This window comes from Epinephelus lanceolatus, chromosome 16, assembly GCF_041903045.1.
Source record: "Epinephelus lanceolatus isolate andai-2023 chromosome 16, ASM4190304v1, whole genome shotgun sequence".
Taxonomy (NCBI): Eukaryota; Metazoa; Chordata; class Actinopteri; order Perciformes; family Serranidae; genus Epinephelus; species Epinephelus lanceolatus.
In genome coordinates this window covers 6,655,114-7,185,358 of record NC_135749.1, presented here as the reverse complement: position 1 = coordinate 7,185,358, position 530,245 = coordinate 6,655,114, and the positions used below count along the sequence as shown (strand labels likewise).

General features: G+C 41.0%; 4 protein-coding genes and 1 long non-coding RNA gene across 18 annotated transcripts; 2 read left to right on the top strand and 3 right to left on the bottom strand.

Annotated features, from left to right (window-relative positions):
- Positions 1-4,276: 4,276 nt before the first annotated feature.
- Positions 4,277-175,098, bottom strand: thrb (thyroid hormone receptor beta). 13 transcript variants are annotated; one of them, XM_078175715.1, is made up of 12 exons: positions 174,689-175,098; positions 138,434-138,476; positions 73,673-73,739; positions 46,576-46,645; positions 44,161-44,211; positions 22,977-23,077; positions 22,740-22,887; positions 21,072-21,277; positions 19,981-20,067; positions 19,440-19,586; positions 17,012-17,270; positions 4,277-13,863 (listed from the first exon to the last, which is right to left on the bottom strand). In XM_078175715.1, the coding sequence occupies exons 4-12, from the start codon at positions 46,580-46,582 to the stop codon at positions 13,622-13,624; spliced, it is 1,248 nt and encodes a 415-aa protein (XP_078031841.1). In that variant the 5' UTR covers positions 46,583-46,645; positions 73,673-73,739; positions 138,434-138,476; positions 174,689-175,098; the 3' UTR covers positions 4,277-13,621. The 13 variants fall into 13 exon arrangements, with proteins under 13 accessions (XP_078031841.1, XP_078031842.1, XP_078031840.1 ...); XM_078175716.1 differs by lacking the exon at positions 138,434-138,476 and adding an exon at positions 100,234-100,365; XM_078175714.1 differs by lacking the exon at positions 138,434-138,476.
- Positions 175,099-224,125: 49,027 nt separating this feature from the next.
- On the top strand, positions 224,126-494,037 carry LOC117263000 (retinoic acid receptor beta-like). Of its 2 annotated transcripts, XM_033636123.2 has the most exons (9): positions 224,126-224,310; positions 323,366-323,746; positions 402,794-402,942; positions 433,439-433,580; positions 455,435-455,595; positions 464,556-464,732; positions 474,943-475,147; positions 481,772-481,930; positions 484,211-494,037. In XM_033636123.2, the coding sequence occupies exons 2-9, from the start codon at positions 323,557-323,559 to the stop codon at positions 484,504-484,506; spliced, it is 1,479 nt and encodes a 492-aa protein (XP_033492014.1). In that variant the 5' UTR covers positions 224,126-224,310; positions 323,366-323,556; the 3' UTR covers positions 484,507-494,037. The 2 variants fall into 2 exon arrangements, with proteins under 2 accessions (XP_033492014.1, XP_033492015.1); XM_033636124.2 differs by lacking the exons at positions 224,126-224,310; positions 323,366-323,746 and adding an exon at positions 386,217-386,473.
- A 10,185-nt stretch (positions 494,038-504,222) lies between these two features.
- Positions 504,223-505,228, bottom strand: LOC144467309 (uncharacterized). Its single transcript, XR_013493577.1, has 5 exons — positions 505,135-505,228; positions 504,988-505,058; positions 504,836-504,906; positions 504,563-504,750; positions 504,223-504,481 (listed from the first exon to the last, which is right to left on the bottom strand). It is a non-coding gene; the product is annotated as an uncharacterized LOC144467309 (long non-coding RNA).
- Positions 505,229-514,982: 9,754 nt separating this feature from the next.
- On the top strand, positions 514,983-520,763 carry LOC117263054 (deoxyhypusine synthase-like). Its single transcript, XM_078175654.1, has 5 exons — positions 514,983-515,082; positions 515,776-515,972; positions 518,035-518,199; positions 519,958-520,079; positions 520,407-520,763. The coding sequence occupies exons 2-5, from the start codon at positions 515,781-515,783 to the stop codon at positions 520,567-520,569; spliced, it is 642 nt and encodes a 213-aa protein (XP_078031780.1). The 5' UTR covers positions 514,983-515,082; positions 515,776-515,780; the 3' UTR covers positions 520,570-520,763.
- A 4,253-nt stretch (positions 520,764-525,016) lies between these two features.
- LOC117263447 (uncharacterized) lies at positions 525,017-526,706 on the bottom strand. Its single transcript, XM_033636771.2, has 4 exons — positions 526,572-526,706; positions 526,433-526,491; positions 525,141-526,351; positions 525,017-525,070 (listed from the first exon to the last, which is right to left on the bottom strand). The coding sequence occupies exons 1-3, from the start codon at positions 526,592-526,594 to the stop codon at positions 525,144-525,146; spliced, it is 1,290 nt and encodes a 429-aa protein (XP_033492662.2). The 5' UTR covers positions 526,595-526,706; the 3' UTR covers positions 525,017-525,070; positions 525,141-525,143.
- Between the last annotated feature and the right edge of the window lie 3,539 nt (positions 526,707-530,245).

Here is a 530,245-nt window from a genome sequence, read left to right as displayed (position 1 = left end):
TAGTATATTATGTCATAAAAAGTCATTGTATAAGATGTAATAAAAAAGTAATAATAATGTATGTGAAAAGAAAATATCATTATTGTATTGTATGTCAAAAAGTCATTGTATATGTGATAAAAAAGTTATAATTTAGTTTTACAAAAAAGTCATAGTATTGTATGTCAAAGACAGTCATAGTATAGTATGTGAAAAAAATACCATCATATAGTATGTGATAAAAAACAAGTCATTGTGTTAAACGAAATAAAAAAAGTCATAATATAGCATGTGATAAAAAAATGTCATAGTATAGTATGTCAACAAAAGTCATAGTATAGTATGTAAAAAAGTCATAGTATAGTATGTGAGAAAAATGTCATAATATATTATGTGATAAAAAAAAGTCATAGTATAGTTTAATGAAAAATAAATAGTATAGTATGTTAAAAAAGTCATCGTATAGTATGTGAAAAAAGTCATAGTATAGTTTGTCAAAAAATTCATGGTATAGTCGATGATAAAAATGTTACAGTGTACTATGTCAAAAAAAGTTCTAGTATTGTATGTCAAAAAAGCCATGGTATAGTATGTAATAAAAAAACGTCATAGTATAGTGTGTGATGAAAAAAAGTCATAGTATGGTATGGAAAAAATAAGTCATAGTATAGTATGTCAAAAAAGTCATGGCATAGTGTGCAACAAAAAAAGTCATTGTGTAGTATGTCAAAAAAGTCATACTGTATTATCTTACAAAAAAGTCATGTATAGTATGTGATGAAAAAGTCAAAGTATGGTATGTCAAAAATAAGTCATACTATTTTATGTTACAAAAAAGTCATAGTATAGTATGTGATAAGAAAAGCACATGTTACTTTGTGATAAAAAAAAGTCATAGTATAGTTTTTTTTTTTTTAAAGTCATTGTATGGTATTTAATAAAATAAAGTTGTACTATAGTACAGTATGTGACAAAAAAGTCGCAGTATAGTATGTGATAAAAAATCAAAGTATAATATGTGATAAAAAAGTCATAGTATAGTATGTCAAAAAAGGCATGGTATAGTATGTAATAAGAAAAGCACATTGTAGTATGTGATAAAAAAAAGTCATAGTATAGTTTTTTTTTTTTAAAGCCATTGTATGGTATTTGATAAAATAAAGTCGTACTATAGTACAGTATGTGACAAAAGAGTCGCAGTATAGTCATAGGATAGTATGTCAAAAAAGTCATAGTTTAGTAAGTCATAAAAAAGTCCAAAAAATACTATACTATGACTTATTGAATACATACTATACTGTGGCTTTTTTGACATACTATGCTATGACTTGTTAATTACTTACTATATTATGACTTTTTATGACATAATATACTCTGATTTTTGTTATCACATACTATACTATGACTGTTTTGATGGCATGCTATGGTATCACATTTTTTGTCATATTTTTTATATGACATACTATACTGTCACGTGTTATGACATACTGTACGATGAATCCTTTTTATTTTTACATAATTTATATAATGAGTTTTACGAGTTTTTATTATTATTTTTTACATACCAACTCTTTCCCAAAACTTTACCAATCAACAGTGATATAGCTTACATCACACTCAAATCACATTTTAGTTTTCCCCTTATTAATACATGTTAAGGTAATGAAATAGAGAGACAGTGTTTGGCACTGATTGTACCTACCTGAGCAGTTCAGCAATGGCACACGCTGGCATAGGCAACGCTCCTGACAGAGGTCATGTGGCCAAGGGCTCTTCTTATCAACAGAACTTCATTTTAAAATGGTATAACTTTAAGATTTATAAGTTACCAAATATGGCAGGCAAAGTTTTAAGTTATTATCGGAAAAAAAGTTGAGTTGAAAATCTGGGTGATATTTTATAAATCACTTAAAATAATTTTGTAAGATTCATTTCAAAGCGGTCTGTGTGTGCTGTTATTAAATCAGTCTCTGTCTAAGTTTGGCTCCAAAGAGCTGTCAGGATTTTGCTGTGGGTATAAATGCAACAGCACCACCCAATGGCCATTTAGTAACATTTAAGATTTCAACTGTCCCAACTCCATATAACGTAACTACTGTAATTGTATGTATGTACAATATGAAAATACCACAGTATATACATTTTTTTTTTCAAATATTCTGTTTGTTCAACTGTGACATAAAAAGTTCTTAATGAGAAAGCAAAACATCTTTTTATTCCTTTAATACTTAACACTATTTCTTAATACAATTCTTATATTAATAAAGGTGTTGTTTTCAAACTCAATTCAAAAAGGATTTTGCAGTTTAATCATTCCTATTTCCACTGTCTGCTGTTTTCTCACCACTCTTAACCAAACTGGATTAGAAACTTATCCATATTACGAGCAATTTTCTTGTAATTACTCATACTCGTGAGCTATGCCCATTTAATGTGAATGTTTGTGTCCTGTACACCATGTGTACAAGATTTTGAGTCACCATAAAACAAATAACACAGAGGATTGTGTAGCCTTGGCTGTGGTATGCCCAGGTTATGGAAATATGTTTTAGTACAATGCTTAGAATTGTATAGATTTAAGAAATCTGTTTCACCATTTGAAATTTAGCAAGTTAAACTAGGACTGCTGCACAGTCAAAGCTACAGAGCTGTGATGGAGATAACATGAGATTTATAGATGATATGCAGAGAATGTGATAAATATAAATTTGTGAGGTGTCGAAGCTCAGCAGTGTTGACTGTGGTAGTGTCGCTATCCATCAGCAGATGGCAACAAGGCAGCTTCCTCCCTCTGCGTCCACTCACTGCCACTCCCTGCAGACTCAAACACCATCTGCAGCCTGCTCATGTGCACTCTGCAAACCAAATCAGAGGTGCTTTCACTTCTCTGTGAGAAAAACAGAGACAATAAAGGCTTCAAATTAAAATGTAAAATTCCGGGATTAGATCAGGATTGATATTGGACTACTGGACAAAGGATAAAAAAATGCACCTGTGCAAAATGTATGTATACACACACAATGAACCTCGTCTTCTCGTATACACACCTCCTGGATCTGCAGGTGATGTTTGTAATCACAATTTTGAAAGTTTGATAGAAGGAATGACAGAAGATGTAAATATTTAAAGCTCCCATATTAAAGGAACTTTTTCCCCCCACAAATGGCTAATTATGCATGGTCAAATGTTTGATGAGGTCTGGAAAATGGACTATTGCTATGAGGCAATGTTTTTACCCATCCCAGTCACCAGAATGTTGGGATTGTGCATTTCTGCAAACAATGGATGTTTCATACATATCATATCAGCATTTCCAAAGTGATGTAGCATACAGTATAAGCTGTGGAGGGAATGGATGGTTGGTCTGACACCTCGGCAACACACCTGCCAAGCTGCAGACTACTGTTCGAGACCGACACACAACAACAAAACTGGTAGACTTTTCAGTCACCAAAAGTGGCTGCCCTGTAGTGACCCGTCACTATTTTTTATTTTTTATTTCAATTGGGGATAGTGCCACACAAAGCGCTTGTTTATTGCTGGGACGTCACTGTGTTTTCTGCCAGAATAGTGCTACCAAAAGCAGATATTTTAAGCCTAAACATAACCAAGTCATTTTTCTGCCTTTTACGAGTGAGTCCTCTTTGTTTGTGTGTCATGAATGCACACATGAAGCACATGCATAAAGTGACAACACACACTGCTGCCAAAGGTCTCAAACTGCTGATTAGCCAACAAGCGTAGAAGGTAAGGAAGACAAACTTTGCAATTTCGTGAACATGAATGGAAAGAAAAGCAATCATGTTGGTACCTGTTTTGACCGTTATCTTTCTTTGAGTCTTCCCTGAAATACATTCATTCATTTGGGTGTAGACACAAAAAGTTACAGCCGTTGTTGTGTGAAGAATGAAGAACAGGCTTGAGAGAAAAGTTTAAAACCCCGTCACACCTTCACACACCCGACCAATCCGGTTGTGAAGGGGGTGTGTCCTCTGTATCAGCTCATCAAGGTCCAGTGTTGTGAAGAATTCTTTTAAAAATATATTTTGAAGGTAAATATTTTCATCCTGGCCTAAAAAGAAAGTGAAGCAGATGAATCACTTTGGAAGTACAGAAAAAATAAAATAAAATTATGGTAAAAAATAAATAAATAAATAGATAAATAAATAAATAAAAGCCCTAAAAACATCTACTGTGCAACAAAAAAAACAACAAAAAAGAGTCAATCACAAGCAATTAAAAGACAAAGGTAAGAACATTCACACAACTGCAACAAAAATAAAAGTACAAAAACAAATTCTCTCCAAACCATCTTTATTCTCAAAAGCCAATTCACATTAGCTGCAATCATCGTCAGTCATGAGCATCAAAATCATTTCCTCTTGAAGTTCTCCACGCTCACGTCAGAACACTGTCCACAGCTGGACAATGCATTATCGGACAATGTTTCCGGTAAACACCGAGTGCAAGGCAGCAAATTTGGATCAGAATTTTCTCATCTTTTGTTTTGCTGCCACAGATTCACTCCTACACCTACACACACTTTATCTCACTCCCTTTCTCACCGCGACGGTTTTCCAGTAAGTGTTGAACAGATGAGTTGAACAAGAAGACACTCAAACACACAAGGAGAGAAATCTGTGTTGACGGTGGATGATTTTTTTTTCTCTGATGCTGGTTACACTTTGATCAAGACGTTGACCTTGAAGAGTAACTAACCCCCAAACCACTTTTTTTTCTCAGCTGAAAACCAATGTATATGGGTATTTAGTAGTTTTGTTGATTCAGGTCACTGTACATATCGGGTTATAAATATGAACAGCGACTGCACTCTAATGGTTGAAACTTGGCTTTCGAAACAGAATTTTGCCACTGGCTGATCTGAAGAAAAGTGACATATATGGTGGCTGTTTTCGTCACCACCCCTCGATTCCTTTGCTGCACAGAGGAGTGACTGGGCAGGATACAGCGATGGAGGCGGGGCCCCGTTCAATTCTATGGAAGCTGCTCAGTGGTACCTGGGGCATAAAGAGTTCAACCTCCAGGGTATAAAATTTACCCAGCTCTTCCGCATCGTTGGGCCCACAGGGCAAGCACGCTACAGACTTTTGCTGGCTATCATCAGCTGAGCGGCTAACTTCTGGTTTAGCCTGCTAACATGAATGGCGACAAAATAATTTAAGTTTGAAATGTTATCAAAACGAAACAATTCCCGATAGTAAAACAATTTGGGTTTTTTTTGTGGTGGTTCTGATGCTCAAAAAACTGTATCCACTGATTTACAGATGTCTCTTTCACAATGTAAGTCTATGGAAAAAGTCTTTTTGGGCTCAGTGGCATCACATGACAGACCCTGAAACTGTAATTCCATGGTTTGACCACCTGGGGGCCTGGTTCTAGAGGTATTTCCAAGGTCAAGGTATTTCAGCCAAACTTCTGGGGTTAGTTACTCTTTAAATGTGTTCAGCTGTGTTGCTTTTTACTGACAGTGAAATCCAGCTACAGTAATCTTTTAAATAGTAGAAGTAATGCTGCACTAATTTGTTTTGTTTTTTTTACAATTCATAATGTCTTGCTCCTAGTATTTTTTCTTTTTTTTTTGCAGAGATGTGGAAATGGGTTTGAGAGCAAGATATTGTTTCTTTTCAGCTATGCAAAACAATATGTTCATATTATGCGAACAACATCCGTAAAAAAAATCTGCAGTCTGAAAATATACATCCTTTTTCCTTTGTACTGTAAAATAGCTTTTCTCTCTTGTTATTGGTTTGTAACTGAGTAACCTTAAAAGCAACAACTCGTGGGAGAGATAACAGCGCGCTGGCACCTTTTCAGGAACAGTAAACATCTGAACCAGCAGGCAGCATTGACTATGTTTACATGCACCGACAGCTCTGTGCATACGGTAATTCAAGTAATTATGGTTACGTGTGCGACGTGTAAAAATCCAACATATTCTTACGGCCATTAAACTCCAGTTTGTACACAACCTACAGAAAACACAAACATTTGTATCAGACAAGTTAGGGTTCCTAACGCTTTCTCTAATTTGTATTTTAATGTAATTTGGGGTTTACAGTGCACTAATTGTTAATTTTATGTGAAGAATGAGTCAATATAATGTGAAGGTGTTGCTTGCAGTAACGAGCCCACATTGATTCATCACAAGCTCTTCAGCATTTTAGCATCTTTCAGTTCACTTTTTCGGTTTGGGACCCACAATGTAACCGTTTGGGGTCGGTCTCAACGTTTCTATCAGCTTTAACCAGGCAGCTGTTTTCAGGTAAATAAACTGAACACTACCTCCCCTCCACTAGAGGGCAGCCAGACAGTTAGCGGCTACCTGGTGAACACACTAAAACACTTACAGTAGCAGCTTAAGAGCCAGATATTTTTCTCAGAACAGCGATTGAGGTTGAGCAAATACTAGACTACATTCATCAGGTCACCAGAAGCACAACTCCAAATTAAAGCTCGCTCCCCATGTTAGCCACATGAACTTTATAAGGCCATCGTTTGTCAATCGAGTGCAATTTTCAGCCTTTTCAATGAAGTACTGCCACCAGAGGGCTCTGAGGTTACTGCGAACAAGTTTGGCTAATGGTGAGGTAAGGTTTTGGTACATTGCTATAAAAAAAAACCCCAACGTGGTTGAGTTAACAGTCCATTCCTTTTAAACATCAAATGAAACTTATCAAATAAAAAACATGGCCTTTACAAGACTGAGCTGAAATGTCATGACAAAAACAAAAAACGAACACTGCCGTAATGTCTGGTTTATCGCCCAGTTTGGATTGGAAGTTGTATTTTTGCAATTTTTTATCTTTGAAATTTATTTATTTTTGTTTCCTTTTGCACAAGATGTGGTAAGCTCCTTTGTGTACATTTAGGGAATAGCCAGGTAATGAACTAACCTGCCATTCTGGCACAGAAAACTTTCTGAAATCATTCTGTCAGGCAGGATTTGTGACTCACCGGAAAGACCATTAACCTTGAAAGTTCATACTTTGATTTACAAGGAACCGGAGGCTGGCTGCACAGGCAGACTTAGATCTAACTAAAAGTCTTTAGACTGATGTCTTCAATTTCACAAAACCATCTAATCTTGACAATCTTTGAACATACACTCAGATTTAATTGAACCTTAATTTTTTGCTCACCTCCCATAAGAGAGGTCTTACTGTACGTTCACACCAACCGCGACCAGAGCTTCCAAAACGGCGGAAGTCATTCGTTTTCAATGAGAGCCCGGCGACAAGGGTGACCTGGTCATCACGTCTTGAGCGACCAGAGCGACTGGAGCGTCTCCAGAGGGGAGTTAAAACTCGTTTGACTTTATGGTAATGAGCTCTGACGCAGTTCGGCGACAACCAATCGGAATGCTGGCGTACTTCGATGAAGCGGGCCCCAGAGAACAAGCCATGTAACTTTGGTTCCTGCAGCACACTTGTTCCGACGATGGATATCGAGACGTTTACTACTTACGTTCGCGCCCACTCAGTCCTTTATAATGTGTCGCTGTTCGGTTACAAAGACCAGAATAAAAACAATGAGGCTTGGGATCGTGTCGCGGAGGTAGTTGGTTGGTCTGGTGAGTTTTAAAGTGTGTAATGTTAGTAATAGAGGAGAGAATTGCAGGCTAATGTTGCGATGTAGCATGAAAGTCTTCCTTGCTCGGTTTGAATGGGATGACGCTGCTTTCAAGCCAGTAGTTCGCTCTGCGGCTTCTTTAAATTGACAAACACGATTGTCAATCGCGACTAGAGCGACCAAAGCTGCCACAAATATTTTTGACAGTCCTGCTTCTTGGGCGTCCGCGACACTTTGCCTCTTTGGAACATACAGTTAGTCCCACCAATCGTCTTGTCCATCCTGGCCCTGAAGCATTAGTTCCTCACTGCAAGTTCACTGAAGGAAATTGATAAAAATATTCTGCAAACCTTGCAATAGATCAAGAAAAGCTAAAGAAAAGATCACTAAACAGATGTCAAAGAAACTGTGCTCAAGAAACCTTGTGGGTTGGGGAACGACGGAGGATACTGCAGTGTTCATGGGTTTAAAGAGCGATATCGATGTAATTGTTGCTCTGAAAGAGCCAGGACGCAGTGGCTAACTTTAGCCTTAAACAATATCTGTAATTTAGCTAATTGTTTTAGTTTTACAGTCGTAGTTTAATGTATAGCTGTGTCACTTTTAGCCAAAAAGCTCTGATAAACCCACTCTATGCTACCTGTCAAGCACCCAATGTCAAACAGGCAAAGTTAGAAACTAGCTGTTAAGAAGGACGAAAATCCAGCCGATAAAGAGTTTTCCTCAGGAGTTGGTGGACACCAAACTAGAGCTAAAAGGAGTAAAAATATCTGCCTTACATTCATCAGGTGGTCAGAAACACAACTTTAACTGAACGCAAACTTTCTGCTTACAATGTTTGCTAACACATTAGCCATCAACAACCTACTGTACATCAAGGTGTGTCAGCTTGCTGCGGAGTTATGCTCCTTAGTGGCAAAAACGTCAGTCAATGCAGCTTTTAAAACACTCCATTTTGTGCAAACGTCTTTACTCTCATTGTGGCCCTTTACCTGTGCAGGAACCAAGAAACATCTACAGGAACTCTGGAACCTTACTTGCATTACGGCCGAAGAAACGTAGCCCCAGTTTTGGTTCCGGGGCCACAGTTTGTCCCTGCTCCTGAGGTAGAATGTGTTGAAGGTCCTGCAGCTATCAGGGTGGAGTTTAACTATTGACGTCACTACCTTGGACCTGAGTCAGACTTGAGTCACAAATTTGATAACTTGCAACTTGACTTGGACTTTAACACCATTGACTCGTGACTTAACTTGAACTTGAGCCTTCTGACTTGAAAATATTTGATACCTTCAAGCCCAAAGATTTAAAAGTATGTTCCCCTTCATTTCCTGAAACAAAGAACATTAATGGTTTTCCTTCCGCCGATACGGAAGTCGCCAGATGATGCACGTTGTTGGAACAAATCCAACAGCAACCAATCAAGGTGCAGAAGAAAAACCATGAAGAATTAACACTACATCACCAAGTGCCAAAAAGTGATACCTAAGATAATTTCATTTGTGTACAAAAATGAAGCAATGGTCTATGTAAAAGTAATTGCAGTGTGGGTGGAAAATTACAGATGGAATTTCCAGAAATTTGTTTAACAAATAAATACAAATGATTTTCCCAAAATTTATATGATACTCTTTTGTTAAAATGGCATTAAATTTGGTGAGGAGCCCATTATGACTTGTTTAAGACTTGAAACTCAAAGTTTATGACTTGGGTTATGACTTGTGAGTCTTGACTTTGGAGTTGCAAAACAATGACTTGGTCCCACCTCGACAAGCACAAGCCTCCAAACTGCTGCAGCACTTTTCATTCAGACTTAAAAGTAAGCAACAGTCGTTGCTGGAATAGCACGGGAATATCTTTAAACCTTGTTGGCAGCCGAGTTCCCGACACTAGTCTAAATGTCTATAAAAAACGAGTCAAGAGAGAGCAAGTTAACACGTTTCAGTGGGCATCCACCATTCACGTAGCAGTACATTACAAAAGACAACCAGCTAACAATGTTGTCATCTCATTGTGTTAAGAAAGTCTCAAACAAAGTTGTCACTTTTTAATACTTTTTAATGCTTTTTAGGGCTAATTTACCAAATGTAAGTTCCAAGTCTAACCCTCACAGTTCTTCAGATGCAAAGGAAATGCAAAAACAAATGCACCAAAGGGACATTTAGGTCCTTTTTCAGTTCCTGAGTTTAGTTCCTGGGAGTATTTGGTTGAAAAGGGCCATCAGACAAGCCTCAGAGGAGAATTAAGTCTGACTTAAACCTACAGATTAGTCTAACAAATGTGCAACCAGCCCCGGTTAACTGACCAGATTTATTTTTCACCGCCTGTGGTAACTGACATTCACACATTATTTGAGTTCAATGAGTCTATCATGCAGAAACAGATGTAAGTCGTAACTAATGTGACACTGTTTTGATCTTTGCTGTGTTTTTTCTTCCAGAACTACTCTGTTAACTGGTTTAATAATGGCACCAGGCAGGCTCAGTCGCAGGGTATCAAAGGTACCTGCAAACATGAAGATGACCTCAACAGGACGATGGACGACAGGGGTGCATGTAAACATGGCCAATGTTACTTTTTTCAAATGGCTCTGGCTCAGCGCGGCCAACCGGGCCGCCTGAGCCCGGGTGCCCACTCCCCCATCCATCTCTCTCCCTCTGATTGTCTGTGCATTTATTTTTTTTAGTCTGTACAGTTTGCGAGGTGTGTGTGTGAGGTCCGGGTCATTCAAACACTGCAGCAAGTCTATTGCTTTGATAAAAGGCATCACTTCACAGAAAAGAGGAGAAAAAACACAAGCTGCTTTGAGGAGTAGTGTGAAGCTTGAGAAAGCGAGATATACAGAGCAAATGTTTGTCACATTGCAAACAACAATACCAGAGAGGCTTTCAGAACGACAACAAAAAAAGGACAAACCTGCTAAAATAAAAGAAAGGAAAGAGCGCTACGTTTTCACAATCTCACCAGCTTTCTCAGTGTACCGTGCTGATGATGAATCATACTGTTTTGGGCCAGCCAGTGTTCACCTGGCCTCCAAATCCCACTGGTTGGTCACAGTGGTGGGGTCGGACCCATATTTTATCTTGGCACATGCATATATGCAAATATGTGCATGTGTACAGTATGTGTATAGGTAGATGCATGTACTGTATCTGCATGTTTGTGTGTTAGTGTATATGCATGCCATCATAAGAAGGTGGTGGGCTGTTATACAAACAGATAATGCCTATTTCTGCATGTACATAATAATACAGTTCAACCAGCCATATCCCCAACCCACCATAGCACCATGACGTCACTCTTTCAACGTACCCTGTTTTCAGGGAGTTGTGTGAAAAAAAAAAAAAAAAAAAAAAGACGGTTAAAATCACTGTATGTGGGACTATTGAGGCAACACGGCCGAGATGTAACACATAAAACTCATACCGGCTGTACTGTAGAAGCTGCAAACGTGGACTAAAACACAAGTCAGAGGGACGACTCTGTGCGAGTGGCATGCACTAACTAGCATAACCAGTCAAGCCCAGCAGGGATTCGATAAGGAGGGCATCATTCACTTGATTTTGGCACAGCATGTGGCATTGTTACACAAAAAACAAGTACTCTATGATTGTCTTTTCCTGACATCAGTGTCATTATGTGCTTTAGTTAGTCCTGACCAGTCTCTGGTGATGGTGAGCAGGCTCATTTTAATGCTACAGCTGCTTTCCTTTCGATGTCGGAAGTCTGAATCACCAGCGGAGAGATTGGAGTTTCACCCTTTCTGTGTTTGTTGTTGTTGTTTGTAAAAATAACAACGAAAAAACATGGCCATAAGTGAGATTTCCTTCAAAAACATACAGATTTTTCTCCCTTTAAATGCAGCTGCAACAGCATGTTAGGGCCATGGATCAATACTTGAAGGACGGCTACTATTATTTTTTATTATTGATTAACCCACTGATTATTTTCTTGAGTAACTGTTTTATAAAATGTCAGAAAACCAACACGGTTTCCTAATGTGAAGATGATGTCATCAAATTGCTTATTTGTCTGACCAATCCGCCAAAGTTATTCAATTCACTATAACACAATACATATAAAAAATAACGAGAAGCTGGAACTACAGATTTTTTTCCTAAGAAAGCCACACCCATTATTATCTTCCTGTCAATGAACTTATTGACTAATCATTGCAGAGCTGTCAACCAATTAGAAGGTCAGTGGATCAGTCCCTGGCTCTTGCAGTGGACATGTCAAAGTGTCCTTGGGCGAGATACTGAACCCTAAATTGCTTCTGAATGTGTGTGTAAATTGTTGATGCAAAGTGCTTTGAGTGGTCACAAAGATTATAAAAGCACGATATAAATGCAGTCCATTTACCATTTATATAAAAAGCCCGAAATACGTCACATATGTGCATCACAGACATTTGTGATTTGCAAAAATAAACACTTCCTAGAATACGAGTTGTCGTATTCCATTAGCATCCTCTCCTTATCTCAGCGACGTATTATCCGTGAAACAGCCCTTAAGAGTATCTGTTTTGCTTCTTTTCCTTTGTAGAGACGGTGACACATCTTCGAGCAGACTGAACGCGGAGTTGTTTGGTGGACCACATTAAAACTCTTGCGTGGACCTGATCATTTCAAAACTGGAAGATATGCTATGGATAATAAGTTCCCTTTAAATCTAAGCGACTTACAATTCAAACGTGTCTTAGGGCTGCTGTGAAACTGTGCCTGCTTGGGGCAACGAAAAGGTTTGTCTTGGGTGCATCGGTACGACAGACAAACAAGAAAGGACGATAGATGAGATACATACACACCAATGTAACGGGGCGAGAGAGCCACAAGAAGATCAACAGGCTGAGATAAAGCACTGTTGATAGTCAAGGACTGAAACGTCTGCTGCTGTTTTTATTCACTCTTTATCATTTTTTGCACTTTGAGCACCCTTTTTTGTGTTACATTTGTGTGTGGGTATCTCCTCTACCGTCCAAAATAAATCTAAGAAATCTGACGTATTTTTCGAAATATCATCCCTTTTCTTTTGTGAATAAAAGGTTATTTGTTTTTCCATGGCCCTAATATGCTGTCATAGCGCAATAGCTAAAGTTGTCCACGATATTTAGCAATGTTTGCTAGCCCTAACAAATTCAAAACTCCATGTCTGGCTACTTATAACAAAGGCAGGTGTTGTGGTCACACTTATTTGAGGATTAAACAATATTGTTGTGTAGTGTTAGCAGTGTGTATGTGACGTCGAATAACATCTTAAAAGTTGACGCTGCAAAATCATGCCTTGGCCTCTTACTCAGAGTTTTGCCTTTAGTCGCTATTCTGTCGCAAGATTCAGATTTTTCCGACATCTCTGGAACGCCGCATTACGACCTCACGTTGTGATGTGTAGCTACCCAGAGCTGTACAAAGGCCCGTGAGCTGTCGTCCATTAGAATGAGTGTTGCTGTCAAAAGGTCAGGTCACAGTATGGTGGCGAGGCACTGAACAGTTCAGACACTCACCATAAGGATGACTGACTATAGTAATATACCAACAAATGGGTCCAATAAAGTCGAGCAGGTGGGGGGAAGGCTAACAGATCGCTAACAATGTCTTGTTATGTGTGTCAGGTGAGCAGCCATTTTGAGTTTTTCAACATAAAGGAAGGAAAATACAACATTTGCATGGTTTCTAATGAATGAACAAGTGTTGATAAAATCACCATTATGCCAACTGTACAATCATCAACACAAAAAAAAAACTATAGTAAAATCCGAGGTGAGAGGTTATATCCACAACATTAACAACAAAACCAAAAAAAAAAAAAGAGCAAAATGCTATTCACATGTACCCGCACTGTAAGGAATGGTTCCATCCAAAACTAGACCAGAGAGCTACTCCTAAACTATGGAATGAAGTGACACTCAGTAGTGCTATTAGAAAGTTCATTGTGACGGGCCTTCTGCTGGTTCCACCCCTGAGACCACCAGGGTGCCCAGGCGCTGACGTATGCACACACATACTTACACACACACACATACATGCACACACACACATCCACTAGAATCCATTGGTCAGTCCTCGAAGACCTCCAGGAAGAGAGGAGGGAATAACTCGGTGGGACACTCCACTTTCATGTGAAGGAATCGGCTGGCGTGGCAGGCGCCGATCATCCGCAGGTCCGTCACCTTCATTAGCAGCTTGGGCCAGAAATGCGCCACTTTGTGTTTGCGGTAGTTGATGTAATGTTCAAAGGCCAGCAGGAACTCCTCTTGGCAGCGTTCAATTCGCTCCACGCTACTCAGGCCCGGCCGATCTGATGACAAGAATACACCGGGCAATGTTGTTGTTAGAGTGCAGCAGGGATAAAAATAGCTTTGTTATAATAACCAAAGTAATTGCTCAGATCTCAGCGCAGCAGGTAAAAGTTGAACCCGGAGGTAAGTTGTGAAACTTGCATAATGTAGAGAGATGTATATCTGTTTTACAAACTACACACCTGTTAACTTCCTGTCAACAGTTTAGCCTTACTCAGACCCCCAGGAAGTGTGCGGGGATTTGAAGCCAATTTTCGCAGTGGCTAAACAGAGGTACTGCAATTTCTGGGGTCTGTCACATAATGCCACCGGGCCCAAAGAGACTTTTTCCCAAAGACTTAAATGGGAAAGAGACGTCTATTAATCAGTGGATACATTTTTTTGACCATCACGGTTCAATAACATTTGGAGTGCTAAATTGGAAGTCAGCCGCTGCTCGACGGCACTCGGAGGCCAAAAGTCTCTCGTGCTCCTGCTCTATGGGCTCAATAATAAGCAGTGCTAATCATCTGGGTAATCTCGTACCATGGACATCTAGCAATTTTGGCTTCATGTGCCACTTAGTAACTTTCACAGGAATGAACAGGGTCCTGCCACTAATGCTGTATCCAGGTTTCAACACATCCATAGTCTCATTCCCAGGGCATTCAAATTAGGCAGTTGCTAATGCACAGTTACGTGTATGAGGAGAGTGGTCAGCTCCACACACATCAATATTCACTTAAATTTTTGGCAGCTCTTCCTGGCATCGAGTGTAAAAAACACAAATATAGAAAGATGTCTATGGTAAAAAAAAGAGCCATCACGACCTAATGTAGCTAAGCTCTGAAAATCAGGCTAACGTTGGTGCTACACTGGGCGACAAGCTAACGATCTATGACATGTTAGTGGGCAGGAGCAGGACAGTAAAATTAGAGGTTTGCAGAGAATACCGGCAATGGTGTTGCTGATCAAAGGTAAAATATTTTAACTTTTTGGCATCCTCTGTGACGGAATACATGACCTGATGTTACTTTGCTCCCTCACACAAGGAGAAAACATGCGCAATCTGGAAAATTACTGGATATTACTAGAAAAATTACAAAAGACGAGAATTGCCGCCTTACATTTGTATGCCTCCGTGAGTCAGTCAAGTTGCAGTCAGAGGGTAAATGGTATTTTCTGTTTGTTTTTGTTGGCTATGTAATGTTTTTAATCATTTTGATAATTACCTCAGTGTCTTAAGCTAACTGTTAGCAACATTAGCTTGTCACACAGTGTAGCACCAACTTTAGCCTGATTTTTAGAGCTTAGCTAACACTAGGTTGTTACTGCGCTTTTTCACACTTGGTGTTTAGAAGAGCTGCCAAAAATGAAAGTGACTGATGAACACCATCTTGTGAAAGCGAGCAATAAATCTCCGTAGAGCTGACTGGCTTTTTCATCAACCCGATGATGCTTTTCTTTACTTTATAAGCCAGTTAGGCTAGCAGACTGGCTAATCTCCTTTTTTACAGACAGTTACGTTAGCTATGTTTCCATCCAGAAGTGATTTGAATCATTGGGAAATGTGCATTAAAAGAAATATGAATCCTGTGCATTTCCATTAAATGTACAGACTTTGGTGAAAACTACAAACTCGCGCGAGTTTTCCGCAGAACCGGAATCAAAACAAGTCTTGCATTTTTCTTCTTCTTCTACGTTTTCTGGCGGTTGGCAACCAGCTTGTAAATGCATTACCGCCTTCCCGACCCGGAGTGTAGATATCACCATGGAGAGAGGTGCGCTACGTCAGACTTAATTCGTACATAACTGTTTCCATCCCCCGTTTTGCGAATCAACATTTTTTCGAATCAACCAAAACCCGGCTAAAGCCAGCGTATTTTAGTTTGTGCAAATCAGGGGATTTAAATTCGAATTTTGGCGTTTCCATCATAATTTTCCAATGCGATACTTCTAGATGCGCATCTAAACAGGCTGATGGAAACATGGCTACTGAGATGATTAAAACAATGACTAAAAACACTATATACAAAATGCATGGTAAACACTATTGACAATATGTACAAAGCTAACTGTGAGAAGTAGATAAAAGGTTGAAAAAGCAATGTGCAGCTCATTAAATGAATACTTCACACTACATTGTGCAAGCAGTCAATCAGACTAACCGGGGGGGTTGCCTGATCTTCTGAAACACGGGTCTGTCAGGGTTAAAGGATATTACCTTGGATCTTATTTTCATGGGTTAGACAATTAGTCCCATTAGGAATAATAACAACACTGTACTAATCAGGTTAATTGGTTAGCTGCAAATACAGCAACATGGCTCATCGTGTTTCATCCAATGGTGCAAGAAATACAAGCAGTCAGGTTCACACAGGTTAAAAAAACAGACAGAAAAAAACTTATTTTGAAGAGAAAATGAAGCCGAATAAAAACTATCACCCAAACAGTGTGTTGTGAATTGTTTTAATAGCCAAAAAGATTATACTCAGTTTGCTATTATCCCAACAATTAGTGGAAAGTTAGGCTTTTCTGGTTAAAAAAGGCAAATTTCTTTAATTCTTTTCAACTTTTCATCTTTAAAGATAGTAATTATAACTCAGTATCAGCCTTTCAGCCCTGGAAACGATGTATTGATTGAACCCTAGTGTGTCAGAAGACAAGACAGATGGGCAGGTTCACCCCATGTCATGTCTACATGTGCAACACACAGCAGAACAGTATTGATCTTCAATGAGATGCAGAGCGTCACACAGAGAAATGGTGCCGGAGCCAAATCCAAGCTAGCTGGTCAAAGCTCCTCACAATGATTATAGTGATTAATTGACTCAGCTGTGGTTTGGTATGGATTTCATGTCAAAGAAATACTGTTCACACAATCCGTGCAGGAGGGAGTAAAGCATCACTGAGGAGATGACGTTGCTTTTGGGAGGACAAGTACAGGACAGGATTTAATTTGTTCTTTCCTCTTTGTGTGTACAGTACAATAATAAACCACTGCTTCACTGGTCTCTACTGGTGCAGTTTTTGCTCTACTAAAGGTATTGCTTTGGAAAATAGTTGGCAGTAATGTAAAGAAAACTTTAACGAGCTGAAATAAGACAGCACCCACTTAACGAGCTCATGTATGCGTGCATGATGAGAGTCCAGATGCTTGGTGCTTACCAGATGAAAGCAGGATGACAGCCTGTAGAAGAGCCACCTCAGAGTCATCCAAGTTAAAGGAGGACAGCGACACGCCAAGGTCAAAAATGGCATCCGAGACTACTCCCAAGCCTCCGTTCTTAAGCTGACCTCGCGTGACTGCCATCTCGCCATTGAGCGTGAGGGTCTCGCTCTCTGGGTCATAGCGAACGGCAGCTCGCAGTGACATGATCTCCATGCAACAGCCTTTCAACAGGATGATCTGGTCTTCACAAGGCAGCTGATTAAAGGGAGAAAGAGATCGGCATCGTTAGTAAAAGAATATGGCTGGTGTTGCAACAGCGTGCACTTATTTTGAAAATTAAAATAAATACTGTTCAAATTATCATTAAAATCAAATAATCATTAAAATCAGCATACATTTACATTTGTACTTTGTATCTAGCATAAAGCAGCAGCAACATTATTTTCATACATGCATTTGAAACCAAGCTAATAAATGATCTGCAGCAGACATTGCTAACTTTTTGAATTTATAATTGACTCTGTTGCTATAAAAATAAATCTGAACCTTTTGCCTTCGTCTCACGGAATTGTAAATACTGCAAAATTTTCTACATTGTTTCCAAGAAAGGAAAATTAAGTGTAAAATAGAGACAGTGCTTAATTAGTAGACGTCCACTTAATTAATGCCAATTAATGGCTAAGCTGAATATGGAAAAAAATGTGTACAAGCAAGTGTATATTTAAACATATATGAAGACTATAGTTTCCAATACTTCCAAAACTTTTAAGAAATAACGAACATGGAAAATAAAACTTGTTTTTAGTTTGACTGTGAGTGGATTTGACACCTTGTTTGCCGTTTGTGACGACAGCCGAATGTGTAGTCTTTGCTCTAAATGAAAGGATGTTAGACTTTAGTGAACTCTACTAGGCTACATATTATTTTACAGTTTTATTCTGTGTTGTATTTTGAAATTGTTTTTGCTTACTCAGTTTTACTGTTTGGCACTTTATAAGTCTGCTTCAAAGTTCTATCAGAATATTATAAAATAATTATTTGAGGCCAATTTTATTTATTTATTTTTTTTTAATTTTATATACTTTATTAATCCCCGAGGGGAAATTCTATTTTTTCACTCTGTTGTCAATTACACACAGGCCCGAACACACACATGCACAAACAGGACCTATACATGCACTAAGTGGAGAGATGTCAGAGTGGGCTGCCCATGACAGGCGCTCCGAGCGGTTGGGGGGTTCGGTGCCTTGCTCAAGGGCACCTCGGCAGTGCCCAGGAGGTGAACTGGCACCTCTCCAGCTACCAGTCCACGCTCCATATTTTGGTCCGGATGGGGACTTGAACAGGCGACCCTCCGGTTCCCAACCAAAGTCCCTATGGACTGAGCTACTGCCGCCCCAAAGTCAATATTGATATACTTGAGATTTTAGGAACCAATATGCATTTTTTTTTTTTACATAAACAATTTTATTTTTAAAATGTCATGTTACTTTTTTTAGTCTGTCCATCACAGAGTGGGTGAATGAGTGATGAAGTTAATAGGCACTGCCAGAGCTGTATTGCTCTGCATTTTCTGCAACCAGTGTAGCATGATAGCATGGTGGAATTTGCAAGCTAGCTAGCTAACTAACCAGCTGCTACATGAGAAAAATTTAACACCTTAATGCATCATCAACACACTAAAAGCACATTGTTATCGTCAAAAATAACTTTGGTCAGCTCATTTTCCGTCACCACTGTAACATTAGCACAAAAACATGGTGGAATTACCAGGCTAGCACGCTAATTAGCTGGCCTGGTTATAAAAGACAGTTTTGGACGGAGGCTGCCAAGTGGAGATAAGACGTTGAAATGGATTCTGACACCAAAAATAACTGCCTGTGACTAGATGTTGACCAATTATTTAGTTTAGCCAATTAACCGTCATCCACAGGACATTTTACAAACTACTGTTATAGGTGGAACTTGCCCTGTAGAGGGGCCGATGGCTGCACAACGTACGTACATCACTGACTGGAGCTGAAGAGCCTTTGGAGGGTTGTGTTAAGTCATCAGTGTGTATAGCTCCAGAGAAAACAGGTCTCTCCTGCTGTGTGACTGTGTAACAGCAAGGTAAAGTTAATGACTACTTGAATGCAGCCACTTCCTCTTTCAAATTAAAAGCCCTCCAGCGTTTCATTCGCTCCAGCCATACAATAGGTTTTGTCCTAGTCTTGTTGGCTGACATTCACACTATTTCCAATGTATATGTGATGAACTCCAGCCAAGAACATTTGTGGCTTTACTGTAAATCCACTGTAACGTGACTGCAGAATTAGAAACTCAGGTGTCAACAGCTTGACCTGCACTGCCGCCGCCGCCGCCAGAGGGAGTGTTGTGACCTCTTTATTCTCTGTCTACATTTCACTAAACTTTGTCACTCACCTCACAAAACATAGGCAGTTTTTTGGCAAAGTCCACCACTCGGGTTATGGCAGGGGTGATAATTTTTGTAAACTGACTGAAGGCTTCTATATCCACTTTGTTTCCTTCAGGCGTATTGACCATGGACGCTTGACCAATTTCCTCAGGCTGAAACACAAAAGAGAGAAGGTCGATGCCCAAAGTGTCCCAAAGCTTACATAAAAAATTAAAACAGCATGTAAATTTTATTGTACTATGAGAACAGTATTAAACTTAGCATTACATTATGAAACGAGTTCAAGGTTAAAATGAAGTGTGTAAAGCGTTCATGGTTGAATACGATAATGGAAGAACTAGAAAGCAGTGAAGTGGTTGACTCTTGAGCTGACAATAATTCGCCTGGCCAATACGATGTAAAGATGTGAATGGGGACACATCACTACAGACATGTAGCACTCATATGTCTACTGCACTTCATCAAATGTGTAACGCATGTAAATGTAAACTGCATCAAGCACATGTTGAAAAGGCAGTACATCACTTTAATATTTGTTGTCCTTACCTTAGTTTCCTTCACCCCCGCTGCACTCTGGTCAGAAGTATAGAATAAATTACATGTTATTTCATTAAGAAGCATAGCTTCCTCGACCTGTTGGATAATCAACAGGAATCGTGAAGTTTCAATGAAGAACCCGTGTCAAGCCAACTAAAAAGAAAACAAGTTAAAACTGAGGACAGATGAAAGAGTGTGCAGATAGAAAACAGGTGAGGACAGAAATCCAAGATGGGTTTCTATGGTGAGATCAGGCTCAGGACCACGGCTTCAAACAGGTCCGCAGAAGCACTGGACGACACGGAAATGTATTATTTTGTCATGAACAACGGACGACGACTGAAACAAAACCATTCATACGACTTTCGTCAATCTTTTACAAATTTTTATGAAACGTTCCCGAATTAATTTTTCTTGAGTTTAGCGCATAAGTGACTTCTGTTATGTCCATGACACATGGAAATTGACTTTCACGCAAAAAATTATTAATCAAATTTACTGAGTCCTTGAAAAATGTACACAAACGCCTTAATACACGCCTGCTATTACACCGGCCGGCTACAAACCCCGCATTTCAATTCAGTTTCATGTTTCCTTCTGATCATGCCATAGAAACCCCAAATAAAGTCAACAGCTGGGACGGACTTTCAATCTGCAGAGAGCGATTAGACTTTACAGAAAAGAAAATCAAAATTAGTCAAAAAAGGGGTGAGGTATAAAATCAAAAGCTACAAACAGAAAGAGAGAGAAATGAAACAGCACAAAAAAAGCAAGTTATTAGTATTAGCGATTAAAGATCATTGCACAAAAAACAGACAAGAATAAGATGTTCCATTATAAATTAGTGCTGCTGCGTTGAGGAACACACTTTTCACCATCGTCCAGCTAATTCTCCCCACTCTACAAGGAGATACAAAAAAACACATGGACATATTAACACAGGGAACAGAGGAACAGTGGCTGTGGTGGAAGTTGAGGAGACAGGGGCGTGATGTGGAAGGGGTGGGGTGGAAGGGGGATGTGAGGGGTGGGGGGGGCAGGGGTGGTTGGGTAATCAATACGATGAAGGCTGTGGTGAGGAGGGAGGGAGGATGTCTCACCAGGAATTTCCGCTTCTGCTTCCAGTGGTTGCCCTGTGCGTTTGTGGCCATATGGGCCTCAGTCACCATACGGATCAGGTCCCACTCCTCCTGGGTGGGCTCCTGTCGGTCCCACACTGTCTTTTGCAGTTCCTCCTTCCGACGGCGCTCCCGGTTCTCCTCGATTAGTTTCCGCTTGGCCAGCCTCTTGCTGTCGTCCAACACCACTGGGAGAAGAGGAGGGGGCAGAGGCAAAGGAAGAAGAAGGGAGACAATGAGAGGGGACGGGAGGAGGAGGAGGAGGAGGAGGAGGAGGAGGAGGGGAGAGTATGAACTGATGAATTGGTGACACACTTGAAAGTACTGCTTGAATTACAAACTTAAACCGGACAGACATTAACTAACAAACACAAGATTACATTCAATCAAGGTAGCACTTTATGTGGTACTCTTGAAGTGTAATAGCATAATATTCAGTGAACAACATCATGTACACAATAGTCACAAGTAGCTCTTTACTTCCGTCTCAGAGACTTTAAACTGTTTTTGCAGTTCCTCTAATGGCCACTTGGGGCTGGCTCTAAGAGTGAGTCAATCCCGATAGACCTTCATGTTAAAATACTCAACTTTACAGCTGAAATAAACATGTTTACAGACTGGAACAAAAAACAGTTTGGGTCTCTTTATCTAATTTCTCTTTTTCGTGACGACTGTACGCACGGTAAGTTTTTAAATAACTCATGTCCCAAACAGACGTGGCTGCTTTGAATGACATGGAGGTGCCGTCCATTGCCAAGTCGCTACCATAATAACATTGGTTAGTGAATGGCTCTGAGATTTACCGAGTATAGGAGTAGCTGTCGCTTGCAGTAGGGTGTTAGCTCATGAAAGGATAATGTTTCAGTTCAATTTTTTTTTTGGTAAATACATTTTGTTTCACTGGTTTTAAACCTGTTTTTTAGCATTAGCATTGTCACAATTAACCATAGCTGTAAATACACTGTGCTAACCAAGCTAGCAGCTATCATTAGGGATCTCTCCAATGTCTTGTCTCAATAGAAATCAGAAATCCAAGATGGCCACAGCCAAAATGCCAAACTCAGACCTTGCCTCACAACCCTCATATTCAGTACAGAAACTGCACAACCTTGATGCTATTAGAGCTGGAGATCTAGGGTAAGCAGTGTGCACTCACCCAACAGTCATTACACTTAACTATCATGCAATTCATTCAACAGAAAGAAAAGCTGCTGTATTCTGATTCATTTTATTTATGATTATATATTTTCTTTATGATGAGGCAATTATCAAGATGCCCATAAAGACTTCTTAAACCACTTCTGTAGCACAATGGTCCTCACCACTGGTCATGAATTTGAACAAGGGCTGCACTGACTATTGTCGTTATTGATTCATCTGCCAGTTATTCCCTTAATTGATCAGGTAATTTTTCTGTCAATAAAATGTCAGAAAATAGTGACAAATGCCCATCACTGTCCAAAGACATCCAGTTTACTACAGTAGACAGAGAAAAACATCAAACCTTCAAGTCTGACAAGCTGGAGCCAGCAAATATTTGAATGAATGAATTGTGTGCTGATCAACTAATAGATTAACCAGCTAATTTCAGCTCTGATTTACACATTAACAGAAACAAGACATGAGGCTGTCTGGGCCTGTAAAACTTACAGTCGGTTGCCATTCCCACCACAATGCACTTCTTGAAGCGACATTCCTGGCACTGGTTCCTGGTCACTTTGTCGATGACACATTTCCCCTCGTACTTACAAGCGTAGGTCGGGTTGAGGTTCTTCTGGATGGTTCGCCTGAAGAAGCCCTTGAGAGCAGAGAGGCATGTGCTCAGTATAGTCTTATTAAAATGTTAAAAGTTAGCTGCAAAAATAAAACAAGGCTTGCTTGTGTTACCTTGCACCCTTCACAGGTAATGCAGCGATAGTGATAGCCTGTGGCTTTGTCCCCGCACACTACACATAGCTCATCCTTGTCCAGGTAACTTGGAATGTACCCTGGAGAGAAGGACACATGGTTAATATCAGGTTTTATTGAGGGAAAAATGGATGGATTTGTATTTTAAAATATTTTCATGACTGCTGTGGTTTTATTCAACTGGATTTTGGTTGATGTTGACCTAAAATTAACTTTCATCTTAATGACATCACATTTTTATGTTTTATTCTGAATGTTTTTTGCTTCCCTGTGAAACGGAAATTTGCGCAAACCACTGGGTATCAAAGAGACGCTATCCATATGTTGAATACACAGTATATCAGCTGTCCCTTTGTGTCCATTTGTAACATGTAGGTGCGAACTGGTGACGTAATAACATGGCTTCAAAGAGTCACGCAAGGACAGCTAAAGGTAGGCTGACTCTCAAGTGTCCAGCAGTGCGACACCTAATATTTGATTAGCACCGACTTCTACTTCTAGTTAACTCGCTGAGTTAACACCTGGGCCAATTTTGGGATTTGGCTTAATGAGTTCAGTGCTCTGACCCCTGGCAGACTCCAGGACCGAAGGTTAACAAACTGATCAATACCTTTTTTGGGGTTTGTTAAGAAAGCAATAATACATCTTGCTTCGGCCTTCTGTTGCCTCACCATCAATCAATAAGGAACCCCCGCACGCCTCAAACGCTCTGAGCATCACAGACCTGCCACCGCGTGACGCCTTAAATCTTGGATTTATGCTTATCAGACTTAAATCCATTGATCAAGGACGTCATAACTAATTACCAAAAACATATACTTCACACACAACCACAAAACAACTATTCAAAACCTGAACGAGTCCCAGAAATACTCTCTGACCAAGAACATGTAAGCAATCACAATCCAGACGTCATACCTTTCTTGTGTGACCCCTGCATCCACTGCAGGTGTGAGAACTCAGGTTTGATCTCAGGGAAATATTCAGGCTGATGGTGGTAATGACTAAGAGGGATCTCCATGCTGCAAAACTCGCTCTTAAAAACAGGAGGCCCGCCGGCGTACGAGCAAGAATAGTGCTGACTGGGCGGCCAAGCCTGCTCCATGCAGGGTGGATGATGCAGCCGCTGGGGTTCACAGTGTCCGTACCCGGGTCCCTCACCTGGGTACATGCAGTGTTCCCCACCACCCTGCACCGTGTAGCCTCCCACCCCGGTGTGAGGCATCTCGTACATGTCTGGTATGCAGTAGTTCATCATGGAGAGCCACAGCAGAGCACCATAAAAAGTTCTGGGTCAAGTCGAGCTATCTGTTCTCTAGAAAGAGAATCTTAGCAGGTTCTAAAAAAAACAAAGCCAGGTCCAAGAAGGAGCATCAAGCCATGTGAGTGTGGCAGATAAAAGTTTCCTGGTCTGGAAAAAAACCTCAGAGGTTGACCCTACGTAGACGCACAAACGTGTCATCCACCAAGTCCACAGACCACAGACTGCACCTAGCAACTGCCCCACCCGCCACAACACGGCCAAATTGGGAAGCAGAGATTTATGACGACGTAGAGCTCTAATCTTACACTCCACAAATCCTCAATGTGCCACAGACAGTGGCGATGTCACAGATTAAGACCTCGCGTGTTGCACCTACATCTAAAAAAACAGTCCCAAAGAAAGCAAAGAAAAGTTCCAAGAAATCTTGAACCTATCTCTTTGAAAACCTTTTTGACGAGGGTACTCATATCATGGAAGAATTAGTCGTTCTCATCGTCCTGATACCTTTCCTAACCCCTTAACCTTTAACCTTTGTGTATTAACCCCTTTACTTATCCTGTGGGTATTTTAAACAGAATCTGTAAACAAGCTCGCTTAGGTCAGTGCCACATCATTATTCCTGCCAACTATTTACTGAACTTTATGACCCTAAGAAGATTTTAAGAGGGGTTTTGTATTTTATACACATAACCCGGACTTTTCACCATTAAGACCCTAACTTGTATTTAAGCCCTGTACTACAAGCTAACAGAAAGAATGCAAACACTGAGCACAGTATTTTAACGTAAAATTACTGAGAAAAATTAACACTTTTTAAAAATGAAATAATGAAAACCAAAACTTAATTTATATTACTGGGCATACTGGGAGAATGAACTATAATTTTAATTACCTGTATTGCTTGTAAGGTAGATGTAAAAACATGTATATACATTAAATATACATGCTAATGCTGTAATTAATTAATTCAATTAAATACTACTTTTATTTTAAAGATTTCAATAAAAGATGCTTGCAAAAAATACTAATGTTAATTCGTTTCTATTTTTAAAAATATATATTGAAGTAATGGACTGTTCCATTCATCACATTTTGTACTTTTGATGGTGAAATCTTTCAAAATAAAAGCTTTGTCAGCCTAAAATAAGAATGGTTGTAATTTTGTTTGAAAATCAATATTTTTTCCTTACACACGAGTGACACACTAAGCGCCACATTGCACGATCTGCTTCAGATAATGCACCTATTATCCTGGACATCGGCTATACCCAGCCATATTGATTAGGCTTCCTGCTCAATACAGATGGGATAAGCCTTATGGCGAGGATGTGTATCTGTTCAGACTCATAATGCCTTCTTCAATAACGTAACGTGACCTCATACGTCATCACGACAGGTTGCTTTATAAAGGGTTCTTAGAAATAAATTTACTTAAATAAACATACAAAGAGACAAAAATTCCACAGAATCAAAAACTGTTGGTTTATGGATAATACCACAGAAACCAGTTAGTACTGAACTGAAAACTTATGTATGTAGCCTGTTCATTGTAATTCTTATATTATATATTTATATGATTGCTTTCACTTTTTATTTGTACAAGTACTTTCTCCGACATTTTAAATGTATTTTTATTCTATGGACAAACTCTGTTTGAAGATCGCTGCTATACTATTGATGAAACTTCTGGTTTAAAGGTGGTCCATTATAGCTCCCTTTGATTTACCTTCCATTCCTTCATTTTTATAATACATTATAAAATAGAAAATAAATGCATTTAAAGTGCCTTTACTGATGTATAACACACAGGATCACCAAGAAAACATAAATTCATACTGGGGTCATTATGAGTGAAGCCTGTGAACCCATTTTGGGTCCCAACATTCCCATAAACCCAGTAATTAGACACTTATCAAGTTGAATTTTGTATTATCTGTTCTCTATTTCCAGTAGCATGATGAGGGCTCCAAACTGATTATAGAGATATAATTAGGTATTTTTTTCCAACAGAGCCATCCTCTGATCCTGTCTCCTTATCAAGAAACCCAAAAGTCTGAGCTATACAGTCAACAGACAAGTTTTATCAGTAAGTATTCAGCAAAGTATTTGTGGTCAGTTGCAAAGTGATCTTACTACCTACAGTTCATTTTGCATTTTACAAAAGCAACATACAATCAGAATCTGTCTTTGTTCCTCCGCTCATCTGTAAAGCTTCTGGGGCCGATTTGATCACGCAATCGCCTGCGATCTTCTTAAGACGACCAAGTACCAGAACACGGAACATCTTGCTGGGTGATGGATCACGGAGAGGGGCCACAAACATTAACATGAAACGTGAACACATGGTGATGTCTGAGTAAAGATGCGTGCAGTTTTGGCTTTAAAATCCCTGCTGCTTGTACTTGTATGAACTCTCTGAATTGCAGCCAGTCTGCACGCTCGCCATCACGTCCTCCAGAAAAGACACAATCAATACTGTTGCTGTGGAGGATTATGAAGAAACGGGGATAATTAGGGTTCTGGTGGACTTCTGACCACGAAAGTTGATGTAGTTTAGAGCTTTATTGTGTTTCTCAACTTTGCTTTGGTTTATACATACAGTGGTATTACCCACCTCAGTACTACTACATCACCATGAACACAGTGTTCACATAAAGGAACACCAAAACATCTCAGCCAGTAAAATGTCAACTTTTTCTCTCCCACAGTTTTTAACCACTGTTTCTCATTATACTGTTTTTCCTAAAAACAAAACAAAACAAAAAGTTTTAAACATGCCAGAGCAAGCTCATGGTTTTGTGCTGCAGGTAAGAGAATGTGAAAGCCACTAAACATTTGCACATGTCAACTAACGGTTTGTTTCCATGCCTGGTTCTTTCCAATGCACTGTTAATTTCTCCAAGTAAATAAATAAATAAATGAATAAATAAAATAAAATAGATTTAAATAACATTTGAAAAAAAAAATTAATTAACTAAAATAAACTAAAATAAAAGAAATAAAATAAAATAATTAAGTGAACTAATATAAACTAAAATAGACTTAAATAAAATAATTAAATGAACTAAAATAAATTAAAATAAAAGAAATAAATGAAATAAACTAAAGTAAAATGAAATAAAATAATTAAATGAATTAAAATAAAATTAAATTAAATTAAATAAATAAAATAATTAAATGAACTAAAATGAAATAAACTAAATAAAATAATTAAATGAACTAAAATGAAATAAACTAAAGTAAAATAAAATCAAATAATTAAATGAATTAAAATAAACTAAAATAAAATCAAATAAATAAAATAATTAAATTAAAATAAATAAAATAATTAAATGAACTAAAATAAACTAAACTTAAATAAAGTAAAATTAAATTAAATATATATTTTAGCCATCAAGCCATTTCAGAAATGTAGTAATTACAAAATATATTTTTTGGGGGGGGCACGTTACTTTTATCAGGGGATGGGATGCCAGACCAGACCCCTCAGTTACGGCCTTGGTAGTTACTCAGAGAAATGTGATTACATGGAGTAATTACTGTGTGTATCTCCCCCGGTTATTAACTGTATTTTCATTTGCATCAGAGTGTAAAATCTGCATCAGTTCAATGAGACCAACTGAAAACACATAACCTGTAGGGGCTCCAAACAACGACAACTTCTCAAAATAACATGCACACAATAAAATACACGTCAGTAATGTTTCTAGAGTTTTATGGTTTTCAGACCCGTGTAAATGAACGATTCACCTTGACCTCACTATATTATCTTCTGCTTTGTCCCTGTGACAGTACTGAGATGAATGAATGATGCCTATGACTGCCTAATTAGGTCATTTTCAGTGAGGGTGCTGATAATCCTGTAATACAGGTGGAAACCCTGAGACTAGACTAGCAAAGTCATTATGTGTCCAGATATGACACTTAAAGCGACTTAAACATGCCATCATGTCGAAGCGATAAGTCTGACTGTGGAGCGCTGGCTTTTTCAATCTCATTAGCTGCGGAGCATAAGATGATCTGAATGACAGTGTGTGTCTTCTGTGGAGTGTGTGTATGTGTATGTGTGTGTGCGTGTGACGGGCTGAGATGGGCCTGACAGCTCTGTTGGAACTTAATGGCTCTTAAAGTACCCATTTTCACAATTTAGACACGATGTTCCTGTGGTCTGAGACTGTCTAAAAATATTAATACACATGAACAACTCTGTTCCAAATCTAAAAGCTAGACTGCTTAAACTCTAATTTCTGATGTCATCGGATATGGGCACATTTTCTGTTTCCGTAGACAGAACACTACAATAGATCAAAGCTTATTTGGGTATAAAAAAAAAAAGAAAAATATGCATATACAATAACATATTTTGATTCTTAATTTGGGTGGCATTCTCCTTTAATGAAGCATTATAGAATAGATATCTTCGATAATGTCAAACCAAACAAACTGAAACACTCAATCACCTATTGAGAAGCTTTTATTATTTACTATATTATATTTAAACCCTCAGTTTCCAACTATTGTTCATATAGACAAATTAAGTTTTCACATTTTGTCATAAAGCTGGTTCATGTCTAGAAACCACGTGATGGCAGACGGGATAGGACATATCTTAACTCTTTATTTGTTTGCAAAGAATTTGCCATGCCAGGAGAGGCAACCACACACGACCATCCAAAATAATTAATAGCAAATTTAATAATAAGTGCAGCACCTGGACTGTCTCTCTATTTCATTACTTTTGAATAAATTAAAAACAGGAAAACTAGAATTAAATATGAGTGCCATAAAAACTAATCAGGTAGGACTTCATTAAAAAAGTCATTAAAAATATCAGTGTAATTTGTCATAAAAAAGTCATGGTGTGTTCACTTTTCCTGTGTGGCCTTTAATCATATGCTGGCTCCCTAAAATGGCACTTAGTCCTCAAAACTTTGACCTCTGAGCTAAGATTTTTGTTTTAAAATGATCTAATGCCTGGTACTGGTGAGTGTCATACGTGATAATCCATTGTTTCATGTACTGTAGTGTGCCATAGTAGATGACAACCAACTGGGACACCTGACAACGGCCCAACAGAAAGTCTAGCATGTTTGATTTTCCTTGTGTCGTTCACGACTTCTCCCGTCAGAGCCGTCACTTTGACCAATAGAAACACAGAGAGATCTGCTGCCGTGGAAACTGTATGACAACACCCCAGCCTTTTAGATAATTCCTGTGGGGATGTTACCGTGACAGAGTAAAAAGGAAAAAATGATAGCGTGAAACAGCAGAGGCACTTCATTGGGGCGACCTTGGGTGACGTGAAAGTTGTCTCCAAATAAAATGTATTATTATTATTATTATTGTTATTATTATTATTATTATTATTATCAACCTGGTGAGTACTGCCATTAGCATCAAGCTAGCAAACAATGTTAGCTCTTCAAAATGGAGGATATAAAGTAATAACATTTTTAAAAATAGTGGCTGGGCTTTTACTTACATTGACTACATTATAGACGGTCCGTTATTTAATAATCCCTCTGTGTTTTTATATTTTTACTTTTTTATCTGCTCCTGTTTGCCTTGATAAAGTTAATGCATCGTGCAATCATTTCAAACTCAATACTTCCTGTATCTGTTTCAAAATAAAAGCCCCTCATAACTTCGGCTGAGAGAATCCCTCCATTTTCTAAACAGGCTTTTATTGTGAAACATTTGCAGGAACTTGTTGTGGAGGATTCAGTGACTTATGTTTGCGTATGGTACTTCAAATGTAGCTCCTGCCATCTGGTGGCGCTCTTAACGTTACTACAACAACATTGTGGCTGGCACGTGAACAGACACAGTGACTGAAATAATAGTAATAATAATATGAATAGGACAAGAATAACCCGATGACATCACACACGTCGTGAAAGACAACCAGGGATAATTGGTGTGGACCATGCTGTAGTGTGTCATGTCTGTCGGCACGATTTTATGACTCCACAATTGCGTGATGTGACATAGTGACTGTCGGAACAGACACAAGTGTCATGTAGTGTGAACCAGGCGTAACAAAGTTAATTAAGCTGTTAAGTTTCTACAAAGTTCTCCTGGATTCGCCCAGACCCCCTGGAGGGTTGGGGTGCAGAAGGTGTTGCCTGATAACAGCTCCCCCCCCCCACCAATAAGTGATTACGGCCGTGCTTTTGAGAACACAATCTGTAGTCGTGAATCTCCAGATTTTATACGCTCGGCATTTAATAACTGGAGAAAATCAGAATTGATTTTACCAAAAACAAAGCAGTGAATTATAAAGATAAACCATCACTCAGTAAGAAGGGGATCATATAGTAACTATCTCACTTTAGAGTTGTACATAGTGTATGAATGACTGACTTTTGTTAATAATGCAATAAAAAAAAAATCAAGATGAACTAGACTTATTTTGATTTAAGATACTTATTAAGTATTTTGAAATGTCCTACTCCTGCTAATGAGCTCATCTCTGATCTTGAATGTTTCTAAATACCTTATTAATATAACATGTCTTTTTAAAGAGTTATGTGATGGTGTCTTGAATGGACGCATGAAGATGCATTTACAAATATTTACAATTATATGGCAGCCCTTCCTTCTATATGTGCAAAACCTTGACTTACAACTTCCAGCCCCCTTTTTTTAATTAATTTTTTTAATCTTTTTTTTTATTATTATTATTTAATATTAATATTTTTTTCTTCATTTTTGTTGTTTTTGTTTTGTTTTTGAATGTTTGATTGTTTATATTATCTGTTTACTGGAAGGTCATATAATATTTTGCCTGTAACTATCTCCATGTCTTAAGGTGCGAGTAGCAGACGATGTTATGTTATGGGTGAGGGAACTATTACGTTGTACTCAGTGAACTGTTTAACCATCACTTTGAACAGTTATCCCTCAATTGCCTTCTCCTATGTATATGAAGAAAACCTTCAATAAATAAACCATGAGGAAAAAACAACAACAAATATTTACAATTAACATCATATGCACACATGAATTACGAGAATATTTCCCACAGTAGTAATGCAGTTACTTGTAAAAGAAATCAGTGGATCCAGCAGTTGAATGTTTATACGTCAGCCCAGCTGCCAGAATCAAATATTGGTGTTGTAGTCTATGTTTCAACAAATCACCAACATGTCACATTCATACGTTTGCTTCATATCAGATAACATGTACTTGGGCTGAGTTTCTCCTCAGGAGGAGGAGGGAATGGTGGACGGCGGGTCAGCAGCCGACCACTGTACTAAACCCTAAACCCTTACCCTAAACGTAACACTTCAATTTATGCTTGATATGAAATGTACAGATTTAACATATACAACATACAAATGTAACATTATCCGTGGTTTGCAGAAACCTACAATGCCAAATGCCAGATATCGAATCACAGTTGTCACGACAGCTCAATTTTAGATTCCATGGTGAGGAGTGGGAAGTGCACGGTGAATAATATAGAGGGAAACTGAGCAAATTGAGCAACTTTTATTGAATTAAACTCATAAATATCATGCTCGTTTTATAAACACAGTCATAAATGACCAGCAGCACACTTTGTTTCACTGTTAATAAATATTGCTTCCCTGTCCTCCTCGATCCCTCGGAGCATTAACAGCTTGTCTCTGTTTTTTAAACCGATATCTGCCTCTCGGTGATCACTGAGACTTCCAGGAAAGACCTAAAGTCTGATATCGTTGTTTATTTGGATCTGTTCTAAGCTCTCAAACTTGATTAGTGCTTCATTAAAGACAGGTGCAATGGAAAGGTCAGGCATTTAAGCCTCGATACGTTAAACACAGGTAGACACTGCTGGAATAAAATTTACCACGACACATGTTCTGCTGCATGTGGCTCATAATTTACCAATTTAACGTTAGATTTTTTTCAATATATAAGAATGCCAAGATCAAGCTAATTTCCACTAAAATAAGAACAAACATGTCCAAAAATCACTGAATTCTGATTATTTTTTCTATTTTTCAGACGTTATTGAAGATGCCCCCCAAAGACAAACAAAAAAACAACCCTGTCACTAGAATTAATGTTTGTCTTATGCACTTAAGTGTTTCACTTTTTCTTATAAATCAGTTTCAGTAATGTCTTTATTATCACGAATACTTGAATTTGAAACACCAAATGAACAAATCCAACATTAACTAAATGTATTAACATAATGTCACAATGTTTACGAGGCAAAAATGGACGATCAATGTTTAATTTTCTATAATCTGTCTAACTGAACAGTTGAAAAGGCTTACAGTGGGATTACCGGCCCCATTCATGTAATAAGTGTGAGTGTGTGACAAGTGGATGTGGTCAACATGCAGCAGCTGCTCAGAGACAGGCCCAATGAGGCAAATCTGCTTGCAAAGAGGGCTTGATACCAGTTTAACTTTTTGATGAGGTGATGTCCTTACCATGGACTAATCTTGTTTGGAGTTTCGACTCTCGACAAACTGTTAAGCGTTCGTCAGACAGAGTTTAACGCCTGTCAATACTGTAGCAATCTGTTGTCTGAGTGGACAGTATTAACGCCTACGCCTGTCGGGTTTTAAGTTTTCAATGGTTTCTCTGTAAGTTAGAGTTCGTTTTTTTTTTTTTTTTGGTTATATATTTTAATTTTAAATAATATTTGAATAGATAATTTAATTGTATTCATTTATTTATTTTAGTTAATTATGTAAAAAAAAATCATTAATGCTATACACATTATACAGTATTTTTAATGTATTTATTTTAATGGTCTCTCTGTGAGTTAGATTTTTTAAATATATTTTAATTTTAAGTAATATATAAAATGTGTAGTTGAATTATATTTATTTATTTGAATTCATTATGTACAAATATAATATAATTTAGTATATTTTTATTTATGCTATATACACACAAAATATTTTTAATCTATTTATTTTAATTTATTTAAATAAGAGTATTGTATGTATGTCTTTCTAAATCTTTGCCGTTCTGCAAAAACTTAATTAACTTATTTATCAAAAAAAAAAAAAAAAAAAAACAGATGCAAAGACTCCAGTAAAATTGACTTGAATTTCATGCTCTGTTTCTTTCTTTTGAAATAATGCAAATAATAGCAATTTCTTTATAGCTAACATTAAATATGCTCATTTATTTAATTACATAATTGGAAGCTCGAGGGAAAATAAACCTTGTACGTGGAGCTTGATTTAAGAAACGATGGTTTAGACAAAACATTCAAGATTAACATAAGACTATTATATTCAATATTTAGACGCACCACAAATTAATCACTTTTAGAACATAAAAACAGGCACGTACATTTTAGTTATTTTAAAATTGTGCAACCTTCATTAAATTTTTAAACACTTTAAATATTTCTCTACTTACCCCAACTGTCTTTTATTCCTTTTTCTTTAACCTTGCTCTAATAACCACGTGTTGAATCGTACGTCTGCGAGAATATTTCACACTTCCTTTGTGAATTTATGCTGAGTAAGTATAAATGCTCCACTGAATTCTGGCTCGTCTCCAGCGTCTGATTCCAGGTATTCCTCACAACAAGGCCTTGTTATTTTAGATCACAATACACTTCTGCTTTACAGTCATTATTTCCTCGCCTTGCACACAGGGCGTCTCTGTGGCGGACGGCACCTCACCACAGTTGCCCTGCAGCAGGCTCTTGCACAGATATATTCCCTCCCTGATTGATTACTTTCGGCCTAAAGGGGTTCAAAGCCGGTCATGAACAATTTTTGGATGTGAGGAATCTCTTTTACCCCGGGCCCTCAACTGACATGATGCCCTGCGCCAGATGTCCCCAGCTACTCTGTGTTACCTGAGGAGGTTGGTGAACCTTTCCCCTTAAAGTTCAGGGTAAGCTCAGGGGAACAACAGAAGGCTTCCATCGCTGAAGGTTAAAGTTTGAGAGGATTATCCTGCACTTTGGAATGAAGGGCAGGAATCTATTTTAGATACTGCACTTTATTTTGACTTCATTTTATATGCTCTAAGTGCAGAGCCCTAAAAGGACGGGTTGCCCTTCACGTTGGTTGAACAGCACACATTCACTGAGCGCTTGCACAAGAATAAAATCTCACTTATCATGAATCATTTCATCACACCAGGATGTATTTGCCATTATCCTGATTCTGCAGGAGAAAGAAGGCAGTGCATTCTAAGGCACTTTAAAACCAAGCGCATCAGGGGCAATTCATCTGGTCAAGGTCACATATCGTAGGTTCAAGTGCAGCTCGTTAAAAAGAAAAAGAGCCCAAAGAACTACATCCATATTGGATTCCACACCTCACATCACATATATGCAAGGTCAATGTTCAGTGCCACAGCAGGAAGTCACGAGTCCTTTACATGTGGAAGTTTGTCGGAGTCTAAGACCTGCAAACTATACTCGTCTTTTTTATCAACCACGACTGCTGTCTTTTAGTCGCCCATCCCAAATCACAGACCTAGGCTTGACCTAGTTTGACTTAACCATGATAACTGCCATGATAACTGTACAGAAATTGTACAAAAACACACAGACCTTGGATGTAAGAAAAAAAAGGAAAAAAAAAGAAAAGCAAAATTAATCCATATTATATACATATATTTATATTGTTTAGGGGTTGTGTCAATTAAGAAAAATAAAATAAAATAAACCAAAATAAAATAAAATAAAATAAAATAAAATAAAATAAAATAAACCAAAATAAAATAAAATAAAAATGGCCTGCCCTGTAGTTTATTCACTGGTAGCTCAAAATCTATGACTATAGTTTTTCAATGAGACTGCCTCTTTTAAATTCTTTAATTTTTTTGTTTTGTTTTTGAGGCCCTTTGTGTGTGTTTTCACTGTAATCATCTGATATTGGTTCTACTTAAATTTAGGGCCAGGCATTATGGAGAAATTCAAATATCACAATATCAGAGTTTACAATTGGCACTTTGATCGTAAAGACAAATTAACAGAGCAGCTAGAACAAAATAGTAGGTTCAGAAAATTACATCAATTTACTGTAATGAAGCCTTTAAAAGCAGGAAAAGACATAACTTATGATATTACAAATATCATGATATCGATATATACAGAAATACTGATTTATTGCCCAGCTCTACTCACATTGTGCTCTTATGACTCTACCCCGTTGAGGTGCATTATACAGTGTATTTATTTTGGGTTATTTTAAAAACTGTAATCTCAAATTTTCTTTTCTGTAAGGTCCACCTTTCACTTTGGAATAAATCATTTTTTACATTAAACATTTCTCGCCTTTTTTTAATCTTCTATCTCATGTTTTATATATGTTTCTCTTTTAATTTGTTGTAATTCCCTGTTTATAGGTTTGATGTTTCTGCTGTATATGTATATTTATCATGTATTTTATAGTTTCATATTGTGTATAAAAAGAGATCGTACTTATTTTCACTTCACTGTGTAAAAATCATTTGAGTCAGTACCTGTGAGCTGTTGTCCTAACTGGCCAACAAAGCAAACCTGGAACATTCTGCTCACAGAGAATGTTTTAAAAATTTACAAAACATCCAGAGTTTTCTTTAGTGTGCAGAAATTTATTTTTTCTGTATTTCCCTCATGTTTATATGAAAATATAAGTTCTGCATTAAAAAAAGAGGACACAAAAATAAAGACTATTTTTGATCAGAAACGTTTGTAGTGGATAAATAAATTTTTTTTAACAACCACAAACACTTGTTTGAGTAACTGTGGCGTTGTCAGGAACAATTCATCCGAGCTGCTTTTGTTCCCCTCGCTGACCTCATTAAGAAGTCTGCAGACAAGCCACTGCTGAGACACAGATCTAATGAGCGAATCATCACAGCAGAGACTTCTGGAGGCAACATTATTGAACCAGATTTCCCCCAAGACACATAAAACTCACTTTAAACTAAACACCAAAACAACGCTGACAAAAGCACTTTGTTTGTGTTGCAGAACAGAGAGCGTCTTATTGAGTGACATTAGGTTATTTACATAAAACTGACCTGACTCAGACGACGTATGAATCTCTAAATTTAAACAACACCAAATAGAAATGTTGGAGGAAAAAAGCAACATAACACAGCTCAGCGTCTCCTTGAGCTGAACAGCTGAGAGACAGACTGTAGAGATGATGTCATCGAGAGACCAATGCCAGCTGCTCCACAAATACTGATCAGCAAGAAAACCAGTGATAAACTGGATTTATACAGTGCAGCCGTTCCCATGAGGATACAGTGTGCTTACAAGTTAGAGTTACAGTCTGAATTAACACAGCGGCGACTGCATTAGTAAGTGGGCAATCCATGAGCTTGTTTTATTTAAAGTAATGTAACTTTATATCAATGAAAATGTCATCAGTAATTGATCGATATCATGCAGAGACAAGCTCAGAAAAAGAGATAAAGGTGTTAAATCGGGCTTTCACACTGTCTCATTTATGTCTAAGGACCATTAAGATTTTTCTTTTTGACAGACATTTTCAAAATTGAGAAATACTGATATTTTCAGCAATAAACCGACTGAATAAAGAGGCACAAAAAACAGGATAAAATCACTTCACAATTATAGTTGTCCCGTCTTTTTCTTCAGTATTTGTGAGTATAAATAGTGAAAATATTTTTTACAACCTTGAAGTGTTCTGTGTACAGTTGTGTGTGTGTTTTTGGGTTCCTGGCAGCTTTATGCTTTGTTAAAAAAATACATATTTTCCCTCTTACCTGTAGTGCTATTTATCAATCTAGATCTAATCTCTTCTTGGTGTGAGTTGCTGAATGTTGGAGATATCAGCCGTAGAGACGTCTGCCTTCTCTCATATATAATGGAACTAGATGGCACTCTGCTTGTGGTGCTCAAAGCGCCAAAAAATACATTTGAAAAACTCAACAACAATGCCTCTTTCCAAAAAATCATGACCTGGTTGCTTTCCATAATAATCTACAAACTTTTTATGTAGGAACTATTTTCTTACCTAACTGTATCAATGAGTGCGTTTACATGCGTTTCAGAATGAAAATGGCCAATGCGATTGAAAATTCAATCCGATGTAAGGGGCTGGAATATTTCGTTTCTAATTCCGAATGAACGAATTTCTCGTGCTTGTATACACTCATTCCTCTTTAAGTTCATTCTGCGCATGCTCGTTTCCTTGCCCTTCTGGCGCGATGACGCATAAAGCACGTGCACGACTCCTTGCACTCACCAGTTTCCATTTGCCACAGCACGGTCTTCTATCTCCCTTCATCAACCTTCTACCTCCCTTCTCCTCCTCAACAGACGAAGCATTAGCAGAACAAGGTTGTTGTCGTACTGCTGCTTCAAGAAAATAAGCAAAACAAGCCCGAAAAAGGCACTAAGAACGGCGTCGTCAAGCATCTTGTTATCCGGAGCGAGGACTACAGTGTTTTCTTCGGTACACGTAAACACATAACACCCGCCCCGCCCCCTATCCAATCCGAAACCTTCCCTGCCCCAAACCTTGCGCGGACCTGAATAAAGGCGATTAAACTGATCTCCCATGTAAACCCTCATTCAGAATGAATATTTCCCGTGTAAACTACCTGGAAAGACTTTAATTCCAAATGATTTCATTCAGATTTATTTCATTCTGAATGAGAAGCCATCATGTAACCGCACCCACTGTGCAGAAGGAAGTGTGCATCTACTCACCTAGCACCACAGAGCCGGCTAATGTTACAGCTCACCTGAGGATGACGCCATAAATATTTACATCTCATGCCACCACCATCACAAGCCTCAGGTCAATGAGTACATACACGCATACACCACAAGCCTCGTATCATCTAGCTCCATTATATTTTGGAGAAAAACTGCATCCAGCCAGGCCGTCTTTTCCTTCAGGGCATCGCATCAGTGGAAGTCAGTACCACAAACATTTAGAGTCTCCATCATATCACTCATTTAAGTTAAATGCCAAGAAATGGCTTGTTGACACCCAAAGATGTGAACGCTGATACACATAATATTTAACTGTAACATGTGATAATGGTTTGTCTGTAACCATATTATATGTGATGTGCTTTTGCTATAATGCAACACGTTATGTATTAATTGTCCTTTTTACAGGTGGCAAAGGGACTACCGATGAAAAGTAGACTTTCAGCTAATTTGGGTGCATTTACATTTGTTAAAATGGTGATTAATGCACAATGTTCTTTTTCTTTCTTTCTTTTTTTTTTTTTAAGATTTTTGTTGGGGCATTTTCAGCCTTTAATGGATAGGACAGACAAGTGTGAAGGGGTGAGAGAGAGAGGGAGTGACATGCAGCAAAGGGCCACAGGCTGGAGTCAAACCTGGGCCGCTGCGGCAACAGCCTTGTACATGGGGCGCCTGCTCTACCACTAAGCCACCGACGCCCCAAATGTTCCTTTTCTTAAATAAATATATAAATAAATAAAGAGAAGAAACTCACACCAAAACAATCTAGATTGATAAATAGCACTGCAGGTAAGATGTATTCTCGATCTGGGGTGAACTGTCCCTTTAGAAAGAAAGATACCATGCCTGTCAGGTAAGGACTAAGACAACAGCTAATGCAAACATTAGCCAAAATGAGCCTGGACTCAAGAGATGAAAAGATTATTTTTCTATTTGAAGTGTTTTCACAGACCTGCCAAATGTCATAAAGTCTGTCAGCAGGTTTTATTCCAGCACTAAATAATACAGTGACTTCTCTAAGCAGACGTCATTTGTCCTCAAAGAACCCTCACAAGTGAAGAAGCACTACGAGTCATCCGCAGCTCTGTCTGATTCTCACTGAGAGCTCAACAAAGACATCTGTGACAGTGAAACTAAAGCCTGTTAGACAGCCGATTAATCTAACAACTTTTTAACATGCAGTCATTTTGCTTTTGCAATGATGCATTACTGGTTTATGTTGAGTCACACACAAGGCAGTATAGCTCACACCGTATGACTGACAGGTACTCTCGAGAGAGGTGCAGGGAAAAAAACACTGAGGTGATGAAGACCAGTGGCTCTGTGCTGTCGACACTGATTAACAAAGTCACATCCAAGTCAGTGTGTTTGCTTTACTTCTATATCGCAAGGACCAAAAGGAGAAGAAATGACGGACACAGTGTTATCAAGACAATGTGCACCAGACATGCCCTTATGAGGTTTTTCTTACAACCCTCTTAACTCAACAAATGTGAGCTGTAAAAATTGAATTGAGGCAATTCAAACTGTATTGAGACAATTTAAAAGTCATCCTTTTGTGTGGACAGTGTTCGCAGAGGACCAGAAGTGAGTGTGGCGTATTCTCAGCAGCCCAGGCCTCCATGAAAAGTGTCGTTGACTCTACCAGCAGTCATTGCAGAGTATAAAACACCTGCCAGGCACGATAGACACTTTGTCTGAGAGACTGTGTGTGCTGCAGTTATAGCCCTATCGCCAGAAGACAATGTTGGCATTGTACTTTCTGCAAACCACAAATGTGTAAGATTCATACGTATCATATTAACGTTTGTGAAGTGATGTAGTTCTGATAACATGTATAGAAGCTGACTTTATCATGGGGAGGTGGAGGGGATGAAAGATGGTGTAATACCTAGTTAACTGTGGACCATTGTTTGAGACCAGCAAACAACATAATTGGTTGTCTTAGAGTGAGACATTCTGCATTTCCAGCAGTGACTGAGCCACCAAAACTGGGTCTTTTTTTGCAAGACGTGCGGCATTTCAAGCAGCATTTGTGCCACCAAACCTGGTCATTTCTTAGCAGATATCACGGCATTTCCAGCAGTGACTGTGCAACCAAACTGGACATGTTTTGGGGAGACATCTGAGGCTACTGTGCCACCAAAAGTGGGTGTTTTTCTTGCAAGATATCTGGCATTTCCAGCAGTGACTATGCCATCATAAGTTGGTGTATTTTTAGCAAGATACTGTAGCATTTCCAGCAGCATTTGTGCTACCAAAACTGGTTGGTTGTTTGCGAGATATCACAGCATTTCCAGCAGCAACTGTGCCACCAAACTGGGTGTGTTTTGGGGAGACATCTGAGGCTATTGGGCCAAAACTGGATGTTTTTTGGTGAGATATTGTGGCATTTCTAGCAGCTACTGAGCCACCACATCCGGCTCTTTTTTTGCATGACGTGTGGCATTTCAGGCGGCATTTGTGTCACTAAAACTGGTAATTTCTTTGTGAGATATCAGCATTTCCAGCAGTGACTGTGCCATCATAACTTGGTGTATTTTTAGCAAGATAATGTAGCATTTCCAGTGGCCTTTGTGCTACCAAAACTGATTGTTTCTTTGCGAGATATCACAGCATTTCCAGCAGTGATTGTGCCACCAAAACTGGGTCTTTTTTTGTAAGACAGCAACATTTCCAGCAGCAACTGTGCCACCAAAGTGGGTGTGCTTTTAGGAGACATCTCAGGCTATTGGGCCACCAAAACTGGATGTATTTTTGTTGAGATATTGTGGCATTTCTAGCAGCTACCGTGCCACCAAAACCGGGTATTTTAAGCCATGACATGAGGCATTTCAAGCGGCATTTGTGCCACCAAAACTGGTCGTTTCTTTGTGAAATATCACAGCATTTCCAGCAGTGACTGTGCCATCATAACTTGGTGTATTTTTAGCAAGATAACGTAGCATTTCCAGCGGCATTTGTGCTACCAAAACCGGTTGTTTCTTTGTGAGATATCACAGCATTTCCAGCAGTGATTGTGCCATCATAACTGAGTCTTTTTTTGTGATACATCTGTGACATTTCTAGCAGCTACTGTGCCACCAAAACTGGGTGCATTTCTTGCAAGATATCGTGGCATTTCCAGCAGTGACTGTGCCACCAAAACTGGGTCTTTTTTTGCAAGACGTGCGGCATTTCAAGCGGCGTTTGTCCTGCCAAAACTGATTGTTTTTTTGCGAGATATCACAGCATTTCCAGCAGTGATTGTACCACCAAAACTGGGTCTTTTTTGTAAGACAGCGACCTTTCCAGCAGCAACTGTGCCACCGAACTGGGTGTGTTCTCAGGCTATTGGGCCAGCAAAACTGGATGTATTTTTGTTGCGATATTGTGGCATTTCTAGCAACTACAGTGCCACCAAAACCGGGTATTTTAAGCCATGACATGCAGCAATTCAAGCGGTATTTGTGCCACCAAACCGGTCGTTTCTCTGCGAAATATCAGCAATTCCAGCAGTGACTGTGCCATCATAACTTGGTGTATTTTTAGCAAGATATAGCATTTCCAGTGGCCTTTGTGCCACCAAAACTGGTTGTTTCTTTGCAAGATATCACAGCATTTCCAGCAGTGATTGTGCCACCATAGCTGGGTCTTTTTTTGCAAGACATGCGGCATTTCAAGTGGCATTTGTGCCACCAAAACTGAGTAATTTCTTTGCGAGATATCAGCATTTCCAGCAGTGACTGTGCCATCATAACTTGGTGTATTTTTAGCAAGATAACGTAGCATTTCCAGAGGCATGTGTGCTACCAAAACTGGTTGTTTCTATGCAAGATATTGTGGCATTTCCAGCTGCAACTGTGCCACCAAACTGGGTATTTTAAGCCATAACATGATGTTTTTCTCACCAATACCAAGTTGGTTTTTTTTGCCTAAATGTATAACCACTCATTAACCACAGTACTGTTGCAACATTAAGTTTCAACATATCATATATATATATATATTTGTACAATGCCAACATTTATACTGGGGACTGGATGATACATTTCATTTAAAATGCAGGATTAGTGTTGGAAATTGGTCTTGCTGTCCTGCCATCATATGAAAAGCTGTGCGGTGATAGCGCTGTGTAAGAGTGAGGAAAGCAGAGATAAAGGAGGAAGTAGAAAGTTTCCACTGCATGCTTACAGACTTGTTAGTGATTAGTTTACTGTGATAATTTTTCATCTAGATTATCTCAACAGTCATTTGGCTCTGAAGGATATAACTTGGTTATAACTTGGTACTATACACACAATTCATTAAAATGCATTCGTGGCAAACACTGTAAAATCACGTTCATCACTCCAAAATGCACATTTCTATGCATACCACGTTTGGTTTAATGTTTGCTGAATCTTTGGTTGTGTTCACTTAATGACTGAACCTCTTGTTGTTGCTCCCATTTTTCATGAGTTGAAATAAAAGATCTAATCCTTTGTCTACGCACACAAAAGGCTTATTTCTTTCAAATGTTCACAAATTTTAAACCTGTGTTAGTGAGCACTTCGCTCACATCATCCATTAACCACCCTCCTGACGGGTGGGGCACGTAAAGATGCTGATTAAGCAGCGTGATTACTACACAGGTGTGCCTTGGCATGGTCACAATAAAAGGCCACTTTAAAATGTGCAGTTATATCACACAATACAATGCTACAGATGGAATGTCCACCAGAACTGCTGCCTGTAAACTAAATGTTCATTTCACTACCATACGCCTTCTCCAGTGTTGTCTCTGTGAATTTGGCAGTACATCCAACCTGCAAGATCATCTGAGACGAGCTCAGATGAGCTTCCCCAGGACAGTTTATGATGGTGTGTGCAGTAACTTTCAGTTTTGCAAACCAATTGTTACATCAGCTGTTTGGGTGGCTGTTGACAATCAGACGGCCTGAGCTGGGGTGGTTACATGTGGTCTGCAGTTGTGAGGTCGGTTGGATGTACTGCCAAATTCACAGAAACAATACTGGAGGCAGCACAAAACTTGTGACATCTGTAGCGTTGTGTTCTGTGATAAAAATGCATATTTCAGAGTGGCCTTTTGTTGTTGTTTCATTGTCCATAGCCTCTTATCCTGTTGGGGGTCACGGGAGGGGCCTATCCCAGCTGACATTGGGCGAGAAGTGGGGTACACCGTGGACAGGTCACCAGACTATCACAGGGCTGACACATAGAGACAGACAACCATTCACACTCACATTCACACCTATGTACAATTTAGAGTCACCAATTAAGCTGCATGGCTTTGGACTGTGGGAGGAAGCTGGAGTGCCTGGAGAAAACCCACACTGACACAGGGAGAACATGCAAACTCTACACAGAAGGACTCCCCCACCCGGGGTTCGAAGCACCCATCCTGGGTTCGCACCAGGAACCCTGTTGCTGTGAGGTGACAATGCTAACCACTGCAGCACCGTCCCTTTTGTTGTTCAACTAATGAAAAATGGGAGCAAAAACACAATTGCTGTGTTCATATTTTTGTTCAGTATCCATAGAGTATGATGATCAGACACATATTACAGCTACACTTACTTGTTAGTGTGATCAAATGTGTCTCTGATCATGTCTCTTGTTTCCTTTTGCTTTCATGTCGGTGATGTAATTATGTTAGTTAGCACAATAAAGACATTCTTTGACCTTGTTCCTGAAGACCACACCATAATGGATATGCTGCAGTCCTTTGCACACAACTACAAGTTTAACAGGAATGTCGATGTTTTTGTGATCAGTTCCAATAGTGGAAAGAATGGCATACTTTGGTGTTAATTATGGGAAACCAGAAATAGCTGTTGAATTTTATTAAAGTTACTTTAGTTGTTTGTGTTGATGATTTCCACTTTATTCCTAATGTATGCATGCTCGCCTGTAGATACGTTTTTTCATGTTGAGCTGACCTGCTTTTTCCGCTGACTACAATACGCTGACTCAAGCTTGGTATTTAATTGAAAGTAATTCATCTAAAGTGTGCCAACTGAACTTTTTTTAATCCCTTGGTTTCTCTTAATCACTTACTTACCCAAGTTACCAGATAAAAACAGAATCAATCGAGTCATTCAAGGCCTTTCACAACATTTCAAGTAAAATCTGAAGGAGGTTAAATCTGAAGCAGCTCCTCAGTTTTTTAGTGGAAAGCTCTACAGTTTTCATGAGTGCTCCAAAGCTCACCCAAACTGACAGAGAGGAGGAAAAGCAGTGCTGAGAGGGAGGATAAATATTACCATTTTGAATGGCCTCATCTTTCCAGCGGGGGGAGCAATTTTCTGCTGGCTCTAAAATAGATGGGAGAGGCACTTTTACAAAAAAGCTACTTGCTCAGTGAAACAGGTGAGAGAGGCAGACTGGCGCTCCTCTGCTCCTCACATCAAATCAAAGGAATCAACAGTCTAATAAAACAGCAGGTTAAATGTGAATGAAGCATCAGAAACATTTGTCACAGTATGTTGTTGTAGTTGTTGTTGTTGGTCTGGTGTTACAGTGAGTGAGGGGATCAGGTTCATTTCCTCATGTGATACATGTAAGCTCGTGTCTGTACGCTACGCTGAGGTCGATAGCATATGTGGCGGGTCAGCCAGGTCAGTGGGACCGGCTAAATCCACACGCGATGGCTAGTTCGCCTTGTACACTATCTGAGCTGAGTAAGCAAACACACAGAGTGGCACAGACTGTTCAACGTGCAGGACATCCTGTCTGTAGACAGCAACACGTCCGTCTTTACATTACGAGCCGGGAGCTTTAACATGTCCTGAAACGGCTTTTAATCTACTGTCCTAATGTGCACTATATGAAATGTAATAAATGTTTTTTCCAAGTTCAAACTGAGACAATTAAACTCTCAAATCATTAAACATTTAAAGAGTAAAGCATTTTATTTCTATTCAGTAAAATGTAGTGTTTGACTGTAATGCTGAAACTAGACCAATACTGTCCTTTCAAAAGAATATGATTGATTTAAACTGATTATGTTGCTTTTCTGCTGCCTTTACAGTAAACAAGGTCCTATGATGATGAGGACAGCTCAGCACTAACCAGTGACATTAGAACACAAAAGGTATTTCTAAGGCCCTCCACACATGATCAGTTGCACAAGCAGTGTGTCACGTAAAGCTGGAAGTATGCTCTGCACAGAAAGTTGGCATTTTGTCAATGGCTTTCATGCTACACCATGGTTTCCTCTCATTGGCTGTGCCTAGACGGGACACTAACAAACAAGACCAGAGACGAAGTTAAGCTTGACAGTTCAATTTTGACCTTGGTAGCAGCAGTAGACGATGTCCAGTTACTCAATTTGTTGCAGAGCTTTGATCTTTATCAGCAGACTGAGTTTTCTCGGTTGTCGTAGAACTAAAACGGCCCTGTTAAAATCATCTATAGTGCATGGGCTCAAGTGCACAACGCAAGTGCATACAGGGCATGTCCAACTCCGCTTTTGCTAGCTGACTGGCGCATAATTTGGGCGCAAAGTAACGCACAACAGATAAATGGGTTGTTTTTGTCTATTAATAAATCATAGGTGTGTTGAACATGAATTCCAACACCCACTCAAATATTGTTGGACATGTAAGCAGCAAAACTCTGTAGTTCTGAACTTGACAGAGGAAACATAACTACACTTGTAGTGCCTGAAACAATCAACAAAGTTTTACTGCTCCTCGTGCTTAAATGCAGACAGCCTCTTCCTTGACAGGGAGCCCTCCAGCTCTGCTCTGCTCTTTGCTACGTTCACATTCTAGAAAACGCATCTTACCATATAAATAATGTGCCCTTTAAATAGCAGGAAAATATGGCGCCATTTTGACTTCAGACCAGGTTTTTGTTGGTCAATGGTGCAGTTTCTTCTGTCTCAAAATAGCAATATGCCAACATTGCGCCTGACCACACCTCATGTTAAGACCTATAGTATACACCCATGTGTGCACAGATGGGTGTAAGAACATTTGCACAACGTGGGCGCTGGCTGTGAAAATGACACTGGGCTGTGTCGATCTAAGACTAGCAGTGACAGTTGTGCGCTTCTTTGCACCAGGTGTATAGGGCAATAAATACTCAACTCTATAACTTGTGCATGTTGGCTAAAAATTTAACTCTAAACATTGCAAATAGCAGTTAAATTAACAATGCCAAAGTCCAAGAGTCAAAATTTAAACTGACTAACGTTGCACTACAAGGTTAAGCCTCTTCACTTTCGCCATAGACAAACAACGACTCACATCCACGCAACTGATTCTGCAGCTGATCATGTTTCGAGGGTCTTATCAAATTTTCAACTGAGTCTAACTATGTTTTTTTTTTTTAGATTGGATGCATTTAAGTTCGCAGACTTGAGTTTAAAGATAAGAAACACAAACTAATGAGCTGCTGGTTTGCACCCGAGATGTTTGTCTCTCAGTTTTAGTGTCTCATGATATGTCTATAAATGTCTATTTGCTGAGTCTTTCTAGGCTGACAAGAAAATAATTCAGGGCAAACACAGAGTACTTGTTTTTAGCATGAAAGGTCAATTTTAGATTTTAGTGAATACTGGTTTAAATATCAACTATCAGCAACTCTAAAGTAAACCTAAAGTCTTATCTAGAATTCACCTGGGGGCATGAGGCTGTGTGTGTGTGTCAGGATAATCAGGCCAGACATCTTACCTGACATACTGGTGGGGTTCTAAGGCCAAGTCGTCATCCTCAGAGCCTCCTCAGACATCTGGGCACCTAGCTGAACACAGAGCCAAGAAACCATCAATCACTCAGTGCATTACTTATGTAACAGCTGACAATAACAACACTTCAATCTAAAATCTTAAGATGAAGGTGTTTTGTGCTCACAGCTTGTCCGTCCCAGCTGTGTTATTTTAACAAACAACTACAACTGTGTGTGAAGAGAAGAAAGTGCACTGGATGTAATCAGCCTCTTCAGCTTGATAAAACTGGTCAAAGGAGGTGTTTGATGCCTCTGTTTGGGTCTCACAGGAGAGTCAAGGATGCAGCTATAGATGTGTTGCAAGTTTATCAAAGGGAATCTTACACACATGCACACACACACACACTGGCAATGGCACTGGTGATGGGTGACATCTAGTGGTCAGACTTGGAAAACCAGTTTACATCAGCTCACAGCAGTGTTTAGAAATGACCAATCTGAAGTGCTGGATGCAGACTTGTTCCTCGCAAGGCTTGATTGTTGTAATTTTCTCTGTAAAAGGCAAACAGTGTTACATTCACTGCAGCATGGGTTTATCTTTAATCATACAGCTGCATTGTGGCAAAGGTGAGTGAAGTTTCAGTCTGTCTAAGACGCTGTAGTTCATCAGAAATACACACACTCATCACTGTAGGTGCACATGTTGAGTGCATCACAAAGACTACCTGAACACTGAGTATGATTCCATGCACATCATATCCAGAATATGATATTCACTCATCCCCATGATGACATGATTCCAACATCATCCAGGTTTCTGATCGTATCATTCAGTCATTGGTGCTGACGTGTCTTCATGAGATGCCCCCTTGCTCATTTCTGTCCTGACTGAGACACCTCAACATTTTGGGTTGAACCCAGTTTGGTTTCTGGCTCCTCAGTGGGACCAGTGGAAGAAGAGAAGAGCAACAGTACAACTTGTGTGACAACCTCGAAACAGAGATGCCAATTTAGCAACTAAAGAGCGACAACTGTAGCTACATGTTGAATGACTAGAGAAAAGTAGAATCTGCAAGGTATTACATCATAATATCAAATCCTGATCTGACCCCTCTGTCAGATGGACCACTATTATTTATCATGTAAATACATATGAATTGTATTTTCATTGATATTAGTCAGAAAGTAAATTGTACATGATCCAATCTAAATTCAACCATAGACCTTTTCATGGGCACCCCCTTGACCTTGGGCCGGGGTCGTCTGACAGCGAGGCCTGCTTGTTGGGTGCACATTAGCTGCCAACTATTTGATCAAATCACCTGTTTAGATCATCATTTAACCCCTGGGTCTTAAAAAGGGGGTCCACGACCCTTAGAGGGTCCTTGAAGTTAGTTGTAATGTTACAGTGCAGTAACAGTGGCCTGGCTTCAAAAGGGAAACACAAAGAGAACATGAACAATCAGAGGATGACACAACAGAGCTTTGAAAGTCAAATCTTACGTTACTCGATGCAAACTAGGCGCAGCAGGCTGACAGGAATGAGAAGACCGATAGTAACAGAGTAACAACTCATGAAATGACTCTTTTGGCTCCCCCCGCCTTACATACATACACCAACAGAAACATGCAAATGAGGGAGTTCTTTTTTCCCACTCTGAGCACTGTATGTTGGTAGTGCGTCCAAACACATATGAGCTTTTAGCGTTTTCTGGTTGTTTGCTAGCAGACAGAATTGACAAGGAGACACCTTCAGCAATATATTGTTTTCCTCTGCGTTGTGGGCGGGACCTGATTGTGCTCTGTCTTGTCTCGTAGCACATTCATTTGACCATTTTGACTTTAACAATAAATAATGGGCTGCACCTGTGTCAATACACTAGCGTCAATATATATTAAGTGACTGTCAGCTGTCAGTTTATTAGGTACACCTAGCTAAACTAATCTAGTCTAATAAAGCAGTCACGCAATAAGTCCTGCCTTCATGCAGTTATATTTATTTTTGCTGTAATCATTTATTACTTTGTCCACCTCATCTACATCAATGAGGCCAAATAACAGAGACACCTAAGCTCCAGCTGAGGGTAGATGCTAGCTGTGTATGCTTTAAGCTCTTCTGCCAAGCTAGGTTAATTGCATCCTAAACATGCAAGTGATCTCTGCACTGTTTGTTTACACAGTGACACACAGTCACACAGCACGCAGATCCTCGTGGGCATTCAGACTCCAAGAGACAATTATTTTATCATTCCTCATTTCGTTTCATATGACGCTGCTCTGCGTTGCAGCAAAAGTTGTGCCTGCTTCAGCTCATGGACGATCCTACATTTTTTTTGGCTAAAGCCTCTCTGTGCTGTCAGTCTGAAAGCAGCCTTAGGAGAAAAATCTAAAAGTCTTTTTTGTTTTACCTGTGATCAAGGAGCAGATTGTGTCTTCAAAGGTTCTTGTGATCCCATCAATGTCTCAGAAATGGTTTGAGAGTGAAACCACTGTTTCACAGACTTAACTTACAGAACTGTACATCGCAGCAAAGAGAAAGAGCAGAGCGCAGTGGCATGGTGTAGTCTATGGAAATGTTGAATTTAAACATAGGTTTTGCCCTTGACAAACATCTTGTCACTCCAGACAGAAAGCAGCATACCTTTCAAGACACACCACGCTCGCAAATAATGATTAAAAAAAAAAGTCACACTCAGCGTCACATACTGAGTCCTGAGGAGTGTTCTGGACGCACAGAAATAAGATTGATACTAACGCTGTCATGCTGTATGACCAAAATGTTGGACTGTTCCTTTAAAATTAAAGCCCTTTTCCAAAATATTCTAGTCCAGTTACACAAGGCTAACACTCTGAATAACATCATAAGAGAAACTGAAAGTCTCTCTAGGCTAGCTCCAGGGCTTTTTCCTTGAATGCTGTAGCTGCTACAATAATCCAGATTGTCTGCATGTTTCATCATGTTCGATCTAGTTACAATGGGCACATGGCCCATTTCATAACCCCCCAAAAAAGAATGAAGTAAAAATAAAAATGAAACGTTTCTAACATTCAGGCTGCAATGCTTTGTCACTGCAATATTTTGATGTCTAATGTCCATTTAACAGCATCTTAACACAAGAATTCAAATCGTAGCTGCACAGAGAACCAAATAAAAATGCTTTGTACCCTCTGCCAGTCCCAAGACACAAACTGATCATCTCGGAAGATGTGACACAACCTCAGTATGTCCTCAGCCGACCACGCCAACACATCTATTTTGTAGCTCAGCCTACATGTGTTTTCAAAATCTCACTGTCAACAAGCTCGAAAAACAACAAAAAAAAGACAGCTTTCATAATTTCTTTGCACTGGAAGAACAGCTGGTTTGAAAAGCATTTTAAAGGAAACTCAGCATCGGTTTTCTGCTTTTCACCCTAGAGAGCGTTTAAAATCCAGACAACAGCTGGGGAAGGCCTGAGAGCTGGTTCATCCATACAACAGGCATACAACACAACTCAAATGAGGACACAGAGAGAGAGAGATGCCCAAAGATTGTCTGGCTGGGACATATATGAAGATAGATGGAGAGAAACAGACAGCAAAGCAGACAATAATGCTCACATGAAGACAGAAGAGATAAATGATTGTAGGTCACAGTCGGGCATGGAGATAACAAGACGCAGCAGATACTGAGCAAATAGAAGCTCCTCATGGGGACATTTTTATCAATAACCTCATATCTATATCATGGACAGTGGCTGTCTATTGACTGAGCAAGTGGACTGGAGGAAAGCAGTTAGCTCGAAGTTACACTGGATATTGATGGAAAATGAGCAAAACTCCAATTATCTTAAAAATAATGAACATCATCCTCCTCTGTTTCAATAGAGGTGCTACATGGGGGAGTCTGTTGGTTCCCAAAGTATTTTTAAGACTGCAAATTTGAATTTTTTATTTTATTGGTATCCTAAATGTTCCTGAACATCGATCATTTGAAGATACAACAGGTTTATGCTACCACCAGATTTAATCCTTTCAACTTAACGTCTGACGAAAGTGAAACTCTATTAGGAGCTATGCCTCGTCAAAATAAATCCAAACCTATATGACTGGACCATGTGGGACTTTAATTTGAAAGGACAGACACAGGAAGTGACGACGCAAACATGACGTATCATCTGAAACATGGAAGTAGCTACATGCCCATTAGCCCACAGCGTCATCAACAGGCGGCTCGCTCAGAGTGTGACGTGCACTTGTAGATAAAATATAGGCCTATATTAATGAAGGTTCATTAGTACGGTTTTGTATTTCTCTGTAATGTAACACAGTGTTAACAATGTTACTGATACTATTCTTTCTCACACCTTCAACTCAAACCACCAAAATATATCATTTTATAACTAAATCAATATCATAAACATGCGGGCGACTAGTTGACTAATGACCTTAAATGACGACTATTGGTAGACTAGGAAAATTTAGTTGGGAGCAGCCCTTCTCATGATTTATTTCCTTCAGCCGGGTTTGGCGCAACCCTTCCCCCAGACAAGAACTTATATTTGACAATTCTTTAAAACCCAATCCAATGTTTTAAAAACTCTCCCCTTTCACAATGGTAAATGGACTCTTCCAGTATTAGCGACCACTCAAAGCGTTTTACAGCACAAGCACCATTCATTCATTCACAAACATGGCTGATGCTACCACACAAGGCTGCATGTGCTCATCAGTTTAACATTCACACGCAATTTGGTGCCGTAGCATTGTTCCGACCTCTCATTAGTCCGATGTCCCGTTGTTCTGATATGTGATTATACTAGGCTATACTGTGTTTGTGTACCATAGAGGATCAGCAAACACAACAAAAGTAGGCTACTGGTCGAGATACAAGTGTCATAGAGAGAGAGAGTGAAACACCATAACCTCCTGTTATTAACTCTGGGGTCCGGATTGTGTGGGTAGCTCTCCGCAGTGCTGAACGGCTCCCGGCGGGCGTGTTTCTGCCTTGATGGTGCGCCGTGACCGGCTCTGGGTCAGCTGGGAAAGGCTTGAGGCGAAGCAGGCTCACGGCTTATGTGTTTGCCACTTTCTTTTTCATTTTAACCCACACCATGATCTTTTCCTGACCCTAACCAAGTGGTTTTTGTGGCTAAACCTAACCAGACCTTAACCACAGGGCATCATGATGATTTCGGAACAACGGGACTTCGGAACAATGGGTTTAATATGGTCGGAACAATAGGATGTCGGAATAATGGGCTGTCGGACCAATGGGCAGACCCCCGCAATTTGGGGTTCAGTATCTTGCCAAGACACTTCGACATGACTGCAAGGGTCAGGGATTGAACCAACACTGGTAGACAACCGCTCTACCTGTGTTTATGGCGAATAATCTAGGGTCAAGGTCCAGTTAGGGTTAGGCAACTTACATGCTTGGGTCATGTCAAAGACAATTAGTAAAATTGTCAATTAGGAAAAACGCAAACTTAAATTTCAAGTATGTGATGGGACGCAAACTCTTGTCCTCCACACTCTTACATCTTCACGCTTCATAACAATGGCAGCAGATGTTAATCGTTGAAATCAGAATGTATGTATGTTCGTCCAGTAGTGTAATTCCTAGATTTCTGGGCTGTACGTGAGTGGCTCTAATTAACTTGATCCCCTTCAGCCTCAGCTGCCGTTGCTATAGAGAAGCAGCCGGACAAAAGCAGGACTCAGAGCTGTAGCATATTCACAGTGCTACCAATAATGGTATTATATGAAACAAGAAGACCTAGGAAGTCTATTTGTAGCATGTTACGCTAGCTTGTCAGGAAAGGGGTTAAATAATGCTCCAAAGTTAGGCTTGGAATTGCATGTACTGGGTATGACTATGAGCTGAAACTCTTGTGGATTCAATGAGCCCAATTGTATTCATGTGTGACGATGTTAGCCCCCATTGTAGCCATTTCACTGTAGTGAGACCATTTTTCAAAATGGACATCACTGTACAAAAGGACCTATTGTGACCTCCAGGATAATCACAGCCCTACGAGACTTTACAGCGACAAACTAGAGACTGACCTCCATTCAACTGCCAAAAAACACAGTTCTTACAGAAATTTCCAAATGTCAAAAGTGTTTGATATCAGATCAAAGCATGGATATTTTTGAGTTGTTCCTCAATATCTTGTTTTAATATTTAATATAATGGGATTTTTCACCATTTAAGTGGTAAAAAATACTTTAATTTAGCACCAAATTTGTATGAGAAATGGTATCAACACAAAAATTGCCGCAACAACTTGTGACGCATAATTGAGCATGGGATTGGCCATCATATGCCACCATCATAATGTTCTAAGCCCCTATACACTATAAAATGTAACAGCTTGAAAAGACACCAAGATTTATAACATATTTATGGCTCTAAAAACTCTACACACAGTGCTGACCTGCATCTTGAAATAATTCTCAGGCTCCCAGCTTTCAGATGATGTATACCACTTTTATGTAGCATATTCTGTTGACCTGCTTTCACCCCTTAAAGACAGAAACGGCTCAGTTGGGAGGGTTTGAGTGGAAGAGGTTAAACTAGGTGAATACTGTTTTTAATGGAAAGTACTGCTTTGAGAGTATCACTTGGCTTCTCTCTTTATGTACCTTTGATGAAAGAACACTGATGATTCAACCAGGAGAGTTTCATGCCTGTCCAGGCCTTGGCAGCAGCCCAACTGCCAATCACCCAGCAGACACTATGAAGAAAATGAAAGTGACTTTTACTTCCTGAGCCCTGGAAATAGCTTCACATACTTCATTAGCATTTTGTTTAAGTCAGGTCGGTGCTTCTGCCTCTGTAGAAGGACATTACCAGGGCTAATGTAAATGTATATGTAGCCTGAAAACAAAACACCCACTCATCAGAGGAGACAGAGTTTGAGGTGACGCATCCATCCAACAGTCGCACCTACTATAGGTGCTCACAGGGAGGCATTTCAGGACAACCTGATTCCATCCGATGGGAGGTTCACAGATGGCAATTTATTTTGGAGGGGGGAAAAAAATCATACAGCTGAGTGCTTTTTGTGGCTCTCTAATTGCCATTTCTGCACATTAGTGTCCCAAATAAACAAAAGTGACAATAATGGACTTCCACCGCAGGCGTAAATTAGCTGCCCCAGTCCACCCTTTCCCTTTTCATCGAGCTATGGCCTTCTACACTTTCCTGCTTGCCCCATCTGATTTTTTTAATCCTTTAAAAACAACTTTGTGTGGCTTTAGCCGTACAGCTGAATATCTTCACGGTTTGAATGTGGGCTTTCTTTGCAGGGATTTTATTTTAAGATACAAAACAGTGGCTGATGCCAACCTGTACACAGCTGATCTGAAGTTGGAGAAACTAAGGTTGATACTAATTTGCATTGATAATTCAAAAGTTTCTTTATAATCCCAGGGGCAGGTGTAACACCAGGCATGGTGGCAAAAATATCCAACATTTTAAGCCATTATACTGAGGACAAAGGAAGCCTAAGCAAGGTTATCGTGTGGAAAAACTCTCATTTCTTCTCTTTTCAACTACATACAAACAGAATCTGTCAAATTTATAGAACCCTCCAGGGTTCCCTCCCTGGCTTTGAAACACAGGAGCACTGCTCCAGGCGTGGAGCTGCGGTGTGTCTCACATTCTCTCTGCTTGTACTGTATGTGCACATATTGATTTTTACCCTTGACTTTCCTGGAACAGCCAGGAGCGCGAATGGAGTCCTGAAAGAACCCACATATTTTCTTGATGAGAAAGTGCTGTGCTGTGACGCTGAGAAATTTAAGCTGCAGCCTGGTGTTTACTCTGTGGCTGTAAAACTTATGTGTCATGGTGCTTGCTCATATATATGTGCATGAGCTAACATGCTGCAGCCCTCAAGCTGGCCTTGTTTCAGCATCGCAACCAGATACTGCTGCTGTTCTTTATGCCCCAACCCAGCTTCAATCATGTAATATTACTGTGTACATTCTGTTTAACAGCTTTGTTCACAGTAGCTAAAAAAGTACCCGCCATACACAACACTGCTGTATGTGTGGGAGTATAACTGACAGTTACACCAACTAAAATACAATATATAACTCAAACAGGCTTAAAGGTCCAGTGTGTAAGATTTAGGGAGATTTAGTAACATCTAGCGGTGAGGATTACAGACTGCAACCAGCTGAAACTTCTGCCGATTAGAATTCCTTTAGTGTTGATTGTTGAGGTTTTTACCAGGAGCAGAATTATCTGCAGACGTCTTTTCCTCTCCAGGTGATTAAAACCTGTAAAAACACTGAATAAAGCAGTTTCACGTTACAAATCAGTGTTTCTCCGATGCTATTTGGTGTGTCGGAGACGGTCCATATAGCCTAGCATCTGCTGATGTGTGCTCACCTTTTTTCTCTGATGACTTAAGGTCAAGATGCTTATGTTTTATGGTGTATGCTTCATTTCTTCTGGACTATTATTGTAAGGCAGCAATATTTGTGCCGCTCCTGAGTCCAAGACAAATTTCCCTATGATAAAGTATGCCATATCGTATCGTATCGTATCATACCATATCATATCATATCAAATTGTATCGTATTGTATCATATCGTATCATACCATATCATATCATACCATATCATATCGTATCATATCGTATCATACCATATCATATCGTATCATATCATATCATATTGTATCATATCGTATCATATCATATCATATCATACAATATCATATCATATCGTATCATATCATATCATCAAATTGTATCGTATTGTATCATATCTCGTATCATATCGTATCATACCATAACATATCATACAATATCATATCATATCGTATCATATCATATCATATCAAATTGTATCGTATTGTATCATATCTCGTATCATATCGTATCATACCATAACATATCATACAATATCATATCATATCATATCATACCATACCATATCGTATCATATCGTATCATACCATATCATATTGTATCATATCATATCATACCAATTATCATACCATATCATACCGTATCATACCGTATCATATCATATCATATCATATCATATCATATCATATCATATCATACCGTATCATATCATACCATATCATATCGTATCATACCATATCATATCGTATCATATCATACCATATCATATCGTATCATATCGTATCATACAATATCATATCAAATTGTATCGTATCGTATCATATCGTATCATACCATATCATACCGTATCATATCGTATCATACCATATCATACCATATCATATCATACCATATCGTATCATATCATACCATATCGTATCATATCATACCATATCGTATCATACCATATCATATCGTATCGTATCGTATCGTATCATATCATATCGTATCATATCATACCGTATCATATCATATCATACCATATCATATCGTATCTTATCGTATCATACCATATCATACCATATCATATCATATCATACCATATCGTATCATACCATATCATACCATATCATACCATATCATATCATATCATATCATATCATATATCATATCATACCATATTGTATCATACCATATCATATCGTATCATATCATATCATATCATACCGTATCATATCGTATCATATCATACTGTATCATATCGTATCATACCGTATCATATCGTATCATACCGTATCATATCGTATCATACCATATCATATCGTATCATATCATATCGTATCATATCGTATCATATCGTATCATACCGTATCATATCGTATCATATCATACCGTATCATATCGTATCATACCATATCATATCGTATCATATCATATCATATCATATCATACCACATCATATCGTATCATATCATATCATATCGTATCATACCATATATCATACCATATCATATCGTATCATATCGTATCATACCATATCATACCGTATCATATCGTATCATACCATATATCATACCATATCATATTGTATCATATCATATCATATCATATCATATCATATCGTATCATATCGTATCATATCATATCATATCATATCATATCGTATCATATCGTATCATATCATACCGTATCATACCGTATCATATCGTATCATATCGTATCATATCATATCATATCATATCATATCATATCGTATCGTGTCGTATCATATCATATCATATCATATCATATCATATCATACCGTATCATATCATACCGTATCATATCGTATCATATCATACCGTATCATATCGTATCATACCATATCATATCGTATCATATCGTATCATACCATATCATATCATATCATACCATATATCATACCATATCATATCGTATCATATCGTATCATACCATATCATACCATATCATATCGTATCATATCATATCATATCGTATCATATTGTATCACGCCATATCATATCGTATCATACCATATCATATTATATCATATCGTATCATACCATATTATATCATACCATATCATATCATACCACATCATATCGTATCATATCATATCGTATCATATCGTATCATACCATATCATATCATATCGTATTGTATCGTATCGTATCGTATCGTATCATATCATATCGTATCATATCGTATCATACCATATCATATCGTATCATACCATATATCAAACCATATCATATCGTATCATATCGTATCATACCATATCATACCGTATCATATCGTATCATACCATATATCATACCATATCATATCATATCATATCATATCGTATCATATCGTATCATACCATATCATATCATACCATATCATATCGTATCATATCATACCATATCATATCGTATCATATCGTATCATACCATATCATATCGTATCGTATCATATCATATCATATTGTATCATATCCTATCATCCCATATTATATCATACCATATCATATCGTATCATATCATATCATATCATACCACATCATATCGTATCATATATCATATCGTATCATATCGTATCATACCATATCGTATCATACCATATCATACTGTATCATACCGTATCGTATCGTATCGTATCATATCATACCATATCATATCGCATCATATCATACCATATCATATCGTATCATATCATATCTCGTATCATATCATATCATATCGTATCATATCGTATCATACCATATCATATCATACAATATCATATCGTATCATATCATATCATATCATATCATATCATGCCGTATCATATCATATCGTATCATATCGTATCATACCGTATCATATCGTATCATATCATATCATACCATATCATATCGTATCATACCGTATATCATACCATATCATATCATATCGTATCATATCGTATCATATCGTATCATACCATATCGTATCATATCATATCACATCATATCGTATCATACCATATCATACTATATCATACCGTATCGTATCGTATCATATCATACCATATCATATCGCATCATATCATACCATATCATATCGTATCATATCATATCTCGTATCATATCATATCATATCGTATCATATCGTATCATACCATATCATATCATACAATATCATATCGTATCATATCATATCATATCATATCATATCATATCGTATCATATCGTATCATACCGTATCATACCATATCATATCATACAATATCATATCGTATCATATCATATCATATCATATCATATCATATCATATCATATCATATCGTATCATATCGTATCATACCGTATCATACCATATCATATCGTATCGTATCATATCATATCATATTGTATCATACCATATCATATCATACCATATCATATTGTATCATATCATACCATACCATATCGTATCATATCGTATCATACCATATCATATTGTATCATATCATATCATACCAAATATCATACAATATCATACCATATCATATCGTATCATATCATACCATATCATATCGTATCATATCGTATCATACCATATCATATCAAATTGTATCGTATCGTATCATATCGTATCATACCATATCATACCATATCATATCATACCATATCGTATCATACCATATCATATCGTATTGTATCACATCATATCATATCGTATCATATCGTATCATACCATATCATACCATATCATATCAAATTGTATCGTATCGTATCATATCGTATCATACCATATCATACCATATCATATCATACCATATCGTATCATACCATATCGTATCGTATCGTATCATATCATATCATATCGTATCATACCGTATCATACCATATCATACCATATATCATATCATACCATATCGTATCGTATCATATCATATCATATCGTATCATATCATATCATACCGTATCATATCGTATCATACCGTATCATACCATATCATACCATATCATATCATATCATATCATATCTCATATCATACCATATCGTATCATACCATATCATATCGTATCGTATCATATCATATCATATATCATACCGTATCATATCGTATCATATCATACCGTATCATATCGTATCATACCGTATCATATCGTATCATACCATATCATACCGTATCATATCGTATCATACCATATATCATACCATATCATATCGTATCATATCATATCGTATCATATCGTATCATACCATATCATATCATACCATATCATATCGTATCATATGATACCATATCATTTCGTATCATACCATATCATATCGTATCATATCATATCGTATCATATCGTATCATACCATATTATATCATACCATATCATATCGTATCATATCATATCATATCATACCACATCATATCATATCATATCATATCATATCGTATCATACCATATCATACCGTATCATATCGTATCATACCATATATCATACCATATCATATTGTATCATATCATATCATATCATATCATATCATATCATATCATACCGTATCATATCGTATCATATCATACCGTATCATATCGTATCATATCGTATCATACCATATCATATCGTATCATATCGTATCATACCATATCACATCGTATCATACCATATATCATACCATACCATATCATACCATATCATACCGTATCATACCATATATCATACCATATCATATCATACCATATCATATCATATCGTATCATATCGTATCATACCATATTATATCATACCATATCATATCATACCACATCATATCGTATCATATCATATCATATCATATCGTATCATACCATATCATATCATATCGTATTGTATCGTATCGTATCATATCATATCGTATCATATCGTATTATACCATATCGTATCATACCATATATCATACCATATCATATCGTATCATATCGTATCATACCATATCATACCGTATCATATCGTATCATACCATATATCATACCATATCATATCATATCATATCATATCGTATCATATCGTATCATATCGTATCATACCATATCATATCATACCATATCATATCGTATCATATCATACCATATCATATCGTATCATATCGTATCATACCATATCATATCGTATCATATCATATCATATCATATCGTATCATATCCTATCATCCCATATTATATCATACCATATCATATCGTATCATATCATATCATATCATACCACATCATATCGTATCATACCATATTATATCATACCACATCATATCGTATCATATCGTATCATACCATATCGTATTATACCATATCATACCATATCGTATTGTATCGTATCATATCGTATCATATCATATCATATCATATCGTATCGTATCGTATCGTATCGTATCATATCATACCATATATCATACCATATCATATCGTATCATATCATATCGTATCATATCGTATCATACCATATCATATCATATCGTATCATACCGTATCATATCATATCATATCATATCATATCATATCATACCGTATCATATCATATCATATCGTATCATATCGTATCATACCGTATCATATCGTATCATATCATATCATACCATATCATATCGTATCATATCGTATCATACCGTATATCATACCATATCATATCATATCATATCGTATCATATCGTATCATATCATACCATACCATACCGTATCATATCATATCATATCATATCATATCATATTGTATCATACCATATCATATCGTATCATATCATACCATATCATATCGTATCATATCGTATCATACCATATCATATCAAATTGTATCACATCGTATCATACCATACTGTATCGTATCGTATTGTATCGTATCACAACGCATCGCATCCCGGTGATTTGAATCAGTAAAAACACTGAATAAAGCAGTTTCACGTTAAAAAAAAAACTCAGTGTTTTTCCAACAAGCTTGTCGCAGATGACCCTGTCTTAAGCCAGTGTTTGGTTTGTTTGTTTTGAGCTACTGTAGAAACATGGTGGTGCAACATGGTGATCTCCGCAGACAAGAACCCGCTCCCTATGTAGATATAAACAGCTCGTTCTAAGGTAACACAAACAACAATTATTATTTTCATTTGTTTGCACACTAAAGAAAACATACTTCTTACATTATAGTCCATCTTTGCTGATAGATCCCCCTAAATCCTACACACTGGACCTTTAAAGCTAAAGTCTTTCTGCAGGTCTCTGTCCAGTTTCATCCTCTGTTGCACCAACAGTGTAACATCACCTCCTGTAGGCTACAGTGTCATTCCATTAATATGTCCATGACTGAATAGCACAAAACATTTGTTTTTAATCATCTAACCTCATCACAAACTCTGCTCTGATGTCACTGATGGCTTTACTGATATTTTTCAGCTAAGCGTTCTCTAACAGGAGAACTATTGTTATGTTTTTGTGAAGCTCTGTGGTGTGTAATCCTTCTTTTTACTCTTTAGTAACCTTTCACAGAACAGGCAGCCTTATGTGGCGTTTACAGGGTGTTGATTATGCAAATGATAAAATCCCGCAAACATGCAAATCCTCTTGAACAGGTGACTCAAATGAGCGATTTACAACGAGTTTGTCCAGCTCAGAGAGTCGTTGAACACTTAAATAAGTCTCACAAAAACAAATTAGGAGAGGTTTGGAAAAAGAATACTAAATGTTTTTGCGTCAGGCTCAATATCTCCTCACATACACCTGCGCACAAGATTCTCTGTCCTCTCAGAGGAACGTGTTCTGTTTCTTTGTACTGAACAATACAAAGAAAATCACAGGTGAGTAACATGTTATTAACATAATGAAAGTTAAATAACCCTCAAGGCGTTTATTTATTAAACAAGGAATTGCAATGTAAATAGGCTCTGCCTTGTACAGATTAGTAGCAAGGCTAATTGGCATTGTCATATCTCTTTATACATCCATGGTACCCACACAAAGGGCACAGGCACAGGCTGACTGACAGTGACTGGCGCTTATTTTGGGCTGGATAACAAAACTGGGCGTACACTGTGCCATGTTTATGACCCGATTTTTGAGCTGCATGACTCATTTTTGAGTCGGACCAAATTTCAGTTTTGTCGGGCTTCATTTACTGTGCAGAGTAGACGGGGGGAGTGAGGACCGAACTGGTCTCAACCGGCCGTTGGATGTTGAGAGGAAATTCTGATGTCAGAAATTTTGTCGGCTGTCGTCAGGTTCTCGCACAGCTGAAGAAGTGTCAAGATCAGAGCCTTCTTTCTCACTTCTCAATCATACAGTGTATACCCACTTGTGTTTATATGTGTGTGTGTGTGTGTGTGTGTGTGTGTGTGTGTGTGCGCAAGAGAGGGAGGGAAAGATGAAGACAGTGAGGGAATCGTAACTAGGACTGACCTAAAGGGGCGCCATAGTGGGGGGAAAAGTGGGACTGATTACCCAGGGCCCCAATGGGAGGGGGCCCTCAAAAGATCTGGAATAAAAACCTTGGTTTTGTTTGCAGCTTTTTTTATTTTAATTTTATTTTATTTTGTATTCACTGCTATAAAAAAATCAAAACTAAATGAATAAATCAGTTGAAACACTGAACTGCACATTTTGTAAGAGGAAAAGTAGAAGCTCTCTGAGGCCCCTCTCACCCCTGAAAATTGCAGAATGGTTCAGTCCACCCTTGTGCTGGGATTTGTCTCTAAGCATAGCTAAAACTGCTTAAAACTTTTCTGCTGGAGCACCAACGTACACTGTCACATCTCTCTCCGAGAAAAGGAAATCAGAGTTCCAAAAGAAAAAGAAAGAGACATGGATCAAGAGAGGAAGGACAGGGAGCACGTGGACTGCTTGTGCACAGGGTCCAGAATTTGGTGGTATGCCCCTGCTGACCTGCAGAAATGTACTTTAATGCCCTTTTTCTGTCTCTTTTACCTCTGCTAACAAACAAACTTCCACCTGCCTCGGAGCTTTGCAGCAAATCTAAATCAACAATTAGCCAGAATGGTCTGCAGGAGCCATGGGTCGTCTTATTCTTACACATATAATGTGAGCACCCAGGTCAGACTGCACAGTGTGAGCACATAAATCACAAATGATTTACCCGTACAGTGTGGGTTGGAATTAAACAACATTCCAGAAATGGGCTAAAATGGTTCAGTGTGTACCCAGCTTACAGCAATTCATTTACCAAGAACACCTTAAGTCAGAATTTGAAATGAAAAACAAGTTGTGTCTTGGGCTGAAATAACTTCACTTGTTTCAGGTGCAGCGCAGCAATGCTAGCATCTTACTGCACTAATGTCAAGAGATCCAACCTGATTCAGAAGTTCTGATGAAGGGCTGACTGACTGTTTATTGGAAACAGATTAAATAATCTAATTCATTGGGAGATTTTTCCACTGGTTGAAAACTGAAACTTACTAATGACTGAAGAAAAAGACTAAATGTATGGTTCAGATGTTTATTTTTTCATTCAAAGCACAGTTGACAGCTGTTTGGTTTTGCTTTGATCCAACTTGGATGACAATCAGAGTGAATGTACAGGAGCCAGCAGGGACAAAGTTTGAGAAAAGGCAAAATACCAAGTGAGTCATTTCAAATGGCATTGTCTCAAGAGGCCAGTGACTCAGTTTGGCATGAACTGCCCTTGACACTGATGATGCAAAACACTTCCATTTAGGAGACTCAGGGGGTCGCCAAAGCCGTCACGTCTCAGACTGTGCTGTCAGCAGCTCTCCAGTTAGAGCCGGCAGTCGCACTCAGATTTGAGCCCAAACGAGGGTCAAATAAAAACCTTTTCATATGTATTCAAAAAGCTGGAGCACATTCACCCTCCTTGTTCCTTACGCAGGTTTTACAGCTGACTCAACAGACTCTGTGCCTTGAGGTCACTTTCACTCATGTGCTTGCATTGTCTCGTGGGTGTGTTGTATGTGTCTGGCTGCACTCTAAAGCACAAGTGGGTTGAACACTTCCGTCTTTACACCGGCACACACAGTTTCTCTGCAACAACAGCTACCACATCCTGCATGACGAGAGGAGCAAGAACATTATGTACAGTGCACCGCTTTAGCAAACATAACAAACACGACAGTATGACAAAGAAATATAAACTAACCAGCACGCCCTCCTTTAAATTAGTACCTCCCCTACTCCTGACACCAGTTACATAGCATTATGCAGCTTCAGCTGATGTTACGTAGTGTGTGCCAAATATGACACATAAAAATATAAATATAGAACACTTAAGTAAGATTTGTACTGGTATGAAAAATGCCTATGGCACACATGTTTTTATTATCTTTGGCCTTCATTCAAAATTCAAACAGCTTTATGGAGCATTTTAGCATCTTTCAGCAAACTGTTTCAGTTTTTCTGGCCCTCAGCTCTCATCAATCCTGTTTCCAGCACCCAGTCCAGCAGACACATGAAATGAGCAGGTGAACATGGCGGAGCATTTAGCAGCTTAAGAGCCGGATATTTTCCTCAGGTGTCGTTAGAGACCAAAAACAGAGCTAAAAGGAGTGAATATTGGACTTGCTGACCCACGAGGGCTGAGAAAAGTGAAAAGCTGAGTATTTTTTGGAACATGACCCTTACTAGGGTTCAAAAGTCAAGATATCTTGGCCTTCGCTTTTACAATTTCGAGCAATCTCTCTCTTAGGCCTTCTACAGACTATGAGATTTCAACAATCTTATTAGTTTAGCGCAAGCTACACTTTATGGCATGGATCTAATAAACTTGTGTACGACATCAAGTTTGATGTGTGCAGGCTGTATAATGACAACGGCTGCTGGATCGCAAGCTACGATGTACGTCAATCGACATCAATACGCGAGAACAAAATGTCATTAGTGTGCCCCATCCATCTACGCCGCTGTAGTGTTGAGAGAGAAATTAAAACAAACATGAATCGAGCCCTCGCTATAGTGGCATTTATGTGTGTCGAGGAAGTTTGAAGAAGAGGAGGAGAATATGAATGCAGTGGTGGCGAAGGAAGAGGCCAACTTGGCATGCCAATTTTGCAACGAGAGCTCGAAGTGTATTTATTTAGCCTGGTTCCAGACCATAGACCCCGCCCACTCAACTGAGTAGGCTTGCATCTCTGGTCTGGCATACTGCAATGAATTTGCGATTTATCTCGTCCAAACGATGGAAGGACCAATGAACGCCGGGGGTAGGGGCTGGTCTAGCGAATAGCCAATCAGCGCCACGCTGATGTCAAGCTGTGCGCCGGTGGGTAACTGGTGAGGATAGCAACAATGCTATCGAGGTATTTCGCCACTACTCGCATTAATGGAGGACCAAATTAAGGAAGCTGCTAAACTGGATTTAACGGCGATGCAGCTGGGCGTGCACGACGACGGAGACATTTTAAACGGGCAATGCTCGCTTGTTTTCGGCAGCCCCGAGGCATGGATACTAATGACATCAGATTCTGGGTGAGTCGTTGATCTCTATTGATTGGTTAGGGAAAAATCAAATTCCCTCCCCCTTGTAAATCGCCTTCAATGGAGGCGATGTCAGACTGAAGGTTCTGGGAGCTTCAGTCTGACACTCAGGCTAGTATTTATTAGCATCTACTAGCATTGATCAGACCGTCATTTCTGTTGGTTGGTTAGAAAACGCAGGTTGTAACAGCAGTCACACATTGAGATGTTAACAGTTCTCAACAATGAGGTGGCTGAGCTGGCAGCTAGCAGCTAACAGTGCTAACCCTATGAACAGAGTTAACCAACAGCAGCAGTGCTGACAGAGCTAACAGTGTTACCAGGGAGGAACCAGAGGCTGGGCACTAAGCTTCTGCAACAACACCGCTCCAATATAAGCAGTAACCACCATAAGCGCAGTGCAAAGGTACAGCGTTGAAATTATCTGTGAGATACACACATGCACTAACATGCACACGCAGCCAATCCAGCTTCAGGTGGCATGACTTAACTCTCTGCTCAGGGCAGCATTACTCCACTATATATCTTTTCACTGCAGATAGTGCTGTGCTGCTATAATAATGTTCTGAATGTCGCATACAGAACCTTTAAACACCCCACCGTGATGGAAGGGCAATAATGCATTACTAATGCATCCCTTTAATGCCTCTGACGAGGCTGTATGTGCGCTGAAAACAGCGTTTAAGGATTTTATTAGAGCCTTGAAATACATTTGGCTGCTGTGTTTGTCCAGAAAAAGTTTTAAGAGAACTTTTATGTGATGTTGTCTCACTAATGAGTTGACCTTTTAATAGGTAATTCCACCCTCACCTACACTGTTGCATGTCATCCAGTGATGAAGTGTGATAGCCACTTTCCCATAACCTGACCTGACTCTAACCCCATCAAGAGGTTCTCCGAGTTAACATGAACTACTTTCAGTTTGGCTGTAGCACGTGTAGATGGAGTGAATGAGAGACAAGATGACAACATAAAAGCAACCTTGCTGTGATTGGTTGTCTTTATCTTATGCTGGTAAACCCTCAAAACCGTGTTTTGCAGCTGCTGCTAAGCTTGAGCATTTTCTGCTGTCAATCTCCAGTCTCCACCAGTGCTGTCCACAGTAACCACATTCTTAATAAGCATATCTCCGAGTGAAAGCAGAACCACAAGTAATCTGAGCTTAATATGGACACACGTGTGATGTCACAACAGACAGACAGTAGCTAATATGAAAAAAAACGTATTGTGAAATAACTCAAGTGTACACACAGACGCCTGCAGTGAGACAGGAAACAGGAAATAGCCCCATAATGGAGTACATGCTGTACTTTTCCTCATTGCCAGCCCTCAGATGATGCGATTATTGCTGACCAGCTCTTAAACCTACAGTTCAAACGGAAAAGCTGCCATTTACATTTTCTTTTTAGTATTTCTTCCACATAAAACTATCTGAGCACTGCAGATACTGTTGTACAAAAATACAGTAACACAATGAAGACTGAAATACAGATGAAGACCTTCAGCTTGCTCTTGACTAAACATTTTTTTCATGTCTGTTATTAGTTCGTTTTACACGCTTTCTTAAAATGTCAAGCCACCCTGTAAAACCTTTTGCCAACATGAACGACTACAACAGATCTTTAAGAGGGGAAACACAACAATACAACAAATCAACAAAATAGGCCCAAAGCTTGAGGCATGAAAGAAGTAGTCAACATTCTTCTACTCTGACATCAAGTTAATGAAAAACACATTTGTATCAACATCCTCCACTTTCGAACCAGAGGAGCATTTTTCTGACTGTGACGTGTTTTTTGGATATCACCAGAGAGCATCCTGTACACCAGCCACTGTCGCACTGAGAGAGAGAAGGCATGTGAAAGACCGGATCAAAGGTTTCACTCTCGTGTTCACACTCCCTCATCTTCAAACAGCTTTCAGTGAACCCATTTCTTGTAAATGCTCTTTTTTGTCAATGTGGAGTTTAGTTAAAAGGAGAACACAAAATGATGCAATGCATGTGCAGGCTTTCCCACACATCAAAAGTTAAATTCCAGAACATTCAAAACTTAACACCTGCACTACACAGTCAAAAGTAAGTGGACGCCACTATATCTATAGCTACCTGAGATGCCAAATGCCCAAAACAAGCTCTAAATATAACTATTTATGCTGAATTATCTTATAAAGTATGGTCCGATTGGTCAGCCCGTGGAGATCAGTCTTATCACATTAAGCCCTTTGGTCATTTATTGTTGGCTCTGAGTGTCTCCCTAGTGTTTTGGACATATGATATAATTCATTTCGGAAGATAAACTTTGGTCTCACAGGACAAATCTAATATCTGTTGCTGGCAAATTGGTTTGTGTAAAGGTAGAACAAAACGTCCATGTTTTGACTGGACATTTAATTTTGTCCTCTGTGGACTTCTGGCCCCTTATATGTACAGATTTCATCACACGTGAGTAAAAATAAAGCTATTTTTCAGAGCCTGACGCCTCATTGCACAACCTTCTTTAGCAAATACAGCTTGCTTAGGTGTCATCACGTGATCGTACGAAACTTGCTGAAGAAAGCTAAAAAGAAACATATCATAGATTTCTAAAACACAACTAGGGATTTAACGATTACCGATATTACGGTAAATCTCGGTTAATTTTTACACGGTAAGAATGACAGTTTATGTTTAAATTAATTACATTATCGCGGTGGATTATAAGGATATGTAATAACAGCCTCATTCAAGTCTTGCGATGCAGGCGCTGCGTGAATGCGTAGCATGTGTAAACACAAAGAATGAAAACATGGCGGAAGGTGGTGATAGTGGCACTCAGGACATTTTCCCCTCAACAAAACGCACAAAGTCTGAGGTCTGGGCGTACTTTGGGTTTCTGAAGAATGCCGAGGGACAGCTGGTGGAGGACAACTATCCTGTGTGCAGAACATGCAGAAAGAAAGTTTCTGCGAAGGGTAGCAACACTACAAATCTGCTGGCTCATCTCCGTGACCATCATCCACAGCTTTACAGCCAATGCAAGTTATGCCATTGCAAACGTCAGTTATTGTGTGAGGGACTTCGGTTTTACTAAGATTGTCATAATGTGTAACTCTCAACGTATACGGGACATTTGAGCCGTATGTGTCCTCCTAAACGGCAACTAGGTTTTCCGTTTTCGTTTAAGACACTTAGGAGCTAATACTAGCTGAGTAGCTAATAGCTGTATTAGCAGCTATGTTGCTAAGTGTTTCAAAACGAAACGGAGCTGAAAACACTGAGCGGAGCCGACAGAATATAAACCGACGTAACGTAACGTAACGCTAATTGAGATCAACTATGATTGAATCACTATGATTATGGTTATTGTATGGCGAGCTAGAATCGATACAGACGGCCAGTTATGCTTTCTCGACATAAGCTCAAGGAAACAACATAAATGCTGCCGTGTAACCTTTAACCGAGAACCTTAATGGGGGCTCTCGGTTTTATAAGGTTAATTAAATTCACTGCTCATAGTCTTGACCTAACACAAACACACACACACACGAGAACATGCACTCCTTTTCTCATACAGGTAATCCTCTGACTCACATGCACACTTCTAATGTGTGAATTATTCCATATAATGATGACCATTGCCCTTAGGGTTTTTTTTTGGTTTCTCCTGCACATTTGTGACATCTATTCTATATATTGTATGTTTTTTGTTCTACTCTTGCACGGGTTGTTTCAGAGAGCCTGATTCAATGGCTGACATTCCTGCAGAGATAATTGCTATTCCAGCATTAGCAACAGCTGCATACACTGCGAAACAACTCAAGGACGGACTTATCAAAAAGCCGGTCCAAAAGAGAGTCTGACAATATATAAAATAATCCTTTAGCTCTCTGCTAACCACAGTTATGACTTCAAGTTCTCGTTTATGTAGCTAACGTTAGCTGGAGCCTCGAATCACAGTGTGTCCTTCACCTCATTCCCCGCTTCTACAGACCACCTTGCCTGAAGGAGAACAGGCAGCAGCTCTGGAGATGGACCCCAGCAACCTGAATCCAGCCATCACAAGCCTCAGCTCTGGGGAATGGACACCCCTGGCTCCTTGCCTGATCAGCAAACTTTCTGTTGCTGCGGTTACAGAGGGACATCTGGCGCTAGGGGGTCAGCACTGGCCAAATTTGAGCCACCAACCAAACGTTTATGACTCCTGAGCCGATGCCTGCTCTCCTCACAGCCAAGCAATCCACAGCGGCAGGGAGCAAGGTGAAAGGACCACACATATGTCTGTGGTCGTCTGGTGGGAGGGGCTTACAGGACAGAAAGGAGAGCTGCAGGAGGAGGATGTATTTTCTTTTTTCTTTTTGCCTTTTCCAGATTTCTGCCTACCCCAACTTCAAACTAGTTGTTCCAACCTGTTTGGCTCATGTCCCCTTACAAAAAAAATCAGTGTGTAGTTGGGGCCCCTGATCACATTTTAGATAGCTAGTCTAGCAGTTAGTTTCCCCATTAAACTTTTAGTAGTTAAAACTAGCTCCACCTTGAAAAGCTACAACAGTAAAATGCTGCTTACACATTGTATCAGTATTAGATCAGTAGCAATCAAATAATGTCACATATAATAATACTATATCTGCAACGGGACATTTTACTGCAAACAGTACTTTTAATTTGGATACTAAGTACACTGTGCTGGCAATGCTTCCGTGCTTTTGCTGAAGTATGGTTTTGAATGCAGGTATTACTAATAGAGTGTTTTTACAGTGGTGTATTAACACTTTTACTTGTACTTCTTCCCCTACTGAATGCATCACATAACACAAGGCACACTTAAACAAACAGACGTACAATATTATGCTAAACAGAAGCAGTAGATGATGCATTCAGCTGTTCTGAAGCCTCCACAAAAGGGCACCGGGGCCTCATCTGAGTCTGAGTATCAGCCCCTAAAAGTCCTCCTTGGTAATCTCATCGTGTGCTGCCCACATCATGAATCAATACTGAGTGGCAGCGGTAAACAATAGTCATAGCTTTGACCAATATGCATCTTATTTGAGGTGGCATTCAGATAAGAGTTGATCTTGATCTGCCGACCATTATGCTTAGAGCTCTCTAATACTTAATTTACGAAGCTGCATCACACTATGCAACGTGATACAGGCTCATCATCATGGCAACTGGTATCACATAAAGGACAGCAGATGGTGTTTTCATTAAAGAATTCAAGCTGATAGAAGAATCAACCGATTGACTTTGTGTCGGAGTCTCTGATGCACTTATCATATTACATTAAGTTCTCTAGCTGCCGGGAAAAAACACACACAGGCCAGTGTCAAAAGGGATGGCTGACACACAGCAGCTATCTGACGTGTTTTGGAAATGCTACAGTGTTCCTGTAACACCGTGCACAGTCATGAGCATGATCCCTCACTGGAGACTGCGAGCTGAGCATGTCCAAATAATGCATCGGTAGTATTACAACCAATAATCCATGCAGCGCTGTAACGACCAGCAACGAGAACACAGCCATGACAAATGGCTGACAGCTGGAGCTAACAGTCACCTGCAGACCCGTGAACGAGGTCTGGCGTCTAAGTTATCTTCATTACATTTTAGCTCCAACACATTTTCCTATTTTATGTGTGCAGATGGAAGCCTTTTTGTTTTCAGTCTGACATCTCCTCTGAGCTCCACGGCCAGTCTGTTAGTCTTCATTTTTAATAAGCTGTCACATATATTTCCCCTTCTTACAATATACTGTGTACAATGCTGCTTTTGTAAAGATTTATGATGACCCGAGCCTTTGCAGTCAGTGTAGCAGCTGCCATTATTTAATGGTCAAAACAATTTCACTCATAATGTTCTGTTCCTTTTTAATTAGCTGACATTAAATCAGTCACAGTCAGGTTTTGATGTATCAGCTGTTTGAAAAGGCGACAGCTCGTGCTGAGTGCAGCAGGACTTCTAATACACAGCAGCGTGAGCCTATAGAGGAAGTGTTTGCATTTTGCGCTTTTTATAGCCGCCGCTCTGCTCCAATGCACCCATGTGACAGCCAAACTGTTAGCAAGGAGTTTGGAGAACAGAATGTCCATTGTGTTTAAGTCCAATAAAATATTGAATTATATCTGTGGTTAAAACTGATCTGATCTGGGGGCCTCTATGGGCTCTCAAATCATGATATCCTATTATTGTGTAACATCATGAAATGCCATGTACTTCTACAGCTTCCTCTCTACTTGTGATAAAACTGTTACAGGAGAATTTGGATTTGGATCATTTACATGCACATGTGTTTCCCATAAATGTGTCCATTGTGACTCCCTACTATAAACTGTATGAAATAATGGATGTAGCAACCATGACGTCACCCATTGGTGTGTGGACTTCCAGTTGAAGCCTCAAGTTTGGAATTTTGGCTGTCATTGTCTTGGATTTTTGAAACCAGAAGTGAACACATTTGGACAAGAGAGTGGCGCTAAACCTAGCGCTAGCTGCTAGCTCGGTTAGCATGGTGCATTTACAGCTAGCTATAGTTAACTGTGATAATGCTAATTTTTGCTAGCAAAAACAGGCTTACAGACATTAAAACAAAATGTAGGACATCCTATAGAGTCTTTTAGTACAAACATATGCTGAGCAAGAAATTAACTTTCATGAACTGAAAACACACTGAAATAGTGACAACTACGGCCACGCCTATACTACACCATGGTTACGTTACCTAAGTTGTTGCTGTGCTAGCGACTTATCCAAGAGTCCCCCAAAGTAACCCCATCTTTCATCATGCATTACTTTAAGCCTTAATAACATTTAAATGGGTGAGGTATATAAAAAGTCACCCTTTGAACAGTTGACATGAACATTGAAATTAGGTATAGGCATCAAAACCCTTTTTGTACCAGGCTGTAAACATGCTTATTCAACACATCGACACATATCGATGTTTGGTCATGGACCTTCCATGACTGGGTGTGTTGGTTGCTGATGTTCTGGTCATGCCAGTAACTTGTTGCCAACTTCTGCCTGTCACATGCATTGTCTTTTTTAAAAATACTCTTCCATTTTCCCAGGAAGTTTACCGTTAACATACAGTCTTTCAAAATAAGTGTGTCAGTACAACACCGCAAACTGATGCTTGTTTTACTCCAATGTCCAACGCACGTGGTTAGCTTTAGGAAAAAAGAACAGAGTTTGGCTTTAGAATCCTACGGGACACGAACGCTGCTCTCCCGGGTGAAAGACGGTGTTTGTTTGACCGATCCACCACCACTCCAACCCGCCCTACTTGGACATTTGCCGCCTTGACTTTCGTTCTTGTCTTGCCGTATTTCCCCCTGATGCCACCAAAATGTTAAACTATAATGGCGACCGGCTGCGTATCATGTCGATGTTAAAGGACGGCTTTTTTGTCAGTGTCTGACGCAGCAAGTCACTGCCTAAGCGCCAGATTTTGACGACTTCAGAGTAAGTATTTCTGCTGTATAGTTGGACATTTTAACAGAGGGTCTACATGGACTGACTCACTGTTGGAGCCAGCCTCAAGTGGCCATTCACTACAGTTTCTGGTGAAGGTTGCCTCTTGTTCCTCATGCAGTCAGCCATTATGTCTGTTAGGGCTAACTGCTAGTGGGCTACTTTCTGTATTTACTTTGGGCCACACTCAGAGGCAAGCATTTGAAATGTTTCATGTAAAAAAAAAATTTTTTTGTAAAGCTTGGCTCAATTTATTCTGGACCTTGGAAAAAGCTGCTGATATTTTCACCTCTAGGTCCATTTAGTAGCTACTCTAAAGTGTCTGATGACATGATCTTCATAAGCAGAGGGAATTGTCATATTTAAGATGTTGAATTTCCCCTTTATTTCTGAGCACCTAAAGGACTTGTCATCCATGTTAACGTTTTGGTTGAAAAAATTTCAAATTCCCTGACAACTGGGGAGAATTAACCTGCCGATGACAATCATGAGATATATCTGAGAGCTCCAGAACACAGCTGCTAAATGGATCTTGAGGTGAGACAACTTTTAGACCAACATGGAACAAACGTGCTCAAAAATAAATCTTATTTTACCACATCACCGAGCCCTGTGACACCCACTACGAAAACCACGCACAGTCTGCAGCTTTCAAACCCAAAGACAAGAAACAGAACAAACAGACAGATCACCAGTCTGGCACATGGAGATTTAGCCTGGACCAGCACCAAGATTTGAGCTTCATTACATCTACATCAAGACTTGCAACAGCTAGAGAAGCTGATTTTCAGTGCGTATGTGCATGTGTGTGTGTGTGTGTGTCTTGGCCACAGCAGGGAGGTCTAGCAGAGAGAAACACTGTGTATTGGCATTCTGCAGGCTGCAGGACTCTGACTGTGCGGAATTGAGCAACATAAAGGTCTTACCAGAGGAAGTGGTGAAGTCTGACTCCAGGCAGCACTGAGGAGCTGCTGAGCTCCCCCAGAGAAACACCTACAAAAACACACACACATATAGAGCCGAGTCAAGCTAATGAGCAACCGAGATCAAAATCACAGTCCAGCAACGAGTAGGTCCTCAGGAGGGCTAGAAATGATCGAAAAACATATTGCCATGGCATTATAAATTGACCTGAGCCTTTTTAAAGTTTAAAAGCTTCTCACTGACGAGGGCAAAGACATTAAGAGCACCTCCAACTCAGATATCAGCCTGTGTTTTCATTGCATTTTGAAATGGTAAGTCAGTGGAGGCAATATAAAGGAAGTCAATACGTCACAGTGAAGCACAGACACCAGTTTTAACGCCTTTTGTGCTGAGTTTGTGTGGCAGGATGTAGTCAGAACACTACATCCGGCTAATATGATATCAGATAAACTCCCATGGCAGCTTTTAAGTATTCTCTCGTGGTTGCCACATGTGGTCACAACCACAAATACAGCAACCCCCCCCCCCCCCAAACTCACACACACTGCAGTAAGGGCAGAGAAACCCAAGTATAACTTTCTTTTCCCTTTTGGACCAGCATCCCTCATATCTTTTCATGTGTGTCAGCCCCTGAAGCGCAGAACGGCATTTTGGGAGGAAAACGGCCATAAATAAAACAACAGTGACAAAACAACATGTGCAGGGAAGCAGAAATGCTCAGCGTGGACACTCGGTCTGGTGTTTTGCCAAAAATGATCAGAAGTTATGTTAAGTTTGTGGTGAAATTGCGAGGAAGAAGGAGAAAAAACAGGAGGTGTTTTGATTATGACGAGATTGAGACGGGAACGCATTTGTTTATGTCATTAATTCAGTGGAAGGACAGGGCTGGTCATCTCTCTCCGACAGACGGCAATCACTTGTAATCAGACTTAATGGGCACTCTAATGGGAATGCTTTTCCTCTCTCCGTCTGTAGCACTCTGTAACACACTTGTCCACACACAAACAAGTGTGCACATGCATGTGTGCGTGCGCATATGCAGCTTAAAGTAACGGCGCACTTTTGCCTGAAAGGAAATTATTGTTTTAATAATACTGTCTATCCATAACAGTACAACATAATCAAGTCCTATTTGTATGTAATGCTAATTTACATACTTCCTTGGTTTATACTCTTCGGGTCTCATTTGCATTCATTCATTTGCAGAGGCTGGTTACAGCTGAGTCTCAGCTGGTTAAAACTCAGCTCTGTCTCCTCTCACTCTCCATCAACACTCAATATTACAGACACAGTTTACATTGCTCATTAACCCATAATCTGCTTTATTACTCTTTCTGGCAGTCTTGCGCCATCAACAGTTACGATAATATTTATTCTATTTAATGACTACTAGTAAAGGGACAAGTTTATACTGTACAACAGCGCTGCACACTACAGCATTTAAAGCCTACACTAATTTGCAGTTCCTGTCTCTTGATACGCCTTTATATTGTCGCCACTAAAGTAACTCCTAAGACCTGGAAACACATGGCACACAGTAGAATCACTACAACGAAGCAGTGCTTCCTCAACTCTTTTATAACACCAGCACCCCTTCACAGTGCCCCATCCTCATGCCAGACTGCCTGTTACACTGTTATGACAACTGAACGCTGTGAGCTGTCACACTTGTTCTAAGTGATGTTGCTGTGTTTCCAGATTTCAGCAGTTAACCTGCAGTAAAAGAAGTCTTTTTTACATGTGCCCAGATATGGTGATGACAAATGAGCAGTCACCGGTGCCCCCAAAAATTATCAGCAAATACACAACTTAGCTAACAAACAATAGTAATAAATAATTCTCCTTATTTTTTTGTACTGTGCCTGGGACGGCTTTTGCCTATTCATTTAAGTTTTTTAAAGTTAAGCATACTCTTTATTTAATAATAATAATAATAATAATACACTGGATTTATATAGCACTTTTCAGGATACTCAAAGACGCTTTACAGAGAACAACAACAACAATCCAAAAAACCCCAACAAAATCCATGGGGAGGTAGCGAGGGAAACAGTCCAGAAAGGGCGAAGTACACTGAGTTTTGAGGTTGTAGGCATTTAGAATATCTTCACCTCCGATAGAAAACTGACGCCATTATCTCAAAGCCACCAGACTCCATTATCAAAAACAGTAATAATAGCCCTTTTTAAACAGGAATTGTGCAAATTTGCAGGAAAGCCCAATCAGTCTTTTTTCAGCATTGGCAGTATAAAAACAAAATCGGGGAGTGCAGCAAAATGCCGCCTACCTACTTTGGTTTATACAGAATGTGCCTTTTCGGGGCAATGGAGGGCGTGAGCAAGTAACAAAACGTGTAGCTCAGCGTGTGACGTAAACAGTGACGTGGGAGGGAAGCCACGGCTGGTCAGTCCTTCGGCGATTCTTTCGTAAGTCGGCCCGTTCTTCACCGTCCCCGTCATCTGACGGTTAATGGCCTCTTCGTTTGTGAGGACAAGGAGGGTGCGCAATTCCTTGTCTCCCCAGTTGCTCATCTTTACAGTGTCTGTCAGGTTTGTGTTTCCCTCTTGCTACTAGTTGCTCGCTAATTCCTGCTATCAGCTGTTTCCTGTTTATCCACCACCAGTGGGTCGCATGTGCGGCGTCATCAACAGCTCCTCCCACAAGTCATCAACAGCCCCTCCTGTTGCAGAAGGCCGCCTCGGTCTGTGTAAACTAAAAAGGTTCCGCCAATATGTCTACCCTACGAGGCAGAAAATTGGGCACCTCGGATCAACTCATCAATCCACCTCTGTGTGTCTGAACGCTCGCAGCTTGTCGGCAAAACGTCCCAACATTCGCCGAAAATCTGGCAGTGTAAAAGGGGCTAGTGATTCTCAGAACAAAGGAGTTGCTGGTCTAACACCACCTCCATCAGACAGCGTGTAAGTAAAATATTCAAAATATAGCATAAACTTAAACTGAAATTGATTTTTTGGGTGGTTAAAATGCATTTTTCTGTGGCCCCCATCCACAACAGCACATCGTTTAGCTCCCCTGCTGGTAGATTTAGTTTATCGAAGACGCTAGTAAGGCAACACAGATCATAAACTAAGCACAACAGAAACTTTGTTTAACTATAAATCTTTAAATGTTGGTGAAAAATGACGACAGAAATAAACAGGTTTGCTGATTTCACCCATCTCCGCAATTTAAAATCAGTTGCCCGTTGTCTACCTGGATGATTACTGTTGGCAGCATGATGTCAAGGCGATATTAGTCTATATTCTATTTTCCATTTTGTCATTCTGTTGATCTCCTCTGTACACACGACATCTATTGCACGTCTGTCCTGTCTGATCCCTCCTCAGTTTCTCCTCCTGAGGTGTCGACCATATTTTTTCCACGTTAAAGGTTTTTTTTTGGGCGAGTTTTTCCTTATCCGCTGTGAGGGTCCAAAGGACAGAGAGATGTATGTATACACCAAGATATGCTGCAATGTGCCAATTAACGCAGGCAGGAAGAAGACGCAAGCTCGTAAACAGTGATGTAAAAAACACCCTGAGTTTTAAATACTTGAACAACTTTTGTAAATGTTTCATGATGTTTGTGAGTTACACTGAATATAAAGATAACTTTTGTTTGTTTACAGGAAAACTCCACAGGGTCCCTTTAAGAAGCCGAGGCAGACATTTTCACATTACCACTCTGTTGACAGGAGGTTTGAAATGCACCATTTTGTGGTGTGAAAAACACTTAAGGCTGCGTATTTGTCGAACCTGTCACTATATTCTGAAAGAAGCACATAAGACAGAAAAAAATCATGTCTCTCCTCCTTGTCATGCTGCCTCTAATGGCATTTGCAAGAATGAGACTGCATCAAAATCAACCTATGAGAGCAGAGGAGTTTCTAACACAGCTGTCAATTATGTCAATCACAGCTTGTTAACTGTGGTCAGATTTAGGCAGCACTGATCAGATGTGAAACAACCAAGCCACCATGTTGGAAAGAGTTGAGCCAAAAGATTATCTGTCTCGTTTAGTGCTGTGGAAATGTAGTGACAGTGATTTTCTGTAAAAGTTACCAACTACAGCTTTGACAATTTAAGTTTTTAACCTTCTTAACAAGTCCATATGATGTTTTTTTTAATATATATATTTAAATATGCTGCGAGACATATCATGAACAAAATAAGCAGTTAATTAACGCTAAGCATTCCCTCTTGGAGCTGCAGTGTACCAATGACAATCTCAAAAACACAGATTCTGACAGCCATGGTTTTATATGTCACATATCTAATGAATCAATCCCATACAGCTACAGCAAAAGGAGGGGTATCAGAGGAGAAGCAAGGCAGGCTATGTATGCTGCCAGGAGAAGTCTGAAGAAGGCAAACTTCTCTCGTGTGCGACCTATCTGCATTTTGCCCCGTTTCCACTGAGCAGTCCGGTTCAGTTCAGTTCAGTGCGTTTTATTTCCGTTTCCGCAGTGAAAAGTTGTGGATGGTACCAATGGAACCGTTCTGTGTTGTCCCCATGTTTGGTCCCCCCTCTGTTGGGGTACCTAGCACACAGATCTGGTACTAAAAAGGTGGAGCTGTGAACACTGCAGTCTGATTGGTCAGTAGAGGACGGTCACTCTGCTCAGGGCTGAGTTGTGTCTGGTTTTGAGGCTCATGTAACCACTGTTCATACTGTGGAGAGTTTTATTAGTAAACTGTAACTATAAAATGAAAGGATGTGTTGCTGCCTCTCACAGCAGCTGGAGTCTGAGAAACAATAACTTCATTCACTGGGCCGGCTGCCGGTGACTTTTAAGGTGGAACGTTAACTTGTAATGTTACTCAATGCATGAGCTGATGACGTGAATCAGTCAGCACACCTTAAATTTCACTGTGACAACTCTGACCATCACTTTAGTTTTTATATGACACACACTTTTAGTAATGAGTGGATCTTCAAACTTTTATATACATTACTTTCTACCAAGTTAAATGAACTGCATATATTCTTATACTCTGGAAAAAAAAGCATTGTGGAGCGTCATTCCTGTGGGCTATGGCAACACTAAACTCCTGAGCTTGCCTGAGAAGGACTAAATGCACAAACCCAGTATTTATATTTAAATATCCCATGGAGAGAGACTCTCACTGCAGCCTGTTCTATTTTGTTCTGAAAATGTCTGCGTGCAGCCTCGTTCTGTGGACGATAAACCAGGTGCAGACTGATAAAGGAGGAAATACAGCGAGTGCTGGACGGAGCAGTGAGTGACAACAACCTCGCCCACATTTAAGGGTACTGTTTGCAGCACTAGGGTCTAGGTACCATGTCTGAAGGGTTACTATTGGTTCCAAAGGTACTATACTGAAAGTGTTTGGTGGAAACAGGGTTTAAGTTTCACTTTACGCTTCAGCTTGTCAGAGCTGGCGATTGGCAACAAGGTTTATCTAACATTATCAACACATTGTCAGCTATCTGATTACATAGTCAAGCTGATGGCTCATGTTATCTATTGCTGGAGGTTTGTGTGTTTGATGAGCTGCGTGACTGAGCACTGGAGCTGCAGGTGAGCAGCTGGGGGGCATTTCTATTTTCCTACATCCGTGTTTACTAAACGAGTCAAAGGTGTCGAGTTACATGCCAAGTTGTCCTTTTGAAGGCATGACAGGATTTTCTTTCATGAAGAAAACTTCTAAATGTGTAATTCGGATGAATAGAGATGAGTTTTTAGGGGCTTGATCAATGCCTGATGAAGAACAGTAACACAGAGGAAAGAATGCATTTCTAAATTTAGCTGTCTCAGAGTGAACCTGCGTACGTCACCAAAACTGCTAAAGGCCACAGAGCATTTTCCCCTACAAGACATGTCTTAATTATGAATATATAATTATTATTACACCATAAAACAATGAGTCTTCCACTTTAAAACAAATCTCCTGCACTCTGTTGTTAGTTATTGATCCATATGTAGCTGTCAGTTGACACTTCTCAGCCTTAAATATAATCTATTATCCTGTATTCAGCCAGGTGACAGCCTCTATGCACAAGCTCAATGCCTGCAGAATACCTTAAAATAAGAAATAATAGAAATGATTTGTTTTAAGTCACTTCCCGATCTTTTGCAACAGGTAGTTATCATTATCTTTGGCTTATAAATACATCTGGTGAGCACATAGAGAATATGACAAAGACAGAACTGCTAATACCTTTCTTGATTCCAACTTTACTAGTCACGTTTTCCCTTAAAAAAAAAAAAAAAACAGCAGCTGTTTCTAAAATATTTTCAGACTGTGATGCCATTATCCAGCCAGAAATGTCTCTGTGTGTGTGTGTATTTTGGTGAGGAGAGACACAAGGAGAGAGATGAGAAGAAAGTGCGTGTGAGAAAAAAAAAAAAAAAAATCACCCACTGATACACTCTGTTACTCAGTTTCCATGGTGATTTGAGTTATATTTGACAATGTGACGCACATTTTCAGCATCCACTTTTGCTGTTAGTCATCTTCATCTTTTCCAGGGCAGTGAGCTAAAAGTATGAATGGTTCAGACCGAAGAGAAGTAAGACAAAATGACATTGGGGCCTGCGCCTGGGCCTGGAGAAAGTCAAGAAAAGACATCCGGATGAGAACTGACAGGCTGGACTGTAACAGTTGTAAATGGTTAAGTTAAGGCTTTGAGGCAGAGCTCCTCCTTGGCATTTTCCTTTAAGGGTGTGTCAAGTGGTTTGCGGAAAGCTTAATGAAAACAAGGCTTTCTTTTGCCTGTGATCCAAACTCGCGAGTCCCCACTTGATGTTTCCAGTGTGATTAGTACTGCGTACTCCAGTTACCTCACCATTAACTCCGACGAATGAGCACTCAGTCTGGATATAAACTGAATGTGAGCTTGAGGTCTGGAAAGTACATCTAATACTTGAAGATGCAAGAATGTAGCCAGAAATGCAAGAGCTGATGTTACTGGCTTTAAAAGCTCACAGACGTCGTGTTATTATTCCAGTGTTGTTCACGCTGTGGTGTTTGTGTTGAATCCGCTCATATTAGCTACAGTAGCTCAGGGGATGATCACCCCCCCGTCACCTTTTCTGCAGCGAGAGGCGCCTCTATCCAGTTGTTTATGACAGCATTTTTGCACACTGCTGCTGTTGCTGTTGTGCTTCAGACACCTGGCGTGCCTTTGTGGGTTTTTGGAGAAACGGTCTAAAAGCGCCGCAGGTTACCAAATGTTCAAATGCCCAACGTCACTGCAGCTTTTTCTCTCCTGTCCAATCAGGTAAAAACACAGAAGAGACAGTTGTGTTTTACAAACATGCAAAGTGGAGGAAATCTTGAACAAAAGAGAATATCATGATGAAAACGAGTATCAGGCCTGGGTCGTGACTAAAACAATATAACATGATGTCATTATTTAGCTAAGTTATTGGCAGTAGCATTAATCAAGTAAATATCACAGGAGTCTGCCTTGTGCTACAATCTAGAACCCATCTAAATCAAATAGTGGTGGATCTTTTAAACCAATGTAATGTCCTTTTCCTTGGTGATTCTCAAAAAGCTTAAAAAGATCTTTGGTCCAGGACAGTGTTCAATTTATTGGGCCGATACCGATTTCCGATTTGCAGAGTGTTTGGATGGCCGATTCCGATTTCATTTTTTTCAAACCACTTTACAGCACACAAGATACTGCAATATTTTCTATCTTTCCTTTATTAGAGAATTTTAACCAAGATAAAAGCAGCTTTTCAATAATCATCTCAAACAAACAAAAACAGTGTCACAGGTTAAGAAACATTTTCCTTTTTGCTTAAATATAACTTCAGGTGCAGTATTTAAATAAATAAGTAAAAAAAAGGCAAACATAAATAAAAACATAGATAAATAAAGTAATAATTCTTGGTGTAGAGCATGTGTGGGTAATTTCTTGAATAGACAAAGTAAAAATATCTCCTGTGGGAAATTCACACAGGCCTACAGGACGCACCCGCCAGTAAGCGCACAGACACGCGTATCTTCGGCACGTGGAAACACGTCTCGTCAGTTTCAAGCGGCACAGTGCAGCAGTGAGAGCTCCGCAGCTCAGTTTAACACTGACAATTAACAACTTTCTCCTTCTCTCTTTTGATGTGTGTGCATCAATGATTAAGGTGAGAAGCCGCCCATGTTTCACATCCTCACATCGCCCAAGCCGTGAGTCACACATGTGCGCGTGTGTGCGTGTGTGCTGCTGATGTTACATGATGTCAATCATCGGCGCAGCAGAAATTTGACCAGCGTTTTAAATCGGCATATTTTAGACTGCCCGGCCGGTCACAGGTCATGGCCGATCATGTGAAAACCAGCCCGATTCTGAGCACTGCCGATAAATTGATGCAAGTCTAGTTTTGGCACAAAAACCACCCTGGTTATGGTTTTGGTGGTGTAATCACGTCTGGAAACGCAGCGATGCCCCTGTAAAAAATGACCCCGGTAGAAGAACAGCAATGGGTCACTAAAACCACACGTTAGGGGGCTAAAATGCTATTAGAAAAAACAACCGCAGATGGCTGAAAAATGGCCACCTTCAAAGGCTAAAAAGCTGCAGGAAAAACAGCGACAGGTCACTAAAAACAACCTGTTTTATTGTTTGCAGCTGTCTCGTCACTTTAGAAACATTATGCTACGAACAAATGTTATGTATTTGTGCTTTGCAGAAACATATAAACCCAACATTTTCTTTTGGAGCCTGGACTGTGAGGAGGAAACCATCACTGCACCTACTGTCAGGTTTAAAGGAGCTTTAAGCTGTGAGGAAACAGTGCAGCACTTGAGACATAATGACATACACAGTTGAAGGGTTGATACATGATCATGGTTTTGGAATCACAGTTCTGTATTTTTCACTACAGCACAGAGTACAAAGAAACCAAAATTGTACAATTACATCTCTAGTATTTTGAAATGTAAACACTCCACAGTGACTCATTATCAATCTTGTGGTTATTGCACTGTATGTTGGGGAGAGTCATGTGTCATGATTTATGAGCTAAATGCATCATTAACAGACCTCCTCTGGATACATCACTCATTACTGCTGCATGAACTGCAAAACATTCTTACTATTCTCTGCTCATTACTTCAGAACATGCATGTTCAGACAGTTTTTGGTAAACAACAAATAGTTATTGTGTTGATTCTCTGCATTAACTGAGGTGATCACTGTGCACACGCACACAACAGCAGGGAAGCAGAGTGCTGTGCTAAAGGCTCATTAACGCTCCATGTTAGATACGTATACAGACGCAGATGGAGCCTTTGGTCTGTACTCTGTGTTTATGTCGTCTGTATTTTTGCATGTTTATTGAAAGTTTATGGATATGGACGAAACTGAGACCTACCACCTGAACTGGTGGGGCAGTGCGATGTAGTGAGAGCGTGACCCAACCAAGGACACAACAAAGACATTTTAACGATGGCAGAACGGAACAAATCAGGAATATAGTGAGAAAAAATCTCCATCCACACGTCATAGTGTATTTGAAGGCAGTATAAATGAGCCTTAGAGGTGTTCATGTGGCCAGAATGTGATCTACTGTGATGCATTTGCATGTTTTGCGTCAATCCTATGACATATCAGCTTGTTCTCTTCCCCAGGTTGTAAAATACTGACGGCAAAGGCACCCTTTGGCATTTCTATGTGATGCACCGGGCTTGCAACCAACTCCAATGTAAACCACTTCACTGCAATATTTGAAGCTGCTGGACAGTGTCAGTTTGAAATGGTCCCAATAGTGACATAATATAAAGAAGCTGGGACATCCTACGATAGGGTTGCTGGGAGGGGCGGTGGATGGGTCCAACAAACCCGGGACTTTCACCCAAGAGGCCGATGTTCGCTTCCCATACGAATGTTGAGCCAAACTATGATGCTAACTTAACTATGTACTTTTGTTGCCTAACCACAAGCTTGTGTTGCATGGAGTAAACTGACACGCCATCCCAGAATGTCAACAACAAAAATGGGAGGCGTGTAATATGTAGATGTGAATGGCACTGACCCGGAGGTGTTTTGTGACAAGTTGGGATAGGAATTGGTTGAACAAACACAGACTTTTACTCAGGAGACACTCAGTATGTTTACATGCACGCAGTAGTCGAGCTAAGCTCATAGCTTGGCTAATCAGTCAAGTAATCGTCTTGTCTGAGTATACATGCAGAAGAGAAAATCGAATTTCTGACCAAGTACATCTGACTCCGCCTCGATAGGTGGCACTGTGTTCTTTTTTAACATAGTGCGTATTGAACTAGTTCCGGTTCTTGTTCAGGAACTTTTTTAAATAAATCTGCATTTTGCGTTTTCCTACCATGCATAAACTTCAAAATGTTTAGCTCCTTTAGCTGTCCGAGCATGAATGTTGTTTCCTCTTCCTTCCAGAAGTGCATGTTCTGCTTCTCGGCCGCCATGGTGTTTGTTTGTTTGTTTTTCCGAGAGTTACTGCACTGCTGCTACGTCATCTCCTTCTTCTTCCAGGTGAAAGCCCACGAAAGAAAAAGTGGTGCATGCACAGAGTCGAGTCCGACTCCAGTGGGACTAAATGGATACATGCAGCAATAGTTCGATTTTCAATTGAACTATCTAGGTGTGTTAGTCGAACAATGGATAGTCCAATTTCAGTTGGACTAAGCTGTTTACATGCATTTAAAGTCCGGTTTCGGTCAGACTAAGCCAATAATTTGAATTTGAGCCCGCTGAATTGCCATCGGACCAATCAGATCAATCTATCTGACAGTGGCCGGCTGTGGGCGGGCGTAACATGATGAGGACAGCGCTGTGTTGTAGGTGTCAAAAAGTAAACAGCCAAGATGGCAGCTGCCCAAGGGCCGTGTCCATTCAATTTAGCTTCAAAAGAAACGCTAAGCCAACTACACTTATCTTTTTCCTTGAGAGAGGAACAGAAGACTGCCCTAGAAGCTTTCGTTTTCAGGAAGGACGTTTTTGCAGGTTTGCTGACAGGATACGGCAAAAGCATAATATATCAGTTAGCCCCACTGTTCGGCAAACAAATGGGGCTTAGTGCAATGAATACGTCACCTTGTTTTTTGCTCTGATTGGCCATCGTGCTATCCAATTGCGTGCGGCGGCATTTGAGTTGCCTCAGTTAGTGCCACCCCTTGGGTGGGAAGGGTGTATCGGTGAGGGCCAGACTCAAAATCTTTCTAGATTTGAGTCTGGATTTCCAGGCTAACTGTGCGTCACATTGAGACGTGAAAGGGTACATCTCACAGAGACTCCAAATAGTGCCTTCAGTATTAGTATCACAGCGAGCGGTGGGATAGGATGAACATGTTAGAAGATGTTTCATGCCTTGATGATGTGTCGCCTTTAGCTCGTAATCTAATAACTGAGCTGTGACTGTATCTTCCATTCCTCCCTCGCAATGTTTAAAACTGATTAGCTGAGAAAAAAATGCAAAACCTCTCCATATACAGTAAAACCATGTATACTTGTCTGCATTCAATCACTAACCTCAAGGACCAAGGCTACACATGGCAGCTTTATAGTAGAACCTTTTCATGCTAAGCAGCAGTGTTCAGTTTATACCAACATTAAAGCAGTGGAATTCATTACAGCTTTCATAGCACAAAGGAGATTAGATCAGAAAACAGTGCGGCATATTGAAAAAAGTCAAAGTAAGAACATGAAGGTAGGAGTAATACTCAACTCCAAGGATGGCGCACACCTTTGAATTTGTGAGTCAGACAAAAATTCACCTCAAAGCACAAGAAAGCAGAAAGCCGTGACAATGCTGGAGGCTGAGAGTCCTTAAGTGAACCCAGTCTGAACATGATCCTCGCTGGAATGAACATCTCCTGTAAGAATTACGTTTGTGTACAGCTATTTAACTACATTGCGTCAGGAACAAGCTGTGCTATAGGATGCTGGGGAGGGGAAACATGTACAGAGGAGAGGCAGGCGTCTGATTAGAGAGAGGAAAAGAGAGTCTCTTTGGAGCATTTACAAAGACACAAGACAGAAGACTGTCAAGACCACCCCTCAAGGAAACCTTCGAGTGAGTGGACCTTTGTGAAGCAGGCACACAGGTAAAGATAACTGACCTAATTAGTCTGAGTCAAGCACCACTCTGAGCTGTCAGCACCTGAGGAAACGGCAGGAACCAAAATGAGTCAAGGCCGTAATCACTGCCAGTGCTAATTCCACAAAGTGCTGAGTAAACTGTCTGCATGCGACTGTCGGACGATCACACTGCATCAAGTGTGATTCGCACTCAAGCATCAAAGTTCATTCTTGACCTTAGGAGCTGCTTTACATCTTTCAACTACATTACAAGGTCACCATCAGCAGATGGAGTGTCCTGGAAAATCCATCTCTAAACTTCCCTTCAAAGATATGATTTACATGCTGCATCTGCTGATGAAGATTGCGTTATATGTTTGAAACAAACCCCAAGAGCAGTGCCAGGCTTTGCAGCCAATTTGACATAGTGGTCAAACCGTGGAATTACAATTTTTGGGTCTGTCATGTGATGCCAGTGGGCCCACATGACAGATGTGCCATAAACACTGTTAAAAGGGACATTTTTTTTAGCATCACAACCCCTCGTAAAACTCATTTTATTATCGAGATCTGATCCGATAACATTTTGAAAGTCTAGAAGAGCTGCACGGTCAAATAATCTTATCCCCATTTAAGTTAGGAGAGGGCTAAATCAGAAGGTATTCATTCGGCGCCTGCTGTATGAGCCATACATTCATAGAAATAAATGGGGCTCTGCCTCTAAAGCTGTGGCCAAAGCTTTAAATCAGACCTTGAGTTGGGACAGTTGTGTCAAAATTTGAACTTGTTTAAAGGATCTGTGTCAAAACTGTGTAAAACTGAGCTTACAAGCTCTTGCTGCAGCTTTCAACCATATGTCAAAATCTTCAGCTGTGGACTCCATATTGTAAATTTCATCCATTGATGAAAATCATGTGATACACTTGAAAGCTTCATATTTAGCAAGTGGGTGGACCTTGAGTTGTGATTGTTTCATCAAAACAATCTCAGCCCAAGGTCAACCTCGTCAAAATGTTAGCTCCTTTAGCTGTCCGAGCATGAATGTTGTTTCCTCTTCCTTCCAGAAGTGCATGTTCTGCTTCTCGGCCGCCATGGTGTTGTCAAATACTTTAAAACATACTTTGTGGGGCTGCTCTGGGATGAAGTCTTCATGGGAAAATACAATTAAAACTATATCGAAGAAGGTCATTACCAAGTGGCAACCTTCTGGGCTGAAAAATGAAGGCAAAACCTTAGTCTGGCTCACCAGACCTTTCTCAAGAAAAGAAAGGTCTGGCTGAGCCGACTCTCACTTTAAGATTGGAGAAAAAAACGCCCCGGCTGCTTGTATTTCTTTCAACCAATCACAATCGTTCTTGGCGGTGCCACAGCAACGGTGCGCTTGCAAAAATATTGCCGGTGGGAAACAGGTTTTGGTGTAACACGCCCACAAAAATATTGCCTACAGGACGCGAACCATAAGATCAAACACCGCAAAAGTTAGTAAAGGACATGTTGAAAACAGTTGAAAACTGCTACACAACCGGAGGTGGTAGGGCGGGACTTCAGCGGGTGCCTCGTTCCGCCCAATGAGAGGTTGATCTACGCAGCAAACTTCCGCCCACTCAGACTACCAAAACCTTAATGCCAAAAAACTGCAGTTCCTCTAATGGCCACTTGAGGCTGGCGCCAGTAGCAAGTCACTTCCCATAGACTCCCATTTTAAAATGTCCAACTTTACATACATTTCATTAAGGCTTAACGTTATGCATAATTAAGTGCAAGCTGCCTTCCCATAGTGTCCTTTGCTTCTCAGTCAGATCCACCCCTCTCGCTCCTCCACAGCTCTAGCCTGGAAATCCAGCCAGACCCAAATCTAGAAAGATTTAGGGTCTGGCTATGAGTAATGCAAATGGCCCAACTCGAGGGGCGGCACCAAGCATGCATTTGAAAATATCACTGCATGCAATTGGATAACACTACGACCAATCCGGTCGGCAAAACAGCAAAAACGTCCTTCTTGCAAAGGAAAGATTCGAGCGCCGTCTTCTGTTCCTCTTTTAGAGAAAAAGCCAAGTCTAACTCGTTCATTGTAGCGGCCAAAGCCATTTCAAACAACTGGTGTTCATCCGTAGCCATCTTGCAGTGTTTACTGACTGATTCCGGACTTCTTCGTCGCAGCGCTGTCGTCATCTGTTTAGCTCACCTCTGGCCCACCTATATCAGATACACCGATGTGATATGTGCAGCTCGGCTCCAACGGCATGGGTAATGAGCATCATTACTGATTGCCAGAGTGACTCGCTGAGTAAATTCAAATTGTGCTCTCGCGAAAACTCTGGATTTCCAGGGTACCACAGCTCTGCAATCTCGCCCAAATATGGTCAACTCGAGGCTTCAAAAGAAGAGTCCACAAAGTAGTGGGTAACGTCACGGTAGCTATAGTCAATAAAAAGCAGCATTTAGCCTTTGGATGATATCATGATAGGTTTGGACTGATGAATTGTGATGTGCGTTAGAAAAAATAAATTAAAAAAAAGGTCCATAATGGCTATCGAATATTACTTTTAAGAGAAAACAAAACAAAAAAAGCTATTGTATTATTCGCAGCAAGAATGTGTGCATTTATTTGTTCGTCTCGCTTTGATGTAAATGTGGTTTGTGATTTATTTTAACAACTTATCCATCCAAAAAAAGTATCTTGTCAATCTTATCTTAATCCACAATGAAAATAACCATTAGTTGCAACTCTAATTCAGTGCGCAATGAGAAAAGCATCCGAGAAGTTGAAACCAGGGAGTGTTTTGTAATTTTTCCAAAAAAAACAATTAATCAGTTATCAAAACCATCATTAATATTAGTACAATGATTAAACCTCTCTCTATTTACTAAATTACATGACTACTTGAATTAACTGAATCACTGTTTCACCAAAATGTGCAACATGATAAGGATGAATGTGAGAGAAGTTTACCACTGCAGAGAAATACAACCCAGGCACCCCAAAAAAAGGTTTGTATTGTACATTTTTGCAAACCACTGATATGATATTTATACATTAGTATGTAGTGGAAACATTAAAACCTTATGTTTCTTTGTGTTTCAACAAAGCTGTGGTTAACGTGTGGTTATGTCCAGGCAGTTACCACTTGGTTATGGTCAGGAAAAGATCATGTTTTGGCTTAAAACACCTGGTTTTTGTGGCACAATCACAGCTGGAGAAGCTGTCTCAGTACAAAACATCCGCTCTGTGACACTGAAGCCGGTGAAAAATGAGCGACGGGTTGCTAAAAACAACCCGTTCTGTTGTTTGCTGCTCTCGAACAGTGGTCTGCAGTGGTCTGCAGCTTGGCAGTCGTCTTGCCTCATGTCACGCCATCCACCATGCCCTCCTCCTCCCTGTGACAAAGTCACTACATCACTTTAAAACGCTGATATCAAAGGTATGACATGTACTAAAGGAGCATATTTGTGGTTTGCAGAAATGTACGATGCCAACATTTTCTTCCTCAGACTTGGCTGGAAAAAAATATGTGTGTGTGTGTATGACGCATGGGTTAATACTGCGAACACACAGGGTGGAAAATAATGTGCAGCACTGGGATGTTGCAGATAAAGGTTAGAAAATATTTAAATTTCATGCATCTCTTGCCCTACTAACATCACCACCTTACACAACACACACAGACACACACCTCCCTTTCTGCCTGACAGTCTCTGCTCTCGCCTCTATGAGCGAGTGTAGGTCACATCAGGACAATGCGCCGGCTCGCAGACTCTGTCTGCAGCAATACCGAGTTTTTTTCCCCCCGTTTTTTTTTCCAGCCTCATGGACACTATTTCAGAGCCCGAATGAAAAAAAGCGAAGAGGGGGGGTGAAAAAAAAAGCCCTTTTCAAATTGATGACAGCAGTGGGTGCTGAGGGAAACCATTGAAAGGAGTATATAAAGCAGCATCATAGCGTCTGCCTGTCCTCCCCCCTCCTCTCTCCCGACATCAAAAGTGTGCGCCCATCCTGAGCCGACAGAGCTCCAGATCGCTGCGGTGCATGCTGGGTAAAAGAGGACAACTCAGGACACATGCAGGGACTTTAAGGATACTGCAGTAAGCTGTTCACAATGAAAAAAAAGAGGGAAAAGATGCAGAGAGACAGAGGGAGGGAGGGGAGGGAAAGGAGACAAAAATACTGGCTGGATCAGCGGAGGATGGAGGAATTCAACTAACATTTCATTCTGACAAATATGAACGCAGCAGTTCTCTGTTTTAACTGTTTATAACATCAGATCTGTCTCAGTACACTGATGGGAAATCGCTGTTTTGCAGCAGCGCACGACGAAGTCAGAAGGAAATGAGATGAATTCATTATTTGCATCTTTTATATCAGTTTTTCATTTCTTATTAAGGCTACCACACGTCGTCTCGTGCGTTCTGAGAACAAGCCTCCTCTTTCAGTTAGTTGTTTGCCGTATTTGACCAAAGATGACGCAGTGAAGCTGAGATATGAACGTATGAAGTGCTCAATGAACTGATTGTGTGGCTGTGTGTGTCAAGACTGTTAAAATGATCAATTATTTATGCACGTCATCAAAACTAAAGACCTTTTTGAGATTTAAATAATCACAGAAATCTCACTGTAAAAGAATCAGGGCTGCAGTTAATAATTATCATGATCAGTGAATTATTTTGTAATTATTCATATAGGCTGACACAAGATATTCAGTTAACAATGATGTGAAACAGACAAAAACAGCAAATGTTGGACAGTTTTTGTCCGATAAATCATTTAAAGGATTAACAGATTATCCACATTGTTGTCAGTTAATCTAATTTTTACCGACTGGTTATTTTACAGCAACACTTTACATTAATTAACATTAGCTATGAATGTGTTAATTTGAATTATTTAGCATCTGTAGCATCTGGGCGGATGTTATCATCAGCCACTGTCTCTGACATGACAGAAGCAAGCAAAGCAATTACACAAAGATTAATGTTGATGAAGATAACAATAATACATTACATGTATATTTTACTAAATGAACAGGTAAAGCATCACAGAATTCTTGCAGTGTAATAAAAAAGGAAGAAACTATTGTACTATGTGCGTGTTAATGTGCTACTTAATACATTAAAACATCAAAATATAATACATCTTTTTTATATCCTAAATATAAGGGACACTCAACTTGTTTGGCCTCTAGGCTGCTTTTTTATGCACTGCTGCACCTGATTTACATTCAAAGTACAAAAAAAATTGCAATATGAATCAATACATTTTCATTGTGAATTAGTAAATGGTTGGCAGGCCACAGGCCAAATTTTGTATTAATAAACATGTGGGTATTATCTGCCATCTTGTCTCCCAAAAACTGTATTTACCTACTTATTTGTTAAATTAAATACGTGTTAGAAAGAGACATATTGATGCCTGGATTACATCGCTTTAATAAACAACAACAAGGAAACATTGTGTCTGCAAATATGCAAAATATTAAACATATCTGCAAAACATTCATTTCATTTGTTCTCCTACAGTATCCACTTTTTACTCTCGTGTTTCCACGTGGTTAAGATGAAAGTACAAGGTGACAAACTGTGACGTCACCCATTCACCCGGCCACCTCCCTACTGCAGCGAAAAAAAACCTTAACACCTCTCAGTGTTAAGGTTTTTATTTTAGTTTTGCCACTGAGCATAATCCAGACAGCAATTGTGTTTCTTCCAAAACATATTTTTCCGAAGCATTTAGTGTATAAATGGAATCAGTGGGAGACAGGTTGATTCTGTGCTCTATAGAGCCGTGGGGATTTATTTAGACACAGGCGGTGAGGAGGTGGGACAGCAGGAGTGATGACAGGACGGCGGCTATGTTGTTGGATATAAACTGAACATTATAAATAAAAGGGCTTCAAAAATATGCAAAACAGACGCAGTGAAAGCAACACATACATAACAAACAACCTAAAACCTAACTCTGCAGTCGATGAGTGTGCCTCCCTGCTTTTTTATTCACTGGTGTGTCATGTTCGATGTCATGAACATGGTGTAAAACAGGATAGTAGATAGCAGAAAGCAGCCTGGAAGCCAGTGAGAATGTTATAATGGTTTGTTCCTTTTATATCTGTTACTGATTTAGTCTCTTTCAAACTGGGTGCTGACATATTCGGAGCAATGTTTGCATGCTGCTTGGATGGAGACGGATGATATTTGTGGCAGTGCGTCATTGTGTTGCACTGGAAGAGAGGCAAAAATGATCATGACTACCCAGGTGTCATATTCCCATCAATGCTGACTGGAGAGAGAGCTACTACAGAGTCATTCGTCCCAGGAGTGAATGCCAGTTGTAACCTTTCCCACTGAATGCAAAAGCCACATGTTGGTGGGCGTTGGTGGTTTTCTGTCCAGTGGGAAAGTTCCCGTATGAATCTCACTGTGCCACTGACACAAGATTACGATGAAAAACATGCAAATATGGGGGTTAAAATATCTGACTGATTTTTGCAGCACTTTAAATGATAATAAATTCTAAAAGCAGACAGTAGTTTGAACACTGATATAAAAAAAGATTTAAAGAAATTGCAAACATTTTGGCACCTCTTTTGTCTCACATTTAGACTCTGTTTCACAACCTGTGTGTACGCATCTACCCTGGGTCACAGTTTTACCCTGGCAGCGTTGTTAACACTGACCTTGCATGTTGTGCCAACTCTCCCTCCCCCAGCCTGCCTGCTAGCGTTTCACTGTCCACAGCCCTGACGTAGAAGCCTCTGCTGGATGATAATATATGAATCCCTGACCCCTCCGCGACCTCTCTGTGTGCACAGCAGTATTTGAAATGTGTTAGTGTGTGAATTAGTTTCACCACGAGCGCTGAGAGCGTATGCCTGCAGCAGACAGGCAGCGCTACAGGGAATACATGTTCACATAGCCTGTGTCAGCACTGATCAGCTGCCACTGCTTCCTGCCAGATGTGACAGCGAGGCTACCAGCGTCCAGACTGAGGCCAGGCCAGGGGGAGTCCCCCTGCAGCCAGCCCACTGGGTGCGCCATACCTGTTCTGCACAGTCACACTGTTAGGGGTTTCTAAACATCATCATATCAGTGTCAAATTAACATTGAGACCTTGATATGATTAGGATAATCTACTGAGGCTGCTGTACAGCTCATCACTGAATATGAATGGTAGCAGCCCAGTCGCCAGAATATAGTACATTTTGGCATTGTGCATTTCTGCAAACCAAGGATATATTACATGTGTTGTTATAATGTAGTAGAGACACTGAGACTTGACATTGACACTGTGGTTAACATGTGTTTAGGTTTAGGCATAATAACCACTTGTCATAGTGGTGCAATTGCACTGGAAATGCAACCGTGCAACCGCTTTTCGTGGCATTATCTCACCTGGAAACAAAGCAATGGGTCGCAAAAAAATGCAGCTAAAAAATAACAATTTTTTTGTTTGTTGTTCTCGAACTGTGAGCTGCACCTTAGCAGGCGTCTCATATTTCATTCAAATACAACATTCAAACTGTCAGATATTCAGGGGTCGTTATGTGTTACAAGAAACCCACATGAGTAGAAGAGGAGGGTTTTCAGGTAACTCTCTACATGAGCATATTTTTAAGCCAGTAATCTGCTTTTAACTCTGCTACATTTGCCTTTTTTTCCTTCGATGCAGCTGCAATCTGCATTTTACAATAAAATGATGTTGTCCGAAGAAAGAGTGTGTTACAACACTTCTCGTGACAAACTTAACGCTGCAGAGATGAACATATTTCCACAAATTACATTTGAGTTAAATTATAAATGGTCATCAGGAGAGGACGAATCGAAGGAAAGAAGCCTCGATACTTCACTGCGAATCTCCACAAGTGCTCATATGACCTCTTGCAATGTAGCACTGTTTGATCACTCACACATTACACCAACGACGATAAGCACAATAACAGGTAACATATGTTTGTTAGTCTGTTTGTATATGCCACTTTTTGGAGATGAAACTCTGAAGAACTGTTGTATAAATGAACCTCAGCGTAAGTTCAATCAGGAAGACCTTTCTCGTGCTCACCCTTTCACATCTTCTCCATCCCACTCTCACTACTCCCTCTAATCAGCTGACTAATGGGTGTTCACTCCTCTAGTTATCCAATCACACTTTGCCACGATCTCTCAGCCAATCAGGATACCACTGCAAAATTTTAAATCTGCTCTCCCTTCTGCTGCTGTCGGCCATCATTTTAGGCAGAATCTTCGCACCCTCCTCCACCCCGGTCACCTCCAGCCATCGTATCCAGAGTCCAGGACAGGCTCTCAAAGACTCATTCCTCTACTCATCCAATCATCAATCATCTTCCTCTCATCTCATTTTCACCACCTCTACCACCACCAGCATCTAGACCCCGGGGCGGTTGCCTATTCCACTATGGATTCATCACTCTCCTTAAATCAAACCATCTCTACAGGGTATAAGCTTTTTTAAAAATTATTCCCCACTGGCTTGCAAACCCTAAATACTGAAATGGAGAGTAGCTTGTACTTAAAGTAATTTGTTGACCAATTTATGATCATTTTTACTTTTACTTGAGAAGGTTTCTCAAAGGGTAAGTTTTCTTTTACTTGAGTCATTTTTTATGGCAGCAATTGTACCTTTTAACTACTGATTTTTCAGTATTCTTCCCACCACTACACATGTTCTAAAAGGACAAACGGTTTACTCCATTTGTTACTGAAAAACAGTTTCCTCTTCCTTCACTGTGAGATATGCAATCCAACACAAAGTGCGGCAGCAAACCAGCAGCAGCAGTAGTGTAAGTGGCTAATCGCAGTCAAACAATGCACAGACACATCTCACAGAGCTCTCACAATCACTTAAAAACTAAGAGAGACTTGTGTGTTACGCACAAGAACATCTATTATAAGATTTTAACAGTCATTATAAGAGATACTGTGGCACAGATAGACAGACTGCACACCCAGACTGCCTGTATACAGGATTACTGTATTCCTGCATCACATACGAAGATGCCTTTCAACAGCTTATCCCAGACAAGACCATAAGTGAGGCATTATCTATTATTCAGAGCGGTATGTAAACACAATCCCTGAAAGCACAATGCGCATTATATGCTATCTGAGCAATAACACAATGTATTCTAGCAATAACATTAGCACCGTCCTGAAAGTGAAACTGGAAGTTATCTTGTAATTCAGCACCATTATGTGGCTGTGTGTCACTTCCAGGGAACAGAGTGTTTTGTGGTGTGTCTTTTTTCCAAGGGGAGGGATTTGCAGGCTGGACGCAACAACAAGACCGATTTCAAGAAGTGACCTTCGGATCCAAACTGCTGACCTCTTCTTGCACTCGCCAAACCTGCCCTCCTTCAGTCCCTGCCAGCCTCCTTTTCAGGGAATGTAAATACAGAACTGTGAGAGCTGATTTGATCCATTCACCCGAGCCATAATTATTATTTTACAAGTCGCTAACAAGGGCAATAAAACTGCACATAGACACATGGAAACTGCTGTGAACTCTGCACCATGCACGCTTCACCATGTGCCTCAAAGAGGAGCCTATTCATAGAACGCACCACACCATAAAGCTTGTCTTTGTTAGAAAGTCTTCCACGTCGTTTAAGAACAAATGTTTTGCTCATTAGTCTTTGTAGTCTGAGGTCCCACCACAGGAATAATATATAGCATAGGAAGTGAGCTTCACGCTTAGGATCTAAATTCAGACTGCAATAAACCAGTGAAATCTGGGACTGGGTTTTCCTCCCATTGGTTTTGCAGCACTGCCCAGTTCCCTACAGAAAACACTAGTTTTTCCCAGACAGCAGGCAGCAGGGCGAGGAGGGCTGGAAGGAAAGGAAAGGACAGAGGCATGATGGGTGCCAGGCTGGCAGTACCATTATTGGATGAACAAGATGTTTCTGGGCAGACGTGCAGGAAGCTGTTTGCTGCAGCATTCCAGGCAGTAAAATCAGAAGAGACGTGCAACGGAACAAAGAAAACGCGGAAAAAAGCAAGTCGAATTAAAATGAGAAACTCGTGGAGAGGATTTTGCTGACTAGTAAACAAGAGCTTTGAACTGTAACTTGATAAGCTATGTGTTGTTCTGACTCGATCCGACGACCCACACGTCTTCCTAATAAGGCTGCTCTGATAGTTACAGGGTTTGCAAAGAGTGTCAGATCCTGCCTTACTACAAATAGGTCAGTAATGGGCACCCTAGGATTTTCTCCACAACTGCTCTGATTGGTCGGTTTCCATGTCTCTAGGGCAGAAACCTGGATATCACACTGGCACAACCCTCGCTAGCTAGGAACTCTGCCAGGTTTTAGGAGAAACACACACACACACACACACTCAGCTAAAATCCACATTACACAACATTATACGCATGTGGATCACAGTATATATCTAAAATGCCCCACATACATCCAGACTGTGTGACCTGCAGCCATCCAGCGCTCACAGCATACATACAAGCCTGTAAACATAATGATGTCACACTGGGCTGAAACCAGAGGCTGGATTCCTTGGATTCTGCATCCATAAAGATTTTGAGTGTGGTCAGATTTTTCTGTGTACACTGTGCTCATCTCCGTCCAACAGCTGGGGCCACAAGGCTCTTGGAAGACTTATTTCTCTGAGCCTGAACAGCACACACAGTTTTTCCAACAACAACTGGACAGGACAACCGGACAACCCAACACACTGCTGTCCTGTGAAAGCTCATTAAAGGATCACTCCAGTTTATTGCAACTTGGGTTTTTATAGTTTGGCCGTCATTTCTATTTGCAATGGGACTGTGCCCGCCAAGGTAACAGCTGAGATATAAAAACATGGCGACGCTAACAACAGGAAGTGCAGTCAGATGATCACACAGGTTGTAAACAACTCTCAGGCCCTTATTTTAGAAAGTGGGTTTCATAAAAGTGAAGTGTGTAAACCATGAGATGAGGAAAACAACTGGGATTTCCGTCCCAGAAGGCGAGGTGGCCTAAACATGGTAACTGACCCTGTGAACCTCTGTCTCCTCCCCTGTGCAGAGCAAGACACGTTGTTTTACTTCCCCATTGATTTGGTCCGTATTAAAGCGTGTTCTAAAGTGCATTGATTAGCGGAGGTTTACTGTATGTCTGAATCAAAATCCTGATTGGATGTTTACCTCCAGATACAGTGGTTAAGATAGTCTGGCCAGGTAACATAACCATGGCAAGCTCCTGAGTTCACAGTATAGGCATAACTGTAGCTGTTGCTTTTTCAGTGTCTTCAGTTCATTAAAGTTAACATTAAAGGCCTAAACACACCGGCAGCAAACGCCATGTGTCAAAAAAATATGCCCTGATTATTTCCAATGTACAACCCCACAAGGGCGGCAGCTAGACGCGTGTTGGTGCTCCTTGGCTCGCCACCCGCACTTTATGCCACTGTCCTATTTCCAGCTTCACCGCCCCTGGAATTATAAGCATTTTACACCTACTCACTCTCTGCTTGCAAACTCCCGTAGCAGCTCTCTTCTCAGCTCCTGTGGCAGCTCGACTCCTCTCCTCACCATGGAGGCATAAAGTGAACTCTGACAGCTGTTGCTGTCTCATGTGTGACAAAGAATGGATGACGAGAGACTCGTTGTTGAGGTTGAGAATTATCCTGAACTGAACAACCCACAGACTCAGACAAAAAAATATTGCCTGGCGAGTCATAGCTCTGGAGATCAGCTCTTAAGGTGAGAAATAGATTTAATTAGGGGCTCTCCACACATGATTTTAAGCTAACGCAGAGGTAGAGGAAGAATTCTTTCAGTAAATGTTTTAATAACTCTGTGTGGTCATCTGTTGACGAGCTGCAGTGCGACGTGTCTGGTGTGTGCTAGGGGCGGCACTTGACGCATGTCACATGACGCACTACGGCAGTGTTTTAAGCTTAACTTTCCCTTTTTTCATCACCTAAAAAAGTCTTGTTCAGCGTTCTGTTGTACTAAAAGCACCTTAAAAGAATTGGATGTTCAGTTTTTCCAGTAAGTATATTTCATTTATATAAAATATTTTTATTAAAAATTAGCATTAGCATAATCACAGTAACCCATAGTTGTAAATGCACCATGCTAACCAAATTAGTAGCTAGCCTTAAGTAAGATTTGTGGTTGTGCGTAGACCCTATGCACGTCGCCTACACATGTCGCCTACGTCGTTGTGAGCATTTTTACTTGTGCGATGGTGTGTCTGTGTCACTCTGCAGTTACACCTCCAAAACAGTAGTTGGCGGCGGAGGTTTCTGGGAAGTGCTGTTAAGTTTAGTTGATTCAAAACACACATTGAACACACATTAAACATGGCTTAATAGAGACAATTTCAAACAAGTTCACAAATTGGCTTCACTATAACTCGCAGCACTAACAGACAAACACTTGTCTTTATCTGGACACATTTTCTCCAAAAATACAACATGCTAACGTTATTAGCACAAGCCTATGGTAACAGCAACATGTAACAAAGGTAACATTACAAAATTCGACTATTACAGCTCACAAGGTTCACTGACAAAACAACTGTCATACTAAACATGTTTTCCAAAGAAATACAACAGGCTAACGTTATTAGCGCAAGCCTATGGCATTTTACACTGAGGGAAATGGTGTCAATATACATTAACAGACAGGAGGTCTGCATCGACACGGAGCCTATGACGTAGCTACGGCATTGATTCAATGCAGAAGTATAAATGAACTTTTAGGGTTATTTCCATCCTCTTGTCCTAATATGGTCACTTATGGCCCCAAAAATCCAAGATGGCGAAGGCCAAAATGCCAAACTCAAGGCTTCAAAACAGAAGTCCACATCGTGGTTACGCTGTCCATTATTTTATATAGTGTATGGTTAAATATAGTTGGAGGCAACTTGGGGGTCTAAAATGTATTTTTCAATCAAATATGGCCGAGTTTGAACCTAGACATCTAAACGTCTCTTGACAACATGATCAATGCTTTCTTTAATAAGCAGATGATGTCCAAAATAGAAAGAGAAAAGTCTTGATAGATTTAAAAAAAATGCTGCAAACATCGTACTGGAGTCAAGTAAGTGGAGTACAAGCTTTTGCTCTCTCTGCATTCAGTGTCATATCATAATATCAAAGTGAAGTAGAGAGGCTGGATCTTAATCATACCAAAAATCACAGGGGTGTGACTGCCCGTCAGGAGCATGAGCTGCATTAAATGCGTCTTTGTACTGGATCGTGCTGAATGAACATTAGGTGGAGCAAAGAAGCCGAACTCTTTGCTTGGTTTACCATTCAATCCTCACTCCAACGCATAATTATGAAAATGAGCTTTGGATACTGTCCAAAAGCATGGGTTTGCAAATGCAAACAGGCAGACATGCGGTTTCTCTGCAGAGAAGTTGGCCTCATGCTTCATTTCAGAGTGAGCTATGTAATCCAGGCCTACTGTAGGATTTACTGAGCATTACTGCCTGCTGAGGGTCTGACCGCTCCTGCCTTCAACAATGTTTTCTTTAGGAGATTTCCAATCTTGCAGGAAAAATAAGAATTTGATTTTCTCCCGCGTAACAAAATATTATTATGGTTACTCAGCTGTTAAATAAACCACCTTTAGCAGACAGGACGTGAAAAAAAATCGTATTGAACACCTTGGAGAAAAAAAAAGAAGCGGCAGTGGGAACTAAAACCACCTCCATGCATCAGATGTTTTCAGCCGCCACAACCAATTGTCACAGAAGTACAAGGAATGAATGATAAAACATTTACCGTGGCAATTTACTGCACTGAAAGTAGACCAATACACTCACAGTGTGTGTGTGATAAGCCCGTGTTTATTGGCCGTCTCTGTCTCCGTCAGCCCGACCCTCGTTAACCTGGCGCTGTAGCAGCCGGAGCCACATGTTGAGGTCTCGCAAATGTGATTTGTGGCATTTGCATATATAGAAATCCTAATCTGGGCTTCCATCTGTTCCAGCTGTAGTGATTTTTATAAACTTTTATTTTGGCTTTTTTTGTTGCCTGTGATGGTTAGGATATAGTAGAGCTGACAGGAAATGAGAGAAGAGAGAGGGAGTGAGGGCAGACTCGAAACACAGGGATATCAGCAATGACATAGTCTTAAACCATTAGGCCACCAGGACATGCCGATAAAGCCATAGCGACATCTAAAGGATAAGGCTAGTGATATTCTATTTTTCATATATATAATTCCTCTGTGCCATTGAGCTCCATTTTGTCCAAAAACTACTAGCTTGATGAAAGGTGTTCACACATCCAACTGTCTCAGATGCAGGTGCGTTGGAAAATATACCTTGAGTCTTCGAACAGAAAATCCCGCACACTGCTCCCGCTCAGCTTCACAATTTATTAGTAACACCAAGTCCGTCTTGTTTTATGGGGCAGAAACATGGAGAACTGCAGAAGTCACCACCAACAAACTCCAAGCCTTTTTAAACAGATGCTTAGGATACATCCTGGGAATATACTGGCCAAATACAATAACAAATGAAGAGCTCTGGCAAACCACACAACAAGAACCACTTGAAGCACAAGTCAAACACACCTTGAGGAAATCTCTCTCCAACACGACCAGACAGTCCTTATCCTGGAACCCACAGGGGAAAAGAAAGCCGGGAAGACCAAAGAACACCTGGAGAAGGTCTGTCGAGGCGGAACTCAAGGAATCAAGAACATCCTGGAAGGAAGCAGAGAAGATCGGCCAACACTGAACCAGCTGGAGAAAGTTTGTGAATGACCTACGCTCCCCAAGGAGCAAAAGGGTTTAAGTCACCAACGTTTCAGTCCTCCTGGACCTTCATCAAGAGTGTTCAATACCTTTATTGAGCTTGAATAGAAACGGCAGCTGTGGCTCAGAGGTAAAGTCAAAGTATCCTTGAGCAAGATACTGAACCCAAATTGCTCACGATGATGCTCCCATCAGTGTGTGTGTGTGTGTGTTAAAAACTGAGACTAGAAAGGCGCTATACAGGTCCATTTACTATGTCACAGGTGTGACATATCTAGGGCTGTAGTCAACCAAAGAAAATCTCAGTCGACTAAAGTCGCACATAATCTTCAACTAATCGATTAGTCATGGGAAAAAAAAAATCTGCACATTATTTTTACTTCTTATGTTATATCTTTTACTTCTTATATAAACTTTATTTATATAGTTGGTTCAAAACACACATTAAACATGGCTTAATAGAGACAATTTCAAATACAAGTACACAAACTGGCTTCACTGTAAATTGCAGGACTGACAGACACATTTTCCCCACCAATACAACATGCTAATGTTATTAGCACAAGCCTATGGCATTTTACATTGTATAAATTAGCCTAGCGTCTAGCGATTTTTTCCTCCTCTCATATAAAACCAGGGACAACAGCAACATGTAACAAAGGTAACGGCACACAGTTTGGCTCCATTACAACTCACAAAGTTCACTGACAAAACAACTGTCTTATACTAAACACGTTTTCCAAACAAATACCACATGCTAACGTTATTAGCACAAGCCTATGGCGTTTCACATTGTATACATTAGCCTAGCGACGAGCGGAGATTTCCTCTGCTCATATGAAGCCAGGATAAATCACACACATGACTTAAAATGCTATTTTAGTGGAGGCTTTACTGTCTTCACAATTTATTGTTTCTTATCTGTGAAATACAAGTAAATAAAAGCTCCGTTTCCACTGAGGGAAATGGTTTCAGCTTACAGTAGAAACAGACAGGAGGTCTGCGTCACCACGACGCTTAGCGTGAGGGTGGGCGAGTTCAACTTTCTGTCAACAACGGGGGTGTTTTGAAAACACACCCATATTCACAGGTAACTTAGCCTGTCCCCCTCGCCACAGGAAATAATGGATTAATCCTGGAAAGCTGGTGATGTAGCACTTTTCTGCTTATGAAAGTAACACAGCGATTATTCAACCAATGAGAATTTGGTCAAACGAGAGCATAGCGACCAAATAATCGACTAGTCGGCCAGGAGACTACAGCCCTAGACAAAAGAACAAGGGAACAAGAAAAACATGGGAACAAACCCAGAAATCTCAAGGTCCTTAACCAATAACAGCTATTTATAAGATAATTTACAAAAAATGTTGATCTTATGAATGAACACACTGGCCTTGCAGCTTCAAATTTTCAACACTGTGTTCTCTCATGCCATGTACAGTATGATAAATTGGTCTTTTGAGATCCCTAAATCTATAATAGCATGACATGCAACGGTGTCTCATCATTTAATCCTTTGGGCGATAGTGACTGTGTGGAGAATCAGGGAGCCTTACAGGAACAAAGAAATGAACTGTTAAAAAAGAATTCCCCACAGAAAAAGAAGAAACACTCCATCATGTTTAGTACATCATAAATCCAATTGCCACAGACTGGGCTCTATTATTAAAAATAGTAAGAGAAGTGTGTGGGACTGTCTGTCCAAAAATGATCCAAAAACAAACCTCAATGAGTTCATGAAACAGAAAATTTCCTAGTGCTACTAATGGCATTTGCAAGAATCCACTGTGCCTGTATGAAGACAACCAATCAGAGCCAAGGCGAGCCTCTAACGCACTTCAGTCATCACTCATGCACATGCTGAGTCGACAACAACAGTATACACAGCGAAAACGTGTAAACAGAGGAAGGCCGATGATGAAAGGCTGACTTTTACTTTCACAGAAGCTTTCAGTTTCATTCCTGGTGTTTTTTTCTTTGCTGCTGTGTTTGTAAAGTTCCTCCTGAAGGTGGGCGCTAAAGATAATGAGCTTGAGTGAGAGCGTGTGTGCATGAGCGGTCACTGACCCTGATTGGTTGTTCATGTTTTAGGCTGTGGATTCTTGCAAATGCCATTAGAAGCACAAAGAGGGGCCATCTTGTACTACTCTCAGAATATAGTGACAGTTTCAGCAAATACGACACCTTAAATAAACCAGCGCCCAATATAATATGCACACATTCACTATCACTTTTAACAGTTTTAGATTTAATGCTATTATATTATATATTAATATGAAGTTGAATAATATAGGCCCATTCTCAACCACTCAGAATAAAAGCAGCTCTGCAGATTTTCAGATAAATATTTCACTTCATTTGCTAATATGCCTTTCTTTGAAATTAAAATTACATTTAAGCTGTACATGGACAAACAAACAAAGCATAACAAGGTTGCAGGAATTTTAACGAACTTTGGGATACCACTGTGATAAGTATTTTTGCACTGATGCTGGAAATTGTCCCCAACAAATTTATGATTTCCTCCAGTTTGAGTAAGTCTTCCTGAGAACTACAGTGCTGCACTTGTTTAAGAAAATTACAGACCCTGTGACAAACTATATATTTATGACCCATTTCCTCACAGAAATAATTTAAAAAAAGCTTTCATTTTTAATAACACTGCGACCACATGACCGTCAGGGCTGCTCATGAGGGACTACATTGGGAAAAGCTGTCTGGTGTCCATCCGTTACGGGGAGGGGGGCGTGAAGGCAATTTAAGCAATAACAACCACATTTTATTTTCAACTAAAGTTTTTACTGTTTTCTAAAATAAGTATTTATTGTTGCTTTGGTAAAATGTCTGTTTCATGTTTTGTATGCAACCATTGCAGAAAAAAAATAAAAAACAGAAAAATGCGGGCAGGGGGCCACATGACTTTAGAAATGCACTGATATAAGGAGAGCACACACATTTTTGGGGAGGGCCCATTCACTGAACCTTTCCAGTGGCTCAGCTATTCCTGTGCTTGTGACCTACTGTAAATCAAATAAAATCAACTTTATTTACATGGCACTTTTCATACGACATTAACACAAAGTGCCTCATAGAGGTTAAAAACAACAAAGAACCAAAACAGAAAACAAAAAAGAAAAGAGGAAACCCAACCCTCCCACCCCACAAAGAGATATATAAGTATACACATATGCATGCACACACACACACACACACACACACACACACACACACACACACACTAGCTATCACTAAAGAGACATGGCCGAGCACCTTGACCCGAGGCGAGGAAAAATCCTCCTCTGGGGGCCGTCCACACTGAGAGGGCCCACGGTCCACGGCCACAGGGAGCGCTGCCGTAGAGATCACCCCGACCCGGGCAGACAGGAGGCTCCACACTGAGGTGCAGTGCCCTTCAGCCACCCAGGTCAGAGCTGTCCACGGGACGGCACCCCCCTCGGAAGACCAGGAACAACTCTCAGTGTGGTAGGCCCCCATGAGGAAACACTGGAGCTAAAAACAGACTAAAACAGTAAGATAGGATAAAAGGTATAAAATGAACCAAATAAACAAAAAGCTATTTAGCTCATAAAATTAAGTTAATAGCTGGGTAAGAATGATCTAAAACAGAGACATAAAATGCATCAAAACTAAAACCTATAACTAAAATAACAAAAGATAAAGATTAAATGAGATAAGAACGTAAAAAGAGGAAGGGTAAGAGCATTTTTAAAAAAAAAGAAAACAGAAAACAAATAGATCAGTTAAAAGCCTGATAAAACTAATTTAAAATAGATAAATAAAGAGATCAGTTAAAAGCCTGATTAAAAAGATGAGTTTTGAGCCTCTTTTTAAAAACATCAACAGTCTCTGCAGCCCTGATGTTCTCCGGCAGGCTGTCCCACAATCAGGGGCCGTAATAACTAAATGCCGCCTCCCCGTGTGTTTTAGTCCTAACTTGTGGTATGGTTAAAAGGCCTGTGCCGGAGGACCTCAGGGTCCAAGAGGGTTGATGTGGTAAAAGCAGGTCAGATAAATAAGAAGGCCCAAGACCATTAAGACATTTAAAAACTAATAAAAGAACCTTAAAATCGATCCTGAAGACGGAGCCAATGCAGCGATTTTAAAACTGGTGTACTTAATGTATTGACAATAAGCCTTAAGCCTAAATACATCTGCACAATTGGTTAAATCACCACCAGAAAATCATTTGAATTCACGGCACTTTGATTACTTTGAGTGCTTTTTGCAGGCAGCTGCTACAGCAGCCTGTTGCTACGGAAACAAAAAGCACATCAAACAAATTGCTTTTGATCATCAACTCAAAATATGAGGTTTGCAAAGTGAAGTTTACACTTTTCCGACTGGCACATTACAAGAAGAGGGGGTGCTTGTTTATGTTGCTCAGGAAATGCAGATAAAGAAAAGATTGTTTGATTGGTTTTTTATCAGAAATGTATTCATTGCAAATGTAAAACTGAAAGCAGCAGGTTCAGCCCACAGCGGCCACACAAACCCTCAACACACAAATATATAATCTTCAGCCATTTCTCTGAGTAAATGCCAGAACTTGAAGCAAAGAGAAAATAGTCAGGGAGAAAGACGTGTGCAGAGTACATCTGCATCAACCTGGAAATTGGTAACAAAAAAAAAGAAACTTCTCACAGATCTTTATGAAAAAGTTTCACATGTACACAGTGTGGATTACAAGAAGAGGAAGACAAAACTAGGAAAGAAGAAAATAATTTAAAATTCTCTTTGTTCTCAGCAGGCGTTGGCGTTGCTTAGTTGCTATGTTTGTTTCTTGAGATGGATATGAAAAGCCTCAAACCAAAGCTGCATACCAGAGAAAAGGGATTTGATTAATTTCATCCAGTAAAAAACAGGTGCAGTGTTAAAGGTACCCTGTGGAGGTTCTCTTTGTACACAAACACTTTTTTACATTCCACAATTCGCAGGATACAGCCGCACTGTGTGTATCCTTCAGGCCTTATGAACATGTTGAATTATTTTCCTACCACAAAAAAACATTAGCAGAACCCTGTGTGAATATCTAAAAACCTGCATTGTTAAATTGGTTTTTGGCCCTTTCATTTTTCTTCTTTTACAGCTACCTTTAACGACGTATTGCTCATGGATCCATCATAACAACTGGATTCCTCAAAAAGGACAGCTATTGACTCACTGAGCACAGATGCCAAAAAAGTTTTCCTGGTTTGGATCTGTGTTTTTTCACAAAAATAAAACCTTCATGGTTCAAAAATGTAGAACATGAATAATGCCTGACTTAATTTCAGTTGGAGGCCTCCTGTCAGCAGCGTCAGACATGCTTTGAAATGGTGTAGTGAAGTACTTATTGGTCCTCAGGGGATTTTTTTTGTTGCAGTACTTCCAGTGGCCACTGAGGCAAACTGGCCCCAAGGCTGAGTTGACATTGGTGTACTGCAAAGACTACCAAATGCTAATGATTTTAACAATTTACTGCTGTTCCAGTTGATCAAATTGGAAAAAAGAAAGGCCAGTTTAAATCCCAGAAATAGTAGGAGGTAAAGGGGAGACGTAAAAAACACCTAGTAGGTAGAAAGTAGTAGCGAAAGTTAAAGGGATAGTGCACCCAAAAATGAAAATTCAGCCATTATCTACTCACCCATATGCCGAGGGAGGCTCAGGTGAAGTTTCAGAGTACTCACATCCCTTGCGGAGATCCAAGGGGAGAAGGGGTAGCAACACAACTCCACCTAATGCAGGCTGACGGTGCCCCAGATTCAAACGTCCAAGAACACATAACTGAAACCTCAAAATATCTCCATACCCCATGTCTCACGGTCTCACGGAAGCGCGCACACGTGAGCGTGGTGCACAGAGGCAGTCAGAGCTACAGGCTACAATGAGGCTAAAAACAGAGTTCAAATGACGTTTTTCCAAACAACTTTTTATGTTGGGGCTTCAGGACACTTGGATCACTACGGACGAGCAGTATGGAGATATTCTGTGGTTTCAATTATGTGTTTTTGGACGTTTGAATCTGGGGCGGCCTCCATTAGGTGGAGTTGTGTTGCTACCCACTCTCCCTTTGGATCTCCGCAAGTGATGTGAGGACTCTAAAACTTCACCTGAGCCTCCCTCGGCATATGGGTGAGTAGATAATGGCTGAATTTTCATTTTTGGGTGCACTATCCCTTTAACTGACGTCACCTCATAACGATTGCCTGGTAGCGGTACATCCACTTACAGAGTTGAAATATAAAGACAGTTACACTTGAGCACATTTACACAACTGGTCAAAAACAAGATGGTAGTCTTTTCAGTTGCAGGCTGAACCATACACAGTTCAGTTATCATAGACCCCTGTACATTTTCATTGGCTTGCTGTATAAAGTTAATAATCCTAGGAGGTGTGGACAATGAGATAGGCCTAATTTGCAACGACGATGTCCACATTGGGCAGATCAGTCAGGTTGTGGGAAAAAATCCCTTTTCCTTATTTTGTATGGACCACATCAAACATGAGTTCAACTTTACTGATGACACCTGCTTCCTGTTAGTTCACTTTTCTCTACTTCCAACTCACGCACTCTTTGGATTTTCATCATAAGCAGGCCCCCAGAATGTGCGGCAGGCTTTGAAGCCAATTTTCCTAGTGACCAAACAGTGGAATTACAACTTCTGGGTTCCTCATATGATGCCCTGCAACCCAAAGGGACATTTCCCAATGACTTACATGGTGCAAGAGATGTCTGTAAAATCACAACCCCTGTGAAATGACTTGCTTCACTATCAGGATGTAATCCATGGGGTCAAATAACTGGAAAGTCTAAGAACCACAAGATTAAAGTATTTCATCCCCATTCAAGTTGACAGTGCTAAACCGGAAGTTGGCCGGTTCGGCTGACGGAAGTCCCTAGTGCGCCTATTCTATGGGCTGCACAGTGCGGAAACACTGCTGATTATCCCAGAAGTATGCAGCAGTTGCACTATTTTGGCTTCAGTAGCAACTGCTTCATGCTGTATCCTGGTCATTAGAGTCACGTGACTGCAGATAACCTATTGACTTTACTAAATCCCTCCCCCGAGCAGCGTTTGGATCAGTATGGGCAACACAGGCCAAATTTGTCTGGACACGGTTCTCAACATGGAGGTGGCTCAGCCTGCAGCTAGCAGCTAACGGTGCTAACTTCATAAACTGAGCCAAGTAACAGCAACAGGGCTCACAGAGCTAACAGTGTTAACTGCAACACTTTCGTAACAACACCGTCCTGAAATCAGCATAACTGCCATATGAGTGCAGTACAAAGCGGGAGCGATTAGCTAGCCAGTGAGATAGACACATGCACTAACATGCATGCGTGGCCGTACTGGCTTACCACAACATTCCATAGAAAAGCTCGGATTACAACATTCACAAAGTAGCGTGCTTTCATTCTCTGCTCAGGACGCCATTACTCCACTGTCTTTACAGAGCACATCATGGTTTGCTGCTATATTGCTTTGAATGTTACATACAGAACCATTAAAATCATACTAAGAACTACTACTGTAAATGGTCTTTAAAATGCACTTCATGTAACCACCAAGTGCATGTTAAATACCACTTTCACAGGGTGCTCGTTTGATGGTGGCCAAGTTTGTAGGAATGAGAAGCTGTTTTTTCCTTGCCTCTCTCCTAAATCAAGGACTCATGGTTTCAGAAATTACCATGATATACTATTTGATGGTAAGTCTGCCTCTGTTATCACTGCAAATTGCATATGTGCAAAGTAAAAGCTTGACATTGGTAGAACATGAAACAAGCTCATTAAACATTGCTCTACAGCAGGACTAGCGGTCAAAAAACTCCACAGATTCCTTTCACAGCCAATCTGTCAAGAGTTAAATAAAAGCAGACACACACTGTGATTTGGCACCATTGCTGCATGACTATGGAAACACATTAGGACCACAGCAGGGGTATTTAGCGAGCTATACACACCTCCACTCCACAACAAATGTGTGCGTGCGCTTACATATGCGGGCAACTTGAAGCACAAAGCTGAGGTCACAGATTGATCCACATCTAGCAACAACATCTGCAACACTCCTGTGCATTCAACCTCAGGCAAGGTACAGAAACAGACTACGATCCACAGTCTGCCCCTATCTGTGTCAGTGTTACCCGCCTATCCATTCTTACCACTTTAAAGCCTTCAGCCATCATTCACTGAGGCCAAAAACAAACGCAACATGAAAGGAACCAGATGTGGTATCTGCTAACAGCTCAGTGCTTTAGATAAAAAACTACAAATGGCTTGTGCCCCTCTTTGTATCTCCAGTCCTTGACTAAATTTAGAGACAGACAGACACATGTCCTGTTGGCACTGTAAGCAGGGTTAAGCTGAAATGTGCACCATACCAATGCCTAAATGTCGAATAAAAAGCATCAGCCCCAGATGCGATGAAAGGGTGAGGAGAAGGTTACTGTGCAAAATCCCATAATCCAGTCAGGCAGCAACAGGCTTGGCCCTGCTGCAACCAACGGCAACAGTACAGTAACTGGATGACTCATGATGCATGCGCAACATATTTTTCCAACGGTTACAAACTGAATCCAGACGTTGACATATTTACAGAAAAAAAAACAAAGCTGTCCTCACCATCAACTTCACTTCTGGTTAATGTCCTGTCATATATGTACTACAATACATGGCAGCACAAAGGGATGTGTCACTAACGATAACTGTGAAAGCACAACAGTAACTGGAAATGGAGAATGAAAGAAAGGTTCAGAGGATGTGGGTTTTTGGCAGCACATAAATTACAAATAGTTTGGTCAGTACCACTTAAAAGGTTATACAACTCAACATGTAATAAAGAATAACTTTTCCAATGATTAATTGTTTGATTTCCAAAGATAAATCAATGAATTCATGAACCCAACACTCAAAAAGTTCCAAAACTTCGTCTCAATTTCCGTTTAATTGGTTCCAAAATAAACACTCCTTTTTTCAGTGATTTATCAATCCCCAGAGAAGAAACCATTCAATTTTAGGATACAAAGTATAACTGTACTGCAGCAGACTGCATCAGACTGTATACTAACTGACCACACACACTGTTAAATACTAGAGTTACCACCTCTTGGCTGTTTGCCTCCACCAGCTGGTCAAGTTGAAGTTGACATACACATCTCTCCAGACCCAGTCTTACTCTCAACTCGTCAAATACCAACACTTGTTTAATGGCACTTGGCGTCAGATACCGACGCACCAAGGCACCCTTTGGCAGCGGTATGAGATGCACCAGGTGGTGACTCTTTTTTACGCTCTGAGCAACTGTCTGTATAAAGTGCAAGACTGTCCACCTTGGCAGGCAGGAGGGGAGGTGGATGGTGGGAAACTGTTGTTGGATGGAGTTATTTTAATAATAACACAGTGTGCTAGTATGTGTAGCATACTATGTTAGTGAAATATGTCACTTGATGATACATTACATTAGTAACAAACATACTTATTTTAAGCCAAACCATGATGTTTTTTTCTCAACCTAACCACATACTTTCATTGCCTAAACCTAAGGAAGTAAACATAAATACTGAATTAGTTTATTCTGAAAAGGCACTGTATGCATTTAACAAGTGCAAAATGTACATTTCCATTTATTTTGAAAAAACACAATGCATGTAATGAGCCCAGATTGAAACGCCATCCCTGGAGTGGTACCACTCATGTAGAGCCATGTAGGGCCACTGACCAAGTGTCTATATTTGACAAGTTATGAGTGGAAAATATTGTGATAACATATGAAGTAAAGACTTAAAAGGAATTTAATTAAAGGTATTAAGGGTATTTTTGGTGAAACATGGATGTGTGTTTTCATCCGAGCAGCTCAGAAGATCTATACAACACTTTCAAGGTGGTGTCACCAATTCAGTATTTGACCAAATGTCTGAGTTATGATGTTGAGTATTGGCCAAAAAGGTGTTTTTGCAGAACATTATGATGTCACATTGAAGCTGACCTTTGACCTTTTTGATATAAAATGTCATCATTTTATCCTATTAGACATTTGTGTGAAAAATTTGCCATAATTAGTGTATGAATTCTTGGGTTTTGTGACTTTGACCACCAAGGTGTAATCAGTTCAGTCTTGAGTCCAAGTCTGTGCCAAATTTGAAGAAATTCACTCAAAGCGTTCCTGAAATATCACGTTCACAAGAACAGGATGGACGTAAGTGTCACAGTGGGGCTGTCACTTTGGCCGAAATTCAAGATCAAACTAATTTTTTTAAATGAAACACAATTTGTCTGAATTTGAATCCAGAGATTTAGTCCACAAACAGCCTTGGTTACTTTTGCATTTACGGCGTAGAACCCAAAATACTTCCACACGCTGCTCCTCAGTTGCTTTGGGGTCGTTATTGTCTGCTCAGAAAGGCTTCGCTCGCCAGTGTCTTCCATTTTCGTAGCAAACGACATCATTACTCGCTGAAGCTTCACTTACTAATATGTCAAAAGAGCATGCAACAGGTCAGTAGGCACGCTGATAGTGAAACTATGCAGCGCCCTCCACTGGATCACAAGGTAAACTACGTCAAATAGTCAGCTGGCCTATAGACTGTAAATTTTGAATTTAGATAGGTTCTTACAGTTTGACAATTTAGTACATCCGAACAGTCAAATTTTGAATAACAAGTGACAGCCCTAGGTCACAGTGACCTTGAGCGTTCTTGAGAATGGGACGAATGGACAGATGACCAACCAGCATACGTCTACCAACATAAACATTAGTCCAAACCTGTTAGAGGCTCTTATCAATACTTTTACCCTTTTTCTTGCAGTCACAGCTGCCACCTGTGGCCATTTTGCATCCCTCTGAGCAACCCACCAGTTTCTATTGATCAGGAATACAATAAGACCTAATTGGGCCTTACTGGTTATGTGGCTATAAAAGGCATAAGGACCAGTTTGCAATGCTGAGTCTGAGAAATAAAAATCACCTCCCATTTATGACCAGTTCACTGAGCAACCACATTCAAAATGGAAAAGAGAAAGAGAGGGTGGTGACGCTGCCAGAACAAACTCAGCCCCAAATTAAAACCATGCAACCAAAAAAAGAAAAGGACACATGTTGATATCAATGAGCTCTAACGTGTTATTTGAAAGCTTCCTCTCTCTCTGCCCACAGCCTAATTTAAAGGGAATGACAACAAACATTTCTTTCTCCCTCTCGCCTGTCTACAGGCCGACACAACATGTGCATACATGGTTTGATTGTGACGCCGTAGCCTCTGGGATCCCAACGTTCAGCAAATAGCTCCACAATATGTCTCCCTGCTTTATTCATCCAGGGAGATCTCCTCCTTTCCCCCCTTCTTTCAATGCTTGAAAGCAATCCAGTTTTCAAGCAGCACACATATTTTGGCAGGCGCCCCCCTCCCTCCCAAGTACTGTATCCACATCATGCTTTTGTTTTTGACACAACCCTTGGCACTTACAGAGAGACTGAGGGGGGTGGGGGGTGACAGAAGCTTTCGTTCAGTTATTTTGCTTAAATGTAAATCTGTAACTATTCCAGGAAACTTTGCTTCAACAGAGACGAAGGCAGACAAACAGTGCAGACACAGCTTACTGAGAAGAAGAGGGACAGGTCCCAAATCTGATTCTTCCTCTCACATGTGACACAGATCTTCTGTTTTCTAATTTGAGAGTGCAGCAAGGAAGCAAAATCCATCTGGTCCAGATACTGGAGAGACAGTGTGTGCTACAAAATAAGATCAAGATACATGCAGACTGCAAATGGTTTTTATTTGCTCTTATCCTTCTGTATGATGATTATCATGGTAATTAATAAATCTTAAAGGTTCTGTATGCGACATTCAGAGCATTATCATGGCAGCAAACAATTATTTGCCATGTACGGATAGAGTGAAGTAATGGCGTCCAGAGCTGAGAATGAAGTCAGCTATATTTGAGTGTTGTAATCTGAGCCTCTCTGTGGTTTGATGTGGTTTGTATCCCACTGACTAGCTAATCGGCACCGCTTTGCACTGTGCCCGTACAGTGATCACTGCCCCCTTCCTCCAGCTCAGCACTGTTGCTGTTGTTTAGCACTGTTTAATGAGTTAGCACAATTGACCTATGGCTAAGCCACGCCCCCTCCACTCACTCGGACAACTATCAACATTCAGTGACCGGCGCTATGGCAGGTGTCACAGTACACGGCATTTCACAGGAGGCAATTGATGATTTTTGGGGACATAACGATCAGATGTCATTGAGAAGTAACCAAAAGGGCCTAAACTACGCATTGGAGGGATATATTCATCATTTTATTGTTGAGAAGGTCGATGAAAAGCTTAAATTACAAGCCAAAATTTACAGGTCACAGTGTACACTTGTGAACCACATCTCGTTGCCGTCACCATCAAAGACAACAAGTTAAAGTGCCACTGAAGTTAAGGTTTTTGGCTCAGAATATGAGAAAAGGATAACGGCCTTTTTACCATCTTTACCAAGAGTGTCTCTCCGTTAGTTTGGTGCTACAGTATTTACACTGAATCATTCAGCATAACGTTTGCCAACCTTTGTTATCGCTGCCATTACAGATAAGTTAATGAAGCTAAGCTCCAGAAGTTAACGTTAGCTTAACTAGAGCCCTTTGGACAACAGCTAACAATGATGTACGATCACCAAAGTACAAAACTAGAACAAAATAGGCTAATGAACTCCCAGCAAACAAGGTGACATGATGAACAACGCAGCTAGGAGCTAATGTTAGGCTAACTTTAGCTAACGTTAGCTAGAGATGTTAAAGATAACTTTATATTTCTTTCCAGCAAAGTGACAATATGTTGCCTCAAACACAATGTTGACTTACCTTAGAACAGATGTAGACATCATTGTTAATCTTATTCACGTTGAGTTGATGTTGTGGTCTAACGTTACCACACAACTTTATCCAAAGGAGACACTTTTCTCGGTTGAGATGTGGTTTAAAGTGTAAAAAATACACCTGGTCGCCCAGCCTCTCAGGATACCTTGTGTCAGAGTTGCATGTACCCCATGCACACCGTGTGACCATTTTTAAACTTCAAATCTCTGAAAAAGCTCATAAAACCGAACAAAACTGATTTTCTGTAATGCATTTCAATGGACGTCCAGGCAGAGAATGTCCACAGTGTATGAGAATGGCTATACGCGCTGTGATTGGCTCATCGTGTTTGAGGGCGGGGCTTAGCCATAGGTCAATTAGCTGCTAGCTGCCAGCTCAGCCAGCTCCATGTTGAGATTCGTGTCCAGACAACTCTGAATTAGAACCACTTTAATTATAATAATAATAATTATAATAATCATACTGACACTGAGCAGTTTGGCTGAACCAGCATTCACAACATAATAACATACAGCACAGAACAGCCTTGATTCAATCACTCATACTGGAGTGTAACCCCCATTGGCTGAGGAGTCACACTGTTGCTTTTGTCTGATTGTTTTCAATGGGTTTTAAGTGCTCTGCTGATGCAATCTTTTATCCATCCTTGTGTACCGAGTGTGTTCCAAGAAACACTCTTGAAAACAATATAAACAGTGCTCAGTTCCAAACAGAGAAAGGCTCCACACCCTTACAGCCTTTTCTCTGCCGTCCAGGCAGAGGGAGAAAGACGAAGGCCTGTCTTTCATTAGCTCTAAGCAGAGGAAAGCTGATAGTGATTGTTGTTGCACTTCCTGTTTCATTATTCAGATTGTATCAATAAGCAGAATCAGACTTCGGGTAACACCAAAGCTTTTTCTTCGGCAGTTAGGTAATGATATCAACTTACGTCCTACTGCCCTGGATGTTGGAGAGGGCGGGTTGTTGGATATCAGCTGTAGTGGTGTCTGCTTTCTCTCAAATGTAATGGAACTAGATGGCACTCAGCTTGTGGTGCACAGGGCCCAAAAACAACAACTCAACAGCAATGCCTCTGTCCAGAAATCATGAGCCAGTCACTCAAGATAATCCACAGGCCTTGTTGGAAGCAGTTTCATGCAGGAACTATTTTCTTTCTATCATCTATCTCATTAATAAGCTCAGTGATGCTAGGTGAGATAGCAGTAGATGCACGCCTCCTTCTGCATGGTGACACAGCTGGCAGGTGTAAAAACAGTTCCAACATAAGAGCGCTCACATCAAGGTCTGAGGATTATCTTGAATCTTCTGGAAGGAGACATTGCTGCTGAGATTTTCAGATGTGTTTCTTGTGCCATCAAGTTGCATTAAATTTGAGACAAGGCAGACATTTCTTCTCAGCAACCCACACCAAAACAATCTGGATCACAATTTTTTCTGAGAACATTGTGTAATCACCTTGACTTGGGAATACTGCAGGTCATCAGGTCTGGTGTCAAACTACGTCTCCAAGCACATACCCATGATAATGAAATTATGATAATGAAATTACAGAACAGTGGAAATAAAACATCAGCACCAAGAGCTGCCTTCGAAGTATTGCCTAGTTCTTGACAGGTTTGCATGAATTTCCTTTGGGCTCTGGAACAAGTTCGGACCGGCCAAACAAAAGTAATATTAAACTTGAAAACAATCCGAACTTTTTCCCCTTCCCACATCCCCCTGGAAGTGACTGCAGATGGCTGAGCCTGACACAATCAGTCAGGCAAGACGTAACCGGTGCTGCAAATCTTCAAGCACAAACAGAACCACACATACTTTCACTGAGTGACCTCTGTGTGCAAAGTGCTACTTTAAGCCACAGAAAACCAGTTTGGGGAATCTGGGCCACATCACAACAAGGAACAACGCAAACTGTGACAAACAGGACGGACAGGGGTCTCTTTCATTTGATCAGTGAGGACATTCGGGGTCTAATACAGTACCACATGCTGTTTTGCCTTCCATGTCCCATGTACCCTGAGAGCTGTGTCTTGCTCTTTGAGCTCCCTGTGCTGACTGTATGGGTGTGTGTTTGTGTGTGTGTGTGTGTGTGTGTGTGTGTGTGTGTGTGTGTGTGTGTGTGTGTCAATCTGCAGCCAAACTAGGGCACTGAGTCCAGCTGAAGCCTCATGCACAGCTGTGGGTCTAGAAGAGGCCCTTTGTGTTGGGATACATTCATGCGCCCTGCAGGGACATGAAATTGTAAGTCAGTGCATAAGAAAGGGCCTGGTATAGTTAGGCGTAATGGATGCATTTTGGATGTCTAAAGCTAAGTACAAAGCTCTTCACTGCTGCTCTCTCTGACAAATATTCCCGCCGTCGTTAGCCTCTTGATTATCTCATTCTACATCCATTAGTGCCGGGTCGCATTTCTGCATCCAGTAATTCACCATTTTCCCCTGACTCCCTGCCAGGGGAATTGCTCACACTAACACCATCAACATCAACTCACTGGAGTCCATTAATTTCCGATAAAGCGCAGCTAGGCGACCTAGGAAAGTCAACCGATGTGGACGCTAAGCACGTTTGTTGGTGGAGGAAAGTTGACTGATCTTTTGGTGCTAATTGGCTGTCAGCAGCAACTCCCATTTGCATTCCCCTTGGCTGACCAGTGTTTCTGCTTTTATGCTAATTTGAATTTGCATTTAATAAGACTGAATTAAACACCAGAAACTCATCAATTCAAAGTGAGGTTTACTGAAAGATCATGAAAACTGTAAAACTTTTCCCACAGCTTTCAGCTGCATCTTGCAATCTTTTCTTAGCCGATGGAAAATGCTCAGATGTCCAGAAATAAAATGTTTTCATTTTACATTTTCTGTGTTACATTTGTACATTATTTTGTAGCGGATACATTGAAACTTTATGTTTTTCTATGACGCTGTGGTTAGGCACAAAAACCATTTAGTTATGGTTAGGAAAAAAACATGTTTGGCGAAAAATACCCACATTTGGTGGCACAAAAGATGTTGGTAAAGTGAAAAACACCCAGGTTCAACGGCTCAAACACTGCTGGGAAACACTGCAATGTGTCCATAAAACACCCAGGTTCATTTCAACACACCCAAATTCAGTGCTAGGAAATGCAGCGATGTGTCGAAAAGAAACACCCAAGTTTGGTGCTACGAACATCGCTGGGAGACGCCCTAGTGTGTTGCTTAAAACACCCAGATTGGTTAAAAGACAAGTAGGTTTGGTGCCTCAAATGCCACTGGAAGACACTGATGTGTCGTAAAGAAACACCCATGTTTGGTTCCACATATGCCGCTGGGAAACGCAGCAGTACGTTGCTAAAGAACAACCCACTCTGTTGTTTGTTGGTACCAAACAGTGGTCTCGCCCAAGTGAAACATCATCACGCCATCCAACATCACCTCCATCTCCCAATAACAAAGTCCGCTCATATGCTGCGTCACTTTCGAAACATCGATATGATAATGACAACTGGGCTGTGTCAAGGGAGACTGTAAGATGTGGTTGAAACTATTAAATGGACCTTTAGTTGTTGTTTTTTTTGTTAAACTACCTTTTAAAACGTCAAGATTGAATTTCCATGCTCAAGTAATAAGAAGTTGTCAAAAAATAAAGGACCACCTTTCACTTCTTACCGTCTTGCTTCTGTCAGTGCATATTGCTGCCACTTAGTTTATATATTTATAGACTTTAATGTAAATGTGCCAGACATAAAGCTATTTTAGTCGCCTGAACTCTGCCAGAAAACTTTTAAAAATCAAACTCAGTTGTTGCTGTGTTGCAAAATACTACTTCATGCAAGCATTGCTCAATCAAGTTTGCAGATAAAACTATCTCCTCTCAAAGGCATTCATGGTGTTGCACATAAAAAATGACGAGTAGATCTTAAGAAAGGTGTCAAACCTGGCCTATTTTCACATCTCCGGACGCCTGGCCAGTCACTGGACTGGGGGCTTAAGACACCGATCTACAGAACTGCAACTCCAAAACGGCGATACTGGACAGTTTGGAAAAAACATTAATTACGTTAAATGACAGCATTTTTTTTGGTAATCAAATAAAACATTATTAAAATTGTCATTTTCCATAATATCGAATATATGGAAACTACAGCACGGCAAATTTGGATGTAATTCTCTGTCACATTTATTATATTTTATCCATTTATTATTATATTTCCATCTATTTTATTTGCTTTAGTTTCTTATTGATCACTTCTAATTCTCGAGGTTAGTCTCAAACTGTTTTACTGTTTACATTCGTATCTTGCATCATCTCTTCAGCACTTTGCACTGACATGTAAAAAAGGTGCTGTAAAAATAAATTTAGATTGATTACTTTACTGTCACATCAGTCAAAAGCCATAATATATCAGGCTTACTGACATTCTTGCACAATTGAATAGACACATACCGTACCTAATGCGATTTTAATAAGTCATTGGGAGGCGCTGAATGGCTGTAATGAACCACTTGATTAATAATTCAGTCATTCAGAACTTGAATAAAACACGACAGAAGCAAACATCACTTGGACAAAAGTGAATTTGTGTAAGTTTCAGAAGTAATTTGGAGGTCGTGTTTATTTCCCTCTAATGCTATCAAGAGGCTGACTCATCAAAATGATGTAATGTTATGACAAAGCCCCACAGACACTTGACTTAGCACTCAGTGCTGAGGAGCAGCGTGAAACCACAGTGTGCAGCAGATGCTATCAGAGCCTGTAGCACTACCCATAAGCAGTGAGAATAGGGACACTTAGTGAACGCATGGTAAGATGGTCCGTACTGATTGTTCAGCCTGTCACAGCAGGTGGTCTGCTCCGTGCTCCAAAGCAGGATCACCGGTTATGAAAACACACACACAGCGAGGAGATTTTCTCTGCCACTGTAAAATTAGACAGAAACCTTGACCAGTGAGACCCTGACCTGAATCCAAAGCTTAAAAATCACCATGTGAAATCACTTTAAAGAGGACTCAGTGCTTTCTCATCCCTCCACCCACACACGCACGCCCCCCTTCTCAACACACACGTACTATACACACAAAGTCTGATGTTCCTGCTCATCCACCTACAAGTATGACTCAACAGGTTTTGAAAGACTAAATGACTTAAGGCCTGATCAAACAGGACGCACATTTGGCAACGAGAGCTGCTGTTCTGTAATTATTTTTTTGTTTTTCGTTGCACTGGCTCTGCTCCCTGTGCGCCTTACTTTTTTTTTTGTCTTTTTTTTTTTTTGTGTGAGAAATGCTCTGAGCACAAAGAGTACTTGGTATCCAGCGCTGAGTGGAACGGCTTTTCTTACAGTCCTCCACTGCAGCTTTTCCACTGCCGTCCAATTAGATGTACACAGACAGCCTCTTTCTGTTTAGATAATCAAGTTGGTAGCTGTGGCTCTAAGGTTTTGCCGTATTCCGGTCCAGTCTTTTGCTGCACAGAAAAAAACATCAAATCTAATGTGTAACAAAATACTTTAAGAGCTTGTGTTTGTGTATTTGAAATACTTAAAATACATTTTTTATTATGTCATTTTATTCTCAAATAAGATTTGTCTTCCCCTGGACTGTAAAAGGGGAATACTTTTTCATGCCTCCTTGCTGGTGAAAGCCTGAAGCACTATGTCTCCCGGTTGTCCATATGTACATCCATACATACGTCTGTTTGCGGAGGCATAAAACCACAGGGAAGTAATTCTAGCTGTATTTTGTACTATATCACAACTGTGCAGTAATGCTACTATTTTATATCTTTTGCACTTGATTGCTTGTAAAGATGGAGATCTTAAAAATTTACTTCCTCCACTGAAATTGTATTTAATCACTCCTGAAAAAGACATCTGCGAAATGTCCCGTCTTATCGTCTTCTGAGAACTAGTGCATCACTGTGGCCTAACTGGACAGTTCCTCCCATTATATCTTAGCTGGCTGTTCAATCAGTCAGTCAGTGGTCGCTTTGACTGACAGAAACCTCCAGCGTGCACTCCTGAATTTGCAGCCTCCCTCTGTGATGTGGGAAATTAGTAGAGCTCATCTCCCCAGTGTAGGCGGGTTAAGGTCAGACCTGTATGGAGGCTAAAATGTGACAATATTAGTTTGCATAGATTGTATTTTTAAATTACAAATTACTTGGATTTTATTTTGAAACATTTGATGAACAAGTATTAGTAATTTGTAATCTGTCTATTGTTAAGGCAGGAGGACGTGTTGCACAGTCCAAGTACCATAATTATCCATTCTCCATTCTAAATGTCGTGACCAAATAAAACATGTTAGTGAAAAAACAGATTTAAATATGTGAGAATGTTTATTTTAAATCTCTGTTGAAGATTCCCATTTGTAATCCAGTTTGCAGCCTGTGCCCCTTACCTGCAAAGCTCAGCACCAGAACCAAACATTTATTCTAGACCCGTGACTATAAGACCCAACTTGACTTGTGATCACATTTTAATTTCAGATATAGTATATGAAGGAGGAGTTTACATGTATTAATTAGCCTTTACAGTTACTAAACTCTACCCTGCAGTGCACACTGTGCAACCACCCAGCAGAGAAGAACAAGCTGCTTCCACTTTTGGAAGCGAGAGGTTGTTCCAAGCATTAAGCATCAAACAGCCAGTGCTGTAACTACTCTGGTGAGGACAGTCTCTTTTATACCGACCACTTTAAAAAGTCAACCAGTTTGGCGGTGTCTGTAAAACCATTCACTGTGGCAACGAAGCTGGAAACAAAGTAAGCCAAGATGTGATTTACAACCACAGAGCTAAAAATACTCCGGAGAAACCAGTTCCATTCACTGACACGGCAAAATTAAGAAGGTGCTTGTGTTTTTTGCTCTACCTTACACCGCCTGTACAGAAAGACTTTAATGTGTGTGAAACTATGTAAAGCTTAGACCAGAGGTTTTCAACCCACAGTCCAACACTATGGGAATATGTATTTTGGCAAATTGGCACCATTAAAAGAAAGCTGAATTAGCTATTAGCAGTTCCTGTTTGCAGTGAACCCATGAATGTACAGACACCTATGACTGGATTACTGAAACTGAAGCAAACTTGAAAATGTGATTATTCTCAAGTGAGTTCTGAAGTTACAAGAGCGTCGTTTTTTTCCTATAATTTGTAAGCAAATATTTTGACATTAACAATAATCACACCTCTGGCTTACACAAACTATTATCACCAGATAAAATGTATTCCCTGTAGCCTTTTTATGTCATTTATTAGATATTTATTACCTAAATGTTTTACTCCTTTACTTACTTGCTGACAATAATAATTGACATCACTGCTACACTGTGCCTGCAGCCCTTCATAATGTCTTATTAGCAACTCATTTGATTCCGGGAAGAATGTTTTTGTCATTTGAAAAACAATCTATATGCTATCATGACAATGAAAAATAATGATTTTTACTTTCACAATGTAATGTGACAAATAACACCCGGCTTTACTTTCCTCCGTGTATAAAACCAAATGATGTATTTTAGCACACACTAAAATAAAACCCCAGTGGGAGGAAGTCGTCCTCGCCTTATCCTTATTCACAGCTTCTTGTTAGACACAGTCTCAGTGGAGAGGGAATCACAGCAGAGAAGCAGATATAAAAACAAAATGGTGCAATAAGACCATGCGAGAGCGTCAGCTATTTCAGTGCATTATAATTTCAGAGAGCGCAGTGAGTCAGCAAAAGAGGAGAGAGCGAACGAGGGGAAAGACAGAGGATTTAAACAACGAAGACTATCAGGCAGACTGACAGATGGCTGGTGTAAAGGAGGGAGAAGGGAGAAAATGAATTAGGCAAACTAAAGAGCGGCACTAAACAATATCCAGAGTCCAGAGGGCCCTTTGAAACAGCGGGGTGATGAAACCTCCTGTGCTTGTTGGCAGTGGGACAGCGCTGGGGCCACGCAGCTCTGAGCGCCACAGCTAATGCCTTACATAACAGGCCACAGGGCTGAATGCTCCCATTCCAGCACCCCTTAAAGGTGAAAGCACGCCAACCACAGGACAGGGGGACTGACAGAGGAATACAGATGAAATGCTCAAAGCCATGCTATTAGAAAAAATGTTCATCATAACCCACAATTTGAAAATATTAGATGGAACTATGGAGTCAAAAACGTGTCTGAAATATTCAGGGCTTGTGACATTTTCAGAAATCACATCACCTTTGACAGGCTGTTCTGAAGCACTGTGCATACATTTTCCTACGTAAGTAATGCCCCAAAGTTCATACATATCCCACATGTACCCAGTCTCACTCCAAAGTCGTCGAAATTTGGCGCTGGGGCAGTGACCAGAAACCAACGAAAAAAGGTGCATGATAGGGATGTCCCGATCCAGCTTTTTCACTTCCGATCCCATACCGATATTACAGCCTTGAGTTTTGGCCGATACCGATACCAATCCGATCCAAGCGATCGACATATCCACATATTCACTTATTTTGTTGTCAGTCATGTTAGAAAAGGTTTGATCAAGCAATATTACTCTAACAAGAACAACTACTTAATCGGGTTAGTTAGAATGATCCACAACAGTTGGTATGAGAAACTGACCTGTTTATTGTTAACAGGGTTAAATAAACAAACTTTAAACTTGAACATTAACATTAAATAAAAAATACAGCTGGTTTGCTTTGGCTGCTTTGGCCCCTTAATAAATAGAAAATAAATCAACACAAGAAATCTTTAAAATGTCTAACATTGAAATTAAAATAGCAGCAAGACTCCACACACTTGTGCTTTGCCCCCCTAATAAATAGAAAATAGATTAACACCACAAGACACTGTTGGCATTTAACAAACAATGCAGCCTTTCCTTTCCAGTTATTTTAGTAGTGTCAGTGCCAGCCTGGTGCTGCTGTTTCCTGTGTGTCTGCATGCTGGCCTGGTGGATTGATAGTAAGTGCTGGAGCGGATCACTGGAATGGACTGCTTGAATCGTGGAGCGCTGGGCTGGCCAGAAAACCTGGATCAGAGTTCTTGGATCGGCATTTTTCCACGCAGTCCGATCCGATGCCGATGCACATTTTTTGCTAATATCCGCGGCCGATACCAATCCGAATTCGGATCGGGACATCCCTAGTGCATGATACACGGCCTGTTGCCGTTACAGTTGGCGGTGTCAGGGGGAAATGCGGCGGGACAAGGACGACAGTTAAGGCTGTGAAAGTCCGACTGGGGCAGGTGGGAGGGGTGGTGGACGGGTCCAACAACCACCGACTTTCACCTGAGAGAGCGGTGTTCGCATCCCGTAAGATTGTAAAGCCAAACCCTGTACTTTTTTCCCAAACCCCACCACGTGTCTGTTGCCTTACTTTGAAAGAGACTGTAAATAAACGTTAAATTTCCTGTGAAAACAGAAGTGTAATTTGAAAGAAGACAATGGGAAGAACTTGACACGTCGTCCTAGAACATCAACAACCCATGGTACCTTGCACGTTGTATCTAGACGTGTAAAGTCCATGACCAAACGTCAATATGTGACGAGGTTGGAGTGAAGGCTATTGTCATGTAACAATTTCACTGATAAGAGTAAAGTATAAAGGAGGAAGTGATCCCATAAGGTTGCAGGCTGGGTCGGTGGATGGGTCACAAAACACAGGACTTTCCCCAAAAGACCGTCATTTTAAGATTCTCCATCACGCCGTTTCTTTTCCTAAACTTAACCTCAGTAACTTTACGTTAAGTATACAAGGTCATTTGTGTTATTCATATGAACAGTTGAATGAGAATACGCTGCTTTTGAAGACAATGAAGAATTTGAATGGACACTTTATGGCGGAATCCGATTAGCCAACACTATCAAATCAGAAATGACTTTTCCCATCCTGATGATCTCGACATCATGCACACCTTTGTCTGATCCTAAATGGAACAAAACATGATAATGATTTGACTTTACAAGAAGTCCAGACCTGGTTAAAGCAAGATCAGTTTGATTTTTTACTTTTTTTTTTTTTACTTTTGAGACATACAGAAAATAGGGGTGGTGAAATCATAAGGTATGCATCTCGTCCACCGTGATGACCCTATAATAATTATTTTGATATCAAAAAGTGAAACAGGTTGCTCTGTCAACCAACCAACACTGTATTTTAGCCCTAAGCTTGATTTTACAACCTGCGTCATTTACTGTTGAGATTTTAAATGCTCTGAATGCTCTGATACTTTCTGCATGACATTAAGTGGCAGACAGACAAAATCAGCATCTTGTCTAACATCTGGCAGCCAAAGAAACCAAGACACTGGACTAACGTTCATCAGAAAAACAATAACAAAATTAAAATAAATGATGATCTGTGTCTGCTTTAAATCTAAAAAGTAGAGATGTCATGAGTCAGTCCGAAGAATCACTGATCAGGGCATATTTTAATTGGTTAAAATAAAGCTGATCTAAATTCAATCCATTCTCTACTGAACTCTACAGCTCTACAACTCTCAGCCTGCAAAAGGATTCGGTTGCACTGGTGATTGATTGTTCTGGCACCTGTTTTGGCAAAATTCCGAAAACAAATCTGTGATTTCTTCTCTCTCTTTTGGACTGACTGTTTCTGTATTCCCAACAAGGCCGACAGCTCATCACTTCATGTCAGTTTCAGGAATTAAATTAAAATAAATATTGGATCAGACTTGTATGTTTTGTATCAGAGGTAGAGGCAGATGGCTGCCCACCACAGACTGCTGTTTCTGCTCAAGGTTTCTGCCTCATAAAAGGAAGTTTTTCCTTGGTGCTGCCGCACTATGCGCCTGCTGTTGGCGGGAATCCATGTGAACTGTTTGGTCTCAGTAACCGAACAGAGTATGGTCTAGACATGGACTATATGAAGTGTCCTGACATAACTTTTGTTATGATTGGGTGCTATGTGAATAAAAATAAACATGACTGGACTTGTTTATCAGCAGATACCCAACTTAAAGGACTTTGATCGGGGTCCAAAAAAACTTGACAGAAAATCCCTTGTAAAAGGGCAGCAATAACAACTTCATAAAGCAATAAAGGAAAGGCCTTGGGACCCTGGATCTACTCAGCAAAGGTCATCACAAGCTGCCATTTTTGTTGCCAATGACTTCAGCAAACAGCTAACCAACTTCTCAGTGAAGACTGGGGTGTGTCTGTGATTGTAAAACATGATTTCTCTCTTACTGCGGATTTTGTTTACAGAGACACTGGCATTTCTGCCTCACAACTGTTACACACAGATACCAAACAGTGGATCTAGAAAGAAGCTCTTGGTATGTCATTGTAAGAGACTGACATTAAATGTAGAGTTTTTTGCTTTGCCTGCCGCTATAGCAACACTATAAATATCTAAACTGACTAAATGTTATCTATAGATCTGCAGTATGTTTGGCATGTTATCCATAGAAATAACGACACTACGTACACACTGTTAAATTCCATAATGGACCCAGAAATGCACGATCAGGCAGCAGCTTTTGTGGTTCTCAAAATTAATATCCAGCCGAGCAAAGCACCCTGTCCATTTTTGTCCATATCACCAAGCCCTACTAGGAAAAGCAAATTCAGCAGTCCCTGTCATGTTTAAAACTTTGAACAATGTTTCAGTCCAACTGCTAACAACAAGGAGCCCCATGCCAAGCTCTGCAGCATCTTCACTTAGCTATAAGCCATGATACATGCTTCAGACTAATCTTATTAAAGGATAAAGCTGGCATTATTCTATGTTTTTCTCACTGTCAACAAGTCCCATGAAAAGACCAAACCCAACAATCGGGTTCGCCTGTTTCTCTGTTGTGATTTTACTACCCTTCTGTCCGTGGCAGGTGGGCGCTGTGGTTTTTATCAAATGTTACTCGAACATAAGTACAAAGAGCTTTTTCAGCTGCAGATCAATCCACATTTGGTAGTAGGACGGGATTGAGACAAGATAGACTACAGTGTAATGACGGAGCATGTGACCCAGAGCTACAGCGTGGCTCACTGATGTGTTTTTAATAGTGGAGCTCTATGGCACAGAGGAAGAAGATATATCAGGCTTTGATACACACATTGTACTTGTTGTATTTGTTGACAATAAGTCAAATATAGACTATCATCTGAGGTATCATTTGACCCTCTCACGATCTCAAACTCAACCAAACCAATATTGGAACATCCTAATTTGAATGCATGTGATGGGGGAGGTCTCACAGTTTGTCTTCTACTCATAAAATATACACCACAGTATTTATCAGATTTCCAGTAGTGGTTAAACTTGTTCATCCATATAACTAATTACTGCAGTTCACTGCCAGCACTGCTACAGTTTGTCTGCATGCCTTCTAGCATTACACAGTTCTCCTGATTTTACAAGCTGCTGACAGCCATGACAGCTTCAGTTCTCTGTATGAGAATGTCAACATGACTACCAGTCAAATGGCTGAACCAAAATACAAAACAGATGTTTAGATATGGATCAACGACATCCCAGAAATTTGTGGTCTGGATGGGAAGCTACAAGGAAAAGGATTCTGATGCAGCCCATTAGCATAGCCCCCCCACCGGCTCCCCCCGTCAGTCTACGTGGTATCGATATTCTACGAGGATAATCATGTGCCTTCTTACCCCAACTCACCCCATCACTCAGAGTGCACCATGGAGCCTCACAGCCAGGGGCAGAAAAGTGAAGATGAAGGCTTTTACAGCTCCTCTCCCTCATTCTCCATGAATAATTCAACCCCATCCAAGCCTGAGAGCATTTTTCAACTTTCCCTGAAGCATGAAAACACAGCGCAGCTCCACACTGACTGCCAGGGGGTTCATAAGCTCCTCATACCTAACATAAATCCACTCCCGATTATAACAGGATCACATTAGGCCACACAACTAGAGGTTTTGCTGAAGGCACAGGCACAGGTAGTGTGTAAACCCGCACAGTGCCCTGTGTTATCCTTTTTGTAGCAATCCTGCACTGAATCAGGGAATCTAGATTTAAAGGGAGGATTTGAAATTGATGTGGAAAACCAAAGAAAAAGGAGGGTTTTAAAACATTTTTCTGAAGAAATACGCATTGATACAGATAAAAAAACAACCTTATATAATAATCCAACATGTAATGGGAACAAAGCTGTATTTCTTTGTGGGTTTTTTTGGGTGGAAAATACTACAAATCATGTAAAATCTGGAAACAGCCATTAAGTGTTTTGCTGTACAAAGAATCCTGCTACCTTTGTGCATGTGTGTGACTCTTTTTAATGAAATGTGATGCTTCTCTGTAAAAACGTTTTTCCACTGTTTTGAATTCAGAATCCTCAAAGGGATACATATGGTGGGACTGAGTCATTGTCATTGTTTCGCAAATCTCAAGTCTTGGCCGTTAAAATCCAGAGTCTAGACAAAAGACAAGGAAGCTATGGTCAAAGTTCAAGTCCTAAACTTTTGTTTGAGTCCTAAACAAGGGAATGAGGAAATACAAAATAGCACTGGACTCATTTTGCTGCTGCAACCTACTATTAAAGACAGACAATTATGTGTTTTCCATGTTGCCCTCCACGTTGACCACAGCATGTTCCTGTATGTCTATTGTCAGAGGGATCATCTGTCTGCTGGTCTGGACTGACCTGTTTCTGATATCGTACTTTGTGAAACACACACATAATAAATCCTTTGTACTGCTCCAACAAATGAAACCAAAGGTCAACAAATGAGCTGTAAAAAAAAAGATTTTGCCTGGATAAAGTACAATCTTAAACTGGCAAAACTGTGTTTACATAACAAACTATCTGATGGAAAACGCAATCAGAAAAAAATCTGACCTTCCCGCACTCTGTTTTACAGACAAATGCATCTGATTAGACAATGAAAATTTTTTATTCAGAGCACTCCTGCAAAAACTAACCTGTTTAACCTGAATGCACTTCAGTGTCAGAACGGAGGCACCCTTTACGAAAACCACACCAAAACACAGCAAGCAGCGGCAAAGTGCGGCTCTTTGCAACAAGTACATTTTGAAGAAATTCTCATAGGTCTAAATAGGTCAGCACCACTCCGTTCACTCACTGGCTGCAGGTATCCTCTGGCCGCAATGTGTTGCTCAAAGTTACACTACCCCCAACTTTAAGTTTGGTGGAACTTCATCACTGAATCAAACTGCTGCACCAGGCAGCATTATTTGACACTGAGCAACGACCATAGTATAACAAGCAAGAAAGTCTACATAAAGCAGGGGGTAGGGGTGTTGGATGGGTCAAACAGACACAGGACTTCCCCCTGGGAGACTGCTTTCAGTGTCCCACATTTTTGCTGGGTTACTTTAAGACCATAGCATAGTATGTCAGTTAGAAAAGTATTTATTTGAACTAAAGCCATTAAACTAACCACATGCCTTAACCTAAAAATTAAGGCCCAACTGATTTATCAGCTGGCCGATTTAATCAGACGATTATAGCCATTAGAAAATAATCGGCAATCGGCCAAAAGTTGGCTGATTGACGCTGATGTTAACACATATTTTCATCACTAATAAAATGCAGGGAATATGGTGTTTTACTTAGAAACGATGTCCTTGTGTTACTTTTTGCACTATAACCTACCTCTGTTAAAATGGCAATGATAAGAAGAACTCTGGTACTGTGAACATACATGTGAATGTCTTAATTTATATAGACTTCGCATGATTATTTTATTTCCCAGAGGTTTACTGCCTTTTTGCACATCATATTTTTGATTTATTATGTGTTCAAATTGTTCATATGCTGCTTGTTCCACACAATTTCTGATAATAAAAGTATTTGAAAACAATAAAATGTTCTTCCTTCAATTTATATCTTTGTAACAAGTGTTTGAACTATATTTAAGCCATTAAAGGCAGGTATTGTGGGGTTTTTTAAATTGAAAAACGTAAAAATTTAAATCGGCCGATATATCGGATTTTTTTTTTATTCCATAATATTGGAATTGGCATCGGCCCCCAAAAATCCATATCGGTCGGGCCCTACTAAAAATGAAGTAAACCTACACTGGAATTTTTTTTTTTTTAACCTGACTGTATGGATTTAACGAGTGGATATTGTACAATTTCTGTGGACACAGAAGTTTCTTTTGAAAAGACAAGTTGAAAAGACTATGCATGTAGCGAGATGAAATTGATATACTGGTCCTGAGGGTTCAAAAGTGACACAAGAGAGATACCTAGAGCAGCAGTTCCCAACTTGTTTTCAGCCACGGGCTCCAGATATTTTAATACATTCAGCATCATACTTTCATTTGGCCATGTCACCAAGCTAGTTTGCTGTCTGTCTCTGTCTAGTAGCTGTCTGTTAGTCACTCAATCAGCAGGAAACGGCACTTCAAAATAAAGTGTGTTTTTTTATAAATTTAACAAATTTGACAGTAGGGCTGTAGCTAATGATTATTTTCATTATCGACTAATCTGTCGATTATTTCTTCGATTAGTCGACTAATCATTTTCTCGAAAAATATGTTAAAAATGTTGGTCTGTCTCTCCCAAACACCAAAATTATGTCATCTTGTTTCGTACTCACGCCAAAGGGTTTTAGTTCACCGTCATGCGAGAGGGTGTAAAGCTGCCAATATCTGAGCGTAAGAAGCTGCAATAAGAGTATTTTGGGGTACTTTTATAGTACTATTCTATGAAAGATGACTCAAACCAATTAGTTGACTACTAAAGTAGTCACCGATTATTTTAATAGTCGATTAGTTATCGATTAGTTGACTAATCGTTGCAGCCCTATTTGACAGTCACTTGTGGTTCATTCAGAATGGACTTGCGACCCACCAACCGCCAGTTGGCAACCACTGACCGAGAGTGTACCAGTTTGATGTGTAGGGCCACTGACCAAGTGCAAGTATGTGCGAATGTGTTGCAAAAACACAGAGTGGAAAAAAGTGAGGTACTCAGCAACACAAAAACAGCAAGCAAAAAGTTTCGCTCTCATTTGAAGCAATTACTAAAGGCCGCCCCAGGCTGCTAAAAGGTGCCCTGTCTGATCAGGTCCTAATACAAGCACATTTTTACTAAAACACGAAAACTAATCTGGGTACAGTTCAAAAGATCCAAACAAGGCAAAGAGTTCATATTCAGTGAGGAATAAAAGGAGATGAAAACTTACCTGTAGTGGTGTCAGTGGTTGATTATCATGATCCAGTCACATAGAGGAGAAAGAAAGGGTATAATATTAGTTTACTGCCCTGTGGATCATTGCACAGTAAATTCAGTCAGTCACTTTGTGTCAGATACAGAGCCCAATTCTCTGTTAGTCACATGAACACTCACTCACTGAAATGTTGCTGGGGAAATCCTGCTCGGTGAAGGTATGGAGGAAGTATGTGTCAGCAGCATAAAGATGGCACACAAGATTATCTGCTGTCAGCATCTGAGCACAGGTCAAACTCAGAGCTCTGTCTGAACCACATGGGAAATAACAAGTCTGCAAGTGTACCAGTGACTTGCTCCTGTTCTTCAGTCATATACAGTATAAGACAATACTTTACTACCACCAATCCATGTGGGCTTTTCTGCACAGGTCAACATTTATCTCTGTATCCAGCAACATTTGACAAGAACATTGAAAATAACAGAAATACAGATTCACCAGGTCAGTCCATTATGCCATTATGCCACTGTGTGTCTGTCAGGGGTAAAATTAGGTCCATCAGGTACATATTCAAAGCAGACGAGACGGATGACGCAAATAGATTAAACTATAGATTAGACTTGCGATTGTCAAACAAAGGGGGATCCATTCAATTACAGTTACAGTAAATGTGCTGCTGCCAAGAGCAACAACAATGCTGGAGGAGTCACTTAAGCTCTGTTTGTCCTGCTGTCCAGTGATTAACTGCACGGATCGTTAGTGACTTTAATCACCAGGAAAATCCTTACTTGCACTCTTATTAGCCAGGGTTCTGCTGCAATTTCTAATAACTGCAAAGGTTATTCTTAACTCTGCCATATCCTTAAAGCAGACACTCCATCCAAAGTTGTGGCGCCTGAATCAGTCATGTGCAAGTGATTTGTAAACCACCCTCCATCTTTATTTTTGGCTAGAATTACTTGTTTTTTTTCTGTTTTCCTGGATATTAGTGGACATTACTATTGAAAACTCTGAATGCACTTTGGGTGCAAGCAGGTCCGTCTAATTGCTCAGCATTGAGAGTGTCCATTAGGTAAGAGATATCTCAAAAGAGAACAAGAGAGATGTCAAGGATCGCACCATTTGCTATTGGAAATCTGTTTGTTTTCTTTGAGAGTACAGAGCTGGAATCACGACATGGTTAGTCCCAGCCTGGACGGAGGGGGAAACAAAGCACCTACCACCTTAAAGACTAAGCTGTTTGTTTACCCGTACACAAATGACATGTAAGTAGGATTAGCATCTTGTGGTTGTGTGCCCCCATCAACCAGTCAACCGTCAAGTTAACATCCATATCTGTCCAGACTCATATGTTGCCCCGACAACTGACAATGCTTCATTAAAACCTCTTGCACTCCACCCCCATTTTGTAGCAAAAACGCCTGAAATGACATACCCAAATTAAAATGACTGTAGCTTCTGAACCGCTCTGACTACATGCATGCATGGGGTCTTGCCAGAAAGAAAACTCCCTGAAGTTTATTGTGAAGGTGTCAGACACACTCTAGGTGATACAGAGACAGAGTAATGGGCCTCTGAAGTCAGTAAAAAATTGAAGATTTCGCCTAAAAAAAAAAAAAAAAAAAAATGTTTTTCAGGATGAATAACTGTCTGTGGCTTCGTCTGAGCAGGTAAATGACACTGTGGGGCTGTAGGCACACTATCAATGAACACTCATTTCAAATTTGAAGAAGATTGCTCAAAGTATACCATTCTACAGTGTTTTTTTCCATGAAAAGATCCAGGCGGAGCTCCAGAAGACAAGTCGGACACTCGGCTTCAAAACAGTACTATCAGTGATCAAACAACACTCAGCCAGCTTCAGACATTGTACCTTGTTTAAATCAGGTGTGATTCTGATAGCTGGTGTTGTTTATGACACAGAAACACCATAAAATATCACCAAATAAAGCCATATGAAACGTGAAAGTTATGATCCCACTTTCTAGACGGTATATCTCAGCAAAAAACACAGAACTTTGGACTTTGTGTGTTTAGGCTGCTCTGGTGCGAAATACATAATAAATAAAAGAAAAACAATGTTATTTTCTAAAAGTCAAGAGCTTCCTGAATCCGGCAATACCAAACATCACATGGTTTGATGACGTAGTGTGCCTGGGAGATACCATTTAACAGAGGAGGAGGGGAGCGAGGATGTCGGCGTCCTGGCGTTAGAGAGCTTAAAAATAAACTCCTGAGATATCACCTTCACCAGAATGGAATGGACACACAGACAACCCAAGAACATAACACCTCCAGCTGTCTTTGGCACTGAGGCATAAACGTGCAGGAACTATTTTTTGGCAAACAACAGCAGCCCCTCTTTCATATCTCCAATCGTAACAATGAGGTTGTCAGGAAACCAGCACTGAAGCCGGAGACACTCAGACGACTGCACAGCTCTGTACTTCTTAATCAAATGAGACACAACACGTCAATCAGCGAGCTCGATGTTGATATTTTATTTTACTTTTCAAGAGAGCCAGGCTCGATATTTCCCCCTGCTTTCAGTTTTTATGCCAAGCTAAACTAAGTGGAGATTTCTGGTACAACTTCAACTACTTTCACGGTGCATTATTAAGATAGAAAACAGTCTGAGGAGGGCAAAACTCGGGCAACACTTATAGTATAAAGGATGACCTTTATTAAATGGGTTTTTAAAAAATGCTGTGATGGATCTATTTGCTTTTGTTATTCAAGTAAAAAAGAAAAAGACTGTGCCGTTTATTATAAGACGGGTTTTAAGATGTTCTTTGAACGAGGGTTCAAATCAAGTTTGTACTTCTCTTAAGTTTGGGTGCCCTTGTAGCAAATGTACTACCTCTGGATTTTAATTTGTCAGTGGTCGTGGCTGATCTTGCAGGGGTTAGAAACATCAGAGATGATTTTATCTGATGATTACATGTCACGGAAAGTTACATTTTGAGTTGTTGCAAAGTTGTTAAAGTCCACCCTGAGGGGGATATAAAAGTCACTACCAAATGTCATGACGATCCATCCAATAGATGGTGAGACATTTCACCTAAACCACAAATGTCAACCTCATCATGGCAGACGTCATGGCAAACTGTTGCAAGGTTTTTCAGTCTGGACCACAGTGGACCAGCTCACACACAGGCAACACTGACCTCCCTTGCTAATAGTGTGGCTACAAATGATGAGAAGCAGTTTGGAGATAACCTTGAGACACCCAGCAACTGCATGAGGCTGCTTGATGCAGTTCTTGCAGTGACGAACGCTACAAATAGTATGAAAACTGTGCTCTTTGCTGTAAAGCTGAATGTGCACATATGCAACAGCAGAGCATCTACAACACATATGATAATATGGGCTGTCAAACATACTGCTGACGCTCCCAAAACCACCTCAGACTCTAAAAATAGATCAAAATCAAATGGATTACTCACATTTATGTTCCCCCATTGACACAAACTACTATGAGCCATAATCTAATGTAAACGGTATGCCAGTGAAAAGTAACAGTGTTGTTGCTACCACAGCTAGAAGAGGATTAGGCTACTAGAAGATTAGAGATAGTGGAGACTATTTAATGCGTAACGAATTAAGCTTATCACTGCCCAGTCATCAGGGCACACTGGGCATACTTTCCACTGATACTACTGTGTTGTCACATTGTTGCCTCAGCCCGTACACAACTATTTGGCTGGCATTATGTTTTTCAAGGTTGCAGTCATGGAATACTGTATGAATATTATGGCCTACAGCAAATGTTCAGTGTGTCTGTGATTTGTTCCTTTACTTTCATCAGCTTTTGAACTTCTCTCCAAATCGTGCTTTGATTTTGCACCACGAGGCTCCCGTAGATAATGGGTTATGACTGAAGTGCTCAGGTCAAGGTTTTAGGAAGTGGACCAAATTACATGTTCTGGAAAGCAACAGTCGTATACAAGAGAAGAAGGACAAATAACAGGCTAAAAAACATAAAAGGTCAACTTGGTGTAAAGCGAGACTCGAGAGCTTTTACTTAAAAGTCTGTGTACTGGCACCCTGCCCGTCTTTGGAAAAACACTAAGTCTGGCTGCCACACTTTTATTTGTGTGTGTGCTTTTCTGGGAACTGCTGCACTGTTTGCTCTCCTCACTGAACTTTAAATTTGTATGCTGCACACTAACCTCTGTGATCAACAGCAGTGTTTTCCAGTCCACAGGGGTCCCTCTTAGAGAAATGTCAAAGAACTTTTTCTTTTCAGCCAGAATACAACACGTATTAGTTCCAGGCTGTTTTGCCGAAATGCCAATTAAAAACGGTCAACCTCGGAGGCTGAGTGAGTTTAGAGTGCAACGCTAAACTAAACAAGACTGAGGCCGCAGACACTCTAAATACTTTGAATCTTTATTAGACGTTTACTCATTTAAATTACTGCTGCATCACTGATTTGCAGTATGGAGCCCCAGTGCGCACAAAATTTCATGAATAACTATAACATTATCACAGGGCCGTAATCACCTGTTCAGCCATCACCTTCTGCAACCCAACGATCTTACGGGGGTCTCGGGAGAATTCCCCCAGCGGACATGTTTAAAAACTCAATGGGCTACCTAAACAGACAGGGTTCTAAAAGTTTTATTGACTAAGCGCCATTTTAGGGAGCCGGCAGATGATTGAAGGCCGCACGGGAAAAATGTACACAGACTTCTTTATATAATTCTATTGACATTTTCCAGACATCTTTATGACATATAATACTATTGAAATTTTTAATGACATATATAATATGACTTTTTATTGCCTCTACACTTAGCTGTGGTAACACTCATAGTGTGCGGCTTTAATATATTTGAAAGTAATGACATAGAGTATCCACAGCAGCCAAGCAATGGCTTCTCCTGGGGTACGGCAACACCACTTAGACAAACCACACCCAGAAGTGCAGCAAACCTTAAAACTAGACCCAGTAGTTGTAATAATAATAACAGCAATTTGTAAAATGTCAGCAGATCGGACAGTGGTGAGTGGTTGCCTATCGTAACATGGAAGTTTTACATATATATTATACATATATTAATTATCCCTCCCATATATTTAGAGGAGATGTTTGCCCCCCACTATATGATAATTAGTGCCAAGACATTATGAAATACATACTACGAATAAATTGTGTAAATGTTCCCAGAAATTGTGAAATAGTGAGAAATTGATTAGAAATTATTAAAATAATTAATTTATCATGAAAGTTCTTTAAAAATTTAACTGTAATAACTGGAGGCTGCTGTGAATAAACACAGAACACCTACACCTCTCCTTTTATTAAATTTAACAGCCAACTAGACGGATTATTACTCATCATCATCAAACTGAAAAGACAAGTGTTCAGGAAAAAACTAACTAGTCTATTCAGAGTTGGCTCGACAAGGTTTGATTTTAACATTTTTGAGAAAGACACAAAACTGTGTCAAGATAACAAGACAAAAAAGACTGTTGGTGAGCTTGGCAGGCAGAGGGCATGTGCTTGGTTGAAAGGGATGGACTGAATAGCTCTGCAATGCATTAAGAAAAAGAAAACCCTGCATCTGTTTCTTAGTGTTTTTTATATTTCTATTATTTTTTTTTACTAAATAGCAACATATAAAATAACAAACCCTCTCTTTAATATTTTTGGCCTTGTCGCTGTCTCGTGGGAATTTCTCTGTCCCTTTCAGAGTGCATTCTCTAGTGTTTATTGCTTTGATGCAGCCTTTGTTACCTGAATCAACTGTATGTTGCTGAGTGTTTATTTTCATCATCTCTTAATCTTTTGTGTGGATTACATTAATAAATTAACCCCCTGTTATTGGCTTTTTCCTTGCTCGGCTTTAGTTGCACTGTCTCCCATCCACCCGCGGCGAAACACCATGCACCAGAGAAAACCGCAAAATGCAAGAGACACTCACACTGAGCTAAAGCGAGTGCTCATAATCTTAAAGTGAACAACATAAATAAACACTCCATTTTACTGTCGTTTATGGTGTGTGGTGTTTTGCAGTGGGTGGGGCGCAGATTGGCGACGATGGCTGCACCCATTGAGTTGCTGTGCATGAAATCTTTGCCACTAAAAACGCCCTCATTACCAACCCCGTCTGTTCTGAAGTTGATGAATACGGCGTTTCAGGCAGTGACCTCTGACTTCAGACTTCAATGTAAAAAGCTGTCCTTTAACGTCAGCATGACACCATCAGTGTGTAACAGTGCCTGATGGCGTCAGAGGGAAAGAGTGATAAGTTAAGGTGGCGAAAAGTCCGAGTAGGGTGGGTGGGAAACGGGGATAGATGTGTCCAACAATCACCTACTACCCAGGAGGCCGGTGTTTGCTTCCTGTATGAATGTAAAGCCAAATCCTGTTATTTTTTATTTTTATTTTATTTTATTTTTTTAATATATATATTTTATTGATTTTAATTTTCAGAATGCAAAAGGAAACAGAAAAACAAAACAGGACAACAGAAAGAAAAACAAACAAACAAGCATGACAGCACCTGAATCACAAATCATAGCAAAATGGCAGCATCGACAATATACATCACAGGACAAGCACAGCACAAAAGGAAAATTTACTCCATTCCTGTGTTAGGTCACAAGTTTTCAAGGAAAAGGGGGTTGATGAGAAGATACATTCTTAAAATAAAATTACAAAAAAGAAGGGAATAACTATCAATTGGAATTCATTCTGAAAGTTAAAATTTCATATGGCAGATGCTCTAAAATTGGTTGCCAGATTTAAAAAAAAAAAATGTATTGTTCCCCCCTAGCAGGTAGCAGAAAGGCTTTCCATTGGTAAGATCTTATATATTCTCTGTACCACTGCGTTACTGTTGGGGGTTTGTCTTTAATCCATTGGAACAAAATACATCGTCTAGCTAGTAACAGGAGTTTTGTTATAAGAGTGTACTGAGAGGGGTTAAGATCGAGACCTTCTAGAGAGAATCCCAACAGAAACAATGCAGGTTCCCTTTTAATGTCCATGCCCAAGATTGTACAAAGCTCTTTTTTAATATTTTTCCAAAAACGTGCAATAAAAGGGCATTTCCATATTAAATGAAAATAAGTTCCCAACTCTTTCTTACATTTTTTACACATGGGAGATATATTGGAGTTGCATTTATTGATAAACTGGGGTGTACATTGTAGCCTGTGAAATATTCGGTATTGGCTCTCATTTAACCGATGAATAGAAGAATATTTTACTTGACAATGAAAATATCTTAGACCACTCTTCCTGGCTAGATTGGATTCCTAGGTCCTTCTTCCATGTACTAATAATTTTATCAATGTTATACTTGTCCAAGGACTGTAGCTTCTGATAAAAAATGGAAATAAACTTTTTTGTAATATTTGGAATGAGAAGAAGGTCATCAAGAGTGCTCCTAACGTACTTATCATCAGGAAACTTGCAGGCAGAGAATATAAAATGTCTGATCTGCAAATATGCAAAAAAGAATGTGAAGGATATTCCATATTTAATCTGAAGTTGCTGAAAAGACGTAATTGTTTCTGCTTCAAACAGGTCTCCGATTGTTTTAATACCTTTTGTAAACCACTCTTCAAAAACCCCTTTCCCTTGTCAGGTAAAAAGAAATTGTATTTACTGTTATTTTTTTCTAAACACAACCACATGCTTTTGTTGCTTGAACCTAACCACGTTGGCTAAATGTACACGTGCGATTGTTGCTGAAGGAAAGAAATACAGTACCAGTACCAATATCTTGGAAATCAGATTTGGACATCCCTCGTTATTATGATATTATGAAATGTTATTTCATTATTTTTTATAAGGATTTAAGTTTGAATATGTTCCTAAATTAAATAGCCATACATCCATTCATTTTATATGTTTTACATGATTCATTTATTTAAATTTCATACAGTCTAATTTATCTGTTTAGTATTGAACACCATATTCCAGACGGGTGTTTTGGTGAAGGACTCCTGTGTGTTGCATTTCTTTCAGTTACGTAGCAACAATATGTGCATTACTGTACTATTTTCCTCTGCCACATCTAGCTGATCCATCTGCTCTCAGTGCATCTGAGCATCGAGGGTACACCCAGAACACAAAAGCATTAATGGGCTTTGATACGATCAGCACATATCATGCTTTGTCATGGCCTTTTAAAAAGCACTTGCATCTGAGAGCTGAGCCAATCACACCGCATGCAAACAAACCCACTTCAAAGCTTTTGTAACACACTTCCAGCAAAGCAAGAAGTCTCTGCAGAAGTTCCAAATGTTTGAATTTTAAAACCAAAACAGATTGTGATTTAAGCTCTGATTTTCATTTTCGACACCAAAGCAGATTTCAATACAGGGTTTAGTTGACATAAATCTACAATACGCTTAGGACTAATTGCAGTAAAAAGGTTAAGGTACGACACAAAATCTGCTTTAGTCTCAATCCAACATTAAGAGCAGTTGGAGGGCTGTGGCAGAAGCACTAAAGCCTTTTGTTTACTTCTCAGCCATTAGCTCCAAATCAGGTTGAATCATATGATTACTTAGATGTCTGTTAATCTAATTAGACAAATGTGTCTTCTTGGAAAATCCCATTGCAAGGGCACAAAACTGGGATTTCTCTCTGGAGGCCTGTCAACATTGTGAGCCGTGCCCATGTCCCTCCCTCCCACAACAACACGTGCCATCATCTTCTTAAATCAATTTTCAAGGTTTCGAGTAATTGCAAGTACAACTTTGACTGGAAACTTTCTCTGCAGCCCTGCCGACACAATTTTATCCATTAACCTAATACCCAGTGTTTTTTTTAACAACATCTAAATATGAAGTCTGTAAAATAACCACTCACTCAGAAATCAGTGTTGTGCAGGATTCTTCTTTCTTTGATCTGCGAGTAATTTTAACATGAACAGACAACCACAGAAACACACACAAACACTCATGTGCAGAGACTGACATGCGGTATGGGGAACAAGAGAAGAAAAAAAGAAGTGACACAGGAAGAGAAAGCCGAACGACGGGGATGAGTCAAGTACACCTCATGGCAAAAAAAAAAAAAAGAGAGAGAGAGAGAGTACAAAGAGGATTGGCCAACCTGTGTTCTTCTGCGCAATCATACATACAGGTCCACAGAGAGTCTGCATAATGCCAAAGAAAAACAGAAACAAGACAGCAACTCAGACAGCGTGTAGCATCCAGGGCACAGTCTGACAGCTTCCTTTCTGTTTTACTTCCTTCTGTCTAAGTGTCTGACTCTGTGATATGCTGAGAGGAGATGAGAGGAGGGTGAAGAAGTGTGACTGAAAACAACATGGCTACATGGTGCTGATGAAATCTATTTTGTCACCGTTTCTCATGGTCATTAATTATAGCATTATGGTTTAGGACAGTTAACATGACAAAGGAATTTGTGCCCACACAGATAGAATACCTTGCACCTATCAGCCAAAACATTCAAACCACTGACAGGTTTTGTTCCGATGCATTGTTCTGCTGGGAAACCTTTGGTTCTGACATTCATGTGGATACCACCTGACATGTTCCACCCACTCAAACACTGTTACAGACCAAGTACCCCCCGTCATGGCAACAGTACTCCCCAATGGCCCCCAGCACTAAAAAGCAGCATGCCACACTACAAAAACTGTTTAGAAATGGCCTGTGGAGCGTGACAAAAAGCTCAAGGTGTCGACCTGGCTTCTAAATTTCCCAGGTCCCAATCTGCTCAAGGATTCTTGTGATGTGCCGGTACCCCAGATGTACTCCTAATTCAAGGTGGGGCCTCCTTGAATCGGACTTGGCTCTGACCTGTCGAGGCATGGACACAGGATCTCTGGGAGTGTCCTGCTGTGTCTGGCACCAGTGTGTTGGCGGCAGATCCATTTAGTCCAGTGGGTCGTGAGGTGGGTTAATGGCACGTGCCACAGATGCTCATTCAGATTGGGATCTGGGGAATTTGGAGGCCAGGTTGACACTTTGAGGTCTTTGTCACATTCCTTAGGACATTCCTGAGCGATGTTTGCAGTGTGGCATGGTGCATTATCCTGCTGGGGGGCCACTGCCATTGGGGAGTACTGTTGCCATGAGGGGTGGAACGTGTCAGGTGGTATCCACATGAATGCCAGAACCAAAGGTTTCCCAGCAGAACAATGCATGTTAACAATATGATCAATGTTGTTCACGTCACTTGTCAGTGGTTTTAATGTTCTGGCTGACCGGTGTATAACACCAATGGGTCACTGCAGGGTTTCACATAAAAATAAAAACAAAAACAGGGTCCACAAAGAGTTAAAAAAAAATACGTCCACATGTTTTCAGAGATTGGATAGGGAATCAGTGTTCCCGGGATTCATGAACCATGCCGAATTAGTTTAGACCTGGCACGACACTTCTACCGCAGCATGCCTGCAGCAGAGCATGACTATTATAATCAACTGAAGCAGTGACAATGACCATGTGAGCTGTGCTTGCCAGTGCGGGCACCGCGCTGCTCAACACTATTTTTATGTGCTGCTCTTTTTTTTTTTTGGTTCTCTACACACAGCTCCACAGACCTCCAACTTGTAAAAACTACAAAGAACTGTGAAAAAAACAAAGAAAAACGAGTGCAATCTGTTTGAAAATGATGAAAATAAAAACCAGCATTGTATCAGAGGCAATGCCAGGTTGATAAAATTCCCATAAATCAACACTGAAATTTCAGATCTGTTTCAACTTTGAAACAATTTTGAAACATCTAAAGTTGTGAAACAATACTAGCACAACATTACGAAATCAACCACGATTCATCTTTCAAAATCAAAACATAATTCAACAGTGATTCAGACATGGTGTATGACACTGATCAAACACTGATTAAACATTAGAATGCCAGCTGGGACACGCTTCCAAACCTGCATAACCGACTGCACTATCACTTCACAAAACTCAACATGCACACCCTACATGACATGTTGTGTCTGTGCCCCATTTCGGCTGTTAAAGCCAAATTATTTGGTCAGTTTTGCAGGTCTACATATTTCAATTACATAAAAAAAAAATCATCCAAATGAGTCTAGTAATACAAACAAACTACAAAAAAAACAACATTTATTTAATTAAATCAAATAAAACTATAAGGATAGACTATGAGAATAGTCTTTTTTGGTTTATATTAGAATCACTTGACTCAATAAGATGGAAATTTCATGTGTAATCTAAATATGTAAACCTGGTCTGCAGCTTGGCAGGCGCCTCGCCTCGGTGTCACACCACCCACTATCCCCTCCACCTCCTGCTGACATCGTCAGCTCACATACCACACACTTTAGACACACTGATATCATACATATGAAATGTATAATTGTGATATATATTCACATATATTGCAGAGATGCACAGTGCCAACATTAACTTAAGGCGACTAGGCTGCATGAGGAGCTACTTCCCTCGGGTCATCTGAATCCTGAACAAGAACACCGACAGGGTTCCTGACAGACTACAGACTACTCCTCTGATGTTGCTGACAATTACCTCCAAGCATCGTTCGGTTACATTGTAACCTTGGTTCTCTGAGTGAGTAGTTATGTCATAACTATGGGAATTATCATCATCTGGGGTAATCCACATGGAAAATTAATAATCTTTAAGACGCCACTTTACGTGGTCAACATTGATTGGAACGGGTACCGAGTGGCCTTCAGTCTGGGGAGATAATCTCCTCACTCAGAGAACCAAGGTTACAATGTAACCTAATGTTCTCTATCTCCCCACCCAGTAGTTATATCATAACTATGGGAACCCTTTAAGACACACCGCGAGGGGCCCCAGGAGACAGAGCTCATGCAGGTCCACAAGTGCCCCCCCTGGTATTTGAAGACGTCCCCGCCACCAGGTGCATTAACAACAGAAAATACCCAATAGTTGTGTATATACAAAAAAACACCAGTGAACTATAAACAAATGTACAACATCTTGCGCATTCAACGGTCAGTGACACCGCCACTGTACCGATGCCCAGGTGCCAGAACCAACCATATGCACGAGAGGCAGAGGTTGGGTGCAGGAAGACCGCTCAGGTGGCCAGCCTGCTGCCAGGCCACTGACAATAATATATGACATCACGCTGGCTGGGTAAGGCACCCCTCCATTACATGGGCACGCTGCCCCCCCAAACTAAATCAGGCTCGAGCGAGCTGCTGTGCCTAAACCGTGCTTAAACAGACAGCTGCAATACATGGATATGGCACCGCTCTCAACTGTTTCACTCCTTATTCTCAAAAAGAAGAAACCGCGTTTAGCTAACCTCGAGAGGGACCCGCAAAGGCCTATCTCTGGATACGATAGAGAACCACACCATATTTCACACGTATCTTTTGTTGGACATGTTTTCTTTGCTGTATACATTGTATTGATGATACTCCATCGAGAAAAGTACTTGAGGAGGCCATAAAGAATTTCACTGCACAACGTAGAGATGAGATGTTGATAGAGATGTTGAGTATGTGACAAATAAAAATTTTAAACTTATTGGCCAAGGCTTTATCACCAGCATTCCTTTTCTTAAAGCTTTCTTTTTTCAACACTCTCTGTGTGAAGGTAAGGCCATGCAGTGTTACAGAAATCTTTTTCCTCAATTTAATTACTATTCTGACATCGTCATGTCATATTAAAATATATAAAAAATGTGAAATGCCCAACAATAAATTGCTGTCACTGGGTTCATGCTAATCAAACTCTCCTTTGTATTCTGACCCCTACTTTCTCACAGGCCCTTCTGTGATTGTTGTTTTCAGCTCCGAAGCCTTTCAACATCTAGACTACGTACAGGAAGGACAACCGCAACGAAGGTCAGTGTAAGTGCAGTTGAAAATAACTATTGAGCATTGCTGGCATGGAGTTTTGAAATGGAGCTTGGTGGATATTTCTCTGTCCAGACAATTCTTTTAATATACAGTCACCCAGTTTTTGTGTCTGGAATGTCTTTTGAAAGATGAAGTTTGAGTGTATTAAAATAGGAATGACATCAATGAGCATCGCAAGAGCCCCCTCAAGCAGACTTGAGTCTGTATTCTTTCAGATTTCTTTTCCCGTTGCATCATGTTGATAATAAAGCATGACTGTTCAGGGCACCTGTAGATATCTTCAGTTGTAAAACAGAAGGCAAACCACCTCCTCTTTCATTTCTGTCTGGGGAGTATCCAGGACTGTTTCCATGTCCTGCAGCCAGGCCGCCCAAACTGCTGAATGCCTCAAGTGATAACTCATGCCAGAAGTAACAACTTGATTTTTTTTTTTTTTTTTATACACGGTATACTGTCAGCAGCTTGGCTCCTTACAAGGGCCAACTGGTGTGTGATGCAGTCTGTTTTCAACAATGGGGAAGTCTCCTTTTGCCTTAGTTCAGCTTCAGATTTAGGACTAAACTTTGTTCATTTAGCCTATTAACCTCACCATTAAATTCTATCCTACAGCAACTGTGGGTGTTTTATTGAGTTAAGCTCCGACCATTCAACCTCCACCTCCAACCAGAATTTGAATCACCAAAGTTCAGCTATAAACATTATATATGAAGCCCAGGGGAACAAGCTGTTGAGACATTAATAATCTCTATAAACACATATCTTAAAGGGACAGTGCACCCAAAAATGAAAATACAGCCATTATCTACTTACCCATATGCCAAGGGATGCTCAGGTGAAGTTTTAGAGTCCTCCCATCCTGCTTGTGCGAGACCGTGAGACATGGGCACTGCATTCATGTGTGTTCACATGCTTTCGCTGGTCTTGCATGCAAGCGTGCACACGTGAACGCGGTGCACAGAGAGGCAGTTAGAGCTACAGGCTACAATGAGGAAGAGTTCAAATTACGTTTTTCCACACAACTTTTTATGTCGGGGCTTCAGGACACTTGGATCACTACGGACGAGCAGTATGGAGATATTTTGTGGTTTCAATTGTGTTTTTGGACGTTTTAATCTGAGGCGCCATCAGCCTCCATTAGGTGGAGTTGTGGTGCTACCCCCTCTCCCCTTGGATCTCCGCAAGCAGGGCTCAACAATAAGGATTGCCCGATTGCCCGGGGCAAGTCAAACTCAAGGTCGGGCATGTAAACTAACAACTCACTTGCCCGATCGGACAAGTTGCTAAAAATAGTCAAAGTTAATAACTAATTGATAAAATAAATGTATTTTAAAACGTGCTCTTCTGCTCTGATGCAGCAGTCTCTCTGCCTGAAGTCACAGGCACAGCTGTGTAACAATGTCCTGCCCACAGCCCCCATTGATATTATTTTGCGCGACGGACGCTTCATATAATAACATAACAATATACTATTTATGGTGTTATGTCATCGTGTCATTTCTGTCTCTACATGGTCACACGTTAACAATTCTCCTCTGCTCTCTGCATCACGCATGGCGGAGTTCCGCCACACACACAGGTGAGCACACTAGAGCGGCTCAGGCCGCATTTTCCTGATCAAACCTGACCCCAAGCCCGGCGCAGTTTGTCAGCTGACAAAGTTATTGTTATGGACACTGTGTAAATAACCATCAACAGACTGCTGTTACACACAGACAAACACGCTGCTCGCACAGCAGCGCAGCACAGCACTCATGCTGAGCTTGTGTTGCGTTCAGGTGTTGTCACGTAAATAACAACTTCTAACACTTAAATAGGTCATAGCACAAAACAGCAGCATGTCAAGTGACTTTTTACTTTATTATATTCAATAAAATTGTATGTTCCTAAATCTTGAGACACCTCATATGTAAGCTAGACAGACATTTCACCTGCTCATACTGTGCACACATGTACTGTATGTACTTAGTCCTAAAGAGCCCTTCTGGTGCCAGTAGATACATAGAAACATCCCAGCAGGCTGTGCTTTGCAAGCATACAAAAAAGTTTTACACATGTGAAAATTATTTTTCATGCGTGTGCTTCACCTCCGCTGCTACAACTCCATTCTAGGGGAAACACTGCTGTGTGCGATTTGTGCAACAGGTGGATGTGGTAGTCTACTGGTAGAGTAGAGAGAGAGCTAAGTAGCGTTGAAGTAGAGTAGAGCAGGGCAGAGAGATGGAAGCAAAATATATTAAACCCGGTGTTAATACAGCAGAACTGGAGAGAGGGGTGAAAAATAAATAGAGGTGGGCATGGCTCAAGTAGGGCGCAAAATTATAGACGGCGAATGATTGACACATTTTTAACTTTAAGCCCTGACACTGTCATTTTTGTGTAGGAATTAAGCTACAATACATGACATATGTTGTTTTAATTAATACAGTGTGAATAAAGATTATATAACATAAAAATAACTGCAGTCTTTGTTAATTGATAGCCGCTTAAATTAAACAGTTTTTATAGGGCAAGTAAAAACTGACTTCGGGCAAGTAGATCTCTGACCAAGTTGCCCGACCGGGCAAGTGAAAAAAAACCTTAGCGTTGAACCCTGCCGCAAGTGATCCATGGGGAGACTAAAAAACTTCACCTGAGCCTCCCTTGGCATGAGGGTAAGTAGATAATGGCTGAATTTTCATTTTTGGGTGCACTATCCCTTTAATATGTATCCAAAATCTGTAGGCAACTGGACAAGATTTTGGTATTGCAAGCATTCTGGTTTCGGTTTGAAGTTCAAATAGTATTAACCGAACACGTTTAAGCGGCCGTTGATTGCCTGCAGGTAAACAGTCCATGTGGAGAGCTTAAGAGGCAGAACGCATTGGCCAAAATGCAATCTCAGAACCTATCGGCTATCGTATGACAACCATTCAGCTTTTTTATTAGCTTTTTCCTAATTCATGTGCATTCATATGCAAATATCTGTTTTCAGAGATGTTGTCTGCACCTGTCTAAAGTTGCTAATCGAATTGTAAACAATGAGCAGCGCACAGAAGAGGAAGTCTTGGCTATAATATCCATTGGCTACGCTGGATCTCCCAAAGTATCAGCCCTTGCCCCCAGGCTTTATCGTCATCAGAGGATGGCCGATATGTCCAAAATTGAGGCATCAATGACAAATATATTAGAGACTATTACCTATTTACACATCTAGCAGACACAGACAGACATTGACACCAGCTTAAACTTAATGTTCTTTGTGCAGCCTCACAACTGTCATTTGATTGGTATCATTTAACTTGTGCAACAGAGTCAGAAATGTTCCCTCTGTACAATATAGTAACAAAACAACACATCTTTAAAAATTCCATGAGAGCAAGTCTCACCATTTTCAGAGTTTCTTTTGCTCAAGCAAGTAATTGCATAGGCAAATACTGTCAAGTCAACGGTTCATTTGACATCTAACAAAGTGGTGTCCCATGAATAATGTTTCGTACACAATGTAAACTTAAGTACTTATTGTAAAGTCATGTAGTTTAGGTTTATGAAAAGACACACGGTGATGACGTACCTAAAAACAACTCAAAGTTCACTTGCTCTGACACGGTTCACAACAACTGTGTCCTGGGGGAAAGTCCTGTGTTAGTTTGACCCATCCACCACCCCAACCTGCCTCCCTACACGCACTCACTCTTCATCCCATCAGTTTATTGGTCACTTGATCACAGCCTTCCGATTACCTTGGTTATACACAAATTACTGGCTCATGATTACGTGGGTTACATATGAATTGTGGTGCTTTACTTTTTGTAGGCATACATAGGAACAGTGCATGAGTTACACATCAATGAAATCACTGATGTTTTATAACCTTTTGCCTTATATCTCACATTCCCAACACACTCACACAGAGTGATGATAATTTTTGGAAAACGGTCAGCAAGAATACAAGTATAGACACGGTTTAGTTATTTTCACCACATGCAAAACTACTGTTGGTTGAGCGCAAAGGTTTATTCTTGACCTTGGAACAAACCGCTTGAACCACATTCCAGCTGCATACTTGGCTCATCTTCACCTCCAGCAGGAGGACGCTGAGTTCACACAACGTTGTCCAACTACTGATGTGGTAAATTAAACAACTCAACATGTGCATAAAGATTTATGGACTGATTACAGAAAACTGACCCAAATGCCAAACACGACACCTGGGAAACATCAACACTCACTCACTCATCATGATAACACCTTTCTGGCCATGGAGCGAAGTGGCAGCAGTGTGCTGTTGGTATGGATCTCACTGGCATGGACTGGGAGTCTGGTCAGAACGGAAGATATGAATGCAGCCAGATGCAGAGAGATCCTCGGAGAAAGCCCACTGCAGAGCGCACACAGCCTCAGACAGGAAGAGCACGAGTGGCTAGGGCACTGAGCCAAGGTAAAGCTGGAGTGGCTTCAAGTTTGGGTGTCCTCAAATGACCCAGTCAAAGTTTGAACTTGAACTCCAACAAAACAAACTGTAGAGGGCTGACAAGCACAGCAAACCAATAATCCCCTTCAAGCCTGACAAAACTTTAGAGGATCTGCAAGGACGAATCTGCTCAGATCTAAGTCTACAACTCTTGTAGATGCAAAGTCAAGGAGACTTAAAGTGTGTAGCTTCTGAAAATATCAACTGTATCGTATTTCAGCCAACCTGTCTAAACCTGCTCTCTCATTTTAGCGTTTAGTGCATTCATTAAAGGCACAAAAATATTGCCTGATCAGTTTCACCTTCAGTGAACAACTGTGTGAAAAAACAAAGGGTTGTAAAAACCTATCGGAAGCTTAATCATTTTTGGCATTTAATTAAAGTTCTTATCATGGGAGAGAGGCCACAGCTCAAGGACACAGCAGCAGGACTCACAGTGACTGTTGCAGGGGTCCAGCCTGCACCCGTCTGGTTTAAGTAACATTTCTAAGTGGGGGCGTTCAGAAAACATTGGGGTTGCTGGAAGCAATAACTTTGAAAAGGGGGCATTGAGGTGTTCTTGGGGGACGTTTGTGTGTGTCTGCTTTTTAATTACAGTCAAATGCACATTTTCACAATTTTATCATTAGACTTGCTTTTACCACCGTCACCTGACGCTTATTTTCGATGAGACTTTTCCTGCTAATGGTGAGACTTCTGAGCAAGGCAAGGTAGGAAATTATGAGCAACAGAACGTCATAGACAACTTGGCCAAGGGACGGGCACACCGAGACATTATGGCTGCATACGCCTTGCTGTTTTTTTGCATAGCAAGCAGCCTCATCTAAAAGGTCAGTGGTCTGTTAGCTCTCCTTGCTCTTTAAGATCCACTTTCTGTTTTCCACCTCCGATGAGGAGCAGCACACAGCCGCTGCCCTAAACTTTGTCTCATCCTGAGAGAGTCCCAAGCAGTGCTCTGCCTATCAGATGGTCTGAAGGCCAGTGTTGGAATATAACTAAGTACATTTACTCATATTCTGTACTTAAGTACAATTTCAAGGTACTTGAATATATACAGTATATATACACATTTGAGCATTTTAATTTTACTCCACTACACTTCAGAGGGGAATATGGTACTTTTTACTCCACTTTAGTTTGATAATTTTGTTGCTAGTTATTTTATAAATTAAAATTTTTGCACACAAACAATATTAATATGTACAAATGCAGCTTATACAATTAGTCAGTAGATTTGAAAATTAATCGACAATCTTTTAAATCATTTTTCATGCAAAAGCATGTCAAGGTTTCAGCTTTCCAGTAAAGACTGGCTGCTTTTGATTGAAATAAATTAAATTAAATCAAATTTAACTTAATTAACTTAGCTTAAATTTTAACTTAAATTTCAATTTAATATAATTTAATTTAATCTAATCTTATTTTATTTCATTATCTTTATCTTTTTTTTTTTTTACTTTTAATGCAGAAATACTATTTCCTGATTGTTATATACTTTTACATAAGTATCATTTTGAATAACAAGATCTTTACTAACATAAAGCACAGCAACTGCACAGCAATGGATGATTAATACATGCACATGTAAACACTAAACTCTTTTTTGATGCTAATAATAATAATAATAATAATAATAATAATAATAATAATAATAATATGTCCTGCTGGTGTTGTAATGAATGGAAATATGTCACTGCTGCTTCTAGTGCTTTCAAAAATGATATGTTCTTTTAGACTGCATCAATTTTGCCTCAAGTTTTAGCATTGAACCACACATTTGATGAACATTACATTCTTGGGACAAAACAATTGTGTTAAAATAATTTCTTGTTGATGTGTTCAAAGACAAATTTAAACTGTAGGCCCTGTTTTTATCTGTCATGTCTTGTATTTAACTTAGCCTTGTGTAACATCTTGGCCAAAGAACTACAGATGAAAAATAGCCTTTTGGCTAATTCTGGCATTTTTACAATATGTGTAATCATTAATTTGCACTGTCCCTCCTTAAATAAACTAAATTAAAAAACGACTGAAGGGCAGGACTTTATTTCTCAAAATATTGGGACTTTATTCCTGACTTCTCAGAGAAAAACACAGATATGTGGGATATGTTCTGAATGTGAGAAAGTTTTGAACATCGGCACAAATCTGGCTGAAACACATTTAAGTCAAAGTCCAGTCCATTATAAACGAACTGAAATGTACCAATGTGTCACTGACGTAAACAGGTGCACATTTCCAATAAAATGCTTCTTGTTTGGCACCATTTTGCTGCTTTCTGATTAGCAAGACGGGCGAGATTCAATTAAAGTTTGGATGTTAAATTTGTAGCCGTTGCATTTGTTGAACACTCATAAATATAATTTCAATTCACATGGCTTTTTTGCTTCCAGGGAAACTCAAGATAATGCTATTCAAACTGTCCACTTTAATTAAATTTGTTGTTTGCTTTTTAAATTCTATAATACAGAATAATAATCAACATCAGTACTCAGGGAAGACAGTTAGCCTACTTGACCTGGATAATGGATGAGGGAGTGCTGGTCCTAAAAAGGTTGAGAACCACTGGGTTAAAGGAAAGGACAGGACAAAGCAAGATTCTACCATGAACAAAAGTCCTCATGGTTAACCGTGGCCTCAGGAACATGCTCCCAAAACTTCACATACTAAACACGGTTAGTTTTTCAATGTTAATGTTCAATGCTATTGTGCTTTCTATCAAAATAACACTTTACATAATGTTTTCTATTCAATGACTCTTCTGAATGACCTCTCGTCGTTACAGCAGGGCTGTTAATTGCTGCACTGTCACTCTTTTATGTGCAATCCAGCTGACTTTGACACGGCCACTCTGACATGAAGGTCAGGGAAAATTAAAGACAGAGTCTACCACTTGATTTAAACCAAATGAAAGATGTATTCACACAGCTTGTCGAAGCTCTGTCGCACAAAAGCACCATATGAATGAGTTTACTTTGACATTGGTATTGACATTGGTATCCCGCTTATTGCCAGGTTTTTGAAGAGTTCTGAGTGTGTATTTGTGCACGTAAATGTTGTATCCTGGTTTCAGAAATGCAGATGACCCCCTTACATTGCTTAGGAGAGAACCTATTATGCCGGCAGAAAGCAGCATATGGTGACAGGTTAACACCTTGCACTCCTCCTCGGCTCATATCAGTGTCAAAACGTGACGATAAACAAAGTGATGATGCTGACATTCAAGTCAAAGTCTGCCAGCAGTAATTTTATTGTTGCTCCTGTTGTCTGTTACTGGTGACAAGATGTTTAAGGCAAACTAGGGACAGCAGTAAACTGTGTTCAATCTCAACTGCTGGGATAACTTAGTCAGTAAATAAATTAATGAATAAGTGTATTGCAAAATCTGGTCAGCAAAGCACCAGAGACAAGTCGAAGTTGTTTCTGACAGCTGCAGAGTACAGTATGTGCAGCCAGCCAAACCTCACACCACCCGCCACAGTTTGCCTCGTCGTCAGGATCACATTTTCCACACTGGAGTAACAGGACGTGCCACTGAAATACTTTCTTGTTGACATACAGTACATAACCATTCAACGTTTGGCATCAGCTGCTCTATTAATGTTTTGCGTCATCTCTTCAACAATGGCTGTTTGAACAGGGATAAAAACTGTTTACTTCAGACTACAAATGTATTTTTAAGCCCCGAAAGAAAAATTAAATTCTTTAGACTTGAATTTAGTCAATGACCCCACAGTGTTGAATGAAGAATCCTGTTGGAACCATTGCCACCACCTGCTCTCCTGGTGGCTACTGTCGGCATATTGGCTCCCAAATAGTTGTATATTGATGGAAGTACGTTAGCATTTATCAGATTAGCAGAAACCCTCTTGACTTTTCATATATAAGGCAAATTTCACACTGAGCTGATAAAAGAAAAGTACAGTGGAAGGCAAAGTAGCTCTTCGTGAGGAAAAATCTCAGAGCTGCACTTTAAAATACAAAGACAGGAAACTACAAGAGGCCCAGTCAGTTCAGAGAAAAACAGGTGGCAACAAGACAAGTGCACTCAGTAGACTGCAGATCTCCATCAGGTGTGTCTGTGGGCATGCAGGTGGGAACCCGTGAGAGCAGGGCAGGCTGCATGTCTATTGTGTCTACATGACAGTGGAAGGAAGAGGAGACAATATGCAGGAAAAACGGGCTGAATCTCGACACTGGGCCCTGATCATGGCTACTAGACAATGTTTGTCATTTTTGCGAGACGCACTGCAGCGCATTTCCGAGGCTTCGCAGGGTTCCAGTTCTTCCCCGGCTGTGTGAAATATAGATACAAAATAATGAAGATGAATGTACAGTACAGGCCAAAAGTTTGGACACACCTTCTCATTCAATGCGTTTTCTTTATTTTCATGACTATTTACATTGTAGATTCTCACTGAAGGCATCAAAACTATGAATGAACACATGTGGAGTTATGTACTTAACAAAAAAAAGGTGAAATAACTGAAAACATGTTTTATATTCTAGTTTCTTCAAAATAGCCACCCTTTGCTCTGATTACTGCTTTGCACACTCTTGGCATTCTCTCCATGAGCTTCAAGAGGTAGTCACCTGAAATGGTTTTCCAACAGTCTTGAAGGAGTTCCCAGAGGTGTTTAGCACTTGTTGGCCCCTTTGCCTTCACTCTGATTGGGTTCAGGTCCGGTGACTGTGGAGGCCAGGTCATCTGCCGCAGCACTCCATCACTCTCCTTCTTGGTCAAATAGCCCTTACACAGCCTGGAGGTGTGTTTGGGGTCATTGTCCTGTTGAAAAATAAATGATCGTCCAACTAAACGCAAACCGGATGGGATGGCATGTCGCTGCAGGATGCTGTGGTAGCTGTGCTGGTTCAGTGTGCCTTCAATTTTGAATAAATCCCCAACAGTGTCACCAGCAAAACACCCCCACACCATCACACCTCCTCCTCCATGCTTCACAGTGGGAACCAGGCATGTGGAATCCATCCGTTCACCTTTTCTGCATCTCACAAAGACACGGCGGTTTGAACCAAAGATCTCAAATTTGGACTCATCAGACCAAAGCACAGATTTCCACTGGTCTAATGTCCATTCCTTGTGTTTCTTGGCCCAAACAAATCTCTTCTGCTTGTTGCCTCTCCTTAGCAGTGGTTTCCTAGCAGCTATTTGACCATGAAGGCCTGATTGGCGCAGTCTCCTCTTAACAGTTGTTCTAGAGATGGGTCTGCTGCTAGAACTCTGTGTGGCATTCATCTGGTCTCTGATCTGAGCTGCTGTTAACTTGCGATTTCTGAGGCTGGTGACTCGGATGAACTTATCCTCAGAAGCAGAGGTGACTCTTGGTCTTCCTTTCCTGGGTCGGTCCTCATGTGTGCCAGTTTCGTTGTAGCGCTTGATGGTTTTTGCGACTCCACTTGGGGACACATTTAAAGTTTTTGCAATTTTCCGGACTGACTGACCTTCATTTCTTAAAGTAATGATGGCCACTCGTTTTTCTTTAGTTAGCTGATTGGTTCTTGCCATAATATGAATTTTAACAGTTGTCCAATAGGGCTGTCGGCTGTGTATTAACCTGACTTCTGCACAACACAACTGATGGTCCCAACCCTATTGATAAAGCAAGAAATTCCACTAATTAACCCTGATAAGGCACACCTGTGAAGTGGAAACCATTTCAGGTGACTACCTCTTGAAGCTCATCGAGAGAATGCCAAGAGTGTGCAAAGCAGTAATCAGAGCAAAGGGTGGCTATTTTGAAGAAACTAGAATATAAAACATGTTTTCAGTTATTTCACCTTTTTTTGTGAAGTACATAACTCCACATGTGTTCATTCATAGTTTTGATGCCTTCAGTGAGAATCTACAATGTAAATAGTCATGAAAATAAAGAAAACGCATTGAATGAGAAGGTGTGTCCAAACTTTTGGCCTGTACTGTATTTTTTAACAAATAAAAAGCAGCCACATATCAGTGATCCATGTCATTCATTACTGGACTTTAAGCAGTATTAACTTTGTCTGTGGGCTACAGCATAACAAAGTTCGAAATTACAATAAACACAATTAAAACAGACAAGAAAGAAGCAATTAAACCACGTGGCCTCTTTTATTTTTGGAAGAAACACAAATATCAAGGAATAATTACCAAGGTCCTGTTTATACGATTTCAACCGAAAACGGCAAACTTTAGTTGCGTTTTGGCTGATTGTTTACACCACAGCGGCGTTTTGGGTGCCTGAAATGTTTTGAAAAGGGGTTCCAGAGTGCAATTTTTTTGGAAACAGTACCGTCTCCGTTGTCATGTGAACTTGCAATATGCAGTTCCTCTGAAAACAGACTTTTCACACATACGCATTAGGCTTCCAGTCACTAGCATGCACGAGAAGGTCGACCATCACAACAACAATGGCAGACTCCCGAGGTCTGCTTGTGCTGCTCACCCTGTTGAATTTATCAACGCTTCTCTAGCAAAGTGCAGATTTACTGTAGCGACTCCACCTCGTCGTCCATCCAGACAAACGTTCGTGCGGATGCCATTTTGTTTGTCTGTACATCACTGATTGATATCAAAATGTTGTCATCTGAACGCGGACCTTTTTTCAAAATGGAAATGAGAAACGATTCTGTTTTCAGCAGATCGTTTTAGTGTAAACATGGCCCAAATCTACACATATCATCAAGTCTTCAAAATGCAGGCAGAGTGCTGCGCTTCTGAAATGCTCCTGGTTTGTTATGGCGCCATGCTGAGGACAGAATTAAAACCAGGTCCCAGCAGGGCACTGGAGGAATTGTCCCTTTCCAGCCCCCTTACAGTCAAGAAGTTAGTGAAGATAACAAAAATGTGTGACCATTCTTATTGTGCCTGACTTTAGTGGATCATAACATACTGGTTATGGAATTAATCTGCAGATGCTCCAGTTCAAAATGAGACCAAACCTTTGTATTGATGTCAGTTTTTGACCCATGATGAAGGCCAACATGTGGCCTGCAACAGTAGGATTACTTTTAGCCTAGCCGACATGCTTTTTGCTTTGTGATTTTTTGACCACTTGTAGCTCTGACCAGTCACTTAAGAGGTTAAGAAGACTCAGCAGCCAATGACAGTTTAAAAAAAGACTAATGAATAATACTGGTTTCTCAAAAACTGTGAATCACTACAGCCCTGAGAGGCCCATGAGCATACAGTCATAAACGTGCACAAAGAATATTAGGCTGATGGGTCCAGTAGTATGAGAAATTAGCTGTGTTCAGCCAGACAGCACACACACACACACAAAACCACATGATCCCCTCCAGGTTTACACCTGACAGAGATAATAACAGCTGTAATTATCACTGGACTGTGGGTGATAAATTACCCACACACTGGAAAATTAAAATCACTGACCAGTGCAGGGGAAGTTAAAAATCACTCCATCCTCTTGAGAGAAATAAAAACAGTCTTGATGGAGTTTTTATTAAAATGATAAAGAAAAGAATGGAATTGGAAATTATATTATTAAATCAGATCAGATGTGTTGGCCATATTCCATATTACCTCTTTTACTCCTGAGTCTTAGCAGGTCAAACATTAGAAAGGTGGTTTTGGTTATTTAAGTTCAGTTTGCAATGCAATAGTCCCATCTGGCACTTACTGGGTGTTCATACTAATCTTTATATTGTACAAAAGTTTGTTACGGGTATATCTCCACTTGTAAAAATTTAAGTTGTGTTGGATGGAAATTTTTCAAATATAATATGGTACCACGGACATTTAAATACAGCTATTTGACACTAACGTATTGTTCCTCAAACTTCTATAGTAACTGCAGAGGATGTTGCAGAAGGAGAGGAAGAGTAACGGGTGGAGACCCACACACAGACTAATATACAAACTGATACAGTTCAGGGCTTTATTAACCAAACCAGAAGTGCATAAACGCTAACAGGATCAGTAACAGGTAGGCGTTGAAACAGGGAAGGCAGTCCAAATGGGCAGACAAATCCAATAGTTGGGTAGACAATCATAAGTCTATAAATCAGGCAAAAGGTCAGACAGATAAAAGTCAAGATTTGAGTAACAGAGGGCTTGAAAGCTAAAGCACATGGCAGGAAAACAACAAAGAGACTTGAACAAACTGACAAGGTAGTGTTGACACGATACTACAATTAATACGTAGATACGATACCTGCCTAAATATCTTGAAACTGAAACGATACCACGGTAAAAACCAAAATCAACAGTTTGAGCGTAATCACCATGAAGTGCCAGACTTAACGTTAATGTCATTTATATTTATTATTTTCACATAGAACTGTAGATTATGTGCTATTTAGTGTTTGCTTGTTTGTTTTTCATACATATAGATGTGTTTTTGACAATGAATTAGTACATTTATAACATTAATATTCGGATTATTGTAAATAATTAGATCAAAGTCGTAGTGTTAATAGAGTTTTACTTAAGTTTATGAGATTTCTTTAGTAGTTATGTCAGATATCATTAATTGAACAGTGTACCCTACTCGACTGAGTGAATGTTAAAGTAACAGGAAATATTGTTGACCAAAATTTAAATACTATGGGTGAGTTTAAATTGATCATTTAAAATGGACGCTGTTGATCTGCATACTTGTTAACGCCTCATTTTTAGTAGCTTGCATGTTATGGTCAAATTAGCTCTACCAGGGTGACTGTTGTACAACGCTGCTGCCTTTTGAGTCTCTTGTCCACCCAAAGCACCTTCAAACTACTTGTCACATTCACCCATTCACACACCCATACAAGGTGCCACCTGCGACTTGCTCATGGATACTTTGACATGCAGACTGGAGGAGCTGGGGATCTTCTCATTAGTGGACAACCTGCTCTACCTCTAAACCACAGCCCCGAAGGTGTTTGCCCTTTTGGTACGTTAGCTAAATGAGCTACGTTAGCCAAACAGTTAGCCTGTCATTGCCCTTAATCGCCTCGTCAAACTCATAGAGTGATAAAAGTTAACTTGTCACAAAATAAATCACATTTGTTTGACTTATATCTGAGGCCACGGGCACGTCTTACTTCATCTATCATGCAATTACTAACCTGTCACTCTTTGAACAGGTCGACATGTCTGCTGGAGAGATGGTTTGCAAAGCTGGATGTGTCAGCTCCCTCGGTCTGCGTAGGACAGGCTCTCCGGTGTGGGTTCGCCCTGACTGTTGGCCATGTACTATACTATACTATACTATACTATACCAATAAAATGGTGTACCATTTTCAACGGCTTGTTATTGTGATACCTTTCTACTATGTGTATGCCACTCAACACTGTGGCACAGACTGTGTGGAAGAGGTCCTTTTATAAACAGCTGGGCTGATGAGAGAAAGTGGAAACAGGTGAGAGGAGGCGGAGAGTATCAGGTAACTGCAGGGCTGATGAAGGAAATGGCAACAGGTGTGTGGGTGGGAGGGGATGTCAGGTGAGCAGGACTGGATAGAGAGTCTGAGGGCATCTGCTGGACGGTTAGAGGATGGCAGGTCTGGGGAGTGAGAGGAGAGTACGTGGCCTGGGGGATGTGAGCAGGGACACAGGCCTTTGGACAAAGACAAAGAGCCCGGCCGGGCAAAGCAACTAAGGCACTAGAAAAGTCCTCATGACAGAAGGTTAGCATGAACATCACACTGAAGCTGACACGACAAAAAAAATCATAATAGGAACCAAAGTCAACAGAAATGCTTAAAATAATCAGATGTAGAACATGTCATCAGTTCAATGTGAGTTCGCAGGATGAGGTTTCAGTGTGTCTGAAAGACGTGTTGTGTAACGTTGAGCTCAAAGTTGTCTTTAATGTCGCAATAAAACAGAGGTCTATATTTTAAAATCAAATACATCTGAGTCACACTGAAAGATGAATCCTCAGATCTAGACAGGCGGGGCACGTCTCTGTCTGAGTCTGTGTGTGCAGGGTATCTGCGGGTTTCAGTAAGTTAAATTTAAGACTTTTTAAGACCTTTTTAATGCCACCTTGAATGGAATTTAAGACCAAAAAAACTATAAATATAAGCGATGGTTGGGGGATCCCGCTGTACTATAACCAGTGCTTAATTTGTAAAATTAGAAGTGGGGGGACACTTTTTTAAGTGGCACCAGAGCCGCTTCACTGCGCAACTCCGAATGGAATGGTTGTGACATCTAGTGTTGTCACGGTACCAAAATTGGGACCCACGGTACGATAACAGTGAAAGTATCATGGTTCTGAGTAGTATCACGATACCACAGCAAAAATGAGGCAGATGTGCCTTTTGTCATTTATAAAAAGATAAATCACTTTTCTATAATACATCAATGATATTTCAATGGAATAAATTACTTATTGATTTATTCATACTTCAAAAACAGCATCAATCAGTGATTAACATAGGGGGGATCAAAATAAAATAAATAAATAAAATAAAAATCAACCAGCCACCCTCCTCCCCTGACAAGTAAAGAACAGTCCCTTCATAAGAACAGTCTCTAAAGTGCGGTGAGGTTTGTGGACCGTTACCTGCCACAAAGAGAGAAATGTGAACGGCTCGTTTCTCCTCTGACACATACTGTGTGCCGCCACGGCTCGGCTGTCCAGGTACTACTGGGCAGTCATGACGCCAACAAAGAGGAAATTAGGCTACTGGACCTGGGGTCGGATTTCTCTGTCGCCAGTAGGGCTGTACCCAAATATTCGGATATTCGAATATTCGTTTCTATGGGTAGGTATGAAAATTTGGTATTCGATATTTGTTTTTTTTTTATTTACTTACTTTTTTAATTTAATTATTTTTTTTTTTTTTTTTTACATATATTTTTTGGTGCTAAATGCAGTCTTTTTGTTGTTGGTAAATGTAGGTTATCAATAAAAATCAAAACTTTTAAATTGCATTGTTAAAAATGTGAAAATATAGTATAGCCTACCAACGGAGCTTGTGCACGGCACGTTTGAGCGCATCCGTCTGAGGCTGTGGATCAATGCCAAGTTTTACCACTTTATCTCTATTCCCTCTAACTTGTAGCTGTTTGAGTGCCAGGTGGCCAGCACGCGCCATTAAGCCCTTTTCACACACAGCGCACAAAGCGCAGACCTCCGCCAACAAACCCATTCATTGTGTGCGTGCTACCGCCAGCGCGCGCCGTTATTGGACGGCGCATGGACACTCACAGAAAAGTGCCGCGAGAATAAAAAAAAATCAAAGAAATAAAGTCAGATTAAATATTCCTTCTGCAACAATTTTAAGACCTTTGAGTAATGAATTTAAGACCAATTTAAGACATTTCTAATTAATTTAAGACATTTTCAGGCCTTACTTTTAGATACATGAATTTAAGACTTCTTAAGACTTTTCAAGGATCCGCGGATACCCTGGTGTGTGTCTGTGTGTGTGTGTCTGTCTGTGTGTGTGTGTGTGTGTGTGTGTGTTTATATGTGTGTGGTCCATCTCCTCCTAAATATATGAATAGCAAAATGTTTAGAATTGCAGAAAAGTTGTCATTGAGCAAAATGACTTCATATCATCACATTATATTTACAGTATGTCGATCTGTTTCTGGTAAGGCCTCGTGGTTGGGATTACTGTATATGCTGAGAAATAAAGTAAAGCATTCTCGTGTGGCAGCCAAATCAATTCAACGGATGCATTTATTTGTATTGATGCATCAAGCCAATACATTGGATCTGTCTTGGTGCCGGTACAGACCCTATTAAGTGGGCAGGGCGAGAGCGTAGCATCAAATTCTGGGCCCTTTGCATGAGCAGTCTCTGAGAGTAATCACCCTTCCTCTCTTGATCCATGTCTCTCTCACACACCTTCTGATCTATTTCTTTATTTTTACAATCTTTCCCTTTGCTTTCTTTCTTTCTTTTCTTTTTTGGAACCAGATTTCCCTGTCTTGGGGAAAAACACAACAGCATGAGAAGTCAGTTAGCTTTAGCTCTGTTTAGAGACAAATCCTCATGCAGGGGCGGACTAAACCATTTGTTGCCTTTAAGGGGTGAGAGGGACGTCAGAGAGCCCCCACTATTTTTGTTATACAAAGTTCAGTCGTTTAACTGATTTATTCAGCAGAAATAAAAAATGTCAGTGTTTTTTTTTAAATGGGCTTTTGATTAGGTGCTTGAAATAAGGTCTGTGGTTCACACAAGTCTAATGGCCAATCTCACCAGGATAGTCCGGGGGACGCCAAAATGGAATGCCAAAAAATTTCACACCTTCATTTGGTTCGGTTCACTTTCACACTGCACTATTTAAAGCAGACCAAACCGCCTGGACAACGTTATGCAGTTACAACAGCTGCTTGTTTGGGGGCGATATTGCCCGAAACGACCACTGACCAGGAAGAAAAAAGCCTGAGGAAGAAGAAAACCCGGCTCACAGATTGGCCGGGACCGAAAACGGAATCCACCGCCTTCAGCTGGCTTGGTCACCACAAAAACACCAAACACCAAAATACACTGCGCTCTACGTCACTTCCTCTCTTTGGTTCACTTCCTCTCTTTGGTCCATTAGCATTTCCCACTGTAAGCAAACCGCACCAGAGTTCACTTGCAAGTGAACTGAGACTCCCAGTTTTCAAGGGGACCAGGGTTTGCTTGTTTGGTCCGCACCAGAGTTCGAATGAGCGTTCACACCACTCCAAATGAACCGAACTATCTGAGGAAGCAGACCAGTGTTCGTTTAAAGTGGACCAAACAGCGCCAGCGTGAATGCGTCCTAGGAGATTTTCACGTTTTGTTCTACGTCATAAAATCTGTCAGTAAATATCCCACTGTAAATTTTAGGCTACTGTATGTCTTAAAAAAGTCGGTTATTAACAAGTGGCTGAGCGAGACGACAGAATGTCATCACATCTTGTCATTGTGGTGACGTTAGGTCATGCGACTGTAGTTTAGTTCGTTTTTAGCCTAACATTAGCATTTTATTTCTGGTGGTTGCATTTAGGCCTCAGTAATCATGAAAGTGCTGTTCATTTGTGAAGATTATCGTGGCAAATAAAACATGTAAGTATCATAAATATTTGTTTGCCACAGAGTTTATTGTCCGATTCAAAATCCAAAGGAGAAATCCCACTGGATTGTTAACGTGGTAACCAGTGCAATGCTAACGTCTGCGTCGGCCTACAGAAAAACATCATTCCTGGAGCACTCTGTATGTGTGAACAAGAAGTTATAGACTCATGTAACCTCACACACAAAGAACATATCACACTGAGCTACACACAGTAAGGGATACATATTTGAAGTCAAATGCTACCAGCTCTGCAGTTAATGATCTTATAATGAGCAACTTTTGTTCGAACTACGTCCGAACGCAGAGTCTGACAATAAATGAAAAAAAAAAAAAAACATACAGTATAGGCCAAAAGTTTGGACACACCTTCTCATTCAATGCGTTTTCTTTATTTTCATGACTATTTACATTGTAGATTCTCACTGAAGGCATCAAAACTATGAATGAACACATGTGGAGTTATGTACTTAACAAAAAAAGGTGAAATAACTGAAAACATGTTTTATATTCTAGTTTCTTCAAAATAGCCACCCTTTGCTCTGATTACTGCTTTGCACACTCTTGGCATTCTCTCCATGAGCTTCAAGAGGTAGTCACCTGAAATGGTTTTCCAACAGTCTTGAAGGAGTTCCCAGAGGTGTTTAGCACTTGTTGGCCCCTTTGCCTTCACTCTGATTGGGTTCAGGTCCGGTGACTGTGGAGGCCAGGTCATCTGCCGCAGCACTCCATCACTCTCCTTCTTGGTCAAATAGCCCTTACACAGCCTGGAGGTGTGATTGGGGTCATTGTCCTGTTGAAAAATAAATGATCGTCCAACTAAACGCAAACCGGATGGGATGGAATGTCGCTGCAGGATGCTGTGGTAGCCATGCTGGTTCAGTGTGCCTTCAATTTTGAATAAATCCCCAACAGTGTCACCAGCAAAACACCCCCACACCATCACACCTCCTCCTCCATGCTTCACAGTGGGAACCAGGCATGTGGAATCCATCCGTTCACCTTTTCTGCATCTCACAAAGACACGGCGGTTGGAACCAAAGATCTCAAATTTGGACTCATCAGACCAAAGCACAGATTTCCACTGGTCTAATGTCCATTCCTTGTGTTTCTTGGCCCAAACAAATCTCTTCTGCTTGTTGCCTCTCCTTAGCAGTGGTTTCCTAGCAGCTATTTGACCATGAAGGCCTGATTGGCGCAGTCTCCTCTTAACAGTTGTTCTAGAGATGGGTCTGCTGCTAGAACTCTGTGTGGCATTCATCTGGTCTCTGATCTGAGCTGCTGTTAACTTGCGATTTCTGAGGCTGGTGACTCGGATGAACTTATCCTCAGAAGCAGAGGTGACTCTTGGTCTTCCTTTCCTGGGTCGGTCCTCATGTGTGCCAGTTTCGTTGTAGCGCTTGATGGTTTTTGCGACTCCATTTGGGGACACATTTAAAGTTTTTGCAGTTTTCTGGACTGACTGACCTTCATTTCTTAAAGTAATGATGGCCACTTGTTTTTCTTTAGTTAGCTGATTGGTTCTTGCCATAATATGAATTTTAACAGTTGTCCAATAGGGCTGTCGGCTGTGTATTAACCTGACTTCTGCACAACACAACTGATGGTCCCAACCCCATTGATAAAGCAAGAAATTCCACTAATTAACCCTGATAAGGCACACCTGTGAAGTGGAAACCATTTCAGGTGACTACCTCTTGAAGCTCATCGAGAGAATGCCAAGAGTGTGCAAAGCAGTAATCAGAGCAAAGGGTGGCTATTTTGAAGAAACTAGAATATAAAACATGTTTTCAGTTATTTCACCTTTTTTTGTTAAGTACATAACTCCACATGTGTTCATTCATAGTTTTGATGCCTTCAGTGAGAATCTACAATGTAAATAGTCATGAAAATAAAGAAAACACATTGAATGAGAAGGTGTGTCCAAACTTTTGGCCTGTACTGTATGTCAGACTGAATATGTTGCTGATAGTTCAGCAATATATTCATGTTCATGTTTACCTCCTGCAAGTCCCATAATGCAACTCAGTGGTTTCGTTTCACATCTTTTAAACTCTCTTTGCCCAGCTTGTAAGTTTCCCATCAAAATATTTTCTCCAAGCCCAAGCTGAGACAACGCTGATGACATCATTTCAGTCACAGAAGACATTATATAACCGCCTTCAAAAACAGAGCGGTGCTTCTCAAGACTAGGTTTAGGAATGTAGAAGCCCTGCCTTGCTGTTTACCTGTTGGCCTACCTGCACACCTGCTTGTTTATCTGAGAGCTGCCTGATTAGTCCGCCAGTTGCCAGCTGTAATCCTGCCTTATTGACCGAGTGCACTGCCTTTTAAACTCAACCTGCTGCATCCCGGTGTGAGCTTTTGGATCCTGTTACCTGCACCCTGTTACAGGAGCCCTCCCAGCCGATGTGATTTCATCTCGCCAACAAAAGCTCGAGCTCACACGTGTAAAATGCATGAGAAGCTGATTACAGCCATTCAAAGCTTTTATCTGAGTGGCTGCAGGAGTAGATTTCCCAACTGACCTCCCTTTCCTTCAGACCCACTGCTGGGAGGACAGAAATTCACTGGTGACCATTACTGAATATTTCAACTGCAAGGGGGCTGTGGGGTGAACTGCAATTGCAATTATGCAATCTAAACTTCCTCTGTACCGTGATAGTCCATTTAACAACTAAATACTTCCACATGTGTTGGGGCGGAGGTTATGGTTTATTAATGGAATCAGGGGAACATGTACTCAAGAGCAGCGGACGTGACGTGAGATGTGCTGTAAAATCTGGACAAGCTTTCACACTGTGGAGCCAAAAACTGACAAAAGGAAACAAGAAGTTATGAAAGGAGTCGAAAATATAACTGAGCACATTAATAAAGCATACAAGTTAATTAAAGTTACAGAGGGTAACTTTTAGCAGCCGTACAGAAGGCTGATAATCTGCCTCCTCTCAGTGCTCCTAATGGCATTTACAAGAATCACAAAAACAACCAATCAGAGCCGCGAAGTCTCCAACACAGCTGTCAATCATGTGAGTCGCTGCTCGTGAACTGCGGCCAGCCTGTCAAACTGGGCGGGATCAATGCAGTAACAGATTTTTATTTGATCAGTGCGGCCTTGTTTGACAGTTTGACCACAGTTCACTGCAGTGATTGACGTGATTGACAGCTGCTCTCTCTGAAAATGGCCTGTGATTGGCCGAAGTCTCCCGTCCTGGCCTAGATTTTCCAAACCCTGGAAACAGAGCCAAGCAGAGGGACAGATGTCTAGTGTTCTTTCTCTCCGCTTGAATTACAGTATGCTCAAAGTTTATTATGAGATTTCTGCTCAATGATGCCAAAATTAAAACGTCTACTTCAGCTTTGAAAAAGTGGATATTTATATAAATTTATTTTATATATTTATTTATTTTATTTTATATATGTATCAGTTTCCCCAACTCTGACCTCCGAAATATTGATTCATTCCCACACTTTAAATCCTGGCTGAAAACTCAGCTGTTCAGGCTCTCCTACTCTCTTAAGCCTGAACAGATGTTTCGTTTATCTTTGTTTTGTTTGCTTTTTAAACTGATATTTGTTTGTTTGTTTGTTGTTAAATGTTAAATTATCTTGTACTTTGTATTTTTTTTGTATTTTATTTTTGCGACCTTGAGTGTCATGAAAGGTGCCCAGAAATAAAATGTATTATTATTATTATCATTATTAGTTTATTTTAAATATTTATTTACATTTATTTATATTTATATAGATTCATTTTATATATTTATTCATTTTATTTTATATATGTATCAGTTTATTAGTTTATTTTAAATATTTATATTTATATAAATGCATTTTATATACTTATTTATTTTCTTATATATATTATATATAAACATTTATTTATATTTATATAAATTTATTTTATATATTATTTTATTTTATACATGTTTAAGTCTATTATTTTATTTCATATATTTATTATATATATTTATTTATTTGTTTATCATCTCCAATTATTTTATTTTTAGCTGATTAGTTTTCCTTTTTTTTTGGCCGAAGGAACATTTTGATATTATTATCATCATCATCATTATTATTATTATTATTATTATTATTATTATTATTAGAACTCCTTGGCTGACCTCTCTTCTTCTATTTTATAGGAAAATGTATTCATATAAATTCATCTAATAACTGTATTTTAGCTAACTAGCTAAAGTTAACTTTCTTCCCAAAACTCCACCACCCAGTGAATAAAATTGTTTGCTGTATTAAAATCACTCTATGAACTCTTGTATCAGGAGTCAAAGAATTTCAGCTGGCACACATGTTAATTAGTTTACGCCAATTAGAAGTGCAAAGGCACCCCACACTGACTCTATGGATAATTAACATTTCCTTTCATTATTTAATGTGTAATTGCTTTGCAACACTATATTATTTATTGACATGTTCATTTACACGTTTGACTCATCTCATGACCTTTTCCTGCCCTCTTCAGTGCTCCACATCACACTGTGTAACTGCAATTTGGCATTTCATGGCTTTTTCACTGTAAGATAAAAGTTTAATTTGTATTACTGTATGTATTCCTGCATCTGAACAGGGGTGTAGGTTTTTGATCAGTGAAACAGGACAACATTTTGAACGTTTAATTTCCTGCATTCTGGTGAATTTTTTTGCACCTTTGTGCATCAATTTGTGGTGTAAATGTCTTTAAACTTGTCGTAAAGGTTCTCTGCTGCTGTCATGTTTTTATTGAGGAGACAAATGCACGTCCTAAATCCCCCAAAATTTACACCTATGCCTGACAGACCACATTAACGAACCATACAGCCGACGACAGCATTTCATCATATGGATTAGAATATATCCACATGTACATATAAATGCAGCGATATCGTACTTTCATGGGCTTTAGAACAGATCTGTGTTTGAGCTTCTCCAGAACCTCATTCTGTTTTAACACGATCAGATAAATTCATAGCAGAAAACTCTCACTTTGGAATGTAACAAGATTCTCCCATAAGAACAATAAGTGAGTATGACGACAGGCGCAACTGCCTGTACTTGCATGCAAACAACCACCTGCCAACTTACATAGCCGACGGCTTCATAAACTACAGCAGCGAGTGGAGCAGCAGTCCAGGAGCACTGGCTTTGGCTGTGCTTGTATCGTGAGCGAGAACTTTTATGGGTTCGCAGGTTAAATACTTCTGATTATAATGTTTCATTATATCCCACAATGTGAAGTGGCAAGCGCCTACAAAAAGCAGCACTATTGCAATTATAGGTGACATATATAGGTAATATTCTCGTGCAACAAGTCTCGCTCTGCTTCCATAATGTCCTTTACTCCTTCAGTGACGCATCGTATTGTAAGACGACATGTACATTTCCCAGCAGACTAGAAACTAGGGATGTAACGATTACCAATATTACGGTAAATCTCGGTTAATTTTTACACGGTAAGAATGACCGTTTATGTTTAAATTAATTGCATTATCGCGGTGGATTATCAGGATATGTAATAACAGCCTCATTCAAGTCTCGCGATGCAGGCGCTGCGTGAATGCGTAGCATGTGTAAACAAAAAGAATGAAAACATGGCGGAAGGTGGTGATAGCGGCACTCAGGACATTTTCCCCCCAACTAAACGCACAAAGTCTGAGGTCTGGGCGTACTTTGGGTTTCTGAAGACTGCCGAGGGACAGCTGGTGGAGGACAACTATCCTGTGTGCAGAACATGCAGAAAGAAAGTTGCTGCGAAGGGTAGCAACACTACAAATCTACTGGCTCATCTCCGTGACCATCATCCACAGCTTTACAGCCAATGCAAGTTATGCCATGCAAACGTCAGTTATTGTGGGAGGGACTTCGGTTTTACTAAGATTGTCATAATGTGTAACTCTCAACGTATACGGGACATTTGAGCCGTATGTGTCCTCCTAAACGGCAACTAGGTTTTCCGTTTTCGTTTAAGACTAAGGAGCTAATACTAGCTGAGTAGCTAATAGCCGTATTAGCAGCTATGTTGCTAAGTGTTTCAAAACGAAACGGAGCTGAAAACACTGAACGGAGCCGACAGAATATAAACCGACATAACGTAACGCTAATTGAGATCAACTATGATTGAATCACTATGATTATGGTTATTGTATGGCGAGCTAGAATCGATACAGACGGCCAGTTATGCTTTCTCGACATAAGCTCAAGGAAACAACATAAAACGCTGCCGTGTAACCTTTAACCGAGAACCTTAATGGGGGCTCTTGGTTTTATAAGGTTAATTAAATTCACTGCTCATAGTCTTGACCTAACACACACACACACACACACACACACACGCACACACGCACACACACACAAGAGCATGCATTCTGTGTAATGATGACCATTGCCCTTAGGGTTTTTTTGGTTTCTCCTGCACATTTGTGATGTCTATTCTATATATTGTATGTTTTTTTGTTCTACTCTTGCATTGTTTTATATATATTTTTCCTCTCATGCTAATAAATAATTAATATATAAATTGTTAACATATTTTGCTGACTGTTAAAATGCACCAGACAAATAAGCTTTGCTCCTGCAATGTGTTTACATATTTTATTAATTTAAAATAAAATTTTCTGTTGCTGTGCCAATCCCTTGCCCCTTTAATGTGAAAGTTTCATTTAAATATAAGATTTTGGCCGTTAACATTTTAGTATGATAAGGAAGTTACAATATTTAGTGAAGTTATTTCAATGTATCTATTTTTTGGACATTTTACAGCGCTTAAAAAAATATCGCGATATTATCGTTTACCGTGATAATTTGGTCACTATAATCGAGATATCAAATTTTCCATATCATTACATCCCTACTAGAAACACATCTGAAACACGGCTGTTCATGGATTATTTAAAACAAACGGGACACATAATGGTGTCATTTCACTGCACTGTCCTTTATCACTATATTAAAAAAAGCATGATGCATTATGGGTCTTACACATTAAAAGGAGTCCCTGATAGTGTTGGCTTCAGCGTGGATTAAGTGCACATTAGACGGACTGTGCTTCGGTTACTTGCAGCTCATCAAGATGACTGACAAGATTTGGAGCTAAGGGAGGATGGGATGAAATGAGGGGCCACATTTAATTGTTTTGTGCCAAGACGTTATTAAAATCTTTATGAACCACTGTGGATACTTGTGCTGATTATAATAACAGTGGGTGCATATTTCATAATGACATGTTTCTGAGATGTGACGGTTGGCGTGTACCGCACTGCCTATTTTGCAGTTGTCAAACTGAAGTTTTTGCAGGAAATGATCACATAATGACACGCGGCTCGCAGAGAAGCTCATTTCAATTTCATTTATTTCAGTGGATAAATGCAACTTTGAGCCTTACGGTGGGCGTGAGGGCTGAGACACAGTTGAAAAATATAATAACTTTTACTAAGACAAACCGTTGCTCCCCTGTCGAACTGCAAAAAGCACCGAGTGACCTGGAAATTATTCCTGTGTTCCTTTGTCTTTAGTTACACCTGTGCTGTTCTCCTTTGTGAGAAAGTCAGAGTTAAATAGTCTCACTCCAGTATTCTAAAATCAAATTAATTGTTCAACAAATGTCTGTGGAAATTAATGGGAAAATGAATTTCACCAACTATTATTTATTCTTAAAACATTTTCATTAATTGTTTCCCGGGAATTATTATCATCATTGAAAAATATGCCCATTGTTTTCTCTAATACTTTTTAATCACCTGGTCTATGAAACACCACAACAATATTCTACAGTATAATGTGATTGATCAGTTACTCTGAAATCAAAATAACTGCCATTTAATTTTCTAATTCACTAATTGTTGCAGCTCTACACAAAACAGCTGCACAGTACACGCTTGGCCTCATATAGGCCCACGTTAAGATTAATAAAGCTGTGAAAATAGACACAGTCTATTTGACTGATGAGTAGTTCTGTAAGAAAATATCAAAAGCAACTTTGGTGGTTTCCTATAATATTCCAGCATAAACAAAATACTGAACTCTATTGTAGAGATGAATGCAGCAGAACGACTTAAGACACAGTAGATTAAATACATACAAGGAGTGACAAGGCCTGGGACGCCTGTACGTCCTCACAGGTGTTTCTGATTGGACCCCTGCTCAGGTTAAATTGTTGCATCCGTGCATGAATTATAAATTGTACCAAATGAAAAAAACAAACAATATTTTTATTGAGTAGTTTGTGTTTAGTTTCAAATGACTGTCCCATGTATTAAAATAAAATACATTTTTGGCTCATTGCTAACAGGACGCAGCATTTATCTGCCGATATCCACCTTGCTGACCGTCGTCTGACTGTCATCAAATAATATGACGCTCACAGTGGCCGATGTTTCTGTGTTGTGTCAGGTCAATTTTACACACAGGGCTCGAGACTAACAATGTCCTGTCGCCCCTTGGACAACAGAAATGTGTTTGAGAGAATGGATGCCTTAGAGACAAAAGAACACAGTAAACCCACTACACTGTTTTTTCCGTGATAATGCAACATTGAGAACAACAAATCTGTGTTGACATCAGAAGGAGGAGAGCTAGTAAACGTTAGCTAGTAGCAGTTAGCAGTCGGTGGCTGGAACTAACAGCTAACAGATGTTAAACTGAGATACGTTATGATGCGTTCAAGCTCTATTCAGTAAAAAGTAGTGGTGGGGCACGATTTAAAAAATTATTTAATTAATTCGAGGCTTTGTAATTAATTAATCTCAATGAATCACATTTTTATTAAACAGCAATATTTGACACAATGAGCAGAGTTTTTCAATTCGAATAAATTTTGGTTGACGACTGAATCAATGAATAAACATATACGTGAACTTAAACAACAACAATGTTTATTTTTATCTATATTTATCTCTGCATTTTTCATCTGTCAACTACATTCACAGATTAGTGCAAACTCAAAGTGTAATATTATATTCAACATTTTAAGGCTCTGAACCTGTCTGTACCAGGACTGTCGTAGCTAATGTTAATATTGCATTGATGTGATACCGTCGGCCTGAAGTGCTGCAGTGGTAAGAAAACTCTTTGTTGCACAATTTGCACACAACCATGCTCTTATCCAAGCTGCCATCTGCCCAACAAGCCAAGCAATGAGGTTTTGTCTTCCATCACTGTTCACCACACTTTCTTGTGTCACATCACTCAATGCATCCTGTGCATCTTCTTCACGGCTGGCAAACGAAATTTAGGTGCATTACCACCACCTACCGGGCTGGAGTGTGTGCATCAGTGTTACTGTGTGCCAGAAATTAGGGAACTAAGAAAGGTGCGATTAAAATATTTTTTAAATGCATTATTTTTTCTGTAATTAATTAACTGAAATTAACACGTTAAACCCAGCCCTAGTGAAAGTGTAACTTATCTTAAAATTAGTTAACTATAATGTTGAGTTACTTCTGTAAAATGTAGTTTCTGGTGAGAAACTTGAATCAATACACTTGTTTGATAAATTAATATTTTGATGTTTTCACAGCAATATAAACTGAAGACTCAAAAAAACAGCATGCACATCCAAAAACAATAAATACTGTTTTCGGACTGAAGAACAAATACAGAAATACAACAAAAAAAACAGGTCAGCACACCAGAAACTGCTCCTTTTGGAAATTTCGATCGCATCATCACATGTGACGTTTCACGCACCAGCCCTCATCAGACATGAACGACATCAGGAGACACACCTCTATATGTACAACCAACACATGTAGCTATACAGAAACAGAGTACAAAACTACACCAAAGGAATACAATTCATTTACAAAAATATGCATTTACAAAAATATATTAACAAAAAGTACATTTACAAAAAGGCCAACAGTGCCTCGAGTATCAACTTAACAAAGACGTCACAATGACGTATAAATTCAAGGTGAAATTGTAGGAGAAAATATTTTTAAACTTCATATATTTTTTTTCTTTAATAAAGATGCCTCTAGTACTACAAAAATTGGTAATACTCAATGAGAAATACCACAGCAATGTAATAAACAAATCCAAAATGTCACATGTGGTGCTTTGATTAAAATTTCCTGTTTTTTGTGGTATTTTCACAGCTAAAAAAAACAGATATTAGAGAGGTAAATCTAATATATTATCTATAATAAAAAGGCTTCTGAAGCAGTTATTTTAAACATCATTCATGTGAAAGAATATATTAAAGGTTCTTTTTATAAATTTGTATGATTGAATTTGTGCTTATTCAAAAGACTGAATGGCTTTAAAACATTTCAGTTATTTTTTATAATGCAGATTTCTTTGTTTCCCTGGCACAAGGAGGGGAATAAATAACAACAACAACAACAACAACAAAACATCCGTGTTGGCTACTGGCCAAATTGATATTTAAACATCAGCATAAGACAATAATTTTACCAGTACGTCCCAATAAATCAAGTCTTGTTTCTATAAATGAAATAAATGCTCCTAAATCAATTTGAAGAATTAATCCGAATCAATTAAATGCAGTATGTTATTAATTAACAGAATAACAGGCCTGACATGGGCATAGACGTCACAAATGTAACCTGCACTACAACTCTGCTCACCCACTGTATGTGATCTGATGCCACTGCTCTCTGCTATTAGGAGTCAAGACTTGTTAAATCAAATGTACAACTGTCATTACAGGGGCGGGGCTTCCATCTAGCAGCTAACAGGTTCCAACAAATACACCAAAACAACATGTACATAAATGACATTATTTAATAAAACCTGCTGTATGCAAACTGCAGTGATGCATGCTGCACTGTTGCAAACACGAGGACGCTTTGAGTTGAAGATGTCGACGCAGGTTTGGAAATGTTATTATGCTTTGTTACAGTGAAGGCAGACGATATCAGAAGAACTTCAAAGCTCTGTCAATGACCCAAATCTATTTGGGTCGATTTTCAAAAAAGTTTCAAGGCCTTGATCAGAAAAAGAAGAAATAAGAAAACCCTTCTGCCTCCCTCTGCTTCATAAAATCACATTAGAATTAAAAGGTGACCTGAGCCCAACATGGCCACGATATAAAGGCCCAAGTATATTTAATTCATTAGAATATTTAATTAAAAAATTACTCTGCCATAATGATTTAAAACTACCTAATTTGCAGACAAATGGTTTTGATCTATTTCCAACAGGTCAGACTGAACAGGTGACGCTCTGCTCCCTGTTTGGGTCTGAACCCAGGGGACGCAGACAGAGACAATCCCTGGCACTGACTCAGATACAGTTACACAATTCCTGTTCAAATCATCTGTGACTAGAGTTGGCTTGATTTCAGTTCTTGCTGGTCCGGACCGGTGTGCGAGCTTGACCCACTTTGATTTTATGCAAGCAGGCATTTGTCATTATGACACTTTCTGGCAAATGAAAAAGGAGCCTACATCAGCAACCTGTGCCGACAGCGTCACTGCACTGAATCCAACTCGTACTGCATTAATAAAAGGCTTTATGACAATGTGATTAACATAATGTGTTTGTTTATAGATGGACTAACAGAGCCACTAATGTCTGACGGGCAATGAGCAATGTATTGCCAAAGCTGGCAACTTGAAGGAGAGGGGGAATCTGCATGATGCACGTTGTTTCTTTACTAAAAAGTTCATGTGTTTTTTGGGGTGACGAGATCAGCTGCCTTGGCGGCTGTGGCGCCTCCTCACGACTTGCTTCTGCTATGTATTTGGTGTTTATTGGTGTTTGGTGAACCAGCTTCGAGGTGCATTACCACATTACCACCACCTGTGGCCTGGTGAAGCTACTCTCTCATTGGCTCTCTCAGTTGAGTGCTGCTGAGTCAAGTGTGACACGTAGTGGTAAAATTCAGCGTCCCCGGTAGGGCTGTCACGGTAACCACAGTATTGCAATACCAAGCAACCGCCAGTGACCACCCTCCTCCTGACACCGCAGCTTCTGTTCAGTAGGAACTTTCAATTTCTCTGAGCTATTTCAGATTAGTAGGATTTGATAAGTATAAAAAACAAATCATTGTCTTATATATAAAACTGTTTATTTCAATGTCTTAACATTTTTTTCAACATCAACACAGTCACTGTCTAAAGTCTGAAACTGTTCAAAACTTAATTTCAATGCCTGAACACAGCTGTGCAAAACAAAACTGCAAATATTTCTATTTATATATATTCTCTGTGTGAATTTGGAAGTCTGTCACATTTTACGGGCCTTAAAAATTTTGTGATAATACAGTAATAAAGTCCAAATGTCCTCAAATTAATACTTTTTAATTAACAGCGTCTTAGCTTGTTACTGTTGTTTACACGGGTCAAATTTGTGTGCAGCATTAATATTATTAATTATAGATGTTATTACGCACAAATAAGTTTAAACCCTAAAAAATCTGATCAGGAACCTTGCCCACTTTTGTGTTGACATCAGCTGCAGACTAAGTTAAGCAGAATGAAGTATAAGGTACAGCAAATCCAAATATGATCATTTTTTAAATTAATTTCTGAGCGCTGTGTATTTACACATATTTATTTGAGCACCTACACTACGCCGAACGCTGCACATTTGCTGTTTTCTGCTCAACAAGAGTTAAAACATGACTTTACAACTTTAGGTAAAACTGCAGCAAATCATCACTATCCCTTTTTATTCAGTTGTCCAATCACAATGGAGGAGGGGCGGGTCTAATACCACAAACACCGCTGAGCAACAACAACAATGGAGGAGAAATTAATACTGAACCAACACAGACCGGTCGGACCGTCCTCTCTCCCTACGTGCTTCAGCCTTCCCTTCATCCAGAGCAGGTACTCCTGCATCAGAGCAATCACATGCAACTAAATGCTGCACCCTCATTGAGCTTCTGCATTTAACAGTTAACAAGTATTTAATTTGTTTTAATACTGTGTCATCCTGGTCTTTTAAAAAAGCAACAGTGTACCCTGATAACAGCCGAACAATAAAGCTTAATTGCAAGGCATTAAAATCAGAATAAATTAACTGATTTGCAAAAATAACAATATCATGCTGTTGAGCCATCTTTAATCACCACAGGGGAAATTGTTTCACACCGACGGCCTTATAAACAATATCAAACCAGATATCAGACCAGATAGGAAATATTCACACCCTATATTTGTGTCCCTCCTCGTGCACAAATCTTATCCTGCTCCTACAAATCCATACAGATGCCCTCTCGGTGGTCGACTCGCAGCCTGTGCAGCACCAGAATCTGTTTTGTGCTTTCCCAAATCTTTTGTCATCATTATACCTCCATACACAGGCTCCCAAAAAGAAGTGGGAAAAAAAGGCATCTGGACGACCTTAAATACCCTCGGCTGAGAACCGATGCTGCGTTCACTAGCTCCTTGGAAACTCTCTCTTTGCATGATGTAAATATGAGTTGTCGTGCATTTGAGTGCTGGTTTGGGAATAAAACAAGGCAGTGTCGACGAAGTATCGAAGTGTTTACTGCGTTTATGCTGCTGCTTTAATGTGTGGAGGGAAATTAACGATTTGCACGAATCGAAACGTGTTTAAATGCCACGTGTAGCATGGAGAAATATTCATATTCATATACTTTTAATATTTCTTTGACTTATTATTAAAGAAATCTATGAAATCCTAATGAAATCTGATGATGCTCGATGTCTGAAATGCTTTGTGTGCAGCTGTTGTGCATACATATGCAACATTTTAATATTTCTAGTCATTGCCTGCTTTTTTTTTGTTGCACCAAACAGAAAAAATGCATTTATATATATGTTGTAAATATTACTTGCAACATTAGCTGGTGTCATAGGTTCAATGCTATCCGCCCCTTGAGCCTCACATCTCGACACGCAGGATAAAAACTCCCACAGTCACCTTGCCGGATCGTTCATGCGCGACCACTCTATATTCTGACAGCCTTTGAAGGCATCATTTTATGCTCATAAGGTAACATGTCACCTATCACACTTCAAACTACAGCCAGGGAAAACATTACAGTTAATAATCATTTGCAAACAGGCCCAACTGACTTCACACTCACACAGAAAATCTCTCCTCACATTAATGCCTCATGTTTTGTCACATGAAGCATGAACACACAACTTCAGTTTGTGCAGTGTTGGTGACACACTGAGGTGTAATGTGCAGGAGTCCAACCTTTAAGGTCACTAATGCACTGTCTAAGTATTGCTTATTTTGCATGCCAGATGTTTATCGAGCGCCTCTGTTAAGTTGATGTTGCCAAAACGAAAGCAAAGATTACATCAGAAACGGTGAGCTGGAATATATTTCCGACATATAGTCCAGCTCACATGAAGTAAAAGTGAAGTAGAGCCTGTCAGAGGAGAATTATCATAAGCTGATAGGATGCCACAGGCTTTGAGGGACACGATAACTTGGGCCCATAAACCAACTCCCTCAAGTCTTCATAAAAGCTAGCCCGGATACGTGCTGTTGTCTTGCACTGGCAGAACCTCAACATAATATCTGCCAATTTAATCTGCTCTCGCTTTTTGGTAAAATCAGCTTCATAAAACAACAGCTTTTTAGTGTGTTTTTTAATCATTACAACCCAGTGTTAAATTCGGCGTGGATAAAACACACCAGAAATATAATAAAACCTCAACTTTTATGATCAGCTCTTCTTTTATGCCTGCTATCTCACCAAAACAAAATACACCATCGTGGGCGTAGAGGAGCGGTGTCAAGCAATAATAAAGTTTAAATATCATAGTGATAAAGTGCTGCTTGCTGGATAAATTATACCCCGAATTGTCATTTAGACTGAAGTTATTCTGGAAAGGTCTAAGACATGTTCACCCAGGTGTGAACCGACCGCCGATTGGCAAGGAAGCACTGAATTGCAGGAATTTTGAATGTAGTTCGGCACATGTTATTCCCTCCATTGGCAATAAATAACACATTGGTGGTGATGTTAACAGCGTGAACATGTATATGAACATTTGCCTCAGCACGCGCAACGCACGGCCATCTAGCTGTTATTACTGTCAAGCACCCAGTTTTTGGAGAGGCTGTCATTGGCTAGACTGCTGTCAAAAATACCCCAAAAATGAAAACATACCGCATATGCAAGACGAGATCCTTTCCCAATATTATTTGGAGTCCCAGTGCCTGTGCATTCCTCCTCAACTGGAACCAGTGATGATCTCCGTCGGCTAAACTGAACGGGACACAGCGCCAGGGTTTAACCTAAAATGACCCGCGCTGGTGCAAATCAGGCGAGAGCTGCGCGCGTGTCTGCGTGTGCACTGTGTGAGTGTGTGCGTGTGTGTGTGAAGTGAGAGTAGTATGGGCTAACAGTGTCTGCGGCTACGAGAATCTGTGTCTCTGCACGCAAAAAACTTCAACATGGAGCCGAAAACAAACGTTAAAAAGCGGCACAGTAACGAAACTGACAATTGTAGCGCCCCGGCTGCTCGCTACGGGGGATCAGGGAGCCGAATCACGGGCAGGAACCGAACAAAATAAGCCTCGCCCTTATTACTAACTCCCAAGTTTTTTTTTTTTTTTTGTTTTTTTTTTTTTACGATGGCGGTTGGGTGTTTTTACAGTAGGCCTGGTACATGCCGACAGAGCAGGAAACATAACGCTCAAACTTAGTGTGTGCGTGTGTGTGTGTGTGTGTGTTCAAGGAGAGCAGAGGAAAGATGTTGATCAAATTATTAATTATTATTTTCTATTATTGGCAACAAGTCTAAAAAAAAAAATCACTGTAGGCCTAGTGTTATTTAAATTAAATTAAAATAATATTAATTACAATTAAAATATTTAACAATTCATATTTTTATTCTCATTATATATTAATTTTGTTGTTACAGATTTTTTGAGATGGTCAGCGTGTATATGTATGGAAGCCAACAGCAGCCTTTACTGCAATAATTTTTTTAATGCTGTTATCTGAAAATCACAATTTAATTATTATTATTATTATTATTATTATTATTATTCGCTATTGGGTTTTGCTCTATTACCCAAGATGAAAAGATAATCACAAACAGGTTGTTTCCTCTGATTAGGCGACTCATATGAGATTATGAGGCAATGCCAGCAGCGTGAATGGCGTCTTGTCACCTGTAGTGACCGGAGTTGGGTATAACGCGTTACAAAGTAACAAGGCCTTGAGATGTGTTGGTTTGTTGGACTTTGCCTCATCTTTTCTTTTCTTTTTTCTTTTTTTTTTTTTGCTGTGTGTTTTTGACTCGTTAGATAAGCTTTTCCAAAGTAACGCGTTAGAGTACTTTGATTACTTTTTGCAGTAACGAGTAACCTAATGTGTTAGTTTGCTGTTTGAGTAATCAAATACTTAAGTACATTTTTAAACAAGACATCAGTTACTTCCGTTACTTTTAGAAGGCTGGTCCTTCAGCTCTGAAACAGCAACAGCTGTCGTTTGGTTCTAATAACGGAGATAACGTTAAACCTATCAGTCTGAAAGAAGCCACAGAGCTTGTGGCTCGCTACGTGGACGGAGAAATGCTGCCGTTGTCCACGGTGGAGTCTAAATAGGTGGAGTAGGACTCACTGACAGACATATTTCAGACTCAGGACTTGCATTATGCCTGGTACACGCTACACGCCGGTACTCACCAATTATCCCCGGTCATCTTTCACGGCGTGTGTGATGTCATCGGGTTATTCTTGTCCTATTTTTATTTCACTATTTGAGTCACTGTGTGTGTTCATGTGCCAGCCGACATGTTGTTGTAGTCACCTAAAAGCATCAGCAGATGGCAGGAGCTACATTTGAAGCGCCATATGTAAACTATCAAGCTACTGTATCTTCCACAGGAAGTTCTGACAAATATTTCAGAATAAAAGCCTATTTAGAAAATGGAGGGATTCTCTCAGTCGAGGTTATAAGGAGCTTTTAATTTGAAACAAATGTTGAGTTTGAAATGACGGTGCGATATGTTAACTTTACAAAGACAACGGAGCGGATAAAAGGTAAATATATAAACACACAGAGGGATTAATAAATAACAGACCGTCTATAATGTAGTTTGTTTCAAATGAAGCTGGGAGCCTCTGCAGTTGTGGTGAGTAAAAGCCCCGCCGCTGTTTGTTAACGTTATTACTTTATGTCTGACCGTGAGGATGTACCATTGTTTGCTAGCTTGATGCTAATGACAGTAACGTTAACTCAGCGGGTTGACAAAGTGCCTCTGCTGTTTCACACCATCATTTCCCCCTTTTACTCTGTGTGGTAACATCCCTAGAGGAAATATTAAAAATGCTGGGGTGTTGTTGTCATAGCTACAGTTGTCTACGGCAGCAGATCGTTCTGTGTTTCTACTGGTCAAAGTGATGGCTGTGATGGGAGAATTGGATCTCAGTGAAGGGCAAGTGGTCCATAACTTTAATTCTGGAGACAAAAAAATGTAGGCTTAGCGCCCTGTGGTCCATTGCCCAATAGGAAATGTAGAATACTCAAAAGTACTTTAAAAGTGCTTGAGTTACTTTTCTCAGGAAGTAACGTTGGAAGTACTTTTAAAGTAATTGAGTTATTTTACTCAGGGAGTAACGCAGTAAAGTAACTGGTTACTTTTTTAAAAAGTAACACAGTAAAGTACTTTGATTACTTTTAAAGTAACCCTTACCCAGCACTGGTAGTGACTGATATAAGTTCAATCAGGAGAGACAGGAGGATGGAATACAGATTAAATTTAATGCGAAATATAGGTGTACAGATTAACAGGGAGATTATGTGAGATCATGGGACATCTGTGGTGGTGGCTGATGACTTCATAGATGACCAATGAGGCGCAATGAGGCTGCATCCGAGGAGGGTGGTGATCAGGAGCTGGAGGGTGCAGCATGAAAGGCCTGTGGGCAGAAAAAGAACCATATTTAAAATGAGGAGCAGTGAGATGATAGGCTGACGGAGAAGGTGTGTCGCTGTGCTAATGGTTGATTGTAGATCAGCTGTAGAAAAGCTGATGACTCAATCGACAGCCCCGAACACTGACAGCCAGAGATGGAGAGTGAGCATGCGTGCGAGGAGTGAGTAGCGGGGTGAGGAAGAAAGTTACAGCCTAAGCTCGTTTCACAGCTATCTGGCAAGCAGCAGGTATCATCTCAGGTGTTATGGTAATTAAGTGGTAGCACAAAACGTCTGTGCATGTGCCAAATGCACTCTTGGTAGTTTCGTGGCCAGACCCCTTAGTGCACCTGTGGCACACTTGGGCTCAGGATGGGATCAGAAAGAAGGCATTAGCATTAGAGGCTGTGATGATCGCGTCTTATCACATCCACTGCTTTCACAGGGCTTTCCCGTCATGATGACACACTACCAGCGTGGGAATCTTCTGGAGAGTTTTCCACAGAGGGAACTTATTTTTGTCTGACTTATTTTCTTATTTTCAACATTAATTTTTAAACCGCATCATGTTGCTCATCACAGCCACACATCTCCCAGTATTATAATTAAAAATGTGGAGCTCTAGGCCACGTTTTAACCCTCCCAGTCCAGACAAAGATGATGCATGCAGCTGTAACCCCAGTCTCTAACCCCTGTCAATCCTTCACACAGGAACACACAGTCCCTGGGGAGCTGTGAGCAGAACAGGATGTTTTAAGTGATTCACAATTGAGCTGTGTGAACTATTTTCAATGCGTCAGTCTCCAACACCCCTGTTGATGTGCAGGAGAAACTGTGCAGAATAATTAGCTTGATCAAAAATGACACATTTGATTTGCACAAAAGCTCAGGGTGATTTGTGGTAACTTTACAACAGTCTGACGCCGGTTGCACAAAACGTAACCAGCGGATGTGCTGTGCGTAATCGTGGCTCGACACAGTGCACAACACCACTCCAGTTAAAGAGATGGAACAGATACCTGCTGCCTTCAGATAAGCTGTAGAGAGTCACCAGTGTGAAGGAAAGGCCCAAGCAATAAGGCGCACCAGAGGACACGAGTGTTGATCAGTAGTTGGTGCTCCTTAATCTGACATTTTCATCTTAAATCAATTGTTAAAGCTTTCAAGACTCCACCCTTGCATGCTGGCATGGCAGCCCTGATCTCCAATAAACATTATAAGCAGTCTAACAAGGGGAAATTACCTTTGTGATTATCTCGTTATCTCAAGATTATGAAATAATTAGCTCATGATCTCACAATAATGGCATTAAAAATATAATTGGAAGCACAGCCGTTCTTGGTTTCTGTATGTACATGCATGTGTGCTCAGTACATCATAATGGACAAGAAAATGTCATGTAGATCACCAAACTAGACCATCAGACTATGGCCAAGCTAGCATCTGTATGAAGGGTGGAAAAATAAAAAGGGCACCAGGAGCATGCTGTGGAGCACCAGCAGCCAAAAAGTTTTCTACCATAGTCTTTATGGCACTACATCATGTTTTCTACATTTTAAGGCCACATTTCATCACATTTTCTCCACTGGGAGGACACCCTAAATGGCCTTCATCACATTTTCTCCACTGGGAGGACACCCTAAATGGCCTTCATCACATTTTCTCCACTGGGAGGACACCCTAAATGGCCTTCATCCCAAATTTCTCCATTGGAAGGGCACCCTAAATGGCACTCCATCATGTTTTCTCTAGTGGAAGATTGCCTGAAATTGCACTTCATCACATTTTCTCCAGTGATAAGGCACCCTAAATGGCCTTCATCACATTTTCTCCACTGGAAAGGCACCCTAAATGGCACTCCATCATGTTTTCTCCACTGGAAGGGCACCCTAAATGGTAGTTCATGATGTTTTCTCCCCTAGAGGCCCACCCTACATGGCCTTCATCATATTTTCTCCGCTGGAAGGGCACAACAGAGGGCATTTTCACGTTTTCTTCACTGGAAGGGCACCCTACATGGCACTTCATCACATTTTCTCCACTGGGAGGACACCCTAAATGGCCTTCATCCCAAATTTCTCCACTGGGAGGACACCCTAAATGGCCTTCATCACAATTTCTCCATTGGAAGGGCACCCTAAATGGTAGTTCATGATGTTTTCTCCCCTAGAGGCCCACCCTACATGGCCTTCATCACATTTTCTCCGCTGGAAGGGCACAACAGAGGGCATTTTCACATGTTTTCTTCACTGGAAGGACACCCTACATGGCACTTCATCACATTTTCTTCATTAGAAGAGCACCCTTAAATGGTACTCCATCATGTTTTCTCTACTGGAAGATTGCCCGAAATTGCACTTCATCACATTTTCTCCGCTAGAAGGACACCCTACATGGCCTTTATCACATTTTCTCTGCTGGAGGGGCACAACAGAGGGCATTTTCACATGTTTTCTTCACTGGAAGGGCACCCTAGATGGCATTTTCTTTACCGGAAAGGCACCCTAAATTGTACATCTCTAAATGGCCCTCATCACATTTTCTTTATTGGAAGGGCATTCTAGAGGTCACTTTATCACATTTACTTGTTTCAGAATTGAGTTTGCCAGGGGGCTCCACAGTGGCCCCACCTGTATTGGCCACAATGGACTTCATATGGGATTTGACTATGCTACAAGTGGGGCCCAGTTGGCTTACTTACACAAGACTCAAAATGGGCTCCATCTGTAGGAGCCTAGGTGGGTGATACCTACGCTACATGTGAACTTATTCTTACATCTAATGATTTATTTATCATATGGGCTCAATTAGTTATCAATTAACTGTACTCACTTATCCTTGAGGGTCCCAGAGGAGCTGAAGCCTATCATAGGTGACACTCAGTTCCTAGACACGCAATCAATAACAGCGCTGACACTTTGAGATAGACAATCATTCGCACACACAGAATTGCAGTTAATCATTGAAATGTATTACAACATTCAAGTGACACATTTATAATCATTCAGCCACTATTGGCAGACTCTGAATGAATCACAGTTGCAACATACTAGATGGCTTTAATTTGGAAAAGACTCACGTCAGAAGGACATCACAGTTTATATTAAAGAAAAGGGAACAATTTGTAAACACACCAGTGTTTTCTTAAAGTCAGATTGACTGCCATTATCTTGGAAAACAGTGGGACAGACACAGCCTGGTTACTCTCCACACTCTTAGCAGGTTCTCAACACTTACAAGTGTTTTATAGCACAACTCACAACTTAGCTGTTCTCACTGACATTTTTTCCATTGTTTGACTATAAGTGAATATAAAACAGTATTTTTATTGCAGCTCATTCATGCTGAACGGAAATTCCTGAGCTGCAGCTCAGAGTTCATCAAATCACTAACGTAGGCCGCAAAGTCACCTGACAACATGAACATGGCAGATTGTTTTTGATTTTGTTTTTGCAGTGTTTGTACATTTAAGTACAAAATGTAATGCACCAGAATGCATAAATAACGTACATAATTGTGAGTAGTGAAGGCTGCAATCACGTGACCAATACTCTGACGCCAGGAGAAAAGAAAGTAGTATAAAAAGAGAAAGTCAGTGTACAGGGGCAGGTTGGGGGAATGGATGGGTCAAACAAACACAGGACTTTCCTCCAGGAGACGATGTGAGACCAGGTGAACTTGGACTAATTTTAAAGTATGTCATCACCATATTTTCCCATTCCTAAACTGCACATTTTAACCTGCCGCAACCTTAAGAGACTCAATCATGTTCCTTTTCCTAATATAAGATGGACTAACTATGCTAGTTAGCCAGTTAGCACTTTAACAAAACAATTCTGATTTCAAAAGAACAAAGGATATTCACGAGAGATGAGACGAGATCAGTGGCTCAAAAAAAAAAAAAAACCTACCTAATATATCAAGTTTGTTTTGATACCACGTCCTCTTGACTTTGGCTGTTTGTTTACTTTCCTCACTTCCATTTTCCTTCACTTGTGCTGAGTCGAACTGCCAATTGGAGTGAATTTATTTACTGACAGGCTCCACTGTCTCCAACGCAGATTCAGCGTGCTGAATTGAATGAAAAGAAGCTGACAAGAGCCAATGAGGGCCACTGGTGCAGGACACACTGCAAAAACAAAGGCGACAGAAGCTCACAGACAGACCAACACTGAGCAACAGCCGATCCTTGGCCTGGTGAGTCGGGGCCTGAAGATGTGTAAGGGTTTCTCACACCAGAAAGTGTTACAGGTCGGTGTTCACAGTGTTGTACCGATGTAGTGCTTTTATTTTGAAAGAGACTGTATTTACACGTTAAATTTCCCGTGAAAACAGAAGTTTATTTTGAAAGAAGACAATGCATGTAACAGGGAAAACTTGACATGGCGTCTTAGAACGTCAACAACCAACACCCAGGGTACCTTGCACATCGTTTGTGGACGATGAAGTCCTTGATCAAACGTTGATATATGACGAGGTCGGAGTGAGAACGTGTTGGTATTTGATGACCTGGGAATAAGACCAGGTTGATGCCCTCCTCCCCCAGAGTTGAAACAAAAACCTGCGACTTTGTCCACAAGTCTTTGACGTTATTCCTGACTCAACATTTTGCATGTTTGGTAAAAATATAATGCGCTTGCTTTAGGCATAACACTTGGCTCTCTGGGTCAAAACATGCCTGATGTTGCATGGTTGCCAATTCCAGATAAATCCATGCATATAAAAGTATAATGTGAGCCCTGTGTAGAGTATAATTGGGGTTAACAGCTCAGTCATAGTAGGTTATATGATAACAATACCAAATTTAAATAATAATGATAATAGTAATAATACATTTTATTTATAGATGTATATCAAAGTACTCAAAGACACTTTACATTAGTTAAAAATATTAAAAGTTGTTTTGAAAGGATGGGTTTGGATGAGAGAATTCCAGAGGGAGCGGCTAAAAGGAAATTAGGAAAGAAATATTTCTTTTACTTTCTGGGCAGTTTGGTTTCAGTAGTTCAGTGTGTGTCTGTACATCAGATGTTGCTTCTGCTCTTGCAAGTTTCCACCGAGTGTCTGGATTGGTGTCTACAAAATAACAATAAAGCAAGAAACAGTTAGTCATTTTAATTCACTGACGTAAATGTACCAGAGTTAGCCAGAATATTAGCGTCTACCCGGAAGAATAAAGTCTAGAATATTAGTTAGACACCAAAGTGACATAATAAAACAGATACAAACCTGAATAACTATTTGCTGTTTCACACCCAAACATTTTAATTAGATTAATGAGGTGATCAAGAGTAATTAAGTCTCTAATAAAGAGGGGTTTTCCACATGGAGCCAAATTTTTGCTTGCCCGCAAGACATCCTAAAAGGGCCCATTAAGTCTGCTCACACTGGCTGGACATGTGGGGTCCACGTAACTGAACTCGTAAAGCTCAGAATAGACTAACCAGCTCCAACTCAATCCCATTTAGCCCCCATTTAAACTGAATGGGGCCTGTATGGCCTCACCACATAGGACACATGATGATGAACTCATGTGGGAGCCACACATTTTGCCCAGCTTCAGCCCAAGCTCACATAGCCTGCTTTAATGCCTGGTTCACACTACTCGACATGTTTGTCTGTCACTATGGAGTCATAAAATCATGCTGTGATATGGCTGACAGACATGACACACTACATGGTGGTCCACACCAATCATCCCCTGTCGTTCCTTCACAGTCCGTTACTGCGTTACTTTTTAAAAAAGTAACCAGTTACTTTACTGCGTTACTCCCTGAGTAAAGTAACTCAGATACTTTAAAAGTACTTCCAACGTTACTTCCTAAGAAAAGTAACTCAACCACTTTTAAAGTACTTTTGAGTATTCTACATTTCCTATTGGGCAATGGACCACAGGGCGCTAAGCCTACATTTTTTTGTCTCCAGAATTAAAGTTATGGACCACTTGCCCTTCACTGAGATCCAATTCTCCCATCACAGCCGTCACTTTGACCAGTAGAAACACAGAACGATCTGCTGCCGTAGACAACTGTAGCTATGACAACAACACCCCAGCATTTTTAATATTTCCTCTAGGGATGTTACCACACAGAGTAAAAGGGGGAAATGATGGTGTGAAACAGCAGAGACACTTTGTCAACCCGCTGAGTTAACGTTACTGTCATTAGCATCAAGCTAGCAAACAATGGTACATCCTCACGGTCGGACATAAAGTAATAACGTTAACAAATAGCGGCGGGGCTTTTACTCACCACAACTGCAGAGGCTCCCAGCTTCATTTGAAACAAACTACATTATAGACAGTCCGTTATTTATTAATCCCTCTGTGTGTTTATATATTTACCTTTTATCCGCTCCGTTGTCTTTGTAAAGTTAACATATCGCACCGTCATTTCAAACTCAACATTTGTTTCAAATTAAAAGCTCCTTATAACCTCGACTGAGAGAATCCCTCCATTTTCTAAATAGGCTTTTATTCTGAAATATTTGTCAGAACTTCCTGTGGAAGATACAGTAGCTTGATAGTTTACATATGGCGCTTCAAATGTAGCTCCTGCCATCTGCTGACGCTTTTAGGTGACTACAACAACATGTCGGCTGGCACATGAACACACACAGTGACTCAAATAGTGAAATAAAAATAGGACAAGAATAACCCGATGACATCACACACGCCGTGAAAGACGACCAGGGATAATTGGTGAGTACCGGCGTGTAGCATGTACCAGGCATAATGCAAGTCCTGAGTCTGAAATATGTCTGTCAGCGAGTCCTACTCCACCTATTTAGACTCCACCGTAGACAACGGCAGCATTTCTCCGTCCATGTAGCGAGCCACAAGCTCTGTGGCTTCTTTCAGACTGATAGGTTTAACGTTATCTCCGTTATTAGAACCAAACGACAGCTGTTGCTGTTTCAGAGCTGAAGGACCAGCCTTCTAAAAGTAACGGAAGTAACTGATGTCTTGTTTAAAAATATACTTAAGTATTTGATTACTCAAACAGCAAACTAACACATTAGGTTACTCGTTACTGCAAAAAGTAATCAAAGTACTCTTAACGCGTTATACCCAACTCTGATTATTACTATTATTTCAGTCACTGTGTCTGTTCATGTGCCAGTTGAAATGTTGTTGGAGTAACGTACAAAGTGCCACCAGATGTCAGGAGCTACATTTGAAGCACCGTACGCAAACATGCAAGTCACTGAATCCTCCACAACAAGTTCCTGCAAATGTTTCACATTAAAAGCCTTTTAAGAAAATGAAGGGATTCTCTCAACTGAAGTTATAAGGGGCTTTTAATTTGAAACAGATACAGGAAGTGTTGAGTTTGAAATGACGGCGCGATGCATTAACTTTATCAAGGCAAACGGGAGTGGATTTAAAGTGAAAATATAGACCGAATAATAAATAACAGGCTGTTTCTAATTAAGCTGGTAGCCTCCACAGTTATGGTACGAATTTATATCCTCCATTATGAAGAAATAACATTCTTTGCTAGCTTGATGCTAATGGTACTCAGCGGGTTGCTAAAGTGCCTCTGCTGTCTCACACCATCATTTTTCCCTTTTACTCTGTCATGGTAACGTCCCTAGAGGAAATATTAAAAACGCTGGGGTGTTGTTGATGTTGATGTTGTGTCTACGGCAGCAGATCGCTCGTGCAGAGAAGTTGTGAACGGCGAAAAGAAAATCAAACATGCTAGACTTTCTGTTGGAACGTCGTGAGGCGTCCCAGATGTGGCGTCAGTTGTCGTCTACTTTGACATACTACACGAGATGAAACGATGGATTATCGCGATTATCAACCTCATTGTCGTTCACGATCCGAGCCAACACAGTACGATGCTGCGTTGGGCTATAATCAGGCTGATATGGTGTAGTGTGTACCAGGCATTAGCCATATGGGGCTCACATGGCCTTCTTAATAACTGCCTGCTCATTTTTGACCATGTTTGCTCTGGAATGATAGTTAACGTTATGTAGTACACTTAGAAATAGAAATATAATTTAAAAATCATAACATCATTTTACATTAATTTATCATGAATGTTTTTTTTTCTGAGTCTTCTGACAGAAACATCATCCTTGCAGCTTGATTAACCATTTTTAAATTTGCTTTTCCAGTTTCTAACTGCTCTGACATTTAGTTTGGCTCGCAGAATCTCAGATTCCAGGTAAATTATTAGTGGAAGGTTTCAAGGTCTTCTGGCAGCAATTTGTGAATGCCCTCTTATCTAGACAGTATGGCACAGATCACTTGGTGTCTGTCAAGTCTGTTCACTCACCTTATATCAGCTCAGCTTTTCTGTACTGTTTGTTTAACTTGGACCCTTCCCAAGTGTGTAAAGGGGTGACGTTTTGGCAGCTTTTGTGCAAGATTGGATGTTTGAGCCTCACATGACAAAGTCTACTGTATAGATTATCTCCCCCTCTGAAAAATATTGGCTTCAACAGAAAACTGTAAAATGCAAATGAAGGCAGAAGACTTCAAATTAAGAATAAAGTTCGGAACATTCCAGGAGTTATGATGAAGTGCACATTGTCTGTGTTTTTATTGCACTGACTGTTTCAACAGCAGGTAGTCAACAGGCAGCATGCTGCAAAAATGATTTGTCAGATTGGCAACTGTCTCCAGTTTTAATGAGGCCTCTATTCCACTGTTCAGGAAACTGAAACTTCTGTCAGTATATGATATGAATATTCATGACATATATGTGTTTATCAATCAGTCACTAAAAGTTTATTCATATAGCACTTTTCATAAAAAACAGAAAGCAACACAAAGTGCTTCACACAATAAAAAACATAATGTTTGCTCTCTTTCTGGTCCTCATCAGCACACGTGCAGCTGGGTTTTGTATTAACTGGAATTGAGCAATGTTTTTTTTTTTGTTTTTTTTTTTAAGAATACCAGAAAGTAGAGCTTTACAGTGATCAATTCTGCAGGTAATAAAAGCATGCATCAGAGTCTCTGTGTTGGCTTGGAGGAGAAACGGTTGCACTCTGGCAATGCTCTTAAGATGATAAAATCACATTTTGGATATACTTCTAATATGTGGTTCAAAACTAACTGTACGTTCACACCAACAGCGACCAGAGCTTCCAAAGCGGCGGATGTCATTCATTTTCAATGAGAGCCCGGCGACTTGGGCGACCTGGTCGTCAGCCACGCGTCTTGGGCGACCAAAGCGACCGCAGCAGTTCGGAGGGGAGTTAAAACTCGTTTAACTTTATGGTAATGAGCTCTGACGCAGTTCGGCGGGAACCAATTGGAATGCTGACGTGCTACGATGAAGTGGGTCCCAGAGAACAAGCCATGTAACTTTGGTTCCTACAGCACACTTGTTCCAACAGTGGATATCGAGAAGTTTATTACTTACGTTCGCGCCCACTCAGTCCTTTATAATGTGTCGCTGTTCGGTTACAGAGACCAAAATAAAAAGAATGAGGCTTGGGACCCCGTCACGGAGGTACTTGGTTGGTCTGGTGAGTTTTAAAGTGCGTAATGTTAGTAATAGAGGAGAGAAGAGAAGAGAGAAGAGGAGAGAATTGCAGGCTAATGTTGCAACATTGACCAAACATAACTCTCTGTAGGCCAACTATGAGCTTTTTGGCCTCTAGTTTCGCAGACCGGGCACTGCGGGGGCGCAGCGCACCTGCGCTTCACCAACTGGGTGTGGCCAGGCAGATTTTGCAAGTTTGGCACACCGTGCGCCTGGCGCAGCTACTCCTCTTTCCCACCTCCGTCAGTTCTACCTGCGCAAGTCGGAAAGAGGGAGGAGAGAAGGCGTGGAGTGGGTTTTACACACATCACACCAATCAGATGAGCCCCTCTCCTCGCCCTTAAATGCGCCGCGCGAAGGCGCAATGAGAGTTTACTCAATTTACCACGGCAGAAGAGGGAAGTCCAAGCTCGCAGTGTCTGAATATACGGAACTGCGAGCAGACCTCCACGGGCTGATGATGCAAAGGTAGCCTGGGAGGAGGTCACCACAATTGTAAATCAATGTTACGTTTCTCTCGTACGTGTGCACTCTCTCTTTCTCTCTCACAGTCTCACTCTGTTTCTTTTCTTTTGACTTTTCTAAGATGACAGATGCTGAATATTTACTCCCTATCTGATGCTGTGGCTGTTTGTGGTTGGCTGAGAGGGATGTGAGCTCATTAGTTTGCAGCTGTGTTAATCAAATCAGGTTGGGTTTCCATTACGCGTGCCAAACGGTGCCAATCCCCTTTGATCTGACATCAGATGTGACGGGACAGTCGATATAGAGATACATTTATGTGCTGATTGCAGATAGTTGCATTGAATAGTGGTTTTTGTGGGTATTTAATGTGCCTGACATTCTGGAAACCTGCCTGTGAGGTTTTGGTGACGTGTGCGCGCTGTCCGCTGGTCAGCCAAACCTCCACTATACCAGCTGTGCTCCCCCTGCGCTGACAGTAGACCTGGTTTCAGCTGGCGAGCTTTTAGAGCACCTTCAGCGAAGCCTTTTGGCACCAAACTTCACTGCGCCAAGCTGGATCTGTCGGCACCTCCCTCTGCTGCACCGCCACACCCATCTCAGTGCACCTCGGTCTGCCAAACTACCAAACTGAGTGCGCCTCGGGTTGCGCTGCTCGAAACTAGCTCTGCGCAGGGTTCGCCACCCTGCGCCACCCTGCGCTGCGCCGGGAAACTAGAGGCCTTAGACTGGACAACAGCAGGCAGCAACTACGCTGCTTTCAAGCCAGTAGTCTGCTTTGCGGCTCCTTTAAAATGACAAGCACGATCAAACATTGAATGAATCACGTGATGAGCGACCAAAGCTGCCACAAATATTTTTGACAGTCGTGCTTCTTGGGCGTCCGCGACAGACTTTGCCTCTTTGGAAGCTTCTGGTTTGAACGTACAGTTAGACTTGAATCAAAGATAACTTTTCACTTGTTGACAGGATTCTTGCAGTTTTAAGTTGAGTTTCTTTCTGTCTGAGCTCCAGGACCAATAACTAAGGCCTCGGATTATATATAAATATATTTTCTTACCTTCTTCTCTACCATCATCATTCAGCAATTTCTTGAAATCTTGAAAATTGCCAAATTCACTCATGTAATACTTAAACAGCTCCACATTCCTATTCATAAAACATGGCCAGTTCTCCCTTAGGTATTGTGGTGCACAGACATGTTGTCAAGAGCTCTTTAAAAGGAAATTATCATTACGTTTAATTTATGATGCTAAACTATTTCTTGACTTGTAGATATAAATATATCACCCCCGCCCTCCACCCGCATCCTCCATTTTGTTCTTTTTTCTCTGCACTATGTTCTATGCTCAGTGTGCTTCCTGCTGTCATATATCTTTTGTTGTATCTTTCTGTATTATGTTAGTTTAGTTCCTTTGTGTTCATTGTCTCATTCATTCATTCATTCATTATCCGTAACCGCTTATCCTGTTAGGGGGTGCGGGGGGGGGGGGGCTGGAGCCTATCCCAGCTGACAGTGGGCGAGAGGCGGGGTATCGCAGGGCTGACACATAGAGACAGACAACCATTCACGCTCACGTTCACACATACAGCCAATTTAGAGTCATTAATTAGGGGGAGGAAGCCAGAGAACCCGGAGAAAACCCACGCTGACATGGGGAGAACATGCAAAGTAACCCTTCAGCTGTCTCTACCCTAAGTTGACATGAGGTCTGTTTGTGTAAGCCTGTCACTTCTTGACCTCTCGTGACACCGCTCTTATTTTTCTTTTTTACTATTTTGATTCTATGCAGTTTTATGTGTGTGAAAATAAAAATAAATGTCCATGTTGTATTCAGATAAAGGTGTGTATGGGCATCTTCTTGTTTAAATTGCATTAGTAGCTTTTCCTCCCTGTCAGTGCGAAATCAGGAGTTTCAGAGAACCCCGGCTCTTTGATTTAGAGGAACTGACACCAGAGCTGACTTTAGTGTTAATGCCGAATTTATTAGCTGACACACTGTCTGCCATTTCTCCTAAACTGGAAACAGAATATCTCAACATAATGTCACATTGCCTATGACTTTGTTCATTAGACTGCAGGAAAAAGAACAACAAAGTGCAGACCTGCTCCTAATTCCATATAAATAGTTTCCATAGATTCAACCAACTGTCAAAATTCAAGGTAAACCACACAGATCTCACTGCAGCATGCCAAACCACAGCTGCATATAACCCTGTGTGCAGGCTCATTAAAAATGCCGGAACTGTTTTCACAAAGTGTGCTGGTGTCTGAAAAGAACATTGTGTTACTGGTGTAGTGATTACAGCACGTTCAAGGTCAATTTAGGTCATACTGGATGATCTTCAGCAGAGTTACACCTTTTACAGGTCTTGCAAACCCAATTCAAGCTGCATTAATAACTGTTGTTTTCATAGTAGTAACACTGGAGAAACTAAGTTTGTAATATGAAAGGGATGACACACAGAGAACAACCACACAACTTTGCAGCAATCTGATATTTTAGGTTCTTTTAGCTTTTTGAGGCTTTACCGCACTTCCTGTTTATTTCGGCTTCACAGCTGTTAAAAACCTCATTTCTGAAGCAGCAGGCAGGAAAAAAGTTCTGATAAACTCACTACGCTTCCTGCTGAGTGCCAAGTGACAGACAATGCTAGACACGAATAAAGTGGTAAAGAAATTGTTTCCAAGATGGCTGCACTAATTAGCTGTTCATAGACACATCATCTGTCTTTGGCTGCAGATTTGTGGTGCTGTGTGTTCACATCGTGCACCATCCAGACAGCAAACCGATTTCCTGGCGAAGCCAATTCTTCACGTGTTGAGCTGCTGTTGTTGTCATGCTTCACTGTGACTGGCTCAGCTGTTTCACAGCCATGAGAGCAGAGGTGTGACTGGCTGAGTGTTTTAATTAATCACCACACCCTCTGATCTATGTTCACCTGGCCTTTTTGCACTTTGCACTGTGATAATCACCAAGTCACCACTCTGTGTTTGTTGTTGCGCTTGCCTTGGGCAGATTATGAGACGATGAGCCCCTGGGCACAGATATGCAGAAGGCCCCAACTCCTCTCCAACATAAGAGCAGGACACAGACTTTTGGGGGGGTTACGTCCTTCTTTCAGTTGCTGTCTTGCATCTCTTGATAGTTGATACGTATCTTTTTGGTACTGAGTCTCGTTTAATGTCTCTTTAAGGTCATTTTGTGTCTCTTTGTGGTCATTTTGTCTCTTTGTGGTCATTTTATGTCTCTTTAAGGTCATTTTGTGTCATTTTGTGTCTCTTTGTGTCTCTTTGTAGTCATTTTATGTCTCTTTGTGGTCATTTTGTGTCTTTTTGAGGTTGTTTTGCATCTCCTTGAGGTCATTTTGTGTCTCTTTGTGGTCATTTTATGTCTCTTTAAGATCATTTTGTGGTCATTTTATGTCTCTTTAAGGTCATTTTGTGTCTCTTTGTGTCTCTTTGTAGTCATTTTATGTCTCTTTGTGGTCGTTTTGTGTCTTTTTGAGGTTGTTTTGCGTCTCTTTAAGGTCATTTTGTGTCTCTTTGAGGTCATTTTGTGTCTCCTTGAGGTTGTTTTGTGTCTCCTTGAGGTTGTTTTGTGTCTCTTTGTGGTCATTTTGTGTCTGTTTGTGGTCATTTTATGTCTTTTAAGGTCATTTTGTGTCTCCTTGTGGTTGTTTTGTGTCTCTTTGGTCATTTTGTGTCTTTTTGAGGTTGTTTTGTGTCTCTTTATGGTCATTTTGTGTCTCTTTATGGTTGTTTTGTGTCTCTTTAAGGTCATTTTGTGTCTCCTTGAGGTTGTTTTGCTTCTCTTTGTGGTTGTTTTGTGTCTCTTTAAGGTCATTTTGTGTCTCTTTGAGGTCATTTTGTGTCTCTTTGTGGTCATTTTAGGTCTCTTTGAGGTCATTTTGTGTCTCTTTGTGGTCATTTTGTGTCTTTTGAGGTTGTTTTGCATCTCTTTGTGGTTGTTTTGTGTCTCTTTAAGGTCATTTTGTGTCGCTGAGGTCATTTTGTGTCTCTTTGAGGTCATTTCATGTCTCTTTGTAGTTGTTTTGTGTCTCTTTAAGGTCATTTTGTGTCTCTTTAAGGTTGTTTTGCTTGTCTTTGTGGTTGTTTTGTGGCTCTTTAAGGTAATTTTGTGTCTCCTTGTGGTTGTTTTGTGTCTCTTTGTGGTCAATTTAGGTCTCTTTAAGGTATTTTTGTGTCTCTTTGTGGTTGTTTTGTGTCTCTTTAAGGTAATTTTGTGTCTCCTTGAGGTTGTTTCATTCATTAGTTAATATAGAAGTAGAACACTATCACTTGTCTTTTCTGGAAAGCACCACCAGCAAAGTGTAGAAAGGCTTTATTTAGCAGGCTATAAGTTGAATGAGAAAAGTGTCGTAACTGCCTTTATCAAAATATTATTGGGTTACTTTCTATTGTCTAACAATCAAAGACTCTCTTGATGTTTACATCCAGGCCAACATGAGCATTCATATAAACTACCTGCTCAGTACAGCTTATTCCCACTACAGAGTCCTTGAGGCATAGTGCAAACCATTTAGTCAATTCTTTAAGTGTGTTTAAACCAATCATTCGTGCTCAGGAAGAAGCTCAGAGCAGTGAGAACACCTGCACACCATGAATCACAGCCACTTTGGAGGTATAGCAACACAAACATCCGTCACTTTGGAAGGTCAGTAAGTTAGCTATAATTAGCTTGCATAACCTAGACAGCTTAGAGTGGCAATGCTTCTCAGTATTTTCGTTGTCTTTTTCATGCCTCTAAAGCCCCAAACTGACAAAGCACCAGATGTTCAGCCATCTCAAGTTTGGATGTGCAACTGAATTACCCCCGACGTCACCTTAGAACCTGGCTCAGTTTCAGAGCATCATCATGGGAAACTCCTCCAGATGCCTCTGATTACAGGTTTCGTCAGAGAACCAGACTGACATCAGTACAATGAAGGGGGAGGGAACTGATTTCTAGCTGTTGTCTTCCAGGGACGGGATGTGCAGATGGCTAATTTGTAAAGATTTCTTTTAGAAGTAAAACACTTTGGAAATGCTTAAAGTCTTAGTGCGGGGGTCTAAACTACACAAAGACATTGAAACCTTCGCAAAAGACCCAAGCATTAACATCCCTGCTCTAGACCACGACTTTAAGATCCTGGCACAAGCAAAGACTTTAGGATTCCTGCACCAGAACAAAAAATGAACATCTCTGCCCTTGACCAAGACTTTGAGACCCTGGCACTTTGAGACCCCTGCACCAGACCAGAACCTTAACATCCCTGTTCGAGATGAAGACCTTAAGACACATGCGCTACACTAAGACCTGACACTCTCCCACTCAACCAAATAATAAGTCTGACTTTGAGGCCCCTGTACCAGACTAAGGCTTTGAGACACCTGTTCAACACTAAGAGTTTTTGACTCTTGCACTAGACTAAGAGCTTTTTCACACAGAAAGTCCAAACCAAGGTCTGAACCACTGTCTGAACCAAGGTTCCCCGTTTAGTGGCATTGCATACATTTGATCTGGTTGGTTTTGGTTTCACACTGGATTTATGTGAGCATGCTAAAGAATTATATTTCAATCACGAGAGACACATTTTTATGGTAAAAATAATATTTATTAACATGTGAATGAATGAATAAGAATGTGGAAAGTCTTTGGCGATTAGACCTCGTAGAGATGGTTTGATTTAAGGAGGGTGATGAATCCATAGTCGAATAGGGAACCCCCCCGGGGTCTAGACGCTGGTGGTGGTAGAGGTGGTGAAGATGAGATGAGAGGAAGATGGAGAAGTGCCGATGATCTGGATGAGTACAATGAGTCTTTGAGAGCTTGTCCTGGACTCTGGATACGATGGCTGGAGGTGACCGGGGTGGAGGAGGGTGCTAAGATTCTGCCTAAAATGATGGCCGACAGCAGCAGAAGGGAGAGCAGATTTAAAAGTCTGCAGTAGTATCCTGATTGGCTGAGAGATCGTGGCAAAGTGTGATTGGATAACTAGAGGAGTGAACACCCATTAGTCAGCTGATAGAGGGAGTAGTGAGAGTGGGATGGAGAAGATGTGAAAGGGTGAGCACGAGAAAGGTCTTCCTGATTGAACTTACGCTGAGCTTCATATGGCACACCTACGTCCCGTTGTCATCACCTACGTGAGTTGCATCTCCTTATGACTGGTTTGTGGACAAGCTCTCCCATCCTCTCATATCCCCTGTATCTTATCCTCTCGGAAAATAATTGAAAAGTGTGAGTTTTTGTAAGTTTTTCAAATGGACTGTACATAAAGTTATCTCCTCTTCTCCCCATGCGATACTGCAGCTTATTTTGTTATCTTAAACCTATACTGTACCTTTACTACCACTTGACAACTTTACTGCTGATTTCTCCTCTGCTCTGATCACCAACACCTGCCTGCTCTGAGCACAGTCACTCTCTTTGTTCCTAAAACACACACATACATTACACACTGAAGCGCCACACTACTTGCATGACTTGACAATAGCCTGCTAAAATTTCTTGTACCTGATTCAAAAGTCCAAACCATCCAAAAAATGTTTTCACACCAGAAACAATCAAACCATGGTTTAGTTTGATCTGGAGCAGGACTGCCTCTTTTTGTCGGACCAAAGTTAAGCTGCTTGGTCCAAACCGTGGTCTGGGGGAGATTCACACCTGATTCAGCCCAAAAAGTCCACAAGCCCAAACCAAAGGAGGTAGCTGTGAAAAGCCCCAAGACTCAAGCCCTGTTTCCACCAATCACTTTCAGTATGGTACCTTAGGAACCAAAAGTAACCTGTCAGACATGGCACCTAGACCCTAGAGTTTCCGGTGAATTCAGTTGTTTTTTTCTCAGACTCCAGCTGCTGTGAGAGGCAGCAAAACATCCTTTCATTTTATAGTTACAGTTTAATAATAAAACTCTCCACAGTATGAACAGTGGTTACATGAGCCTCAAAACCAGACACAACTCAGCCCTGAGCAGAGTGACCGTCCTCTACTGACCAATCAGACTGCAGTGTTCACAGCTCCACCTTTTAGTACCAGATCTGTGTGCTAGGTACCTCAACAGAGGGGGGACCAAACATGGGGACGGTGTGGAATGGTCCCATTGGTACCATCCACAACTTTTCACAGTGGAGACAGAGAAAAAAGTGTACCGAACTGAACTGAACCGGACTGCTCAGTGGAAATGGGGCTTTTGAGACATGCACTAGACCAAGACTTTAAGACCCCAGTACCGGACCATGACTTTAACATCCTTACTCTAAACCAAGACTCTGTGACTCCTGCACTACACTAGGACTTCTATACCCTTGCCCTAGACTAAGACTTTAAAACACTGTGTTACACTAAGTATATTGTTAATAGTCAATGATCTTTGCATTCATTACAACACTAGTTCTTGCCTTAGAAGGCTGCCTGGATAGTAAGGCCTCTACACATTTGTATACATGTGTTTTTCATATGAACAGCTGGTGGTCAGGCACATCTGCACATCCATTCTGTAAGTGCAGTCTAGACAGCTAAAGCTGCTTAATTACATGTAATCCATCACCTTTATTCTGACAGCTGTTGTTCTTTAAGAAGAAAACATCCTCCAACTTGTAAAACCTGCTCTCCTAAACCAAAAGGAGGTCTGTATTAGAAGGACAGAGAAGCTGTATCTGTACTTTCTGTTTATATATACTTCATTTGTCTTTGTAATTGTTTTATTATCCTCTGTACTTTAAATTTTCTATTCTTTTCTATCATTTTTTGCCTGCTGCAGTGACCCAGTTTCTCCTCACGGATCATTAAAGTTTCATCTGATCCAATGTAATGTAATCTGATCTAATATTACTCCAACTTTGGCTTTGATGTTTGTATGGCCTGTATGGGCTGTTCAGTGGATCTTAGTGGGGTTCGAGCTGTGGGAGATTTTTAGCTTAACAGTGGGTCTACTTTTAGAGTGGTGCTGTTGTATCTTAATGAATCTCTTGAGTAAACTACAAGTTTTACGGAGAGCAGGCTCCTTCTTTCTTTCTCTCTTTCTTTCTTTTGACAAGATAAACATTACTGCAGAATAGTCCCAATGACTTTTCTATTAACAACAGCTCGGACCCTACCAGTAAGTCAGTCACTGGGCCTTTTGAATGCAAGCTGTCCTAAGAAGTGTACAGTTTTCTACTTTGACCTTTACATCTTATCACTACCTTCTATGTAACATTAGTTGTGCAGTTCTCAGCTGCTCTAACAGTCAAGGCAAACTTTAGAGAGAGCAAACCTCCCTGCCCTTCCATGCGCCTACATGGAAAGCCTAAGGCAGGAAGAGCAGCGGCAAAGACCCCCGGGAACAGAACAGAGCAGCATCGATAACAACAGAAATGATATTGATAAGTCAGACACAGCATGAAAAAAGAAGGCGCTGGGGTGGAGGAGGGTTGTAAAGCAGCTTGCAGAGGAAGCAGCAACAATAGGCAGGCCAGAGCAGATAGGGCTCCTTGAATGAGGTTCGCCAGTTGGTAGCATGGAAAGGAATCATGTGATCTATCAGCTGACTCCCTTCAATCAATCAGCTGCTCCATAAGTTGATTGGCTGTTTGAGATCAGCTGATGTAGCTGGGAAGTGAGCTGAGCTTGACATCGTGTCCTGCCTGAACGGTATGCTCAATTTAAGTGGGGACAACTCCCTTTTGTTTTCCAGGAAGCGTCCTCTCTTGTGATTTCTGTCTATGCTGTCTATTCTGTCTAATTCTTCCTCTGAAGTTCACCAATGTGGGACTTTTTTCATGTTAAATTTGGTATTTGAGACCATTCATAGATGAACTTGCCTCTGCCGGACTAAAGTAATTAATTCCTAGGAAAATAAGTTGTTGAATGAAAAATTCAATCAATCTTCTCCATATTCCCCAGACTCGTGCTTCAAGGAGAATTCTTCTCATTTTTGTGGTTTGTCCGAAGTGCCATCCAGCGATGTAAAAAAACAAACAGCTGACCTCATGAACCCGTCCTCTTTCTGATCTCCTCCACCTATAAATAAAGTATCAGTGTGTCGCTGAGTGCCCGCTCCCTCTGGCAACTGGGGCATTTTGTTCTGGGAGCTGTCAAGTAGAGTTACGATCAACATCAACACAGAGCCCTCCAGACCAGTTCACACACACACACACGCACACACACACACACACACACACAAACACGCACACACATCTCAAAACTAGTTGTTTCACAGGTCACCATGCAGGTGAACTGACATTAACCAGAGAGTGAAACCAGCTCAGGGGCCGTCCTCTGGTAGTTTAGTCCTTAAACCTGATTGTTGCAGCGATGTCTTGTGGAGTAATGCTCAAAGAAAATGCTGCATCATATGAGGTCATGCAGTAGACGTATCATGTGGGCCAACAAAGGTATAATTTGGGATGGTGAGAGGTGAGCCCTGAAACTTCTTGTAACTCATGATAATAAACTTTAAACTTTTTAGGTTATTTCTTGATGTTCGCCACCTGTTAACAACACGGTTTAACCATTCACACACAGTCTCACACTGATGGAACAGCCATCAGGAGAAATTTGGGGTTCAGTATCATGCCCAAGGATACTTCGACATGTGAGCTGGAGGAGTCAGGGATCGAATTGCTGATCTTCCTATTCGAGGACAACCCGCTCCACCTTTGAGCTGCCCCAGCTGATTAAAGTCATAGTAAATGGAGGCTCATGACAGTCAGTTAGTGTATCTTCCTGTCTTGGTTTGTAGGATGAATGGTGAAAGTAATAGTGGGTTTGTGGCTTTATGTGTTTTTTTCTGCTTTGGTTTGTGGTTTGGCTTTTCTATATTATACTTTCAAACCACTGCACACAATCAGCTATTTCAGCTGACAGAAAAGTTTGCTTCTAACCCTCCCTACTTACACTGGAGCCTACCAGCCGTCAGGGGGAAATGTGGCGGGACAAAGACGAAAGTTAAGGCAGCGAAAGTCCAAGTGGGGCAGGTGGATGGGTCCAACAAGCACAGACTTTCACGTCAAAGAGCAGTGTTGGTGTCCCGTAAGATTCTAAAGCCAAACCCTGTTCTTTTTTCCTAAACCTAATCACATGTGTTTGTTGTTGAAGGGAAAAAATATGTGGTTATGTTTCAATTCACAGTGTTGTACCGACGTAAATTTCCTGTGAAAATGGAGGTGTATGTTGAAAGAAGACAACGCATATAACAGGCAGAAGTTGACATGGCGTCCCAAAACATCAACAACCAACGCACCCAGGGTACCTTGTATGTCATATGTGGACATGAAAAGTCTGCGACCAAAACGTCAATATGTGACGAGGTCGGAGTGAGAATGTGTTGTCCAGCGTCCTTGCTCGGACCAAACCAACCTTTGAATTCAGCCTCCAATGTGGTCCCAAATACACACCTGTAACATCTTGTGATTGCATCTTGCACAGTTGTGACACCAGCACAGTGACAACATGTAAAACAACAACTTCCAGTTAGGCTCCTCCTGTTTCAGGTTTCAGCCAGACATGGGTAGGATGGGTAGATGTTTATTCCAGATTGACATCAGAGATAATGATGTAGAATTCAGACAGTGTTACTCACTGAATGATAGATATGTGTATTATGTCTGTGTGTAACTCTTCAACTCTCTCCAACTCTTCCGCACTCCCCTGGGGAGGGTTTTGGCTTTTTCTCTTTGCTTTGTCCTACATCCATGTCTATTACAGACCACAAACTGTAATTTCCAGATGGTGAAGATGCTGGAAAAATTAGTTAAATTACAGAGGAGCACAGTGAATATTTCATCATCCACCTCTTCCTGTCTTGTTAAACCTGTCCAAATGAGCTTTATCCTGAAGTTTAGTTGCTTGGGAATTTCATAAAAGGTGGTGGTCAATCCTCTCAGCAACTTTTACATCACTGGGCAGGTTTAAAGTAACAACAAGGGCGGAGACACAGCGTAAAATTAACTTTTTACCTCATCTGCCATTGGCTGGTGACCTCCAAAAATTTACCGGCCACACATATTTTTCACCAGCCAAATAAAAAAAATCGTGCCTAGTTTGACTAAAAATAATTACCTTATGTTTTTCGTATGAAAATCCAACTTTAGGAAAATCCAACAGTGTCCTCTGTGTTTCTTTGGCGTGCTTGCGGCAAAGGCTGCAGCTCATCGTGTTGGTGTGGGGGTCGTAGGTCAGCCATGACCGCGGCTGGCCAGCGTTGTCTAGTTTCCATTTTTCAATAAAATGTTGTGCGACATTTGTACTCCGTTTAACTGTCTGTTCTTCCTGTCCAGATCCAACATGTTCATCTTCTTTTTTCCTCTTCTGGCGGTGGCTTCACGGCAGAAAGGTGTCGCCACATCTTGCTCAGAAGTTACCATAGAATGCCCAGGGTTACGGTAGCTGACGTCATGCGTTCCCGGCACACATACAATAAGCCGCAAGGGTCAAAATGGTCTGACGCAGCTGGCAGAAATGGTCGAAGCACATAAAAAAACCTACATGCAATTCAAAATTTTCCATCGGCCACTGGCGGGTGTGTGTTTTTGTTTTACATGCCAAACTCATTTTTTTACCCGCCATTGGCGCTTGGCAGGTGTTAATTTTACGCCCTGGGCAGAGACATTTATTAAAGTCAGTACAAAAATCAAAGATGGCACCTGATTTTGGTTTTGGTTTATTACACGTTACAACTTTCTTAGAGTTGCTAAAAAAAAATTCTGCATCTGGCTTCATTATTATTTTGGGCACTTATGCCGACCAGCATTGGAGAGATGACGGGGAACGAGGACGAGAGATGCAACAAAGTTCCTGGATGGACTCAAAGTAGATAAACTGCAGTTTACGGTGACGTCTCAACCCCTAAATTTAAATCTTAACAAATTTTATGAATGCTCAAATAAAAGTCAGACAAGTCAAGGCTTTACATTGGAGATACATTTAAAACATTTCAGCATGACACCACCCAACTTTCAATCCAAATCCAGTGCAAATTTGAAATTAATTTCCAGAAAATCAGCAAAAGAAAACACAAATTATTGCACATTGCACATTACATAGTAGTTGGAGCTCATTCTCCAGTTGAGTGGCATAATACTATTGAAGAAGAAAAATGCAAAACACACACTGTGCGTTCCAATACCGTGGTTGAAATTCCACTCATTCCGAGGACAGATATGGATACAGATAATTTAGAAAGGTACAGATACAGACAATGGTGAACTCTGTGTGCCACATTTTGCCGTGATCATAATGTGATAGACATTATACATATACTATTACACATACTACCATACTATTTAGTATGCCAGAAAAGGATTTAGCATGTTTCAATACATACTCTGTCAAATGTAGTGTGCCAAATATACCAGGATGTTCAACTGCTCCTGTTTGCACTTTGTTGTATGCAAACTCTCTGGCTATTCTGACCCACAATCCTCTTTGCAGAAGCGCGTTTGTTGTCGATGTTCTGGGACACTGTCTCGAATTCATCCTGTAACATGCATTGTATGTGCAAAATACACTTCCGTTTTCACAGGAAATGTTCAGTTTGCATGCAGTCTCTTTCAAAATAAATGTACTATGTCGATACAACACCACAAATTGATGGGTTTTTTTTTCATTCAACAACAAATACACTCGCCCAGTCAACATTTGTATGTGGGCCCCATGTGGGTAGTAAATGAGCTTCGAAAAAGGGCCCTATATGGGATTGACCTTGGGTTCCATAAAGGCCCCATGCCAATTGCCCACATGGGTGGCTTTACCCAAGTGAGCCCCACATGGGTTATGCTAGGGCTACCTGGGCACGAAGTGGATATGGGCCCAAAATGGGCATCTTATATTGGGCCCACTTCAGTAAAACCACCCATATGGGGAATTGGCATGGGGCCTTTATGGAACCCTTGGACAATCCCATGTAGGGCCCGTGTTTCAGCTCATTTACTATCGACTTGGGCCCCATGTACAAATGTTGGCTGGGTGGTTAGGTTTAGCCGATGCACACAAGTGGTTGGGTTTAGGCAAAATAGATCAGATGAAATAACAATATTTGGCTTAACATTGATGTGGGAAGCAAACACCAGCCTCCTGCGTGAAAGTCAGTGATTTTGGGACCCATCTAGTGCCCCTTCCTCCTGCCCTATAAGGACTTCTTGCTCCCTTAACTTATATTGGTGTACAGCTGCTTTTCCCCAACAGTAATCAGTCTGATCTTCTATGTGGGTATGATACGTCGGGCGCTGTCAGTGTGTAACAGTGCCCAACGTATCATACCGACATAGAAGGACAGAAGTCCCTGCCCAAGCACCAGTATTCGACGACTTCAGCATGACAGTGGGTTGGCACAGTGGAAGATACATCACCTCAACTGATTCGCAAAAAGAGGACAGCTTGACAGCTCATTGACAGCTGTCAGATGTCGCAATGACAGATGACAGTGTATACAGGTGACTGATGACGAGTCGAACAGTAAAAATAGGAATACTGATTATAACGTTAGAATCTACACTGCATGCAGTTGTAACTAAAAGTTACACCACATACACAGCAAAGTCACAACAGCAGAGCTCCTCGGGTTGCCCTACGTCTCTGGCGAGCTCAGTTAACAGTGTTTTATCTCCAAAGTAACTGATACATGAGCAAGAGGGTCAAAGTTCAGGGTGTAATATAATGAGACAGTTTTATGTCCTGATTGCGTGCATACTGCATGCAACAGCATGTACAAACTGAAAATGCACATAAAGACAGGGGGATGGAAACGCTTTGTACTGACAACCAATATTTATTGCAAAAGTAAAATTAGAGGTGAACCCACCAGCAGACGTGTGCTTCATGATTGTTGTGTCTTGTTTTTAGTCCCATTCACGCACTCTCAGGCAGGTGGCCCAGTGGTGTTAGACCACACAATATATTTGTCATTTGAGATGGCCCCTGTGTCAGATTGGGACCTGACAGTGTGAATGAGCAGTGTTCGTTTAATATTGTGCAGAGGGTGATGTCAATGGTTATAGGTTCACTGATGTGAAATAAAAACTTTCTGTTTTACTACACTATCTCAACAGTTGTGGGAAGAAGAGCTCATACAGGGCAACATCATGAAGAACAACAAATAAACTTGGCAACAGAAAGTAATGTGGACACACTGGTCTTTTTCTCAGAACGTTGTGAGTCATCAAATGTCTCCAACATAAATAAAGTAAGTAAGTACGTTAAAAGTGCAATCCCCTTTGATGAAAGGGTAAAGTGGCCTACAGTGGAGGTGGCCTACTACTACTGATATTACTGATATTGGACTCATAATATAGGTCCCATATTCAGGGCCATATAGCAACCATTGGGGACATTAAGGGCCAGACCCAATACCCCCCCGAGGGGTAGTGGGTATGAAACTAGCCCTTTGGAGCGAGGGATTTCAGATGCTGACATGCCAGTGAGGGCTAGACGTCGCTATGGCTACCACCAAGCAAGAGACGGGGAAGAAAGTTCATACATAGCTAACGTTACCGTCATCAGATTGCTTGTTAGCTAGCTAGCTAGCTCGCACTATCTGGCGTCTGTCATCTGTCCTGTTCTGCAAAATTGTCGGATTACAATAACACGCCAGCTAGTATAACTATGCTGCCTCGTAATGTTAGCTGGTTAGCTAGCTGGTTAGCTAGCTAGCAGAAGTCCCCCGTCGTCTGTCGTTCGAACCATGATGAATAATGCAAACGCGATAGGTAGGATGAACTCAACTGGAGACTTCATTGTAGACGCCAGTTGGAAATGTAGATGGCTCGCAGCTTCCTGTTTACAATAGTTACGAATACTTGAACATAACCGACGCAGTGATGTAGTGAGTGGTGTCCCAATTCCTAGGGAAAGATTTCAACCCCTACCCCTCGTTGCTTCATTTCGAGGGTCCAGGGGTAGTGGGCAAGGGCTAGGGGTAGGGCCAAGGGTTAAGGGGTAGTGGACAAGGGGGGGTTTGGGATTGGGCCTAAATCCATTGTACCGTTACACATATCTTACATTTCCACCACTGTCTACATGAGGCAAACCAAGCAACTCTAGAGCCCAACACTCACTTCTGTTCCTGACGTCCCACATTTGTCCAGCTGGGATTTGAGCTCCCAGCAATTCTTCATAGGGGTGGCCAGATGGGGCCACTGACAATCTTGGGGCAGTGCATCAAAAACAAAAGCCATAACTGAATTTCAGGGATTTTGTTAGGCTGTTGTAGCATATAAGCTAGATAGAAAACTATGTCCAAATGGAGAGTTAAGAAACTGCATACTGATATTCATTTATTTAACCAGAAAAACCTCTTGGGATTAAAATGTCTTTTTCAAGAGTGTCCTGTCCAAGACAGGCAGCGACATAAGTTACAGACAGACACCATATCACAAAACACAGAATAAAGATGTACACACAGTATAAGATTACTACAAAGACAAAAACACATGTTTACAAAGACCAGTTAAGATCCACCCTGACATTGGCATGTAGATGACTGCATACAAAAATCCTGCAACAGAGCTTTGAAACATTCGAGAGGAACCAAAGAGTGCAACTTTAAGTCCTTCTGTAGACAATTCCACAGATAAGGAGATGCATATAAATGCTCGCCTACCAAACTCTGTAAAAAATATATACTCTCATATACATTGGTTTTATTTTTCAGTTAATGTTGCAAATCATCTGATGTGCAAAGACTCCAGTTACATTTTGAGTTTCACAACAATCCTGTTTTAATGTGTTATGTGTCTGTACATGTTAGAACATTTATTGTTCTTCAAATAGTTTGGTTGCCCTTTTCCTTAAAAAGACAAATACGGCTTTCATCTAAAGGAGAGCACTGATTGTAAGGAACAAAACATTTGCTGGGAACAAGCCTTCCAACGTTTAGGGAAGACTCATGGGGACCCATAGAACCTATTTTTGTTTAGATATCTTGAGGTGAGAGTTCAAGGGACCCTTTGAAAATGGCCATGCCAGTTGTTCCCTCGCCTAATTTAACTTACAACTGAAGCATTATTTAGCCTCTCTTCTTAAAAGCAATGCCGACATGGTTGGTACCAGTAGATGCCTAAGGTTATCTAGTTTCACAAGATAACACTATCTCCATAAGAGCTTAAAGTATGAGTGTGCCACAGCCTTTTGAACACAGTAATACTAGTTTTCCATTATTACCAGAAAAGGTATCAGGGTGACCATGGCCCGGTCTTAGGGACGCCACTGCAGGCTGGATCACTATCAGGCCGATATCATGTAATCTGATCCTGGCGTTATGATGTTGGCTTTAAAGCAACTGAATCTTGGCTGCGCCTGCACCTTGGTAACCGTCAAGAACAGGGAAAAATAACCAAGAGAGGCAGGTGACTATTTTATAGTTTAGCACTGATTCTCTTACAGACCTGGAACTCATCTCATGAACATACAGAACAAGACACAATGTCTCGTTATATAAGTGTTCAGTCCACTCTCATGTTGACTTGGGAAATTTGGAAATTTGGCCGGCATCCAAACTATGTTCTAGTCTGCTGATAAGTTCAAAGCACAGGCCTGAAACACGCCCCGAAACAAAAGACAGCACATTATTATCCAGCGTCTTTGATAGCAGTTGACTAACACCCAGTCAGTTGCCGGGTTCGTTTCAGGTCATCGATTCAGTGAAGAAAAGTGGAGGGTCTGTGCTGCTGAGATTTCTCTGGACTCCCACTGCTCTGCTCTCCAAGTGTGTAATCCCAACAGCTGGTTAGACAGTTTAAACACACACACACACACACACACACACACACACACACACACACAGAGTAACCTCAGTCTTTCACTGTGTCACCATGAAGCCCTCCCCAGCTGCCAAATCCAAATATTTCACTGCATCCTGGCAGTTCTCCCACAACACTGATAAATGTGGCTTTGATATGAGCCCTTTATTGCCATGTCTTTCCTCACACATGCACCAACGCTGCAAATTAATCACATATTTGCTGTAGATATGTGGCAGTTTAATGGTTTTATCTGATTGGTGGGGAAAGTTTTGGTGCCGGGCCAAATTATGTAACAGGAAATACATAGTCTGCTGCTGCCATCAACTGGCCACATGTGAGAACTGCACTTCTGTCATACTGATACTGGAAAATGGAATTATAGGAGCTGTTTCTTTGTACTTTTTTAAAAAATTATTTATAGAGGAAATATAAAGATCTTTGAACAAAATGATTTGTTGCTCAACGTCTCAAAATGTCTCAAATTAAATGCGTTGTTACTGTAAATACACATAACAAATCTAAAATATCTAACTTTCTATTTAAAACATACTATTTTGATTATAATGTGATGATTTTTGCTTTTCTGAACTTTTATTCCTTCCCAATTTTATTATAATGTTATCATTGTTTTTTTGTTTCCAAGATCATTCTGCAGCTTTCTCACCAACATTCACTGTTTTAATCCTTTGTAAGTCTTAGTAGAGCCTCCATTCGGGGCCTCTTGGATATGCTTTGTCATATTTTGTGCTTTTTTTGAATTGCTCCATGTAAAGTTGAGTTTTTTGTACATCTGTATATGTTCTGCTGTCATACATTAGTGTTTGAGGATGTTGCGATAAGTGCAATACTTGATCTCGTCTAATTAGTGGCAGCAGCTGACTGATTCATCACACCTGGTAGGAATCTGTCTGTGTCTCTATCTGTTCTGTGACGCACTCATGTCAGTAGCACTGATGATAGTAAAGGACCGAAACGTTTGCTGCTGTTTTTATTCACCCTTCTTTTTGTGCACGAATGTTCGAAATAAAGTGCTTTTTTTTTTTTTGCATTGATCTCAGCCTGTGACCCTTTCTCCTCTGACGTCCTTTCCTGGTTGTCCATTCTCCCAACGCACCCAAGATAAACTTTTTGTTGCTCTAAGTAGGTGCAGTTTCACAGCAGCCCTGAGACTTATACAGTGTGAACACACACCAATAAAATGAATAAAGACAGTATCAAAAAACATACATATAGATAAATAAGCAAAAGCAAAAAGTCTGATGGAGGCAACATCGATTTCAAACTGAGAATGCACAACATTTGCACGCTGTGATTACAGACTGATTTAGTTTTGTGTTTAATAAACTTGCACTAAAAAGTGGAAGAAAGGAATAAATAGAACAACTAGGGAAACTGACTTTAACCTTCTGAAACCTGGAGCGCCATTACTTTTCTTGTGCTGCTTTCAGATGCCTTTTGCAAGTATTTAAACCTTTGAACCCTGAGCAAAGTGCCACAAACTCTTTAAAAAATATGGGTAAAAAAGACACTGAGCAACTTAATAAAACATATCCTACAAATTGAAAGAAAAAAAATAAATTTAGAAATGTATGGGGGAAACCTAGGGAAAAATAAATAAAAAGGTTGAGAAAAACTAATTATTATTATTATCATATCTTTAAATTCTGTGATAGAATTATTATAATTTTAATTATTTTGATTTTAAGCACCCTTTCCTTGTTTTTGTTTTTGACTTTGTCTTGTTTTTAATTTTTTCTTTTTACAAATTTCTTGCTATAATTTTTCCCTGTTCGTTTTTCGTTGCTAAAAGAAATCATGCCAATTTGCTCAGGTTTCAAATGGTTAATCAGTAGATATATTAGTTCATAAAAGAATAGCAGCTGTATAATAGGTTGAATGTTATGGAGCAACGACAGCACACAATGCATCCAGTGACATTTACTGAAGGAAGCACGATAATGAGGTACTTCAGTTTTTCCATTTAAATCTACCTTCTAGGCCTAATTCTGCATTTTCAGACATTTTCAGACTTTTTTTCTTCATGTATTTGACAGCTACAGTTACCCTGAAAAAAAAAATCAGGTCCATTGCCAAAGTAAAAAAAAAAAAAATATCTGAGTTAAAATACTTTATTACAAGTTAAGTACTTAAAGGATAGGTTCAAGTCTTTGTTAAAACACTCACACGCCCACATGTACATTGGATTTGAATAACTCAGGGTGCTGAAGACTCATTGACTTCAGAGGAATAATGTATTTTCACTGTGGAGTTTGTCCCCCATCACTTATATCAGAATCACTGTAGGAACAGATCTCTTATGGACACAAGGAACAATTACAGCAACCACTGTCACTGTCAGTCACCTGACTGAAAAATGTGAAGCTGTCCTTTTAGTAGACAAACAGAAGAATGTTTTTAAAGTATTCCTGTGGAGAAAAAAAACCCCTATAGGTGATGGTGTCGATAATACTACATAACAAAACTAATAACCCCTGCACCTCCCCGTCCTGGTCTCACTCCGAAGTCGCTGAATATCACTGCTTGGGCAGTGTGTGTGTTGGCTAAATGTAACCATATGTGTTTGTTGTTAAAGGAAATAAAAGGTCAATTTGTGATGTTGTACAAACGTAATGTGTTTATTTTGAAAGAGACTGTACACAAACTACATTAACTGTGAAAACTGAAGTGTATTTTGAAAAGACACAATGCATATAGCAGGCTGGAGTTGACGCAGCATCCCACAATTCACTGGTGGCTGCAGCATGATTGGCTGTCTTGATGTGAGCACCGTCACGCCCTCTCGTCACACTGCCAGCTCGGTCCGCTTGGCAGGTATCTTCGTGTGCTTTGTGCAGCAAAGATTCAAAGACACAAGTAATGGGAGTGAATTGCTGGTCATGTAAAGTCACATATAGCGGGCATGCACCCTTAACGAAGCAGCACGCTCAATCACCACTGTGCACAGCTAGGCACAGGACTGTTTAGTTTTTGTCTGTGTACATGTATTGGATTTTATTTACGTTATTCAGAGCAATATTCTGTGCAGTTGGCTTCGCCTCATCACCAACTGGATTTATGCTTTGCACAGACACAGGGTTTTGCATGTACACTAGCCATCCTCTTTTCTAAACTGGCACAATTAACACAGACGCAGATCACAAACACATACCTTGAACATAGCTTTAAACATTGCTATACAGCAGAGAGGAAACTGAAACGCTCCTGCTTCACGTGTTCTATTGTTCTGACTCTGACCCACTGTGTCTGATCACACTCATGCACACAAAACAAACAGTGGCCAAAACATTAACAGACATTCTCTCAGGCTGCAGGTGTTCTGGGAACATGCTGTCTATTTAATGTAGCACAAGAGTGAATGCTGCCGACCTCTACTGTGCAGAACTCCAAAATCCTTCAGCCTTGTTGATATGGTCATTTTAGTTGTAGTTATTAATTGAATTAAGACAAACGCCCAAATTGATAGTTTAGTCAATATGTGTGTGTATCTGTCCCCCTACTTTCACCTTTGTGAATACCCCACCTATAAAGGAGTGTCTCCCACCTTACCTCTCCCCTTTTGCTGCTGTGCTCCGTGGGAGAGGTAAGTGACATTGCTCTTGTAGTAATATCTGTTTATAAGTTCATTTTATGCCAACATATTACTGTGTCACTTAATTTGTGTAGGGCTGGAGTTTATATGGTCGTGTTTGACAGGATTTAGTTTTCACCTCTCACTCTCAGGTGTGTTTTCTGTGTTTTATTGTGCTTAATTGAACGTAACATGGCCGCCCTTTTGCTGTTGTGCTCAGTGGGAGAGGAAGATATCCACGGTCTGAGCATCTTCATATCAATACAACGCAGACAACACTAGAGTCCAGCGGTTACACATGACTTGACTAAAGGTACTTAATTACTTTCCACAACTGGATTTTGTGGTGTTTTTTAAAAGTGTTTTAAATAGAAGAAGAGGCACTTTTTTAGTTGGGTAAATCTAATTTTTATGCTCTACTGTTGTTATTAATTACACACATATGCACACACAGGTCCAATATTCATGCATTAGTAGAGAGAACTGGCACCTCTGCTGCTATCAATCCAAACTACGACGAGGCCAAGCTGGGGCTCCCAAGCAAAGTCCCTACAGACTGAGCCACAGCCCCAATGCACCACCCAACCGTAACAAAACATCTGTTAAATGTAGCTCCACCTCGTCCTGTACATTTATTACTTCAGTATGTTCAACTTTTGATACGTTCAGTTTATTTTGCTGATGAGTAAAATTTCAAATGCAGGACTTTCATTGTCATGGAATTTTTTTTTTAACTTATTTATTTAAGTAAAGCACTGAGTACTTTTGCAGCACTCAGTCATGCTCAGGTGGAACATAAGAGTCCCTAAAAACTGTTCCCTCACTAGGGGGAGTACTTGTTTTTCATATCGCTGTCGCAATATTCCCGGACATATGATATCCTTGATGATAAGACAGCCATTTTCAGGCCACTGTATTGTATTGTGTCATTATCTGCTCCGTGTCATTGTTTCCTGCGCTGCCCTCAGTTTGACCCCTTCAATAGTTCCCCTGAGCTGTGCTGCAAACTTAGATTGATAGTCCTCTGAAGCCTGGTGAGCTTACAACACTGCCTGCTGACGGAGATAAGAAATCATACACCACAGGGCGAACACGGACCTCCATCCATCTGAAAAGAGAGGTGTTGTTCTCAGCAAAAACACTCTGAACAATATCATTTAACTACAGCATCAGCGCTCCTCTGGAAGGTCTGTGTGGAGCTCTGGAAAATCCCAAAAATTCTTAGGAGGGTACGAGATGGAAGCTGGTGTCTGGTGTTTGAAGCTGAGACTGAGTGATGAATGCTGGGTGTTTTGATGAACCTCCTCTGTCAATGTTTTCATGTTTTAGTGATGAATTCCTCTGTTTCTGCAACGATGCATTCAGGGACCGCTCTCTGAGCTATGGAGGGCGGAACCTTCTCTCCTGATTGCTCTCGCTCCTCCCCCCAGAGACTCCAGAGGATCAAATTACATTGGCCAGCGCTTGATGAAACTATGCCACAAAGTCATCCATCAAGCCCACAAATTTCACATAAGTTTCCTCCATCATATCTGATGTGATTAAGAAGGAGTCAGAGCTGCAGGGTGTTAACGGCAGGTGCAGGAATGACACATTTAGGAGCTTTGGATGAATTTTTACAGGTTGGAGCTACAGCTGTATATATCTGCACACTAACAACACAGAAATAAAATCAAACAAAAATATACCCAAAAATTAAACAAAAATACAAATAAACACAGAACTAAAACAAAAACCCAAATACACACACACATACACACACACAAACAAAGATACGCCTAAAAAAATCAATTAGAGAAAAAACCCCAAAGATAAACACAAAAGGAAACAAACAGACAAATAGACACAAAAATAAAACAAAAACAAAGATACAACAAAAATCAATTAAAAAAATAAAACACAAAAAAACAGCAAAGGAAAAAGACAAGTAAACACAAAAATAAAATAAAAACATAAAACAGACACACAAATAGATACAAAAGGAAACAAATAGATAAACAATAAAAATAAAAATAAAAAATAAATAAAATAATAATAAAAAATAAAGATACACCCTCAAAAAAATAAACAAAAACCCAAATACACATAAAATAAAACAAAAACAAAGATACACAAAAAAATCAATTAAAAAAACACAAACAAACAGAAAAGGAAACACAAAAATAAAATAAAAACATAGAACAAAAACAAAGATACACTCACGAAAATTCAATAAAAACACAAATAAACACATAAACTTAAAAAAAACACCAAAAAACAAAACAAAAACAAAGATACACCCAAAAACGTCAGTTAACCCCCCCCCCCCCCCCCCCCCACACACACACACACACACACACACACACAGATAAACACAAAGGAAACAGACAAATAAACATAGAAATAAAAAACAAAGATACACCGTTGAAAAAAAAACAAAACAAAGTAAACACAAAAATAAACAAAAACAAATATACACCCACGAAAATTAACCAAAAACTCAAATAAACACATAAACTAAAACAAATACATGAATAAACCCACAAAAATGAACAAACAATAATCAAATGCACATATAAACAAACACACATACAGACAAATGGACACAAACAAAAATAAATCCACACATAAACACATAATTGTCTGACCTCATCCTCTGCTGTTTTATCACTGCAGTTTATCTTTTATACATGTGTGCAGCTTCATTTCTTTGTGTATTTATTATTGGATTTTCTTATGTTTGTATTTTTCAGTATTTTTACATTATGAAAACATTTTTATTTCCATCTACTGTTTATCTGTTGATCTGGGCCGTCAGCTGCTGCTCATACAGCGATAAATTAAGGTGTACGGAGCTGATCTAACTTTAAAGTTGAGATGAAATTTTAAAACAATGCTATTTTGTGCACCCATTTAACAATATACCACAAAAAAAATCTATTATTACTCTGTTCTTATATCAAAATTCAATCATGATTTAAGGTTACTAAGATAAGGCGAGGTAAAACTTTCATGTCTCCAAAGAGCAATTTGAGATACAAACAGTAGTCGTAAGTGCAACAATGAGGACGTCCCTCCTGGGCCTTCCAGCAATGTTGAAATATGTCGTTACCATGAGCAAGTTTATTTACACAATGTGCATCAGCAGCCTTCTACATCGTATATGTCCAGATTAGCAACGTAATACGCTACACGTTCTGAAACAGTCCAACATGTGTGTCTCCTCTGGACCTGGAAGTAAATTAATATTGCAATCATGACTTTTTTTCTTATAATAAAAAACAAAACATAAATCCTGACTCCAGGACAAAGTCTTTTATTATTATTACAAACTGTTTTTACAAACTGCTTTCCTGGAGGATGTCTGAGGTGCTCCCTAATGGCTGCATCTGTGTCATCATCTGACTGAGATGACAATGAGCATACTTTTGCTCTGCATTGTGCATGGTTAGACACCAGAGGAGGATTAACGTATATCAGCTAGTATGATTAAATCTGTGCATTACTTTTTTGTGGAACCAGTTAAAGTCAGTGATACGCATTGATAAGCATTGTTACGACAAGTATCCACCACATGTGCACAGATCTTTTTTTTTTTTTTTAAAGATATTTTTTGGGCATTTTTAAGCCTTTAATTGATAGGACAGACAAGTGTGAAAGGGGGAAGAGAGAGAGGGAGTGACATGCAGCAAAGGGCGCCTGCTCTACCACCAAGCCACCGACGCCCCACATGTGCACAGATCTGAGAGTCTTTCAAAACGACTGCTAACTTCACTATTTGGAGCTAAATGTTGTGTCTGGGGCACGTCGTGTATTAATGATACTCGTTACCTGGAGAGGTTGGAAAAAGATATACGTTTCTTCCCTGTTCCAAAACCAAAATCAGACCCTGAAAAGTGTAGAGTTAGCTAGCTAGCTACTGAAGATATAGCCTACTGAATGTATACACATGCTGCTTTTGCTTTGTAATGACTATAACAGTGAAACAAAGAGCGACCCTGCTGTACAGGAACCAGTGAAGGGAAGCAGGGAAACTTTGCTGATATTCAACCAGCTGTGTGTCATCACAGTGTGCGCAGATGAACGTTGTTTGACTTCCAGCTCCCTGTGGTAGCAGAGGTCCAGACAGGAAGCCAAACATCATTCATCTGCACACACTGTGATGCCACACAGCTGGTTCAATATCAGCAAAGTTTCCCTTTATATTCATTGTCTTGTGTGGCGATCAGCAGTGATGTGGTGGTTCACTTTTACACTGTGATCTGTAGCCTATAGTTCGGCTTTAGCTTCTAACTATCTTTGTCTTTTTAACCTGTTGTTGCTGCTGAGTCAGTTTGACATCCTGGATATATCCTTCAAACACAGACTGTAGACCCCTCTGTCTGCTTCTCTCTGGAATCACTCTTTCATTTCTCCACAAATATGATAATATTTCTTCAGGGAGTGCAGTTAGTTACAGTGTGGGCTCCATGCTTACTTCATTAGAAAAGGGCAGGGCTGTGCAAAAGGTCAATTTGCATGTTGGAAAAGTTACACTGTGAAGGTGAAGTACAAATGTTGCATGTATGTCCAAAACTTATGGCAGATATTTGTCCTGTTGGAAATGCCAGCAGAATTTCTGTTGATCCCACCACTTTCTCTCGTCTTCAGCACAAGACGAGGTGAAATAAGAGGTTTTCCGGAAAATATTATAGTAATATCAGGTGTGTATGGTGTGTATGACAGGATAAAAGACAGCTTGGATAAAGACTTTTGCCGATTGGCACAGGTTTTACATTTTACGTTAACAAAGTTTTCTGACAAATTACGACTTTCTTGACTTCCAAAACCAGTTATCAATGCTATGCTATTGCTGCAGAAGTCCTTTGAAAACCAGAAGACATGTTTCCTGTCAGCTGCATGGCTCAGTGTGAACAGGACGTCCAGTGTATCAGCAGCACCTCTCCTCTACTGTATAGCCCCAATGTCCACTAAGCCAGGATGAGCCACAGTTTATCCTCTCACATCTGCTCAATAATTATTTCTTTCTCCGGCACAGGTCGGGCAACTCGTCTCCCTCTGTCAATCAATGGCAAGTAAGAGCCCTCCGAGCATCGGGACAAAGTGGGCATCGATCCGTGTGGAGTGTGTGTGAGGTAAACATGTTAATAACACGCAATTCCCTTTGTACTGTCTAGACGATGAAGAAGCATCCTGTCCTGAAGTATTATTCAGAGCAAAGACCGGGGGAAGATGATGGACTCCAGCTGCTTCATGTTCGTCTTCATGTGGACAGAACCACTCTGTGCTTTTTAACACCTCATTAAATACATGCTACAGGCCTGTACAATGAATACTGCACATGGGTCGAATAGTTCTGCTCATTGCAAATAGGTTGTGCTGTATTCAGTGTCATCTACTGTATCTGTGGTGTTATGGAACATGATCCATTATGGGACACTCATTTTGGGTAATAAGCTTGTGTTTCATCAAACCTACAATCAGAAGAGACGAGAAAAATAAAAAACAATTTTGGACAGGAATGTGCGGCACGAGCCGTACTCAAGTATCCAAATGTGCGCACACCTGGCACACAGTCTGTATCCATCCATCCATCCATCCATCCATCCATCCATCCATTTGCTGGGTCGCGGGGGCAGTAGGCCAAGCAAAGCACCCCAGACGTCCCTCTCCACAGCAACGCTTTCCAGCTCTTCCTGGGGCACCCCAAGGTGTTCCCAGGCCAGACGAGATATATAATCCCTCCAGTGTGTTCTGGGTCTGCCCGGGGCCTCCTACTGGAAGGACGTGCCCAGAACACCTCTAACAGAAGGCACCCAGGAGGCATCCTGATCAGATGCCCGAACCACCTCAACTGACCCCTTTCAACGTGAAGGAGCAGCAGCTCTACTCCAGGCTCCCTCCTGATGTCCGAACTCCTCACCCTATCTCTAAGACTGAGCCCAGACACCCCACGTAGGAAACTCATTTCGGCCACTTGTATCCGCGACCTCATTCTTTCAGTCACTACCCAGAGCTCATGACCATAGGTGAGGGTTGGGACGTAGATGGACTGGTAAATCGAAAGCTTTGCCTTTCGGCTCAGCTCCCTCCTCACCAAGACAGCCCAGCGCAGCACCCACTTGCAGAAGCCGCACCAGACTGCCGATCCATCTCATGCTCCAGTCTACCCTCACTCGTAGACACCCCAAGATACTTGAACTCCTTCTCTTGAGGCAGTAATTCAAAATTCCTTCTTTCACACACTGGTGGGGACGTGACCCCTGGTCCCCCACGGGATTATGTGCATGATATGGAGTTACGATGGTCAACAGTTGAAGGCTCCAGAAAAAGCTAGTAAGAGCCTTAAGTTCAGTTATTACACAGATGTGTTCCCAAAGTCTAGACTGTATCTCCAGATATTACACTGGTGGCTTATGCCTGCAGGGAAGTGTAGTTCAAATATATACACAACACACAACCACTGAAATTTGTTAAAGAAGCATGAATGACTACAGATGAAACAGAACGGGGGGCTCTTGAGGAAAAGCATCTTCTCGAGAGGCAGGTGAGGTGAGATCCCGCCAGCATCGCTGTGTGTGCAATAATCAAAAGCTCTTTGAGAGGAGTATGCTGTGCCATCGATGCCCATCACACTGAGATATGACAGACATTAGGCCTCGCTTGCTGACTTCACATTCTTTAAAAAAATGCAATCCTGTAAATATGTGCTGCGTGAAGAAAAAAACAGGAATGAGGGATTAACAGTGAGAAACGGATGAGCTGACAGTGACAGATAGATGTACAATAAGTGTGACGGGGAGGGGTCTGGAGGTCTCCATGCATGATCATTGATCAAAAGCGACGCTGTAGCAAATCTTCCCCAGCAAATAAACTTGGTGTAATTACGTTGGTGATTGGAGCAGTGCAGCACTGAGGTAGGGAGCATTTATCCTCTCAGCTCCTGGGAAACACACCAAAGTTGTCTTCTCCGCTTTGAAGCCGAGTCAATAGATGAACAAATGACAACATTTCCTGTCAAACGCTCCACATTACGAACAGCCTGATCTCCGTAAGCCAAGAGAACGACTACATGACAACATTTCTTCCCGTGAGAGCTGATTTGAGACTGAGATCACTGATGGTCTGTCAAAGTAGGGAACATTGAGAGCTTGAATCTTTATCTCATGTGGTCAGATAGGGCCTTTTCCAGGAGGTCTAGACTTGATACAGATGTAATTTGTTTTTTGGGAGATTGTGAAAAGAAAGGCAGGAATAAAACTTGTGAGAAACTATTCTCAAAGCAGCAGTACTGTCCAGCAAATACAGATGTTTCAGGCCGTTGGGGCAACTGACAGTCCTGGTGCACAAGGGTTGTTGGTAATTCAGCCTGGTCAGGAATAGCAACAGGGTTTGCTGTGAATTTCAAGGTAACATCAACATACCATTTGAGCTAACAGAGCCCCTTTCCTCCCAGAAAAAAACCCACTAATATGTAGCTTTTGTCTTTAAAAAGAGAGGTTACAATCAGCAATCATTCCCTGGACAAATAACCTTGTGGTAGTCTCAGGTATTTATTGACTCCAGCTCCAATTGGCTCCAATTGGCAGTGAAGTAAACATGACACCTTAGCGGACACACCAGATTTTTGCCCCCTTTTGCAGCACGATGCAATACGTGCAATTACATGGAGCCATGTATTCCTTTTGCATTCGGGTTGGAAGCCCTACCTGAATAGAAATGCTCCTTGTAAACACCTCAAACCAAATGAAAAGCTAATCGGGTGCACAGGGGTGGAATATTCCTTTTCAGAACCTGAATGGAAGAATTTTTCTGTCTTTATACACCTCCTACCCAATTTTAGCCATTCCGGTCTTTCTGCGCATGCTCGTTTCCTTGCCCTTCTGGCGCGATGACGTATACAGCACGCATAGCAACGGGCCGAGATAGAGCAGTCGGACTTGTTGCACTCACCGGTTTCCATTTGCCACAGCGCGGTCTTCTATCTTCCTTCTTCGACCTTCTACCTCCCTTCTCCTCCTCAACAGACGAAGCATTAGCAGAACAAGGTTGTTGTCGTACTGCTGCTTCAAGAAAATAAGCAAAACAAGCCCGAAAAAGGCACTAAGAACGGCATCATCAAGCATCTTGTTATCCAGAGCGAGGACTACAGTGTTTTCTTCTGGTACACGGAAACACTTAACATCCGCCCCGCCCCCTATCCAATCAGAAACCTTCCCTGCCCCAAACCTTGCGCAGACCCAAATAAAGGCGATTAAACTGATCTCCCGTGTAAACCCTCATTCGGAATGAATATTTCCCATGTAAACTACCTGGAAAGACTTTAATTCCGAATGATTTCATTCAGATTTATTTCATTCTGAATGAGAAGCCATCATGTAACCGCACCCAATGATGTGCCACCACAGATCCCATCCATCTCCATCAAAGCAGTGCTTGAATATCATTCTGAATTAGTCAGCAGCGAGTTTGAAGAGAGACTGAATAAGTAAGAGGTAACGAAAAACAGTAACCAGTAACATTTTCACCGGCCTCCGTGCTGCTTTCTACAGTTAACTAACCCGTTTTCCCGGTCCGTTTGTGAAGTCATACATGACACACCAGTAAAAAAAAACAGGAAAGCATACTCATCTACTGGCAACAGGAAAGAAGTCGTTTGGCTATTTTTCGTGGGTTTTCCACATTTAAAAAAACTGCAGTTACATGCTAATTATGGTGTGAAAGTGGTATTAGACGGCTGTCAGGACTAAGTGCAGGGCCACGGAGCAGCACTTTGGTCACTCAAGTGGTCCTGTAGTGCAGTGGTTTGCAACTGGTCCAGATTTCTCCTTATTCATCAGTTCAAGGTCCACACTGTTCGGCCATGTTGTTGAGCTAGTTTGCTGTCTCTGTTACGTAGCCACTTTACAGCAGGACACGACACTTCAAAATAAAAGCCCTGTGCCAGAAATTCACTGTTCTCCAAAATAAAGTGTGTTTTATACAAACTTGACACATTTATGAGTGTATGTATTTTTATTGGACCCACAACCCACTTTTGGATGGCAACCCACCAGCTGGGAACCACTTCTCTAGTGTGACATTGGGTCATAATTTCTGCCCTGAAAGATGGAGTCGACCGATAAGGGCTCAGACGTGTCTTGGAAAAAAGGGCACTTCAGTAATCATTGCCCCTTCACCTACAGTTGGAATTCTTCATTGAAAATCACGTTATATCATGAATGGATGAGTCTGAATTGAGTCAATTATATCTGAAAGTTTTTCTCTATTGTGACGTAGCACTGAAATGAGTTGGGGTGTGGGGGTTATGCTTCCATGATGCTGCTAAATCACAAAAACAAGCCAGTGTTTGCCTCAAAAATAACTCAAGCTTTGAAACCCCTCACAGGTTGTGCACAACACAGTTTTAAAACCAGACTTTTGTCCATGTCGGGATACTTTCCCAGTGATCTGATTGGTTAGTGGTCGGGGTGTTGACAGGTTGTGATCCCTGAAGTTACCTCGCTAACCCTAAATCCTGCTTCGTAGTCGAGGCCTGTGATATCCTATGTGGTTTGTTTCCATCAGCGCACAGCTGACAGGTACAGCTATTTGTTTACGTGACCTAACAGAAGGGAATATTTAACAGATTGTGTATGGACAGAGATACTTGCTGTTAGGACACAGTATTAGGCCCACATGTTCTCAAAGGAAAATATTTTACTGGATATTATGAGTGAAGATAATTAAATATGTCAGATTCCAATAGATTTTTCTGGTCAAAAGTGGGATAATAGAAACAGTGATGTTAAAGCTGCTTGCTGTGTATGTGTTTGAGACAGACAGAGAGGGGAGGAGAATGTGGAAGGTGGACTATTGCACAACATCTCTGCAAGTTATCAATAACTGACTCAGAATCCTGCTTTGACACTTAATTACCCACCTGCCCAAAAACCTTAATTTCCAAAATGTGTCCAATTATATTTGAACTGTGTTAAACTGAGACATCTGATTCTATTCATATAGCTCTCCTTCAGAAAAACACAAAAGCACAAAACACTGGAGCACTCAGAAACAAATCTGTCTTTGTTTTCACGCTGCACAATAAAAAAATCGTTCTGGAAAAAATCTGGAGTGGACTTTCTTTAAAACACAGTGAGCTTCGATCTGTTGATGTGGGTCAACTCATCTGCATTTTCCCGCTCTTGCGTCTGCTGCTGTGGGTCCCCGGCGCCGAGCGCTAACAGAGCGAGTGGGTGTGGGAGACTAATTGAGTGTCGAGGCTGTGTGAATAAAGCCACTCTGGTAATCGTCTGGCTCAGCAGCAAATGGGAGCGATAAGGAGCACTGAGTTGATATGGTGTCAAAAAGAGGAGTTTCCCACCCCTCCGCTGCCATCACTCTCTCCTTTCTCTGGCTGTCTGCAGAGGAGGGCTCCGATAATATCTTCAGGATGAGGAATGCACACTCAGCCCTTAGTGCTGATAACAACATCATCTTTTGCCACTGAATGGGCTTCAGAGGGGGGGTATGAAGTACATTAAGAAGTCAATGGCAAACACTACAATATCTGGGCTGCTCTGCACAGCTGGAGAAACACCATGAGGCCCACAAAAGGCCAGGGACCACAACCATATACTCTATATCAGTATATCTACTGTACATCAGTAGCAATCTGTAATACTGAATAAGCTAAATAAGATGGTTAGCACTCTTAGATGACTTGATCTTATTAGCATGCTGCCTCTGAGCATCCCAGCTAATTCCTGCAGTATATATACTATTGACAGAATGTTTAGTGATTAAGTGAGATGGGAAAGAGGCAGAGGGAAGCTCAAAAGGCTTCAGGCCATGACAGCTATAAGCAGGCTGCAGCATCTAAGTATAGGAATTTTTACTGTCAGTCACCCAATGATGTGAAGTTAGCAATATTTGTATGCAAACAATGCATCAGATTACTACATGTAATTTGAAAAGTGACAAATGCACATGTTCTAAAAGTTGAGGGGAACATGTTCCCTGTGTACCCTTTTAAATCAATGCCTATGAGTGAATATTGGACTTACATGTGTTGAACGGCCAGAAACTCGACTCTGAATGAATGCTACTGTTGCTAGGAGTCTACCGGACATCAATAGTCAATTGTTTGCAGGCAAAGTTGCCATTACACAGATTCCTCTGGTGTCCCCAGGTGGTAAAAACGTATGCAGCTTAAACGTAACAAGTAATAGTCGCCTAAAATTCCCACTTTTTGTAACACTATCCTGGCTGGAAAAGACAATCCAGTCTCACTCTGAAGTCACTGAAATCCGGCGCTCCAGACACTGACAATAAAAGCTGTCCTTTAACATCAATGTGATACGCAGCGTCAGAGGGAAATGTCGCAGGACAAGAATGAAAGTTAAGGCGGCTAACAACGACTTTCATCCGGGAGAGCAGTGTTCACGTCCTGTAAGATTATAAACTCAAACCTTGATCTTTTTTCCGAAACCTAACCACATGCATTACTTGAACAAAAAAAAAAAAAAAAAAAAAGACTATTTGCGTTGTTGTACCAGTGTAGTGTGTTTGTTTTGGAAGAGACTGTCTGGAAGCATTACACTTCCTGTGAAAACAGAAGTGTATTTTGAACAAAGACAATGCATGTAACAGGCAGAACTTGACACGGTGTCCCAGAATGTCGACAACCAACCCACAAGGGTACATTTCATGTTTTATCCTGATGTGGAAGGTTCGTAACCAAAGGTCAATATGCAATGAGGTTGAAGTGATAATAATCTATAGTGTTGTCCCATGAAAAGATATAATGAAATATTTGCAAAAATGGGAGGGGTGTACTCACTTATGTGAGATACTGTATGTTGTAAAAGTAGTGCTCTGTAAAAACAACCATTTGTCACAGAACTGTCCGGGCAGGAAACATATGTTTTGGTAAAAGACAACTGGTTTTTGTAGGACTGTCCTAGGTAGTGGTTAGAGCACTCATCTTCCATGCGGAAGGTCTAGGGTGCGAATCCTGCTGGGGTCGATGTCAGCAAAGGCATGCGGTCGCAAGAGGTTCCCCCCGCTGAATCAAACGGGATCAGATTCCTTAAGGAGGCTTCAGGATAAGAAGTAAAAAAAAAGCGTCACACAACGGATCACAAATCCATCCTCATCTGGTGCCTAAAAAGCAACTGGAAATGCTAAAAAATCAACCGATTTTGTTGTTTGTTGGTCCTAAACAGCAGTCTGCAGCTTGGCAGGTGTTTGCCTGGCCATCTACCATCTCCTCCACCTCCCGATGACAAAGTCAGCTCTTTAGAAACACTGATATCATACATATGGAATGCACAAATGTAAGTGTTCTCTACTGGCGACAGGGCTGCAAGATTCTAATCTAATCAGCGTAAATCTTAAATTTAGACTTGAGGGGAGAAAATTTAATAGATTCTTGCAGTCGTTCAGGCAGGAACAGAAGTCATTTTTTAGTGGCACGTTTCATACATCTTCCAGTCATGTACTATGTTTGTGATTTGAAGGTGCTTATTCAGTCAGCATACAACCCTGAGCTCTGCATCCTCACTGCTACATACTGTAGCTCTCTCCACCTGCACAGGCCCCTCCTGTATCAGCATGTAGTCATACATGTTTCTTTAACATGTGTTCATGTTCATTAAATGTTGGGTGTCTCAGACTCTGCAGGGAGGGCGGTTGTCAGCTCAGGGATAGTCTTTGTCTGCTTGCTCAGATTTAAATGGCAAGAATATATGAAGTCTGTCAATTTTTTTTTACTCTGCATGATGTAACAGGGAAGAGGACCTAAATGCAGACACCGGCAGAGCAGGTTGAATTAAAGCAACATTACCAGAAAGTATGGTGGATAAAGCGGTTTACATTAAGTAACAAGAAGATGAGCAGGTTACAACAAAAATGTTGCTTCTTTTATTGAGATATGAAACCAGGGTGGCAGCTAGTCAGAACAGTCTCTGTTAAATGTGCCAAAACATGACACACTGTCTGGATTGCTGATGTAATATGGACATATATTGTCTGTCCTATACATTTCCTTAATGCAGCAAAGAAGTGCAGTTTTTGGTAGGAATATGAAGCTCTATGCAGTCTCTGTGATGTCCCAGTAACTAGGTCAGTGTATACTAAATATGATGTTGAGGCAGTATAGAATAATGCCAGCCTGATCCTGTAAGCTTGTGCTTTGCAGTGGTGCCTTATACAAGATTCCGACGACTGCTTTGTGTGTTCCACCATCTTGTGGCGCCACCATTAATGCGGTGGCAGTGTCTGCTGCTGCCTGCTGACAGTGACAGGCTTTGTCATTTTTCTTTATTCGTTTTGATGCCAGGGCTCTCCTCCTCGTGTGTGAAAGTTACACCCTATCAGTATTTTGCAAGAGCACAGTCCAAGACGATTGTGACTGGTTTAAAGACTTGCAAACAAGCTAGAATATTTCCCCCCTATAGCAGAATGATAATGTGTGCCTCTAGATGTTTCCATAGCGCTGACACAGTGCTGTGGAGATTGGTCTGGCTACGAAAGACTGCAGCCGCTCTAACCTGTTAATATGGGGGCCGAAAGAAAAGCAAAAGGTTCCGCAATACACGACTCATATGCTGGTAACAACATTGCAAAGATGCTTCCTCTCTTTAACAGGTTAGTGGGCTATAAGTGCCTTCCATTATGCATTTCCAGGCCATCCTCATACTGAAATCATCAAATACCCTTTGTCAGTGATTTTGGCGTTAGATACCGAAGCACAGAGACAATCTTCATGATATAATACCCACTGGGCAATGGCTATTCTGACACTTCCAGCTACGACTGTGGTAGACAGACTGAAAGGGCCATAAATTCATGAGTGGAGGTGGAAAGGTCAAACAAACACCGAAGCCCGCTGTTCATTTCCCATGTGAAACCAAAACTTCATGGAGTTATTTTAACAACAACACTAGTATGTGTAGCATGCTACACTAGTGACGTATGACACATGACATATGTCATGCGATGTGACATTACATGCTATTGTTCAGCCTCTCTTTAAAAAGCCAAACCTTGACAACTCTTGACAACAATTTTAGTCCCATCTCCCAGCTCACATTCCTGTCCAAAGTACTGGAGAAAACTGTCCACTCACAGCTTGTGTCTCATCTCGACACAGCAAAGATTCTGCTCTTCTCAAAGTGTCAAATGACTTACTGCTGTTAGATGGTGGTAATTGTGCCATTTTAATACTATTAGACCTCAGTGTGGCCTTTGACACTGTTGATCATAGTATATTATTAAACCATCTTCAGGAGCTGGTTGGCATCCAGGGAACTGCCCTCAAGGGGTTTGCCTCCAATTTATCGGACAGGTCTTTTTCTGTTAAGATTGGGGGCCTCTCCTCCTCATCTGCCCGTATCACTTGTGGTGTACCTCAAGGTTCCATCCTAGGGCCCATTTTATTTGCACTGTACATGCTTCCATTAGGCTCCATTTTCCTCCAGCGCAAAGTCTCTTTTCACTGTTATACTGACGACACACAAATTTGAACTTTAGTATTTTATTTTATATTTTCATGTTTGTAATTGTTCCTACCAGTTTATTCTGTTTTATATTTGTGTACATTTTATGTTGCTATATATTTATGTGTCATTCTTTTATATTGTACAGCACTTTGGTCAACTGCGGTTGTTTTTAAATGTGCTATATAAATAAACTTGATTTGATTTGATTACATTAGTAAGAACCTTACTTATTTCAAGCAAAACCATGATGTTTTCTCCAAAACCTAACCAGGGACTTTGTTGCCTACACCTAAGGAAGTACAAGTAAAGTGTTTTACCTACGTTGCAAGTTTATTTTGAAAATGTATGTAACAAGCACAAGCACAAGACTTTGTCCGTGAAGATCTGGAACTGATGCATGAGGCAGACTGATGTGTCACATTTTGACGTTCAGGACATTGACAAAGAGGTGGTATTTGACGAGTTCAGTTAAAAATGGGTTGCCATGTTAACATCCCCACATGTATTTCAATGAATCGCAATGCATTGGTCACGTGTCTCAAAAAACAATGACATAGCTCTGATTCTGATCCCTGATGATGTCGCAGATTTTCCCCGCATCCTGCAAGCTTGGTACATAGACGGGAAAGGTAAAAGTAGAAAATTGTACACTTAGGACAGCTTGTATTAAAACATGCATGTATGATGAACACTAAACAGAGCAGCAGATCAGTAGTTTAAATAGGTGATCATGTCACTACATGATGTGTTGAGTGTCCATATTACTGTGTATGAACAGGCATGTTGGCACAAACTGTTGTATAAAAATGAAACTGAGAATACTCCTCGGGCTCACTACTTTTTGGTTAAAATCATGCTGAGAAATATTGTAGCCTACGTTATTAGGCTACAGTATAATTAGTGACAGTACTCTCACACAGTAGGAATAAAATGAAAGAAAGGGGAGTAAGTGACTAAACTGATTTTCTGGAGTGACATTTTCAGCTGAGAGCTCATTGCACCTCCACAAAATCAAACTCCTGTGGTTGTAAAAATTGCAACAAGCAACTTGAATCAGTGAATGAGACAATTTCAGATTCTCAGCTGACCATTTCTCTCTGAGCTGGAGGGCTTTAGTGCCTCACTGCCTGAGGGCACCCGGTGGGACTGATGGATGGAGTTATATTGACCCAGAAAAGGCCACATTCATTTATTCATATACTGTTACTGTAAAAAGCAGCTTTTAGTCAGTTTGGATGTCTATATTTGAGCCTTTTATGGAAAAGAAGGAAATCAGTGTTGAACTCCTTTATGAAAAATGACAATTTAAGATTTCTTAAATCATTAGAGAAGAAGGTAGTTGATAAGAAGTGCCTTAAGAAATCGCATACATTGTTGGAATCTGTTTTTCATTTCGACATTAATTAAACATGTTTAAATGAAACTTAACTATGTAAAATATCAACTTAAATAACTGACGTGCTTTTAATGTTCTCTAATCATCATTCATGCTGTGCAGTGTGGAAACCGTGATAATAGTTTATAAAAGTTGACATTTTATTAAAAGAAAGTGCTCCTTGTTGGATCAATGTTATGCCGAAATTGAAAGAACCCCTCAACGATCAAAAAGGCATCTTTAAATTTTTTCGCAAAGTCTGTGCTGTTTCCCAAGAGGTGATGCTCCCATTAACCCTCCATATTTCAAACGGGATTCAGCTCACAGCTCTCCACGCCAGACGGAGGGGATTCTGTGATGCTGCCCCGCTGAAGTCATTAGTGGAGACGATGTGATGAACTGTGTAGTGCGGGTAAGCGCCACCTAAATGCTCGTGTCATGTGGTTAACAGTGTCGGTTTTTAACGAGCGCTCCCATCACGCTGGGTTAGACCCCGTATTGCCATGTTGCGGTAGCGCGCCCGTTAGAAATAATAAAGCGCTCCGTCTGTGAGCAGCGGCTGCGCGCCGTCGGGTCTGGTACCCTGTGCCAAAAGGACTTCACCCCACCTCCCCAAGAGGAAATAACGGCGGCTCTTCTCTCCGCTCGGCTGCATTCAAGCAAAGGTTAAGCCGCGGAGGGCGAGGAGCGTCAACTAAGGATACAAGTTTGAGATCAAGATGTCAGGAGCAGGTGCGGGATGCGGGTAAGTTTCTCCACACTGTCATGTCTGGATGAGATGCATTCTGCGGCGGACGACTCTTGAAGCGACTACATATATTTTTCTCTCTATATGCGTGAAATTAACCACACATCAGAAAAAGTTAGGTGACGTGGGAACATGCTGCGGCTCGTCAGAGCTGTCATATCGGGTAAAGTGGGTCAGGGAATGGCGCGTGGCTGCGTGCATCCAGGCACCTGACGGGTTTGTTTTGGTGCGTCTGGAAGTGGCAGAGCATTGGAGCATGGACACACAAACATCCGGCCACCTTCAGTCCCAGCATGCTTGGCTCTTTAGTTTGCATGTGCTGGTGTTGCTTTTGGCATTCATGAATGAATGAATGAATGAAGGTTGGCGGAGACAGTTTGGACAGCGGTGGTGATGATAGTGATGATAGTGATGATGATGATGATGATGATGATGGTTGTGAATGGGATGGCACTTACCTGTTGCAACCTAAGTGACCAGTGTAAAATTAGGAAACAGTCCAGCAGAGCGCAGTGACGCCTTTTGGGACATTTGTTGTTCACATTTCATGTAAAATCACACAACTGCATTAATATTTTGAATATTTCTGTCTTAATTTGTTTTTCATGTTAGTTTTTAATTAAAAAGTATTTGATGTTCAAGACAGGAGAACTGGTTTCAGTGCAGGTACAGTGGAGAATGCATGTCCAGCAGCACACTGACTTAACGCACATGCATTCAGTCGGATTTGAACCAATAATTTAATTCACAGACGAAAAGGAAGGTTTTAAAAAAAAAAAAAAACAAGACATGATTATGTGAACTCCTGTTCTGCTTCCCTCCTCCTCCTCCTCCTCCTCCTCATGCAGCCAGTGGGGTATGAGGGCTTCATCGGAGGCTCAGAGTACCTGAGAGTCAGCGAGAGGCTCCTCTCCTCCTGCAGGCTTTGGCAGTGCCTCTCCTTTTGAAAGCTCATTTCCCATGCCTTTCATGCCTGCAGTTTAAACCCTTTGATGTTTTCTCGCGCTGAACCCTGTGCATTGAAACCGCTCTCGAGTATGTTAATGTTCTCTGATTGACTTATGAATCTTTTAATTAACCCACTTGTATGCGCACCGCAGCATTGTCCTCGATGAAATGCCATCAGGGGGAAACGGAGCCATGACAGAATGACATGCTGTCAATGGGGATTTCAAAGTCAATGGCAGTTTGTGTTTAAATGATCGCTGGGTTGATATTGTCTGCAACTTGTTTCTGTGAGAAATCCTCGCTCTGGATACAAAAAAAGTAGTGCCTTATACACTGGTGGATCTGGTGATTAAGACTTCAGCTACAGTATGCAATATTAATGACTTTGGGAGATATCAAAGGATGAACCTCAGAGATGCAATAGCCTCAAGTAAGCCTACATTAATAATGTGCTTAATTCCATCAGCAATTCCAGTGTTCCTTCAGCGCTTTCATGTTGAGCCTTGTGCCCAAATCAAAGCTTTTTAATTATTCCATACATTTTCATTTTTTATTGAGGATTTACATTACTTAGATGCCTGGTGCTCTTATTTTTCAAGGTTTTGTTTTTAAAGCTCAGTATCCACAAATTTTTGCACAGAAAAACACCCCCTTACATTTGTCATCATGGATTTTTCAAATGTGATTTTTAATAATAGATATCCCAAACTTGCACCACCGCACCCTGCATGTATGTGGAAGGTGTGTGTGAAATGGGATTAGTCATGTGATTACCACTAACAGTCAGTAGGTGGCAAAATGCTCTCAGGGATAAGAGGAGATCTATCACGGCGCTGTGTGACATTCTGAAGGGCAGCCCGCTGTAGTCAGAGCTGCTCAGCTGAGTTTCAGAGACATCGCTGTTGCTTCTCTGTCTCATCCCATTTCAGTCTTCAGAGGATGAAACTCAGGGCTCTTTAAAAAAAACACAACCTTATTACAGTGCTAGAATTTTCTTCACTGCTCTGTCAGAGAGCATAGGCTTCAAATGACTCAACCGCAGCTGAGGAATAAGTGTTGAATCCTAATTTGTGGGGTGTGCCGTGTCCCAGAATGCATGTCAGGGTTAGGGTGATACTCTTTTTTGAGGGCTGGTGCTTGTTTCCAGGCCGGATTTCCAGCCAGGGGGCAAAAAAGCCATTGATTAATTAGAAAAATGATTCCCAAAGTCCACCTACCACTCAGTAAGACTGAACATTTATGGCAACGTTGATGAGAAGTCAGAGAAACATGAAATTTAAATTCTTATTTCATTTTATCATATTGACTTTATTCAAAAATGATACGGATGTGATACGAGAGGATTCACAAGAGGAAAAAGGGACATCTAATCTAAAAAGGTGGCCACAAAGAACCACCCTGGCACAATAACGATGGGTGTAACTACATATGTACACATCCTGTCCCGTAGTGAAGCAACACATGACAGATGATACCAGAGAAGACAACACTCAATACACTGGGTGACATGACCGCAAAGCAAATAAACAAAAACAACTACATGAACAAACAAACAAAATACCCCAAAGACACTCCTCACCCCTAACCCAGTACCCTCTCTTTGCCATATTCGGCAGCAGTCTCTGTCATTAGTTTGGGCCTCTCTAACTCCGGCCTGTGTGGACGCAGAATAAACCTCGGCACGACAATAAAACCTGTTCCTGTCTTTCCAAATTCTGCTTCTGTAAGGTCTGGTAACACAAGAGATTTGTCCCCTGACAGACACAGCTGTGGGGATTCTGGTACAGCATGTCTGAGCCACCCTTTGAGATTTCTCACTACGACCTTCCACAAAGGTACCACCTTGGGACAGTCCCATAGAGCATGGAGCAATGTCCAACATTTATTGTTTTGCAGTAAGCCCATCTTAAACAGTTTCAGAGGTGTATAATAATATCTATGTGTGACTTTACAATGGATAAACTTACTTCTCGCATCCCTTGTAGCCCAATTCCAGCTCAAATCCTGCCGTAAATCTTCCCTAATCTCACAACTAAGATCCTTTTGCCATATTAGTCTCAGGCTGTCACACATTTTAGCTACAATATCTGACATTTTCCTATAAAAAAATTGGGGGCGAGTGTCGAGTATGAGGACAACTCAGAAACCCTTTAACCTTATTCTCTTCTTCCTTTATCCTTTTCAGTACAATGGAAGATCTTACACTGCTCCTCAGCTGTAAATAACCTCCAGAAATCCACTTTATTAGGTCTTTAACCTCCTCAAATTACATAAATGAGCAATCTCAGTACTGATCATTGACATCACATATGCCTTTTACAAATCATATATCTCAAGTGCCTTTTCCCTGTACATATTGAGGGCTTTGTTTGTACTGTGAAACGCCCAAAATTTTGTGCACCCTTGCCCATGCCCATTGGGAATGTTGTAGAACATCAGGCAGGAAAACTAGGCCCTCGAAACTATACATACAATACATAATATAAACATACACATGTAAGAATTTAGAACATTGTGTTTATGTATAGTGCATATAATCATGTATCATATGCACATTAAATAGGAAATACTGATATATAAGTATAAAATGTATAAACAGTATAATAGCAAGTGAAAAGTATAATATAATCTGAGCTGTCTGTGACGGGGTGACAGCTGCTGCCCCACTAAGTGTCTCCACTTGCTGCTTAACAAATACTGCAGAGTGCTGAACATGATTCTCCCCTCCACACATTTGGAGATGAAGGGGAGGAGCAGACGTGTCAGGGAGCCAAATATTATGTCTGAAAGAGATTGACTGCAATTGCCTCTAATGATGAATACATGTCGAGGGCTTTCAGTTACAGTGGTACAATGGAATGAGTTGGATTCCTGCTCCCCGCATACCAGGACGGACGCCCTGGCACTGTCTGTGCCTTGCTCTGGGGAATGGAACCCTAAACTCTGGCAGTGTTTGCACAGCCATGTTAGTCACGGACAGCTTGTCCAATTGTAGACTTGCAATCGAGTTTTTTTTCTTCTTGAGCAGAGAGCCAGGCATTGTTCAGTATGTAAGCTACAGAAGCTAATTTGCCTCCTTCTGTCACTGCAAAAAACTTTTTTCAACCTGAGATGAGTTTATTGCTATCAGTGCAAGGTCCATGGAAGAGATCAGTGACCTGTTCAGGTCATGATAATGAGTTTTCTAAGAAAATTAAGGTTTTCCTGGAACACAGACACTTAGTGGCTTGCTGTAAGTAATGGCATTCCTAACCATGAAGCATATCTAAATGATGCCGTAGGTATTATAAGCCATAGATATCTGTGGTGCCTTTGTTGCCATTATTTTATTCAAACAGACACATTTAGAAACTATGCAGGCTATTTGGACGCCATAAACAATGTAGTATGCTTCGTATTCTCTCTGACATTTTGGTGCTGTTTGTTGAAACAAGACTGAGAGTCTACGGCACTGTGTGATTGTGTTTAGCCACAGTGGGCTAAATGCTAACATCAGCATGCTAACATAATCACGTTACCAGTGTTAACATGCTGATGTAGAGCAGGCATAATGTTTACCATATTCATCATCTTGGTGTGTTAGTGTGCCCATTGTAAACCTTCCCAAAACGACAGCCATGTCCCATTTCAGGAGCTCTTTGAAGTGATGACAGAAATGGTCTTTCAGGGGGTCTGCCCATTGGTCCGACAGCCCACTGGTCCGACATCCCATTGTTCTGACCATATTAAACCCATTGTTCCAAAGTCCTGTTGTTCCGAAATCATCATGATGCCCTGTGGTTAAGGTCTGGTTAGGTTTAGGCACAAAAACCACTTGGTTAGGGTCAGGAAAAGATCATGGTGTGGGTTAAAATGAAAAAGAAAGTGGCAAACACATAGCCCGTGAGCCTGCTTCGCCTCAAGCCTTTCCCAGCTGACCTAGAGCCGGTCGTGGAGCACCATCAAGGCAGAAATACGTCCACTGGGAGCCGTTCAGCACCGCGGAGAGCTCCCCACACAACCCCGACCCCAGAGTTAATAACAGGAGGTTATGGTGTTTCACTCTCTCCTCTCTATGACACTTGTATCCCAACCAGTAGCCTACTTTTGTTGCATTACTGATCCTCTATGGTACACAAATACAGTATAGCCTAGTATAATCACATATCGGAACAACGGGACGTCGGACTAATGAGAGGTCGGAATAATGAGAGATTGGAACAATGCTAGGGCACCGTCTTTAATTGGGTATAAAAGACTTAATAACCTGGAAATCCAGATGCCCCGCCCCTAGCAAATTCTAATTTGCACTGCACAGGAATCTGGCCCCGACTAGCATCACCTATCGGACCAATCAGATCAGTCTGTCTGACAGAGGCGGGTTCTGGGTGGGTGTAACATGATGAGGACAGCGCTGCGCTGTAGAAGTCTGAAGTCAGACTTCCTAGAAGTCAGCTGCCGAAGGACTGCGTCCATTCAATTTAGCTTTGGAAGAAACACTAAGCCAACTATCTTTTTCCTTGAGAGAGGAACAGAAGACTGCCCTAGAAGCCTTCGCTTCCAGGAAGGACGTTTCTGCTGTTTTGCCAACGGGATACAGCAAAAGCATAATATATCAGTTAGTCCCACTGTTCAGCAAACAAAAGGGGCTTAGTGCCTGGTCTTTAATTGGGTATGAAAGAACTAATGGCTTCTGGACTGAATCTGTATGGTATGCAAAAGAAAATAGTTTTAAGTTCCAGCCTTGAACTCACAGTCAAATGACTTGGATTCAGTGGAATACTGAGGGCTACAAAGGATAGCCCTTAGTATTCCACATATCCTTAAAATTCTGGCATTAGAAGGCCACAATTGTGGAAAGCAGACAATTGCTATGTCACCATGAAGTGGCTTACCATGTAAGTCCCACCCTACAAACCAGCCTTCAGCACCACGAACACTAAGGCGTCAAATTTATCAACGCTAATCTTACAGCCTGCCCTGGACTCAAACCACCACAGCCCAATTTCAACTGTCACAATATACGATCACAAGTTGGCTCACAGCTCAGTGTGACAGGGTGATTTGCCTGTAACGGTCCGCTAGTTTCACGAGTAATCTAGTGTTGTCATAGTAGTGCACTGTACTGGTTGCACCATTGATATTTACGCCATTGAGGGAAGGCCACCATAGGTTTTCCTACATGCTTGGAAAGGGAGGGATGAGGGTAAGGGTATTCAGTTGGTTGAAATCTGCAACCTCACCACTTAATGCTGTTAAATCCTATATTCTGTTACTTTAATTGACGTTAGCGAGAAAGTTTACCAGTTACTCAACAATAGCAAGTAATGAGTTTTTAAGTTATTTAACGTTAGCAAGTGACAAGTTTTCAAGGTAATGTTTGCAAGCATCAAATTTTCAAGTGAATTAACGTTAGCAAGCAAAAGTTTTCAAGTTAACTAACGTTAGCAAGCAACAAGTTTTCAAGTTAATTAACGTTAGCAAGCAACAAGTTTTCAAGTTAATTAACATAAGCAAGTGACAAGTTTTGAAGGTAACGTTGGCAAGTGACAGTTTTCAAGTTAATTAACTTTGGCAAGCAACATGTTTTCAAGTTAATTAACATTAGCAAGCAACAAGTTTTCAAGTTAATTAACGTTAGCAAGCAACAAGTTTTCAAGTTAATTAACGTTAGCAAGAAACAAGTTTTCCAGGTAATTAACATAAGCAAGTGACAAGTTTTGAAGGTAATGTTGGCAAGCAACTGGTTTTCAAGATAATTAACGTTAGCAAGCAACAAGTTTTCAAGTTATTTAACATTAGCAAGCAACAAGTTTTCAAGTTAATTAACGTTAGCAAGCAACAAGTTTTCAAGTTAATGAACATAAGCAAGTGACAAGTTTTGAAGGTAATGTTGGCAAGTGACAGTTTTCAAGTTAATTAACGTTGGCAAGCAACATGTTTTCAAGTTAATTAACGTTAGCAAGCAACAAGTTTTCAAGTTAATTAACGTTAGCAAGCAACATGTTTTCAAGTTAATTAACATTAGCAAGCAACAAGTTTTCAAGTTAATTAACGTTAGCAAGCAACAAGTTTTCAAGTTAATTAACGTTAGCAAGCAACATGTTTTCAAGATAATTAAGATAAGGAAGTGACAGGTTTTCAAGTTACTAAGCATAAGCAAGTAACAAGTTTCAAGTTAATTAACACTAGCAAGCAAAACATTTTCAAGTTAATTAATGTTAGCAAATTGACAAGGTTTAAGTTTAGTCAGTGAAAGCAAGTAATAAGTGTTCACATTAATTAACCCTAGCAAGTATTTTTTTAAGTCACTCAACACCAGCAAGTAACAAATTTTCAAGCTAATTAGCATTAGAAATTTAACCTACTTGATGTAAGTGAGTAAAAAGTTTTCAAATTAATTGATATTTGTACGTTTTGAAGTTTAACATTTCATATCTGTTGCAGGGTCTCTTATTTTCAGGTTGTAGCTACTGCTACTTAGGTCTCCAGTGTTTCTGCCCTCAGCTTGGTGACCACAGATCTAAATTGAATCTTTCAGTTTTCCTGTCAAATCTCAAAAGCTAAATTTAATTAGATTTGGAAGAATTCTGATTAATTAAATACTACTGAACCTCAACCACATTCAAAGAAGACATCCTCTGAAGTGGACACAGCTTCTAAATAATTTGACACACAACTGACATCTCTGTTGTGGCTACAGCAGCACCTTAAGAAGTATATCTGAGACTGCAGAGCCTCAGTGTATAAAGTCTCCTTACCCTGGCAGGTATGTTGCATAGCTTTCCCAGTAAAGCTACATAGTGTGCTACCATGCACTGTAGATTAGTAAGGTAATGCAGAGATGAAACAATGTAAGCTATACAGTATAAGCCATCCATGCACAATCAATGCTCTATATGAAAATTTAGCTCTTAATAAGGATATCACAAATAGCAGCCGTTGCACTGTTCATCTCTGTATCACATTATCTACTACAAGTGATAGCATAATTAAACACGTATGGCGAGGGATAGCAGTAAATGAATAAGATGGACCATGTAATGTGGAGAGTCAGGGAGTGGAGGGGTGGGAAAAGAGAAGACAAGATTATAGAGAAGCCTTTGATGCTGAGTCTGGCTATGGGAATCCTAGTGTGCCTTCAGGGGAAAGCTTCTCTCACACAACATCAATAATGAATGAAAGATATCTTGTTCAGTGGAAGACTGAACTTAACTGGCATACTGATTTGTTACCATGAACCTTATGTAAAAATTGCATCAGCGTGTTTGCTATGCTTCATTAGCCAGATAAGGAGCTGTCGCTGATGACAATGGCGGGAGAATGGGTGGGGTGTCGAAACAATAACCCTGAAACAAGAACACTTTTTGCATCTTATCTTCCCAAATCCCATTTTTTTAATCATTTCCTAACTGATGAGGTGTTGATTTGTTTTCCATGGCAGAGAATACAACAGTGTCCATAAAATATTTAAGGTGTACTTCTATAGGAAGTCCTTGAATGAGCCAATGTGCTACAACTGAAATAAAAAGGTGTCAGAACTCCTGTGTACCTGTATAGCACATATGCAGCATTTTGGGCCATAAATGGTGCAGAAATATCAACCTGAGTGTAGAATATAGGAGTTTGTAATTCAAAATATTAATAGTATCTTAACTCTTGTGCATAGATTATTGGCCAGGCCACCAATTTGTGGGTAGATGTTATCAGCCCATTAGATAGTAGTTATCAGTTGTTATCACTACAATTATAATGCTTCAGACAAGGCAAACTGCACCTACCAATAAGTCAGAGGGTGCATATTCAACATTGTGAAACTGTTGCAATTTTATTTGGTTTCACTTTAATTTTTTTGGGTTTAGGCACTAAAACCACATGGTTAGACTTTGAAGATTGTTGTTAAGCTTATATGAAGTATGTTTACTTGCCAACTTAAAGGGATAGTGCACCCAAAAATGAAAATTCAGCTATTATCTACTCACCCATATGCCGATGGAGGCCCTGGTGAAGTTTTAGAGTCCTCACATCCCTTGCGGAGATCGGCGGTAGCAGCGGCTAGCACACCCAATGGCAGACGGCGCCCCAGACTAACGTCCAAGAACACAAAATTGAATCCACAAAGTAGACCTTGAGGGAATTTCCTAAAATTTGGCACAAGCGTCTACTTGGACTCAAGAATGAATGGATCAGAATTTGGTGGTTCAAGTTCAAGGTCACTGTGACCTCACAAAACATGTTTCTGGCCATAACTCAAGAAATAATACACCAATTATGACAAAATTTCACACAAATACATAAAATGAAGAATTGTTGACATTTTTTATCCAAAAGGTCAAAGGTCAACTTCACTGTGACATCATAATGATCCGCAAAAACACTTTTCCGGCCATTACTTAACATCATATCAGGCATTGAATTGGTGACACCTATCTTGGGTGCCCACCCTGAAACTTTGATGATTGTATACATTTTGTGCGCTGCCATGTTTTACAGTCATAGATGTAAACTGTAAGTGCAACTTGTTTTTTTTAATCAATCTATTTTGTATATTCATGTCTCTTTTACATATCCTCCGACTTATGTCTTTAGCAGGAAGCAATGGGCTTGGGGCTGTATGCCATAAGTTGGAAATTTTTCGATAGACAGACTGAGGTATTGTTAACCAAAATATAAAAATAAAAATAGAGAAACCCCAGCCTTATCCTTTGAATTTTAATACATATTATTTAGATATTCCTATAACTTCATCCAAGTAGCCAAGTAGTTTAAGTCCCTAAACATTGCCATGAAAACAATGATCGTGTTTAGTTGTCATTCATGGATTTTGTCAGAAAACAAATGAAATACATTGACAGTGAATTCTATTTTGTCTTTAAAACATATTTGCTGATGTAAATTAATAGTGTATAAAAACATAACTTTATGGAAAAACGATGATGGCAAAAAATCTAAGTTCTAGACAACATATTATACCTAATACAGGAATTTGTTTATGAACATTTAGTCACCTACATGCATGCAAAGTGACTGTACTGTGATTTGATCTTTTTTTTTTTTTAGTCAACAGATCCAAATTAAAGAGAAATAATCCACAAAGAATCATGGGCCAAGCTCAAAACCACATAGTCCTACATTGTTGTTTTCAGTGTCTACAGCATCCACCACAGCACTGAACTGTACAACCACCCACCCACACACACACAACACTGGCACACTGCATCTCTGTGCATCTTCATGCCACTTTGCTGTACAGTTTCAGCACAACACAGTTCGTCACAAGGGCTTATTGATTCTTTAAGCTATTTAACCTGCGGGAGGAACACAGAGTGATTTTAATGAATTAATCACATGCTGAATTCCCTTACAAAACTGTCCATGAAATGATTATGATACAGTCTGCCATATCTAAGAGAGGAGGCCGAGCCGACGATAATTCAGTGTGATGGTGATGTTCAGTGTGGAAGCGCTGACTCTTTCATGTGCTGCACTTCCCACCTTATAACTATTTTAACAGGGAGGAGAACTGTGATTTCTCTGCAGCAGAAGTTATTTGAAGGGCATGTTACTCTACTTTAAATACTGTTTTAATTTGCATTGCAAATGACTCTCATTCTCATCTGAATAATCCTCTTGGTTAATACTCTGGCATCATCATGCTCCGTAACGTGTCTGTCGCAGGCTTGCTGCTGTGGTAAACCACTCGTACTCCTTGTCACTGCCTGCTTGCTCAGTGTAGCCTGAGCTAAAAGGTCAAACAGCATTTACACATACACGGTGTTTGTTTTACACATTCTCACAGCTCTGAGCGAGTCGGCTCTCCCAGCTCAGGGCAGGTCACATGATGCTAAACACTGTTGATCTAAAAGGAGATTTTGAAAGTTGATATACAGATATGTTTTGACTGGAGTCGATAATCAATGTCATGTTAAATTCTGTGTTAGATATAATCAGGCAAACACATTAATATAAACTGAGGTGCGCTGGCACAGCATTGTCGCGCTGCGCCCAAGTGCAGACTTCCACCTCAAGCTCTTTGTCCAATTATCTTTTCAATAGGGCTCTTCCTTAACTCTGTGTTCAACAGTATGCCACTTAAAACTACACTCCACAGTGTGACCTTGTTAAATGTAAACGGAAAGAAGCACAAAGCTCGCTCAATTAAAATACAATAAAGAATTGCTGCCTTGAGGTTGCATGCCTCCACTAACCAGTGAAGTTACAGTTTACATTCATGTCTATCCCATAGATGTATAATGGTGTTAAATTAGATTATTTTTGTAATATAATTTAATAATTTGATGTTAACTGCGTACATAAATGGTTTACATATTTTACTCAGCAACTATTTAATATGGCGCACCTTATATGCAGGTAATGAAAGTTGTCCGACGGTCTTTTTCGGACATTAAAGTGGATCAAGTTACCCAGAGAAGCTGTCCCCGTGCTCCTACTTCACCCACAGCCCTCTGATCGTTAATTCAGTAACTAGTAGGCTTACTGGTAAGACAGGAGAGAGAAACCTGCCTTACACGCCAAGATGGCGCCTATTCAGTCTAGTTAAACTGCTCACCTGCAGAAACTGCAAAAACTTTCTAGCTTTTGTGTTTACTTTTGAGATATGCAGCCCACTCAATATGCGCAGTAGTGTTTCTCCCACTGGCTCCACCCACAAGTTCCTGCTCGACTCATAGACTTTACATTACGATGACGTCATTGCTTTTCTCAGCTTGAGGAAAGTTTTACAACTATAACACCTCCATGAAAATTCTTAATAGAAAGAGTCATAATTGACCTTGTTTGCAGTTTGAGGTGGTCTGTCAACAGTTTTACAGATGTCATTTTTTATAATGGTTGCCTATGGGAAAATGCTTTTTGGGCCGCAGGGGATTTTTTTGTTTATCTTCTTTTTATTTTCCTTTAGTTACAGAAAAAGATGTCCAACAATATTCGTTTGCTTCACGGGTGTACAAGTGTGCCCCACGCCTACCCCAGTCCACCACCCCATACATACCCACATAAAAAAAAGAACAATAAATAAATAAGTAAATAAAAACAAGGACAAAAAGAAATGAAACAATACAATAACAAAAACTCATCGAAAAGCCAAAAATGCAATTATAATACACAAACAGTGACCAATCAGATACATTCATAAATCATTTCTTTCAATTTCAGCGTACAACGGATGCCAAAGGTCATGGAACAAGTGACCCACATTATGCCTTTCAAGAGTTCTTTTTTCCAAAGGAAGAAATTGAGCTATGTGGTCCAAAAGCATACTAAATGTTGGTAAACGTTCACTTTTCCATAAAAGAAGAATACATTTCTTGGCAAAATAGGTTATGGTAATCAACAGTCTGCTTTTCTTTTGATCTAAATGACAGTTGATTATATCATTTAGGAGGTAAACACATGGAGACAACTCAAATTCTAATTTTAAAACTGATTTTGCAAATGAATCCTGTTCCAGAAACTATTTAGTTTTTCACACTGCCAGAAGATGTGTAAGAATGTTCCTTCTTTGATTTTGCATCTTGGGCAGTTTGGTGAATTTTCTTTAGATATTTTGTGCATTTTTAGCAGGGCAGTTTTTACTGCAATACCGTGAGTCACCACTGGGAAAAATTGGAAGCAAAGCTGAGCTGCTTTCCTGGGGGCCTGGTCTGTCCAGACTCACATGTAGCCATGACAGAATACTAAAAATATGGATGTTGCTGCAATGAAGCTACAAATTCTTAAATATGGACACTTCACAGCTTCAAGGTGGACACCTGAGACTAGTGTCACTAATTCACTATATGACCAAATGTTCTTTCATGCAGTTATGATGGTACAGTGAAGTTGATGTTTGACCTTTTGGATATATAATGTCATTACTTGGTCATTTTATCCCATCCACATCCATTTATGTGAAATTTTGTGTGTTTTATGCGGGCACAGTGACCTTTGATCTTTAGCTACCAAAAGCTAATTAGATCATCTCAGAGAGGTGGATGTTTGTGCCAAATTTGAAGACGTTTTCTCAAGGCTTTCCTAAGATACCATGTTCATGAAAATGGGATAGATGTGAAGTCACAGGACCTTGACCTTTGACAGTTGACGACCAAAATCTAATCAGGTCATCCTTGAGTCCAGGTGGATGTTTGTGCCAAATATGAGGACATTATCTCAAAGCCCTCCTAAGATAAGGTGTTCACAAGAATATTACAGATGGATAGAGGGATGCCTTCTGCCGCAGCTGTCACAGATGCAGAGAGAGGCATTAAAATGACAATAAACTAATCAAATAGCCAAACACTTGTTATACAATCAGTGACAAGATAATGAATCACAAAGCAGACAACACATAATTACAACGATAACTGACAGGTGACGTGAGCAACATTAATCATTTTACCTTGGGTCCAGGCATTCATGTGGTTGCCACTTGACATGCCCCACCCACCCAAACACTGCTGCAGACCAGGCACACTCCCTCATGGCAACATCACTCCCTGATGGCAGTGCCCCCACCCTCAGCAGAACAATGCACCATGCCACACTGCTCAGGAATGGCCCGAGGAACATGACAAAGAGCTCAAGGCATCAACCTGATCTCCAAATACCCCAGATCTCAATCAGGCATCTGTGGGACGTGCTGGTACCTGACCTATTGAGGCATGGACAAAAGACCTCTGGGCCTGTCCTTTGGTGTGAAGCACCAGGGTATCTGTGGCAGATCCTTTAAGTCCTGTGGGTTACAAGGTGGGGTCCTACTGATGCTTGTTCGGATTAGGATCCGGGGGACCTGACTGCAACCCAAACTTTGCCTCGTGTTCTGTCTGAGGACACCCAAAGAACCAGCAATACAGACAGAGCAGCAGACCGTAATAGAGAGTGTGGTACACACTATATAACTTACCGTATTTGGTGCATTGAGCAAATGCTCAGTGCTGCACAGTTAAAACAAGCTCTAGTAAAGTTGGTGTGTTTCTGTAAGGTGGTTTTGGCTCAGCAGCAAACTTTTCCCTGTTGCTGTGTCCACATGGAGAAGCACAGGTGGTGGTTCTCGTTCCTCAGCTGCAGAGTTGCTGTCAAACTTTCTTAAATGTGGATTTATATTTGACATAATGGTTGAGAGGTGCATTGCAGTAGTTCTAATGGTGACTGTAACAAGAGCGGAGACAAACCCCTGTTTTCTTCCTCAGTTCTGTCTCTTCTTCTCACTTCTTTGCCTCCTTTTTCACCCCGCTGTTCCCTCTTTTTTCTGGTTCCCTCGCCTTCATCCCTCACTTCTCAAATGAGTTTGTTTCTTTCTATTCTGGGCTTTTCTGAAGGTGATTAAAGCAAGCACATCAGAAACCGGTGTTCAAACACACTCCCCACTCAGCAGTGAGACTTAGCTGCCTTTTAATATGCAGAAAGTAGGTGGCTGTAATGAACTACACTTGAGTGAGTCTAGTTAACAACAGATGAACACGCTCGTGTTGCTTACACTCAGAGCTTAGCTTCGTTTTCCTGCTGAGAGCTGAGTCAAGTCATAATGATTAGTCTGAATCACAGTTTGATCCTCTGTTTAATTACAACCTGTAAAGCGATCTCACCACTGCAGCCTTCTGAATATCAACACCTGACAGGCCAAGGATCAGTTGGACCATGAATGACTCTTCACTTCATTCTAAAGATGCTCATATTCACGTGTACAGTCGTTCATTTTAGTGAGCTTAAGAAATCAACTTGCAGAAAGAGACCTGAAAATCGAACTATTTGCTGGTATTATGTTGTTGTCTGTGTGTTATAGTGGGGTTGCAAGTGAATATGATTTTAGTACACTCTCCTTGGTCTTATGTTCAAGGACATTCCAGTGCCTGAAAGCACGTACAGTAGGTGTCTGCAGAAAAGTCTGCATAGGATGTGTTTTGGAAAGTCAAATCCAGAGGACAAAAAAGGCGAAGATAGATGAGAAAGATGATGTGAATTTGGTCATTTCTTGATTTGCTGGTCAGCAAATCAAAGATCTTGGATGTTGAAGTTTTTTTCTTTTCTTCAAACAAGCTTTTCTTCGAATTTTGTTTAGAGTGTTCTTCCTGTGTCTATAATCTAAATAAATTGAATAAATGAAATTAAGACCCCCTCCAATGAATATCAACTTCTTTACCTTGTTAACATGTCTGTATGGTGTTTTTTAACCCTTTGATGCCCCTTCAAAAAAGTTAAGTAAATGTCCCTACGCACATAAATGTGCTCATAAAAACTAAAAAAAAAAAATTCTTTTTTAATGCTTTAAATCAGCATCAGTTCTGAACATACATATGAAATATTAGTGAAGTTTTATAATCTTTAACCCTTAAATTGGCATGTTTTTGTCATGATGCAACTCCGTTTCATGGTCTAAAAAACACAATAAATGATTTTTTTTCAATATACTTCATACAAAGTTGATTATTTATGGTTTGATGATTGCAGCCGCTATATGTGAAATATTAGCAGCGACATTTATTTATATGCATTTGCAGTGTCACATTTCATAAACTATGCACACTAAAGCACCTTCACACATAAATGTGCTCATAAAAACTCAAGCTATAAAAAATTATAACTTTTTTTTTTCTTTTTTAATATACTTCAGACAGCAAAATAAGCAGTCAAAGCCATGGCTGAGCATTTTTGCCTTAGGGGAGACCTTTGTTGCTCGGAAACCATAAATAAAATTGAGCATGTGACCAAATATTTAGAAGGAAGGCATCATTTTATGGAGTCTGTGAAGATAAAAACCACATGGGTTAAATGGTTAGAGATTAATGTCCAAAAAAGCATTTTTCACTCATGAAAGTGGATTTAGTCCGTCATAAGTTTCATGGGGATTGTGTTTAGACCAAAATAGATAATTTTTCATTTGTTTTATACATCAATTGTGGTATCTATTAACTACAAAATGAGGTAGTACAGCTAGCATGAAAGTGCACCATTTTAGCTGTGGGGGCTAATAAAGTCAATATGGTAGCTATGGGGTAAGTTGAGCAATGTGAACAGGGGTAAGTTGAGCCGTAAGTTTCTGAGAAGAGGCAAAGCTGGATATGGTAAACCAAGCTTTACTTTCAAGGAGAAAGATGAGGGATTCTTCCCAAGAAGTGATGTAATTGCAAAACTCCCCAAACCTCAGAGTCCCAGCAGTTTGTATTCCCTGCAACCTGGACAGGTGGGATACTGAGTAAAGGGGCAGGTGGGATATGGATGGAAGGAGGGAGGGGGGTGGATGGAACGAGAGTAAGATGGAGGGAGGAGTTTAGAGAGGATGAAGGAGGCCCTCCTGTCAGCAAGGACACCAAACTAGGATTCACGTTTACGGATTTAGTTCAGTGTTTTCTTTCCAAAAACACAGCTGTTAAGGTTCTCTTGCTAAGTGTACTTTAAGGCATTCTCAGGCCTATGTTAAAATGTTTTAAAGTTGTTATATGCAATAATAATTTAAAAAAAGATTTGTACCTGTTGAATTGTGTATTATAAATAAAAATACACATGGATTTGAAGAAGCGTCTTATTTAATTCAGTACAGACATGTATAACTGGAATATCTTAACCCAGGGAGGGAGGGAGAGAGGGGGAGGAGAGAAGGTGAGGTGGGGGGAAGGGGGGTAGGAGGGAGGGCGGGGGGAGGGAAGGAGGGAGATGGCTCAACTTACCCCACTCCTATGCTCAACTTACCCCAGACACGGGGTAAGTTGTGCCACGAGACCACTTTTTTTGGACATGCTATATTATCAAAACAGTTATGTTTACACTCATTCTGTTTGTTTGTAGGGATGCACAACATCCTGAAATATATGCACATATATTAGTTAGCAACAAAACTATAATATCCTTGATGTAGTGATCCTGAATATGAAAAGTGGCTCATCTTACCCCGATCTCCCCTAACCTCCTGAGAACCAAAATTTTGTTTGGAATGCATTTTTAATTTCTCCTCACTATTTGGAATCAGTAGGACCTGGTAAGTATAAAAAACTAAACACTGTCAATGATAATAAAGACAGTGTCCTCAAATGAGAAGACAATAAAGTCCCAATATAAATAAACAAGTTTCAACCATAAAATGTGACCAGGTTTTGGCCCTTGTCCTCTTTTGTGTTGGGATCCACTGCAGACTGACTTGGCAGAGATGGCAGCCATCTTGTTTTTACACAGATTAGTGTATTGCGCTCTTACTACCACTAGATGGCACAAAAAGTGTCCACAAACAAGGACAACAGGTCTGAGTTAAGTAGAATGAAATATAAGGTCAAGTAAGCCCAAAATGTGATGTCCACATATGAGGTCACAGGCTCTCAGGAGGATAAAACTGCAGTGTAACAATGACAGTCTCACCAACACTGATTTAAACAGGTTCATACTAGGTTTGGGCCAGTTTAAAAATGTTTTTCAACCAGTTTGATATTAAGCTGAAAACCAAACCAGGGCAGTATACCACATTTTACCAGGTTTTGAACTGACTAAGCAGCTGCTGCCGAGTGGAACCTAACGAGACTGTTTTCTAACAGCAAACAAGCATCCACAAATGGCTATCAGCTGGGCACTCAAGATGAGACTGGAGACTTATCCACTTAAAACATGGGTGACAAGCCTACTTGCTATCCTCTTGTGTTTGTAATGTTACTTCTTAAACAGAAAACACAGGGTTTATATGATATTTACTGGAAGTGACACACATTATAGACAACAGCAAGTAGCCTAGTGGACATGAGCACTGGACATTTAGCTGACTAGACACTTTCAGCTCCCTGGTGATCTCCCAGTCAGCTGCCACCTTTTTTAGGTTTTTGTAGTGAGTTCAGAAGGTATCATGTAGACAATCCTTCATTTAAACTTCATGGACCAGCTGTTCCTTGTCCATTGTGGAGCTTTCAAAGCAAACGACAGATTGCCACAAGTTCAGCTGAAAACTTTGCATTGCGTCAGTGCCGCTGCAGAAAAACACCCACTTTTTAAGGCTAAAACGTCACTGGACACAATGACTCGCGAAAAAACAATCACTTTGTTGGTCATGAACAGTGGTCTGCAGTGGTCTCGGCATCTAGTATAGGTGACATGGTATTCATCATTCTAATTTTTGCCAATTTGGGTTCACAGCAGGCTCCTCATCGCAGTCTTGGTCTGACTGAGGCTCACACACATCTGGCTGAATCTTTCCAATGTTTCCTCCAACGCTAGCACCAGCCATTCGAATGTGCACTGCTCTTTCGCTGGTTAGCGCGAGCAGTGGTGGTGGGCGGGGCACAAGGTCAGATCCAGAATTTCTCAATAAGAGAGAAAGAAGATCTGCTTCCAACTCATTTTCAGAGTTATTTAATGTGAGTAAACCATGTTAAATAATCTTTTTTTTTTAAAGCCGCTACAAGGAACTTTTAACTGGATATGCAAAAGTCTCTCATTTCTGCTGATGTCTGTGCGTGACCTACAACAGCAAATGAGACCATCGGTGTGAAGATAAGCTATTTCTATATAGTGTGTATCCATACCTTTAGGAAACTGTGTCCGGGTCCGCCCCAGGTCGCTTCCAGGACGAAACGATTTACGGCACTCAGACGGCACACGTCATCTTACCTAGCTGCTTACATTTATAGTGACTCTTATAAATAGTCGCTATTCCTCCTCCTCAACCCGACGTCTGCGGGGAGTTAAAATAGCAGCAATCATCGGGTGAAAGTTCTGTGAAAGCACTGGACTCACCAACAGTCAGCCACGTCTCAGTCACACAGAGAAAATCCAATCCTCGGGAAGTCAGGAAATCCTTCAGGATAAATGTTTTGTTCGCTAGCGATCTAGCATTTACCAGCCCAATCCTGACAGCAGCCGGCAGGTCCACGGCGTTAGCTGTCCGGGGAGCCACACACAGAGGCCGCAGGTTGCGCAGATTCACCCCTTGCCAGCGGGGACGAGGAGAGCAGGGGCCACGGGGCTGGAACACCTCATCCGGGCCGACGACAGGTTCCAGCCAGGCGTCGACAGGGTCCAGCGAATGCCGAGAAATAAAGAGGCGAGGCACCGCTCCATACTCAGTCCAAGCAGCCGTGGAAGTGCTCGCCAAACAGGCCTTCAACCTTACCAGCCGACCGCTGCGTTTACCCCGGCAGCGGTGGCGCTTACGTCGGAGAGGTGGAGCTGGGGCGCGGCAGAGGTGAGCTGGGATCCCCGATAGGAGTGGGGGCAAAGTTTTCCCGTCTTGTTGTTTCATTCATCCCCAAAACAAACACATGCACGAGCCAGGTAAGCGTCTTTATGACAATATGCGCTAGAGCTCATGGGAAATGTAGGCTTCATTCCGGCAAAACACTACTGCTTTTGTCCAAGGGTCGCCAAAATCAACTCAAAATGAAAGTTCCTTGTAGGGGCTTTAAGATACTTTTAATGTGTCTGGAGCGGAACTTTAAACTTTAAAAATAAATTCAGATGGAAAACATGATGATGAAACTCTGCACAGACAAAAATAAGTTTCCTCCGAGGACACTCCCCGCAGGATTCCCAAACTGACGCTGGGGATAAAAGTTTTCAGATGACTCATTGTTTATAAGAACAATAAAATGACTTCAGCAAAAAGTAATAAAGAAATATATATTTCACTGTGGCAGACAACAATACCTGCCTCAACTGAATTTAGATAGTTTGTTCTTTTTCTTTTTTTAGTGTTACTGAAATTAACAGAAAGAAGTGGATGCATGGAAATCAACATAATAGTGGGTCAGCAGTAATGCAATACAATTTCATGTAACCAGTTTGGTTCTGTGCTAAATGATTTTCAGACTGTAATAAAGCAAAATAATAGCCTGCTAATGATTTATAGTTTCTACACGTAAGTAGCTGATAACAGAAATTAAAAACGTCTTGTACAAACTCACTTGTAAGCACTTGGTTCCAGCAGCCTCCGTTCACAGTTACACACAAATATTATCATCAGCTAGGAGGTAACATCATCTTCATTATTTTGGTTTGTAATTTCCAGCTGGTGATATTTGCAGTTGCAGCTTGCGGCAGTGTGTCCTGTACGGCGTGCAGTGTGTTTCTGTGTTTACTGTTGGTGAGTGATGATTCACCTCTCACTGAACCTTCAGAGTCGATGGTTGCCAGAGTGGCTGTTGGCAAATTCGTTGCCACACCGTGCCAAGCGTTTGTACCCGTTCGCTGTGTCTGGCGAGGGGGGGCGGGGTGTCCCTGGCACCACGCCGCTCCCCTCCCCCCTGTTCCTCAAAGACGACAATGATAAGAGGGGAGATGGGGGGTGGGGTGTGAAAATCCTCTTCAGATTCACAGCTTGTGGAGCCAGAGCCATTCAATATGTTCCTGAAAATCCTAAATGAAGACAAGCAGAGGGTTCGCTGTATCAACACGCATCGCCCGGGTATTTAACTGTCACTGAGAGTTATTTATGACTCATGTGTACGACATTCCTGAGGTTATTTTGGGGAGGTTTGCAGAAATGGAGACTAGTTCAAAGCGAGGACATGACTCTGTACTCCACCCTGTCCTCCTTGAGTTTCTCCTTCCTGCTCACCTTCCCTCTCTCTTCCTGTCGGGACACAGCAGGCCGGGCCGTGGCCCTATCAGTTAGTCAGGCCTGTGCAGCTTCAGCGTCCTGTGTGACAGCTGATACAGAACAGACTGACTGCATGAGCACTAACTGAATGAATTCTCCTTGTTTCAATCACCCTGGTGCTTAAATAACTGTCAGCAGCAGTTGTAACCAGCTGGATACATGACAAGGTGTTGTCCTAACATCTGACTTGAAATTGCACTGTTAACATTGCGTCTACCACAAAGGCACAGGCTGATCGGCACATTAGCAAAGACACAGCTTCAGTTTCACAGCTCCATGTATGTCGACACAAGATGCGTTCAGGCACAGTTTTAAGTGTAGGTCACCTGCGTTTTGGCAGCACTCAGAGCCCAGTACATAATCACTGTACAGAAGAAAACAGACTTGAAGTGTAAAATAGGCTTTAGGTTACATTTATATGCATATGGTGCAGCCTGTTAAGACAGCTGTAAGTCATGTGTTCCATCAGATGAGTGTTAGGTGCATGACTGAAAAACAGAATTTAACATCTTGGAAAACTGACGTACCCTTTTTATTCATAGTTGAGATGAGAAGATTGATATCGATCTTAAGTTTGTCTCAAGAGTGGAGCTAGAGTCAGGAAGTGGTTAGCCTAGCTTAGCATCAATGCTGCATTCCATTCACCTTGGAAGTTAAAGGCTGGAGCTGGAAATTACGTCGCACCTGAGTTGATCGTGTTGCAGATGTTGACAACAACACCAGTTCTAGCCATGTTAGCTATCATTAGCAATACCAGATGATGACAACATATGCTGTATTTTGTGCTTACAATCACCATAGCAACATGTCCATGGATAGAAGTTGGACAGCAATGTGTGTACAACTGTTTTCCTGAGACACAAATAAGACCAAAGGGCTTTTAAACAGTAAATTATTACAGCTTTCACTACTGTTGTATCACAGAGCAGCCATATTGGATTTTGAGATCAGGGTTGGTGAGGTTCCTTTGACTTTGCAAGTTGGAAATCTAACTTAAGGGGGCATTCCAGTTCAAATTTCCAACGGGGAACTCAAACATTCTGACTCTCCAGTGCAAATGGACGACACTAAAAGACAGCTAGCTCTGTGTTTCAGTACACTAAAATAAAAACACCAGCAAACATCCCGAAAGCGCACTAATTAACATATTGTGTCTAACTTGTTTGAGGTCGCATTCACACCAGGATAGTCCGGGGGACTTGGTTCGATTGGGTAGGGAATGCCAAAAAATTTCACACCTTCATTTGTTTCGGTTCACTTTCACACTGCACTTTTTAAAGCGGACCAAACCACCTGGACAACAGCTGCTCGTTTTGGGGTGGTATTGCCCGAAACGACCACTGACCAGGAAGAAAGAAAAGCATGATCATCGATTGGCCAGGACCGAAAACAGAACTCCATCCCCTTCAGCCAGTTTCACCACAAAAACACCAAACACCAAAATGCACCGTGCTCTCCGTCACTTCCTCTCTTTGATTCGCTGGATAGTCCGTTTGCATTTCCCACTGTAAGTGAACCGCACCAGGGTTCACTTGCAAGTGAACCAAGACCCCCAGTTTTCAAGCAGACCAGAGTTCACTGGTTTGGTCCACACCAGAATTCGAATGAGCGTTCACACAACTCCAAACGAACCGAACTATCCGTGGAAGCGGACCAAATAGCGTCAGTGTGAATGAGTCCTTAATTATACAAAGGTTAAAGTGTGCTGGGACTATTTCTTGACAGTTTATTCACAGTGTCTTTGGGTAAAGTGCTGGCTGCCAGACATAGGCAATGAACAGGTTTTTATTTTGGTCTCTATACAGGCTGATGGTACCAAACATAGTCTGCCTGGTGTGTCACTGTGCCATGCTGTTTTTTACACTGAAATACTTTTACTGTCATTTCTATGTTTCTGCTCATGTAGGCTATGGGTTAAAAAATAAGACACATTGTTTTATAGGCTGTTCTAGAGAGAGCCAGGCTAGCTGTTACTGATATACATTATAGATATTTTCTATGAAATGTGGCTTCAACCTTTAGCGTCTCTCTACATTCAGTGCTACTTATCAAAACCCATGATGTGTATCCACGTTTAATGCATTTCCTTCCTCATCAAATATTTGCAGTTATAAAAAGACATGTTGTTTATTGTTAACTAAGTAGCAATGTTTAATGTTGTCTCCTGCTTCCAGTCTTTATGCTAAGCTAGGCCATTTACAGCCTGACTCCAGCTATTGTTGCCAGCTATCTTCAGTTGAAAGTAGGCTAGCATCAGTCTCTGTAAGTGAAGTTATGTGATGCTTTACTGTACATATATATATGTAGTCAATGCAGTAATGTGCGTATCAATAAAATATTAGAGTGTGAAAGAGAGAAGACAGTTTCACAGGAGGAAGTCAAACTGAGCTTAACTGACTCTAACTAGCCTCATTATCCAGCTGTTAATAATATTCAAGCTGCTCTCATCTCATCCATATGTGTCTGAATCCACCTGTAAATCCTCAGCCTTCAGTGACCAAATTCTTGTAAACCTGCGTACATGAGGAAAAAAAAGAAGTAGGAGGAGAAGGAGTTCTGCAGACAAACAACAGGGATTGCTGATTGGTTGTCAGGAACAAAGATACGTGCATTCACAGCTTACATTTCTGTCTGGATGATGATGAGCGGACCATTACAGAGCTACTGTTCTTCCCCCAATCACACAGACTGATTTCAGTCTCCTCATCTCACTGATGGAGAGAAAGCGAAGTGATGGGAATGATGTCACTGTGTACCAGTAAGGAAGGTTAAGGGATTGTTCAGCACTGAGTACAGTTTGTATTCTCCACTTTCTGCTCATTATAGGATTTTCTGAGTCTAATAATTACCATGCACTCACAATGTCTATTCCACATGAGTAACATTAGGCTTTTTTTTAATTGCCAAAATCAAATTGAGTTGGATATTCAGCGGAGAGGGAAGCGTGATCACTAACAGGGAGCTGGAATGTTAATTAGGTTTGGTCATTTCACTCACTGTAAATACACATTTCAGGCCTTGGGGAGGACATTCCTCACATTCCTGCTTAATTTTTAGAATAAACGGAAGTAGGAGAGTCTCCAGCTTTTGTCGTGTGTGAGCGTTTTGGGCTCTCAGTGTTCTTCCAGATTGTGTCAGATAAACAGTTCATGGTGTACACGTGATGTCTCAATGTGACAACACTTTTTGGTTACAGGATCTGAAACTGATGCGGTAAAAATATCACAATAAAGATTACTTGTTCAGTTACCCAGAAGCTTGACGCCTTTTGTGATTTTAATAATCTGAGGTCACTCTTTTATTTGAATAAACAAGTGCATTCATGAAATGCTTTGTGAAGCTTTAACTAAGTGCTGCCTTTTTAAAGTAAGTCCTATTTACATGCTGAGCTGTCGTCTGCACTCAGTTTCAGGTCTTATTCAGGTTAATCTGCCTACACGAACCCTTGAGTGAGTCTCTCTCTGTTTTCATGAATAAACCAGCTGACACAATATTCCCTCTGCCCCCGACCGAGCAGTTGTGTCTTCTAGCTAATACGGGGGAGTGAGTCATGACAGTGTATGAGTTTCCTGTGGGCTCGTGCTGAAAATCAAAAGTGAAAGCGAGCCAGTATTTCGGGACCTGTGTCACAAGACGAAATGTTTAAATATGACGCAGGTCAGAGGCGATATAAACTCTCTAATTTTACTCACTAGTATTGTTGTAATATACTTTCCAGCCACCTCTGGAGACACTGAGCACACTGCAGAAAGCAACACATTGTCACTCTGACCTCATCACATATCAGCATTTGGTCATGGACCTTCCACGTCCAGATACAATGTGCAAGGTACCCTGGGTGCGTTGGTTGTTGATGTTCTGGGACGCTGTGTCAAGTTCTGCCTGTTACATGCATTGTCTTCTTTCAAAATACACTTGTGTTTTTGCAGGAAATTCACCGTTTACATACAGTCTCTTTCAAAATGAACGCACTATGTCGGTAAAACGGACATAAAATGAATAAAAAATAACAGAGTTTGGCTTTATAATCTTACGGGACGGGAACATCACTGTCTTGGGTGAAAGTTGGTGTTTGTTGGACCCATCCATCACCCATCCCGCCCGCCTCAGTTGGACTTTTGCCGCCTTAACTTTCGTCCTTATCCCGACACATTTCCCCCTGACGCCACCAGGCGCCCTTAAACTATAACGGCAACCAGCAGCGTATCATGCTTACGTTAAAGGATGCCTCTTTTTGTTGGATTTTTAACGCCGCAAGTCACTGCCCAAATGCCGGATTTCGTCAACTTTGGAGTGAGACTGGGCTCCAGAAAGAGCAGAAGGACATCCTGCACCGTCTTTGATTTGACAAGGTTAATATGGACTTTAGTGGAAGTCCCCCCTTGTCTAGTGAAGAACTGGTTACCAGGTTTTGTTTTTTTTTTGTTTTGTTCGGTTTTGTTCGGTCTCATTCTCGGAACCCATCGGCTGTATTCGGCATCTGACTTCCGGCAGACGGCGATACAGCCTCTGGGGGCAGACCCCTCGATTTTTTGGCATTCCGCTTTGATTTGGGCGGAGGAGGCGAATTTTCCGACTTGCATTTATATATAAGTAAATATGCTGAACCATTGCGATGGATTCAGAGTTTGCAGTGACGGCAATTATGTTCCGCCTCGTTAGTTCACTGCACAGTCTGTTTAACCTGGCAACAACTGCAGCCGGCTCAAACGTGATTGGTCAATATCACGCAGACTACAAACAACCTACAACAGGAAACCAGGGCTCTTCCGCTCTTCTACCGGATGCAAGATCTCCGGGGTTTGCCTACAGACGCCACATTCACTGAATGTGGAGTCTGTATACAGAGACTAGTTCAGTCTTGCTTGCTGGTTAGTAACCTGCACTTTCTTCAGCAATTAACACACCTTTGTTCCAAGTAAGCAGCAACCACCGGGGGCAGAAAAATTAAGCCAGCGTGGAAGTGAATGAATGGCCACTTGAGGCTCCAAAGAGAAAGTCAATCCCCACAGATCCCCATGTAAAAATGTCGAACTTTACAGCAGAAATGTATTTATAATTAATGGGACACAAACATCACTCTCTCAGGTGAAAGTCGATGTTTGTTGGACCCATCCACCACCCCTTCCGCCTGCCCCAGTTGGACTTTCGCTCCCTTAGCTTTTGTCCTTGTCCCACTGCGTGTCCCCCTGACGCCACCGGACACCCTAAAACTACAAGGGCAATCAGCCGTGTAGCAAGCTGGCGTTAAAGGACGCCTTTTTTTGTTGGTTTTTGACGCCACAAGTCACTGCCCAAGCGCCAGATTTCGACGACTTCAGAGTGAGACCGGGCTCCACAATCATCTGCTGCTACCAGTAGCAGTAGCCTGAATATGAGATGTTAAGTGAACATTGGTAAATTGTAGCTTCAAGTGATCAGTCTATATATATATATATATATATATATATATATATATATATATATGTATGTTGTCATTTCATGGGTTGGTTCAGGGAGGGGGCTTAGGAACCTGCTCGCCCCTCTCCTCCCCTCCTGCTGATACAAAGTCTTTATTCATGTGAAGGCAGCCATCATGTCATGTGTGTCCCGCCTTAAATTATTCTCCAGTATAATGCCTCAATGCAAACGTTGCCTCACTCTCCCAACCACATTCAAAGCCTCTACACCTCTGAACACTTCAGTAGGCAACACGCTTCCATCTCTTCACATTTCATCCATCTCACCTCGGGGCTGATGGCATCCATCACCTCTTCAGAGGCCTCTGACCTGGTCTAGGCAGTCCAGTCACGTCTGCAGGCCCTCAGAGCTGTCTTAAACACTGCACAGATCATCTGGTCTCAGCTGCTTTGATCTCGCAGAGATGGCACCTGCTTCTCAGAGGCAAAATCCATACTAAAGCTTTTCGAACTTCACAATGCCGAACCAATCTAGCAAATGATGCCGGGATATGAGGAGCCTTTCAAATGGTGGTTTGATTTCCACCTCTTTAGTGAGATGGACTCCGCCGAGGCATCCGAAGAAAGAAAAAAAAGACACAGAGTACCACTGACTGGGCGGCCAACAGAATACAAATGGCCACTTTCATATTTGGCCCTGGAGAAATGTGTTACTCATGTGCACCAAAGGCACAATGACGTGCTGTGTGCTGTAGAAAGGAGCTTTTGACAACAGACACCAGCTTTCTACTTATTTTCCCCCAGCAGCGCTCAGTCTGTGTCCTGGGGAGGATAAGATACATGATTAATGATTGGGTGAAATGTTATTGATCCCTGTGAGGACCTGACATCGGTGCAACAGATTTTGTTATAATAGGACACGACAAAGGGAGAGCAGACAACAAATAGGAATAAACAAAGGCACATACTACATAATCATTTGTATCAGAGGAAAATGTGTTGGACACGGTGTTATGATGGTGTGGAAAATAACATAAAAATGTCTTGAGACAAAGAAATAACAACAATAAGAGTGATATGGATGAATGCAGAAAACATAAACGCTGCTGTGTTCACATTAAGCCATTTCCTGTATACAGTAGCAGGGATACGTCTGACTTAAACAGATGCTAGACAAGTTGTCTGCAACTCCAGAAGCAGCAAGAATGTGAACATAAATGTAAAAGGTACAACAATGTGGTCTGAAGTTTTTAGGTGTAGAGAGACATTTCTTATTGGGATCCTGTCATATTTCAATACATTACTTTGAAAAAAGGACCCCTGCTGTGTACTGTCACCGTGTCTCTTTCAAAAATGGCAGCATGCAGACTAAAATCAATTTTGGTGTCTTTTCCCACAGTGCCTAGCAGAGTTTTTGGGAAGCAGTGAGTCACAAATTGAAAAAAAATAGGATAAATTTTGGTTTGTGAGGTGACAGCAAAGACAAAGGCCTGTAAAAAAAATCAGATGAATCAATCACGAGGGGGTAACCAATGCTTTGTGTCATGTTGCATGTTAATATCCTGTCCTCGGTTTTATTTCTTATTTATGCCTAAGTTTAAGATGGTTTACACACTATTAACTCACTAACTTACCAACAAACTGTCTAAAGCACTGACAGTTCTCTCAATGGCTCTTAAACTTTTTACACAGCGTACCACCTTAGAAAATATTAGGCTCGCCAAGTACCACCATTACAACCGATGAAGCGTACAGGCCTACCCTATTCAGCTAAGAGAAGTCCACACAGGAGGCAGGTTTATTCCTAATCAGAAGATTATTTACTGTCGGCTGCTGTGAGCCACAGCCCTGCTGTACAAAGGGGCAGAACAAGAACTGGCACTTAACCTCTTCCTCACGACTCTCAGCTCCTCATCAGGTGCTGTGGAGATTTCACTGGCGCTGCCCAAGTAGCCACCAGCACTTTTGCTCAGTTGATTGACGTCCACTTCAATTTTAACAGGACTGCTGCAATATTCCTCTTCTGATCTGCACTTCTCTAGTTTGGATTGCAGTGTTTTTACATAGGCGACCATTTTACGTCCGCCTACTATTTTGCCATCACAGTTTAGCTTGTAACTAATTGTGGACGTATGCACGTTATGAACGCAACCACATAGCAGACTGATGTTGAAATAGAAATATTAGAGGAAAGGCTAAACTCATTTTAAATTTGGTATATATTTATATATTTAAATGAATTTATTTATTCATTTATTTTTTCATTCATAGATTCCTCTGTATACCACTAGAGGGAGCTCAAGTACCACCAGTGATACATGTACCATTAGAACCAGTGGATTAACTGAATGACTGACCGAAAAAATAACTGATTAATAAAGTAATTGACTGATGGACTGAACTATGGAAGGTCTAACTAACAAACTAGCTAGCTAGAGGAATGACTGACTGATTAATAGACTAAATTACTAGTGATTGTCACTGCTGGAATACTGGCGTTTCGGCAGTGATTTCTGGCGTCAGACACCGACTAAAAAAGCCGTGGGACAACAACATAAGTTAAGGAGGTAAAAGTCTGAGTAGGGCAGGTGTGAGGGGGAGTAGATGGGTCCAGCAACCATCGACTTTCACCCGGAAGGCTGGTCCCGTAAGCTTGTAAAGCCAAACCCAACTGTGTGTGTTCGCTAAACGTAACCGCGTGCCTTTGTTGTTGAGGGTAATAAACGCCAGTTTGCTGTGTTTTACCAAGTAGTGCGTTTAATTTGACAGAGACTACATAAATACACTACATTACCTGTATGTCGGTGAAGATTCTCAGTCATCCAGGTCATGGTAATCGTAAGTGCTAATACCGTAGGCAACTGGACTTGCTTGCATTTCTAGAAGACGTTTCGCCTCTCATCCAAGAAGCTTCTTCAGTTCTAAATGACTAGTACAAAGTTTGTTCCAGCTTGACTTGCGTACGTCAATCTGGAACGACCATCGTTAAACAGAGGGGGTGGCTTACGACACTACTTATCCCCCACCTACAATGCAGTCTTGGGATCCCTCCCCAGATGGATTCACACCCATTCACCCCTGGTCCCATCTGACCCTAACGACTCACATGGTGGCCAGATGGGTCAACAACTCACATTGTGACCTTAACGATTCTGAAACTAAGTTCTCACCCACACAGGGTTTATAGCCTGCAACTTCGTACCAGTCATTTAGAACTGAAGAAGCTTCTTGGATGAGAGGCGAAACGTCTTCAAGAAACGCAAGCAAGTCCAGTTGCCTACGATATAGCACTTATGATTACATTACCTGTAAAAATGGAAGTGTATTTTGATTATGCATGTAACAGGCTGAAGTTGACACGGTGTCCCAGAATGTCAACAACCCACACACGCAGGGTACCTTGCATGTCGCATGTCAATGTGCAAAGTCCATGACCAAACGTTGATATGTGACGAGGTCAGAGTGAGAATGTGTTGCGTAAAACTCAACAGAAGAAAAAGAAGATGGGGCAAGGTGGGACGCACATGTACAAAGTCGGAGACTTATCATTATTTTTTTTGGAACATGGCGGGCGAGTAGCAGTTTTTGTCCGGTGCCAATGTTCTTTAAATATATTTGATATTCAACACGTTTGTGAGACAAGTAATGTTAACCCATATATAGATGTCGCTGACCCAAATACGTCGTGAAAGCGCCTTTCGTCAGATGGACGTAACCCTGCAGCGTTACTGCTTTTATTCACCACAGAGTTGTACCGGTATTTTCCCTAATATGTTACTGGGTCTTGAGGTGGGATTGGCAGTAGAGATTTCCCTAAATATGGATCCCTGCTCGAAATTCAAACATGAGTCAATGCAGGAAATCTTCCTGAACATTTCATGTGTGAAAGGGGCTTAACTAGTGAATAACTGAAGGTCTGTTTGACCGCCTAATAAAATAAATTTGGAAGCAGTGATAATAATCTAATCAGAAATTCTTCTTCTTTTTAAGTAACTGTATTAAAAGGAGCTACAGACTTTCCACATGACAACATTGATAGTGATACTGTTTGTTTTTAATGCTGCAGTTCGTTGAGTGTAAAGCTATTCTACTGTATGATTACAGCAGTGTGTGTGTGGTGTTCTGTATACAGTAGTGTAGGCAAGTAAGCTCTTTTGACCTTGCTGCTGTTTCTTCGATTTTCACTACTCACACTGAGTCAGACAAATTTAATGTGGTGCATTGATCAAGTCAGGATTGAAATAAACCTCCCTCTCCCACCCCCATCACTCTATAGCTTTCTCTCGTACGCACACACACACGCACGCAAGCACAAACAAAACAAAAATGCTGATTAATTGCATGTTGCAGCAGATGATAGATGGTGACCTCTGTTTTGCCTTCGCTGTTGTCATTGTCCCACGGCATGAAGGATGGACACGAGAACACAAACCAATGATCTTTTTCCCATCCAGCCCTATGCCTCTGAGTCTGAATAATTCAATTTGTATCCACCAAAGCTGCATTTGTCATAGCTGGTGTTTGCTCCCGGGCTCTTTACCCAGGATGCTTTGCTCTATACACTTTGATTCACCGCATTCAGTGCAGGTTTCAAGAGATCAATCCACACACGGGGAAGCAAGGGTGATGGTATTTCACAGCACTTGCTCAAAAATATGTTACTTCATTTTGCTCAGTTAAAAGCACTCGGCCACATAAGTTTATATTTCTGGAAAATTAATACAAATTATTAAATTAATAATATGATAATATATATGTAATTTTATTGTTAACGTAAATCAAATCGGATCATGGTGGGTTTTATTGTAAGCTTCTATCCTACAGCGGCTGTACACTTAAAGGCTGCTGTTTTTCAAGATTAAAAAATAATTCTGGTTTATTACAAAAGGTTCATTCATCGTGGACCATGGAAACAGCACGCTGACAAAAAAATCCTCATTACAAGGAAGGTCCATTTTCTGAACCATCTCCATGACAACTGAACAAACTGTCTGATGATGAAGCAATGCCACTGTCAAGCCTGTACGCTTTGGACCATGTGCTTTATCAATATTGAGTCTTATTTAGGTAGTTTTGGTGATTATTTCACAAGGATTCCCGACTGGAAAAATGCACTTAGCACCTCCTCAAGTTGGAATAACAACTCGGAAAGTCTGCAAAAATGTTGGCACTTGGTGCAAGTGGTACTTGGTTGTACTTTTTTAAAAACCTGCACCAACCTGTCCTGTAGTGAGAGCCAGCCCGCCCAGCCTTACCCTTAATGGGATAGTGCACCCAAAAATGAAAATTCAGCCATTATCTACTCACCCATATGCCAAGCGAGGCTCAGGTGAAGTTTTAGAGTCCTCACATCCCTTGCGGAGATCCAAGGGGAGAGGGGGTAGCAACACAACTCCACCTAATGGAGGCTGACGGCGCCCCAGATTCAAACGTCCAAAAACACATAACTGAAACCACAAAATATCTCCATACTGCTCGTCCATAGTGATCCAAGTGTCCTGAAGCCCCAACATAAAAAGCTGTTTGGAAAAACGTCATTTGAACTCTCCCAGCAAGCATTTTTTGGTTTAAAAAACGTCTAATAGCCGTCTACATGAAGACCTGACGTCTAGGCTAAATCACGGCTGAATTTGGGCTGACAGTGAAAATCTGGTAGATGTCTAACCATAGCCAAAGTGTAGACGTCATTAATTATACGGCTATGTAGAGACCATGTCCAAACATGGAGATAAACATATTTTAATTACTGTTGACTCTCCATACGTGATTGAATATCATACCGCACGCCATCTGCAATGGCGAAAATTACATTTAATCAATTTCAAAATAAAATCGGCTAGATTTGGGTTACGTGTAGCTAGACTAAATCAGAGCTAAATATAGCCAATACGTTTAAATCACGACTATTGCTTGCTGGGCTGTTTTTAACCTCATTGTAGCTCTCTTGCGTGAGACTGTGAGACATGGGCACCACATCACAGCTTAAAGCTCATGAACACACCATATGTGGGCCGGAGATTTGCGTCAATGTAATTCTTCTAATTTATGGCTCTCAATGGAATAGTATGAGTATAATATGCATTTCCTGAATCCTGTGAGTCCTGTGAGTATTCCAGTTTCTGACTTCTGTGTCCCTGATGTTTCCAGATGCCACAGGGCTTAAAGAAAAGATATAATTTAGGCGAAAATTGTGAATATATGTGTCACTGACTGTTTAAAGGGCTACAGTTACCTCAATATTCATCAGAAAGATCCACAATTGGGCTTGAATGAAAGCCAAGAAGGTCCCCTTTAAAACGACACCAAACACACTATTATAAAACATTGAAAAATGAGCCTATATGCACCAGTGTCTAAAATGCAATTTACTTTAGGGGGTGGTTCACTTCATGAGTTGATTACGTGACACAGCTGCCACTCAGGAATGTCTATCATACCAAAATATCATCTACAGACATGGACATTTACATAAATTATTAATTAATCATTCATATAATAAATAAATAAATTATTATTTTCATACGTTTTGCCACCTTGAGTGGTACTGAAATCTGGTCTGGCCCATGGAGAACACGTGAACGCAACAAAACAGTCAACACCATCTGAGGGGAATCCAAAAATCACCAGTGTCCTTTGTTTTGTTATTTATTTTTAAATTCTATATTTTTATCTCATCAAAGGTATTGTTATAACACACTGTCATGCTTATTTTATATCGTCAGTCAAACGTATTCTTACAATTGTGTCATAGATTGTCATAGATAGTCATACACCCCCCCGTTTCCTGTGATATTGGTTTCTTCCAAAAGTTGTCGTAGTAACGTGTGCACCACTCGCGTTAACAGCAGACGAGTTGTAGCCTACTGCGTCACGGTGTGTCGCTGAAGTGGTTAGTAGAGCTTCAATGGCTTTTAAAACGTGTGAAAATGAAATACAAGTAGTTTAAACATACTTTATTGCTTTTTGAGAAACGTGGGAACTGTTTGTTTGGCAAAATAGCTAGCTAGCACAAGCTAAAGCTAGCAGCCATTCCTCAGTCCAGTTGTTTAATTAGCCTTCTGGGTCTTTTGCTAGCTTAGCATCCTATTTGGAGTTAATCAGACGCAGTGAGCTGACAGTTATTCAGCAAAACACTGAATTGCATGTGATGTCTGCAGGTCAACATGCAGAGGGAAGTGTGGTCATACAGCTGCAGGCCTGTCCTCAGTCAGGAGGTTGACAGTGCAACAGGTAGGTTATCTTGTTACCTGTAACCAGCTTGGAGAGTTAGGGATTTGAGTTTTGCTGATAGACATTAAGTAGGCATGACAGTCCCCAGTTATACCAGTGTGTAGGTGTGGTTACAGGTGAAATGTAGTTACGACAGTGGTGATGATGGATCTGGAAAATATGGTTTGTACTGCTCAGCCTGAGCTTTTACAGCATGAGCATATTTCTATCACCTGTTGCTTTATATTCAGTGTTCTCTAAATTATTTTGCATTGTGGATACAGCCTGGTTATTAGTATCTGTGTCCCTCTACAGAAAAGTGGCAGCAGTTTAGAGGTGAGTGAATAAGTAAATCACCTTAACAGCACAAATAATTGTTATGGAAATCTAGTGTTTACCATGATATAAAGTGGGAGATTGTTGAGCCACAAAAACAGATTTAGGGAGGTTTTAAAATAATCCCTTCAAAGTCTCTGAATATACAGCACATGTCGAATTGCAGAAAATTGCGTCATTGTTCTAACCAACGCCCCCGGTTTGCCTTCATCTTATATGTTTGGTAATAGGTTTAGTTTGATTATACTGTGTAAACAGCACGTTAACAGCACACATAAGGAATTATTGCCAAAACTAAGACAAAACTCTGAAATGATTGGCATTGCAAAGGAGTTTAGGTTATACATACAGTGGCATGTGGCACTGGTCCATGTTACATTCAGTCAGTGGATGAGGTTGCACAGTTGTCTTTACTGCTCAGTGTTTTCCACAAGTGCATTCAATGTCCAGGGGTCCGTTTCACAAAGCAGGTTCAACAAACTCTGAGTCTAATCCTGAACTCTGAGTTGATCTACTCTGAGATAGGAAACTCTGAGTTTCCGGTTCCAGAACAGCTGATTTGAATCAGTTTAATCAACTCGGAGTAGTTTCACCTGGAGTCAAGCGCGTGCACCACAACTATAAAAAGCCAGCATCAATGGAGTCCCAATTTGATGAGTCACCATGGCAACGGGGAAGAGGAGGGCTGCGTTTTTCACCCCACTGGAATTAGTAATGTGCTCACATGGCGAGTTTGAACACATTTTCAAAAAGAAGTGTAACACTGCCGCATCTGCAAAACAGAGGGAGACGGCGTGGGAGGACATTGCTGCTCGGGTCAGTGCGTAAGTTTAAATGTAGTCCTTTGCAATCACAATAATATTACAGGGGAAAACTGCTTGAATGGTAGCCTATTAACTTATTTCATTTAGGTGCAATCCCGCAGGGGAGAAGCGCACTTGGCAGCAGTTTAGGATGAAATATAAAAACATTGTTCAAACAGGTAACACCTCAGCATAATCTCATGGGGGTACCTCATTCTGATCATGTTTTACATTGTAAAGTAAATATTAAGTGGCTGTTTGACTGCGCAGTTGTTTTATCCCCAACATAATGCTGTTTTCACACACATAAATGTCTTCTCATCTACATCATGTTCTGTTAAATAATTAAGCCTATTTAAACTAACACAGACTTCTACTCAGCCAACAGAAAGAAGACAGATGGCCGTAAAACGAGCACACTTTTCTGACCGCCCAGCATACAGTTGCCTTACTCAAGTGTCTCTGACATTGTACAAAAAAACTTTGATTTGCAAAGAAACGCAGCGCAACACACAATATCTGCTGGGATGTGAGAGCATGACTACGACTGGTAATGCTGCAAATGTAAGGACGGATTAGGTTGTGTATGTAGATGATGGATTGTGACGTGAAACGGTACAGCTCAAAAAGATAATTGTGTGGAAATGCTAAAACATCTATGCACGGTCTGATAACCATCTCCCGACGAATATTTAATTCTCTGCGCAGTAATGCTGCACCTTCATCCACAGGATCGTTATCAAAAGGACATGCCATGTTAGTGAAAAAGTCGCCACCTACTGTGCTAATGGACTTCTAATATACTGACTCTGATTTTCTTAATGATTTTTTAAAATGACAGACGGCAGAACTAGGCTACGCCAAAACTCGCCTGCTGACTGAATGAATGAGGAAATCAAATGGAGTGTGTGGCTCTGAAAGAGGGCGGAGACAGAGAGAAACTCGAGGTTCATTGAGAAAAACATGGTCCCGACCAGGTTAGGTTCATAGAGTCTGTTACTACGGTAACTGACCGAGAGCTTAAGTTACCTCTCTCTCTGAAACAGGCTAGAGTTACCCCTCTTTCTCTGGTTTGAGTTACCTCCCTTTTTGAAACGGAAAACTCAGAGTTTCCCTCATTTCAGGGTTAACAGACTGAGTTTTCACTAAACCTGCTTTGTGAAACGGACCCCAGCTGGATGAGAATAATGTGTAATAATAGTGTGTGGACTAATGCTTGGTTCACACTACACATGTTTGTCTGTTCTGACAGTCACTACGTAGTTGCAGAGGCTACCAGCTCCCTCTGTATTTTTATATTTTTACTTTTTTCCCACTCCTGTTTGCCTTGATGAAGTTTATGCATCACACCGACATTCAGCCTCAACACTTTCTGAATTTATTGCAAATTAAAAGCCCCTTATAACCTCGGCTGAGAGAATCCCTCCACTTTTTAAATAGGAATTGTGCAAATTTGCAGGAAAGCCCAATCAGTCTTTTTTCAGCATTGGCAGTATAAAAACAAAATCAGGGAGTGCAGCAAAATGCCGCCTGCCTACTTTTGTTTATAAAGAATGTGCGTTTTTCGGGGCAATGGGGGGCGTGAGCAAGTAACAAAACGTGTAGCTCAGCGTGTGACGTAAACAGTGACGTGGGAGGGAAGCCACGGCTGGTCAGTCCTTCGGCGATTCTCTCATAAGTTGGCCCGTTCTTCACCGTCCCCGTTACTTGACAGTTAATGGCCTCTTCGTGTGCGAGGGGAAGGAGGGCGTGCAATTCCTTGTCTCCCCAGTTGCTCATCTTTACAGTGTCTGTCAGGTTTGTGTTTCCCTCTTGCTACTAGCTGCTCATTCCTGCTATCAGCTGTTTCCTGTTTATCAAACCGCCAGTGGCTCGCACGTGCGGCGTCATCAACAGCTCCTCCCACAAGTCATCAACAGCCCCTCCCGTGGCGGAAGGCCGCCTCGGTCTGTTTAAACTAAAAGAGTTCTGCCAATATGTCTACCCTACGAGGCAGAAAATTGGGCACCTCGCATCAACTCGCCAATCCGGCTCTGTGTGTCTAAATGCTCGCAGCTTGCCGGCAAAACGGCCCAACATTTGCCAAAAATCTGGCAGAGTAAAAGGGGCTATAGTTTGCATCCGGTACTTCAAATGTAGCTCCTGCCATCTGGTGGCACTCTTGAAGTTACTACAGCAACATTTCAGCTGGCACATGAACAGACACAGTGACTGAAATAATAGTAATAATAATAAAAATAAGACAAGAATAACCCGATGACACACGGCACGATTTTAAGACTCCACAATCGCCTAATGTGACATAGTGACTGTTGGAACAGACAGAAATGTGTGTAGTGTGAACCAGGCGTTAGTTGGTGGTGTTAATGGGAGCCAGATTATATGCAGAGGTTTCCTTCTCAACAACAGCTGGACCAGGTAGTTAAAGCCAGTAAAACATTGAATAAAGCAGTTTCATGTTAAAAAACAGATTCACTTCAACCACTGACATTAACTCAGCTTGTTTCTTTAATAACTCAAGATCCAGACGTCTGTATTTTTCACCTGGTTGAAAGGTATAGTTTAAAAACCACTAGAATGTAAAAACTATTGGTGATGTGACCTGAAACAGTGACAAAGTAGTCAGCTGGAGTTGTTTAAATGTCTCACTATCTGACTGCAGACAGTGTTTATGAAAAAACCCTGCTGCTGTATTATCTTTATCACTGATACGCCCAGTTATACGCTCAAAATATACTGCTGTATTTATATGTAGGGGGTTGCCTCGTAGTTTCTGGGGGCGAAGTGTTACAGGTTACAAGCACAAGTTATTATTGGGTTTTCTAAAAAGGAGAATTATTTTAATAAACACTGTAAAAAGTGATCAGGATCAAAGTCACTGTGCATTTATTTTACACGTTACTTTCTCAGTCCCATGAAACAGAATGACATTGACTCCTTTGTTACATCTCCAGCTGCACTCCGGGATCATTTTGGTCTGTTGTTCCACAATGTTATTACCGAAGTTAAAGGTAATGAAAGGGTAGGTTAAACCCTAAATATCAAGCTGCTGCTGCCAAATAAACAAGAGATTGATGGATGTGACCTGTTCGTGACCCCTGTGAGAAGGTCATGATTCAGACCAGCGACAGTTGGCGTCCATTCACCAGATAAATTTAATAAGTTCCGGCATGGTTGTGCTGGTGAAGAGGACATTAATGGGGAGGGAGGGAGAAAAAGCCTGGACTAGATAAAAAAACATACAGATGGAGAGTGTGGAGTTTGAACCAGACAGATCCCTGCAGACTGGACTGTAGTCAACACCACTTAAGTTGAGTCCAAAACTGAGCGGTCTGAAGTCCGAATCCAAAACAGAGTTGGGTCTGAGTCCAGACTGATAAAACTGGCAAAAACTGAGTCCTCTCCTGAGACTGAAGCTGGGAAATCAACACTAGTGTGGTAGAATCTGATGTAGGTGATAGACTATAAAGTTTGCAGTCTACTTTTAAAACAAACAGAAAACCTGAGTCTTTAAAATCATAAGTAGTTACAAAATCAGTCTGCGTCAAACACGTGAGGAGAAACTGCACAGATTATCTTCTCTTGGATTCGAACCCCACAGGATTATAAAAATAAAGCATCAGACGCAACACAGTATTGAGATTATCTCGCCAGAGTCAGCACCACCTGGCTTTCTACCCCATTACATCTCTCTTGCACAGACTCACACACAGACTGTCTAAAACCTCCTACACGTTCTCCCAACTCTTTGCTTGTGATTTTCTACAGTAGTTGTCTGCTGTTAAAACATGTCTGCTTCTCTTTTCTCCTGAGCTGATTTATGTTGAATTTTGAGGCTTTGTTCTGCAAGGGCATCCAAAGTTTTTTTCTGCAACAGGCAACTCTCTTTAGCTTAGCATTGTTACGGTTTCGTTTATTTCCTGAGTTGTTGTTCTTGAGAGAAGGGGATGGGCCTGGGACAAGTGGGCCAAAAAAATAAAATAAAAAATGGGTGACTCAATTCACCAAACCTGAGTCAGGATCAAATAGAGACAACAGAATAAAACTTCTTGAGGACTCTAGTTATCCTGCTTGATGAGCTATTGATTAAAGCCCTGTTTTTCTGAGTAATTTTTTCTGTTTTTCGGAGTAATTTATTTATTTTTCTGTTTTTTGGTGTCATTTTTTGTGTTTTTCTGAGTATTTTTTTCCCTGTTTTTTGTGGTATTTTTTTTTCTGTTTTTCGTGGTAATTTTTTTCCTGAACGAGGAGACGATATACTTCAAAATCTCGCGAGAAGCCCCCACCTGGCACCTGTAAGTGACCCCTGCAACCATGGTGACTCCTGCTAACGGATGTATTTTGCATCCGTGCTCCTGCTCCTAGACAATTTCAACTACGGGATCAATAAGGGTAAGGCACGTAATTAGTTACACGCAGGGTATCATAATCTAGCTATTTTTTCGACTGCATCCTTCTAGTGTAGGACAATCGCTCAATGTAACAGGTAGGGGTGTAATGAGACATCGATCCACATCGATACATCGATTCATTGATTAACGATCCGATTATATCGTTGCAAAATGAAAACATATCCATATCGTCATCTTAAAGATACACATTTATTTTGAAATTCACATAGCACGTCTGTGTCACCATGTCTGGGCAAGCGCGCCTCAGCTCAAACAACAAACAGAGCTCAAAAATAAAATGGTCAAATCATATTCTAGTTGTTTTTGTGAGTTGATGTAAATGATTGTGTTAGATGGGCATATGATATTGCGTCATATCGATCGCAGGCTCCTGAATTGAATCGAATCAAAATCGTATCTTGACAGACTTTGTGATATCGGCAAACATCGTATCGTCATCCAAACAAATCGATATAATATCGTATCGTGATGAAGCTGGTGATTTACACCCCTAGTAACAGGTTAAGTATATCATCTCCTCCTTCAGGAAAAAAAATTACTCAGAAAAACAGAAAAAATTACACAAAAAAACAGAAAAATAAATAAATTACTCCGAAAAACAGAAAAAATTACTCAGAAAAACAGGGCTTTTTTATTTGTCAAGTGAATGCAATACACTTCCGTAGCTCCTAATAGAATTACACTTTTTTTTTGTTTGTTTGTTTTAGTTTTTTTTTCCTGCAACTAAGCAACCAGTGAAATCTCGCCAACTAATGACCTTTCTGGTCATCTAATGTTTGGTCAACTATGTGGGGGCAGCCCTACAATGAAGTCCAATATTCACCCTCCATTCAGTTTTAATCTCCACAAACTCCTGAGAAAATATATTTGGTTCTTTAGCTGGTAAATGCTTAACCCATTAGCTAGAAAAAAAACGTTGGCATTGTACATTTCTGCAAACCACGGATACGTTACATTTGGACATCAATATGTAGCATTAAAACTTTATGTTTCAACAACAGTGTGGTTAACATGTAGTTAGGTTTAGGCACAAAAACCATTTGGTTATGTTAAGGCGAAGATCATGTTTGGCCTTAAAAGAACAGTTTTGGCGGCACAATCCCCGCTGGAAACAAAGTGATGTTTCATCAAAGGGATAGTGCACCCAAAAATGAGGGGCGCCGTAAGCCTCCATTAGGTGGAGTTGTGTTGCTACCCCCTCTCCCCTTGGATCACCGCAAATGTTGTGAGGACTCTAAATCTTCACCTGAGCCTCCCTCGGCATATGGGTGAGTAGATAATGGCTGAATTTTCATTTTTGGGTGCACTATCCCTTTAAACAATGGCTTGTTTTGGCAGAAAACGCAGCGATGTCTTGGTAAAAAACAACCGTTTTTCATGGCACTCTCCTTTCTGGAGACGAAGCAGTGTCTCAGTAAAAAGCTGATTCTTTATGTGGCACTATCCAAGGTGGAAAAATAGTGAGGGGATGCGTAAAACCACGCACATTTCATTGCAAAAATGCCGCTGGAAACACAGTGATGAGTCGCTAAAAAACAGCCGGTTTTGTTGATAGTTGGTCTCAAACAGTGTTCCGCAGCTTGGCGGGTGGCTAGCCTAAGTGTCACACCATCCATCATCCCTTTCACCTCCCACTGACAAAGTCAGCTCATAAACCTCACTTTAGAAACTATGATATGATACGTATAAAATGTACAAATGTAAAGCATGCATGGTTTGCAGAGATGTACAGTGCCGACATTTTCTTTTGGTGACTGGGCTTAAATTTGCCACTATGTTCACCAGCCAGTCGCTAACTTTGGCTATTCGCTGTTTGGTGCTGAGAAGGTAGCATACAGGGAGTTATCATGAACTTGGTTGCTAAAAACGACGTTAAACTAGAAGTGAGATTGAACCAAAACACTAGCTGCAGGTAGTCAAACCTAAACAGTGAGATGAAAGGTGCTGCACAGAGCTGAAGGGGAGCTGCTAAGTCAGGTGATAATTCTCTGTGGGGTTGTTACAACAAGTAACAAAGTCACCACTTTGACTTTGTAAGTAGTAATTCAACCCATTGTTTATAGAGAAATAGTGAGGGGCGCAACTTTAAAGCCTTGAAAGCCCCATATCACCATCTGTGACATGCACACTGTTTCCTCAGTTTTTGATGGCAGGAAGTGCAAGCCACACTCCCATCACGCCAAAACCACCTAAATATTTTGTGGTTTCAGAATTGTCCAACCTTTGTTTATACGTCCCCCTCAGCACTTTGCTTCCAGGCTCCTCCTCGAGTGTGTGGTTTTAAAAAGAGATATTCATCCCTGTGTGTTTACACAGCTGCTCTTTTTACGATGAGAGCATGCCTCGGAAAATGGACAGGAGGTTGCGGTGTCGAGGTCTCACCTGGCGGTCAAACCAATGAACCTGTCACTTGAAGATTTCAAGGGCTCGCCTCAGGACAGAGCCCACATCTGCGAATGTATCTGTTAAACACACACACACACAGATCATCAAAACTGTGAGTAACGAGTCAAATGATTACTCCTCCATGCTTTCATAATGTCTGATGAAAGAGCGATGCAATATCCAAATCATCCCGAGCACGCTGCATGAGATGTAGCAAGCTCTATTTACTGTTTAAAGCAATGGCAGCGGTTGTGGTGATGTGTCCTCGGGGTATGACTTTTTTATGTCATTTGGTGCCTTAACACCAATTGTAGGTCTTATCTAGTCTATCTAGTGTGAGTTATTGGCCCTTACAACAACTGCTGCAGCTGGCTTTAGAACCTAACTATGGATTATTTCTGTCACTCATTCATGTTTATAGCATTGGGGATCAGAATGAAGCAATATTAAAGTGTGTTTAGAGGAACAGATAGCTCCGATCTGACTGGGGTTAGTACGTTCTACAGCTCTACAAGGGGTAGTTGTCTTTTATGGCCTCTGGAGGAGCTGTGTATACAGCTTGGTTAATTGAGAAAACAGCTCTGTTGTGTAGTGTGGTGTGATTTAGCACCTTAGTTAGTTGAGCCAGAGCCTCAGCATTGTTTCGGTTTCAGTTTGAAACAGGGCTGGATGATTTGAGAAAAATACATGATTGTGATTTTTCTGAGCAATATTGAATGTAATCTGTTTTATATATTAGAAAGTTTGTATTTTGATTTTAAACAAGCAATGTTTTCTTTTCTCTACAGAGGCCCTAAGAGGTAAAGTGAAAAAAAAAATTGTGGGCTATGTTGGTCAAAACCTAAGTTCTCGCATACATTAAAAAGGAATTTTGGTTTTGGCCAGCACTGCATGCAAAAAAAGTAGTTTTCACCTTGTTTATCAAGGCTTCCACAATTAACAGAATCAGATGGAATATAAAAAAATAAAAAACAGTCAGAAGACTGTCAATTTCTAGAGTGTCTTGTTTTCCAAAGATAATTGAACAATTTCGCCAATGTTTCAGATATACATACATAGTAATTATATTAGATAAGATATTTAATTAGTGGTATAAATAACATTAATCAATATTCAGATGATCATGTAGAAATGCTGTCATGTTAATTGATGTGTTGCATAGTTGGCCAGTAATGGTAATAACAAGCAGCAACCTCCAGGGCTAAAACATACAGGGTTCCTTCGGTCTGGGAAAACCTGGAAAAGTCATGGAATTTTACAGTTATATTTTCCAGGCCTGGAAATGTTAATGAATTATTCAGAGTCTTGAATTTTGTTGTGTATGATAAACAATACAGTGATATTCTGTGGACAGTCCTCCATGTAATGTAACACCACAGCAAATTTAATTTCTTTAGCTGTCGACTTAATATAGTTTTCATTTGCATCAACATGTGACAAGTCTTGTTTCCAAACGGGTCCTTTTTGTCATTGTCTCCCTGGATTCATCTCTCCCTTCATGTGTACCAGCTAGCTGCAAATATGTTTGAATCAGATCTGTTGAAAAATGGTGGATAAATTGGGCAAGTCAAAAAATTATTCATCATGGGTCCTTAAAAGATCTTGGGAAAGTCTGGAAATGTTGTACATGAAAATGTGTGGGAACCCTGAACATAGATGTTTAACAAGTACTAGATAGCTGATGCCAACATGGTGCCTATTCAGTTCAGTGGTATTTCTCACCTTGTGCATATTTCAAAATAAGTTTCTAGCTTTCCCGTTTACTTCCAGTATGTGTGGCCCATCGAATTTGTGCAGTAGTGTTTCTCCCCGCTGGCCCCGCCTGCGAGTTGCCTGCGAGACAGATGCGAAAAACGCAAAAAATTAAACCTGTTTCGAAAATTTTAATGACGGATGACAGTTTTGGACTCGTGTGCAAACATAATTGACACAACGTCAAGTCGTATTTATTTTTAGACGTGCAACAATTTTGGACAAAAAAAACGGAGACTTGAAGTTGTGCAAAGTTAAGCGGTTGGCATCTTTGAGTGCCAGGTGGGTGTCGTTTGTTGACAAATTGCTACTGCAGCGACCATGGTCGTTAGGTAACATCACTATGGCATAAACCCAGATTCACAGCGTGTAGACCATAGGAATGCATACTGTCACTTTTTCAGTGTGTTTTCATCAAAGTTAATTGGGACATTTTAGTCACCTAAAAAGTCTCACTGTTTGGTTTTAATGGTTTTAAGCCTGTATTTGACGAGCAAAAAGTAGCATTAGTGTTAGTATTATCACAGTTATTTACAGCTGCGCATGCCCCTTGCTAACCAAGCTAGCAGCTAGCATTAGGGTTTGCTTCACCCTCTCATCCAAAAATGGTCACTTTTAGCTCCAAAAATCAGAGATGGCAACGATAAAAATGCCAAACTTGAAGCGTCAGAATAGGAGTTTACAAATCAGTGGATGGTGTCATGGTGGCTACATCCATTATTTTATACAGTGTATGGGTGATAGTGCCAAACTGTGATAACTTTGTAGTTTTACAGCAGAATAAAACTAAAGTCATATCTGACAATATTTGATATTGTACCAACGACCCTTAATGATGCAGTTCACAGCTCTGCACCTAAGCTGCTGAAGCTTATGATAACATAAGCGTCAGTCACAGCTGTGAATCCTTTTGGTGATACGCTTCCTACAGCTTGCTATAACACTTAAAACTATGTCTCTTGCAACTAAAAAAATGTATTTGTCGAATTAGACCCATAAGAAAACAGAACTTTTAATAAGGAATATTATGAGCAGTTTTTGTAAAAGGTTAAATTTATGTCATCATGTAATTTAAATCCATCTTATGACTCAGATCAGATTAAAGTTGCATATACATATATATATATATATATATATATATATATATATTTATATATGTATATAGTAGATATATGTAAATGTACATGACTGAGATTAAGTTTTACATCAAAAGATAAGTCACCCAATCAAGCAGACCAGAGCCTTTCTGCATATCAGTTTTCACGCATGCAGCTGCACGATTTTTCATATGAGAGTTGTTCTGTGACGTTCTCGCATCGCTTTCATGCTGTTGCAGAGAGTCTGCTGCTGCTGATGCTACACTACGTCTGAATAGGCCATTTATCTTGGATGATGATTGGTGTCCCATTTAAATGAGCATTAAGGCGTGAGTTTTGCTCAGAGACTCCGGCTGGGAGATGGATGACACCCCAGAGGTGGCTGGAACACTGCTCTGCCTGCCTGGATTTGTCAATATGAAGGAACCCGTCAAACTGAATCAATAGGGGGAGGAGGGATTGCTCTTGCCAAGCAATTATAACTCCGTAATTGATAAATTTCCTATTTTTCATTCCAAATGTCAGGTGTAGATTTATTTTCACATCATAGTCAATCTTTCATTTGGTATGTAAACGATTAACAAATTACAGCATCTCGTTATTATACAGAAAAACTGACTAATTTTACTCTGCAAAAGTTTGCTTCTTCAGGACTCTACACTGAGACTTACCCTTAATGAGGACTTTTGGTATACAGTATAGGGCAGACAGTAGAGTGCAGACAGAATAGAAAATGTTCAAGGACTGCTAAAGGAGGCATACTGAATTTTTAATTAAATGTATGCTTATGCAAAAGTTGAAAGTAGCAGATCTGACATCTCAAAAGCCACTGACTATTTCTGATTCACCCTGTGCAAAGAAGAGGGAACAGAAAGTTGAATAAGTGATCCTTGGAGGTTATGCAAACATCTTACGAAGATGCACATCCAATATAAAGCCAGCAGTGCCAATACTTGGAGCCAAAGACACACTTTAGCTGTATCCGAAACCGCATACTAACGTACTACATACTACATCAGTATGTACTGCATACTGCATACAAAATGTGTATGCAGTATGCAGTATACAGCCAAGTATCCCAGAATGCATTTCGCACCAGCCGACAGCGAAAGCGGAGAGTTCAAAGCAGGCTAAAAGCTGTTTTAATTTCCGCTATAGCGCTGTTAATATGTCACTTTATTAAGTTTTAATATTTTTTCAGGCGTAACAGTAACCGTTTAGATCCCCAACATGTGGTCAGTTTATCCAAATAACGCCTGTTTGGAAATTTGCTCCGACGTATTTGGGGATGAGAAGAGCCGCTGTGGGAGCCGCTGGCCAGGAGCAGCTCGCAGCCGGAATACCGAGATGATCACCGGTCAACCTCCGTCGTCATCCCGGGGAGAAAGCAATCCGATGAACTGACCTGCTGCTCTTTGGAGATTTACCGCTGGCTGATATAAATCCTTTTGGAAGATAAATGTTGGTTTCATAGATGAAATCTAACAATTGTAGCTGCCACATCAGTTTGTCTGAATATAAAGTGAAGCTTCATGTTTTTACTGGACAGAACAGCAGCGCTACCTCTGGGGCTCTTATGTACAGACATCACAATTTCAATAAATATAAATGTATTAGAATGAACAGATCAGTCTATATTGAATTTTGTTTTATCTTATTAAGCTACACAAGTTTGGGTTTTTATTATAGCTACATTACAGACAACATGATTTAGTGCATCTATACGTACGTTAAGTCAGGTAGGTATCAAAGATTTGGCATGACGCTTAATAAAATAATATCACGCACACAGTATAGTACGGGATGATGCTTAATAAGGTAACATCTCCACGGTATTCCCGGCTTGATCACTTTTATCGGCTAGGGATGTCACGATTATAGATTTTCTTGGTACGATTATTGTCAGAGAAATAATCACGGTTTTATGATTATCACGATTATTATGCATTAATTAATTTCACACTATAAATGTGTAAAATCACATTAACACTCGTTATAGATCTTTAAGTTTCATTTATTTCCATGTGCTCCTGCTTTTTCTTGTATCTCTCAACACAACAGTGATGGTTATAAGTACGTGTGGCGACTATTTTGTTCATGTATGAAAATATAGTAGCTGTACAACCGGGCTTGGTAAGGTTGGAGTGTTTTTAAGTTGATGTAAAAATTAACGATGAGCATTTGTGAAATCCCGCACTCGTGTGGACGTGAGTTTCTGCCTGTCGTCTCACTCCAAAGAGCTACAAAACCATTACAACCTCACGCTGTGTGCACACAAACTGCAAAACTATCCATCAAAAAAGTTTTTGAGACGTGCCTTAGCTTGTCACGTTGCACTGTAAGCCCAGCTCGTATCATACCACTACGCCATTAATTGCAAATGACACGCTAGCATATAATTTTTTAATTCAGTGTTACATTAGATTAATTGAGATTGACGTATTTTAACCCAGTTATTGTGCATTTACCTTTACTTGCGAATGTAAAGCCGGGTTGTTGTCCCGCAGGTGTTGTATCATGTTGCTCTTGTTTGATCCTTTGGCCGCGACTTTTTTGCGGCATGTTTTACAAACTGGAAAGCCGTTGTCAACATTGACCCCTTGGTCATTTTTGCGATAGCCAAAATGATCCCACACGGCTGACTTTATCCGTTTTTTTTTGGGGGGGGAATAAGTCTTCTTCATCCATACTTCATCACTCGGAGACGGCGCTTGTGTAACTTTGTTTTCGTTCCGTGCAAATTGCGCTGACCTACTGTATATGGTTCCGCGTCGCAGCATAATCTTTGGATAGTGACGGTGTTGAGGAATCTTTACGAATAATTAACCGTGGCGTTTAAAATCGCGGTTAATAGTGAAATCAAGTAATCGTGACATCCCTATTATCCGCCATTACGACACTTGACTGGTCCCGGTCAAGGGCACATTGCACTGTGGGAAACAGTAGGCGAGGTAGACTGGTCTGATGCATACTGTGTAATTCTTCCAAATCAGTACGACATCCGGGTATTTTTTGCATACTGCAGATTTTGCTTTTGTTTGCATACTGCATACTACATACTACATTTTGGCAATATCAGTATGTACTTCTAGTATAGTATGCAGTTTCGGATTCAACCCTTGTCTCAGTGTTGCGCTCTTTATGCTGTCCATTGATTGGTTGGGACATTCAAAGTTAATATCTTCTTGCTGTAGAGCTAACTTTGTGTACTTCGTGTAAGCGTTATCACTGCTGCTAACAGCCATGCACCATGTTCGTTTGCTATAGCCGGCAGATGTCGCTTTGAGGCGACAGGGATGCAATAATGAGTTTTGCATACAAATTCACCTTTAAACAGTAATTTTTTTACTGGTTTCCAGCAAGTTGCTCTGTTTCTAAAATCATAACCAACACATTCTCACTTTAAACTCTTGAAATAAGCCTGCTTTGCCAGTCCGTCTGCACTTCAAACTGTGACACTCTTGGTACCCCTCTAGTGTCAATTTGGAAGTGTCAGTTTCAGCCTGTTACATGCATACAGTAATACATTTCCTTAGCCTTAGGCATCACAACCACTTGGTTAGGTTTAGAAAGAGGTCATGGCTTGGGTTAAAATGACTTTTGACTTTTGGTTTCACACGGGACATGAATGCAGTCTCCTGGGTGAAAGTCCTGTGTTTGCTTGACCCATCTGTCCACCATGACCTCCCTATGCTGAGTTTCTTGCTCTTCATTCTTCATCAGTTACTCTGAGCGTCTAATATTGCCACTGATGTGTTTACATTAGAGTTAGTTAAAAGCCTAGTGTGTTTACGGACACTAAAGGTATCAGTTGTCATGGGCATGACCAATCTTTAGTATTTTACGACCTGGGAATAAGAACGGGTTGGTCAAAGTATTGTAGCAATGAGTTTTCTAAGGCCCTGCTGAGAGCACATCCTCAATTTCTTGAAAATTCGCTGTTTTGTTATATACATATATATATACAGCTTATATATACAGCTTTTGGTTTAATAGTTTACATCTGAAGACACACTCCACTACAGGCACTGTTAAAGGGGCGGTATCAGTAATAAAGGGTTAAAACAGTAAGAGCCAGGGCTGGGTCTCCAACCCAATTGCTGGAAAAATGTTGGCATTGTGTGTTTCTGCACGGAACCCACATATTAATCCTGTACATTATTATGTAATGGATACATTGAAGATTTATGTTTTGTTGTGTTCCAACAACTCTCTGGTTAACATGTGGTAAGGTTTAGGCATAGAAACCACTGGGTTATGGGGTTGTGGTTTGGGCAGGAAATGCAGCGATGTCTCGTGGCATTAATCCTGGTAGAGAAACCGAGACGGGTCGTTGAAAAGTACTCATGCTTAGTGCTTAAAAAGCCATTTGTAAAACAATAAGTAAAACCGTGAGACAGTAGTAGTTGTCTCACCATCCACCATGACAAAGTCAACTCATATATTGCATCACATTGAAAACACTGATATGTATATGAAAGGTACAAATGTTAGATATTCATGGTTTGTAGAAATGAACAGTGACAGCACTCTCTTCTGGAGACTTGGCTGGGGTCTGGCCTGATCAAACAAATTTCTGTGATTAAAAAGATATTATATTACTACCAATGCAAAGCCATCAGTTCCAATCCATCCATACACATAAAGAAAAAGAGGCACCTGCTGTTAATGGTTGCACTATTTTGCCCCTTGTTGCACAAGATGAATGTGATTGGAGTCACACATGAGAAGTAATTTCATATAAAGTATGGTTGCAAACCGGCAAACTCCAACTTTAGTGTCTTAATTCATTTGGGCCAGAAGGAACAAGGAAAAACTTTGATCTGCACTCAGCACATATGGAAGCCATCTCCGACATTCCAGTTAGACTAAAGCATGTTTTTAGAAGCCGTTTAAATAGCCTCATTTCTGACCATGGAGAATAGAGTTTCAAAGACTGTATAGATTCAGTTACTGTTAATACGAGTCTTCCACAGGAGTGAAACACAGGTCAGTGGAGGAAGAGAATGAGATATACAGAGAGAGAAACGCAGAAAGAGAGATGGAAAGAGAGATTAATGGAAGCCTGAAAAAAGCGAGAGGATATTGTGTGTTTGTGCGCGAATGTGTGTGACAGAGATAAAGTGTTGCACTTTTTATGGGTACATTAATATTACCGTGCCAAAGTGAGAAATACTGTAAATGCTGTACTTAACTGGAAAAACTGTAATTCCAACCTTCCACAGAGATGAATGGGTGCCTGTGTTAGATATAGGATGCAGAATAAAAAAGTAAATAAGTGAGATGAAGTTCAACACGAGGTAAATAGAAGTTCACTGAAATATCCCGCTGTTCCACAACTGGGATTTCTTTTCACCAATCCCTCTGAGGTGTTCTTAGAAATGTATTCACTGTATTTATGAGCGTCCTCACCCGGGCACATTTTCTCACTTGACACGTCGAGGACACAGTGGTTTAAAAAAGAAAAAAAAAAGCTGAAACAACAACAACAACACTATAAACAAAGGGAACAGTTTGCGATTTAGACGTCTCACCAAGCTCTGTGCAAATATTCACTCTAGACTTGCCATTAAATTATCTTAGAAATGTCTTGCTCCAAATGGGCATGACAGAATGCTAAAAAGGCAAAAACACGAGGAAACACCCTGAAGCAGCATGACTGTTGTGTTTTGATAAGTTAAGAAAGTCTTCATCAGGAATTATTTTTTATTGGGCCACTGGGCTCAAACAATACATTTGATGCAGCTGGAAAAAAAACATTAACTTCTCCCAAGCCTGGAGCCAGAGTCTTATAATCAATATACAAAACTCACCAAACGAAGTGTATTTATCTTGTTTTTATGCTGAATCCCAGTAAGCCAAAAAGGCTTGGACCAGCAGTGGCCTAAATACGGCACGCCTGGTTGCCAGACTGGTTATGAATGAATGGCCAGAGTACTAGGGCCAATCCCATGGGCCGAATTAGTCCCAGCTAGAATTGATGTTCAGCCCAAATCATCCCAAGTCTGCACCCCCAAAACATACCTAAATGTGACAGCCTCATGTGGGCAAGAACTGGCTCCTCTGCTGCCAGATCACAGCCAAGTGTGCAGACACATGAGAAGAGACAGAGAAATCATAGCGAGAGACAGCAACAAAGGACCCCTGCTAGTACTGAAATGGGTACATTATAATTGCATCCATTCTGGACCTATAGTGGATACCAGTGGCTCTTTACCTTTGTTAATTGGTCTTTGACTTGAACGTATCAGGTCTTTCTTCACTTTAGAAATACCAGTTTGTCATGATAATCTTCACTGAAAATGGATATAGTTTGGTCAGTTGTCAAAACAAAATGCTAGTAATTGTTAATATGTAAATAACAATGAAGAGAACTGACGTACACTGGGTTCCCCAGTACCTCTTGGTCGATGCCTTGATGCCAGAACAGACATAACATCATATAAGTCCAGACGGTTTCAAGGTCATGAACCTTGAAGAGAGTGGGAACTTTCAACAAGATTAAGTTTTCTGCCATAATGCAAGAATGGTCAAGGAATGGTTCAAGGAACATTTAAGCAATTTTAAGATGAGCTAGCAAAGTGTGTCAGAATCATGATAGTAAGAATGACTTACCAAGACGATGTGCGTATGTGTAGTGTGTTGAAGAGGCGAAATATATGTACACTGATCAGCCAGTACATTAAAACCACTGACAGGTGACATGAACAATGGTGATCATCTGTTACAATGCAATGTTCTGTAGGGAAACCCCGGGTTCTGACATTCAGAATGGTTCTGACGTGCTGTTACCCCACCTCACAACCCACAGGACCCAAAAGATCTCAAGCCAACGTGTTGGTGAAAGACACTATAGGACACCCCCAAAGGTCCTGTGTTCATGCTTTGACAGGTCAGAGCCAAGTCCGGTCCAAGGAGGACCCACTGTGGACTGGGGGTACCTCTGGGGTTCCAGCACTTCCCTCAAATGTTCGATCAGATTGGGATCTGGGGTATCTGGAGGCCAGGTCAACACCTTGAACTTTTTGTCCAACTCCTCGGGTCGCTCCTGAGCAGTTTTTGTGGTGTGGCATGGTGCTTTGTTCTATACCATTGCCATAAGAGGGTTTACTTGGTCTGCACTGGTGTTCGGGTGGGTGGAGTGCATCAGGTAGGATTTACATGAATGCCAGGACCCAAGGTTTACAAGGTTGGAACAATGCACTGTAACAAGATGATCAATGTTATTCACTCCACCCGTCAGTAGTTTTAATGTTTTGGCTGATGACAAGCCCATACTTTTAACCACATTTATAGAGGTAGTAGTCCATTCTGATAGATCTGTCACTACTGGCAGGTCCTTCTGGGCGGGTAGCTTTATTTGTCAGAACACAGATCCTTTCCTTTAACTAACACAATTTTATTTCAAACCTGTGGGAAATACTGCCTAAAAACAACAAATTCTTTGTAATTCAATTAATATTTCTACAGGTCCATTCTGGGAGCATTTGGCTGACTTTGGCCTATCTTCGAGTAGTCTCTATATACAGACTCTACATTCAGTGAATGTAGAGTCTGGAGGCAAACCCCGGAGATCTTGCGTCCGGAAGAAGAGCGGAAGAGCCCTGGTTTCCGGTTGTAGGCTGTTTGTAGTGCACGTGATATTGATCAATCACGTTTGAGCCGGCTGCAGTTGTTGCCAGGTTAAACTGTCCGTGCGGTGAACTAACGAGGCGGAACATAATTGGCGTCACTGCAAACTCTGAATCCACTGCAATGGTTCAGCATATTTACTTATATATATGAACGGAAGTTGGACGCCGAAAACAGCCGATGGGTTCCGAGAATGGTCTTCAAGTAATGGTCTCATCATTATATCAGTCCTACATTGGCTGCCAATGGGGAGCCACTTACCATTGTTAGTATTACTAGTAGTAGTATTATCATTAATACCCTGGCTTTAAAGGGAGACCTTTAGTGTCCCATGAGGGCTCACGTTAGGGTTGTCAAAAGTATCGATACTCAAACGCTGTATCCGGATACAATACTAATTTACAGAAGTATTGACACTAACAGTGCACGCCACCTCAGCGCCTGTCAGGTGTGCACGACGGGTCCGACGGACACGCGCTGTGCAGGCAGCGTCTGGCAAGCACAGCAACCCGGCTTGTTGTCGTCGCTGTGCATGCATGCACACATTTCTGTTGCTGTAATATGGCCAGCGTGTCTGCAGGAGGATCAGAGCAGCCAGTTTTGGTCAAAATTGATAAAGGAAAAAGCTCTCTTTGGAAATATTTAGTGAAGTGAACAAAGCACGCTGCAGATGGCAGGTACAGCCCCTCACTAGCAGCTGAGCAGCTGGTGTCGCCAGCATCAAACTAAAATATAACTTCTAACGTTAATGTGGGAGCTAAGCAGAAAACTTTAGCAGTCATGCCCGTCTGTAACATTAATAGACAATGTTAGTTTAACAGGACAACACAATTATGTGTGTCTGAAAAGTTATGTTAACTGTAAAGTCACAGATTGAAGCTGAAAAAACGTTTGGTTTCTCCCCTAACCCCTGGTTCTCTGATCACATAGTGAGGTAGAAACAGGAGCATCCTGAGCCTAAACTACCAACTCTATTTGATCAGCAACAAAAATATGGTGCCAATTCACCAGAAGCACAGAAAATAAACAGGGCTGTAGATAAATACATTTGTATGGACAGATCTTGTTTCTGGTTGTTATTTATTTTGGGGGGATTTTTTGTTATCATTGATGTTACTGTTCTGATCTTTATTTAAAAAATGACATGCCTCTTGATTTTTTGATGCTGTATCGAAAATGGTATCGAGTATTGAATATTTTCCTGGGTATCGATATCGAGTTTGAAATTTTAGTATCGTGACAACCCTAGCTCACGTAACATGACTCAATTAATCCTCTCAAGTAAACACTGAATGCACTATACAGGCCATCGTTTTGAGAGTTTTTGCCAGAAAATCATGGAATATAAAGATACTGAACAATCACAAAAAAAGTCTACATCCTAATTTAAACCATAGTGAGAGACTGACATCACAGAGGTGAATGCATTTAGTACAAGTATACATTTACCACATTTACCTGTAGCTGTATTTAACCAAGCAGAAAGTTTTGGTTCCACTTGCAGTGTGCTGGAGGATAACCATCTGTTAGAGTTTTACCCCCATCTCAATAAAAATGGAGATAAATGGAATGTTGTTGAAGATCAAAACATTAATGTGTTACATATTTGAGCGCCCTGGTGGCCTCAGGGTTAAGGTGCTGACCATAAGGAACAACAAACTTGGTTTGTGTCTGGCTGGGGCCCTTTGCTCCATGTTATTCTCTAGCCCTCTACCCCGATTCCCTGTCATCTCTCCACTGTCACTGAATAAAAGGCCTAAAGTGCTACAAAACTTATATTTGAAAAACTCACTTATTTAGTCTTGCCCAACCAGCTGGCCACCAGTGTTGTTAAACGTTGATATATGATTGAATTTAAGTTGGGTTACAGAAGTCTAAGTCAGGACGATGTCTAATGCCAACGTCAATTTGACATATAATTCTGACAACAGATTCATTGACATTTTGTTGGCTTTAATTTGTGTTAAGTAACCAAAATCCAAAGTCTTCCAAACATCTTATGCCAATGTTGTCTTGAGAGAATCATGACATGGGGCAGAAATCTCAGAAACAGATATCTCAAAACCTGGACAAATAAAACCAAAACTGTCAGCATTGCTAGATACCACCAGAGTTAAATGAAAAAACATGTTTTTTTTTGTGATTTTGTTGAACTGACCCCTTAAACTAGACGCAGTCGCAATATAGATAGTGAAAATCCTGTGAGCACTTTCTATTTTGAATTGCCTGCAGTGGTGGCAAAGTCTTAATGAAAAATAAAAGAAATAGACTCATTTCATGTTGACTTGATAGCATTTTTTACTTGTGAACATCAAATGTTAACTGTTATTTTCCAGTGTTTTTGTCATTTGCACCCACAGACTTGCAGATTTTGCTTTTATACTGTCAGATGTCACTGCCTATTAGCACCATCACCATCCCCCTGTCATCTCTCACATGCTACCACGCCCACCCAAAGCCCGTTTGTAGAGAGATCGCATCCCTCCGTCCACGCTCGCCTACAACACTCTGCTAATGTGTTGACTCCATGACACCTTAAATCTGACACTAATGACTAACACCGTCATCAGCAGCCCGGTTAATGACTTCAGTCATCAGAGCCATGGATTAGGCCACGCAGTCATACCCCGAATGAGTTGTACATTTTGTGTATAAATATGCGCTGTGAGGAATATTAGCTGCTCTCAGCCCTGTCGTTCTGATTTCATAAAAAGGTAATGAATTGTTAATGGCATGATTATTCTGAAAATAGAATAACTGTGGAAAATGGTGCGGGCATTATGGCTCCCATTGCTTTCCCTCCCCTCATGAAATGAAAGGTTATTCATTATGTGTCAATACTTCCACAGTCCATTTGTCTAGCTGTGATCGAATGAAGGATCTCATTACAGTATATGAGACCCAATTATTCTGTCTTTGTGAGCCTCTCAGATTGTAGTTAACAAGTGTTTTTTCTCCTCTTTTGTCTCAGATGGGTTTCTCTTTGAACGTCTCAGCACAATGTTTTGCACACATGGTGAAATATTGACTTTTATTCACTTCTTTTAATCAAGGCCTTACAGTTGAACGGTTGCTTGTTTGATGCCATGTACAAAGCTGTGCTTTGCCTCTAAGCGTGGCTCTCCCGCGACAAGCGGTGCATGAATGCTTTACTAGAGCTCTCTATCACAAGAATAAAAATCTGTTGGAAAAACATTTGGAGGATAATGTTTGTATTGTTCGAGAAAACCAACAATGTGTTAGTCTTCTCCAAATATTTTTATCTAACCTAATCAAGGCCAGTGGTTCTTACTAAGGACGCAAATCTTTAAAAAGATAAGAAAAAGAAGAAAGAATCGCCTGACAAATACAGCATGTAGCTTTAATTAAAAAAAGGGATAGTAATAACTAAAGCAGGCGCCGTAGTTTTTAGCAAACATTTCTTAACAGGAGTAAATGGTGCATTTGTTGGACTATTTTCAGCGGTGAATCAATACACACTTGGTGCCTGAGGGAGCACCAGGATGGTGCATGTTAGATTTATTTGACATATACTACAGTGCCAGTGTTCCTTATAATGAAGGAAGAGAGAGCTGAAGTCCTGATGTCACTGCCTGGCTAGGTTGTGTCCCACAGTAGCTTTTGTAACTCAATGCAATCTCTCAGAGGCAAGGGTCTCTTACAGTCTTTGAAGCATGGTCCTATGGTTTACTAGCCACAGCCTACTCTATATTCCATCTACTGTAGTACTTGCTATTTGAACTCAGACCCTTTGTGATTTTTACACTGATTAATAGGTTAGCATACAGCTAACAGTATTCTGTTTCACCTGTTTAAAGGGTCCACTGTGAAATTCAGAGTGTATGAGTTGTGAGGACATGCTTCTTAACATAGAGGTGGCTGAGTCTAACAGTGCTAATGTCAGTGTTAACGGTGGGGGGTGGGCACCGCTTCCACAACAACACTGTTCTGATACCACCAGTAACCCAAGTATGTGGAAAGATAAAATAAGATAGGCAGTGGGATACACACATGCACTAACATGCGTTGTATCTAACCTTTAGATAAAGCTGTATTAAGTGCTGCAGGAAAGAGTCCTAATATCTGGAAATTAGTTAGCATTTTAGCGCTTCCAGTTCCTTCATCTCGAATTCAGTGTTTTTTAGATGCCTGAAATAAGGTCTGTGGTTAACACAAGCTCAAGAGATTTTCCCATTTTCTTCTATGATATTCAATAAGCCAGTAAATACTCTTTTACATGTCTTAAAAATGGTGGTTGTAACAAGACGTGCTGTATCATAGGAAAACAATTGTTTTACTAGCATTGCGCTTCTAGTGTTTCATCTCTGTGTGATCGCCCCCTAAAGTCCCCAGTGTTACAGCTGTCTGAGCTATCCACCGTAAGTCCAATATTCACTTTCTTGTAGCTTGGTTTTGGTCTCCACGAACTCCCAAGGGAAACGTCTGGCTCTTAAGCTGCTGAATCCTCTACTGGTCAGTGGTCACTATTTGCCACATTTGTATGTTGGCTGTTTGGTGGTGGGCAGAGTGTACAGTGGGTTTATCAGAGCTGTTTTTGATATTGATTAGAACCAGAACAGTAAAGTCGCAGGCTGAAAAACCAAAACAACAAGCTGAAAGATGCTAAATTTTCTTTGAAGCTGCGAGGAGGCAGGTGATAATTCTCTGTGGGCTTGTCACAACCAGTGACATCTTTCTCATCACTAAGTTATTTTCCTAATTAATACTATGGAAATATCGTTAAATGCAGCTTTAATAGACTAAATAGCTAAAGATGTAGTGTGAACAACATGCTGAAAGGCTGGAATTCTAGTAGTTTTGGGACAAAAGTTTGTGGGCAGTAATGGAGGTGTATGGAGCAATGGCAGTAAGCTATAACATGCTCTAGCTGACAGAAAATACTTGTTAGTTGATTGTTTTTTGGTCCAATTATTTAATTTGTTGACGGTAATTAAAAAAAAACATTTTGCCAGCCTTATCCATTACTTGTGGATTTTGTAATATTTTTGGCATGAAAATCATCAAGTTTATAGATATCCAGGGGGGCTACTCGTGCCAGAAAACATCAGCATGGCTCTTTAAACCCCTCACTGGACGTACCCAGTTGAGTACCCTCCAGCCTCTCTCCACCAGTAAGCCGTTTCAGTGAGCCGTGATGGAAGTGAAGCTGAGAGGCTGACAGCAGAATGCTCACCTGAGCCTCCATTTGTCAGCAGCGTCTTAATATTTCAGGGGCTTCCTCAAACAGCCGTCCGCAGCAGTTTCTGTGGGTTTCTCACTGCAGGCAGCTCCAGCATGGGCTTACTTGGCTTTAATTAGAGAAGGAGGGCCCTTATCACAGGAGCAGCCGCAGCAGCAGCACTGAGCGCCAGGATCCTACTCTGAATGTTTTATCAGACTCTAAGCTGCCGGGGAGCACTTGACTAGAGGTGTCAAACAGAATGTGGAAAAGTCCCGAGGCGTTGTGTATATCAGCACTGGAAGATGTTTGTATTGGGGGCTTTATTTGGAGGGGAGGGGGGTGACAAGGAAGCCTGTTTTGAGTTGGCATGATTCCAGTTGCACACTGCATTACGATCATGTTTGCACATGTTTGTGTGAGGGTGCATGTATCAGTAAAATAGTCTTTACGAGCCATGCTGCATTTTCAATTTACAGCCCCACACTTCTCAAAAAAAAGTGTTAATTTTTCAAAATAGAAATGGAAACTTATTTGGCTGTGTGCTTCATCCATTTCTAGATAGGAGACGGAGTGCTGCTGCTTAAATATGACCAAAAAGTGGCTTATGAAAAGGAATGTTTTTTTCATGTCTCACGAGTTTGCAATTGGATTGAGACAACAGCTATTACATATTTATCCATTTTAATTTATAATGGCGCAAGCTATGAGTCTATCACTGGCTGGTATTTTATGGGAAAGATTACAGGCAAAGGAGGGTTGAATCAATTATTTAGGCTAAAATGAAAAGTACAAAGGAGCCATATCGCTGCCTGCAGCGAGCTTGGGAAATTAGGTCAGTTTCATAATATTCTAGTGGGATCTAAGCTCTGCAGCTGCTGCACTGGAGAGCTTGGAAACAGAGATGCCTTCCGTGGTTGGGGCTGATGAAAATCCACTGCTCAGCTATAAAAATCATTTAGATTGATAAGATATGTGCCCAGCCTCAGACATTCCATGTTGCTCGTTGGGTTCATTATTATTTTTCTGCAGGCGTGAACGGTATCTTATTCAGAAACACATTAATAAATAAAAGACACACTCAGTATAGCAGATGATTCTGGATAATTTAATTTGATTTATTGCGAACTGACCAAGGGTGTTGTAGTTAACTTAAACTAAAAATTAAAACTAGGTGTGCAAAACATTTTTAGTTAACTCGCATAAAAATGAAAAACAGATTTTGACTCCAATTACTATGTACTTATAAAACTTACTAAAATAAAATGAATCAAAATATATACATGGGATGTCTTTAGTTTTAGTCTTTGTCAATTTGGTCAAATTTGTTAACTCAACAAACATGAGGAGGCATTTGTGCACATATGTTTATCGAGAGACTCTGTTACAAAACTACGTGACTGTGTGTCTTCGCAAAGTGTTGTGTTTGTATTCTAATTCTGGTCTTCCCAGACAAATACTGTACCCCTCATATTATAAATAAATAAAAAATAACACTAATACTGAAACTAATTAAAGCTGAACTAAAGTTAAATATTTTTGAAACAAAAATAAAACTAATTAACTCTGTAAACCAACAAACTTTAAACGGTATTGAAAAATAAAATTAAAAACAAAATTTAAAATTAAATTAAACTTGTTATTGGGCAGTCCCTTTTTATTTGAAATGTCTACTCTGGTTGGGGATGTTAAGATTTAACATAGAGTCAATGTCAACAAAAATATGGTGGATTGTCATAGATTTAACTGTCAAAATATGATATATAACAAACAGTAAAGTGCTAAAAATGTGCCAGTAAAATTATACAATAATAAAATAAGTAATACGAATAGTACAGTAAGTGTTTTAACGTGCTTTGGTTTTATAGTGATGTCACTGTCTTGCTAATTGTGCTTATGTGCTTTGGTCTATGTTGTGTTTTATGTTGTACTTTTGTACAGAACATTCTTAATGTTTTTGGTTATATGGTTATGTCACTGTTTTTTAATAGTGCTAATGTCTTGTTGTTTCTGCTCATGTGCTGTTGTCTATGGTTATATGTTTGCTTTGTGCTTATGTGCCCTTCTACAGACATGCCATCACTCTGCTTTTATCTGTGCTCATGTGCTTCTGTGCTTTTGTATGTTGTTTTAATGTCTTTTTGTATAAACACACATATACCATCACATGAAAATTAGCCTGTATGACTAAGTCTGGCACATTTACGTGACTAAATTGATCATGTTAAAATGTGCACTGTCCCTTTCTCAGTGAAATAAACATAACATAAAAGACTCACTTTGGCATTCATAGTACTTATGTTCTTTTATTCAGGTAAAATTTGACGATTTTGAATGGAGGACTTTTACTTCTTACTAATGTGAGGGAGCAGAAGCAGTGTGAATGAACAGCATGCCAATGTGACAGCGTAGTTTCGGAGTAGGTTAAGTGGATTACATTTAAATTAATTCAAATGTATTACATGTTAGTTGTAATTCACTCAAACTCTATTTTTTTTTTAAGTGAGAGCCCTGCTAAATACTGCACTAGTTAAGTAATTTATCACACCGAAAAGCCTTTTTATCAATTATTTGAGATGCTGCCTCTTTTAAAGCATCTAAGGAAGCACAGAGAATGAATCATCAATTAGAAAAACAATCATCAAGGCACCAATAGATGTCCTTTCTGAGTTTAAGGTCATTCAACATCACAAAGCTTGGCTAAAAAAAAAAGTCCTAATCTCTGCTAGTTTCCCACCACGGGCTGTCTCTGTGTACTATGGTTGGAGTTTCAGGAGGACATGATGTGCCAGGCCCTGTCTGGACTCTCTGCTGGGGTTTTAATGAGTGCTCTCGGACTGGATCAAGGCCCCGGGGCTGCAGGGCTCTATCAAAGAGGAGAGGGATTGGAGGCTGATTATCCCACATAAAGAGCTGGATCTTCCCTTGACTTCAGTCTAGTGCTGTGCAGTATGTACTACCAACCGCTGCTGCTCATTCTGTCAGCTGAACCGTCTCAGTGTCTGAGCATATTGTTACAGTTCTTAGGAAGGAGGCAGGAAGCTAATACTGCTAAGCTGCTAATGCAATTGCAAATCAGCCAGACACATTAACAGGAGGAGGAACAGTGATCTACATTAATGCAAAAGCAGTAAATACAAAATCATAAATCTGATAACTAAATCATGTGACCACCTTTCTCAACCAGCCACTTGCTTACAGTAATTTTAGTACAGCTTGAAAGTCACTTTGCCGAGATTTGGTTTCATGCTTGCAGTTACTAAGTTGCATCATTATTGTGTGGAAATGCTGTTTGCATGGCTTCACTCGCTGGTGTGGTGTGTTACATTAAAGTGCCTCCGGGAGATCAGAATCGGCTGCTAACAGGAGTGTTTCCACAAATACTGTGTGCTGTAAATGAATCAAAACCCAAAGACAAATGATAAGCAGATGCTGAGGCTTAGAAGAGAGTTGTGTAACTCTGGAAATGTCTTGAATTAGGAAAGTTGTTGTGAGGCAGAATCTCAAGTACTGAGGTTAATGGAGCTTTACCAAAGCAGAGAATGTGCTATAGGCAGAGATAAACATGACAGAGAGTGACAAGTATAAGCTGAATATATGAATACACAGTGTGTGAGAACTGATGTTTATCTGCTGGTATCCGTGCTGTACCCAGGGCTGAATTACCAAAATGGCAAGATGGGCAACTGGGGCTACATCTATTGGTTTTCCAACCCACTTTAGATGAAACCATACCCACTTCCGCATGACAAAAGCAGGCTGCCGGATGTCAGGCCCAGTAATTGGCTGCCAGTCTACTGCTATGGCAAGCAGGAAGTCGGGTGTTGGCTCGAAGAGGTGTCTTATAGCTGGGTCCCCTGTGAAACAACACAGCTTCAGTTCATCGGTAGCTTTGAACGCCAACTTTGCCAAAAATGAGGAGGAGCTGTACATCCTCTCATGCCCCTCCTGGAGGGTCCAGCATTGGGTTTCAATGCCCCTCTACTTCCTTACGTATGTGTGTTATTTACATGTGTATGTCTGTTTACTATCAGTAAGTTGCTGGCTGAATTTGAGTTGCTACAGCTGTTAAGCAGAAGCTTTGTCAGTTTTTATCCAGCTCTGTCGTTACAGTGTGGGCAGTGTGTGCAGATGAATGTTGTCTGGCTTCCTGCCCCAATGCCGACAGCACCAATAGTTCCCTGCTCACCCTCCAGCAAAGGTCCGGTGGACCTCCACCATAAGGAAAACACACGTAGACCTCTGCCACACACAATGTCCACACTGTGATGACACAGAGCTTGTTGGCAATTAAAGTTTCCCTTTAACTACCTGTATTGCTGCTTTCCAAGCTACTGTAGCTGTTGTAGTTAGCAGAGATGGAACTTCAGTGGCTGGCCCACCCCAAGACTCCTCACCGGATCAGCAAACTTTTCGGCTTTGTAGTGTCTAAGCAGCAGGGAGTGAGGCGGAGGAACTGCGGAATACATCCATGGGTGTGCTAGCTAGCTAGCAGCAGTCTCTTTCGATGGTGCTGGCTAGCAAAAGCAGCTAATCATTTGGCCCCCAGGATGTGCACTGGGTTTTTTGAGCCAGTTTTGAATAGTGGCCAAATAGTAGATTAGATGGAGATAGGGTGAGGAGCTCGGACAAAGGGGTCAGTTGAGGTGGTTCAGGCACCTGATCAGGATCCTCCTGGACGGCTCTCAGTGGAGGTGTTTTGGGCATGTCCCACTGGTAGGAGGACCCAGGGTAGACCCAGAACACGCAGGAGGGATTACATATCTTATGTGGCCTGGGAACACCTTGGGGTCCCTCAGGAGGAGCTGGAAAGAGTTGCTGGGGAGAGGGACATCTGGGGTACTTTGCTTGGCCTACTGCCCCCACGACCCGTCCTCGGAATAGTAGATGAAAATGAATGGATGGATAGTAGATTTACAACTTCCAGATCTGTCACATGATGTCATAGGGCCCAAAAAGACTTAGTGACTTGTCTCACTATTGGGATTTGATCCATTAGGTTCAGTATCATTTCAAAAGTCTAGAAAAGCTGCGCCATTGAATAATTTGATCCCCATTTCAGTTAGTGGAGGGCTTAATCACAAGTTAGCCACACAACTCACTAAAGTGTGCTTGCTGTATGGGCTCAACAAAGTGGAAGATCAGGGTAATGTTATATCCGGGAACTTTTTTGGCTCCATGTGCCACTGAGAAACTTTCTTAGGATTGAATGAGGCCCCGCCTTGAACGCTATATCCTGTCGTCTTTATACCGCCATGGTCTGGCAGTCCACTTTGGGAAGAAGGAGTGGTTTCATCTAAAGTTGGATTGTTGGGACACTGGATTGTGCTGCAGGAGTCTGTTCAATCCTTTTTTTGTGAAGTTTTTGTCAGCACCATCAGACCTGCAGCAAACGCTACCTCTGCTGCAGCTACAGTACCCAGGAGGAGTGTTGACTTTAGCAAAAACTTATATGAACTCAGTTGAATTAATTCAATCATTAGTCGCTTTTTGAGGCCCACTTAAATGTGTTATTAGTCTGAGTGTTAATGCACTGTTATAGGATGCATTTTGTAAGATCAGAAAAACACAAAAGGTTCATTTCCAGGTACAAAGACAAAAGCCCTGCATGACATCGGCTCACTGTCCATCACATCATGATAAAATCAGCTTGAGCCTTTTAAACCTGATTAGGAGAAAGTGGATATAAAACATGGCTGGATCAGTGAGTGGATTCACAGGAGTAACAAGGAGTATCTCCTCAGCCCACTGACAAGTCTTAAACAGTATTAAAGTTTTAGGGCAGTCTGGACTTGCCAAGGCTGACCTGGAAACAATGACTTAGTGTTCAAGGCCACAGGATCCCATGACTTAGCAGACTATGGTTTTGGTGGAGGAAGTTCACATCTTTGTTTTTTGTTTGCCTTTCCATTCGGACCCCACAAATCAGTCATGTGCTCCCTGAAGCTCTTTAAAAACATCAACACTACATACACAATCATCCGCCTCCGCCCTGCAGGACAATGCCTGGCATTGTTTGGATGTTATTCCAGAAAGACCTTGGTAGACAAAGAAACATCCATTAACAGGAGGGGAAATCATTAACAGATTACTGTTGTTATTGCTTTTTAATGAAGAATTGCACAATAGAGCACCATCAGTGTTTGTCCTTATTTTTAAATAGCAAGCCTAAATTACACCGGGCAGCTACAGCATGTCTGCTGCTGATTGTGCAGAGCACTGTGCACATGGAGGCATCAACAATATCCCAACCTGCCAGTCCCGTACACATGTACTGTACAGTAGCTCTAACGTCTTATTTTTTCAGGAGTTATGTTCAGCATTTTCCCTCTTGGGCCAATTTATGTGTATTGATTTCTCTTGGAGCCTTGACACAGCCCATAATGAGTATCTGTGCCCAGTCTGATCCACATTATGTTAAATGGTGCTGCTATACTGTACTATTGATGATGTCTCAAAAAAACTCACTGGCCTTTCATGAGATTTCTTTCGTGGCATTTTATGGTTCAGTAAAAGCAGTCAGCAGTTTTGAAATGTAAGGAAGAAGTGTTTGTTGCTGCACCACCACCCACTGCAGAGAGCTGCCATCATGTGTTGTCAGTGTAGCTGCAGACAGTGCTGCAACCAGGAGTTTTATATGAGTCCAAGTCCCCATAATGCACCTCAACTTGTGCGGTAGTTTTAATATGTTGGGTAATCAATTTACTGACCAACATAAAGGTCTAAATACAGTTGTAAAGCTGAAATACTGTATTCTACCGAAGACGCAAAGAGACATTTTTGCAAGTATTCATGAGTTAATTATTTTAGTAACAGTAAAATCACACAAAATTTTTATGGACATCGTCATTCCGAACAGGCATTCTTTCAAAAGTTAATTCAGAGGGAAATTTCGGTTTATTTCAGCCTGTCTCCTATCGTCCTAAATTTGTTTCAAGTGACTAGTAACATAAAAATAATAGTTAGCATGTTAGCCGTTAGCCTAGATACAGCCGGGGCGCATAGTAGCATCAGACCTGTTAAAACGTAAGTGAACGGGCAACCTTCAAGTGCAAAGTTAGTCCACTAAACAAGCTTTTTTCCCCACAAAGAGCGCCTCATATCGTTAGGATAAATGTCAGAGAACATATAGAAAACGACATGTAAACGTGTTGTCTTACCTTACCGGTGTGCTGCCATGTTTGTTTACCATTTAGCTCTGCTTTCCAAAGCAGCATGCTAACTATTATTTTTATGTCACTAGTCACTTGAAACAAATTTAAGACCATAGGAGTCGGGTTGAAATAAACCGAAATTTCCCTTTAACCTATGAAGATTTTTGGAATTGCTAATATGAGGAAATTATGAATGTCATAATGTAATTTGAGGTAACTTTCCCTTTGAATTTCCCCCAAACCATACAGTAACACCATATGAACCTTGGTACGGTCATAGTCAGGGTCATCCTGAACAAGAATCCATTGGAAATTTCAGCAAAGCTATAAAGCAGTGATACTCAACTTACGGCCCATGGGCCAAATCTGGCCCTCAATTGGGTGTCCAGTGGCTCACCAACCATTTTCATATTCATAATAAATTGATTCACATTGTTATATATATATTTTTTGTACTTCGAATATAAATAAGATGCATAAAAAAGCATTGAAAAAGAGCTTGGAGAGGATCCTTCAGACCCCCTGAAAGAGGTCCAGGCTAATTTTTCCTATTTTTCTATTTTCTATTCATATTTTTTCTATTTTTAATTTTTTTTTATTTAGAGTGTATTTTCATTTTTATTTTACTTTATTGATTTATATTTACATATTTCTATTTCATAGTCTTAAAATTCTCTATTCTTTACATCATAGCGATTGTAACCAATCACGATTTCCCCTCAGGGATCAATAAAGTAATTCTGATTCTGATTGTGATATATTAAATATTAATGTTGTCATTTTACGAGGGTGGCCTCAGGGTAGAACAAGTTGCATATCCCTGTTATAAAGGAAAGGTTTTAAAGTCAAAGATGATTATTTAATATTTAAATTCTTGAGATCCCTTTTTTTAATAATAATAAAAAACAACACAGTAGAATAACTTTAGATATTTTATATTTGATTTCATATAACGTTCAATATAATGTCATCAAATGTGACAGTTTTTGCTGAAATATGGGTCTTTCAGGCACCCGTACTTTAAGACCAAGAACAGACAAGCATTAAAATCCAAGTGGTGGCTGGTTTAACTGGGTTTTCGCGAGCAACAGCACACTTGACAGTACAATTATCACATGATATCAAGAAAACAGAAGTTGTTTTCTGTGATAAATTATCTGGTTATCTCGAGAAACGTGCCTTTTGTTTATGGAGAATTGACTTAAATTAACCCATTTTCACAAGAAAGCAAGTTAGTTGTCTCAAGATAAAGTACTGAACTCAAGCTCTTGAGATTATATACATACATACATACATACATACATATATATGTTTTATTGGGCATTCTGCATGATGTGAAATCTTGTTTTCATTTTTTTAAGCAAATTTTGATGCTTATAATTTTGTACTTTTGAATGCAGTACATTTACTTGTGACAAAGTATTTGTACACTTAGCCATTGAACAGGTTCTTGCGCAGTGGACCTATCACGTGTGAAGCTGTGTTACATGTGTGGTATTACATGTGAAATTGATGTTTTCATATGTAATGGCCTAGATTTCACATGTGAAATATTTAAAGATCACATGTTCCCACATAGCTGAAGATCTAAAAACTATCTAAGGCTCTGAATAACAAATTAGATCTTTTTATTCATGGGCACATTTGCTGTCTTTGAGCACAGCACAGTAAATATTTTACCATTCGGATTTTCTGAGGCATTGTGTTGTTTGGGAGTTATCATCCTGCAGCTGTTTTGACATCCATCCTCCACAAAATTTGCCACCCTTCCCCCTCACACTTGACACAGCTCTCTTTTTACACGTCAGGTTGATTTCTTATGTGTCTGCTGCACAGAACAGAGCCGCATCAAATCTACAGTGTAAAGTACAAAGCATGAGAGCAGGAAAAAAGAGGAGTTTTCTTTATTTAACATTCCTTTTCTCATGTCCCTTCATTGCTTCCCGCTGCTTTCTGTGAAAATGGGCAAAATCAATTGTTTCCAGTCAAGTTGGGTAAACGGGGTGTATCGTGCTAGAACAGAGTTTTGGCAGATGACACAAATTTAGCCTTGGCACCCTTGCATCATTTCCTTTCCCCTCTGTCTTGACACTGCAGCTGAATGACAATAGGACCGGAGGCGTCTCGGCGCTCATTTCTGCCATGCCTGAGTAACGACAGAGAGGAAGATGGAACGCCTCTCTGGGCGTCTTGATGCGTTTTCATCCCGGTGTCCCCCAAATACAATCAGCAAGGGCGCAGTGCAGTGAGGTGCCACATGCCTCTTCCCTCGGGGTCGGAATTTGCATGGAGATAATGTTGATCAAAGCAGGCATCCTCTCCTTTTTCTCAAGGCATCAATCGCACAACAGTTGGAAAGACTAGCATGGATCTTAGTAGCTGGAGGAATATTTGTGAAAGGCTAGGAGGGAGTGTGACAGAGGATGGCGAGGGCTTTAAATGCTCCTGTGACATCTCACTGTGCGAGAGGTCACAAGCAGAGGCGGATCGGGGGGGGGGGGGGGGGGGGGGTTGTCTGGGACTCCACCCACGAATGTTATCCCAAAAGCCCTGAATCTTTTAAGTTTTTAGAATATATAAATAAATAAAGAAATCTGATGTAATGGAGCAAATGTTCTTCTGTTGGCCTAATCTAATCCTAACATTGATTCTGTGAGCTCTACTCTAGCATACTGTAGTATCACAAAAATAAGTTTTATTATTAGTAATGCTGTAACCACGCCAAATCCCTGCCCTACCTTTGATATGAAACTTAAAAAAATAGTAACATCTGACAATTATTGCGTCTTTTAGGAGTGAAAATTAGCAGGGATCACTGATTGCGAAATTCCAGGCCGATACCAGTACTGACGTTTATACCAAAACCATTGTTGCTTTATTGTTGTATTGTTTATTTATTTAGTTTTTGTTGTTATTTATCTCCTTTTTGTGCCAGGGGAACAAAAGAAAACTTCATTATAAAAATGTATCGTACATATTCAATCAATATACATATTAATTATTTTTTGCAGATAGGTCGATGGTAATCAACAAGGTGAATATTGGCCAATGCCATCGTGCAGCCTATAGGCCTATATCATTGCATCCCAAAAATTTAGTCATTCTCAAAGTTTGTCATGTTATGGTTTCAGAATGATGAAGACAGTTGGTGAATAATTGGATCTAACAGGGTGAATTATACAGCAGTAATATGTGTAACAAAGTCAAATGCACATTTTTAATATTAAGTATTATAATTACACAAAATTTGTTTCAGTTGTTATCACGTCTGGACCCCCTTGAACCCTAAATGTTTACAAATTCTGGCTCTGCCCCTGGTCACAACCTGAAAAAAACTTGGCTTTGATGAAACATTGTTTTTTGAGGGAGCAAAACATCTTGTTTTTCTTTGAGATCTTTATTGCTAAATGTTAAGATACAAATACCATGTTTGCTGTGATCTGACTGATTATTTAAAAGCGGCTACAATAAAAAAAACAATCTGCCTAAAATCTGCATTCTCTCTATTTGCCAGCAGGGGGCGATTCCACCGGTGGCATAAAAAGGTCCAATCGTATCCAAGTCTAACCCTATAACCCTTCTCTCTTGATTTATTATCTCAGCAAACACTTTCCTAATTAGTTTGTGGACTCAGTCACTAGTTTCAGATTTACACTAACACAGCATGATGTTCATTTTGTAAGTTATGGTCCCATTTAGAGTGAAATAGATAATAAAGCAGGTTGTGCTTTAGGGCATAGCTATCTTGTGATTGACAGGTCGCAACCATAACAGTGTCCTTGGATTCTCAGGCAGATCCACCCTCTCATCCACTCCTGGTTCCAGAGATTACAATAGGCTATGTGTTATAAGTTAAGGTGGTTTACACCCAAGCCTGTATCTCTGTCTGTGTTTCTTGTGTGAAGTCTATTTAGACTAACTCCATACTGATGTCCGGTGACTTTTATTATGTTGACACGGGCCACTGGTACAGGTGTTTTGTTGACTGCTTTTCCTGTGTAAACCAGTCTGTGTCATTATTAGATGTTAAGCGCAACAGTCGCAGTGTAGAGAGCATTTAAGTCTGCTTATGGCGGGCAAACAGGAGAGGTGGATGGGTCCAAAAAGCACAGGACTTTGAACCAGGACACTGAATTGTGTTATTTTGTTGCATCAGTTGTTAGTCATGTGAATCGCTCTTTGGTCAGCTGTGGTTGTTTTTACTCTACAAGTAAAGTTTATCTTGTCTTGGCTTATCATGGACCCCCTCTGCGCCAAGATCTGCCGACCTTTTCTGCGTCAAGATACAATGCAAAAGGCTGAGCCTGAAAATATGACATTCAGAGATGAGATCACATTTCCGTGCAACATGCAGTCATGAAACTTTACAGGTGTGTAGTTGAGATCACAATGAAGGTTGGGTTTGAAGACGGGTGCGGCCCAAGCAGGACCACCACGAGTAGCGGGGTATTGCCCCCTACTTTATCCCCAGCCCTGTAGTTGTGGATTGTTGCGTTGCGGCTGAATCCCATTGCATGATGCTTTCTAGTTTATTCCTGCGGTTATCCTTTCAAATTCAGCTGGGTGTCACATAACGTAAAAGTGTGAAAAAATATATTCTGATGAAAAGACACTCTTTTCTTGTATATTTATGTGCGTCAAGAACATAAAGGCCATAAACATCAATATGAATATAAAAACAAGCCTGTATGTCTTGGATCAGTACGTTATGGATTAGCCACTATAAATCAGATACTGATTTATTAGTGAAAGTCAAATGTTTGCTGATAAATGTCATTAAACTAATCTTTTTATCCCTTGTAATTATACATAGTGTAAAACTTAATATGCTGATGATAGATCAGTGTTTATCACTGTTAAAATGCTGCATCTGGCATGCGAAGTTCAGTTTTCTGTTCATTCAGTCATTCAGAAAGTTGAAATATGTCCACCACCCTCCTGCAGAATCTCTTTGCAGCCTCTTAACACACTCTCAGATTCTCGCAGGCTTGAGACAAGTTGAGATCAGCTGATAAATATCTAAATTTGGACCTCCTGCTTCACTCGCCCTCTCAATACTGCCCTAATAAATCAGTCATCCACTGATATGCATCTTTCCTCAGACCACAGACCAGTCCAATCAGCCGACTGGATCGAGGAGGGGAGAAGAGAGAGCGTTGGAGTCAGTCAGGTGGATACAGTGGAGCCTGTAGGGTTCGCAGGAATCTGTATGCCGCGTGTCAGTATGAAATTTTAATGATGGCGGGTGGTTGGGCATGAGTGCTGAAACGTCTGTATTAGGAGCTGCAGCGCTTGGCAGGCTGCGAGTCCTTGGAGAGACAGATGAGGAGCTCATCCAGGGGAGGAGAGCTTTGATCAGCTCCTCTTATTTCCATATCGCAATACGCCAACTGCTCTTCCCGCTAAATGAAAGACGACATGGATTATGAGTCACTGGGCTCAAGCAGCAGAGCTGCACGCGCCCGCTTCTTGGACAGAAATGAGAATGATGATCCATTATGCTGTTTTCTTCATCTTGTGCCAGTGCAGCATTATTTTCACCAACATGTGTACGCCTCACATGCACATCTTGTTCATCCATCGGACACTGTAGAGCCCACTTTAGCATCTGGGCCCTGAAGTAGTAATTTCACCCCCTCTGAAAAATGAAGTAACAGCTGATTGTGAAATGTACAGTGTTCTCCATAACTATTTTCAAATGCTGGAAAAAAGGCGAGTATATGTTTGCACCCTGTGATACTGCACAGCTGATATTAAAGGACACATATTGTTTTGGTTTCATCTGTCAAAGTTTTGAGATATGTATGTTTTGGATATTCCTGGAGATGAACAGAATTTCATTTGTGAGCTGGTTTCATTACAGTTTTTGGTGTTTCTCAGATTTTTAGCATGGTAGCATGATTTTAGGCCATGCAAAACAAGCAATATGAAGACGTTACCCTGGACTCTAGGAATATTTTCTGATGTTTTTTTAAACCAAACAATAAATGGATTAATCTAAAAATATTCTGATTAATCAACAATAGAATATTTGTCAGATTCGGTCCTATGAAACCTGTTTACAGTTTGTTTTGTAGATCAACAAAGACCTTGTTTTTCTGTTGCTGTTGAATTTTTAAAATCAGGTTTTTCACTGCTGTGAGAACCACACACTAATTAAAACAAACCGTCTGCATGGCTGAACAACGTTAGGCTTTTTATTTATTTTGTAATGAGGGTGAACTCACGTTTTAAAATCGTAAAATTTACAGTTTACAGCCTACTGTAGGTCATGAATCAGTGATTATTTCCTCAAGGGAGCGTGAGCGCATAAGCTTTGGTGTTTTTTGTTAAACATACACTTCCGAATCACCTAATACGCCCTCCAACTCTGTCAAAATCAGGTGATTTCTGAATATAGGCTACTAGTGGCTTCAACCTGTTCTCATTTCCAGTTTGTCACTTGCGAACGCTTTGTCCCCCCCCCCCCTCCCCCCCCCCATATGAGTAACTTGCAGGCTAATCAAGGAATGGACACATAATTTGAGGTAGCCAACAACCGGGTTTTATACATCTGAAGACCGGCTGTAAAAAAATGAACTGCTTGACAACTAGACCAGGCTTCTAATTGAGATAGTCCTTTATTTGTCAAAATGTGTAGCCTCACGGGGCTAGTAAAAGGGACTGGGCTTTTATATTCAACTGGTCTTTTTATGGAAGGTATGTAAGTTAGGTAATGTTAGGTTTAAGTGACTTTTGGTTTTAGACGGGACGTAGGTATGGACACAAACTGTCATCTGGGTGAAAGTCTTGTTTTGATTGATGCATCCACCTTTCCACCATCCCACCCTTTGCAGTCTCTCTCACTCTTGGTACTACATACAGTAAGTTGTGTGCAGCATATTGTATTGCTGCGGATGGGTTTACCCCCAGTTAAATTAAAGCCTGGTGCGTCTCATAAAGATGCTAAAGGGTGCCTTTGGTGTTGATATCATACCGAGGGGTGTAACAAACGGCCAATCCCAATTCTCTTCCCTTCCATTTTTTAACATTCGGACCTTCGAATATGATAATGACTCCAGGGTTTTTCCGGACCTAATTGTATTGCGGAGTTTTTTTACAGCAGCGGCCGGGTCTTTGCTCTCAAACCACAAAAAGATGTGATGGCACAACAGTCTCCTTCAGTACATTACTCTATGCTTTCTTTTGATTTTCACATTGACTAGTCATCCTGTTTAATTTGTCTTCTGATTAAATTGGAACCATTGAAACAAGTTGTAGGAAGCCTCTGCAAGTAATTGGTTGCTGACAGACACTCTGTGCTGCAATAAAATGGTTAATCAGCAGTGCCGTGCACTGTAGAGCCGATGCGCTGCTGGTTCTGCCGGCCTGAATAGAATATAGTGTCTACTGTTGTGTACAGCCTTTATAGACTGAGCTGAGTAGTGACGCGCGGGTCGACCCGTAACCCGCAGGACCCGCAAATGGACCTGCGGGTCGGGCAGCAGTGATCGTATGTTAAATCGGTCTGTAAATGATATTTTGACATTATTGGCTATTACTGTCATGGCATCCGAAGGTACTGATGCGTTGAGCAGGTGACAGTCCGCGATCGTTTTGAAAACACACTTGTGTCACGCACTCCAAAAGAAACTTGTTGAAACTTTAAACAATAATTTATTGTACAAAACTGGGGAAACAAACGTTGACAAAAACGGTTCCATAATTCATATTAAATTCAAAAGATAATGAAAAAACAGCTACAAGTTAGAGGGAATAACTTAAAACTTGGCATTGATCCACAGCCTCAGACGGATGCGCTCAAGCGTGCCGTGCGCACAAGCTCAGTTGGTAGGATACTATATTTTCACATTTTTAACAATGCAGTTTAAAAGTTTTGATTTTTATTGATAACCTACATTTACCAGCAACAAAAAGACTACATTTAGCACCAAAAAATATGTAAAAAAAAAAAAAAAAAACAAACCAAAAACAAATATCGAATACCAAATTTTCATAACGAATACCTACCCATAGAAACGAATATTTGAATATCTGAATATTTGGGTACAGCCCTATTGCAAATTAGAGCAGCAGACGTGTTCACCTACGTCACACATATTGGGGACGTAGAACTCTGTAGATAGTTATGGAGGCTACATGTGAATTAGCGATTTTCAAGCATTCATATTCTAACTCAAGGCTTACAGATAACAATGCATATGCAGAAACATAACACATTCCGACATATTTTGGAATTTTTGAATGCTTATTTGCAAAAACAGTACTTACAATTGTGCAATGGCTTTCTGACGGAGGCTGCCATCTTCCTGGAAAACTCGCCTGGCTGGATAGTTTCGCAATGCATCCTGGGAGATTCAATATCCCCCTCAGTTGAGATGGATTCATAAGTATGCATTACACGGCCCTTCAAATTAAGTGGGAATTTTAAGGGCTGAAAAGCACTTCCCTAAAGTTTGGGACCCCCTAGCCCTTCGCGGGAACGTGCAAAAAGAAGGGCCAATTTTGAGGGGAAGTGTGAGTATTGGGACGGACCCAAAGTGTTGGTGTTTGTTGAGCTTAGGATGAGAGTGGGCTGTTGACTACCATTCAAATCTTTCCATACAAAGATGATATTAATATGTGATATTATTACCCCGTCTAACTTTTGAGCTCCAAACAAGCTGATCCTGAAAATGTTGAAGAAGTAGCGTGTTTGGCGCTTTTATTACTCATTACTGAAAAATATGATTATATCACTGGCCTGTTGTGTAGTTAATGTGTTTCTGCCCAGTACTGACAAGCAAATCCCAACGTTTGCTGCCAGCTAACTTTTGATCAAAAACTCTTTGACTCTTAACTCTTTTGATGTTGGGCCCCTTATTTGTCACTACAACTAAATCAAATGTGCATCTGTAACTGAGGAGCCTGACTCTGATGGGTTTGTCATAGGAAATGTAAAGACTACATCATCTCCTGCATTTTTAAACAGCTTCTTCTTCTTCCCTATATATGCACATACATGCATCCACAGTGTATATGGAGTGCTTTGGTGTTCATACTGTATGCAGTGTGTGCTCCTGCATGTACAGTGTGCTTGTCTGCTTCTATAGTGCAGCAAACTCTGTATGTGTGATGAATGGAGCTCTTTTCTCTCCACTGTGTTATATGTTAATCTTCTTCCCACTGCCTCGTTGTTGTTTTTTTTTGTTTTTTCGCTTTGGCGCTGAGCTGATGCACTATTCCTCAGGGCTCCACCATGCATTGTGTGCTTCTGGCACCGGAGGATAGAGGGGGAAAAAAAAAAAAAAACACATAAAAGAGGGGGAAGAGGCGGCAGCGTCGGCCGCGAGGAGACAGAGAGAGCCGTGACAGCTGTACGACCCCCAGCTTTTTTGCAAGGAGCCGCAGTTAAGTGGAGATGTTTCCAAAAGCCCCGTTTCTCCATCTTTGATCATGGCTATTACTCCTGCGAGCGCGATGTTAATCTGCATCACTTAATGTTCCCTTTGTCTCCTAATAGAATCGGATGGGATGGAGTTGTCTTCGTTTCTAATTTGTCCACACTCTGACACCTTCAAAGGATTTTTTTCTGTTGCAGTTATGCCACATCACAGCATCTTCCAATTCCCCCCCCCCCTCCCCCGCTTAAACACAAACTCCACCCGCCCCACTTGGCCCAGTTTTCGCTGCATATCTAATCCATTACACTGTGGCGTTTGTTTGTTTGTCCTATAATGATGGCCAAGATGATCACCAAATGAAGTGTGTTGTCGAGTCAGTGTGAGTCACTCGCTGACAGAATGAAGGGATTTGCTGGGGCTTTGCTGGCTGTTTTCAAATCATAAATGAAGCATGAAAATGAGTCAACAAGCTCCAAAGATACGGAATTATCATAAAATGACAAAAATATTCTAATGAGTTCTCCCGACGCTGGATTTCCTGCCGATAGTTATTTAAATGCGTGACATCTGTGTAAATGTGAGCAGGGCGTGTTCATGTACTCGTGCAGATTATTTGGAAGCCTTTCATTCGACTTGACTGATGTGCTGAGCGGCACGTACTGTACATGATTAGCACGACCTGAGACAAAACCAGCAGCTAATGTCATTACTGTGCGGCTTTGAACAGTAATCTGAAAGTCTGATGTAAATTCAACCTCTGGCAACAAAGAATTCACTTTGATTTCACTACATGAGACGTTCAATGCTGATTTGAAGTTTGCGTTGAGATTTAAGTTGATCTTCTTTTTTGTTGGTCTCATTCTTCATGAGACCTTCAAATACAATGCGGAAGTCAGAACACTGTCTTTATGCTTTTGCTGAGATTTGTGTTGTTTTTTCAGCTTCTAGTGTCACAACGTGTAACTAGTTTGTAAAAATCTGCCAAGTATTCTGGTTTTGATATTAAACTTGACTTGACATGGATCCATATAGAGTGTTGTAAATGCTTCGGTCATGACTGCACGATTTACAGTGTTGGGGAGCAGCTAAACGCTTAGTCCCAATTAAACGCCCTGTCTCTTTTACTAGCCTGGTGAGGCGACACATTTTGACAAATAAAAACCTGTCTCATTTAAGCCCCTTTTACACTGCCAGATTTTCAGCGAATGTTGGACCGTTTTGCCGGCAAGCTGCGAGCGTTTAGACACACAGAGCCGGATTGGCGAGTTGATCCGAGGTGCCCAATTTTCCGCCACGTAGGGTAGACATATTGGTGGAACCTTTTTGGTTTAAAAAGAACGAGGCTCTCTTCCGCCACAGGAGGGGCTGTTGATGACGCCCCACGTGCGACCCACTGGCGGTGGATAAACAGGAAACAGCTGATAGCAGGAATGAGCAGCTAGTAGCAAGAGGGAAACGCAAACCTGACAGACACTGTAAAGATGAGCAACTGGGAAGATAAAGAATTGCGCACCCTCCTTGTCCTCGCAAACGAAGAGGACATTAACCGTCAAATGATGGGAACGGTGAAGAACGGGCCAACGGGCCAACAGGCCGAAGGACTGACCAGCCGCGGCTTCCCTCCCACGTCACTGTTTACGTCACACTCTGAGCTACACGTTTTGTTACTTGCTCACGCCCCCCATTGCCCCGAAAAAGGCGCATTCTGTATAAACAAAAGTAGGTAGGCGGCATTTTGCTGCACTCCCCGATTTTGTTTTTATACTGCCAATGCTGAAAAAAGACTGATTGGGCTTTACTGCAAATTTGCACAACTCCTGTTTAAAAAAGGCTATAGACACCTAGAAGTTCTTTGGATGTATAAAACCGGGTTGTTGGCTACCTCAAATTATCTGTCCATTCCTCCATTATCCTGTAAGTTATTCATATTCCTTTAGTCCATAAGGGTCCTCAGATCAAAAGAATTTAAAGGGTGTTTCATACAAATTAATCCAAGTTGTGAGTGTTGTTTTAACAGGATAAAGTGGGGTTGTGACGGTATGCCAGGTGCCGTAATCCTGCAGTGCCATAACTCACTCTCTCTAATGCTCTGTCTGTCGGAGCTTGATCAAATGCATGATTCATAATTGATAAATATAGAGCAACAGTTTTGTGTGAAAGGAATTAAAGGCCTGTCCCATATTGGCGACTGTCCCAAATATAGGCCTGTTGAGTTCAGTGATTAAAGCAAATAATAGCCCAGGCTATTAATTGAAGTTTTACAGTAGATATGACCCGTGAACAAGTTGACACTTCTCGCAGTAAAGTCACCTAAGTGGCAATTTATGCTGGCATGTGACTTTCTTGTATTATATTGTAGTGTAATTTTGAATCACATGCACATTGTCAATTTAATTATTGGTTAGAAAGCAGTTTGAAAAGACAAAGACAGAGCTTGGCTTGAGACATCAGAGGCTGTGTTGTTGTCTCTTTTGTGTGTTGTCACAAATGAGAAGACATTTCGTGGAGCAGCGGATGTGCTGGCTCTAACCTTGCTTACATGTTCACACTAGGAATGGACACGAGTGCTCGAGTAGTCGTTTGGACGTCAGTATTTGTTCAATGTAATAACGAGTAATTGTCTCCCAATCTCCCACGTGTGTATGACTTTTTTACTTTTATGTTTCACTATTTGAAATAGGTAAAATCTTATTTCATTGAAGAGCTGGGTTCAACGTATTGCTTTGCTCAGGGCCTTTCTCTCTGGTTATCATACCGCACCTGGAAACTTAGGTACTCTGTTAGCTTGCGCTAACCGGGTGAACGTTGAACTGAGAGGTAGAAAAGTGGCTCGAAGACGGTCCCTCTGCGCTTTGTCTTACCTGTGTAACGTTAATGACAACAACAGGAAGGTTGCTGATTTTTTTCATGCTTATTTAAAATGATAGATTAATAGGCTAATTAAAGCCTGTCTTTTCATTGAATAAATTATTATTATTATTTTTTTTTTTTTTGTTAAAGATATTTTTTTGGGCATTTTTAAGCCCTTAATTGATAGGACAGACAAGTGTGAAAGGGGGAGAGAGAGGGAGTGACATGCAGCAAAGGGCCACAGGCTGGATTCGAACCCGGGCTGCTGCGGCAACAGCCTTGTACATGGGGCACCTGCTCTACCACCAAGCCACCGACACCCCTGAATAAATTCTTAAATTGCACTTTGTCTCAACTGTTGGCCAATTTACTGTACTATTCTCACATTAGATTTTTTTTCTGCGAGTACTTGAGTATTATAATTCAATGTGAGTGCTGGAATATGGAAGTTACTTAAAATGTCCATCCTTAGTTTACACATATATGTATGGTTAGTCTTCAGTACTGAGGAACAGAGACATCAGAATGGGCTACAGACGTCGCTGCCACAGGTAGCCTTCCAGTTACAGCTTTTTTTCAGGCTTCTGATTGGTCAACGTCTTCTACTTTGCGTGGCTTTAAGGTTGCGTTGGTTTAGCATTCTCTTAACAGCACAGTGCATTTTCATCTGGATGGTGACTTTTTAAAACAGTGCTTGTATGGACTATAATATTTTGTTTTTGTGGACTACACAAAAGATGCTTGAGTTTCCTTATCACATATTGGGTTAGATAACCAGTGTACCAGTCTCCATCAAAGTCAGCAACATAATTACACTCATTACATTTTCATGCACACGCTAAAATTCGAAGACTAAAAAATCCGCACCCTTCTGAGTTTCCAGACATCACCCTTCCTAATACTTCACTTCCAATTCCTCAGTGATGGAAGACAGTTGAGATGGAGAGGCAAAAGAGCCTCGCTCCTCAGCCAAAATATGACAAAGCACTATTATAATTACATTAGACATTTCCTAACCAGATGTTTGTGTTGGACATTCTCCACTCCATCATCCTCCCAAATGTTGTTGTTTTTTAACCTGTTCATGAAATTCAATATTTATGCTAAAAAAGAAAAACACAAAAGACTAAAATCTTGAAAATGTGACTGATGTATGTCACAGTTCATCCTACAGTAAGTTAAGATGAATAGTGTGTAAAAAAAATGGGCCTTGCCAGAGGGTGCCAGTACAGGAGATGAATTCTGCCGATGCAGCATGTATTACTGGTTACAGTGTCGAGGTTAATAGAGGTCACAGATAGTGAATAGTGAATCCATGTTCTGATTGGCCTCTGCTGCACTTTCTATACTGCATGTTACAAAGAATACTCTCATTGTAGACACGGGGCAGTAACACACAGAATGATGTTTAACTAGGATCTGCTGGTTTTATTCTTTTAATAACATTAGAAATTTGTTGAGTAGTAATAGTGTAATCATGGTCTGTATATGCTCAGTGCAACCAGGAGCCTGGTCAAGTCGTTATTTTGACCGTGCAGTATGATCCATAAGCTGGGATTATGCTTCTCTGGGCTGCAAGTAACTGAACATACACAGGTGACCTTTAGACCCGTTTACACAAGTGTTTCTTTTGCACTTGAATATGGGGTTTAATCTTGACTGTATAAGATAATGGACGTAGCCACCATGACATCATCCATTGGTTTGTTGACTCTCATCTTGAAGTCTTGAATTCAGCATTTTGGTTGTCACCATTTTGGATTTTGTAGCCAGAAGGGACCATATTTGGACGAGAGGGTAGAGATAACCCTAACGCTAGCTGCTGGCTTGGTTAAGACGGTGCATTTACAGATATGGCTAACTGTGATAATGCTAATGCTAATATTTGCTAGCAAAGATCAGGCTTAAATCCATGAAAACAAAATGTACATACTAGAAAAATGAAACATCTGATTCCTTTGAAGTATCAAATGCTAATCAAGACTTGAACTCAAAACACACTGAAATAGCAATAGCTACAGTTATGCCTATATCCTGAATCTGGGGTTACGCCATGTTTACGTTACCAAACCAACGTTGTCGGATTAGCTATACCACCATAGCTAACAACAATACAACATGCAAGAAATGAGGAAACTGATTAACTATGCTGGGATTTGTGGCCAAACTCTCAAAGAGACTACTTCCCAACAGGATCTTGGTTCAACCAATCAGCTTGCTTGATGTGCAGGTCCCCACTATGTCTTGTTGAGTTTTGGGATGTGTGCACATGTCTTCTTTGCGTCGGGTTGCAAAGATGTTTACATGTATCTCAGCAGAAGCAGAAGTGACCTAAGCAGCTTTAGACTCTTTGGCCACCAAGAGGCCCCAGATGATCATGTTACACGGGAGACGTTTAATTGTTATTAAGATGTAAAACATTTTGGGATGGCTTGTTGGCCCAAGGATTAAAGCGTTTGCTTTATTAGTCCAATGTCAGAATGCCAGATGGGGACCCTTGGGCCATGTTGAAGACCCCACACCCAGATTTTTTTTTATGTCATATCCAGTGCAACTGTCAAATCAAAGTATTGATTTATCCACTGAAATTTTTTCTACATTGTCTTTACTGACTGGCCCAAAATTTGGTTCATACATTCATTGTTTCCAGATAAGGTATCTTAATAACTTTGGTAATCCCCTGACTTTCCTCATACACCACCAGCAGCTCAAATCCTCGATGAGTGTATCTGGTGTCCAAGCTATGTTTTGGCATGACAAAAAAAGTGATCGGGAAATGATGTAATACCATGCGCAGCACAGATCTCTAGCTATTTAAGTAGCAGCCATGATATGAGCTGCTTCTCTAAATGCTAAGTAAAGATGCTTCAGTGCTTCCTTTCTTATCTCCTTGAGCATCGGGTACACTGGACCGCCCTTTATGAAAGGAAGGGAGATATTAGAAGACATTAGAAGTAAACCATGCCAAAAACACCTAATTTTCCTTCAAATCTTTGCTTTCCTTCATGACACTTACGATTGAGGTTTAGAAAAAGCACTTAGGAAAAGATAGAGGACCTAGTTGTTATGACAATTCAACTGCAGCCATAGTGTGTTCCTTCTAGGTGCATCAACACTTGGTCCATGTTGCAAAGGCTACACATACGGTAAAGTTCCTTTGGTTACAGGCAAACCCTCCCCCAGGTTTCCCTTTAACATGTCTTGCCCTCTCATTGGCTGTTGCTAACCAACAAAGTCCCTGAAAGGTCCAGATATGTAGCCTGCTAGATATATAGGGATGTGTCTACCATGCATCGGCCAGCCTCTTGGCTCGTGTCTTTGAACAGTTCACACATAGTGTTCTAGCGCCGATTTTCTAGCGCCAAGCCAGCGCCGATTTGCCTCTGATCTGGGGCTTTTGTTGGGAGGCTCCAAAAACTGTCGGCGAGTGGAAAATCAGGGCTAAAGTCGTGTAGTGTGAACTAGGCATTAGTAAAGCACAGATTTACCACACCACAGATCCCAGGCTCTAATCCTGAGTGAGGCAATTTAATACCCAGCTGCATGCAGCTTATCACAAAACACTGCGCTTGTTTCACTGCCACTCTGTGACCATGATTTTGAGTGACTTTGAAGGCAACATAGTTTGCTTGGCTTCTTCCCTTATTTTCCCGCTGCCTGATGTCTGAGTGTCTAAGCTCCGTAATGAGCATCATTATGTCACTAAAAATGATGTGACTGAGTTGAGGAATCTAAACTAGCTCCCTGACTGTCAAAAACACATTCATGTCAAGAACCAGCCATATTTCACACATACAGTCCAGAGAGACGAACAAAGAAATCCACTCATAAATAGTAACATTGTAGGGAGGTTTTTGCGGAGCTGTGTCCAAAGCCACTTTTGAGCTGCTCAAAAGTGGCGACTTAAGACAGCTATTTACTATTCATCAGACCGAATATGCCAAACATTCTGTATGTCATTATACTTGACAAATGTGTCTCCACCACAATTTAGCATGATAAATGTTTTTAGCCTCAAGCAACTGTACAAACTTGAGCACTTCTGTCCAAATTTTTTAATTTAAATATGCAGCTTCCATTCAGCATTTATTATTCAACTCATCATAATTTGCATAAAAACACTCGTATAGATACCTGGCTACTGTCAACCAGCCACAGGGACCGAGTGTCTGAGTCAGGAGCAAACAAAAGAGCGTCAAACACAGACAGGAATCCTCCAAAAGAATAATCCATAAGGAAAGGAACACAAACATGTAGTAAACAAGGATGTTTGTGCAATTATGTGTAGATCCTGCAGGGGATTAACAGAAGAAAAAAGTAGGATCTAATGTTTGTGTTCATGTGAGGAAAGAAAATGTAGAAAAAGAATGTGAATCATAATTATATTGTTATCATGAGGGGTTTGGTATGAAATGGAAATTTACCTATTTATTCTGTTTATAAATCCAATACTTTTGCAAGCTTTAGATCAGTCTCTCTGTTAAATGCACCACCAAGGCTCATGCTAATGTCCTTGCTCCCATATCAGAGCCACTTATGACTACTTATATAGTCATATAAAATCAATATATGCAGTGCAAACTGACTTCATAAAATCATGCTTAGTTTCAGAGAATATGTGTAGATTATTGCATATATCCATATGTATGGGTTAAGTGTCAGTATTCATGGTGAGTTATTGCATGGGCTTCGGTAAGGGATTCATAATCTGATTAAAATTTTATTGTTTTAAATAAATCGCATTTTAATGTTGGTCTCAAGAAGTACTATAAAAATAAACTGTAGGCTATGAGCCAATAACAGTGTGTACGTTCAAACATGTATTTCTTTATGCACATGATGTAGTTGTTCTCTACCTATTGTTAAGATTTTCAGACTCGCTGTGAGTGTGTGAATAAAGAGACAGAAAGGGAAAGCATTTCACTCGTCGGATAAATGGGGATCTTGCTGAGCTCTTGAGTTTACAGCATTCAGGTGTATAATCAGTTTTCTAAATCTTTACTGCATGGTGTCAAAACATGTTGTCAAAAGTGATCATATAGAGACAAAGTGAGTGTTTTGTAATCCTAATGTGCAGAAATACATAAATGATAACTTCTGTAATTCAATTATTGTTTCATCTATAAAATGTCTCAAAAAAAAGCAAAAGGGGGCTGTAACATGTTAGTGCACAAGGTGTTGTCGTGAAATGATTATTTTGTCCGATTAGCAGTCCAAAGCCAAAAATCAAATTTACAATAATATAAAAAGTAGCAACTGCTCAGTTTTCCAAATAGCAGCCTTTTGTGGCCATGTCCTCTCTCGGAAGCAAAGACAGAAGAAGAGTGATGTTGACTGTTAAACTTCTAATGGAGGAGGGCAGGATGTATGATCGCCCATTCAAAGCTTCTGATTATGACAGTGGAGACCCCTCTTCATATGCTGTTTCAGCTCAGTTGCCAGAAGAAAACGTTGGCATTGTAAGCTTCTGCAAACCACGGATATGTTACATTTATACAGTATCATATCAGTGTTTCTGAAGAGCATGCAGCATCTATGCTAACCTCCTTTAGGAGGACCCTTATTCTTGCAGTGCCTGGTGTAAACTTCCTTTAGGCAAGGAAGAGCAGCACCTATAGTCTGCTCAGCCGAAATGACCACTCTTTGCAGGGCCTTATGGTCCTGTTCAGTGCTGTTTCTGTACCAGGCAGTGATGTTCCTCGTCAGGATGTTCTCATCAGGATGTTCTCGATAGTGGAGGAGTAGAAATTCCTCCTTGTGTTTCTCACCACTGAGTCAGTATACATATAAATATATATTGGTGTCCAATATATGGACACCAAGGCATTTAAAGCTTTCCACCCACTATACCAAACACCTTTTGATATTAAGGGGGATGTAGTTCCGTCCCTGCTTCTTCCCAAATCCCACTATCATCTCCTTAGTTTTGCTGCAGGTCAGGTCTTCTACTTCCGTCAGAAGGCTTTTTCATTGTTATCTGTAATCAGTCCCAACACAGCTGTGTCGTCAGCAAACTTAATGATTGTGTTGAAGTCGAAACTGGCTACACAGTCATGTGTATTGAGAATATCGCAGGGGACTCAAAACACAGCCCTGGGGTGCTCCAGTGTTAAGGATGAGAGGGGAAATGTTGTGTTTGCCCACCCTTACCATCTGGGGTCTGCCTGTTAGGAAGTCAAGGATTCTTGCATGATGTCACAAGAATCCAGCTGCAGTGCAAGGTAAGAGGTACTCCCCAACACCTGGAAACAGCCCTGTGTTTTGCTGTGTGAAATTGGTAGCTTTGTCCTTTAACCACAGAGATCATATGATCATATTAAGTGTTGCTCCTTTCAGTCATCAATACTTGGTGAGGCACTGTTAAACAATGTCATCCTGCTTATAGTGGAGCAACACCAGAAAATGCTTATGTGTATGTTTTTGGGCATTTTGTGCCTTTATCAGACAGTATAGACCTGAAAAGTAACGAAGGGGGGAGGATAGAGCATGACATGCAAAATATGTATCCAGCTGGACAGGAAGTGGGGACTTTGCAGTTTGTGGTTGCTGCCTTAATCCCAAGAGACCGCCACAACACCACATTTCTGAGGATTTCTGAGGGCACTGTTGATTCTTTTGTAGTTTAGTTTGGAGGACTCGAATTGTTGGAAGAGTAAGGGCAACAAGCACAGGTAGTCTTGCAGAAGTAGGTAGGTGGTAGACAAGGCATAGTACCTGGGATGTGCAATGGAGTCATTGTGATGAAAACTGCTTCTTTTCTGAAGAGTTTATGCACATTAATACTCAGAAATAGGACAGTGGACAATGCAATCTGCATTTGGCTGAGACAGTAGTTCAAAGTTGTTTGAACTGCTAGCTTAGTGTAGTTGACTGTTGTATTTATATGCCAGGGAATTGGGGTGTGGGGTGTGAGCACAATGTTGCCTTGCAGTTTTGGGGAGCAGAATATCCCGGGGTAGCCTACATCATAGGTTTTCACAGATGTTTGTAATTTTGTTATTTTCCCAGGATAGGATTACCTCCAGCAGCTCTGTCCGCAGGTTTATCACTGCCTCAGCTGGATCTATAATCTGTTTGTAATGCATCACCATGCTCCTCAAGTAAAGTGTTACCGAAACATTTTCTCAGAATTGAGAAAGTTTCGCTGGACCTCATGAGCAGGCAGAGCTAATTGGACGGATAGAGCTTAATCAGGACAACAGCGCTATTGAGGACAAGGCTATTCCATGCAAAGCAGACAACAGGATGCTGAGGGGGGAACAGGAAACAAAAGACAGAGCCTGGCGACTGTTGCCAGCACTGCTCGTACAAAACAAGGTGATGAGCCGAGCTGGTTGACTGCCTCGGGGTGTGAACGTGGCTCTCCTAACTTGAGCATATGTACTTAGTGATGACAGAAAACAGGCATGCAAAAGCCCAACATGGACCTGAAAAAAGTTTTTTCACTGTTAGGTCTGCTTGCAAGTGCATAAAGCTGAGATAAAGAGCTGAGTTTGTAGATGTGTGAATGTGAGGCAGGAGGAGAAAAGGCCTCTTTCCTCTGGAGCCTCGGTGAGAAATGAAACAATATTGTGCCTGGCTTGGCTCCAGGCTCAGCGAGGGAACGGACAGCTCGGGGTGGCTGTGAGTTTATGAAAACAGCAGAGGATGTAGCTGTGATGGCTGTCTTTAAGTGTTTTGCTTCAAATCTAAAAGGGGGCTTATGTCCCTTAGAGCTGGTGTTAACATGCTGCGCCTCCCCTCTTTATTGGCATCTTATCAGGCACTGTGCTTTCCTGAGCCTGTTTTTATACCAAACCCCACTAATTACACCATTATGTAATGACCCCGTCCTTTTGCCCTGATGAAATGAGAAATATAATGCTCGGCATATTACATGTCAGAGTCCAAATGGAGGCACTGTTTGTCTGTCAGCTGCTTGTCGCTGAAGAGAGAGCATATTTTTCCAGTTATGTTGAGGCTGATGATAAAATCACATATTACATTAAGCATGTTTTCCTTTGAGCTGGGAAAAGTATGTCATGATTAGCAGTTAGTGTAACTCCTTGAATACTGCTCCCAGTCTGTGTCAAAGCCGAGCAGTGATAAGGCTGACAGGCTGTATGGAAGGGGATTGCTAAAAGCTATAATCCACATTTGGTGCACTGAGGCAGTTTAAGACTGCCCTGAGCTCTTCAGTCTTCAGATTTAGATAGTGATAGTCCATAATGTAGTGTGTTCTCAAGTGTTTCTATACATGGCATGTCTGGCAAAGTAGACCTAATTAGGTATTATGTTTATGTTAACTTGTGTGTTACTGAACCTGGACTTTCTTTTGATGCCCCTGAGCATTCAATTTGTAGATAAGACAGCAACTTTACTTCAGTACAAAGGGAACATAAGAGAAACCAGAGTTCCTCATCAGTGTGTACTTTGCTGACTAGCTGTAGCTAATGTCTGTACAGTCTGTATATTGTTCTGTTGAGGGCAAATAAACATGGATGCCGAAAACAGTCCACTAGTCAAATTGGTCAAAGACCAAACTCTGTGTTTGGGCTGAGCACACCTTGAGTGTATAGGAACAGGTCGGAACAGGTCAACTTCCACTCTTGAGTATTCAGAAAGAATGGCAGCACCTGCACTGGTGTTTCCTGATGAAATACACAAGGCTGCTAGGAACACAAGAGCAAAAGCAGCTGAAAGGGGCGAGACTATCGCTGCCAAACCAGAACTTGTTAATATTGGACATACTCTACTTTGCACTCTGAATGTAAGACATTGTAGTCTACCAAAACTCTATAGATCAAACCAGGCCACATTTGACTTAGGGGTCGTACACATGCCGCGTCTTTAACCGTCTGGAAAACACGAGGTCAGGTGCTGGGTACTACTTATTTTAAGCCAACTTTCAAGAGCGCAGCGACAAGTTGCGTCTATAAGTGTATAGGCCTATCGTCTGCCCTGCGCTAACATTATCAACTTCCCCTTAGTTACCACAGACTGATATTTACAGAAGAAGGGAAAGATATCTGTCAGCTGTGATTGGTTGGCTACCATGTAGACTTTTTAAAATAACGTATGCAGCCACTGTGACACAACCCATTGGTTTGTGGACTCCTGTTTTGAAGTCTTGAGTTTGGCAATCTGCCTGTCATCATCTTGGACCTTTGGAGCCAGAAGTGACCATATTTGGACGAGAACGTGGAGATTATGCTAACGCTTACTGTTAGCTTGGTTAGCATGGTGCATTTCCACCTTTCACAAACTGTGATAATGCCAATGCAAATTTTTCGCCAGCAAAAAACAGGCTTAAATCTATTAAGGCAAAATTTACTTACCAGAAGAACTGGACGTCATCCATAGAAGGTCTTTTAGTAAAACCAAATGCTGAGCAAGACTTTTTTAGGCAACTAAAATGTTACAATTAAGTTTCATGAACTAATAAACAAATTGAAATAGCAACAGCTACAGCTATGTCTATACTCTGTGAAGCTAGGGTCATGCTGTAGTTATATTACCTCACCAACATGGTCCTACATTTGATACATATCCAATCACAAACCTTATGAAGGCTGTGAGAACATTCATGTCAGAATCCATATGTTACTCCCCATACCTCCATTGTTTTCCACGTCATGCTTCACTGTGCAGGTGCACATCACTCACCATACAGTGTCGGAGCAGTTTGTTGAAACTACTGAAGGCTGCTGTTGCTTGGCCATGTCATTGCTGCGACAGGTTGCCCCAGTCACCGGCCAATAGAGCCCGACTGCCAGAAGCTTTCTGATGGTGATAGTTTGCCTACATTTTGAGTCCTGCCATGACAGCCTTGGTGTGAGGTGCTGACAGGGATATTGTAATGTAGCCCTCCACATCCTAAAATTTTGTAAGGAGCTCTTCTTCCTCCGTGAAATGCTCCACATCATGACCCCACCACTCCTGACTCCTCTCCTGCACCCACAGAACTACCAGCTATAGCTGCTCATAGAGCTATAGCTATAGGCCTTTGAGCTCCTCATTGCCTCATCCTGACTGTTAACATGTGACAAATTGTCATCCAACCTCTGCAGCAAATCATTCAGGAGATAAACATTACCATCGCTAAGTCATTCCCTTTTTCCCAACTTCCTGTCTTATTGGTTGATTAGATGGATTTGGAATACACCAGCTGACAGTCGAGCCATCACTGTAACAACAGACTTAACACCAGCTGCCAATGAAGACTGTGGGACAAGCTAGGAAGAAAAGAACATAGTGGACCTTGAGTTAAAATATTTATGTCACTGCATACAGCACATTCAGTGTCACAAAATTATACTACATGGAGTGTCCTAATGTGTCATAGAACCTCTCTTGCCTCCAATCTGCTTGTACTTCTTAACACTGTTTACAACAGTCACAGAAATCGTCTCTTTTGCAGTGTGTGTTAGTTGCTATAGCCCTCGTTCCATACAGCATACATACTGTACCTGCTGGAGTAGATAGGTCCACATATCCTAGTGACAGCGAACTAAATGGCTGCTTGTAACAGTATATCCTTCAGAAGTTATCATCACAGTCATACGTCTGTACGCGTGTGTCCCGAGGAGACAGTGGCCAGGGTTGGTTAGTCACACTTAGCATGATTAGGAGCAGCTCTCAGACATTTTCCCAGTGTGCCTCTGTGTGGAGATAATAACACCCAGAGGAACAGTCTCAGTTTGGACACCTCTCTGAGCCTGTCAGACATGTGCAGGTGTCTGTATTTGTGGATGTGAGCTCACTGCAAAACATAGCCCTCTTTATCATTTAAAGGGCCATACCACTAATTTTGTGTGTTTTAGCCCATTAACTACACATCACTTTTATTACTGCTGACTGTTTTCCAAAGCATACCTTAACTTTACCCTGCCTTCTAAGCTGTGGTTAGGTTCTGTTCATTCCCATAAGCTATGCTAATGAACATGGGTGTAATGGTGCACAAAATTTATTCACAGGTGAAGTGAATAACTTTGATTATTTTGTTCCAATGCATAGTCCTGTGGGAAACCTTTGGTTCTGGCATTCATGTGGATACCACCTGACATGTTCCACCCACTCAAACACTGTTACAGACCAAGTACCCCCCGTCATGGCAACAGTACTCCCCAATGGCCCCCCAGCACTAAAAAGCAGCATGCCACACTACAAAAACTGTTTAGAAATGGCCTGTGGAGCGTGACAAAAAGCTCAAGGTGTTGACCTGGCTTCTAATTTTCAAGGTCCCAATCTGCTCAAGGATTCTTGTGATGTGCCAGTACCCCAGATGTACTCCTAATTCAAGGTGGGGCCTCCTTGGATCGGACTTGGCTCTGACCTGTCGAGTCATGGACACAGGATCTCTGGGAGTGTCCTGCTGTGTCTGGCACCAGTGTGTTGGCGGCAGATCCATTAAGTCCAGTGGGTCGTGAGGTGGGTTAATGGCACGTGCTACAGATGCTCATTCAGATTGGGATCTGGGGAATTTGGAGGCCAGGTTGAGACTTTGAGGTCTTTGTCACATTCCTTAGGACATTCCTGAGCGGTGAATGCAGTGTGGTATGGTGCATTATCCTGCGGGGGGGCCGCTGCCATTAGGAAATGTTGTGGAATTGTGGGGAAGCGAACCCAAAAACTCTATCTATAGACAGCCTGTCACTCAAAGCGGCCACGCCCTTAATTGTTCATAACTTTAGGCCTTATTGAAATGGGTGAGTTATATAAATATTCATCCCCCATACAGTTGTTAATAATGGGTAAATTAGCAATAGGAACCGTTTTTTTTGTACCAGGTTGGGCATTTAAACATGGGGGTCTATAGGCATAGACTTGCTTCTTGTACCAGTCTCAAGTAGCCATTAGAGGAACTGCAGTTTTTGCCACTTCAGTGTTTCCATTTGGCCTGAATGCTGTGAAGAGAACCACTCACCTTCCAGTCTGTTTTGTCTCAGTCTGCTAATTGACACATTGAGGTGATGTCGTCGTACAACGTTTGAAGTGCTTCCTCAGACTTCAGCTGAACAATGTCGACATATGATTTCGACACAAGTTGTTCCCACTGAGCTTGACTGACCCGGCTAACCGGGCTAAGCCAACTAGCATGCAATGGCTGATAGCAACTAGTAGGTTGCCAGACTTTTCTTGCACTCCAGAATTTCTGTTCCGCATGTGTGATTAGTAGACACAAATACCAAACATATGCTGCATACCCAACTGAACTTCCTGTACCGAATGGAACTTGAAACTTGCTTTAAATAGATAAAACATCACAGTGGGTATTAAGTGGCCTTTATTTCTTGGTCAAAAAAACTATTAGGGGCTTGTCACACCATTCTGTAGTGAGTCGATTTATTTCAGAGGAAGTGCCACAATGAGAGGATTTGTGTTCAATTCTTTTGTGTCAAGTTCAACTTTGGTGAACAATAAAGGCATGGTTTGCAGTTAGTTATGAGTCAGGGGTCGATGGTACTAGTGAGTCTCTTTACTGCCTAGCTTGCAAACTTATGCACGTTCCAGGCTGACTAGTGTTAGCGATTAGTGCGTCAGGTACAGAAGTTCTTCAACTAGCCCTGTGAGAAGTCAGTACGTCGGCAAACTGCTAGCATCACCTGTTCTACTAGGACACATCAGATAATTTCACCGTGTCCTTGTCTAGTGTGCACAGGCCCAGTGTGGTGAGGTAGTGCATTTGCAAGCACCGCCGTTGCCCCCCCAAAAAACCCTAAGTGGGGCCCCTCCTAGCTACAGTATGACTGCTGGATACCATTAGTTAGTTCAGGGGCTTCTTTGCCTGGGGGCCCCCAGAGTCTAGGATCACCTCTGCTTGACAGACTACAGTGGACATTACCTTTTTGTATCCATGCACAGGAAGTGCAGGATATGGATCGTCTTTCGTCCATTTTCGGTGTGACTGAAAAAAATGTTCAAAGAATATTGTTTTATTAAAGCTGCCTTTTCAGAAAAGTCTACCATGGCTTTGGAGGAGCTTTGTCAAGCCTGAAAATTTGAGGAGTTAGACACCCCTTGTTCTCGAAGCGAGAGTCCCTTTCATTTTCCCACAGACAATGTTGCTCGACTCACAGTTGGAGCATCTCCAAGGCTTGGGTCAGCCTGAAAGTCTGCCAATTTAACCATCAGTACGAAAGATTCAAGACTGTTAGAAAAATGTGTTTCTTTGATACAAAATGCAGAAGGTATGTGCACATGTAGAAACTATGAACTCTGTCTCTATAACCATGTTGATGTCATCAAAGGTTGCTGTAATTTTCTCTTTCTGGCAATTACTGATCATTGTACAAACCTAGTTTACCTTTTGTATCTTCCACACAATAAAAGAGCTACCTGTGTGTAAAGGAATTTTTCAAAGAAAGACTTGCAGTACAGTACGAGATAATGAGTACATACAACATTCCTGATATTTTTGGCAGTGCTGGTAGGTGTGTGTGAAGCGTTTCATGTGTGCATGTCTTTGTGCTGGTGCCTGCGTGTGACCATGGGTGCATGTGAATTAATGAAACGAGTTGTACTGTTGTGTCTTCATAACACCTGATACTCAGAATGGGTCCCAAGACTCCCAGCTGGAGCAGCTCCATGCTCAACATGAAACACCCAGCTCCCCCGCATGTCTGCCACACTGAAGAAGTTCCCTTCATGTAGAGTAATGAATAATGCACATCGAGGAGGGGGAAAAAAACCTTCGCAGCTCCTGTATGTATAATGAAGGTAATGTGTTTGTGCAGTTTGTCTGATTAGGTGAGAGCCTGTCATATATCTTGTCCCTTAAGGGTGCAGAGGCTGCTCACTTTGATTTCCCTGCACCTGAAAATGATGCAGAAATGATTTTGCAATTGATCCCAGAGTGACTGATGTACAATCAATTGTTGTCATGCCATTGTCGAGCCCCTCCAGCCTCTGATGGATGACACTGTCGATACCTGTATTGCCATTCAGGTCTATTGACCTTTCTCTGAGGCATGTTAGCACCACTTGGCCCGGTCATTATGGCTGTGATCCAGATGCCAGGGGTCGGCATCGGGGGAGCTGCCATCTATCACAGGGAGAGAAAGAGAGAGCTGCTAAACTGAGCGTAAGAGAGACACCAGAGGAGGAAGACAAGAGAAAAACAAGGAGGAGAGATAAACACAGAAAGATAGATGGAGAGAGAATGTAGGAAGGCTAATCCAGATGGTGAAAAAATGTGTACCTGGCCTAAAAAAAGACACATGGCTATCTTACTAGAACCTTATGTGGATGACAAAAAGCGAAAGACCCTACAGCAGCTGGACAGCAGCCTGAACAGAGCCTGAGGAAATGGGACCCAGCTTAACGTTTGCCGATGAGCAGCCCTTTGGTTGAAATCCCAAACCGGCTCCAAACCAGCTGGAGAAGCCTCTGACAAAAGACCAGTTGGCTCTAAACTGGTACCATCTTAACATCCAGTGTCCAGTTACAGGAGCAGAGAAATAGTTCACCATTTTGGGATGTATACTCATTCGCACCAACAATGACATCAGAGGTCAGAGCCAAATTTTAAAACTTTGCCTGCCTGAATAACAGCTCTAAAACTCATTCATTAACACATTTAATCTGGCTTTGTTTAATCTATTCTCAAATGGATGTATATGTATGGATGTACCAGTGTATCCATCCTCTAAGCACGACACTGTAGCATGGACTGTGTAAAGAAAGGACTTTGTCATCGTGACATCATGAATTGGTTTGTGAACTCTCGTTTTTAAGTTTCGACTTTGGTATGTTGGCAGTTGCCATCTTGGAGTATTGTAGCCATAAACGACCATATTTGGACAAGAGGTTGAAGATAACCCTAACGCTAGCTGCTAGCTTGGTCATCAAGCTTCATTTACAGCTATGGTCAACTGTGATAATGCTAATGCTAATTTTCGCAAGCGAAATACAGGCTTAAAATCATGAAAACAAAATATGCTAACTGTCTTTAAAGGGATAGTGCACCCAAAAATGAAAATTCAGCCATTATCTACTCACCCATATGCCGAGGGAGGCTCAGGTGAAGTTTTAGAGTCCTTACAACACTTGCAGAGATCCCAGGGGAGAGGAGGTAGCAACACAACTCCACCTAATGGAGGCTGAAGGCGCCCCAGATTCAAACGTCCAAAAACACATAATTGAAACCACAAAATATCTCCATACTGCTCATCCGTAGTGATCCAAGTGTCCTGAAGCCCCGACATAAAAAGTTGTTGCTACAGTGAGGCTAAAAGAGTTGTGTTGCGACTTGTCAGTGGACAGTGCCCACCTGTCACTCAAAGTACTCCCTTGAGTTCCCGCTTCGCTTTTAAATTGCTCTTCTTGGCTCCAGGAAAGTTTTATGTAAAACCTCCATGGATCAAAAATTCATAATAGAAAGAGTATAACTGACCTTGTTTGCAGTTCAAGGTGTCCTGTTAACATTTTTACAGATGTCTCTTTTATGATAGTGGCTCACGGGAAAAATGCTTTTTGGGCTGCAGGGGATTTCACTGCAGTACCGTGAGTGACCACTGAGAAAAATTGTCTCCAAGGCAAAGCAGCCTTCCTGGGGGCCAAGGGGCCACAGAGGTCATCCAGGGTGCGCCTGGCTCCTAAATGCCTGCCCATAGTACCAAGTCTGGAACTCCCCAACCACTTACAGATGTATGATTGTATGTATGTGTATGTTTGGATTTGTATTCACATTATCACATTACAATGACTTGAATTCCATTCACTTTCAATACATATCAAAGAAAATATGTAATCTTCATCATGTCATCATATTGATCGTATCATTATGCTTCATATATAACTGTAACATTAGTTTTTACCACCCGCTGCTGCACTGATAGTCTCAGCCAAGCTGGGGCTGGGGTAAAAGAATAAGCTCTCTGTGTGTACTGCAGCAGCACATGTGAGCGGCTCCATCAAATTGTCATTTCTACATGCACTTACTTGCTGTTTTTAATGTCTTCTATTTTTATTCAGCTCGTGCTCAGTGGCTGCGCCGTTATCAGGTTTCTATCCGCTACGGCAGCAGGAGCTGCATTTCTAAATTAAGCCTCATGAATTATTCTTGCATTTGTTTCTCACCGCAATGAAGGAAGAAAGTTTTCTTAAAGGAGACTGTTTAGAAGTCGTAAGACTAAAGATGCATCTGCAGGAGACACGGTAACTACTGTGTGAGTAAACCCACTGTAGAAAGTTATGTTGTTGTATAAACATCTCACAGTATTCCCAGAAGAACGCCTCTTCCTCCTCTGTATGTAGTCCTCCTCCCGTACACGCTCCACCTCCATTCTCTTTAACATGTCAAGTCATTAGAGCAACGCTGCTTAGCATTCTACAAGTGTTGTTATAAAGTTCAGACTGCCTTCTTGTTGAGTCTAAATCAGGAGCCAGGTGTCTGGACCTCTACATTATAGTAATTAATTCCACTCACTACCTGTTAGTTGGATAATTTAGTAAATTTGACGTAAATAATTGATTCAGCCGGAGCAATAACACTCCAAATTGATAAACAAGTCAGAAATAGATAACGTTTGTCTAAGCGGCTCATCTCTGCATAAAGGCACTCACTAGTTTCTGCGTAACATCCAAGCGTTTTTGGACTTAAGTGGCTGTTTACTTCTTAAGAGCTGCAAAACATTGCCATGACTGCACTAAAAGCACATAAGATGCACAAGATGAACAAAACAAACTTTGCTTGATGAGTGCTTTTCCCCACTTGAGCTTTATTAATGCTTTTCCATAACAACTTAAAAAAAACTCTATTTATCTTTTGTCTTTCTTTATGTTTACACCCCCTTACATCTGACAATGAGTTTTGTTTGCTATTTCTAAGTGTATCCACATAGCCCTTAATATTATCATTATAGTCCCTGAAACTGCAGAATTTATGCAATTATTTCATAAATTACAGAATTATAAGCACTCCTAAATTTTCATAATGCTTTATAACAATAATCAAAACACTATAAAGCATTTAGTAATGACTTATAAGGACAAATATCATAATACTATATAACTGCAGGTCACTCGCTGACATTTGTTTTTGCAAGAATCATCAGGGTTTCCCACACATTCATTTATTTGTGGTGGCCCGTCACGATTAAAACATCTGCTGCCAGGTTTTGATTTTGTATTTGTGGAGCTGGACCACTGATAAGTAGCACTGTTGGAATATATATATATAACGTTGGTTAATAAGTGCTCCACACTCTTGCAGTGTAGAGCGTACTCCGGGCACAGACAGAGCAGCAGAACAGCAGGTGCAGTAAAAGTGAATCTTAACCTTTCACTGAGCTGGGTCTAAAAGTTTGCCGCTCCTCTAATCAGTTCCTCTACTCTGAGCAGTGATCCACCCCACGACTCAGAGCTCCACAAACTGCTGCTAAAGGAAAAGGAGAGAGTTACGTCTGTGCTGTGTTAATGGACCTGCAAAAACCTCCCGATTTAGAGAGGGGATACAGATTAATATAGGCCTATATTTTATCTACAAGTGCACACACTGAGCGAGCCGCCTGTTAATGACGCTGTGGGCTAATGGGCATGTAGCTACTTCCATGTTTCAGATGATACGTCATGTTTGTAGTCGACCAATGAAGATGAGTTTACATATCACCTTGGGTTCGTCCTTCACCTTCTCAAAATGATCCCACACTTTGGATTTCCTGCCCGACATGTTATTAACTAGCCTGTGGAATAACCGCAGGTACCAGCCCTGGAAATTAACCTGACTCCTGTCTGACTGCTGAGCATGGACACTTCCTGTGTCTGTCCTTTCAGATTAAGTTCCCACATGGTCCAGTCATATAGGTTTTGAACTATCTTTACTATATAAAGTGGAAACGTGAGGTGTAAACAGCTCATGAAAGGAAGGAAGGTCACCTTTAATAAAGACCTTCTCTTCATTTTTAAGTGGCCCATTTCCGGTCCTTTCTTCCACATTGACAGTACTGTGCAGACTTTTCTCAACAGCAAAACTTTCATGGCTGAGAATCTCCTGTGAGTGAGAGTAGAAGTTGCTGGATGTGTGCGTTTCCTCTGTCCCTCTTGATTAAACTGTTACAGTAATCAGTAATGTGTGTATGACAGCAGGGAACCCCAGGGGAGAGAAGACTGCTGGAGACAAACAAGCAACAGCTCTCCTCCCACTGGAAGCGGCAGCATCTCTTATCTCCCATAGCTTCAACGTGTTACTGAGACACCCGACAACCTCCCAGCCCTAACCCTGAATGACTCCTTACACACAGGGAGCAGTGAGAATTGCATTTCTATTACCAACTAAAACTCCACAGTAAGGGCACATGCAGCAAAACAAAAAACTTCTTCTCCAGTGTGCACAGTACAGTGTGTCTCTCAGGGACGAGAAGGCAAATATAGTATTGATCAGTTATTCAATTATGTATGCACAGAATACAATGAAGCGCCTTCATATCCATTTTTACCAAGGATGGATTTTGTATTAATTAAACAAATGAGATATAACATCTTAATCAGTGAGCTTTGGAGGTGCTGGTGGGCAGATTTTGTCACTTTTGGACAGAGCCAGGCAAGCTGTTTCCAGTCTTTGTGCTAAGCTAAGCTAACTATCACCTGGTAAAAGCTTCATACTTTGTGTTTGAGGATGGTATCGATCCTTTCATCTAACTCTCTCCAAGAAAATAAACACATTTACCAAAGTTTTGTTGTGAACAAGAACTTATTTTACTGTATTTTCCATACCTGGTACTGACATTTTGCTGCTCCATATACATGACAAGTCTTCATACCCTGGTGTTTACTTCTTTACTACAAGCGATTTATATGACAATCTGGGATAGCTGTCGGTTGGCAGTTAATAGCAAGTTGGTGGTTCTAACTACAAGTTCCACCTATCCACATGGGCAGTGATGTCTTTAAAGTTTCATCCCTAGACTAGTGGATAGATCTTAGTGGGGATATTGTCCCTCCTTCATTACTACCTTGAGCAAGGCCCTTAATCCCAACTTCTCCTGGTGAGCTGCTCAGTGGTTGCAAAGACAGATGTGAATGTGGCCGTGTTCACACCTGGTATTAGCATGTATCTTTGGTGACTAGATCACAAGTGGACAGCTCTAAGTACAGGTGTGAATGCACCCAACGTGTCCACAATGCATCTTTTGAGTTGCGATTGCTCAGACCACATTTGGAGATGGTCTGGGCTGCATATGGCCACATTGAGCCTGTTTATACCTGGTATTAGCGTGGTGACCAAACCCAACTGAACAGCTGTGACACATCACCATTCACATCTGTGTCTATCGCATGTCTCCAGCTGGCGACTTGTGTTCAGATTTCGTCACTGCCAACTTCACTTCAGCTAGAAAGTCAAAGGGCCCCATGCACAGTTATGTTCATACTCTTGCCAGCTGCTCTCCAGTATGCTAGCTAGTCACATTAGCGGTTGTGTTGGTGCCACTGGAAAGGTTGCTTTCAGCAGAATTTAACACGTCTCCTTCCATAGGGCAAAACAACGCAGGGTCACACAACACTTAATTCAGCTTGTCATGAAATGGGCAAGTTAGAGTGTTAGCATGCTGGCACTAAAACAACCACCAGGTCTTGCATTGGTAATGTTGTCCTTGTCTGGGACGCATCAGGATGCATTAGGGTTTACAGTACAAAGGATCTGTGGTCAAATGCGCTCAGACCTCCTCAAGGTGTTTGAGTGATCCGATCACAGTGCATCTTGAGGGTCTTTTACACTTGTATTTAGCAATATCCACTTGTAAACAGCTCACCCAAGATGCATGTTAATGCCAAGTACGCACAGTCTCATTCTTTCAGCACTGTGTACGCTTATGTGTCTTATTCGAGTCCTGGCAGATAAGCAAACTTTCTGTTGCTGCTGTTACACAGGTTAGATGCAGTGCTGAAGGACCTTCTCTCACACTCATGTCACACTGATACTGAAACTGCTCGACTCTGCTGTCAAACTCATTAATGCCCATTAAGTAATGTTAGCCATGTAGTGCTAACAGTTAGCTCTGTCACTGTGTTTGTGTGTGGGTGGACTCTCCCCAGCTGTCCCCTGCGCAGAGCTCACACTCCCACAGCAGTAGCTGCCTGGCGCTTTTAAATGTAGATCAAAGATATGGGCTCTCTAAAACTTCCCTAAACAAATAAAGGTTAAAACATGTAGAGATATCATTGAGGAAGACGTTGAACCCCAAGCTGACCCCAAAGTATGCATTTGGAAAAAAAGTTGCCTTGGACAAAAGTGTCTGCAAAGTAAATGTTATAATGACCTGAAAACAGAGTGTGGACTTCATGTTCGCCTGTCTAACTCAAAGATCTGAGTCTTCAGAGTAGGCCAGCAGATCCCATTCTATATTCCAGTGTCATGACACCCAGATACAGATCATATTTTTACACCGTGTCCCTGTCCTCTCTACTTTCACCTCTCCTCTGTCTCTACCTTCCTCAGTGGCATCCAGCACAGCTACAAGACGCTATCTGGTGGTCGTTAATTACAAAGTGTGGTTACAGATCACTTTAATGTTCCCCTGACTGCAGATTAAAGCGTTATGAGCACCATTATACTGTAGCAGTTTATAACTCTGTTAAACAGAATTCAGCAGGGAGGACTGATCACACCTCAGCTCCACCCCTCTCATCTTCATCGGTACCCTGAGCAGCCACCTTGATGTGAGGAGAGGTGGGGTGGACGCTGGAGGTGAAGTGAATCTGATTTATGAAGACAGTGTCTCTGCTAGAAATGTCTTGGGGAGTCCTTGAAAACTGGGAAATATCAGTTTGAGCTACTGAACCAAGCTTGTAGTGTTACTGTACAGAGTTAGTTTTTTTTTTTTTACCCCCTGCTCTATCAACAAGCAGTCTGTCTTTGCAGCAAGGTCAAATATTTGTATCTGATCAAAACCAGCCAGACAACTTTTTTTGTTTATCTTGTGCATTTGTACAAGGACACACACACACATTTATGCCAGTAGCTAAATAAATAAATAAAATATAAATATATATTTGTATATGATATAAAATTCCTGCTGCAAAAATGGTCTGTGCACCAAGATACACTACCCTGGAAATCCAGAGTTCTCGCGAGAGCACAATTTGAATTTGCTCAGCGAGTCACTCTGGCAATCAGTAATGATGCTCATTACCCATGCCATTGGAGCCGAGCTGCACCAATCACATCGGTGTATCTGATATAAGCGGGCCAGAGGTGAGCTAAACAGATGACGACAGCGCTGCGACGACAAAGTCTGGAATCAGTCAGTAAACATTGCAAGATGGCTACGGATGAACACCAGTTGTTTGAAACAGCTTTGGCTGCTACAATGAACAAGTTAGACTTGGCTTTTTCTCTAAAAGAGGAACAGAAGACGGCGCTCAAATCTTTCCTTTGCAAGAAGGATGTTTTTGCTGTTTTGCCGACTGGATACAGCAAGAGTCTAATCTACCAGTTAGCTCCGCTGGTAGCTGAGCTCTGGATACGTCACCCCGTGTATTTTTCTGATTGGTCGTAGTGTTATCCAATTGCGTGCAGTGATTTTTTCAAATGCATGCTTGGTGCCGCCCCTCGAGCTGGGCCATTTTCATTACTCATAGCCAGACCCTAAATCTTTCTAGATTTGGGTCTGGATTTCCAGGCTAAAGATACACAGCAAAGCCCAGCAACCACAGAAAAGCTGGTAAATAAACATGGATGTGAAATTTCAGGGGATCATTGTAGTTATATTAATTCATCCTGTGGGGAACATGATTGTCTGTACCACATTTTATGGCAATCCATCCAGCGGTTGTTAACATATTTCCCTCTGAGCCAAAACCTAATGTTTATGCAAGATGAAAAGTCCTAGGACCACCACAGAGGATACATCATCTGGGAACTACAAATGTCTGCACCATTTTTACTTTGTGCCAATCCATCAAGCAAACACTTTGCTGAATAACTGAAAACTTTGACCTGCTGATGATGCTAAAAGAAAGGTAAAGGTATCACCAAATGCATTAGGCTTCATCCTCTGGAAACCATGAATGTCTGTAGAATTTTATGGCAGTCCAGCCAATGATTTTTGAGATGTTTGACTCAGGACCACAATGGTGCTCCGACCAACTGACGGACCAAAACCTTGTGTCCACCACACACTTTCAACATAGTACCCTCAGAACTGTACACCATCCGTATGGACATGTACCAAAACCCTAGGCCTGTGTTGCATTCCTTCTGTTGACAGTAACTGTAGGCAGGGTTGTTAGTAGCCGCTTCACTGCTCTATCCAGCTCTTGCTGTATTTCCTTTTTACCAGCGATGCAGAGGAACATCTGCATGCAAGCGATTGTCCATGGAACAGGGTTCCAGGGTTTACAGTCTCTATCCCAGTCGATGGCGTATTTAAAAATTGTTGGATTGTGCATTGAGTCCTTGTTCAGCAAGAGTGATGATTCTCTCTTGACCATTCAATAGACTGTAGTGCTCTTAGATCCACCTTTTGGTATTGGATCAGGGTGTTAGGTACCCCAACAGAGGGGTGACGAAAAATGGGAAGGAATAGAACATTTTCATTGGTAGACTTCTTGTATTTCTTGTTGTTGAAACGAGGCTCAACTAATGCTGCTAATTTAAAGTCACTTAGGCTAAGGGATGTGTGGTACTCTTAAAATTGTCTAGGGGCAGTGATAGCGGTAATAACTAAACAGTAAGTAAGAATTAAATGGTGGGATTATGATTTAATATGAACAGCCAGGTTTCAAACAAGCCAATGAGTGGTTGATCTGGAGGACGCTCCCCTGAGTATAAAAGACGTTGAGGTAAAAGCTACAGTAGAGGCAGGAATAGAGCATTAGACAAATAGAAATTGACAGTGCTACCACTTGTTATATTCCCATAGGTTTCTCATCAGAATGACAAGGACTGTATTTTTATTCATGAGTATATACAGTTTAATTCATCGTCTGTTGTTGGAGGAGCTACAGACATGTAACTAACTCATAGTTAATGTGTGTCTGTTTTACAGTGTTAGTGGAACAAGCCTCTGAGTTCATCTGGGTGACACTAAACTCCACCACCATGCATCTCTGGAGTGCTGAGGTGGCACCACACCTGCTCCAGACACATTAACCACAGTCAGGGTTCACCCAATGGCCTTCCAGCGTCACGCGGCCTCAGCTTGCTCAGTGCTCAGCGCACCCTTCGCCCATCGCTGTGATGAAGACCGCCAGCCGTGCCCAGCCCCGCAGCAGTCCTCCACTGGTCCAGATGAGGCGCTACACACCTGGGGTGTATCCTTTCTTGTTCCCGTCGATCATCAGCTCCCTGCCGCAGCTGCCGCCACCGTCACCGCAGAGGCTGCAGATCCAGCAGCCGTCCAGCAGTGGCAGCACACCCTCGCCTGTTGGTGAGTACCCCTGCTGCTCCACAACCAATTGGTTACCGTATCTGTGGTTTGCAGAAATGTACAATGCCAACATCATTTCTGCCGATTGGGTTATCTGTGTAAACGTTCAGTCCCAATGAAGGAAACAGTGTGCCCTTAATGTATAAAGCTAGAACATAACACCTCATTCCCACATAGCTCTGTGTATGTATTCGTTGAGAACCTCCATGATGAATTTTTTGTGGTAGACTGTGCCACAGGAAGTCAGCATGAAAATGTATAAACTGACAGATTAATGGTTGTAATAGAGCTGTTTATATATATTTTTCTTAGTAAAAAGTTTGACAGCATGCTTAGCTAACTAACATTGGTAGCATGCTAGGTGTGTAAGATATAGAGTGCATGCGTAGTGGAAACAAGGTGTAATGCTGCATTCACATGGAATCAGTCAAACGGCAGACGGCAAACCGGATGTCATTTTAGTGGACGAGAGAAGGACGGTAAAACTTGGGCGAGGCTGGCAGAGTCCAAAGTTAAAATATTTTAACTTTTACCGTTCACTGGCCACGGAATACTCAACCAGATGTGACGTAGTTCCAAAACAGAAAAGAAAACAACGACTGGACAACGAAAAGTTAGTGCTTTTGGTGCGGCAGCACCCAGAATTATATGACCAAACTTTAAAAGCCTACCAAGAAGGCGTACATATGGGACGTGATTAGCACAAAGCTGGGTGGAATACCAGGTACGTAATATGAAACGTAATGTTATGATTTGCTTTATTATCTTAGCGAGCTATCTGGCTAATGTTAGCTCTCTGTATCCCATAGACCGAGTCTGTAGCAAAAAAGATCGCCATAGCAACAATCACGTGTCATAAGTCACATGTGTCTCATTTTGCCGTTGTGCCGTTCCGTCAGACCGCTTGTTTATTTCTCCTGTTCTGTTCAGCAGATGTCTCCTGCCTGCTGCCTGCCTGATTCCAGATTCCATGTGAATGCGGCATAAGGGTGTGGACGTTTTATGGTGGATGCTTGTGTAGAACATCTGACTTTGAATGCAGGGGACCGAAGTTTGTGTCCTGTTACAGACCTGTGATTGACGTATTAGTGGTCACCACAATTGTTACCGATCTTAAATCATATCATAGTTGACAATGTGCAATTACTGTATTATAGAAAGCAAGTTCCAGTATTGTAAAAACATTGGCACGGGACGAATCCAGGGTCTTATAAGCTAGCTGGCTTTAGAGGTGATGAACAAAATCTGTAGCACTAAATCCTCAAACTGATTGTATCGTTTTTAAATATATATTTGTTGTTGTTCTACTTTAAAATGAAGGACTTTGCTGTATTGTTAGGACGTGATGTTTATTAGACAGGACATGATGATGTATCTCAGACAGCAGTGAGTAATCCAGATAGCTGCATGGCTCCTGGATTATTTCCTCACTTGAAGCAGCCCCTGATGCCTTCAAGTACTGTAGCAATATTTTGACACACTCTGGTTTGTGTTGCCTAAGCCTCAGCTCTGCTGTTTTCAACTCTCAGCTCCACATATTTACTCCCTCCGATCCCCCCCTCTCTTCCCTCTCTCCTCTCTCCACCACCTCAAAATCTGCTCTGACATGAAAACCAGCAGGCGGGTTCACCCAGGGGGGATTCTTCTCCCAGTGAGGAGCTCAGGTGTGCAGCTCTGTGTGCCGCTGAACTCTGAAGTGTAAATAGACACAACACAGAGAGTCAATTTCAATATTTGTTGTTTTTGTTGAGCAGAGTTTTTATTCGGGTTGATAAACAGCCTCATTTGAGAATTTAGACACAAGATGAATGCCAGATCTCTTAATCATGTCTCTATCTGTCACTATCCATCAAAGCTTTTCTCATCCATCAGAGCGAAAGCTTTTAGGCTCTACAGTAAACGCTGATGTGTAGTCTTCATTTCTCACGGCGTAAACTCTCAATTAATATTGTAGCCTGTATTTGCTTCATCTGCAGAGAGAAGCAGTTCTTTATTGAAACAGATTTAAATCAGAGACATTACTCGAATTTCTGGTTTTTATATATTAGTAGGAAATCTCTTCAAATTTGGCACAAACATCCACTTGGACTCAACAATAAACTCATTAGATTCTGGTGGTCAAAGGTCAAGGTCACCTTGACTTTGCATTTGTCTCATTCTCGTGAACACTGTATCTCAAGAAGGCCTCGAAGGAATTTCCTGAAATTTGGCACAAACATCCACTTGGACTCTACAAGCATGAACTCATTAGATGTTCAGGGTCAAAGGTCAAGGTCACCGTGACCTCGGAAACATTTTTTGGCAATAACTCAAGACTAATCGTCACAGAATTTCACACAAATGTCTCATATGATAAAATAATGAAGTGATGATGTTTTATATCCAAAAGGTCAAAGGTCAGCTTCATTGTGACATCATAATATTCTGCATAACACAGTTTTCTGGCCGTTACTCAACATCATAACTCAGGAACAGACGGAGAGACATTTGGTTGGTACTGAACTGGTGACACTAATCTTGGGTGTTCACCTTGAAACTGTGCTGACTGTATAGATATTCTGTGCTGCTGGGTTGAAGACGTGTGTGAAGTATCCGTATTTTCACAGACAGATGTAAAGTGTAAGAGAAACTTGACAGGTTTGTGGAGGCATACAACTGTTAGGTGGTAAAACTGCTTTTCTATAACTGCTGTTTGAGCATTTGGTGTTAAGCTATTGTCACTAAGACTCATCATGAATGAACCACACAAAAAGGCAAAAATATTCATAAATTGTCACATCAACAGTACTTACAGTAGGTGAAGATTTGAGACAGTTATGTTTAGGGGTGTCAAATTAACGTGTTAATTTCGAATAATCAGGGTCCAAAACTAACTTTTTCACTTACCAGCCAGGCTGGCTGGTAAGTGAAATTTTTTACCAGCCAGGCAGATATTTTACCAGCCAACCAAATAATTAATAATTTAAAGGAAAAAAAGTCAAGTCACTTAAGGCCTGCGCAGATTCGATCACCGGTGATTGGTGCACAATGCATGCTGGTTAGTTTTGTGTCCGACTTCATCCCAACTTGCTCTGACGTATTACAAAAGTGAACGGCGATAAAACCGCCAGAGCAAGGCGGCCGCAGTTTTTAGAGCCAGGTGCTGCAGTTGCTCTCCACCGACTGCACTGCCTGGCTCTCACCTGATCTAACAGCTGATTTGTTTAGATGTCGACTCAACAAGATGACATTTTAGATAAACTTTTAATTTTTGTTGAATTTTAGAGATTAAGATTGTATTTGTCTGATTTGAAGTATTATTCTGTAACAGAAAACATGTTGTGTGACTGATGGTGAAGTTTAGTTGTCAGAGACTGAATACATTCATCATAAACTATACAGAGTCTACTGTACTATATTAATATTCGATGGTTTAATTATTGAAGTATTTAGCAACACAGAGACTTGTGGTCAGTGGGATGTGAGGATTCTTATAATAACATCTGTACAGATGTGAAGCCCTGACTGTATCTGACTGATCTTTAATGAAAGCTGTTGTCTTGTGTATTTTCTTCCTCTGAAAATATGAACCTTATAGTCAAACACAGTTTATTCAGCTTGTGTAGTTGAGGGGACAGGTCAAACTGATATGATGCTGATTTACAGGAGAGTTCATATCAAATGGAGGTTGAACCATAAACATAAACTACAGATCACCTGTAAAGCATTTTAATAAATTAATCTATCATAATTAAAACAACTGGAGACTGAAAACAAACTGATATATGAGTCTGATCACTCTTTTAATGAATTGACATCATTCCAGACAGGATGTAAGTGTGTCTGTGACTTCCTGTACGGACTGAAGGCTGCTGGAAACTGTCGGGAAATTGTCCGACTTCACCGCAGCTTTTGGTCACCGCCCCCCGCTGCGGCCGCCTGCTCTCGTCTACTTTGCAGGCGAGGCGCAGTTCATCTCGAACGAGCCTATTAACAAAGTAGCAGAGTGAGAGAGTGGTACATGCTGTCAGCCGAGGGGTTTCCTATCTGTGCAGCCGAGCACCACAGCACCTCCACGGACTATTACATCCAGACGGTCCCGGTGTTTCCTCCGCAGGCTCCACTTCACTCAGCTTCACTCAGCTGCCCAACAAACCCGCTGCTTCTTCCCACATTAACCTGAATAACAAACCGGGGCTCGGTGCTCTGGTTGGATCCAAACGGAGAGCCGGGGCTAGCTGGGAAGCTAGCGGAGGCTAACTGGCTGTATTTCCCTCCGGTCATGCTGCGGCTAACACTACGCTAGCCTCACAGCTACGCCTCGCCAACGAGCCTAACAACAGCTAACCACCTCGGCACGCTGTGTCAACATCATGACTGACGCACTTACGTGACCAAAGATCGTCTCTGCCTGAAATAAACATTACTCTGCCAGGAAACCAGCCGATACCAGCATCGTTCTCCAGTAACAAAAAATGCATTTTTCGCTGGTAAAAAAATAACTCGCCAGAGTGGCGAGTGGTCTTAAAAATTTACCAGCCAGAGACAAAATCTACCCGTAATTGGCGAGTGGCGAGTGTTAGTTTTGGACCCTGCGAATAATTAATTTCAGTCATATTTAACACGCTATGTTTTTTGATCGCGTTAATCTCATTTTTAATCTCTAACTTTACTGTTTCTGTATGCCACAGAGTTGCCTTTTATAAAATCCGTCTGTAGGCATACGATTGGGCTTCTTTGTGCTTGAGCTGTGGGAGAGCTGCAGCGCTACAGAGACATCAGCATTGTATGAAAAGCTGTCTGCCCTAGCACGCAAGTATCTGACCTCCTTGGCAACCTCCGTGTAATTTTCAGGACAATCAGGGCAGGATTCAGGATTCAGGACAACTGCTTGGATTGTGGACTGTGCCGAAAAATTCGGGACAGTCCCGAAATCCAAGCAGTTGTCCTGAATCCTGAATCCTGCCCTGATTGTCCTGAAAATTAGACTAGAGCAGAGTCTGGAGTAGTTATTGCCCAATAAAACATTAAAAACTGATCATGGTGGTTGAGCTGTCATGCAGCTCCCACCGGCTGCACATTGGCTGCAGCAGTTCCTACATGAATTATGGGTGTTGTAGTTTGAAAGCGCAGGCAGCCACGAGAAGGAGTGATTTGCACGTTGCAGTGCAGCCTCTTGTTCTAACTGTTCAAAACTGTTCTATAAACTGATACAGCTGTAACAAATGTTCCAGGTGTCTTTTATTTTGTTAGCTTTTATTTTTTATTAAGTTTCAAGGACAAGTGCACTTACATTGATTACTTCCATGAAATAAAACGAGAAAATGGAAAATAGGAAAATAATTTAGAAAATTGTTAAAATAAAATTAGGGAACTGATCACAGATGTATTGTTTCTGCGTGTTTTTACATCTATTGTTGCGTTAATCTGCAGCTATGCTTTTAATGAAGCTGACATGTCATGACAGTCAAGCACCCCCCTGGTGGTCGAGACTGAAGGTTGCAGCACTCTTTATTGGGACTAATCTCAAAAACAATAGAATGTAATGGCTAGGTGTACTGCATCAGTGTTCAAGTGTGTTATTGTTGAAAACAATAATTATGACTTTATAAAACCACTTTTTGTAATATATATCAATCTTTTGATCATCTGCCACAATAATGTAATGAATTTAAATGAAAATACTTCAAGTTGAGGGCTTTTCATTTTTTAATCTCTTGACAGCACTAGTTATGTTAAATCCATAGACCTTGTTGTGAGCAGTTGCATGTAGGAACTATTTTCTTTCTACCGAACTACACCCACTGATCGTGTCACTACACAGAAGGAAATGTGCATCTACTCATGAACGAGAGACTCGTGCTTGTGACAGCGCAAGATGTCAACATTAATGGTGTCCTCCTCGGCTGAGCTGTAATGCTAGCTAGCTCAGTGTTTTTAGGTGAGCTAGTGGTACGCTTCCTTCAAAATTAACTGATTGGATTTTAATGTTGAACATCTACAGGAAGTGTAGCGTTTCATTGACAGTAGCATTACATCGAATGAAAAAAGGCCAAAGAAATTATTTTAAAATTAGTGAAGAAAAATACAACTTATTAAAAGAGCAGCAGAGTGGTGAGCATGACATAAGAAAATACATTACAGTGAAGATATTGTAATGTGAGTCATTTATTAGGGAGCATGCTTCATCGACACCATTAATGAAATACCCGCAGTAGTTCCCAACCTCTTTTACCTGTGGCCTCTTGTCACATGTCTATAATGCTGGTCTTACACCAAACAAATTTTCAAGGGATTTCTCTGTTGCTGACTAATTTTCAATGTCAGAATAAAATCGTGAGCATTTAATAATAATAATAATAATAATGATAATGATAATAATAATATATTTTATTTTTAGGGGACACCCAAGGTCATCTGCAGGCAAAGATGGAGAAAATAACAGCAGATTAAAAAATGTCAACGAGATAAGGAATAAAGTGAATTAAATGAATTACTAACTAATTAGATGATAATCAGCAAAACAAGTTTACAGTGAATGTGATTCTATGTAAACGGTGGATGTGTGGGATGAGACGGACAGGAGTCATATTCAATAGGCTGTTGAAAAGAGGTGAGTTTTGAGGCGGGATTTGAAAGTAAACAGAGAGTTGACGCTATGGATGTCCCGAGGGAGGGAGTTCCAGAGGTGGGGGGCAGAGTGGCTGAAGACTCTAGACCCCATGGTGGTCAGGTGAGGTGGATGGAAGAGGAAGACCTGAGAGTGTGGATGTGCTCACCTCAGTTGGTGTGTGCTATCTTAAGTCAATCTTTTTCTCATCTTCACGTTAAGACAAAATCGAATATTGTCAGCAACCAATAGTTAGCTCTCTCCACCACCAAACAGGAAGCAGCAAACCGGTGAGACAGTAAACATGGAGGGGGACTCTGGGGAGGCGGAAGAACGTGAACAAGTCTTGAGGCTCTTGGTCTGTGGAAAGGGAGAAACTGGTGAAGTTGTGGAGTGAACATGAGTCTGTGTTTAATTCAGAGTCAGATCCACCAACCAGCACTTATTTTTGTGAGAAATTGTACATTTTGAAACAGTTCACCTCTCATTCCCACGGTCTCCCTTAATAAAATAGCGCAGCTAAGCATCGGAGGCTGGTCGCAAGTTGAGGTGACAAAATAAAAGATGTAACATTTGTATGCAGATACAATTTATCTTTATGGATTATACTGATGCTGAACTGACAAAAATAATGTCCACATATGACGCCTTTTTATCTTGTGTTTCTCCAGCTATATGTTTTTGTGCACACTTAAGGAATTGTTAAAATGTCTTAAAGGGAGTTTGGCCTAATATTCTCCACCAGGAGCAGAATTGGAAACAATCTTAAAAAAATTAGTTAAAGTCTTGCTCAAAGTGACCCTGAAAGATCCCCAGTGTTTGCAAAATCTGATGCGTGACTAAAAACTCACGTTGTCTTTAGATGTGAGACTTTGTCAGACTTTAGTCTTTTCAAAGTCTTTTCAAAGTCTTCCAGTGTATGGTTGGCATAAGTTGAAAGCAGTTCAATCCAGGAGTGATTTTCCCATAGACTGTTTCTCAGAGGCCTGAGGAGGACAAAAAAGTATTGAGAAGTTTTACCTTAATTTTACCTCACTTGGTCACCAGATCACCAATCATCTTGTTACCTCTTTGATACATCATTTGGGGTCCCAGATCTGAGGCTGGGAATCACTGAGTAAGAACAGTGGCTTCACTCAAAGGGACAGATGTTTGTGTCGTCATATTTCCTATAGTAAAACCACAACAACTATTTTTTCTTTGTTCGTAAAAATAGCCTGCCATTGTACAAAGACTGTTCCTGCAGTTGAAAGCAAGATGAAGAGAATATCAATACATTAATATGATCTGGCCCTGCTGACTGGGGCAGGACAGAGTGTAGACATGAAATATGCAGCACGGTAAACATAAAGAGTACAATAACAAAAAGTATATAAAAAGAGAACAGCAGCCGTCTTCTCTTGATCATCCTTTGGTGTGTGAAGTAAACTAAAGCAGAGACTGTATTATTCACAACATTAGAGAGAAGAATAAATGTGAGGCTGTCTGATACAGATGTGTCTGAGCACGTCTGAACTTTGGACATCAAGAAAAAAACAGATGAAACAGACTGTGAGGTAATGAGTGCTGCCGTTCAGAGGGATTTGTGGATTCACACAAACGATCTGGGCCGTCGCAGCGTCCCCGGGGACACGCTCAAACACTTGCTGTTGTTGGGTCAGCGGTCCGGTTCGCCCTGCCGGCCGCCTTCTACCTCTACTAGGGGATTCACAAAGGAAGATGAACTCTACTGCAAACACCACATACCTCCTGGGAGCTCCAGTGGCCCAGTCAACATCACTGAGGGGGGTGTGTGTGTGTGTGTGTGTGTGAGCATGTGTATGTATGAGAGACATAAAAGGGACGACAGACAAAGGAAATATTATAATCAAGCGTTACTGTTAGAATATTCTCTTCCCAAATAACTCTGAAACTCTGATATTCTTTGTTCCTTTAAAGGGACATTACAACAAAGTGTTTCTTTAAAGGAGCATAGCTGTGGGTTTGCATGTTTTACTTGCATAACATCACAGCTAACTATTACACCAACCATGCTGCTGTGTTTGAATTTATTTCTCTTTGCTCCAGGCAGCCATTAGCTTCCATTCATTTCACTGAGGTCATTGAAAACAGAATTTTCACTCGATCTGTTCTCATGTTTTAGAATTAATTTCAGTTTGCAAATAGAAATAAGAACATGACATATTAATTACCAATACATGTAAATGAAGTCACAGCCTCTCACAGAAAATGGCAGATACTTAAATAGTACAGTGCAAAACATTACCATAAAGTAATTTAACATAACTGAGACACTTCTGCTGTCCAAAAAGGTGCAGGCTGAATCTATAGTTTATAACACCGACCCTAACAGCACATCATATTTAGGAACAAACCAAAACAGGCAAACAAGGCAAAATACAACACACACACACACACACACACAAAACAACCAACAAAAGGCAACTTACACACTTTAAGTTCCTGTACCCTGTTCTTCTACGTCAGTTTTACAGTCTGATCATCCATTTTCATATTTCATCCATCCATTATTATAAACATGTTTTCAGTTCCCCACTACAGTTGTTCCATAAACTCACTCCTTTAACCCTTTGAAACCTGAGCAAATTGACTTGATTTCTTTCAAAGCCCTTGGGAAGAAGGCAATCAGCAACAAAAGAAGAAATTACCCAAAAAATTTGCAAGAAATTGGTAGAAAAAAAAAAGTCAAAACAAGAAAATTAGTTAAAAGTTAAAAACAAACAAACAAGGAAATGACAAAGAAAAAGTGCTCAAAATTGTAATAATTCTGCACCATAATATTAAATGTATAATGATAATAATTATAAATATAATTTTTTCCCCTAGCTTTTTTCTTTTTTGCTAATTAAAAAAAAAAAATCTAAATCTATTAATTTTTTGCTCATTGCCTTTTTCCCCATGTTTCTGAAAGACATGGCTCCAATTTGCTCAGGGTTCAAAGGCGTCCGAAAGCAGCACAAGAAAAGTGATGTCGCTCCAGGCTTCAAAGGTTTAACTGAGATACAATGTAGTTTGGCACTGGTCCTCACCAGTGTTTTTTTGAACATAAAAATACCTCTCAAAGCATGTTGACTTTTTCTCTTCTGAAACAACTTTTGGATACTTTCAGTTAATAATTATATTTTTTGCTCTGTACATACTTTGTTTTAAAGTTGATCAAATCTTCAAATTTAAGAGTCTTTAGTTTAATAAAAATGACTTTGTTGGTTCTCTGTATCAGGTTTTAATAATAGTAAGTAATGGAGTGGCAGAATAAATGAACAGTATAAGGTGTTTAAGGTTTGATTTAGAAAATGTTTAACTTTATGATGACGATGACTGCCTATTTATTTAAATGTTGCACAGAGATGAATGTAAACTAATGGCTGCATGGAAGGTTAAAAAAAGTTCATAGTTACACATTTATATCTGTATTAAGGAGAAGTGTCTTCCTTTATACAATATCCCATCTAAACTTTTTACTTATTCTGTTCAGTGAAGCTTTATTACATTTAAACCAAGTGAAATATTTAAACCCAAAAGTGCATTTTTTAACAACTGCCCCATAAAAGCTCAATAAATATGTATCATTATGTGTCTGTATTATTTTACGAACAATTACCCATCATGCCAACATATTTGATATTTCAAAATTTAAGGAAAAAAAAATTGGGGAAATACATTTCTGTAGATTCTGGAGGGGCGTCAGGTGTAAACACCACAGTTCCAGTCTTGACTGGGTGTTAAAACCACCAACTCTTCATTACAGTGGTTTGGTCAGTGGCTCTACGTCTCAAACTTTGACGCTCTAGGTACCCCACTTTCGGGCTTGTCGGTTTCTGTGTCAGTTCCCATTTTGTACGTGCTACAGTGTCTTTTAAAATAAACTTGGAAATGTATGTGTCAGCACCAAAACTACTTTAGGTTTAGGCACCTAAACTACGTGGTTAAGTCTGGAGAAAAGGTTATAGTTTGGGTTAAAATAGCTACATGACATACTATGTTTCATGGATGAAAAGCTTGTTTCACACCCGACACAAACACCAGTCTGTGAGGTGAAAGTCCTGTGTGTCAGACCCATCCATCACCCCTACTCGGACTAACTTGATCTGTTTACAATGTTACTGCCACAGACAGGATTACATTGGAATTAGCTGAAACCCCGATGAGTCTCATACAGACGTAGGGTGCCTTGTGCGTCGATACCAGAGAATTAAGGGGTTGGTTTAAACCATTCAAACATAGTTTAGACTCTGGGAAGAGGTTCAGTCTGCCTGAAACAAAATAATATGATGTTGACTGGTAAAATGGTGAATGGACTGCCATTTGGTCCCTTTCTAGTCTTCCAACCACTCAAAGTGCTTCAACACTACATGCCACATTAACCCATTTACACACACATTCATGCAATGGCTATGCAACCATACAAGGTGCCACCTGCTACTCAGTTAAACATTCAAACACAACCACACACTGATGGCACAGCAAGGGAGACATTTGGGGCTCAGTATCTTGCCTAAGGAATCTTTGACATGAGGACTGAAGGAGCCGGGGATTGAACCACCGACCGTCTGATTACGCTTTACCTCCTGAGCCACAGCCACCTCGCGCAAAAGTGTTTATAGCTGTTCCGAAAGACCACACCGCATCCCGCTGCCTTCCCAGTCTCACTCCGAGAATCCTGTTTCCTTTGTGTCTTTGTTGTCGTGACGTAATGAATCATACAAATGAAATAGCTTTACGCAGAATGAAAGTAAAAAGCAAAACTTTTAATTTAAATCATGCATCTGCACACCTGGCCAATAAATAAAGATGGTGCTAGTCAGAAAATCAGTTTATAAAGTTACAAAAGTGTACATATGAAGGCTGACACCAGTTTATTACATTTTTCATAAAAGGCCAGTAAAACTAGTTAGTTACTGGTCAGCTTCACAAAATCAAACCAAAGTGCGGGCATCATTGGCTGATGCCAGTGCAAAAAAAAGCATCACACAAGCATATCAGCGAGCTGCTTAATACATCCTGTCATTCACACGCTACCAGCCTCTTCCCATCTGTCCTATCCCCTCCTTTACTCTCCTCCGTCTGGCCTTGGGGGTTACGGGGGAGGGGATACCTGCACTTCCAACCTGTCAGTGTCCTACCTGCTCACAACCCCAACAGATTATCAAAGTCTTCATCTGACAGGGGAATGTCGACCTGCTCCTCAATTTATGCAGAGATGCTTACGGAAACATTCCTGCCCCATCACTCAGGAAGTGTTTCTTTCTCTCTAATCCCTGATGTCCACACGGCAGCATGAGGCCTCCAGCGGCGAGAGCGTCCTGTCAGCTTCGGGCACGTATTTCAAATGTTTTTGCTGTAAAGCTACATCACAGTAAGATGTGTACTGATGTAAGAGGGGTGAAAAGTGAATTGAAAGGATCGGTGAAGCCAGTTACAGAGACACTGAGACCACCAGTGGTGTCAAGCCATGCAGATAGTTTTTAAATATATACGTTTTAACACAGTTTCTTTTAGAGGAGAAAGTCAGACTAATTTTTTGGTAGGCTTTTAATGTGAAAGACAGTAATTATACACACATCAAGTAGGTAGAAGGCAGAAACATGCTGGAAAAGTAACACCTGCACACTTACTTCGCGCCACAAAAATTTAACAAAGATGATGTTTAGATCCTGCCTGGATCTTTGTCAGGTCAAAAAGTTTGAAAAGTAGAAACCACACCTGACAACCCCTTTGATGGCAGGCATGGTTTATCATCAGCTGCCCAGGGTGACAAAACAGTTAACAATAGATTACTCAATAAAGTACAAAGCAACAAAGAGGAAAACCCAGTAATACATGAGATGAAAAAAACATTAGAATATGTTTTTATCAGGTTGGAGGCAGAGAAAACAAATCTTGGACACATACAGAAATTGGATCTAAGAATCCTTCTAAAAAAGTTAGTTTAAGTAACAATAACGAAAAAAACACACCTGCCAGATGCATAAAACCGTGTGTACCCACCATAGAGTGTATGAAATAATGGACATAGCTACCGTGACATCATCCATTGGTTTGTGGACTCCTGTTTTGAGGCCTCAAGTTCTGCAGATTGGCCATTGCCATGTGGACGAAAGAGTGGTGCTGTGGAGGAGCGAGGCTGGATCTGACCGTAGCAACCTATGAAGACCAAAACCATTTTTGTACTAGGCTGTAAACACGTTTGTTTCTGCTGTAAAGTTAAGCATGTTAAAATGTGGGTCTATGGGAATTCATTCACTTCTGTAGCCAGCCTCAAGTGACCATTTAAGGAACTGCAGTTTTTGGCAATCTGGCGTTGGCTTAATTTTTTAGTCCTGGAGGTTACTGCATGGTATGCACAGAGGCAGAAATGTCCAGAAGTATTCTCTTCATTAAAATTAATATGCCATATGTACACCAGATTTTTTTTTAAGTAGCAATCATTGTGGGGCTGGGCACATGTGCATGAGCCTCATTTTTAACCCACAGTTTGCCATAAATGGGTGTAGAAACATCCTTAAACATCCACCTCCTTATGAGACCTGCTAACGACGGAAAAGAAAGTGCAAATTTACCGACTGTGTCACATCAGCGAAGTTCAACAGTGCCAGAGCAGCTGTCGTTATTCACAGCTGTACATATTTGTACCATCCGTACCACTAACTCATTACATTTCTGCAAACCATATTAAACTGGCTTTACAAAGTGCTTCACAACAACAACATTTAAAAAAAGATAATTAACAGGGCGTTAATAATAATAATAATACTAAAAAAGAATTATTCGATGTAGCACCTTTTACAGAAATGAAATTCACAAAGTGCTTCACAAAATACAATCGAGCAATCAATAAAAACAAAGGCAACATAACAAATAAAACAGCAACCAAAAGAAAGTAAAACATGGAGCAAACAGAGGCTGCTAAGGCCTCAAACAGAAACATATCAAGGAACAAGCACTGGACAATTTAGGGTCTGGACAAAGACCATTATGAAGAGATGGGTTGTCAGTTGTTTTTTAAATATTTCTAAAGAGATCGCAGACCGTAAACCTGATGGAAGAGAGTCACATAGTGTTGGACCCACTGCTTTAAAGGCACGATCAGCTTTTGTTTTGAGTCTGGAGCCAGAAGGTCCTCTTCTGAAGACCTAAGGGACCTACTGAGCCCTCCTATCGTGGCTTTATACATAAGAACAAGTATCTTGAAGTGAATCCTGGACCTGATGGGAGGACAGCGTAAAGAAGCTAAAATGGGAGTGATGTGTGTTGACCTGCTGGACCTGGTTCACAGCCTAGCAGCAGGGTTCTGGATTATTTGAAGAGGATTCAAAGAATATTTGTTTAGACAAGTCAAAAAAGAGTCACAGTAGTCCAGTTGGAGGACACAGAAGCATGGATAATCATCTCTAGCTCAAGTCGAGACGCCGCAATTCATCACTTACCAATAATTTGCAATGAACTTTATAAGTGCAGCTTTGATTGATATTTTATTGAAGACTGTGGAGGCTGCAAAAATAATAACACAATCAGTCACATGGTTTTTGTTCATACACATCATTATTGCATCTGGCCTCTGATGTACTCGTATACAAATTACAGATAAGTGTGAGTGTAGACAAATACAGACACATACAGATAAGATAAGCAAAGATGAGATAACTTTATGTGCCATTTGTACACCTGCACACTGTCTGGGTACGGAGGAATTCTTCTCAGTCAAGTCAGAAATAGACAAGTAATAAATAGTAAAAGATAAAGTGCACACAACAAGGTATTAAAAATGAAAATGAAATTATAAATACAAGAATATAAGCTCCACCTGCAGAACATTCAAAAAGGTATGTATTTATTGCACATGAACTAATGTAGATGACTGTATATGTGATCCACAGTTCAGTCTTCATTGACTGCTGTTGTGCTGACTTAGTGAAGAGTTTAAAAAAGAAATGTGTATTAACAAAAAAAAGTCCATTCACCTCCGTTGCTGCTTAGAAAGGTAATCTTTTTTTTCTCATAGTGATGGTTGTTTTCTGTAAGATGATGACAGACTGGAGGTCACCTTTATATCTGTCGTCACAACTTACATAATATGTAAAAAAATAAAAAATAAAAAAAAAATGCTGCATGTCACCTTTAAAGCAGCAGACACAGTTGGGGAGTGATGCATGAGCTGAGGGAGCGGTGTCAGACAGTATTCATAATGCAGCTGCAGAAGGAGGAAGCTTAGTGTAAATTTCCCTGTAATAAAACCCATGTGTGCAGCAGTGAGTCAGGCCTGAGAGGCGCTACATGAGAGAAATGCATGGACATACATTGTACACACTGTTTGCTTTAATGCTGTCTTTGTTCCGCTCTAATAACACACTGATACAACGTGTCTGCTCAGCAACCAATCTTGAAAGAGACTCAGCTGTCAGTTTGCTCTCAAACTTGGCAAATGCACACTCACACACCTACACATTCATCTTTTTTCCCCCCCCAGATGTATCCCCTCCTCTTTCCCTACCCCTTCCTTTGTCTGCCTCGCTCATTTCAAGTCAGCGTCTGCCTGACTGTCTGTCAGTGTTTTCCTGTTGTTATTTTAGAATCCATCGCAGGGTATTTAGGTCACATGCGGTTTCTAGCCCTGGCAAAGTATGAATAATGTAGACTTCTCTCATTACACCATGTGCTAACCCTCTGGATTGAAAATCAATGTGCACTCAAGTGGCTGGCAAATGAATGGATCTAACTCGCCAGCCGCTCCGCCAAGAGAAGCGAGGAGAGCGAGGTCTACATCTCATGGTGTACCCTAAAGGTTTAACAGCATTTCTATTTTAACAGGTTCCAAGCCTTTACAAAATACAATATGCCTTTCATCCGCTGTCTGCAAGAGGCGGCGTGTCTTCATTCACTGAGGGCTGAATGTGATGAGAACAAGGCTTGTGGGACGAAAAAAAAAAAAGTAAGGAAAAGATTATTGGTCTTCGACAATGCATGGAGGAATGTCTGCAAACTAGACTATTGTCGGGGCCGTATGACTGATTGAAGAAGGGGCTGGGAGTTTTTTTTACCCCCACTGTTTCCAACCTCTCAGTGCACTCCCTCCTACAGTTCAACCATAGTTCACATTGCCAGGAGTCTCCTCACCACCCGCCCCCACTTTCCCCATGTAGCGCTCGGAGAATCCTCTGCATACATGCTGCCGCACATTCCACACATAGCCTAAAAAAAACAGTGTTTACGACATGATCTACAGTTTGTCTCGAGTTTGGAAAGGTGCCCGAGCTGCTGCGAGCAACGGCGGCTACCCACTGTGATCACATCGGCCGTGGGGTTTTTTATGGTGAGGGGCTTTTTTTTTTTTTTTTTTTCCATGGGTGAGACCCCCCGACATCTGGCACACATCTGGAGCTGTTTAATGAGAGGCTCAGTCCGCCTTACTGCGAGCCCACCATCAATCCGCCTCACTCTCGAGTTGTCAAGAACCCTCATCTCCTCTCTGGCAAAAGCCAAACGATGTCGATACATGAATGATAATAGTCTGTAAGAACATGCGAGGGGAAAATTAAAATAAAACTGAGCAAAACTAATTGGGGAAGGCTTCAATTTAGAAGTGCATCTTATGGTATTTACTCCCCAAAGCAATAAGCAACCTGCGATCTGAGCTGTTGTGATTACAGAGCTTACTGTAGTTTATTGATATGATTTCTTGCACCTGTGGGCAGACCGAGGGCTTTTTCTGCGCCGTGTTTGTGTCTCGGAGCCATGAGGATCTGCTCGATAACAGGGAAAAGATTGTTGCTTCCACGGAATCCAAGCTCATTTTTGACTTATTTTTTGGAAAATAAATTGACTTCTCAGTCAACAAACAAACGGGTACAATTCTTAAAGCAATTGCCGGCATTTTGTTGGAGGTAAATATACAAATGCACATCTTAACGTATGGCCTCCCCTGCCTGTGGTCACAGTGCTTTCTCCATGGTAGCCACCCTTAAATCAAGAAAATGGCTCCTTTTGTATGTTCATTAATAGGCACAACATGCGTCAATACAAAACCCCAACTATTCTTTGAATGGACTTTGATTGAAAGCCAGCCTTTTTAACAGCGGCATTCTTATTCTCGCCCTGTAGCAGCTTGTCTAGCTGTCCAGCCTCTTATTTATTACCCCTTGAAGATGAGACAATGAAAAAGCAGTTCTCAGAGCTGTGTTTGCATTGAGAGGCCCGCAGCACAAAGCGGCCGGAGAGCATCTCATTGTGCGACAGGGCCAGCAGAGATGCGGCTCGCTTCAAAGATCGTTTCTTTTTTGGTGCTGGTGGTGGGTGGTAAAGGAGTGGAGGAGGGGCTCCGAAACTAACCATGAGGAGTAGATTTCATCACAGGAAGGGATGTGGGGGCAGGGAGAGCCGGGTGGAGCTGGAGATCCAGGAGTCAAACACAGGCCAACGTGAACTTTCCAGTGCTAAATTTGGTTCACATCTATAGGAAGCTTTACTGCACCCAGGTTTGTGCCCTGCAGAGGATGCAAACACTGTGAAATATGGTCGAGGCTTGAGATTTAGATAAATGATCACAGGAAGTGTATCCTGCTGTTGCAACTGAGGCTTTTATAAGAGTCTTAAGTGGCAGTGCAAATAGAGCCTGGTAGTCGCAGCAGAACGAGAAGCAAAGTCCAGTTTTCACACTGTGTTTCCCTTCATTTGATCTGGACTCAGAAATGGAAAAAAGGGGGTGGGAAATGAGTGGTATTCTTAAGCTACCCACAAAGAAGCTATTTAATGTGTGTCCGTGAGTTGTGTGTATGAACCTGTAATTATGAGGCAGAGAGCCCAAGTCTGGACTCAGAGATAAGTTGGACGGATGTTCGCTCTCATTCATAGAGAGCCAATGCGCTTTACTCTGCTAAATGGGCTACGGATACTCCACAACATGCAGCCTGACTCTGAAATACACACAGAGATGGAACAACATGGGGGTGTCAATGGAGAGGGACAGACAAACGCATGAGTACGTATAAGCAATGTGCAGAGTCAGGCCTTGTTCACATGTACATGGCATGTTTGAAAACATAGCTCCTTCGATGCATTTTTTAGTTTTTCATCCATGTAATCTGTGTTTTAAGTCAGGCTGAAGGGGTGAGGATATTACAGAAAGTCTGTTTTCATCGTCATGACGACTGGCTTGTAACGTCAGAGTGTGCGCCGATATTTCGTTTGAGAAGCATTGCCATTTCGTGCAATGGTGGACATGACCACAATAGTGTCTTTAACCTTGCTCATGGGACTTTAACATGTCTACGCATAAATGTGCAGGAACAGAGGTGTCAGAATGCGCTATGGAGATCACTGTTCCAGGTAGCCTCCAGGTAATAACATTTTCTTAGGTGTCTGATTGGCCCGAGTCTTTTTCTTCTCTTGCTTTGCCTGGTTGTAGGGTTGGGGTTATTCTTACCCCTGTTGGTTTGGCATGCTCTTACTAGCCCAAGATTTTTTGGATGTTGAGATTTCATTTGGACAGTGCTTGTGTGGACAGGAATTCTTTTGAGAACAAAGGAAGGAAAAATCCCATTTTCAAAAATACCTGTGTCTGTGTGGACCAGTGACTGTATATAAAGATGGACAAAGTGTCCCCACTTCCTGCCACGGTACAAAAATGAAGCCAAAATGTCCCAGATACAGCCCTTGCCATCTTACGCTGGTGATGTCATTTGGAGGTAGAGTCTTCACAGTAGCATTGATAGCACACTGAACTTATCATGCTTATTATGTTCAAGTGTTTGTTTTTCTGATCAGAGCTACCTAAAATGACAACAACCTCTGTAGTAAAAAAATAAATATTTAACATGTCAGTTGAGATTTTAGTTTAGCCCATGTCCCATCGGCTAACTTGGAGGGGGTGGGGTTTGTGACATGTACTGCAGCCAGCCACCAGGGGGAGATCAAGATGTTTTGGCTTTACTTTTCAGAAGCTGTCATGCCATCTCTCTTTATACTATATACGTATTTTTAATTGCAGGTATTGCTATCTGACATTCTGGAAAAATGACTGCAAGTAAATGTACTGAAAGGATAATTCAAATTGATCACAACTTGGCTCTTATTTTCATACTTTCAGCCATGATTAGTAATAACAACACTGCACTTACCAAAGGCTGTTCCTGATATCTGGAAACATGACATGGCAACACTGCTACAAGTTTAAAACAAACCCTGACTTGCGTTGTGATGCATTGCATTTAGCAGACCGACTTCCTTAACTTTGACTGTACTAATCTAAGTTGTTCGCTCACACACTTCTCCTATAGAATTAGTCGTTATTAGCGATATAACTTGTGTGCTTAGTTTCAGCTTTATCTACAAATAGAGCAGTTTAGATAGTCTGGCTAAACTGTTGCTTGTTTTTCATGCTCCGTCAGACTTTGCCCAAGCAATACAGCCACATTCCTTGTATAATGGCATTGGGTGTGGTTACATGATGGCTTCACATTCATTGCTTCTCAAATCTGAATGAAATCATTCAGAATTAAAGTCTTTCCAGGTAGTTTACAAGGGAAATATTCATTCCAAATGAGGGTTTACACGAGCGATCGGTTTAATTGCCTTTATTCGGGTCCGCGCAAGGTTTGGGGCAGGGAAGGTTTCTGATTGGATAGGGGGCAGGGCGGATGTTACGTGTTTACGTTTACCAGAAGAAAACACTGTAGTCCTCGCACCGGATAAGAAGATGCTTGACGACGCCGTTCTTAGTGCCTTTTTCGGGCTTGTTTTGCTTATATTCTTGAAGCAGCAGTACGACAACAACCTTGTTCTGCTAATGCTTTGTCTGTTGAGGAGGAGAAGAGAGGTAGAAGGTCGAAGAAGGGAGATAGAAGACCGTGCTGCGGCAAATGGAAACCGGTGAGTGCAACGAGTCCGACTGCTCTATCTCAGCCCGTTGCTATGCACGCTGTATACGTCATCGCGCCAGAAGGGCAAGGAAACGAGCATGCGCAGAAAGACCGGAATGAACTTAAAGAAGAAGGAGTGTATACAAGTGCGAGAAATTCTTTCAGCCCCTTCCATTCAATCGCATTGGCCATTTTCAATCTGAATTAGGTGTTTACAAGATCACTTTTAATAGGAATGAACTTTCATCCCGAATGAAAAGGGAATAAAACTCTCCATTGTCACAAATAGAAATGACTTTGAAAGCTACAAATATATGTTGAAATATTATAATCGTGACTTATTCCATAATGTTTTGAAATGTCCAGTGCCAGTGTTTTTAATATTCTTTCTCATGTCAGCTATGGTTTGATAAAGATTAGGGAAACATTGTGGTTTTTCAAATTAAAACAATATATAGCCAACGCACCCTTAGTGGTGCACCTTAACTGCAAACCATGACATATGTTTAAATTTGTATGTTTCATACACAGCCCATAAATGTGTCTAAAGGGGCTGCCAACTGTTTGAGGCCAACAAACAACACTGGTTGTTTTTTTGGTTACTCCACCATGTTCGTTGCACTGGACCTTAGTGTTTTTTCCTGACACATTTCTGTGTTTCCCAGTGGCGTTCTAGCCACCGAACCAGGGTGTTTTTCGCCACCACTTCACTGCTTTTCCAGCGGCTTTTGAGCTATCAAACGTAAAGGGTTTGAGCCAAAACATGATCTTTTCATAACCATGACCAGGTGGTTTTTGTACCTTAACCTAACCACGTGTTATAACAGCAGCATTGTTGAGAAACATCAAGATCACTCCAGACCACTGCTCACGACGTTAGCATTGTTAAAATGTTAAGAAATACAAAGTTTAAAAGAATCCACTACAAAATATTGTACAAATGTAATGTATCCATGGTTTACAGAAACAAACAATGCCAACATTTTTTTGGTGAATGGGTTGGAATTATGGTTAAGGAAGGGTTAGGGTTAGGCATCTAAAATTTTTGGTTAAAAGGTGGATGTTTGGCACACCGACACTGCAGATTCCACTGATATGAATCTCATTTGTAGGGATACTGGGTTGGAATTATCCCACTGTCCCCGAAATCAAACGAGTAAATATAGAGGTCACATTTAGAAGTGTGAGATGGGCCAGTTCCTACAGATGCTCTGAGCCCTACTGTCTCTGCTGTGATCTGTCATGCTGTGGCGTACACACCAAGCAGTTGTGTTTGCAGTGCGTCTGACTCGATCGAGCCCTTTGTGTAGCCACAGCACTGTATTTGGCCTCTGGTCACAACTTAGCTCCTGGCTCATCAATCACATTAGGCTGAGCACGCTCAGTGAGTATACGGCGACTGGATGCATGCTTGTTGGTATAGCGGTAGGCTGTAGAGATAGCATCATAAGGACTGGAGGGCCATCACATAGAGGCTGCTTTCTTCAGTCTCTCCATTTGCTACTTGGCTTCAGGTTCCTGGCCTTCACCAGCATGCACAACCCATGAACAGATCCCTCTAATCGAGTGAGTTTGTCTTGGGGGAAGGCCAACAGACTGTGGAGCCTTTTTTTTTTTTTTTTTTTTTTTTTTGAGAGCACGAACAAAAGGTTGTTTATGTGTTCTCTCATAGAGGGAGCTGGGTGAGCTGTGTCTGTTTGTGCCGATGCGGGCAGGCAAGCTTTGAAAGGCGCTAAGCCACATACTCCTGGGTTCTGTAGAACAGTGGCAGCAGCACTGTAGAGCTCCAGCGGCTGATTAACAACTGCTGGATGTATGGAGCTGAGGCAGAAAACAGCAGAGTGAGACAAAAGACAGACGGAGAACAAACAGATCTGTGACAGATTTATAGTGTCACTCGCAACAACATCGTACTCCACTGGTTCAACATCATTTAAAAAAGACGTCAGATGATTTCAGTGAGTAATAACAGACGAGGAAAGTGAATACCAAGCAGTGATGTATTGACTGGATATTGATTGAAGTTCATTTTGCATGCAATTTTTATATGTCAGGACATTCTCACAGAGGCAAAACCTTTCTTGGCCTGTCAAGCTGTTTTCTATCTGAGATATAATACGTTTCTTTATTCCTCCTTCTTTCTCTCCCTCCGAAGGACTCTAGATGCCTTCAGGCGAAAGTCTTGACCCAGTGCCTTGAGCTGGCTCATGAATGAGAGACGTCTAATAGAGAATGAGCTGGAACCACCAGGTTTTGCTTGTTTCTCAACATAGTAAAACGTCTGAAATAAAATTGGGACTGTTACTCCTCAGGTTAGTCTACATTTAACCTAATGAGGGAAAGAGGCTTGTTAGGGTTAGCAATAGTGCCATATGATGAAGTATAACAACAGGATAAGGTCATCAAAAGCATTCTAAAGGCGAACGTTCGAAGACAGGGTTCATTGGATCGTCAGATTTCAATGGAAACCCGCCCCGCCCCCAACACCTTTCCAATATCAGACTTGAGGGGGTTGTGTCTGATAATCAACCCTTCCTACGTCTCATCCAGACGTTGCGCTAGACTTTTTCGTTGCCGGTCATTTTGACCAACAGGGTCATAAAAATCCGGTCATAATCTATTTTTACCAGTCATTTTAATTTTCGTTTTTAAATGATAATAAAGATATTCAAAGACATTTAGTTTTCATTCGTTCGTTTTTAATAAATCCAACAAGCAAGTTATGAAGTGTGCATTAATAAGGACATGAACGAAAAGATGAACAGACATCCACACACCCGTGCCATTAGGCTTTGCCCTGGACACACCGGACGGCACTAACGCGTCCGGTGTGTCCATGGCGTTATGTAGTTATGTCTGTAGGCTCGGTGACACAAAATTAAAATTGTAATGAAGTGATTATGGTATTGAAAAATGTGTTTGGTTATGCACTGTTGTGTTATTTTAAATTAAAAACACGGTATTTTCTCCTCACGTTCCTCAGTGCGTGCTGTTGTTATTTTATTTTGAAAATTGGCCGGATTCTCTCATCTTTTCTGTGTCCGACTTCCTGTTTGGTACGATCCGCTCTATCCAGCTTGACAGAAGCGCTCACGGCTCGCATGAAAAATAGACCAGACGCCAAACTGAAGCGCTGCCTCCGCGGGCGCTCCGTGGGCGCTCCGCTCTGCTCAGCGGCCTGTGTGGACAGTCGGATAGGTTAACATGGGCGCTGACTGAAAATTGGCTCTGCTGCTGGGCGCCGCGCTTCGGTACCACGTCCGATGTGTCCAGGGCGTTATGTCAACAATGCTACATGAAGCAGATGAGTGACTTTTTCTCTGCAGTGTGAAAACGGCAGTCACTTAAACCACTGACTGTGCACTCTGCCGCCAAGTGGGCAGGGGTGGTAATTGCAACCAGTCAAAATGACCGACGGCCTTCAGATTTTCCGGTCATTGCTGTAAAAAAACGGTCAATGACCGAGAATATCCGGTTAACACAACCCCTGGTCTCACCCCTTTTTTTTTTTGCCCGGTGCTCCAATAACAGTTGAGCAAGCTTGGTACCCGACAGAACATATCAACTTTCCTCTTGCCTGTTATGCTTAGATATGTTATGTGCTACGTTCAAGAAAACTAGTTTGAAGATGGTTAAAAGAAGTGGCTGGGGGACCTGTAAAAGCAATGCTCATTACATGGTGTCACAATGTTAGTAAAATGGTAGCTAACTACCAAGCTAACTTGTAGCTACGTCAAGAGGACTTAATGTCAGATCACCAATGTCCGCCAGCTTTACCTCCTCCTTATTTTTGTTGTAACGTTAAAGAAGTTTGGAAAAGGACAAGATATGTTAGTTGCCATTCTTGGAACCCAGAGGCTGTATTCGGTGTCTGACTTCTGGCAGACGGCGATACAGCCTCTGGGGGCAGACTCCCGATTTTTTGGCATTCCAGTTTGATTCTGGCGGAGGAGGCGAATTTCTGTTTCCGACTTCCGTTTATATATAAGTAAATAAGCTGAACCATTGCGATGGATTCAGAGTTTGCAGTGACGCCAATTATGTTCCGCCTCGTCCGCACGGACCGTTTAACCTGGCAACAACTGCAGCCGGCTCAAACGTGATTGGTCAACATCACGCGGACTACAAACAGCCTACAACCGGAAACCAGGGCTCTTCCGCTCTTCTTCCAGAGGCAAGATCTCCGGGGTTTGCCTACAGACTCTACATTCACTGAATCTAAAGTCTGTATATAGAGACTAGTTAGTTGCTGACATATTTCTGAGATGACATGAATCATCATTAGCCAGAAACGATTAGGGCTAACACCCCTTTGTTTAGAAGAAGAAGAAGAAGACATAATGACTTTAGTTGTTATGTCTTCTTCTTCTTCTAAACAAAGGGGTGTTAGAAGAAGAAGAAGAAGAAGACATAATGACTTTAGTTGTTCTTTTATCTCAGACATGTTAGGATGTTACATACCTTGACATGTTTAGGCAGAAACTTCCGCCTTTCTCAGAAGTGTCATTTGGTGGTGGTTGTGACGCGTCTTTATCAGCTGATCTGTCAATCAGCCGATATTAGGGAGGCATGACCGTCCTGTCAAAAACTGACAGGATGGTCACGCCAACTGCTGTCCATCTGCCGCCTCTCCAGGATGCTGCTCCAGGTGTGGGAGAGCATGTATGCCCCGTTGTCCCTGTTCATCGTCCCTGGGCCCCGCTTCCTTATTTCAATAGCCTCCCTGATCCATACTTTATTGATTCCTGAGGGGAAATTGAAGTTTACTCTGTTGTTATGCTCACACATCAGGACATATACACTTGTATTGATGGAGAGGTGTCAGGCAAGGATAGCCCCCTGAGTAATTGGTTCCTTCCTCGAGGGCATCTTGGCAGTGCCCAGGAGGCAAACTGGCACCTCTTCAGCCACCAGTCCACACTCCGTACTTGATCCGTACAGGAACTTCTACCAGCAACCTCCAGTCCTCATGGACTGAGCTACTGCCACCACTTATATCATCTCTGTAAGGCTACATGCTGCTCGGATGTAACCCCTCTTGTTATTCATCTGGCAGTAATGTTAAACGACATCACTATGAATATATACTGTAGTTCTTGATGTCAGCTTCTTGGAGCTATACTGCCTGATGCCCAGACACTGTTTAATACATGCTGTGGCTACCAGCTCAGTGGAACCAGAGTCTCCATGTCTCTTTTTGTCAAGCTTGCCTGATCTAGCAACAGTAACTATGAGCAGGACCTGGGATATGTCAACGGGGCCAGCTTTAGAAAATTATGAAATTTGAACAGGTGTAAAAGTAGGCAAGATTTCAGACACTATACAAAAATGTGCACCGTTATCCATTACATTTCTCAATCCTGACTTATCGTCAGCAAAACAGAAGTCAGCTTGGACTAAAATGTGGATCACTTTATTGCTTTGACCCAAAATGGATTCAATGACCACGTCTTTCAAAACTCAAAAATTTGTTTTCTCACTCATCCTCACCCACCTCGGACATTTATCTGCAGAACACGACAGGGATGGATCAGACATGCAGAATTCTTTTCCAAGTGCACTGCAATAGAGGACAAGGAGATAATGAGGACTTGTGGCTAAATTTAGAGACAGACGACTAGCATTGTTGCATTCCTATATCTGTAGCTATTCTATATAGGTATGAATAGTGAATCTGTATAGTGTTGTGTTGCATTACTGGGATAACTAAACAAATAAAGCCTATTGAAAAATATTGCAGCATTTTTGACAACAATCCAAACAGCAGTCTGATACCACTGGTTTCCAACCTGTTTGGCTTGTTTGGCTTTAGGTGTGATAAGGGATTTTTCTGTCATAGATTTTAAATGAAGGATTTTAATAGACCGGAAGGGGATGAACAAATGCAGTATTTTACAAGAAATGAGAAAAAACTCTGGGACTTTTTTTTCCAGAGCATCCAACCTTTTGGTCTTTTAAGTGTTTCACTTGTAATCACGTGACCAAATTTCCATATTTATCTCATGTTGAGGTCTGATACTGAGCAAATATTCGCTGACAAAGGCCATAAAATGCAGCAGAAAGTTCCGGAAAAGGCCAGTAAGTGGGCCTTGAGTTAAGATGATTGTGTTAAATTGTTGTTCCTGCATCAGAATGATGTTGGGAGGCTGGACCTCAGGTTGGGAACCACTGGTCCAATGTGCACTTTCAGCATCAAAGGCATTATTCAGAAGGTTTTAGAATTCTAAACCTAAAATGTCCTGTTGGATAAAGAATTAGGAGGACCAATTAAATGGTAAGTTAAAAAGAGTGACAAGAGGAAAATTGTAGGAAAGCAGTAATTTTGGAGGACAGCGAGGTGGAGAAGTAGAGTGAATGCAGCAGAGGGAAAGGTTCAGAGTGGAGGTGGGGGTGAGGGGATATTTGCCATCTTTTGGGCAGGGCTCTAGTCTGGGCCAGTGTTGGCCCTCAGGAAGGCCCTTCTGCATTCCTGTCCTCTGGGTGACCCCTCCTCTAGGGCCGCGAGACTTATTGGAGTAATCAGCCCCTGTCAGCACCTTGGTTATGCTGCATGGACTCAATCCAATAAATGTGAATGGGATGTGTAATAGCACCTGATGAAAAGTAAGTTTGTTTGTACTGAAAGGAGTCCCTCTGAGTTTTTCCTTTTTGTACACTTTTTTTTCTGCTCTGTGTTTTGCTTTCTCCCCGTAGCCCTGTGTTTGTATCAGGAATGGGAAACTACTGCGAGTACAGAGGAAACAGTGTAAGAAACCCAAGCCTGTTTTCACTGCAATACTATTTTTTGTAGACTGACAGAAACCTTCATGGTTGGAAATTTAAAGAAAAAGGCTTCGTAATATGTTTCATACAGATGTAAAGTTGTATTCAGAGGGAGTGTTAGAGAAGAAAGCATTTCAGTACCACAGTGTTTGTGCTGGGAATGCTGATAGAGATGCTGATGTAAATTATCAACACTATTTTTATTTTATTTTATTTTATTTTTAAGGATACACTTTTTTGCATTTCAGTGACCTCATGAACTTTCCTCCAGCACCAACCTGCAACCAAATTTTATATTTTTCACCGCACAACAGCTCTAAAGGTGTGTTCAAACAGAATGTGAAGCATATTTTCACCTTGTTTTATTCATACAAATTTGACTGATGAGCTGTTTTTGCAGTTAAAGTTAGTCGGCTCCAAACAGCCAACATATCAACAAGGAGTGAAAATCACCAGAGGATCCGTGTTACAATATTATCACGATACTTAAGTCACGATAGAATGTAACTGCAATTTCAAATATGTTGCCATATGCAGAGTAATGCTATAAAATATATTGCCATACATTGCAATGCATTACCTTTTTTCAACTGTAAATTATGTCTCTAAAGGAAAACTTTGTCAACATCTGTTTTATCTAATAAGATAAAGTTTTCAGTCTGTTCATCTCACTTCAGCCATTTTTTTTTTCAGCAGTAAAATGTATGTAGTGGACTGAAAACATAATTGATTATATTATTCTAATAGGCTACCTAATTAATTTAATTTGTATGTTTCATATTAATAATTTATATAATTTTAAAAAACGATACTTAGCACTGTGTGACGACAAAATATTGCCACACAAAAATTTCGCAATTCAGTGTCACGTTGATTTATTTCCCCACCCCTTGTACCAGCTGTGTTGATCTTAGCCTAGTTAGCTAGCAATGTAAACCACCATCAGTTCAGTGCGTTTATATGTGACTGCTTTCACAACTCACCAGGAATTCCAGTTCTACTTGTATTTATTTTTTGCATCCATCATTTGAAACTTGTGCATATCTGTATGCAGTTATGTTTAAAATTTGCATAATGCATTAACACACCTTTAAGGGTCTCTGTGCGAAATTCAGAGTGTATGAGTTGTCTGCACATGACTGTCAACATGGTCACTGAAACAGAGGCTAGCTGTTAACAGTGCTAACTCTATAAATAGTTTCAACAGTGCTGACAAAGCTAAGTGCGCTAAGTGCGATAATACCGCTGCATTATCGCAGTGTAAAGGAGCTGCCATGAGCTAGCCAGTGGGATGGACACATGCACGAACACGCACGCATGGCTGGGCTGGCTTTCCATAACAAACCACAGAGAAGCTTGGATTACAACACACACAGAGGTAGCGTGACTTTATTCTCTGCTCAGGACGCCATTACTCCACATCTTTACATATATATTAATGCTCTGAATGTCGCATACTAGGGCTGCAACTAACGATTATTTTCATTGTCGACTGATCTGTTGATTATTTCTTCGATTAGTCAACTAATCTAAAATTTTATCGAAAAATGTGTTAAAATGTTGAAAAATGTTGGTCTGTCTCTCCCAAACCCCAAAATGAAGTCATCTAATGTCTTGTTTCGTACTCACACCAAAGGATTTAGTTCACCATCATGGGAGAGTGTGTAAAGCTGCCAATATCTGAACATAAGAAGCTGCAATAAGAGTATTTTGGGGTACTTTTATAGTACTTTTCTATGAAAAATGACTGAAACCGATAAGTCGACTACTAAAATAGTCACCGATTATTTTAATAGTCGATTAGTCATCGATTAGTCGACTAATCGTTGCAGCCCTATCGCATACAGAACCTTTAATACTGTCATTTTGGGATGTAATAAATTGCAACCCCTGGGTACCACTTACACTTTCCTTTATGGCTTTGAAGTAAAAGTAGCTTAGCAAAAAACACAGTAGCACAGCAGAAGCTTTACTGGATGTGTTCAGACACAGTGAGTCAACACTCAGCCCAACACACAATCAGTGTAGACTTTAACCCTTAAAGTGCACTGTGGTTTGCAGTTGTGTATGTAAAGTGCAATTCACACACATTGTAGACAGCTGCACTGATTAAAGCATGACTGTATCTGCAAGACATATGTTGACAGGGTGTAAGACTTTCAGAGTTCAGCTTTTGATGTGCGATGTGTTTGGTATTTCATACTGCATACAAACAATATGTTGTCATTTTTATTTGACCACTTGGGCGATAGCAACAGCAAGTAAACATAGTGGAGATCATGGCAATTTATCAACAGCTGAAATCACATTTCACAGAATTATTTGTATGTTGCCTTGTGCCTCATGACTGTCTGTTTGTTGCGGTGTTACCGAGATGTTCGGAGTCCTCCTCAGACTCATGGGGAGAAAACAGCAGAAAAAGAGCACACTGAAAAGTATTGATTTTCTGGCACCGCCCTGCTTAGATTAAGAAATGCCAATACGAGGATTCCACCCCGACTCTCTGGTTCACGTCGAGTTCACTTGTCATTTTCTATAATTCTGACAAAATCAAGATGCTTAACTGTGATGTAGTTAGCCATGCTGGGCCGCCCTAGGGCTTTCTGATTGAATTAGGCGTCTGTGTTCTGCCATTTGGTACCAGCCTGAAGTATTCCCAACACTTAATGGGGGCAGAAGTTATTTACTGTTTTCAAAGAGGGGATTTGAAAAAATGAACAATGCTGTTGTTCATAAATTCACCAATTAGGAGTCTTTCAGCTTTCGCACAGCTAATGTAATGTTTACTTTATCTAACAAGGCATGCTGTGAGTGTCTGCGCACGTATTACATCAGCAGATTTTATATGGGATTTAGTGCATGCCTGTAGTGCAGTATACACACATTACACATCACAACCACCATTCAGAATATGTACTAGTAATATTAAAGTGTAGATAGATAAAAAGGAAGATAGACAGATAGGTTAGGTTAACTCACTTATGGTTACACAAAAAATAAAAGACTTGGCTTGAGAAAGAGAAGGCAATGTTGCATTGTTAACACACTAGAAGAAAATGTTAGAAGGAAAATCTGACTCACAGATTGTTCAGGAACAACAGTTGATCCATCCGCCCAATACCTCTGTGCAGTGTCTCCTTTTCTGTGGTTGGAAGGAAATGCCGTCATCACTTTCGTTAGACCTCAACGATACACACAGTGTGTTTCTGTGGGTAACACTGAATACAAACAGACACACATTGCCAAGATTTAGCTCCAACACTAAACTCCCCCAGCTAACACAAACGACGTCACCTACTGGTTTGTGGACTCCCGTTCTGACGCCTCAAGTTTGGTATTTGGCCATCACCATTTGGAATTTTTTAGGGCCATATTTGGACCATGATTTAATGAGAGGGTGTAGATAACCTGAACGCTAGCCGCTAGCTTGATTAGCATGGTGCTTTTGCAGCAACTGTGATAATATTAATGCTAATTTTTGCTAGGAAAAAAAAAACAGGCTTAAAACCATTAAAACGAAATTAGCTAATCAGAAATATCTGACTGTTGTACAACCAAATGCTAAACAAGACTTTTTTAGACATCCAAAACATTACAATTACCTTTTATAAACTGAAACAAACTAAAGTAGTGATAGCTACACGTACACCTACTCCTATAGTCTGTAAACTGGCCATGATTATGTTAGCTAACCAACCTGTCTCTGTGGTAGCAACTTGTCAACAGATGGCACCCACCTGCCACTCAAAGCCGTCACGCCCTAAATTATATTTGAGCCTTAAGAAGATGTACATGATTTTGTTATATAAAAATTTAACTCCGTATTCAGTCATCATGAAGGGAGAAATTGGCTAAAGAGATCAAAACCATTTTTGTACCAGGCTGTAGACATGTTTATTTCAACTGCAAAGTTGAACACTTTAATATGGGGTTCTATGAGCATTGACTTCCTTTTGGAGACAGCCTCAAGTGGCCATTAGAGGAACTGCAGTTTTTGGCACTTTGTTTTTGGCCTCATTTTTCAGCCCCAGAGGTTGCCACTTGGACACAACATATTAGTAGCAAGCTATACAAGTGTTGCTTGGAATGTTCGGACTCCAGCTTTGCACTTAAAGGCATACTTTCAACCAGCTTTGTATAATAACATTGTCGGTAGTGTTTACAAATGAAATGTGGTAAACTTCCCTCCATCTTACCAGAGCCCAGATATCCCTGCTCATCTCCCAGCTAAATTCCGCACAGTTTGCGTCATCCAGTGGACGCAAAACGTACATACGCTGATGAAAAGAAAGACCTCTATGCAGACCAAACCCCATTCAAACAGTAACATTAGGCAAATATAAATCTAGATTCTGTTACTGCTTTGCCTATTTCTCCCCTAAAATGGTTTCAGTAACATATCGTAAAACTAAAATTGTAGCCTGAGTTATTATTTGCTGAAATCACTGAAATCAGTGGGCCTAAACTGTTGCTCAGAAAAGATCAGGAAATATAATCAAGTTGTTAATTCAAACTATTATGAATATTGCTTGTATAAAAATTAGGCTTCAGATAATATATCTAGCTCCAACGGACAGCGCATCAGACAGAGTTACAGCACTTGAGGATTACGGCATCCAGCATACCAACACAACCCCGCTTTATCCTGTTAAAACAACACTCACACCTTGGATTAATTTTTATGAAAAACCTTTTTGATTCTTCTGATCTGAGGACACAAATAACTTACAGGGTAATATGAGAATGGACTCATAATTTTAAGGTTGCCAGCAACGCCAATTTAAACATCCAAAGAACCTCTATAAAAAAAAAACAAAAAAACGAACTGCTTGGCAACCAGACCAGGCGTCAAATTGAGACAGGACTGGGCGTTAAATTTGGACGAGGCTTTTAATTGAAGTTGTACAGTATTCTAACTTATTGTTAAACTTTCAGTCGAGATTGTTTGTTGTCAGCCAGCCACCATATTGTCATCATAACCTCACCCACCAATGAGAGCATTTATTGGTCTGGTGCGTTGCAGTGCATTCTGGTAGTTGTAGGTTTTCTACCTATTGAGCAAAAGCAAATGCCACAGCCCTTTTCCTCTGTTTCTTGTGGTCATATAGCACCAATTTAAAAAGTATTTGTGTCTTTCTACAGCATAGACAGCCCAGTTTTATGAAGAGACTGTCTTTCCTTCTGTGAAATGCTTTAACACACTGACCTGTGAGTAATATAAATCCCTTCATCTCACACTCCCACTGAGAGTGAATAAACATAGCTCCCAAAATGTTGAAATATTTCCATTTGATAATCCACGCAACTGACCACAGAACTGAATTTAATATAAATCAAGTTAGCATCATTCACTGAACAGTCGCCTTACTAAATTGTTTAGTTAGTATTGTGCGCACTTAGTTGATCGTATGTTCTGACAGTCATTTTATTTCATTGTCTGTGCATTTCACCACGTGTCTGTGTACGAGTGTGTGAGTGCCTGTGTGTGTGTGTGTGTGTGTGCATTCATGTTTGAGATGGCCATCAATGGAAAGAGAGTGGAGGGAGAGATTAGGCAACTTTGTGTGCTAATCCCTGTGAAATCACGGGCCCAGGGGGTGAGGTGGGGAGATAGGCGAGTGCCTCTCTGATCAGACGGGCTGTGGCTCACCGTGTGAAGCCGCCTGAATGCCCAGTAATCCCTCCCAGAGCCACAGAGAAGCCCGCCTGACTGATGGGCAGCTCCCCTCACTGCAAACACTGGGCTTCTGCCTCAACAGTTCATCATGGCCAGGACTGGGAAGACTACAGGCGGGTTAAGGTGGTGAGGGCTGGGGTGGTGGTTTAGTGGAGAGGGATGAGGAGAAAGTTGATTTTGCTGTCAAATAAGCAGCAGTGTTACTTTGCTTTTCTCCAACAGTACTGCTTCTATTCTGGATAAATTAAAAGTAAAATTTGTTCCATTTTTATAGAAACAAAGATAAGTTACACGACTTGCATCACCATTATCTATGAACCCCTTGTCTGTTAATCTGTTATCACCAATTGATGTAATACAGCAGTGAGTCAATCCACATCTGAGACTTGTCTTTGTTAAAATGTCTAAAGGCCAGGGAGGACACTTGAAGCGTAGTAGGTCATACATTTGATGTATAACATTTGGAAAGTTGATGATCCAACAAGCGCTGACAATATTGCGTACTGATTCTGTATAATGGCCTACAGTTACTTGATGAAAAAGTTCAGCTGCTGGAATTTGGAAACTCCATAACTCCTGGTAAAACTTGTTGAGAACTGAGCAAACTCTGAGAAAATTGCGGACAAAAAAGAAACTTAGTGGATTTCTTTTTTGTTAAACCTTTATTTACGCTAACTTGATGAGGATCTCTAACTGCTGGCGATAGCTGGAGGCATTATGTTTTCAGGTTGTCCGTACCATCCTTGTGAACGCAATATCTCAAGAACGCCTCAAGGGAATTTGGCATGACTGTCCACTTGGATTTTGTTGGTCATAGGTCAAGGTCTGTGTGACCTCATCTGTCTCATTCTTGTAAACGTGATATCTCAAGAACACCTTGAGAGAATTTTTTCTGATTTGGCACAAATGTTCACGTGGACTCAGCAATGAACTGATTGAATTTCGGGGGTCAAAGGTCACTGTAATGTTCCATCTGTCTCATACTCGTGAACATGATATCTCAAGAACATCTCATGGGAATCTCTTTAAATTTGACACAAATGTCCACATAGACTGAAGAATAAACTGATTCGAATTTTTGGTCAGAGGTCAAAGATCAAGGTCAGTGTGACCTCACAAAATATGCTTTTGGCCATAACTCAAGAATTAATTCGCTAATTATGACAAGACTTTACACAAATGTCTCATAGGATAAAATTAAGTGATGACATTTTAGATCCAAAAGGTCAAAGGTCAACTTCACTGCAACATCATAATGTTCTGCATAAAACGCTTTTCTGGTCATTACTCAACGTCATATCTCAGGAACAGAAGGGGAAATATTTGGTCAGATACTTCATTGGTGACACTAATCTTTGGGCATCTTCTGTGTTTGAAGCATCCATGTTTTCACAGACATGGGTGTAAACTGTAAGAGAAACTTGAGTTGTACGCAAAGGCATACAACCGCAGGGCGGTAATTCTAGTTTACATTGAGTTAGTGCTAACTGGCGGCAGTCATATCAAACTTTAACCCAAAACATGATCTTTCTTCTTAACCTTACCAAGTAAATTTTTGTCCAAAAGCTAACTGTGACCGTTTAACAACATTAACCATGTGTTACACTACTGTGTTTCAGCTTTGTGTTGCATAGAGATGCAAAAAGGTGCCCTGTGCATCACCGTGAGATGCAGGGGGGTATGACAAAGCATTGATATTTGTCTACGTGGGAGTGAGAATGGGTTGGGGTTTCATTTAACCATGACTTTGATCTTCTCCTTATCATAATCAAGTCATTTTATAAAGGCAGTGAGAGCAGGTATGCCTTAAAGGGCCAGTGTATAAAATGGGTTGAAAACAGTGACATCAGTGGTCAAATTCTAGATTGCAGGGCTCACTCGCTCACCCCTCCCGTCGGGTAAATGACGGTGGCCTCGTAGGGACAAAAAGCCTTGTGCACGAGTTTTTCAGGAGTAGGTCTATCTAGCGACGAGGTGAATGTTTATTTAGAAATCTAAACCATGTTACGATATTGTAATGAATCCCTCACGAGCAGGAGACCAGAGGAGCGTTCGGGAAAAAGGCCCGTTTATTTGAGCACTCCAGAAACTCCGGTAACACTCCAGGGGGTAAAAGACTCCGTCCCAAACTCTGACTCTTCTAGCGTAACAGACACACTTCATAACTTTACACACATACTCCTTTACCATACCGAGTGGGGACCCCCCTCCCCTCTCTGCTCCACCAATCTCCAGCCCGCACACTGACTGACAGCGTAGCCGGTAAACAGAGCTCAGCTGTTTATTTAGCCTAGCAATATCTCCGGACTATAGTAGCTGCAATGGACGACTTTGAACGCGATTTTGAAGAGTTTCTTGTAGCGGACACAGACCCAGAGCCATACCTGTTTGAGCCGGAGCATACAGATGAGGAACTCCATGTGTTTGATGCTGAGCGGGCGAGAAGAGAGGCTGAATGCACAGAATGGGATTCGGTGCTACCATCGTTGGGGAGATATATCATCAGGAGGAAAAGCGCTGCAGAGAGTGCATCACAAGGAGTGAAGTTGCGTCTTCTTTTCCTCGCAGATGACGGTTCGGGTTCATTCTCTCCTGTTGCGTGGTAAGTGTGGTCCATTCGCAAACTTTATACCTAAAAAAACTTTTCACTACTCTCTATCGACGAACTACTAACACTCTCTGCTGTTTCCTCCTCCTTCTTCCTTCCGCTGTCTTCATTGGTTCATTTATACACGCAAAACGCGTTCTCTGGCTGGCTGGATTGTCCGCTCGGTCTGCCGTACATACATGGCGGCTCAAGATGGCGACATCTCTAAAGCAAGGCCCTTGCTATATATATATATATATATATAAAAGCATAATGATAAGGCTACGAAAACCAAACGAATTTTATTTTATAGCGATTATACACTTGTATAAACATATTAATGGGTAGAATATTCAGATTCAGATTCAGATTGACAATAAACCATGCCAGATATTACACACTGGCCCTTTAACATTATAAGTCTTAACATAGTGGTGGCAGATCAAAAAACAGTCACATGAATAACTTTTATAAAGGTCATTTTTAATGGTTTTGGGAAGCTGACAAATATGACATCCTGCTTATCAGGTCATAAAACAATCCATCCATCCATCCATTCATCCATCCATCATCAGTCCATCCATCCACATTCATGGTCACAGTGGCAGCAAGCTTATCAAAGTAGCCCAGATGTCCTTCTCCTCACTACTGTCCTCAGGCACCTCCTGTGGGAATCCCTAATTTTTCCCAAGCTAGATAGGATTTGGACTCCCTTCAGTGTGCTCTGGGTCTGTCCTCCACAGGGAGCCATCATCTATCTGATTAGGAAGCCTGAACCTCAACTGGCTGCTAGAAGTGCTTCTACTCTTAGCTCATCCCAGATATCTGAGCTCTCACACTGACTACGTTTACATGCACATCAGTGTTTCACTGTCATTCTGAACATGATAATATTCTGAATTTCATAGGTTATGTAAACAGGATAATCTGTTGGGAGCATTCTCTGGACATGCAAACACCTGAATATTTGCATGCATGTAAACGTAGTCACTGTGCATTATCCACAGTCATTCTGATTTCTGAGTGAGAAGGTCCTCATGAAATAACTGGTGGTGGAAGCTTGGTTACGCAGTGTACTTTTTGCTCTTGGTTGCTAATGCATTAATGCACAATGAGGTAATCTGAAGCATCATCTTTGTGCCGTCAGCTCCTGTTTCACGACTGGCTGTAAATTATGGCATCTCTTGAGCAGCTTTTACTTCAGCAAATCAAAGTAACATTAAAGTGGATTGTGAGAGTCAGGACATCTAAGACTGAGGCCTTGGTACTCTGCCAGAAAACAGTGGACTGCTTTCTGTAAATTTGTAGTGAGTCGATGCCCCAAGTGGTCAAGTACCTTGGGATCTTGCTCACACGTGATATTAAGATTCAGTTTGATGTGGAGAGGCAGAAAGCTTTACCAGCTGTCTCAGCTCAGAAATCTAGAAGGAAGTACAACCAGAACTGCTGCTCCTTTTTTTGTAGAATAGCTGGTTGAGGTGATGGAGGCATTTGATTAGGATGCCTCCTTTCTGGGCACCTCAAAGCGGAACGAGATCAGGGAACAGAACATGCTGGAGGAACAGTGCCCAGCTCAGTACGTCTCCCAGGAAGAACGAGTTGGGTAAAAAATCAGGGCTGCATTACTCTGCCACTGCAAACTGGACCTGGATGGATGGTGTGTTACGTCTTATATGATCGCTTTCTTTAGTTCTTTCCAATCCGTCAAAGATCAGCACTGATCAGCACATTGATTTGTGATGAGACGGAACTGTTTTAGAACGCTGCAGAGAAGAATTGCAGTGCTGTGAACTGGCCATGTGAGCTCAACTCCAGTCGGCTGATGGTGTCACCTGAAACTCCGCTGGTCAAATCGCCGGTGCCTGGTTTTAGAACATAAAGCACGTCAGCTGTTTCTACAGCCAGTCGGCTTGGAGTAAAGTCCACTGGTCAAGTCAAAATGACCGCAGTCGGTATGTTCGCTTGCTGCAGCAGGTGCTCCGCCCCCACCGAGCCCTCTGTTTCCAACCTCACATATGCTGGGGTTAGATGGTGGGTCGCTGCTGCTGCTAGCTGTATGTGCTTATGCCCCCTCACACACACACACACACACACACATTCTCACTGACTGATTAATTAGCGCTGCTTACTTGTGTTATTGTGGTGTATTAATTATGAACACAGGCCATCTGATGCTCATTTTGTTTCTGTTTTTCGCTGTTTCATCACGACTACAGATGCAGCTGTAGCCAGTATCTCACTATCACTATCCTCATTCATATTTCAAGAAGCTACAAATTATATTCAGCCACAAAATAAACCTGAAAAGCTGTGAACAGAGCGGAGGTACAGACAGTTGTTGCATAGAGATGATACACCGCCTCACCTAGTTGCATTGGTGTGAACTGGCACGTTTTTAGAATGTTGCAGAACGGCACATTGCAAGTAGTTGTATGTTTCAACTAATCTTGTCGCGAATCTTTGGTCTGAACTGGACTTTATAGTTCTTCTATAGTTCTATAGTAGCTCTGCTGTCATAAATGCTGGTATGACAGAGGCGTTAAGACCTGAGTCAAGTAACACTTGAGTCTTGAGTCAAGTACGTCATGCTTGGAAGTCTGTATTTCACACTAGGTTGAAGTCTGGTTTGGGAAAGTCAGATATGGCCCAAGAACATAACGTTGCAGAGGTGATCAAACTGTTACAGTCAATCCACACCGAAATGTTTTTTAGAAATGTTATTGATGTCTGATTGTCTCACAAACATGAAAAATATTTTGGTTCGGTAAATTTCATCTGTCATTGAGCTTGGCAAAGGCAGGTTAGCGCTGTCCACTCAGCCGCTGCCGACAGACGGCTGATACGTTTACGGAAGAGTCAGTGTGGATTGGATGACAGGTACTTGCGTGCCGCTCGCTATGTCTCTCCTCTGGTGGGGATTCCCAATTAGACCATCTGACATGTGATCTCTTTGAAAGTACAGAGATGCAATGATCGAAAAGCATATATTAAAAAACTGAAAACAGACGACCATATTAACACATCTCGCAGAAAGCAAACAAATTGTGCTAGACTAATGATGACATCATAATGCATTATATGCATTGTGTGATACAATACAGAAAAAAAATACACCCACACACTCATGCACATGCATGTGCTGACACACAGATACACACAGACACTCAGAGATTTGATTGGAAATGAAAATGATCTGTCAGCCAGTGTTTTGCAGGAGACAGAAAAGTAAACAATGGAGGCAGTCACATTAAGACACTTAGACAGAAGTGTAATTACTGCTTCTCCATCGACCCAAATTTCCAGCAGGGGACCCATTGCTGAGGGTACTTAGGCTGTTAGGAGTAAATGAGCTCACTTTATTGCCTTCTAGTTTGTAATGGGTCTCTCTCCCATACCTCTGGCCAGCGGTGCACGTCTTTAACCAATCACAATCAGCCCGCACAGTCAATGTTTATTAGCTATTGTCTTGTACTGAGCACACAATAATGTGTACTTGACTTGAAATGCCCTGTCATGACCACGGGAGGCTTGTGCTTATAACTTCAACTCGGTGCAGTTCAATCTCAAACTGGTGCAGTTCAATCTCAAACTGTGCAGCTGAGAGGTAGAGGTGGTTTATTACATCTGTTGATCCATGTCTTCCTCACAGCAGCCAAATGGATATTGTCTATTCATGCAAGTGGTTGGACTTCTTTTTATAGGTTTGCTGGTCAAACATCTGCATTATAACTGCAGCAAATACTTCTGCTGCAGAGTGTCACCAATATTTTGAGGTAGTAGCCGTATTAGTGTTTCATGAAAGGTGTGTATAGCAGCATTTTACCACCAGTTCATCAGTATCACATGTATTCTTAGACATGTCAGTGATGTTTATCATTTAAATTTCTTTTTTGAAACAAAGCACGTCCCAAACCAAAGGAAATCAGATTATGCTGTGATAGGGGCTAATGAAAGAATAAGAATGTTCAATAATTTGATAAAATATGTTTTTGCTTTTTGCTGTCGTGGCTCCAGGATGGTGGAACAAGCGCCCTATTGAATTCAGAACAGCAGAAACTCATCACACATCTGTTTCAGGCTGAAAACTCATCTGTTCAGACTGAACCTTGGTCAATAAAAAGTCTTTCAAGGCCTTTGCCCACCAAGTCTTTTTACTTAATCCATCATCTGATAAAAATGATAACACACAGAAACCTTGCACGCTGAGTCAAATGCATTTTATTGTTCTATTTGTTGCGAAAATTTGCAAGAAGAGACAAACTCCACCTGGTTCGGTCCTCATCGTCTACTGAATCTTCCAGCTCGTCATTGTGATTCACCTGAATATAACTATCTGAGCTGTTGAAAGTATGCTATCTGAGTTATGCAAGTTCAAATAAACACAAGAAATTTGTGCTCTAGAGAAAGGATCAGCACTCAGTGAATAACCTCCTAAGCCCTATGATAAGCTATTATGGCAAGGCTTAACTATACAGACCAGTGAGCAGTGATAACTAACATATCTTTGGCGTCATTGGGTGGGAACCTCCTTTCACCAGTGTTGCGTCTAGTTGGTCCCACAACATCTCCAGGAGGCTAGACAGTGATCTCTGGCGTCCCAGAGACACTCCCCTAATGCCAGGTCTCACTGCTCCCCACACCGACCCAACAACCTCCTTTACCTTACTTATACATGGCTTTCTCAGCCCAAACAGCACTGCCACCTTCAGCAAACCCAGGGTCTGTTTATGTGAGCTCCAGGTAATGACTGTGCTGATACTACCTTTTCTAGCACATTCACCATACTCTATTTCACATGCTACATATCATAACTCCAATATAAGCTAAAGTTGCTATTATACGCTACGTTCCTCTCTCCTGTTGCAAATGTAGCTGTGTGTCTTGCAGGTTACACCACATTTTCTTAGCTGCTTCTTGGTCAAACTACTCTCGAAAGGCTTTTGACAGAAAGTCAAACCTGTTCTGTTCAAGTTTCAGAGTCAAATGCATAAAAGTGATTGACACAAGATGGAGTCATGTTTATTTTTAAACGTGCAACAATTTTGCATAACAAATACAGACCTGGTAGCACTTAAAGCAGATCAACATATTTGATGACGATGCACCTGCGTGATTCCTGCAATTTTTGGGTTGTATCCATATAGTTGAATGAACTTATCATAAGTTGCATGGGATAAAAGATTAGCTAAATAAATGTAGTATAATGTTGATGAAGGCTGTAGATACGATGGTACCAAACCTGGCAACCTCCCTGTGATGGCAACATGTTTGGAAGTTGCACACAGTCAATGATTTGGCCAGTTCAGCATGTAACTCCTTCTCAAACCACTAATTGCTGTTTTTGCATTTCCATTTATGTATGTCTTCAACAAGCCAGATACAGTGTGATGATTGGTAAACTATAGATGTTTGGGTAGGTGATTATTTTTCACTTTGGATGGTTTTTCCCCATTTCCAATAACAATGCTAAGATAGCTTCATCCAGTCAGGCCTTTCATAGTGATGCACAGGGCACCCTTTAGCGTCTCACATTGTCTCACAAACACATTGTAAAATGTGGTTAATGTTGTGAAACAGTTGTGGTTGGTTTTAGGCAACAAAACTACTTGGTTAGGTTTAGAAAAACGATCACGTTTTGGGTTATAGTAAGTATGTTTGTCACATAATAATGATGTTATGTATTGTCGTGGCAATTTTAAGCCAATCTGCTTGGGAGTCAGCAAACAAGACTGAATAGTTTTGTGCACGAGTTTATTCTCTAAAAAGAAGGCGCAACCTCAGGCTCAGAGCTCAGAGGTGAACAGTGAACAGTGAATACAGGGCATCTTTATACCTACACTCAGACGACAAGATGATGAGAAATCAATTGTTGCTTTCTTGGGCTTTCCTGATTTAATTATGTTCTCTTGATTACATCAGAGGAACATACCTGTTGCAACATGTTAGGTAATCGGCTGTATCTGTTAGACAGTCAATGGGCTGTCTTTGAAGGTGAGATTATAGTGACTGTAAATCTCTTGATGATGTCAAGTAACAGATGTTTACAAAGGCGGAATGCACAAAGGTGGAATACAAACACATAGGATGAATGAAACAATATAAGCATATGCATGAAGAAGACAAAATTTCCACCACAGTATCATAAATATGTGATGTCAGTACGTGACGACCATACGGAAATTATGTAACATTATGTTAAAACAATGTTAAACTTTTGGTTTCACATGGGACATGAACAGTTGTCTCCCAGGTGAAAGTCTTGTCTTGTTTGATCTTCCCTCCCTTCCTCACTATGCAGACTTTCTCACTCTTTGGCCTCTAGTTTTCGCAGACCGGGTGAGGCAGGGGCACAGTGCACCTGTGCTTCGCTAACTGGGTGTGGCCAGGTGGATTTTGCAAGTTTGGCACACCGTGCGCCTGGCGCAGCTATTCCTCTTTCCCACCTCCGTCCCTCCTACCTGCGCAAGTCAGAAAGAAGGAGGAGAGAAGGCGTGGAGTGGGTTTTACACAGCCGATTGACATCACACCAATCAAATGAGCCCCTCTCCTCGCCCTTAAATGCGCCGCGCGAAGGCATAATGAGAGTTTACTCAATTCGCCATGGCAGAAGAGAGCAGCAGCGTCAGACAGCCAAACTTCTCCCAGGAGGAAACTGATGTTTTGGTCCGGGAGGTCCAAGCTCGCAGTGTCCGAATATACGGAACTGCGAGCAGACCTCCACGGGCTGATGATGCAAAGGTAGCCTGGGAGGAGGTCACCACAATTGTAAATCAGTGTTGCGTTTCTCTCGTGCGCGCGCGCACTCTCTCTTTCTCTCTCGCAGTCTCACTCTGTTTCTTTTCTTTTGACTTTTCTAAGATGACAGATGCTGAATATATACTCCCTATCTGATGCTGTGGCTGTTTGTGGTTGGCTGAGAGGGATGTGAACTCATTAGTTTGCAGCTGTGTTAATCAAATCAAGTTGGGTTTCCATTACGCGTGCCAAACGGTGCCAATCCCCTTTGATCTGACATCAGATGTGACGGGACAGTCGATATAGAGATACATTTATGTGCTGATTGCAGACAGTTGGATTGAATAGTGTTTTTTTGGGTATTTATTGCATCGTTAATGTGCCTGACATTCTGGAAACCTGCCTGTGAGGTTTTGGTGACGTGTGCGCACTGTCCGCCGGTCAGCCAAACTTTGGCTTACACCGGCTGTGCTCCGCCTGCGCTGACAGTAGACCTGGTTTCAGCTGGCGAGCTTTTAGCGCACCTTCAGCAAAGCCTTTTGGCACGAAACTGTCAAGGCGCCAAGCTGCATCTGTCAACACCTCCCCCTGCTGCTCCGCCACACCCATCTCAGCGCACCTCGGTCTGCCAAACTACCAAACTGAGCGCACCTCGGGTTGCGCTGCTCGAAATTAGCTCTGTGCGGGGTTCGCCACCCTGCGCCGCGCCGGGAAACTAGAGGCCCCAATATGACGTCAGCTGCTCTCGCTGTCAAGTATTGCTGCAGATGGGTTTACATTGGACTTTGTTGAAAGCCTGGTGCATCTCATAAAGATGCTAAAGGGTGCCTTTGGCGTCGATATCACAAGCCGAGGGTGTGACAAAGCTTCGGTATTTCATGACGTGAGTTTACAAGCAAGTTCATCTTGTTGATTTGTACAGTGACAGATGTATAGTTTGGAATACTTTAAAACTTCAGGAAGGCGTGAACACTGTTTCTGTGTGTCTATAGAAAGCACAATTCAATAATGCATAAGCGTCCTACTTCTCCTATATGAGTGTTACTAACCTCAGACAATCTTCCTCGTCCTGGATCCAGCCTTATGAATTGCTCATCTCTGTTGTTCTCTCTTGTATTTGCTCATTAAGAAGATCATTTGCATTTGAATTTTGAGATTTACACAGCTGGCAGCAGTTTGACCTGCTGGGAACAGCTGAGGGTAGAAATCACCAATCTTAATGTAATTGAGGAAAGCAGCTGAAAAGGCAGCAGTGACAGCAGCATTAATCATGGAATTCAAATGGTAATATGATTAGGAGAAAAACACATAAAGCAAAGTGAGTGATTCGTGGGGGTTATTAACCTATAGCTCTTTAACATCTTTACACTGTTAGGTTGTGTAGCTGCATTGTTTGTCATTTCTACAAATAGCTTTTGCTGCAATAAATGGATGTTGTCTTTCTTTCTGACAGTTATCAGTACACTGAACAAATGGTTTCTGCTGTTTCTCGCCACTTTTATTCTTCTGCTAGTACCTAAAATATTTCACCAACATCACATTGTTGTTAGCCTGCTATATATCATACAGCTGCTACTTTCCTTTTTATGGCTCTCAATAATAGAAATAATAGTGTAGACATATTAAATTTAGTTCAGGGCTATTATTCTGTATTACAGCATATCATCATCTGGTTTGAGGCACATACTCATTTTCCTACTGAATAATCATGAGACAAGTAACATTAGATTTGATTTAATGTTACTGATTATACAGTTGACCAAATGGAAGTTTTAGAATATGAAATATTGTATTTGGTTTTGTGGGCCAAGGAACATCATATCCAGTTAAACAACTGTAAAACTGTTTAAAGAACACATCTAGAACGGAGGCTGTGAAAACCATCAGTTACTTACTATGAGCAATGAGGTCCTGTGTGAACACAAAACGATCTGCCAAAGTTAGAACAGTTATTTCACAAGACATATTTCTATTTTTGTGTTTTTGTCTTGTGGTCGCAGTTGTTTAAATTTGGTGGCGCTAGGTTGGAAAAGGTGACATCACTTATGTACACTGATCAGAATTAAGCAATATTTAAATCAAAACCTGATGAAATCTTTATTTGCTGATGTTGATGAAACCACTTCTACAGAGTCCTGCTAAAGAGGATGCTTTTTTTGTCATGAATATTTAATGCTATGGAGGAAAGGGAGGAGGAGAAGCAAAGGAGAGGGAGAGAGAAAAATAGTTTTACCCATAAACTGCATAAAATAATGGACGTTGCCACTGTGATGTTACCTGTTCATTAGTTTTGAAGCCCCGTGTTTGGCTTTTTGGCTGTCGCCATCTTGCATTTTTGGAGCCAGAAGTGACCATGTGTGGACAAGAGGTTGGATCTAACCCTAACACTAGCTGCTAGCTTGGTTAGCATAGAGCATGTACGCTTTGGATAACTGTGGTAATGCAAATGCTAATTTTCGCTAGCAAAAAAAAAAACAAGCTTAAAGCCATCAAAACAAAACGGACTTACCAGAAATCTAAATATCCTAATCCATAGAGGACCTTTTAGTGCAACCAAACACGGAGCAAGACTTTTTAAGGTGACCAAGAACTTACATCGACATAACTTTCATGAACTGAAAACACACCGAAATAGCGGCAGCTACCACTATGCCTATAGTCTTTGAATCTGGGGTTACGCAGTGGAACGTCATGGAAGTTGTGGCAGCGGTAGCAACTTGTCAATGGACTCAAAGCAATTATGCCCGTAATTATGCATAAATTTAAGCCATAACATTTAAACTGGGGTAAGTTATAAAAAATTCACTCTGTGCAGTCATCATGAACGGGGAAATTAGCTACAGAGACCAAAACTGTTTTTTTGCACCAGGCTGTAAACATGTTTATTCAAGATAGAGTTCTGTAAGGGACTGACTCTGTTTTGGAGCCAGCCTCAAGTGGCCATTTGAGGAACTACAGTTTTTTGGCAGTCCTGCATCTTGCTCTTAATTCAAGGCCCCGGAGTTTGCCGCTTGGTTCCACCACGTAGCTGTGGAACCCCAACTTGTCATTTTTACGAGATTTAACAAACAAGATATCACACTTTAATTAGCAGAGGGGTAGAGGGGGTGGTGAAACTTTGGACAGAGATGGTTAGCTGTTTCCCCTTCCTCCTGTCTACATTCTAAGATAAGCCAAAAGTCTACTGGCTTTCCCTTCACATACTTAAGTGGTATAAACTGCAATGCAAATTATTTCCAGGAAGTTACAATATGTAACTGTAATGTGTCACAATAAATTACATTATTATCACCTCACAGGCTTTTACTGTGATTTTCAACCAAATTTAGAATTTTATAGCGAAGTGCGTGCAGGTAAATGTAGTCATTTTACAGATGCATACCACTAAATCACATTAATATATGGAGTTTAACTGTGTACAGTGAAATACAGTAATTCTATGGGAGCATATTGCTAAATCTCAGTGATCAAATCTACATAAACTGTGAAGTTAAAGTTGAATTCAGTAATTTACAGCAATCTACTGTTATATCACAGTAATGTAATGGGCTTTAACACAGTTAGTTATAGTAATTACAGGAGGATACTGCTAAATCACAGTAAAATGCAGGCATAACTACTGTGAGATATCAATATACAGCTGCCATTTCACATCAGTTTACTGTAAAAATGACTAATTTATTGTAAATGTACAGATAAATATTTTACAGTGTGCTCTACAAAAGAGGTATAGTCTACCATGAGATAAGAGTGGATAGTACAAATATGCTCACTTCAGTTAACTGCCTTAACACACTTCCTAGTCACTGTGTTATCAAGCTATTAAGTGAGGACAAATGAATTTCATAGTGGCACTTCCTTGCATGACTGCGCATGTAGACTGGGAAAACCATTTAACTTCTTTATGTGAATACATACTATGATGCACCAAAGTCAAGACAAGAAACCCTGCCATTACAGCATCTTGCATCACTTCAGCCTTGCTCTGTATGTATGCATCTCACCCTCTTCAGATCATATTAAACACCCTACAAACACTTCAGCCCTACAGATTTTGATGTGTGTGTCAAGTAATGTTCTGATTATGTCCATCACAAAGTCAAAATGTGTTCATAATGATTCTTGTTATGACTCAGCACTTCATGAAAAGCATTTCATGTAAGTGTGGTAAAACAGTTTTATAAGGTCACCTTTCATGTTAAAGACCCTCAGTGTGCTTTTGTCAATCACAGTTTGCACCATTTTACAACGATATGATAGTTTAAGGGGGGAAATGGCTGTCCATAAGAGATCAGCTGACAGCACTGAGTCTGTGTTTTTATTATTGTTGGAATGTATTATTGTCTGAGCCCTTTACAGAGCGAGGAGGAAGGGGACACAGAGAGCTCTTTCAGGGTCGGAGGGTCACAGCGAGCTGGTGAATTGCAGGACTGGAACTGACTTCCTGTGTTGTTATCAGGTGGTGACTAAACCCAACACAGACTCACAATCAGTGGAAAGAGGTCACAGTGCAGTTTCATTTTGACTCTAAAGCTTTTCTATCAAGCTATAGACCACAAGTCGTGCGGTTTTGATCATATCCCTTTCTACTGCCGCTGTCCTGTCTGACAGTTTGTGGTTGCAGACCAACAGGAAAGGCAAAGTGAACAGGCATAATGGATACGCATAATGTTTGATACTCTAAAAGTCGTAGCTTTAAAGATGGAGTAGGCGATTCTAGGAAAGATCTTTGATATTTGAGCTCAACATCCGAACAAATACACTCCTCCTGTTAGTGCCTCTTAGCTGTGTTCTTCATGGACAAGAACGTAGAAGAGTGAGAGTAGCAGTACCGTCCCCATGTTTGGTCCCCCCTCTGTTGGGGTACCTAGCACACAGATCTGGTACTAAAAGGTGGAGCTGTGAACACTGCAGTCTGATTGGTCAGTAGAGGACGGTCACTCTGCTCAGGGCTGAGTTGTGTCTGGTTTTGAGGCTCATGTAACCACTGTTCATACTGTGGAGAGTTTTATTAGTAAACTGTAACTATAAAATGAAAGGATGTTTTGCTGCCTCTCACAGCAGCTGGAGTCTGAGAAACAATAACTTCATTCACTGGGCCGACTGCCGGTGACTTTTAAGGTGGAACGTTAACTTGTAATGTTACTCAATGCATGAGTTGATGACGTGAATCCATCAGCACACCTTAAATTTAACTGTGACAACTTTGACCATCACTTTAGTTTTTATATGACGGACACTTTTAGTAATGAGTGGATCTTCAAGTGTTTATATATATTAATTTCAACAGGGACAGCATATTTCCCCATCTTCACTCAGAGAAAAAAAAGCGGCGTGGAGCATCGTTCCTGTGGGCTAAAGCAACAATAAACCCCTGAGCTTGCCTGAGAAGGACTAAATGTACAAACCCTCTATTTTTAAATATCCCATGGAGAGACTCTCACTGCAGCCTGTTTTATTTTGTTCTGAAAATGTCGGCGTGCAGCCTCGTTCTGTGGATGATAAACCAGGTACAGACTGATGAAGGAGGAAAATACAGCGAGTGCTGGACGGAGCAGTGAGTGACAACAACCTCGCCCACATTTGAGGGTATTGTTTGTGGTGGAAACACTAGGGTCTAGGTGCCAAGTCTGAAGGGTTACTGTTGGTTCCAAAGGTACCATACTGAAAGTGTTAGGTGGAAACTGGGCTAAACCTGCATAGGTTTCATTTTTTAGACCTGCCCCGGAATCAGGAATGCACTGGCAACACTGCACCTGCCCCGCCACGGACACTTATGACCAATGAATTCCACACAACCTGAACTGTAGACACAAGATCACAGTCCGACTTAAAATTACAAATATTATGATCACCATGCGCTGTTCAAATAACTGAATTAGGCAGCAGGTTTAAAGTGATCATTTTGGGACATTTCAAACATGTGAAACCAAGATAATAGATTTTAAAATTAAGGTAATCCATAGAATACAATTTAAATGAATGTTTTGAACTAATACTCTGAATATTGAGCAGCACATCTCCACAATAGACGTACCTGTCAGTAGCACACCTGATTGAGGCAGCACACTTAGTCCAAGTGGAGCAGAAGACAGAGCCGACACACACAGAGTCAGCACTCAGAGGATTAAAACATTAAACTAAGATTTTATTTGACATATTTATTATGAAACACCTCAGATATGACCTGCATGTTTTTTGTTTGACCTAGAACCAAACCAGGAAATAAAATCAAGACAAAATACCACCTGCAATTTACCTTTTTTGTGGGTACCCGGCCCCTTTGCAGGACTCTGAGCCAGGACTGTGACTGAACACATGACAGCGAGCAGACTCTGAAGAGATATTCACTTAAATTGACAACAAGTGTGTGATCAGAATAGCCGACTGCACCTTTAAGTAAAAGGCCCTGGAAAATATTTTCAATCACATTTATTTTTTCAGATTTTCACAGGAAAGTATCTTGTTTTTAAGGAGCAAAATGAGTTTTGCTGTATCTTTTACTTACGACCTAGAAAGTGGACCTTGAGTTCAAGATTATTGTTTTTCCCCCATTTTTCTCATCATAGAAAAGTTTACTAAAAGTAAAAGTTGTATTGTATTTCTCCGCCCAGTTGGTCAGAGTTGAAGGTATATCCTCCCACACACTCCGCTCAGCCTCCATATCCTCACTTTCCTCAGTCAAAGTCAAACTTCCTGTTTTGTGCATCCGTCACTTTATATTTTCATGATGAGAAAATTTACTTTTTCTGTCTTTTTGCGCAGACAGCAAATTTAAAAAACACTGCACGTACTCATTGTAGAAACTCTGGGTTGCTGCTGGATATATAGTCCTGCTGCAGCACATACAGTATATTTTATGAACAAACTAAATGTGGTGAATGAAAAATGGACTTGCTTGGTTTGTGATTTTCAGAATAAAGCGTCCCTGTGTTGTCTGTGCCTCTTCAGACTCACCGCCTTATTCTGGCTGGCAGCTTTGTTCAGTCTGCCGACAGAGGAGGAGAAACTCTTTGAATGAGGGAGCCAGACCAGAATAATACAGCACCTTTTAAAATGGTGTTTCCTTCTTGTGTATTTTTTTCTTGAAAGTGTTAATATAGTGTGTGCATTCGACACAAGTTCATTTTTGTTGATGCTTCAAATGATGGTTCAGCTTAACTGTAGTTGCAATCAATGCTTTAAATACACTCTGACAGGAACAAGCTGTTGATCCTCCGCCACACGTCTACATCAACTCTACACAAATACAGTGCAGACATTTCTAAAGCGTATATATCTGTGTGCAGTTCATTATTAATAAGATCAATTCTGAAATGGGAAGGTATTTAAATCCATAAAAGCTCCCTCACTGTTTAAATATGAAGAATTTATGCTAATGATGCGCACCAAAATTAATCCTAATCTTCAGTTTCACTCTGTGTATCATGTTGCTTACACAAAGGCATAATTCCAAAGCACGCTTTGGAATTGATACACAACCCGAGTGGAAAATATATTTGCTTCTGCCACGCAGCTTCAATTAAATTACCAATAGGCTAAGTGCAAGTGTAACTAAATATAGCTGTTTGAACGGGGTTTGACCCACACATGAATTCACCCACAAATTCAGCTCTGCTCATAAATATGACATGAAATAAGGGTTTCTCGCGGAGGAGAAATGGGAATTAAAAGTGTACCTGAAGCTGCTGATTAGGTGGTTAAATTATCCACTTACTGGTCGTGTTGAAGCTCAGTACAGGGTGAAAATAGCAGCCGCTGCATGTGTGTCGTACTCGAAGCTGTCAGGCTTTACCCGGCCTTATTAAATGATCAGCTACGCTGTGTATTGTCACAGCCTGCTGAGTTTTGGCAGCAGCGGCCACGAGCTGCGGAGCACTGATGCCAAAAAGCGGCTTATCTTGATGGATGGGTTCATTATCACCTTCTAATTACAGGTGGATTTTCAGGTGTATTCATTACCTGGGCTGACCGGGGTTGTGTGTATGTGTGTGTGTGTGAGTGTCCGGGGGTTACTGTTACATCGGCTGAACTGCAGGGGGTCAGCTGGTGTGTGTCGGGGGGGGGGGGTCCAGGGGTTCCTGTTTCAGCTCTGCTGTTGGCTCTCTGCAATATTCATGAGCTCCGTGGGGATCAGTGTGCTGTGCAGCGCTCAGGCCGCCTCTGCCTCTCAAACTGCCTTCTTTACTCCATCAAACACTATCACAAGTGTGAGTGTGCAGCTGGCTCTCAGCACACTGACAACTGTGGCTGCTGTATATGAACCATATACGTGTTTGATGTATATGAGACTCTAAATCTGTCATTTACAGATTTTCTTCACACATGGATTTTTGAGTGGGTTTATGATGGCAGTTTTGTAGCTGATGGAGATATTTCTGCACTGAAGCTGTGAGTTTTGGAACTCCCTTCAGAGTGAAATAGTATATCTGAGTGGTTCTCAAACTGTGGGGTGGGTCCCCATGGGGGAGCATAGAGTCACAGTAGGTGGGGTGTGGATGACCAGGGGAAATATATAGAGTGAAACAAAATTGAATGAATAAGATTTATGTTGGGTAAATGAACTTTTATTTCACTAAAATTCAACATTGATCCTTTAATAATTTGCTTCCCCAATAAATGTTAATGCTTCATAAAAAAAACTGTAGGATGGGGGCATGAACTTTTATCGGCTTCTTTTTTTTAACAGTGGGTTTCAACAATGGTGGTTGGTGGTGCTGCATTTGCTGTGTTTGACCAATCACCGTACACTGACGTCACCCATGGTTCCTCTTACTTGCTGGGAGAGTACCTACTCAGAAGTAGGCGCTTAAATAACTCCATTGTTCCCACAGCCAGGACAGAATCTGCAGAGAAATCCCCCAGAATAACTATGGAGTCTGAATATTCCAGAATAGCTAATAGTTTGATGCAAAGGCACAGACAGTCAGAGCCTTCCTCTCAGTGACTCATAGTCGAATAGAGGTGTCCATCTCATTCTCTGGGGAGAACTCCAACACAGCAGTTCTCAGCTGGGGGCTTTTGAGTATCCCCACACCTACCTGGCACCTCTAACCTTGAGAAACACTGGAAAAGAAAGGAGCTCAGTTCCTCTCCAGGATCTGGATTCAGACCCATTGCTATGTGTAGGGGCGAGCCCAACTATATCTTATAGGAGAGGTGCTGCAGCCCCTTCTTGGCTGATTCATGTAGGGTCTGTTAATTGCTCTCAGTGTGGCCCCTCACCTGGGACCAATTTGCCTTGGGACACCATACCAGGAGCTATTGCACCCGACAACACAGTTCTCAGGGTCACCGACACACACCAACCCTGCCACCATAAGGTGCATAAGCAGCTCCTTAGACAGAAATCTTTTTTTTTTTAACAAATTTAAAACAAACAGACTTAAATATTACAAAAACTAGACTCTGATTAAATTTAAAAAATCCTTTTAAATACTGAAACCACTGAGGGAACTGTATTTTTTCAATTCTGAGAGCATAAAGTTCTGATTTTGAACAGCATCATCATCAGCCTTGTATGTCCTCCTAACAATGCTCTATACATATTAAAGCACATCCCTCCTCTGCATTAACTGAAGAACATGAAATAAGTGCTGAGGTCCCTGATGGCTATCGTCTACATGAAAAAGAGGAAGCGCTAATAGGATCTCTTGTTCAGCATATTGTACATTCTTGAATGGAATAGCTGTATGTGCTCCACAGATTATAGGAAAACATTAATAGAATAAATAATGAAGCATTAATTAATGTGTGTTCAAGTTAGTGGACACAAACACTTTGCACCTCCCCACTCCCATAGTCTCCATGTAACCAGAAGAACAGCAGAATATCTACGTGAACCTCGCTGACATTTCCTGGTCTCCTTGAAATAATAGAGCAGCACCAAATTTATGCGGTCTTGGATTCTCTGGTTTTGCCCTAGAATAAGATTTAACCAAAGGAGGGCCCTGATCAGAGAGAGATTATTAAGTTGTATCGCTGTCTCAGGTCATATTGGTGGTTAGCATCCTGTATTTGGGTCAGATTGTCTTCTCACTGAAACTGAACCAATTCTAGTGCATTTGGAAGCAAGACCCATGTTTTCAGGCAGACCAGAGTTCGGATGAGCTTTCACACCACCCCAAACCAACCGGACCATCTGACGAAAAGCTCTGGTGTTCGGTTACAACGGACCAAACAGCTCAGGTTTGAAAACACCCTAAGTCTGCAATAATTACAAGTACAGATAGTGAGTTTCATCAACACAGGACAATGAACACTCATGGTAAAATGTATTGGTTTGAGGCCATACGAATGTACGAATAATGGACGTAGCTACCTCGACATTACCTAATGGTTTGTGGACTGCTGTTTTGAAGCCTTTCCGCCGATGCTATCTTGGTTTTTTGGAGTCAGAAGTGACCATATTTGGGCAATAGGCTGGAGCTTTGTAGGAGCGAGGGGTGGATCTGACTGAGAAGCCGAGGACGCTATTGACAGCCTGTCACTCAAGCAGCCATGAACTTAAATATGTGTAACTTTGGGCCTCAATCAAATGTAAACAGTTGAGTTATTTAAACTTCGCCCTCGTATGGTTGTCACAAAGGGGGAATTAGCTATGGAGACTAAAATCGTTTTTTGTTCCAGGTTGTAAACATGTGCTGTAAAGTTGTGCAGTTTAACATGGGGGTCTATAAGGATTTACTCCATTTTGGAGCCAGTCTCAAGTGGCCATTTGAGGAACTGCATCCTGGGCTTAATTTTTAAGCCCTCAAGTTTGCCGTGTTGACTTTGCTGGATTAAAGTGGACGACTGTTGATCTTCAGATAATGTCACTGAGCAACACACAAAAAACAAAAACACAAACGCTAGCAGCTCTTTGGTGTCTTTGTGAAACAAATCCAACATTACAACAGAATGGGACACAATTGTTTCTAATGTCCATATTTAGCCAACATGCCACTGGCAGAGCTCTAGTAATGGCCTTGGTAGGTTGGTCAGGTTTTGTCCAGACTGAAACATTTCAGGGATTACTGAATGAACTGTGATGAAATTTTGAACAAGCAAAATGAACCGCCATGACATTTGGAACAGAAATTCATGCCTGTAGCATAATAAACTCTAAACCAAACTGGTGAACATGGTAAACATTAAGCAACATACTAAATATGTATAATATATAATGTGCAAACATATAACATAACATTGGCTGTAGACTTTTCTTGGTGTTGTTTTCATAAGTGACAATCCATAGCCTTGAGTGCACAAAGAAAACTTTAATACTGCATTCTTTCATGCATAAACATGTATACTAGGAATATGCTGCACAAAGTAGTTTGGAAAGTTTCTAAAAATGTTGTTTTGTTGTTTTGGCATTGTTTAAATGTGTCCCATGTTGACAAGTGGAAATGGTTACCACTTTAACAAGCTCTCTCTGAGGGAGTGCAGAACAAACATTTTCTCTGATTTAGACTACAGGGACGGACTGGTGGCGGGCTGGTGGATTGCTTAAAAAAAAAGTCAGTTTAATTTTTGGAGGGAGTATTTTTTAACCTTGACAAGCAGCCAAGACAGGTGTTTGGATGAGGGGCGGGTGTGAGGTTGGGAATCTGAATGTAGCCTTGAGACATGACTTTCCATCTACAACTATAATTTCAACCACCTTTTTTAAAGACATGTATCTACTCTTGTCCCCAGCTGACAGTCATGTGGCCCTGGGGACACTGAATTAATATAACTGTTAGAGGTGGTTTAACAGCTCCAAAGGGCTGAATTAAACAGATCGCAGGTGTCACAGACTGATGTTGCTAAAACTCTTCACCTCTGTCATAATGTTGATGGGAACACTGACAAGCTCCGATCTAATTTTTCAGTAAAGACTGGCTCCACATTGCAAACCCATCAGCCCATTAAATGGCGGTTATCATTTCTTATCACTACGATTATATGCTTCAAACTGCACCTACCAATGGGCCAGAAGGTGCATATCAAATGGCACAGCTTGATTAGGTTTGGGTGCCACAACTACTTGGTAAGGTTCAGGAAAAGATCATGGTTTGGGCTAAAATAAACTATGTCTGTTACATAACTGATGTAACGCAAATTAAGTACATTAGGTCTACATGAGTTAACTTAGGGTACTTTCACACCTGCCCTGTTCGGTTCAGTTCAGCCGAACTCAAGTTCATTTGCCCCCTAAGTGCGGTTCATTTGGGCAGGTGTGAACACAGCAATCACACTCAGGTGCGCACCAAAGCAACCGGACAGAGACCTTCTTGGAGAGGTGGTCTCGGTCCAGTTACAAAGGAACTCTGGTGCGGTTGGTTTGTGGTGAGAAGGTGTTCCGACCTGGATGTGAAGCAACTGCAGTCACATGACACATTGTTTGGGTTAAACATGAGCACGTTACAGTCCTGGAGGATTATTAATGTGCACCTCCTCCTGTACTGCCTTAATATGCACATTCAGCACATCCAATGCATCAAAACATTGTTTTCTAGTTGGAGCCGCGCCTCGTTTTCAAACTGTATGGTTTGACTAAAATGAACAATGACAGCAATATAGTCCACGATGAGCAGCGCTAAAATCAACCTGCGTAGTTGTCCCTCCATTGTGACATTAGAAAGTGTCACATTTATCTTGCAAGTGTACTCTTCTTCAACGTTTGCTTTACTTCCTGGATTTTTCCCACATGGAAATTCTGACCAATCAAGAGCAGCTTTCTCACACAAGGCATTTGATCTGGTCCTCTTGTAAATGCTGCCGTGAGAACATGAACCAACTCTAGGCAATTATACAACTTAGTAATAAAATTAGTCCCTGATTCAGACCAAAGCAAGACAACTCTAGGTCTGAGAGCACCCTTACATATGTCAGTTAAGATAAGTCAACTCTGACTTTTCACACGGGATAGGAACAGCGGTCTCCTGGGTGAAAATCCTGTGTTTGTTTGACCCAACCCACCCCTATGTGGACTTTGAAGCTCTTTGTTCCAAGTCATTTCACTTCCTCCTGCGCCATCATAGTAACTAGGACCACAAGAGGTTGCTGCCTATAAAAAATGTAAATATAGGGGATAGAGTAGTAGTACTACCCCAAATCTATGCTCTCAATAACAACGGATAACAATCTGATAATGGACTGATAATACACAGAACACATACAACAAAGAACTTTTCAAATTCCCTAGAATTTTTGTTGCAGAAATTCCGTACGAAAAGCAAAAATGCGAACCTATTGTTTAATGAAATTTTGTTGTTTAAATGTCTTTCAGACACTGATGGACTGAATGAACATGTTAGACGGTGATTGCTTATTATGAACTTACCTCGACTGAACACAAGCATGTTTATATTTACAACTGCTACTCAATGTAAGTGGTTCACATAGGTCATTATATGGCATCACATATAATGCATTAAGCGTGCATGATAATTAGTGTAACCTCAACATGATATCATTAACATAATGTGCATAGGATGTAGGAGGTTGAATGTTTAATGAAGCTGCTGGGCAGTTAATGATATGACAATATAATTAATATACATTTTTGATGATTATATTAAAAGACACTGTTTATAATGCATCACAATGTGTCACTTGTTCCTGACTCAGCCACTACTGTACTTTGCCAAGAATAGTAAATAATGAAGTGGCTGCTTAATGTGTGAATGATTCAGCTGACTGTCAGTTCACAGTATTTACAGTCCTGTGACTCATTAACAACTAATGTTACAAATCAGTGTGCATTTCCAACAACATTCCAACATGTTTTACTTTTCCTGCAACATCTGCAGCTGGAACTTGTAATTTAGTGCTTGAGATGTTGCAGCTGCATGTAAACATATATTTAGGCCTAAATATGTAACCAGTGGTAGCTACAGTGTGGTATTATAGGAGGTGTTTAAAGCAGCTGCATCACATTTCTCTGGAAACATAGGCCCAATCCCAATTCCTATCATAACCCTCAATCTTAACTTTCAAGCTCAACCCTCAATCTTACTAGCCCTTAAAAACCAAGTGTTAGGGCTATCTTGAGACTTAGAAATGGGACACCCCTTAAAGGCAGATACGTCTTCAGACTGTGGGGGGCAGCAATATGTCAAAGCTCCGTCCAGTCTGTCAATTCAAAAGAAGAAGAAGAAGAAGAAGAAGAAGGTACATTACGTCATCAGTAGTCGTAGAAGAAGAAGGTTACAGACGAACGATACGAATCATGCCGTCTGCAGCTGCAGCTACAGTAGATGACACTGTCCAGTCATCTTACAAAAATGTCGGTGCAAACATTTTACGTATGATGATAAAACTGTAAAAATGATATTTCGTAACGTTAACTGAATGACAGCTAACATTATGGCTTGTGTGGACTGCAACGGCTAACGTTAACGTTACTGACTAACGATTGTTAGCGAAAAAATGTGTTTGTGTTTACGCTACAAAGAGGTCTAAAATCCATAAAATGACATTTAACTAAGATATTACAATGCTTATCATAATTTTTAAACTCATATTTGCAAGGAAAATACTCACAGTTATAACTCTTCTTTTTACCACCTTCCGCCGCCATCTTGTTTTGAATGAATCGTACGGACTCGGCTGATTTCCGCTGATGCGCAAGGAATTCTGGGATAGCACTCACCGCCAAGTGTGGTGCTGGAAAATCTCACAAGTAAGGGACATACAGCTCTTAATTTTCACCCTTAACTCAACACACTGAGAATCGAGACAGCACTAGCACTTTGCGGGAGCGCAGATTTTTGAGAGAATTATGTAACATTATGTTAAAACAATGTTAAACTTTTGGTTTCACGTGGGACATGAACAGTCGTCTCCCAGGTGAAAGTCTTGTCTTGTTTGATCTTCCCTCCCTTCCTCACTATGCAGACTTTCTCACTCTTTGGCCTCTAGTTTTCGCAGACCGGGTGAGGCAGGGGCACAGCGCACCTGTGCTTCGCTAACTGGGTGTGGCCAGGTGGATTTTGCAAGTTTGGCACACCGTGCACCTGGCGCAGCTATTCCTCTTTCCCACCTCCGTCCCTCCTACCTGCGCAAGTCAGAAAGAAGGAGGAGAGAAGGCGTGGAGTGGGTTTTACACAGCCGATTGACATCACACCAATCAAATGAGCCCCTCTCCTCGCCCTTAAATGCGCCGCGCGAAGGCATAATGAGAGTTTACTCAATTCGCCATGGCAGAAGAGAGCAGCAGCGTCAGACGGCCAAACTTCTCCCAGGAGGAAACTGATGTTTTGGTCCGGGAGGTCTGCTTGCAGTGTCCGAATATACGGAACTGCGAGCAGACCTCCACAGGCTGATGATGCAAAGGTAGCCTGGGAGGAGGTCACCACAATTGTAAATCAATGTTGTGTTTCTCTCGTGCGTGCGCGCTCTCTCTTTCTCTCTCGCAGTCTCACTCTGTTTCTTTTCTTTTGACTTTTCTAAGATGACAGATGCTGAATATTTACTCCCTATCTGATGCTGTGGCTGTTTGTGGTTGGCTGAGAGGGATGTGAACTCATTAGTTTGCAGCTGTGTTAATCAAATCAAGTTGGGTTTCCATTACGCGTGCCAAACGGTGCCAATCCCCTTTGATCTGACATCAGATGTGACGGGACAGTCGATACAGAGATACATTTATGTGCTGATTGCAGACAGTTGCATTGAATAGTGTTTTTTTGGGTATTTATTGCATCGTTAATGAGCCTGACATTCTGGAAACCTGCCTGTGAGGTTTTGGTGACGTGTGCACACTGTCCGCCGGTCAGCCAAACTTCGGCTTACACCGGCTGCGCTCCACCTGCGCAGACATTAGACCTGGTTTCAGCTGGTGAGCTTTTAGCGCACCTTCGGCGAAGCCTTTTGGCATGAAACTGTCACTGCGCCAAGCTGGATCTGTCGACTCCTCCCCCTGCTGCTCCGCCACACCCATCTCAGCGCACCTCGGTCTGCCAAACTACCAAACTGAGCGCACCTCGGGTTGCGCTGCTCGAAACTAGCTCTGTGCGGGGTTCGCCACCCTGCGCCACCTGCGCCGCGCCGGGAAACTAGAGCCCTGAGGGTTAAGATTGAGGGTTAAGATAGGAATTGGGATTGGGCCTTTGTGTCTGCACTGTCAATGGTGAAAATGAATTAACTACTTAAAGTAACTCAAATCTTTGCAAAGTACCAACTTGGAATTTGTAAGTTTCTGATTAATTGTCAGGTAATTTTTTACAGTTATAACAAGTCAAGTCTGATGCCTCATGAGCTGCAGCTTCTGTTTGTTACAGCTGTTGCTTTGTTTGCAGCCACATTTAGACCAGCATCAGTGCTAATAGATATATTATATGACCAGTGTTGTGCACGTTCACAAGAGCTAGCTCAAGGTTCAGGTCACAAAGATAAAAATAAACTAGTGCATGCTGAAAGTTCAGAACTTGAATTTGAAATTACGTTTACAGTCCCAGAACATTAACTAGTTTACATTTGTTTCCTCCTTATTTTAAAAATCTTGTGATCACCATTCACTTGCAGAATGATGATCATGTTCTGAAGAAAAGAATAATCATTCGCTGGTCGGATACTTCAACTACATGGGTTGTTTCACCTTCGTTGCTGATGTGGTTGACATTTGGACTTGGTTAGGTAGAGGAAAAAGTTTGGTTCAGATTTATCTAGGGAAATGCATATTGGCAGTGAAACAGACTTCGGCACAGTGAGCCTTTCTCAAGCCACCCCCTACATCCTCTCCTTACCCACTTCGTTTCCATGTTCACACGAAGGGTTCGCCTCAAACACTGAGTCTACATCGATGCTCTGTACAAATACAAGCTCTGTTTCAACAGCCTGTAAAAATGTGCTGCGGCCAAACTAAGATAGACATTTAATTTTGTCGTAGAGACGTTCACAACTTAAATGTTACACTGTAGTTAGGATGAAATGTGATGAAAATGGTGGACGTGATCATTTTATTGTAAAGTCTTGTATAATTACAGGGACTGTTGCAAAAGACTGAGAGGATGTTAAAAAATAGAGAAAGGAGTAAGCTTTTTTTTAACGTCTATTAGAGAGATAGTGTACAAAAATTTAGGTATGCAATAGCAGCACATACAGATCAAACATGGATGATATAAATACATATGAAAAATGTTTTATTTTTCTCCATGGTTGCAAAAAGTTCCAACCGTTCCTGTTTCCGCTGAAGAGCGGGAAGTTTGTCCTGAAGCTTGCAGGTGTATTTATACCCTACACCTTAATGACGGGTACTTCATTCAGCTGTGTGTGTGACTACAAACAGAGTTATACTCCATGACGGAGTGGGAGTAGGAAGGGTCCGGTCTGAGAAAGGTGCTGGGTGCTGTATTGTGAGTCCTCAGGTGCCAGAAAACAAAGTGTGAGAGAGAGTGAACGACACTCAAGTTCACTGGTTGCAAATGGATATGTGAAGTTCACGTTCAGTAAACATTCTCTTTTAAAGCGCTGATGCACGACACAAGTGTGACGTAAGTGCCTTACAGTAAGAGTGCAGAGTCAGAGAGAGAAGACCATGTGACTCCTGTGAGACTCATCTATAATAGACACATGATACAAACTGCCTTTTCATTAAAGGAAAAAAGATTATTTTAAAATGAATAAGTATGCTTATGAGCTAAAAATGTTTCTGAACAACAGTTGGATCATTTCGTCAATATGTTATCAACTACTCATGATCAGTTTTGACACAGTTCTGAATGTGACAATAAGTTGATGTTTTTACATTTTAGATCACAGGATTAAATGTTTTTGGGCACTGGCTTTTAAAATAATTATTAGTTATTATTAGTTTTTGAAGCACTGAATGGAGTGACCTGCATTCAGAGAAAACAGATTGTTGCTTCAGGTCAGCTGCAGGCCACAGTTACGCACCTTATGCTCTGCAGTTCTGTACTCTGGACTCTCCCATCCACTGTTCTTCTTCACTTCCATCTGTGATCGGAGCAGACAAACGGTTGTCACATCTGTCATAATTATGTCTCATTTTCTAACAGTGTTGTATTCACATCAGAGTAAAAGAAATAGTCTGTTACAAGTACAAATCTTTAGCCTGTGTAGAGGTGCAGGAGTAAAACCAGCAAAACGTATGAAAAGTAGAAGTGCTCATTACACAGCAGAATGGCTCCTTTAGAGTGTTTTATTATTGGCTTATTGTTAGTGAGTCAATGCTGCACACTGTAAGCAGCGTCTTAATGTTGAAGCTGAGGTGAATTTGAACTGCCAAACCACTGTTGGGTAGTTTAATCTGTAACATACTGTATTTCAGTGTAATGTTGTTATAGCTTTCACATAATGAGCTGCGATCACGTCGTTGCTTTTGGGAAGTTTTTCGCAGCCTTCACCTTTGTCAAAATCAGATGCAGAAACTGTCGGACAGAATAAAAATCAATGACTGCATCAAGTTTTGTTTTGAAACCTAGGACGTAGGACGTATACGGCCTTATGTAACAGTGATATAACCAGGTTTGTGCGTGTGTTTGAGTTTGAAAGAAAAAGGGTCACAGATGTTACACTTGATTATTAAATTAAAATGAGCACCATATATTTCAGTTATTTAAGGGACCTGCTACTTGCTTTACCATTAGCCACTTTTTAGTTACATGATGTCATGTATTATTGCAGTGCTGTAGATTTTAGGGGGGTACAGGGGGCAGAAAATACACAAATTGTTGCTTAAATATTCACCAGAAGACAGGACATTAATTGTTTCTTGGTGGAAACGCCTCGTTTTATATGTGTCCCCCTTAGTGTTAAAACAGGACTTGTGCCCTTGTATTACATCCTAATGCAGACATAGATTAAAAGAATACTTCACCCACAAAATTACCACCCATATATCAGTTATTCATGCTGTGTTACCTTGAATACGTAAAGAAAACTGTCGTGAAAGAAGAATCCAAAAACAGCAAACATTGCTGATTAACTGAAGTAATCAGGGAACACATTTCACAAAAACTTTTAAGCAAAATTATATCAAAACAAACAACAACTCATGCAGTATGATCCATGTCTCGTATGCTCAGTACGTCCCAAACATGTTGCACTGCCTTGCTGTCAGCCTTTTGTGAATGAGACTAAAAGTGAAAGCATAGATAAGTTTCACTTTCATCCCTTAAGGATACGCTTTTTATATTTTCTCCCACTCTAAGTTAATAAGACAACTTTGTACATTTACATAAAAAGGTGACACTTTGGATTCAGCCTCACCGCCGTCCAGGCTGTGTCCAGGAAGTGGTCACTCACAGAGCTGGTGTTACAGGATTTTTACTTGAGTTCACAGTTTCCAGGTTTTCCAGATTTTTTATTTGATTTTTTAACGGTGAGCAAAAGTGAAACAGAAATGTTATACATGTCAAAATAAAGTCCCCATGAGTGCAACATTGAAAAATAATGTGTTCTTTAAAAGACCTTGTGATTGATCACACTCGGCCAATCATTGCTGCAGTGTGTTCACAGAGCAAGTTTAAAATTTTGGGAGCCACACAGCACAGACACAGTGATCAACTATAAATAAGCTCATTTTAATCCTAGAAGTTGTTTATTTATTTATTTATTTATTTATTAGATGCTGTAATTCAGCCTAAAGCAGAAGTGTTTAAAAGCCTCCCATTGAATCCTACTGTTTCTATAACTCAATTAGTTTTCCTATCCTTACAATAAATAAATGAAAGTGTAAAATTTTGGGAGGTGTGCAGGTTACACTTCAGTAGAATTTCACAGTGCACACTGATGAACTGTGAATAGGCATCAAATGTAGAGTTTAATGTGTTTAAACGCTCCTATTGACTCCAATTGTATAACCCAATTATTTTTTCCTACCCTTACAAAATAATAATAATAATAATTTAAAAAGAAATAAAAAAGTGTACATTTTGGGAGGTGTGCAGTGCAAACTCTGTTATAATTTCACAATCCACACTGATGTACTGTGAATAAGCAAGTTTTAGTTAAATGTAACGCAAAGACAAAGTGTTTAAAAGCTCCCATTGACTCCCACTGTATTTATAACTCAGCCAGTAGGTTTTAATATTCTTATAAAGTCATGCAGAATCATGCCGAACAAATTGAAATTGTTAAAAAAAGAAGTACATAAGAATTAGTCTATTTTTTGTAAGTTTGGTAAATTGTGATATTGCATGTTTTAATATATATATATTTTTGGGGGGAAAATGTCAGAATTTAGTTCCAATATTTTATTAACAATGCATGTCTTGATTTTGTCTTTTTTTTTTTTTTAATAAACACTTTGTGTCATTTCTGTGAAGAGCAAAAGCCAAACAGGAACCTCCAGAAATATCAGTGAAACATTCAGAAGTATTTTTTTTCTTTAAAATGACACAGAGCACAGTGACCAGATAATCAGCCATTGCTGAAGTTTGTCAACAGATATGTGACGATATTAGACACAGACTTTTCTTTCTTTCTTTACTGTTAGTAAATAATTTCTTTATAAACACATAAATAGTCCTGCTGGTGCTGAGTGGTTATTAATCTGTAGGAATGGAGCATTTTCCTGTCACTGTGCGTAAAAGCAGCCCTCCTCCAGAGCGCAGACACGTCTTGCTGTAGTAACAGGCTACTTATTCGGCTGCTAATAAAAAAAAGAGCTGGTTTCAAATTTTCGGGACCGTCGTGTATTTTGTTTCTTTCCAGGAGAGAAAAAAATAGATCTTTATTATTTTTCCGCCTGCGTTTCTTCTCTCCGCCTTGTTCCGCGCTGCGGAGCTGCAGTGATGTCAGCCTGCCTGGGTCATTTGAAGGTCAGCAGCCTCGGAAGGGTTCATACAAAGTTCACTCGCATATATTAGGCAATTCAATCTTTCATTCTCTGTGGCAAAACTAGTTGGAAATGAGCTGCACGGGGGGACGGATAACCCATTCGTCATCGGAGAGGAGAACGTGTGCTTTTAAACGCCGTCCGTGTTATTTTTGATAATAGAAAAGAAAGATCCTCCAGTTCGGGCGGGCTCCGCCGCTGCTGCTAACCGGGACGGGGCGACTCAATGAAAACACGTCGGGGTGTTATTATCATGATTATTATGAAGGAGTCCCATTCACACGTCCGTGGCTGCGCGCTGACCGGACACGGCGCGAGAAAATGGCAAACGAGCATTTAGAAGAAGCCGTGGAGCATTTTGGTCCGAAATAATTCATGATTCTGGTGCGGGACGAAGGAGAACAAGAGGAGCGAAATCTGCTGTGCCAAGAAGAAGAAGACGAAGAGGGAGAAGAGGAGGAGGAGGAGGAGGAGGGGGAGGAGGGGGGGAAACAGCGGAGTTTGATGGAGTTGTGTGCGCTTATGCCGGTGATATTTATCCATAACGCACAAGACTAGTTGAAGGAAGCGCCGTCATCATGTTTGACTGCATGGACGTGCTGGCCGTGAGTCCCGGGCAGATGCTGGATTTCTACACGTCCAGCCCGTCCTCCTGCATGCTGCAGGAGAAGGCTCTGAAAGCCTGCATCAGCGGACTGGCGCACAGAGAGTGGCAGCACCGCCGGAGCGCACACTGTAGGTCCAACTTCTCGTCATCTCTTGTTATTGTTGCTGTTGTGGTTATTGGCTCACTTAAAGCTGTGAGGGCTGAGCTGGAGGTGATGATGGGCCGCCGCGGGCTGAGTCCATCATCCACATGATTCACAACAAGTTGCCATAAAGGGCCTCAGGTCTGATAATTACTGTGGTGATCAGGTATTGCTCCTTTTAAATTAGATTTGGGAAGAGTTGGCGCATGGACGCATCACTTTATAAAAATATTAGGATGAATAATTGAGACGCAGGAGAATTGGGCAGCTAAGTGACATGATGAAGTGTAATTTTGTCTGATGGAAAAAGTTTGTTTTGGATGTTTGCTTCAGTGGAAACTTTCTCCCTGCACGTCATATTTCACTCCTACCGTGCGCCGTCATAAATTCTCAGCAGTGGAAGCAGCCACGACCTGCTGATGTATGGCTTGTCTCAGATCAGTTCAGTTCAGAGAGCAGCAGGCTGCAGGAATGCAGAGAGTAAACACAGGCGGCGTTTCCACACCTCCTTCCCCGGCCGCACATGACAGGAGGGGCGGCCTGACGAGCCGCGACCTGCGCTCTGTGACACTGATTTAGATAAATGACCCCTCGGACTTTTCAACAAGATTAGCGGAGCTGCTATCGGAACATGTCAACCTCTGCGTTTTGAATTGGCTCCGGCTGATCGATGGACTGCTGCGAGTTTTTGTCCTGGAGACTGAAGTTGATGCTTTAAAGGCAGCTGCATTCCGAGAGAGATTTATATCTAATCAAAAATGAGGTCATCATATAGGGTTAAATAATTATTTTAACAGGATCAAAAGAAACGCAATGTGGTGAGCAGTTCGTAGGGCAGCATGATGGGACATGATAAAAAACAATCCCTGTCAGAAAGCTGCATTAAACCGCCTGTATCATCATCTTCAGCTGCAGATCACTTTCATCCTCTCACTGTGTGCTCATGAGGCACTTGTCAGTGTTTGTTTTTCACTGTTACCCTGCTGCTGCTCCGTGATTTATCCCCATCTGATAATGACCAGGCTCCAGCTGTCATTCCTCAGGAAGCGTTTGCTCAAGGGCACTCGGTCAAAAGAGGCTCTTATCAGTGGAGGGAAAGTGCAGACATGACAGCTGCCACCTTTAACCTGAGCTGCCTCGCACTGCGCTCAGCTGCAGGTCAGGCTGAGATGAAGACAGACTCACATCTCTCTGTAACTTACTGGTTATTGTTGCGATTCATGTTTTTGTCTCCATAAAACCCACAAATATCGAGAGTGCAAGGTGACATCTTTAGATTACTTTTGTCCAAGCAGCCATGCAAAACCCAAATTTATTAAAGTATTGTTGTTTGTGGCAAAGAAAGCAAGAAAATTTTCACATTTAGGAAGTTTGATCTGTCTTATTCTTTTTTTAAATCATTATTAAAATTGTTGCCCATTAATTTTCTGGCATTAATCATCTAATAATTTCAGCTATTTAGACCAGTAATAATAAAAGCAGTGAGCTATATATAATTTCTTCTTCCATGGTAGTCGTGATGTTAAACTTGCGTGTAAAAATAACATAATGCGATGGGAAAGTTGTGTCTTTAAAGTTTTTATTTCCGTCAGAGTTCACTAAATGTAAAAGAAAGTGTCTAAAAATATCTGACACATTTTCCCTTAAATTCTTAAACTAAAGAAAATGTGATTTAATCTTAATTTATTATTCTGTATTACCATCCAGCACTCTTACACACAATTAGACAGAGCTGTAGTCAGGATTTTAGTCCCCCAACGCACCTGTTAAAATTTTGCACAGACTCTTTATTATTTAGATATTTTCGATTCAGTAATTCCATGTAGAGTTAAACTATTTTTTCTGTCATTTCAAAGTTCTCATTTGAATTCTAGATTATTTTATTTATGTCACAACATTCGGATTTTACAGAGTTACTCCTCGGAGAAACACATGATCAGAATCTGCTGATTTCTGCTTATTCTTACATTTATAATGAATTGCTTATTGTTCATAACATCCATATTCTTTTTTCGTTTTAAAGTCAAGTAGAAACAGTTGAATTAGTGGCAAAATATCCCTCAGAAATGAAATGAATCATCTTTACGTGCCTGTCAGGGTTTCTTTAAGTGCTTAAAACCTAAATAAAAGCTTTAATTGTTAATCATGGATGTATTAGTGAAACATTTTGGTTCATTGTGGTCTGTTACAATAAGTTCAGCTGTTTTTTTACTCCTGCAAAAGTCGTGTTTATGCACAAGTTGAAAGTTGAAGTTAGGTCTGAGTCTAAACTGTAGGTTTAAACTGTTGAAGAGCAGCGTCTTAGAAAAAAGCTGCTGCAGTAGCTGCTTTGAAACAGGGCCGTAGCCAGCGTCTTTACAATGCTAAGGTCAAGACCCCGTCCCTTTATACGTCCCTCGGCCCCCTTAGTACATTTTAACCAGATACTAAAATTAAAGTCTCCTGAATTTGTCTTCTCTTTCTCGTATTTACACCAAGGTCACAACGGTGCCTCGTCCACACTGTCAGGAATACATATCTATGGAGAAACACTCCTTTACTTATTTACCGGCCTAAAACATGGACACAAAGGAGACAGTGACCTCCTCAGTGGACGCTACGGCCCTTTGATTGTTAATACTGAAAAAAAAATGTGTTTAATTCCATTTTCTTTTATCACTAAACTTATTTCAGTTGTCACAGAAATTAATTCAAATGAACTAAAGCCTGTGTCGTCTCTCAGGGCATTTCACATAATGTTTGGTGGATGTGAATAAAGCCAAGGTGTTTGATTGTCCGTGCAGTTAGGCAGTCAGTGCCCTTTAACACACACGTTGGCCTTATAGGACTCATGAAGCGCTAAATGGGACAAAAGATTTTTTTATTGCATTTTCTCAAAACACAGTGGCCCTCGGCCCGCAGAGCTGCACCTTGGCCTCTTGTGCTGTCGGACAGAACACCCCTGCCCTCCTCTTGTATGAATAAGGCTCTGTTTAAATTAGACTTTGATTCGAGAAAGCCTCTCCCAGGGTCATTGAAATGTTGGTTTATTAATTTATTTGTTCAAGATAATGGAAACCTCCTGGGTGTTAATTAGCCGCATTGACAACAAGCCAGCCATTAATGCACTTCCTCCACCAGTTTAGATGTTAATTAAGAATGATCAAGGACCTCCTTTACACAGATAAAATGGGCTTTGCGGCTGAGGAATGGCTGCACATGATACCCACGCCACGTAAAGACACAAATGACGTTCACATTAAAAGCACCGCGTCATTTTATCTCATCAAAACAAATCCAAATGCCATCCGACAAACAAGTGGAAAGGTGATCGTCTGTAAACACGGCTGCCGTTGTGACTTAAAAAGACAGAGTGTGATGTTTGAGTGTGATATGTGCTGAGCAGCTGATGTGTGTTATGGGATAATTGGGGCCTTTTTGTCTTCAAGGCTTAAGCGCCTCTGATATGGACATGAAAAGCCATTAGCACAGCTTGCACACCAAGCTAATTTAGTGGGCGTGTGAAATGAAAGGTGGATGGGGGGAAATAAAAAGCGATGTACAAGAGTGAAATGAAAGGAGAGCTCTCTGATGCCAGGCATGTTTAATCGACATGATTAGGACAGTGTTAGGGTCCCACCAGGGTTACACTGATACTGTGGATCTGCAGTATCACAAATATCAAACGCTGTGACTGCTACAGGCTCCTGCTCGACCACCTCTGCACAAAAACACCTTTTTACTTTTATTTTTTAAAGAATGACTCATTTAAAGACTCAGTGTTGCTTTTAAAAAGCTGCCTAACTCTGAAATATGTTTTTTTAATCTGCTTCCAGTGGAGAACTTTCTCATGATGATTTAATTGCTGTTTCAGAGGCTTTTCCACCATGTTAAAAGGAAAACACTTTTCATGGTGTGAATGGAAGGCCAGTTTATTTGTAAAGCACCTTTTAACAGCAAGCCAATTCAAAGTGCTTTGCAGACGACATAAAAAAGCAGGAGGACAACGTTTAAAAGAAGCTAAAGGCAAAATAAACGGTAAACAGTTGACAGTGAAGTCATTTAATGACTCCAGCTTTCTAGGAGTTTGTTCTAGATACAGAATGTGATGTGTGGAAAGTATGGCAGGACCCAGATATCTAAATATCTGACCAGTCGGACATTCGTTCGTCGAGCAGTTTCTAAATTTCTCTAAATGTTATGTACACTGATTTATTTCTGGTGGCCCCCACAAGATCAGCATTGACCACCTTTATATTTCTTTTCTTTTTTAAAATTTAAAATTGCCAAAATTGTCATTGTAGAGCTGCTCCGCTCCACACCGAGTCGACCCGCACACAGACAGTGACAGGGCATGACACGGCTAATGCTACCCAACAGTTATTACCTGTTTAATCAACAGACATGAGCCATTTCCATGTCACTGTGAGTTTGTTAAGACCTTTGTTTAACCTCTCTGTTTCGGGTGTTACAGTAGTCGCTGCGGCTGTATTAGCTCGTGCTGACCGGACAGAACTGACCGTTTGCCGATAGCGAGAGCGGCGCTGCCTCTCACCTGTGTGACAGAAACACTGATTCGTCCAAGTATAAATCTCAAATGTTACATTTGTTGGAACCAGTACGTTGATTCTGCATTTCTGTTTCACAGTGCTTAGTCAGGCGCTGTCTCCGGTCTGGTGCTCCAAAGACCAAAAAATGGTTTGGACAGCCCTGGTAAAAAGACAGAAAGCAGACATGACCAAGACCGGCTGAGAAGTAATTAAATGGCGGTAGATTAGAAAACAAACAAAAGATTCAGAAACTTCGAAGCTCCATACTCGACCATTTCTGACTCGGGTTTTTACAAATCCAAGATGAATCGACTTTTAATTCTTCTTCTTCTTTGGCACTAAAAACAATTATTACAATTTTTAAAACTGTTCTCAGTGAAACAAACAAATAGTTAGTGAGGCGCGCCATCTGATGGAGTCCCTCTTTGCACTTTTTATCGATTCATACGAATTTCATGAGCGATTTTGTCGATTCATTTTTTATTTCTGTCCTGTCATTAACCGTCTGAAGTACAGTTTAAAACCATGTTAATCACATATTAATTATGAAGTGCTTGTTGCTCATAACAACCTGAGCGTTTCTAAAAGTCTGCACAACATCCTTAAAAAATCAACATCTGCACAAACACTCATTTACATATATTTTTACAAACGTGCGTCTGTATATTTCACATATATTTTTACAAGGGCTTAAAGCTTGAATCAAATTATTACAGCGTTATCATGAGCAACTGTGTTTAATACTGCAGCAGTTTGGGTTCCATTTTGATTAGTTGAGGATCAACTTCAGTTGTTTTTAACCCTTACATTGACTTATTTTGTGTTCATTTATCACACCTTTAATTTATAATATTTGGGCTTTTTAAGGTGTAAAATTAAAGGCTGTTGCCGCTCAGCGAATGTGAGGCTACCTTTTAAAACTGACCTCAGTCTCAACAGGCTTTAATGGCGATAGTGGGTGGAGATATTAATGTAGAATATATGCCTAATTGCTTGTTCAACACTTAAAACAATGAACACTGTGTGGTGACATTTTTGGCATTAAAAGATATAACTTTAAGATTGTGAATTCCAGCTTGAATATTGTCGGTGATGTTGATATAAATTTTTAAAATAGGCTAACTCTAAAATCTAAAGCAAAAATAAAACATTATTTTGCCCCTATACTTAAATAATTTTATCAGCCTCTGTATAAAATGAGAATAACTAACAGCTCTATTTTCATGTTTTTTTGTGTCCCTCAGCTGAAACATTCTGATTGTTAATTTGGATTTGTTTGCCACACCCTTCCCAGAGCTCCCAGCTTCACCTCTTTTGACTGTTTTCTAACAGCGCCGACACCAGAATCCAGTTTGGTCTCAAACTGCTGGCAGGGGGAGAATAAAATCATACCGGCGCTGTGCTTTTAAGGCCACAAATTCCTGTGGATTAAAAAGAAACCTCTCGCATTTCAACAACCTTATTCCTTTCCCCACGTTCCTCTCCTGAGCTTTCTCCCTCGTCATCTGCTTTTATGGCTGTCTTTGTTTCTCGCTGCGTTTTTATGAAAGCTTTGATGTGGCTCGCACCTGTTGTGTTCGGCGCTGCTGCCGCTGCTGCCCATCAACGTGTAGTTTGACCTCGACACTGAATTCACCACGGGGTCACAAGGGGGGTCAAAAGAAGGGTTTGGGGGAGGGTTCTGTCACATGACTGCGTGGGAATCTGTGAACCCAAACACCAGTCACTTAATAATATGTTGTCAGCACATAAAATCAGGAAATAGAGTCAGAGCTGTGAGTTTTTTTCTGTCGAATACAGAATAGAGGCCCTGATGAAAAGCAGATCCTCACCTCTCCCCACCGCTCTCCTTCTCCATTTCCCCGCCAGACATGAAGTCAAATGACTGTTCCCTACTGTTATTTTCTTTTCCTTGAGTGTTTAAAGCTCGTCTAAATATCCAACTCGGTAAAACACATTGGAGCGCAGAGCAAAGCTGCTTCTAATTTGGTGTACTTTGGGTGAACTTTGACCATTTCCTCTGACTGGGCCTGCTGTATGTGAGCTATGCGCTCGGCGCTCCTGCAGAGAGAACCTGCAGGAAAAACACTCCCAGACTGGATGGAGAGTCAGCTGAGTGGAGAAGGAGGAAGGGGAGGAGGAGAGGGGCTGGATCCACCGACTGGGAGTAATATTCCTCTTATCCTCCCAGGCTATGCCCACCACTCCACGCCCAAATCACCACAGCTTTCTCCTTAACACAAACCAAATACACAAATACCCTGAGGAGCTTCAGGAAATGCCTCTCTTTCTCCACATCCCTCCTCTTTTCACTCCGTTCCTGTCCTGGTTTCTCTCTCTGCTGATGGCTTCTAATTTGTCAGCTTTAATTGAATCACGGCGATTTATGGTTTTCAATTGATTTTTATTTAAGCAAAAATTACGCGTGAGATTTGAACTGCACCTTTTCCCCTCCATTATCTGCAGCAGGAAAGCAGCTTTGTCCTAATTTCGAATGCGGCATCATTGTGTTAAATTGCCTGTGTGCAGCGACAGACTTTGCTTGGGGTTCTTTGCCATCTGTTGGTCATGTGGACCATGTGGGGAGAGTTTTACATGTCACTGTTTTTCAGACTGGAGGAACTGGATATAAGGACGTGGAGGGCGCAGAGCGGATAGATGACACTGCAGCTCTGCAGATTATTTCGCCATTACCTACGAGTAACCTCACATCCTGCCTCACACTGCTCATTTCAGGCCCGACCACTTTGGGTTTTTCAAGCTGGCTGTGGCGTCCACTGTATATTTTTGGAGGGTTGCTGCCAAGAGCCTGCAGACAGTTTAGCAGTAATGACCATTTTCTTTTGCATTCGATTTGTGTCTCAGTTCTGAGCACGCAATGCCACAATTTGCACATGGATTGGTTTTTTTTTGCATGCTTATAAATTATATTTTGTGGAAGAATTTCAGCCCCTTTGTGGTCAGTACATATTTTCAGGTGTCAGCACACACATGCACAACAATAATATCTTCACCAGTTGACAAAAAGTGTGTTGCTCATTACAAGTTGAGACATGTTTTCACAGTTTAGACAGTCAATACTATCGGCAGTAGTAACATTATACTCCCCGAGTTATTTGGTGACATCTAGGGAACATTTTGATAAAAAGAAGTCAGACATGGCAGAAACATGAGTAGTCACACGATCCGACTGGTTGTAAACAAACCTCCATTAGGTTGAAACTAGACTGTGTTTCTGGCTCAAGGTTGATCTCTGAACAGTTTTCCTCCGCAGTGAGGGATTATTGAGATGTTTCTACTACACTCATCTCTGTAGAATATATTCAAAAATGTTTATAGTATTAAAATTTGACATGACAAATGTACATTCAGAGTTAGTGGTTGTTAAAATGATTTCTGCTGTCCATACTGGCCGTGACGTGGTATAGTTTTTGGGGCTTCTCTCACTGTAAGATGGAGAATAGGTCGATTGATGCTGGATTTTTAAAGGCCAATATGATAATTATAGTTTGGAGCAGGAGAAAGATGATGTCTAACTCCTCATGAAATATATTTTTTGTCAGAAATGAACAACCTGTGACTTTATTAGAAACTGCATAACTGTTGAACTGAACATCTATGTCATTAATACATACATGAATTATATAAATCTGGAATTGAACATCAAACTTGAATGAAAAATCTAAGTGTGAGAAATTTTTATTTTTATTATTATTTTTCTTTTGTTATTATTTTTTTCTCAAAGTCAAACTGATATTTTCAGGTACACAATGACATCACCTTGACTCTGTATCCTCCGTGCAAAGTGATAATCAGAAATTGGCAGTATTTCTGTTATTTGTGTTTGCAATAAGTATTTCAATTACTTTTGAGTGTTTTGTAATTGGTATTTGCAGGGCTGGAAAAAAAACAGATGTAATTTGAAACAAGAAAATGGAAGAGTTATTCTGTATTTCAAAATACTGAAATTATCTCTCAGTAATTTATCTAACATAAAAAAAGTCAAAACCCAGTGAATGAAACATTGAAGGGCTGTTAATTTGGAACAGAAAGTGGCAGCATTCACAGCCAAAAAAATCATGTAAATATGTGTTAAAATGAAACTTGATTATTTAACTCAACCCTCCCCTCTTCAGCCCTGTGGCTGATGTTCATCCTTGCCTTACTGGCCACTATCGAGGCCACGCTGGCCAATAAAACATCCCACCAGCGCCGATAAATTGGCCAAATCGATAAGTTGGTTGACCTCTAATGGAGGACAATATCCGCAGTACGCCTCCTGTTTAAAAACAACTTCTAAAATTCAGCTAAAGCGAATATAAGGCTTCTGAGGTAGAGTTAAATGTTGGCCAAAGTTTCAAGTATAGTTACAAAGTAGAGAAAAGTTATTACATCAGAAAACCATCATGTCAGTTACACAACCATTTCAGGCTAAAGTTTGCCAATGTTAGCTAGCATTAGCCACAGTTAGCCACTAGCTGACCAAGTGAGACCCTTAACCCCTACTGAGTTGAATTGAAACGTCAAAGGGCATTTTATAACTTAGGAACTTTTTAGCTGTAAAAAAAAAAAAAACCCATTGTGTTATTTCTTAATTGAAGTTACATTGCATCACTTGCATTTTTTAAACTGTGGTGAATGTCACATTGACATGATCTGATGAGGTCACAGCAGCGCTTGTATCAGATCAAGACAAGAGCAGATTATCAGATCATGTCTTAATGTTATCAGTCAAAACTAATTTGACAGCAAAGTTTTAAACTTTTATCAGCTGTGTGTTTTTTCTGGAGCTTATCACTCATACTGACTACTGGCTGTTATGAAAGCCAGTATCAGCCCTGTGTATCGGTGCGCTCCTGGTGTCAGCAGGCTCAGTCCCAGCGGATGGGCCAATCAGAGGAGCTGTTTTCTCTAGTCTTTCCCCTCATTCTGCCTGCAGCCTCCAGCAGGGAGTGTGTGCTTTCCTGTTTGACCCCGGCGGCAGGTTCAGCCAGAGGCTAAGGGTTCAGCAGCCACAGATTTTTCTCTGCCTGCTCTGAAGCCAGACTCGCCGTGCGCGCTTGTCTGTCACCAGCCTTTATTCCTCTAATGGAGCTTTCTGTGTATGTTAACATGCGGGGAAGTCGACTCAAAGTTTAATCACGCAGAAAATGGAAAAAGGCTCCCCTGCACCTGATAGGGCCTATACACCACCATACAGGTACCCATTGACCACCCCCTCCTGCCACCTCTCTCCCCCCCACACACACACACACTCTGAGAGGCGTAATGAATCTACGTTTATGCGTCCCATCTGTCTGCAGGTGGTCACACTGTCTCCCAGATGCAGCCATGAGTTTCAAATAGGCAGCGGGGCTGAATTGTTGGCGCTGCCTCTGCTCAGTGTGGGACTACCCAGCCATCACAAATGCCCTGACGGCATATCAGTAACAAAAGTATTTTTCCTCTCGATGTATGTTAAAGTGTGCCGCACCTCCTGGGGAAGGCTAATATACATTGTTTTTGTGCTCCAGTAGTCATACATCCTCATCATCGTCTCAGGTGAACACCTTGTTTCACTTATTACATGTTGGATACAGGACAGGGATATTACTGCGTGGGTTCTCTGTAGAGTCGGGGTGGGGGGTTGAGCTTGTGGATAAACTGAACCACTCCTTTTGACCATGCAGCCATATGATCAATAAATTAGGAGATCAGAGATTTTTAAATTAAGGAATATCCTAAATTAGTGACGGAGTCATGCTGACAGACCCTGGTGTACATTTAGCCGTAGTCAGATTTGTGATCTGGGGCATACGTGGCAAAGTGTAAAGAAAGGCTGTGTGGATTTTATGTGGATATGATAAAAGACACTTAAAATGATGAGTGCAAATAGAGCCTTTGGTAATATCATCACATTTGAGAACATGTTCCTCCAGCCTAACATGGACTTGCACTGCAGTAGTTTCAGTGTTTGGAGGGTGACTTCTGAAATGTAATACGCTACAGATTACTAGTTACCCTGTGAAAAATGTCATATGTAATGTAACTTACTACTAAAGATGGGAATTGATTTGATTTTACTGATACCAGTGCCGTTATCTACTCTGCTTATTGGTCCCAGTCTCTATCGATTTCCTCATTGATTCCTGATCAGTTTTCTACGTGGAAAGAAAGGAGGCCTTCACAGGTTTTCAGCATCAGTGCAACAGTTTTATTATGTTTGAGTCTCTGAGTCTGAACACAGTGTAGATTGAAACAGGATTTGTTTTCTTTCAGGTTTCTTAGTCAAAGAAAAAATCAGCAAAGCCTGCCTGCGTACGGATAATGTTATTATAACAGGATATTCACCCTCAGTAACAGATGTGCTGTTTGGCTGGGAAGGTGTCTCCAACCTTACTGGAAATTATTATATTACAGACATTACAAGCAGAACTCCGTCTTTGCTTGAGGCAGTTTCTTCTTCTCCACCATGACTTTGTTGCAGTGCGCACTGTCAGAAAAACATGCCAGCACTGATAAAAGGAATGATACGCTCAGTGGCATTACGATTCCCACGGATTGGACAATCTGGAACTGGTTTTCAATTCCCATCCCAATTTATTACATTTGATTAAGTTTATAACAAATGTTTTGAAGGTCTAGTGTGTAGAATTTAGTGGCATCTAGAGCTGAGTTTGCAGATTGCAACCAAACGAAACCTGAAAATGCAAATGGCCTTATCTGGAGCCAGTGTTTGGTTTGGCCGTTCTGGGCTACTGTAGAAACAACATGGTGGACTCCATGGAAGAGGACCTGCTCCATATTTTGATATAAACATCTTATTCTAAAACACAATGATTCTTAGTTGTAGGTGATTACACACTAATGAAAACATAGTTACGAATGCTATACACCATTTCTGCCAAACGATGTTCCTTAAACCTGCACACTGGACTTTTAAACTAGGCAATAAAGCTGAAGGTTTGACACTGAGCCTTTCAAAGTCAACAGCATTTTCACTGCTTGTGAAAACAAACTTTACACTGTACAATAATGTCAGAGCCTTTTCTGATTTCAGAAGAAATATATTGTGAAATTTCCAGCGCTGAAAGGCGTTCTTGTCTGATTACATGTCCACCCTCCTTGGCGTGGTTGGCTGATTGCTTGCACGGCAGACTTGCATTGCTTAGAGCAATGCGCATTGATTTAATTGGCAGACAAAAAGCAGTGCAAATTCAAACAAGATAACCAGTCTAAAACAATACTCAGTATTTGAGCATGTGCTGCCAAATGAATGGAGTCTGTCTGGATGTAGAGACAGCTCCTTGAAAGCCATCCTACCCTTGATGTTGCTGCTCTCGGCTTTGCTGGACAGCATTATCCTGAAATATGACACAAGAAGGCATTCCTGTACTGCGTAAACGTGCATGTAACATGTTAAATTACATTAATTAGTTGCTCCCCACCACTGTTAGTTATGTGTTTGCATACACACATATGCAGCAGCATCTATTCCCCCCTCTCTCCCCTATCAGATGGCTTTGTGTGTCAGACCACTGGCTTGCCTCCACTGTGGTGTCTCACCATACGTCTGCTTTATGTGCAAGCTGCTTCTGACTGCTCTCTGCCAGCAACAGAGGGAGACCATTTGGAGCAATGAGATGACCTGACTTCAATGGAAACAAATGTCTGTCTGTCTGTCCTCATCAATGAAACCAGGTCGCTCTGGAGTTGTTTAAAGAATAGAGAAATAACATGGCTGACTCTCCCCTCTGAAGTTGTTTACTCTCAGATGAATACCACTTGAAATTCAGACCAGCAAACTTTTCTAAATCCTAACGCAGCACCATTATGTCAGCTTTATGCAAGTCTACTTAAAGATTCTGCAGAAAGTTTTAAGCAGTTGATGCTGTCACTGTTTCATAACGAGTCACAGAGACTTCTCGTTGCTGCCCAAACTGCTCCTCAGATAAGAGTGAAAATCGATAGATTTATAAATCATCTCATTCTAATTAACCTTGGTGGTCATCTTATTTTCTCGTCCCTTCTTACAGAGGTAACATCCATCCTCACGTACGGTACTGTATGTGCCGCAGACTTGTTAAGTCTTCCCTCGAGCCACAGAAGTTGCCGAATGCAAAGCTGCAAATTCGACATGTGCAAAAAGTCAGACAGGGTGAATGTAGCGGGAGATTAGATTAAACCGCCAGGGAATTCCTTGCAAGGACGAGGGTCCAGTAATTATAAGAGCTTGTCCCTTACCATCAGTAATTGAGTTTACTCTGATGAAGTACGGAAGAAAGTAATCTAATCAGTAGAGATGCTGGAGAGACTGTTCTCCATTTTCTATGCAGATAGGCTGTGTGTGCATGTGGACTGCGGTTTGGTCCCTGCATAGATTTAAAGTCTGGTACATTTTCACTTCAAGGTGCAAAGTGCGTTCTGATTGCTCTATCTTGAAGCAGGCTGCTGTTAGTGCCTTTGTGTCTGCAAATTACAAGCACATCTCCCATAAACACTGCTGTTTAACATCATCTACCTGCTTTCTGGTGAGGCTGTTATTAACCAAAGAAAAATACCAGAAACTTTATTCTCCCCAGTGGCCTGCCATTTTATTACAAATGGACTGCATTTATATTTTGCTTTTTTAATCTTAGCAACCACTCAAAGTGCTTTACAACACAAGCACCATTCACCCATTCAAACACTGGTGGCCAAAGCTACCATACAAGGGGCTCATCCATTGCCATCGGAAGCAATTTGGTTTTTAGTTTCTTGCCCAAGGACACTTTGAGCACTTTGAGTGGTCGCTAAGACTTGAAAAGCACTGCAGAAATGTAGTCCATTACACTACACAACTTGTTTTGTGTGCTTGTGCTACAGGAAAGGTGCCCTCTTCCTTTTATTTAACCAGGAGGTCCCATTGAGATTAAAAACCTCTTTTTCAAGGGAGACCTGGCCAAGACAGGCAGCAGCATAAAATAAACACAGTTACAGACATAAAATAACAAGGACAACATCATAGGAGTACATACAGTAAAAAGAGTATTGCACAGAATTAAGAGCACTGACAGCTTAAAGAAGCTGCCTCTAAGTCCTTAAGTTTAGATTTAAACTCATTTAGAGAAACTAGGCAGTCCAGTTGTAAGATATTTTGCAGATTATACCAATGATGAAGCCTGCGGGTGGCCAAAGAGGGCCATCCCACCCGAGAATATAACTCACAATGATGAGTCAGGACTTTACAATTAGTTATAGATCTCAGGGCAGCATGATAAGCTGTATCAATTTTATGAAGACACTGAGCAGAAGCATGCATGTACAAAACATCACCGTAGTCGAGCACAGATAAAAAAAAGTGGCAGCAACAAGACGCTTTTTTACATTAAAAAAACACAACTTATCATGAAAGTAGAAACCCAATTTCAGTCTCAGTTTTTGTTGAAGCACATGTGCTTTAAAGGTAAGGGAGTCATCAATTAAAATACCCAAATATTTGTAAGAACTGAAAGTCCCTATGCTCATTCCATCCAGAGTGACCACAGCAGGGATGTGTGCTCTAGACTTTGAGTTACTGAAGATCATGATTTTTTGTCTTTTCAGCATTAAGAACAAGCTTTAGCTGAAGTACGGTATCCTGAATAACATTAAAAGCATCTTGCAGGTGCTCAGTGGCCAGGACAAGAGTAGATGCACAACAGTAAATGACTATGTCATCTGCATAGAAATGAACCTTAACCTCAGACACATTTTGACCCAGGATATTTATATACAGGGTAAATAAAAGAGGACCTAAAATAGAACTCTGAGGTACACCTTTGCAGACAGATACAAATTCAGAACATAGACCATTGTGTCTAATGCACTGAGATCTGTCACTAAGATAGTCTGAAAACCACACAACTGATTGCTCTGAGAGTCCTGACTGAAGAAGTCTAAGCTTTAAAACTTTGTGATCAACAGTATCAAAAGCTTTAGACAGATCAATAAAAAGTGACGCACAGTGCTGTTTCTTATCAAGTACAACCGAGATGTCATGTACCACCTTCAGGGCAGCTGTGACGGTACTGTGCTTTTTCCTAAAGCCTGATTGATATGTAGAAAGAATGCCATTGTTAGATAGAAACTCTTTTAATTGGTTACTAACCAGAGTTTCAAGGATTTTGGCCAGCACTGATAGGTTTGATATCGGCTTATAGTTGTTTAAACAAGCTGGGTCACCTCCCTTCAGTAAAGGGAGGACAAAAGCAGATTTCCACAGCCTAGGAACGACCTTAGTTTCCACTGAAAGATTAAAAATATATGTTAGAGGCCTTGCTATAAAATCAGATACCACTTTCAGGAAGTAAGGTTCAATTAGATCAGGCCCTGGTGCTTTTCTAGGATCTACATTCTTTAAGGCTTTGCAAACTTGCTGCACAGAAAAACGTGCAAGGTTAAAAGCTTGACCAGTATACACTGGCACACCAGTACAGGGTTTCCCAGATGTAGAATGAGCAGAATCAAACAAGGAACCGGAAGATATAAAATGCTCATTAAAACAATTCAAGATCTCCATTTTGTCATGCACAACAATAGAGTCCTTCATAATACAGGGAGGTAGAACATGAGAATTTTTACTCACAGAGAGTGACTTTATGGTTTTCCAGAACCTCCTTGGGTCATTTAAATTTTCACTGGTAACAACAGACAAGTAATATTCTGATTTGGCTTTCTTAATTAAAGAAGAACATTTATTTCTTAGTTGTCTAAAAAAAAGCCAGTCTGAGGTGGAACCTGTGGTCCTTGCCTTAGCCCAGGCTGAGATCCTCTCATGAACAGTGTTTGCTAGTTCAGAGGAGAACCAGGGGTTATCACGACCCTTTACTCTGTACCTCCTATAGGGAGCATGAGTGTTAATGATTTTAGTAAACGCATCTTTAAAAAAGGCCCATGCTGTCTCCACATCAGGGATCAGCTCAATTCTACCCCAATTGAAATGGTCTAAATCATGATAAAATCCTTGCTCACTAAAAAGTTTAAGATTCCTCTTAGAAACGATACAGTACGTGGCTTTAATGTGGGCACCTTAGTGTTCCCTAGAGCAGCAACAACATAGTGGTCGCTTTAGTCATTGCAAGAAACACAGATAGCTGAAAATTTATGAGGAACATTTGTAAGAATCAAGTCAATTAAGGTGGACTTTTCAATACATTTAAGATTTGAACGAGTGGGTGAGTTAATCAGCTGGGTAAAATTGACAGAGGATTTGAACTCATCAGATACTGGCTTAAGGCAATCCCAATTTAGATCACCAGCTAAAACAAGTTCATTGAGTCTGGATAAAAGGTGTGACAAAGAATACAATGCATCTTTTGATGTTGATGTTTTTAGCAATTTCCAATACGGTGACACATGTGACTCAGTGTGTCCCCTTCTGCGTCAAGATGTAATGCAAAAGGCTGCTGCCCAAGCGTCAAAATATGGGGATGTGGGGATGACATCATGTTGCCCCGGACCAAATTGGTGGATCTACCAAATGACAGACTGAGCAACTTATCAACTATTACCAACCCTAGGACTGGTAGCATGGATAGCAAACATAAATGGACTCAACCCAAGACCAAAGGATGGTTTTTCTAAACTGAGAGTAATCTAACTTACAGGAGCATCCAGGAACTTTCTTGCAACAGTGTCTGGGCCTTTAAAATTTTGAGAAAACTTTTTTTTTGAATGTAAATGTTCTTTTCGAGGTTCCAGATGTCTTAATGAATCATTCAGTCATTTGAAACCAAGCCTTCTCATCTTCTTTCTTCTCTTGTTTGCATTCCCTGCAGCCATTGAAACACAGAGCACCAGTTCTGAGGAGCTCGTCCCCAGCCCGCCGTCCCCGCCGGCCCCTCCTAGAGTCTACAAGCCCTGCTTCGTCTGCCAGGACAAGTCCTCTGGATACCACTATGGTGTCAGTGCTTGTGAGGGCTGCAAGGTAGGACTCCGGTACCTACTCAGACTGTGACATGCTGTGTTCTCTCTCTGTGATGCTGAAACGGAGGGCATATTCACTCCGAGTAGAAATTATTAAACACTGAAGTGAGAGTGTAGTGGCTGAGTGAGACTAAGAGCTTTTTCAAGGTTTCTGTAAACTTTTTTTAAACCAAATTCTGTAATTTTGTCTGAACTGATACAAGGCATGGTTTCCCTTGAAGCCTTTCTTGAAGTAAATTTCTGACCATTGAAGGAAAATAGACTGCAATTATACGTTTACCACCCAGAACGATCTATAAGTTTCATTTAAAAGGTGTGATTGCCCCTCTGTGTGGCCTTTTGTGTCCAGAAGGATTTAAAAGGTCGTTCTGTGTGGAGCTGGCGTGTTCTCCCTATTCATGCATGGTCTTACTTCAGGTGCTGCAGTTTCCTCCTGCTGTCCAAAGACAGGCAGGTTAGATGTGAATTAGTGTTTCTAACTGTGATGATGATCATGATGATGTTAGCTTATTGGAGATATTTCCATGTCAGTGTGAAAGTTTGTTGTTGACCGTGGAAATAAGATTTTTTACACAAAAAAAACAACAACGAAAAAACCAATTCCAATTTAAAGCTAGGGTAGGCAGTTTAATTTTGATATCATTGGGCAAAAATCCCAATTTAGGTGGGCTGAGTTTGCATGTTCTCCCCGTGTCAGCGTGGGTTTTCTCCAGGTTCTGCGGCTTCCTCCAAGAATCCAAAGACATGTAGGTTAGGTTAAGTTGTTACTTTAATTTGCCTGTAGGCGTGATTGTGTGTGCGAATGGTTGTCTGTCTCTATAGCCCTTTTTAGACAGGAATTGTGCAAATTTGCAGGAAAGCCCAATCAGTTCAATTCTTTCAGCACTGGCAGTATAAAAACAAAATCGGGGAGTGCAGCAAAATGCCGCCTACCTACTTTTGTTTATACAGAATGTGTCTTTTTCGGGGCAATGGGGGGCGTGAGCAAGTAACAAAACATGTAGCTCAGCGTGTGACGTAAACAGTGACGTGGGAGGGAAGCTGCGGCTGGTCAGTCCTTCGGCAATTCTCTCGTAAGTTGGCCCGTTCTTCACTGTCCTCGTCATCTGACAGTTAATGGCCTCTTCGTTTGTGAGGACAAGGAGGGCGCGCAATTCCTTGTCTCCCCAGTTGCTCATTTTTACAGTGTCTGTCAGGTTTGTGTTTCCCTCTTGCTACTAGCTGCTCGCTAATTCCTGCTATCAGCTGTTTCCTTTTTATCCACCGCCAGTGGGTCGCACATGCGGCGTCATCATTAGCTCCTCCCACAAGTCATCAACAGCCCCTCCTGTTGCGGAAGGCCGCCTCGGCCTGTTTAAAAATAATAAAAGGGTTCCGCTAATATGTCTACCTTGGAGGCAGAAAATTGGGCACCTCGGATCAACTCTCCAATTTGGCACTGTGTGTCTTAACGCTTGCAGATAACACCTACATGAAACGTCCATGTGTCGAGCATGTAGGAGAACTATGGTGGCCAATGTGAAAACGTGAATGGCCCTGTCTAGAGCAGGTGTTTGGTTTGTCCATTCTGGGCTACTGGGCACAGGAGAAGAGTCTCGATGCTTTAGTGAAGGGTCAGTTCACCTAATTTACAAAACCATTCTTCACATACCTCTAGGTGATATTGCTCATGTAGATAATATGTTTGGATCTGTTTGTGCTGGTTTTTGAATGCCTCGAGCACCCAAGCATGTATCCGAGTTATTTTTGTGTAATTTGGGTGAACTGTACCTTTAAGACGGCACCGCCTCTCAGTTTCAGTCTGCCATTCTCAAATGTTATACTTTTAGAAATTCCTTCCAACATCTGCTCTGCCAGCACTTGTCTGTCTTCTCCCACTTACAGCAGCTGTTGCTAGGCAACCGCTCACGCCCGCATGCACATAGACACATCTATAAACAATATTCAGTGGGCGAGTCGGTGAATAGGCTGCTGTGCCTTTAAAAGCATAATTAAATAACCCTGTAACGTTTTCTGTGTGAAACGGCTGAAAATGGAAAAGTAAAGCTTTACATTACTTAGTGGGAGCAGAAATGGATTACAGTAATACCCTCTGGAGAGCTGCACATGTATTCCTCGCAGACAGCCCCTGTGATTCCTTTCCAGGCGATGCTGTTTTCCTCCCATGCAGCCAGACTGCGCTGTGATGTCCTCTCTCCTCCCTGCCTCTGTAATTGAAGCAGTGGTATGCCAGGAATCCTTTGGAGTTTTTGGCCCAGAGGGAGGTGGTGATCAGCTCACTCACTAGGCTCTGGGTCAAACTAAGTTCTCCGCAGGCTTCCATGCCGTTACGTGCCAATATAAGCCTCATCGTAAAGGCCTGTCATGGCCTCTGACCCCACTGCTCTGGCCTTGGTTTAAAGGAAACCCACTATTTCAAAAAACACAATGGAATTTATCTGGGCTGTTCATGAAGTGTGTACAGAACAGCTGGTTTGAACACAACACACTGACAGATTCGTCAGATCATTGGATCACATGATCACGGGCCCGAGTACCCTGAGTGCAGATTGTGCTTCTCTAATGACATATGCAGGCAGTGAATTAAGTGAAAATACTGTCAGTGCTCCTGACAATACAGACAATATGGCGAAATTTCATTCCATCCATCCGCTCGCTCCACAGAGCCCTGATGTAAAAATAGTTCAATTCATGGCAGAATGGCCTTATTTTCTGACGTCCTGACTCAGAAGGATTAAGCCACGGATTAAAGTTTCTTTTCTTTCTATTTTTTTTTCTCCACTGTGTTGTATTTCTGTCACCATGGCAAAGGCATTGTTGTCTGTGGTGCGAGGGGCAAGCCCCTTCTATTGGGTGGATGCATCCAAGCATGGCGTATAGCTGTAGGCTTTTAGCCAGCAAGAGGAGCCTTTTACTGCCCAGTGAATGTGCCAATTAGAGCTACAAATAGACTCAAAGCTGGACAGAGAGTGCGTATGCTTTGTAGGCGATGTGGACGCGCGTGTGAAACACTTGTTAAATTAAGGCTGCATGCACATTCACATGCATGCACATACAGTATGTAGCAATATAATGAATTCACACGGCACAGAGGGCCAGTCTGTGCTCTGTCAATAACTGTTTACTAATGGGTGTCCAAACATTTGTCGGTTTGTCTCTCACAGAAACATCTAATCATTTAGCCTCTGTCAATTTAAGAATAATAAAGTTCGGAGGTTTTCCCAGAAATGGCACTAATCCAGGTTTGTACAACATACAGGTTTTTTAAATGCCATAAAGAGAGGCGTCTTTATTTATTTTTATTTTTTTATGCCATTGTACTGGCAATAGCTGTTGTTATGTTGGGTTGTCTATCCCGTCCCTGTGAACACAATATCTAGACAATGAAAGTTCCTCAAAATTGGCATCAACGTCCAGTTGGACTCCGTGATGAACTGACTAGTTTTGTTGGTCAAAGGTCAAGATCAGTGTGATCTCACCCTTCTCATTCTCGTGAACATAATATCTCAAGAACGCCTTGGGAGCCTTTTTTCAAATTTGGCAAAAAAAAATTCACCTGGACTCAGCGATAAACAGATCAGATTTTGGTGGTCAAAGGTCAAGATCACTGTGATCTCACCTGTCTCATTCTCGTGAACATAATATCTCAAGAACGCCTTGGGAGCCTTATTTCAAATTTGGCACAAAATTTCACTTGGACCCAGTGATAAACAGATCAGATTTTGGTGGTCAAAGGTCAAGATCACTGTGATCTCACCTGTCTCATTCTCGTGAACATAATATCTCAAGAACGCCTTGGGAGCCTTATTTCAAATTTGGCAAAAAAAAATTCACTTGGACTCAGCAATAAACGGATCAGATTTTGGTGGTTGAAGGTCAAGATCACTGTAATCTCACCTGTCTCATTCTCGTGAACATATTATCTCAAGAATGCCTTGGGAGCCTTTTTTCAAATTTGGCAAAAAATTTCACTTGGACTCAGCGATAAACGGATCAGATTTTGGTGGTCAAAGGTCAAGATCACTGAGATCTTGCATCCGTCTCATTCTTGTAAAAGTGATATCTCAAGAACACCTTGAGGGAATTTCCTCAAATTGGCACAAACGTCCACTTGTGGGATTGACAGCAGAACGTAGCATGCTATGGACATTACTTTCTTTGGTCATATTGTGGTAATTCTGAGGGCAGTATATGGAGCTTCAATTACACACACAGACTTTGGACCCTCAAATAAAGTGGCAGACTGTAAATATGTGCTCTACATAGTAAATAGGTGGCGCTTTCCATTCAGCTATCGTGGTTCCTCACTTACCACATTTGTGTATCTTCCTCGTGCCTTAGCAGAGCCTCCTCCCAGCTGGGATGGAGAGACAAATGGGAGGACAGAGGAAATGTATTCACCAAACGAGACATCCTCGTACCTTTAGGCGTCATTTCAGGAGACGGCAGTAAGAAATGACGGACAGCATCTCAACTGTCAAATGTGTAGAGAAATATGGGAGCGATAAAAACAGCTATAAATGTTCTGAATAAAATCTACAGCCTAATCAGTCTGTGAAAGACCACAGGTACAGTAAGGCTCAGCTTGATATTATAGGACTATACTGTAATAATAACCTTGACTGTTGCAGCTGTTCACTTCTCCCGACTAAGATGCTGTCGGAATAGAACATAAGAAAGGAGGAAGAAAGGCTTGTCGTGAAGAAACAAAAAAAGTTGCAAAGATTGTTTCCGTGATTCATTTACACTATAGATCAACAGCATGGAAACCACCCAGGAAATAATTTCAGACACAGCCCAGGCCTTCTTTACTGAGGACAGTTTGACATGTCGCGGTAGGAGAAGCAGAGGTGCAAATCATGAAATGAAGGATGGCTAAATTGTAAGTGCGTCAGTTTCAGGGTCCTGGTGTTCATGCTGGCTTACTGTACCATCCATGCTTCTCTTACTGCTTTAATATCAATTAGAAATGTCTTGCGTGGTGGTCTATATCATTTTCTTCTGGTGTGTTATTGAGTGACGAACTCCAACAACTGGACAGTTGGAGTGACCAAACTAGCAATGTCAGCTTCTCACATGTTAATACTTGCCTCTTAAATTTGTTTTCATTGATTGTAAACTGGGTGTCTTTGGGTTTTGGATTGTTGGTCAGATAAAATCAAACATTTGAAGGTGTCAACTTTCGCTCTGGGAAATTGTAATCGGCTTTTTTCATTTATTTATTATCCTTGTTGTTGGGATTGGGATTTTTTAGTTTATGTAGCCAAAAGAACAACATCATAAAAGGAAGACTGCGAGTCAGTACTTTGTAACATTCACACATTCACATTTGAGAGGCTGAAACCAGAGACTGTTTAGTATTTTAACATTATTAAGGATTTTGTTCATTTTTTGTCAGTTCACTTTTTATTCTCGTAGGAGACCAAATGCACAAATAACGACAGGAATATCAATGTTCATACAGCAGGTAGTAGTGGCACTTCTCACTGTGTTTGATTCTGTCATGACTGAGTAAGTGTGTTGGCCAGCCTCGGCAGATTTGCTGTGTGGACAGAGCTGATTTGAATTGTTAAAACAGGATGCAGGCATATGGGCCTCCAGAAGCACATGCATATGCAACAGATGACAGTTTCCTCTGTGTTGACCCAAAGTCAAGAAATCCTCCAAAGTCAAGGCAGCCTTCACATTCAGTCACCCCTACACTTCTGACATCTTGAACAGCGTCCTTCTGAAAACTCCAGATGAAAACACAAAACGTCCCAGGTACCCTGGGACCATCCTAAAGACACCAGAAGGAAACTGATCAAAGTTCCTGTAACTTTATTTCCGTCCTCTCTCTGCTGTTCATTCCAGTGACGAACACAAGAAGAAAAAGCTGAATATGAGTAGTATTCAGCTCTCAAAGCATGTGGAACTGCTGGTTATCAGGTTTCTGTCTACCTGTAAACCTTCGTATTTTGGCATCATTTCCTGCAGCTAATGTTTCACCTAATCAAGTACATTGGAGTTTCTCACGGAAGGGAAACTGTAGGGACTGTTGCAGTCAAATTAAGAAAAATCATCCGATTTAACAGCAACATTTTTCCAGTAACCATATCCCTGTCCACAGAACACACTGTTAAAGCTGGGGCAGGTGGTTTTATTTTGGCATCACTGGGTGGAAATCACTGTCATATACTTGAAGCGTATTGTAATCCAAGTGGTCTGAGAACACTAGACCTCTGCACCTCCTCTTGGGTCTGTTTTCAGGCTTTAGAAAATCTAGCCCGTGACGGAAGACAGAGTCTGACAATTAACAAAATAAAACAGGTGTCAGTATCAGCGAAGGGTTTCAGAGATGGAGAGAACATAATAGTTTAGGCCTCTGCCAACCAGAGCTTTGAACTTTTAGTTCAAATTAGCTAGAGCCTTGAATCACAGTTGGTCCTTTACATCACTCCTGGCTGCTATAGACCACCTTGGTGGGATGAGAGTGTGCGCAGCTCCAGAGGTGGACCCCTAGTCAGCGGCCCAGCAACCCAAACCCCAGCTCCAGGGGACCTGACAACCCTGACACACTGCTGGATCAGTAAACTTTCTGTTGCTGCTGTTACACAGGTTAGACGTGGCTCTGCCACTGGCTCACTGTGACACTCGGCGCTGAGGGGTTTGCACTGGACGAGGTTGAGCCGCTACAGCTGCCGACCCCAACTGTCCTTCTTTAGAGCTGCCTGCTCCACAGCAGCAGTGAGCAAGGTGAGGGGTGGCTAGCTAGTTAATTCTTGTCTCATTCGTGGTCTAATAAACAGAGAGAAAGAGCGGGGCAAGGAGGGACTGAGAGAATGACCTGTGTGCAGCTCTACTATGAAATAGGATTAAATAAATGAATGTTTCTTTGTTCTTCTTTTTTGCCTTTTCCAGATTTCTGTCTACCCCAGCTTTAACAGACTCATAGGGACTATTTCTTCATCAGAAAGTTGTGCTGGTGAAAACCCAGAGAGGTCTGCTGAAAATTTTAAAGCCCCTTTTAGACATGACTTTGTTCCCTAAATGTGCTGGTGATGTTACATGTTGGTCTCCCACCTGAATAACAGTCGCAGCAGTAAGCAAAATAGATCGCACCGATTAACATTTACCTAACACTTCAAGCAAAGCACAAGCATGAATTGAATGAAGCCAGATTAATATGACGGTCACAGCATCACAAGGTTCAATCAGTGCACTAAGTTATGTTTTATATTAACAGCTGATCAAATTACTGTGTGGGTTTGTCCCTAAACATTTTACTGAGAATTAATCTAGTTGTTTTGTGTTTACAGTACAAGACTTTACTGTTTTTGTTCAGTGTCACTGCTTCTACAAAAACTTCATTTCCAGAAGCAGCAGGCTGCTGTTGTTAGTGAAAAAGCTCTGATAAACTTGCTCAGTAGCAAATAGGCAGACAGACACAGTTAGAGACAGGCTGGTGAATAGAGTGGAGCATTTAGCATTTAGCAGTCTAATCTAAGAGACAGATGTTTCTAGGAGTTGGTGGAGACCAAAACAGAGCTAAAAGGAGAGTGAATATTGGACCTCCAATCATCAGGTGGGCATAAATACAACTCTAAATGACTGATAATGTTGCTTCCTAACTGCTGGATGTGTAAATGCGCTCATGCACTGTTCATGCATATACCTACAAAAAGTAATGCACCAAATTCATATATATCCCGTGTAACCATGAACCAGTAATTCGTATGTACTGCCTTTTTTGGAAGGATCATGTGACCAATGCGCTGATGGGTGAAGAGAAGGAAGTAGTCCAGATGAGGAGGCAGGTTAGGGTAGTGGATGGATCGCAAAACAAAGCTTCGTTCACGACTTTCCTCCAGGAGACTGACGTGAACGTGGAGAAACCTTTGAGCCCCATGTTTCTTTTCCTAATCTACGTAACTTTACGTTAAGTGTGTTACGTCATTCAAGGGATGCTAATTCGTTAGATATCATATAAACCGTTGAATGAGGATGCATTGAAATGTGCACATGTTTGCTAACATGTTGCTAACGTAACAAGCTGCTAATCATGCAGTGTTTCATTTACATTTGATTCTGCTGCCCCAAGTGGCCAAAACATACAAAATCAATGGAGGCAGCTTAAATGTCCCACTGAAATGGAAGTTAACGCATCTTCAGCTTCCGTACTGTGACGTATTTCCCACCAAAATATAATATTTCAGTAGTGTACAGTTACAAGTGGATTTTAATCAAAGCCTTCGCATTTGATCGTACTGCAAAAAAGGGTATGGCCTCAGAGTTTAGTGCGATGCGGAGCTACAACTGAGTCCGCTGATGATGATGTGCACCATTTTGTTTTTTGATCAGGGGACGAGAGAGGGAGAGATTAACAAATTAGACCTCCACCATGTTGCATCAGAAATGAAAAAAAAAAAAGTTTTGCCCACTGATTTCCAAACACACATCTCTTCATATCTTTGTCCATATTGCTCTGTTAGCTGCTAAAACCCACAAACTATGAAATGATTTTTTTATGACTGGTGTGTCTAGCTAGTCGCCTAAAGTCTCTTTGATTGGATGAACTTGTAAACACCCTAGGCAAATCAAGCATTGGAAACTGTTTTACCTTTGTTTGAAGAAAGAGAAAAGACAGGGATTTTACATATATTTGGCATATAATAAGAAATAAATGGTCAATTAATACAAGATCATGGGATTGAAACTGGAAAAATGTATTTTTAGATTCACTGCTTCTCTAAACGCATGTCTCGCTGTACTTCTCAAGAGCACTATTAAAATTGATCACCTAATTACAATCAGGAGGAGGAGGAGAAGAAAGAGCGCATGAAACCAGTGCTTTCTCCCTATAGTATATTTGCATTCATGCCAACTTAATTTAATTATGAATCCAGAATAACACTTCACGCACAGCATGCGAGCAAGAAGAAATTCGCCCCAGCATTAAAATGTTAGCATTGTAAGCTTGTGAGCTCCTGGATATTATAATTTATAAAGAGGTTCACTGGTGAGAGAAGGCTCAAGTGTGCAGCGCACTCAGGATGGTCAGTAATACACACAGTACATCAATATACTCTTCAACCCAACACTGTTTCTAGCAGTGCCGCAGGTACTTCTTAACACTGGATGCCAAATATTGCATGATCATTAGGTGTTTTTGAACCAAACGGTTCTGGAGAGCTCCCCCGAGAACTACAGTACATACCTTGAAGGAGCTTTTTTCTGCTGTGCCCCGTGGGGCTATATTTTTTGTTTTGTCTGTGTTGTTCTGTTGTTTTCACGGCTAGCAGGTGTTTAAAAATGGTGGTTACTGGTGCTGCATTGGCTGTGTTTGACCAGTAAATTTACATCACTCGTGGTGCTGTTTGTGCTGAAGGAGTACCTACACTTTTAAGAGCTCCAGTTATTCCTAGTTCTTGCTGTGTGGACACGACAAAAAGAGTGGTCTTTAAACTAGAGCTGCAACGAATAATTGAGTAGTTTTGGGGTAAACAACTAATTTAGAAATCAAGAACACAATCTACCAATGAATCGGCAATGAAAATAATCGTTAGATGCAGCCCAACTTAGATCTAAGTTCGTACAACTATTAAAAATGCATCCCGTCCATTGTACGGCTATTGTGTCTGTCTTGCGTGAATAAAGCCAACAGACATTGACTTAATTGACACATACAGTCTGTCCGAATTACAAAAACATCATTAATTTAACAGATAGATGGATTTAGTCCGTACGGCAGTACCGGAAAGTGCTTAGATTAATGGTTGAATACTCTGAGCCCCACAAGGAATGTTTCATGCACCTACATTGTATTAAGGTGAAGACCGAAATCTTGGAGACCGATATCTTAAAACCAGGACAAATCAAACCAGAGCTATCTGTATAACTAGGTACCACTAGAGCTAAAGTTATGCGGCCAGTATGCAGAGCACTTTAGAAAATGACATCTTAACATTACTTTGCATAAGCCCTGAAATGTCCAGAGAAAAAGACGGCTTGAAACTGCACCCGTGTCGTCAGCGCTGACAGGCCTTTAGGAGCGAAGACAAAACTTTGAGCCGTGAACACTCCTCCCCCTCTCTTTTACTTGTTGGGTCCTGAGGCGTTGACACAGCGGGATTAGTTTGATGGAACTGGTTTGACAAGCGGGAGACCATAACCTCTTTGAATAAAACACAATTCAGAATACTCGCATTGGAAAAGAAACACTCCTCCATCTGAACTCCCAGCCCTCTCTGCTTTCTGTTATTCCACCTCAAACCCACAGGCAGGGATGGAACAGATGGATAAACTCACCTAGTTTCACCTACAAATCTGATTTCTTAACAAACCAGATTTCTTTTTTGATAAAGCATTTCATTGTTACCAGGAAAAACCTAGCTCCACCTTCCACAGAGAAATTAATAAATATATTGTTGGATGAAAACGTTTGTGCAGCAAAATCACAGCTCTAAATGGACTTCTCTACATCAACATTTTAATGTACGTTAAAGGAATAGTTCAGTATTTTGTGACATGCTTGTTTTCTTCCTTTATGAGAGTGAAATGAGAAGCTTGACATGTTGTGGTTAGCCTAGCTTTGCATAAATTATAGAAGCACTGGGAAACAGCGAGCCTTGCTCTTTCCAAAGTTAAAAAAAATACACCTGCAACACATCTAAAGCTTACAAAATAACACCTATTGTCTTTTCTTTTTTGTTTAACTTGTGCACTAAAAGAAATGTTAAAGGCAGCACTCTGTGTGCTAAGCTAGGCTAATCATCTGCTGGTTTTAGCTGTGTACTCAAAGCACAGATATGAGAGTGGTATTGATCACATCATTGGAATCAGTGAATGTTCCCAGTGGTAAAACGTCTGTCTTTCTACAGTACATTACAGAATGATCTGCCACGGCATGGAGCCACTTCAGTCAGATGCTCATAAAGGAACTGGCAGTTTTTAGGAAATGGTTATACAACTGAATTTGGTTGAAACGGCTTTGCTCCTCTAAAGAGCATTTTTTCTGGTACAGTAGAACTAATCCCACTTAAACACAGCAGAGCAGGCTAATAGTGAGAAATGTCAGATTATGATGGCTTTGCTGTATGTTTGCATGAATATGATTGGGCGTTACAAGTCATCTGATGAATAATCCAGTGATTGTGAGGAATGAATAAAGCGACTTCAGTCCTTCAGCATGATTTTGTCACATCATTACAAAGACTGTGACAAGTGTAATTGTGGACGTGAATGGAGGCTAGATCTCCCACTGACAAAGCTCAGCCCGCGCGCTTTTGTTCCAGCTCTGTTCCAATTTCTCATTTAAATCACTATTTAGACCACATTCACAAGGAGAGGTGTTTAAATGTTGTTTCTATTCATTTTTAATTCAAAACTCGCCTTTTTTATGCCTCTGTGTCGGCGATAGCCACAGCCGGAGGCATTATGTATTCGGGTTGTCTGTCCATCCGTCTGTCCCATTCTTGTGAACGCAATATCTCTGAAAACACACCTTTTCAAGCTGGCGGTCTGATTTAATGGAGACACACATATGGTGACATGCACGGATGATGACTTTATAATGAGGATTTTACACCTAATATTTATAATCACGATTTTATTGTCTCGTCGTTTTATTAACATTTATTGTATATTACAGAATTGTTTGATTTTATGATCTATGGATACACTGCTGCTTGGTTTGTTTGTTTTTTTGTGTGTGTGTGTCTTGTTAGGTGACAGGTGAGGAGTGCTCTGAAAGGCGCCTATAAAGAAAATATCATTAGTGTTAAGATCACAGTGATCTTACAAAACATGTTTTTGGCCATAACTCAGACAATCATGCACTAGTTATGACAAAATTTCACACAAGTGTCTTATAGGGTATGATGATGAAGTTATTTGATATCTAAAAGGTCAAAGGTCAGCTTCACTGTGACATCATAATGTTCTGCAAAAACACTTTTCTGGCCATTACTCAACATCCTAACTCAGAAACTGAAGGGGAGACATTTGGTCAGATGCTGACTCGGTGACATAATTCCAGTTTATAAACCTCTTTGTACATGACTAACCCAACATGAACAAGTATTAATAATTATATATTCAGTATTTAGGTGTAGTGCATGTGTGTGAATGAATGGATGAAAGCGCAGTGAATAAAAGCCATTTACTGCCATATACCCAAAATTAAACAGTACAATATGTTGTTGATCGATTAACTGTAATCACAACAGAGTGGTTCATACGCTGCTCTAACGGTTATATATAATGACAAATGCTGCATCAGTCCATGTACATTTAGGACTAATAGGGACAGAAGGGAAGACATTATGGGTGAAAACACTTCTTATTTCCATGCACTGGTCAGATTTGGTCCAAAATACACATAAACTTAGGTGTGATTTGAGAAATGTATGTAAAAAGCGCATATTTAATTAGATAATGCGACATTTGCATATTCAAAGAGAAAAAAAGCGGAAAACCTGTAACAAAAAATAATTTTAAATAATTTTCTTTATGTAAGTAATCAACTTGGGAAGTTTCATGGTGATATCTAGTTCAAATTTTGACCCTGTTCACCTGTAGTGTCTTATTTTTAGTCTAAAAATCTTTGGAATTTTACAGTACATGTCTTTAAAGGCCATTTTCTGAAAATGAGTTTTTGAGCCAAAAATCTCCACTTCAGTAATTCTTACATACCAGACGTTCCAGTTTTATTCCTGTCTATATTCTGAAGGTTTTAAAGAGGGGTTTGTTCACATAATATTCATCGCCTGAACGGAATTACATTTTAGTGATGAAAATGAAACAAGGATTTTGAACCTGGATTTATTAAATGTTCAGATTTGGGTACACGTTTGTTCACATACTATCATTGTCTGATTAAAATACCATTTTATTTATTAAAAAAAAAAAAAAAGATTTTTAAATGGCTGCTGACAGTATTTTCTGATTTATGGAGTTAGAAAATGAGATATCCAAATTCACCATTATAAAAACTTTTGACTTTTCATATAGCAACAAAATGAAGCAATAATTTGAACCTGGGTATCTGCTCTGTAAACGTATAAAATTTAGTGCATATTTAATTAGATAACGACTAATTTGGATATTTAAACATAAAATCTTTGAAATCTTGTAATATAAAACATTAACTGGTGAAGTTTTATGGTGATTTTGCGTTTGTGTTTTACTCTATTTGTATCTCCCCTGAACATACCGGTCAAGTTTTGGATTTGAAAATAAGGGAAATTTTTCGGCGCCAAACCAATACCAGTGAAAGTATCACGGTTCTGAGTAGTATCACGATACCATGGCAAAAATGAGGCAGATGTGCCTTTTGTCATTTATAAAAAGATAAATCACTTTTCTATAATACATCACTGATATTTCAATGGAATAAATTACTTATTGACTTATTCATACTTCAAAAACAGCATCAATAAGTGATTAACATAGGGGGGATCAAAATAATATAAAAAAATAAAATAAGAATCAACCAGCCGCCCTCCTCCCCGACAAGTCCCTTCATAAGTAAAGAACAGTCTCTGAAGTAATGAAATGTGACAGGACTAGACAGGACTAAAAACATAAGCTCTTTGGCTCGTTTCTCCTCTGACACGTCACATACCTGTGTGTCGCCACGGCTCGGTTGTCCAGGTACTACTGGGCAGTCATGACACCAAGAAGAGGAAATTACTGGACCTGGAGCTGGACTTCTCTGTCGCCGGTAAGCCGTTATCTTGTGCCGCAGAGCACTATGAGCCTCCACCGTATTCCTGTCTGTGACCCCCGTTCAACCCACAAGCGCCAGGATTCGCCTTTCCTTTCTGCTGCTGGTTGAAACGTGATAATAGGGGCGCCCCAGCGCCCACTCCACTAACTTGACGTGGAAATGAGTGGTAGTCTAGAAAACTGGAGAGTTTTTGGGGGGTTTTTTTGTTTTGCTTTTTTTGGAGGGCACTCGTGCGACCTCACATAGATTGCGCCCTTGGCGGTCGCCCACATTGCCCATAGCAAAACCCGTCCCTGGGTGTACAGGAAATCTAAAATAACCACTTGTCAACCAGACCCGCTGTCGACACTAACCTCGTGACAACTGCCACCCAGGCTACTGCAGGTGGCAGTTGTCGCGAGGCTAGTGACAGAGTTCAGTTTGGAGAGGCAGAGGAATGTTTTTTTTTCTTAATTATATTATAATACGGGAGATTTACGGTAAAATACTAATACAGGAGGACGGCGGGAAAGAGGGGTGAAATACGGTAGTTTCCCAGCCAAAACGGGAGACTTGACAGCTATGCCCTTGAAGTCTGACACAGGCCTGGTCATAAGCCATGTACTAACAACTCAGGTATGATATTGATTTAGAGATCATTGCAGAATGCAGGTCCAGTGTTGAGATTTGCAGGTGCAGGATGTGTTTGAAAAAGTTAACGCGACTTTAAACTGTAAGTTTTAATGACATTTGTTATTCTTTTGCTGAGTATGGCATGAATAATTATGTATAGTACTAATGTGCTCTCATGCACAGCATGGATTGTCAGAAGGTACTGTGCACACTGGTTTTGAGATATCCTGCTGACTAACAGACAAACATACAAACAGGACTAAAAATATAAGCTCTTTGGTGTAACTATGCATTATGCAGGAGTTTATAAATCTGGTAACACGACTGCATATGCATATTCCTGCTTCTGTTTACACACTTATTTTGGGATTCTGTATTTGCCAAGAGTTTTGTATCCCTGTTTCGTACAAATAATATAATAGTATATATGTAGGTTTAATAGAATGAGGGTTTTTGTGCTGTTTGTCCATCACTTACAGTTATCTCCCCTGTTAATTTCCCGCTACGCCCCTGTCTTCATACAGTTCTTGGCCCAGCAGCACCCTCCTCACATCTCATACGCCTCCTTCTCCCATGTGCTTTTCATATTTTTATTTACTCCCTGCTGCTGTTGCAGGACGGCGATGATAAAGAGCCCAGTTGAGTTGACAGTTTACTGCAGAGATAGAGCGCAAAAAGAGGACATGGATCTGCTGGGCCCTTTCTCTGCCTGCGTTCTGCCTGTCACTGTAATCTATACAGCTCCCCCCGGTGCTAACACACACTCCATAATGTGATTTGTCAACATTGTACAACATAAAAGAAGCCCGAGCGCTAATAGAGAGAGAAAAATCAAACGGAGAGGGTCAGCGCTGCAGAGGTGTGACGGGAAATAGATACGACTGTTATGCCCCAACATCCTTCTCCTCTCCCTGCAGTGCAATCTGCTGCTCAACTGGTGATACTGCCTCATGTCTTTTTCACTCATCAGTAGATGGCCAGTTAAAAGGACAGACTTGCTGTTTGTGTGTATTTCCTGTTGTGTGCCTGTGTTTGGACAGAGCTCGGCTTGTTGAGGACGTGTGTGCTGAAGCAACAGTATGTGAAGTGTCTTTTCGCATACTGCCGTGGAGGGTGATTTGCTGTTTGAGGAATGAATCCTTTCTACTGTTTGTCAGGAGAATTAGCACTCGCCTGCTGAAACAGGTTTCTGAGTTGTGAATGATGGTCCTTTATCCCTTTGGATTTATTTCTGAGTTTGTCATTAAAGGTTCCCTGTGGAGCTTTTATTGTGAACAAATTTGCTTACTTGCTGTAAAATGTGGAAAAGATGCATCTCAGCTCAGCATTTATCATTTATTACAGTTTTTTTAATCATTATTATTACTATCATTATTATCAACCTCAAACCCTAATGCAGTTCTGATACCACCCTACAGGAGCACCACTTCATGTATTGTTTTATTTTACTTTAATTCAAACAGATAAATCAATTGAATCTTTCTCATTCACAATTCAGCAAAGAGGCAGCGACAGGAGCTCTGAGTGAGTGAGTCAGTTGTTAATTGTTTCTGAACTCACTGTCTTAAATTGTAATTGTGCTTTGGCAACACACATGAAATGCCATGCCAATAAAGTTTATTGAATTGAGAACTGAGAACTGAGGAGAGCTGCCGCCGTCGCCAACCACTGACGAGAGGAATATCATTTTCTCACTGAAGCCTAATTTATGGTAGTGACACTTTACTTTCATGTTGCTCACCTGGAAAAAATTTTATGTTCCAGTCAGTCACATCTCGTCGTGCAGTTTGATTGGGTAGTCACATTGTGTCACAGATTGTTGCCACGTTTGGTTCAGTGGAAGCGCCGACCACTTCCTTTTCTTGCATTCCAGTTAATAAGTTTACCAATTCACTGATTTCACTCTACCCCACGACCAACCTGGACTGACCCCATCACCTCCCAGTGTTGCGGACTGGAGATGGCACAGTCTACCTCAGCTTGCGCCCTCCACTTTTGCACTCTTTATGAGTGGGTCAGCTGAGTCCTTCAGCTCCAGTACAAGGTGTGCCTTCTCTTGCTTGTACCCTAGGCTGATTGGTTTCATAGGGAGCTCCAGCATGTCCCGGCCGAGGAGGCCTGTGTCCGAAAAGCGGCGAGGACAACTTCAGGTTCTTTACTGTCATGTGCACAACAATTCCAGCAAAGCAGTCGTTGGCATACAAATATGTATACTAAAATAAGAATTAAATAAAATGTAATGTAGAGACCTGTTGTTCTTTTTCAGCAGCTTTTTAGCTCCTAAACATACGTGTATGTTTTAGTGACCCTTAGCTGTTTCTCCAGTGGCTTTCTAGCCCACGAATGTGTTTTGTTTTTGTTTTTGTTTTTAGCAACTCCCTACTTTGCTTTTCTCACCAGGAACAGTGCCAGTTACCATCAATGCATTTCCTGCCAGGTCAGTGCCACCAAGGCAGTTTTTTAAGCCCAAAACCAAGTGTGTTTTATAGTTAAACATAACCATAAGTTTCAACATTTCTGCCATATAATAATGTACAAATGTAATGTATCCATGGTGGTCACAGAAGCATACAATGACATGAACAAAAAAACATTTGGCAATTTGGTTGCATGGCTGTCTTCAGCCTTTCATCTGCTTGGATTTGAGGATCCATTTGTAGTCCTGATGTCCCAGGTTGGGATGGTCATCAGAACAGCATCATAAGCAGGAGATACAGCTGTGCAACAGTGATGTGGTTATTCTCCACCTGCACTCAGCTCTTCACCGCCTGGAACAACCAGACATCAGGGAACAAGTCGAGTCTGAGATCCAGCAGGAGAGGGGACAGTACTTTCTACCAAGTTTAAGTGCTGATTTTCTACTAAAAATACCAAAGTAGAAATTTCACAACTGCACAAGTGTAAAAAATCCAAAGATATTAATGTTAAAAAAAAACATCTAGAGATGAAGTCCAGCTCTGCCCACAAAAATGAGACCCTCTCATAAAGTCTTACGAAGCAGTGCATGAGAAGTCAGAATGAGACTGACCTGAATTCAGACTTCAAAGAATTCAAACTCATGTGCAAAAATGAACTCAATTCCAATCCTGTTTTCCAGTTTGTATCATGGCAGCTTCATGTAAACCCTTACTAGTTACACTATCTGTGTACCCCAACCAAATCCGAAACCTAACACTCTGAAGAAGGCCTGACAAAATGTCCTTACTTTGGAAACACACTGCTGTTACTGTGGGTCCAGCCCACACTGTGCTGGATGGGACAGGTCAGCAACAGGTCTGACTCTGTGTGGTGTTTGTTAATGTGTAAGTGAGCAGGACGGAGACCTCCCATCGGAGAGTGAGAGAGCTTAAAGATGGCTTCTGATCACTCCAGGGGCCCCCGCCAGGTCCGGGTCCGAAAGATGAGCACTCAATGGCGAGCGGCAACCTGAAGAATAGGGCCACAGTGGGGCGTCTGTGGAGGACTGGGTGATCTGAAACCTCCTCATTCTCTCCTCCGTTGTCTTTTTATGCCTCTCGCTCGGTCTCCAGTTCTCTGTCTCTGCAGCTATTCAGAGCAGGTTGGGTGAGTCACACAGCTTCTCTGTTCAGGCCTCTCGCTCGCTATCTCGCCCTTTTTCTTCCTCCTCTTGTTCCCTTCCTCTTTTTTTGCCCTCTCCCTCCTACTTTTCCCTTATTCGGCTTTCAATCTCTACTGTATCTCCTGGTCCATCTGTGCACTTCAGGTGCTCGGATGGACAGATAAGCACTGATTGGGTTTCAGGGGGGTGGTGTGGAGAGGAGGAGGAGCAGAAGAGAAGAGTGGGGGTCTGAGAGAGCTGTCTCTTGTTTTCCGTGTTGTAGCTGTTGACTGCTGCTCTGTTTGCGCCTTATCTGTTGAGGTTTCACATTTGCCACAGTAACAATGCCGGTCTTTGTGCAGTCCAGGTTCCTTTTTTGTCCTGTTGTTCTGTTTCCTCAGTTGATACAGCAGGTGAACCACAACACATCACTACTCTCCCCATTTTCTGTTTCCAAAGAAACCAACTTGGCACATAGAGTCAGTTCTTGATGTGCTCACAGGAGGAAGGGTTGAGTGTGAAAAGCCTTCTAAAGATGTTTTTGCTTTTTGCTGTTGCTCGGAAATCTTTTATTTCAAAATAGTTTGGAGGCTGGTAAAAGCTTGATAATTATTGCATCAGTGATGATTGCTTTAAAGCAAAACATTTGACAGTCTTGAAAGTAAAGGTCAATTCAGTGTGTTATTTTGTTGTTTATTATCCTGCACTTGTCATTTGTCAACAATGGTTGAGCTTTAGAATAAGTTTACATAGTCTGGGTTTAATGATCTCTACTGTACCATCTTTGCATTTTGGCAAGCCCTGTGGTCACAAGTGGGAACTGTAGTTGCCTTTGCCTTTAGTTTCAATGATCCTTTCTGGTCGACAGTCTGCAGGGCTATTCACCATGTTTATTACCCTGCACATTACCAACTGAATCCATAGATTTTCAACATACTTTTTTAAGGCATATGCTATTATCACCTAGGAGTCCATGGCCAACAATGCTAGTTACACTTGGGGTGTAAACATCTTAGATAGTTATTTTCATCCAGGTTGTATTTCTGGGCGTCCTAGCAAAGTAGAAATATGAGGTTTCCTCTGGCCTATGCAGAAAGTCCTTCCACCTGCCTATGTGGAATACCAAAGGCGGAGAGAGCACACCTCTCTGCCCTTCCATGCGCCTACTGAGCTTCACATCGTATCCTGCCTGATCTAACGCTGTGCTCAATTGCACAAATACATAACTAGAACTAAACGAACTGCTCCATAATACTTTTTCAATAGAAAGAATAAAAGTTACTTATGCACAGTGGTTCCCATCTCGGAGGTCACTGCATAAGGGGTTATGAGATTATATAACAGGATAAAAAAGCAGAAAAATTGCTGTGCAAAACTATATTAATTTTTTTTTTTATAAACTTTCCTTTAAATGTTGCCTTTCTCCTTATAAAGTACTGGATTATTTTAGGATATTAAAGCCCTTTTAACATTATTTAAGCAGAACAATGAGAATAAAGTCTTTCTTTAAACGGACCACAACTACTTGATATGAGCAATCAGTGACAGGGGGTCAGATGTAGACTTTGCTTTAGGGGGTCACAAGTCAATAAGGTTGAGAGCCACTTCTTCCACATATTCAAAATAAAAAGACTGCAGTCTTTTTGAGATTTTGTTTTCAAGCCTTTATAGTGTCTGACTTAAAAAGGTACAAACATTGGAGTTTTCATATGATGGTAGTCAGTGTGTTCTGTTCCATTTCCTAAAATGGGACAGGAACATTTAAGGAAACCCGCTTTACTTACTGTCTTCTTTCACGCCCACTCGTTCTGCCAGCCCAGTCCCCTCCCTGAACTCTGTCGTGTCTTTCCAGTGAACTGCAGGTGTAAGTAATAGCCTGAACTGGATAAACTGGATAAATATCACCCCCCTACCCCCCTCCTACTCTCCACTCTACCTCTCCTCCTCATTTTTCTGGAACCCCCCAGGGTCTCCAGTGTCCTCTCCACTTTCCACGGCAGTGATAAGATGTCGACACGATTAAGAGCGAAAGCTAATCTGCCGCTCTGCCTCTCTCCCCTCGGCTGTGCTGAATGCTCAGGCAACACAAAACGCCGCGGCCGAGTCCAAAGAGCTGGACAGCCAGTCGATGGCAGGAACAGAGAGAGAGAGAGGGAGGGAGAGAGAAAGAGGAGGAGGCCAGGTGGACAAGGGGTTGGACTGTCGCTAAATAATTAATGGGCGGCACTTTCGTTTTTTAATCTGTAAATGAGAAGGCCTAAGATGGCGGGGCCGTCGCTCTGACACCCTATCCCTGGCCCATTAAGATAACAAGATGTTGGATAATGATCTTGGTCAAGGTGCAGTTTATCAGTCCAGGGGGAAGTGGCCTCATCTCCCAGGTGGCTGGGGCCGTGTCCCCTGATGCCCTGACATTACATCTCAACATAGCCTTATCTACAGAATAGAGTGGAGAGACACTATGGTGAGAGAGTCACACTGAGTAAGTAAGTAAAGTTGATTTAATATAACAGAGCAAGGTCACAGATCGCTTCACTGGAGTAAAGAATAAGACCATAAATACAGTAAACCATCTCTAAACTAACTAATGTACCTTTCTAACAGACTAAAGACACTCATAGCCTTCATGCAGTTACAGGTTATTTACTCACTCTAAACCGGGCCTGTGATAATATTAACGTATGATACGTTGATCATTTTTGCTGACTTCGATGTTGCTCATTGTGTTTACATGCGTGTTTGTTTACATAAGAATGTCACCACCATTTTAGTCAACGTGATGCCAGGAGAAAATACAGCATTTTCCTGATCATTATAAGGCTTGGGCACAGCGACTTGTGAGAGTCTGAGCAAAAATAAACAACAGCACAGTGCAGCTTACTGGTAGCCTGCAGCTGCACTTTGTGAGTGGAACAGGCAAAGCCCTAACAGTTGTTCACGTGCCAACCAAAAAAAAAAAAAAAAAAAAAAGTCAGTCATTGTAGTTTTACCTCTCAACAACTTAGGCCCTGATCAAACAGAGAGTGTTTTGCAGGGTGCAAGTCGCAGGGCGCCTCACCTGGTTGCCTTTTTATTGTTGCCAGGCAACCACAGACTCCTTAGACTAACCTTCCCGTGTGATCAATCTCTATTTATTTATTTATTTTTGTTTATTTCACAGTAGTTAGTATCTAGTCCCTGACATGATGAGGCAGAGGGTACTGTCTGTAGCTCTGGTTGAGGGTGAGAGGCTGTCAGCAGATAAACAGAGATCTGTGTGGGTACATGAGACCCTAAAAAGAGGCAGTTCAAGTTGGTGATTCGCTGTCTTCATACCTCACTTGTTCTGCTGGAGTACCACAGGGCTCAATACTGGGTCCTGTTTTATTCAGCCCATATGTCAATAACTTACCAAATGTCTGTAGAAATATAAAAATGCAACTATATGCCGACGACACTGTATTATACTGTCATGCCAACTCAATCCAAGAAGCTGCTGCAATACTCTCAGGAGCCATGGTGCCAGTGTCCCATTGGCTCCAAAACTGTTGTCTACATTTGAACACACAAAAAAAAAAAACAGTCTGTATGTTTTTCTCCCAACAGCCAACAGAGGGACAGCAACCATCAGTCATGGTGGGTGGAGAGATACTTGATGTGGTTGAGCACTTTAAGTACCTCGGGGTAATCTTCATTTTCAGTCTGTTCATCTCACTGCAGCTTTTTTTGCAGCAGCAAAATGTATCTAGTGGACTGAAAACATAATTGATTATATTAATCTAGTAGGCTACCTAAAGTTTAATCTGTATTTGTAATATTGATAATTTATATATTAAAAAATGATACTTGGCACTGTGTTACGATACGATATGGCCACACAAAAATATTTCAGTACTGTGCTATATCGATTTATCCCCCCACTCTAAGTATTAGCCTGTATGTTTTACAGTGAATTGAATGGTCAACAACTTTAGCTTCGCAACGGTAGCAGTGATGCAGGCATTGTACAGAAGAGGAAGCTGAGCTGAAAGGTGAGGCTCATGATTTACCAGTCCATCAAAGTTCCGACCCTCTCCTGTGGTGATGAGCTTTGGGTAGTGTCTTAAAGAATGAGATTGCAGATACAAGCGCTCGAAATGGATTTCATTCGTAGGATGGCTGTGCTCAGCTGCAGAGATATTGTCATCTGGAGGGAGCTCTGAGTAGAGACGCCGCTCCTTCGTGTTGAAAGTGACCAGTTGAGGTGGTTTGCGCATCTGATCAGGATCCTCCTGGGCACCTCCCATTAAAGGTTTTCTGGACCCTTCCAACTGGTAGGAGGCCCCGGGGTAGACCCAGAACACACTGGACGGATTATTTATCTGATCTGGTCTGGGAAACATTGATGGGGAGAGGGACTTCTGGAATAACTCGCGCAGCTTGCTGCCCCTGCGACTCGGCCCCAGATAAGCGAATGAAAATTTCTTTTAATACAGAAATTATATAGAATTAAGACCCATTTTTACCACTCTGTTATCTTCTACTTACAAAGAGAACATATAGAGAATACAATGCAGTTTGATTATTATAGCTTAGTTTAAAAATTGGGTCTGGGAAGCTCTTAATCTTTACTGTCTATAAATTTGATTTCACATAAGTACAAATACATTTGATTGCTTTTATTATCTTTGGTTTCTATGGGGAATTTTAGTGTCCCGCTGGATTCAAATCATGTTCAAAAGAAGTTCAGTTTTGGCAGTGAAGCCATTCAGCAGCGTTTATAGAAAAATATTTAAGAGTACCGCGAGAACTGACAGAGTTGAACAGCTGTACGCTGCAGACAGATACTGTAGGAGGGTAAACTGAGTTTAGCAGCTCTGCCCTCCTCTGCATCCTTGTGTTCGAGGTGTGATTCATTCTCAGCGTGTCCCCACAGATGAAACCTCTGATCCTATCATTTATTTTGCCCCAGCAGCAGCAGCACCCTCCCCCCCGCTGCACTCTACCTAGGTAAACACCTTTGTACAACACTCAGCTCAAGGGTGTCCGTTGGTTGCACATTTATAAGCTTCAAATGAGTAAACCCGCAGGACACGCGCTGGCAAATATCAGAGCAGTCTTCAGTCTCAGGTCAACACTTCTGTCCTGTGGCGGAGGAGAGGAATAAAAGGAGAAGAGGAAGACAGAGGGGATGGAGGAAGGAGAAAAGAGGAAAAAAGAGATGAGCAAAAAATAAGTGGGGGGAAAAAGAAAAAAATCAAGGCAAAAGAGCAGATGTGATGATTGTGTGATTCTCAGCGATGATTGTGTGAGTCTCAGTGTCATCTCAGGCACTGGTGTTTCCCTGGAGGCTTGTCAAGATGAAGTGCTCTGAGTCGTGGCATCTGTTCACCACTGCTGCCGAGAAACCACTGGAGTTACACAATGTGACACAGACAGCCTCCTCTGCACACACATTATACACACAATTACAGCCTTAATGAAGTATACACACTTATATATAAAACGAAGGTTTGTCTTGTGACTATTACATCACCACCCTTGTTACTCCATGAGTCCTTAAAGACAGAGAACCAGACTTTTAGGGCTATGGAAAAAAACATTATGTAAGTAACTGTTCTGCCACACTGGTACATTTTCCTGGAGGCTGCAGTTTCTCTGTGATCACAACTAAATCAGAAAGGTGTCAATATCTAATAGCAAGTGCTGCAAAAACTGATTTGTCCCAGACTACGGAAAGCAAACCCCAGGAACACACTCCACTTTTTCATTAAGACCAGTGAAAGAAATATTGAATGAGACTGCACTGAGTAAATGAAACTAGGCCAGATGTTACCTCATGATTTCATGATTCTTACTGTTCACCAGACACCTTCCTTGAACAGCAATTGCCCAATCATAGCTTGGTAACCATGACTTGGCAATGCAGGTCTGCCCCATTTCTCCCAAGGGGTTATCTCTGGGTCTGAAAGCCAATGCAGAAGTGCCATGATCATGCATTCTTTCTAATGGCCAGTAGGGGGCAACTCCTCTTCCTACTGCCTGTAATGGCATTTACTAGATAGGTCAGTGGTGTACAAAAAACAGTAATCAGAGCTGTGGAGTTCTCTAACGCAGCTGTCAATCGTGTCAATCGTGTCAATCATTGCTCAAGAACTTCCGTCGAACTGTCAAATGAGACATTCATCTATTCATTCATTTTCTGTAACCGCTTATCCTGTTAGGGGTCACAGGTGTACTGGAGCCTATCCCAGCTGTCATTGGGTGAGAGGTGCGGTACACCCTGGACAGGTCACCAGACTATCACAGGGCTAGCCTGAGTGTCAGACTGAAGCTCCCAGAACCTTCAGTCTGACATTGCCTCCATTGAAGGTGATTTACAAAGGGGGGGAATTTGATTTTTCCCTAACCAATCAGTAGAGATCAACGACTCACCCAGAATCTGACGTCATTAGTAACCGTGCATCGGGGGTGCCGAAAACAAGCGAACATTGCCCGTTTAAAATGTCTCCGTCGTCATGCACGCCCAGCTGCATCGCCGTTAAATCCAGTTTAGCAGCTTCCTTAATTTGGTCCTCCATTAACTCGAGTAGTGGCGAAATACCTCGATAGCATCGTTAATGTGGTCTGTAGGATCTGTACAGCGTACAGCTTGACATTAGCGTGGCGCTGATTGGCTATTCGCTAGACCCGCCCCTACCCCCGGCATTCATTGGTCCGTCCATCGTTTGGACGAGATAAATCGCAAATTCATTGCAGTATGTCAGACCAGAGATGCAAGCCTACTCAGTTGAGTGGGCGGGGTCTATGGTCTGGAACCAGGCTATCACAGGGCTTCTTCTTCTTATTTTCGTGTCTTTGAAGCTGGTTTGTTATATGAGTTTCCAATTTCTTTACACAGTCCTTTGCATTTTTATTGAACATTGCAAGATCCTTTGAGCTGCACTGGTTGGGTAGTAGAGGGCAGACAAGGCAGTGCTGCATTGTATGGTCCTCTTCTCCACATTCACAGGTGGTTTGGCCAGTTTCATAGCCCCATCTAGCCATGGCAGATTTTGATCGCCCTGTTCCTGTTCTCAGGCGGTTGAGCGTCTTCCACTGGACCCATGGTGCTTCTGAGCCCGGGGGGAGGGCTTCAGAAGGAGAGATACCCATGTCAATAGGAGGGGGGTCATCCTCAAGCCTTTATGTCCATAGTTGGATTCTGGTTTCTTCCCGTGATGCTATCAGGGGCTGGACATGGCTGAGAAAGCTTCTCCTGGACTTCAGCCGTTGGGCTGGGGGTACACGTCCCAAGAGGACGTGGCGCTCATCACTGGTGACCTTGGTCACCTCTACTCGGCTGGCGGCTCCCTGTCTCACATCAGCAGGGGCAATGCAAGCAAGGAGGTGCAGGTTGTTTATGTTGGTGGGCTTCAAGCAGCCAGTGATTGAGTGGCAGGTGTTATTCAACACTGGGTCTAGTTTCTTGGCATGGGATGATCTCTCCCAATTAGGACATGCATACTCCGCAGAGGAGTAGCACAGGGCCAAAGCAGTAGATCTTAATGGAACAGGGCTGACACATAGAGACAAACAATCATTCACACTCACATTCACACCTACGGACAATTTAGAGTCACCGATTAACCCTATGGGCCCTAAACATTTTTGGGGTATTTTTACTGCCTTTACTTTTAAGCTCATATCACAGTCCTTCTAAAGGCTACATACACATGCTATATCTTTTTTTTTCAGGACAATCTGGGCTAACCAGATTTGCCATCATTTCATGTCCTTCTATGTGCCTGTATTTTATATTAATTTTTATATCAATGAAAAAAAACAAATCCGTGTGACTAAATTCTTACATTTTTACATGTATCTCACCATAGCAAGTTGGAAAATGACATATTCTGCCATATATGAAGAGGGGAGACTCTCTGGAATCTGGCAATATAAGAACCATGATGCTGGGACATTCTGTCACTTCACAGCTGTCCAAAACGTGGTTGTCTGGGTGCGCAAAGGTGAAGTGGCTGGTCTTGTCATACAAAGTTTGATGGAGTGTCAACTGGACAATATGGAGATATTTGAATCTTGAAAGCCGGACTACAAATGTGGATAGACAGGGAGAAACACACGCAAGCCTAAGACGTGGTAAGATACGATATTCCTCACTATATGAAGTGACTGATAACAAGATCTGTATAATGGATTGTAAAGAAATTTGTCAGGTTTTTATTTTGTAGACAATTAATCTGCTCCTGCGCTTTCATGTGATATGTGTGGCATTTCTGTGCGAGCCTGCATTCGCGAGTAATCCATCCAAGAGTAATGTGTGTGCAAAGCTATATGAAAGCTCTGTTATACATCATTTTAGTGTAACTTTATCTTTTTTTTTTCGCTGTGAAAACATTGGACTACCGACAAGTGCTTGGCCTTGTCGGAAAGCTATGATTCTGCTGTTTCACGTGATATGCGTGGCTTCTCACTATGATGCATGGTCACGGAGAAAATCCACAGAGAAGAACAGGTGTGAATTTGGATGCACTATGCGTCGTTCAGGCCCATAGGGTTAACCTGCATGTCTTTGGACTGTGGGAGGAAGCTGGAGCACCTGGAGAAAGCCCACACTGCTATAAGGAAAACCCTCCACCCTGGATTCAAACGGGAACCTTCTTGCTGTTAGGTGAACTAGACCGCACTGATCAAGTATGAATCAAGGTTCTGTTACTGCATTGTCTATTTCTTGCCTCAAATGTTTTCAGAAATATATTTTAGTGTACTGTTTAGCTGTAACATGAGAACGTTTGAGACCCGGTCGGCATGTAAAAAATAGTTGACCGAAGTAGCAAGCAATGCCCATCAGCTGGGACAACTTTCTCATTTCACATGGGACGTTGGACCTGTTTGGTTTAGTCTTTTAGCAAGATGTTATGTCCTGATCAAGGGTTCGTTCACCCACATCATAAAATAATTAACTGGTATCTAGTTAAGCTGAGAGTTTTGGATTTGTTTGTGCATGGTTTGAGATTGCTGAGTTTTATGTCTCTTCTGTCATTGGATAGAGGTGAATGGAATTGACTGATTCTTACAGCACTGAACATTACATTTTGTAAAGTTGATAGTTGTGTTCCTTGCAGAAATGTTGTCCCTGTTACTCTGGATGATGCAGAGACCCACTTGCCAGGAAATTTCCTAATGACTGTCTTGTCAGTAGAAAGTAGTTCCAATGAAAACAGTTATAAAGATGGCCTAATCAGGACCTCATTTGGTAAAACAACACCTCTCGTGGCAAAGACAAAATAAAATTTCTGTTCATAATGCATAAAACAAAATTTCACATTCATAACTTTGAAAAGAAAGTGTTGTTTCTGTTCCCCATCTGTATACATACTTAATATATTCACACTGTGGATAAAGTTTAAATTAAAAGCATCGCAGCTCAGGCCTTGAACTGTCAACAAATCTTCCCCAAATAGCTGAAGCTCACAAAATGCAAATCTATCTTGAGAATGGGTTGGCAGGAAGTGCACAACACGCAAACTGCAGCTGCTCCAGCTCCCAGTATAACCCCCAGCACACTGTATAGCACTTATCACACACACACATAGATTTCCAAGGCTAAGTGACCTGCATGCTCTCAGCTTTGAATGACATAAGTACCTGAGTAGCCTTGGGTTCTGCACCCAACCTGAACACACTTATATGGCAGCTGATGGCGATGCAGGCCGCTTCCATGGTCATCCATCAGACCCCTGAGGTAATGTCTATAAACACACTCGACTTACATCAGCCAGGATAAAGGCCTCTATTAAGAAAATGAATAATACCAACTGAGGGGAGGTGACCTCAGGCCGCTCACGTGTCAACAAGGCTGACACACGATTGGCTGCGCAGGTTAGTATCTGTGCTACCAAGGGGGCGGTCCAGAGGTTGACAGATGCTCGAGGCCGAAGTGAGATGGGCTACAGAGTCAGCCGTTTCAGTCCTGTGATCTAATCTGTTACCCATCATGCATCCTGCTTCACTAATGAAAAGGCAAGGTCCCATCCGTCACAAGCAGCTATGGTAAATGGAATTTTAACCCCCCCCCCCCCCCCCCCCCCCATACTGAATGAAGCTCCTCAGGCACAAACGCCTGGAAACATGTGCAAAAGGCCCTGGATGATGGACGATCATTGCAAAAGACCTCAGAGCAACGGCAAATTAATATCAAGAGGAAAAAATCAGTGACGACTCCCGCTTCCTATAGATGCTCCTCTGCTTTCTGTCATTTTGCTCAGCAACAAATGTAGCAAAGCTCAGCTCAGCCTCCGTTTCTGTTTAACAAGACTTCCAAGAGGATCCACATTGTCTTGATAATCACTTTCATTCAAGCAGGCAGCAGTGTACGCGGGGTGTCACACCACATGGTTAAATTTGATTTTAGATCAAGAGGGCTCAAAGGGTAATTTTTGGCATCACACAAGCGTAATAGCTACAGAATGAATCTTAAAAAGTGTGAATGTATTATTATGTTCGCCCTGTGCAGATTCTTCGTGGAGGGCATCATGCTGACTGAAAGGTATTCAAAAACTGGAAATAATATCTCTTATTATGAAGGCACTGAGGTCCTGATCTAGACAAGTAAGCTATTGAAATTGTTTATGGCTGCAAAAAGACACAGGTCATAACAAGTTACAGTAAGCAAGGTGGCGCCTGTGGCGATCATCGGCTGGAATATACCTAACACATTATGAAATATTAAAAGAAAAATATGAGAAAATGCTGATAAGATACAATACATTTTTAAATGATGGCGTTAGAAATGATCCTAGGCGCAAATCAAGTTCAAAAGTCCATGAGCAATGTCAGATTTCAAAACATTACAACTAGTAAGGGAAATATGTGTTTCTAAGGTTTGGGTACTCAAGTTTTTCTTGCACCGTGACCTGCCATTTTCCATTTTTCCCCACTCATGAAAAGATAATCTGCGCAATGGTGTCCATCAACCAAGGCTGGATTTAGGCAACTATTGATTGATGGAAGGGAGTCAGCTGATAGATCACATGATTCCTTTCTATGCAACCAATTGGTGAATCTCATTCAGGGCGCCCTATTTAAACTGCTCTGACCTGCCTACTGTTGCTGCTTCCTCTGCAAGCAGCTTTGCAACCTGCCTCCACCCCAGCTCTTCCTTTTCATGCTGTGTCTGACTTACCAGTGTCATTTCTGTTTGTCACTGATGCTGCTCTGTTCTGTTCCCGGTCTTTGCTGCTGCTCTCCCTGCCTTAGGCTTTCCATGCAGGCGCATGGAAGGGCAGAGGGGATTTGCCTCTTTGCCTTAAGGCTTTCCTCATTTGCACATGGAAGGGCAGAGAGATGTGCTCTCCCTGCCTTCGGCTTTCCATGTAGGGGCATGGAAGGGCAGGGAGTTTTGCTTTTCTGCCTCAGACTTTCCTCATTTCCATGTGGAAGGGCAGAAAGGTGTGCTCTCTCTGCCTCAGGCTTTCCATGTAAGCATGTGTAAGAGGCTTTCTGCATAGGCCAGAGGAAAGGAAAAGAGGCCCCAGAACAGAGCCATACCGCCAAATATAATACTGCAAATGGAAATAAAATTTTCTTTGACTAAAGTGTTCCTGACTGTGGCAATTCATATGTGGCAGCGTGCCACAAATTACTGGGTGTTTACATAGCCACCTGAACTTCTCATCACTGAGGGACAGTGACAGTAAGCAACAGAGCGAAATAATGTTTAGGTTTTTGTGAAAGTGATGGGCTGTTCTTGAAGGGGTGTGAATGAGAAGCAGAGAGATGTTAACTGTAGCCCCCTGCTTTCGTGATTTTGTTTTTGTTTGCTCTGATTGTTCTATTAAATGTCTTCATTAATTCTAATGTTGTTATTTTGCCTCTATGAAATGTTACTAACAGTATTAACTGCCTGTTATAGTGATAGTATAATGTTTTTCACAGCAACCCTGCAGTTTAGTGCGCTGCTGCGGCCTTATATGTATGTGCATGCATGTGACCTGTTAAGTGGTTGTGCACATTGGAAAATAGGACTCCCCCGAAAGCCACTGTGTAATCTGAACCCTGGTCACAAGTGTATATGGAGCTGGATGGGTGTTTTTCACTAATTTATTTATATCTCTTTTGCCATAACACTAAAACATGTAATAAGCCAAATTACGACTTATTACTCAACTGCTGTTTTAGTGAATCACAATGAAAGCATTCGTTTCAAAAAGAGAAGTGGCTTTGGTCTTTTACAGAAGCTCAATGTCACCTTCAGACGTGGTGCTCCCCGCCCACAGCTGAACCAAAGTCCTCTGTTATTCTTCCATACAGCACCAGCCGCTTCACTGTTTGATACCCTGAGGTTCTTCACTCTCTGTTCCCACTAGTGCTCTGTTTGTGAGCTTAAATCCAGCATTTGAAGCTCCACAGAGCTCCCAGCAGGGACACACCAGCTCCCTTTTTCCTCTCAGCCTTAATGGCAATGAAAAGACAAGACATCGAGCACATTGTTATACAGGCTGTTGTGACATTATGATATCCAGTGGCAGGAGAATTTAAATGAAGCTGTGTGGATGTTTTAGAAAATAGGCGACTACAGAAGATTAGAAGGAAAATTAGGTTAACTTCGTGAGAGTCTTCTTTTCATGAACCACCCCTCCTCTCTGTCTGTTTCCTCAGGGTTTTTTCCGCCGAAGCATCCAGAAGAACATGGTGTACACGTGTCACCGGGACAAGAACTGCATTATCAACAAGGTGACGAGGAACCGCTGTCAGTACTGCCGCCTGCAGAAGTGCTTTGGAGTGGGAATGTCCAAAGAGTGTGAGTTTCAGACCCAATTTACACAGTGTGCTGATATGGAATTGAATTAAATATTGTCATGGGTTTGAAAGAAGCGGTTTAATATCCGCCGCTCTGTGCTGTTTCACCTGCTTTTCCACCCAAACAAGAATAAATAAAAATAATAATTTAAATAAATAGATAAATAAATAATCATCAGAATTTTGGAGTTTCATTATATTATTTATTTATTTTAACTTATATAATTCAGGCAGATCCATAGGTTGGGGAAATATAAAAACATTTTAACCCTTCCTTCAACTTTTACAAAATATGTGAAATTTGCATCAGTGTTAGATTTATTTTGTTTTATTTTTTAAATTCAGTTTTACAGGATTATACGTTTGTATCAAAGACAAATGTAATCACCTTTTATAGTGTGCCATCAGGGAGCAAAGACGTGTTATTTTCAGAAATGTGTGCATCTTCACCTCCTGTCCTTCATGACTTATATAAAACATTAGGCCACGACAGATGGATATAACAGGATATGACAAGACAGATACTAAAAGAAAGCAAACTTAAACACTGCGAGACTAAAAATAAAAGCACGTTGACAACAGATATGTTGAACATTACTCATCAGTCTTGTTAAAGAAATCAAGAAAAGCATCTCATCTCATAAATACAACATGAAAATTCTTATCCAGAAAACAAACCTGTCTGAACACATGTTAGGCAGTTCAACTTTTCACACTGTACACCAAGGAAACATTTCAAAAATACTGAGGTTTGATTTCGGGCCTTTAAATGCCGTCCTTGTAGAACTCATCAAGATCACTTCAAAGTTAATTTGTCTCACACCCCCAATATTATACTGTGACCCCACTCCTTGGTGTGTGTGTTGTGCAACACATTAGCATTCACATTGGCACAGGATAAGCAAAGTCTGTTTTTTACTTGAGTTTACCGCCACACATTGTCACGTCATCCATCTCATCATCTTTTGCTCTTTCGCTCCTTAAGCTTGTTCTTTCTTTGAATGTGTCTCCATGCTGTGCAGCACAACGAGCCTCCTGCACCCAAATGCTGTTATTTATAATTGCCAACGCAGCCTCCATAATTCTCAGTCAGGAAAAAGGCAGAAAGGAGGAAAAAATAAAACACCTACGTACAACTCCAAATCACAGAGATGTCGAATGGCACTTGACTAATATTATTACATGCTCTGTTTGGAGAATTATGGGAGGTATTTCATGGAATTGTTACGTCACAAATTACAGACATGGCAGATTGAGACCTCAGACAACCTCTGCAATTATTACAAATGATTAGAGGTCCTCAGGTAACACTAGTCCTGTGTGAAGAGGGTTAATGTTGATGACGCTGAATTCTGTTGCGTAACTTGCCTCAACTCCAGTGGCAGAAAATGTCTCACCTGGCTCAGAGGTGTGGATTATAAACTGTGATTGAATGATGAGATGTAATGGAGAACTCAGTCCTCACACAAATGTTTGATGCACCTCTGCGTTAATATACACAAGGCCAGAAATGCTAATTAGACAAGCTTATTAAACCCATTTCATCATGCTGTCAGAATCAGTAGTTGCATTTTGTCAGAGCTTATCAGAGAGATGTTCTGCAGTATAGGATGCACTGAGCAGAGATACAGCAGCAACACAGGAGGGAGAAACATAATCTATTGTGTTTAGCCAACCAGCTTCTCTTGTAAGAGTTTAACATTCCCAATATTTTGAATTCCTTATACGTTTTTGGGATTTTCAAGCTGCAAGTGACATCAAAAACCTTGTGTCATAAAAAGGCTGCCTGTCAGGAGAAGCACCTACATTCACATTTGAATCTTGGGATGACCTAATTTTGAGTCATTACTATTCTGTCTGAGTCTGTTCTAAGTAAGCAAGAGCGGCTCTACCCGCTGCTCAGGTTCAAGTTGGGTGGAACTACCAGGTGTAAGAAAAGAGGCAGACAGTTAAAGATTCAATTTAAAAAAAAAAAAATGCGAATTAAAGCACATTTCTGTGGGGCCACTATTGTAGCAGAACTATTTGCAAATGTGTGGGGGGAGTTGTGTATTTGTAAATGTGTAAAAAAAAATCTCTTAATGCGTACTGACATCTGTGTTTGTGTAGTCAGATTTGTAAATGTGACATCATTAGCATCTTTAGTGATTTGGTGGTAAGTGAACTAGGATATTTAATTCCAAATATGGTTTCTCTCTGTCAAGTTTTAAATTCTTTGCGTGCGGAATTTTTTTGGAGGAATGCCTCTGCACCTCATTGGTCAGGACCTGTAGCTCACAGTCTGAAAATTTCCGTTTTCTTTGTCCTTGCTTTTGTTCTGCCGACTGTGTTCTTGGCACAAAGGTAGCGTCTATACTATCAGATGCAAAAACGGGCAAATTTTCTGGGGATTTATGTGTTGTAATATCATTAGTAAATTGAACCTTGAGACAGGCAGATAGTGGTCGCAAGTGATGCTCAATTCATGGTGCTATCAGCGGCTGCGATCCATTCTTTGTGAATTCACCCCAAAGTATTTTAGAGAGCTGGAAATTCAGACAAATCATCAGTTACAACTCAGGCAGGCCTCTCAATTGGCTGTTTCTTTACACGTGCGTCTATCTTCACTTCTGTCTTCACCTGCAAATGTGTTTAGAAATTTGTCTGTGCCGCTCTACCCGCACTGACTTTTCAACCATGAAAATCTTTGTATGCATTTACAGATTTGTCTACACATTTGCAAATCTGCATGCAGACTTTTTTAATTTTATAAATGGGATTCTGAATACACATTTGCAGATTCCTGTGCACATTCACAAATCTCAGTACACATTCAGAGATCCTTTTACACATTTACTAATCTGATAATTGATTACACGCAGTTACACGACCTCTCCACGCACATTTTCAAATAGTTCTGCTACAGTAATGGCCCTGTTCAGTCCCATCCACCACTGTTATGTGAATATTTGGTATTGATTCATCAAGATAAACAGTAGGTGATGCAAATTCTCCAGAGGTGCTATTATGCCATTGCAGAAGAAGTAGGTGCAATGAGGTGATGTAATTAAATGTGAGCAAATCTGAAATGGTTGAAGGTTGATGGGGAAAAAATGTAAGAAAAAAAAACTTGACATTTCTGTTTGCTTCATGTGTTAATGTGAGGAAGGTTACAGTCTCCTCATCGCTCCACACAGATCTGTTCTCGTCTCTTGTCATTTTTCATCTCCTCACTGGAAGCTTCAGTGACATTTAAGTCACATGCGTCATATAGGTCATGATTAACTCGCTGAGTCTGTTTCCATTGCACTTTGTTGCATTTTTCATTTATCAATACACTTTTCCATCCTCATATGAAGAGGTTTTTTTTCACATTTGAGGGTTTTCAGGCCCTTAAAGGATCGATCTCTTCAAACTGAGGTGCCTTTTTTCACAGAAGACATTTTGACATGTCACAGTAAAAACACAGGTGTTAATAATAAAATGTTTGATGGCTGGATTCCATTCAGCTGCTTCAGCTTCACAGTCCTGGTATTGTTCATGCTGGCTCACGGGGACACTTGAAAAGAACAGAGCCATTGTTAATGTTATTAGTGACACATGTACTTTTTCTAGTCTAAAAAGTCAGAATGTGTGCTCTGAAATGGACCTATTTTCACCCGGACGTGTCCCCACACATTCAGACGTCATTATATTTCCTGCTGCATGAGAACACTATTCAGTATTGTTTACAGTGCACACTGGGAGGAGAAAAAAAGTGTTTCCAGTAATAGACTGTGAGGAGAGAATTGGAGATTTAATGCAAATGAGCTGCAAATGCAAATGCCTGTTTTACAGAGCAGGAAAATAAACACTTACAGTATATGGCAAGCTGTATTTTTTAGATTGGATTTTGACCCACATTTTTATTAAAAACTTTTTATGATATTTGTTCTTTAACATTAAAGATAAATACCAACACATTCATGGATTTTTTTTTTTTTAACTGAAATTAACAAGATCTGCCTGTATAATGACAATCAGGGACACATGGCCTGTGGTGGACAGCGTTGTATCTGTCAGATAAGATCTGATCTGGTGATGTATTTATCAGTGTGATGTCGGGGTGACTGAGAGCTGTTGAATCACATGATAGTTGATCAGACTCATACATTATTCAGTCCTATATATGTTTCCTATTGTTGCTATTTCAGCCTGCGAGGAGGTGTTGCATCATTCACCAAGTTTTAGCATCCACGTAGTGGGACCTGAGAAATTATATGATGAACAGAGAAAAACACAAAAGGACACAGAGCCTGTGTATTTGGGGAACCCTGTGACTTGCTGCTGCCAATGGCCTCATGTTCGCCCTGCTCCATTGTCATCCATAGGAACAGTTTGCATTTCACAGGTTATTGGCATCCTTTGATTGCATCAGCATTTATAGCTCAGGTCCACTTCATGCTCCATTAGCCTCAGGGGGGGACCATTCCTTTCTCTTATGCTGTTTCACACCTCAGCAGAGGAGTCATGGAAAAGATGATGTCTTGATATCCTCAGGCTAACCCCCCCAACCCCCCACCCACAGGGCCACTGATGAGAAAGGGGACTATTCCCTCTCATATATCCACGGATGAAGGTGATTGGGTGGTGTCCTCAGTGTGCTGCTCTGAACACCGACAACAGAAGGTCCGTGCTCACCGGACGTTGCTTTCACTGTAGGGACTACAGGGTTTTTCAATTGTGTCCTAAATCTATTAGCAGCTAGAAAAGTGCACTCAGTACAGTGCAGAGCTCCACCGGGTTTGTCTGGGGGCATGTGGGTGGGAAAGGTGAAGTGCCAGGCAGGCTGTGTGTCTGGTGTGAATGCACGGCAGTAGTGGGATGAAGGGGAGACAATATGCAAGTGAAATTACCAAGGCGTAACCAGAGAAGACAGGCTATATGGAGACAAACCTCGACAAAACCCCGCCCTACCTCCATCTCCCCTCCCAAACAAAGACCTTTCCCTCCAGGCTCCCTTACAGTCAAGATGGCGGTAAAAATAACAAAAAATGGGGATTTAGTCATCTCGTATTGTGCCTAACTTTAGTGGATCATAACACATCTGGTAGGAAATTAATCTGCAGCTGCTCAGACTCAAAATGAGGCCACACTTTTTTATGGATGTCGGTTTTTGAGCCACAAGGAAGGCCACAATGTGGCCAGCAACAGACCTGGTAAGGCTTGTTTTTAGCCCAGCCAGTTGCTGAAAATGCCTTGTAAAGGTTGGATAAGAGGAGGAATCACGGCAACCATGAGAGGTCTTTAAACATACAGGCATAAATTTGAACAAAAAATATTTGCCTGATGGATCCAATATTTTGGGAGATTAGCTGCGGAGAGACAGATACACACACACATGCTCGACCAAACACATAATCCCCTTCAGACTTGCGCCTGGTGAGGAAAGCTATGGCAGGTACCATCAGGGAAATCCACTGAGTTTCCAAAATTCCATAGACATCCAGCTACTACTTTTTGAAATACCTTGTAGGTGTTCGTCAAGTGGAAATTTCCAATCCTAATCCCGAGGTTGTTGGGACTGTTTAATGGCTCGATGTTGGATGTTAGCTGCTGCTGTGTTAGCTCATGCTAATCGGGCAGAGCAGAGCAAGTCTGGAGATGGCAACAACAAAAAGTTTGCTCATCAGGGAGCTGGGATGGTTTCGGGATCAGACTGCAATGCAGAAAGGATTAAATTCAGGAATTGTTTGATTGGAGAAGTTTCGGTGCTACTTGGCACTGGGTTTTTTCGGTCAATACCATAAAGGTATCAAGTACCAATACTAAAGGGGTACGTCTCTCATTTTGTACCAGATAAAGAGAGTTCACTCTATTGAGATTTTCCAGTGACTTTGTAAGCAGTTGCACTGGAGCTAAAATAATTTGGCTTTAAGGCCCCTACACACCTGGCCGACGGTCAGCAGTTAGGCAAAGCTGGGCCATTGGTGAGCATCTGCCACCCTTACCAGTGAGGAGCGTTCATACCATTGGCCCTCATCAGCGCTAGTCTGTTTTTTTCCCACCGAATAAGCATGTTGAATCGGCGTCAGCCACTGCAGAGCCTGTTTTTGAATGAAATCACTCTGATTGGCAGCTCAGCTCAGCGCACCAGAAGTGAAACTGGAAGTGAGGAAAGTAAACAAAGAGCTTAAGTCAAGAGAGTTACATCAAAACAAACTTGTTACACAAGTTAAGGATATTTTTCTTTAGTCAATGAGCTCTTTAGCAGAAACGTTTCGTGATGGTTTGTGTTTTTGTTCACTGGCGCACAGTAAATGTGCTCTGGTCTTTCAACGCTGGATTGTGTTGTTAATGAGCTAACTGGCAAACTAGCGTCAAGACAGTCTTCCGGTTTCCCTTTTTGAATGACAATTACAGACTACCTCCGTCTGCTGGTATAGAGAGTTATTTTCTGATTGACCATAAGTATTGCTCGTAGTCACAAATCTATATAGAATTATCACCAAACTCTGCATTTCTCCTCAGTTCTACGCTGTGTTTTAATTTCTTTCAGTTCATCTTTTTGGTTTTATACACTGTGGTTAATTAACTAGCTGAGCAGACATCTAAACACTGTGTGTATTCTATGTTTTGAAACACTACTCACCATTGTCAGCTTTTATTATCACTACGGTTGGAGGCATCCAATGTGGCCACTGCAGGCTGTCTAACACCTGAAAGCTTACATCTGTAGTGGTAGTTATTTCAAAATGAAAGCAGGGTGTTGAGAGCTCAGTCTGAGGCCTGAGTCAGAAGATGGACGGGAACATCTGCTTTCGGACACTAGGCTCGTGCTATCATGTGCCTCTGGAGATTACTGAACTGCTACTTAGAGTGGAACATAACGGGAGCATTGTTTTATATTTGTGTGTGTACGTGATTGTGTGTATGAGTGTGTGTGTGTGTGTGTGTGTGTACACATTGCACCAGCAGGTATGTGATTGAATGCGTCATTACACAAGTTGTGTCTTTGTATTTTTCAGTGGTAAGCGATCATGAGTTTCATACCGTCATGAGATGTGATCCATTATTAATCTGGTGAATCTGCAGAGCGAGAAGAGAAAGAGAAAGACTGTTAGGAGGAGCACCGTGTGTGTGCGTACTTGTACATCTATCTTTGGGAGAACCAGTTTGAGTTTTATAGTGAGGACATTTTGGAAAGTGAGGACATTTGGGCTGGTTTTCACTTTAGACAGACCTTCAGGTCTGTTTGAGGGCTGGGGTTAAGTGTTTAGTTGGGTTATGGTTGGAGTCTATGGGAGAGCATCATCGCATGACAAGATCGTAGTCGTGATGATACAAAGAAAAGAAGAGTTTGACTGAAAATAATTTTTGAAGACAAAATGGTTGTTTCAATAAAGCTTCTGATTGCCAAATTTTCAATATCTACAGTTTGATACTTTTCATAGGCAGCAATTTACAAAATCATGCTCAGGCATTTGTTTAAAAGAACATTATGGATTTCCATCCTTGGCTTTAAACCTCTGAAGAAACTGTACCTTGCTAAAGTGGAGGGTACATATAGACCATATGTGTCTGAGGAACAAGGAAGTGCTCTGAGTCCATTCTTTTATCTTGTAACTGTCTCCACAGGGTGCAGTTGTGTAGACTGACATCAAGGCCCAGTTGTTCTGGATCAGAATGATCTGGATTTGGATCTGTGTCCACATAGTATTTGACTTGCTGCACATGGGTTTTCTTTCTCTGATAACAGTATCTTGACACTAGCATTAGCCAGGTAGCTAACATAACGCTGTATCAACAGAGGGTTGACTACACAGTCAACTTAAAGCTTACAAAGCGATTGGTAAAAGAAGCGCAATGCTCACCAGCACTGTTGCCAACTTAGCAACTTTGTCGCTATATTTAGCGACTTTTCAGACCCTTCTAGCAACTCTTTTTCAAAAAAGTGACTAGCGACAAATCTAGCGACTTTTTCTGATGTTATTGGAGACTTCTGGAGACTCTGTTGTGAGAGCACGTATCATTCTTATTCTTCTCAACGAGCAGCGGATGCTGCCATGGGCTGCTCCCCCGCCCCAAAGCACTCACAGGCGGCCCAGTCCTCCCTCCCAGCAGCAGTCAGAGCAGGAGATGTTAACCCCTCCACGTCCAGACTGAAAGTGAATCGCGCATGTGCGGAACCGCCGCTGGCTGATCCCGACCTGGTTTACAGTCAGGGCGGCATGTAAATGTAACATTTTCTTTGTCTAATATAAATCACTGAAAGAAGGTTCATTTGTAGTTCTAAACATATTCAGGGTGGTTTTTTTACTCAGTTTTTGTCTCTCCCACGACGTTATTCCTCTCTCCTACAGCGGCCATTACAATTACATGCATACGGACAATTATGCAAATTAGGCGATGACATCATTTAGCGACTTCTAGCGACTTTTAGGACAGCCAATAGCTACTTTTCTTACTGAGGCGTTGGCAACAGTGCTCACCAGCAAGGTCCAGTGTCTGCCAGCCGATCTGCTCCCAAAACAAGCATTTCTTTTCTGTATTTGCTGTGATAGAGAGTAGCCTAGCTAAAGCAGCGGCAGTGACGACACTGGTGCCTTTCTGAAAATTCCAGAGATTTTCCACTTCAAGCACTCTGAGTGAGCGCAAGTTGCTAGGCATGACGCCTTTTCTCTAGATGGCTGCATACTCTCGCTATACTCATTGAGAACAACTGAAAAAAGACCCTGGTGCAATAATTTTGTTTTATATTGACAGCTATTATTTTACGGGGTATTAATCCTTTGTTCCCTCTTTTGTCTCACTTTAATGTACTGGTAGGATTTACAGGTAGCATAATGTCTACTTTGTCTTCTTTATCACTGTGGCAGTCAAACAAATCAGGTGCAAAATTTAAGAGTTTTACTGCATTTGGTTCCTGAAATCCACCCTGAATCCAGCCTTCTGCTGAGATCAGGATAGTCCTGGCTTTGGGGATAAAGATATGAAAGATGAAGGTTTGATCCAGATTTTAACAAAAACTGGATGACGTGATCTAATCTGATTTCACAGTCCTTTATTTTTCTTTTGAACAATTCATTTTCAAGGTTTGATCTGAAATCCAATCAGTTTACTTCTAAACAGATGCATATTACTGCATATTATCAAATATCTGAGCAGCTTTTTGATATCACACAGTGTGAGGGATTGACGCAGCTGTCAGAAAATAAGACTTTCTTCTAAAGCATTCTGACAAACATCCACTGCTTTTTACACGGAGGTGATAATTAGATCAGTTCTCAGTTATTTATTTTTCTTTTTTTAGTCGTATCTGTGTGGAAAAAAGCCTCTGAACCAGCACTGAGACCGCCATCATGACACAATCTCTCACTTCCAAGTTGTGTATGTACCTCGCTCGTTCCCGTTCTCCTCCAAGGTCATATTTCCACAATGCAGGTTTCCCATCTGACAACCCCCTCTCCCCTCCACCCCCTTGTCCCATCAGGACCATTAGCTTAAACTCAGCGCTCTGGTGGCAGCGCAGAATAATCACGGTTGCTCGACACCCACCTGGTTAGTGTTAGGGAGCTGCCATGTTAAGTGCCGTGGCGAACGGCCCGGGCTGCATCACGTGGACTCCAGATAGATAGTGTTTATTTAGCGCTGCATCTGTTTGCTCAAAGAGACACTGTGCAGAGCTTGGCAGCGCGCAGATGGCTGGCCGGCGGCTTCTCAAAACGGCCGCTGTCCACGCATGCTGCCGCTGCGCCACACAGCATCCCAATAAAGCAGCAGAACAGAGGGAAAAAATCGCCATGCTGCACCAGGGGGCTAGAGGCAGTCGGGGAAAAAAGAAATAAAGAGGACAAAAGACAGAGGGAGGGACATTTCTCATTGACCAAAGGAGAGGGAGATGAGAGTCTTGGAAAGCCGAGGGATTGGAGAGTGTATTTAACAGCATTTCTGAACTCCGCTCAATGACCCTCCATCCATTGGTCTAACACCCTGGAGAGCACTTCAGAAACACTCGACACTCGCTCGTTCACAGCGCTCCCTCAAAGCCTGACAAAGTTGCTATTTGGATGTTTTTCATGCATTTAACACAGTCCTAGAAAACTCCTAACACACACACACCTCTCAGCGTTTAGTTTTGGATTGGAATCAGATGGTTCGCGCAGGGTGTGCTCGTGTGTTTTCATGTCAGAGACAACATTTCAAATACCATCATTTCATTAGAGTTTGTCTGGGTGACCTGTATTGTGTCCATCAGTGAAGCTGGAAATGTTTTCCAGTTGATAATGTGTCTGTTTTTAGAGTGGACTGAAATTTGGGAAACATTTAACCTTCATAATAAGCACCCTCAGCATCAGTTAAAGCATCAGTTAAGTACATTTTGGTTGTTGTGTGTGATGTGTAATTGTGAGCTATAATTATAAAGCAGCATTTGTGTGCTGTGGGAAAATCTGACATCCAGGACTTTTATATTCACATTATTGAGTCACATCAAAAGGCCTGATGGACAAAATAAAAGAGGAAGCATAATATGGATGGTAAAACTCTCAAGGTTATAGACATTGTGGAAGGTTTTGAAATTTAAAGAAGCGCTGGAACAGGTACTCTGATTATTAGAGAAGTATCAACAATTCTGCTGTGCTGTTCTGCTTCACAGAGCTTTTTAGCATCTTTGTGTTGGTTTTACAACCTGCAAATTTGCTGTTTTGATTCAATCTTTAAGGCTGCTTTCAGACCTAGAGTCGTCTCCTTTGGTCTGAATCAGGGACTCATGTTGTTCCAAAGTTGTATAATTGCCTAGAGTTGGTTCGTGCGTGAAAAACTGCTCCTGATTGGTCAGAATTTCCATGCGGGAAAAATCCAGGAAGTAAAGCAAACGTTGAAGAAGAGTACACTTGCAAGATAAATGTGACACTTTCTAATGTCACAATGGAGGGACAGCTACGCAGGTTGATTTTAGCGCTGCTCATCATGGACTATATTGCTGTCATTGTTCATTTTAGTCAAACCATACAGTTTGAAAACGAGGCGCGGCTCCAACTAGAAAACAATGTTTTGATGCATTGGATGTGCTGAATGTGCATATTAAGGCAGTACAGGAGGAGGTGCACATTAATAATCCTCCAGGACTGTAACATGCTCATGTTTAACCCAAACAATGTGTCATGTGACTGCAGTTGCTTCACATCCAGGTCGGAACACCTTCTCACCACAAACCAACCGCACCAGAGTTCGTTTGGAACCAGACTGAGACCACGTCTTCAAGAAAGTCTCGGTCCGGTTGTTTTGATGCACACCTGAGTGTGATTGCTGTGTTCACACCTGCCCAAACGAACCGCACTGAGGGGGCAAACGAACTGGAGTTTGATTGAACCGAACAGGGCAGGTGTGAAAGTTTTCATCAACCTGGTTTCCAGCAGCAGTTTTTAAAATGCCCTGATAAACCCTTACACTTATCAGGTTTTGGTAAAGACCATCACTGAAATAGAATAACACTGAATACTGGACTTAGGGCCTGTTTACACCTGGTATTAACGTGCATTTCGGTGATCCAAACAGAAGTGGACCGCTGAGACACATCGCGGTTCACACCTGTGTCTATCATGTTTCTCCAGCTGATCACTTGTGTTCAGATTTTGTCACCACCTACGTCACATATGCTAGGTGGTCAAAGGGCTCCATGTCATTATGTCCACACTCTCACCAGCAGTTTGTGTCGGCACAGCCAGAGATATCGTTGTCAGCAAAACACATCTCCTTCCATAGGGCAAAACGATGTATGGTCAAACATTTCGTCCAATTTTTCGTAAAATAAGCAGATTAGAGTGCTATTGTGCTGTCTAACTAAAGGCCAGTGGGTTGAGTGACTGCATCACAGTGTATTTAATGCTGTCACTTATGATCGGATCATCCAAGACACATTTTAATCGCAGGTGTAAACAGGGCCTGAGATTCATCAGGCCAGGAGAGTAAAGCCATGCTCAGACAGACAACGGCACTGCGTAACAAAACCCAGACCCTTCATTCATGTCATTGAGACAATCAGTTGACACTGCAGAGGTGCAACACAAAGGGGAAACACACAGAATATTTGAGCCTGTGCAGTGTTTCAGTATCTGATAAGCCTTCAAACTCATAGATCTAATACTCAAACTCAAACTTAGAGACCAGTACAGATAAAAGTACAGATACTTTTCATGTTGAAGTCTGGAGTAGTGTTCACAGCCACTACATAATGCGCTGGATGGGTTCCCTCTGCTCCTTTTGTGGGTATTAAAAAGCCATATATTTTCATGGCCTCTTGTCCGATGCATCATTTGGATGTATCTGCTCATGCTCGCAGTAATTTGCTTGGAGTGCGGTGGTAATTGATTGCCCTGGGTGGGTGAGGGGGTGCACTTGCCACGTCGCTGTCTCCCTAAATCACATCTCGTGGCTCGCCTGCCTCTGTGCGGACCGCAACCCCCTCGCCAGACACAGTTCGTCACCACACCACGACAAATGACACACACAGACACATGTGGACAGATTGTGTACCATCCCCCTTTCTGTATCATTATTCTGTACCATCCCCCTCTTCCAAGGGGCAAAGTGTTTTTGTGTTTTTTCTGTGTTGTGTGTGAGAGGACTGCCTCGTTTTGTCCTCACCCCCCATCGTCACTGTCTGTCCTCTGCTCTTTGAAGGAACGAACATACTGGCAGCAGCATTTTGGACAGAATTAGCCTGAGTTCTTTCAGGTGACACATAAGAGCTGGTTTCTTTTCTAAATACGATGCCTGTTTGCTGTGCCAATGTGGCCGTGACAGTAAGAAAATTCACTCATCACTCATTTTGAATAGATTTATGAGTTAGGTTGGGTGGGTAAGGGTCGGGTTATACTCATAGAGAATTAATTCATATAATGACGATCCTGTCGGAAGGATAAAAGTGTATTGTTCCGAACAGCCACACTTGATGACTAAGTAGAAAGCCCTCCATTATAGACAGTAGGGAGGTGCGATAACATTTAAATGTGGCGATCATGGTGTACATTTTCAGACAATCGCCAACAGTCACCAAAAGTGGCAGAAATAGTTGTGTCGAGAGTGAGAAAGGAGAGCGGGAGAGAGAAATTCAAACCCTGCTTACTTCCTCGCCTCCACACACACACAGCCAACAAACACAGCGTGAAGAGGGTGTGAAGTTGGGGTCTCTGACGCTTGTTGACCATCCGACGAGCAGTTCTGATTCAGTATACTGGCAGTTTTTGTGTCAGCATGAAAACAAGATTGCCAGGACTCGGGTAGATTCCTCGGTGGAGTCCAAACTCAGATGCATACTGTAAACTGTGCACGAGACAAAAATAGATATGTCAGACGAGATGAACTCGGTGTCACACAAAGCAGCAGCCCAGTTTCCAGAATAAGTGTTGGCACTGTACATTGCTGCAAGCCACGGATACATTACATTTATACATCATTATCTTGCGGATATGTGGAACTTAATGTTTCAGCAACGCGGTGGTTAATATGTGGTGAGGTTTGGGCGCAGAAGTCACAGAAGTTTGGGGGCACAATCCAAGCTGGAAATGTGGCAATGTCTCGGTAAAAAACAACCGCTTATCATGGCGCTATCCCAACAGGAAAAACAGTCAGCTCGTAAACTACATCACCACAAATCTAATGTATTCATGGTGTGTAGAAATGCACAATGCAAACATTTTTTTCTGGTGACTGGGCTGCAACGATTAGTCGACTAATCGATGACCAATCGACTATTAAAATAATCGGTGACTATTTTAGTAGTCGACGAATCAGTTTGAGTCATTTTTCATAGAAAAGTACTATAAAAGTACCCCAAAATACTCTTACTGCAGCTTCTTATGTTCAAATATTGGCAGCTTCACACACTCTCCCATGACGGTGAACTAAAACCCTTTGGCGTGAGTACGAAACAAGACATTAGATGACATAATTTTGGGGTTTAGGAGAGACAGACCGACATTTTTCAACATTTTAACACATTTTTCGATAAAATGATTAGTCGACTAATCGAAGAAATAATCAACAGATTCGTCAACTATGAAAATAATCGTTAGTTGCAGCCCTACTAGATTAATTGACACACATTAGACATGTCAGACAGACAGGAGAGGTGGTCATGACAGTAAGTTGTGGAACAGTGTGATAAAATTGCTGGGTTTGTGATGACACTGTTCCACACTAGGAAACAGGACAGTGATGTAGGTCAACCTGTGATGGTGCACGTCAAGAAAAACAGTGGGTGCGGACATTTTACAATACACGGTGTTGCCATCAAGACTTTTACTTACTTTTACTAAAATTTAATAGTAATGATAATATACTAAGACCAATTCACTCCATCCTATCATTAAAGGGCATGACCAATAAGATGTTTGACTGTGCAGTATTAAGATATTTTATTGTGAGTGTGTTTTTTACACGTGAAATATCTTGTTTCTCATTTAGAAACATCCTTTGTTCGTGTGCTCTTTTCACAAGGACAGTATTTTGTGCACATTTTGCTTCATTATCTCTTCTTGTGATCATTTCTTGTATTGAATCTTGTAGGCCAACATAAGCACCATACTTGCGCACTGGAGAAGAGTGAAGCAAGTTTTTGTGTTGCTCCATTCTGAAACTTCACTATCTGCTCTATCTGCTGTTGCTGTGTTCGGTGTTTGCAGCGTTTCTCTGTGGAGCAGCAGATCGGAGGAGGCCTGTGCTCTGTCAGTCAAACCCCTCCCACTGCCCCCACACTGACACTGCTAACCATAATGACAGACACGGTTAGGATCAATTTTTCCATCACATGTTGTTTTTGTTTTGCATCTTCGAAGAATATAATTTCCAGGAATGAAGCGAGAAATATCATTAAAATGTGACAGTAACTCTCACAGTCTGTGCGAAGGAGCTCACATGTCTCTGTTTAGTTAAATTGACTCATTGTTAGCATTTATCTGAATTTAGTCTTTTCTAATGAAGTAATTAACGTTGTCACTGTCAAACTTTGCCTTACTGACGGTATAATCACATTTGATGTAGTGGAAAGTCTCTTACATACACATACTCCCATAGAGGTGGCATATAGGTCACAGATGTAGGTCAAAACGTATGGCGAGATTAATGTCAACACATCACTGCAGCCTCTCAGCAGTGACAGTAATCTGCACGAGGCCACGGCTGACCAAAACATTCAATTTAATTCTCCCAAACAGAAAATTGTATTGACTCCTGTTTCACTTTGATGCATCGAGACGGTCCGATAATGTGAAGACAGAGCGCAGAATATGAGATGTGGGCGGAGCATGCCCTAACATGTCAAATTAAACAGACACATACGGCAGATGGACTCCCTTGTCGTGACTGATTTGGATTTCAGACTATGTTGTATGTCATATCTGTATAGGATCCTTGCTGTATATATGATATGTGTAGTCTGAATCAAGAGAGATTAATTTATGGATATAAAGCGTTGGTAAAGCAGAGGTAGACTCCATGTGAGGTTAATGCCTGATTATGTGGATAAGCACTATAATCTGTCAATATCATAACCCTCTGACCATCAACACAGTTTTTTAATTTAATACCAAAATATATCACTGCACAGGACACACCACTTTATATGAGATTTTAGTGGTTCTTTATTTTATTCTTACTATATAATGACGAAAACTCTGTCTGTGTGTCTGTTTCATGTTTTTCTCCTCACTGACTTGGTCAATCCATGTGAAATTTGGCACAGTGGTAGAGGGTCATGGGAGGATGCCAATGAAGCAATATTACATCAATTGGCCAAAGGGGGGCGCTATAGCACCAGATTGAAATTGCAAACTTTGAATGGGCATATCTCATGCCCCGTATGTCGTAGAGACATGAAACTTTGCACAGAGATGCCTCTCCTCATGAGGAACACATTTGCCTCAAGAACCCATAACTTCCGCTTATATAGATTTTCCGCCATTTTGAATTTTTTGAAAAACACTTCAAATGGATCTCTTCCTAGGAAGTTTGAGCGATCTGCATGAAACTGGGTGAACATAATCTAGGGACCAATATCTAAAGTTCCCTCTTGGCAAAAGTTGGAACTTACTAAAACTGAGCTTCTATAAGGCAATGAATATTGCGGAGGGCGTGGCTCATCACATAAAGGTGTATAACATCTCAAGGGTTTCACCCATCACCACGCAACTTTGTAGGCATATGACCACACATAATCTGAGGGGACCCCTCCATTATTGACCCCATCAAACAAAATGGGGGCGCTAGAGAGCTCATTTCTTATCTAGGCCTAACCGCCATATGGATTTTTACTAAACTTGGTAGATATGTAGAACAGGACGCCTCAAGGTGACTGGAGAAATTTAACTCTAATTGGCAACTGGGTGGCGCTATAACAACAGAAAAATGCTTAAAAATGGCTAAAATGCGACCGATCGCCGTGGCTCCCCCTGTGGACCAATGTTGAGGTTTTTTCTAATTTTTGGTATGACTATGTCATGGTATGGTATGCTGTACTCAATGGGTATGGACTAGTATTGATATATTTGTGGAAAATTATTATATATTTTTTTAATAACTTTTGAGCAAGTGATTTAAAGTTATTATCAAAATGTCAAAATGCATCAGTACAAATGACACACCTCTTCACATGGGATTTTAGTGCAGTCTTTTACTTTTGTTTTATTAATATTTGTTCAAAAAAATAATTTTCATTTAGTGAAGTTCACATTAACAGCATTGAAAGCTGCAGTGATCATGGGAAGTTGGTATTTGGAGTCTAGAGGTCAATATTCAGTCAGTAATATTAATTGATGATAGATACAGTACAGGCCAAAAGTTTGGACACACCTTCTCATTCAATGCGTTTTCTTTATTTTCATGACTATTTACATTGTAGATTCTCACTGAAGGCATCAAAACTATGAATGAACACATGTGGAGTTATGTACTTAACAAAAAAAGGTGAAATAACTGAAAACATGTTTTATATTCTAGTTTCTTCAAAGTAGCCACCCTTTGCTCTGATTACTGCTTTGCACACTCTTGGCATTCTCTCCATGAGCTTCAAGAGGTAGTCACCTGAAATGGTTTCCACTTCACAGGTGTGCCTTATCAGGGTTAATTAGTGGAATTTCTTGCTTTATCAATGGGGTTGGGACCATCAGTTGTGTTGTGCAGAAGTCAGGTTAATACACAGCCGACAGCCCTATTGGACAACTGTTAAAATTCATATTATGGCAAGAACCAATCAGCTAACTAAAGAAAAACGAGTGGCCATCATTACTTTAAGAAATGAAGGTCAGTCAGTCCGGAAAATTGCAAAAACTTTAAATGTGTCCCCAAGTGGAGTCGCAAAAACCATCAAGCGCTACAACCAAACTGGCACACATGAGGACCGACCCAGGAAAGGAAGACCAAGAGTCACCTCTGCTTCTGAGGATAAGTTCATCCGAGTCACCAGCCTCAGAAATGGCAAGTTAACAGCAGCTCAGATCAGAGACCAGATGAATGCCACACAGAGTTCTAGCAGCAGACCCATCTCTAGAACAACTGTTAAGAGGAGACTGCGCCAATCAGGCCTTCATGGTCAAATAGCTGCTAGGAAACCACTGCTAAGGAGAGGCAACAAGCAGAAGAGATTTGTTTGGGCCAAGAAACACAAGGAATGGACATTAGACCAGTGGAAATCTGCTTTGGTCTGATGAGTCCAAATTTGAGATCTTTGGTTCCAACCGCTGTGTCTTTGTGAGACGCAGAAAAGGTGAACGGATGGATTCCACATGCCTGGTTCCCACTGTGAAGCATGGAGGAGGAGGTGTGATGGTGTGGGGGTGTTTTGCTGGTGACACTGTTGGGGATTTATTCAAAATTGAAGGCACACTGAACCAGCATGGCTACCACAGCATCCTGCAGCGACATGCCATCCCATCCGGTTTGCGTTTAGTTGGACGATCATTTATTTTTCAACAGGACAATGACCCCAAACACACCTCCAGGCTGTGTAAGGGCTATTTGACCAAGAAGGAGAGTGATGGAGTGCTGCGGCAGATGACCTGGCCTCCACAGTCACCGGACCTGAACCCAATCGAGATGGTTTGGGGTGAGCTGGACCGCAGAGTGAAGGCAAAGGGGCCAACAAGTGCTAAACACCTCTGGGAACTCCTTCAAGACTGTTGGAAAACCATTTCAGGTGACTACCTCTTGAAGCTCATGGAGAGAATGCCAAGAGTGTGCAAAGCAGTAATCAGAGCAAAGGGTGGCTATTTTGAAGAAACTAGAATATAAAACATGTTTTCAGTTATTTCACCTTTTTTTGTTATGTACATAACTCCACATGTGTTCATTCATAGTTTTGATGCCTTCAGTGAGAATCTACAATGTAAATAGTCATGAAAATAAAGAAAACGCATTGAATGAGAAGGTGTGTCCAAATTTTTGGCCTGTACTGTATATGAAACAGAGGAAGAGAGGTGAAGAGTCCTGATGTGATTTAAAAAACAATGTTTCCATATTAGATTCGCTAAAAAGTTCTTAAAATGTTCCTGTGACCATATAAAATTTAAAGTAGTTTCACTGTACATTACTGTAATTTTGGTTAGACCCGGACCTGGCAGTGCAGATAAAGATGGACAAATATATGGTGCAGTCAAAATCATTTTGGTGCATGTCACTTTAAAAGGAATATCTACAGCATGTAAACAGAAATAAGTATTTGGAGTCCTGACTACTGTAAATCTGCACCAGCAATAAACCCCAACCCTCACAGGGCTGGCCTCGTCCCACTCTACCATCTTAGTGCAATATGGGATCACGAGCTGGCTCTAGTGCGTGAATATAAAGGGCTTTATTGTAAACTAGGGCAGAGGATGTTGTGTTACCAGCCAAGGAAGGTCCCTCGGGTGTCTCAGCTCTGACAATGGGCCCGGCTCTTTCTCTCCAGCTCCAGCTCCTCTCCTTATTATTCTAAAGGGGAGTGTGCAGCTGATCAGAGAGTTGTGATGTTGGGATGATCATGCTGTGTGTTGAGTAATAAATCTGGTTGGATTGTTTGAATCTCCTGCTGTGACAGACTTCAAAGATCTGCACCTAATGAAGCAAAGCACTCCGCGGACTCCGCTCTCTCAGGGTGCACTTTACACACACAACAAGCACAGCAACCTGGGCTTTGTTGTAGCTCCTGACTGTTTGGTACTGTATGACTCTCTCCTAAGGATTTATTTGGTTGTTTTTTTAAAGCCTTTTTATACATGTAGCGTATTATTCAGTGCAAGGCACAGTGTCCTCTCAACGTCCACCGGCCATAATCCGTTGGAGAGAAAATCTAGGTTAAAAAATAACAGTTGATGCTCGTTACTGTTCAACAATGGCATTATCACCACAGCGCATTTTGTGTTCTTGATGCTTATTAAACACGCTGAGTGCATTTCCTTCGTCATAAAACATTTGCAAAGACAGTTTTCAAGAGAATTTCAAACATACATTGTTTAAATCCATGTGTGCTCGCTAGCAGTCTTCTGTTTCCCTTCCTTTGTTAGCTTATTCCTGCATTTTCTTACAGCCACATAGACTGTGCACAAAACTACTCACCCTCCCTTTTAAGACATGGAGATAAAAAGCATATTTTTATTTGTAAGTGTGTGTATTTTATTTAAAAGTACCTCAAAATTGGCCTCTGTGTGGTGTTTTCAAACTTGGCTTGTTCCCATGAATGTTTATTGACTTAGAATCACTTGTCCTTTAAATAAAAGCTGTGTATTTGCCTTTTTAAGAAAAAGAACAAGCAGCCTATTTAAAAAAAAACAATGAATCACGTGACATGTATGGATATATAACTCAAAATGTTAACTGTATCAGTCAATGAACATCAGATCATTAGTATCATTGGCTATAGAATAAGAAACCAAAGTATATCAGTGTGCAAGTTCTGAACTCTCATGAGTTCCTTTCACACATACACTGCAATCTGAAACTATGTAGACATTACCCGGAGGAGCTGTATGTGAGAATGCAAATGTCCGAATCAGTTGGATCGGACGTGAAACGGACTTTAGTTCAAGGTCTGTGTAATGTCCGATTGAGCCCATGTGTGAATAGAGCAGGTGATCGTCTGGAGAATTCACAGCAAGCAAGCTGGCGTGTTTATGATGCTTCTATCACGAGGGTTGTTCGAAACTGGAAGAAAACAAACATATTAGAGTGAAGAGGAAGTGTCATTTACACAAAGACAGTAACGAAAATGTCTAACTGGAGAGATAACTAGATATGGGAACTTCTGTCAGTAAAGGTCAACGCCGAAATCGTTGGACAAATTAAAGAAACGGCAAAAGACCAAAAGCCCCTTTTACACTGCCTCTTCAAGGTGAGAATTTCATGCCTTTATGCCGCTGCATTGTTCTGTATAAAAGGTAGCTACAGTCGCAGAATGGAGGGACAGAGTTGTCTTGTCTCTGAACCAGGGACGGAGGTAGTAACAGTCTGTATAAACTGGACAGCCAGCAGGACGTGATCATGGGCACAGCTGTGACGTTTTGATGACGTGTCGTGTGTGACTCTTCACAGGAAATGTGAAAAGTAGCTTGTAACTGTTAGCAGTTAGTGGCTAACTCAGAGATGAACAGCGGCTGACAAAGTGCAGACACATACATTGGGAAAACAATGATTGTTGTTTCCATGTTTATGCCATTACTGTTTATAGAGCGTTGCCGACGCATATGTTATATGTCACAATAGAGGCCAGTGCTGTTGTGTTAAATGTCATGACCCTCATGCCTCTTTTGAATCTGCGATGCCAGGATGCTGTCCATAATTACACACTAGAGCGGTACGTTGCTGCAGTTGTTTGAGTCTGTGTAAAAATGTGTGCCACCCTAATTTCCAGTGGCCCTATCTGGCCGCCCCTATGAAAAATTTCCAGGGTCACCACTGGTTGTTTTGCCTCTAGGGTCAAGGTTGATGCTAACTCCCTTCACGTTACCCAGCAGTTAAGAAGTGAGACACAGGAACTTTACCTTGGTCTCAAGGAGCTGCAGTGTTTATTCATGGACAAACTGAAACCTTCACTGTACCTTTACTACCACTCGACAACTTTACAGTTAATTCCTCTCTGCTTTGATCACCAACACCTGTCTGCTCTCAGCGCATACACCATCACTCTCTGTGTCTCTCTCACGTTCTCACTATGCACACACTGCGCACTGAGCTCAGCAGGGTGGGGGCGAGGAATGGCAACGAGTCTCTCTCTGCATGTTCTGCAGCATTTGTTCAGCTTCCTGTCACATCTCTCGACCCCGTAGCCTATTTGTGAAAATAAATAGCTGGAGTGAAAGTTCTGTCACAAAACTATGTTGTTACATATCCTTGCACATTTTTTGGATGTCTTCTTAGTGGGTATACCTGCGGATCACATAGACTACACCACTGCCTCAGCGTTTTGTCCCTCTGGGACCCTCTAGTTTACACGTAGGCCTCAACTCACTGCAGGTAAACCACATAACAAAGCACCAAAACAGCCCTGAGTAAAAAGATGAAGGCAATTAATCATTCATTAATCAAATTAGCCGCACAGATCACACCATCCATATGTGAAGCACTTGAGTTTTCAGACACTTTTGTTTTCTTTCTTTGTCAGACTTTGCCAGTGGCACTAAGCTGACAGAGTCTGGTTGAGCTGACAGAGTAGAAACTTTCTGTCCTTATATAAGGTCTCACTTTTTTTTCACTTGACAACTTGCTGCATTTCTTTAAAGTAACCCAAAAAATGCTTACTAGCAACAAAGTTCTGTTGTTCCTCAAGTTGCCTTTCATTTTGTTTCAAGTCCACATTTACTTCGATGTTCAAGTCATCCATTTGCAAGTCATTGTTGACGCTAATCCTAATCCTTTGTTCTCCTTCAGCTGTTCGAAACGACCGGAATAAGAAGAAGAAGGAGAGCCCAAAGCCGGAGCTGGCAGAGAGCTACGAGCTGACAGCCGAGCTGGAGACCATCATTGAAAAGATTCGCAAGGCCCATCAAGAAACCTTCCCCTCCCTCTGCCAGCTTGGCAAATACACCACGGTGAGTTCACTGTCCTGTGGTGCTTTCTGCAAGTATACATCTGAACAGCAGATCAATGAGCGTGTTTAACTTTGGTTGCACTTCTTTTCTGAATCATAAACATATCAGAGCTACAATGTGTCTTTGACTCCGTGACCCTGTTTTACTGATGCTCCTTTGATCTGCTCTTGCAAACTAGCCGCAAGTGCAGAGCTCATAATGATAATCAATCTCTTGTACTGTACTCTAAATCCCCCTGTAATGCAGCTGGAGAGTACACTGCTGACTGTCCGGGCGAATCCTCACCAGCATTAGTGCTTCTTCTTCTCTCAATAGCTATTGATTGGACATTAAGTGTGATGGAAAGACAATAAAAAGCATGCATCATAGCAGCACCGTGCAGCTAACACATCATGACTTCCAGCTGCGTCTCATGAGACGGACCAGAGATGGAGGCAGGGTTTGTTTACCCCAGTTTTTATATATTGCGACAGCGAGAAGAGAAATTAAAAAGGAGGTGTCAGGACTGGAAGACGTTGCAGCTGCCAACATCAAATCCTCGTCAGGGAAATACTTGCCAGCCAGACAGCTGCCCATCCGTCTGGTTGAGGCAGACAGACACCAACTCGACTCTACATGTCTGAAAGGTGGAATAAATGCAGCTAATCCAACGAATCATTATCTGCTTCCGTAAATCAAAACAGGCGATGGATATGTGCGACTGAGTTAAGCTGGGTGTCAAGAATACTTGTCAGGGTTTGTGCAGGCTTTATTATCCCTGTCATCTCCCGACATCAAGGTTGAGAGTTCTGTGCTGTCCCTGAACCTCCCTCAAACCCTCAGACACCGGGCCCTGTGCTAAACTAACAACCCATGAAAGGCCAGATAGTGAGGGGATGCTAATCCACGCAGGACCTTGAAGAAGAATCTCGTCAGTTGGACACATCAGGCCCTTGCTTATCCAGTCTCAAAGCGGCTGACCCTGCAAAGGACTGCGCACTCCCCTCATCTGAGTGACAACGAGCTCCTCTACCCCCTGAGGAGCACTTCTGCACTCGTCACGACTCGGTGCAAAAGTTGGAGGTCACGCAAATGTCGAGAGAACCTCCAGAGCGAGTACTCGACGGCGCAAAACCCTTGTTGGGCTGAGTTGTGTGACGCTTTGACAGGCAAGCGGTTGGAGCTGCAGGACGGCTGATAGCTTGATAGCAAGCAGAGATCGCGGCGCTTTGATTGACACGCAGGCATGGCAGCATTGTGCAGGGAGCTGACAGCGTCTAATGTGTTTGTTTTTAAGCTAACTTACATATAGATTACAGTCAGCGCCAGTGAGCTGTGATTGACACCAACGCTCTACAAACAGGCTTCTGTAGGGAGTGTGTGAGAGCAGGAGGTGGGAGGTGTGCGTTTAATGATTTGATGGCACTAGTTTTGGAAATCTCATGACACCTGTCAGTCATGTAAAATACTGTTTATACAAAGACAAACAAATCCGCTGAGCAGCCATAATGTGCAGTAATGCCTCTCTTGTTGCGGTAATGAAAATCATTCAGTCACTGACAATAAAGTTTGGAGCTGTGATGGGTAAGAGAAGCTGAAATGGAGCAAACTGGCATACAGTGGAGCTATTAGCTCTCCACTGTGTGTAGCTGCATGCTGCTGTCGTTCCAAAGTACAGTAAGCTTCCATCTCCATAACTCTGAATTTTCCCCCTTTCAATCCCAACACAAAGCTCCTAATCGCTGTAACCCCTCTCTACTCCACCCTCATCCCATTCCCTCTCCCGCGAGACACTTCCTGATTTTTACAAAATAAACAGTCTGCATTGAGGCAAAATCCACAGCTGAAAATGGTGGGACATAATAGCAAAAATCTTGCTCCCTGGTTATGATATAAGCCAGTGTTTGCTGTTTGTTGGAGTGGCAGTCGAGCCTCAGATAAAGCCTTAATCTGGATCAGTGGTAATTATGCTTGCTCACAGACTGTGAGAAGTTCCTCATTATTACAAGCGATTGGATCCTGATGCGCCTTTTGAGTCCTCCTCGTCGGAAACAGAAGAGGAGCTCCCGCGCCCCTAGATTAGGTTAAAGCTCCAATTATGTGGTGAAATATTCAAATCCTAGTCTGCAGTGATTTAGGAGTTCATTGCTGGGTTAGCGGAGATAGCTGTGCGAGTGAGAGGGCTTAGCTCGACAATGAATAACGCTTCATTGACAGTGATGGTGATGAAAAACGAGCCTGGCAGTTTCAAAGACAAAATAAAACATTAGCGCGCGGCGGGGGCCCCGGCGGCTCCAGGCAGCGGCGGCGGAGGCTGCTGCTGCTGTAGAGCACACGGCCCAGCCTTAGAGATATTAGCCACATTACAGTTTGTCCGCCGTCGCTATTCGTCACAGGTGCTGGTCGCTTTTACAGCCATTTCCCTTTCTGCATCTGTACACACGGGCCTGCTGATGTACTGCGCAGGGCTCATTTCTACACTGCCAGCTTCTTTTCTAATGTCGCAAGTTGTCTAATTTGTTTGGATAAATGTTCATAAATGAAATTAGAATTCCCCGGCAACTTCCTTGTTTCGCTCTATTGAATTATGGGACTTGTGTAATTGACTGAGATTGCAGAGGGGGGGTGGAAAAAAAAAAATCCAACTGCGAATTATCTCACCCTCCTTCCTCCTGAGCTCCCTCTTTTTCTTTGCTTTCCCTCTCCACCCAGAGGGAAGAGCAAGATAAGTTGCTTTAATATCAGCCACCTCCATCCCCCCCGACATATTGTGCAAACACACACTCTCTGTCTCACACACACACACACACACACACACAGATCTCGGCACCTCCTCCTTCCCCATCAAATCGGATGTCAATCAGTGGAATGTGCGTCCGTAGTGCTGTTGTGTCGACTGCAGCTCGTTGTCTGTGATTTAAGCACGGCCCTAATGTGCCTCTCACTTAACCCCAGATCATATTTAATGATCTCGCTCTCTCTCTGCTGTTCTCTGTCTCCCTTTATCTCCCTTCCTCGCTCTCGGGTGGCCACACAATAGATTGTTTGCTCGTGACAGTGTCCAGCAGCCGCGGTGCTAACTGCCTCGCAGTAACAACCTCAGGGGGATTGATGTGCTGTGAAAGCGGAGGGCCGCTCCAGCTGTCTCCACAGTCAGTTCAGCGGGCTGGTTGGGGCTGGAGGGCGCCGCTGTATTCAAGCGCTCTCATGCTGAATGAGCTCCCGGGGCTGGGCTCAGACTGATGTTGAAGTTTGCCAACATATTGAGTACATATTGGATTTTCAGCAAAGGGTGTCATATTAGTCGGTCACTTTTCCCCACCAGCTTCTTTTTCTTTAACAGCTTCAGGGGCTAAAACCTGGCTCACCTTCCCGCTGAGCTCAAAACTGGTTTGCTCTCCAGAGATCATTTCATCGTTATTTTCTTGGAATTTTAGGGTTTTAGTAATCAAATTCAAATGGGGAGACTTTACAGTCTGCAGTTTAAAACTAATGGTTGGTATTTTACAGGCTGCTTCTGGCTTTTAGGATCAGGTTGTTTTAATGTGACTCCTTTTAGGCCAACAGATAATAAATGATTCAGTATTTCTGTACCAAACTGTTATTCCTGGCAATATGAAATAAGCTTAGTCATGCAAGTTTTTTCCACGCCAAAATTCAACATAATTAACATAGTGTTATCTGGCCCTTTTCCCTTTCCCAGTGTATGCCTTAGGTTGTAATTCTCCAAGATACAACTGAGCAGACTGCAGTGCAGAGTGGGCATGGCCCCCTGGTCACTACTAGTGTGATAGGGTAACTTGAACCCATGAACTCCTAAAATTCTGGCAACTGCCCTTTTTTTTCTTTGAAGGAGAGCCAAAAAGTTCATGTAGAAGAAAAAACTATTACACTTACTTCGGGGCGAGTGGGTCATCCACTAATCGGAAGATCTGTAAATTCAAAATTACAATGGCAACTTGTTTAAGGTATGAGTGTTCTGGCCAAATGCATTCAGTGTTCAGCCATTCTCACTCCAACCTGGTCAGATATCGACGTTTGGTCATGGACTTTCCACGCTGAGATAAGACACGCAAGGTCCCCTGGGTGTGTTGGTTGTTGACATTCTGGGACGCTGTGTCTGTTTTCAGTATACACAGTTTGCATATAGCCTCTTCCAAATACATCGGTAGAACACCACAAATTGACGTTTTTTTTTGCACTCAACAACTAAAGTATGTGGTTGTGTTTAAGAAAAAAGAACAGGGTTTGGCTTTATAATCACACGGGAAGTGAACACTGGCCTCCTGGGTGAAAGTCCGTGGTTGTTGGACCCATCCACCACCCTTCCTTCAGACCCTACTCGGACTTCTGCCCCCTTAACTTATGTTGTTGTCCCTCCGTGTTTCCCAGTTTAACAATAATGGCAACTAGCTGTTTACCATGCCGACGTGAAAGGATGACTTTTTTCGTTGGTGTCTGACGCCGGAAGTCACTGGACAAGTGGTGGTGTTCGACGACATTGGAGTGAGACAGGGTCAGTGAAGTATCGTTGACAGCAAAGGGTAGCAAGCCTTGCCTGGTACATAGCAACTCTTACCCCAAGCTTTTATTAGAAATGGGCAGTCATTTCAGATTTACCCTGTTTTTATAAGTACATTTTATCATATTCTAATATGATCGCTCCTTTTTTTTTTCCAGAACTTCCTCCATATTTAGGTTATTAATTGGAAAATTGACCTTTGCACATTAACAGTAACCACCACAGTTTTTAAAAGGTCACATTATGGCATTTTGGTAGACTAGTAAAATTAATGCAAGCAGATGAAAAGCTCAAAGATCTGAGTGTTTGAGTGTCACGATCCAGCAGCGAGGTGTACAGTTCAAACGCTTTTAATCATGTGTAGGAGACCACATAAATGAATTTCCTTCATCTGGCTTCCAGTGTAGAGTTCTTGGTCTGATGCTGCTGCAGAAGCTTCTCTACCCTGACACAGAATGAGGCACAGAATGACAAATTACAGCATCTTTTGCATAAATGGATAGATTACATAACACCCCTGTGACCAACTTTAACAGAAATCTTATAGCTTGTCTTTTTCTTTTGCTGTGTTCTTCAGAAAGCTGCAGGGTAGACATGTGTACGCTCCCTCGGTTCCACTGTTAAAAGTTAAAAAGTTAAAAAATCAGAATTTAAGATTGACTTGTTAGATGCTATAGACGGATTTCCTTATCTCTGTCCAGCTTTAATATTCCCTTTGTCTGGGTTTTGATATACTTTGGTTATATAATGCTTTATTTTCCTAGAGTCCATTGCTTTGTCTGTCAATTCTATCTATTATTTATCTGCTTATACAGCTTGCTTTAAAATTGCAAGGCCTTAACGCAGGGTTTATTCTGATTTTCCAATAGAGAAGCTACAACGTCAACATTAGGGAGTACCAATAATATTGGCTAAAATACACAAAGAGAACATGTTTCTCTCTGCCCACTCTGATCAGTTCTCCCGTCTGTCTCTCTGCCTCACGCTCCTGACTTCTTTCTTTCAGTACAGTTGTTTATCCTGAATAAATGGCCTAAATGTCCAAGGAGTTTGTTTGGAGACTCAGCGTACTCTTTGTCAGTGTCTCTTTGCAGATGCATTTATGATCTGAAAATAAAAGGCTATGCAACAGTCAATTACAGTTGCACAAAGGCTTTGTTTCCTCCTCTCCTGAGGCCTGTGTATCATACTGTGTACACTCCTAACATATCACAATGCTTCTGCAGGCCCAGGCCGTGGCACAAACCTTATTGATGCTGTCAAGAGCACTTTTTATATAGCTGTTTGTTGTTTGTTTACATGCTGAAACTCTAGCCCTGTTACATAATGGAAAAAAGAGGGAACGCAGTGGACTCAGAAACATATATGCTACTAGAAAAAATAAAACTGTAGCACTACTGATCAGGGGCGCGACTTCCAGTGAGATAGCGGAAGTGTCCAAAAAAACCCCCAGCAACTCCACCTCTGGATGGCATATCAGTGATCTAGAGCAGGAATGTCCCACTGTCACACCAGTCCTTATTCACGATAAAGCGCACGCCTCCCACCCTTCTCTTGCCAGAGTCGTCTGTCCTGTTCGATCAGCATGTGGAAAAAAAGATACCTGGTTGGATGACGCTGTCTGGTATTCTAGGGTTTAGCCGAATTTCCTTGACAAAGGATATTTTCGTTCCCAAAACAGATTTGGCACGTCGTCCAGTTTATTATCTAACACCTGTGCAATTGTTAGCAGAATGCTAGTTGAGCTGGTTCCCATCTTCTCCATCTTTTCCTCAATGGTTACTGATGTTTAAAACACAACCCGCTATCAGAAGTTGGCATAAGGAAAGTTTTAAGACTAGTGAGTTGATTTCCTCAGCCGGATGAGTCGCTTGCAACCATACACCACCATCGTCCAATACCAATCTCAGAAAGTCCCACCAACTCTAGATTTAGCACAAATTTCACAGAGCTGATGGAGAGGCGCCTGGAAACGCCTGTTCCTACATGTCATTACATTGGCTGCTCACCAGAGAGCACTCACAGGTTGATTTTTTCACCCTAAAACGTCCTGGTCAGTAAATATCTTGGTCACATAAAAAACCCACAATGTTCCAGTAATAAGGTCAAAGCAAGTTGGCCCTGTCTTGTCTTTTCTGGGGTTTAACCTGTATACATACCAGATTTCTGTCAGGCCCGTCCCCCTCCTCAGTGTGTTCGTGTCACCTCCTCCACAGTGAGTGTGTGTGCGGTGTCCTTGCTACATGTGGAGACTCACTCATGTGGAGCAGATGGGCTATTCCATGTAAACCATCAGAAAACAAACAAATGATCATCAGATGCTCCATCCCCGCCATCAACCATCACACTGCAGCTTTCCCCTCGCTCCACCCAAACAATTCCCCAACTGCTGCTCATTTGCCCCTCTGTCTCTGTGAATCTGTCCATCGCACTAACTCCTGCTCTGATGGCCTTTTCTTTCCCTCTTTTTTCCTCCGCCTCTTCTCCTCCTGGCTGTTTGCTGTCATTTCAGACTCAGAGCAGCTCTGGTCAGTGTTCACTCAAAAACACATCGATGGAAATAAGGTCAAGCTAATACATCCGTTTGAGTGAGGGATTGGAAAAATGTCATTAGTCTGACTTGTTCCTGGATAGTCAGGATGTCCCATCATGGTCTGGCTGCTGTTTCTGACCAAACTAAAGCTCTGGAAGATACTTGGTAGATGCCTAAATGGAAAATCAGCCTCTCTATTGAACCACTCTGTCACCTTTGGGTCTTTGTCATAACCTTTGTCATAATTAAACAACATAATAATTGATAGCGGAAAATTAGCTGCAGCCCCAGACAAACAGAAAGTAAACATTTTTTCTCAAACATTGCAAAATCACTACTTTGAATGCCTTTCTTATGTCTTCTCTCAAATAAACTGCTAATAATGATGGAGCTAAAAAAACTTTTGATGCTACCAGTGGAAGTTGATTTCAGCTTCTTTTGAACAAGTTTCTAACAAGTGAAGGGATTTGCTGATACTAATACTTTTGTAATTAGTAAGTTTTATTTATTGTAATGACAAAAAATATATTTTCTTAAAGTCGTGTTCTTATCAAGGTCAGCAGCATCTGGACTTCCGCGTCGATAGAGCCCACCCCCGACCTTCTAGGGTGTCGGGAAGTGGATGAACTCAACACTCGAGGAGTCAGGTCCAAAACAGGAAGGTATGTTCGCGAATAACTTTTGATAGGAAGGTTGTAGAGGGATGGAACAGAGCTTTACCCCCTATTTTTGGTCCTTCTGCATCGATAGAGCGGACCCTCGAGTTTTTAGGACGCCGGGAAGTGGGTGAACTCAACACTTGAATTCAGAGATATTCTAGCATGTAATTTGGGTCTATCTTCATCATTTTGGCCATCACTTATATCATTTATAACATCATACTCACTGAGTTATTAGCTGTCATCAGGGAACACAGTGACATTGCCAAGAAGAAGTTCAGTGGGGGTTAAAAACATTGAAATGGGAGCAACGAAAAAGTTTGCTGATCCAGCGGGAAGTTTGTGCTCGGCTGGCTGATTTTGAGTAGAGCAGCTGAAGTCTGTGTCCTTGGATCGTCCGCCATTTTCTGCTTTCTTGCTCTTCTTGTAACAGATATGATGTCATGTTACCTGTAGATTACCACAATAAAAGCGGCAACTTCTCTCCACCTCAGTATCGAATAATATCAATCAATTCCAGCATTACAAAAATAATCAGAAAGAACACGTCAGAGGTGGATGACACCAGCTGTCACATGATTTTTAATCAAAGGACATAAATTAATAAACTGATGCACCAATCTCACCTCAGCATACACATCTCCTCCCATGAGAGAAACTCCCAGGATTCAAGCTCCTCTTCCCTGCGCCCTCCCACAATGTCTCTCTGCTCTCACACACTTAACTTCCCTTCCTTTCATCTGTCATTTCCTCTCTTTCTTCCCTCTCTCTGGTGTCCTACAGCAAATTTACTTACACTTTTTCCTCTTTTCCACACATTGCGATCTGTGGCTATGTCTCCATTGCTCCCTGGCTTCCACCCATCCCTGCTCCCTCCCGGTGTTTGTGTAGGTTCTGGACCGTATAGCTGTATTAATGGCACCTCTGGCTTTAAACCGCTCTGTGCTACCTGTCACAGCTCTGTTTCTGCATCCCATCATTGCCAAAGCATCCCACTGACACTGTTTCGCTCATTATCTCAGGGCCCGGCCAACCGGCTCAGCTCAGCGTATTCACAACAACAATCCTGCCAGTGTTTTTGAGAGCTCAGGTCTTATGGAGCCTATTTACTGTATGTAAGTGTGACACATATAGAGCAGAGTGAAGAGGGTGCACTGAGGAGATCATTAGCAGCAGTCTGTGCAGTGACAAAAGTAGCTGCCTCTTCGCCTGACGTCTCGCTCTCTGTTTGTGTGTGTGTTTGCATATGCGTGTGTGTGTGTTGCAGAACTCGAGTGCAGACCACCGTGTGAGGCTGGACCTGGGCCTGTGGGACAAGTTCAGCGAGCTGGCCACTAAGTGCATTATCAAGATCGTGGAATTTGCCAAACGAGTGCCTGGCTTCACAGCGCTGACCATCGCGGACCAGATCACGCTCCTGAAAGCTGCCTGCCTGGACATTCTGGTGGGTGTTGGTGCTTTTATTTTAGAGGAGTAAGCTTGTTGTCTGGGGAATGAGATAAGTCCTTGTGTTGTTGAAGTCGCTGTGATGTGGTGCTTTTTTTGTTTTTTTTTGCAAAGTTGGTTGCAAGCTCAGCAAAACACTTGATATGCTGGAATCAGCACCAGAAGTCTTGTAGCCAATCAAAATGTTTGGGTTTTTTTTACCAGCAAGCTGCTAAGGTAACACATGCCCCAGATAATTAGATTGTTATTCTGAGTATGCAGTACATTCACACCGAAAAATTGATTTAAAATATTCCTTCCATAAAAATACTATGTTTGGAATACTGATGTGTTTTTTTCCACAAAAAAAGTTTAATAACTTGGTAAAAAAAAAAAAAAAAAAAAAAAAAAAAAGTTGTGATTGAGAGGTTTCCACATTACGCTTGTGTAAGTTACTGTACATTACCATGATTGGCTCCAAGCTAGTTGTGATATTACTTCAAATACCACCGACAAATGCATCATCTCTGGATGAACTAAAATTGATTGATGTTCATATGTTAAGAACCTGACAATACAGCTTTCTTAGTTCATAATATTCACAAAATGTTTTCTAATAGTAAATTTTTGACGGTAACTCAGAACTTAGCTAGTGTCTTTGTCAAGTGTACGCCTGGAGGGAACTGATTGTGATTGTGTATCTCTCCGCAATTAATCTCCCAAACTACTGGACCAATCAGCCTAATATTTTGTCTGTACATTTATGACTGTATGCTCAAAGATCTCCTGTGGTTTTGGTGATTCACAATTGTTGAAAAACCTGTTTTAATGACGTCTTGGTGAAGATTCTCAGTCATCCGCGTCCTGGTAATTCTAAGTGCTATATTCGAGGCAACTGGAGTTTCTTGAAGACGTTTCACCTCTCATCCAAGAGGTTTCCTCAGTTCTAACTGACTGGTGGGGAGTCGTAGGATTTAAACCCTCTGTTGGTTCGAACCTGTTTTATTGGCTGTTTCGTCAATGGAAAAGTTAGGTCCCATTTTGAACCGGAGCATCTGCAGATTAATTCCATACCTGAAATGCTATGAACGACTAAAGTTATGCACGATACGAGATGGGTAAGTCAAATGTTTTTGTTATTTCTGCTGCAGTCTTGACTGTGAGGGAGCTGGGAGAGATGATTCCAGAGGGATAACACAAGACACATATCTTAATTGGCTTCTCGATTTGCAATAAGCTTAGCAGCTGCTTGGTCACCTGGCGGAGATCTGGGGTCTCATTTATAAAGCAGTGGTAGGATCCATACTAAAAATGTACGTACGGACAAAAACCAAAAATGGCGTGCGCCAAAAAATATTAGACAGTTTCTACAATCAAGCTTCCACATCACCATCTGCGTCACCAGTTTCCTGTCTCATGGGTCAAAGTTTCTCCCATCAAGTCTGCTTTTATAGATCTTGTAGATGTTGCTGAGTTTATTTCATAACGAGCAATTTTCTAATGTAGGGTGAGAATGAAGTCAGACGGGGAATGACAGGGATATCATGTACTGACGTTGAGTGACGGACCTGTCAGTCTACATGTCATTCTCTTCTGATAATTCTGATTTAATACTTTTCCGTTATGTCTAGTGAAACTCTTCTCATATCAGTGGTAACCACGGCAACAGGAACAATCCCTTTTTGTCCGGGTCACGTGTTCAACACACAGTTGCTGAAGACAAAAATTTAGCTCAGACTGGTTGTTAGTCGTCACAGACACAGACAGTGCAACAGGTACCAGAGCTCCGCAAAGACATTTTAGAAAATGCTATGTTAACATTAGTTAAATATTTGTTAAAAAATAAATCAGTATTTGCTAAACTGAAGGCAAAATACTTTGGAAAAGAACCAGTGTTGGCGGTTAGCCACCAAGAGTAGCCACTGGGACTAACCACAGACAGTCTATGGGACTAACTAGCTTACTGCTACTTCCTCTATCTCACAGGAAGTTGCGCCAATGATCATTTCTACAGTAGTGCCCTCAGGAATAAGGTGGATACATTCACCAAAAACAGAAAGTTTACTTTTAGGTCTTGGCATATTTTTGGATTTCTGCTCAGTGTCGCAGTCTCAGTCTCTTTCATGCTTCTTTGTCGATGTTCGTCATCATACTGTGAACCAATTTTGCTTTAACAGAGTAACTCAATGATACACAGTTTAGAGCTTAGATGCGTCCTCAGTAAACTCTCTAAAATATTCAGTAATGAGCTAAAAACCTTTCCAGAACTCTTCACAGCAGTGCCATGACACAGTTATATAAACCTACCTCTTTAGCAGACAGGGAGTTGTCTGCTTCAGTGATTTCTAATATTTATTTTCTCATTTCCCTGTTGTTCCTGTGTGTAAGAATCCATTAATTCATTTAGACTGCGTGGTGAGTCAATAGCCTCAGATCTCTGGGGGTTTGGTGTGTTTAACCTCAAGCCCAGCTCCCATTAGACCAATCCTGTAACCTTATTGGATGACCTACTCCGGGGAGCAAGGAAGATCCGATTAATTGATCATGCCAGTCAATTCAGTTCTTCATGAGGAGTAGCTGTCTGTAGCGGAGATTAGATTACACACACAGGAACATTTTTCAGCCTCTAATCTTTTCTGGAAGGCTCGTCTATGGGTTGTTTTTTTTTTGTTTTTTTTTGTAATATTGGGCAGTCACTCGCTCTTCATTTGTTAGAGATCCCGTGTGTTCTTTATGGAGCACAGATGCAGACATGTCTGCGGCAGCCGAATGTTTGTTATTTAGGAGTTGTTAAGTGGAGCGATGTACTGTACTAATGTAGCCGCAGTAATGAGATGGAAAAAGGCAAATGGCTGTCTCCCTTCCTCTTCTGTCTCCTTCTTGCGTCTTGCATGCTCGGCTGTTGTGGGTGTCGGGGGTAAGGAGGTGGGTGGGGGGGGGGGGGGGGGGGCAGTGATTTGATTAGCATTCATTGCTCAGAGGAAGAGGAAGGAAGAGAAAGTGGGAAGAAAGTGACGACAGGCTTGTTATGTGTCATCTGGTCATAATTTGTGACCTGGACTATAATTCAGAGTTGAACTCTCGTAATAGTAGTACATTGTTAGACATGCAGGTAGTGTCAGTGTTTTAGTGTTATTATATTGTCAGGGACATCAACAGAGTGCTCCATGCTCTAAATGTAATTTTCATGTCAAAGGACACTTAGTACAGGCTGCATTATAATGTGCAGCACAAGACGGCTTTAAACAGCTGCCCTTTGACCTGATACAGCCACAGACCCTTTTATGACGTCACAGTGACATCAGTTTGTTAGCTGGAGGCAAAACCTGCCTTTCCACCACAGGGCTGTAGGCTTAAAAATGTCGTCGTGTTGTGTTATTGGGAGCCAGAATAGAAGGAGTCATGGCTCAAAACCAGCCGCCACTGCCTGTCAACAAAAACAAAGACAACTATGGTTAAATGTGATAAGACCAAAGGACTGGACGGAGGCCATCATCAAAAATGCTCACATGTGCAGCGCACACTTCATATCAGGTTAGGGAAAAGTATTTCCTGTTTTAGGGAAGAATAACGTTATGTGTATTAAGGGTTATCATGTCCACCTCATCAGAAACTGGGGACTTACTAACTAACTTTTAAGTGCATTAGTTAACGTTAGCTTTGGTAGCAAAACAAACTGGATCAACTGTTCAAGTGTCGTCCTGCTTTGTAAGATTGGCTTCCTGTGACATCATCCATCCACTGAGTGAGAGCATACGGGTCGGCCAGTCTGGTCCCGTTGGTCAGTGTTTACTTATTCAAGTCACACTGATGGACTCTGAGAGTGAGTGACCTGACATGATGTGTTCGTAAATTCAGTCTGGCGCTCTACACTAAAATGAGAGCCCTGTTGGTGGAAGAAACGGAGCGATATATTTCTCTAAATATTAACGAGCGCTTACATTAATGACACAATCACTCCGCTCAGCGCTTTGCTGCTCTGTCTCCCCAGACAGAGTGCGCAGAGTGCAGTGTGCGGTGCTCTGAATAACCAGTGGTACATTCAGACAGCGCTCCGAATTTACGAGCGGTCCCGTTTGTGTCAGAGTGCGCTCCAGCACTCGGAATGAGTATTTCCGAACGCACCACTCACATCATCTTCCTCCATTATCTAAAACAAGCCAACAGAACTTGCTAGCTAGCACTAGCTAATGTCTATGGAGAGTTGTTTTGCCTCCAGCTAAGCCCCGCCCACCAGAAAACGTCATATTATGTTTACTAGCAGTAAAAGGGTATAGTATTCTATTAACTGTAGTAACAATGTTTTCTGGCTCAGTATGTCCAGCACCTTAAAGCATGTTTGACATTTTGGGAAATACACATTTTCATTTCTTGCAGACAAGTTATACATACATATATTTATATATATTATGAGTTATAAAGCATTGATAAATGATGTATTAACAGTATAAAGCCTTTATTTACAACTAATAAAATTGATCAAAGGAACCTTATTACTAGGAGGTGGGACACAAACTGAACCTGCCAAGTCTGTCTATTTGTTCTATTTTTCAGACTAAATTAAGTGGACACTTCAAACCCAATGTGGCTAACTAGTTTCTGTAGAGACTACAGTTTTTGCATATGATGGAGCTTTGCAGCAGCTGGCCACTTTCAGTTGCTAATAGTTCTGTGACCCAGCCAGCATGCCGTAGTTGAAACACCTCTCCAGACAGCTGTCTTATTTTCAGGGCTAATCCAGCGGACTGCCAGAGTTTTCTTTTCTCTTGTTCTCTTCACCCCTTTATGAGGTGCAAAAATGCCAACGTCTGTATAATGTCACCACAGACACTCAGTCTACTGAAGTGTGACTGATGCTCACACCATGCTTTGACGGACAGTTAGCTTACTGTCAGTCTTTATCATTTTGTAGCCTATTACTTCATGGTATGAATGTGGCCTTTAGTTTGACTTTTTAGAGGAAAGTCAGAGAGAGGTGCACATGAATGCACCGCTCCTCTAGTGTCTGGGACGACTCCATGTTGCAGACACATCACGGGACCTTTTTCATTCTGTTTCTTCTCCAGACATTCAGCTGCATCACCACACATCTAGGATTATGTAAGAGACAAAAATAGAAGCATGGGTAATTTTCACTGCGATGGATTATGCAAGTTTCAAGTCTCCACAAATTGATTTTCACACTTCAGTAAAAGGAAACGAAACACCTTCAGAAAACTAAACACTGTAACTTGTAATGTGTAAGTAATGTAATGTGTTAGTTAAGGTTATGTGTGCTGTGTAGACGATGAGCTCCATGCTAATACACCTGCTGTTTTAACTGCAGTTTTGTGTTTTATTGGTTAAGTGAGTCAGCTTAATTAGATTTTGTGCCATTTTCTAATAAAGCACCCTTTAGAGAGGCTTAATGAGGGAACCCTCCAGCTGAGTGGCTGTGACGCTTCGTATAACCACCACGTCCCTGCTTCAGTTTCAGCCATGAACTCTCTCTTGTTGCATTTCCTGTCGGTATCTTTACTGTCAATTAAAAAAAAATGTTTGAGTTATAAAAATGCTTTATTAACATTTAGACGTACTGACTTAGTTAAAGGGATGCTTTGCTGATTTTCAGCCATCATAACAGTGTGGGTAGTGGAAATGAAGTGTTGTAAGCTTCCCACCATCTTGCCGGTGCCCAGATCTCCCTCTCTCAGCTAAAAACGCATCATCTGGCGGATTTTTGCTGACTCTAGGGTCGTTGCTCGAACTGCAGATTGTACTTTAACATTTTTGCATGCTACTTTGGACATAAAGAGTAAAGAGGCGAATCAACAGGGAGAGTCCTCCCTCTTGGTGGCAGTAGCTCAGGCCATAGGGACTTGGGTTGGGAAACGGAGAGGTGCGAGTTCACCTCCTGGGCACTGCCGAGGAGGCATTGAAAGGCATTGAACCTCCAGCTGCTCAGGGCACCTGTCCATGGGCAGCCCCCTCACTCTGATTTTTCTCCATTAATGCATATATAGGTCCTGTTTGTGCAAACTTTGAAGTCAGTCGGATGAAATCTCTAGGAGGAGTTTGTTAAAGTACGACCCCTGGAAGTGGCCAAAACTGCAGAAAAATGGCACAGTAAATTCAAAATGGCCAACTTCCTGCTGGGTTTAGAGCATGGGTCTTGTGTTACATGTGCCTGTCAAACCAGTTTCAGGGGCTGTTATGTCGAAATTTTGTAAGGGGCGCCATTTTTGGGGTGCCAAGCATGAGACCCTTAAAATATCGAATTTTTCAGCAGTTCTGATATATGTGCAGAGTTTCATGAAGTTTGTTAAGCCTCCCAAAAATGCAATTCATTTGGGGGAAGAAGAAGAATTCCTTGCATTTCAATAGGGTCCTCGCACAGTGTGCTCGATGTGTATATGATAACAGAGTGAAAAAAAATTGAATTTCCCCTTTATCTTCATCTTTTTCTCTCATTTCTATTTCAAAATCCGTACAAATTTTTATCAAACAGTAAAACTAGGCAGTGCTGGTAACAAGATTCTGTTACTGTATTACCTATTTCTCACCTCAAATGTCTTCAGAAACATGTTTTAGTGCACTGTTTGGTTGTAATGCGAGAAGTGGGCCGTGTACTGTTTCTTGTATTGTGAAAAATGGTGACTCAAACGGTAAAACTAGGCAGCGCAGATCAAATATAAACCAAAAATATTGTTCCTGCATTTCTTATTCTCACCTCAAATGTTTTTGGAAACATATTTTGCTTACTGTTTAAATATAATATGAGATCTTTGGTTACCTGCCAGCTACCATGTTGTTTTCTTTGTCAAAACCGACAAGCATGCATTACAATTGGAGCACCAGTTTCAAAAGTATTTGCATCTTTCCACTGCATTGCCAGCCCCTCTTTAGCTTTAAAAAGCTTTTTTTTTTATCTTGATAACAAATAGCTGCAGACTTTTGAAACTTTATTACTTGTAACTGTGTCGTAACAAAACCACAGGCTAAACACAGTGTTTTTCAATAATCCGGCAACCCAAATGTTAATATATTTGCTGACTTATTACTGAAATATGTAGGTTATATTTTAGTCTAAGTGTTAGTAAATGATTTATCTTTAATAAAGGGTGCTGTTTTAGAGAATAGTAAATGCTCCCTGCAGCTTGGTGCCCGTAAGGGACATGAAAAATGAGAGAGGAAGTGACACACGGAGCGATCTACATTTTGGTGAGGAAATGCAATACAATGATTAATGCATGAAGATGCATATTTATGTGAGGTGTAAATGCAAAGTAGCTAAATCACATCCGGACACAACCTGGATAAATGAATGCTGATGAAAGTGAGGATTAGTTCGCTGCACATACAGTGATTGTTATTCAGTGTGTTTTTTAACCGGCTCGGTTTCAGTGGCGGTGCGACATTAATAGATGGATTTTGGACTTTGTATTGACTAAGTCATACTTGTCAGATGTGACAAAGTGAAGTGAACTCCCAGGGACACAGGGGTGAGAAGTTGAAGGCCGGCTGTGATGACTTTCTGGCTCTCGCTCAGCCATCAGCATCCGCTCACCAGCACATTTCTGTGGTGAAGGGCGTAGATATTGTGCACAAGGGCTGGGTGAGGGAGTGTCAGAGGAAAGATCAAACACTATGTGTGTATATTTGTGTGTGTTTGCATCTGTGTGTGTGCGTCTGTGTATCTGTGTGTGTGTGTGTGTGTGTGTGTGTGTGTGTCTAAGCGCAGGCCTGGCCAGCCGGTGCGAGTCACCGCCAGTAGCCATGTTTTATTCTGTTTCATGTTGCAGACACGCCTGCCACTCACTGTCAGAGCCAGCCCACTCAAATAGCTTCAAAGGCTACTGTAGGCTTCACATCCACCATCAGTTGCTTCATTACGTGCACACACACACACACACACACACAAACACACACACACACACGTGGTGCAGCAGGAGACACAAAGGTTATTCTCTTTGAGTGTGTGGAAGGTCATTGTTTTGGTTGTGCTTGTTGTCTCTGTTGCTCTTTATGGGAAACTCGTTAGACCTCTTTCAGACTTCTGACCTAGAGTCTCGTTGTAGAGTTCACCTGCCCTGGTTAGCAGGTTATCATCAGTCTTGGGGATATATCAGGTGAATAATGGTGTGAAAATCAAAATGAAAACTATCACATACTTTGGCGTATCAGGTGGTTAAACATGCCGGCCAGTTCAGTTAGTTTTATTTATTGATTTATTTTGTGCATTTCCCCCCTTTATTAGATTTTGATTAGAGGTTTGGTTCACACAAATAACACAAATACATATTTTCTCAGTTTTAAAGCTGCTTTAATTGTTTTTGTTTGCTTGTTTGTTTGTTTTTTGGCCACTTGGGGGCAGCAGAACAAGTTGAAAACACATCACCTGACATATTGTCACCACATTAAGTTATTATGGAAACATGTTAACGAATAATTATCTATTTTAACACCAAGGAGACACAGAGCAACATTCACAAGTACAATATTTCCAATATTTACTCTCCTTTTATCTCTGTTTTGGTCTCCACCAACTCTTGAGTAAAATTTGCAACTTTTTAGCTGCTAAATGCTCCACTGTGTTTGCTAGCTTGTTGCTAGCTGTGTCTGTCCGCTGTGTGGTGCTGGGCAGGTGATGTACAGTGGGTTTATCAAGCCTGCTGTTGGAAAGAAGATAAATAAAAGTAAGGTTTGCAGGCTGGGAAACCAAAACAATGAGCGAAGAGGCTGAATGCTTCTGAGAGCTGATGGGAACTACAGGAGTGATAAATCTCTTTGGGTTTGTAATTGTGATTGAAACTTTGACATTACACAGTTATTTTATCATTTGTTGATATAAAAATATTGATTAGTGTGGCTTTAAATTAAAAATTGCAATGCTTTGAGCACTATGAACAAGTGATGAAAGCTAATCACAGGCAGAAAAAACAAAATGTATTAGAATAGTTAGCTACTATTATAGCTAAATTGTAATAAGTGTCTTCAACCTGGACCATATTTTCCCATGTTTTTGCATCTAAGTGACCAATGGGAGCAACAGTTTTTGAAATTGGTTCAGTATTGCGAGATTGAGAGAGCGCTGCAGCCAGCAGGCGCATGGTCACACCGTCAATTAATTTACGTCTGGTAAAAGGGCTTGTTTTGCCACAGACTGGCACAGATTATTATTATGGATAAGTCTGACAACATTATGGATCATATAGAGAAAGACCTTTTTGTTAAAGACTAAGATCCCTTTTTTTTTTAAAGCCCCACAATCGCCATCACCAAACCCACCAGACTTCATTTAAATACACACTAATTTTATAATCGTAACAAACACTTAATTCAAAATCGACAGAAATAAAATTCAACTCCCAAAAGCCTTTTGGGTTTGTTTTTACACTGTTCTAACATTCACCAAGTCTGGTTTGGTTTAAAAAAAAACCTTAGTTCACTCACTTAGATGTGAAATTATGTTGGCTCTATAATGCTAAAATTACTGTTTGTTTAAATGGAGTCTGGTCAGGTTGGCAATGGTGATTTCAGGGCTGTTTTTGGTTAAACAAAAAGGTCTATCTCAGTAGGATCCTTTCCATAAGCTCGTTTAGTGGACCTAAATTGACGGTGCACACTTGCCCCGAGTTGTCACATTGCAGTCTGTTTTAGACACACACAAAAAAAGTGAAAAAAGTGAGATAATTCACCTTTTGTACTTTTGGTGGATCAACCCTTCAGCATTTTTTGTAAATAGCCTTCATTTAAAAACATAAACCTATTGTATAATTTACAACCTTTCAGATATTAGGTTTTGGAGAAGTTAAGTAGGCCCTCTGGTTTTATTAGTATCCGGTCTTGCTGCGCAAAAACACCTTTATTCTGTGTTCATTGTTTATTTGATAATAATACAGTTATAAATGCTGATAATCCATTAAGAAAGTTATTAATAAATGGATGTTGGTGCAGATCCTCTGCAGCCTTTTCCCAGAAGTGCGTGGTCATATGGTTTAATCTGTCACCATGATTTTTTCACAACCTGGCAACTGATGATTTAAAACTTTCCTGGAACATTCTCCACACTGACAATAGCCTGAGGTAAACACTCAATCTGTCAGTTTTTGCAATAAAAACTCCTCAACTTAAAGATGTTGCCAGCCAAACTCTATAAATCAACCCCCAATGTTATATCACTTAAAGTTTCCTGTCCACTAAATCCCTGCTGACTTGTCCTCTCCCTGCTTTCCGTCCCTCCCTGTCAGATCCTGCGCATCTGTACGAGGTACACGCCCGACCAGGACACCATGACCTTTTCGGATGGGCTCACCCTCAACCGGACGCAGATGCACAACGCTGGCTTCGGCCCGCTCACCGACTTGGTGTTCACTTTTGCCAACCAGCTGCTGCCCATCGAGATGGACGACACGGAGACAGGTCTCCTCAGTGCCATCTGTCTCATCTCCGGAGGTGGGTGAGCCAGGGCAGAGTGCTGGGCGCTCAGTGAGGGGAGGGGACAACAGGAAAGAAGGACAGGATAAGAATGTAACTCAGAGAGAAAGGAAGGACACAAACATTAGTGTGAAGCACTGCTTGGAAATTCAGGACCTGTCGTCACATGTTGCATATGTAGCAGTTCAACCACAGAATGATCTTCCTGTCTTATTGTTACATTTTAAAGTCTAATTTGAAAGGGAGGGTACAGCAGAAATGCCTCCAAGCTTCTGAGTGGGTGTGCAGGCTACATGTTTGTTTGACAGCAGAGTGAGGAGGGGCAGGCAGAGACAAAGTAAACAAACTTGTTGTAGCAGTTGAAGAATAGGGAGCACATCATTTAGCATCTGAGATGACACGTGTTGACCTTTGCTGATGAGTCTTGTTCAACAAGCTGCGGTGTTGTGTCAATGAGGTCAAGATGGGGGCATTAGCTCGAAAGCTAATATAGGCTGAGGCTGTTTTTGACTCGGTCAGTAAAGACAGAACAATGACAGCTGAAAATGCAAGACTTTGTAACTTGAACTAGACTTAACTAGGTTTTCTCCCATAAATGAAAAGATGAATTCATAAGTAATCAAATGTACCTTTGCTCATTTCCCAACCATTTGTGCTGCTGCAGTCTTACTTTAACTAACAAACTTTAGATAGGTATTCTATTATACTACAATTCAGATAAATATTTAATTTTTTTCAATCACACAAAGTAAAGCAGGAAGTAGAATAATACTAGTTTCCTGTTTGCTTGCTCTACTCAGGTCTAAACTCCAGCAACAGTTGTACACACAACAACCATATTTTAAGACCAACTCATTTGGGCTTGTGACCACAACAGGTTGTCCTTAAAATGTCAAAATCTTTATAAATATTAGGCCTTTAAAGTCATTAAATAGTCTGAAATTTGAATTTGTGAAGTCTTAAGTGCCACAAACATTTTATCTAATTTTATGTGTCCATCTTTTCATTTCTTTTTGTCAAAATGAGTCAAGCTTTTCTGAGTTAAAGTCCAGATTTCTGATGTTATAAATCTGTAAACCTACCACTGAACCTAAAACTGTCTTTTATTTAATACTTGCACTTAACTGTTGGCAAAATGTAGATAAAGCTAACTCACTCTAAAAACCATACGCCAACATGAAACATTCCTCTGCATGTGACCACATACATACTCCTTACATTTATCCTTACCTGCAATGCTTGAATAAAAATAACAAGATGTGGGGCGTTGGTGGCTCAGTGGATAGAGCAGGCGCACCATGTACAAAGGCTGTGCCTGTGGCCCCTTGCTGCATGCCATCCCCTCTCACTCCCCCTCCACACTTGATATACTGACCTATCCATTAAAGACAAAAGCCCAAAAAATAATCTTAAAGAAAAGATATATGAAGATTTATACAAAAATCAGTCTTAAATTTGGTTACAAATGATCTAGAAACTGTCTTTAAAGGCAATAACTTTGAGGGTCTGTTACCATTTTAATTTCTTAATACTTATTTCACATCTCCATGCATCTTGAAAGTAGATTTACTTTGCACTGTTTGCTTGCTCTGTCAGCTCACCTTAATAATGACGTCTTTAAAGCAACTGATTCAAGACCATCTTTAGAAATTAAGAGATATTCTGGATTTGTTACCACTTGTGGCCACTGTGGCAGCTGCTCAGCAAACGTTACACAGACTTGCTTTAAAGCTACATACACTGGGTAACTGCTAAAAACTGTCACTATATTCACACGGCACTAAATGCGACGATATGACTCAAGATTTTGTTACTATATTGCCAATTTCTCTCCTGAAATGTTTTAAAAACATAATTTAGTGTACTGTTTAGCTGTAAAACGAGAACATTTGCGACCAGCAGTTCACAAGCCATGATTGACATGATTGACAGCTGCATTAGAGACTCCTAAACCCTGATTGGTTGTCTCCGATGCGCTGCGATAAATTCCAGCAAATGCCATCAGAAGCAGGAGGAAGAGGAGGACGGACATGATTATTTTTCACAGATCATCTGTCTTGTGTACGACTGTGTGGATAAAGTGGCAGTTGTAGCAAATATAACACAAAGTAATTTTCATAAAAGATACTGACGACAGCTTTAAAATTACACGTGATCAAGTTTATCCATAGAATCTGGTGTGGGCACAGACACAGGGTGCATTTATGAAAACAAAAAAATAAGAAGTACACATTACAAATCTAAATTGTTTGCTGCAGTTTCATTTCAGTTGAACTTTAACAGAAGATTTGATTTGTCGTCTTCAGCATTTTGTTAATCACCTTGTGACCCCTCAGAGTTATCTCATGACCCCCGGGTTAGGAAACACTTTTGCAGCTTCAGCCAAAAAACATATCAGTGTCTGTCTGCAAAACCCCATCACACTCTTTCATTCTATCCGACGGATATGTCAAATTAAAGGCTTTTTGCAGCCTGATTACATTATATATATTTAGCATTAACTCTGATTTAAAGACATAAACAGAGTTGATAGTGTAGTCTTGAGGTGCATCAAGTGGAATGAACAAACTGATCCACTCCACATTAAAACCATGCCTGACTGCTCTCCATTCAACATAGTCAGCCCGTATTGATTCCTGCGGATAAATATTGAGTGGAGCTGCAGCCCAGTTTGGGATGAAAGTAAGCCAGAATCCACAGGAGTCTGAAACCAGGTCAACCACAGGTTGCTATCAGTGAGGCAGCACAATCCTGACAGCCAAACATGTCGGGGGGGAGTGAAGGGGAAGGAGGGCTGACGTACAGGTATGTCACAGGAGCGTCTGTTAGCTGAGCAGAATGTTTGAACTGCCCTCCCAGAGGAAATAAGCCTTCTCTGGTTGTTTTCCACTGAGATACCCGAGGCATGACTAACTCCCTCATGCCAGGCTACACACACATTAACACACAAGTCTCTGTCCTCTCCCCCTCACTCTCACACACACACAAAGTTTTACTGTATGTCCACTAAAGTTACACAGTTGTCACCATCGCGCTCCTCCCTCCTCTCTACCTTTCATTTTCACCACTGCTCCGGCTCCATCACTGCCGGGGTTTCATTTAACAATATATATTTATATACTCAATCCCCAGAGACTCTGCAAATGTTACAGACTCTTGCATAATCCGTGGACAGTGTGAGACGCCTCTGATTGCATCTGTAATAATCACACACCTTGACTGCAGCTCCTGCAGCAGCTGATCTCTGTGCACACACTGCCACCTTCTGGTCTGATGGTGTAGTGTGTGTGTTATTATACATGTACCAGGTCAGTCGTTCCAAATTTTGTTCAAAGCCACAAAAATGTCTTTAAAGATTAGATAAATAAAGTGACTATCTTCCAAATTAGCGTGGTGGTGGGGGTGCAATAAGAAAAAGGTAGTTTCACTCATGAGAACATCAGAATACATTTTTACACAGAACGTATTGTACATTTCTTGTATTGTAATTGCTTTATGAAGGGATTTATTTACACCCAGTATTAACAGGAGAACCAAAACTCTCCTAATGTACATATGGGCATGTGAATAATGTGCTAAGATTGGAAACAACATGAAGCTCTCCTTTAAATTCCAGTGGAGTTCCCAAGTTTCCAAAGATAGCTAACAGGTCAAGCTTAACTTTGGGGAAATATGTATCAAGTGTTGGATGAGACACCTTGAACATTCACTCCTATGGAATAGTGCGGCCATGAAAACATGAAGTCTTGGGTTTCAGTATTTCTCTCAGTGTTGAGAATGACGCCGTGGAAAAACATGATTAAAGGGAAACTACTTGCAGTTTAATGCGACTTGGTATCATCATCAGCTGGCTGACAGGATTTTCAGATTAGCTGCTGCTGTGTCTGGAGCTAAAACCAAAAGTTGGCACACCTGTTATGTTGCTAATAATCCTTCATGCACAGTAAAAATCTTGCACACTAGGGGTGTAACGGTACACAAAAATCTCGGTTCGGTACGTACCTCGGTACACAAGTCACGGTTTGTTTGTTTTTTTCGGTACAGTAATGAAAAAAATAGACAACTATTAAATATCTTTTACTTATTGGTAACCTTATTAAAACATACCACCACAGCAGTTAACTCTTTTTACACAATTTTTGAATGAAACAAATACATATAAAATCCTGCTTTTTCACATTGTTTGAATGAAAATAGAAATATAAAAGTGAAAAATAAAATCCTGCTGTTTTTTTAACACATTTTTTGAATGAAAAATATAAATATACATTTCTACATTAACAGTTTTACTCAATTAAAATAAAAAGTATAGTGCAGCTGGTCAGCTTTAAAGCCTGCTCAGATTCAGTTTTACTAGGAACTTACTTAGCTTTCCCACTTTGTTAAAGTGCAGTAAACAAAACATGCTTATATCTAAAGTGCAGCTTAAACAATTTTATTCAACTCCAATGGCGTTGATTATTTCTTTAGCGCGATGGTCAAGGAAACGCTCTTCCTTTTTAAATGATGTCGATATTGTAGTTTGCACCAGATTGCTTTTTCTAGTCGTGCCGGTTAACGTTCAAACTCAGGTGGTGTCGCTTTAGATGTGTTAGCATGTTAGACGTGTTTCCAGGTACATACCCGACCGCTGTTCTGCAGTGTCGGCACACTGCTTTTGTCTTGTCCACTTGTTTATTTCCATCTTCGTATTTTACCCTGAAACCAAAGTGTTCCCAAACGGAGGACTTAAGGTTTGCGGGTGGGTCTTCAGGTTCGTCAGGCTCACTTGCCATGTTGTCAAAATGCGAGAATGCGCTGCACAAAGTGAAGGTGGAGATTTACAGTTAGACTCGGTCCGTCACGCAATTATGTCCGTCGGGGAACTAGATATTTTAAATGGTTCGGCTCGCAAAAACAGAATTAAAATAAAACAAAATAAAATAAAATAATATCCTGCACCCAATAATTTGGTACAGGGTCGTGCCGAACCGAAAGTCGCGTACCGAACGGTTCGACACAAATACATGTACCGTTACGGCCCTAGTGCACACAAGCCTGAAGTCTGATTGACTGACTGCTTATAATTCTTGCTTATAATTCTTATTTTGTGCTTTAGGTCTCAGATCTCAGCAATGATTCAACCAAGGACTGTACTACAACACAATATTGTAGAAGTGGCACTTACTGTTGTGAGGATGGCTTGAAAAGGCTATTTGTACATGTAATAATGCCTCAAGGGCTAACCCTAACCCTAAACAAAAAATTGAAGTGCTACGCCTACAGCCCAGTTACCAGAGGAAAACGCTGGCATTGTACGTTCCTGCAAACCGGACACCTTACGTTTGTAGAATTCATATGTATTATATCAGTGTTTCTAAAGGTGGAGGGGATAGTGGATGGCATGATATCCAAGCATTCAAGACCAACAAAACCATTTGTTAGCAAGTCATTGCTGCATCTTTCAGCAGCTTTTGAGCCACCAAATGTTGCTGGGATAATGCTATGAAAAACAGTTTTTTTTTTTCTACCAAGACATTGCTGTATTTCCTGCCGGAATAGTGCCGCCAAAAGTGGTTGTAATTTACTGAGACATAAATGTTTCCTGCTGGAATACTGTTACAAAAAGTGGTTGTTTTTTAATGAGACATTGCAGTGTTTTTTGCCGGTGTAATGCCACAAAAAGCTATTGTGTTTTACAAAGACATGGCAGTGTTTCCTGCTGGTATACAGCCATGAAAAGCGGTTTGGCTTGAGTTTTCTGCAAGATTTGTCCCACCAAAAGTGCGTATTTTCAGTCAAAACATCTTTTCCTGACCATAACTGAGTGGTTTTGTGCCTTAACATAACCACTTTTTAACCACAGTATTGTTGAAATGTAAGTTTCAATATATATGTGCTACATGATAACGTGCAAATGTGGTTTGCAGAAATGTACCATGCCAGCATTTATTCTGGTGTTTGGGTTGACACGTAATACCTGCAACAGTTAGCCAGGGTTGTGTAATCTGCTGGAACCTGCAAATTATATTGTGATGAAAGTAAAATTACAGCTGGCCTTCTCCACATTGCCGATGGCTGAATATGACGTATAATAAAGTCAAATAAAAGCTGTAAACATGATGAATGTACAAGCAGAAATCTGGAGTCAAAGGAAGCTGCCAACTAAAAGGTCCAAAACATTTTCTGATGAAGGATTTTGAGCCAGCGTCTCTATTCACAGAGCAGAGGCGCCGATGCATTTGACCACTGAGTCATCCTAATAATCACTGTGTGCAGAAAAGTGGTCTGTGAATAGACGCATAGCTTTGAATACCCCGTCTGCTGATTAGTTTTGATGGCTTCGGTTGATGCTTCCCTGCTGTTTGAGACTCTAAACCCCAGTTATCAGAGCTTAACACTACAACTCAAAAGAAAGGATTCAAATTAGTTTTCTGCTTAAGTTATCTCATTGTAACCATCTCTGCAATCTCTCCTCTGCAGCAAATGAGTTGACATAATGAGATAAACTCTTCCTATTTAATCAAAGCAGGCTTCATGCTGTGATACATGCATTAGCCTCTAGCTTGTCTACATCAGATAAAGCCAAGACATGGATTTGTCATAGTTGAGCCTCAAGTCTGACTTGATTTGTGTCTGCGTGTGTGTGTGTTCGTGTTGTAGACCGTCAGGACCTGGAGGAGCCCTCTAAGGTGGACCAGCTCCAGGAGCCACTCCTGGAGGCTCTGAAGATCTACGTGAGGAAGCGTCGGCCCAGCAAGCCGCACATGTTCCCCAAAACCCTGATGAAGATCACAGACCTGCGCAGCATCAGCGCTAAAGGTAGGAAGAACATGAACTTACAGTGATGTTGGGTGTCAGAAGATTACAATAGTGCAGGAGCAGTCTGGGTCTGCTGTGGGCATTTTGGCTCTTGGTACTACAGTACCCATAAGCCTCAGCCACTGTTGCTATGGAGAAGCAGCCAGTCAGAGGCGCCAGTCAGAGCAGTGGAGAATTCAAAATGTTCACTGTTGCAGTTGTGAATTTAAGACTCCAAATGTCCACCCCTTGGACGTGTGACATGTTCACTGTCATCACGAAAAGTCTGTAAAAGCAGAGACTGCAAGCTGCTGCTAACATTTCAGTTTAGCTGAGGAGGACGCCACAAATGTTTACTTCTCGCACTGTCACAAGTACGAGTCTCTTGACCATGAGTAGATGCACTCCTCCTTCAAGAGAAAATAATTCCTACATGAAACTGCTCACAACAAGGTCTGTGGATTATCTTGAGTAGCCGGGACATGATTTCTGGAAAGAGACATTGCTGTTGAGGTTTTTTTTGTATATATTTTTTCGGCGCTTTGAGCACCATAAGTCAAGAGCCATCTAGTTCCATCATATTTGAGACATCTCTACTGCTGATATCTCCACATCAGAACAATGTAGACTGATAACTTGCGCTGCAGGTAAGAGGAGAAACAAACATATTTTTATTTTCAGGTGAACTGTCCCTTTAACTTCTCTAAACTGGCTCATGTGAAACCCTATTGATTTGAACTTTCCGTCGCTAACTTTTAATGCACATTCTGGACCAGTTTATAGCGCTGAGCTTTTAACCCCGTATGAGCCTGAGTATACTCTGAGATCCTCAAAGGCCCTCCTGCCCCTCAGCAGACCTCAGCCCCTTGACTTTGGGATGACGTGCCTGAAGAAGTTATTGTAGGTGTCCCTATACTTTATCCCCTTTGTATCCGTCTTTCGTTCCCATCTTTTCAACTTGCCTTTTTGTAATGTTGCAAAGGTTTATGTGGTCGCATTACGAGCTTATGTTCTTACTGATGCTTTAACTGTTTGTACTGGTTTTATTTGTCTCCTTATCCTTTGAGTTTTTCTTTTTGAAGTATCGCTTATTCTGGGTTTTACTCTTTTGTTTTATGGGGTGTCTTCTAAAGCAGCTTAACATTGCTTTTAAAGTGCACTACATAACTGACTTACTGACGCAAAGTTGATGCAGAGGTTCAATAGAGGCAGTTGAAAGTGTTTTTTGATATTTTTATACATGATGTCTGACTGGAGGAATCATGTTTCTTATGATTGGGACGTGAGCACTAAGGGATTTAAGAATGTCACGTAACTTAACGTAACATAAGTATGTTAAGTTAAAAGAAGTTTCTCACAGGACATGAACAGCAGTGTCCTGGGTGAAAGTCCAGTGTTTGCGTCACCAATTCACCGCCCCGACCTCCTGCCTATGCTGACTTTTTCACTGTTAATAGTACCTATGAGGTTGTAACATAAACCACCTTCCATAGCAGGACTTCATTAAACCAGGGACTTTGTGTGTCCACAATGACAAAAGATCGTTATTGACCTTCCATTGGCAGTGTTTCTGTGCCACGGTCACGTAATGCTGGTTAAGAGGTCGTGCTCATTTTTCTTATCTCTGTACAACCAGGTTGCTTTTTATCTGTGACGAAGATCACTCAGTTATCACCACATGAAATAAATACAGCACTTTGGATCAGAGGAGATCGTGGTGTATTGTCACATGTAAAGTTTACGTCATACAACATGATAAGGACCATGAGATGTGGTTGAAAGCCAAGAAAAAAAAATAGGAAAGTGGATCTTGGGTCAAAAGAGCACTGTGCGATATTCTCAACATAGAGGTGGCAACTAATGATGCTAACTCCATAAACAGTGCTAACAATGGCAACAGTGGTGACAGAGCTTACAGTGTTAATTAAGGGGAACCCTGAAGGCGGGTGCTGCGCTTCTGTGACGCTGCTGTCCAGATATCAGCAGTAACCACCATATGAGCGCAGTGCAAAAGGTCGGCGATGAGCTAGCCAGTGGTATGCACGTGCAGTCGGACCGGCTTACCACAAAAACCGCAGAGAAGCTCGGATTGCAACACGCACAGAGGCAGTGTGACTTCAGTCTCTGCTCAGGACGCCATTACCCCACTTTATCTTTACGTAGCAAATAGAGGTTTGCTGCTTTATTAGTGTTGCAGGCAGAACCCCACTTTTTTTTAACTATTTCCAATTCCAGCATCAAGAATAAATGTTCACTCTCCAATTTTAACCCATGTATCATGCCCTCATCATGGTCTTGCAGGAGCAGAGCGGGTCATCTCTCTGAAGATGGAGATCCCGGGTTCCATGCCGCCGCTCATCCAGGAGATGCTGGAGAACTCAGAGGGCCAAGATGGCCAGAGCAGCAGTAGCAGTAGCAGCAGCAGTAGCAGCAGCAGTAACAGCAGCAGCAGCAGCAGCAGCAGCAGCACTTCAGCCGAGGTGGGGGCCAGCCCCAGCAGTAAGGGCAGCCCCAACGAGGACGCCGCCGCCGCTGAGTCGCCGGAGTCAGTGGACACCGAAGGGGCAACGGCCACACCTCCCAGCGACGAGCCCTAGGAGGCTGTCTCTGACATTCCTTTGCACAAAAAAGGAACAGCCAGGCAAGGCGCCGCCCCCCTATAACCCCTCTACCCCAACTCCTTTGCTTGGTATTACGTTATCTTTATATCCTCGTCCTATTTTTCTCCCCTGTTCCCCTGAAATTCTCTCCTTAAAAAGAAAACGTCAACACGGAGGCCTCAAAGGATCAGTGCTTTGTGTATAATTCTGAATTGAGCTCTTGTTTGCCGTGGTGTCTCTGGGACAGGGACTGCGACAGGAAGGGCGTGGCCCTCGCAAGCCGCCAGAGATGATACTCCTCAGGTCTCCTGTGTAAATTCTTATCTGCATGACGGGAGTTTGATAAGTGGTTTTACTCCTCCTCTCTCTCTTTTTCTCTGTCCTCATCTCTTCTCATCTCTCGTATTGTTGGCATACGTACATTGTACATACCATTGTATGGTTAGATCTCTGTTTCTATGATGAATTTTGTGGTGCTTTTTCATTGTCTTAAATATTATCTTTGAGGCGATACATCAAGGTGTAAAGCGGGACTAATTGTAAGTCCTTCAAAAAGTTATCTAGAATGTTATTGCATATAGACATTATGGAAGTCTAATATTTTATATTTGTTCCTATATTTAAAACGGTTTTTGTCTTTTATAACACTTATTGGTTCATGTCTCTACATGAATGAGTGTGCATCCACACCGCCAGAATGCAAATCTCTCCATATCGACAGCCGAGTCTGTTCAACTGTTTCTCAAAGGAGAGAAGCACAACAGCAGAAGCCTTTGGTACACACTCATCAGGTTGGCCACGTCTGTTGAAGTCTCCGTCTCGACATGAATCACCGAGACCCGACAAACGAGATTAGATTCTGAATAGGCCAGTCTATGAAATCAACTCATCTGCTGGCTGTATCTCCTCAGTAAATCAGTTTACCTCACTGTCAAAACAAATTGGGAAAATTAGGTTGCTGATAGATGCCAGAGATTTTTCTGCAACAGGCTGTGATTGCATAGGACGCCTTTTGTTTCCATTTCCCTGTAACCCTATACATCAGCTGGACCGTGATTCAGCTTAAACTGCTGCACTTTATTATCATCATCTGGTCAGTTAAGAGGTTTAACAACAATTTGTTTCCCCTAAATAAACAGTTTTCCTATGGTATCATGCTTATTTTCACTGGAAGATGTCTGTCTTCACATTACTTGCTATGTGTTGCTCTAATTTCCACCAACATGATTTTGTTGTTCAGTGGGGGGTAAAGTCTCATCGTCAGGGAAACTAATTTATAAGAAAATACCTAGAATACACCCAACAGCCAGAGAAAAATGTTGGCATTATACATTTCTGCAAACCAGGAATACGTTACGTTAACCATTATTTTGCAGCGGATATGTTAAAACTTGACGTCCCAACAACGCTGTGGTTAACGTGGTAAGTTTAAGGTACAAAAACAACTTGGTTATTGTTAGGAAAAGATCATGTTTTGGCTTAAAATACCTGGTTTGGGGAGTAGAAAGTAGCCTGGAAACAAGGAAACAACTGTTTTTCATGGCGCTATCCCACTGGAAAAACAGTGACAGGTCGCCAAAAAACATCCACGTTGCACAATCCTGGCAGGAAAGGCAGCAGTGTCTCAGGAAAAACAATCACTTTTCATGGCATGGTGAAACACAGAGACAGACCACTGTGTGGTGGCTACAAAGCTGCTGGAAACACAACAACTCACGAAAAGTCGCTTTGATGTGTGTTGGTCTTGAACAGTGGTCTGCAGGTCAGCAGGCGTTTAGCCTCGGTGTCACACCATCCACCATCCCCTCCACCTCCTGATGACAAAGTCAGCTCATATACTACGTCACTTTAGAAATGTTGATATGATACATATGAAACGTAAATGAGTTTGCAGAAACACACAAAGCCAACATCTTCTTCTGGTGACTAACAACAATTAAACTGAGATGAAAATAAATCCTTAAAACGTCCGTCCCCATTCTCTCTTTGCAGACTGGCATGTTGCCCTCCTGTTAGCAAACAGAGCCAACATTCATCTCCTCTTACTGTACCTGGTATTAAATGAGTCTCTGTAACTTTTGCTGAAGAGCAGCCCAGGCAGTGCAGAAGCATAGTAGAGTCACTCAGTAATCTCACAACAGTTAGCATAAACCACCATAAGCTGATGAGTTCAGCCTCACTCAGATTTATAATCCAGTTTTATTACAACTTCTTTTTATTTTTTTTTTTTGTAGTTTTGTGTTTCCCTAACTTAGGGGGTGATCACACAGAAATGAGATGCTAGAGACGTGGACGCTTCAAAGACGCTTGAAACGCTGGAAGTGCTTATTCAATGCACGCTAGCTACTGGCGTCTGACGCTCATAAAAGTTGAAAATATTTTAACTTCTCAGCGTCTACGCGCATCTAAAAATGCGCGTCTAAAAAGAAGAGTCTACAAAAACGCGCGTCTAAAAAGACCCCAGAAAAACGCCTGTCTAAAAAGACGCTTGAACACCGATCAGACGCGCCGTATCATAGGAAAACAATGGTTTTACTGGCGTTGCGTTTCTGGCGTTTCATCTCGGTGTGATCGCTCCCTCAGTCTATCAGCTCTATGTTATTATAACATTGTACTCATCAAAGTAAATGCTGAGATTCCGAACTCTCCGAAATAAACCGAGTCGATGTAGGCGACTGGCAATTAATTTCAGTTGCGGAGATATGTCTAAAACCTTTAAATGAACAACCAAACTTGTTCATTTCTGTTGTGATTTTCAGCCTTAACTGTAACATTTAAAGATATATAGTTAAACACGGTGGTCGGACCCATCTGATGTTTCTGCTGTGCTTATTTTATGTCCCGTGTGTTACTTTGCTAGCATCTTTTATAAACCAAATCCACCAGCACAGAAGCTAAGCAATGTACTTCTGTTGGCTGGGTGGCAGTAAAACATATTTAAGCCACCATAAAAATCAATATCAGCTTAAGTGTACGCCATGTTTAGAATATTTTCTCCACTTTTCTTTACACACTACCAATCGAGGCAGATGTAGGCCAACAACTCCCATGGTCTGCAAGGTAAAATTACTCTTTGGGCTGTCTGACGCCAAGGTAGAGCGGTGGAAATATTCCAAATATAGCATCTTAAACTGATAGTGATTTTTTTTAGGTGGCTTAAAACTAACCAGTTGAGGTAGCAGTTGCTCTCTGCCGTGTCATTTTGTGTACATGATGCAGAGCTATTCAGTCCATTACTTTTGTGAGTACAGTGTTACCAATACCAATGGGAATCATGGCTGAAACTACAAAAAAAGGACACAGTAGTAAACTGTAGTTTTTCTGTAGCCTTTGTGTTGCTTTAGGTCACATATAAATGTCCTTGTGCCCTTGTGTTAACTAGTACTTCTGTGTTTTGTGTTTGAGCTTTGAGTCTGATCACAGCCTGTGGCAGCTTTTTGAAAAATCGCCTGGACGTCAACCTAATGAGTGTGTAACTACCGCTAACAGCATCTACTACCAACTGGGCTCTACAAACGCACATGGGCTCTGTTATGGCCTTATGAGCAGAGCTCCTCAACCCGCTTTTCTCTCCCTTTACAGAAGTGTCTTGTTAGAACCGGTGAAACACGGGGGCAATTCAATCCTTAAAACACACTGATGACCGGACCATGTGGGTCGGGACGATTGTACACTAATGTAGAAAGCACACGGTGGGGTGGGATCCACAAGCCCTCTCCAAACGTTCGCCTTCCTCTTCAGACTTGACAGTGTAAGCTACATTTAATGATGCAAAAGGAGATTCTTGATGACCTCTTAACCCCCTGAGAAGTGCAGTCGAGTAAAGCTTCTCTTTGGACAGTAGATCCAACTGAGCTCTTAATCTCATTGGCGGGGAAGTAGGCGGTGTGTCTTGCATCAGATGAGGTGTTCCCGCTGAAATTAGAAGATGATCCCAGAAAGCTGCTTTTCTGCACAGCTGAGGTCACACATGATACTAAACAATAAGAAATAAACGTCATTATATCCTCTTACAGGACCCAGATCCCTCACTACCCTGCTGTCCCTGCTGGCTGAACAATGGCTCCATTCACTCCGATAGCGAGCGGTTGTTCACTTACAGCACAGAGGACAAACTGTAGCACTTAAATATGTTGAACCTTTTAAACATAGATGCAGTACTGAAACTGAACAGTATGAAGGCTGACAGCAGAACCTCCGCAACCAAAGGGGGAGGCCAAAGTTCAGCTTTAGAGAAATTAAGCACAAAATGTATCTGTCACAGAGAATATTAATACTTAAACAGTTTTGGAAATGCTTCTACACTGCTTACAGAAAAAGATGGTTTTATTTATATCGCAAATGATTCAGGAAGTACTAGAGGTCTGGAGCACTACAGATGTCTGAATCATGGAAAATAAGCAAGTTTTTAACACTAGTGAAAGTTTATAAGCAGATATTTGTGCCAGTAGGTATTGAATTTGGTTCATCTGAATTTGTGTTTTGTCTTTTCAAGCTGTATATATCAAGTCTTCATTGAATTTGCATTGACTTTGTTTATACAGGTATGAAACCAAACTGAATTAGATCCAAGTTTACATTTCGATGCTACAGTGCAAACAAGCTTAGATCTACCCCAGTGGATTGAACTGACTGTATGAAATGACATGAGAGGGATAGGATATGCGCTTTTGCATTTGAAATTGAATTTTAGAAAATCTGAATTTTTTTTAAATTGTATTGAATTTGAATTTCTTCTAGCCCAGTTTGAACTTGGTATCAGGTTTGACAGGTCTTTGTCAACCTTGTATACAGCATTTGACAAAACAGTCTCAAGGTCCACTTCCTTGTTTGTTCTATAGCTTTCAGCTGTATCACATGATCTTCATCAGCAGATAGAACTTGAGAGGTTCAAACTTCACGTGATTAAGAGCAGCAGTAGGACTTCTCAAATCCATATCGGCCTGTCCGTTCTCATCCCCAGGTTGTTATATACTGATGCTTTGTCACACCCCTCAGTGTGTGATATTTATGCCAAAGGCAGCCTTTAGCGTCTTAACGAGATGCACAAGAATTTTAGCTAACTCCAATGTTAACTCATCTGCGGCAATAATTGATGCTGAGAGCAACTGATGTGGTATAAAGAGCAAGTACGTCTGCATAGGTGTAGGGGTCAAACATATCAGGACTTTTACCCAGGAGACCCATAAAACCAAAAGTCAAAGTTGTTTGAAGGTAACATTATGTAATTTAGGTATAATCGCCACTCACTGACGTCACTTACTTGACATATTCACGCTATGTTATTGTTACGTAACCTAATCAGGAGCATTACACGACATTAACCACATGTGTTAAAATGTGGTTTAGCTTTGCTTCTCATAGGGATGCCAAAGGACGCCATGTGCATTGCTATGAGACACAAAGGAACGCGACAAAGTGTTGGTATTGGATGACCTGGAAATAAAAACGGGTTGTATTGTTTAGAGCCAGGAGCCAATTAGCCTAGCCTAGCTTAGCTCAGCATAAAGACTGGAGTGAGCTAAGCTGTCTGTATCCCCCTGTTTCCAAAGTTTAAAAATACACCGAAAAATGCGTTCATGACTTGGTCTCGGAAACAGTAGTTGAGAAGTCATGTGATCAGGCTTTATTAAATTGTCAAAACTGTGAACTTAAGGTCAACGTACTTGCTTTTACCCGGTCTTTATCAAATAGGCTGTCCAAACTCATTTTCTGTTGCACAAAATTTTTATTAGACCAAGTAAAAAAGAGGCATCTGAACACTCACGTAATAATCCCAAAATACCAGTGCTAGACCAAGCATAGTTGATGTCCTAGGCAAGGTTTCTAATGATGATGATGATGATGATTCAAATATTTTCGCACCTCAATCTATTGATTACTATAGAGTCAAATATTATGTGTCTGATTTGTAGGGTTGTAGGAAATGAACTGATTTTGGATACAGTGAAGTTTAAACCTTCAATGATTGTGAGCACATCTCATCCATGTCAGTTTAGAAGTTGAGACAGTTTTCTTCTTGACCTCGAACACAGCAGATGAGCTCAGTTCCTTGAATACAAATGCAAATTCAAAACCTGGCACAAATATCTTCCCATACATCCTAAACACCTCCCAATATTTGCAGAGATGTAAACATACTGAAACTGTTGCAGTGACTAGATGAGTCATTCAGCTTCTTGTATTTGATCCGAAATAGGGAAGTAAGACAACCCTTTAGGGCAGTGAAGGGTTCTGGGTCTCAGTGGCACATAATGAAAACCCATCTGCATTCCATCCCTGCTCAGAAATACATATCATAAGGGAAACCAGAGCTGTTTCAGTTTTTTTGTTTTAACGTGTTTGAATGTGAATAATGTCATGGAGTCTGTCAGAAGAATGATATGCAGTGTTAAGGAATACTTATTTCTATCTCAATGTAACATAGGATATGCTCTCCCTTGGTTCTCTCTCTGTCTTGCTCTCCTGGTGAGAGATGAAGGGAGGCATCTTGGTGTTTTTCTTTCTTTTATTTCTTCTTTTTTTTCTTTTTATTTTGAAGCTGGAAAACCTTCACAGCCGAAGAATGTCCACATCCACCCCTGAAGTGTCAGGACAGCCCTCAGGCGCCTGACAGCAGCAGGGACTGTTATCTGTTAGGAAACAACTTCACAATGCTGAATTACTCTTGTTCGTTTCTGTTGAATGTTGTACCGACGTAACTGTAATACTCTACTATCTAGCTCACTGCAGAGATGTTATATAAATGGTGTGTGCTTTGCATTCCAATTGGCAGCTCTGTGGAAAAGACGCTCTGTTATTTGTCCTTGAGAACATCGACTCACATCCAAGTTAAAAAATAAAAAAAGAAGAAGAGCAGGAGGAACTGGAACTTGGTGGGCTGATCTGGGCATCCAGGTCGGACTCCACGATACATGCATATATATAATTTGGGATAATGAGAAAGAGGAGCCCGCCAATGGGAGGAATGGACGACCAAGTCACCTCAGCACCCGATATCGTCGATATGTTGTTCCTGTTCCATGTCAAACAACAGAGCTGCGTGCCCCCTCCTCAGCCAGGGAGCCAATCAGCTGTCGTCAATCAATCAAACCCAATCAATTGACAGCTATTTGGTTAACAGGTCAACTAATGAACTAGGGTTTGACCGATATGGGGTTTTGACAACTGACATGTTTGGATTTAATGAGCTGTAGGCGATGTTTTGTGCCAATAATCAGTTAAAGGAAAAACTGATCTTCAGATATTCTTAAACAGTTTGATATCAGCCTGGTTTTTTAAGTGTAGTCTAAGTCCCTCAAACTTCCTTGTCTATTAGATTTCCTAGAACGCCTTTCAACAACCTCCACGCAACCACCCTCTAGTATGCCTCCAGGAACAGTGCTGGACTTTAAAGCCAATTGGACACAAGGTCGAACTGTGAAATTACAACTTCTGGGTCCATCACGTGATGCCATCGGACACAAAATACTTCAACCCATAGACTAACATTGTCAAAGAGATGTGTAAATCAGTGGATACATATTTTTCGAGCCTCACAACCTCCACAAATGACTTGTTTTACTATCAGGGCTTGATCCATTCTGTCTGATAACATGTCAAAAGTTTAGAGGAGCCACATGATTGAATAGTTTCATCCCCATTCTAGTTAGCAGAATGCTAAACTGGAAGTTAGTTGCTTGGCCGGTGAAGTCTTTTGTGCACTTGCTCTATGAGCCCAACAATTTGGAAGATGTGGGTAATTTTCTACCCAGGAAGTTGAACTTTGTTCCTGTATGCACCATTAATGGATGTATCTAGAATTGGATACAGCTTTAGAAACGACCTCCTGTTCATTCTGGTGAAAGTTGCTCAGCAGTGCATGAAGGCAGAAAAAGCTTGATTTCTGCAGTATGCGATTACCCAGCAGGGTAAGGCGGGTGAGCGAGGCCAATTTCTGCCAGCTGAGCGGCTAACTACCTGTTTAGCCCTCCACTAACTTTAATGGGGATTGAATGGTTTAATATTGCAGCTCTTTATACTTTTTAAAAGTCCCGATAGTGGAACAAGTCATGGTGTGAGGGTCATTTATACGTCTCTTTAACAATATAAGTCTGCGGGACTTTTTTTGGCCTCATGGCATCATGTGACGGACCTGGAAGTTATAATTTCACATTTGGCCACTCTTTCAAATTGGCCTCAAAGCTTTGTGCTGTTCCTGGGAGCTTAATGATACTGAGCAACGAGTTCTTTTTATACATCTAAGCCCTCCACTGGTAATACCTTAGCAGCACTGATCAGTATTTTATATGGACAATAAGGAATCTACTAAGAATTTTACCTAAACATGCAGTCCTACAAAGAGTTTTATCATCTTTTAGTGCTTTGTTTTGGTTTTAGAGCCCATAACGTAACCTTTTTAGTTAAAAAGCCCTCTCATGAACCAGCTCTTTGCAATGTAAAACCTCTGATAAATCCACTGTACACAACCTGCTCAGCACCAAGCGTCAAAGTTAGCAATAAGCTAACTAGCAAAAGAGCTGCAGGAGTCATTTGTCAGGTGGCTAGAAATACGACTCCGCCATGAAAGCTGATGTTCCGTGTGTGCTGATGCGGTTCCCATTTGACCAGTTATCTTTGAACAATTCGTAAAAAGCTATTGGATACCCCAAAATACAAATACTCATTGTATACTACAGGAACTGTTGGGTGGAAAGTTACACACCGAAAAAGAAAAACTGAAAGACTGTAATATTGCATTGACGCCATGTTGGCAGAGCAGGACGAATTATATAACTCCCTATTATTGCGATTTAGGAGTGTTCATACGTTATTATCATTTCAGTCTAGGCCTAGCCATTACCAACGTGTTGACATTTATGTATTTTCAGAGGTCAGAAATTCTAAATATTTTACTTAAATGGCAAGTAAGAGGCTGACATCAAGTTCTTTCTACTCTACAGTCTGAACAGTATGACGTGAACGCAGTATTAGCTCACATGCTAACTAGCTCCTCAGCCAGAAAACACAAAATGATAGTATTACAGGTATTGAAACTCAATATCATCCCGACATATCGGTCTAACCCTAGATTAAACACCTAACCTAGGAGCCAGAAAACATGACTGTGAACCTCAATATCAATCATTAACAGTAGCTCTGTTGTTGTCCGTCCTAAAGGTGTTCTTGGTGACATCACAAACTGTCCACAGTCGCCTTTTTACCATCGGTATCAGAGAACCTCACCACCAATCATATGCAGTGTTGTATAGTCGTGTTAATACGAGACATGATGGTCATGTCTTATTGGGCATGAGGGTGGAAGGGGGCAGGGGTCGTTGTGGATTTATCCCATCAGCCCCTGCTGCCAGCCCGGAGGGTGAAGTCGACCTTAGGAGCTGCTCTGAGGTTTGAGCTTCAATCTGTTTCAGCTCTCCATTTTAAATATTGTCTTTGTTTGTACATTAACATATGCTTTTTATGTTCATATACTGTTCAACTTTACCATGAACTGTCCTGGCAAAGTAATAAAATATATTTATTTTAAAATACTTGTGTGGGAATCTTTTTAGAAACAGCTGAATGAACCACGTAAAGGCATTTTGGAAAAAAGATAAGCTCAGGTGTTCGTAATGTTTTGATGACTGACTGCCATTTTAGGTAGGCAGAATATGACTGAGAGCTGCACAGGTAAGTGCACACACTTTGACTACTTCATGACATTTTATGTTTGACGACATACTATACTATGACTTTACTAAGGCAAACTATATTCTGACTTTTTTATATACCAAACTATAAGTTGCCTTTTTTATGACATAGTCCTACTATACAATGACTTCTTTAATTACATTTTATACTATGATGTTTCATTAGGACATGTTTTACTAATAAATAAGACCCTAACCCTATATAAGACTTCTTTGTATCCCATACTTAACCCAGTGACCTATTTGAATAACTTTAAATAACTATAACTATAAATACTACAGTATGAACTTTTATTACATACTACATGATGACGTCTTTACTTACATATTATACTACTTTTATGACGGACTTAACTGTGACTATTTTTACTACATATTATGTTATGATTTTATTGTGACATACGTGACTCTTCTTTATCACATACTGTACCGTCATGTTTTTTCATTCCTTTTGACGACATACTATATTATGACTTTTTTTTATCACATACTATACTATGACTTTTTTCATGATTTTGGACTACATACTACAGTATGACTTTTTTTTTATGAGTTTGCACGACATAGTATACTATGACTTTTTTTCATGTTTTTGGACGACATATATATTATGACTCAGGCCTGGAATTTCGTCATTTTAGGGGCAAGGTCACTTGGCTTTTCGCGTTGTCAATTTTTTGAGGGCACAAAGGCCAAAAGCCATACAATAAAACAATGATTTTAAGTCCACATCCATAATGAATTTGATTTAAGGACTAAGGATGTATGTATCTGAAATGACTAAAAATAAAATGAGCGAAAGTAATAATGGCCATGGCCCTCGTGAAATTCCTGCCCTGCTATGACTTTTTTTATGAGTTTGCACGACATACTATACTATGACTTTTTTTCAGGATTTTTGACAACATACTATACTATGACTTTTTTTCATGATTTTGGACAACATGCTATACTATGACTTTTTTTCATGATTTTGGACGACATACTATACTATGACTTTTTTCATGATTTTTCACGACACACTATACTATGACTTTTTTTCAGGATTTTTGACAACATACTATACTATGACTTTTTTTCATGATTTTGGACAACATGCTATACTATGACTTTTTTTCATGATTTTGGACGACATACTATACTATGACTTTTTTCATGATTTTTCACGACACACTATACTATGACTTTTTTTCAGGATTTTTGACAACATACTATACTATGACTTTTTTCATGATTTTTAACGACATAATTTACTATGACATTTTTTCATGATTTTGGATGACATACCATACTACAACATTTTTTCATAATTTTTAACGACATACTATACTATGATGTTTTTTCATGATTGTTAACGACATGCTATACTATGACATTTTTTCATGATTTTGTATGACATGCTATACTATAACTTTTTATGATTTTGGACGACATGCTATACTACGACTTTTTTTCATCCTTTTTGAGGACACTATACTATCATGTTTTTTCGTGGTTTTTGATGACATACTATACTATGACATTTTTTCATGATTTTGGACAACATACTATACTATGACTTTTTTTATCACATACTACACTATGACGTTTTTTTTTATGATTTTGGACAACATACTATACTATGACATTTTCATGATTTTTGACGACATGCTATACTATGAATTTTTATTCATGATTTTTGATGACACACTATTCTATGACATTTTTTTCACGATTTTGGACGACATACTATACTATGACATTTTTTTCACGATTTTGGACGACATACTATACTATGACTTTTTTTTCATGATTTTAGACAACAGACTATACTATGACTTTTTTTTTATCACATACTACACTATGACTTTTTTTTATGATTTTGGATGACATACTATACTATGACATTTTCATGATTTTTGATGACAAACTATACTATGACTTTTTTTATCACATACTACACTATGACGTTTTTTCATGATTTTTGACGACATGCTATACTATGAATTTTTATTCATGATTTTTGATGACACACTATTCTGACATTTTTTTCACGATTTTGGACGACATACTATACTATGGCTTTTTTTCGGGATTTTTGACAACATACTATACTATCACATTTTTTCATGATTTTTTTAACGACATACTATGACGTTTTTTCACAATTTTGGAAGACATGCTATTCTACGACGTTTTTTCATGATTTTGGACAACATACTATACTATGACATTTTTTCATGATTTTGGACGACATACTATAGCCTACTATGACTTTTTTTTATGAGTTTGCACGACATAGTATACTATGGCTTTTTTTCTTGTTTTTTACGACATATATATACTATGATTTATTTCATCCTTTTTGATGACACACTAAACTATGACATTTTTTTCATGGTTTTTGACTTCAAACTATACAATGAATTTTTTCATGATTTTGGACGACATGCTATACTACAACTTTTTTTCATGTTTTTGACGATGGTTATGTCCCCGGTCTAGGGGAACCTAGACATACAGTAACATGATGTGTGACTCCCCACTCTTCCCACTCCCAAGAAAGGCCAGTTACACACAGTTTTCAAACGACAAAGAAGCAGTTTATTTAGTCTTCGGATGTGAGCCGTGCCCAAAACAACAAACAAAAATATACTCATGAACCCTAAACTTACGGAGCAATAAAGAAAAGTGGAATCAATCAATTTTATTTATAAAGCCCAATATCACAAATCACAATTTGCCTCACAGGGCTTTACAGCATACGACATCCCTCTGTCCTTTGGACCCTCGCAGCGGATAAGGAAAAACTCCCCCCAGAAATACCTTTAACAGGGGAAAAAACAGTGGAAACCTCAGGAAGAGCAACTGAGGAGGGATCCCTCTTCCAGGATGGACAGACGAGCAGTAGATGACGTACAGAACAGATCAGCATAATAAATTAACAGTAATCCGTATGAGACAATGAGACAGAAAGAGAGACAGAGAGAGAGAGATGCAGGACAGACAGTAATGACTTACAACAACATTAATTAAAGTAATAATATTATAATTCTAATTACGACTACTGTGGTACAATATGTTGAAAGTATATATTGATAGCTGATAGTATATATATGTGACAATAATCATATGTGTATAATAACAGTAGAAATATGACTAATGATAACAGCAGCAGCAGGAGGCATCTGGCAGGACCACGGCAGCAGCACAACCACACATGTCACTGTCCAGGCACCGCTGCGATACGAGTTAACCTGAGAGACAGTGGAGCACAAAGGCTCCGGAGAAGAAGCTGAGTTAGTAACACGCAGTACGGCCGAGTTAACAAGATGCAGTAACAGGACATGAGTGTTAGCAAAGGAGAGAGAGCGAGCGAGAGCTTGAGCGAGAGCAAGAGAGAAGGTGCCCGGTGTATTATAGGGGGTCCTCCGGCAGACTAGGCCTAAGTCAGCCTAACTAGGGGCTGGTACAGGGCAAGCCTGAGCCAGCCCTAACTATAAGCTTTATCAAAGAGGAAAGTCTTAAGTCTAGTCTTAAATGTGGAGACGGTGTCTGCCTCCCGGACCGTAACAGGAAGATGATTCCACAGGAGAGGAGCCTGATAGCTGAAGGCTCTAGCTCCTGATCTACTTTTGGAGACTTTAGGGACCACGAGTAACCCTGCGTTCTCAGAGCGCAGTGTTCTGGTGGGATAATATGGCACTATGAGCTCTCTGATGGAGCCTGACCATTTAAAGCTTTGTACATTATAAGGATTTTAAATTCAATTCTGGATTTTACAGGGAGCCAGTGCAGAGAAGCTAAAACAGGAGAAATATGATCTCGTTTCTTAGTTCCTGTTAGTACACGTGCTGCTGCATTCTGAATTAGCTGGAGAGTTTTTAAAGACTTAGCGCTACCTGATAATAGGGACTTGCTGTAGTCCAGCCTAGAGGTAACAAAAGCGTGGACCAATTTTTCTGCATCTTTTCGGATCAGAATAGGCCTAATTTTCACAATATTACGCAGATGAAAAAACGCAGTTCGTGAGGTTTGTTTTAAATGAGAATTAAAAGACAAATCTTGATCAAATATTACTCCGAGGTTTCTTATGGTAAAAAACAAAACTATATTTTTTTCATCCTTTTTGACGACATGCTATACTATGAAATTTTTTATGTTTTTTGACAACATACTATACTATGACTTTTTTTCATGATTTTGGACGACATGCTATACTATGACGTTTTTTCATGATTTTGGACGACATGCTATACTATGAAATTTTTTATGTTTTTTGACAACATAGTATACTATGACTTTTTTTCATGATTTTGGACGACATGCTATACTATGACGTTTTTTCATGATTTTGGATGATATACTATACTATGAAATTTTTTATGTTTTTTGACAACATAGTATACTATGACTTTTTTTCATGATTTTGGACGACATGCTATACTATGACATTTTTTCATGATTTTGGACGACATGCTATACAATGACTTTTTTCTACGATTTTGGACGACATGCTATACTATGACATTTTTCTACGATTTTGGACGACATACTATACTATGACATTTTTTCATGATTTTGGACGACATGCTATACTATGACGTTTTTTCATGATTTTGGACAACATGCTATACTATGACTTTTTTTCATGATTTTGGACGACATACTATACTATGACGTTTTTTCATGATTTTGGACAACATGCTATACTATGACGTTTTTTCATGATTTTGGACAACATACTATACTATGACGTTTTTTCATGATTTTGGACGACATACTATACTATGACATTTTTTCATGATTTTGGACGACATACTATACTATGATGTTTTTTCATGATTTTGGACAACATGCTATACTATGACTTTTTTTCATGATTTTGGACGACATACTATACTATGACGTTTTTTCATGATTTTGGACAACATGCTATACTATGACGTTTTTTCATGATTTTGGACAACATACTATACTATGACGTTTTTTCATGATTTTGGACAACATACTATACTATGACTTTTTTTCATGATTTTGGACAACATGCTATACTATGACGTTTTTTCATGATTTTGGACGACATACTATACTATGACGTTTTTTCATGATTTTGGACGACATACTATACTATGACTTTTTTTCATGATTTTGGACAACATACTATACTATGACCTTTTTTCATGATTTTGGACAACATACTATACTATGACGTTTTTTCATGATTTTGGACGACATACTATACTATGACTTTTTTTCATGATTTTGGACAACATGCTATATTATGACGTTTTTTCATGATTTTGGACAACATGCTATACTATGACATTTTTCTACAATTTTGGACGACATACTATACTATGACGTTTTTCTACAATTTTGGACGACATACCATACTATGACGTTTTTCTACAATTTTGGACGACATACTATACTATGACATTTTTTCATGATTTTGGACGACATGCTATACTATGACGGTTTTTCATGATTTTGGACAACATACTATACTACGACATTTTTCTATGATTTTGGACAACGTGCTATACTATGACTTTTTTTCATGGTTTTGGACCACATACTATACTATGACTTTTTTTCATGATTTTGGACGACATACTATACTATGACGTTTTTTCATGATTTTGGACGACATGCTATGACGGTTTTTCATGATTTTGGACGACACACTATACTATGACTTTTTTTCATGATTTTGGATGACATACTATACTATGACTTTTTTTCATGGTTTTGGACAACATACTATACTATGACCTTTTTTCATGATTTTGGACAACATACTATACTATGACGTTTTTTCATGATTTTGGACGACATACTATACTATGACTTTTTTTCATGATTTTGGACAACATACTATACTATGACCTTTTTTCATGATTTTGGACAACATACTATACTATGACGTTTTTTCATGATTTTGGACAACATACTATACTATGACTTTTTTTCATGATTTTGGACAACATACTATACTATGACGGTTTTTCATGATTTTGGACGACACACTATACTATGACGTTTTTTCATGATTTTGGACGACATGCTATGACGTTTTTTCATGATTTTGGACGACAAACTATACTATGACTTTTTTTCATGATTTTGGACAACATACTATACTATGACTTTTTTTTTCATGATTTTGGACAACATACTATACTATGACGGTTTTTCATGATTTTGGACGACATACTATACTATGACGTTTTTTCATGATTTTGGACGACATGCTATGACGGTTTTTCATGATTTTGGACGACATGCTATACTACGACATTTTTCTATGATTTTGGACGACACACTATACTATGACATTTTTTCATGAGTTTTGACAACATGCTATACTATGACTTTTTCATCATGGTTTTTCACAACATACTATACCATGATTTCTTAAGACCTACTATACTTTGATGTTTTTTATCATTTTTGTCAACATACTATGCTATGACTTTTTTTCATGAATTTGACAACAAAGTGTGACTTTTTTATTACATGGTATACTATGACTTATATTACTTGCTTTTCTATGACTTTTTAATCACATACTATACTATGACATTTATTCATGGTTTCTGACGACATACTATACTATGACATTTTTACATGTTTTTTGACGACAAGCTATACTCTAACATTTTTTCATGATTTTTAACAATATACTAAACTGATGTTCTTTCATGGTTTTTGGCAACAAACAATGCTACGTCGCTGTGTTTCCACAGTGGCCTGTATTGCTGTGCCATTACCACCAAATGTGCTCTAGAGGGTGCAATGGGACAGACAATGAAAACACCAATATGGAGACACCTCACAGGAGAACCCTCACAGGAGAACCTGAAGCCAATGTTTGGTACACAATAATGTAATGAAGAACGTGAAAACCAGGCCACAGAAAGTGTCCTGCCCCACATGTTGTGACTGTGTCAGAGAGGAAGCTGCAAATCTGCAATTTTAGACTTAAATACCAAACTGTGTTTCTCTGCAAACAGCCTCATCAACACAGACTTTTACGGGGGAAATAGACAAGTTTTCGGTTTTAACTTATTATTATGAAGTAAGTTTGATTGCACACTATAATGGCTGTAGGATAATGAACCATCTACATTTAGATTTGTTCCCTAAAAGTTGTTTTTACTCTGCAATTCTATCCGCCACCAGGTATAACCTCCTGGGAAAATGAAGGCTCAATTCACGGCACAGAGGATGTGCGTCAACCAGCTGTGTTGATCTCTTGATCTGCTCTGTAAACACAACATCTAGTGCACGTCTCTCCGTCCTGGAAGAGGGATCCCTCCTCGGTTCCTCTTCCATTTTTTCCCTGTTAAAAGGTTTTTTGGGGAGTTTTTCCTTGTGTGCAGTGAGGGTCAAGGGACAGAGGGGTGTTTTATGCTATAAAGCCCTCTGAGGCAAATTGTGATTTGTGATAATGAGCTTTATAAATAAAACTGAATCGAACAGATCTTGTTGTGAGCACTTCCACGTAGGAACTATTTTTTCTCTGCCGAACTACATCCACTAACCCAATCACTACGCAGATGGAAACGTGCATCTACCGCTAGCTCATCTAGCACCACTGAGCTAGCTAACAGCTCAGCTGAGCAAGACACCATTGAAGTTTACATCCCAAACACTAGCCTCAGATATCTGCAACTCACACCAAAACAAATCTAGATTGATAAACAGTACTACAGGTAAGAAGAAATATATGTGGAAAGCCTAAGCTACAGGTGCCATTAAAACACCTTCAGTATCACGTTGACTGATTCTATGCGTTGTTTCATTCATCCCGGCACCTGAAGCTTGACGAGGCCTGAAGACATCTGTCACGGATATTTCTGGAAGAGTCATGACAAACAATCATGGCAGCCAGTAGTAAACACACACTGCCAAAGATATTCCACATCTCTAAAGAGATTCTTGAGACGTTATAATTGCGTCAACAAAGCATCTAACAAATCTGTTGTTAAAGTTATGCTAATTTAAGAGGTTTTTGTGTGTCAAGAGAGCATATAACACTAATTCAAGTATTGCACTTATTAAATTCTACTCTCATTAGCATACACTTAAACTTCAATTTGTGGCCAGTATGCAGTGTGTCTCACCTTGTACGTCATCTGGCTCCTGTCTCTACTCTGAAGGCATGGCGCCCTCACCTGGTCAGAACAGCACAGTACAGTGCTGTTCTGACCAGGTGAGGGCGCCATGCCTTCACCTGGTCAGAACAGCACTGTACTGTGCTGTGTTGTTCTGACCAGGTGAGGACAGCACAGTACAGTGAGTCCCTGCATCAGATCAGTCTGTGTGGTCTAAATGTAACTATAAAGAGAAAAATGCCAGCACTCACAAATGTCCTTTTGGTAAATTTAATAAACCAACTTGGGTGGCAGTACCAGAAACACAGATGTTTCAACAGAAAGTCCCATACTGAAGAAGACTTTCTGTTGAAACGTCTGTGTTTCTGGTACTGCCACCCAAGTTGGTTTATTAAATTTACCAAAAGGATATTTGTGAGTGCTGGCATTTTTCCCTTTGTCACTGTTTTTGCCCGTGCACCTTTCGAGGGGATTTGTTTTGAGAGTGCTTGCTTTTTTCCTACGTGGTTTCTAAATGTAACTATAAACATAAGCTGAAACCATTTCCCTCAGTGGAGACAAAGCTTTAATTTACTTTAATTTCACAGATAAACAATTGTGAAGACAATAAAGCCTCCACAAAAACAGCATTTTAAGTCTTGGGTTTATCTTTCAGGGATTTATCCTGGCTTCATATGAGCAGAGGAAATCTCCGCTCGTCACCAAGCTATACAACTTATACAATGTAAAATGCCATAGGCTTGTGCTAATAACATTAGCATGTTGTATTTGTTTGGAAAATGTGTTTATTATAACAGTTTTTTCAGTGAAAAGTGAGTCGTAATGGAGCAAAATATGTAGTTAGTTTGTTAAATGTTGCTGTTGTTCCTGGTTTTATATGAGAAGAGGAAAAGATCGCTAGCTGCTAGGCTAATTTATACAATGTAAAATGCCATAGGCTTGTGCTAATAACGTTAGCATGTTGTATTTGTGGGGAAAATGTGTCCAGATAAAGACAAGTGTTTGTCTGTGAATGCTGCGAGTTATAGTGAAGCCAATTTGTGTACTTGAGTTTGAAACTGTCTGTTAAGCCATGTTTAATGTGTGTTTAATGTGTGTTTTGAATTAACTAATCTTTACAGGACTTCACAGAAACCTCTGCTGCCGACTAGTGTCTTGGAGGTGTAACTGCAGAGTGACAGACACCACCGGACAAGTATAAATGCTCACAACGGTGTAGGGTGACGTGCATAGGGTCTGCGCACAAGTATAAATCCCACTTAACACCCATACTACCATACTATGTACAGTATGCCAGAAAAAGATTTAGTATGTCAAATGCAGTATGCCAAAAAATACCAGGATATTCTACTACATCTGGTCCAATTTTTTGCAGTATGTAGCAGTAAGTGTGGCAAGAGCCAGGATCTACAGGTTGTGACAATGCCACCTGGGGGAAATTCACACCCAGGAAATTCTACGCTAAGGTTTTAAAGGGACAGTGCACCCAAAAATGAAAATTCAGCCATTATCTACTCACCCTCATGCCGAGGAAGGCTCAGGTGAAGTTGTAGAGTCTCACAACACTTGCAGAGATCCAAGGGGAGAGGGCGTAGCAACACAACTCCACCTAATGGAGGCTGACGGCGCCCCAGATTCAAACGTCCAAAAACACATAATTGAAGTCACAAAATATCTCCATACTGCTCGTCCGTAGTGATCTGAAGCCCCAACATAAAAAGTTGTTTGGAAAAACGTCATTTGAACTCTGTTTTTAGCCTCATTGTAGCCTGTAGCTCTGACTGCCTCTCTGTGCACCACGCTCACGTGTGTACATCGACATATGGGTGAGTAGATAATGGCTGACTTTTCATTTTTGGGTGCACTATCCCTTTAAGGAGTCAGGTCACACAGGTTCAAAAATACCACAGGGCAAGAGGCTGTTTTCAATTTAAAAAAGGAGCAAAGCTTTATTGAACAAAAATAATTATCAAAGTGAAGAAAAGCCAATGTCACAGCATGATTAGTTAAAATTAGCACCAGGCAGGGAAAGGGTATGAGGACAGGGCTTACCAGGTGGCAGGGGCAAACCAAGGAGGGTCCTAAATTAAACACCCGTGACAATGCATTCACACAGAGCCAAAGAAAATCGTGAAGAAGACCACCACCGGGAACTGTACTGCCACTGCAGACCCACAGCACCTGACCAAAGACAAAAAACAAAGACACATTAAACAAATGTTACAATTAACACAAATTAAATTGTTTAAAACAGCGGAATACCCTTTAAGTATGCGCCTGGACAGCTATGAGTCGCTTCATATCAGGACATTCTGGAGAGCCACAGCAAATCCAAAGTACATTTTATTTAAAGAGCGAAAACGCTGGAAGTCAAACAAAACGGAGCCAAAACAGCAGCGTGGATTCCTGGAGAGGTGGCTCAACACTGGCCAAACGATGTACCCGGGTCTCTACAAGGAAAAGCACAAAACTACAATTTAGTGGATTAATACATATCTAAACTAACATCTTGGGGAAAAATGAACTCATACATACCACTCTGCAGAGCCACAGTGACGCCAAGGAGAGCCGGATGACAGGCTGAGCGCCGCGGGTCCATCACCCAGCTGCACCAAAAACGCACGGAGAAATAATCAGCTGGGAACTGAGTGACAGAGCCGTTTGGTGGCAGACAATCGTGGACTTACCGAGAGGGACAGGCAGGGAAAGCCTCTGGCTGAGCGATGCGTCCCCACACGGCCTCCAGCAGCCGGCCGCGCTACAGAAAGCGCAGATCGCGTCACCAAAACGGCCGTTTTACGCACACATGAACAAAGGAAAGCAGAGCGCATTACCTGTACGGAGGATTGTGTGCCGCGACGGCCACGCAACACAGGCCACATCCACCAGTTAGGAAGCGCGGGAAAACGGAAACAGGTGTAGCCTCACCTCTTTAAATAAAAGCGCACGGTGCCGCCCCACAATCTGAATGCGCAGCAAGTTGGCACAGCGCCATATGGTGGCAGGGCGGGAGACGACATGTCACACAAGCCAGCATGGCTCTGGTTGTTCTGACCCACAATCATCAGCAGCGGACGATACATCACATCGACTGGAGTGATGGATGACAGCACATTGAGGTGACTGATGACCAGCTGATTAGTAAGAACAGGAATATTAATTGTTGAACGGAATAAAATAATTATAAACATAACCAACAATAAAAGGGCATAGGCATTAAATAACAACGACAGAGACATGTAAAGCATCAACACGTTCTCACTCCGACCTAGCCACATATCAACATTTGGTCATGGACTTCCCACATCCAGATACAATGTGCAAGGTACCCTGGGGGCGTTGGTTGTGCGTGTTCTGGGGCGCCATGTCAACGTCAGCCTGTTACATGCATCGTCTTCTTTCAAAATACACTTCTGTTTTCACAGGAGATTTACTGTTCACATACAGTCTCTTTCAAAATAAAAGCATAACATCAGTAATTGACATTTTTTCCTTCAACAAACACATGGTTAGGTTTAGGAAATAAGAACAGAATCTCGCGGGATGGGTCCGTTTTGTTGGACCCATCCACCACCCCTCCAACCTGCCCCAATCACACTTTCGCTGCCTTAACTTTTGTCCTTGTCCTGCCATGATTCCCCCTGATGACGCCAGGTGCCATTTAACTATAACGGCAACCGACTGCGCATCATGTCAACGTAAAAGGACACCTTTTTTCGTTAGTTGCTGACGCTGCAAGTCACTGCCCAAGCACCAGATTTCTACGACTTCTTTATATATGGGCCCCCAAACACTAACAGTGCAATAAATGTGAATATATAAATAAATAATAATAGATAATAATTAATTAATTTAATTAATGTAAAATGAAACTTAATTGTTTTTAACCTCCAATAACTTGGTAAAAAATATCAATTGTTAAATGTTAGCATTAGCCTGCCAGGTAAAATACTTCAGTAGCTCAAACATTACCTGTGATAGCTGCTGTAGTTTTATGATTAAATTCCTTTCCAATCCTACAAGCAGCTCTCTCAGAAAGTTTTCTTGCTCATCCAGACCTCAACTTGACCTCCACATTTCCTGTTAACTGGCATTTCTTCTGACTATGGAAACAGCTCCCTGAAAACACTTTGCTATCTTCTTATAGTCTTCTCCTGCTTTGTGGGCATCCATTATTTTAGTTGTCAGAGTGCTAGGCAGCTGTTTAGAGGAGCCCATGGCTGCTGATTGCTGAGACAAGTTTTCAGGAGTGAGAATATTTATGAAGCTTTGAAATCTGCATCACCTGGCCTTTCCTAACGATGACGTGAACAAGCCAGAGCCCTAACAAGCTCATTAAGGTCTGAGACCCTGGGAAAAGTTGTTTGAGAGCGCAAACTACTGAATTACTGCCTCACAGTTATATGCCTTCGCAAACCAGTCGTTACAGTTTACATCGATGTCTTTCCAGACTCATATGCAGACATGACAGCTGACAATGCAGCAGATATGGATGTTGCTGCAAAGAAGCTACATATTCTAAAACATGGATGCTTCACACACATCTGCAGAGGTTCTGTACAATCAGCACAGTTTCAAGATCAATGGCGTTCTACCCTCTGGTGAAGTTTTATGCACCAATTTACGGTAGCAATATCTTTGCTTATGTGAAGAATAACACAAAATTCAGATGATAGGTGTCGACTCAAAATATAAAAACAGGCTATAATGCAGTGTGATGCAGGGAGGCTCTCAGGTGTTCTGTATTGCTTTCAAATATTTATTCTTCTCTCAATCAACTTTTCTTGTGTAACGTTATCTCTGCTGAGTCAACACATGTGGGCATACTTTACTTTTCTGTTCTACTTTGTGTCTTTTGTTTGGGGCAAGTAAACTCTTTCATTGGCATGCAATGTTGACACCGATTCATAACAGTGATTAATTTATTTCAATTAATTTATGAACCCCTGGACTTAAACAGTTAGATGTGTTTAAGATTTCTGCTGTGTTCAAACCTTTCTGCACATTCAGAACATATCCCACGTATCTGTGCTCTCTGAGAAGGCGAGAATAAAGTTGATAGTAACTTGTCATTTAATAAAAGACTAGTCCATACCCATTGGTAGCTTTGTCACCTTCTACCTATGCCAGTCCTCAATGCCTATGTGCAGTTTCACATAGATTGACCACGTCAGTGAGTAGAAAAACGTGGGACAGACAAAATGACTGACTGACAGAATGACACACTGACAGTTTCCGTGATTATGTACAGCATACCATACCATGACTTAGTCATACCAAACATTAGGAAAAAAACACCAACATTGGGCCACAGGGGGAGCCACAGCGATCGGTCACATTTTAGCCATTTTTAAGCGTTTTTCTGTTGTTATAGCGCCACCCAGTTGCCAATTAGAGTTAAATTTCTCCAGTCACCTTGAGGCGTCCTGTTCTACATATCTACCAAGTTTAGTAAAAATCCATATGGTGGTTAGGCCTAGATAAGAAATGAGCTCTCTAGCGCCCCCATTTTGTTTGATGGGGTCAATAATGGAGGGGTCCCCTCAGATTATGTGTGGTCATATGCCTACAAAGTTGCGTGGTGATGGGTGAAACCCTTGAGATGTTATACACCTTTATGTGATGAGCCACGCCCTGCGCAATATTCATTGCCTTATAGAAGCTCAGTTTTAGTAAATTTTCAAACTTTTGCCAAGAGGGAACTTTAGATATTGGTCCCTAGATTATGTTCACCCAGTTTCATGCAGATCACTCAAACTTCCTAGGAAGAGATCCATTTGAAGTGTTTTTCAAAACATTCAAAATGGCGGAAAATCTATATAAGCGGAAGTTATGGGTTCTTGAGGCAAATGTGTTCCTCATGAGGAGAGGCATCTCTGTGCAAAGTTTCATGTCTCTACGACATACGGGGCATGAGATATGCCCATTCAAAGTTTGCCATTTCAATCGGTTGCTATAGCGCCCCCCCTTTGGCCAATTGATGTAATATTGCTTCATTGGCATCCTCCCATGACCCTCTACCACTGTGCCAAATTGACAGACTGACAGACTTAGAACCTGTTTGAGAAGCTCTCTGAAGGAGGCAGTTTAACCAGCAGTGTTCTGCTCTTCATTGAAGGTGGAATAACACAACTGATCAGGTGCGATGCAGGATCGTCCCATATTGACGCACTGTCCCTCACTGAATCAATACAAGATGTCATTTGTCCCACACTTTTCATTTCAGAATGAAGATAATGTAAAAGAGTTTACTCAAGTATTGGTAGGGACAATTCTGTCCTCTTAAAACGCTGGCAGGGACATGTCCCTACCGTCCATATGCAAACCTACACCCTTGCGTAGGGCACCCAAGATTAGTGTTACTGAATCAGTGTCCAACCAAAGGTCTCCCCGTCTGTTCCTGAGTTATGATGTTGAATAACGGCCAGCAAAGTGTTTCTGGATGATTGTGATGTCACAGAGAAGTTGGCCTTTGGGTTATAAAATGAATCACTTCATTTATTAATTAATCCTACTGGAGAGTTGTGTGAAATTTTGTCATAATAAGTGAATTAATTCTTTTTGTGAGGTCACAGTGAACTTTGATCATCAAATTCCAAGTGGACTCTTATGCCAAATTTAACCAAATTTCTTGAAGGCCTTCTTGAGATATTGTGGTTACAAGAATAAGATGGACACGAGCAGACACAGCAACCTTGTCTTCTGACCTTTGATGTCCAATATCTAACCAGTGCATCTTTGAACCAAGTGGAAGTTCTGCTAAATCTAAAGAAATTCCCTCAAGGCGTTCCTGAGATACCGAATTTACCAGAATGAGACGGACGAGGTCACAGTGACCTCGACCTTTGACCTGACCACCAAAATCTAATCAGATCATCGTTGACTCCAAGTGGATGTGTTGATGTTGGACGATGGATGTTCCTAAGATATTGCGTTTACGAGAATGGGATGGATGGACCAACAACCTGAAAACATTAGGGCATAAAAAGAGGCGAACTCACCCGACCTCTGCAGCGCACTCGTCATCTTTGCTAGACGCGGCCGTGTTGCATTGTGAGGAATGTAGGCGCCAAGTTTTAAGGAGGAAGAAAATGTGAAATAAAAAACACACAACATCTCTGACTGAAAGCCTGATTATCTCGATAGACTAGTTAGAAGGCAACAAGCCAGCTTCTTTCTGTCATTTGCACCTCACTGTCAAAAACACTCTGCATGAATCAATGTCAATCGTCACAACAGGCACTACCCTAAAGGGTGTAGACATTATTTCACTGACCTTATTTACTAGTAAATTGTCGTTTGCCTCAAAGCAAGGGCGCAACAGTCTGAGGCTTGACACATATAAAACTGCCACAGCACGTTATCAGAGCACGAGTGTCAAAATGTTTTGGATTTGTGGTACAACTGTACTGGTGCACTTACTTCTGCACAACTTCTTAAATTTAATTGGCCCACTTGCTCAAAATGTTATTGGTATAACACCAAGTCAGTTAAACTTCAGGGATATCAGTCTGTCCATTCAGGAAGCTCAAGTGATTGGGAATCAGTTTCAGCTGCTTTGGTGCAAATCAAAGTGACAACAGGTGCAATGGAGAGGCAAAAGCAAGACAACCCCCAAAAGAAAATGGTTTCACATGTGGTGTCCACAGACAGTTGCTCTCTCCTTATCCTTCCTGACTGATTCTTCTCTAGTTTGGTCTTCTGCTAGTGTCCTTGGCACTACTGGTAGCATGAGGCGGCACCTGCAGCCCAATCTGGTTGCACAGGCAGTCCAGCCCCTCCAGGATGGCACATCGATACAAGAAGGTTCGCTGTGTCTCTCAGCACAGTCTCAAGAGCATGAAGGAGACACCAGGAGCCCAGCAGTTACATAAGGAGAGCTGGACAGGGCCGTAGAAGGGCATCAACCCAGCAGCAGGACCAGTATCCGCTCCTTTGTGTGAGGAGGAACAGGAGGAGCACTGCCAGAGCCCTACAACATGACCTCCAGCAGGCTACTGGTGTGCATGTTTCTGACCACACTGTCAGAAACAGACTCCAGGGTAGCATGAGGGCCCAACATCCTCTAGTGCGACCTGTGCTCACAGCCCAGCACCATGCAGCTTGACTGGCATCACCAGAACTGGCAGGTCCGACATTGGCATCCTGTTCTCTTCACAGATGAGAGCAGGTTCACACTGAGCGCATGTGACAGGCGTGAAAGAGTCTGGAGACGCCGTGGTGAACGTTACGCTGCCTGTGACATGGTCCAGCATGACCGGTTTGGCAGTGGGTCAGTGATGGTCTGGGGAGGCACAGACCTTCATGTCATAACCAACAGTACCCTGACTGCTGTTAGGTACCAGGATGAAATCCACAGAGCGATTGTCATATTTATTTATTAATATTATTGCCACAGTGTGGGAGATATAAACTTAGTTCAAATTAATAGTTCAATGGTGTTCATTATGTCTTTAGTTTCTGATAATGACTTTAGCTGTTCTTTTATCTCAGACATGTTAGGATGTTACACACCTTGACATGTTTCAGTGGAAACTTCCGCCTCAGAAGTGTCACTTGGTGGTGGTTGTGACGCGTCTTTATCAGCTGATCTGATATCGCCCCAGTTGGTGAAACTCATTCAGGGCGCCCTATTTAAACTGCTCCGGCCTGCCTACTGTTGCTGCTTCCTCTGCAAGCTGCTTTGCAACCTGCCTCCACCCCAGCTCCTCCTTTTCATACTCAGACTTAATATGTCATTTCTGTTTGTCATTGATGCTGCTCTGTTCTGTTCCTGGGGGTCTTTGCTGCTGCTCTCCCTGCCTTAGGCTTTCCTTGTTTGTGCGTGGAAGGGCAGAGAGGTGTGCTCTTTTCGCCCTCTGCCAGAGAGGCCCCAGAACAGTGGAAATGGAAATAACGTTTTCTTTGGCTGAAGTGTTCCTGACTGAGCTAAATATGAAATTACTGAGAGAAATAGAAAAACGTGTCTTGCAAAAAGGGCACTCGAGACAGAGGGCAAAAGGGCAGGTGCTTGAGCACCATGTGAGGTCTATCTGTGCACGTGCCCGTCTACAGGACAACATGCATTTGTGTTAAAAATATACTCACATTTTTGCAAGTTGCACCAGACAATAAATGATAACACACTGTACATACTCTTCTGGTGATACTACTTCAGTAACATTTGTCTGTGGGCAAACAGTAAATAAGATATATCTGTAACCTTCCTACCGCAAACTGGTATTTCCACCAAGTTTGAAACCACTGTTGTAGCTGCGAAACGCACACCCACCGGTGTACATGCCTCGTTACTGAGTTCATAATTTTAATTGCTTACAAGTCCCTACAGATACAATTTTTTTAGTCACAACACCCACAACTGTGTCTTCATTTCCCACAGCGCTTTGTATCATCAGTCTGTTTTTCTCTGTAACCTGTTTACATGATACACGGACAGCCTTCGGACAAACTCGTCTGATCGTGCCAATCAAACTGGTCCACTGTTCAGACATGTTTCTAATCTTACAGTTGCCCGGCAGCATTTTATTTTGATTGTCAACTTATTTTGCTTGCTTTGTGTGGAGTATATGTGACAATATTCAAACCCACACATTCTCAGAATGCTTTTATACTTTTTATCCTCTTACGCATCCTGTAAAATCAGCCTGAAGATCTACCCAGTGTATATTTAAAGCTGCTCTTGTTCCATCTTTACTACATGTACATACACAGTCTCATTTGAAAGGTGAGGTTTTTCTTCGCCCAAATATTTTCTTATAAAAAAAATGCCACAGGTGACTGGAGCTGGGATCTGTAAGCTCAACTGGATCGGACAATAACATGAAGCCTTACTTACAATATCACAGAAAATAAACATTTACACATGTTTTTCTAAGGTTTTGTCCTGAGCCCTATTGTTCGAAACCTAGATAAGGGATTAAGCCGGGATATGTTGGTTATCCTGGCTTAATTTAGCGTTGATTCGGTTGTTCGAAAGCAGAGGCACATATGTTGCCATGGAGATTTATTCTGTGCACAACCAGGCTTAGTTTAGCCTGGTGCCTTATCTGTCCAGTCAGCTGTCAATGCGATCTGAAATCAGTGTGTTTTACCGTCATTTCATGTTCTTATGTACGTATTTGCCTCATTTTTTAACAAAATACATTAAGCCTACAATAAAAAAAACAACAACAACAACAACAGTTAACATTTAAAACATTCTTTTTGTCATAGCCTAATTATTCGTGTGATAATATGTTTGTCTGTATATCTAGGCCTATGTTATAGACTATGTTTAATGTCCTTTATGTTGGAACCTGTATCAGTGAGCTCCACTGGAAACAAATTCCATCAGCCTGGCTGTGTGGTCATTAAAAGAATCAATCAATCAAGCAATAAGCATCGTCAGGTGTCTTCAATGAAGTCAGTGATGAGGGCAATATATAAAGTCCCATGCACATGACATGTGTGTGTTTCTTCCTTCACAATGGCGTGTCCGTTTTTGAATGAGGTTGCAGGACTAGAGGAAGAGGCACTTATTGTGCGCAGAGCATTTAGACGCGAGCGAGTGCTGCGGGACAGGTCGGACCCGTTGCTCCACCATGACGACCACCTGTATGAGCGGTACCGCTTTTCGGGGGATGGGATCCGCTACCTGTGCAGACTGCTGGGTCCGAGAACCCAGCACCGCACAGCAGGGAGTCGTGCAATGACGGTCATACTGATGGTTTTAGAGCTGTTTTTTTGTTTCTCGTTCTTTAAATAGCTGCTTTTATAGCAGGGGGTTGTTAAAATAGCTGCTTTGTTTGCAGTTTTTATTAAATAGCTGCTTATAGCAGGATTTTATTATAATTTTTTATTTTTACATAGTAGCTATAAAGCGCTTAAGATAAAAGCGCTAAGCAGTGTGCACCTGCTCACTCACCCATTCTAAGACACACACTAAGGCCGTCAGTCTACCATTACATTACAATATTGGGAGTAATCTGGGGTTCAGCATCTTGCCCAAGGATACTCTGACATGCACATATCCTCATCAATAAAAGGATTAATTGTTGGAATACACATACAAGGAGGCGTATAGCACACAATTAGTGGTTATTAAGTTTCACATCTGTATGACCTTCCCAAATTACATTCCCAGTTAACTGGACCAGTAACTCCAGTGTACTTTACATTAATGAATGACAACAGGAAGATGAAACCACAATATTCTTTGACCTCATTTTATTTAGATGAAAAATACTGTAATCAGTCAGTGTCTGCTTTGAACTGTGGAGAGACAGAGAGAAATAACATTGATTAATACATTGCATCACAGTCATGCTTACAGTGTGCATTAAAGTCACTTAATTCTTTCTGTAGTTTCTTAATTTTCGAAGTTCCAAGTTTTTTTTTTATTTGTCTGTCAAGCTCCATGTCCTGCAGCTTTCTCTTTTCACACTGGAGCTTGACATCTGCCAGCCCTATCTGCTTCCTCAGATGACTTGCATATAGCTGTCTGACAGTTTGTGAATTCTGTAAAACACATATCTATTAGCACAGCAATTGGCAATACTCACTATATTTCCAGGCAGGCTGTCAGGCTGTTCAGCATCTGTGTCATGCTACAAATATGTTTTATGAGCACCACAGCACTGACTTCTTATACATTATGTAGTGTGTACAACGGTTAATTTGTGAAGGGAACTTTAATTGTAATTGACAGATTCATTTGCGCAGCAAGTGTATATTTTTAGATTAGCATACTTATGCATTCAGTCGGTCCGCAAGTGTCTGCCACACATTTTCCCTCTGCTTAATAATTGCTGCTGTTTCCTTTTTTTAGTTATTTTGTGTTGAACCTTCTCATAAGTGTCCATGATGACACGCTGCTCACTGGGCGAGAAGTAAGCCGCACGTGTCCTCTCCATTGGTGCATCAGTGAAACTGTGATCGACGCATGTGGTCTATTTAAGAAAGCTGTGGATGCGCACTCACCTGAATAAGTTACACCTGGCTTGACATAACCGCTCCTCCTCAGCCTAGCTTGCCGTTCGAACAACCAATTAAGCCAGGATGGACTTATGAGACTTTGTCCAGCCTCGCTTTTCCACATATCCTGGATTGGTTAATTCTACTTTCGAACAACAGGCCCCAGGCAGTTTAATAACAACAACAAAAAAAGAGGGTAAAACAAATCAACATAGACAGAAATGTATATTTACTGTAGGAGCGTACTGTGCATGAAAGCACTTCTAGAAAATCTACATTTATAACAGTCTATGGTGCAAGGAAGGAGTTCAAACAACACATTGTCACTCCGATCTCGTCACATATTGACGTTTGGTCATGGACTTTCCATGTCCAGATATGACATGCAAGGTACCCTTGTTGACGTTCTGGGACACTGTGTCAAGTTCTGCCTGTTACATGCATTGTCTTCTTTCAAAATACACTTCTGTTGTCACAGGAAATTAACCATTTACATACAGTCTCTTTCTTCAGTGAGAGGGTCATGGACTGAGTAACAACCAAGGGATGCATTAAAAGATGGTATGTCACCAAACGTTTTGTTTTAGAGAAGGCCTCTCTTCACTCCATTTAGCAAATGCAAACAGGTTTAAACACATGTAAACACACACACATACATTTATGTAATTACCAAAACAGGCAGAGCCAACTGCAGCTCCGGTTCTACCTGCCACTCCACCCTCCTGGTCCTATAAATTAATGCAGCAGGTGTCCGTGTTTTTTAATGGGAAAGGCGCATTGACAAAATCACACGGATGTATTTTGTCAAGAGATTTTTTTGTCAACAACAGGTAATTTTATAATCTACCTTCATGAAAGAGACCAGCAGTGTTGTTCTAAATAGCATGACAGATTTTTAATACTTATCATTCTAATAATAATAATACACAGTACAGTTTACCTTTTTTTGATATTTCAGTCCTGGATTGAAGGAATTAAACCAGACACTTAATTAGTTAATGTGCATAAGCATTAGCATAAGGCTAAATGAAAAGGCATCTGGGTGAAATACAAAAACAGGAAGACAAAATGTGCAAATTTGTACATACTGTATTCTCCCACTTTATGCTATTTATTATTGTTTGTTTGCTAAGTTTTTTATATGTGTTTGTCTTGTATTAGCTCTTTTTTTGTCAGTTATAAATACAATGAATACGACAGATAATGATCGTAATGAATAATGCGGTGCGTTCAAGAGCAACTTTTTGGCTGAGACACAGGTGACATGAGGTAAAGCAACAGTACGCCTTTGTTGCAACTAATTCCTTGGTGCTGGTTTGGTGTGCTCGAGTGCTTCAGATCCTCCAGGCTCTTATCAGGTGTGGCAGTGTGATTACACATGGCCGCCTGCCATCTAGCTACACCTGTCTGAAAATTCTCTGAGTTGCATTTCCTTAATGGAAACTAACCCATTTGCCTTGAAGTACTATAGATGTTCAACTTCAAGGAATTATTTACGACGGTGTATCTTATTGTTCTTTCAGACAAAATGGCACACCATAACCACCCACTACCTACGCAGCTCTGTAGACCCACTGACCCCTTACCAAAGGGTACACCAACGGTCCAGGGCTACGACTTTAACCAAGGAATCAACCACCACGCCCTGCTGCAGTCCTTTCTCAACACAGGTTACCAGGCTTCCCACTTTGGCAGAGCTGTCATGGAGATTAACAACATGGTGAGAAGATGGGTGCTACACAAGGAGAACTTCAAATTCTTTAGAGACTTTTATGTTGTTATCTTTGCTGCTGCAGGTAACATCATGTCCTCAGGCATTGTTACGCTTAATTTACAACATGCATATATGTACAGACAGCACAATTTTACGTTAGCATACAAACAAATTAGGCAATAGATTGATGAATGTAATATAGCTCTATTTATAAAGTTTTTCTGCATAGCTGTATGCTAGCTGTGTAATGTATATAGAGTGCATGCATAGTTGAAGATACATCTTTTAACAAAATTGGTCCACGCTTTTGTTACCTCTAGGCTGGGTTACTGTAACTCTTATCAATTATCAGGTAGCTCTAGTAAGTCCTTAAAAACTCTCCAGCTAATTCAGAATGCAGCAGCACGTGTACTAACAGGAACTAAGAAACAAGATCATATAATAATATAATACACCGGGCACCTTCTCTCCTTCTCTCTCTCTCTCTCTCTCTCGTATTCTATCACTGCATCTTGCTAACTCGGCCATTCTGGATGTCACTAACTCGGCTTCTTCTCCGGAGCCTTTGTGCTCCACTGTCTCTCAGATTAACTCATATCGCAGCGGTGCCTGGACAGCGTGACGTGTGTGGTTGTGCTGCTGCCGTGGTCCTGCCAGTTGCCTCCTGCTGCTGCTGCCATCATTAGTCATTAGTCATACTTCTACTGTTATTATACACATATGACTATTGTCACACATGTATACTGCCAGATATTAATACATACTTTCAACATATTGTACCACAGTAGCCAGAACTATAACTATAATATTATTACTTTCAATAATGTTGTTGTAAGCTACTGTCATTACCTGCATCTCTCTCTCTGTCTCTCTCTCTCTCTCTCTCTCTCTCTCTCTCTCTCTCTCTCTCTCTCTCTCTCTCTCTCTCTCTGTCTCATTGTGTCATGCGGATTACTGTTAATTTATTATGCTGATCTGTTCTGTACGACATCTATTGCACGTCTGTCCGTCCTGGAAGAGGGATCCCTCCTCAGTTGCTCTTCCTGAGGTTTCTACCGTTTTTTTTCCCCGTTAAAGGGGTTTTTTTGGGGAGTTTTTCCTTATCCGCTGTGAGGGTCATAAGGACAGAGGGATGTCGTATGCTGTAAAGCCCTGTGAGGCAAATTGTGATTTGTGATATTGGGCTTTATAAATAAAATTGATTGATTGATTGATTGAAAATATTTCACAGTTCACGGTATTCGCGGCTCATAAGATTAAAAAAGCCAAACCCTGTTCTTATTACTAAACCTAAGCACATACTAGTTGTTGAAGGAAAAAAATCGTCAATTCGTGTTGTTGTACAGACGTCGTGCCTTTATTTTGAAAGAGACTGTATATAAATATTAAATTTCCTGTGACAACAGAAGTGTATTTTGAAAGAAGACAATGCATGTAACAGGCTGAAGTTGACACGGTGTCCCAGAACTACAACAACCAACACACCCAGGGTACCTTGCACGTCGTATGTGGGCGTGAAAACCAAACGTTGATATGTGATGAGAAATTCAGTCTGCTGTGGTTAATTGTGCTAAATGTTATGAAAGTGAAAGTCAGCAGTACTTTTTATATGATTAAGGTCAGTCACACTTGCATCCATGATTTTTGTATATGTAATATTTGATTTAGTATTTAGCACTTGGGACTTGAGTGCAAAGACTTGAGACTCACTAGTGATTTGCAAAACAATGGAATGACGTAATTCTTTACATTGAATGACTTCATTTAGTGCATAGATTTCAGAAGTAGCAGATAAAATTTCTGAGTGGCAGACAAAAAAATAATAGAAAATATTAATCAATCCAGATCTCATAATGGAAGCATCAAGTGTTGAACAGTGACTTCTGATTTGAGTTTTGCACAAGTCTTCTTTTTCTTCATTTGTTTAGTTAAGCTTTAAATTTGTTAAGCATATGTGTGTGTGCATCTACTTATTTATTTTTAACCTGCAAAGCATTTTAAAGTGATTTCTGAAATTGTGTTCTGAAAAAAAATTGAACTTGAACTGCTGTCTGCTCCACATTTACAGATAAAAAAGCGTCAGCAACCAGGGAACTTGGTGAATGGAAAAAATCAGGAGGATCCATCCACCTGCCCCTGCCTCAGGGGCTGCACCATCTTCCTCGGTTACACGTCAAATCTCATCAGCTGTGGAGTCAGGGAGAATATCCGCTACCTCGCTGAACACCAAATGGTACGACTATAGACTGTAGTCACCCACTGGTTTGTGGACTATGAAACTTCGAGTTGGCATTTTGGTCATTGCCATCTTCTTTTTTTGGAGCCAGAAGTGACCATATTTGGACCAAAAATTGTACAAATAATTTTTAATAATATACAAATAATTCAGACAATAGGGCGGAGCTGGGGAGGAGCGAGGGGTGGATCTGACCCAGAGTCTGTGGACAGTCCATGGTTAAACACAGATTACCAGCTAGTGCTAGCATGCTAAGTTATCAGCTAATGCTAGCACTAGCTAGCTAGCTTGGTAAGCAAGGTACATCCATACGTTAACTCTAATATTATTTGGGATTCATGCTTTTGGGGTTCACGGCTATTTAAACGCAGTCCAATAGATACATTGCTCCGCTTCTAGGCCTGCCCCCGACTTAGCCTCGCGTCACCAGGCTCTTCACGTACGGCTTAGAGCCTGGTTTCCATTCACTCTGAATTTTGTCTGGATTCTGGTTCCAGTCTAGAGAGCGGATCCGGAATTCACCAAATTCACCAAAGTAAAAGTGTTCACCAAAGTAAAACTTTAAATTCTGGCACACCATCGATTTACAATAAAAGAAAAAGGTTAACTTAATGGCTTGGGGCTTTTCTTGTAAATTATATTCTTTAAATTAAAAAGTTTCACCGCATTTTTATTAGCTTGGTGCTTTTATTTTGTCGGAAAGGCGCATCCATCAAATTCCGGATCCTGTCTCTCTCGCCCTGGTTCCGGTTCCTTACCAAAACGGCCCCAGACTACCCGACTAAGAATTCTCCTAGTCGACCAATAGTCATCATTTAGGGCCATTAGTTGACTAGTCGTCCGCATGTTTACAATATTAATTTAATTAGCTTATTAAATGATATATTTTGGTGGTTAGAGTTGAAGGTGTGAGAAAGAATAGTATCAGTAACATTGTTAACACTGTGCTACATTACAGAGAAATACAAAACCGTACTAATGAACCTTCATTAATATAGGCCTATATTTTATCTCCAAGTGCACGTCACACACTGAGCGAGCCGCCTGTTAATGACGCTGTGGGCTAATGGGCATGTAGCTACTTCCATGTTTCAGATGATACGTCATGTTTGTAGTCGACCAATGAAGATGAGTTTACATATCACCTTGGGTTCGTCCTTCACCTTCTCAAAATGATCCCACACTTTGGATTTCCTGCCCGACATGTTATTAACTAGCCTGTGGAATAACCGCAGGTACCAGAAACTCCTGTTTGACTGCTGAGCGTGGACACTTCCTGTGTCTGTCCTTTCAAATTAAAGTCAGACATGGTCCAGTCTTTTTTTTTTTTTCTGTGACTAAGCAACCGATGACGTTGTCAATCACAAGGTAGCTCATACCCTGCTTGATCATCTATTTTACCCTAAATGGGACCATATTTTACAAAGTGAACATCATGCTGTGTTGAAGAAGATTTGAAACTACCGATAAACTCATTAGGTAAATGATTTCCAAGGTAATAAATAATTTTCTCATAGACTTCTTGTAACCTGTCAAGTTGTCCCCTGCTGGTCATTAGAAAGAATGCAGGTTTAAGGCATTTCTGCACTGGCTTCCACTTCTGTATATCATCTATGGGTACGACCCTCTTCAGATACATGAGACATTAGAACGATCTAAATCTAAGCTACACGCTCTGACACGTACTGTACTTCAAAACAGCATATTACACATTACATTTGCTCTCTAATACAATATTCTTCTTTCTCTGTGTAGGTGGATGTCTTGGTGACCACAGCTGGAGGTATAGAGGAGGACCTGATCAAGTGCATGGGCCCGATTTACATGGGAGACTTTACCCTGCCTGGCAAGGATCTGTACAGAAAAGGCCTTAACAGGTCAGAGAACATGTCTGATGATCAGAATATGACATCTAGCAAATTTGGCTTTATGAAATTAGGAAAAGGAGTTTTGCCTTTAACAACACTGCAGCTAGTGAGCCTGTACCGAAGCTAACAAAGCTAACAAACGATAACACATTACAAGCTGCCCCAGTGGAATGAAATGGTATACGCGGAGTGGGTTGCTGAGACGCAGACATGTCTTGACCAAAGTTCATTTTCTCCTGATTTGCCTGTCTCAAAAATGCTATTTTAGTGTCAGATATTTTTTATGCTATCAGCATTATTGTGAGGAGTATGATATTAATATTTCTCGTCTGTCAGGCAAGGAAATGTTCTGATGCCTGATGAAAACTATAATATATTTAATGAATTTATTTTCTCTCTCAAACCTACTCTGTTTGTTAGGTACACTTGGCTAAAACTATTGTGGTCTAATACAGCAGCTCTGCAGAAGAACAAAGGTTGTAATGTTCAGTCTTTCTGAGGTGATTGAACTTTATGGTTACTGTGGTTTATATGTGTTCACTGGCTGCACATCACTAAAAATACAGGAGAAAAATGTATATTCATCTGCAATCACACTGGGCATGTTGTATTTACAGAAACACAACAGCCTCACTGAACCGTAGTTTACTGATGTGACCACAGGGTGTTGCCAAAATGCATTAAAAAAAACCCACAACATTTTTATATTTGTTTTGTGTCTGGAATTTACAGATTTTTCTTTCCGATTGTCCTGTTCTCTCTGCTGAGCTCCTGAGTGGCCTTGTTCAGCTAATTATGATATTAAGCGTCCCCAAAATTGTTTTATCACAGAAAACAACTCCCTCTCGTTGGTGTCGCTGCTGCAAAAGACAGATTTACATTTTGCAAAATGAGTCACCACACTTGCCTTTTAACTCAGTAACATCTATTCCTTTGCTCTGGTTTGAGTACAGAACAGGTCTGTGTTTAGATAATTGTCAGTTTAACTTTAAGATGAGCAAAATAAACTGATTTATATTCAGTAATTTGAAGCCAAATGCAGAAATTGATGGTGATGGAGTTATATCCAAGACCTACAGTGTAGGAAATTTGTCTTGGGCCCTGCACCCATACTGCAGCCTCAGAAATACAACACACAACACAGTACAGAGACAAATCAACATTATACCCAACATAGCAAGAACAAACGCAAAAAGATAAATGAATAACATAATACGCTAAAAATGCCCCTATAAAATACAAATAATCCAATGCCAGTAAAAGATTTATAGACAGAGGTATAAATTAATTTTTAAACCTGTTCAGTCTGCAACAAGGTGCTCTGAATCTCCCACCAGAGGGCAGCAGCTTGTGCTCTGTACCCAGAACATGAGGAGTCATTGATGATCTTATTGGCTTCACATAGAGTAGCCTGTTCAAAAATAGACTGAAATGTTCTCTTTGACACCAGCGGGATCTTTTGGCTGATGTCTCTTTGTAATCTTCTGTCAAACTCATTTTAGTGTGGTGGTCCAGACCACTAAAACCACTGCATAATAACCTATAAATATCAATCCCTTTAAAAATTTGGCTGTATTCACAAAGCCTGCAAGTACAAAGGGTTGCTCCTAGAGATGAAATTCTTAGAATTTCCCCTTAAAAGACTAGGTCCTTGTAAAGATAAGTCATTCACAAAGCATCTTAGACCTTAAGAGAGGTCCTAAGGTGAAAACTTTGAGTAGAGACGAGAACTTTTAAGAGGCTTGAGAGTTTCTTAAACGGGAGAAAATGGTGGAAACAAAGGTTGGAGAAATATTCTCTAAACACTGGACGGCAGTGAGTTAGTGAAATGCTATACAATTAGATCATGCAGGGAGAATGTTTGTGGTCAGTCTCATACTCACATTTCCCACCTAATGCTATAACGCCAGAAATAAGAGTTCACAACACAAGGTATTTGGAAAACTGGAAAAAATGCAACAGTGCATCAGTGATGAGTTGAGTCTCTCAACCTTCCATCAGCAGAGTGACCACACTAACAATGACACTTTCACAGTCAGTTCATTTCACATCCACTGGGTGTCCACACCTTACAGGCTCACAAAAGGGTGTGTCTGTGACAACCAATCACATCTGTTAAGGTCTGCATCATACCTTGCAACAGAGTCAACCACACCTCCTCACTAAGGTACAAGTTTGTCCCTGCCTTGCTCAGAGTTGCTGAGAACTTTCCTAAATGACGCCAAGGTTTTAAGGCTTAGTAAGGAGCTCTGAGTATTCGCAGAATGTTTCAGATTCAGATTCAGAATACTTTATTAATCCCCGTGGGGAAATTGTTTTTGTTCCAATGCTCCGTGCAAAGTAGAAATAGAAATACAGCATGAATGGAAACAAGAGATAAAGATGAAGATATAAATAAGATACTAAAATAGACAATGAAATAAATAAAATAAAATATTAAAGTAGACATTAAAATAAAATAAAATATTAAAGTAGACATTAAAATAAAATAAAATATTAAAGTAGACAATAAAATAAAATAAATAATAAAACAGTAAAGTAGACAATCTGAAATATATACAATGGAATGGTTGTAGCGTTATAAATGAAATAAGAATGAGTAATTATATTGTGTGTTTTGTTTTATAAAAAGCCAAATGAGTCCGATCATCAGAGGGAGGAGCTGTACAGTTTAATGGCCACAGGTAAGAATGACTTCCTGTGGCGCTCAGTGGTGCATTTAGGAGCAATCAGTCTCCTCAGTGCTCCTTTGTTCGACCAGAGCGTTGTGGAGAGGGTGAGAGCCATGCTGAAGTATCGCCCGCACCTTCGACAGCATCCTCCTGTCTGACACTGCTGTCAAAGGGTCCAGCTCCACCCCCACAACGTCACTGGCCTTTCTGATCAGCTTGTTGAGTCTGTTGGCATCGGCTACTCTCAGTCTGCTGCCCCAGCACACCACAGCAAACAGAATAGCACTGGCCACCACAGACTCATAAAACATCCTCAGCATAGTCCGGCAGATGTTAAAGGAGCGGAGCCTCCTCAGAAAATAGAGGCGGCTCTGTCCCTTCTTGTAAAGGACTTCAGTGTTCTTAGTCCAGTCCAGTTTATTGTCAGTGAACACACCCAGATACTTGTAGTGTTCTACGATGTCCACGTTATGCCCCAGGATGGAAACTGGGGTCACTGGTGTCCTCGTTCTCCTCAGATCCACCACCAGCTCTTTTGTCTTTGTTGTGTTGAGCTGCAGGTGGTTCAGCTCACACCATGAGACAAAGTTATTCACCAAATACAGCCCTAGGTGTGCAAAGTCATCTAGAGGGCTGGAGTGGACCCTTTGGCGTGTCATGTTTGACGCCCATGCTTTACACCACTTTAAGGAAATATCACAGCTCAGGTTGAGTGGTTGACTGGTATTCAACACACTTGGTTCAAATATCAGTGCAGTGCCCTTTTACTTCACATTAGCTTGAGTTCAACTACAAGAAAAATTATAGCTGCTGCGCAGCGATGGGTCGGGTCCGGGCATTGTTAGGCAATTCTGAGCAACAAGCAGAAGAATTGGAAGACATTTAGGAATTTAGCAACACAATCTGCCTTTTGCATCAGCTGAGGCTTGAACTCACAACCTCTGAGACTAAGAATTTCTATCTCACTGACCTAGTTAGGCAGTGACGATTCATGTGTAGCTTCACAAACTGACTAAGCCAGACGTGCAGGTTTAGCAGCCGTCCATGCATGGAAAAGCAGATTTCAAACCACTGTAAAAAAAAAAAAAAAAATTGAGTTATTAAGACAAAAATCTGAAAATACACATATTGCATCTAGACAGCATGGAGATGTTGGTAATTTGTTTGTAACAATAATTGATTTGCTCCATAAGTGAAAAACTGATGTTTAAAATTGCCATTTTTACATTGACTCCAATTGGTCACATTAGAGCAAAATTCAAAATGCTGTCAAAAATTCAGTTTGAGATAAAATTCTGAAATTTGCCACACATCATCTACCATGACTCTAGAATTTTGTCATTTTCTTCATGAACATTGAAGATTTAGAAAGAATTTGCATGTATGTTTACAGTCAAACATTTTGATGCACTGTAGGCTCAATTTTTGATAATTGAAATCTGAGAAACGTTTTTGTAGGACAGTCTGAAGAAGCTCTGTAGCAAGTTTGGTGTCAATTGAGCAAAAATTGTGGGAGGAGATAAGTTTAAGTTTTACAGTTTGAAAAACTGATGAACTACATAATTTTTAATAGGTTTAAATTTACAAAAAGTTTCTTCAGTATTGGGGCTACAGTTTGAAAGTTGTAGCACATATGGTTGATTTGTTATGAATTTTCAAAGTTTTGAACTTTAGACTTTAGCTGTAGCGCCACCATCAGGACTATTGGCTTGAGTTTACAGTGAGGATATCTGGCATGAGACTGGACCTTTGTGCAAAGTTTGAGAAGGAGGTCAAACACTGGTCTGACAGTTACAAGACAGGATACTGTTAAGTGCTGAACATGGAGTCTAATGCACACAATACTCTAGAAACCCCCCCTTGCAAGAAAGTCAAGCCTTATCAAACTAGTCTCAGCCTTTGCAGCATTCAGTAGCAGAGTTTCAGGTTAAGGGTCAAAGGTCCCACTTTAAGACTAATTTGCTTTTGAACAAGTCCCAAAATTAATTTTAGAGTGCTCAGACAGAGCGCTTTTAGAAAACGAGGTCTTTAATCTGACTGGCTCTAAGCATGGCGCATTTTGTTTAGGCTGTCATTGAGCAATCTAGCAATAGCACCAACTTAAACACTCAGCTGTATGGTTGAGACCATTATTTGGAAAGAATTGCCAACACTGGGCACATCAAGACTGGTTTAGAGGAACCATTTTGCAACACATCTTTTACCCACTAGATGGCACCAAGCCTACATCAAGACACTTTTCTAGCAGCACACATCCAAGAGATGAAGTCAAGATGCAAGAAATTTAAAATAATTTATTTCAAAAAACTCACAGGACACCTGCTGCACCTGTTGGAAGACGGCACATTAGTAATCAGGTTTAAATTTAAAAAAGGGCAAGAAGTGATCAGATACTCACCTGCTACTGTCCAAGCTGTGGCCTCATCCTGATCCTCTGCCATTTGTTTTCCCGTGGTTTGTCAGGTGCAGCCTGCTGTTGAGGAGCCACATAGGACTGCCGAGCCACCTGCCGCAGGGAAGACACGTAAGTCTGCTGTGGCTTCCTCACACTCACTTCCCTCTGGTTATCAGGATCCCTCAGCCGTCTGATGGGAGAGCCACCGTAGCGTTCTGGGATGTTGTGGACTTTGGATGGGGCAAAGCGCTGACTCCCGGAGGCAGGAGGGTTATGAGCTCCCTGCACCGGGTTTCTGCTGTAGCTCAACCTCTGACTTGAGGGCACCACACCACGTGGCTGGAAGCTGGTGGAAACACTTTGTTTATCAGACACTGAAGGAGATCGGCCATAACTTCCATAGCTTGAGGCCATGTTGGACGTAGAAGTAGGCTTGTAGGTCTCTTTGGCGTTTCCTGCATTCACAGAAAACAGTTTGCTTCTGTATGGTTTCCCAGCCCCGGTCTGGCTGGGGTTGTTTCTAGTTCCCTGGTTTTGAAGCGATGAGAAACTGGAGGGTTTCGATGCGTCAGACCCACGACGTGGAGTCACTCTTCTAGCAGGGGCACTGGCTGATGTTTTCGTCCTTACGGGGCTTCTGTTTGGTGCAGGAGCACCGCTGCTGAACAGGCTGGAAGACTGGTAGGTTGCCGTTTTTGCAGCAGCTGGAGCTTTCTGTGCCGTTGACTTGTAGGAGTAGCTTGCCCTAGGAGGACTCTGAGCAGATGCATAACTGCTGGACTGATACTTGCTAGTACGTGAGTTATCCTGCTGAGCTGGCTTGGTTCTCTTCTGATCATACTTACTCACAGAACTTCCACTTGCAATAGCAGTAGAAAGGCCAAAAAACTGTTTTGGTGACTTTTGTTCATTCACCCGATGTAACTTAAACGTTTGCCAGTTAGGTTTTGACACCGAGCTGCTCTGCACCAACCTGACTGAAGCATAGCCATTTTTGGCTGGCTGTGAAACAGTTTGTGTGTGGCCACTACTGGAGAGTCCCTGGCCATAACCACTGATAACTGCAGTCCTGGTGTTGAGGCTACCACTCTGGGCTGAGCCTGGAGAAACTGAGGCCTGTCTGAGTTGATTCTGGGGATAGCTGCCACCAAGTCCACTGTTCCATTGCGAGAAGCCAACATATGCGTTGCCATTTTGTCTCTGGGAGCTCTGAGCTGTAAGAGAAACAAGAGTGTGAAACCACAGCTGGTAAATCACAGCACTAAAGTGGTGTGGCACATGTGCGCTCTGCTCACCTTGTGAAGCCAACAAACAGCATACATGCTCTGCTTGAACTACAAAAATCAGGAAGATCCTGCAGAGGACAAGACATCAAGATTAGAGGAAATGAAACAGCAACTTAACACATACTTAGAAGAACTGAAACAAAGTTACCCCAAATAAACACCACAAGCCATTTCTGTGTGGCAAAGTTTACAGCCAGGTCAAAGCAACAGTAGCCCAACTGCCCTGAAGCTACTTTGCTCTGCATGTGTGTGTGAAGCAGAGAGGCTGCATTTATTGCAGCCTGCGCCCAATCACTGCTTAATGAAGTGATAGTCTACAGGTGCCTGCTGTTGTGGCTTCAGGGTGACTTTGAAGAGAGTGCTGTTGATTTTCTCATTTTCTGCCACCTCTGTTCACTCAGATCTGTCTTTATATGCAAAGAGCTTTTGTTCTGAAGAGCTTTTCTTTCTCCACACATACCTACAGTAACACGTTAGCAGACTCACTTTGTCACGCTGAGATTTCTCCTCTCTGCATCAAACCTGACCTTGTCAAAGATCACGTTCGTCTTGATGGCCTTGTTAACATTATTAATGACGACTCCTGCGCCCCCTGACGCTGAGCAGACCCAGGCGGCACACTGCAGTAATGATGCAGTCGACTCTAACTGTGACAAACAACGCATCAAGATCAGCGTGCCTCCACCGTCTGTTTGCAGGATATAAATCACATACTGTAACACCGACACCACAACCCACATGTCACACAACTTCATCTCAATTCTGCTTCTCAAATGCAACTGTGAGAAATAACAAGCAAAATGCATGATGTCACAGGCATGTGAGTGTGATATCATCCGCTTCCTGTGTCTGACTGACTGATCTGAGACCATGTGGGACGCTCCACAGGAAAATGACCCCTTACACTGTCAGTGTAGGTGACACACACACACACACACACACACTGAGGACACACTCCCAGGTAGTCTGGCAGGTGTGAATCTTCATCCCAGACTGTGCTTGGTCAATAGTGTTCATTAGTGACACTCCCCCGCTGCCAGAGGAAGCATGACGCAAGTGCACGACAAGTGGACGACAAATGGAGCTGTCTTGGTGTCCTACTTTCCCAAGTACAGTATGTGCCTCCATCAGACACACTTTTGGTACACAGATTTATTAAAATTTACAATCTTATTTTGGCATCTTTTAGGGGCTTCGGTGTCATTCACACGGGCATTCTGCATGAACCACAGAGGCCATGGCAAATTTCCTCCTCCCAGCCGTAGGAAGGAGTGACACCTCGCATGCGATGACCAGATGAGTGTGGTGGCTTACATCAAAGACACAATTTCCTGTCAGAGGAAATAGCGCAGAGGATTTTTTTGGGGAACAGTTTCCTCCTTTCCGAATTCTTTCCATTACGCTTATCAACATTCATATGAGCAAAAGCAAGAAAAAATTCTCCTCTGGAATCAGCGAAAACAATCCTGATAACTCAGGCATTAAAAACAAAAACTTTCACAAAACACAGAAGGGGGGGAACATAAATCAAACAGCAAATGGGATCTATCCATCATAGCGGGTGACTCTTTTCTCCTTGTGGATGATCTCTCTCATTTTAATTCAAAATCTGCCTGCATCACTTCCACAAGTGCACACTTTATGCCTTAACGCTGATCTCCACAGTGCTGCTCTAACAAAGGACGCACACTGTTCGATCTGCACAGATCCTTGACCCACAGACAAGTGGAGGAAACACTCATTAGAAGAGCCTCTCTCTTGCAGAGGTCACTCTGTGTCAGGTTCCACTCCGCTCATGAGCTTGCTGCATGGTAAGATATATTTGTAGCTGTGTGTGCAGCACCGTCGTGTAATTTATGTGCAGAGCTTTGCAGGACGAGGGGACATTTGGGAGAAGGGTCAGTGGCAAACAATGTCTACACTAAACCACTTGAATCTCTCCATTTTGGGTTTCTGTACACACCAGGAATATAATTCTTTACTTTCATTTGGAAACTAGAGCTACATAGCTGTGATACGATATTCAAAAATCAGGCTTCACTTGGCCAGTGGAACTTTTGCAGGTTCATGCAACAACACATTTGGTCATTTTCGTGTTTTAAAGGGTCATTTTATATTTTCCTTCCTAACAACTAACCCTACAGAGAGACCCAAACCAGAGATGTTGTAGTCTGCCTCTCAATACTTTGTAACCTCCCACCCTGTCTGTGACACTCAGACCCTTTTCTTCCTACTGAACATAAATCTTGGTCACACTGTTTAGACTTTTTAACCTGTTCAGATCCCCAGTCCATCCTAACTGACATAACTTTTCTAGGATGTCTAGATCTAAATGCAAAGAATTATTTGATGAGATGTCTATAGGCCAAACACAGTGTTTCACGTCATCTAAAATAGACTTCAGTAGAGCCACACCCCCTTTTTAACAAGCATGGACAACCGTGACATAGGGAGGAAGTGCAAGGCACGTTTCAGTCTATTAAACATATTGTCAAGGTACATATGTTGTCTTTAAAGTACACATTAGATGTTATATTACCAATACATATCCAAATTTTTATTAAAAATATCTGTTCGGGGTGCTGGTGGCTTAGTGGTAGAGCAGGCGCCCCATGTACAAGGCTGTTGCCGCAGCGGCCCGGGTTTGACTCCAGCCTGTGGCCCTTTGCTGCATGTCACTCCCTCTCTCTCTCCCCCCCTTTCACGTTTGTCTGTCCTATCCATTAAAGGATAAAAAGCCCCAAAAAATATCTTAAAAAATAAAATAAAATAAAAATCTGTTCATTTAAGTGGCTCTGAGAGTCACCAGAAGTCAAAAAGGGAATATTAATTTTAATCTCAGGAGGTTTTAAACAGACTGTTTTCAGGAGACACTTCAGAAATTGATATTTTGAGTAGTGATGACAAATACAATACAAAATATATATGCATTGTGTTTTAAAGCATCACTTTATTCATTGATAAGAGTTAATTATTCATGAAAAATAAATAAACTCGTGTTATTTGTTGAAAAGAAGTCAATTAAAATCATTTATTGTCATTTTTATTAGATAGTTAGATTCTGCGTTTAGATTGTAATGCACCAAAAAAACAAAAAACAAAGCACATACGTATATATATATATATATATATATATATATATATATATATGTATATGTATACATATATAAAACTACCTAACGTTAGCTCAAGTGCATAGGCAACAACCCGTTTTATACATCCAAATGAACTGCTTGGCAACCAAACCAGACATCTAACTGAGATTTGCCTTTATTTGTCTAAGGCCATGTTTACACAAAAATGATCCACTGAAAACAGAATCATTTCCCATTTTCGTTTTGAAAAAGGTTCCGCATTTAGACGACAACGTTTTGATAACAATCGTTGTGATCCGCATAAATGACCAAAAACACTGCAGTATACATGCCAGGCCAGTAGTTGGCGGTGTGACACTTACGCTTCCTTCTACTGGGCGGCGATGTATAAACATTAACAAACAAAATGGCGACGAGGTGGAGTTGCTACAGTAAATCTACACTATGATGGAGAAGTGTTGATAAATTCAATAGGGTGAGCAGCACAAGCAGAGCTCGGGAGTCCACCATTGTTGATGTGATGGTTGACTTTCTGGCGCATGCCTAGTGAAAGAAGTGGAAGTGTAATGCGCATGTGCGAAAAGTCTCTTATATTGCAAGTTTACATGACAACAGAGACGGTGCCGTTTCCAAAAAATTGCACTCTGGAAACGTTGCGTTTTCAGGCACCCAAAACGCCGCTGTCGTGTAAACTGTCGCCGCTGTTGTGTCAGCCAAAACGCAACTA

Coding starts and splice junctions, on each gene's coding strand:
- thrb (XM_033636622.2), bottom strand. CDS start 24,255: ATGATGAACTACTGCATACCAGACATGTACGAGATGCCTCACACCGGG. Junction 22,888..22,976: donor TTACCTGTGAAGGGTGCAAG/GTAACACAAGCA, acceptor TCTGCTCTCAAG/GGCTTCTTCAGGCGAACCAT. Junction 21,278..22,739: donor GGTGGGAATGGCAACCGACT/GTAAGTTTTACA, acceptor CTCTTCTCCCAG/TGGTGTTGGACGACAGCAAG.
- LOC117263000 (XM_033636123.2), top strand. CDS start 323,557: ATGAAGACCGCCAGCCGTGCCCAGCCCCGCAGCAGTCCTCCACTGGTC. Junction 455,596..464,555: donor AGCTTGGCAAATACACCACG/GTGAGTTCACTG, acceptor TGTGTGTTGCAG/AACTCGAGTGCAGACCACCG. Junction 475,148..481,771: donor CATCTGTCTCATCTCCGGAG/GTGGGTGAGCCA, acceptor TTCGTGTTGTAG/ACCGTCAGGACCTGGAGGAG.
- LOC117263054 (XM_078175654.1), top strand. CDS start 515,781: ATGGCACACCATAACCACCCACTACCTACGCAGCTCTGTAGACCCACT. Junction 515,973..518,034: donor TCATGGAGATTAACAACATG/GTGAGAAGATGG, acceptor CCACATTTACAG/ATAAAAAAGCGTCAGCAACC. Junction 520,080..520,406: donor TACAGAAAAGGCCTTAACAG/GTCAGAGAACAT, acceptor CTCGTCTGTCAG/GCAAGGAAATGTTCTGATGC.
- LOC117263447 (XM_033636771.2), bottom strand. CDS start 526,594: ATGGCTTGTGGTGTTTATTTGGG. Junction 526,492..526,571: donor GCTTGTGGTGTTTATTTGGG/GTAACTTTGTTT, acceptor TGTCCTCTGCAG/GATCTTCCTGATTTTTGTAG. Junction 526,352..526,432: donor CTGTTTGTTGGCTTCACAAG/GTGAGCAGAGCG, acceptor TTTCTCTTACAG/CTCAGAGCTCCCAGAGACAA.